At 44.6% G+C, this 548,046-nt stretch overlaps 7 protein-coding genes, 4 non-coding genes and 1 pseudogene across 27 annotated transcripts; 8 read left to right on the top strand and 4 right to left on the bottom strand.

Moving 5' to 3' along the window:
* Positions 1-14,096: 14,096 nt before the first annotated feature.
* Positions 14,097-90,053, top strand: ABCC8 (ATP binding cassette subfamily C member 8). 5 transcript variants are annotated; one of them, XM_069469659.1, is made up of 39 exons: positions 14,097-14,300; positions 15,496-15,637; positions 20,263-20,384; positions 24,992-25,158; positions 26,841-27,080; positions 27,782-27,970; positions 35,067-35,231; positions 38,259-38,414; positions 43,017-43,151; positions 43,432-43,594; positions 52,401-52,441; positions 53,558-53,703; positions 55,800-55,905; positions 56,039-56,149; positions 56,524-56,599; positions 57,286-57,391; positions 66,154-66,186; positions 67,714-67,749; positions 68,452-68,550; positions 69,550-69,634; positions 70,256-70,336; positions 71,937-72,074; positions 73,508-73,633; positions 74,532-74,634; positions 74,862-75,103; positions 75,202-75,368; positions 76,530-76,599; positions 77,096-77,253; positions 78,997-79,089; positions 83,448-83,550; positions 84,099-84,212; positions 84,888-85,008; positions 85,161-85,291; positions 86,680-86,758; positions 86,949-87,057; positions 87,377-87,480; positions 88,251-88,384; positions 88,839-88,901; positions 89,416-90,053. In XM_069469659.1, the coding sequence occupies exons 1-39, from the start codon at positions 14,153-14,155 to the stop codon at positions 89,551-89,553; spliced, it is 4,740 nt and encodes a 1,579-aa protein (XP_069325760.1). In that variant the 5' UTR covers positions 14,097-14,152; the 3' UTR covers positions 89,554-90,053. The 5 variants fall into 5 exon arrangements, with proteins under 5 accessions (XP_069325760.1, XP_069325759.1, XP_069325758.1 ...); XM_069469658.1 differs by having other exon boundaries at positions 66,151-66,186; XM_069469657.1 differs by having other exon boundaries at positions 26,841-27,083; positions 89,416-89,658.
* A 3,926-nt stretch (positions 90,054-93,979) lies between these two features.
* Positions 93,980-96,039, top strand: KCNJ11 (potassium inwardly rectifying channel subfamily J member 11). 3 transcript variants are annotated; one of them, XM_069469654.1, is made up of 2 exons: positions 93,980-94,117; positions 95,112-96,039. In XM_069469654.1, exon 2 carries the CDS (start codon positions 95,128-95,130, stop codon positions 96,037-96,039), a length of 912 nt encoding a protein of 303 aa, XP_069325755.1. In that variant the 5' UTR covers positions 93,980-94,117; positions 95,112-95,127. The 3 variants fall into 3 exon arrangements, with proteins under 3 accessions (XP_069325755.1, XP_069325754.1, XP_069325753.1); XM_069469653.1 differs by lacking the exon at positions 93,980-94,117 and adding an exon at positions 94,867-94,940; XM_069469652.1 differs by lacking the exon at positions 93,980-94,117 and having other exon boundaries at positions 94,867-96,039.
* Positions 96,040-101,858: 5,819 nt separating this feature from the next.
* NCR3LG1 (natural killer cell cytotoxicity receptor 3 ligand 1) lies at positions 101,859-114,866 on the bottom strand. Its single transcript, XM_069469651.1, has 4 exons — positions 114,604-114,866; positions 110,184-110,531; positions 105,098-105,424; positions 101,859-103,883 (listed from the first exon to the last, which is right to left on the bottom strand). Exons 1-4 carry the CDS (start codon positions 114,683-114,685, stop codon positions 103,789-103,791), a joined length of 852 nt encoding a protein of 283 aa, XP_069325752.1. The 5' UTR covers positions 114,686-114,866; the 3' UTR covers positions 101,859-103,788.
* An 11,589-nt stretch (positions 114,867-126,455) lies between these two features.
* On the bottom strand, positions 126,456-191,166 carry NUCB2 (nucleobindin 2). 8 transcript variants are annotated; one of them, XM_069469647.1, is made up of 14 exons: positions 191,132-191,166; positions 149,834-149,988; positions 142,694-142,837; positions 142,012-142,119; positions 138,390-138,516; positions 136,819-136,922; positions 135,489-135,674; positions 135,210-135,300; positions 134,583-134,641; positions 134,389-134,481; positions 130,866-130,955; positions 127,326-127,496; positions 126,976-127,054; positions 126,456-126,574 (listed from the first exon to the last, which is right to left on the bottom strand). In XM_069469647.1, exons 3-14 carry the CDS (start codon positions 142,835-142,837, stop codon positions 126,567-126,569), a joined length of 1,260 nt encoding a protein of 419 aa, XP_069325748.1. In that variant the 5' UTR covers positions 149,834-149,988; positions 191,132-191,166; the 3' UTR covers positions 126,456-126,566. The 8 variants fall into 8 exon arrangements, with proteins under 8 accessions (XP_069325748.1, XP_069325749.1, XP_069325743.1 ...); XM_069469648.1 differs by lacking the exon at positions 191,132-191,166 and adding an exon at positions 172,459-172,478; XM_069469642.1 differs by lacking the exon at positions 191,132-191,166 and adding an exon at positions 155,218-155,312.
* LOC138385548 (U6 spliceosomal RNA) lies at positions 161,580-161,686 on the bottom strand. Its single transcript, XR_011233779.1, has one exon. It is a non-coding gene; the product is annotated as a U6 spliceosomal RNA (small nuclear RNA).
* An 8,381-nt stretch (positions 191,167-199,547) lies between the features above and the next one.
* PIK3C2A (phosphatidylinositol-4-phosphate 3-kinase catalytic subunit type 2 alpha) lies at positions 199,548-293,947 on the top strand. Of its 2 annotated transcripts, XM_069471186.1 has the most exons (33): positions 199,548-199,595; positions 221,926-223,060; positions 234,289-234,392; positions 242,878-243,035; positions 245,704-245,824; positions 246,896-247,007; positions 248,279-248,358; positions 248,491-248,554; positions 255,895-256,038; positions 257,386-257,434; positions 257,515-257,725; positions 259,491-259,613; positions 260,730-260,897; positions 263,924-264,035; positions 264,399-264,544; positions 266,563-266,751; positions 267,195-267,288; positions 267,781-267,875; positions 268,231-268,411; positions 272,502-272,606; positions 273,616-273,708; positions 275,336-275,465; positions 279,956-280,092; positions 282,311-282,480; positions 283,050-283,206; positions 283,936-284,045; positions 285,897-286,104; positions 287,331-287,455; positions 288,857-288,974; positions 289,066-289,138; positions 289,476-289,585; positions 289,670-289,795; positions 291,964-293,947. In XM_069471186.1, exons 2-33 carry the CDS (start codon positions 221,990-221,992, stop codon positions 292,144-292,146), a joined length of 5,067 nt encoding a protein of 1,688 aa, XP_069327287.1. In that variant the 5' UTR covers positions 199,548-199,595; positions 221,926-221,989; the 3' UTR covers positions 292,147-293,947. The 2 variants fall into 2 exon arrangements, with proteins under 2 accessions (XP_069327287.1, XP_069327286.1); XM_069471185.1 differs by lacking the exons at positions 199,548-199,595; positions 260,730-260,897 and having other exon boundaries at positions 221,954-223,060.
* Positions 221,163-221,262, top strand: LOC138385642 (small nucleolar RNA U13). Its single transcript, XR_011233859.1, has one exon. It is a non-coding gene; the product is annotated as a small nucleolar RNA U13 (small nucleolar RNA).
* Positions 288,188-288,389, bottom strand: LOC138385480 (small nucleolar RNA U3; annotated as a pseudogene).
* Positions 293,948-298,947: 5,000 nt separating the features above from the next.
* Positions 298,948-301,858, top strand: RPS13 (ribosomal protein S13). Its single transcript, XM_069469641.1, has 6 exons — positions 298,948-299,011; positions 299,155-299,203; positions 299,389-299,467; positions 300,458-300,627; positions 301,098-301,198; positions 301,780-301,858. Exons 1-6 carry the CDS (start codon positions 298,989-298,991, stop codon positions 301,811-301,813), a joined length of 456 nt encoding a protein of 151 aa, XP_069325742.1. The 5' UTR covers positions 298,948-298,988; the 3' UTR covers positions 301,814-301,858.
* Positions 300,217-300,307, top strand: LOC138385501 (small nucleolar RNA SNORD14). Its single transcript, XR_011233736.1, has one exon. It is a non-coding gene; the product is annotated as a small nucleolar RNA SNORD14 (small nucleolar RNA).
* On the top strand, positions 301,549-301,639 carry LOC138385500 (small nucleolar RNA SNORD14). Its single transcript, XR_011233735.1, has one exon. It is a non-coding gene; the product is annotated as a small nucleolar RNA SNORD14 (small nucleolar RNA).
* Positions 301,859-326,987: 25,129 nt separating the features above from the next.
* On the top strand, positions 326,988-536,672 carry PLEKHA7 (pleckstrin homology domain containing A7). 3 transcript variants are annotated; one of them, XM_069471183.1, is made up of 28 exons: positions 326,988-327,073; positions 327,207-327,283; positions 327,363-327,420; positions 448,676-448,759; positions 461,726-461,837; positions 462,635-462,739; positions 465,108-465,180; positions 466,948-467,048; positions 474,859-475,034; positions 490,417-490,887; positions 497,836-498,364; positions 498,934-499,020; positions 501,839-501,892; positions 512,050-512,118; positions 512,293-512,373; positions 513,181-513,330; positions 513,951-514,052; positions 518,724-518,832; positions 519,023-519,249; positions 522,374-522,562; positions 522,641-522,758; positions 523,696-523,799; positions 524,659-524,859; positions 527,911-528,069; positions 530,460-530,593; positions 531,408-531,553; positions 533,122-533,232; positions 535,404-536,672. In XM_069471183.1, exons 1-27 carry the CDS (start codon positions 326,988-326,990, stop codon positions 533,220-533,222), a joined length of 3,903 nt encoding a protein of 1,300 aa, XP_069327284.1. In that variant the 3' UTR covers positions 533,223-533,232; positions 535,404-536,672. The 3 variants fall into 3 exon arrangements, with proteins under 3 accessions (XP_069327284.1, XP_069327283.1, XP_069327285.1); XM_069471182.1 differs by having other exon boundaries at positions 522,371-522,562; XM_069471184.1 differs by lacking the exon at positions 533,122-533,232 and having other exon boundaries at positions 522,371-522,562; positions 535,404-536,671.
* Positions 536,673-548,046: the final 11,374 nt, after the last annotated feature.

Below are 548,046 nucleotides of genomic sequence, written 5' to 3'. Positions count from 1 at the left end.
TGCCAGGTACTGTTCTCGGCACCAAGCTCATCAACTGGGGTCCCCCAGCAACTCCACGAGGCAGGTCCTATTATTATCACCAATCCATTTTACTGAGAGACGCTTGATATACAAGTAGGTTAAGTCACATGCCCTAGGTCACGTGATGAGGCAGAAGCGCTGAGTTCCAGCCTGGGCCCTCCGGCCCCAGAGACTGCATGTGCCCTTCTCTGCGGGCTACATATAGGGCAGGGCCACCCGCGCTGGAATGTCTCCAGTTCTGGACTGTCGGCAGAACAATTCTCCCCACGACTGAAGAACAGTGAATGTTCTGCTGTTTGGCGATGGTCGCCTCCTCTTGTGACCTACAGGTGCCGCTGCTGAGGCCTTCAGCTTTGCAATGCCGGGAACCTCACCATTCGAAATTCACCTGCAGCTGCAGCCAGTGAGTTTGTTGGGGCTTATGAGGACTTGACGAGTGAGACGATAAAGAGGCTTTGGCTCCTGGTTAGAGGAGAAGGGCAGGGAAGGTGTGCACTGGGTAGGGCAGGAAAGGGGACAGATGGGAGGCTGGGGACGTGGGTGACATAGTCCTGAGCCTTAAGGTCACCAAGGGCTGGCAGGGTGCGTGGGCTTCAGTGGGCTTCAGCCCCCTTTTTTATGACTCACTCTTCATTGTCATCAAGGAAATCAACTCTCATTAGAAAGTTTTCCCATGTTGAACCCAAAGTACACGGCTCTCTCTAGCAGACATTGGCATTAACCAGGTAAGAAAATCCAAAGAATTTTTATGGGGGGCAGGACCTAAAGCAGTTCCTGACTCGTGTTGGGGGCCATGAGGGGCTCTGCTGAGGCCAGAGTCCACAGGGAGATGGGGCCGGATGTCAGGAGCCACTTCAGTGACCAAGGCTGAGCATGCAGGGCTAAACCCTACCCAGGGCAAGGGCTGCCCCTTTGCGCCACCCACTCCCTTCTACACACGTGGCCAACTCGCTACTCCCTGCCAGCCTCTCTAACCGACCAGCCAGGCGGCCACCAGCAACCCATCCAGTCTGGCCCGCAGATGAACTTTGTTTGCCACCCCAGACTCCAACCCCTGTCACTAGGTATTCAGGAAAATTGAGGCCAAGGAGGGGGTGACTTTTCAGCATCCCCTAAAGTTGGTGGCAGAGTTGCCCTTTCTCTGCACCGCACAGTAGAAACACAAACCTAAAAAGCCTGAGGATTTGAGGATGCCCTTGACTCTGAACTTCTGGCATCCTATCTATCTCATCGCAGTTGCTTTCCACAGGCGCTCCACAGGGTTGGCCGCGCTGGCTTTGAGCTTCTCACCTCTGCATCTGGAAGTGGGAGGTGAAAAGGCTGAGGCTGCGGCCTTGGTGCTTCTAAGACACTCCCTTTGGGCCTGTGTGGGCTGGGAAGCTTGTTCTCGCCCAGTTCCAGCCTAATTCTCAGGACATTTGGATAAGAATCTGTTTCCAGAGCTGAGAGCCCTGTCCTCTCCTGTCCCTGCAGTGACAATTCTCAGCTCCCTTGGGCCCAGGCTGGCTGTGCCTCTGTGAGAAGTGGAGGGCAGGCGCAGCCCCCTGGGAAGGAAGGTGGGGCTGCCTGATGCAGGGAGAGGGCAGAGGGCTGCGGTTGTCCTCCTGGGACTTGGGGTCTGCCGTCCAGAAGCCACTGCTGGTCTTAGTTGGAGAAAGATGACTGCTAACTCTGGGTGTGTCAAGCGCTGTGCTGAGCTCTAAATGCACAGTGACTCATTTAGTCATTACAACAAACCCTATGCGGTAGACAAGCCCTTACCTTCACTGAGGAAACTGAGGCACCAGGCATTAAGCAACATGCCTGAGGCTAAATAGAGAGTAAGTAGCAGACCAGGCAGGGCGGCTCCAGGAATCCACATCATCAACCGCTGCGCGATCCTGCTTCAGTAGATGACAAAGGACATACAGAATCTGATTTCAGGAGCACCAGGAAAATCTCCAGCTAGAAAATAATTCCTCTCGATTTCTATTTTCTTCCTACCTGGTCATGTCTTTCCCACTGCAGAGTGAACCAGCCAAAGCCTGAATCACATCGTCTCTGCCCTGCTTAAAAGTCTTCAATGGCTCCCTTGCTGTTCTCAGGAAAAATCCAAACTTCTCAGCCTGGCATTCAGAGCCTGAAATCCCCTCCCCCACCCCCAGCAATTTTTCCAGCCCTGTTTCTTGCCAATCACTTCCTCTGCTTCGGCCACTTTGAACTCTTCAGTTTCCTTGGCCTGCCATGCTCCAACATGTCTCTGTGTCTCTGCACATGTTCACTCCACCCTGCCCTCTTCATGCCTACACGAACTCCTACGCATCCTTCAAGGCCTAGGCCAACTGTAAAAAGGGAGCACTGGGCCTGGCACAGAATGAGAGCTCAGTCGGTGTGAGCTCACTGCTCCCTCCTCCGATGGACCCTTTGGGTTCCAAGGGAAAGAAACTCAACTCAAGAGGACCATCGAAGTGAAAAATCCAGGAGTATTTGATGTCAAGTTTGTCTGGATTAAGGTACTAAAACAATGACATCAGGAATCTGTTCTGGCCTAGCCGTCTGTATTAGTTAGGGGTCTCCAGAAAATAGAAGCAATGGGGTGGGGGTGGGGAGAGAGAGAGAGGGAAAGTTTTTTTTTTTTATTTTAAGGAAGTGGCTCCACAGTTGTGGGGGCCAGCAAGTCCAAAATCTGCAAGGCAGGCCAGTAGGCTGGGGACCCAGGGAAGAGTTGATATTACAGCTCAAGTTCAAATTCAGTCTGTTGGCAGAATGCCCTTTTCCTTGGAGGACATCAATCTTTTTTCTATTAGGGCCTTCAACTGATTAGATGAGGCCCACCCACATAATGGAGGGTAATCACTCAAAGTCTACTGATTTAAATCTTAATCTCATCTAAAAAATACCTTCACAGCAACACCTAGACATGTTTGACCAAATATCTGAATACTGTGGCCTAGCTATGTTGACACATGAAATTAACCATCACACCATCTCTTGACTCCTCTGGTTTCATTCCCAGACAGGCTCTTCCCATACGGTGGTGCCAAGAGGGCCTCCAATGCTCTAAATGTAGTCTACCGGGTAGTGCAACCCCAGTGGAAAAAGCACACCTGTGTCCTAATAGCTCTAGCCAAATCCTGAGGATTTACTCTGATTAGCTCAACTTGGGGGTGTGGCCACCCCTTATTGGTCACACCTGGGTCACACATGCACCCATGTAGCCAGGAGTTGAAGTCAGCCCCACCAAGTGGACTTACCACGTGGACTAAGAAAAGGGGAAGCGTGGTTTCCAAAAGGAAAATTGGGGTGTCATTACAGAAGAGGGGAAATGGATCCGGGAAGGCAAAAAAGGGTGGCCACTAAGGATCTCTAACCCCAAAAGTGCTTTCCCTCCCTCCTTTCCTTCTGTTCTTCCCTTTTCCTGTCCCTGTGACCTACCTTGGAAGGACCCTGTGGCTCAGGACACCAAGGGCTCACTGCCTTGCTGTGTGGCACCCTCACCAATTCCCAGCTGCCGGGGCTGGCTGCTTGGCCACCTCTTGGGGACAAGAAATGGGGAAGTGAGAGGGTCTGCTATGACCACAGGACCCCCAGGGGTAAGATACATGGGTTCCAACACTTGCTCCCCACATGTCCTGAGAACTGAGAACTGAAATCTGACTCTGGCCTCATAACTTAAATCTCTATTCTAGTCTCTTCAACTATAAAAGGGATATAAATAGAACCTACTTCATAGAATTGTGAGGATCAAAAGAAATACAGATAAAGCGCTTAGACACAATTCTTGGCTCTCAAATTAATGTTAACGTTTTTAAAATCTGAGATGGATGCTACAGAAAGAGCAGCATGGGGCCCATCTCACTTCTGAGGATGGAGCTTCCTAAAGGCTCTGAGGCTCCCTCCTCTGCCTCTGTGCACCCCACACTTATACCTATAGCAACTGGGGGGGGGGGTTCTCTCCCCTCTCTGCATGTTAAGTGCATGCCCACATGTACATGTTGGGTTTTTAATGTTCATATTTATTAATTTTATCCTGAATGCGCACATGAGGTAGAACAGAGACAGATTTCTTGTCAATTACTCTACATTAAATAATAAATGTGGCTGTGAGCTAGGCTGATGCCATGGCACTCCACCAGGGTGACAGAGCGAGACCCTGTCTCAAAATGTTAATAATAATTTAAAGTGTGTCAGCTCCCCTTGCCCCAGACCTTCACCCTGGGTGACATGATGAAAGCTGAATGGAAAATTCTCCTACACAAGTGGGAGGGGACTCCATACAAGAGGGATTTTCTCTATTTATATACAGGAGATACATAGCCTGTATATCTGCAGAGAATCTTGGATTCTTACCCTAACCTTTGGGAACATAAATGCCCAGGGAGATAGCGGTTCTGATCTTTCTGGCACCTTAGGGGCTTAGTCTAGGGACGTAGTCCTGGCTGTGACCCTTTGTTCCCCTTGGGGAAATAAGATGATTTATTTTCCTTTTTTAAAAATTATGGTAAAATACATATAACACAAACTTTACCATCTTAATCATTTTAAGTGTGCAGTTCAGTGATATTAAATACATTCACATTGCCGGGCAACCGTCACTACCATGCATCTCCAGAATTCTTTGCATCTTGCAAAACTGAAACTCTGTATGTAGAGATCGTCCAGCATCTCTACCAGTGTTACGGCGCAATGAAGTGTGCTCCAGACCTCAGTCTCAGGCTGGAGGAGGAGGAGAGACTCTTTTCCTTTCAAAGAGCTCTCGAATCTCTCCAAATCTCCGTATTTATTGTAGGGAAAGGCATATGTGTTTACAGTAAAGAACATATAGATAAAATCTTTGGTGTCACACTGTAAGCACATTGTTCTAAACAAGTCTATTTAGCGATATACATTAAATATATAATGATCTTGTTATTTCCTTGTTGTTCCTTAAGGCTATAAAGAAAAGGGCAGGGACCCAACATCAGTAATGATTCCATACATTGCAAAGCCTGCTGTGTGCAGCCGGCTGATAACAATCATATCCCAAGTCCTGTTTGCAGGACTGCCAGGTTTCCACCTTTCTCACAGTCCCTTCACCCAGGCCTTTATGCCTTTTCTAACATCCTCTGCACGGTACTCACTGAACAGTAACTCCCAATCTCCCTTTCTCCCAGTCCTTGGCAACCACCACTCCACTTTCTGTCTCTGTGAATCTGACTACTCTAGGCACCTCCTTAAGTGGAATCATAGAGTATTTGTCTTTTTGTGACTGGCTTATTTCACTTAGCATAATGTCCTCAAAGCTCACCCATGTTGTAGCATGTGTCGGGATTTCCTTCCTTTTTAAGGCTGAATAATATTCCATTTGTATGTCTGCCACATTTTGTTTAAGCACTCCATCTTTCGAGGGACAACTGCTTCAGTTACAGATCCGAGCACCCACTGGCTGAGCCAAGTCATTTCCCCAATTAGGGGAGCAAGCACCACCTCAGCACCCTCTTCCCCCAAGCCTTCCCACTAGGGGGCTGGCCTCTGGGACAGCAGAGGAATTTTATGTGTCTCCGGCTCCAGTGGAAAAGGTGTTGTTTCTCTCCAAACCACTGGGCTCACTCTTAACAACAAAACGTCGCCAGGCTCTGTCCTCTGCCCGGGCCCCAGAGCACTCGCATCATTAAATAATTATCTTCTCAAAGACACACTGGCTATTAAAAAAAAAAAAAAAAAAAAAAAACTTAAAATTTAATATATTTACCAGCTTGAATTTTTATTGTATCTATTTTAGCTAAAAATAGATTTTGGCTTTACATGGGGCATGAAGGGGCACTTCAGCAATGTTTCCTTAGAGCAGGTAAATGATAGGTACTTGCTGTGAGTCTGCCTGTCGCTGTCTCTCCCACCCCCAACTCTCTCCCATGCTCCCTCCCTCCCTTTCAGGTTTCTGCTTACCTGAGTGGACAGGCCCTTCTCTGACCAAGCACCGGAGAAGGGTCTTCCTTCTTCCTCCCCAGCAGAATCACAGGTGCAGGCGTGTCCACACTTACTTCCACTTACACACCGAGTTTTCACCAGTTCACACGTGTCTTAGTCCATTCCAGCAGCTATAATAAAATTTCCATAATCTGCATGAATTATAAACAACAGAAATTTATTTCTCACGGTTCTGGAGGCTGGGAAGTCCAAGATCAAGGTGTCCGTAGATTCAGTGTCTGGTGAAGGCTTCCTTCCTCATAGACAACTGTCTTCTCACCATAATCTCACACGGTGGAAGGGGCAAAAGAGCTCTCTGGAGTCTCTTTTATAAAGGTACTAATCCCATTCATAAGGGCTCTGCCATCATGAACTAATTATCTCCCAAAGGCCCTACCTCCTAATACTATCACCTTGGGGGTTAATATTTGGGGGGACATAACATTCAGCCCGTTGCCACAGGGAAGTCAGCTACATACATTATGTACAGGCACACACTCCACTGGCCAGGGCCAAATGAGAACAGTTCTGCAGATACTACCTCCGGACAGGTCCTTCCACCCGCCCTCTTCCAAATGGCCCCCACTTCCCTTACAGCCTTCCTGATTTACCCCACCCTTACCTAAACCCACCCTTATATCTCAGAAGGAGGCCCCTAGTAGGAACCTGGACTCTGCCACCTACTTTGCTGGGTGGCCCTGGACATCTGAATTTTCCTCTCTGCCTTATCCTCACCTGTGTAATGACAATCACACCACCTGCCTTAAAGAGAGATGAGGATCAAACCAGACAATGCGTTGAATGACCTGGCACTAGGTAGGAACTCAATCAGCTACAAAAAAATCAGTGTCTTGGGATTTCAGGCAAGAGGCCCTCAGCTGATCGGACAGTGGAAAAGCCTGACTTGAGTGTCTCCTGCGTGCCGGGCTTTGTCACACACAAGGTCCATGAGGGAGAGGTTTTCTTCCTCTTTTACAGCCGAGGCTCAGGAAGGTTGACTCGCCCAAGGTCACACAGCTGGTTGGGGTGGAGCTGGGGCCTGAACTTCCCCTAGCACAGAGCTTGGATCCAGGCAGGTTCTGCCCAGGTGACAGGAACTGAGATGCCCCTCGGAAGAAGGGAGGAAGGTGACAAGGAAGGGAGGTTATTAAGCAGTGCTCCACTTCACCTGGCCTCAGCCCCAGCTCTGGCCAGGCCTCACAGCTGAGGCCACGCTGTGTCTGCCAGGGGCATCTGTCAGGGTCCAGGCTGTGCCAGAGAGAGGCGTCCTCCTTGTCTTGGCCCTGATGGAGATTCTGCTGCAGTGTGGCCTTGGGCAGGGAGGGGGTTCAGCCAGAGCACCTCGTGGGATTCCACAGCACTGGGCCAGGCTGTGAGCTGTCCTCGTGCAGCTCACATGCGTCAGTCCCTTCTGCCACTAATGGCAGCTGTCTCTGAAGCAAACACTGCAGGGTCATCTGTGTGTCTGCTTCACCCATGGGTAAGGGCCCGGTCAGCAGGGCTCCCTCATACTCGAATCCTCCCATCTGGCCCCCTGACTAATGCCAGCAACAGGACTAGGCCTTTCCTTTGGTTTCTAACACAGAGAAAAGGCAAAATGTGCAGATATAAAGGTTTCTCTAAAGGTCTGTTCTTTGGGACTTTTGCTCCCTCCTCAGAAGCCAACGTCTCAGAGGCAGAAAAGTCCTGACCCCACCAGGGTCCTGCTGGGAAGTGGTGAATAGCACAGGGCTTTTTAGCCGGACCAGCTGGGTTTGGATTCTTTCTCTCCCCTTCCCAGCTGTGCAACCTGGGGAAAGTGGCTTAAACCTTCCTGAGCCTCAGTTCTCTCTGACAGTTGTAACGACCAGGCAGGTCATTACATCATGTGTGAAATTTAAAACACATAAAGTAGTTGGCATATACTAAGCACTCAACACGAGTTGGTGAAACAAAAAGGAGAACATCTCATCCCCCACACCCTCAGGAAGCTGTCTAGGAAGACAGGCTTGGGGACGGTCAGCAGCTGGCGAAGGGAGGCTTGGGAAAGCCCCCGTGGGAAGGCAAGCTGAAAGCAAGGCTGGCCTGCTCTGGGGAGCATGGGCATGTCTTTAAAAAGAGGCCGTGTGGAAGGAAGGAAGGAAGAGGAGGTGTGAGGCAACACACAAGGGAGAGACCACTGGAGGCACAGGAGAAGTGGAAAATTTAACTAGGTTTCTGCTTCGAGATGGTGAATTATGCCCTTCCACCTCTCTGTAAATAATTCAGTAAAGACTTCATTTTTTTCATCGCTGGACTGGGAGTCGGATCTTTTAGAAAATGCAATGAGAGGTTAAGTTTGACCTTAAGTTGCCTCAAGGGTGTACAGCAACCAGGCCATGCATGGGAGTTGCCCTTCTGGGTTATATACTGCAGTGAGGGTGATCTTGGACCAAAACTTAAGCAGGCAAGAACAAGAACCTAATTTAATTTCTATATCAACCCCCTATCCCCCAGGCTGTCAGAAACATTAACCTTGGCCTTCTTGGAGTTCTTTCCCCACCTCCCCAGTTATGTGGTGCCAAGAGACTGGGGAGGCCCCATCTTGTTCCTGCCTCATACCCCTATATTCCAGTATAGCCGAGAGTCCCTGCCTCTGTCAGTCTGGTGGCCCTGCCCTGAGGCAAGGGAACCTTTCTTCCAAACAGCCCTTGCATGGGTGCACAGCCTGTCCCCTCTGGGTGGCTGTGCCCCCTGCCACCACTACAATAGGCAGGCAGGAGGCTGGGCACAGGCTCCCTCTCTCCAGAACTCTCTCTTCTCCCCTCCTGACATGGGGCAGGATGGAGATGAGAGGGAGATCACTTCTTCCTCCCAGGTTCCAGCCAAGACATTTGGTCAATACCTCCATGCTCCCTTTTCCTGGTTCTATAGTCTTCTAAGTTCCCCTGTGGACACAGGCTTTGAAATATCTGTGTCCAGCTGCATAGTCACCTGCTGGAACGGGAGGGAAAGGAGACATCTTTCCAGGTCAGTAGAGGTAGCCCTGCTTCATTCTCTGCACTTGTTGCACAGTGTTCCACAGTATGGGTAATACATGATTTTTGTTTTTGTTTGTTTTTAACCACTATCGACTGGGGTTACTGAAAGGGTTCATTTCTTAAGATATCACCCCATTCCATTATGTCACCATTATCGTCGTGATGACCCCCTCTGCCATGGTCATGGGCACACCCAGTCTGCCAGATGGAGGTGGGGCAGTAAGGCCTGGACACTATCAGAGCTGGAAGGGCCTTTTTGGAAGCTCTGCACCAGCCCTTTACCTGCGCTGCTCAAGGCCACGCCCACCCAGCAGGCCAATGAGAGTGAGAATCGAGTCCCTAACTTCCATCCCAGGTTTTCCATTTTGCTGGGAGGATGGCTGGGAATTCTCAGAAGGGGGTACCCTTGCTCAGAGCAAGCTCCCAGGGTGTGACCTTCTTCCAGCTCCCAGCAAGAGAAGCAGGAGGGCGTTGCCAGAGGTGGGGAAGCACCAGAGACCCAGCGCCTCCCCGCAAGGCACATAGAGCTCTGTTGCAGACATAAATGATTTCATGTGCCACACGCGGCTCTGCGTCTGTGTCTTGGACATCTTTCCATGTCAGCATGCATAACCCTACTTTATTCTCTGTGCTTGCTCCACAATGTCCCACAGCATGGACAATACCATGTTTTTTGTTTGTTTGGGTTTTGCTTCTTTCGTTCTTTCTTTTAACCAGCCTCCTATTGAAGGGCATTTGACAAGATTACAGCCCACACTACAGAGGAAGTCCTCCCATGCCGCCTTGTGCACCTGGCTCTGCACTTTTCAAAGTAACTCTCGCACCCACATGGACAAGCAGTGTCCTCTCTACAGAGTGAGGTGCAGGGAAAGGTGGAATTTGTTCACGGTCACACAGTGAGTTTGTGCTAGAGATGGCAAACACAGGTCTCCAGGACTCCGGACCTAACACTCTCTTAGTCCTAGGTGATGTTCCCTTAATAGTCCTTTAATCTTGGGTCCAGCTTGGGCTGGACTGGACTTTTTGTTTATTTTAAATGGCTCAGAAGAGTCAAGTGTATGGGTTGTACCAGGCACTGTGAGGTGAGGGAGAGACCACTAAATGACCCTCATTGATTGAGAGGCTGCCATGTGTGGTCACACAGGGCATGAAGTAGCTTGGACGTCTCCCCAGCTTACAAAGCACATTCACACCCATGATCTCATTTTAATCCTGGGGTTGGGGGTTCCTATTATCTTTTCCTTTTAGAAATGAGGAAACTGAAGTGCAAAATGGTGACTTCCCCCAAATCAGACAACCAGTAGTGGTAGAGCCCAGACTGGTAACCTCGTGCTTTAAAAATAAACACATTGTTACTACTAAAAAGAAAGATAGCATCGCTGAAAGTGTGAAGAATTGAATTGTAAGTACAAAAACAAAATAATAACATTGCAGAAAGTATAAAAATATGTGAACCAAACAAAAAACTGAAAGAAAAAAATCTTGTTGGGTGACCATAGACATGTCATCTCATCTCTCTGAACCTCAGTTGTCTTATTTTAAAGAAAGGAAACGATGATATCAACTGCAGCAATAGTAGCTAACATATACTGAGCACCACCCTAACCCATTTCTGAGTCTGAGCTTCCCCTGCAGGCTTGCATTCAAACACACATATGAGGGGACTTTAAAAAGTTCATGGAGGTCCGGGACACGGCGGTTCACACCTATAATCCTAGCACTCTGGGAGGCCGAGGCGGGAGGATAACCTGAGCTCAGGAGCTCGAGACCAGCCTGAGTGAGACCTGTCTCTACTAAAAACTAACTGGGCCGATGTGGTGGCTCACGCCTGTAATCCTAGCACTCTGGGAGGCCGAGGCGGGCAGATTGTTTGAGCTCAGGATTTCGAGACCAGCCTGAGCAAGAGCGAGACCCCATCTCTACTAAAAATAGAAAGAAATTATATAGACAGCTAAAAATATATATCTAGAAAAAATTAGCCGGGCGCGGTGGCACATGCCTGTTGTCCCAGCTACTTGGGAGGCTGAGGCAGAAGGATTGCTTGAGCCCCGGAGTTTGAGGTTGCTGTGAGCTAGGGTGACACCACGGCACTCTAGCCCGGGTAACAGAGTGAGACTCTGTCTCAAAAAATAAATAAATAAAATAAAAACTAACTGGATGTGGTGGTGCTCATCTATAGTCCCAGCTACTCAGGAGGCTGAGACAGGATCACTTGAGCCCAGGAATTAGATGTTGCAGTAAGCTATGATGATGCCACTGCACTCCAGCTGGGGCAACAGAGTAAGACTCTGTCTCAAAAAAAAAAAAAAAAAAAAAAGTCATGGAAAAATGTAATTAAATAATTAAAATATAAAAATAAAAATGTAAACTTTATTTCTCAACATAAGCTCCATCAAGTTCAAGACATTTTTGTAAGAGATGATACCAGCCATTTAGTCCATCCCTAAAGATCTGAGGGTCCTGGAATTTAACCATGTCAATGCAGTCTTTTTTACATAATTAACTGAAGAAAAATGGGTACCCTTTACAAATTTTTTTAAGATTAGGAAAAAGATAAGTCAGAAGGAGTCAAATAAGGACTGTGAGGTGGATGCCTAATGATTTACCATTGAAACTCCCCCAAAATTGCCCTTGTTGAAAGGAATGGGCAGCAGCATTGTTGTGGTAGAGAAGAGCTCTCTGGTAAAGCTTTTCCAGGTGTTTTCTTGCTAAAGCTTTGGCTGACTTTCTCAAAACAGTCTTCCATTATATAATAAGCCGATGTCATCATTCTTTGCCCCTCCAGAAAGTCTACAGCAAAATGCCTTGAACATCCCAAAAAACTGTAGCCATGACCATGCTTTTGCTTTGACTGGACCGCTTCCACCTCTCCGTAGCTACTGCTTTGATTGTGCTGGGTCTTCAGGATCACTCTGGCAAAGCCATGATTCACGTCCTGCTACAATTCTTTGAAAAAATGCTTAAGGATCTTGGTCCCACCTGTTTAAAATTTCCATTGGAAACTCCGCTCTTGTTTAAAGCTGATCTGGACACAACAGTTTTGACACTCATTGAGTAGAAAGTTTGCTCAACTTTAATGGATTGTTTGTGCCATTGATTGTCAATCCTCTTCAATTAGAGCACAAACAAGATTAATTTTTTTCCTCGAAATTCATGTGGATGGGGGTGGCAAAAGAAAATTTTTAAAAAAAGACACTGATGTGGATAGTCTGCCACAGTGAGTCCATCTTCATTATCTCATCCCTTCTTGAAATGAGTTATCTGTCTGTAAACTGCTGATTTCTTTGGGGCAGTGTCCCCATAAACTTTTCATAAGGCATCAATGATGTCACCATTCTTCCACTGAAGCGTCATTATAAATTTGACGTTTGTTCTTACTTCAATTTTAGCAGAATTCATATTGTTCTGATAGGGTCTTTTTCAAACTGATGTCTTATCCTTCTTAGTGCCTCAAACTAGATCCTATTCAGACATGTTATAACAAGTTAGTACGAGTTTATTTTGTTGCAAAAAAAAAAATTGAAATCTATGCACAGTTTTTTCATAATATTAATTTTCCATGAAGACCTACTTAATATGGCTATAATCGTAAAAAACACAATTTTGTTTCCTGTTTTTCACCTGCCACTATCTCCTAAACTTTTTCTATTTGGCTGCATGGACTCAGCTATCACCATTCCAGTAACTACATTTTCCCGGGTTAGTTAACTCCTGTCCCTGGTCCTGGACATTCATTGCCACCAAGCCTTCATTCACTATTTTGGCCGGTGCTGCAAGAAATATCTTTCAGCTTCAGAGAGATTCCCAAAAGTCCGAGACTGTCTGAGGCCTTTGGACCCTAAACTCCTGCTCTCTTCTGGCCATGCGCCCACCCGGACCTGCGTGCTGCCCCACAGCCTGGGCAGAGCAAGGCCTTGCCAGACAGCGTGCCAGCGTGCCAGCATGCCAGCAAGGGCCTCAGAGCAGCCTCCACACAGGCTCAGGGAAGCTTGAGGTGTGGGGGGGAAGCTCAAGGGGTCTCCCCTTTGTATTCCCCTGACCTTTCCTGAGAACATATGCATTTATGCTTCATAGTCTAACTCAGAAAGTTCTTAAATCTAACCTCAAAATCCCATTTTTCTCTTCTTTCTACATACGATATAAACTTTCTTGGGCCACAGTCCGGTGAAAAATCTCTCCAGAAAGTATAGGAAGGCATAACATCGTCTTTACAATTTCACAGTGTCCTTGAACCTGTTAAGCCTGCCCCAGGTCGGGTTAAGAATTTCAGTCCCTCTCCACCACCTCGAATCCGTCTGGCCAGATATTAAGACATTTCCAAAGCACCTCTTTGCCTGGCGCTGGCACCTGCTCTACCCACTGGCCTGCCAGTCGCGGGAAGGTTGTGCTGTATTAGAGGCATGAGTAAAGGAGGTGGGGTGAGAACGAGGGCATCTGAGGAGCTGGGTTCAAGCCATGCTTCCCTACTTGCTGCCAGTGAGACCCTGGGTCAGTCGCGTAACTAACTTCCCTTCGGCTCTCTCCGAGGAACTTCGGTTTCCTCGTCAGAGAAATGGAAGAAATTATAACCTGCACTTCGCAGCAGTGTTGGGGGATCCCTCCTGTGAAAGCGCTGGATAAGCTGCAGAGTAGTACCTAGGAGTTCCCTGCGTCTGGGACCGCTTTTGAAAATTTCCAAGTATCTCCCAAGGTAGCGTTCTTCACCCCTTTTCTCATCCATATGGGGTGGAGACTCGCGCCCCTCCACCGCCACAGGTACCCTCCGATCTCACCACATCCAGGCACACCATGCCCAGGTGAGCTCTCACTCGGGACCCCGAACCCGCTCACTGCGGGCCCACGCGGACCTTCTTCTGAGCCCCCCGCCCTCCCACCCAGACTCCAGCGTGCCCACCCACCCCACCAGCCCTCCCTTCCTCTCCCAGCGCACGCGCGCAGCGACCCCAACACACATCTGAGGCACGCGCTGCCGCGTGTGGAAGGCGGGCCCGGGTGCGGCCGGGCTGGTCGGGCTCCCCGCCGCCCCCCGGGCCCCGCAGGTGGCGGAGCAGGGCCGGGTGGGGGAGAGGGAGCGCCGGCGGGGCGGGGCGGGGCCCGCGGGGGGGCCGCGGGGACCTGACGGCCGGGCAGGGCGGCGGAGCTGCGAGGGACAGAGGCGCAGCAGGCGCGCGGAGCCAGCCCGAGCCCGCGCCCGCGCCCGCGCCGCCATGCCCCTGGCCTTCTGCGGCAGCGACAACCACTCGGCCGCCTACCGGGTGGATCAGGGCGTCCTCAACAACGTCTGCTTCGTGGACGCGCTCAACGTGGTGCCGCATGTCTTCCTGCTCTTCATCACCTTCCCCATCCTCTTCATCGGTGAGCGCGCGCCGCGAACGGCGGAGGAGGGGAGGGCAGCGGGCAGGGAGGAGGGGGAGGCGCTGCGCCCCGCACCGCTCCGCGGCCCCTCCCAGCCCCGCGACCGCCGCTCGCCCCCCGCCCGGGGTGCCTGGCCCTGTGTTCCGCCCGCCGGTCTCCGCACTCCCACACTCGCTCATCCCTTCACTCCCCGGCGTGCCCCCCAGCCCGCACCAAACACAGCGGATGTTCCCGACCCAGGGGGATCCCCAAGTTTTGCCTCCACGGGGCCAGAGCTGGGATGGAGAAAGGGGAAAGCGGAGATCTCCGCACGCGCTGGAAGGTCAGGAGAGGGTCGGGCTGCACCCTCCGTGGCGCAGCGGAGGGAGCCGGGCCACCCCTCCCCCAAGGCACCCTTCCTTGTCAGCCGCCGCTGGCTCCGGGAGGAGGGCAGCCTGCGCTTCGGAGGCCGGGATTTATGCAGACAGCGGTCAGTAGTCTTTGGTAGTCCTGGGTCGCCGCCCCTGGAGGAGGAGAGGTGGGGGCTTGGATCCCCCTCCCCGCCACCCCACTCAGGCTGGCGTCTCCGGAGCACAACTTCTCAGGCTCTGTGCAAAGTTGCAAAGCTGCGACCCCAGCGCCCTTGCTGGCAAAGTTGGGTGCCGCTGTCGGGACAGTCGCGCGTGCCTGTCCACTTGGTTCCCCTTCGTCCCTTTCCAAGACCTTGAATCTCCCAGGCCAGTCAGCTCTGTCAACTCATCTGATGTCCCCTGGCTCCCAAAATGTGTTCATTCACTTTAAGAAAAAAGCAAATTTTAAAACTCATATACAGCTTTGGGGAAGAAAGGAAAGATTGTTGCAAAATTAAATTAAAAGGAGGTTGCTACAGAGGCAGAGTTGCCAGTTGTTGACAAACAATTAGAAATAGGAAGGAAACATATGTACATGCTCGTATGTACATCAGAAAATCAACAAAGAGCAGCATTTACAGTTCTCTTCTCAACCAAATGGTTTATTTACCTGGTGACTTGGCACATGAGAGCTCAGCATATAAACGGAGACCCTCAGAGATCCAGCCCTGGGAATACTCATGCACAAATGTGCAAATGTGTACTCTCTTCACCCATGCTGTGGGCCCAGCCCAAGCACCCCCTGGGGTCCATGCACCTCCTCCAGATGGGCCAGGCTTCCCACCTCTGACAGTCTCTCCCTGCAGGGTGGGGCAGTCAGAGCTCCAAGGTGCACATCCACCACAGCACATGGCTCCATTTCCCTGGGCACAACCTGCGCTGGATCCTGACCTTCATGCTGCTCTTCATCCTGGTGTGTGAGATCGCGGAGGGCATTCTGTCTGACGGGTGAGTGACTGTCTGAGGACTCAGGAGCTGGATCTGCTCCAGGGGGCTCCCTGAAAGGCCCAGGGAGACCCCAGCTCACCTGCACTCCATGAGCCCAGCAGGTGAATTGCTAAGAATTCCAGCAACTCTTTACTCAATGCTTCCTGTGTGCCAGGCTCTCTAAGCCAGACACCAGACTCAAGTGAGACCTGGGTCCTGCCTCAGTCCGGGAGGGTAGTGAAATAATGTTAGTGCCTATCAGAATGCCCCAACTCCTGGGGATGAGGCTGGGCCTTCTCTATAAGCTGCCAGAGTTACCTTCTTGGGGAAAGAAAAAATCTAAGCATGTCACTCGCTCTTGCTTAAGACCTTTCCTTGGTTCTCACCTGTTTACAAGATGTGGTCCCAGATCCTCAACCTGGCATCCAAGGTCCTCCCCGTCAACCCCACCTTCCTCTGGCCTCATTCCCAAAGGCCTTCTCCCCATGCCCACCTTTCCTCTGGGCCTCACACCTCTGCTCCAGCACAGATCATACTGTGTGTTAAAGTTTATATCTATTTGCAAAACTGTCTTCTGAGTCAGAAAGGCCTCGGAGTTAGAATCTGGGTCTTATTCATCTTTGTACTCACAGTGCAAGGCACATGACAAAGCTCCATGAACACTGAGTCCTTAAGAGAATAAGTGAAATCATGTTACGAGTAAGTACTCTGTGAGGAGAGAGGAAGGCACAGTTGGGCAAGCTCCATGGTGGAGGGGGCTTTGGAGCTGAGTCTGGAAGGATCACTAGGGTTCTGATAGGCAGAGGAGTAAGAAGAGGGAGGCCCGCACCTGAGGGAAGAACAAAGGCACCAAGAAGAAAAGTGGGTAGGATGGGGGCAGTGCAGCCCGGCTGGAGCATTAAACACGGGCAGGGGAGTGATGGAGGCTGAGGCTTGGAAATTGGGCTAGGGGTGTCTTGGGAGGGCTTTGAACCCCACACTGCATGTTTGGGTTGGATTTGGCCAGCAGTTTGGAACAGAAGAGGGATGTCATCAACACAGCACTTTTAGGTGAGAACCTGAGGGGAGTGTCCGGGGCTGGTTGGAGGCAGGGAGATGCTGGGGGCAGGAACAGCAGTTAGGAGGTGATTGCATTAGTCTAGGTGAGAGATAACTGCAGCTGCAAATGGTGTCAGCAGCGGGGGACAGAAGACAAGAGGGAGCAGCCTTCTCACTAAGGAAGAACTGAAGAATCAGCAAAGCTAGAAACTGCCAGGTCGGGGCTGGGGGGATGTTTGGCTTGAGTATTTGAGGTCCAGCCCCTTTGAGCGGGGATCAAATTATGCTCAGACCCCACTCCTGCCAGCCCTGCGTGGCTCCTGCAGCTGGACAGCAGGGCGATGGCATCCTCATCCTTCCCCAGCACTCCCACCACTAGTGTCCATGCAATTTGGCTTCTGCAGTGATCTCTGTGATAACTGCCTGCCTTGAGGCCAGCACCTCCTCCTGATTAGCGAGTCCCCAGAGCAGCAAGAAGACCAGAGGGCATACTGCTACATAACTGGCAGGTGACAAGTCTGCTTCCGACTGCCATCCCCAGCACCCCTTCCAAAGCAGCACAAATGCCACAGAGAGGAGAGATGCCCTCAGAGCAGAAATGCTCACTGGGTTTTAATTAGCCAGGGTGACAGAGGAAACACCCTGCCCACAAAGGAAGAAGACCTGGGTCTTCAGCTAGTGCTTCCGCTGTGTACCAGCTATGGGACTTTGGACAAGTCATTCAGCCTTTCTGGGCCTCACTTTCCCTACCTGTGAAACCAGCATCATAGTCCCTGGTTTGCCTGCTTCATGGGGCTGTGGAAGATGAAATTTGAGCACGGACAGGTGCAGTGCCCAGAGTGGCGGAGCCCTGGGAAGATGCTGTATTCCCAGAATGTGGGAAACTGGAATGAATTGGTCGGGGGACTCCCTCCTGCTGGCTGTCAGCAGCCCCTCCTCTGTGTGGCTGCACCTGTGCCACAAACCATTCCAGTACAGTGCTCAGGGCCACCTCCTCCCAGGGCACTTGTCTCCTGGTATTTGTGGCCTCACACCCCTGGGCAGGCAAGCATGAGGGAGCAGCATGGGAGGGGGCAGACAGCAGGAAGAGTCACAGACCCTGCCCTGTGACACCCCCAGTCCACCCCAGCCTGGATTGTCAAACCTTTCTGGAAGTTTAGGGGGCAGGCAGGATTAGGGGCTGGTTAAGGCAGCAGTCTTCAAGCTCGGGTTTGATTTAGGGTAAGTCTCATTTAGTGACTAATCGAGCCATCTTAAAGCTGCAGCGCTTCCTGTGTTCCTTTGGGTGTTATTTCTGTGTGTGATGCTCTGAATTCAGAATAACCAAAGCAGGATAGGTTAGTGAGGAAGAGTTAAAAATATATATGTACCAAACCAGAATGTCTTCTCAGACCATCATACACTGGATAAAGCCTCTATATAAAACTTTATGTAATTTCTTAACTAACTCAGTATATTCAGCAAAACAGCTAAAACCTATTTTATTAAGTCATGCCACGGAATACTTATTCCAATTATGGTTAATCCTTATCTTCTTTTGTCTTATAAAATTCTAACATTTTTACCTCCTATTGCAAAAAAAAAAAAAGAATTTATTTAAACATATAACCTCTTAGATGTCAACTTAAAAATGTGGGAGAGTATCAAGTGTTTCAAAATTATTTTAAGGAGTACAGAGGCAAGAGTTTTGAAGATCCCGGGGCAGGGTGTTGGCTGTTCCTAGTGTTCCCACTTTTGATTGGCTGCTCTCTGGCCTTGTCTCTCTGTTACCTCCTGTGTTAGTTTGAAGACCTTTTGCGGAGAATATCCACTAATCAAGGCTTAAAGAATGTCAACATTCGTAGTCTCATTGAATAAGAAATGTGGAGGTTGCCTTTTCTGGTTGGTTTGGTGGCTCACTGATGTCTTCAGAGACCTAGTCTCTTCCCATTTTTCCATGACATCCTCTGTGTGTCAACCAAATCTTCCCCATGGTCACAAAGTGGCTGCCCAGCTCCGGGCATCACTTACAAGGGCAAAGGGGGCATGCTCCTGACATGCCTCTCCCTTATGAGGGAGATCATCCTCCGCAGACTTGCCTTTACATCTCACTGGCCAGAATTGGGTTATGTGGCCACCCTTAGACCAATCACCAGCAAAAGGGTATGGAATGGCTGCTTAAACCAATCACCATCCATTCCCCAGTGCGGAGTATATTGCTACTGGAGCAAACTTGTGGTTCCTTTAACAAGGAATAGCAAGAGGATGCTACTTGGTGAACAGTCCATGCTGCCTCTACATCTGCACACGCCAGACCCCTTGGAGTCCCAACATGGCTCTCCTCATGTCCCTCCTCCTTCTCCATTGGACTCTTTATTCATCCTTAAAGTCTAGCCTGGTGCCACCTCCTCTGTGGAACCGTTCCTGGTTGTCCATCCCCTCCTCTTTGCTCCCTCAGCCTCGTCCATCTGCAAACCACTTCTGTAGACTGTAGCATCAGACAGGTAGCTTTGAGCATGGTGGCCCCCACTTCACCATCAGCTTCTCAAGGGCAGGGACCTCGGTGTGCTGGACAGAAGGAGCGAGTGAGCTCAGGCAGCACTGAAGCAGGAGGCTGGAGCAGACCGTCTGGGAGCGGAGAGGGTCCCAACAGGGCTAGAGCACAAAGAGCAGGCGGGTGTGCTGGTGAAGTGGCTTGAGGCCACATTTCCTGGGCCTTTGCTACCAGGCTAGGCAGGGTAGATTTTGCTGTCTGCAGGAGGGAGTCGGGGAAGGGCATGATTGGGACAAACCAAGGTGGTCCCTCAGCAGTCATGGGCAAGACTGGGGTCTGCGAGGGTTCTGCTCTGACTCTCTGTGGGGCTTTGTTGCCAGCCCAGCGCCCTCCTGCCACAGAGGCCCTGTCAGTTAAGTGGCGCGGCTATGAGCTGGTATTGACTGCCCCGTCCCCATCCTGGGGGAGCAGACAAAAGCAGTGACCCTGGGCATGACTCTCTATGCCTCAGTCTCCTCAACCCTAAAATGGGGAGACTAAGGTACCCACTTCATGGGGTGTTATGAAGATTAAATGAGTTAATATATATCAAGTGCTGAGAATGGTGCCTCGCCAGGGTAAATGCACAATAAAGTTTGACTCTCATCAGTGTTGCTATTACAACACCCGGGGTGGGTGCCAATGTTCACTTACATTGTTAATGTTAAATGGGGCTGTCACTAAGTGAGTTGTGGTGTACGGGCCCCGTACTGCTCAAGGGACCCCAGAAGCAGGGACCCAGCTGTGTTCACTCGCAGAGAAGTGGTTCTGGGCTTTGCAGCTGCCACTGCTAAAGTCTACTACCAATGCCAGGTTCTACAAGCGTAGACCCAGGCAGAGAAGGCCGTGAGTTCCAAAGGCTGAACACCAAGCCTTCTAGCATCACTGTATGGACTCCTGGACCCCTCAGTTAACAGGCATGTTTGGGTATGGGCTGGGCAGAGCTGCTGGCACATGGAACGGAGCTGTGGATATGATATGGAGGCCGTAGTATGTGCTGAGCCCTTACCACAGGCCTGGGCTGCTCTACTGTGGTACTCAGCACATCCTCATCCTGTGTGTGTGTGTCTCTCTCTCTCTCCCCCTCCCATCCCAGGGTAACCGAATCCCGCCATCTCCACCTGTACATGCCAGCCGGGATGGCGTTCATGGCTGCTGTCACCTCTGTGGTCTACTATCACAACATCGAGACCTCCAACTTCCCCAAGCTGCTGATCGGTAGGGAAGGAAGAGGGGGAAGGGGGGAAGGGGGAGAGGAGGAGGGGGGTGGGTGGGAGAGGGGGAGGTCCCTGCATTCATTCCTCCCAGTAATGCAGTAATGTTTACTGAGGACTTTATGTGCCAGGCACTGTTCTAGGTGCTAGAGAGTAACAAGGGAAGGAAAAAATCCCTGTCTTTGTGGAGTTTACAGTCTAGCAAAGGAGGCAGTCAGGCAAGGACAGTGGATGAACAAGCAAAGAGGTGACTAGGTGGTGGTGACGGTGACGCTGTGAAGAAAATCAAGCGGGTGAGGGGCAGAGTGATGGCGATGCTGCTGTCTACGTAGGGGGGTTGGGGAAGGTCTCTGCTGAGCGTGCAGGTATCTGGGGGAAAGCGTTCCATGCAGGAGGAACAGCAAGTGCAGGGGCCTTCTGATAGGAACACATGTGGCAGAGAGGCCGGTATGGGCAAAGGCCAACGAGCAAGGGGAAGAGTGGCAGGAGGTGAGGGCAGGGGCGAGGGAGGAGCAAGGGAGAGGCCCAGGCTTTGGGCCTGAGCGCCTGGGCGAACGGTGGTGTTACTAATGTGGCAGAGCAGCAGGAGTCGGGGCTGGGCTGGGCATCAAGTTTCCTGGTTAGGGGCACATGGCATTTGAGACGTCGCTGAGACAGCAACTCAAGTGTCAAGTGGGCAGTCAGATAAATGAGCTGGGCATTCGTGGGCAGGATACACATTAAGCAGTTGGGTTGATCGGTGGCATCTAACGCTTGGGCCTGGATGAGGTCACCTGGAGAGAGAAGAAAAAGGCCCAGGACCAGAGCCCGAGGTTTGCCAACATTTAGCCTCAGGAAGGAGCGTCGGCTTAGAGCTCTGATGCTGTGTGGCTGGGGTCCCTGGCAGAAACACGCGATGACTGCTGATGTCTATCCAGCCAGCACTGTGTGCCAGGCTCTGTGCTAGGCTCCATATATGCACTGTCTCACCTCATTCCTACGGCCTCCCTATTGGTACCGTTAGTGTCCCCATTTCCCACACGTGGACACTGAGACTCAGAAAGGTTAAAAATAATAACAGCAAACACTCATTTTGCACTTACTATGTGCCAGGCTCTATCCTAAGCATTTTATGTATATTAACTCCTTTAGTCCTTGCAACAACCCCATGAGGGAGGTGCCATTGTTATTTCCCTGCTACAGATCAGAAAACTGAGGTTCAGAGGTTAAGTGACTTGTACTAGTCTACCCAGCTAGTCAGGGGCAAAGCCAGGAGTCTGTCTCCTCTGGTTAGGAGCAGACTCCTAACCGTTTCTGAGGAAACTGCGTGTCCAAGGTTCCTAAGACTGTGTCCTTGGGGCAAAGGTATAAATCCACAAGTCTGCTTCTGTGCTTGGGCCCGGTCTGCATGTCTAAGGCCGGGGCTATATATCTGGCAGTGGGCTGTATTCAGACTGTCATTAAGTCAGACTGTGATTTTTTCAGGAATCACAGCTTCTCATTGACATCTGAGTCTGGAACACTCGGTGCTAAGCCAGTGGCATTGTGGGGTTGTCAGGGGATGAGGGTGTTTCTGAGCTAATCACAGGTCTGCCTTCCTACGTAAGGTGGGATCTGAGCTCCATCAGGATCATCCAGGTGACCCCTCCCACCCCAGGGGCCCCCGTGTGAGTGTGGGTGGGGCATGGGGGCAGCAGGTTGAGGGGCCATGTTAGGCACAGGCTTCAGAGAGCCGCCTGCTTTGCTTTCTGAAGCAGCTCCTCATCTGCAGAGAACCCCTCATTAACCACCAGGGCCTGGGTGACCGTGTGCCCCTGGAAACACCCTGTCTGGGCATCTGGTGAGTTCATTTTCTCATTCCCTGGCAAGCCCATGATGTTCTCTTTTTAACACACAAATTACCCTCCATGGATGGATTAGTCCTTTCCCAAGGAACAGGGACTAACCCCCTCCATTCCCCCCATTGGAGTTTTGCTCCCCCTGAGAGGAGACTCCACAGAGCCAGAAATTCTACGCAGCAGAAAGTGGAGGGGGTGCACCCTATGAGCTGCAGGGATAGAGGGCAGTGGGTATTGGGGGAAAGCCAGCCCCCCAAGGAGGCTGATGTCTGGCCATAGGTCTGGAGCCCGCAGAAAGGTGCACCACAGTGCAGCTTATGTTGTCCCATGAAGAAACCATGATCTTGTGGCCCCAAATGAGGTCAAGGGGGTATTCTCTGAAAACATCATGTTTGAGCTGAGAACTAAAGAAACTAACTGGAAAAAGAGAGAGGGGAGTGCTTCAGGCAGAGGGAATAGCATGTGCAAAGGCCCTGAGGCAGGATGAGCAAAACACATTAGGAAATCCAGAAGGAAAGGAGTGGCTGGAGTGCAGAGAGTGGAAGAAGCTAGACTTAGGTGAAGGCTGGAGCGGCAGGTGTGGCTTATACCAGGCATTGATCTTTATCCCAAGAGCAGTGGGAAGTTGTTTGTTTGGAGGGTTTTTTGTGTGTGGCAGTGTATACATAACATAACATTTACCATCTTAACCATTTTTAAGTGCACAATTCCATGGCATTAAGTATGTTCACATCGTTGTGCAACCATTACCACTATCCATCTCCAGAACTTTTTCATCTTCCCAAACTGAAACTCTGTCCCTATTAAACAATAACTGCCCATTCCTCCCTCACCCCAGCCTCTGGGAACCACCATCCTACTTTCTATCTGTGTGAATTTGACTACTCTAGGTACCACATCTAAGTGGAATCATGCACCTTTTGCCCTTTGTGACTGGCTTATTTCACTTAGTGTAATGTCCTCAAGGCTCATCCATGTGGTAGCATGTGCTGGAATTTCCTTCCTTTTAAGGCTGGATAATATTCCGTTGTATGGATGTAAGGCGTTTGTTTATCCATCCATCTGTCAATGAACGTTTGGGCTGCCTCCACCTTCTGACTATTGTGAATGGTGCTGCTGTGAACATGGGTGCATTGAGGGGCTTTCAACATACTCGTGTTTGTTGCTTTATGGAAGTCAGGCTGGAGGAGGGCAAGAAGGGGAGGAAGGAGGAAACCAGGGAGAAGGCTCTTGAAGGCCCTTGAGGGGGTCCAGAGGAGACATGATGGTGGCCCGGACACGGATGGTACCATGGGGACAAAGAGAAGCAGATGGATTCAAGATATGTGGGAGATAAAATAGAACTTGCTGGCTGGGCGTGGTGGCTCACGCCTATAATCCTAACACTCTGGGAGGCTGAGGTGGGAGGATCACTTGATGTCAGGAGGTAGAGACCAGCCTGAATAAGAGCGAGATCCCATCTCTACAAAAAACAGAAAAATTAGCCAGGAGTGGTGGCATGCACCTGTAGTCCTAGCTACTTGGGAGGCTGAGGCAGGAGGATCACTTGAGCCCAGGAGTTTGAGGTTGCCGTGAGAGCTATGATGATGCCACTGCTCTCTAGCAGGGGTGACAGAGCAGGACTCTGTCTCAAAAAAAAAAAAAAAAAAAGAAACAAAGAAAGAAAAGAAAACAAAAGAAAAGGAAAGAAAAGAAAAGAAAAAAAGAACTTGGTGATGGGGGGCGAGGCTGAGGGAGAACAGGCCGTCCAAAGGGCACCCACTGCACGGCAGGCTTGTGTGCTATATGCTTTCCATACGTTGCTCACAACGGCTTCAAAGCAGTGTTATTATTATCTGCATTTAATGGATGAGGAAACTGAAGTCTAGATGGGTTAAATGATATATCCCAGGTCACACAGCTATTATGTCACAGGATCTGAGCCCAGGTGTACCTAGCTGCAGGGCCACACCTCTAACCACTATACTGCACTGCCTCACACAACTGTGACTCACTTTTTCTGTGTCCCCCACTCCCTGGGGCTCCCCGAGGAGCATCATTGCACTGTGGAGGGCTCTGGACTGTGGGGAGAGGGATCTGGGTCCCCACCTTCTCCCTGCCTCTAGCTGGCGGCAGGCTTGGGCAAAGTCACCTCCTCTGTCTGGGCCTCAGTTTTCTCATCTGTGAAATGAAAGTGCTGGATTGAATGACCATTAAGATCTCCCCTCACTTGGAAATTCCACAAGGAAGTCATTAGGGCCTGAGGCCTACATGCGTGGGCTCCGGCATTAGGCCAGCCCAGCTCTGCCACTTAATGGCGGTGTCACTTTGGATCAGTTACCTAATCTTTCTGAGCCTCAATTCCTTTGTCTGATAAATTGGGTGTGACTGCAATACTTTCCTTGAAAGGTTATTGTAAGTCATAAATGAGATAATGTGTTTAAAGTGCTCACCTGGCACAGTGCCTGTAACTTAGTTAAATTCAAGGAATAATTTTCCTGTTCTTCTCATTATCCTTTATTGTTAAGGGAAATTTGGCCAGTTTGACTCATGAGATTATTGATGTTTTTGAACACGCCTGTCATGAAGGTTATGACGTACGTACATCATCTCAAAGTGGCTCACGGGGATATTGCCGTGTGCACATCCCCTTACTCAGCAATGCGCACGCGCACACACCCATCTCATCCCCTTACTCAGCAATGCGCACGCGCACACACCCATCTCCCTGACACGTTCTCTCCTTCCCTCCCACACACTTGCACACACGTGAGTGCACACACGTGCCCCGTGCTCTCCCGTCTGTCCCCGGCAGCCCTGCTGGTCTACTGGACGCTGGCCTTCATCACCAAGACCATCAAGTTCGTCAAGTTCTACGATCACGCCATCGGCCTCTCGCAGCTGCGCTTCTGCCTCACGGGGCTGCTGGTGGTGCTCTACGGGATGCTGCTGCTCGTGGAGGTCAACGTCATCAGGGTGAGGGTGAGCAGGCCGCTTGCAGACGCACCTGGGTGGGACGAGGCGGGGGCGGGGTTCTGAGCACTGCCCTGCCCGGTGTAGGCCCCCAGCCCGCCTCTCGGCCACCCCCACCCCGCCTCTCGGCCACACCCGAAGGAGCCGGCTTGTTTACCTGCCCCGCAAAGCGGGCGTTGAGGCCAGTGGATGATGCTTCAGCAGAGCCATTCCACCTGGCCCAGCTGTGCTCTGCGCCAGGAGGAAAGGAGGTGATGGGGTGTGACAGCTGAGACTGAAGGTTGGGTTTACTCCCACAGAGAGGGAAGAATCTTCAGGGACTTGCTTCTCCCAGTTTCTTTTCTTGTGGGGGGGAGGGACTTTGTCTGTGCTTTAATGTATTCACGGTCACAGGTACACATGAAGGTCACAGGTACACATGAAGGAGAGCACACGCGTCTTTCGTTTTGTTACCGTTTTTATTTGCCACCTTCCTTCTCTCTTCCCCACCTCAGGCTCTAATTTTTCCCTTCCCCTGCCCCCACCTTCCCAGGTAACCCAGACTAACAGCCTCATTTGTCTTTCCATACTTTGTTTTTATTTTTCCATACTTTATTTTTATTAATGTAATACCATGCACATCTATCTAAACTAATATCATTCAGGTTTCCCCCCAATATTTGTTTTGTAAAAACAAAATCATATTATGCCCCATTTTCTGCATCATGCTTTTCTCAGCCAATAAATATTAATGTTTCTTAGGACTCCCTTCAAGCCATCTGGTCCAACTAATTCAGTTGTCTTAATGGCTGTATAATATTCTATCATGTGGATAACCATAATTTATTCATCTATTTCCCTATTAGTGGGCATTCACTTTGTTGCCAAGCTCTTGCCTTCACAAGTAATGGTGTATTGAACCTCCCTATATCTTTATATATTGTTGCTTTTATTTCCATGGGAGAGAGTCCAAGGAGTGGCGTTGCTGGGCCAAAGAGTCTGTATATTTTAAATTTTGATTGATGTTGCAGATCGCCTTCTAGAAAGACTGTAATCTACTAGCAGTGAATGAGAAAACTCTTTTTCTACCCTCCAGCCAGAATGGGGGTTGTAGCCTTTTCTAATCTGGGCTGGTCTGATGAGCATGAACTGCTACACTAACCTGCATTTCTCTGACTCTTCTGCTTTAGTTGGGGATCCACAGGGTACAAAGCCCCTTGCATTCCCTTCCTCAGCTGACCCTCATAGTAACCCTGTGATGCAAGTGCCGCCCCCTTTATAAATGAGGAAGTATTTTAGATGAGCTTTGTCCAAAAACACCTTGCCAGTTAGTGGGGGAGGCAGGATTTGAACCCAGGTCTGCATTACTTCAAGTTCTGTGAACTCTGTATGAACATAATAGTGTCCTTAGATCTGTAAAGAAGACTGTATAGGGGAAATTCCTGCTCTTTCCCAACTCAACTTAAACCGAACCCAGCCCAGCCAGGGGGATTCAGACTAGACCTCAAGGAATAGTTACAAAGTCAGGAGGCCCTGGCATTGGTGGCCAAGAGATGTTGGGAGACCCTTTTCCTGTAAATAATTATAGGCAAGAGATGGCTCATCTGTTAGAGGTCAGGTGTGGATGTCACAACCCCAGATCCTTGCTGGGACAAAGTGGGGAGCAGTGAAAAGTTGTACTTACCTATCCTCCATGGCCCATGTGCTCACAGAGATACATCTTCTTCAAGACACCAAGGGAGGTGAAGCCCCCCGAGGACCTGCAGGACCTGGGGGTACGCTTCCTGCAGCCCTTTGTCAACCTGCTCTCCAAGGGCACCTACTGGTGGATGAATGCCTTCATCAAGACTGCCCACAAGAAGCCCATCGACCTGCGAGCCATTGGGAAGCTGCCCATCGCCATGCGGGCCCTCACCAACTACCGGCGGCTCTGCGAGGCCTTTGACGCCCAGGTGGTCAGTGGGGGCATGGCCACACTGCCCATTCCCTGCCCTCTGGTTTAGAGCCACAGACAGGGACCTCAGAGGATATCAGGAAGGGAAACAGAGGCCCAGTGAGGGGAAGAAGCTGCCCAAAGTCACACAGTGAACCAGGGACAAGTCTTAAGACTAAAGATTCATAGGCTAGTCACAGCTGGAATGGCTTTTACAATTAGGGTCATCTGGTCCAACATCCTTGTCCAGATGGGGAAACTGAGCCCCTGAGAAAGGCTGTGACCTGCCCAGAGCTGGCCCACAGATGGTAGGTGGCAGAGCCAGTCTCCTGACTCCCGGTCCAACGCTTCTTCACTGCTTCCGCCCTAGCACAGGGTAGACCCCAAGACAGACACAGTGGCAGGTGGTAATGAGTGAGTATGGCACATGGCCACTCCCTCATCCCCATGCTGTGCTCATCATATAGGCCCTGACCAGCTCTGTCACCTTGAATGATCATCTGGCCTCAGTTTCCCCATCTAGACCATATTGGTGCTGGTAGGCCCACCCAACTGTGCCCTTGGTGATTCCATGATTTCTTCCTGGAGTTCACCTGTTTGCAGAGGACACGACCACGGGGCTTCCCCAGGCAGCAGGAGCCAGGGGCATCCTGGGAGGCTGGGCCCTGCCATGAATGAGCCCTTGGCCACTCTGACCTGGCCATGGGTCTCTCTGGGCAGAGGAAGGATGTGCAGAGCGCACAGGGTGCCCGGGCCATCTGGTGCGCACTCTGCCACGCCTTCGGGAGACGCCTGGTCCTCAGCAGCACTTTCCGCATCTTGGCCGACCTGCTGGGCTTTGCTGGGCCGCTGTGCATCTTTGGGATCGTGGACCACCTTGGGAAGGAGAACCACGTCTTCCAGCCCAAGGTAGGCCACCCCAGGGGTCGAGCAGGACACCCTCCAGAAGGCGTGAGCGTGCACACTCCTCACACGCGCACGGCACCCCTCCAGAGGATGCTCTGCATCTCTTCACCAGACACTCACTCTAGGAGGTGAGTGTGGGCCCCGAGTTTCCTGGTGCCTTGCTCTCCCCACCACGCCATCGCCACCGTGGTACCTCCCCCGGCAGTGAAGCCACTCAGAACGTCACAGGAAGTGCATTTGTTTGCCCAGTGTCTAGAGTGTCTATGATTTGCTAGGTTCGTTGGTTTTCAGTTCATATCACCTTAATAGACTGAGAAAGTTTTTAGGGACCTGTCTTCGGTTCTGGGCACCCTAGCACCTGAGGTTCTGCAGGGGCCTTGGGGCTGCTGTGGGAGTGAGGAAAGTGGGAAGCCCCCGTGAGTGGGGCTCTCTCTCCCCCCACTCCAAACTTCATTCAAAGCTGCCCTCAGTTTTATCAATATGTTGGATTTTACCATTGATTTTTTAAAGAAAGGGTTAAAAATACTTGAAACTTATTGGACTGGATGATACACTGGCCTTCCAGATGCGAAAATGCTACAAACTAAAATTTGTTGAGCAGAAGAACTAGAAATCCCTTTCTAGGGCGTGATGTTGCCCACGTGGGGCCGCAGCATCCACTTCCGGGGCTGAGAGGTACCGAATTCTCTCGTCTGTTTCTTTGCAGCCACTTAGGTTTAGATACCATGAAATGGAAAACTTTTCACCCCCTAATGAGACTCAAAGTTTTATTTTCCCAGTGAGGACTTCATTATAGCATTTTAACCACAGAAAGTCCAAAAATAATGCAGAGAATTAGTAGTCAGGGATCTTAATAATTTATGGTACCCCTTGTTTATTCATTTCATGAGCTCCAAAATCACAGATCGCAGTTCATCTTCAGAGGTTTATATCCATTTTTCTGGAGATATAATTAGTCAGCTTAGCACTTTTGGTCAGAAATATGAGATAAGCCAAGTCTATTATCTGATTTATTCAGCGAATGTTTTATTGAACCCTATTGTGTGCCAGGCGTGGGTTGGGCTGTGGGAAGATGAAGGCAACGGTTATGAACACGGACTATGAACTGTAGTAACAGCCACTTACTGACCACATAATATATACCTGGCTGTGTGCAGAAGTTATCCATGTGTTATCTCATTCAGTCCCTAAAACTACAGTTTGGAGTGAGTATATTTCTGTAATAGCTTTACTGTAATATAATTCACATACCATACAATTCCTGAGATAGGTATTCTTACCCCCATTTTACAGATGAGAAACTTGAAGCTCAGAAAGGTTAAGTAACTTTCCCCAGGGTCTCTCAGCTTGTTAGTAACATAGGATTTGAATCCAAGACCCTTTTACTCCGTAGTCTGGGCACTTACAACCATGATGCTAAATTGACTATTATTACCAAGCCATCACCTCTGGCTCCGACGACTGTGAAATCCAATGGAGGAGAGAAAAATCTAAATAAAATATTTGTATACCGTTTGTTACATAGGACTGTTAGGAGGTATTTACAGGGACTTGTGGGAAAAGGGAGTGATTAACTTAGCCCATGGCTATGGACAGCTTCATAGAGGAGCGGATATTTGACTGGGGCCTTGACAGAAGAGTAGGAGTTTTCCAGGCTGATATGGGCAGATTTCCTTTTTGATTGAGAATGTAAGGACTCTTTTTGCTTCTTTAGACTTTGATGGCTTTTGAGGCCTTCTCTCACATTTTGAGCCTCTGTACTTTACCTGGCCCAAGAAAGAAAGAACAAGTAGCTGCTTCTCTTGTCCACAGGAGTGTCTGTGGACGAGACGCTTTAGTCTGACTGTAGGTAACCCCAGAACACTCTACATTGACAATCCTGCAGCAGCATGGAGCCAGTTGTTAATATTAGGGGGAAGTGACACTGGCCAGAGCTCTTATCAGCTTGTCCACCCCATCCCCTTCTTCCCGTGTTTCCCAAAACCCCTGTGGGATTCTCCTAGGGAGAGAGCTCTGAGGCAGGATTTGCCACAGAGATGGTGAGAACACTTAGAATTTTAATTCATCTGAATGTTACCTTTGCCATTTTTTTCTCTTTATTTATACACAAACCCTGGAGTTTATTGCCCTCTCATTGGAATGCTCTTGTCCCACTTACTTATCAGCACGCAAATCCCTGAGACAGATGGCCCTGCCTCAGTGGCCAGCGGCAGCAGGCCTTATCAGATTTAATGTTTGTTCTCTGCAGCCCAAATACAATCAGCAAATTTCCGACATAGAAACGAGAGTTGAAAGTAAATATAATCTCCAGTATTCACAACAAAACACTCTCAATCGTGTGGTTGCCTGGGATATGGCTTATTTCTCTTTGGGACTTCTGAGCCCAGAAAATGGGAGAAAGGGGTCATTTACTGAGGCCCTCTGGTTCCTCTCCCTGCCCCCTAGCAGTTTTTTTTTTTTTTTTTTTTGAGACAGAATCTCACTCTGTTGCCCGGGCTAGAGTGCCGTGGCATCAGCCTAGCTCACAGCAACCTCAAACTCCTGGGCTTAAGCGATCCTACTGCCCCAGCCTCCCGAGTAGCTGGGACTACAGGCATGTGCCACCATGCCCAGCTAATTTTTTCTACATATATTTTTAGTTGTCCATATAATTTCTTTCTATTTTTTAGTAGAGACAGGGCTCTTGCTCAGGCTGGCCCCCAGCAGTTCTAACCGAAAGAGCTGGGTGCTGTTCTGGACTCGAGGAATGACAGAGAAGGCAGCTCCCTGGCTACTTGTCATAGTGTTTAAAAGTCTGGGTGAGGAGGCCCGTCTTTCTACCCAGCCCGAATCCGTCCTGCTGCAGTCAGCATGGCCGGGCACCCATGGTTTAGTCATCATCCGTGGCTGCCTGTCCTCTCTTCCTTCCAGCACACTCACAGTTGGCAAGAAACACAGCGCCCTTGGTATCCTCGAGGACGAACGTTTCCGGTGTCTTCTTTAGGTACCGAAAGTGTCTATGACCTGCTAGGTCTTTTGATGTGCCTGTCCCCTCTGCCACTCCCCAGCGAAAGCTGGGACCCAGGCTCTGCCCACGATCTAACTCTTCCCAGCCCCCTCTCTGGCCCAACCCCCACTCCCAATCTGTCACCTGCTGTGCATGCCACTGATCTGGCTGCAGGGCGAGGGAACTGGATTCAGAAAGAGCTGCTGGTGTATGAAACCTGCCAGCACTACTCTGGGATACCAGCTGAGCCAAAGGAAGAAAGAACCGTCTGGGTTTGATCTGAGGGCCAAAGCTTTAAACAGGCTCTAAGCCTCAGTGAGGAAGTGTGTGGGTTTGTGAATGTGTATGTATTTATTTCTGAATGAGTTCTCCTAGGAACTTCTTATGGTTCTATATGTGTGTTCTTCTGTTTGTCCCTATGTCTCTCAGTGTCTAGTGTGTTTGTATGTGTGTGTGTTCCCATTTGGAAGGCCAAATTTGTGGCTGTCACTATGGGTGACTTAATGAACTTACGTGCATTGGGTGTTTCTGTGACTTTGTGATGTTGATGTGTGGATCAGCATCTTCACGATGATGTCCATGAAGTTGCTTTGGCCTGGAGTACCTGCCTTCACTTCAGTAACTCCTCCTAATCCACCAAGACTCTGCTCAAATGTCGCCTCTTCCAGGAAGCCTTCCCTGGTTGAATTAGTGCCTCTCCTCTGTGCTCCCATAACATCCTGTGACTCTCTCATCAAAGCACCCCTTGTCTCTTCCCTGACTTGACCCTGAGTCCCCCAAGACAGGAAGCTGCATTATCTGACTTCTGTGTGCTCAGCACCCAGCCCCCTGTTTGACACCCAGGAGACACATGGGAAATGGTTCTGCAATGAATAATGTACAAGTTACCCTATATTAAGTGCTTACACTTGCATGTGTTTTTTTTTTTTTTACATGCATTGAAACTTCACTGCAGATCTCTAAAGTAGAAACCCTTCACAGCCTCATTTTACAGGTGAGGAAACTGAGGCTCAGAAAGGTTGAGGAACTTACCTAAGGACACAATAGCTGATATATGATGAGTCAGGATTTGAACTCAGATATGGCTGACCTGCAAGTCCCAGCCCTTAACCACCATGTCAAATGGCTGTGCAGGATGGGTCAGTGTATTGGTCCGTGGGCGGTCAAAGATGTTCTTGTTTTTATCCAGGGCCTCCCAGGGCTGGGACCTATAGACAACTCACCTTTTGGCCCCAGCCAACACAGGAAGCAAGAGCCCAAGTGACCACCTCTCCTTTAAGCTCCAGAGAACAAGGGAAGGAGACCTTTCTAGCCATACTTCCGTCCACACAGGGCCAATGGCCGTCCAAACTGCAGAGTGAGGAGTCCTGGGTTCCAGTCCTCCTTCTGCAAGTAACCCTCTCTGTGCTGCTCGTCATCCGTTACATTCCGCAGGCCTCAGCTGCAAAGTGGGGAGATGTGTAACAACTCCTGTAGCAAGTACTTGGGGCCTGAGGATCATACGCATCGATGACTTAACACACATGTATTGAGCGCTACTGGGGAAACCCCTGGAAGCAAACACAGTGTCTTCCTGAGAGCTTGCGAAAATGCAGAGCCAGGGCACGTGACCTTCTAAGCATTTCTTTTCCTCCACACGTCGGGTCGTAGGTCCCCGGCCTTTCCTCTCCTGCCTCGGTGCCTCCGGGGGGCTGGCCAGTGCCCTCGCACCCACTCCCTGCTGCCCAGGGCCTCTTCTCGCTGGACTTCACCAGGGCCTGCCTTCCTCGGGCAGCTCCCGGGCCGCTTGGCTACTCCGGTACCCATTTCTTAATCAAAACTCAGCTATGCTGGGTTCTACCTCTTTTAAACTGTCTCTTTTTTGAAGAGAGATCTAATAATGACCTCATGACTTATATCTTCAGCGAGATTTTCATTTTAACAGGTCACAAAATTCTTGATCTACAGAAATAGTTTTCTGACCCTAGGGTGTGTGCGTTGAGGGGAGGGAGGGCGTCAAGGTTTTGCCTTTAGAACGGCAAAAACAGGATTTGGTGCTTTGTTAAAAATGTACAAATACTGATGAGTACATTTAACAAGTACCAACCGTAGTCTAACCAATGCACATGATCAGTTGACTTTCCCAGCCCTCATCATCCAGCCTGTGTGTTTTCTGAGCACTTGTGGCACCGCACCGTCTGGCGTTCCGTGCTGCTCAAGAGCTTTCACGGCGATCAGCGGTCTTGGGTGCACGGTGTTCCCATGAGTATCTTCAAGTACGCAGCCATTCCCTCCAGTTGGACATTTACATGGGTTTTTGCACTCTCTGCCTGCCCTAACTCCAAGTTAAATGTCTTTGTGCTTCCAGTCATTGCCTTGTGTTAACTCATTAATATGTCCTGTGGGATAAATTCTCATGACGTGTTTTGTTGCTTTAAAATAATAGACTCCATTCTCCAGAGGTGAGTCTCCGCAGAGGACACTGGGACAGAAGAATCTCAGGGCGTGTTAAACAGGACTGGGTCTTCTAAGCTCATGTGCCCATATTTTTGGCTCAGTACCAGCCAAGTGGGCATGTTTCTGTCTCCCACAGGTCACAAGCCTGCCACTGACAATAGGACACACGAGATCAAAGGGCTGGATGAAGCCTAGATAGTGGGTCTGGGGTAGTGTTTTTGGCAGGTTCACATTCACATATTGTCCCCTTACCAGCATGTGACCTTGGGCCAGCCACTAACCATACTGAAAGCCCATTTCCTCGTGTATGAAATGGGGCTAATAGTGGTACCCTTCTCACTAGGGTATTGTGAGGATGGAGTCTACACCTGCCCCTGTAAGGTCAGGTCTCACTGCAGCTGAATTTTAAGGTGATTTTTCTGCTTCCAGCCCATCCTTTCCCTTCCCTCTCCTTCTCTTCCCTCTGGTACATTGGCAAACAGGGCAGAGAGTCAGGGGCTCTGGGCCTCTGTAGGTCCTTCCTCTCAGCCTTGCACGTGTCCTTCACTGGTCTCCCTGTGGCTGCTTCCTGCTGTCCCCAGTAGGGACAGACAGTGGTGAACAGGACCAGACAGCTCCAGGGAGCAGTGAGGACTGGTTTGGGGAACCTCTGTTAAACAGAGAGGTGAGGTCTTTCCTACCATCAGAAAGCCCTGCATCCGAGACCCAGAAGTTTCTGGCCCTAGGGAACAGCCTCCACTGAGAGCCCTGGCACTGTCAGCCTGATCCCGGTTGGTTGTGGACATGCCCACAGGCTCCTTCTCACCACTTTGTTCCCATCCCTGCAGCAGCTCCCACACCCTTGCAAATAGCATACACGGCTCAGGGCAGTGTCTGAGAAAGGGGCAGTTCTGTCTTCCTGGAAATATTGATGTGGCTCCACTGGGGTATGATGGACTTACCAAGATCAAAGTTTTCCTGGGAGCCATTGATGCTGAATTTGGAAACAGACACGCTGTTGTTCCCTGGTATCTTTAGCAACAAAATCAAAATGTTTGTTTTTCTTCACTGGTTATCATCTGAGATCTTGCGGGAAGTACAGCAAGGGAACCTTACATCTAAAAGGAGGTCCTGGGAGCCCATGAGGCTGGCAGGCTCGGGTCTGTAATCTTTTCAGTCTATCGTAAGTGACGAACTCCCATCTCTGCCCCGGGAGCCACGTTTTCCACTATCGTTCCTGCCTAGAGAGCCCTGCAGGGCAGGCTGCTGCTGAGTCTGGGACAGGCCCCTGCTGATTCTGTTCCTGCAGCAGAGAACATCGAGAGACTTGTAGTAGCAGTTCTGGTTTTGGCTGCTCCGTGATTTGCTCTGTTTATCCTTGTCCCATTCAGGGTGCGTTCCTCTGGGCCCGGTGATCCCTTTGACGCCGAGAGTCATATGTATGGGCCTTAAGTTAGAACTGGGCCCCATTCTGTTCCCGTAAATGGGAAGATGAAGGGTGTAGGCAACCTTCCCTGTAGTTAGAAGAATGTTTAGTTGGATTTATCGGTGCGATTTTTCACTGATAAACAATTGCATAAGGCTTTGCAACCATGGAGGGTCCTGTCGTAGTCACGGCCATTATGGCACAGTGACGTGTACTGATGGTGATCGTTTTGCTGGTAATGACGGGCACCTCTGAACTTCTCTTTCCAACAGACACAATTTCTCGGGGTCTACTTCGTCTCATCCCAAGAGTTCCTCGCTAATGCCTACGTCTTATCCGTGCTTCTGTTCCTTGCCCTCCTACTGCAAAGGACATTTCTGCAAGCATCCTACTATGTCGCCATTGAAACCGGAATTAACTTGAGAGGAGCCATACAGGTACTGAGATGATTATTTTTTCACTTCACAATAAGAACCAGTATTGAGAATAATGTCCATGAGCATTATTCATCCTCATAGGCACTCAAGAATAATTCTTCTGTGAATTTATTGTTTGTTTCCTTAGGCAATGTGGGATAGTGGGAAGTGCCTTGGGCCGGACGTGGGGAGTGTAGTTCTAGCTCTGGGTCTGCCTTGTACTAGATCTGAGATGCCAACTGCCCAGCCCCTCGGCCTCCTCAGCCTTGAAAGTGGCAGACATCACCGGTCGATCACAGCACTCTTTCCCACTGAGTGCAAATGCAGCCTTAGAATCCTTCTCTAGATACCGTTCCAGGTTCTGCTGCCAGGAAGTCTTCTTTGGGTGCAAAAACAGGAACATGTTTGACATACCAGGTCTAGATAGCTTCTAAGATCTGTTCGAGCTCTTAAATCTTGGTTACTGATGAGAGAGATTTATCTAATCTGACAGGTCACCGGGGTCTAGGCTCTTCGTCCTGCTTTCTGTAGATTCCTTCTTAGAGTTTGTTGGAAGGATGAGCAAAGTTAGGGAGTATTCAGGGCCCCTTTGAAGAAGTGATGAGAGAGTTGCCCAAGTCCCAGAGTCATAATTAGAATCTTGGTTCAGCTATTGGAATAGAGAGACCCTGTATGAGAGCAGTTTAAATGAAGTTCCTTTATTTTTCACATAGAGTCAGGGCTGACACAGCAGCTATACAATCATCAGAGACCTGGCTTCTTCTATAATGTTGCTTTGCCAGCCCTCTTACATGGTCTCATGGCCACTGAAACTGCCACTGTCATGTCTACATTTAAGTCAGCAAGAGGAAAGAATGGTGCTTTCTTTTAAAATCATAATGCGGAAGTTGCACATACCTTCTCCTATCCTGTTGGTGAGAAATTGGCCAGATGGCCATACCTAGGGAGGCTAGAAAGTGTGGTCTTTATTCTTGACAGACATATATGCCATGGTAGAAATTCTCTACACAAAGGGCAGAATGGACGTTGGGGAATAACTAGCAGATTCTGCTAGTGATTTTCATGAAGCTGTGGCAAAATCCCAAAGCTACCTCATTCTTCAAAACTGTTCCTTAGAATCATTAACATTGCCTGGTCCTGTGGGAGCCAGGATCAGAAGCTTTATAAAAAAGGGACTGAGAGGAGAAGAGTATATGTTGGGCTGAGGAGAGTGTCAGGGTCCAAACTCTAGCAATCTTGGGAAAGTCTATGTCAATGGTGTCCCCTGAAATTGTGTAGTGCACAACCTGTGCAGCTGTATATGACAACACTGCCCATCCCCAGTGGTTTTTCACTGGAAAAGCAAAGCACCTCCTCAGGGATGTCATCATGTGACAATGGTGGAAAGAGGCCAGGAAAACCCAAGACCATCTAAGATTCATGGGGCCGGGAGCTAGGAGGAACCAAATTGTTGCTCCATTCAGAAAACCTCTCCAAAAATCCCAGCCTCTGCTCAGACCCCTCCAGTGACAGGCAGACATGCACCACCATAAACAACAGCCAATTCTGTGGTTGGACAGTTTTGCAATTAAATCTACTTACTATTTGTATGTTGTAAATCACATACCAGCCCAGTATTTTCCAATTACACTAAAAGAGCCAAAAAATGGTTTTTTAATGTGTTAACATGTAATTGTTTTTATCAAACTGTTTTAATCTTTTGCATTAATGAGAGATTAATTACTATGCCACAGAAAGGAAATACTAGCGTTACTTATGGAAACAAATAAAGAAAAAAAAATTTTCTTCCTTTCAGAGATTTCCAGAAAATTATTTACAGCAAATTTACCCTTGTAGATGAGAGTCTGTCTCCTTGTGAGTTTGAGAATAACCACACTTTTTTGCATGAAAAGGTATTAAGGAAAATTCCTGAATTATATGTATAGTTTATAAAACAATATACTAGCTATCAGTCCGTTGTGCACTTCTGTGTATACCGCTCTTTACTTAATATTGCATTATCTGTAGATTACTCTGTGTCCCTACTTCACTGATACCAGGTGATTATCTTTTGAAGCCTGATTTCACATAACCTAGAAGATGCACAGATTTGTCAATAAACCTTTGCCATTAATTTAAACCATGGTTTATATATACTCACAGAAAGACATAGAATAGGTTCGTGCTTTAAGAAACACTGACCTGCAAAAAAAGCCTGGGTTTACACAAAAGGTGAATTAAGGGCCAGTCATCCACCTCACAGCAGAATGCACAATAGAATTTCATTCAAGTGCAGGCATCCCCAGGACATTTAAGACAGGAATGTATTTTTCCTAGTTCAAGCGTGCATGGCCTGGAAATTGCAATCTTTGTGGGCAACACGATTGCTCTGTACATAAAGCTTTTGGGTTTAGAGCTCAGGGGCAGTCATTGCCATGGCTGCTGCCTGTCTGCCACCGGAACAACTCTCGGGATGGCACTGGGGCTGACCGGCACTGCAGGTTGTGTAACACATCAGACGTTCTGAGGCTAAACCCTTGTTCTGTTTCAAGGCTCAGTTATGACAGGACCTGGTCCCACAGCGTCCCTAGCCCTAACCCTAACCCTCCCCAGGTTGAGATGGCCACTTTAAAACAGACAGCGGGCCCTACTTCATCATTTTTATGGCTCTGAAATGTGCTCTCCACTGGCCTCTGGTAAATCAAGAATGCAACTGGCTGGACATGAAGATCTGCTTTTAAGATTTAAGAACTAATTAAGTCCTGTCCCCAAGGGAAAGGCCTCGCTTACTGGGGAAGTAGCTTGCCGTGCTGGCATGGACTCCTCGTTTGAATGCTCCCTCTCTGACTTGCTGGTCTATAACAAAAAGCCCTTTACCTCCTGAGCTGTTGTTACCTCATTTGTAAAATTGGGTCGGTGATACAGCTCCCCCTTGCAGAGTTACTCTAGGGCTCCATGGCGGATGTCTGAGAAGCCCCTGGCACATCGTAGACACGTGGCATCTGGGGTGGCAATTAGGCTGATGATGATGATGATGATGAATGTGAAACACTCTGCTCTCATTTCTAGACCAAGATTTACAATAAAATTATGCACCTGTCCACCTCCAACCTGTCCATGGGGGAAATGACTGCCGGGCAGATCTGTAACCTGGTTGCCATCGACACCAACCAACTCATGTGGTTTTTCTTCTTGTGCCCAAACCTTTGGGCTATGCCAGTACAGGTACCAGATGTGTGCTGGGGAGTGGGGGGACAGGGAGGGGTGGCAGCAGGACACAAAACCAGAATCTGCTGGTCCATGTCCAGAGACTGGGAACTCACCATCTTCCATTCTATGTTTCCCTGTACCTTCCACCCTCTTGGGGTCTCCATGGGATGTACCCCATGGAGGTTTCTATACTGTCCTATATTCTGCAAGAAATCTAGTCATCTCTTGATTACCAGAGAAGGTACTATCATTAAGCCTTTAAAAATGCAGCCAACTTTATAAACTATAGGATAATCATACATGGAACACTTTTGCAGATGTTAAAAGTTATGTTGAGGCAAATTACCAAATTACTTAATTAACATTGAAAAGTGTTCATGGTTGGGCACGGTGGCTGACACCAGTAATCCTAGTACTTTGGGAGGCCGAGGCAGGAGGATCCTTTGAGCCCAGAAGCTCAAGACCAGCCTAAGCAACATAGGAAGACCCTGTCTCTACAAAAAATTTAAAAATTAGCAGGCATGATGGCGCACGTGTGTAGTCCCAGCTACTCAAGTTGCCAAGGCAGGAGGATTGCTGAGCCCGGGAGTTTGAGGTTGCAGTGAGCTATGATGATGCCACTGCACTCTAGCCCAGGCAACAGAGTGAGACCCTGTCTCAAAAAAAAAAAAAAAAAACACAACCAAACAAACAAAAACTTAAAAAAAAAAGTATTCATGATATATTTTTAAACAAAAAGAGTAAGTTACAAATTAGTATATGCTGTATGATTACTACTAAGTTGAAATAAATGTACGTATAGATTTGCAGAGATTCACACAGAAAAAAGAACTAGAAGTCTGCATGGCAGGATTACAAGCGATTTTTATTTTCTTTATGCATTTCTAAATTCTCCAATAATCATGACGTCAAAAACATGGTAATTTTAGAAGCCAGGCAATCTTTGGGGCTGGCTCAGGAGGAGGCACATTCTCCCCCAGCAATAGTGGGAGAATCCTCAGCTGGTCAACCTGAGCCCTGGCCTTGTCTACTCTGTCTCCCATCCAGAGACCTTCCACCATGGAGTCTGACCCCTGACCCCTGTCCTGTGCCTGGGAATGAATCTTAGCACACTGGTGCCAGACCAGAAGCCAGAATCCCAGCCCCATTCCCAGAGGGCCTACAGATTCCACAGGGACTTTCTGGTGTTGCAGAAAGGGTCTATACCTGGGTGAGACAGGCTGATACAAACACTTAACCTCTCTGAGCCTCAGTTTCCTCATCTATGAAATGGGGATGATGCCTCATCTCTGGAGTTGCTGTGACACTTCAGTTAGGTAGTGTAAGTAAAGCACCAAGCAGAGTGCCCAGCAGCGTGGCCACTTAGTGAGTATCAGATCCCTTTAACTTGCAGACGTTTGGTGTGAGCAAGACTTTTCCAATATTTGGGATGCAAATTTCATAAACCTTAAGCTTGAGTGATTTTTATTGGTCCTCCCTGTCTTAGAATTAAAAGATAATATTAAAAGAACATAGGAGGAGGGGCTCACATAGGGAGACAGCTAGGTAAGGTGGGGATGTAGAGAATCTGATGTCCTTTTTTACAGAAACAGCCATACATGCCACCCCCCATTACCACCTGCTCACGCCCAGACTGCTCCCCGGCCCCACCGCCAAGACGGATCAATGACTGCAAAAGCTACAGAAAGGCCTGGAATGCTCATCTATTAATAATAAAGTCACCTACCAGCCTTTTTTCCATAAGACCCTTTCTAAGCTGTTTGCTGTGGCACACCCCTGTAGTCTCAGCTACTTAGGAGGCTAAGATGGGAGAATTGCTTGAGCCTGGGAGTTCAAGTCCAGCCTGGGCAACATAGTGAAACCCCATCTCCAAAAAATTTTTAAAAACCGGGAGAGACGAATATTTCTGACCATGCTGCTCTCGTTAGTTAAAACTTCAGGCTGTGAGGGCCTGGGGCAGAGAGAGACAGCCTGGGATGATGCTAACAAGTACACAGCACTCGAAAGTTTATAAGACTCTTCCTGTTGTGTCCCCTTGAAAAGTCTATTTCGTACGATTTTATCTACCAAACCTGCTGCATTACTATTGTTAGTAGTACTTATAGTGTTTCTTGCACATGCGTCATTGCTAATAGTGCTAACTAGTATGAAGCATCAACCCCTGCGTGTGCCTGGCCCTGTCCCAGCCCCTCTCACTTGTGTAATTTAACCTTCACAACACTTGGGGTAGGAAAGAGAGAGATTTTTATCTCCAATGATTACTTTCCCTTGCTTATTTATCATGAAGTGTCATTTGGTTTTCTGTTTTTAATTCACCAAAGACCATACCTTTGCCACTTATAGATTTGACCGGCACTCAAGAGCTCGACTACCAGGAATTGATACAATCCCAGCCCCGTGGCAAAGAAACTTGACATGCTCAGGATTCCATGTGCGGCCTGGTTAGCCACAGGGCACGTGAGGCTTTTTGTAAGATTGAAATCACCACAGGAGACCCCTGAGGGCTCTCCCTGGTTCGTAATCTTTTTTCAGTCACATGCACTTTTTAAAATCCACCCATTTAAAGTGTGTAGCTCAGTGGGTTTTAGTATATTCAGAGTTGTGTAGCCATCATCAAAAATTTAGCAATTTTCATCACCCCCGCAAAGAAGCCCATACCCATTGGCAGTCACTCCTCATCCCCGCTGCCAGCCCTATGTGACCACTAATGTACACTTACTTTTGAAAAATCTAATGAAACTTTCTTAGAAAAAACCAACACTTGTTCACACATTTTGCCTATAATTTTAGCAGCTTCATGGCCCCCCCTGAAGTTTGTCAAGGGGACCAAGTTAAGGAACTTGGCCACAGTGGACACCTCTGTGTTTCCTAATCTCATGGGTGTCAGAGGCCCAGAGAGGGCAGGGACCTGACCCTGGGCCATACAGCGAATGACAGTGTAAGCAAGGATGCTCCAGTAGGACCATCTTACCCACGCATCTCCTTTCTGCAGTTGCCTCCTGACAGGGTTCCCATGAGGCTTTTTTGTTTGTTTGTTTTTGAGGAAGGTTAGCCACCCTGTATTGATCTCCGGCTATATGCCAGGCACTATTCTAGGTGCTTATCACAGAGGTTCATTTAATTTTCACAACAGGCCTGCAAAGTGGGCATTATAATCACCATTTTAGAGATGAGGAAGCTGAGACTCAGAGAGGTTAAGTAACTTGTCTAAGATTGCACAGCTAAGAACTGGGGCTGCCTTCACACTCAGGGCCATAGACTCCAGGGACTGTGTTCTTACTGCACTAGACTGCTTTCCTAACCTGTAACTAAGAGACAAAATGGACCTTTCTTTCTCACATTTGCTTTGCACACCCGGCATCTCTAATTTCTGGTATTCTCCCCCATGAGGACCATTCAGACCCCTGCAGAAGAGAGGGATGGACCAAGGAGGCTGGGGAGCACAAGGAGGGGGAGCACGACGAGGAGCCTTGCAGCAGCAGCTGCATCCCCAGCTCCAACCCCAGCCACTGCCAGCCCCTTGGCAGTGGTGTGGGTACGGTGCTGCCCCCCAAGGTGCCCTATTAGTGATGCTGGGGCATCCTGGAATCTTTCTTTGTGTCTGGCACAACCTAAACTGGCTGCAGAACACCCTGATTGCCTCCACATGCAGCACAGCTAATGCCAGGGATAGCTGTCCAGGAGCATGGTGGCAGCAGGCAGGAAGGGGTAGAAGGGGTCTTCATCTCCTAGAGTGGTCCTCTGCCCATCCATTAAACACTGAGAGGCAGATGGTGAGGGACCACTTCCCAGCCTCTAAGATACCTGCTAATGCAGGAGGCTTTCTGTGATTAGCAGAACTTTCAGAGCCTCCCACCTACTCCTCTGCCCTTGAGGTGGTGCAGGGAGCTTGATGCCAATCTGGTGCAGGGCCAGACCAGGTGGCCTTTCCCCACCCCCATTCTTTTTTCAACTAAGGAAGCCAGCACATCTGTTCTTTGAGAATAAACCCTGTATTAAGAGTGCCTGCCTTTGAAGGCAACCTGAGAAACTGTCACCTTGCTGCTTTGGGAACTGGCAAGAGCAATTTACCTTCTCATAAATATTCAGAAGTAGACAGTCATTTACATAAAGCTAGAAACAGAATTAATTATCAGAGAATACTTGCTAGATTCATTAAAACGTTAAAGGTACTAGGAGCATAAGAATGCAAAGCAAACCCTCAGACTCCGGCTGGTTTTGTCTGGCTGGACGCAGCGGTTGTGCCCCCTCGTTCATGCCTGGTTTTTTTCCAGTGAGAATGGAATGTCAGCCGTGATAGACGGAAGACAGAACAAAAGGTGCTGTCACACTCATTGTGCAGTCTCAGCTCTGAGACTTCTCTCTGGAAAGTAGCCTTGGAGAGAGTTAACGCTTCAGCCAGCCTTGCAGATAAATGCAATTAGTTACCAGCCCAGAAACTCTCTGATCGTGTTATTGCTTTGTCATACCGCCTTCCGTGCACTGCCTCCACAAGACAGTTTGGAAACCTGGGCACCAAGGCACGTCCCACTCTAGGGGAAGGAGGGATTTTGCCAATAGCCCCTGCAGGGCGGCCGCCAGGTCAAAGGGAACTCATCCCCACACCCCCTTCCCCAGATCATCGTGGGTGTGATTCTCCTCTACTACATCCTTGGAGTCAGTGCCTTAATCGGAGCAGCTGTCATCATTCTGCTGGCTCCTGTCCAGTACTTCGTGGCCACCAAGCTCTCCCAGGCCCAGCGGAGCACACTGGTGAGTGTCCAGAGGTGTGCACGTCTCCCTGTTCCCATCCTTCCCCGGCATCTATCTGCCCACCCCCCTCACGGCAGCAGGTCTCTTCCCTCACACCCACACTGTCACTGACCTTGAGTGGGACACTTTACCTGTCCAGGCCTCAGCTTCTGTGTCTGTGAAAGGGGGTTAATGGAGAGGGCGGGGAGCCTCCCTGTGGGGACAGGAGCCGGGTGAGGGTGTTGACTTGGCGTCGGCTGGGGGCAGAGGAATCTCCTCTCTGACCCAGTGACCCCTGCAGGAGTATTCCAACGAGCGGCTGAAGCAGACCAACGAGATGCTGCGAGGCATCAAGCTGCTCAAGCTGTACGCCTGGGAGAACATCTTCCGCACGCGGGTGGAGGAGACCCGCAGGAAGGAGATGACCAGCCTCAGGGCCTTTGCCATCTACACCTCCATCTCCAGTGAGTTTGCCCCAAGCAGCCAGCCCCGGGGCTGCTGCCCACATGCAAGGAGCAGGCGGCGTCAGGGCGTGGGTGAGGGGGTGAGGGCGACAGACACAGGGACGCTTTGGGATTATCCCAGTATTCTTCATTCATTTATCCAGCAAACACGTATTGAGAGCCTGCTATGTGCTGGACGCTGTGCCGGCCCTCAGAGTACAGTGGTGAGAAAGAGAGATGAGGTCTCGTTCCTCCTGGAGCTGTTACGTTACTGACAGGTGGCAGTAAGCAAATAAATGACCATGGTTTAGGAGTTTGCAGTAAGTCAGACTGAGCTGCCACTGCCCTGGGGAAGCTACTAGGAAACTTCTGTCCCCCTGGGGCCATGCAAAACAAAACGGTTAGTTCTCCTTAAAGATCAGAAGCCCAAACTTAAGGTACTCACAGGTGTCGGGACTAATTTATATTAAGCAAGTGGTTTGGGAAACCCAAGCCAAAAGGAAAAAAAAGGCCAAAACTGGTAAAATTCCTAAGGTTCCAGCAGACACACATATTAAAACCACTTTACAAAGAATATGGGACTCGTATGGCAAAATTGTTGAACTGCTGAAGAATGAGCCAATAAGAAATAAAAGTCCACAAGAGGAAAATGAACCACCAAAGTGAAAGTCAGCAGATGCCAAAAAATAGAATTAGTCCCTCAATACCTGGAGATGATAGAATAATCGAAAAGAGATAATAAAATAAGTAAATTTAAATAATTAAAGAGATTTTTAAAAAGGTGTAAAACCCACAAGGCAATACAGGAAAGCATTAAGGGAAAAGATCCAAAAGAATTTCCAGAAGGTAACATTTTAGTTATTGAAATTAATTCAGAGAACAATAGTCACCGGGAGAGAGTAAGGGCTCGTGGCCGTCAGGTGATCCCTGGAATCCCGGCCCAAGTTTATGTCACAGGTGGTCTCGTGGATCCACCCCACGGTGGATACTTCCCAAGTGCATAGTTGGGGCGTAAAGATATTTAGCAGCTGGCAGAGCCCACCCTAGTTCCCCGACCTGTCCAGTTTAAGAGGCATCGTGGTAAGTAGGGCCAAGTGGAAGCTCTCAGACAGAAAAAACAAAAAAGAAACCAAAACGTCCTCGGTGTACAGGTTAAAAGAATTAGCATAGCTGAAGAGAGAATTTGTGAACTAGAACACAGATCTGTGGCAAGGAGAATAAGTGAAAAAGGTCTTCTGCAAGTGGAGAGAACAGCTGGGAAATCGAGGCCCAGAGGGGAGTGTGTTCCTGAGGTCACTCCTGAGATTAACAGCATGGCTCAGTCTAGATCCTCCAAAGTCTCGGAGGTCCCCCACAAAGAGCTGGGGACCTATGTAGGGTGAAGAAGACTTAGGACACCACAGGGCACCATTGTGAGGCTACTTTCTCTTAGAAGAGAAACAATCTAGAGCGGGCTCTGCCAGGAGTGGAAAATAGGGGAGGAAATTAGGAGAGGCTACTGACCACCCTCCCCACCCCCGGCTAAAATTTGTTCTTTCAGTGTGCCCAGAAGAGACACACCTGTGGGGGACAATAATGGAGGGTATGCTGGGAATATCTCCCAATGAGGATTGTACAGCAAGCCTCGTGGAGAATGAGATGGTTGCTCAGGTCGTCTGTGTGTCCTGGCATTCGTGCTGCCTGGAGAGAGGGTCTGATGGAGCCAGGTGGCCGCCACCCTGGACGAGGGTTCTCATGGGGCTGACACTGATCACCCCAGGTGTCCAGCCTCCTGTGTCCAGCCAGACCATGTTGTCCTATGCCTCAGGCTGGGCCCTGCTCCAGTCTAGTGGCTAAGCCACCCACCATACATGGCACAAGCCATATCTTTATGCAGGAAGTCTGCTAAGATCAGATTTTCTAGAATGGAGCTGTGAGCGTGTCAGGCAGCCATTGTTTGCTGGATTCCTCACCAAGACACTCCCAGTTCCCAGTCTCTCTCCTTTATCCCCATCCCTGACTCAGGCTGAGCACTCTATAGACAGGGGAGATTGGGAAGGAACATCTAGGAGCTCAGAAAAGCCAGTGTCCGCAGTGCCAGGCCCACTTTAGCCTTCTCTCTGTCAGCCCTGCCTGCCCCTGGGGGGTGGTTAGTGAGCAGTAGCCCCACACTTGTGCGCAATCCCCAGAGTCACAGACAGTTCCCAGCAGTCAGAGCAGCTGCTGGGGTAGGGGAGGGCTTCTCCCAATGACGAGGGGACTTGCTCTCCCAGCAATGACATGGCAGGGTGGATAGGGCAGGCTCACCATTCTAAGATGAAGAGAGGGAAGAGAAGCAGCAAGGACAGTGGGTCCCCAAGATTCCTGGCACACCAGGCAGCAGAGTGGGGGCAACCTCGGGTCACGTAGCTGGGGGCAGGTGGCAGCTACTCTGACTGCTCCAAGGAGAGGTACACTCATTTCCAGCATTCCAAATGGCAACCTGGGCTGTTTCCCTCTGTAAACAACATCAGAAGATGCCTAAGTGTCCGGCTAGCCTATCTAGTAGGCACTCCTTGTCCCATGGGGCCCTCAGAAGACAAGCCATTGCTTTGTGATGGGCCTGGGGCCAGGAGGACCTAGGGACATGTTGTCAAGAGCTGAGATGACTCTGGAAGAAGTAAGGGGCTTTGGAGCCAAGCAGGAGCCTACCCAGGGCCCCTCAGTTGTCCAAGCGACCTAGTCAGACACACAGAGGAGCCCAGGTTGGAAGAGGGGAGTGGGGAAGGGAAAGGGAAGAGCCTCAGGGAGAGCTTTGAAAGCCCAGTGCTGTTTGCTTAGTGTGTTTGCCCTTCCTGGGGTGTGCTAGTCAGCAGTGGAGGGGGAGAGAGACGGTGGCAGGAAGAGGGCTCCTCCTGGCTGCAGGCATATGCTTCGAGTGTGTTTTCATTTACCTCCTCCCGTACTTCCTGCCTTCTGTTACCAGGGATCAAGACACAGGTCATTAGGCATGAGGTAATGGGGCATCTCTTGTTCTCACCCCTGGCGCCAGTCATGGGGTCTGGGCGCTGCAGAGGAGCTGCAGAGTCACATTTCCTGATGGGCCCGTCCTGGGGATGCCTGCTGGGCTTTCAGTCTGGCGGTTGCATGCCAGGCCATCAGGCTGCCGGGCAGATGACATTACCTCTGACACGCTATCTGATGGCCTCAGCATGAGTGTCGCTGAGGGCTTCTGTATATGCAGCCCTGAGCTGGTGCAGGGCAGTGTGGGGGACCGAAACGGAAACGGGTTCATTGTCCCCAACATCAAAATCCAGAATTGATATTTCCCCTTGAAGACAAGTAGAGATGTAAGTTATTCAGTGGGTGCTGAGTGAGCCCCCACCCGTGTGCCCCACCTTGTGCTAAGCACCAGGAAGGAGGCAAGGGACAAGATGTGCTCCCCCTTCTCGAGGAGTCTGTGCTCTGCTGAGAAGTCAGGGCCGGCGTGCACAGAGCAGGGTGGCAGCGAGCCCAAAGCCGTGGCCAGCCTTGCGCTGGCTGCCTGGCCAGCCCGACTGCGCTTAGTCCTCACAACAGCTTGGGGGGCATGTTGCTCTACTGTTCCATTTTGCAGCAGAGAGGACTGAGGCTCAGTGAGGCAAAATGACTCGATAAGGTCCTCGGCCAGTAAATGGCAGAGCACAGAGAAGGAGGCCCATGTGGGCCGGGAGTTCAGAGATCCGTGTGGGCCTACACCTTGCAAGATGGTAGGATTTCCGTGCATAGAGGACAAAGTGGGAGGAGGCTGGAGGCAAATGCCGTGGCCACTCCCTTTACAAGTCAGTTCGATCCTTCTTTCCTTGCAGAGCAGCGTGACTCTAGGTGCTTCCTCGGTATCTGAGGACAAACCTGGCAGAGGTGACAAAGGAGTCCCAGCTCCTACTGATCAAATGCCCGATATGCTGCCAGTTCGTTCTGTCCTTTGTGCAGCACCCATTCTAGAGCCTTCTCTCAGCGCCAGGCTCTACGGAAGGCCTGGACATTAAAGAGGAGACAGGCATGGCCCCGGCCCTCCCGGTCTTGTGGGAGACTGACCAAGCCCATGAATGGTGGCTGTGCATGTGGCAGAGCCACACGGTCAGTTCCAAATACCCCGCTTTCTCTTTTGTGTTACTCGCCCGGCCCTGGGTCATTTGTTTCTTGCATTCGCTTCTTTAACAAATACCTGCTGAGCACCTTCTTTGCGCCAGGTGCTGTGCTGGGCACGGGGTATGCGGTGGGAGGGCACAGATCAGTCCCAGCCCACAGGGTGCCAGACACGCAACAGCGTCATGAGTGACAGCAACAGAAAGGGACATTCTGGGCATCCATGGAGTTATGAGTTGCACCCGACCTAGTCTTAGGAGCAGTGGGTGTCAGGGAAGTCTGGTCACAGGCCAGTCCTCTTGCTAACTCCCGAAGGACGACCACCAGTTAGCCAGACGAGGGGAGCAGTGGCCCAGGCACAAAGGCCCAAGACTCGAGGTGACTTGATGAGGGGAGGGTAGCAAGACCAGCCCACTCGGGACCCTGCGTGCTGTGCTCAGGCCCCTGGGTTTCCTCTTGGGCCAGGGGGAGCCACGGAAGAAGTTGAAGTAAAAGAAGATGAGTTTGCATCTCTCTCACTATTCTGTGCTCAGAGCTCTTCCCTGTTCCCCGTCGGGTTGGAACCACAGTCTGGCGGGGCCTCCTTGGATGAGTGGGACTGGCCTCATGCTGTGTCCTGAAAAACAGAAAACAAACCAAAACACCCACCTCAGCCATCAGCGGGCAGTTGGGGGACAGGATGGTGCTGGTGAGCCCCATGCACAGGGCACACAACCCGGGGCCTGGCTTTTCTTCGCAAGTCTTGCTCTCCCTTCCGTCCTCCTCGGCGGAGGCCCTGACTCAGAAGCGTCTCTGAAATTCTTCTTCGATATCTGTCCTTCCTTCCGCTCGTTGGTGCAGCCGCAGTGGGCTGCTTATGCATACCCTGGCTCGGTGAGGAGGGTGGCTGAGGGAGAGCCTATGCTCATCAGTTAAGGAGGCCAAAATTAGACTGGCTGTGGCCTCCTGCGCACTTCCTCAGCTGCCAGCAACAGACACACCGGTAACCTGATTTCCTTCCCCCTCTGCTGACTGTGCTGACTACCGGGCTAACTGGGAAATAGCCCCTGGAAGTAATACATTCCTTCTCCTACAGGTGCACCTTGCAGTTAGGCCCAGGCTGTGAGCCTGCACGCCCCTCCCCTGGCCCTTTGCGGGCACCAAAGCTGAAGTTAACCAGAGGCACAAAAGGCTGGCTGTGCCTCCCTGGCTTCCGAAATATTTGTCGATGCTTTGGAAATGAAAAGGTCCTGGGATTGTAATGCCAGGCTGGCGCCCACACAGCCAGACAGCATTCCCTGGGCAAAGCCAGGGGGTGGGGGTGATCTGAGCCCTGCTCTGGTTTGTTAATTTGTTGTTTTGTTTTGTTTGGGGCAGAAGGAGAAGATGAAAAACTGACACAATCACTCATTACTACACCCCCTAGAACCCAGCACGATGCCTGGAACAGGGAAACCCTCAAAAAATAATCTTTGAATAAATAACTCTGAAAGGAAATTTTTGGAGGGGATTAAAAAAAAATACCCGTGTCTCTACACCATACAGAAGGGCTTTCACTTTTGATGGCAGCCTTTCAGGCCTGCCTACACACAACTAAACTTTTCCATAGCGGCGTCACACTTACACAAGGAGGTTTGGAATCTTCTGTTCCACTTAACATTAATGTATTTCTTGCTCCCTAACATTCAAGATTTGAGCATTGTCGTGTTCTTCATTTTTTTGTTTTTGTTTTTTCCAAATCAAATCAAGGTGAGTCACGTGCCCATGTTGGAGAGAAATCTATTCTTGGCCATATTTCTCACCCCCCCACCACCCACCACCACCTTAGAATCTTACAGAGTGGAGGAAAGTGGGGGCAGGGCTTCCCATCGCTGCCCACAATGCTGAGTGCTCAGCTCCTGCCCTGCTGCCCCAGCCCCAGCTAGGGCACAGGGGCACAGGGGCACAGAGACACAGGGCCACCTGCCGTGCTCCGAGAGGCGCCAGCACCTGCAGCATCCCCAGACCTCCCAGTCTCCAGCACTGACATCCCAGGCCCAGCCACACCCCATCCCCCAGGACCCGATGGGATGATCTTCAGAGAGGCCTTTAAAACACAAGCCACGGGTGATCCCACTCCCACACCCCCTCCCCACCCCGAAGGGGACCCAGAATTCCCTGCACCCAGGCAGGGGAGGGTGAGGGAAATAGAAAATCACATTTTCATTCTTTGGCGTCTCCGTACAACAGCCAGGCAGGACAAAAATTAATTATATCAGAAGCATGCCCCATGTTGCTGCATCAGCTTTGGATTGTTCATTTGGTAATTTATTTATAGCTTGTCTCATTCCTTAAAGGAGTTCAGGCAGCTACTAAAATAAAGACAACAAAATAGAAAATATATATATATATATATATTTAAAAAAATCATGACCAAGGAAAACATGCTAAAATGTCAATTATCACATGTTTTCTGACTACAAAATCTCCCGGAGAATTGATGTGCCATCATGTACTAAAACAACCCCTCCTGTTGGATGTTTCTAATCTGTTTCATTTTGGGTGGTTTGTTGCTGTGGTTGTGGTTTTATTTTGCTGTGATGGATAGTGCTGTAGCCAACACCATCTTGCCGATGGCTTTGTGCCTCTCTTGAATGATTATTCAGGATAAATTCCCAGGAGGCGGATTATAGGATCAGAAGATCTGAACTTTGTGTGGCTCTAGCTGTAAAGCACTAGATTGCTTTCCAAGAGAGTCGTTCCAATTTGCAATCCAACTCGCAGCCTGTTCTTCAGCTGGGATGTGAGAGAGGGGTCTTGACCTGGAGCAGGAGGCTCAGGGCACAGTTGCCCCCTGTGGCTGGAGCCCCTCTCCATTGGTTATCTGTGCAGATGGCAGGAAAGGAGGAGGAGAGGCCCCTGGCCTGAGGGAGCTCCCTGGAATAACTGGCCCTAGCAGGGGTGGGCAAGGATGCCTCACGTTTAGAACTATGTGGGTGGTGATGGCTGCTCAGACCTGATGGGCGTCCTGCTCCCTCTCCGTCTACCTGGCCAGTGATGGCCGCACTATGTCCTGTGTCCCAGATCTGGGTCCTATGCAGGAAAACCAATAATGCTTATACCGCTGCCTGCCAGGAACTGGGCAGGAAGGAGGGCTGTGGCATTGTGGTGGGTACCTGGAGACCATCCAGCCTTCATCGGGAAGTGCAGTTAAAGCTCAGTCATGTGTGATATTGGTATTGATGAAAAGCCTTATGGTCAGGGAGATTAGCAGTACAGAAGTGGCTCCAGCCTGTATCCTCCACGAGTCTGGTAGCTCTCCAATGGCAGGGGACCTTGTCTCCCCTATCAGATTAGGAGTTCCCCAAGGATGGGGACAATGTCTTTCCTATCTGCTTGGGAACTTTCCAGTGACATGTTCTCTGTCTCTCCATCATATCTGGGGCTTCCTAGGAGCATAGTTCCTGTCTCCTTCCTCAGACTGGAAGTCCCCTAAGGGCAGAGGCCATGTCCTTCCACCCAACCGGGGTTCCGTGTAGTTGGGGGCCATGTCTCCAGCATAGACTTTGTATGTACCAGCTGGTGCAGGATTCTTGGAGTAAGTGGGCAGTCAGCTTCTTGGATCCACATTGACCAACCTGAGTCAAATGTCGGAGTGTCAAAAGACTTCGCTATTCATTAGACAGGGGCCATGTGCACAAGCTGAGCCGTTGGCTTCTGGCTCCTGGCTCCTGGCTCCTGGCTCCTGGTCCTTCTGCTGTAATTAGGCTAATTACAGAACCAGACCCCTTTCTGGGCTGGCCTGGAGAGCATCCTTGAAAGGAGGAGGATGAGATGGGAAGGTGGCAGCTGAGATGATCACCTCTTACTCCAGGGGGGCTGCTCTCTCTGGATGTTCAGGCCTTGAGTCAGGGCTCACACACCCGGGGACAGAGCAGAGGTGACCTGTGGAGCAGGGCTAAGCTAGTAGCCCATGAGGCGTGACATTCAGGCAGCACTTAGGACTCACAGAGCCTGTTACTTCCATCATCCCCTCTGACCTTGGAAAGAGCTGGGGTATATGGACAAGTAAGTGCAAGTTTACAAACATTAGGTGAGAAAACTGAGGCACGGGGAAGGTAAATGACATGCCAAGCTTAACTAACCGGGACTCCGTCCTTCTCTGACTTCAAGTCCCGCTGTCTTTGCTCTCTGGAGTCTGCATGAAGGATCTGAGGGCCACACTTTCAACAGAATATGGAGGGAGCCTCTGGTGCAGCAAACCAGTTGCCCCACCTGGCATGGACTCTAAGGGACATCCTGCTTTAAGCCGTCCTTCGTCACTAACACCTCAGTGTGAATGGGTTTGAAGTCCTTCCCAAGAGCCATGGGAGACAGGAAGCCTCTAAGCTTCATAGAGAGGCTGGCTGGAGGGGATGCAGGAGCCAAAGGCAGAGGAAGGAGTAGCAGCTTGGTGCCCCAGAAACACACGCTGCTGACCTCACAGTTGGCCACAGGCAGGCAGCTCCCCAATCCTTTCCCCATCACTTTCCCACAGGGCTAACTTCACCCTGTCCACAGGGAGTGACTACAGGCTTAAATTCCAGAGACGGAGGCCAGGGACAAGAGTCATGAGGGAAACAGGGTATGGAGTTGAAAGTGCCACAGGGCTGGAGTTCTGCCCCTACCCGCCTCCCAGCTGTCCACCCACCCCAGGCTGCGCTGCTTCTGGACCATCCTGGGCATCCTCATGTGCAGCCGTCTCATTCCTCCCACTAAACTCACCCTTGTGCTTTCTCCGCAGTTTTCATGAACACAGCCATCCCCATTGCAGCTGTCCTCATAGTAAGTGGATCCTTTGTCCAGCTCCTGGGGGTGGGTGGAGGGGGAGGGCGTCTGTAGTGAGAGGCCACCCAGGGTTGGCCGTTCAGCACAGGGACCTGGGAAGACAGGCTGAGCAGCAGGACACACGTCCCACCTCTACCCCACAGACAAGGGCGGCTGCCTCCCTGCCTGGAGGACCTGAGGCTTAGTGTTTAGAGAAATTAAACTTTAAAAGATAGCTATGAAATTTGTTAAATGATTAAAGTGAAACATGTTTATTGTAGAAATGATGGGAAACTCAGAAAGGAAAGCACGAAGAGGATTAAAGTCACCCACAGTCCCACTGGTAGCATTTTTAATGTTTTTCTTTCCAAGCATATGATATGTCGTTTTCTACAAAAATAGGATTGTGCTGCACATGCAGTTTTGTAACCTGCTTTTTTAAATGTAAGAATCTGCCACACACAATTCTCCACATCATTAAATATCACGATGTGGATCCGAAAGGCGATGTTGACAAGAGCAATGTGTGAGCGCAGCGGTGCGGGGCAGGCAGCGTGCAGGCCGGGGCCCCACGCCTGCAGCCCCCTGGCCCAGCCTCCCACCCGGGCTTCCGTGATGCCCTCAGTTCTTTTAAAAGATCTATTTATTTCCCTGGGGGCCAGTGTCCCTGAGCTGTGTCGAGTTCACAGCCTGTCAGGCACACGTGGGAATTCATTTTCGATGTGATTTGTTGGGCTGCTTCCTGCCCTGGAGCTCTTTGGGGAACCGTGAGTAACAGAGGCCAATGTGCGGCCAGGTGGCCGGGCAGGCGATGGTTCTGGAACGACTGTGTTTACGTCATTCGAGGAGGACCAGGGAAAGGTGCACCCAAGCTGCTGTCTGAGGAGGGGGCAGTGCTGACCTAACCGGGCAAGGAGGGGGCAGGACCGGAGGGAGCTGCCCCTGCCCTCTAGCACTTGCTGGGACATTTCCTTGAGACGAGTGTGAGGATGACAGAGATGTCGCTAACCGAAAGGTCCCCTTAGGTGCCCTTCCCTGCCAGCCCTCTCGTCTCCTTCCCGGGGCTGAGCATTTCGGTGTGGGAGGGGCCCACGCCCTGGGCCAGCCCAGCCTCATTCGTGCCTCTGTCCACAGACCTTCGTGGGCCACGCCAGCTTCTTCAAAGAGACCGACTTCTCGCCCTCGGTGGCCTTTGCCTCCCTCTCCCTCTTCCACATCCTGGTCACGCCGCTGTTCATGCTGTCCAGCGTGCTCCGGTCTACAGTCAAAGCTCTAGTGAGGTGAGGGGAGGGTCTGGGCGAGGGCACTGGACAGGCAGCTCTTGTGTCGGCCCCAGGGCGTGCTCTAGTGACTGCTGGAACCACAGCTGTTCGGTCCCAGGACACACACCCCCGCTGATCTGCGCCTCCCTGACCTTGGTCGTGGTTGGTCAGAGGGACATTGGCCACGTGTGGTTTCCCAGCACGCCATCCCTGAGAAGGGACTTGCGTGCAACCTCCAAGGAGAGGGGACTCGCTGTCACCTCCAAGACAACTCTGTTTAAAAAAAAAGTCAATGTTGAGCCAAGCTTGGCATTCTCCTAAATTCTACCCACTGCTCCTATTTCCACCCTCCAGAGCCACCCAGAATGAGTGTCGTCCCCGCCCACATGACAGCCCCTTGGATATCAGAAGGTGTCAGCTGAGCATCCCTGTTCTCTCCACAGTCCCCAAGCCTTCACAGCCTTGTCAGTGAAGCAGCTTCCCCCAGGCGCCTGCAGGTCCTGGCCCAGTGGGCCCACGGCTCTGCAAGGCCCCCAGTTCCAGGCTCTAGAGCCCCAGAAGTGACACTGCCACTCTCCCAGAAGCATGGCCCTCTTGGGAATGAAAGTCCGGAGGCAGAAGGCTGAGGCTGTGGCTGGGAAATGCCATACCTGGGGTGTGAAGATCTCCCCAGGCCCTTGAAATAGCTCCTGGAGAGCAAGAGCCTGTCACACCTCTGGGGAGGGCTGGCTGTGTCCTTACCCATCGCCAGAGGGACCAGTGAGTAACACATGTTCTCTGTGTCTTTAGCCTTGAGGAAGGTGACACCCCTATCTCGAGGGCCCCTGGCAGTCCTGGGCAGCTGACAGGAAGGCGTGGCTGCGGGAATGAAGTAGCTGCAGAGGGGTAGCTTGCATGAGGAAGCTCTAGCATGGGTTCAAAGGTGGAAGGGGCACATAACTCAGTGAAATTACGGTCAAAGGAGTATCTGAGCAGGGAGTAGCTGGCTGGAAAGGGATTAGCCCATTTCCAGGGTCAGCTGTGTTGACTCAGTTTATTGGCCATGGCACTGTGACATCTAAGGATCACCCCTCCTCCTGCCACCCCCACTCCAGCCCTGTGATTCTGTGTGGAAGCCACAGATGCAAGGATACTGCACCGTCCAGAAATCCGTTGCGCTGATCCTAAGGCATTCACATTTCAAACACTGTGAATCCCACTGTCTCCAGCAACGGAACGCCTCCGCCTTTCTGATGAGGGAGCTCAGGCCCTGGGCTGCAGGTGGGAGCAGGACACTACCTGAAGCTTTGCCCCAAGAGATGAGGGCCAGCCCCACCTGTCAGGGGACGCAGGCGGAGGCCGGGCACTCTGCCACTCCCTCTGAGGGGGCGGCACACAGAGCAGAAGAGCCCGCAGTGTGACAGTCCCACACTGCCGTTGCCTTAAGGGTCAGAATGGCTGATCTGGCCCCAGGCCTGCTGGACATTTAGCCAAAGCTAAGAAAGGGGACACAAGTAATGCTCGAGCTTCCCCGACAGCATCCACACCTCCAGGGGTGGGAGAAAATGAACTGAAATAGCAAAGCTTCCAGGGCCTCCTCCCGTCCACAGGGAAATTCGGGGGAGGAGCAGCCTTCTCCTCCCCGAGTAATGACGCCTGCAGCAGGTGGTTATGGGGATTCGATTATGTAATGCTTACGAAGCAGCTAACACGGCGTCTGGCGTATAGTAGGTGCTCACAAAATATTAGCTATTATTAATAACCAATCCTCATCCTAACTAACCTTGACACTGACCAACCTCAACTCTAACAGTAATTAATAAAGCCCAGCACCAACCATCCTTCAGTCTAACCCAGACTAACCAACTTTAACATTAATCTAACCCTAAAACTAACCAATCCCACCTCCAATCCATACCCCAACCCACTCCTGCTGACTGGTCAACCCTAACAAACCCTGGTTACACCGATCACCTGCCCCCACGGGGACACCCGCTGGTCTGTCCCCCTCCAGTGTGGGCTTCGTGGGGCCACACTTCAGGACTGGAACCTTCTCAGAGCTTCTCTCTCAGTCCACACTCTCCTTCCCCCCACCCCTGGCAGGGGTGAGGGGTGTCTCTGTGCTTCCTCTGCAGCGTGCAAAAGCTGAGCGAGTTCCTGTCCAGCGCAGAGATCCGGGAGGAGCAGTGTGCTCCCCGTGAGCCCACACCCCAGGGCCAAGCCAGCAAGTACCAGGCGGTGGTGAGTGCCCGGCCTCCCCTTGCCGCTCCCAGCCTTCCCCTCTAAGGCCTGAAGCTCGTGCCCTGCTGCATCGCGCCTCCACCTTTTCTCCCAAGAGGAGGGGCTCCTTCCCTCACCTCCTCACCATCCCCAGCCCCTCAAGGTTGTGAACCGCAAGCGCCCAGCCCGGGAAGATTGCCTCACAGGCCCGCTGCAGAGGCTGGCCCCCAGTGCCGACGAGGACGCTGACAACTCCTGCGTCCAGGTGAGCCCTGGACCCTGCACCCCACGCCAGGCCTCCCTCCACCGTCTCCCCGGGGGAGCTCAGCACCTGGAATGCTAGAGACCTGGGTGCCGGGTCCTCTGCACAGAGGTGACCTGCCTGCTGCAGGCAGGTCGGTAGGAGTCCTGAAATCAGGGACAACCGAGAGGGGGGACCCCAGCCTTCCTCTCGGGAGGGTGCCTCAGGCAGGGGCCAGCGTGAGAAGGCCAGTCCCCCTCTCCTCTGTCCTGGAAGTGAGCCAGGGGCTGGAATCAGCGTCTTTTGGCTTTCATGGGGGAGGGGAGGCCAGAGACCATTCACACTGAGAACCAGCTGCCTTTCTGTTCTCTTCTGGCGGTGGGGCACGGGCGATGAAGATCATCGGAGGCTACTTCACGTGGACCCCCGATGGGATCCCCACACTGTCCAACATCACCATCCGTATCCCCCGAGGTATGGCCACCCACCCTCCAGCACACCCCTCCCCTGTCCCACTGAATGACACGGAGAGGAAAGACAAATGCGCATGACTGAGCACCTCTCTCTGCTTATCTTGGTGGGGGCCTGGGGTATGAACCCTAGACGGGGTGGGCTACGTCCTCGCAACATCCGTGTGCTGGGTGAGAGTGCAGTAGCCAGGACAGGGTGAGACCGCGGGCCTTGATGTCAAACCATCCCTTGCAGACAGTCTGGGCGACTGATGTGAGTAGATCAGATGTGAGTAGCCAAGGAAGGTGTGGAAGGGGTGGGGTTTCTGAGAATGAGCAAGGTCCCTGGGGTCGTGAAGCAGGAGGACCTTCTGGCAGGAGTGGCACCATGAGTACAGTATAGAGGTGGGTTGGGGGTGGGACACAGGGTGGCGTTTTTTGGGACAGCTGGGCACTGAGAGGAAGAAGCTAATGCTTAGGAAGGGTGGAAGGCAGGAAATCGGAGTGGAGGCAGGACCTGAGCAGCCAGAGGAGGATGTTGACTCTGAGAAGGAAAGGCTCAAAGCGGGAGAGGACTTCTTAGGGAGTCTAGGTAGGAGGAAAGGAAACGGGGGCCCCAGAATTGGGAGTATCTGTCTGTCTGTGTTTCTGGGTGACAGCTGTTCAGACTCCCCTGGCCCCACTCCCACCTGCCCCCGTCTCTCCCTGTAGGGCAGCTGACCATGATCGTGGGGCAGGTGGGCTGCGGCAAGTCCTCGCTCCTCCTAGCCGCGCTGGGGGAGATGCAGAAGGTCTCGGGAGCTATCTTCTGGAACAGGTAATAGATGCATCCTCAGGGCTCAGTTAGTGGGGAACCCTCCCCTCAACCATCCTTCTCAGTGGAGGATGCATCACACATTGACTGGAGGGCCCACTGTGTGTTCAGTGAGTGCTTACTACATGCCGTTAATTGTTGGTCTCATCATCATCGGTATTTAGTCAGCCCTTACTCCTCGCCAGGTTCTTTGCTAAAAGCTTTGCATGCATTTTTTCATTTAATCTTTATATAGCTAGCAAAGTAAGTACTGTTATCCATTCTCATTTTACAGATGAGGGTTACACTATTTGCCTGAATTCATACAGCTAATAAGTGGCAGGGCTGGAATTCAAACTCAGCTCTGTTTGACTCCACATCCCGTGCTCGCCAAGTGGCACTGCCTCCCAGTGTGGCCGTTGCAGCACCGGCATTGGTTCCGGCTTGGTCCTCAGCAGTCTGACACAGTCAGTGGGTATTTTGAAGATCCAGAGATATCCCAGACAAATGTTGGTTTCTGGGCAGAGATCACTATCTTAATTAAAGAGTCAGAACCCCAGGCTGAGTCAATCATTAATCTATTATTTATACCTCCATACTTCCAAAAAGCATTTGAAACTCGTTGATAAAAGATGCATATAAAATAGAACCTTTTAAAAAAAGAAATGAAGAGCTGAGCAATGAAGAGGATGTTTAATAGTGTTCAGAAGTTGGGCGGAGGACAATCACGGCAGTCAACACCTGGCTCTGAGCCCGCCAGAGGCCAAGGGAAAGGGGCATCTGGTCGGGGTTTGTGGCACTCATTTGGGAATAGAGGCTGCAGCCAGTTCAGCAGAAGGGCAGGCTTTTCCTATTCATCACTTCTAGGGAGAAATTATCATCCAAGATGTCAGACGTTTCATAAGCCTGACGGCAGAACTAGCAGGGAGAACACCAGCGTGCACCCCCCTTCCTGCTTTGCCAAAACATCCCTGAGTGGTACCTCCAATAGATGGCAAATTTTCCTCCTCGGTGGGGCTGTGGGCCGGCAGGTGAGCCCCTCAGGTTTCCAGCGACCTCAGTCAGTCTCTTGAGCCTTAATTCCGTCGGGGACTGTGCTATGTTTGGGGGCAGAGGGATTTCTGTGTCTCCATCTTTTGGGAGAGAATCTCTCAATACAGCCTGACTGGGAAGGTCCAGTTTGCGGTTTGGGTTTGCGGTCACTTTGCCAGACCCTTATACGACTGCCCCTCAGGGCTTTGGACTGAGGAGCCCTTGCCTGTTGTCCAACTGCATGTCTGCAACAAGAAGACAGGAGCCCCCAGAGAACCGTGAGCTGAGGAAAGCAACCAATATTTCTCAGGGATCTCCTGTGGGCCAGACCCTTTGCTAAGCACACTGTAAGCGTGGTCTCACTGAAGGCTCCCCCTAAACCGAAGAGGTGGGTGTTATTACCCCATTCCACAGAAGCAGGAACTGAGGCTCAGAGAGGTTGGGTGACTTATACCGGTCAGTGTGTGGAGCAAGGACTCTGTGCCTGGGTTCTTTCCCTCAAGCCTGGCCATCGCCTCAGGCTGGGGCCCCCAGGTCCTAGTTGCAGGGGTTATTCTGGAAGTTCCATGTAGAGGGCAGGCTAGATCCAGGCCCTCCCCCAGGGCAGGCCTTTTCTACGTGGGATTGCAGAGCTCGGAGACTGGAGCTGCCCTGGATTCCCCTGTCTGCGTCCTGCTCAGCATGGAAGTCAGAGCCCCTCTGAACCTGGCCCCATTGCCCCACTTTCTTTGCCCCCCTCCGCCCACCTTGCCCTTACACACTCTCTTGCCAGCACCACACCTCTTCTTGTCCTCTGCAGAGGCAGCAGACATGCTTGGCAAGGGCCCAGCCCTGCCCTGCCTCGGCCCACACCTCCTCTCCAAGCTGTGCCAGCCCTCAGGGTCCGACTGCTGCCCCTTCTCTCCAGAAGCCTCTGCTCCAGCCCAGAGGATACAGGGGCTCTCCAGGGCAGCTAAAACTGAGCACCTCTTATGTGCCAGGCACTGTCTCAGTCGGTCTTATCAGACTTCATGCAGAGGTATTGTTATTATCCCCATTTAACAGATGACAAGTCACCCAAGGCCACCCAGCTCTTAAATGGCACAAGTGGGATTTGCACCTGGGTGCTCAAGGGTATGGGCTTTCCATTGTGTGCTGAAAGGGAAGGGACACAAGAGCATCCTGAAGAAGTCATAGCTAGCCTGACAGTCCAGAGGCCAGCAGCCACTGTGGCTATGATACACATGCCCGCCTCCTCAGCAGAGCCACCTCGTGAGTCCTCTGGGCTCTGTTCTCACCAACACTTCCCTCCTCAACAGGCAGCCCAGGCCCCAGCTCCAAGCTCTGTTCAAGGCTGAGGGAGGGGCAGTAGTGGAAAGGTTCTCATTTCCCAGGATCCTCCTTGCTCTCCTGCATGGTCCAGCTCCCCCCACCCCCAGGCACAGTGGGACGCATCACTTAGCTTGCAGCCAGCCCTAGGAAATTGTGAGAATTTGTTCCTGACTCAACTCATGCTGTAGTTTCTCTACATTGATGTATTCACTCACCCAATATGGAGCACCTACTGTGTACCAGGCCCTGGGTACAGCAACAGGAATGCAGAGATGACTAAGACGTGGCCCCTGTTTTTTTTTTATTTCAGCATATTACAGGGGTACAAATGTTTAGGTTACATATATTGCCTTTGCCACACCCGAGTCAGAGCTTCAAGCATGTCCATCCCCCAGACGATACGCACCACACCCATTAGGTGTGAATATACCCATCCCCTCCTCCCCGCTCCCATCTGCCTGACACCCGATGAATGTTACTACTATATGTGCACTGAAGTGTTGGTCAGTTAATACCAATTTGATGGTGAGTACATATGGTGCTTGTTTTTCCATTCTTGTGATACTTCACTTAGTAGAATGGGCTCCAGCTCTATCAAGGATAATACAGGAGGTGCTAGATCACCATTGTTTTTTGTGGCTGTGTAGTATTCCATGGTATACATACACCACATTTTATTAATCCACTCATGTACTGATGGGTACTTGAGTTGTTTCCACATCTTTGATATTGTGAATTGTGCTGCTATAAACATTCTAGTGCAGATGTCTCTTTTATAGAATGTCTTTTGTTCCTTTGGGTAGATGCCCAGTAATGGGACTGCTGAATCGGCCCTTGTTTTTAAGGGAGGGGAAGTGAGCTTAGGGCCATGATAGAGCAGAGAGGAACAGTTAACTCTGTGGTCAAGGAGAGAAGGCTCACTGTGGATGTGGAGTTTGGGCCTTGAGGGATGAATGTGGTTTCATCAGATGGAAAAGCGGGGGTGGGAGAGGAGGGTGTTCCAGGGAGGGGGGAATGGCATGGGCAAGGCTGTGCTAATATTAAAGAACATGGTTCTGTGTGCCTGCAGGACTGGGTGTGTGGACTGCATGGTGGGAGACAAGACTGGGGAAATGAACTTGGCTTAGATTCAAATTCCAGGACCAGGAAGTAAGATTTAGCCTGAAGGCTGTGGAAGAATCATGCTTGTGATAAAGGATGATGGATGAAAGAGAGAGAGAGAGAGAGAGACCATAGGGAGGAAGGCTAGTTAGGAGCACATTACGGTGGCTGGGAGAGGGAGGAGTCTAGGCAGAAACAACTCAGTTGGCTTCATCTGCTGTTTGTCTCTCAAAATCCTGGACATGTACACGACTCTCTCTGGCCCACCTATCCTGGCCAAGGAGTTAATCCTGGGGGCTGTACACTGGGGCCCCCTACATTGCTGGCAGGAGCTCCATGCCTCAGATGTTGGGCCCAGGGAGGTGATATGCTTGCAGTGTGAGCCAAGAGCGAAATAGCTTTTGACCTGGTGGCCTCTCCTGAGTCTGCACATCTGCAGCCAGAGGGAGGGTGATGCCAGGCTGCTCCGGTGCTTTTAGCCACACCCGGGCTGAGACCTGGTTACCAGGCAGCCAGAAAGAGTCCAGGAGGCACAAGTTGGGGGATTAGGAGGCACAGAATGGAGAATATTCTGGAGAGATGGGTGCTTTTTTTGTACAACTGTTCAATGATTCCTCCGATGGCCAAATGCGCAGGATGGCTGAGCAGAGAGGCGCAGAGGCTCTGGAGCCAGGCTGCCTGGGCTCATATTTGGTTTCTGTGCTTTGGAAAATTCCATAATCTTTCTGTACCAGTTTCCCTTATTACCCGTGAGACTGATGTGACGATTAACCTAGCATGGAGTAAGTGCCCTATAAATATTATTATAAATATTATTATTCAGCAGCGTACTTCCTTGCCAAGAACAAAATTCCCCTACTGGTCTTTCATTGTGCTCCAGCCTGTCTCCCAGGAGAGACTCTAGTGAGCTCCCTGGGGACAGGGACTGTATCTTATTTGTCTCATTGTATCCATAGTGCTTTTGCTTAATGAATTCATTTGCTAAATGAATGAACCAGAAATAACTTAAGACCTCAAGAGACCGCAGTTATAAATATGTCTTGACATCTCTGTCCTTCCCACCCACATGCCTTTGCCCAAGCTAGCCCCTAACCCAGAATTTCACTACCCAATTTCTCTACCAGTATTGGGAATGAATGAATCTTATTGGTGCTTGCCTTGCACCGTATTATGATTATTTGCTAATGCATGTCTTCCCCACTACACTGAGATTCTTAAGGGATTGTTCCATGTCATACCCCAGCTGCCCAGTACAGGACGTGTATTTTATGAACTGCTCTGTGTAGGCTACAGAGGAAAGGGCCTGGCCTCTGCCCTTGGGGAGCTCACCAGTCCTCGGTGGTCAGAGGTTTGCAGAGCCCCAGGGTGGGCGTGGAGGGTCCACCAGCAGGGGTCCTGCAGACAGGAGCCCTGAGTGGAGCCTGCGTGTCAGCAGCCTGGCTCTTGGTCTCAGAGAGAACCACGTGGACCCCAAGCATTCACTTTAATAAGCGTCACCTGCCCCTCCCCGGCTCTCTGCTTCAAGGAACTGTCAACCTGAGAATTTACCATTCCCTCTTTAATCTTTAAGAAGAGAACATTTCGATAAAAAGTCAGTATCAGCAGATACTGCTGGCAAAATTCTTTCCCCAGGAAATAAAGAGTAGGGCCATTAATATCTGCAGTAGAATGACTGTAAATGCCCCCAGGGAGCCAGCAGGAAGCAGGGCCCTGAGGAAGGCACAGGGTGGGGAGGAGCTGCAAGTCCAGTGTCACCGGGCGCTCCCCCTGCCCCTGCCCCACCTGCCCAGGCTCCCCCACGGGGACTCTGTGATGTCTGTGCCCACTCAGGACGCCTCGCCCGGCTTGCACTGGGCCTGCCTCAGGGTGCTGTTGCCTTGTGGTAGTTGGTGTGAAGGCTGCCTGCCGAGGTCCCTGATTCCCCAGGAGGTGAGAAAAAGCCTTCTCAGCACTGCCCTGTGGTCCCATCTGCCCATACAGTTCCTGGAGCCTTCAGGGAGAGGGGGTCAGGGGCTCAGGTGCACCTGGGTTCCTGGAGGAGGCAGGTGTGGCGAGACAGTGGCAGACAGGAGAAGGGACACTGTGAGGAAGTGACAGGCCAGGCTTGGGAACCAGATGGCCTCCAGATGTAGTCCAGATGCGGCCGCTCGCTAGCTCTGTGGCCGTGGGCAGGTCACTTTACCTCTCTGAGACAGTTTCCTCATCTGGACAGTAGCAAGACCCTTTCTTTGCTCTCTTGGAGATTTGGCGTTGGGACCCAATGACATCAGCTGGAGAGGATGCTATGGATGAAAGGTAGCATTTCAGGAGAGCGACAGGCCTGTCTGGGCAGGATGAATGGGCTGTGGACCCTGTGAGTCCTAACTCACAATTCCAACCTCAGTTTCCACTTCTGCCCTTTTACTTATTGCTGGGGTCTTAAAGGCGTGTTGGGGGTATTTGATTCCCTCTCTGCCTGCACTTTAGGGACCAAGCACTGAGCTGAAAGGACGCTTTCTCTAGTTCTGCGGTCCCACGACCTTCCCTCCAGCCAGCTATGAGCTGTGTCTATAATATATTCTCCCAGTGGCATCGTGAGGTTTTTATAAATAAGGAAAGAGAGGCTCCTCTAAGTCAAGGGGCTTGCCTCAGCCTTCACGACCAATGGGTAGAAAAGTCTCGGATTGCAACTCTAGAGCCCATATTTTTCCCACTGCTCCACACTACCTGTCTTCATACACTGCGTCTTCTTCCAGCCTCCGATTCCCTTGCTCCAATCCTTCCCACCCTTCAGGGTTGGGCTCACCTGCGGCTTCTCCTATGAGCCTTTTCTCCTATTTCTTCCTTCTCCAAACTTTTAAAAATTAGGCCAGGCATGGTGACATGCACCTGTAGTCCCAGCTACTCAAGAGGTTGAGGCAGGAGGATCACTTGAGCCCGGGAGTTCCAAGCTGGAGTGAGCTATGATCATGCCACTGCACTCCAGCCTGGGCGACAGAGTGAGATCCGTCTCTAAAAATAAATAAACAAATTACATTTTTCTCTGAGTCTAAAAGAATGTACATTAAATTAGAAAACATACAATTATAAAGATAAAAATCACCTAATAGCCTATCACCCAGAAGTCTTCTGTTTTTTCTCTAGCATTTGTGTAGGTGTTTGTGTGTACTTCATCCCAAAATTTCTCTAATATTTATTGTTCCTACTTTTCTTTTGGCCCATGTAACTTCCTGACTTTGGTACCCATCTGATTCGCCCTACCAGGCTATGAGCCCCTAGAGGGCAGGCTCTGTGCCCTGACTCAGGTTTGCACACATGTGCCAGCTCCTAGGTGGCTGGAGGGAAGGGTGTGGCATTGGAAAACTAAGGGGAATGGTCCTTTCGGCCCAGTGCTTGGTCCCAAAAGTGCAGGCAGAAGGGGAATCCATACCCTCAACACTCATTTAAGACCCCAGCAATCAATAAGATCAAGTGCCTGCCAGATATACCATTCTTTACTTTTCAGATCAAAACAGATACAAAGCCTCAGGGAGGCCCATTCTAGGAGGCTGGGGCTACACTGGAAAGAGAAGATGAACTTGGATTCATACCCCAGCTTCCCTTCCTCCCAGGTCTGTCACAGTTAGCATGTTATGCAAACTCCAAGTCTCAGTTTTCCCATCTATGAAATGGAGATAGGATTTATAGGGTTATTATAGGGATGAAATGACGAGTGCAAACAACTTCTCACGGTGCATGCGGAAGGCCCGAAATGAGCACTAGTCCCTCCCTTTGTTCTTCCCACATGATTAATATGTCCGTTCACAACCTCCATTTATTAGAGATCTGTCGTGTGCTAAGCACCATGGGGGCTGAAAAAGATGTTCTTCCTGCCTTAAAACCCCACTGGGGACGAGAGACTCCCAGAGGAGCTGATTAGAGAGTAGAGTAGTCCCTTACCAGGGCTAACTGAGCAGCCCAGACAATGAAGCAAACCGAGTTAGGGCCGGAGCTCGTCCGTATGCCGGAGTCCCCAGGGATGCCGCATGCGTAAATAACAACCTTTGCTACTCTGGAAGCAGGAAGACTCCAGAGATAAGCTTATCTGAGCTGTGGCCACGGAGCTGGAATTTGTAAGCTTCAGGGTTTTCATCTGTCTGCTTTACCAGCTTGTCTGTAAATTGTAAATTACAGCAATCTGGTGGTTGGGGAATGTAGGTTAGGTTGGGTTAAGAGAATGAAGCGAGACCACAAAGATCAGAGAACCGGAACAGAGGGGCCTGAGGATTACCTATCCATCAGAGTCTTGCCCTCGCAGCAGGGATCAGGCTTCTTTCCATCCCTGTTTTTGTCCATCCTGGTCTTCCTGACGGGAGGCATTTGTCAGAGCTGTGATGTGGGAAATCACAGGGAAGTAATGCAGTGGGAACATTTACAGCACGGAGTCAGACCTATTTGCTCTGCTCCTTGTTGGCTGTGTGACATTGGGCAAGTTGCTTAGCCTCTCTGAGCCTCACTTTCTTTATCTGTGAAGACAATAAAATAAACCTCCTTCACGTGGTTCTTTCGAGCTTTAAAAGAGACAATGCTATGAACGTGCTTCTCACAATGAATTTCAGCTCTTTTTAGTATTATTAAAGCAAGGTCTGTGTGGAAATAAAGCAGATTGTTTTTCCTCGAATGTACATGCCAGAAGTACACATTCCAGTGGCAAGGGGCTGCTTCTGGAAGGTTGAGAGGTGGCATGAGGCAGGGGAAAGAGAACTGGCAAGGTTGGCACCACAGTCAATTCAGGTTACCTCACCTGGGTTTTTTAAATTTTTACTGTAATCCACAGTACGAAATGCATTTTACATCATAGTCCACTACATTTATGCATTGTTAGATAACAGAAAAAGATGCACAAAAAAATACAGATGTTGACTGCATGCAGTGCACACTGATATCATTTATTCCTTTTTTTTTCCCCCTTTAATGCACTTGTTGCCTATTTATTTCAGACTCAATTCTTGGGTCCCTATCCACAGTTTGGAAACACCATATGAAATGATCGTGATCTTGGAAAAGTCACTTGCCCTCTCTGAGTGCTAGTTTTTCCAACCATAAAACACTCCTGACGCCCAGCCAGCCTCACTGCTGCTCTGAGTCAATGCCAGGAACACTGATTTAGCACATGCTATTTGCGGGGTGCCCATCCCGGTGCTGTGGGAGGGACAGAGACTAAGAAGAGCAGTTTCTGTCCCAAGGAAGCCATCTGGAAAGCCTGGGGATGGGTGGGAGGGTGGGAGGGGTGGGGAGAGCTTCTCCCCTAAGAGCCGGCGTGATGGAAAGGCGGTGGGGTGGGAAGTCACTGGTGTTGGCCTTTCCCGTTTGTGTCTCAGCAGCCTTCCCGACAGCGAGACCGGAGAAGACCACAGGTAGAGCCTTAGGACTGGGTTGGAAATGGGTCCCAACAAAGGGAAGGAGCGGGTGGGGTGGGGGTGGGGGGTGTGGGTGGGGAATGGGGAGCATGGATTCCAGGAGGTGCAGCCTACACACTTTCAGGGGCATGAGTCCAAGGCATGCGTTTCCAGGGAGGGCAAAATTTGGTTCTTGGGGGGGAGAAAACACTTAGACATTACAAGGCTTTGTGGCCGTGCGAAGCACCAAACAGATGTCAGTATATCTGTGGTATTAAAATTTCATTGTGGATAGAGTTACAGGGTGGATTAGTGGTTGCCAGGGGCTGGTGGGAGACAGAGGGAAGAGAGAGTGACTGCTGATGCCTACAGGGTTTCCTTTGGAGGGATGAATATGTCCTACAATTAGATAGTGGTGATGGTTGCACAACCCCGTGAATATACTAAAACACACTGAATTGTTAAAAAAAAAAAAAGTGGCAGGGAAAAGTCAATTACAAAAAGTACGTTTATAAAAGTTCTAGGGGTAATAATGGAACCAAAGTTGGGACACCTGACTGTAAGAAGAGACAGCGAGTGTCCTTCAGGCCCAGTGGAAAATTCAGTCTTGTTGCTTTATGTTCCATGTGCAAGTCTAAAACGAACAGCCACCCTCCCTATCCTCACCTCTTCCAAGCACATTTGCGACACACTAGAGGGGAGATGAAGTCAGGGCTGGAAGGTTGGCTCGGCTGTGCAAGTAAACGTAAGCCTGGGGCCCTCACCCTCCAACACCAGAGAGGCTTCACTCCCTGCGTTTCCTCCGCCCTTTCTTCCACCTTGTCCCCAAGTGCCGGGGTGTGATGACAGGCCCAGCCTCTCCAACCGCAGTGGCCGTATTTCTTGAGCCAAGAATCAGCCCTCATGGCATGTGACAAGTTTGAGGTGTGGATGAGAACAAAGTGGCAGAATGTTTGCCACTAGGGCGGCTTGGGCAGTCCAGGACACATGGCCCCGCAGCTGACATATCTTCCCTGGCAGATCCCCTGAATTCCACAGTTGTCCTCTGACAGGGCCACTCAGAGCCACAAATCATGCCTGGAGCCCTTCTCGCCTCCACTGGCTGTAGGTTCCCACCCCCAGAGTGCAGGTGCTGGTGTGGCCCTCCTGGCCTCCCTGCCCAGCTGTCTGTGCTGCTGTCAGCCTGAAACCTCGGCCTGCTCCTCTCGGCCCAAATGCAGAGGCCGAGTCCGGAGGAGCCACTGCTGGGCCTCATACTCCTCTGGCCTGGGAAATTTCCCCCAGGAGCCTGCGCCAGTCGTGCCCCTGCCCCATTCTCCCTCTTAACTTCATCGGGTCCCCCAGGGCCCTCCCTGCACACCCACGTATGCGGTCAGGCAGTGCAGTCGCCCCCAGGATGGCCACGCCCACTTTCCACACCTCTGTGTGCGGCACTTGTGGCTGCAGACTTGGTCCCAGGGATTGATTGTGAAGGCACACTCAGGTCGGGTTTGGAGGAGCTCAAGTCTTCGGTGAAACCTGAAGTGTCGTTCCTCCCTGTTGCAGCCCAGAGCGGGAGACAGCCGCCGACTCGGACATCAGGTACCAGGTCCTGGGAACACTTGTCCTCCAGGGCAGGCGCCCTCAGAGGGCTCTCAGGCCTGAGGGAGCCACGTCACCCCGAGGGCAGCCCCCGTGTCCGCCCAGCTGCTGGGGGAGGCCCAGGAGGGGCTCTGTGCTCCTCCAGGTGGTTTGGGGGCAGCAGTTGCTTCTGTGCATCAAGCTACTCCCTTCGCACCAGGGCATTTTGTCTGGTAGTTTTCTTTTCCTTTTGGGGGGTGGGGGGCCTTCAAAATCACACAAAATGTGGTTTCCTTGGCTCTGCTTTAAAAAAATTTTTTTTTCCGTTTGGAGACATCTCTTTGGACTTCACAGTCCAGTGGTTCAAGGACTCTTCAAGGAGGGAGGAAGCCAGAGGTTGAGTGTTTGCTTGCTTTGGTGGCACCGTGGCTGCTGCCTGGCCCTGGGCATGCACTCAGGAAGGAACAGACGGCAGGCCGGGCAGGCTGGGTGCAGGGCAGGGAGGGGCCGAGTCCCATCTCCCAGCCAGCCGAGACTCGACCTCCCAAACTGCCTCAGGCCCTGGGGGAAGGAGAGCCCACCAGAGGCCACACCAGGCAGATTTCTGCCCACCGCACCTCCCCCACCCCTGCCCAATCTAAGCTGCCAGCTTGGCGACTGCTCTGGCAGGGAGCCCCTGGGAATGCCCCCTCCCCTGCCGCACTCTGCTTTTTTACCCCTCAGGAAGAGAGGCCCCGTGGCCTATGCTTCTCAGAAACCATGGCTGCTGAATGCCACCGTGGAGGAGAACATCACCTTTGACAGTCCCTTCAACAAACAACGGTAAAAGCCTCTCCTAAGGAGGAGGGCTGTGTGGGGGGGTTGGGGGAGGAATTGGTCTCTGGCACTGGCCAGCCCAGCCCAGTCCCCAGCCCTCCATCCGTCACCCACGCCACCCACGCCAGCCCAGCTGTGCTGCTCCCTGTGTGGCCCATCTGGGGAGCCTCGGGCAGTCCAGCTCCGGTGGGCAGAGGGCGGGAGGGGAGGGAAGGGAGCGAGCGCGGCTGCTTCTCTGACCAGCTCTGCAGGATTCTCATCCTCATGGCTCCCGCACTGTCTTCCCTCCAAGGACAGTAACAAGGACTAGCACCCACTGAGCGCTTACCAGGTGCCCGGTGCAGCACCAGGCCCTTAGTGCTCGTGGTTTCCTCTAGTGTTCACGACAACCTCAGCGGGCAGGTACTATTAGTTTCCCCATTTTATAGACGAGGAGACCAAGGCCCAGAAAGGTTAGGTAACTTACCCAGCCAGTAAGTCACTGAAATGAGTCTCAAATCCAAAGCTATCCGACACCTAAGTACATGCTTGTTGCCAAGACACTCTGATACCTCCGTGAACCCTGCCTGGCACCTGCCCAGGCTAAGGGCTGGCCAAGGAAGTAGGAGAGGAACAGGCTGGGCAAATATTTGACCAGCCATCATCATTACTGCCTAAATCAACCAGCAGTGATTGTCCCCGGCAGGCAGTGCCCCGAGCCTGGGCTCTGGCTGCAGCTTTTCCCACCGTACGGGGAACATGGGCCCCCTCTCATCACTTACTCGGTGTATTTGCTCCCATCCAATTTCATCCTTCAAATATTTAACCTGTCCCAAGGCTGCGCGAGGTGCTGACCTCAGCTCTTTTCAAGCTCACGTGGTGTTTGCTTGCAAACAAGCGGGAGGCCCATCAAAGCCATTGCTCCCCTGGGCACAGTCTCACCCAGAGACTAATGACCCTCTCCAAGTGCTGGGACACAATCTGGCCAGGCTGATCAGCTGCTTCCCCCACTCCCACCCACCCTAGGTACAAGACCGTCATTGAAGCCTGCTCCCTGCAGCCGGACATCGACATCCTGCCCCATGGAGACCAGACTCAGATTGGGGAACGGGTTAGTAGCAGCCTCAAAGGAGTTTTCTCAAAGCTGAAACCCCCAACCTCCCCTGATCCCCACCCATCACCCCCACCATGCCCCGAGACCCTTCTCAGGGAGAATGAGTAACCGGGAAATCGGAGAGGGTGAAGGCTGAAGAATTGCTGCAGTGGGTCAAACGTGGTTTCGTTGATGATGGTTCTTTGACAGTCCTGGTTGGTGGGTGAGGTTGGCTTAGCACCTTCCCAGGCTGGGGATGACTGAACATCTCCTTCCATGCCCCAAGTGTACACTGAGAGTCCACACAGCACTGCGCTAGGCCCAGGGTTGTATTGCTTTTGTTCGTGATGCAGGTGGGGGCCCCTCCACAAGCTTAGACAAATAGGATTCTCCCTCGATGGTCATCCTTGTGTGTGAGTTAAATCCCTCCTTCCCCTGTCTTGGTTTGCACTGGTTTGTACCCCTCTTCTGAATGAATTCAGTAAACATGTACAGGTTCCTTCTCTCTGCAAGGTGAGGAGGGGCAAAGAGGTGGATAGAACCAGGCCTCCATCCCAAAGAGCTTACAGTCCAGTAGAGGCCAGGACAGTGTCCCCTGAATGGTTGAGGGCATGATCTGTTCCTCCCTTTTGGTGACAGGGCATCAACCTGTCTGGTGGTCAGCGCCAGCGGATCAGCGTGGCCCGAGCCCTCTACCAACACGCTAACGTCGTCTTCTTGGTGAGTGCACCAGCTGGCACTTCCCTTGGGGCCCACACACGTGTGTACGCACACACACATACCATCACCCAACAACCTCCCTCTCCAGGAGCAAACCTCTCCCGCCAGAGATATTATAGCCTACTCATCTTATTGTCAGGGAAACCAAGGCAGGCAAGGGTAGCAGAAATGACCCATTGCAGACTTCAGACTAAGCTTTAAAGTAGCCAGGAGGGCAGGCAAGCTATAGCTCCACCCTTCCTCTCTGTAGGACGGCCCCAACCTACCGCCACTCATGCAGCTCGACTGTAAGAGTGGCAAATACATGGAATATGTGTGCAGCCACTCCCTGTCTATGGCCAGGGCAGACATTGCTAATTGATTACAACATTATTTCCCATGGAACTTGACTTGGCTTCAGAATCCTCCTCAACACAGCACTCCAGGTACACACTAGCAATCAAACACGAGATAAAACTTACTAGCCATCCCCGCCCTACCTCATGCCAAGCTCTGTGTGTCAGGTGCCTTGATGGATACAGAAGAATTCTAAGACTCAGCTCTTGGCCTCGAAGATTTAAAATCTGTTTAGGGAGACAGAGCTTACCTACACTCCAGAGGCACAGCCCAGTTCAAAGCCAAACTGAGTGGCACAGGCTATGCAGGGCCTTGTCCAAGGAGACAACTGTGAAGGCTGGAGTGATCAGGGAGGGCTTCCTGGAGGAGGGCCTTGGAAAGAGAGTTAAACAGAAGGAAAGAGGGAGACCATGTGGACAGGGAGTTGGAAGAAGGAACGTCAGGTCTCTGATCCCAGAACTGTTCCCTCCCTTCTCCCTACAACACACATCCAAGGACTCCCCACTATAGATGCTTCACACTGTGAAGATTCATGGTCTCTGTCACCATCTGATACATGCACAGCACTTTACAAAGTACGAGCTCATTAATGATCCCACATGAGATTTAAACATGTTAGGGAAAATAAGATGGGATTTTATTCTAACAAACCTTTATTAAGCTTCTAGTCTATACCAGGCATAGGCACAAGGAGTCTCAGTTCTTAGGGCCTCACGGTTAGGTGTGGACAAACATAATCACTATCAGAACTGGCTTTGTGCAAGGTGTCGCTGGAACAGAGAGGAAGGAAGAGTAGGTGTGAGCGTCAGGACAGGACACAGGAAAAACTAGTGCTTGGGCAAGTGAAGGATGAATAGGAGTTCGCTGGATAGACAAAAGGCAGAACATCCGGGCAGAGGGAACAGCTTGGGCCTGGAATGGCAAGCTCCTCGGGAACCTGGGAAGTAGGGAGTTTGGGAAGCACAGACCAGAAGGGAGTCTAGAAAGGAAGACTGAGCAGGTTGTAAGGGGCCTGGAATACCATGCTAAGGAGTTTGGGCTCTGGAGACAATGGGAAGCCATTGAAGGTCCAGGAGTCAGGAAGTGAAGTCATTCCATCTATTTGAGAGCGATAACAGATAAGAATCCCATTTTCTCTGTGACTGAGGCCCAGAGAAGTTGGGTGAGTTGTCCAAGGCCACACAGCTAACTAGTTTCACTCCCTAGACCAGAGTTGGTATGACCTCTCCCCCACACCTGCCCCTACCTTCTCCCTTCTACCCAGGATGACCCCTTCTCAGCTCTGGACATCCATCTCAGTGACCACTTGATGCAAGCCGGGATCCTTGAGCTGCTCCGGGATGACAAGAGGACAGTGGTCCTAGTGACCCACAAGCTACAGTACCTGCCCCATGCAGACTGGGTGAGGGGCCACAAGGGGTCAGGCCACAAGGGGGGAGGGCTGAGGTGGGGAAGCAGTCAGGCATCTTTGAAGGACTCAATTGGGTATCTCAGTAGCAATTGCTGAGGGCCACAAAGTGTAAGAGACCAGCATGGGATGGCCTCATGCAGGGTGAGCTGAGGGAGACCCTGTACAGGCCAGGAATTTGGTATCACCTAGACCCACAGACATTCCCCATCCTGGCTGGGACCCCTTTGGTGCACTCAAGTCTGGCACCAGGAAACCTCAGGAAGAAACTTCTGATTCCTGCCCAGTTTGATGACCGACCCCTTGGCCTTGGGGAGTGCCCATTTGGATGGAAGAACCATCTTCCCACCTTCTGACCTTCCTGGGCTGGGTGGATTCAAGTTGGGATCATATAAGAACTATGGAAACGAACAATAGCAGTAGTACTAGAAACTTCAATATTGTCACTAGAACGCAATGCTGTGAAACCCCATTAAATAAATTCACATACTCTTCAGTAAATTAAAAAACCAGTTACTTTTCAATTAATTGGCAAGCACTTAATTTTAAGACCGTGTGACTTTTGAAATCCAGGCCCTGCTTATTCCTGTATAATTTTTCCCCTGAACAGCAGCCAAAATTTGAAGCCCTCTCTGAGCTTCAAGCCTGTGCCAAATGACTCTTCTAATTTCTCCTCAAATAAGTCTTCTTTCCATGTGTAATGAGATCCTCTTCTGCTATGACAAAGACAAAAAAAATCCAGATTAAAAAAAAAAAAAGCTATGAAACCAAGTGCAGAAGGTTTGTTTCTGAGTTTCTGTGGTGACCCTGGCCGGCAAGGCAGTTCAGAACAATCCTGAGTCCAAAGATGGCAGATACAGAGGTGCCAGGTCCCTCGAGGGGTCAGTGAGCAGGACTCCTGGGCATCTTCCCCAAACCCCAGCATGGGGTGGGTGGGGATGACGGCAGCAGGGGTGGGTGTCTGAATTAACGGCAGGTCTATGTGATGGTGTCGTCGAGTATTTCAAATGAAAAGTTTTATTGATTTCAAAGAATTGTGGCCATACAGACCAACAAGGCTTTGCTAAGCACTGATGGGGCCGCCCAGACCTGCCGTCAGGAGGAGCTATGGGTGTGTGTAATTAGCCCGTTAAGTGTATAAAAACAGCTGCCGCTGATGGAGTCCTTGCGGGTGACCAGCCAGTTTGACCAGGATTTGCTGTGCAAACCCAACCACTGAGAGTTGCTCCCCCTAGATGTACCGAACTCTAAGTCCTGGATGTATGTTGTGGCGGGGGGTGGGGGGGTGGCAGGTTGTCACTACTGGCCCACCGCAGTGGGGGAAGGGATGTGTGCACCGCCATCTCGGACTCCACGGTCAGGAGGGTGTGACCACCACTTGGCCTCCCCAGCCAGCCCGCACACTGGGTTTGTTTCTACCCTTCCAGATCATTGCTATGAAGGATGGCACCATCCAGAGGGAGGGGACACTCAAGGACTTCCAGAGGTCTGAGTGCCAGCTCTTTGAGCACTGGAAGACCCTCATGAACCGGCAGGACCAAGAGCTGGAGAAGGTGGGTATATCCTGGGGGCCAGGCAGACCCCCGGATGGGACGGTGCGCTAGAGCCTGAACTCATAGAGGCCTTCCTGTGCTCACTGCCCCAGGAGGCCCCCCAGAGGGCAGGTGTGGGAGCGAGGCATGAACTTGCTACTACTGGAGGAGAGCTGGTACCTGTGCCAGGTACCCGGGGCAGAATCAGGTGGGCGACTTCCCCTTAAGCTGAAGTAGTCAGATACCACTTAGTTGCAAACTTTCAGAAAATCTACTCAAACTGGCTTAGCAAAGAAAAGAGGGCGAGTTAAAGATGTTGGTTCATGAAACCAAAACGTCAAGGTGTGTCACAGCGTTAAGTGTAGCTGGATCCAGGTGGTCAAACAATGTCTTAGGAATGTGTTTCTCCTCATCCCCTGGCTCTGCTCCCTCAAATTGGCTTCATTCTCATGGCAGCAGTGAGGGCCACCAGCAGTGTCAGTTTACGTCTCCCGGCTCAACAATTCTGCCAGAAAGCGAATGCCTCTTCCACAGTGGTTTGGCCAGAGTCCCAGGGCTGACTCTCATTGGTCGCATTCGGTCATGTGCCCACCCTGAACAGACCACTGTGGCCAGGGATGCAGAATGTGAGGATTGGCCAGTCCTGGGCCAGGTGCCCTCCCCCGCAGCCAGCCCCACCTGAATCCCTGAGACTAAGAATAGGGGAGGGGTAGCTGCCCACAGGGATATTGGGGTGCTAGTAGCTTATGAAGGGGAAAGAGTAAATCCTGGCAGGACGAACGTGTGTGTCTCTGACTCTCCTTTAGGCAGGGACAACCTGGAAACCTGACACTGGTCGTCACCAGGGTCATTGCCCCCTAACCTCCCGTTTCCCCCCACACACCCTGGGAACAATGGTCAGGCCCCATCTGTCTTTCAGGAGACTGTCATGGAGAGAAAGGCCGCCCCAGAGCCACCCCAGGGCCTGCCCCGTGCCATGTCCTCAAGAGATGGCCTTCTGCAAGATGAGGAAGAGGAGGAAGGTACAGACAATGTGATTGGGAGTGAAATTATGGCCCGAGGTCTGATCAGCCATGGGGAGACTAAGGTTTGGGGTCCCGGGTGTAGTGAGAAAGTCCACCTGCGATTAAATCCCTTCCCCTCTGTGTGCCTCAGTTTCCCCATCTGTAAGTGGGGATGAAGTGCCCCTGGTTCACCCGTAGAGGAATGTGAAATGTGAAGCCACAGGGTGGGTTCTTGCGGCCCACAGAGGAGGCAGCTGAGAGCGAGGACGATGACAACCTGTCGTCGGTGCTGCACCAGCGTGCCAAGATCCCGTGGCGAGCCTGTGCCAAGTACTTGTCCTCTGCTGGCATCCTGCTCCTGTCCCTGCTCGTCCTCTCCCAGCTGCTCAAGCACATGGTCTTGGTGGCCATCGACTACTGGCTGGCCAAGTGGACCGACAGTGCCCTGATGCTGAGCCCCGCAGCCAGGAACTGCTCCCTCAGCCAGGTGTGGCGGCAGCCCCGCTGCAGCGGCTGGGGGTGGGTGAGGTGGGGGGCTGAGCCCTTGGACACCCCAGGACCCCACCCCATTCTCCACCCACCCAGGAGTGCACGCTCGACCAGACTGTCTATGCCATGGTGTTCACGGTGCTCTGCAGCCTGGGCATTGTGCTGTGCCTTGTCACGTCTGTCACCGTGGAGTGGACGGGGCTGAAGGTGGCTAAGGCGTTGCACCACAGCCTGCTGAACCAGATCATCCTGGCTCCCATGAGGTACCCCTCCCCTCTGGCCATACTGGGGCTGCGGGCAAGTCACTGTTCTCTGAGCCTCAGTTCTCCCATCTACAAAATGGGGATATACGACCTCTGTCACAGACTCGTGGGCGTGACCCAAGGAGACAGTGTGTGTAAAAGCGTCTTCCTCGAGCGAGAAGCAGGAAGAAACTGGCATTTACTCCGCCAGTCACTGAGCTAGGCATTTACATGGGCAGCTTATCTAATTGTCACAACAGCCCTTCAACACGAGCATCTGCAGGTCTGGGTAAAGGTTAGTTTCCCCTCCCTAGGTGGGTGCCATCTGCCCTCCCCACCCACAAGGGCAGCTCCCCGCCCTCCTCTCTCGCCCTGGCTTCTCTCTCTGCGCCAGCCTGCAGGTGCTGACACTGCAGTTCCAATTTCCTGTAATGGGATGGATAAAAATCTCAAAGTCCTCTTGGTGTGAAAGAGGTTTAAAATCATCACTGCCCAATGGTTGGTCAACTTGGTTTAAAAACACAATAGGCTTCTGTGACTTGGGCTATGAAAAAAAATTAAAAATTTTAAAAATAAAAAAAAAAATACACTCACACACAGTAGGCAAACAGGCTATCTGGCCCCTTACCGAAGCCAGACCCGACCATCTGACTACACTGTTTACTCTCCAGCCTCGTGAGCTCTCTGTGGCCCACAGATATGGCCTTCAAGGTTACTTATCCTCTATTTGCCCCAAATTTGTGGTTTTGAGAGTCTCTGGTTGGGGTTAGACTGACTCTGGGTCACAGCCAGAGTGCTGATGGCCAGAGTGGCCTCTCAGGGCCAGCCAGCCAACAGGCTGTCCCCAGGGCCCCGTTCCCCTTGGCATATTGTCCCTCCACAGAGGACTCTGTGTCCCAGGAGGACAGCTGTTGAGTCAGGCCCAGCAAGCAGCTGAGATAGGTGGCAGTGGTCACAAATGGGCTTGAGAGTCAGAGAGGCTAACGAGGGGCCAGCACCCCTTTGGGCGGCTTTGGAGATTCTCAGGACACAGGCCAGATGTCTACAGATACACTAAGGCAACCGTTCCCGGGGAGCCAGACCCACGAAGGACTCCAGAGACAAATAAATAACTACCCCATTCAATAAGTAGGATGTAAATCAATAGACAAATGAGTAACTGTTCTTCTGGTCGCCCCTTAGGTTTTTCGAGACCACGCCCCTTGGGAGCATCCTAAACAGATTTTCATCCGACTGTAACACCATCGACCAGGTATAGAGGACTGTGTCACATTTCCCCTAGTCCCGAGAGAGGCCAGGCCCCTGGGAGCTTTTCCTGTCCCACGCTGAGTTCCCCAGATCAGGTGATCCAAGCCCTGTGGGAGGAACCAGCGCCCCATCTGATGTTAATGCCACTGCAGGGCCTGAGGCCTCCTGGGTGCGACCTTCGTAATAAGGCCAAGGGAAACCAGACCCCTTTGGCTTCTGCCCCAGACCCACTGGCTCACTCTAGCAAGGTTCCAGTGTGTTCTGAACCAAGGTGGCTGATTGTGCGGAGGATATTCATTTTGACCCAACTTGTGTGGTTTCTTTACCATTGTACTGGAGAGTGAGGAAGCACAGTCCTGCTTGCAGCCCTCAGGGAGCTTGCTGTGCAGCGGGAGAGATAAGATGTGCGCCTGCAATAAAGGGAGAGAGCCCAGGGCGCAGGTAACACTGAACGTAGTCAAACACCTGAACGCACCTTGCTCTCTCGCCCTCCCCCACAGCACATCCCATCCACGCTGGAGTGCCTGAGCCGCTCCACCATGCTCTGTGTCTCGGCCGTGGCCGTCATCTCCTATGTCACACCTGTCTTCCTCGTGGCCCTCTTGCCCCTGGCTGTCGTGTGCTACTTCACCCAGAAGTACTTCCGGGTGGCATCCAGGTGATGGTCGGGGGGTGAGTGAGGGGTGGGAGGTGCTTTGCAGTGGGCAGCTTGGTACACTTACTGGAATTATTATCGTAAAAGTGGTAGGGTCATGTCCCCCCAAAAAAGAAAAATAAAAACTATAATAGAAATATCCACATCCTACTCCTCTACCCTAATACAACCATCTGTCCGCACACACACACACTGCAGTTGATTTCTGAATTATTTCCTTGGGAGATGTGGTCAGCAATGGGACTGCCGGGCCAGCGTGCGCGCACTCATTTCTGCCCTTCACTCATTTTGCCAAAATGCTTCCCAGGAGTGTTGCATGATTCCGGCAGCCAGGCCGACTGCCGATGTGTGAAATCAGAGGGCGCCTGACCTGAGCGTTGTAACGTCAGTCTCACCTCCCAGCGCACTCGGGCGCAGGGCGTGGCAGAAGCCGTGCTGGAGGGGCCTCCCTCAGCCGTTCTCACTGATCACATTTGCCCTCGTGAGCCTTGCAGTCACGCACAGCTCTTTCCTTCTAGGAATTTCCTAAGAGTGCTCTCTAGGAAGTCTTTCTGGGAGTGATTCTGTTAAACTCATAGATTCAAAGAATTACAGGGAAACATTTAAAGAACCTCTAGGCCAGAGTTTCTCAAACTGCCACTTACAGCCCATTAGCGGGTCTTGAATTCAGTATCATGGATCCAAACCAGCACTTTAAAAAAATGAAATAGAACGGAAAATATCTGACTGCATTCATATGGTAACAGCAGCTTTGCTTCATGAAACCTTTGTTTCGATCACGTAGTTGTGTATGTAATGATTTGCAACATAAAATGTATTTCTGACTGCAGGTTGTGGTCACAAAAGTACCTTTCCTGAGTGCACATAGCTGGTTGGTTAGAAACGAGAGTCAAAATACTGATTAGCAATAACAATAATTACATTTAGATGCATTTTGGCCACAATTACCTGCCCAAAAGGATCAACGTTTGTATAAACGGCTTTTTGCTTGAATGATCCAGAATCACCCAGCACCCACAGGAGGAACATAGCGTGTTGATATTCACAATATTACAGTGGCTTTTTAAACACAGTACAAGCTGTTCTACAAAGTTCATTTCTTCTGCCAGAGAAACCACCCTGCTCCTCTGGCACCCTCTGGCCCTGGAGACGGTCTGTCCAGGAAAGCTACTTCCTGCATCCCAAACTGGCCTCCTGGCACTGACGTGCTTGTCAAGGTGCAGCTGTGGGGCTCGAGAGGCAATTCTGTTGCCATGGAAACCTCTGGCCTTACCCCCTCAAGGAGCGAATTAGATCCTGGCCTGTGATGTGATGAAACCTATTGTGGTTATCAGGAAAGGGGGGATTGGAAGCTTCGAGTTTGGTCTGTCCGTTCCTTTGGCCAGCTGCCCCAAGGTTCAGGCTGTTCACCTGTAAAAATGGAAGTAAGGCTGCCTGCCCAGCCTTACCCCAGCACGAGGCTGTGTGGCAGAAGCCCAGGGAGGGTCACAGACGTGAGGTGGACGATGCCCAGGACAACAGTAACTGTGCGTTGCAGGCAGTGTCTAAGCATGTTACACAAACGATCTCATTCAGTGCTCACCGCAGCTTGAGGGGTGGTACTGTTGCGTCTCTCTTCACAGGTGAGAAACTGAGGCCTGGAGAGGTGAAGCCATGCTCACACAGTGGTAGGACGGACTGGGATTCAGGCCAGGCTGAGCCCCAAGCCTGACCTTTTAACCGTTTCTGCTCTGTTCCCCGGCACAGGGACCTGCAGCAGCTGGACGACACCACCCAGCTCCCGCTGCTCTCGCACTTTGCTGAAACCGTGGAAGGCCTCACCACCATCCGGGCCTTCAGGTACGAGTCCAGATTCCCCCCCAGGGACAAGTGGAGTAGAGCAGGGCCAGGGTCATAGGTCATGAGGTTCGAGTCTCAGGGATCCACTTAGGACACATGGCTCTCAACGCCCCGCTCAAGCCCCAAGACCCAGGGGATGTCCACCAGCGGGGACAGGCCAGATGGGCTCCAGCTGTGTGTTCCAGAGAGGAAAATTGCTGCCCCGCAGACAAGCCCAGGGCCTCTGCGAACTAAGGCAGAGTATGGAAAGCACCAAGGCTGGGACAAGTCTTCCCGTATCAATGCTAGAAAGGGCCTTAGATCATGTGGACTGGCCCTGAGGCCTTCTTTTTTAGAGGATGTCCTGTGTGCCCAACACGGTGCTGAGTACTGTTCGTGCCAACCCCATTCATTCTGCTCTGCAGCCCTGGGTGCTGAGCATGATCATTCCCATTGCACAGATAAGGAAACTGAGGCACACAGAGATTATATAATCTTTGTAAGGTCCCACAAAGCCCAGACTTGACCCTACTTGTTTATTCAACAAACATTTACTGAGCATCTGCCATGTGCTAAGCCCCCTGCCAGACACAACAGATAGGAGTCAGACGAGCCACTGCCCTAGAGGCATTTACAGCCCAGACTTTGAGCAGACCCGGGAAATCCTATGTGCCGGGTGCTCTGAACGAAGAGGGCACGAGGGCTGTGGGAGCATAGAAGGGAGACAGTCATGGAAGGTTTCATGGAGAAGGTGTCATCGGAGCTAAGACTCAAAGAATGGGTGAGAGTTCACCAGGCTGGAGGAATTCCCTGAAAATTCCTGCCGGTCGCACACCCACGGAGAAGCCCCCATCTCACACATGCCCCTGCCATCCTCTCGCAACCCTGACTTGTGATGTTGGGCTGAATGGGAGCATGAGGCTGGGCGCGGTGGCTCACGCCTGTAATCCTAGCACTCTGGGAGGCCGAAGCAGGAGGATCCTTGAGGCCAGGAGTTCAAGACCATCCTGAGCAAGAGCGACACCCCCCATCTCTACTAAAAATAGAAAAATTAGCTGGGCATGGTGGCTTGCGCCTGTAATCCTAGCTACTCGGGAGGCTTGAGCCCAGGAGTTTGAGGTTGCTGTGAGCTAGACTGATGCCACGGCACTCTAGCCCAGGTGACAGAGTGAAATTCCATCTCAAAATAAATAAATAAATAAATAAAATAAAATAAAACAAAAGCAAATGAGAGCATCGGAGGCTGCTGTTGCTCCCCCGTCCCCAAGTCTCCAGCATCTCTCCGCCAGACAGATAGGCCAGAGACCCCTGCCCCAGATAGTTGGGCTCTTGTCTCTAAGCCTCACCCAGAGCATGATGATGATAGGCTATTTTTAGGATGGCACAGCTGCTCGGGGTGTGACAGTAACCATGAGACACCAAGCCCCGTGTCCAGGAGGAAGCCTAGGGCTCAAAGGCCAGTGGAGGGTCCAGAGGGAGTTGCATCTCCTGCCTCTCATGTCCAGCTTCAGCCCTGGGAGAGGGGCCAGGCCCTGGCGCAGCACTGCAGCCTCTCTTTACTCCCTGGGGCCCCAGGGGCCATGGGAGGCCGCCTCTCAGGGGTCTTGTCTGAGCAGATCAAAGCAGAGCAGAGCTCTTCCCAGCCCCTGCCCAAGCCTGCGCTGGCGTCCACACAGAAGCTGCTTGGAGCCTGGCGGATGACTCCAGAGTCTCCTCCCAGACTCCTCCTCTCAAGCCTGACCTTCCCCTGTCCCTTCATCTTCCAGGTCCCTCAACACCCCTGGGCCTGGCCTTTGCTATCAGTTTTGGTGATGTCCCTCTTTTAATTGGTGTCCCTGAGGACCTGGGGCTGGGCCTGGGGTGGAGAGTTTGTGACTTTCCTAGAATGGGTCAGACCCTCGGGTGGCTTCCTATAACCGGCCTCAGAGCAGGCCTGTGGCTCAGGCCCGGCCTGTGGTCAGCCAGAGGAACTGCTGCCAGCGAGGCCTTCCACACCCCGCACTGACACAGTGAGTGATTTTTAAATGTGAATGAAAGATTTTTTAATCATCTCTATATGTGTTTGAGTCATTGGCTTTAGCCCAGCGGCCTGCCCTGTTGAGAGCTGATTAGCGGTCACTGATTGCGCACTTACCGCACGCCAGGCGCCGTGCTAAGTGCTGTGTGTGCCTTATTGTAGTTAATCCTCACAAGCGTCTCATGACATAGGCACGCATAGCCACGTTTTACAGGTGCAGAAATGAGACCCAGAGAGGCTGGGTCACCCATTGCGGTAACACAGACTGCGAGAACTGCTGCTGCCCTTGGAACCCAGACTTGTCTGGCCTTTTAGACTTTCCCAAAAGGCCCTCTTTTTTCCCAAAAGAGTCTGAAGAGTGCCCGGCACGGGGCTCAGTATTGGGCACAGAGGTTGTTGCAGTCCACGTAGGAACTGTTACTATTACTGTCCCCATTTTACTGATGAGAAAACTGAGTCTCCATTCTGATACAAATGCAGGAAGTCATGATGTTCGGACTCCAACCTGGGTTTGCGCGGCCCCACAGCTGAAGCTCTTCCCCAGTCCCCAGGCCGCTGTCACACACCCATGGAGAAGCCCCATCTGACACATGCCCACCCCTCAGACTCTCCTGTCACTCACACACGGCCCTGAGACCCACATACGACGAGTGCCTCACACTCCTATCACCACGCACACGCCTGTGCACATACACTCCTGTCAACACGCACTTACTCAGACCCTTCAGACGGACAGTTTCACGCTGGCCTCAGACACGTCACCCACCCTACACCTCCACCCCTTGGCTATGCAATCGCACACTCTCTCCCACCTCAGAGACTCACCTTGCTCTCCTCAGACACATGCCCTCTATCCAGAAATAATCAAAGCTGAATAAACACCTTCCCGGAGTGAACAGCAAGTGCCCAATAAAGCCCAACTTGGGTCCCTCTGAGTCCCCTGAGTTTGGACTTTATCAAATCAGCAGTGATGAGACAGCTTTTCTTTCATTTCTTCATTCATCATCAGACAAGTGTTCCTGTACTCCTCTGGGCTGGGCCCGTGCCATCAAGGTCTGAGGGAGGTGGCCAAGGAGAAGGGTGCCGGGAGCCCAGGCTGGTCAGAGAGAGGAGGCAGGTCCATGCTTCATAACACAGGGAGAACATGATGAGGACCTGAGGGTGGGAAAGAAACATCCAGAGTTCTTTGTACGAAGAGATCCCATCTACTTTAGACAGTCAGGGAAGGCTCACTTACTCATTCAACAAACATTCATTGATAGTGACAGATTCCAGGCTGCATTGGTGAACATGGCCCCATCCTCATGGAATTTAGGGAGGGAGAGGGACCATAAACAGCAAAAGAAATGAATGTCGGAGCAGACACCATGGAGCACACAGGCTGCAGAGACAGAGGATAAAAGGGGAAACCTACTTCAGGTGAGATAGTGGCAGGAAAAGCCTCTCTAAGGAGGTACCATTTAAGGGAAGTCCCAAAGGTTGAGAAGGAGCCAGTCTTGTAACGAGCAAGGGAGAAAGCATTCCAGGCAGAGGGAACAGCATGTGCAAAGGCCCTGGGGTGAGGAAGACTGTGGCATTGTCACAAAACTTTCAAAAGGCTGGGGTGGCTGCAGCATAGTGTGCAAGGGAGTTTGTGGCAGGGGGTGGTTGGAAGAGGAGGTGGTTCTTTATGCTAAAAGCAAGGGGAGGTCATTGGTATACTAAGCAGGGGAGAGATGGGACTCAATGTGTGGTTTAGAAAGATTCTGTGATGTCTCGGATTGGGCACGCTTGTAGCTCTGACTTGGGTGGTGCAAAGGCAATATGTGTAACAAAAGCCTTTGTGCACCCATAATATTCTAAAATAAAAAAATAAATAAAAATTAAATTAAATTTAAAAAAAAAGAAAGAAAGATTCTGCTGGCTGCTGTGCGGACAGTGGGCTGCAGGGAGACGGCAGGGACAACTATCAGGGAACTGATGCAGAAGCGCGGGTGAGCGGGAGGGGGAGGGCAGGAAGCAGGGAGCTCCGGATGGAAGGACGATTTGAGAAGTAGACGGAGGAGATTGCTGAGGGACTGGATGGGAATCCATATGATTCCTGGGTTTCAGGCCTGAGAAGCTGGGTAGAGGGAGGTGTCCTTTATTGTAATGGGAAAGACCTAGAGAGAGCGGGTTTTGGGGTGAAAACAAGAGTTTGAAGGAGGTGGGGCTCTGGACAGGAATAAGCAGAAAGGAGCAGGGAGGGCTAGCATGAGTAAGGTGGCAGAGGTGGCATGTCTGGGGGCTGGGAGCCCCAGGCGGCCCCTCTGTAGGTAGTGAGAGCCACAGGAGCTCCACGGACCGACTCTATTCCCCCAGAACCTCCTCATCCTCCCTCCAGGTACGAGGCCCGGTTCCAGCAGAAGCTGCTCGAATACACGGACTCCAACAACATTGCCTCCCTCTTCCTCACGGCTGCCAACAGATGGCTGGAAGTCCGAATGGCACGTGCCATCACCCCTAGCTTGGGACCCTGCAAGGGGGGTGCTGATAGGAGTGTGGGGCCAGAGCGAGGGCACACACGGACGGGGGCAGAGAGGCTGGGATACCAGATTGCGTGGACACTGAGCTCCTGCTTCCCCGGCCCTGGTGGTCCCCCACATCCAGCCTACACCCCTGTTCCCCACATCTGCCTGGGGGCTTGTGTGTCTGAAGTGTGCACCCGTAGCTAACACAGTTGTATCTGTAACTGTGGTAAGTGTGTGTCTGCAGTGGGTCATGTGACACACACGTGCTGTATGGGGGGGCAGCTGGTGTGGCACGCGTGTGCAGGTGTGTGCAGGTGGCTGGGGCATGGGGGAGCACATGGTGGGCACATGGTGGCTCCTGGAACCCCCACAGGCTTCATGTGTGTCTGGTGATGTGTGCGTGAGTTGCGGGGCTGGGGTGGAGGCTTGGCTGAGCTGCTCCCTTCACCAAAAGGGAGCGAGGTGGGCCGGGGGCGCCTGAGGCTCAACCCCAAGCGCCCAGGCTAGCTCCTCTCCCTCCGCAGGAGTACATCGGAGCGTGTGTGGTGCTCATCGCAGCCGTGACCTCCATCTCCAACTCCCTGCACAGGGAGCTCTCTGCCGGCCTGGTGGGCCTGGGCCTCACCTACGCCCTCATGGTGAGTGGCAGTGGGCTAGGCCCGGGGAAGGGTCGGACACCAGCACGTGGGGAATCCCGGGGCACCTTCCCCAGCTGAGACGTGGGATACCCCCAGGCCTTACCCCAAGCTCATTTGAGTTTTATGTCAGAAGGACCTTGTGGGCAGGAAGGCTGACAGGCCGGGCCCAGGGCCCAGGCTCCAGACAGGCAGTGGATGATGAGCCACATTCCTTGTGACACTCCCCAAGGCTCTTGGGAGGGCCACTCTGAGCAGGCCACTGATGGGCAGCAAAAGGCATCTGAGGGCCAGGCACGGTGTCTCACACCTGTAATCCCAGCATTTTGGGAGGCCAAGTTGGGAGGATAGCTTGAGCCCAGGAGTTCAAGTCCAGCCTGGGCAACATAGCAAGACCCCATCTCTAAAAAAAATTAGCCAGGCATGGTGGCACATGCCTGTAGTCCCAGCTACTCAGGAGGCTGAGGCAGGAGGATTGCTTGAGCCCAAGAGTTTGAGGTTACAGTGAGCTGTGATGACACCACTGCACTCTAGCCAGGTGACAGAGCAAGACCCTGTCTTTAAAAAAAAAAACAGGCATCTGGGGCCCACCCCCCTCTCCAGCTTTAGGAAGAGCCACGAGGCCAAGGACAGGACCAGGTGGTCACTGAGTGTCTGTGTCTGGCTTGCTCCCCGCAGGTCTCCAACTACCTCAACTGGCTGGTGCGGAACCTGGCGGACATGGAGCTGCAGCTGGGGGCCGTGAAGCGTATCCACGGGCTCCTGAAAACCGAGGCGGAGAGCTACGAGGGGCTCCTGGGTGAGGGGCGCAGGGAGAGGGCTCCAGGGGGAAGGGCCCAGAGGAGGAGTGTGTTTGGGTCGGGGACCACGAGGGAGCCTGGGGATGGGGTGGCATCCCTGGATGCTAGCTGTGGCCCACACCTGGTGGCTGAGCCCCAGCCCGGCCCCCAGCACCATCACTGATCCCGAAGAACTGGCCCGACCGAGGGAAGATCCAGATCCAGAACCTGAGCGTGCGCTACGACAGCTCCCTGAAACCGGTGCTCAAGCACGTCAACGCCCTCATCTCCCCGGGACAGAAGGTCAGGCCAGCCCGTGCCCTGCCCCCACTCTGCAGGATGGGGCTGAGCAGGGCCGGGAGGGCGGGGACCAGACAGCTGCACAGAGTCACCCTGGGGCCCACCAGGGCCCTTCCAGGCCTCACCCATTCAGACCCTCATCTCCAGCCCTGGGCCCATCAGGGTTCAGCCCACCTTTCCTCTCCCCGCTCCCCTTCTCCTCCTGCTGCCTCAGGCCCTGTCTCCTCACTCATCCCCCAAGGAGACGGACACCCCAGACTTCCCCAGCTTAGTGGACCTTTGTCAGAGCCCTCTCCCCACAGATGGCCAGGGCCCTTCCCCAGGACACTGCCCCAAGCTCCAGGGCAGGGGCCTGGGATGCAGGGTGAGGCCATCCTTGTTCTCGGGGAGAGAGCCCCTGCCTGGTGCTCTGGGCCACCTCTCCTCATGTCCCCCTCACTCCCCTTCTGTCTCTTGGTCTGTCTCTCTCACTCTGTCATTGTCCATCTCACTACCTCTGACCTTGGGATGTACCTCTGTCCCTGCCTCTGTCTCCTACCATCTGTCCCTGCCTCTCTTGTCTTTTGATGTCACTGTCTCTGTCTCCGTAGTGGTCCTTTATTGTAATTTCTATTGGTACCCAAGGGCAATGGGGTCAGAGATAGCTCCAGTTTAAGGCAGGGCACACAGACAGACCCCTGCACACCACACTTGGCTGCCCCCTTGTCCTCCTGCCACACTCGTGCACATAGAGACACACCAGTGTCCCCAACTCCCCTGCAGCCAAGTACCCAACACACCCAGAGCCACACCAAGGCCCCAGCAAATGGACATCTACGCCCTGCGCTTGCCTTCCAGTCCCCTTGTGAGCCCCCTGCGGACCCACCACAGGAAATAAGCCCAAACCTGTGTGGCCAAAGAGAAGCTGATTGGGCCGGGGGCGGTGGCTCACGCCTGTAATCCTAGCAGCACTCGGGGAGGCCGAGGCAGGAGGATTGCTTGAGGTCAGGAGTTTAAGACCAGCCTGAGCAAGACCGAGACCCTGTCTCTACGAAAAAAATAGAAAAAAAAAAAAAAAAAATTAGCCAGGCAACTAAAAATAGAAAAAATTATCTGGGTGTGGTGGTAGGCACTTGTAGTCCCAGCTACTCGGGAGGCTGAGGCAGGAGGATCGCTTGAGCCCGGGAGTTTGAGGTTGCTGTGAGCTAGGCTGACGCCATGGCACTCTACCCCGGGCAACAGAGCAAGACTCTGTCTCAAAAAAAAAAAAAAAAAGAGAGGGAGAAGCTGGTCAGGAAACCAGACCAGGAAGAGACACTGTGACCTCCCACACCCGTGCACGCCCCAGAGCTAGCGCTAGGGGCCACTCCCAGCAGCCGGAGCCCCAGCGGCGTGCCTGCTGCTCTTTCCAGATCGGGATCTGCGGCCGCACAGGCAGTGGGAAGTCCTCCTTCTCGCTCGCATTCTTCCGCATGGTGGACATGTTCGAAGGTGAGCTGTATGGGGGCACCCCACGTGTCCCCACAGCCCACAGTCCCCCTGTGTGATTACACGTCATGGGAGGCCCCCAGTCACTGCCCTGCCCTGTATCCTGACTGGGACCTATGACCCTGGCTGGGTCTGTCCCCAGCACCACCCTGACTCCTAGGGCCGCCCCACCTGTGACATCATCTCCATGCAGGGCGCATCATCATCGATGGCATTGACATCGCCAAACTGCCCCTGCACACCCTGCGCTCGCGCCTCTCCATCATCCTGCAGGACCCCGTCCTCTTCAGCGGCACCATCCGGTGAGCCCCACCACCCCGCCAGGGCTGCCCCAGCTCCAGGGGCGGTGGGGAGGAACCAGGACACATGGGAGTGCCCCCTCATCCCCTTCTCCTTCCCACCAGGCAGGCACTGGTAGGGGATCCCCACCTACGGGTCTGAGATGCTGTCCTCCACCCACTGCCACCACCTCAGTGCTCTCCCCGCAGCCAGGTCCCTGAGGCCCCCGAGGCAGTCGGTGGTCACTCACTGTCCCTTCGCCTGCCTCAGCCTCCCAGCGACCCCGGGGGGTGGAAGTAGCACCCCGCTCCCTCCCTACTGGGGCTTTCTGTGCACCCCCAGATTTAACCTGGACCCAGAGAAGAAGTGCTCGGACAGCACGCTGTGGGAGGCCCTGGAGATAGCCCAGCTGAAGCTGGTGGTGAAGGCGCTGCCGGGAGGCCTCGGTAACTGCTCCTGGCCGAGCAGGCGTTGGGCGCTTAACGGCAGGGAGGGAAGCCTCACACCCACACTTTAGGTTTGCTCTGCGTTTGGAGTCTGGGGTCTGGCAGGACCCCAGAGAGCACTTAGTCTACCTCTCACCATACAGTGGCCCAGAGGGGTGCAGTGACTTGCCCCAGGTCACACAACTGGTCAGTTCAGGGTCTGGTCCCTCCTGATGGGACAGTAGGAGTCACTGTGAGACAGAGATTGCAAATGCCGGGTACCACAGGGGTATCTGCAGCCCTGCCCTGCCCCTTCAGCCCACCTACCCACTTCTGCCCAGGGGGAGGAGAGGACAGACGGAAATCACAAACACAGCTCACTCATTGAGGCTACTGGGAAGACCCTGCCCCCAGGCCAGCGGGCGGCAGAGCCTTGGTGTGTTTGCTGCAGCTCCTGGAGCAGTGGGGGCTGGCCAAGCCTTGGCTTCCCTGAATCACACCCCAAGGCCCACACGCATGCAGCACACCCACGCCGAGTGCACGCACCCCTCCCGGAACTGGCCAGGGCCGCAGCGGCACACACCCCCAGGGGGCGCCCTTCTAACTGCAGTCCACGCAGATGGCCTCTGTTTCGTTGTGTCGGGTGCATGAGCCCTGCACACGCTGTGCTCCCGGACACACACCCACACATTTGCCCCCATACGCACATTTCCCAGCAGCCCCCCGAGCCATCCCATCTGTTCCACTCGCAGCACAGGATTAACTCAGCCCGTCTCCTGGGCCGTTTTCAGATGCCATCATCACGGAAGGCGGGGAGAATTTCAGCCAGGGCCAGAGGCAGCTGTTCTGCCTGGCCCGGGCCTTCGTGAGGAAGACCAGCATCTTCATCATGGACGAGGCCACAGCTTCCATCGACATGGCCACGGTCGGTCCTGGGCACATCCGTGGGATGGCAGTCTGGGAGAGGGTTGCAGTGGGGTCTTAGGGAGCAGTTTGCACAAAGTAGCCCTGAGGCTCACGTTGCCTCGGGGCTGTGTGTGGCAGAAAAGGTAAAGGGGGGGGGCGGACCCTGACTCCATTTGGTCCTAGGGAATGTTCACACACACACACACACACACACACCCCACACATGCACACACACAAGCCACACACACGCCCACATAGTCTTCACTCCGTCGCCCACCACACAGCACACACACAGCACACTCACAACACACAGAGACAGGGAGCTGAGCTTCCAGGAACCTGGTCAGTCCCATGGGACTAGGGCCAGCTAGAGGGTGGGGGTGGGGCTAGGACTGGGCCCCACATCCAGAGGAAACCAGGCGAGACTCACCCACTGGGCAGGTGAGTCAACAGCTGCTGCCCCAACCCGGCAGGAGAACATCCTCCAGAAGGTGGTGATGACGGCCTTCGCAGACCGCACCGTGGTCACCATCGCGGTAAGGGGCCCATTGCTGGGGTGCAGGGGACACCCAGAGAGAGGGCTCACCTGGTTCTAGTAATCAAGAAAGACCCGTGGTGCTGCAGGAGGGATGCCCTATGGGGCAAGAAGTCTGAAGGGCTTGCAGGGAGCCTGGGTTGCAGGAATTGGGGTGCGGGGGGATTAGCACCTGCACTTCCCTCAGACCTCCCCTCTCTTTCTCCAGGTTCCAAGGTCTGCCCCGTCCCAAGGCCCTGTGAGCTAGGCTGGGGTTACTTCTCCGTAGGAGGTGGGGAGGGGGTCTCTGAGTCTTGAAGCCTGGAGGTGGGGCAAAGGTGGGACTTGGAGAGGGAAGAAGGGTAGTATTAGTGGATGCAGGGCTTGAAGTCACAGCCACCCCAGGAAGGGCAGTCACCGCAGAGACAGGACACTGTGACCCCATGCCTCCCCCTCCTTCAAGCTGCGGGAGGGATGCCCTCAGCTGCTGGCCCCTTCCCCTCCCACCACCCTGACCTGCCCCTCCCGCCGCCCAGCATCGAGTGCACACCATCCTGAGTGCAGACCTGGTGATCGTCCTCAAGCGCGGCGCCATCCTCGAGTTCGACAAGCCAGACACGCTGCTCAGCCAGAAGGACAGCGTCTTCGCCTCCTTCGTCCGTGCAGACAAGTAACCCACCAGAGCCCAAGTGCCATCCCACAAGCCCACCCTGCCCCACCCCCTGCCTGGGTTTTCTAACTGTAAATCACTTGTAAATAAAGAGATTGATTATTTCCTATGGGAGGCCCTGAGTCTGGGGGCAGCGGCTGGCAGAGGACAGTGGGTGCTGTAGAGCCAGCCTGTCTTTGGCATCAGGCAGACCTGTGAGCGTGGGCAAGAGTATGTTTCCTCATCTTTGAACTGGGGGCTGTATTAGTCAGCTCAGGCGGCCACAACAGAATAGCACGACTGGGTGGCTTTAACAACAGAAGTTTATTGCTCACGGTTCTGGAGGCTGAAGTCCAAGATCAAGGTGCTGCAGATTTGGTTTCTCCTGAAGCCTCTCTCCTCGGCTTGCAGACAGCCACTTTCTCGCTGTGTCCTCACATGGCCCTTCCTTTGTGCACATGCATCCCTGGGACCTGTCTATCTCTCTTCTTATAAGGACACCAGTGATACTGGATTAGGGCCCCATCCCTATGACCTCACTGAACCTTATCTCCTCACAGACTTTATCTCCAAATACAGTTACATTGGGGGTTAGGGCTTCAACCTGTGAATCTGGGGGACACACTTCAGTCCACAGCAAGAGTTTCTCTGATGACCTCATCAGATAAGGTAATAGGTTTCTGTATAGCTTGGCCCCCTTTCTTCTCACTTGCACTCTTGGAGTACAATTGTGGGGCCTGGGTACCCTGCATTAGCACTATTTTCATTGCAAATGACAGGAACCCAACTCATAGTGGCTTAAACAAAAACTTGAATTTATTGCGGTATGTGACTGAAAAGCCCAGGAGGTGTACTGCTTCAGGCCTGGCCAGATCCAGGTGTTTCACAGCAGGGATGTGTCTCCATTTCTGGAATCCATTTTCTTCTCCCTCCTGGATGACAGATGGCCACTAGCAGCTCCAGCTTACATCCTACTCCAGGGCAACCCAAGAGGAAAAAAAGATGCTCTTTCCCAATAGTTCCAGCAAAAATCTTGGGAACAAAGCTCAAGGGACCAACTTGGGTCACATCTTCATCCCCACCAATCACTGTGGTCAGAAAACTAGAATACACTGACTGGGTAGGCCTGGATCACATGTCCCCGTCTCCATCCCCCAAACAGGGGCATTCAGAAGTGGGGCAAGGGTGGTCCTTCAGAGGGAAAGCACAGTGCATGTCCCACAGGTTAGTCAGATGTGGCTGGGAGATGCTGGGGCCCAGACAGCAGGGAGACCAAAACAACTGTCCTGATGCTGTCTGCATCACAAAACAAGAGTGCACACCCACCCTCAGCCAAGAAATGGCAGGTGCTCGTGAACATCTCTCCCTTTTTTTTTTTTTGTAGAGTCAGGGTGTCGCTATGTTGCCCAGGCTGGTCTCAAACACCTGGGCTCAAGTTATCTTTCTGGCTCAGCCTCCCAAAGTGCTGGGAGTGTAAGAGTGAGCCACTATGCCTGGCCTACATCTCATTTTGTTATCATTTGTATAGCACCTGCAACACTGGCTGTACCAGGCCCTGTGGGGTAGACCTAGGAGTTGGGCCTGCCTCCCTCTTGGCTGCAAGGGGGTGAGAGATACATAACATAAGGAAAACCCACCAGTCATTAGAAGAAGGACCCAGCAGAGACCCCTCTAATGGGGTCCTAGATGTTCCAGGAGCCAAGTAAGAGCACTGTGAGGTCAGGCAGGCTGTCTGGGAAAGGCAGGATTTGCATTGGGCATGTGAGTGGTAGGGGTTGGATAGGCAGAGCGTTACAGAAAAGGGCTGGGTGGGGGTGAGGGCAGCAGGAGCCAGGGAGTGATGGCTGGTCAGGGAGGTGAGAGGGAAATGAGGGCAGCAGGGAGGGCAGCAAGTCAAAGAACCTTGAATGCCAAGACAGGAGTGTGAGATAAGCCTATGGACAAAAGGGGAGTGGAAAAGGGTTTGGAGCAAGCAGGGACCTGCCACGTGCAGTGTTTGGAGAGATGAGTGTGAGCAAGTGCAGGATGGAGCAGAGCAGAAGACTGAGTCCTTTGGGTGTGGGACTCACCCCCCTAGAAGGGTGGAGCAGGGGACCGCTGAGGCCTCAGGGCCACACCTGGAATCAGCGCCTGGCCTTTCCAGCTCTGACATGCCCTGGGGAGCCCATCAGCTCCCTCCACTGGTGATCTCCCAGGAGCAGAGACAGGGAACAGAAAGAGGACTCCATATGGCTAACACTACCCCAAAGCCACCCCACTGAAAGGAAGTAGCAGGGGGCAGGGCAGGGCTCACAGTGAAGTGTCACAGGGATGCCCAAGGCCATCTGTAACATCACTGATGGGCCACCAGCCTTGGTGGGCCGTCTCTTGTCGTTGTTGTTATGAGAACTGACTTTTGCATATGTGAAATCAAAGCCTGCCTCTGTTCCACTCTGTTCTGTCCTTTGGGCCACAGAAACTACTAGTCCATCCTCCTTCAGCGTTGGGTATTTCTGCAATAAACTCTCCAAGGCTCCTTTTCTGATGTCTGAATAGATGTAGTTGCCTCAGAGGTTTCCCATGTAACCCTATCTCCTTCTGCCCCCCACTGTACTCATCCTGTTTTACCCTTCCCACCCTCGGCACTGCACCTCTATTTTTTTTTTTTTTTGAGACAGAGTCTCACTCTGTTGCCCGGGCTAGAGTGCCGTGGTGTCAGCCTAGCACAGCAACCTCAAACTCCTGGGCTCAAGTGATCCTCCTGCCTCAGCCTCCCAGGTAGCTGGGACTACAGGCATGTGCCACCATGCCTGGCTAATTTTTTTCTATATATATTTTTAGTTGTCCAGCTAATTTCTTTCTATTTTAGTAGAGATGGGGTCTCACTCTTGCTCAGGCTGGTCTCGAACTCCTGAGCTCAAGGGATCCTCCTGCCTCGGCCTCCCAGAGTGCTAGGATTATAGGCATGAGCCACCATGCCCAGCCTGCACCTCTATTAATACAGCCCAAGATCATACTCACCCTTTGTAGTGGTATACACTCAGCCTGCAGGTGGGTATGGGAGAGAAAAGAAAATCCAATATGAAAGTCATGCCCCACCCCTCTATGGCCCACAGCCCCACACTCCCTACCTTTCTAGCCTCTGCCTCAAAGCCCCACTCCAAAAAATGGTCACACACAGGTCAGGGGTTCCTCCATAAGGATCTGAGCCTCAGAGAAGGGGTGGAGTCATTGCTGTTCCAAAAAAGACCTAGCAGTCTTTTCTTCCCACCTGAGAACTGGGGGGACAAGCCACAGGGCAACGTTAGGCTGATGCCTGCACCACGTCTGGGCCAAGAGCCTGCGTGCCCCAGTACCCAAGCCAGCCCTGATACACCTGCTCAGACCTAGATACCTCCCATCACCTAAGGTGGAAGAAATCAGGCTATGGGAGTAAGGAAGTGTAAAGCAGGTGCCAGCAGCTCAAACCCTCTTTAAAGTAGTGATGAGCCAGGCACGGTGGCTCATGCCTATAATCCCAGCACTTTGGGAGGCTGAAGCAGGAGGATCACATGAGCCCAGGAGTTCAAGACCAGCCTCGGCAATTTAGCAAGATCCCATCTCTTAGAAATTTTTTTAAATAAATTAGCCAGGCATGGTGGTGCGACTGTAGTCCCAGCTACTGAGGAAGCAGAGGCGGGAGGACAGTTGGAGCCCAGGAATTCGAGGCTGCAGTGAGCCTTGATGGTGCCACTACACTCCAGCCTGTGCGACAGAATCAGACTTTGTCTCTTAAATAAAAAGATAAATAGATAAAGTAGGGATGCTCATGATTGAGAAGATGGAACCGCCCAGGGTCCTGGGCTGCAGCATCCGGCATCCCCTTTAGTAGGTGTTAAACTGTGCCCCTACACCTACTGAGACACTTTTTTTTTTTTAAGTGGGAGGGAGTCCGAGCTTTTATCAGATTCTCAAAGGATTCAGGACTGAGAAAAGATGAAGAGCATCCTCCAAAGGGAAGAAGCTGTCAGTTGATAAGTCCTGGAGCCACCTAATTTACCCCAGCCCCGGGACTGGTGGCGCTGCCCCTCGGTGCCTCCTTTCCCCGAAAACCGGCAAAACCCAGCGCTGCGCTAGAGGCGGATATTGACCCAAATACGGATGGGAATATTGGAGGAGGGGAGCCAGGGCGACAGTGGCTGCGGTCCCCAGACAAGGGGGCGCGGGTCACAGCTCCCTCCTCCCACCCCAATTTCATAGGGCGTGGGCAGAAGGAACCTCTTTTGATCCATCAGATTTGACAAACCCCCAAGGCCAGACTTGCAAGTCCAGAGAAGGAAGGCCGTGTAGGGGGTTGGGGTGGGGGAGCAGGGCGAGGCGAGGGGCGGGGCTTGCGCCTGTCCCCGCCCCCTCTCCCGCTCAGGAATAGGTCGGGCTCCCCCTGGCGGCCCCCGGCCCCCGCTCCTCTCCTTGGGCGCCCCCCGCCCGCGGTCCTCTACCCTCACCCAACACAGGTCGGTCTCCACGGACCCGCGGACGGACCGACGAAACCTGAGCACAGCCCGCCGCGAGCACCCGGGCGGCGGGAGGGGGCGGGGAGGCGACGGCTGCGGCTTGAGGAGCAGGAGCAGGTGCAGCGGTGACAAGCGGGCGGGGCGGGGACGGAGCGCCGGGCGGGGGCGCGGGCGGGCGGGCGGCTGCCGGGAGCCGGGAGGCCGCGACCCGGAGCGAGCCCGGCCGGGTCGCGCGGGGGCCGAGGGGGTCCGGAGTTGAGCCGGGTGGGGTGGTGACTCCGGAGAGCGCAGGAGCCCAAGGAGACGGAGAGGACGAGCGCCGGAGAGGGATCCGAAGAGCGGCGGGGGCGCTACGGGACGGGTGGGGTAGGAAATAGGGGCATACCTGCAGAAGAGACTGGGGGTGGTGAGGACATGAAGCTGGAGCTTGGAGGGGAGCCGGGGACCGAAATGGGTGAGGCGGGAGACGCGGTGGGGGTTGTGTGAGGTCTGGCTAGTTGGAAAGATCCGGAGGTGTTAAGTTCGGAGGTGTTTGGGCTGGGTGGGGAGAGGGAGTCTTAGCGAGGCCCCCGGGGTTCTCAGCTGGTGGAGGAGAGCTGGGAGGGGACCAGGTGAGAGTAGGCGGGGTTGGGGGCTCGGTAGGCAATGGGCAGGTGGGGTGAAGTGTGAAGCTGACAGAAAGAAGTGAAGCAGGGTCCAGGTATAGGAGAGAAAGGCTCGGCATCTCAGAAGGGAGGCCAGCACAGGCCGAGGGTGGCCCCAGGGTGACAGTGTGCCCAAGGAGGGGACGCCACAGTGAGGCCCTAGGCCAGGTCAGGGGGTGTCCCCCCCATGGGGGAAGCCCCTCTCTGGGGGTCACTGGAGCCATGCTGTCCCGCAAGGGCATCATCCCTGAGGAGTATGTGCTGACACGTCTGGCAGAGGACCCCACCGAGCCCAGGTACCGTGCCCGAGAGCGGAGGGCCCGCTTTGTGTCCAAGAAAGGCAACTGCAACGTGGCCCACAAGAACATTCGGGAGCAGGGCCGCTTCCTGCAGGACGTGTTCACCACGCTGGTGGACCTCAAGTGGCCGCACACGCTGCTTATCTTCACCATGTCCTTCCTGTGCAGCTGGCTACTCTTCGCCATGGCCTGGTGGCTCATCGCCTTCGCCCACGGTGACCTGGCCCCCATGGAGGGCGCCGGGGAGCCCTGTGTCACCAGCATCCACTCCTTTTCATCTGCCTTCCTTTTCTCCATCGAGGTCCAGGTGACCATTGGTTTTGGTGGACGCATGGTGACCGAGGAGTGCCCCCTGGCCATCCTGGTGCTCATTGTGCAGAACATCGTGGGGCTCATGATCAACGCCATCATGCTGGGCTGCATCTTCATGAAGACCGCCCAGGCCCACCGGAGGGCCGAGACCCTCATCTTCAGCAAGCACGCCGTTATCGCCCTGCGCCACGGCCGCCTCTGCTTCATGCTGCGGGTGGGCGACCTCCGCAAGAGCATGATCATCAGCGCCACCATCCACATGCAGGTGGTGCGCAAGACCACCAGCCCTGAGGGCGAGGTGGTGCCCCTCCACCAGGTGGACATCCCCATGGAGAACGGCGTGGGAGGCAACAGCATCTTCCTGGTGGCGCCCCTCATCATCTACCACGTCATCGATGCCAACAGCCCACTCTACGACCTGGCGCCCGGCGACCTGCACCACCATCAGGACCTCGAGATCATCGTCATCCTGGAAGGTGTGGTGGAAACCACGGGCATCACCACCCAGGCCCGCACCTCATACCTGGCCGATGAGATCCTGTGGGGCCAGCGCTTTGTCCCCATTGTGGCTGAGGAGGATGGACGCTATTCCGTGGACTATTCCAAGTTTGGCAACACCATTAAAGTGCCCACGCCACTCTGCACGGCCCGCCAGCTTGATGAGGACCGCAGCCTGCTGGACGCCCTGACCCTTGCCTCAGCCCGAGGGCCCCTGCGCAAGCGCAGCGTGGCCGTAGCCAAGGTCAAGCCCAAGTTTAGCATCTCTCCGGATTCCCTGTCTTGAGCTGCGGTCCCTTGGGCCTGCCACATGCGTGTGTGCACACGGGCAGTGTGGTATGGTATGTAGTGTGGACGGCACCTCAGCCAGGCCTGGGCCTGTTGTGAGGCTGGCCCTCCTCAGCTCAGCTTCCCCCTGCTGCTCACCCGGGGTGTTACAAGGCACTTGTCACTACGCTATTTCTGGCCTCAGCAGGAGCCTGTACTGGGTTATTTTTGTCCCTGCTCCTCCCAGCCCCAGCTCAGGACTGGCTTGTCCCTCTCCCCTCACCCAAGGCTGGGGAGGCTATGGGAGGTGCTGGGCTCTAAAGCGGGGTCCCCAGCCAGTCCTGGCTCCCCATGATCAACTGGCCACAAGCTGTGCAGGTGGCTGGGAAAGTACAGTCCCCTGGTTGGAGGCCTGATGCCCTGTTTCTGTGACCATAAGAAATGCCTGTGGTCATGTCCCAGCCCCACTTGGTCCCTGAAAAAGCTCTGGGCTAAGGACTGGGCCTGGCCAGCCAGGGAGGGCAGTGGATGAGAGAGCACGTTCCGGCTGGAGGGCAGGAGCTGCGAAGCCTACACAGATGGGCACGGGCCGAGGCTGACAGGGCCTTGTCCATGGGGCAGGCTCAGGCCAGGGAGGGGAGACAGCAGGGGAGAGTGACATGAAGAGGTTCAGCTTTGCAGAACCCTGCCCAGGCACAGGGAGAAGATGCCCTTGGCCTTTGTCCCCAACACCAGCCTCCTGCAGTGAGGGCGGCCCCATCGACTGGGGCTGCTGTGCCTGCCCCCTCCCGTTCTGTCCCCAGAGGCTGGGGAGAGGGGCCCCATGCCCACCACAATGATGGTCCTAGCTCCCCACTGGTGGCTGCTAATTACTTTGTCCAGAGGATGGTCTTGAGGATGAGTGTTTTGGGGCTGCTGGAAAAGGAGGTGTTGGAAAGTTCAGGATGGTGAGGGTGAGCGAGGTCCTTGAGACAAAGAAGCCCTTGGTCCTGGCGGGCTTGACTCCAGCCTGGACTCTTGGAGCAGGGCTGCATGTACTTGCCCAGAATTCTGCCTTCTCTGTCGTCAATAAAGCCTCCCCCTTCACGACCTAAACTTTGGGCTGTTCTTGCTGGGGAGGCAGTGAGCGTGCTCGGGGCAAGGGAGGGCAGCGGCTGGCATCTGCCACCCCACATTCAAGAGGTGCTATGGACCCTAGCAGGGAGGCCAGGGAAGGGACCTGCTGCTGGCTCCTCTTCCCCCAGCTCAGGGGGACATTCCCCTCGTGCCTCAGGTGACCCAGCATCTCAACCTTTGGGCACCTACCAGCCTTTGTAGCCCGGGTGCCTGCACTCCCAGGGATCTGCTGGAAGGCTGGGGTGCTGGGGAGGGGGCGGGGATGCTGTAGGCATTAGTGTAGTGATTGGAGCATGAGCTCTCAAGCCAACTGCCTGGGTTCGAATCCTGGCTCTAGCTATATGACTTTGGTCAAGTAACTTAACCCTCTGTGTCTCATCTATAAAATGAAGATACTAGTAGTACCTACCTCATAGAATTGTTTTGGGAGTAAGTGAAAACATATGTACAATGCTTAAGTGCCTGGTCTACAAGTGCTCAATAAATGTTAACTATTGTGATTGCTGCTCAATCAGCCACATGATGAGAAAACTGACCAAACCTCTAGAGAGAAGATGCTTCTTTATTTCCCTTCAGGGATGTGTTTCTCTGCCTGGTCCTACCTTCTACACAGCGCCCCCTCCCGGCTCAGACCATGACTACACGGGCTGTGACAGCACCTGATACCGGGTCTCCTTGTCTCCAGGTCACCCCCCTATCCCACTCCCCAGGCTCACCTGCCACGCAGCCTCCGGGCTGGCCTTAGAAGGGCTGGTCCTTCCCTGCCACGTGGAACACCTTCCGTAGTTCCCCACCCCCTCCCGGTGGACGCTAGACGTTGTAGCTCACCATTTCAGGCTGAGGCCGCCTTTCCAGCCTTACAGCCCACTGTTCTCTTGCCAGGACTCTGCACTCACCCGCCTGCTTCCCCAGCTACCTCCTATCCTGTCCCCTCCTTGCATGTAACATGGAGCTTCCTACCTCTGAGACTTTGCCTTGCCTGGACTGCCCAGGCCTCATCTCTGTCTGTTGAAATCTATAAAACTCTAGGCCAACTGATGCCTCCTTGAAGCCCTCCCTGATTTCTCTGGAACAAGATGGTCCCTTCCCTCGCCTGCACTATGGGCATTCTCCTTTTGTCTGTGTTTATGGGTCTGTCTCTCCATCCCCACATCCATGGCTTCTTGAGGTCAGGTTCTGTATCTGACTCAGCATTGTGCCTGACACTGAGTAGGTACTGAATGAATGAACAAATGAATGAATGAAGGATGGATGGGCGCATGCTAGAGTGTGAGGCCCGCAGACAAGGCTTTAGCTGGATCAGTGAGGGTCTGTCCCAGGCTGTTCCAGAGGCACTGCCTAGGGGGCCAGGAAGTGACTACTGCTGGTCTGAAAGCTGCCCTCTCCTTGAACCTACCCAGTCCCCCAGTGTTGGTTCCCTTCCTTGCAGAGCTGACTCATTTCTGGTTGAGGGCGAAGGGGTTAGCCCAGTGTTCTAGGAACCTGGCTCTTGTGACTCAGCTTGGCTGTCCTAGAGGCCAAGATGAGGGCTCAGATTCACTGAAGAGGAGCTCCTGCCCGCACCATCCAGAGTAACCTTCCTCCACCCTTTCATGGACCTTAAACTGCTGGTGACAGTGAAGCTGAAGCTGGCAGAACTGAGGGCTCAGCGCCACCTCCTGGCCACAAGAATGCCTACTTGATCCCAGAAAATCAGGGCCACTGGTCCTAGGCTCTCCACCAACTCTAAGGGAGCCCCCCAGCTTTAAGGCTTAGCTCAGGGAGGAGCTGGAAAGCTCCAGGTATTGAGGGGCAGCATAGAGTCAGCAAGCCCTCCTTGCCCCCGCCCCAGGTGTTCTTGCCCACTGACGGTGCTACCTCCATCTGGGGGCACCCTTTCTTTAAGGCACTCGCCTCAGCTAGACAAGGAAGCTCCCCTGAGCTCCGTCCACTCCAGCAGGAACTTCTATGGGAATTTTGTTTCTGCCTTTCTGCCTCCAGGACTGCATTCATTAGTCATCACATGAGAGCAAAGGAAGCAGTCTGAGCTAGTACACATCCCGTCTGCAGAGGCTGGCTCCACTCCAAGTCCCTGAAAAGGGGAAGCAAAGAACCATGTGTTACTGTGGCCTGACAGTACTGTAAGAGTCCTACTACTCCGCATTAGTAGATGAGGAAACAGGATCAGAAGTGGAGATGTCTTCGTCCATTCGGGCTTCCATGACAAAACACCATAGACTGGGTGGCTTATAAACAACAGAAATTTTTTCATAGTTCTGGGGAGGCCAGCAAGTCCAAGGTCAAGGTGCCGGAAGATTCAGTGTCTGGTGAGGGTCTGCTTCTTAGATAACAGTCTTCTCACTGTAGCCTCATGTGGTGGAAGGTGAGAAGGTTCTTTCTGGTGCCTCTTTTATAAGTGCACTTACCCCGTTTATGAAGGCTCTACCCTCATGAACTGATCGCCTCCCAAAGGCCCCACCTTCAAATACCATCACCTGGGGCATTAGAATTTAACATGGATTTTAGGGGAACACAAACATTTAGTCTATAGCAGAAGGTAATTTGTTAAGACCTCACAGCTAGTAGGTGGCAGGTCCAAACCTTGGACCTGAGTCTGATGCCAAAGCCCTGCCCTTTCCTCCCCACCACACGGTCCCAGTGGCCTGAGCTCCAGCTTTCAGTGGGGCTTCACCTGGCCGAGTGTCAAATCCACCACAGGGAGAGAGTTGACTCCAGACTGAGAACAAGAAGGAAAGTGTAACTTGGGATGCCCCTGGGCCTCCCTGAGGTCCCAGATTGGAGACTGACAGCAGGCTCAGCTGTGTTAAGTGACAACCTAACCCTAGATTGTGTCCAGAACACCCACGGAGTCAGGGACTTCACTGGCACTTCCTCTGGCCCATATGCATGGTGAGCCCTCCACTTTCCCTCTTGTTGTAGGATGGGGATCCTTGCCTTCCAGGCTATTCTTCCAGCCAGTCAGGTGGCAATGAAGCCTGATGGGGCACATCTGCCACCCACCTGTCCCCAACTCACATCAGTGGTATGACATGTGTCCTGGGCCTCGGTCCTTAACTGAACATAAGAGGGAGGCCAGGCCACCCTTTCTGTAGTGAAGCAGTGCTAGTCTGGAAAAGCTAGCCCACTAGCCATACCGGAACCTGCCCAGGCCTAATGCCTATGGATTTGGCATCTCCAGCCAGTCGTCAATCTCACCATGAGGCCCAGCTGAGACCCACTAATGTGCACCTCTGGACTTTCTGCTGGAGGACTCATCCACCTTCTGCAGGACCCACTTCCTCTCCACAGGTGGCATCCTCCCAGCTGTCTTGCACTTGAGCTCCTCCTCCACACCCTGCTTTGGGGAGAACTTTCCCAGGGGGCTTGCTGTCACAGGAGGAGAGCAGCAGCCTCCCCACGGGTCTCTGGGCTCCCTGGGACCTCTGAGCTCTCCCCAGGCCCAGGTGTCAGACACTCTGTGTTGTACCAAGATGTGCAGAAGACTTTGGGAAAGAAGACATGAATTCTGCACATCAAAGTCATGTTGGGCCAAGACTGGGGCAGGCCTGAACAGCACATTGATTCCAGCTTGAAATGAGCTGGGGAAAGGAAGAACAGTGGGCGTGGTCAGAGCTGGGCCAGAAGTGGGTTCTGTTGCACTGGAATCTAGGTTATTGGCAGTATCTTTGCCAGGTTTACCCGCTTAGGGTGTTGTCTATCTGCACGGAAAGGGAAGCCGGTGCTACCTATATTCTACTTCTACTCTGGCTAGGCCCAACTCTGGAGTGACATGAAGAGCAGCCTGCCTGGACTGGCCACCCTGGGTCCAGAAGGGTGAACTTCTGCCTTTCCTCGACCTCACTTCCTTGCGGGCCTTGATGCCAATGAGTGGAACGGGGCATACAAAGCGCACATGCAACTCCACAATTTATTACCTTCACAGGTATGTAGCACAGGTAAGGACTACCTAGCAGCTTTCTTCAGCTTACAGACTCAAGTTAAGCCTTTTCTGTTAGTTACGTACCTCCCCTTCATGAAAAGATGCCATTCCTTATAGCACAAACACGTCCCTAACTCCTCATCCCCAAACCATCAGCATTCAAGCCGAAGCAAACCAAATTTTCGGTTTTTATTTGATCAATTGCAGTGTCTCCCATAATGCCATTATTATCAGGGAAAGGGGGGTAACTTCAAGGTAATCCAGAGAGAAGTAAACATAATGCGGTTCTGACCGCGACTCAGATTCCTTTTTGTTAAATCCCTACTATGTCCTTGGTTTCCCATCTTCCTTGGAAGTAGAAGAATCAAAATCATTCCATAGTTCCACCTCAAGGAGGGCAACCTGGACAGTCTCAGCCACCCCCACTGGGAGCTCCACCCGAGCTTGGTCGGTGGCAGTCCAGGGAGAGCGTGGCTTCAGCTCGAATACTGAAGCAGCCCCCCGAGGGGCTGCAGCGGACAGTGCCGGCTCAGTACACTCCTCACGCAGGATCTCTTGAAGCGGGTCTCAGGAGCGCGCCTCTGTGGCTACCTCACTCCTTCCGGTCAAGCCTCAGCTTCCTGAGGTGCTAAATTAGTTAGCTTTTGCTATGTAACAAGGTAGTCTAAAACAGTGGCTTTTAAAAAATATTTTAAATATTAAACATGTTAAGTATTACATAGAAATATTTTAAATATCAAAAATATTCTCAAAAGTACATCAAAAGCATTTAAATAGCAAATGTATTCTCACACATTGTTGGCACTGCTGATCTCAGTTACACTGGCTCACATAGAGTTGGGTGAGTGTCATCTAACCCAGCCTGGCCTCTGCTAAGCAACCAGGATGACATGGCCTGTGTCTCTCATCCTCCAGCAGCCTGGACATGTCCTTCTCTCAGTAACATCAGAAGCACACGAGAAAGCAAACGGAAACACACAAGTCTTCTTTTTTTTTGTTTGAGACAGAGTCTCACTCTGTTGCCCAGGCTAGAGTGCCATGGCGTCAGCCTAGCTCACAGCAACCTCAAACTCCTGGGCTCAAGCGATCCTCCTGCCTCAGCCTCCCGAGTAGCTGGGACTACAGGCATGCACCACCATGCCCCGCTAATTTTTTCTATATATATTTTTTAGCTGTCCCCATCATTTCTTTCTATTTTTAGTAGAGACGGGGTCTCGCTCTTTCTCAGGCTGGTCTCGAACTCCTGACCTCGAGCGATCCTCCCGCCTCGGCCTCCCAGGGTGCTAGGATTACAGGCGTGAGCCACCGCGCCCGGCCCACACAAGTCTTCTTGAGGCCTAGGTTTGGAACTGGCACGCCTTCACTTCCATCTCATTACGTTGGCTGAAACAAGTCACGTGAATGGAAGGCACTGCAAAGTTACACGTCAATGGACATGGACATATAGAGGGTGAAGGATTGGAGCCCTCTTTGCAAACTACCACGTGATCCAGGCTGACCCTAACAACTTGTTTTCTTTTCCAATAAGCATCAATGGGCCAGGTGGCTCACGTCTGTAATCCCTGGCGCTTTGGGAGGATGAGGCAGGAGGACTGCTTGAGGCCAGGAGTCCAAGACCAGTCTGAGCAACATAGTGAGGCCCTGTCTCTACAAAAAAACTTTAAAAAAATAAATTAGCTGGGCATGATGGTGTGCACCTGTAGTCAGGATGCTGAGGTAGAAGGATCACTTGAGCCCAGGAATTCAAGGTTATTTGATTGTGCCACTGCACTCCCATTCCAGCATGAGCAATAGAGCAAGATCTGGTGTCTAAAAAAGAATACAAGAAAGCATTAATGCTGGCTCTTGGGGTTATCACAATGGTACCTGGATATCAGAGAAAGGCAAGAAATATGACAACTATCACAAAAATCACAGTAAACATTTGAAAACCCACTTTATATCCAGTTTTCTCATTGGCCTAGATCCAACCAGGAGAATAGTCCCATGAATCCAGTTGGCCAACTTTAGATAAACAGACTTTTTTCTTGATTAAATGATTATTCCACTTTTCCTATAGCATTTACAAAGAGATGTATCAGTATTGCACAGATTTTGCCTTGGCAGGCCCATAGTAATTAAGGGCCATTTTATTACCTAGAACCATTTTAACCAATGCTTTTACATTGGTCTCTTGGGCCCCTAAAGCTTGAGCTATTTTATTTGCTATCTGGGTCACAGTCAGGGATAAACATGTTTGGAAACACGTTAGTTTGGATATTTAGAAATTATCTAGTGAGGGAGGGTTAGAAATTCTTGGTCAAACCAGTGAAATCTGGTGGTAAGTTATTCCATTGAGGTATAAACAAAATAGGAGCAATTGATAGAAGCAACTCCACTCTCTGAGCCAGAGTTTCTATATGTGTGAGAACAGCAATGCAGCCCGCACAGAGTTCAAAGTCCTGTCTGAACTAGTAAGGTCGGGTTCAATTCACAGTGAAACTTGTTCAGTAGGGAGAAACAGAGGGAGGCTTTCCAATGCATCTCCCCAAAGTCATAAACCACCACATGGAGATCAGATGGCAAAGTTTTTCCCCCACGCAACATCAGAAAAAGCCACACACCACAAACACGTACCACACTAACGATACCTCAGCATCATTCCTGAGAACTCCAACACCATCCAATGGCTATGATCCCTGAATTCCTAGAGCTAACTCCAAGACACAGGGGCTGAACTTTGCTTTGGAGCCCTTACCTTTTCCAAAAACACAAACCAATCATTAATAATAAAATCAGTCCAAGACAAGGAGGAAGAATACTCCACGAGGCATCTCTCTTCTTAGATCCTGCAGAAACAAAGAGAAAGAGAACATTAAGAGGAAACATACTGGCAAGGGCCAGAGAGACCACACAACTGCTGCTAGCATCTGTGTGGTTGTGTCATTTTCCTTGTCAGAGACCTAACCACCAACCCTCTGCCACGTGTCTCAGCATCTCCATTCCTATCACACACACCTCCATATGTCAAACACTGTATGGAGCACTTGCCAAAAATAAGGAGGATTGAACACCACATATATACATGTGCCACCCACACCTTCAAAGTTTCCATACTACACACCATCTTGTATCACTCATGTACATCCCACCCAAACCCCTCATGCCATACACACAAAGCACATTTCAATTTCATACTCCCCATACCTCACATGTACCCCACCTGCACCCCAGAACACACCACCCACACATACCCCTCATCCTCACTTCCAAGAACAATTCTTCTCTCCCTCCAGGACTACCCCAGGCCCTACCTGGCACACCCTGACCATATTCCCCAAGGGCCCTAGTCAGTCCCTGCCTTCCTTACTCATTTCAGCCCCAGGAATTCTGAACAGTAGGGTCATCCCCATGCAAGACCAGAGCCGTGACCAGGCAACCAGGATATGAGTTCAAAAAGCCCCACCCCACCAGTAGGAGGGGTTCTGCAGTGAGTTGTGTTGTCCTAAGGACCTCGTGTGCCTAGGGAAAGCCCTGGGCATCTGCAGGACCACTTTACTATAGCCTCCCCATCTTGGGACACGGCCCATAAGACAGGACTACTGATTCGCCCTCTACAAGCCAACAGTTTACAGGGGACCTGCAGCCTGACTAGGAGGGCTGCTGGCAGGGCTGGTCCCTGGCCCCAACAGCCCCTTATCTTCAGGGGACATGGGCACGATCCTGTCCCCATTCCCCTACCAGCTGGCAAGCTTCCTACTCCAAGCCATATGGACCACCCAGAACCCTGAAGCTGCCATGAGCTGACAAGTAGGCCTGTTCTCACCTGAAAGCTACTATCATCACTCTCCACCTACCAGACCATCTGCCCTGGTGCAGGGACCTCATCTGGACTGTTGATTCAGGCTGAGCTAGGCCAGACCCCAGCTTAGTCCCTCCAGTCCAAGCTTTCTCTCCTTCCCCATCAGCCTCCAGCAAAGACTCTAGACTACGTGGGAATCAGAGTCTTGTATTACACCCCCACAAGGTGAAAAGTAGGGAAAATGTCCAGAAAGACTCTTACCTATCACAGTCTGGGTGAAGTTGACCTTCAAGGGGGTGAGCAAGGATGTATGCCATACCACACACTGGTAGATGGTCACACTGTCTTCCAGGGAGGACTGCAGGTTCAAGTAGCTAGTGACATTAAACGTACCATCTTCATTCTTGATGGCGGGACTAGTGATAACGCCCTCAGAAATCTCTAGGTGATGAGGAACCTTCTGGGTCCACTTTTCCCACGTTATGTTAATAGCTTCCGGGTAGAATCCACTTGACTTACACACAATACGTGTATCTTCATTTCCCTTCACCATGGCTCGCTCCAGAAATAGTCTGCTGGCTGGGTAAGCTGCCAGAGGAGAGAGGTCATACAGAGCTGAGCCCAGCAGCCAACTACCCTTTTATCCTCACATCTTACACTAACTGCCTTCTCCCTCACTTACACGCCTGGGCATCACTGCTCCTGCAGCCAGACAAGACAAAAAACACAGGATGCCTACTCTGCTTAACGATGGGTACTCTGAGGCATAGGTACGGCTGCAACCATGCCCAGCAATGAGAATTGCTACAGTACCAGATTGGGAACTCCTCATTATCAGCCCGATGTCTGACCCACAGCAAGCCTTCAGGACATGAGAGTGAACTGAATGGAAGTCTGTTTAGGCTAAATATTCTGGGTATGTCAGTGCCAGTGCCAGCAGGGTGTTGACACGCTGTGATTTTGTAAAGCAGAGTTTCTTAAGCTACTTTGTGTTATAGCCACCTTTCAGAATCTGAGGAACGCTTTGGGACACTGTTGTGGTAGAGATTGCTGCCCAGTTTCCATTCTACACATTTTTAGTTGGACAAGACATATCCAAGTTAAAGCTAAAACACCGAACCTCCACTGCAGGTTGGGGTAGCCATGTGAACTTAGGGTCTAGTGGGTCTGGATATAATCAAAATGGCATGAGCAACTTGCAGGACATGTCCTTAAATAAAAAGAGTGTCTTAAAGAAAATAACTGTCCCCTTATCTCCCTGACCCCTGCATACTTCCTGTGGAATGGCTGGAATGCCACGTGATGGCTGAAGATGGAGAAACCATTTCTAAACACAAGGTGGACGCCACATGTTGAAGATGGCAGAATGACCATAAAAGGATCCTGGTTCCCAGATGATCACAGAATTGACATATCTACCCTGGGCTAGCTACATCAGTGTGAAAAAAAAATAAACTGCCTTTTAGAAAGCCACTATTGGCCGGGTACGGTGGCTCATACCCATAATCCAAGCACTCTGGGAGGCCAAGATGGGAGGATCCCTTGAGGTCAAGAATTTGAGACCAGGCTGAGCAAGAGTGAGACCTTGTCTCTACTAAAATTAGAAAAATTAGCTGGGTGTGGTGGTGCGTGCCTGTCATCCTGGCTACTCGGGAGGCTGAGGCAGGAGGATCGCTTGAGGCCAGGAGTTTGAGATTACTGTGAGCTAGGCTGATGCCATTGCACTCTAGCCTGGGTGACAGAGTGAGACTTTGTCTCTAACTAAATAAATAAATAATAAAATTAAATTCAAAAATAAAATATTAAGAGCATTAACATTGGAAAAAGCAAATACCATGCAGAAATGGATGGGTAATATAATCAGAAAGATGAAAACTCTTAAGAAAGAATCAAAAGGAAATGCTAGAAATCAAAATACTACAAAAGAAATGAAGAATGCCTTTGATGGGTTCATCAGTAGACTTGACACTGACAAGGAAAGAATCAGTGAGCTTGAAGATGTCAGTAGAAGCTTCCCAAACTGAATGCAAAGAGAAAAAAGAATAATTATAATAATAAAAAACACCAGAATATCCAAGAACTGTGCGATAATTAAAAAATGTGTAACATACATGTAATGGGAATACCAGAAGAAAAAAGAGCAGAAGAAATATTTTGAAGAAATAATGGCTGAGAATTTTCCAAAATTCATGATAGACACCAAACTACAGATCCAGGAAGCTTAGAGAATACCAAGCAGGATAAATACCAAAAAATCTGCATACCTAGGCATATCATATTCAAACTTTAGAAAGACAAAGAGAAAATTCTGAGAGAAGCTGCAGGAAGAAAACTGACAGAACTGCCAAAGAAACTGACAAGTCCACCATTATAGTTGGAGGCTTCAGCCCCTCTTTCATTAATTGATAGATCCAATAGGCAGAGAAGCAGTAAGGATATAGTTAAACTGAACAGCACTACCAGTGAACTGGACCTAACTGACATTTATAGAATTCTTTATCCAGCAAGTGCAGAATACACATTCTTTTTGAGCTCACACGGAACATTTACCAAGACAGATCACATTCTGGGTCATAAAATACATCTTAGCGTATTTAAAAGAATAGAAATCATGCAAAGTATGTTCTCAGACCACAAGGAAATTAAACTAGATTTCAATAAGCAGAAAGATAGCTGGAAAAATCCCAAATTACCTGGACAATAAACCACATACTTCTAAATAATACATGAGTAAAGAAGTCTCAAGAGAAATTTTTTAAATATTTTGAATGAAATGAAATTAAAATGAAAATACAACTTATCAAAATTTGTGGGATGCAACAAAAGCAATGCTGACAGGGGAGTTTATAGCATTGAATAAATTAGAAAAGAGAAAACATGTAAAAAGAGGAGAGATGTGCTAAAATGAACAATCTTAATAAGCTTCTACCTTAGGAAGCTAGAGGAAGAAGAGAAATTTAAGCCTAAAGCAAGTAGAAGAAAAGAAATAACAAAAATTAGACCAGAAATTGGTGAAATTGAATAGGAAATCAATAGAGAAAATCAAGGAAACCAAAAGCTGGTTCTTTGAAAAGATCAATAAAATTGACAAGCTTCTAGGTAGGCTAACCAAGGAAAAAAGAGAGAACTAATTACTAATATCAGAAATGAAAAAGGGATTATTAGTGATCCTGTGGACATTAAAAGGATAATAAAAGAATACTATCAACAACTCAATGGCCACAAATTTGATAACTTAAATCTTGAAAGACACAAACTACCAAAACTCACAGAAGAAGAAATAGATAAATTGGATAGGGCTATATCCATCCATTAAAGAAACTGAATCAATAACCAATTTAAAAAAAAAAAAGAAATCACCTTCAAAAACAGAAAGCACCAGCTCAGATGCTTTCACTGGTGAATTCTACCAAACATGTAAGGAAAAAATAATATGAATTTTTTATAATTTCTTCCAGAAAGTAGAAGCAGAGGCAACACATTCTACCTCATTCCATAAGCCCAGTATTACCCTACCAAAACCACATAAAGACATTACAAGAAAAGATAACTAAAGACCAATATCTCTCATTAAAATACATGTAAAAATTCTCAATAAAATATTAGCAAATCTAATCCAATAATGTATAAAAAGGATTATACACCACAACCAAGAGGGCCTTATTATAGGTATGTAAGCCTGGCTTATCCTTTAAAAATCAGGGGTCGGAATGATATAGGAACTCTGTACTATCTTTGCAATTTTTCTATAAATCTAAAACTGCCCTAAAAAATAAACTCTATTAATTTTTTTAAAGCCACTGTTTCCAGGCTTTCTATCAGTTGCAGAGGAAACGAATCCTAACTAATATACTTCCCCACCCCCAAAATTAATGTATACAAAACGTTCAAAGTCTTATGTATAATTATGGAGGGCTCATATACACTGCTCTTCTGCTATGGTCTGAATTTTGTCCCCCTAAAATTCATGTGTTCCCCCCAAATTCCCAGTATCTGTGAATGTGACTGTATCTGGAGATAGGTCTTTAAAGATGTAATTAAGTTAAAATGAGGTCATTGGGATGGCCCCTAATCCAATATGACGGGTGTCCTTATAAGAAGAGAAAATTAAGACACAGACATGTGGACAGAGGAAAGACCTCATGAACACAGGGAGAAGTTGGCCAAAGGAGAGAGACCTCAGAAGCAACCAACCCTGCTGACACCTTGTTCTCAGACTTCTTGCCTCCAGAATTATAAGAAAATAAATGGCTGTTGAATGAGGAAGCCCCGGGCATTGAGGAAACAGGGTCTGATCCAGTAAGAGGTTGGGCGGAGCTCTGTGGCTCAGGGCTTCCTCAGAAGTTGGGGAAAAGAGAAGGGAATACTTAGGAAAGAGCTAAACTGCATTCTTATCATCCCTCTGCCTGTCTGCTCATATGACCTCTCCCTGCTCCCTGAGAAATCTCAAATCTGAAATTTGATTTCTTCCTTGCATATGAACACATTGCTCTGAAAGTTCAGCTACTTTCCCAATCTAAACTCAGAGCAGCCAGAAAAGATAATAAAAACAACCATGTGTAATAAATAAATTAATAAATAGCTGTTGTTTAAGCCACCCAGTCAGTGGCCTTTTGCGATGGCAGCCTCAGCAAATTAATATGCCCACCAAGCTCAGCCACATATTATCAGACCATTTTAAAATAGAGAAAAGTGGAGCTCAAACAGGTATTAGGAGGATGGTGGTGTTGTTATAAGCCTTGATTAAGAACCAACCCACCTCACAACAGGTACTCAGCTGGGCATTTTCACATGTTACCTTATTTTGAGGCAGATAAGTTAACACCTCATTTTGTATATGGGAAAATTCAAGCCCAGAAATAGTAAATGCTTGGCCCAACCACTCACTCCATTTGGAAGCAGCAAGGTTGGAATAAGATTTAGATCTGTGGAGCCAGAGCCCCGCATCTCTTTCCTTTCCCAACTACTTTTCAGAGGTGCCTCTTCAGTAAAGACTGTCCACAGGATAGGTGGATTATGTAATATTACTATGGCTGCCTTTCACTGAGCACTTACAATGGACCAAGCACTGTGCTAAGCATTTCACCTGCACTTTTCATAGAGTCTTCTGTAAAATCCTCCTAAGTAGGTACCGTTACCTTTGTTTAGAGGGAAGAGCACTGAGATTCAGAGTGATTGATAACTTGCCCAAAGTTGTCCAACGTCTATGGAAGCCCAGGACTCAAACCCATGTCTGTCTAACTCCCTGGCCCATGCTCTAAACCTCTGCTCCCCTCGGCCCACCTAACGTCTCCACCCCAAACCCCAGCACCACAGGAACCACAGGGTATTTCCCTCAGACCCTCACCCACAACTTCGATCCAGACCCTTCCTTGTGCCTTCTGGGGAGTGACCACCACCTCACAACGGTACTCTCCTGCTTCCCCCAGCTGGACCTCAGGCAGCTGCAGCGAGGCATCCCCCTTCTCCAGCCTCCATGGGAACACGATGGCTCCAGGTCGGAATGCCGCTTGATGATCTCCAAAAAATTCAAACAGCTTGACCTCTTTTTCAGACATCTGACTCTTTCGAAACCAGGTAATACCCATAATCTTGATGTTCAGGTGTGGGGAACCGGGGATCTTGCAGAAGATGGTCACATTGTCATTCAGGGACACGATCTGGGTTCTCCCTGCCATCTCCACTTCCAGGAAATCTGTGGCAATAATGGAACACAGTTATGGAAGACCCTTGGAAAAAACATAGGCCTGACACTGTCAAACACTATCATGTAGTTGGAAACAAATATCTTTTAGGGGTGGAAGGACTCAGTACAGAGACCCTTAGTTCACAGCCCCTTATCAATCCACATAAGATCCCTCCAACTTTGTTCTTCTTTTATAAGATTGTTTTGGCCACTGTGGGTCTCTTGCAATTCCATATGAATTTTAGAATCGACTTATCAATTTCTGTGAAGAAGTCAGCTGCTGATATGAATTATATTGAATCTCTAGATCAATTTGGGGAGTACTGCCACCTTAACACTGTTAAGTTTTCCAATCTATGAACATTGGATGTGCTATGGACTAAATGTTTGTGTCCTCCCAAAATTCATATGTTGAGGTCTGAACCCTGATGCGATGGTATTTGATGGTAGGGGCTTTGGGAGGTGATTAGGTCATAAAGGGGGAGTCCTTACGAATGGGATAAGTACACTTATAAGAAAAGGCAGGAGATCTCTCTCTCTCTGCCGCCATGTGAAGATACAGCAAGAAGGTGTCCTTCTGCAAAGCAGAAATAGAGCCCTCACCAGAAACCAAATCAGCCACACCATCATCTTGGACTTCCCAGCCTCCAGAACTGTAAGAAATAAATTTCTGTTTAAGACACTCAGTCTACAGTATTGTTATGGTAGTCCAAATAGACTAAGACAGGAATTTTTTTCCATTTCATTTATTTAGATCTTCCTAAATTTCTTTCAGCAATATTTTCATTTCCAGAGTGTATATTTTGTGTTCTTTTTGTTAAATTTATTCCTAAATATTTTATTGTTTTTGATCCTATTGTAAATGGAATTGTTTTTCTTAATTTTATTTTCAGATTGCTCATTACAAATATATAGAAACACTATTATTTTTTATTTTCATTTCTCTTGCCTGTCAGGCAACCATTCTAAGTTGTTTAATGTCTATATTTTCATTCTTTTAAAGACTGTGTCTTGTTTTGTTTCTCAAACTTATACAGAAATGGTATTGAGTTAAATGTCTCATTGTTTTTCTTCTTGGCACTATATTCTCAAGATCCTTTCACGTTGCTATGTGTATGGAGTCCACTGCTTGAAGTGGCTGCTCCATTCTTCACAGTGAGCATACATCTTTGGGTGGCTTAGGTCTCCTTGATCCCCACGCCCCTCCACCATCCTTTGGCGTCACAGAGCTATTTTGGCCAGTCTAGTAAGTGTCAAGTGATATTTCATTGTTGTTTAATTTCTATTCTTCTAGTTAGAAATAGTTTAAATATCTCTCCATATGTGTTTCAGCCTTTTAGTTTTCTGTTCAATATATTAGGCAGAATGTGTCCATCACAGTTCCCAGAAATGTAAAAGAGAACGTTTGGATGTCACCATGGGGTTAAAACACTCCCCAACTCACTGAAACCCATGTGGAATGCAGAGTTTTGGGTTTCAGGTTTTGTTTTTTTTTTTTTTTTTAAGCCTAGTCAAGTACAGTAGTTAGAAGGGGGAAAGTAGTAAACAAGGAATTCAATCTGTAACTGTCTGAACAATCAAGTGAGATAACTCACTACATCTTCTGACAACAGAAAAGAGGCCAAATTCTGTAAAATAATTTTATTTCCTTTTTTTTAACCTTTCTTTTTTATGTTATTTATTACTTTTTATTATTTGTCTTTTTTTGTTGTTGTTGTTCGACCTTGTCATTAGGAAAGCACAAATTCTGTAAAATAATTTTAAAAAGATTTATTCTGAGCCAAATTTGAGGACCGTGACCCGGAGCCATGCCCAAGAAGCCTTGAGCAAGTGGACAAGCACCCATATTTGTTGTTTTTATTTATTTATTTTTAAGAGATGGGGTCTCCCTCTTGCTCAGGCTGGTCTCAACTCCTGAGCTCAAACAATCCTTCCGCCTAGCCCTCCCAGAGTGCTAGGATTACAGGTGTGAGCCACTGTGCCCGGCCCCTATTTGTTGTTTTTAGTTCACACTTCAGACCAGGGACCAGCCTTTTTTTTTTTTTTTTTTTTTTTCTTTTTTTTGAGACAGGATCTCCTCTATCACTCTGGCTCTCTAGAGCACAGTGACGTCATCAAGTTCACTGCAAGCTGCAACTCCTGGGCTCCAGAGATCCTCCTGCCTCAGCCTCCCGAGTAGCTGGGCCTACAAAAGCACGTGTCACCAGTGTGAACTAAAATAAAATCTTAAGGCTCCCCCCACCGGCTGACTGAAAGGACCCCCTCTTGGCCATGGAGATATCCTAAAACTAAATAGCCTGCCACGAGGAAGGAGGTCAGACATGCCTCATCATGACCCCCCTCCCTTCTTGGGAACATCCTTCCTAACTCATTTTTTTTTTTTTTTTTTTTTGAGACAGAGTCTTGCTCTGTTGCCTGGGCCTAGAGTGAGTGCCGTGGAGTCAGCCTAGCTCACAGCAACCTCAAACTCCTGGGCTTAAGCGATCCTACTGCCTCAGCCTCCCGAGTAGCTGGGACTACAGGCATGTGCCACCATACTCAGCTAATTTTTTTCTATATATATTTTTAGCTGTCCAGATCATTTCTTTCTATTTTTAGTAGAGATGGGGGGGGCGGTCTCACTCTTGCTCAGGCTGGTCTCAAACTCCTGACCTCGAGCGATCCACCCGCCTCGGCCTCCCACCGAGTACTAGGCTTACAGGTGTGAGGCACCTGGCCCGGCCCTTCCTAACTCATTAATAGGCCTAAGGCTGTGCAAGACAAACCTGCATTTCCTCAATTTACACAACAAATATATGGGGGGTGGGGGGGAGGTTGTCTCTGATTAACAGAGCTCCTTATCCTAAAACATTCCAAGCCTTTAGACAAAGCTTCCTGTCTTTAACCAATTACAAGTCAAAGAATCTTTAAAACCACCTAAAACCTGTAAACCCCCGCTTCTGAGATGGCCCACCTTTTCGGGCCAAACCAATGTACGCCTTCCATATATTGATTTATGACCTCACCTGTAATTCCTGTCTCCCTGAAATGTATAAAACACAAACCATAACTCCACCACAGTGAGTCCACTTGCTCAAGGTTTCTTGGGCATGGCTCCAGGTCATGGTCCTCAAATTTGTCTCAGAATAAATCTCTTTAAAATTATTTTACAGAATTTGGCTTCTTTTCCGTTGACGCCACAACCCGCTATAATTTTTCTGTTCTTAGTAGAGACAGTAGGGACAGGGTCTTGCTCTTGTTCAGGCTGGTCTTGAACTGCTGACCTCAAGCAATCCTCCCATCTCAGCCTCCCAGAGTGCTAGGATTACAGACGTTGAGTCACCCTGCCTGGCATGGAGTATTTTTCTTATTTTTCACCCCCTCCCTGTTTTTCTTCCCAGCTCCAGCTGCGACGCTGATGTCAGAGAGGCCCCATAGGGAGGCACTAAGAGCGCGAGACCGAAGGAGGCACTGCCTCCGGCTTGTACAAGTGCCCGGCCTTCAGTACCTTCAGTATAAATCTGTTGAGTTAGTAGATGAATCTGTTAGATTTGTTCCACGTGGGAACTCCAAAAGTGTGTATGGGATGGAATGCGGTTAACAGAAAACTGAGGTTTGTGAAACAATAGCCGCAGGAGTCTGGAGAGTCCCCGGAGGTTACAAAATCTGACAGCTGCGGCATTCCTCCCCACCCCCACCCCCACCCCCACCCCCACCCCCGCCATAAGGACGGAACTACTCTCCTCTCTTATCTCTACGGGATGAGACTGATGCAGGGGTCCCAGAAATTGGTTGTTTAAAAAAAAATTTTATTGCAGCGGCTGTTCTGGCCCAGGTACTCACTACCCCCCAAGAAACCCTCTATAAAACCAAGGCTTTCTCCTCCCTGGACGCTTTTTCGCCTCCACCCATCTGCATCCAGATGCCCAAAATAAACAGCATTTTGCTACACAGAGGCTTCGTATGTCTCTCCCTTGGCTCCGTATCTAACAGAATCCACAAAGGAGGGCTCAGAGAGGGGAGCTTGAAAAATACAACTCCAGGACGCTGACGAGCAGCCCTACCTTCCCCGCCCCCCACCCCCATCCCGCCGCGGTCCTACCTGCCGTGGTCAGCCAGCGCCCCAGGACCAGGAGCAGCAGCCAGAAGTCCCAGGACACGGAGGCCGCGGACCTCCCAGCCATCTCCACAGCACTTCCGAGGCCCTCTCTCTGGAGAAGTTTCTTCCTCCGGGACTAGCTGGGACCGCAGACCTGAAGAGTGTGAAAGCTCCTCAGCAATGACCAGGCGTAGGAGCACATTAAGATTACTAACACCGTATCAGCAAGTCCTAGATCTTTGGGCCCCCTCGGCAACTCTGCTTAGTCGTTTTGGTTCCTCAGATTCACACCGGAAGAAACTTATGGGACGTGACGGCCCAGCCACACCTCAGTCAGGGTCCAGGAAGCCACGTGGCCCCGGCCGGCAGTGGGCGGGCAGCGCGCTCCCACCCCCACCGCGCTACCCACCGCGCTCCCCACCGCGCTCCCCCCCCACTGTGCTCCCCCCCCACCGCGCTCCCCCCTCCACCGCGCTCCGCACCGCGCTCCCCACCGCCCCCCAGGGGCGCGACATCTTGGCCCGGGATTCGGGTCATCCTCTTGGCACGCTTAGTAAATTTTTTTTTCAGGAGTTTAGATATCATTGGTTTATTATAAAAGAGAGACATGGAAATTATTTACGTGATGAAAGATTTCAGAATTTCAGTGGAATGGGGAGCTTCATGTGCCTGCCATTTCAGTAGTGGTTTATGGAATCAAAAGTCTACATACTTTCCAAGAATGTCACCATCTCTAAGAAATAATCCTGGTCATCTAGAACTACTTTGGTGCCTCCATATTCTGGGAGAGCTTTATCTCCAACTTTCACACTAACTGGTTGAATCTCTCCACCCTTTGCTTTGTTTTATTTTATTTATTTTTTGAGACAGAGTCTGACTCTGTCGCCCCTTGTAAGAGTGCCGTGGTGTCAGCCTAGCTCACAGCAACCTCAAACTCCTGGGCTCAAGCTGTCTTCCTGCCTCAGCCTGCCCGGTAGCTGGGACTACAGACGCGCGCCACCACTCCCGGCTAGTTTTTTCTGTTTTTAGATGCCACGCTAATTTTTTTTCTATTTTTAGTCGAGACGGGTTGGGGGGGGGGGGGCGGTGGTCTCACTCTTGCTCGGGCTGCTCTCGAACTCCTGAGCTCAAGTGATGTCTCTGCCTCTCCTAGTGCTAGGATTTACAGGCGTGAGCCACCGCGCCTGGCCTAGGCCAGTTTTAAAATCAATTTAACTGCAAAGTTCAGAACCCAAATGGCATCGTAAGTGTGTGTGCGTTTTAAATGCAAACCCCTCTATACACAGCATCCTGCATTCGTTGTCTCATGGGTCCTACTTCATTTTTTCCCCCTGATATCATTAAAACGGATATAATGCACAGAAAAGCACAGGCAGAACCTGGACTCCAATGCCAGCTATGCCATCTGCTAATTATGGGACAATGGGCAAGTACCTCACATCCGCAGCCAGTTTCCACTCCTCTAAAACTGAGAGAGTAAAATCTTCCTTGCAGGGCTGTTGTAAGGATTACAGAATCAGGCAGCGTGTGGAGCAAATCTCCGATAAATGTAAATCTTTCTCTTTACATTCACCAGCTCACTGCCTTTAGAATTTGTTTTATAGCCTCAACAAGGTAGTATTTGGGGAAGTTACGTGAAGGGCATATAGGAATTCTTTGTATTATTTTTACAATTTTTTTGTAAGTCTGAAATTATTTAAAATTGAGAAGTTAAAAAAAACTTGAACCCTCACAGTAGAACTTCTAAACTTTTCCCTTTTAGACTCTAGAGGGGAAAAAAAACAATCAGAGATTGACAGAGCCAGAGTCCTAACTCCCAGTCCAGTACTTTCCCCTATACCACCATCATGGACTGTCTATATGTGATCTCTTCTTATTAAATGGTTCTTGAACTTAAATGGGAATATTTCCTATATATTACACAAACACCGTAACTCCTCTCTAGTGACATCTAAATGCTTTATAGAACCTTCCTAACATCAGTCGTGTTTCCTCCCCAGAGTGGAATCTCTAATGTTGAAAAGGTTGATGTGCTTTCCCACACGATTTACCAGCTGTTCCCAAACTCGTCTGCACATTAGTATCACCTGGAAAACTTCCAAAGCCCAGACCACACACCAAAAGAATTAAATCACAGTCTCTATAGAGATGGGACTCAGGCATCTATTGTTTTAATCCCTTACGTGATTCCAACATGCAGAGAAGCTTGGAAACCACCATAATTTGCACTTCAATGCTGTCACTGGAAGACCTGAAGCAGAGCTGGATAACCACTTGTTAGGAATCCTGGAGTTCTTTCACTGGAAGATGATCTCTAAGGCCCTTAGGCTCTATGACCGCAAATGTTAGCGTTTTGCAAATAATCCATTCTACCAACATTGTCAAATTTGTCTTTTTCTCCAGAAAACTACAGCAAATATTACATATTTTTATGATTTTATATTTAATATAATTAAAAATTAACCCATACAAACGATGACTAGCATATATTCCAACAAATATTGCACTGGAAGAATTTTTATAACATATTCATAAGATGAATTCAAATATAACAAAAATTGTATAAAGTTTCTGTGTTCTTCTGATTCTCCATCAAATTAAAATCCAGTTATTTATTTGTAGTTTTAAAAATAGTCCAAATATCTAAATAAGCAAAGAATTACATCTTAGTAATCTTCAGGCTGGAATTTCTTCCAAAATTTAAAATTAACAGAACATTTTCAGCCACATATTTATAAAAGGTTACATTTTTAATTCAACATTTAAACTGAAAATTTTTCAAAATTTCCCTCCAAAATCAGTACAACAAATAAAAGGTCTTCAAATCCTGACTTTGAAATAGGATATATAAACCATCATTATTAAATGGAGTTTTTTTGCCGTTGTTTTTGTTTTTTGATACAGATTTTCACCCTGTTGCCCCGGCTAGAGTACTGTGGCATCATCATAGCTCACTGGAGCCTCAAACTCCTGGGCTCAAGCGATCCTCCTGCCTCATCCTCCCAGAATGCTAGGATTACAGGCATGAGCCACTGTGCCCAGCCTAAATGGTTTTTAAGACACAATAAATATTGAAAAAATATGGATTATGCAGCACTGGTTTTCTTCATTAAAAGGAAAAGCAATAATGGGAAATAATTTTTTCATGTTTTAATTCCAGAAGACAATCTTTTCAGAAGATACTGAATGGTCTTCCATCCAGACCTACTTTAGGCACAAGCTTACACATAAGCACACATATTTCATGCAAAAATACGATCTTTCAGTTAAAGCCTATACAAATTGGTACGTATGTAGCATTTCCCACACAGAAACTACTTTTAAAGTTGCAAAGGCTTACAACTTTCTTATGTGCTAACAGATCCTGCAACAGCTTCAGGAACAGGAAACGCTTCCACTGAAAAGGGGCTCCTTCCACCTTCAGCCTCCAGAGCTCTCACATTCTTAGGGCCTGAAACTGGACAGAGTGGCTCAGATGGAACTGTCAGGAAGTCACCAGAACCATCACATAAGAATGAAACAATCTTTCTGGGCATTGACTGACTTCAAATTGTTGTCCTTAAAATAAAGTATTTAGCCTGTTTTATCTTTTCTGTAAATCTTTTAGAAAAGATTCTGTTTTAATAAAGTCACCTAGTCTTAATCAGTAATACAACAGATTCCCTTAGAGAAAAGATGACTAGCTCTGGGTTGTGAAGGCAACAATTTATTTGAAAGGCCTGATAATAAAGTCCCATGAAGCTGGTGGCTATGAAACTTAAGACTGAACATGGTGCTGCTACGACAATCCAACATCAAAGTTTTCTCTGATGATTAAGCAGGTGCATTAGAAATTTAATAGTGGAAAAGTCAATAAAAAAGTGGAAAAATGGAGAGTACATAGGAAAGAACTCGAGTAAAACTCAGATTATCCATGCAAAGGTAATGAAGAAACAAAAAACTATGTTACTTTTCTTCTAATCGGAGATTTCCAAATTCACGTCCTAACCTTTCTGTATCAAAAATATGTTTTCCTGTAGTAATGGTAAGAGGGATAATGTTTGCTGGGATGTGTGAAGTACTATAGATGGGCTTCTGCTTACTTTTTAAGTATTATTATTTAAGGAGAGTACAAAAAGTCAAAGAACTGAACAAGGGACATTAATCAGTATCTGATTGCTATGCATTTGCCCCATAAGCTTTACTCTGTCAAAAGGAAGGAGTGGGCCGGGCAAGGCAGCTCACGCCTGTAATCCTAGTACTCTGGGATGCCAAGGCAGGCAGATTGTTTGAGCTCAGGAGTTCGAGACCAGCCTGAGCAAGAACGAGACGCCGTCTCTACTAAAAATAGAAAGAAATTATATGGACAGCTAAAATATATATAGAAAAATTAGCTGGGCATGGTGGCACATGCCTGTAGTCCCAGCTACTTGGGAGGCTGAGGCAGAAGGATCGCTTGAGCCCAGGAGTTTGAGGTTGCTGTGAGCTAGGCTGACGCCATGGCACTCTAGCCGGGGCACCAGTGAGACTCTGTCTCAAAAAAAAAAAAAAAAAAAAAAAAGGAAGGAGTGAGGAGTAAGGGACCCACCCCATGAGTCAGAAATTCTCTTACAGGGCTAGAAGCACTCTCCCTAGTGCTCAGAAACCATTCCAGGAATGCGTGCTTGCCTAACTAGCTCTTTTAAAAACTGACTTTTCTGCAAAGGTGCTTTTCTTTTCCCCAAAATCAACCTTGAATCTCAATGAAATATACTATGAACATCAAAGAGAATAAACAAATAAACACACACATATCAAGAGAAATAAGAAATGCATATGGGAGTAGAACTGAGATTTCGTCAGAAAAAAATTAATATGCAAATTCTAAGATATATATTACTTAATGCTTTTCAGAACGAGGAATCACTACACAAAGATGATAGAGGTTTTAAATGGTCATGTTTGACAAAAATGCTTCATTACATACTATCATAAAAATGTTTAAACCATTAAAGGACATGGTAAATATGTTGGGGTTTTTTTTTTGTTTATTTTGTTTTTTGTTTTTTGGGGTTTTTTTTTGAGACAGAGTCTGGCTCTGTTGCCTGGGCTAGAGTGCCATGGTGTCAGCCTAGCTCACAGCAATCTCAAACTCCCGGGCTCAAGTGATCCTCCCAAGTCAGCCTCCGGAGTAGCTGGGACTACAGGTGCATAGCACCACGCTCAGCTAATTTTTTCCATTATTAGTAGAAACAGGGTGTCACTCTTGCTCCGGCTGGTCTCGAACTTCTGACCTCAAGCAATCCTCCCACCTCAGCCTCTCAGAGAGCTAGGATTACAGGCATGAGCCACCATGCCTGGTCTGTTTTGTTTTTTTGAGATGGGGTCTTAGTCTGTTGTCCAGGCTAGAGTGTGTGGCATCACCATAGCTCGCTGCAACCTCAAACTTCCAGACTCAAGTGATCCTCCTGCCTCAGCCTCCTGAGTAGCTGGAACTACAGACAACCCCACCACACCTGGCTAATTTTTGTATTTTTTGCAGAAATGGGGTCTTACCATGTTGTCCAGGCTGGTCTCAAACTCCTGGCCTAAAATGATCCTCCTCTCTCAGGCTCCCAAAGTGCTGGGATAATAGGCATGAGCCACCATGCCCAGCTGGTAAATGTGTTTTAAAAAGGAAATCATCTATACATCACTAAACACCAAGAACAGAAAGGGTAAATTTAAAAGTAAAGCAAATCCAAATCACTTTGACAACTGAAGGGTCAGAGTGGACAGCAAAGGGGGCAAAGCAACATGGTACAAAACAAATACAGGATGGCACAGGCTATATATGTGCTTCACACCCCACATACAGGGAATCTAAAGCGAGGAGAGGGATTGAATTAAATGATACATATTGTGACATTACTAAAAATACACATGTAAAATGGACAAAAATTGAACAGAAATAATGCCAAATACGATTCACGGGAGATAGAAAAGAGAAGATGCGATTTTATTTTTCCTCTCAATTTTTAAATCACTTGGACAAGTCATAATTTTAAAATCACATGGAAAACAAATCATTACTCATTTAAAAATTCCATGGAGGAAAAAATTATAAGAAATTTGTAAAATAAATTATAAGAAATGTAAAATAAATATTTTAACACTCTGAGATGTATATTCATAAATCTGAAAAGACTTGGGAAAGATATTATTACTAAAGATAAAATAAGGTAAGTAAATTTGCATAGCAAAAGTCAAATTTATTGCTTACAATAGATTATAAACAACAAAAAAAAAAAACTTGTTTACACGGGCAGGCAGAGCTTTGAGGGCAACCAGAAGGGTGAACACATAGGCAGAAGTACACTGTCCAGGGCTGGCTGACAGCCAAGCTGGTACTTGGCATCCATCATCATCAAGAGCATGACTGACATTAAAGAAAATATATACTAAAAGCTCTGCGGTGAAAAATGTAAATATTTATAAACATGAAATGTAGTCATTTTTCTACGTAATTCTATAGGAAATATTTGAAAAAATCTAAATTCCTAAAATTAAATCAAAAGTTTCATTGGTTTTGTTTTGCTTTGCTTTTATCTCAATAAACAGGTCGACAGTGCTAGAAACCATAAATCCAAATTTTTCAAATTGGTGTCTTCATCACTTGCTGCTGCTGCTTGTTCTGGCTCAGCTCTTGGATTTTCGAAGAAATGGCTACTAATTCATAGCTAACTGCTCATTTAAATAAATAAATAAATAAGTGGGGTAGGGAAAGACTGGAATCCTGCTAATGATAGTGTGTTAAAAAAAAAAAAATCAAGGAAAAGGTCTGATTTCTTTCAAATTTCACATCTCAAAAGCAGGTGGTCATTACAGTCTTCCCACTATATCACCCACAAGGAACGAAAAAGTAAACTCTGTATTTTACTTAATACACTTTATCTCCCAATTCCAACACAGACAGATGAATTTAAAAAGCATTAAGTTGAGGCACCAGTGGTTAAACATGAAGTTGGACTTCTCCAGTAGGTTCTTCAGGTAATAAAAATCTTGCATGAAAATGATGAAGCTCATCATCTAACTCTGGTTTTTTTTCCATTTCTTCTTGATTGTACTGCACAGCTATATAACAAAGACTCAGACGTATTTGGTAATCAGAACTGGGCTTGTCGAAATTTCACTCTAAGGAAAACAAAATAGATTTCTTACCCCCCCTCTTTTAATTAGCTAGGCTATCTTTAAAATTACATTGTCACAAAACATTAAAGTTTTCTTTATATTTTTCCTCATGTGAAAGACAGATTTTCATTTAGGCTTATTAGTAATATAAACCTGTTCAATTAGCATAAAAATAATGCTATTTTAAACAAATCTTGGCTTAAAAAATGTAGAGCCATGTCTCAGAGGATTTTTCACCATTACTTCTAAATTGCAGTTGCCTTTAGTGAGAGTTAAATATTCTAGAGAACTACCATCTTTTAAGATCTAATTTTAATTCTATATACAGTTTGAGCATCTCAAACCTGAAAATCTGAAACCTGAAATGCTCCAAAATCCAAAAAGTTTTGAGTGCCGACATGATGCTCAAAGGAAATATTAATTGAAGCATTTCAGATTTTGGGTTTTGAAATTTGGGATGCTCAACTGCTAAAAGTATAATGCAAATATTCCAGAATCTGAGAAATTCCAAAATCCAAAACACTTCTGGTCCCAAGAATCTCGAGTAAGGGATACTTAACTTGTACTTCAGTATACTATAAAATCTATATGCTTCATGAAAATTCACGTCAAACAAAACTTCAACTTATTAATATGAATATATACTACTAAGTCAGCTACAACTAAGTCTTGGTTTACAAAGACTATGTAATAACTAAAGAAATATTGAATGACAGAAATTAAACACAAGATCAATACTTTCTAACAGAGCTGAAAAGAGTACTATTTGCAACATTCTCAGAAATAATATTCACTCATAAATGCCCAGTACTCACAAAAACTGGAATTCCTTAAATCCATAAATAATTTTAGGCTTAATAATTCTTTTCTGAGTAATATAAATTACATAAATTTGCTGGAAACTGTGAGCTATTTCTACATCCATCCCATATTTGCTCATGCCAAAAAAGCATTTCTTGAAATTGTTCTTAAGTTCTCCTTCAATTACTTTCTGATTTAACCCCGGTTCACCATCTAAAAAAGTTTACTCAAGGCCGGGCGCGGTGGCTCACGCCTGTAATCCTAGCACTCTGGGAGGCCGAGGCGGGCGAATTGTTTGAGCTCAGGAGTTCGAGACCAGCCTGAGCAAGAGCGAGACCCTGTCTCTACTAAAAATAGAAAGAAATTATCTGGCCAACTAAAATATATATATAGAAAAAATTAGCCAGGCATGGTGGTGCATGCCTGTAGTCCCAGCTACTTGGGAGGCTGAGCCAAGAGGATTGCTTGAGCCCAGGGGTTTGAGGTTGCTGTGAGCTAGGCTGATGCCACAGCACTCACTCTAGCCCGGGCAACAAAGCAAGACTCTGTCTCAAAAAAAAAAAAAAAAAGTTTACTCAAAAGAATGCCTGTCTTAGCAGTTTCTGGTCACAGACAGAAGTCATCAACAAAAGGATATTCCAAACCACTTTTCCACGTTGCCTACAATTTACACAATAGAGACAGAAATTCTACTCCATCTCTAAAAACACAGCACTATTACTATGTTGAGTGTTTTTTTATGGGTTTTTTAAAGCTGTATATAAGGAGAACTTTTCTCAATTGCTGTATTTAATTTTGGGATCCATGACTTAAGAAAAAAAAACCCAAGTATGTTTAGAGGAATATGCAATGATTATTTAAAAATTTATAAAATAAAGAGTAAGAGTTTAAAAATTATTAATGTTAAGAGAAATGTAATGTAAAATTATGAGGTGCTAGAGTAGATCGATTCATTCAACAGCTTTTAACATGCATTCCTATAACACAGAGATAGGCAACTTAAACACTGTATTTCCCAACCTCCCTTGTAGGTAGGGTTTCAGATATGATTGGTCCAATCAAGCAGATGTACTCACTTGAGACTTACTCAGAACCAAGTTATATGTGCAGAGGGGCAGGACAGGAGGTATCCATTTTTGCTGGCGCAAAGCATGGCAGAGGTGGCGTGGCTCTAGAGCTGGCCACTGGTCACGGCTTCCAGATTCGGCAGGCAGCTTCCTGATCTGACAGGCAACTTCTTCAGTCCCACTCTTGTGACGTGGTTCCTAGAAGCTCAACCTACGTCTGTTTCTTCAGCTCTCCCAAAAATTCTGTAAGCTATCTGTCCTCCTTAATTAATCCCTTTCTATTTAATAGCTAAAGAAGATCCAATACCTACAACCAAGAATCTTGACCTGTACAGAATTTGCTAGCTCGAAGTAAGGTGCAACAAGTAAAAAGTATGGGGTTGGCTTAGTTGAGGAGCTAGGGCTTTGGGCAGTGAGACTTTCTGCCAACTGAATTTAAGGTATCAGAAAAAGTGATGGCAGAACTGCAGAATGCTAGCATGTATTGGCTGCTTTTGGCCTCTTTCAGCAAAGTCCTGTAAGAGAAATGTGCTTCAGGCTAAGGCTAACAACCCTGCAGAAATGCAAGGGAATACAGCTTTGCTGAGGGAATTGCTCTCAGTCCACAATATGGAACCTTCCCTTAAGAATTTTCTGCCAATAGGAGCCATCCTAGGAGAAAAGATCAGAATAAGACTTGCCATCCCATCCAAGCCTACAGTCTGAAAGGATTTCAAGTAGGTATCACTCATTTAAGACCTAAGGGGATGGAGAGAGTAGAGGCCAGCAAGTAAATGATGAGGTTCTTCGTTAAAAACTGTCTTTTAACTATTTTAAAACTATGTCTGTGGTTCAACTCATGGAAATGACTGAAGAAAACACACCAGAAACTTACTAAGTTTGGGGCGAACCATTTGGCCAAGAAACAAAACAAAACAATAGCAAAAACCCAAACCTGGCCTGCAACAGCCTGTAGCCGTTAACTATCTAAATCCCCGAGCCCTCAAGCCCACAATAATAGGAAGTCAACTGCTAAAGCTATCCATCCTCCCAGGAGGGTGTACTTTCTAACACCCATTCAGATTTGTCCTTAAAAACTAATCTAGATTAAAAACCTTCCAGAAAGCAAAACCAAGGGCCCCTGAGGATATTAAATAAGGGAGTCCCTCTTAGAAAGGTGAATTGGGGGTCGCCTGATGGGCAAACCAAGGAATATATTCATGGACTATAGCAGAAGGACTTTACTATTTTTGTCAAGCAGAACTTTTTAATTGCTGTGGATCAGTGACAGCTATGTTTTCGATTCTCCCCTCTTCTAAAAGGTCAATTTTATTGCAGTTTTCTTGCACCTGTGCATGATGCATTTGGTGTTCTTGGGGCTGAAAACTTGTCTTTAGTGTGTAGATGACCGGAACATAAGCCACATCCTAACCTGATGGAGGAGAGTGTCACCAGATATCATGGTCTTTGAGCTAATATGCAATAATGGATTGGATTGTTGGTGATTTCTTTTTCGGAAGGGAAAAGTAAATGTTTTCTGTCTCAGAAGAATGTACACAGGGATTTAGGTAGCCAACAAGGCTGACTGTGGTTAAAACTAAAAGTTGCCCACCACACATTCCCTTTTCCTTTCTTCCTTAGTAAAAGATTCCTAACTTTTAGCTAGACACATTGCCATGTGGATTTCTCAGCCTCCCTGACAACTGTGTGGCCACCCATGTGACTAAGTTCTGCCCATGAGATGTACGTGCAAGTACTGCTGGTTATTCTGGAAAATTGCCTGCCGGAAGGAAGCAGACTCAAGTAGGGACAGCCCTTTCTCTTGGCCTTCCCCCCTGGCCCCAGCAGCAATCTTGGACAGTGAGAATGAGAGTGAGGTAATGTGGGGATAAAAATCATGTACTGAGGATAGCAGAGCAGGAAAAATCCAGACACTACCTATTTCTAGATTTCTTTTGTGTAAGAGGGAAAAATTCCTACTTAAACTACTGTTATCTTTGGTTTTTCTATTGTATGTAGCAAAACCTAATCTCAAATGATAAAGTATGGAGTTAAAAAAAAAAAATGAAAAATGACCTAAAATGGTAGCAAAAGCTATTGAGTTGAAGAATTTCTAGCAGTTAAGGTTGCTAAAAGCAGGAAAAAATTACCAGAAAACACTAGAAAATACTATGGCCTTTTCAGAAGAATTGTTAATATCAAAGAGACATTTATTGTGAAAGGGGATGATAAGCACCCAAAAAAGAATATCTGTCTTCATGAGTAAGTGAGAGCAATTTATTTTAAAAGCAATAGACAGGCCGGGCGCAGTGGCTCACTCCTGTAATCCTAGCACTCTGGGAGGCCGAGGCAGGAGGATCGCTCGAGGTCAGGAGTTCGAGACCAGCCTGAGCAAGAGCGAGACGCCGTCTCTACTAAAAAAAATAGAAAGAAATGATCTGGACAGCTAAAAATATATATAGAAAAAAATTAGCCGGGCATGGTGGGACATGCCTGTAGTCCCAGCTACTCGGGAGACTGAGGCAGAAGGATCGCTTGAGCCCAGGAGTTTGAGGTTGCTGTGAGCTAGGCTGATGCCACGGCACTTTAGCCCGGGCAACAAAGCGAGACTCTGTCTCAAAATAAAAAATAAATAAATAAAGTAAATAAATAAATAAAAGCAATAGACAGAGCTTTCTCACTTAAATAGTTACAGTTTCATTAAATTATTGCATAAGGCCAATTAATTAAATCACTAAAGGAGAACAAAGAAAAAAGAAGGGAGATATGAATGTTAGAGCAGATAGTGAGTTTGTTTTCTTTCTGGTTCTGGTAGACTTCAATTCTTAAATATCTTTGTCCAAAAAAATGTGTTACCATTTTAAAAGTATCTTTCTTTATTCCAAATATGCTTTAAAATATTTATTGAAACGAGAAAAAGGAAGGGAGCTAAAAAGACAAAATAGATGTTGAATTAACAGCTTTCTTCCAAGTTCTTACGGAGTTTGGACTTCAAATATCTGTTGAAAAAAAATATGCTCTCATTTTAAAGGTACTTTTCTGAAGGCTCTTTCATGTACAGATATATTTTTAAAAATATGCTTAGCTAATCATAGATTATAATTTAAAAAACACATTCTCTGGTAAGATCTATATAATTGATTAGAATTATGAATAATGTTGAAATAAATCATTTCACTATAAATATGGTTAGCAAATTATACACTATTTAAGATCTGCTGATACATAAAACTTCTGGAGGCATTTTCATTTTTCTGTAGTGCAAATTGCTCTATTTCTACAAATATATAAAAAAGAACCATAAAGCTTAATGATTTGAAATTATATTTGTAATAAATGTGGATTTTAATTTATGCAATGGTTTATTTCCCTAAACAAATAAATAAACAAAATTACATACGTGGCTCGAACTTCAATTCCCCAGTTGGCCCTGATGGAGGAATTCCTTGTAATTTTCTTTGTTCCATCTGCTGTATGACCTGGTGAATGAATAAAGAAAGTCTTAAAAGTATTATTTGGCTTTCTATCATATGTGTGACCTTTGACAAAGTACAACAAACTAACAAAATTGTTTTCTAAAAAAAGATATTCAAACTCTAAAATTTAGATTAACATTTCACAAAGCAGATGACAAAATACTAAAATTAAAAATACTATAGTTAATAGTACATTGAAATATTACAAAAACCTAGGCTCTCAGCAAAGCACCTAAAATCCTTTTTAATGTCATAATCCTTTTAAAAATACCACCTGATGATATTCCAGCTTCTGAGCCTCAAGTTGGTCATGCTGACGTTGTAGCTCTTCTTTTTGTTTCTGAAGCTCATCTGCCCTCTTCTTAAGTTCACTTTCTTGTAAAGCAATAACATTTTCATACTCTTTTAGCTCTTCCTCTGTGAAGAACTGTTGCTGATCCAATGTCTAAACAAAAACAATGAGGAAAGAATAATCTCAAAAAAACAACAATAAAGTCTGATTCAGCTTTAAAATTCTATGATTAGCAAAGTACAAAAGAGTATAGTATTATATCTTTGGGTAAGAAAGGAGGAGAAATAAAAAAATATGTTTATGTATTCATTAGAGCAAAAGGAAAAACAGAAAGGAAAACCCAGAGAATGAGACTGGTTACTAAAGGCCAAGAGTGAGAATTGGATAGAAAAGAGAAAGAAAATGTAGAAGAGAAATTAAACACTTTTTTGGAACAGATTGTTTTGAAAATACGTTAATGTTTCACATACTCAAAAAAGGAACATTTTTAAAAATCCATGAGGACAGGAAAATTCCAAAACTTGAATACAAAAAACAGAAGCAAATAAACAGTACTTTTATTTTAAATGAATAAGATAACCCACAGAAGAGGGAGGGAGGCCGGGCATGGTGGCTCACACCTGTCATCCTAGCACTCTGGGAGGCCAAGATGGGAGGATTGCTTGAGCTCAGGAGTTTGAGACCAGCCTGAGCAAGAACTAGAGCCCCTCTCTACTAAAAATAGAAAAATTAGCCAGATGTTCTGGCGAGCACCTGTAGTCCCAGCTACTAGGGAGGTGAAGCAGGAGGATCGCTTGAGCCCAAGAGTTTGAGGCTGCAGTGAGCTAAAATGACACCACTGTACTCTACCCAGGGCGATGGAGTGAGATTCTGTCTTAAACAAACAAAAAAGGAAATTGTAACACAATTAAAAAAAAAAGAAGAAGGGGGAGGGAAAAAAAAACTAAACCAGGTAACTTTCAATCACAATATTTGGACTATATGCCCTCAGGTTAAAAACAACAAAAAATCTAAACAAACATTAAACTTTTATTTTGCAGAGGTATGGATTAGCAATTCTAAAACTCGTACATTCTAGGATTGAGCAAGCAAGTACAATATTTTTGTGGAAAAGGGACTTAGGTTTCAAATGAAATATGAAAAGAACAAAAGATTGAATTCTGTGTTGAAATCGAAGGTGTTGGATTAAAATTGGAGACATCAATGTAAACTCATGAGTTTTGCTTTCTTTTTTTTTTTTTTTTTCTGAGACAGAGTCTCACTCTGTTGCCCAGGCTAGAGTGCCGTGGCATCAGCCTAGTTCACAGCAACCTCAAACTCCTGGGCTCAAGCAACTCTTCTGCCTCAGCCTCCTGAGTAGCTGGAACTACAGGTATGTGCCACCATGCCCGGCTAATTTCTTTCTATTTTTAGTAGAGACAGGGTATTGCTCTTGCTCAGGCTGGTCTCAAACTCCTGAACTTGAGCGATCCTCCTGCCTCGGCCTCCCAGAATGCTAGGATTACAGGTGTGAGCCACCACACCCGGGCTCATGAGTTTTAATATATACATATATATATATGTACACACACACAAACAAATATTCGCCCAGTACAGTGGTTCATGCCTGTAATCCTAGCACTTTAAGAGGCTGAGGCAGGAGGACAGATTAAGGCCGGGAGTTCAAGACCAGCCTGGGTAACATAGCGAGACCCTGTCTCTATAAAATAAAAATTTAAAAATTAGCCAGGCATGGTGTTGTGTCCCTCTAGTCCCAGCTACTCAAGAGGCTAAGATGGGAGGATTGCTTGGAGCTCAGGAGTTTGAGGTTGCAGCGAGCTATGATGATGCCACTGCATGCTAGCCCAGGCAACAGAGTGACACTCTGTCTCAAAAGAAATAAATAAAAGTATATAATTATCTCTTGATCTTCTAGTTTATCAGATGCACTAAAGGGAATGTATATTCAAATAATCTTAGCATTCTTCTTCTTCTCCAAAGTCCAGAAATATTTCACGTTAGACAAAATTCAAAACAAAAAGAGGCTGACTTCTCTGATCTCAATCTAAAGTAACCAACTTTCCCAATTTGCCCAGAAATGTCTGGTTTTAGCAATGAAAAGTTCCACATCCTGGCAAACCCCTCAGTCCCAGGTAAACTAGAATACTTGGTCACCCTATCTCAAACTACTTTCTGGACAATTAAAAATTTAAATGGTAATCTTTTTATTTTTAATATAGAAAAAGATGTTCTTTCTTTAATCTATTTGGCTGGTACCTCATTTAAGTACAGTTGGCTGTGATATAAATTGGTATGCTTTTCTGAAGCAATTTGGCATGATATACTGAGAAACCAAAAAAATGTTCATAAATCTTGAGAATAGTTCTATTCCTGGGAATTAATCCCAGGGAAATCATCATAGGTTGCCCCAAAATGTATGAATAAATGGACAGTCATCACAGTGTTATTTATTACATTAAAATACTTGAATTTACCCAAAATATCTAAATCTAGAGGAATGATTATATAAATTGTACTATAACCACGTAACTGCATGTTTAGTAGTCATTTTTTTTTTTTTTTTTTTTTGAGACAGAGTCTCACTCTGTTGCCCGGGCTAGAGTGAGTGCCGTGGCGTCAGTCTAGCTCACAGCAACCTCAAACTCCTGGGCTTAAGCGATCCTACTGCCTCAGCCTCCTGAGTAGCTGGGACTACAGGCATGCACCACCATGCCTGGCTAATTTTTTGTATATATATATTTTAGTTGTCCATATAATTTCTTTCTATTTTTAGTAGAGACGGGGTCTCACTCTTTCTCAGGCTGGTCTCGAACTCCTGACCTCTAGCGGTCCACCTGCCTCGGCCTCCCAGAGTGCTAGGATTATAGGCGTGAGCCACCGCGCCCGGCCTAGTAGTCATTTTTTAAATAATGTTTTTTGAAGAATGACATTGGAAAATGTTTGTGAAATATTATTACATAAAAAGACAGGCTCATGCCTGTAATCCTAAGCACTTTGGAAGGTCAAGATGGGAGGACTGCTTGGGCCCAGGAGTTTGAGACCAGCATGGGCAACATAGAAAGACATGCATTGCTACAAAAAAATTAAAAATTAGCAGGGCATGGTGGCACACACCTATAGTCCTAGCTACTCAGGAAGCTGTGGTGGGAAGATCACTTGAGCCCAAGAGTTCAAAGCTGCAGTGAGCTATGATCATGCCACTGTGCTCTAGCCTGGGCAACAGAGGGAGAACCTGTCTCTAAAAATGAATGAATGAATAAATAAATGTATCTGTATTTCTAATTTTTGATAATGAATATTATTTTATACTTAGACAAAAGTATAATTTTTAAAAGACTTCTAATTATATGCAGTATGATTACAGATAAGAAATCAAATGCTAGAAGCTTTCTGAGAAATCAAGTTCATTATTTTATATAAAAAACCAAGACAGTGAGACTATACATGCAAACATAATGGGGTGGAATATACTGACATAAAATTTCTTGAACCAGATATCCCATTTGGGATTGGTTTTATTACCTCCCAGCTATCTGGCTCCAAGAATTCTTTTTTTTCTGTAGCTTTCAAAAACTCTTCCAGAGTCACCAATCGGTCTTTGTTAATATCAACCTGATGAAAAGAAAATGTATGTGTAGTATCAGATAATCTTTCTCATATTATTTAGACACTAGCAACTGTCTTGTAATAGATGCTACTATATAAACATACAGCAATTAGGACTAACCTAACATCCACAGGAACTGGAGGAAAAAACCTAAAAACAGAAAATTCAACATTATACTAGAATCAGAAAATAGGTTATCTTCCTCTTCTATATAATTCAAATTTGAAAATGTGTGCTATACCTAATATCCTAAAGATCAACGAGTCTGAGTCAGCTGATCAGACTGGTTAGGCTGGTATTGTCTTCTTCCCTCATCCCTCATACCCCAATGGGTATATCCCTCTCGAAGCCAAGTGCTTGGGTAAGAAAAATAACCATTCCAGAAAGAGGACTATCTTAGCCAAGAGTAAAGGAGTTTAAATTAAAATGCTCTCAACATTTTTTCTTAAAAACAATTAACTAAATCAAAACTAAAGCTGACAACCTCTCCAAATACTCTTTAATGGCCCCTACAGACTGTAGCAAATTCAGTTACACAGGTGTACTCTATAATGACCAAAGAAATTTATTTGAGACTTGGGATGCCAGCAGTCAATAGACCAGTAACAGCTCAAATATTCAGGTGAAATCACTGAAGCAAAACAGTGGATTTCAGTTACCTTGCATACAATGTCTGTATTAGAGTGAGTGTTTTGCTTAGAGGGAGAAGGGGCAGAGCAAGGACTACAGAAAAAGGCAAATAGTTTAAATAGGGTGGTCTTGGAGGTCTCTCTAAAGAATGGACACTTGAGCAGAGATCTGGTGGATGTCAGACCATGTGATGATCTAGAGAAGGAGAATTCCATAAAGAAGAAACATTAAGTTCAAATGCCCTAAAGTGGGAACAAGCTTGATGAGAGGCAAACACCAAGAAGGCCAGTGTGGCCATAGTAGAGTGAGAGTCATAGGACTCTGATGTCATAACTTTTGCATAAAAGAGGGATTTGAGATCATATTCTAGGTAAAATGGCAAGCCACTGAAATGTTCTGAGCAAGGAGTACTATGGCCTGATTTGTGCTTTTAAGTGCTTACTCTGCCTGTTGTGTGGAGAAGTAACTGCACAGCGGTAAGGAACAGAAGCAGAGATGTCAGTTAGTAGATGTGCTTGGACCTGGTTGGCAGAAGTGGAAGTGCGGAGCAGTGATCAAATTCAGTACCTATTTGAAAGACAGATCAAATATTAGATCTCACAGATTAGATGTAGGATGTGAGGCAAGGAGAAGTTAAGGATGACTTAGCCTGAGCAACTAGACGAATTGTGATTCACTTGCTGAAAAAAAGAAGGCTGAGCAGGAGGAACAAGTATGTATCTGGAGAAGACATACATTAAATATGCAAGGGAACTGTCAAACAGATACAAGCCTGGAGCTCAGGGAAAGGTGGAGAGAGCTGGAGATAAAAATTTTCAACTCACCAGCATATTGAGCATGTATAAAGACATGGGACTCCATAGTATCACCTATGATAGTGGACTCCATAGTATCACCTCAAAAGAATGAAGATAGAAAGGAGAATATGGTCAAGGGATAGGCCAAGGGCACTACAACATGTAGAATGTGGGAAGAGGAGGAACAGCCAGCAAAGATGAGTGAGAAGAAAGAGTGCTGAGGTCTGAGGAAACTACGGAGGTGTAGTTTCCCAAAAGCCAAATAAAGAAAGCATTTCAAGAAAGAGGGAGGCATCAACTGCATCAAATGCTGCTAAGAAGCCAAGTAAGCATGACGACACTGGATTTGACAAGATAGAGGTCACCGTACAGGAAGAGTTTCAATGGAATGGTGGAGGCTATAGCGTGTTCAGCACAGATTAAGAAAATGAAAGCTAAACAATAACAGGAAGAGGAAAAATAGCCAACTCTAAAGAACGGTTTTGCTGTGAAGAGGAGCAGAGGAACGAGGCAGTAACTAGAGATTTGGTTTTGTTTTTAAGGTAGAAGATATTAGATCATGTTTGCCTCCAAATGGAAATGATCCAGGAGAGTGGAAAACAGTGATGCAAGAGAGAGGGGGGATGAGAGCAGGAATGGAATCCTTGAAGAGGATATACTAAATGGGACCTAATGCACAGTGGAGAAGGCCTTCGATGGGAACAGCAACATAAATGTTAATAGAAGGCAAGGCAAAAAAAATGCATACAGATGCAGATTGGTTGGTGGATATGATTAGTGTGAAGATGAAGTAATCCTCTTGATTACTTTTATTTTCTCAGTAAAATGAGAGGCAAGGCCATGGCAGAGGGAAGAAAGAGAAGTGTCTTAAAGGTTTAAGGAGAGGGGACAATATGTGAAACTCTTAGACTCTGGGAGTGGGGAAGTGAATATAGTAGACCAGGAAATACAGTTAAATCCCCAAGCAGAGGGCCTGCTAGTGATTTGTGCCCCTAAGACTAAAGTGAGACCAGTTCGCATGTTTCCATGTTAATCTCCAGCCATATTCCCTTGCTCCAATATAGCAGGATACAACAGGGCTATGTGCTTGGTAGTAGTTAGCACAAATCATGTACTTAGGTAATCATCATTCTATTTGCAAAGGACCTTATCTATTACCCCCCATTTAACAGGTAACATGCATCATTGTTTGTCTGGACACCTAAATCAGAGGAAAAATAAAACTAGTTTTGAACAAGCCAAATAGAAAAAATGGTCAGTTGCTTTGAAAAGGACAGAAATTAAAATTTTAGGACTCTGCAGTAGTTTGGATTATTATTTCCAACTATTGTGCCCTCCTGCAATAGGATTATACATCCCCACTCAGTGTCACATGACTTTGCTGAACCATCCTGTGGGAGGTATATACCTCTGTCCTCCCTGACTTGGGGCTTGATATGGACAAGCTTAAGCTAATGGGATATAAGTGGACATAAGGCTTGTCACAGCTGAGCATAAGTCTCAAATACTATTAAATGGTTTGGCTTGGGGTCTCTTGTATCCCTGATAGGACCCAGATAGACACTGTTCCTGCAGCCTAGGAATGAGAAGACATGCAGAGCCAAGTCCAGCCCTGGTCAAGCCCTGCCATATCTAGCTGCAGTCAACCTTCAAAGCTTATGTAATATGAATAAGAAATAAATATTTGTTGTTATAAGCCATTAAAGTATTTGGGTTTTTCTTAGTAAAAGCAACAGAGACTTTAAAAATATCAAATATTGGACTTCATTGTTTTTTAGCAACAAAAAAAGGTTTTATAGTGCTATGCGGCAGCATCTTAAATCTTTTAGAATATTTTAAAGTAGCTGTAAATTATTTTATTTATACTAAGGGAATCTAGTATAATTTTCTGGATCAAAAATGCAAAATCCAATTAAATAGCTATTCTGTGTATTTATTTTCCATCTTATGGTAAGATTTATTGCAGGAATTAAACAATCCATAGAAAATAACATAAATTTTTAAAACATACCTCACTCATTACATGTTCCCTCATTCTAAGCCTTTCTTCTTCCATTTCTACCATATCATCCTCTTCATTTTTGGGGTCATATACTTTCTCCAACTAAAAAGAAAAATTTAAAACCAACATGAAAGAAAAGAAGTTAAAAGAAGGAAAAAAAACACAGAGAACAAGAACACTGAGTATTAAATAAACTAATTTACCTCTTTAGTAAATAGGGCTTCTAATTCTTGTTCATCCAGGAATCCATCACTATTGACATCTGAAGTTTAAAAGTTACAAATGCAAAAACTGACTTTAATACCTTAGAAAATAATTAAAATATAATTATTTACAAATGGTTTGCAAAAGTAGTACTGACAAGCAGCATCAATATGCTGCAGAAAATGGTGTTTTCTTTCTTATGAACTTTCAGATCAGCCCAACTTGATAATAATTCTGTATTTATTTATAATTCATAATAAGTTTTTAGGCAAACATAACCCATTTTTAATAAAAATATAAAGTAAAGCAATATGCTATATTATAGTATAAAGCCTATCAGACGTAACCCAACTAGTCACAGAATTACCTTCGGTTCACAGAGAACCTTGCAGTAAGTTATATAATGACTCAACAGTAAAACTTATATAAAGACACAGCTACTGACCTAAACAATTTCATACTGCAGATCAGCGATAAAGACTATCACATTACCCTAGAAAAACTCTAAACATTTACTATCAATAGAATTTAAAAACAGACCTTGGTAGAAACCAATTAAAAAGAAAACAAATATAATTTTTGCAGAAAGCAGATATAAATATTAATATTTGTGTCAGATCTGTTACCATGTAATTTGAAAAATGTCTTGGGGTCAAAGTCATCAGGATCCAATCCATCAGTCTCTTCCCATACCTCTTTTAGTTGATCTTTGCTTCCCTGTGAACCAATTTTTAAAAATTGCTCAAAACAAAATATAATCTATATGTATAGACTCAAAATATAAATTTGAAAAACTATGCAAAATTAAGAATCAAGATTTAAGTACTAATAACATGATAAAATCCTGCTATCTGATACAAAGAAGTATCTTCATCTAAATATGGTTTTATAGTTAAAATTCTTACTGGATGATTAACTTTGGGGTGATTTTCATGTTTTTTCTTCATTTCTTCAAATTTAGATTCTTCTTCTTTTCTCTTTTCTTCATTCAGTGTTTTTAAATATTCTCTCCTTTCATGTTCCTTCATCATTTCATATTTTTTAAATTCTTCATGGCGAGTCTTATCATAGTCTTCCAGATCACTCGTTGCCTAGAATGCAATATTACATTTAAATTAAATAAAAAGATGTGTTTGAAATTATAAATAAAGCCATTCTAGAATATAGCATACTCTCTAAAAAAAGGTAGTATAGGAGGGCAAAAAAAATACTGGACTTTTCTTTTTTAATTCTATCATTACCAGAGATTTAGGTATTCAAAGAAACCAGAAGTTCAAAGCCAGCTTCAATTTTACAGACTTCCCCATAAGCAAATAACATATTGATATGGTTTGGATGTTTGGCCCCTCCAAATCTCATGTTGAAATATGATCCCCAGTGTTGAATATGGAGCCTGGTTGGAGGTCTATGGGTCATGAGGGCAGATCCCTTATGAATGGCTTGGTGCCCTCTCCACAATGCTGAGTTCTCGCTGTATTATTAATAGTTCACAAGAAAGCTAGTTGTTTAAAAGAGCCTGGCACCACCTCCACCCTCTCTTGTTCCTACTCTCGCCATGTGACATGATTACTCTCCCTTTGCCTTTCATCTTGATTGGAAGCTCCCTGAAGCCCTGAATAGAAGCAGATGTTGGCACAATGCTTCTTGTACAGTCTGCAGAACTGTGAGCAGAATAAACCTTTTTCCTTTATAAATTACCCAACCTCAGGTATTTCCTTGATAGCAACACAAAACAGACTAATGCACATATAAATTGATTTTTTAAAAAAGGGAAGAGTCTGTATCAAATCTGTATAGTATAAAAATCTAGAATGATTTTTTTTTTTTCTTGAGACAGGGTCTCGATATGTCACCTACACTAGAGTGTAGTGGCATGAGCTTAGCTCACTGCAACCTCCAACTCTCAGCCTCAAGCAACCCTCCTGTCTCAGCCTCCCAAGTAGCTAGGAGGTCTGTAGGTGTGAACCAACACCATTCCCAGCTAACTTTTTTGTTTTTTGTAGAGATGGGGTCCTGCTCTATTGCCTAGGCTGGTCCTGAACTGGCCTCAAGTGATTCTCCCACCTTGGCCTCCCAGAGTGCTAGGATTACACTCGTGAGCCACCATGACTGGCCTCTTTAAAGATATTCTAGAGAGTATATAAAAGTTATTATTTCCATTTCATTGAGTTTACTTGTCAAATTACAAAACCTCAAAGGCACAAAAAAGACAGCACTTTTTAGAATGATTCTTACCGCTTTGATTAGCATATCTAAATCTGTGGATTCAAACTTGTCAGGGTTCAGGTGGTTTAGGTGATCAAATTGTTTAAGAAGAGCTTGGTGGTCCATGCCTATATCTGAAAGAAAATGAGAAAACTGTAAATGATCAATTATTAGAAGCAAGAAACATTAATATAAATGATACATAAGAAAAAGCATTCATATTTATTCCTAAAGGATTTTATAAGAAAATTCAAAGGCCAGGCATGGTGGCTTACACCTGTAATCCTAGCACTCTGGGAGGCTGAGGCAGGAGGATCGCTTGAGGTTAGGAGTTCAAGACCAGCCTGAGCAAGAACTAGACCCTATCTCTACTAAAATAGAAAAACTTAGGCAGGCTCAGTGGTGCATGCCTGTAGTCCCAGCTACTTGGGAGGCTGAGGCAGGAGGATTGCTTGAGCCCAGAAGTTTGAGGTTGCTGTGAGCTAGGCTGACGCCACAGCACTCTAGTCCAGGCAACAGAGTGAGACTGTCTCAAAATAAATAAATAAATAAAAATAAAAATAAAAAAAATAAATAAATAGAAAATTCAAAGTTTTAGATTAAGGGCTCATTTTTCCTTTTAGCATATTACACATATTAGGCAAACGTAATGTCCTTTAATCTAGAATGGAATGATTTATAGTATTAGATTTTCTAATATTAAGTCAACCTTTTATTCCTGAAACAAATCCACTTGATATTTGATCACATTCTTTTGAGATGCAATAATTTTGGTTTTGACATCAATACATAATAAGAATGTGGAAGCCTTCCTTGTTTTTCTATGCTCCATAAGAGTTTACACAGAATTGACAATCTGCTCTTTAATGGTCTGATAGAATTCCCTGAAGAAACTGTCTGAATCTGGTGTTTTTTGTGGGGCTAGTTCTCTGAAAATTTTTCTGTTCCATGTATGGAAATTATTCTAGACTTCTTTCTCTACTTTTTTTTGGCTTCATTTGATGTTATTGCTCCTCTTTTAAATCAGTTGCTTCACTCATTACTTTTCATACTTCTTTCTCATTGCTATACTTATTTAAGGGTAATCATTTTGATTTTTGAATGATATGTATTACCACCTCAAAAAATTAAATTTTAAAAATTAAGAGAAGATAAATCAATACTAACATAACATTTTCGGCTGGGCGTGGTGGCTCACGCCTGTAATCCTAGCATGCTGGGAGGCCAAGGTGGGTGGATTGTTTTAGCTCAGGAGTTCGAGACCAGCCTGAGCAAGAATGAGACCCCGTCTCTACTAAAAATAGAAAGAAATTATATGGACAGCTAAAATATATATAGAAAAATTAGCTGGGCATGGTGGCACATGCCTGTAGTCCCAGCTACTTGGGAGGCTGAGGCAGAAGGATCGCTTGAGCCTAGGAGTTTGAGGTTGCTGTGAGCTACGCTGACGCCACGGCACTCTAGCCTGGGCAACAGAGTGAGACTCTGTCTCAAAAAAACTAATAAATAACATTTTGACTAAAAGAACATGGTATGTACTAATGTAAACTGACCTCCACAACCAAATATTAAAATTTTCCTACCTTTTCTTTAGCACTTACCTTGAAAGGAATCCAATTTAGCTTTAATTAACATTCGCAACCTTCCTACTTCTTGTCTTTTCAGTTCATCAAGTTTTGTCCTCACATGATGACTTACTAAGTCCAGCTCTTTGCTTAGCCTCCCACTCTGTTAACAAAATAAGTTAGTTTTATCTATTACATTCCATTTTTAGACCAGATGCAACATATAAAAAATATGGTTATAATAAATTAGTGATAAATACTTTTGACTAATTTAGATAAATTTAATATTAAAAAATTTTTCTTTCAAAAGAGATTCAATTTGTAATTTTAAAATCAAGATGTCTAAAAAGAATATAATTTAGAAAAGCAGGCTGGACACAGTGGCTCATGCCAGTAATCCCAGCACTTTGGGAGGCCAGGAGTTCAAGACCAGCCTCCTGGGCAACATGGGGAGATGCTGTTGCGTAAAAAAAAATTAAAAATTAAAATTAAAAAAGGAAAAGAAAGAAAATCATAATTAAAACACCAAAGAGGGCTGGGCGAGGTAGCTCACACCTGTAATCCTAGCACTCTGGGAGGCCGAGCTGGGTGGATTGCTTCAGGTCAGGAGTTCGAGACCAGCCTGAGCAAGAGCGAGACCCCGTCTCTACTAAAAATAGAAAGAAATTATCTGGCCAACTAAAACATATATAGAAAAAATTAGCCGGGCATGGTGGCGCATGCCTGTAGTCCCAGCTACTCGGGAGGCTGAGGCAGTAGGCTTGCTTAAGCCCAGGAGTTTGAGGTTGCTGTGAGCTAGGCTGATGCCACGGCACTCACTCTAGCCAGGGCAACAAAGCGACACTCTGTCTCAAAAGAAAAAAAAAAAAAAAAAACCACCAAGGAGAAGCTCAAAAAGTTCAATTATAAAATGGTACAGCCACTTTGAAAAACAGTATATACATACAATGGAATATTATTAATATTTAGCCATAAAAAAGAGTGAAATCCTGACACATGTTACAACACAAATAAACCTTGAAACCATCATGCTAAGTTAAAGAAGTCAGTCACAAATGACCACATATTGTATGATTCCATTTATATACAATGTCCAGAACAGGGAAACCTATAAAGATAGAAAGTAGATTCCTTGTGGCTGAGGAGAGAAAGGTAATTGGGAGTGACTGCTTAATGGGCACAGAGTTTCTTTTGGGTGTAATGAAAGTGTTCTAAAACTAGATAGTGGTGATTGCATGACTCTGGATATATTAAAAACCATTGAATTATATGATTTAAGAGGGTGAATTTTATGGTATATGAATTGTATCTCAACAAAGTTGCTATTAAAAAAAAGTAATTTGGCCTCTTTAAGCATTAGTCATTCCATATACAAATAGCTTTTCAAAATTCATCTTTTTTAGGTTGTCTCCTTTGATTACTTTTTACATAGATGAGTGATTAGTAGAAGAACTAGGTGAATACACTGTTATAGAAGCAAAAAGCGCAGTATATTTCAAGGAGAGAATAGTCAGATAAAATAATAGTCGTCAAAGTGTGGTCCCCAACTGGAAGCATCAGTTCCAGTTCTCCTGAGAACTTTAGAAATGCAGGCCCCAGACTTACTAAATCAGAAAATCTGGAGGTGGAGCCCAGAAATATGTTTTAACAAACCCTAAAATCTCAGAATTTTTGGGATAAAACAAAGGAGCCCAGTAAGGTGAGGAAAAAAAGATGTTACAGTGTTCACTAGGCTTGGCAATTCAGAAGTCACTGACACTCTCCGTGAGAGTATATTCAGTGAAGCAGTGAGGGCAAAGCCATACTCTCTCCAGTTTGGGAATGTTTGAGAAGTGAAGAAATGAAGTATAATTCTCCTATCAAATTGCTTGGCTAAATAAGAAAGGGTAAATTCTAACTTTTTTTTTCCCTCTCAGACAAGAATCTTCGCTTGGCTATTTGTGATGAATTGGTTGGGTTTGGGTTTTATTGTGTATTTTTATTCCTTTTTCTTTTTCATTGGATAACTGTTTAACTTCATTTTGGTTTTATTTTGGTGTATGTATGGTTTGTTTTTTTGTTTTTGTTTTTGTTTTTTTTTTCTCCTTTATAGGGAATAGGAATTGAGTGTGAAAGGAAGACAGTTACAAAATAAATCCCTGCACCAAGCCAGGAAGCTAATGTCTTCTTTTCCCTGAATATCTCTGTATAGTACCTCCCATGGCCCACATTTTCTACATTACCCCCAAATAGTGCTCTTAATCCTAATTTCTGCTAGATAGGAGACACTGAAAGTTCTACATTTATTTTTATTTATTTTTGAGACAGAGTCTCACTCTGTTGTCCGGGCTAGAGTGAGTGCCGTGGCGTCACCTAGCTCACAGCAACCTCAAACTCCTGGGCTCAAGCAATCCTCCTGCCTCAGCCTCCCGAGTAGCTGGGACTATAGGCATGCGCCACCATGCTCGGCTATACATTTATTAAATATCATTCACCCTAGGAAATTAGTTCCTCAGGTCAAATTAATCTTTCGGAGGAAGAACAAGATTATCCTCAAAGACAATTCAGGGGAATTATTGGCATAACACTGTTACCTTTTCCCTAAAGCAGTTCACAGTTTCCAAGAGGAGAGCTGCGAACTAAAAGCCATACAAAAGCTCCAATAGATAACACAACCTGATGGGAGTCAGTCTTTCAAAGAAGCACACACTAGGGACACAGACTAAAATAAAAAGGATGTGTGATGTAGAATGATTCCTTCAAACACAGTTCTCTAATTCTGAGTCTAGAAAAAGTCAAGATAATTTTTTAGGAAAGTTAAAAGCAAACAAATAAACAAAAGGTAACATAAGCAAACAAAACTGTTCTAGGAGGCATAACCGAAGGTTTAAAATTAACTGGAATTTTTTTTGCCCAGAGTCTATAATAAACCCATTAAACTGATTCATTTCCCTTCAAGGAAAGGCTTTAAAAGACTCTCTGTCAGATCTTTATAACTCCTTTACTTATTATGAATACTAAAGAGCTATCAACAGCTAGGGTTATGTCTAATAGGGTTCTTAGGACAGAGGCAAATGGTTACATCTCCCTACTGAACATAAGATACAGCCCATTATCTATTCTGTTAATCTAGACCTGATTAAAACACCAGAACCTAACCTATTCTTAACCTTTGAATAGCTTCCTGCTGTCCTCAGATCATGATCCAAGCCCCATAACATGATACATAAGACCCTTTGTTATCTAGCCCAGGATTCTTCCAACCTCATCTTTTGGCCATTCATGCCTTCCACTTCCCACTCTGGGTTCCAGCAACAGTTACTACTTCCAGTTTCCCATATACCTCTTATCTCTGTACCCTTGCACCTTTGTCTGGGATGCCTCCTAGTCCCTCTCCTTTTCTCAGTTACATCTTTAAGCTCTGGCATAATCTCTATCAGGAAGGATGGTTTCCCACTTGGTCCCACTGCTTCATAGTAGATTATGTGTCTGTCCTCTAGATGTCTATAATATAGTATATAGTCATCATATATCCATCCCAATAATCTACTTCTGGATATGATTTCCCCCTGAGGGTTCCGTAAGTGCTGGCGATAAGTTTCATCTTTGCATCCCCAGTACTTAGCTCAGTGCCTGGCATGTTCAAATATTTGCTAAATAATTATTTAATGACATTTACCTTTATTTCCTCTACGTCTGCTTTTTGGAGCTTTTCTCTGAAATGTTGGTCTGTTTCCAGCACATCAATCACTTGCCTGAGATATTCATCATAATAAAGTCCAGTATCCTTCAAATTAAGAAACAAACAGTAATGCTTCTGAAAGTTTTTCTATGTCTGAATCTAAAAATCTCAATCCTGAACAATTTCTAGCAAAACAGCACTGAGACATATCCACTCTGATAGTTTCGACAAAGTAAAAACATTATATTTCTCAAATAGTTTTGTATCAGAACCAACACTATGTTTTATTGTTACATAAAGGTAGATTTTCCATTTGCTTCAGACAATGAAGATTTAACCAATGATATTAATTGGTTTCTTCCCATTGTCATATGTCTCTCCTTTGAATATAATACAGTGTTTTCTTGGCTGTTCAGCCCTATGTTGGTAATGTATTATGATTAATTCTTCTGTGTACTATCTAATATACTAGCTATATTAAATAAACATTATCTAATGTTAAACAGCATACACTTGTTCAATACTCTTTGCTATTTCAGAAATAGTTCCTAAATGTGCAGTTTTATAAGTAATAAATATTAGTAATATTTTAGTTATAATTCCTTCCATTTCACTTCATGTAGTTATAATTTCACTTCATTTAGTTATAATTCCTCCCATTTCACTTCTTTTCACTTACTGGTCGTTCTATCTTTGCGCTTTCCACAGGGTGAATATTTTGTACTTTCGTCTTGTCTATATCTATAGGCACAGCTTGAAGAGCAGTAAGTAGGCATGTAACCAAGAGAATACAATATTGTAGTAGGATGGTCCTCCACCTCATCTGAAATGAAGGAACAATTATAGTAAAGTCCTGAAAAAATGTTTTAAAACTGTATACATGCATTCCCAATGTCACATTAATAATACATTCAATCTCAAGAAGATTAATACAACAAAAAATTTCTAGGAAAGGGGGAAAAATAAATTATAACTTATCCAAAAAAATGTTTAAAATAGATCACTAAAAAAATCAGAGGAGAAATACATTTCAGGCAAAATTAAAAAGATAGGAAACAAAATTTTAAACTGCTTATATATAAGAAAACATTTGGTTAATTATAAAAGCTTTAAATAAAGATGGTAATGAGGGACCCAAAATTTTAAAACATAAATAGTCCAATATTAGGAAATGAGGAAGTAAGAAAAAACTATATATTTTTTCTCAATTAAAATATTAGGAGTCAAAATTATTTCTGCATATATTTAATTTAGTTTCAATCTAATTTTGAAAATAAATTACTCTGTAAACTATTATTGATTGAAAAAGACAACTAACTATAAATATTCTCTTAACCTTGTTAAATTATTTTATCATAGCCAATAGTCATTTGCTAAAGATCTTTTTTCAAATAAACAGGTTAACAAAATATCAAGTGGGATGTAGTGGTATTGAAACAAGAGGAAGAGCAAGGCTGCTGGTCATGCAATACTGTTTCAGGCAGTTTTGAATAATGATGCACTAAACATTTGTGTTCATGTTATTGTGTTAACATGTTTTCAATTCTTTTGCTTATATGCCCTGGGAGTAGAACTACTGGGTCAGTTTGATAACTCTATTTTAACTTTTTGAGGAACTGCCAAACTTTTCCAAAGCAGCTGTACCATTTTACATTCCCACCAGCAATATATGAAGGTTCTAATCTCTCCATATTCTCCCATGTGTTCTGGTCACTTCTGCTGCTCTCTCACTCTTCTGCCAAATCTACCATAAATAAGAGCGCAAGTCAAGAGAGGAATCTGTTTGTATACACGAATGTGTATGTGTGTCCTAACAACACTGCAAAGTGAAAAAGTCACAAAAAGTCTCTGGGAACCTACTCTAAAACATTGAATTCATGGTTCATAAAGATTTCATTTATTCCCAGGCTTATTATAAATAACAATAGAAACCATCTATTGAGTGTTTACTATATACTAAGCAGTGTGCTAAACATTTTTTTTTAAATAATTAAATCATTTAAGTCTTACAGTGACCTTGTGAAATTAATATTATTCTCCTCATTTTAAAATACAGGAAACTGAGACATATCACCTAAAAAGCCTGATTTAGGTCACACAGCAGTAAGTCATAGAGCCAGGGTTTAGACCTGGGAGTGACTGACTCCAAAGATGTCTGCTTTTAAGCAAAGATTCTCAAAGTGTGATCCCTGGGCCAGCAGCATTGGTATCACCTGGGAATTTGTTAGAAATGCATATTCTCAAGGCCTACTCTCTATCTTCTAAATCAGAGACTCTGGGGACACGGGCCCCCACAATCTATGTGATAACAAGCCCTATAGGTGATTCTGATGCATGCTCAACTTTGAAAATCACTGCCCCAGAACATATTGCCTCCCCTTGCTCTATTCTTTACCAGCCTCACCTACAGTGAGAGAAAAAGAAAATGCTTATCTCAAAAGTAAATTTGGATTCTTAAGGAATAGAAAATGGATTTTGTACCTAAGCGTAAGACAGAATTAAATTTAGGTCTATATTCTAATTCCAGCTATACCACTCACTTGCTACATGATCACAGGTTAATTAATTTTTCTCACTTCAGTTTTCTCATTTACAAAAATAAAGGAATTTTTTAACAACAGAATTTAACTTGACCTCAAAAGTTACAAAGTACTTATTGTTTAAGCACTTAAGTTCTATTATCTATTTATTCTTTTGAGTATACATATTTTGTTACCTAATCAGGAATACTAATAAAATTGCTTTTACTCACACCACCAACTGTTTAAAATAATTAAGTTATATGATTTATAAATGCCTTAAAACTAAATACTGGTTATTCGGCCAGCTTAAAATTATGTTGGTAAACAAGTAGCACGTCTAGGCACTGAGATACAAAGATTAACAATAAAATCAACTACCAAGGCGGGGCACAGTGGCTCACACCTGTAATCCTAGCACTCTGGGAAGCCAGGCAGCAGGATTGCTTGAGGTCAAGAGTTCAAGACCAGCCTGAGCAAGAGCCAAACCCCCGTCTCTACTAAAACCAGAAAGAAATTAGCTGGACAACTAAGAATATATAGAAAAAATGAGCTGGGCATGGTGGCACACGCCTGTAGTCCTAGCTACTTGGAAGGCTGAGGCAGAAGGATCGCTTGAGCCCAGGAGTTTGAGGTTGCTGTGAGCTAGGCTGACACCATGGCACTCTAGCCCTGGCAACAGAGTGAGAAGACTCTATCGCGAAAAAAAAAAAAAAAAAAGAAAAGAAAAGAAAAGAAAAGAAACTGAAAGTGCCTCCAATAAATAAAAAATTTCAAGGAACATGAGGCTGAACTGATGGACTTGTGCATCATTAAGGCAAAAATCGATTTGTCAGAAACTTCCTACTATGCACAATGACAAATAACAAATAAAAAAAGAGAGAAAGAAACTTCCTACTAATACAGAACAGAAGCTACATAAATTCCAGCCACATGTAATTTAAGGAAAAAATAAAGCTGAGTTTAGTCAACAGGCAATGCTAACAAAATTCTGATGTTCTTTTACATGGCGCAAAATGGTACGTTGATATCAAAGGTGCTAAAGTGATTGATGTAAGAGAATGGACCAGAAAATAGCATATCACAGTAACAACACCATAAATGACTATGGCCAAAAACTGCTGCCATATTAAATTTTAAACTACAAAATGATCTCCCAAAGATGTTAGTGTATGCATTTAAAAAAGCAGCCAAAGTGGCAGGGAGATGGATGATGGCTGAGCTAAAGAAAGAGTAGCCAAACCTGATTTGAATGTTGAGGAGCCCTACATAACCTGCCAGATGTGTTAGTCTAGTTCTTGATGCATTCTGAGAACGTGTATCTAAATAAAGAACAAGTTGCCTAAAAAGTAATACAATTTGTTGTTATTCCTGATGCCATGTCTGGACAACTGTCCAGAGCTTTTCAGTCAACAAGGAAAGTTTTGGGAAAAAATATAAATCTGAAAACTGTCTATTGTCATCTTTGATAAGATCAAGAAAGCATCAGCATCAAAGCTCTTCAAATGAGTGCAGAGGCTTGGAAGAAAATCTCAGGCAAAGGAGCTTGTTCTCTCTCTCTCTCCTTGGTAGAGAGAACAATGTTATATGGGAAAACAGACGTTGACAGCTCAAGAAAGTTTTAAAAAGACTCAGACTACGAATATGAAGAGGACTTAAGGATGCCTTAATCAATTTTTTTCACTCTTAATTTATGTGTGCACAAAAGTCATGTGAGAAAAATCAGCATTTTTTCTATATGGTATGTAATGGTGTGTCCTATTATCAATGGACTTTTATTTTTTGAGACAGAGTCTCGCTCTGTTGCCCGGGCTAGAGTGCAGTGGTGTCATCATAGCTCACAGCAACCTCAAACTCCTGGGCTCAAGCAATCCTTCTGCCTCAGCCTCCCGAGTAGCTGGGACTACAGGCATGTGCCACCATGCTCGGCTAATTTTTTTCTGTATATATTTTTAGCTGTCCAGATCATTTCTTTCTATTTTTAGTAGAGATGGGGTCTCGCTCTTGCTCAGGCTGGTCTCGAACTCCTGACCTCGAGTGATCCTCCCGCCTTGGCCTCCCAGAGTGCTAGGATGACAGGCATAAGCCACCGCGCCCAGTCTCAATGGACTCTTAAAATCAATGAAGTACCACATCTTGAGTTTTAAATCTACTACCTTTAGGGCTTTCTATTTATCCTGCCTCTTTTATATTTATTTCCTCTTTCTTGCTTTCCTCATTTGTTTTTGATTAATGAAGAATGTTTTTAATATACTTTCTCCCCTCCACTAGTTTCTAATTTGTTAGTGTTTATTCTAGACATAACTAGGACAATCAACTTAAACATTTACTCCTTAATAAGGCCTCAATAAATGTCAAATATTATCATAACAAAAGACATGCAAAGTGTTCTAGAACATTAGGTAGAAAAATAATAACACAAAAATCTCTTTAAATACCAAGATAATGTCAAATGTGTCAGAGGTTTACAGATTTTCATGAACTGGAAACTATACAAATATCCATGTAAGAGAGGGAGAAGTGAGTGATAAGGAGAGGCAATGGGAAGAAGGGAGGGGACCAATCTACTTTCCTTCCACTATCAGCTCAGTAAGAATGGCCATCTCCTTTTCTTCATTACCCTCTTCTTTCATAAGAAAGGTACAGAACTAAAGAGGAAACACTGTGCTGAACCAGGCTGAAATAGTAGAGTGATCCAAACAATCAGGATAGGCTGATCATTTACTCTGTAAAGTAGGATTATGTGAAATTCTAAATCACAGTCATCTCAAGACAGTATGGAACACACTGACCCCAAAGACATTGGAGGCTCAGGCAAAATTATAAAGCAAGCAGAGTTCTTAAGTTTCTCCTAGCATTCAGTGGATAGAAAATAATTTCCCTAAATTACCGAGTCCTAAAAGGAAACTTATCTTTCTCTTGGCTCCACCAAATCAAAATTCCCATTCATACACAGAGGCAGATTTCTTAGCTATCGGTTCATGCCAGTAGTTATACAGATTAGGTTTGTGCATGTGCACACATACGTATGATGGTTTCCTATTTTGATTGCGGGGCAAGATATCCTGAAAATGGTTAAAAATAATGATCACAGGTAAGAGGTGTGAAAAGAGTATAGAAAACTGAAACTAGTCTGTCTCTCTCTTGCCTTGTAAATAGTCTCTGTTCTCACGTATTTTTTTTCTCCCTCCCTCAACCCTCTTGTTTTGTTCCTCTTCCTTTTCAATTTAAGGCTGAAGTATGCTTTCTTTAATCTGCTGTATTTATTTATTTATTGAAAAAATATTTAAGTATTAAGTACCCACTAGGTACCAGATATTATGCTGGAAGACAAAGGTAAGTGAGATGGAAATGGACACTATACTCATAGGGCTTTAATCTAGTGAGGAATGTAGGCTATTAAATAAGCAATTGCAACCTGAAAAAAGCTGCTTACAAAACAATGCATAACATGATCCTTTTCTATTAATTAAAAAAATTTAAAGGGCATTAAAGTGGTATTCAGCAAATAAACATTTCCAGTCAGGTGACTTACAATGTTAAATGTCTCTTAAAAACAATACTAGGGGCTGGGCATGGTGGCTCACACCTGTAATCCTAGCATTCTGGGAGGCTGAGGCAGGAGGATCCCTTGAGCTCAGGAATTCGAGACCAGTCTGAGCAAGAGCGAGACCCCCATCTCTACTAAATATAAAAAAAATTAGCCAGGTGTGATGGCGCATGAACCTGTAGTCCCAGCTACTCAGGAGGCTGAGGCAGGAGGATCACTTGAGCCCAGGAGTTTGAGGTTGTTCTAAGCTAGGCTGACAGCATGGCACTCTACTCAGGGCAATGGAGTGAGACTCTGTCTCAAAAAAAAAACCAAAAAAAAAAAAAACTAGGCTCTTTTTATAGTAATAAGGCTCCTGATTATTTTATTTGGGGCCAATGGTTCTAGATTAGCAAAAAAAGAAATCGAAGCACTAGTAGCAAAAGGATTACTGTACTTTGTGTCTGTATGACATAAGGAAAAATGCAAAAACTTACGAAAATACAAATATGCTTTGTAGAAATAGAATTGTAACTTGCTCCTTAAAAGAGAGAGAAAAGATTGACTGAATCTTTAGATTCTTTCTCACTCTAACTTCCATTCCCTGAATTTTAGTTTCCTTTTCCTGAAGCTGTTTATTTCAATTTGCTTTTTTAACATAAACAGTGACAACTGAATCATTTCACCAGTATAGGGTATATTTACATAATATTTACAAAGAAAAGTCTGGAAGGAAATAAGTTAAGCAAGAGCTAACGGTACGAGGAATTTCAAGACAAGTAACAGTTAAGTGGTTAAAAAAAGAAAAAAAGAAAAACACCTACTTTTAACTAGCAAGGAAGGCAAAAGTGTGCCTCATGTGACCATACTAAACTTAAATGTATCTTGAGATGGATTATATGTACTTTCAACATAAATTTACTTCCTGATGATTAGTTATGTGATACCCTTGGGATAACTTATCTGTGTCATTTTAATGCCTTGCTTACAGCAAGTAGCTCAATAAATGTTAGCTCTTTTTAACACAACCATAAATTGTACAACAAACATCTATAAAGCATTTATGGGTAATTTAAAAAAATAATCAGAACAAATCCCCAAATAAGAAAGGCTCCTATAATGAATTAAGGGATATAAGTAAAAACAGAAACACAATTTATTAAATGCGGGTTATTTCCTTCTGTAGTCAGACTTAAAGCTCTGCCATGGCAAATTACTGAAGCTTATATGAGTGGTTATCATAGCTTACAGATTTCAGACATCAAAGAGAAAAAGATTCATACTGTGGCAGAGACTTCTATTCACCCGCCAATATCCAAATCTTCCCTTCCTCCTCAGTAACAAAAGCCCAATTTTATTGAGGGCAGCCATACATCCAGCTACATTTCCCTGCTTCCTTGTAGCCTGAGCTTTGGTTCAGGAAGTCTCCTTAAAGAAAGATGATGCATCCTTCTTTGCCTATGCCTTGCTACCTGGAACTTGGCTGTGATGGCTAGAGCTCTGACAGCTATTTTGGACTATGAGAACCAGTGCTACTGCTTAGGAATAGCAGATCAAAGAAATGAAAGAAGCTTAGGTCTCTGACTTTATGAAGCCACTATGCACATCCTAGATTGTCTACTTCAAGAACTATTTTATATAAAAAAATAAATATTGTGTGTTTAAGCCACCAGTAAGTCTGTTTTTGCTTTTTCCTTTTTTGTGTTTTGTTAGTGGCAGTATTAGTGATGGGTTTTTTGCAAGCAAATGCAATTCTTAACTGAGCACTTACCTTCAGACCAGTAAAGAATTTTTATCTCCTTTTTAAAGATGAAAGCAACTGAGATCCAGAGAGGTAAGATGAGTTGCACAGTATCAAATTAGCGAAGAAGTGGGTTTTGGCTTCCAGCTCAATATTTTTCACTAAAAACTGACTTTTAGCAGGTTCTAAATGTAAAAAAAAAAAAAAAAGGAATAAAAAGACACATTAAATATTAGCATAAATTTAGCCTTAGCCTTATTATAGTGTTAATGGCACATAATAGTGTATGCATTTGCCACATAATATGAAAAGGAAAGGTACCAAATTTTTATAATGTGGAAGGAGACTAAATTATATCCTATTCCAGTAGGAAGAGAAATACATGAAATAAACAGAATCAAAGACCAGCATAAACAAAGATATTGACTTATTTTGCTTAAGTTTTACCACATTGCTCTCCTCTGAAATAACTTAAGAGGAACTCAGATCGAAAGCTTATTTTTCTCAGCAATAAGCCTTCAAGATATAGGGTAACATTCCTTGCTAAATACTTAACTGGAATCTTTCTTTACCACCACTTTTTAAAAATTAACCTTGGTCCTACTCTGTCACTGAGGTCAGTAACAAGATGAAACATCTCAAATTCTTTTTTGAAATTGCACTACATAACTGTAAACTACAAGGCAGTTAGCTCAAATGCAAACTCATTGGCGAACATAATCAATTATTTCTTAGTCGTCTATAAAGAAAATAAGCAAATGAAATATTTTTGAGTTTTAAGAACACATATTTCTTTTTTATACAGTATATTTAACATAAAATCATCTATGCAGGAGGGTGATCATGTATATATTATATTTGGGAAAGGTATATGACTTTTCTTAACACAGCACTATAAAAAATAAACAAACAGCAGATTGAATCCTAATTTTTCCCATTTAGTGGCAAGCTACTTGCCCCTCTGAGTCCTGATCTTCTACCTGTAAAATTGAACTAATACATCTTCATAGGTTTCTTAATGGTATGAAAATAAGAATGAATACAAAGTAACTAGCACAGTGCATGACAATAGTAAGTGCTCAATAAATATTAATGCCCTTTCTCGTCTTGAAATATATGGAGAAATATGAAATTCATATGATTTGAAATATGAAAAAATTACTGTATAGTAAACACTCAAAGTTATAGAACTTAAAAAGCAAGATTAATTTAACATACACCCTTTAAAAGTCATGTTTGAGGCTGGACAGGGTGGCTCACACCTATAATCCTGGCACCCTGGGAGGTTGAAGAGGGAGGATTGCTTGAGCTCAGGAGTTCCAGACCAGCCCGAGCAAGGGTGAGACCCCATCTCTACTAAAAATAGAAAAAATTAGCCAGGCATGGTGGTGTGTGCCTGTAGTCCCAGCTACTTGGAAGGCTGAGGCAGGAGGATCACATGAGCCTAGGAGTTTGAGGTTGCAGTGAGCTACAATAACTTCACTGCACTCTACTCAGGGTGACAGAGCAGAAGACTCTGCTTCAAAAAAAAAAAAAAAAGGAAATTGAACCCTGCTCCCCACTGTTCCCCCTTCAAAAATAAAAATAAAAAATAAATAGATAAAGAAATAAAAGTCCTTTTGGAGAGGCCACATTTGAGCTCTCCTCTGAACACTGCCATAGCTGAAGCCCTGGCACAGCTATAGACCAATAAAAGGAATATTCCAACACTAAGGGAATACAATCTCCTCCTCTCAGCCATTAAAACAGAGCTGTAGCAAGAGACTCAGGTTTCTTCCTCCAAGGCACTGCCCCGAGCAAGGAAACTTGGGTTGCTTCTTCTTACTGTCAATGTCATAATTTTGACAGGGGGCCGGGTGAGGTGGCTCACGCCTATAATCCCAGCACTATGGGAGGTTGAGGCAGGAGGATCCCTTGAGGCCAGGAGTTTGAGATCAGCCTGGGCAACATAACAAGACCCTGTCTCTACAAAAAACAATAACAAAAAATTAGCCAGGCGGGCGTGGTGGCCCATACCTGTAGTTCCAGCTATTCAGGAAGCTAAGCAAAAGGATCACTTAAGCCCAGCAGTTCAAGGCTGCAGTGAGTTATGATCATGCACTGCACCCTACCCTGGGCAACAGAGCGAGAGAGACCCTGTCCCTGTAAAAAATAAAAACAAAAAAAGATTTTTTTTTTTTTTTGAGACAGAGTCTCACTCTGCTGCCCAGGCTAGAGTGAGTGCCGTGGCGTCAGCCTAGCTCACAGCAACCTCAAACTCCTGAGCTCAAGGGATCCTCCTGCCTCAGCCTCCCGAGTAGCTGGGACTACAGGCATGCACCACCATGCCCGGCTAATTTTTTTTTTTCTATATATATTTTTAGCTGTCCATATAATTTCTTTCTATTTTTAGTAGAGATGGGGTCTCGCTCTTGCTCAGGCTGGTCTCGAACTCCTGAGCTCAAACGATCCGCCCATCTCGGCCTCCCAGAGTGCTAGGATTACCAAAAAAAAGATTTTTTAAATAATTCTTACAGGGGAAAGGGGTGGGTGAAGAAAAATAAATGGCTTCTGAGTTTCTCATTGACAGCAGTGACAAGGGCAACAGGTAACCTAGTGCTCACCTCCATTTTTTCCCTTTGAAAATGAAGGTCAACAGGAAAGTGAGGTTCAAATAAAATATCAGATATATGACCAGCTGAGCTGGATTCCCAACCTTCCCTGATGAAGACATCCTATGATCTTAGTGTCTCTGATGTCCACATTTGTAGAAAAGGACACCAATCAAGGAAATTATAAATTTTTTTATCTCCTTTTTTTCAATCTTAACAATGGGTTACAGTATTCTTGATAATAAGCTTATGAAAAACTGATACTGTTACTCATCTGTATCATTCAATAAAATTACAATGTCTTTATTATTTACATATATTGAACTTTGGATAACCATAACACAATGTCAAAAAGCTCTGCCAAAAATAAAACCATGCAACTGCTATCTCAATTTCCATTAGGTTGATTTAGAATTTGAGAATCAGAGAATTCTGAGATCAGCAGTACCCCCCTTATCTGTGATTTTGTTTTCTGTGGTTTTAGTTACCCATGGTATAGTACAATAAGATATTTTGAAAGAGAGAAAGAGAGAGAGATCATATAATTTTAATTACAGTATACTGTTACAGTTCTATTTTATTATTAGTTATTGTTGCTAATCTCTTCCTGTGCCTAATTTATAAATTAAACTTTATCACAAGTATGTATGTATGTAAGAATAGCAAAAAACATAATATATATAGGGTTCCGTACTCTCCCCAGCTTCAGGTATCCACTGGGTATCTTGGAACGTATCCCTTGAGGATAAGAAAGGACTACTGTAATCTCATTCAGCCCCTACTTTTATAAAAGGTTATAAATACAGAAGGAATTTGGCAGACCTAGGATTGGAATCTGGCCATGAAACTCTAATTGAATATACTTTTCACCACATCGTAGTTTTTTTTAATTTTTAAATTGAAAGTTGTTAAAGTGACTGAGGTTTTTCCTTGAATAAGTTATTTGTAATTGTTAGGAGCCTGTTTTTTTAAAGTCTATAAACTAATTTCATGTATTAAACATAAAAATAGCATATTTTCCCTATCTAGACGTTTAATTATAGAAAAAGTTAATCATCTATAATGCCAAATATACTTAACTCAATTATTCACAATACTTAAAAGATCATCTAGTTTAAGGATTGTTTTCATTACATTTTAAAGTCCGGCACTTGATTCTTGCAGCTACTCAATACTCAAAAGGGTATTTTATATACCTCAGCCATCAAAAGGGTCCTTAGAAAGTGGAAAACACCTCAATATTGTTCTAAATAATGCAAAATTAGTTTGGTATGTCTACCGAGATTCACAACATATGCTAAAACAAAAACACATGGCAATTATCATGTTACTGATACTCCATATTAGTCCCCATAATTAAAAACTAGTATTTTGAACAGTACCCTAATTGCCCTAATTGTGCTTTTCATTTCAACTGGTATTTACAGAGCATAAACCAACTTAGCAAAAAGTATGCTGAAAGGTTATATACAAAATGTGTGATACAAACAATAAGTACCTTGGGAGAGCAAAGAAAGGTAAACACAACACAGACTCAACCCTTAGAAGGTGGGTAAAATAAGGATAGACAGAGAACAGCATGAGTAAATGCAAGAAGACAGAGATGATTTTTTGACTCAGATTAGAAAGTTAGACCAGATCATGGAGACTTTGAAGACCAAGATGAGAAATAGAAAGTTTCTATGTTTACCCTAATAATGAAAGTAATATTGAAGTTTCATTTCTAGATCTAAATTTCTATGATTTTATTTTAATTTTTGGCCCTATTAACTGAGGAACATTTGTTGAAATATTTGTTTGTTAAACATTTGTTGCACTTTATAAAACAAGAACATTCCTTAAAGCAATCAATTCTTTAAACTTTCCCGTGGGGAAAGTCCACAATCTCCTTCAAACAAAACTGACTATCAGAAATATCTGCATTTAACCTCCCCCCCTCTTTTTTTAAACCAAGGTAAGATCTTTTAATGCTTATATTCATCCATGGATTTAAGAGAGCCTTAATAAAAGGCTTGGATCACAGCACTTACTTATTCAACTGTGTAAAACGTACATCAAGTTTAGTGCACACAGAATTTCAAGAGGTTCTCTTTCCCAACGATCAGAATAACGGCTCATATTTTCATGTTCATTCTCATTCCCTCATATCTCTCTCTTTCTCTCTCTCTCTCTGATTTTGTAAAATAATTGCCATCAAAGACCGTTGCCAGCACCAACCACAATAACCACATTTGCTCACTGAGTTACCACTTAGCAGGTGCAATGAGGAAGTACTCTTTCTCAGCCCCTAAAACCAAAAGGGCTCATCTCGCATCTCATCTGTGCCTTAAGGAAAAAGGATACCACGACTGGCACGAACTTTCTCCTCAGTGTCAGAGGTTGCTGGCTTAACAGAACTGGCAGAAGAGCAGGATTCACGGGCCTAGCTTCGCTCCGCGGCGCGGGGGAGCGTCTGCCGGGAATTGGTGGGTATACCCTCCTCACCAGCGGGCACCTCCCTCGCCCATCGACCTGCCAAGACCGGGCTGGACCTCGCCCTGGTCTCGGTCCTGCACCTACTCGCGCCTGCTCCCTGCCAAGTGCCAGCCACCCTCATCGGCCCGGAAGAAAGCTTGGGTGCCCTGCAGCGAGTGAAGCCCAACAGGGAACCCCGTGCCTCAGGCTGGAGCTAGGAGCCCCCTCCCCACCGGTGCCCGCCCACTGCGCGGCCCCCGCCATCCTCACTGCCCTGGCAGGGTAGTCGAAGACCTGAGCCTTATCTCAGGACCTGCCCCAGCCTCTCGCCGCGCTGAGACGCACCCACTTCGAGGGCGCCGGCCTTACCTTGCCGGGTCTCGGCGCGCGCGGCTCCGCCTACTGAATGCCCACAGCGCACAGACCGGCCTCCCCCACCCCAGGCCCGCTGCTTTGCTCTGCCCCTCAGCCGACCGCGCGCGCCCGCCTCCTTGCTGCCATGGCGACAGCCTCCACCCCCTGACCCCACTGATTGGTCCGGCTCAGGATCGCGGAGGGCTCCGATTGGCGGGGGTGGGGACGAGGCCGCGCCCGCAAGCTGGGAGCTGGGCAGCGTGGAACGCCGACGCGAGCGAGCCTGGAGGCGGTTGAGCCAGGAGGGACGTGGCGCTCTGCGACGCTGGCGGGGGAAGCCGCGCCTCTTCCTTCCCTAGCTCTCCTGGAGAAGCCTGTGGAACGGGATTTGGGCGGGTGAGGCGCTGTCCCGAGACCCGGGCAGAACCCCAGGGATCGCCTCCTTCCTGGCCGCTGGCCCGCGCCTTGCAGTGCCCACCGGGTCAGATAAGGGCTGGCAGGCACATTGTCGCCCACAGGCCTAGCTCGGGGCCTCGGACTTCCACTTTGGCGGGAATCTTACTCGTATTCGTAACCGCACCCCACCCCCGTTATGCTGGGCCCTCGGTCACTGTGTCTTGATTGTATTTACCCCACATTCTCTCACGCCCATCTACAGACATCCTCCCCCATGGAACTGAGACATCTACTTCAAACCCCTCATTTTAAAGATGAGGAAACAGGCTCAAAGAGGCACATGGGTGGCTTGAGTGTTACAGAAGCTTTTGGAACCTCAAAGCTGTTTTCAAAGCTTGAATCTGCCAATTAGTTTTTTCAGCCGAGAAACTGATTTTATAGCTACCTAAGAGTTGTTAGTAAAGATTGGATGACATAACATTCCCCCCCAAAACGGTACAGACTGCTGCATAGTATGTTAGTAATGAAAGCTTCTATTGCCAGGAAGTAATACAGGGTAGTGACTAGTGCATCACTGTAGATCCAGACTGCCTCTGTTGCAAAACTGGCTTTACTTACCCCTAACTCCATGACTGGGGCAAGTTATTTAAGTGTTCTGCGCCTCCGTTTCCTTGTCTGTAAAATGAAGGTAATAATAGTAGCCTCCCACTTACAGCATAACAAATTAATAGAAAAATGACTGGCACATTGTAAGTTCCAATGTTAGCCATTCTCAGATTTGTGGCTGTGCTGGGACTATAATTCAGGTCTTTGAATTTCAAGCCCAGTTATCTTTACTAACACCATTCATCCACATACTTAGACCAGTACCTCAAGCTTAAGCTCCTTTTTGAGGTTCAGAAGAGGACATTTGTCCATTTTCTTTAAATCAAAATCTCAACCTATCTACCTTATCATCATGGAAGTCCAAGAACATTGTGGCTCTGCCTCCATTGAAAGGTTAATAGCAAAGCCAAATGTAAGGAAAATAGTCATATTTAGGGATAGATTGAAGAGTAAAGGCACTAGAGAAAGAAAGGATATTCCAGAAGTTATGGTGTAGGAAAACTAAATATCAATTTGAAAAACATGGGAAATATTATTATTACCTAGGTATTGGTTATGTATCATTAGTAACCATTGGTAGTGTCAGAGCAGGAGATGATACCACCTTCCAATACTGTAGAAAACACTAGACTATAAGCACATTGAAGGCAGGAATTGTCTTGTGCATTTTCATTACCTATTATCTAGTACAAACAATTACACAGTGCTTGAATTAGGCACTAAAATTTGGGATAGACCCTTTAAGGGTAGACCCTGAAAGACCTGGTAATAAAATATCTGGATTACTCATAGCAATCCAAGGAGATGAATAAAACCTGAAAAATGGGAAGATTGAATTACTCCAACAATATAATTGAAAGGAAAAGGATAATGAACACTAGTCTGGCAATGAGGGCATTCTCAGCAATATTCAGGAGTGCAGGAAAAAGAAAAGACAAGGAGGATAGGGCAAACAATGATTAAACAACAAGATGCAAGATGAGGAGTGAGAAAAATAGCTCAGAGCAGTCTGAGCTAAGAGAGGTATGCAAATTTTATCAGGCCAGAAAGACAGGAGTGTGGGACTTCAGTCATGCCTCCCTCCAACTCCACCCCTAGCCATGATGCCCAGGGGCAGTTGTCTAAAGGCATTTTTTTTTTCCCTGACTAGCTTCCTCACCCATTATCTTCATGTTTATTTTATTTTATTTTTTTTTTTGAGACAGAGTCTCACTGTGTTGCCCGGGCTAGAGTGAGTGCCGTGGCATCAGCCTAGCTCACAGCAACCTCAAACTCCTGGGCTTAAGCGATCCTACTGCCTCAGCCTCCCGAGTAGCTGGGACTACAGGCATGCACCACCATGCCCGGCTAATTTTTTTGTATATATATATTTTAGTTGTCCATATAATTTCTTTCTATTTTTTTTAGTAGAGACGAGGGGTCTCACTCTTGCTCAGGCTGGTCTCAAACTCCTGACCTCGAGCGATCCACCAGCCTCGGCCTCCCAGAGTGCTAGGATTACAGGTGTGAGCCACCGTGCCCGGCCTGTTTCTGGAATTTATGATAGAAAGAATGATGTATAGCCAATCAGTAGTTTATGTTATTTTAACGTAAATTCTTGGTAAACAACTTAGGAACTCCTTTTTCTTTTCCTTAAAAACCCACTCATGGTAGGTGTGGTGGCATGCACCTATCGTCCTAGCTACTTAGGAAGTTGAGGCAGGAGGATCGCTTGTATTCTGGGCTTTGGTGTGCTATGCTGACCAAGTGTCTACACTAAGTTCAGCATCAATATGGTGAGCTCCTGGGAGTGGGGGAGACACCAGTTTGCCTAAGGAGGCGTGAACCAGCCCAGGTTAGAAACAGAGCAGGTCAAAACTTCCATGCTGATCAGTAGTGGGACCATGCCTGTGAATAACCACTGCACTCTAGCCTGGGCAACATAGAGAGACCCTGTCTCTAAAAACAAAAATGAAAAACCCACTTGTAAATGCTGCTAATCAGAGCATATATTCTCTGAGGCAACTTGAATTTATGCTCCCGGGTTGCAGTTCTCAAACTTGGCCCTGTAAGGCTGGTGGTGGGCACCCCTCCCCTCCCTAATGAAGAAAAAGAAGAAGCCCACGAGACTTGCCGAAAACAATGCCTGCAAGGCCCAGCTAAGTTAAAGAATAGCCACACCTGGATGGTTACCCTGATAAGGGTCTCAGTTCCTGGAATCTGTACATACCACCAGCCCCTCCTAGTTCTCAGTACCCACCCTAAAACCATAAGGGAAAATTCCTAACTCTTCGAGCTGAAAAACCCCCATCCCCCAGCTCTAAAACATATATAAGCCCACACAAAACTTTTGGGTGGTGCGACTTCTCGGGCCCCTCTCTTGGGACCCCATGAACCTCGACCAGGACCGCTCAAATAAAGCCTTGTTGCTTACCCCTTTCAACTCTGCTTGTCTTTCTTTCTCTGGCGCCGACCATCCAAAAACCTTACAGGCCCAAATAAACTTTCTATTTATTTTAAGTTTGCCTCAGTTTTCTTTTTTTTCCCCCCCTTTAGGTAGAAGCATCTGGCCTAAGTCAGCAGGATTCAGAGAGACTCCCCCTGCTGTTTCTCTCTAAAAGCGGTGCTTGGTACCATCATGAACCCATAGTGTTTGTCTTTGGAAGTCCCATCAGGTGTTGTAGATGATTCCTACTGAAATCTAGACCTTATCCTACTCTTTGGTTGAAGACTTTATTTGGGCTGTTCCTTCAACCTTCCCTTTTTAGAATGGAGTTTTTTTGTCTTTACTCTGTAGGTAAGAGATTTGGGTTACAGGGGAAAAAAACTGCCTTTTTCTATTTCTGTCTATGCCTCACAGCTGAAGGCTTGGATTAAGGTTTTTCTGCCTCTGCCTCAGGACTGGAGGTTCAGGGCAAGGTCAGGCACAGAGCATTGCATAGAACTTTTGCTTTTTTGCCTCTGTCTCACAGCAGAAGTTTTGGGTCAAGGGACTGACAGTTTGGCATCAATGGTTTCATTTTACATAGCATGCTTTTAAGATTGCAATTGTTTTCTACTGTGTGGTATTCACACTTTGCTTTTCATTTGTGATCAATTCCTATTAGTTCCAAACTGAGAAGTATATGAGGGTGAGTTCTCTTGCTCCAAAGAAAAGAGGCAGTTTGCTCCCTCTGACCCATTCGAGTATTCCAGGGGACTGGAGACTTTGCAGAGGTGTCAGGGCTATGGCCCAGGACGTGAAGCAGCCTCATAAGGCATTCCTCACCAGAATAACATTCTCCTGGATGGGTACAATATGTGAGAGTCTGGTCCCCCATACCATGAGCACTCTGCTGCCACTTGGCAGTTGGAGACAGTCTGAGACACTTAAAAAAAAAAAAGAGCGATTCATGACTCTTGGGTGACACCTAGAGGAGTGATGTTCATAAGCAGCACACTTTGACCCTAAACACATTCCCCACCTTGGTCGCTTTTGAAAAGTTCCTAAATTTTGGGAAATCAAGCTTCAAAGTCTGAGCACTCTTTTAGAAACACCAGCTGGATTTATGTACACTATGGGGCATCCTCTTATAAATATCAAGGGAAGTGGACCTGCCTAACCCAGGATGGTCCTAAGCAGCAATGGCCAAAATGGGGGTCCTCTGAAATGCCTAAAATAATTCATCTACACACACAATTGGAAAAGGCTTGTGTTAGAACCAGACAAACTGAATGGGGGGCCTACTTTATTTTGTCCTGGTTTCAGTCGATTAAAACCCCTTTTTAAATATGTTTGATCCCTCCGTTTGCCTCCTATTTTATTTGCATGATTTTTGCTGGGAAAAATGTAAAACTTCATTGGCCTTTTAGAAAGCTTAAAATTTCCTCAAATTGGCTCCTCTAAGATTTGTTCTTCCATTTTATGCTCCTAAATTTGCCTCAGTTCTTTTTCCCTTTAGATAGGAGAAAGAACTGAGGAAAACATTTAAGAATGCCATGTGCATATAAAGCAGAGAACAGCAGCTCTTGTACTAATAAAGATTGTTTTGTGGTAGAGAAAAACAGTAATGTTGATAGTGAGCCCTGGAAACATGCTATCATCTGAGGGATGTGTAAAGAAATGTCACTTTACTTAATAAGTAAAACCCAAAACTTGGGGGTTTAGCACTGATGGGGAATCTCCTGATGGGGAGAAGAGCTAAGAAACATAGTCCTGGCTGGGTACAGTGGCTCATGCCTTTAATCCCAGTACTTTGGGAGGCAAAGGTGGGAGGATCCCCTGAGCCTAGGAGGTCCAGAGTAGCCTGGGCAACATAGTAAGACCGCATCACTAAAAAAAAAAAAAAAAAAAAAAATAGCCCAGCGTGGTGGTGTGCGTCTGTAGTCCTACTAACTCAGGAGGCTGAGCCAGGAGGATCACTTGAGCCTGGGAGTTGGAGGTTGCAGTGAGCTGACCACATTACTGCACTCCAGTCTAGGTGACACAGCAAGACCCTCTCTCTCTCTCTCTCTCTCTCTCTCTCACACACACACACACACACAAAGTACATAGTCCCTTGTATGATGCACACAGACTTTGGAGTCAGAATTGGGCTCCAACTCTCGCTCTACTGCACGTAATACACATGCCTGGTCTTAAGTAAGTTACCTAACTGTAGGCCTGGTACATTTTCTGGTGGAGTAGTTGTTCAATGAGTGTGGAATGAGTGAATCTTTCTGAGAGGTAATGTATAGTGGTTCAAAGCATGAACAATCCAGTTTACCTGGATTTAAAACCCAGCTCTACCCATATTAGCTAATATCCTCCAGCAAATTACTTAATCTCTCTCCACAGCATAGCTTTCCCATCTGTAAAATGGAGGCAATGATAGTTCATACATCATCTAGTTGTTGTCAGGATTAAATGAGTTTATACTTGTAAAGCAGTTAAAAGTTGCCTGGCACAAAGTGGTATATTAATGTTTAATAAAATATTGGTTTCAATTTTTCTATCTGTAACCTGGGGATCATAATACTAAACTTACTGCAAGGGTTCAACTGCTGTATGTAGAGTGCTGAAAAGGAGATGCTTCAATAGAATTTATTTCCCTTCCCCTCCACTCTCACCCCCCACCTCAGCCCTATTAGCTTGGAAACCGTGTCTGATTACTGCTGCCACTGCCCTCAAGGCACTGTTGCTCAATTTGGTGTAATTGATTCCTTGATTTCCTTGATTCCTAGGAAATTCCTTGATTTCCTCTGGCTCAAAGGAAACTCAAAATGAGTTTGCTAGACTCCAGGAGAAAATAAAAGGGAAACCATCCCAGAGGAGCAGCTGATGTGAACCCTGCCCCAAATCTCTTGGTATTCCAGGGGGGGAAATGGTGTCAAGGAGATTCTGGCCTGTTTTTGTTTGTTTTTTTGGGGGGGGGGAGTGGTTTATGGACTGCTTCACAAATTTGTGTGTCATCCTTGAGCAGGGACTATGGTAATCTTCTCTGTATCATTCCAATTTTAGTATAGTTGCTGCCAAATCGAGCACAGATTCTGGCTTTTTTAATACTTCAGTTTGTCTCCTTACTTCCTCTTCTAGGATCCCACAAAACATCAACTGGACAATTAGCTACAAAGGCAAGTTCTTCATTGTGTTCAGAAAAAGGAAGAGGGAGGCGGAATACTTACTCCCAAGAGATACTAAGTAGAATGGAGAAAACTCAAGGGTAAACTCTATGTAGGAGCCAAGACTTGCTGGTTTATTAAGGTCTAGATCAGGGGTCGGCAAACAATGGCCCTCAGCCGAATCAACACACTGCCTGTTTTTGTAGATAGTTTTATTGGAACACAACCACACCCAACAGCCACACACATTGTGTATTTGTGTATTGTCTCTGGCTGCTTTCATATTACAGTGGCAGAGTTGAATAGCTGTGGCAGAGACTGTATGACCCCTGGTCCTTTACAGGAAAAAAACGACTAACCTCCAGTCTAGATAATTCACTCAAGATCATATTTTCAGTATCTTCAGTGAAGAAAATTCTTCACCTTCATCAAATCCCCTAGTCCATTGCTTCTCGATCTTTATTTTTTCTTTTTTTAATTTTTCTGAGACAGGGTCTCTCTCTGTCACCCAGGCTAAAGTGCAGTGGCATCATCATAGCTCACTGCAATCTCAAACTCCTGGGCTCAAGTGATCCTCTTGTCTCAGCCTCCCTAGTATAGTGGTAGCATGAACCACTACTCCCAGCTATTTTTCTTTTTTGTAGAGATGGGATCTCACTCTTGTTCAGGTTTCCCGCCTTGCCAAAATTCTGACCTCAAGCAATCTCCCCCCTTGCCTGGGCCTCCCAAAATTGTAAGATTACAAATGTGAGCCACCATGCTGGCCTGCTTCTCAATCTTTAATGTGCATGCAAATCACTTGAGGATCTTATTAAAATGCAAATTCTGATTCAGTAGGTCTGGGAGGAAACCCGAAATTCTGTATTTCTGACAAGCTCTGGTGTATACCAATACTTCTGGTTCCTGGATCAACTTGATCTCCTCAATTATCTCTTAGCATTTCTTCCCTCATTATACGGCTTAATTCCTCTGGTTCATCAATAAAATCACTCCCATACAAACATCAACTCCCTTTTCTTCCTTTGTCTCTGTTGCTCTCATCTGACAAAAACCCAGCCTTGGATGAACCCAATATATACCTTCTCCTTGTCTACCAATGCAGCTCTACATTACAGGAGAAAAATCATTAGACCATGTCTCTAAATTAATGGTCACCAACCTCAGACAGGCCCTAACTAACCACTGCCCAGCAATCTCCCAATGTTTTTCTGTCACATTCTCTCTCCCACACCCTCAATGACTGTTCTACACCTGTCCTTGCTCCTCAAACCTCCCATCCTTCCTTCCCATTCATTTTCAGCAGGTGACCCTGAGTCAGCTTTGTTGAGAACCTCCCTATATCAGTTAAGTAACTCTTGTTTTAAAACAGTTTCTCAACAGCAGCACTATTGGCATTTTAAATAAGTCTGTGTTGTGGGGGATTTTTCTGTGCCTTATAGGACATCAGTAGCATCCCTGCTCTCTACCCACTAGATGCCACTAACACCCACTGCCAGTTGTGTCAACCAAAAATTTCTCCAGACATTGCCAGATATCCATTGAAGAGTAAAATCTCTCCTAGTTGAGAACCACTGGTGTAAATCAAAAGAACTCAATTCTAGCTAACTTAAAAAGGGGATTTATTGAAAGGGTAATGGAGTAACTCACAGACAGACTTTGAGTACGATAAGAATCCCAGGGGCAAGAGAGCTTGGGATTTCCTTCTAGAAGTTGTCTTTAGGTTATTTCCCTCTGTCTTTTGGCGTTCCTAATTAAGTTTCAAATTCTCAGCAATAAGAATCTAAGTCCTGTTTAGGTCAGGTACTCACTCCTGTGGCCAGGAGAAGAGAATCCGTAACCAGAATCAAGCTGGGGGGAGGTGCTTCCCTCATATTCTGATCTATATTCAGCTAAAGTGACATAAAACCCGACTACAGAGGTTTCAATAAACTGGAGTTTATTTTTCTACGATAAAAATAAGCCAGGAGATAGGCATTGTTGGCATTGGCTCAGCTGCTAAGTAGGATCATCACAGCCTCTTTACATTGTTTAGCTCTGGCTTTTCATCTTCAGGCTTACTGCCTCAGGCTGGAAGACAGCTGTCAGGCTTCCTGACATCATGAATCACTCAAAAATAGGGAACACATGGGGTAAGGCATGAGGCAGGGAGGAGGCAGAAAAAGACCTTTTGTGTGACAAATTTTCTCCCCTTTTTTCAGCAAAGGAAAAACTTTCACAGGACCTCCCTACCCCCACCCCCATCGGCCCCTAAGTTCCATTGACTAGAAATAGGTTTCAGTGCTCCCCAACTTTTTTGGCACCAGGCACCAGTTTCACAGAAGGCAATTTTTCCACAGACTGGGGGGGGGGGGGCTGGTTTTGGGATGATTCAAATGCATTACATTTATTGTGCACTTTATTTCTGTTATTATTACACTGTCTGTTGCCACTCACCAATAGGGTTTTGATATGAGTCTGCAAGCAATTGATTTATTATGGTCTCTGTGTAGTCAAACCTCTCTGCTAACGATAATCTGTATTTGCAGCCGCTCCCTACCACCTCAGCTCCACCTCAGATCACCAAGCATTAGATTCTCATAAGGCGCACGCAACCTAGATCCCTCACATGTACAGTTTACAGTAGGGTTCTCGCTCTTATGACAATGTAATGCTGCTGCTTATCTGACAGGAGGCGGAGCTCAGGCAGTGATGCGAAGGATGGGGAGCTGCTATAAATACAGATGAAGCTTCGCTCACCTCCTGCTGTGCAGCCCTGTTGCTAACAGGCCACAGCTGGTACTGGTCTGCAGCCCAAGGGTTGGGAACCATGGGGTTGTATGGCCATTCTCTTAGCTACAAGGTATGATAGGAAAGTTAGTGTCTGGCAAAGGGTAATGCAGGAGTCATGCTTGAGTTAGACCAACTATGATTGATCCCCTGGGACTGGGCACATTGCTACCCCCACACCAAATTTTGGGTTCTATTAAGAAGGAAGAAGTGAGTCTCCCTGTTAGTGAGGCAACAGCACAGTGTTTGCCACATCTTCCCAATATCAAATCCACAGACACACATGATTCTGTACCCATTTCTTCTTTCTTTCCTTCTGGAACAACAAAAGGCAGTCGTCCTTTACCTGCACACCTCTCAAGGACTACATTCCCTCATTTGGCTATTCCCTTTCTTTCCTACATGATTATTCTTCCCCTGGCTATAGAATCACACACGAGGCATACAAATATTCTAAAGGACAGTCTTCTATCTCTTAAAAATCCCCTTCCTTATGGATAAAAGAGATGTGATGAAGCAAGTAGAGTAAAATATTAATCAGAAAATTTAGTCATTTTACTGCAAACTTTTTTCAACTTTTCTGTATCTTTAAAACTCTCATAATGTAATGTTGGAAATAAAATCTCTTCCTTTACCCCAAATCACCCTCCAACTTGGTTTCCCTGCTTATTGTTCAAATTCATTGAAAAAGTTCCTTTTCCTACTTTCTTTTACTCTCAATTTTTGCCAGTCTGTCTTCCACCTTCACCACTTCTCTGAGATTGCTCTTATTGAGGTCACCTTTGAATGGACAATTTTCTGACCTCACCTTACTCAGCTGTTCAGCAGCATTGTTTGCTACTGACTTCTCTCTCCTTGAAACACTTTCCTCTCTTGGCATCTCACACCACTTTTTTTCTGGTTTTCTTTCTACCATTCTAGATACTTCCTTTTAGGCTCCTTTGCCAGCTTCTTCTCCATTACCCAACATCTAAAAGATAGAATGTCCCAAGGGTTGGCTCTGGGACCTCTTATCTGTCCACAGTCAATTTTTTCACAGGGACATTGTTGGTATTTTTGTGTGAGATACTTCTTCATTGGACAGGATTTCCCATGCATTGCAAGATGTTTTACATTTCTAGACCCTACCCACTAAATGCCAGTAGTGGGCCCTTTGTCCCCTCAGTCAATGTGACAACCCAAATTGCTTTCAAATACTCTCTAGAGAAGTGATACTTTTCTAAGATGGTTCTTAACCATCTTGTCTGTCATTTGGTGATGCCAACCAGTCCATGGCCATATACATACATACATACATGTACAGTATATGCTAATTCTCAAATGTCTCTGGCCCAAACATCTCTTGGGAAACTTAGACTGCCTCAAACTATTTACATTTCCATTTGGATGGCCTATTGTGGAAACTCAATAAATATTTGATGAATGAATAATTAACTATCTTAGCACCCCCCCTTTTGTCTAAAATTAAATTCTTGATCTTCTCCTGCCTGTTTGTGCACAAGAGAGTGTGCTGCTCAGATGCCCCTCTTCAAGAAAGGACTGGCTGCCTACCTGTGAGGAGTGTGCTTAGCTGACAGTCTCCAGCTGTTACCTGCTTTAGGGTCCACTTCGGCTTTAGACCCAAGGTCATACTCTTCTTGGCATGCAGCTTAAATCATACTGTTCTCGGGGAAGTTTCCAGCCAATGAGTGAGCAAGATGGTAGTACACAGGACTAGTCGGACACAGAGCCCCTCTAAATGGGTTTTTTTGCTCTGGAGCTCCCCTATTGGGGGTTTACATAATTACCTTCGAACTCCCTCTGCACAATCTGCTTCTTTTTCCCTGATAAACCTAACTCTGTCTCAGCATCTGCTTCCCAGACAACCTACTCAGCACTCTCTCTCTCTCTCTTTTTTTTTTCTGAGACAGAGTCTTGCTCTCTTTCCAGGGTATATAGTTCAGTAGTATCACTGTAGCTCACTGCAACCTCAAACTCCTGGGCTCAAGCACTCTTCCTGCCTCAGCCCCCCAAGTAGCTGGGACTACAGGCATGCCTGAAATGACTCCCAGCTAATTTTTCTATTTTAGTGGAGACGGGGTCTCACTCTTGCTCAGGCTGGTCTCAAAATCCTGAGCTCAAGCAATCCTTCCACCTCGGCCTCCCAGAGTGCTAGGATTACAAACATGAGCCACTGCACCTGGCCTCAGCATTCTCTCTATTCTTTTTATTTCAATAAGGAGTATGTACCAGTTGCTCAAACTAAAACTCTACGAGTCATCTCTGATTCTGTTTTCCTTCATACCACATATCTAATCCAATAGCAGGTTCTGTTGATTCTATCTCTAATACACATAATCTCTCCCACCCCACCCCCTCTCTTTCTTGCTCCCTCCTCCCTCCTTCCCTCCCTTTCTCTCTCTTCTCTCCTTTTTTTCCTCTCTCTTTCTCTCTCTCCCACCCCAACCCAGTCTAAGTCACCATCATTTCTCAATAGAATACTGCAAGTAGCCTCTAATTTAGTGTCCTCCCACTTTGGCCCCCTTAGGATCTGTTCTTCACACACCAGTTGGGGCAATCCTTTAAAACATAGCACTACTCCACTTGAAAACAATAGTTTCTAAGCTAAACTCCTTCCTGTGTCTGCCAAGGCACTACATGATGTCTCCTATCTTTCTGTCCATCCTCATTTCTCACTACGTTCATTCTCAATCACTGTACTTTAGCCATGTTGGTTTTTCTGTTCTTTGAGACCATTCCCACTTACAGCCTTTGCCCAAGCTGTGTTCACTTCAGTAAACCACTATTTCCCCTACACTTTGCATGGCTGGATTCTTCTCATTCACTGGAAGTCAAGTGCCACTGCCTCAGAATACCCACTCTGACCACTCCATCTAAAGTAATTTCCCTTTGCAAGGAAGATGAGGCTGGAAAAAAAGAAAGAAAGAAAGAAAGAAAGAAAGAAAGAAAGAAAGAAAGAAAGAGTAATTTCCCTCCCCTCTCTCCCATTACTCTCTATCTAATAGTGTATGGGGGTGGGTGGGTGTGTACTTTTTTCCTTAATTGCTTTTTGTCTGTCTCTCTCACTAGTCCATAAAATCCATGAGGGTATAGACCATACTTGGTTTGTTCATTTCCCAGAATCCAGCACAGTGTCTGATGCATAATAGTAGGCAATCAACGCATATGTGTTGAATGAATGAATGAATGAAAAAAAAATCACCTAATTATCTCAGGTACTCATAGTGTTTTGGCAAAAGGATTTGATTTTTGTTTTTTTTTCCTTTAGAAAAAGAATAGATATTTTATCTTCTGCTTGCTGATATTACAGTGACCAACACATAAGAGATAAATGTTAATAACAGTAAATCATAATATCTAGTGTGATGAGGCACAGTACTCACTATAGTTTTATGAGCTTAAGGGAAGCCATCTTGTATACAGGCTAGTGCAGCCATCTTGTGTACGGACTCACTGTTGTGTGAAGTTGAGAGAAGAATACATGAATAACAGAAAAAAATTTTATACAGTGATTAATTTATAAGTGATTGTTTAAAATCATTAGGTGTGTATAGTTACATTGTACTACGCTTGGCTGTTCCTTGGAAAAATGTTCCTTGGATGTTCCTCGAAGAAATGTTCCTTGATTTAACTGATGCTATCTGCTTCTGTAAGGTTGCTTGCTTATGAATTATTGTAATCAACATGTTCTGGGCTGTAGGTGTATTGTTAGTATTGCTAGTGGAGAAGGTATACAACCCCTGCCCACTTTAAGATCGGGGCCATTCTCTGTGTCTGGACATTCCTAGAACAGGGGTGGTCGCTGGCCAGCTAATAAAGACTCCTAATTTGGCTCAATTCAGTCTTTAGGTGCTCATTTCTCGCATCTTAGACTGTAACGTCTAGATCCATGTTATCATAGCCATAATTTCAAGAGTCTCTTTAAAAATTAAACTATTCCTACCAAAAAGGTTTATAATAGCCTAAGAACAATAATCCCACTCCCTCTTAGCAATTTTACAAACAAACAAACAAACAAAAAACACCAAATCCCCCAAACCTAAAAAGAACAATAAACTAGAAACAAAACAAGAGGAATCCTGAAGCATATATTTCAATGGACTATAAGAATTTAGTGAGAACAAGGCCGGGCATGGTGGCTCACTCCTGTAATCCTAGGACTCTGGGAGGCTGAGTTAGGAGAATTGCTTGAGCTCAGGAATTCGAGACCAGCCTGAGCAAGAGTTCGAGACCACCCTGTCTCTACTAAAAATAGAAAAATTAGCCAGGCATGGTGGCACATGCCTGTAGCCCTAGTTACCCAGGAGGCAGCTGAGGCAGGAGAATAAATAAAAATAACACCCTTCTCTAACTTTTATGATTTCTTTTTTTGTGGGGGTGGGGAATGTGGTCTCATTATGTTGCCCAGGTTGGAGTGTAGTGGCTATTCACAGGTGGAATCATAGCACACTACAGCTTCAAACTCCTGGGCTCAAGCAATCCTCCCACCGCAGTAGCTGGGATTATGGGCATGTCCCACTGTGCCCAGCTACGATTCTTTTTAAAAGCTCTATTAATGAAGACATTTTTTTTTATGACATCATGAACTCACCCAAACAACCTTATCATTTTGTGATGCCATAAAGATTGTATCTTCCCATTCTCTATCCCAGATTGCAGTTCTGGAATGAGGTTAACACATGATGTCACAAGGGGATGATACAAAAAGATGTGCAAGGGCTTACAATGGAATGGAGGAACAAGTTGTTATTCTAAGGTGTTAGAGAAATTCATGATGTCATAAAGAGTGTAGCCAAGCAGCCTTCAAGAGTGGAAGGGAAGACTGTTAGTAGAGTTCATGACATCACAAAGAGAGGGGTAAAATTTGATGTCTTAAATGGATGGTCAAACTCTGAAATCATCGGTGGGTTGTGCACAACAGGAGGAGGGTTGGGTCCATATTTGGGAAGTCTGTGATCAGTGATATCATAAGGGGATAGAACAGTCATTCATTCCTTCAAGTATAACAGAAAAGTGTGAATGTTTTAGAACAAAGAACACAGACTGTTGTCCAGAGGTAGAATCTGGACCACAGACATGTTTTTTTGGTCTGCATGTAAGGTTTTATAGTTTTTTCCTCCCAATTAGTTGCCATATTTAGAATTTCTAGGCAGGGAGTGGTGGCTCATGCCTGTAATCCTAGCACTCTGGGAGGCCGAGGTGGGTAGATCGTTTGAGCTCAGGAGTTCAAGACCAGCCTGAGCAAGAAAAGAAATAGAAAGAAATTAGCTGAACAACTAAAAATATATATAGAAAAAATTAGCCAGGCATGGTGGCACATGCCTGTAGTCCCAGCTACTAGGCTGAGGCAGGAGGATCGCTTGAGCCCAGGAGTTTGAGGTTGCTGTGAGCTAGGCTGACACCACAGCACTCCAGCCTGGGCAACAGAGTGATATTCTGTCTCCAAAAAAAAAAAAAAAAAAAAAAAAAAAAATTTCTGTAACAAAAGCCAGGATTTCTGGCTTCTCTTGAATACATTGGAGTTCTGACAACCTTTGGCCTGCATTCCTACCTGGCAACAGCTGCCTTGAGCAAAATAACAGCTTCCTTCTTTGGACAAGGCAGGTACTCTTAGTTTATCACTTAGTCAGCTTTACTCATACTATCCACCTAGCACTGTGAGCATTTCAGTTTGTGACTCTGGTTTGAGGAATTCCATATAACAAAGAGGTGAGGCAATGTTGAGAAATATGTCATGGGAGGGAAAGGTAACCCTATGACATAAGAAGGGAACCCTATGACCTACATAGCCCTTGGGCAACTCATTGTGACAAGGACCGAAGCAGCAGGATATTTATAGCCTGATATTTTAACCCCAAGAGTATTCTGATCCTGGCACACTGACCTCTGAGAGTATTTTGCCCCTGTTATGTTGAAGGAGTTAAGACTGTGCCACCCCAAAATATTCTGCCCGGTCATATTGACTATTTTGAATTAAAGGCACTTAAAAGAAACAGCAGGTGAAAGAAGACCACTCTGACCTTCATTTCGTTTCTTAAAAGCAAGAAGTGAAATTCCCACATGAAAGATGTCCTCCCTATAAAGTGACATTCTTATTGTTAAGGATAGGAAAAGAATTCTGTATAAAAAGACATTGTTAAACTAACCCTTCCCTTTCTAGTCACTTCTCTACCCAATTAAATACTCTACTCCAAGCACACTTGCCTTATTACATTTTCACAGTTTACTATACTTTGTCCAATTCAGTATGTAAGTGATTGACTGTAACTTTTTCTTTGGGTCCTCATTTCTTTATGAGAGCTTCCATGCTATACAAAATTTGTATTAAATAAATTTGAACACTTTTGTCCTGTTAATCTGTCTTATGTCAATGTACTAATAATTCCCAGACCCAGCGAGGACCCTAAGAGGATGGAGGTGTTTTGCTACCCCTGAAATATGTTCAAGAGCTTTGCAGTACATGAATAAATCAAGGAATTAAATTTATGAATCAGTGAAACTTGATTTATAAAATACTTTCCAAGAAAATTTACCAATATTGGCATAATTTTTATTATATATTTGTAGTCAAACATCCTTGGGCCAGGAATCTTATTAACCTCAAGTGGTATAAATCATGATGTCTCCAAAGGATGTAACATCACCAAATATTTGTTCTTGAAGCATCTTTTTGTCCTTACTGCCCACATGCCTCGGCTCAAACTGCTTCTTTTCTTAGAATGGCCTTCTCTTTCACTAAATTCCTACTTATTCTTCAAAGAACAGTGGAGAAATTACTTTCCCTAAACACACCCTCAGAGCATTAAGAAATAACTCTTCCATTAGGCTCTCAAAGAACTTTGAAAACACCTTTATTACAGAATGTATCATACTGCAGTAGGTTTTTTTTTTTTTAATTTATCCATCTCTTTTGGTAGAATTAAAGATTGTGAGTTATTTAAAGACCGTATTTCAGTGTGTGCAAGTACAGGTATAGAAACGTACTAGGTATGGGATGGGGCCATGATGGGCCATGATATTATGTAACTAAGAGTTACCATAAGGTTCCCTTAGAAAATAATAAAAATAAAACAACTAAAGAAACTAACAAAATACAAAAATTATTTTAAAAATAAATTAAAAAGTTGCCATAAGGGGCTGGGCATGGTGGCTCCCACCTATAATCCTAGCACTTTGGGAGGCTGAGGCTGGAAAACTGCTAAAGGATAGGAGTTCGAGACCAGTCTGGGAAACATAGAAAGACCCTGTCTCTACAAAAAATTTAAAAAGTAGTCAGGTGTGGTGGTGTGTGCCTTTAAACTACACCTTTGGTCCCAGCTACTCCAGAGGCTGAGCCAGGAGGATCATTTGAGCCTGGGAGTTGGAGGTTGCGGTGAGCTGTGATCACACCACTGTACTCCAGCCTAGGCAAAACAGAGAAACCCTTTCTCAAAAAAAAAAAAAAAAAAAAAAAAAATTAAATGTAAAAGTTTATAAAGTAAAAACATTATAATAAGCTAAGGTTAATTTTTTATTAAAGAAAATTTTTTTTATAAATTTAGTGTAGCCTAAGTGTACAGTGTTTAAAAGTCTACAGTAGTATACAGTACTGTCCTAGGCCTTTACATTTACACACCACTCACTCACAGACTCACCCAGAGCAACTTCCTGTCCTGCAAGCTCCATTCATGCTAAGTGCCTTTACGGACGTACTACTTTTTATCTTGTATGCTGTATTTTTACTGTATCTTTTCTATATTTAGATACATAAATACTTACCATTGTCTTACAATGGCCTACAGTATTCCATACAGTAATATGCTTCACAGGTTTGCATACCATACAGCCTAGGTGTGTAGTAGGATAGATCATCTAGGTTTGTGCAGGTACATTCTATGATGTTCACACAATGATGAAATCGGCTAAAGACATGTTCCTCAGAACACATACCCATTCTTAAGTGACGCATGACTGTACAAATATAGGGCTCAGTACTATCCGCGGTTTCAGGCATCCACTGGAGGTTGTAGAATATATCCCCCTCAGGTAAGGGGGGACTACTGTAGTTATTTCATCCCTGGAATTAGAAACACAATAGGGTTCTATAGTGAGTTCAAAATACCTACATACCAGAACAAAGTCTTTATGAGAGCCTCGAAGATTTTCTAATAGTCACTGCCTCCCTTCTCAACCTCCGTTGTTTTTGTTGTCCCACGCACCTTCCTCTGCCGTAAAATCTTACACTTATATGCCAAGTTTTCTCAGTCTTCAAGAGGCTCTCACTCTTCTGTCAATTCATATTCTTTATATTTGTCAAGGCTGAATTCAAAATTAGTCCTTTGCAGGAAGTCTTCCTTGATTGAGCTATCTCAAAGCCTTCCTCAGCACTTTGAGCCGCAACCTCTTAGTAACCCCTCGCTTTATCAAATCCAGCCTTTGAACAATCCTTATCCTTCTTGGCCTCTTGGCAGCATTTGTTGCTGTTTGGCAGTTCCCCCTTGGCACTCTCTCCTTCCTGGGCTTCCCTAATAGGGTACTTTCAACCTCTTCCTTCCTCCCTGAACTTTTCTCCTGTCTTCTCTCCCACCTCCTGTCACTGAAACATAGGGATTCTCCAGTGATCTTGGGTTGAGCAGACTTACTTATCAGCAATGCCTGGTACCTTCCTCACCTCCCTTTTGGTATTTGCACTATTTCTAGTGTTCACCACAGTAATGTGCCAAGGAAAGAGGCAAGGTAAGAGCACAAATGAACTTCCACAGGGTCCCTGAGGCCTACGCTGGAGGATGCCCTAGTGAGCCTTGCTCAGAAGAGCCACATCCTGGGACACATTGGCCAGTGGGGAGAATACAGCCTTCAAGGCACCACTTGGATGCTTCCTAGAAATCCAGTAACTCGGATATCCAAAGACTCAGCAGTTAGTTGGTCAGAGAGTATGAGCCTGAGCAACTACTGGCACCCAGACTTGGAAGCTGTCCCTGGAGTCAGGCATGCTGGAGAATAGCATAACTATGTCAGCCCAGTAAACTTAGTTCCCTAAAATTTTGAAAGTTCTATAGTGTCTGATTTTGTCTTTTCCTTGTGTTAGTAAGAGACTCCATCGGCTTTTGGTTGATATAAGATGCTATGATCAAGAAAGGCAGCAGCTAAAGGATAGGCCTAGGTCCCCAGAACATTATTTTATCTTTGTAGGGAAGGACAAGGCTACATTTGTGAGCCTGGGAAAGCTTCCATCTGCAAGAGTCAATGGCCCTTGCAGTTCCTGGCAAGGTCTTCGAAAAGTCTTAGTCTGAGGGACACCAAGCTGCAGCTTTCTATGAGAGCAGATTGTATCTTGGACTTCAAAGGCATGATCCCGAGAAGAATTAGGCACATATGCATGTCAAGAATTTTTAGAAGGCCGGGCGCGGTGGCTCACGCCTGTAATCCTAGCACTCTGGGAGGCCGAGGCAGGTGGATCGTTCGAGGTCAGGAGTTCGAGACCAGCCTGAGCAAGAGTGAGACCCCGTCTCTACTAAAAATAGAAAGAAATTATATGGACAACTAAAATACATATATACAAAAAATTAGCCGGGCATGGTGGCGCATGCCTGTAGTCCCAGCTACTTGGGAGGCTGAGGCAGTAGGATCGCTTAAGCCCAGGAGTTTGAGGTTGCTGTGAGCTAGACTGACGCCACGGCACTCACTCTAGCCCGGGCAACAGAGTGAGACTCTGTCTCAAAAAAAAAAAAAAAAAAAAGAATTTTTAGAAGATAAGAGCACTTCCTATGTGTAGGCCCTGTGGAGTAACCATAGTCACTCTATATACATGTCAGAGCAAAGTAAGTTACCTCTAGGCCTCCATTTCCTCTCAAGGATGAACACATCTGTACACTCTGCAACCAATAAAAATTAGAAAGCAGCTCTAATATGTAATAATCTCTAATATATTATTAAATGAGGAAAGAGGCAGAAAACTATATATAATTTGTTCCTATTTGTGAATATACATACATACACACACTGATGATTCATCCAGCACCTTAGTTTCTTGGTTCCTTAATCTCTTGAATTATTATCTGGTATAAACATGGCTAGAGAAAAATATACAACCAGGCTAACTGATCCCATTTGAAATGTATGACCATAATCCTCAAGTGGGCCCTCAGTGGTATCCTGCCACTCTGCTAACTTCCCTAGTCAAATTCACTCTCCCACTACCCCAGCATATCATTTCACTCCTTCTCCTCCTCAATCTCTAACACCTTTTCCCCATCCCACTCTCAGCTAATAACATTGCACAGAGAAAATTTTAGGAACCAAAGGGAAATTCCCTACCCTTTCATATATAAAATCTACTAACTGACCTACATCTCTCTCTACCTATACACTCTGTCTTCCCATTAACAGTGATACTTCATTCAAGCACCCATCTAAGGCCAATGTCCAGTTGTGTGGTGGCTTCTAACACCCCCACCTAACTGGTGGGATTTCAGACCCATTAAATGGAATTTGAGATCCCATAAATTCAAGAAACTGAGAATTAAAGGTAAGTACAGGCCACAAGTTAAGGAAACTATGAGTTGACTTCCAAATGTAAGGCAGGGGTGGAGGTCCCCACGGTTTTTCACAAGAAGAAAAACTGGGCTAAGAATCAGGAGGTCGATTGGAGGGGTGTTGAGGTCTTAGTAAGGGCTATGCCACCAGCTATGTGAACTTCGGCAAATTACTTAGATACATGGATTGGGAAGGGTATGGGGAGGACACAGACAAGAGCAGCAAACTACCTTTTGACCCATGAATTCCCTCTACAATATATTCCCCGAATCAGTCAGTGTTCTCACAAGCAACAGAAATCAACCAAGCTAAGCAGAAAAGAACTTGATTAAAAGGATGGATACTGGTGGTTCACAGAATCCCCAGGAGGGCTGGGAAACCAGGATTGAAGGTTCTTCAGCCAGGAATCAAGCCCAAATCACATCCTAGAGCTGATCTGATGAAGATAGCACAGCTGCCACTAGGCCCAGACAGTGCAACTTGCATCATGGATTCCCCATCACTGGACCCTGGATGTCTGCCTCTGGATCTGCTACCACTGCTACCTCTGGGAACTGGATGAAGCTGTGGTCCCCAGAAGAGATTACACACAGCCCCTGTTGCTTTATGTCCCTAGCTTCATACCCACTGTCCTTTTCTGAGGAAGCTGCCTCACCCACAGTCCTCTGCTAAGGGAAGGTGTGGGAGCCAAGGCTATTGCATAAACAGAGGTGGCTACAGTTGGAGAAGCCATAGAATTTGATGCAAGAACCACAAACCCATAAACTGGCCTATTCGATGGCTCAATAGTCAGAGCTCTGACCAACGGGCATAATGGAAGTTAACTAACACAACCTGGCTCTCTACGTTTGAAATTTGAGAAAATGTTGAGAAAGATTCACCATTTGGCAGAAGGGGCAGATATGAAAAGACACAGAGAAACAAAGAGAGAAGTGAAATACCATTAATGGGGTAATAAGTAACAAGGAGTAATAAAATAGCCTTGCCTTCTGAAGGATGGTTAGTCTTAGTCATCTGTGAAACTCTCTCCCTTATTGGTACATACATCCTGCCTGTGTAATGACTACAAAAATTATTGATGTATTAGTTTGAAACCTTCCCTTTAACCTGCCCTCTACTGAGAATTCAGTTTTTCCAGGTTGGTTCCTAGACTTTTATGTTGCAGAAGGGTCAAAGAGTAGAGAGTCAGATAGAGGATGAGGAATCTGTGTCTCAAGACTGAAATTTTCCTGGTGGAGAGAATGTTGAAGAGAGAGCAATGGAAAGGCTAGGGGCAGAAGAATCTTCAGCCACACAAACTAGGCTTGGGTTGTTTTACGTTCAAAGTTGAGAGTGAGGGAGCAGCTGTCTAACGGTGAAAAGTACGGAGTGTGAGTGTGGCTGAGATAGGAGGAGAGAAATTTAAAGATTTTTTTTCTGTATCCTTTCCACTTTTAATTGATAGATTGATAGATTTTGATTGATAGATTTGTTTCTGATAATGTGACACATAGAGACTGGGCTAACTTGAGCAACTGGACCATGAAAATCTTTGCTGCCTGGCTTACTGAAGTCAAGACATGCTAAATGCCTGATACAGTGAACATTCTTTAGATGGTTTTTAGAATTAACTGAATTGTGTCTACTTAATCTCCTTGCTTTATAGTGGCACGTTCTTATACAGGTTACCCTCTCTGGGCATCAATTTCCTCATCTGTAACATGAGAATAATGAAAGTACTTGTACTAGCTTCAGATTGTTGTGGAAATTATCCAGTAGGACGGACGTAAAACATGGCACCTGGAACAGGGTAGTCTCCCAATAAAGGTCTGCAATTGTCATCTTCTTAAGCACCTTATTTTACATGTGAGAAACATGAAGCACAGAGAGGTTAGGCATCCTGCTCAAGGGTCAGAGCCAGGGTTCAAACCTTGGAGGGTGTCAACCTCCAAGCCCACCCTCTCAACCACTGCACCCTACTCTCTCTGGGGTGTCTACACCAGTTCCAGCACCATGGCCACTGCACCTGCCACTGCCTCCAGAGAGGATTTTCTGGGCCCTCATTTTATCATTGACTTCGGATATAAACTGTTTAGTGCGTCTGAATGGCTGACCCTGGCGTGTGCTGGGAAAGTGAACATCTGCTGTTTTCAGCTTATAGAGTGGGAAGTGACTCCATCTACCTCAGATCTCACCAAGATTCTCCTAACGCAGGACGCAAGTTTAGAAGCTGAGCTCTCAGGACAAATGTCCACCCTCACCACTTACTTTGTGGTCCTTTCTTAAGGAGAAAGAAAAGCTTAATGGTTAGGAGCATAGACTTGGGAGCAAACTGCCTGGCCTCTGCCACTTACTAGCTGTATGACCTTGGGCAAGATACTTACTTATCTCTCTGTGCCTCAGTTTCCTCATTTGTAAAATAAGGATAATAGTATTTATCTCATAGCGTTGTTATGAGGATTAAATGACTTAATATTTATTTGGAAGTACTTATAACAGTGCCTGGCACCATTAAGTGTTAAACTACATGGTAAAATTATTTATATTAAAAATCCCCATGTATATATAATACAATTTTACCATGTAGTTTTTTCATTTTCAAGTAATATATTCAGATACACTAATGTTAAAGATATAAATAACTTGACGACTTTCTCAAAGGAAGAAGGGCAGGAGGGACAAGATATATTTACAAAGCACAGATAGGGTTTGTATTTTTTCACCACCACTCCCTTTCACATCTCCTGGTGGTATGAAACTTTTGATGAGGATATCTGACATCTCTACTCATGTACCTATGCAGAGGACTGGTTTATGTTTTGGTACTACTGTAATAAAACCTTCCCCGGCCTGCCTCATCCTCCAGAGACGCACTGGCTTTCAGTTCCCCTCCCTAATGCTGCTTCTTTGCCTCAGTCCTGCCCCCAGGCCCTGCACTAATTGGAAGATCTCCTAGGTACCAAATGCCTGCCTTGCTAACCACAGAGATGGGCCAGGGATGATCTCTGCCCTTGGGCTACTCCCACACCAAGGGGATTAGTACTGTGTGATCTTGACACTAGCCATTTTTGCTGTGTAGGAGACCTTGACCTGCTTTCGTGTGGTTCTCTAGCATAATTACAACCATACCTTGACCACAATTAGTTCGTTATGCCTTATATTAAGCCACACAGAAAAATAACCATTTCCTTAGAGGAAGTTGTGTTAGCCCAATGTCTTATGTGGTTTATTCGGGTACATATTTTCTTTTCTTTTCTTTTTTTTTTTTTTTGAGATAGAGTCTTACTCTGTTGCCCCAGCTAGAGTGCCGTGGTGTCAGCCTAGTTCACAGCAACCTCAAACTCCTGGGCTCAAGCAATCCAACTGCCTCAGCCTCCCGAGTAGCTGGGACTACAGGCATGCGCCACCATGCCCAGCTAATTTTTCTATATATATTTTTAGCTGTCCATATAATTTCTTTCTATTTTTAGTAGAGATGGGATCTCGCTCTTGCTCAGGCTGATCTCCAACTCCTGAGCTCAAATGATCCACCTGCCTCGGCCTCCCAGAGTGCTGGGATTATGAGAGTGAGTCCCCTCATGAATCTACATTTTAATAAGACCCCACCCTAGGCGATTTTTGTGGACACCATCTATATTAGTCTTCTAGAGCTGCCATCACAAAATACTACAGAGTGGCTTAAACAATAGAAATTTATTTGCTCATAATTCTGGAGGCTGGAAGCCCAAGATCAAGGTGTCAGCAGGTTTGGTTTCTTCTGAGGCCTCTCTCCTTGCATTGTAGATGGCTGCCTTCTTGCTGTGTCTTCACATGGTCCTTTCTCTGTGTGTATATCCTGGTGTCTCTGTGTGTGCCCTAATCTCTTCTTTGTATAAGGATACCAGTCAGATTGGATTAGGGCCCCCAAACAGCCTCATTTTAACTTAATCACCTCTTTAAAGGCCCTATCTCCAAATACAGTCACATTTTCAGGTACTGTGGGTTGGGACTTCAACATAGGAATTTGGGGTGTCAGCAGGGGCAGGGGTGCTGGGGACACAATTTTGCCCATAACACTGCCTACGGTAAGTCTGGCTTGATCTACCCTTTCCTTTGAAAGTGTGAGTGACCAGGGCCTGAGAGAGAGATTTGGGCTACCCACAATGCACAGAAGCTAAATGCCAAATGCTAATCTAGCTATCAACAGAGAGACATCACTGTCATTAAGATTTACATACTTGAAGGCTGGATGCCCTCATTTCTCTCTGTTGACTTACCCAGGAGGCTAGATCCTCCTCAGGTTACCAAGTAAAATGGAATGTTTACTCCACTCCTAAATGACCCACTATTTCTCTAGATACCTTAATGCAACCTCTGGTGTTACAGCATTACCAGCCTGACAACTCTTCAATCTCCTTTATCTACTTCTGCAAAGCAATCTTATTCCTCTTATTTTCTCAAGGTTGGGGGCATCTCCCAGTAACACCTAAATAATATGTTATAACAATAGACCAAGCCTGAGCACAATCGAGACCCCATCTCTACAAAAAACAGAAAAATTAGTCAGGTGTGGTGGTGCACACCTGTAGTCCCAGCTGCTCGGGAGGCTGAGGCAGGAGGATCATTTGAGCCCAGGAGTTTGGGGTTGCAGCGAGCTATGATGATGCCACTGGATTCTAGCCTGGGCAACAGGGCAAGATCCTGTCTTAAAAAACAAAACAAAATAAAACAAAACAAAACAAACAAAAAATCCACAATAGACCAGTCACATGATCTTATTTAATCCTCACAACAACACTATGCAATAGGTACTATTATCCCCATTTTGCAAATGAGGCAACTGAGGCTCAGAGATGTTAAGTAATTTATTTATTTATTTATTTATTTATTTATTTTTGAGACAGAGTCTCACTCTGTTGCCCAGGCTAGAGTGCCGTGGTGTCAGCCTAGCTCACAGCAACCTCAACCTCAAACACCTGGGCTCAAGCGATCCTCCTGCCTCAGCCTCCCAAGTATCTGGGACTACAGGCATGCGCCACCATGCCCAGCTAATTTTTTCTATATATATTTTTAGCTGTCCATATAATTTCTTTCTATTTTTAGTAGAGATGAGGTCTCGCCCTTGCTCAGGCTGGTCTTAAACTCCTGAGCTCAAACGATCCACCCGCCTTGGCCTCCCAGAATGCTAGGATTACAGGCGTGAGCTACCGTGCCCGGCCTAGTAATTTATTTAATGTTACACATTTGGTAGTAGAAAGTTAGAATTGAACCAGCTCCACAGCCTGTGGTTTTAGGTCCTGCAATCATACACACCACCTCTTTGGCCTTTCCCTCAGGCAAGCTCCAAACCTGCTTTGCAAGGTATTATTTAATATTTATAGACATGTGATTGACTTGTTTTCCTGCCCTTGCATATGGTTCATGTGTCATGTGTCAACCTTATCATTATAATTACTATCATTTCATCATCATCGATTAATATTAGTTGAAAGCTCTCATGGGGCCCGGCAATTTAATTTTAATTCCCTATGTGTAGTTTCTGCCTGCATATTCTTCCTTTAAATAATCATTGCTAGGAATATAGCATTTCCTTTTGAAAGTGTGACAAACCACAAACAAGTGCTAAGCCATTTGTTTTTGTGCTGGAAGCTTGGCAGGGAAAAGCATTTTTCTCAGTTATTCACCATGCACAAAATCTGAACAATTGGTGCCTGGTGCCCTGCTTTCATACTTCATGCTTCATGTCTTCAAAGATCAAGATAAATCCTTTCAGCCAGAAAAAAAAAAAAAATTCAAAGGAACTTAATCTATGGGTCTATTACTGCTCAGTGTTGAATGACTATGCTTTTATTCTATTCTGACTTCTTTTTAAAATTTAAAATGCTAATATTTTTTCTTAGAATTTAGAGTTTTGCTGCCTAACCTTCAGATCATGGATATTTATATCAGTCAGTAAATGGCAATGTAAAGGAAGACAAATTTTCTTGTATTTGAATTTTGGTTAATAAATTTACCAACTAGGTCACTTTGGGAATGTTACTTTGCTGAGCCTCAGTTAATCTTTCTATTACAATGGGTTAATAAACTCTTAAAGAGTTTTAAATTTTAGATATAAGTGCTAAATAAAGCTGATATGATGGCCAAGATTTGCTTGAAATAATCCAAGTTTAGGGGGAATGTGGGTAGGTACATAGTTGAAACAAGACTATGTACTGATAATTGTTGAAGCTGTGTGATGAGTACACAGGGATTCATTATACTATCCTCTCTACTTGTCTCTACGTTTGAAATTTTTCAATTAAAACAATGGGAAAAAATGCCTTGTGGGTCTTTGTATTAGCAAATATAGGTGAAAGTGCCTTAATCTGGAATAGCTACCATTTTTTAAGCATTTACTATGTATGAGCCAGATGCCATTCAGAACACTCTACTTACACTATCTCATTTAGTTATCACAGAAGTTCCATGAATTAGGCATTTTTATGATCCCTGTTTTATAGATGAGGCAAATGAGACACAGAGAATCTAAGCCACTCACCCAAGGTCACACAGCTAGTAAATACCAAAGTCAGGTTTCAAACCTTAGTTGGCCTCCAGAGCCCATGCCTCTCCCCAGATAAGCATTTGAGTAATGACCAATAATATTTACCATTTTTTGTGTTACAAATCTATCAGGCAGCATACTAAATGCCTCCTCTAAGTTACCTCTAATTTGTTCACTTCTTCCTTCTCTTCCTTCTGCCCACCATTTATTTTTTATTTATTTTTTTTTTTTTGAGACAGAGTCTCACTTTGTTGCCTGGGCTAGAGTGAGTGCCATGGCGTCAGCCTAGCTCACAGCAACCTCAAACTCCTGGGCTTAAGCGATCCTACTGCCTCAGCCTCCCGAGTAGCTGGGACTACAGGCACGCGCCACCATGCCCGGCTAATTTTTTCTATATATATTTTAGTTGTCCATATAATTTCTTTCTATTTTTAGTAGAGACGGGGTCTCGCTCTTGCTCAGGCTGGTCTCGAACTCCTGACCTTGAGCGATCCACCCGCCTCGGCCTCCCAGAGTGCTAGGATTACAGGCGTGAGCCACCGCGCCCGGCCTCTGCCCACCATTTAAAGATATTTGTCCTAAAAGTTGGAGAAACAAAATAACACCTCTGAAGCCATTAAGAGGTATTGGTACAAAGCTAGATTGGGAAAATATATTTATTTCCCAGAACACAGCAGCATTATTAAGATGTAGCATATATGTACAATGGCATATTATTCAGCCTTAAAAAAGAAATTCTAACACATGCTACATGATGAACCTTGAAGACATGCTAAGTGAAATAAGTTAGTCACAAAAAGACAGCTACTGTATGATTCCACTGTATGAGGTACCTAGAGTAGTTAAGCTATAATAATAGAGTAGAATGGTGGTTTGTCATGGCCTAGAAGGAGCTGGGAATGGAGGTTGTTGTTTAATGGGTATAGAGTTTCACTTTTGCAAGATGAAAGATTTCTGGAGGTTGGGTGCACAATAATCTGAATGTACAGATAATGTCACTAAACTGTACACTTAAAATGGTTGAGATGATAATTTTTATGTCACATGCATTTTGTCACAATTAAAAAGATTTTTAATTAACCAAAGTAGCTAGAATTCAAACTGTGTATAATACATGTTCTTCTATTATACGCTCTTGCAGAGCCTAAATAATTCTTGGCTGAGCTCAGCAATGCAATTGCACATTTTAAGATATCGGCAAGTGATAACATAGCCCAAGGTGATATAACATGCTTTTCCACGTAAGACTAAGTCAACACTGCTTACAACATCTTTGTTCATCTTTAAGGGTGAATTGGAACTGATCCCTAGAAATTGGCCTGGAATAAAGCTAAAATCAATGTCAAATTAATTGATGTGTGCATTCAATAGTCATTCAACAAATGTTAATTGAGCACTAACCACATGCCAGGCATTGTGCTGCACATTGAAACTACCTTTTGATTCAAGAGGAAAAAAGGGATTGACTCAGGAAGAGCAAGGTCTTAGTGCCTATGGGGCACCAAGCTCTATGCCAGTTTTACATGCATTGTTTCCTCTAAGGTACACACCAGCCTGGAGAACGATGACGTGTTTTTCATTAGGTGTCAAACTGTAAACCAATTACTTTATGAAGTAAGCATCCTATATGCCCATATTTTTTTTCCAATCAGCACAGAACGGGTTTGTCTGCTATTGAAGAATGTTATCTAGGTATACACCATCTGTCAAACCACATCTATTTCAATACCTTCTGCTTTAATCACTTTTCCTTGTGACTCCCATCCTTGGTTCCTCTTGAATTCCCATAGTCCCTTGTTCATGCATTTTTTTTTTTTTTTTTTTGAGACAGAGTCTCGCTTTGTTGCCCAGGCTAGAGTGAGTGCCATGGCATCAGTCTAGCTCACAGCAACCTCAAACTCCTGGGCTCACGCGATCCTACTGCCTCAACCTTCCGAGTAGCTGGGACTACAGGCATGCACCACCATGCCCGGCTAATTTTTTCTATATATATTTTAGTTGGCCAGATAATTTCTTTCTATTTTTAGTAGAGATGGGGTCTCGCTCTTGCTCAGGCTGGTCTCGAACTCCTGACCTTGAGCGGTCCACCCTCCTCAGCCTCCCAGAGTGCTAGTATTACAGGCGTGAGCCACCGCGCCCAGCCTGTTCATGCATTTTTAATCACACTTTTCTGCCTTATAGTTTTCTGAGTCTCCTTTTTCATAATATCTCATGATTGCAGAGGTCACGGGTTGATGTACTCACTCCAGGTATATAATCTCATGTAGGGTGACTAACTGTCCTGGTTTGCCCCAGGCCTGAGGAAGTTGTCAGGATGTGAAACTTGCAGTTTTAAAACTGAGAAAAACCTCAGCAAACCTGGTTTAACAGTGTAAGTGCTGTGTCCTGGGAGACTCACACACACATACACACACACACACACACACACACACACACACAGGCTCAGCTGAGCTGGACAGAGCTGAGCTACCAGGTATCTGAGTAGCCAATTAAAAAGCAACAAGCCAAAAATGAAAGTACCAGTCAAGACTTTAATCATTTACCATGTCAGTATAAGCAGGAGGCTAAAGCTGGAGGAAGCACGGCCTTCCTCCTTTTCCATTTTCCCCCATGGAAGCTCGCATGGAAAATGGAGGGTCAGGAAGATCAGCACAGACATGTGGGGGTCTGGTTCCCTCCCTGCCAAAGGAACCCTGAACAAATGGCTCCTGCAGTTTTATAGACCCTGGGAGGGAGGACTAGGAGTAGAAAAGTACTGAGTAAGTCAGTGGACAAAGTGTCTTCAAGGTTTCCCCCTCTCCCATCTCCACCAATAAGGAGGCCTCCACAGAGGTCCCTGAAGAAAGCTCCAGATAAAGACACCTCTGATGAAAGCTCCTGATCTAGCAATGCAGATAAGCTAAGACCATGGCCAGCTAGGGGAGTCCTTGACTGAAGCTCCCTTCAGAGACTGCAGTGCATTGCACTGGCTGTGCATCATGCCTGGTGGGGGCAGTGTGCTCCAGGGCGGCCTGCCAGGTAGAGCCTTTGTAATTGCCTACAGTTGTGCCTGAAAGTCACAAATAGGTTTTTGACCAGGAGCTGGACTCCTTATTCATATATTTATTACTTTTATTTAGAGACAGGGTCTCACTATGTTGCCCACACAGGAGGGCAGTGGCTATTCACCACCATGATCATATCACACTATAGTCTTGAACTCCTGGCCTCAAGGATCTTCCTGAGTAGCTGGGACTATAGATGCGTGCCACTGTGACCAGCTCTTTTTTTTGGTGCCAAAACCCGGAATCAAACCAGGGAACCAGCTCTTTCCTTATTCACACACACACACACACACACACACACACACATCTCAACAACCCAGTAGGAAAATGATCAAAGATTGTGATCAAATGGTCCACAAAGAAATGTGAATGATTTTTAAACACATGGAATGATGTTCAATCTCACTCATTATAAGAGAAAGGAAAATTGCACCTGCACTGGGATAAGAATTTTTCACTTAACACACTGTGATGGAGAAGGAATGGGGAAACAGATACTGTCTTATATCACAGGAGGATATATGTGTACTGCCTCTACGAGAGCCATTTGAAAACTTTTATTATAATTATAGATTTAGATATCTCTGGCCAGCAAATATGTTCTAGAAATTTATCCTGCAGATAGGCTCACACGTGCTAAATAACATATACACTAGACTAGAGTCTTTATTCATTGTTTATAATAGCAAAGGATTGGAAACTACCTTAATAATAAGGACTGGTTAAAACAAAATATGGTATATTCATACACAAAAATTGTATGCAGCCATCAGAAGATATATCATTAGGTTTTAAAAGTAAATACAGAACAGTATTTGTAGTATATGACAGTTTGTGTGATAGTAGGGGAAAATAACGTATACATGCTTTTGTGTATAAAAGGGTAGATAAGAAATCAATAACATTGGTTTTCAGGGAGAGAACTAGGTGTCTGGTAACAGAAAGAGACTATTCACTGTAGTCTCTTAGACCTTCTGAATTTTGAACCATTTTGAATGTATTATCAAAAATTAAAAATAAGCCTGGTATAGTGGCTCATGCCTGTAATCCTAGCACTTCAGGAGACTGAGATGGGAGATGTGCTCAAGGCCAGGAGTTTCGAGACCAGCCTGACCAAGAGTGAGATCCCATCCATAAAAAACGCAGAAAAATTAGCCAGGCGTGGTGTGTGAGCCTGTAGTTCCAGCTACTTAGGAGGCTGAAGCAGGAGGATTGCTAGAGCCCAGGAGTTTGAGGCTGCAGTGAGCTATGATGATACCACTGCACTCTAGCTGGGGTGACAGAGCGAGACTCTATCTCAAAAAAATAAATAAATAAAATAAAATAAAAATGGAAAACAAGCAAACAAACCAACAACAGAAACATGGGCTCTGATGTCAGACTGCTTGGATTTTAACCTTTTTCCATAACTTGTTATTTGTGTGACCTTAGGCAAATTACTTTATCTGTGTTTTTTTCCTCATCTACAAAATGGGAGTAATGATAGTACCGACTTCAGAGTTGTGAGAATTAAAGAGAACACAGGTCAAATATTTAGATCGTAGCAGAGACCCTAGAGCTGGACTGACAGAAACTCCAGTCCTGGCTCTACTTCTGTCAAGTTGTGTGAGAGCCAAGTTATTCACCCTCACTTTTCCTCAGTTTCCGTATTTGGCAAATGGGAATAGTAATCAGATTATATAAGGATTCAGTTAGTTAGCACTTGTAACATGCTTATAACAGCATCTGGGATATAGCAAGTGCTATAAGTATTTGTTAAATACTGGATATTTATTGATTTTAACAAATACTAGTTATTCCTGTTATAATGTTAGCATTCTTGAAATAAACCCCACTTCATCAGATTACCTTTCCAGAGTTATCTTACCTGCTTTCAATTGCGCTCCTATGCTACTGATAATTCCACAAATACATTGCATCTGTTATTTGCACACAGTTCCCACAGTCTGTAATGCTGCTTCCAGCCGTGATGGAGGGAATGTTAGCTGTCCTTCAAGACACAATTCAAAGGTTTTTCCCTCCCTGGAGAAGGCTGCTCTCTCCTCCTAGCTGTCCTGCCCCAGTCTGGCCCTTTCCTACTCTGGCTGTGTCCCCTCCCACCCCAGCCCAGTAGGCAGAGTAGGTAGAAATAAACACTTGTCAAATGGATAAATGAGTAACAGAAGCACTGACATTCTGTGCCATCAAAAGGATTCAAAAAAGTGAAAGTTTTCTGTTGTGCCCTGTTTCAACTTCATATTTATGCCAAAGTCTCAGAGAGGAAAGAGCTGCTCAGGGACACTAAAGGAAGGTGGAAACAACACTTTGGAAGTTAGAAGGCATTTTCTTTGATAAAGTAATCTATTGCCCACCCCCTCCAGGTTTTGTTTGTTCTTTTTTTAATGTTTTGGATGCGGAGGAGGGTTGTTTGCCTTTAATGGACACGGACCTGGCTCCCCCTGCTGGATCTAAAGTCAAATGCTGCTTTAAAAACCCATTAATGTAATGGCAGGAAAACAAAACTTGTGGCATATTTAAAATAGTTTATAGAGTATTCATCAAGGTTATTACTACAGATGACATAGTCGTAGCTATGCTATCCTAGCATTCCTACAATGACTGACTGCATAACAATTACAGTTATGTCATGTATTTGGAGGGAGAGGTGTGGCTTTGGAATCTAAGTCCAGGACTACGGACCTCGAAGTTCTCCGTGTAAATCCAGCTGTGACAATAACTACAATAAGTAACTTCTGGAAAATAATTTAGCTTATTTTTATGTTTTATTATTAATTTTTATTTTACCACCTGTGTTATAAGCATAGGAATGCTACTAGCTTCTCATTACCATTGAATCACTTGAATTAAATCAGTAATCAATTGGAGTACTGAACATCTTCTGCGTACAGCAATACTCAGGGCCCTGGGGAACCCAAGAGCACTACAATGTTCCTCCCCTCAAGGATCTGAGGGTCATAAAGGAACATGGATGCTGTGTATGGTGCTCAGTATGGTGCCTGACAAACAGTAAGCCCTCGACAAATGTTCACTCACTTCATTTTTCCACCCCTGAGTCTGGCTTCTGTCCAGGGCTAGAATCTCTGATTCTAAGTCTGATAGAATAGGTTTTGAGATGGATTCCTCTCAGCCTCCACTAAATTGTCAATACCATGAGAACAGGGACCACATCTTATTCATGCTCCATCCCTAGTTCTTAGGATATCTGGCATGAAACATGCTCAATACATTTTGTTGCATGGATGACCCTCTCAAAGAAACGCATTCCGGTTTTGGCTCTTTCTCATGGTTCAAAAAAAGGTGGGGGTGAGCTGAAATACACCATCCCATGACATGCATTCACTGGTTCTTGTGTGCCTAATCTAAGAGGCTCTCAATAAATGTAAGCTCCCTTTCTACCTCCCCTTCTTGCCCTTCTGTCATCATTGAACTTGTAGGGGAGGAAAAACTTTTTTTAATCCTCTACTCTTCAGTTAATGGAGGTTGTTGAATGAAACTGATGAAAGACAATAAGAGAAAAAGGGTTTATTTACACATGCAATGTACATACATGTGGGAAAGCTCAGTTATGAGTAACACAAAGGGGTGGTTAGAATTTGGGGCTTATACACCTAACTCAGTGGGGGAAAGGGAAGAGAGGGCAATGACTCCTATGGGAAGGACATATAAGTTTCTTAAGGAAAGACAAGTAGGTTTTTAGGAGAACAAATTGGAGATAAGAAAGTTTGTGATAAGGCCAGGTGCATTAATCCCAGAACTTTGGGAGGCCAAGGCAGTAGGATCACTTGAGCCCAGAAGTTCAGAGACCAGCCTGAGCAACGCCACCTTTAGAAACAATAAAAAAATTAGCCAGGCGTGGTGGTACATGCCTGTAGTCCCAGCTACTTGGGAGGCTGAGGAAGGAGGATCGCTTGAGCCCAGGAGCTTGAGGTTGCAGTGAGCTATGATAATGCCATACATTCCAGCCTGGGCAATAGAGTGAGACTCTGTTTCCCAAAAAAATAAAAAATAAAAGAAGAAAAAAGAAAGAAAAGAAAAGAGAAAAGAAGAGCAAAGAAAAGAAGAAAAAAGGAAGTTTTTGATAATATTTGTCCATACAGGATAAGTGGTCTTTCTGTCTTTCAGGGCCATAAAACTTCCCTGGAGAGGTGATTCATGGTAGCCTTGTTTTCCAGAAGTTGCTGATTTTAGTCAGAGAAGGGAAGCTCTGAGATTGCAAACTCAAATGTCCTCAGCTTAAAATAATCTTTATACCAATTCTGGGATTATCAGTGAGTCCCCACACCCTTATTGTCTCACTTAATTGTCTCACAAGAGACAAATTAAATCCCTTGCTAAAATCTGTTTAGAATCTAATATATTCTGCTGCCTATACTTACAGTGTTCCTCTGATCTATTAGCCAAATAATTAATACCTTACAATGTAATTGAAGAAATCTATCCCAAAACATGAAACAAAGAAGAATGATAGCCTTCAAATGTGCTAAGTGATTTCGGTCAGACAGAAGTAAATGCAGGAGTTCAGAAAAGGAAACTTTTCTTAGGGTATAGAACAGCCAGAAGAGATTTTTTGCAGTTCTTAGGCTGGACCGTTTATTCATGCATCTTAAGACCTGGACGAAGCAAACAACATGGTACTTGCCCTCATAGAATTCACCCTCTAGTAGGGAAAACAGACACCTAGCAAGTGAATTAATAAAATAATGACAGAAGGTGGTGCCATGAAGAAAGGAAACAGGGTGTTGAGAGAGAAAACAATGAAGTGGGCTAGGCAGGGGACACAAGTCAGCTTTAGAGAGGATGGGGTTAGGAAGCCTCCCTGAGAGGCTGTCAAAAAGGAACTGATGAGAAAGAGCTTGTCAGGAAGGAACATTCCAGGTTGACAGAGCAGCAAGTGCTGAGGCCCCTGGAGGAAGACTTGGTGATGAGGAGTGGAAGGAGTGGGGAATAGCTTAAGAAAAAGCAACGGGAGTGCGATGCGCACTGCCTGGGGAATGGACACGATTGAAGTTCTGACTGGGGGGATGGGGTGGGAGGAGGGGAGGAGTGCACACCTACATGATGAGAGTGATGTGCACTGTCAAGGGAATGGACACAACTAAAGCTCAGACTCGGGGGGATGGGGAGGCATGGGCAATGTATATAGCCTGATCTTTTGTACCCCCTTAATGAGCTGAAAAACAAACAAACAAACAAAAAAAAAAAAAAAAGAAAGAAAGAAAAGAAAAAGCAACGGGAGGCCGGGCGCGGTGGCTCACGCCTGTAATCCTAGCACTCTGGGAGGCCGAGGCGGGTGGATCGCTCGAGGTCAGGAGTTCAAGACCAGCCTGAGCAAGAGCGAGACCCCTGTCTCTACTAAAAATAGAAAGAAATTATACGGACAACTAAAAATATATATAGAAAAATTAGCCGGGCATGGTGGCGCATGCCTGTAGTCCCAGCTACTCGGGAGGCTGAGGCAGTAGGATTGCTTGAGCCGAGGAGTCTGAGGTTGCTGTGAGCTAAGCTGACGCCATGGCACTCACTCTAGCCTGGGTAACAAAGTGAGACTCTGTCAGAAAAAAAAAAAAAAAAAAAGGAGAGAAAAAGCAACGGCAGGAGGGGTTTGCAGCATGAATTGGAGGACAAATATTAGAAGCAGTAGAGTATAAAGGAAGAAGCATGAATTACAAAGCAAAGCAAAGCTTTTTTAATGAAAAATATTCAACAACTATTTAAGGAAACATGCAGTTCAACATCTTTTGTTATTCCAAATACTTGAGTATTACTTTATACATAAACACATACATGCAAATACATGCTTAAACATATGGCTTATATGTTTTCAAAGGCTTAAAAGCAATTTATAGAAATATAACATGAAGTAAATTAATGGGTTAAGTAATTGTGTGGAGGGGAGAAGTAAAGGCAAACAGGAGAAGGAAAATAAGCTAAAACCAACTGTTATGATGACATATAAAAGTATATATTATACAGTCCTAGACAATAGTTAGATTTGGGCTGTAAATTTGATTCTAACCTTGCAGGGACAAAGCAATAGGGAAATCTGAACAATGATGAAATTCAGTGTCCCTATAATAAAAATAAAGTAGTTCTTAAGGGAAATACAGCTTACTGGTAATAACCTCTGAGAGAAATTTTCCGTAACTATGAGTCACTCTATGATGTGGGGGTCAAAGTCCTCAACAATATCCCTACAATAACCATAACAGTAAGATTCACAGGGCCATCTCTTATATTTAACTTCAGTGCATAAAGCCAAAATGCAACTCAGCAAAAATAATTCTACAAGGGACCAGAGGCAATCCAGCTACACAGCTTATTCAAGCAGCTACAAATCAGGGGTAACATTTAAAATGTCTAGAGAGGCCAAATGTGGTGGCTCACTCCTGTAATCCCAGCACTTTGGGAGGCCAAGGTGGGAGGATCACTAGAGGTGAGGAGTTAAAGACCAGCCTGAACAACATAGCAAGACTCTGTCTATATGAAAAATAAAAATAAATAAATAAATTTTAAAAACTTAGCCAGGGATGATGGCATGTACCTGTAGTCCAGGTTACTCAGGAGGCTGAGGCAGTAGGATCCCTTGAGCTCAGGAGTTTGAAGTTGCAGTGACCTATGATGACGTCACTGCACTCTAGCCTGGGTGACAAAGTCCTGTTGTAAAAAACCAAACAAGCAAAATAAATAAATAAAATACAATGTCTAGAGAAATAGATGGATTATTTATCCTTCAAGTAATCCTCAATGAATACTATATCTTTTACCTGAGCTTTTGATTAATAAAGTACAGAAAGAGTTTGAAGTTATTTCTCTGGTAAGAAACTAGAATGGAAATGATCTTTGCTACTGATTAGGAGTTGTTTTGATAATCAATGGAGCTGAAGGCAGGACTGACATTCTTTCAGAGCAGTGAGGAGTCTAACATTGTGATAGTTCAAAAAGAAAGTCATCCTATTGTGATTTGGAAATGGGTCTAAAGTCAACAATTTCTTCAGAAAGTAGATCTGCACCTGCTTAAATATATGGACAGGTGATGTCTCAGACCTTAAAGTTCTTCCACACAAGCAGAGTCAAGATCATTCTAGGCCCCAGTAGTTAAGAGACTATCTTAATAAATGAGTTAAGAAATTTACTTTCCAGATAACAGCATAGTTTATGTGCTATATAAATTTTTTGGCAATATATCAATTAAATGTTGGAGAACAGTTACCAAAAACAATATTTGAATGTAACAAGAGTTGATCTCAAGCCATGCTTTCTGACAATAATTATATAGAAGGAACAAGTGCCTGCTGAGTAGTAATAATAGCAGATCCACAGCATAAAGATTAATAATTATCTTTTCCTTTCTAACAAAAGACCATGAACTAAGCTCATCTAAAAGTGGTTTCAGTTCATTAAAGAGCACATTTTGAAAAGAAGGGAAACTCTGCTTGAATTAATGAAGTTATCCGATCTGTTGGCATGACAGAGACTGGCTAGCTGGTTACCAAACCATTTTCCTTTCCCTGTGGGACCACAGTTCAACTACATTTCCCAGCTTCCCTTGTAGTTAGGCATAGGCAAGTGAGTTCTAGCCAGTGGAACTGGATATATTTCACCTTTGGCCCTGGTGCAAGAAACCTCAGAGTGACCTTGCATGTACTGAAGACAGTGGACTGTTTCATCAGACTGGGTTTCTCAACATCCAACCTCTTATTGGGCTTATGTGAGAGAGAAGAAAATGTCTGTTGTGTTAAGCCACTGAGATTTCAAAGTTTATTGTTACTGCATCTAGCATATAGTCAATACAGCATTTAACACAGTCAAGAAGATACTTCTACCGCTCTGTACTTCCATTTCCTTGCCTGTAAAATGGACATATTAATAGCACTTACAAGTTTGCTCTAAGAATTAAATATGTTAATGCACATAAAGTACTGTACTTCAAACAGTGCCTGATAAATAGTAAACATTCAATTCATGTTAGCTATCATTGTTATTATTACAAACCTTCCTAGTGGTATTACGTTGCAGGTTCCATTTAAGAATAGCTCAAATTTCTTCTGTCAGAGTCTAGTTACAAATGACGTCACATGTATGTGACTATCTGCACTGTGCTGATCCACCATGCCCTCAGCACTGTGGGGCTTCAGTACATTTCTGGGCACCTGGGGTTATCTCACATGTGCTGTGATATTGTTCTTCTCTGATCTCCATGTTGTTGTCTGGCAAACATTTCTGATGGTACTGGGGGTGGGGGTGGGGTAGCAGAATGAGGACGGCTTGCCACCACGAGTGTGTTGATCCCGCCCAGGGTCCTTGCCTCTCATTGGTCTCAAGGCTACAGATCCTGAACATGTCAAAGTAGACTGCTATCCACTTGTAACTGAGTTTTTCCAAATTTGCTTTAACTTCTAAAATTTATGTAATAATATACAGCATTTGGGGAAATGTTAGAAATATATTTAAAGAATTATCTCAGATATCACAGAAATAATTTTATTATTTCTTCATTCATTTCTCTATTGTCCTTTATCAATCATCAGGCCATAGGAAGGGGTGATCAGTTCACACCACCGAATCCCTCTTCTCAGGAATTCCTGGTCAGTTGCCTTGGTCTCCTCTTTACCTACTTTTTGTCCTTGCATCACTGCAGTATACCCAGAAATTGCTCCTAGGTTTGGCCAGCAGGGATTCACAACCTGGGGTCTACAGATCTCTCTTCTCCCACCCCGCCCAAAGAAATCACATCTTTATTTTTATGAACCTCTAACAGAAATTTAGCAATTCCTTTCATTACAAATGTAGGAAATAAGTCATAGTGGTATTAACAGTATCTGCAACTTTGTCACCAATAGATATCCCAGATATTTCTCTTTTTTTATTTAGTTACTTTTTTTAGAGACGGGGTCTTACTCTATTGCCCAGGCTGGAGTACAGCGGCATCGTCATAGCTCACTGCCACCTGGTAGAGCAACGCAAGCTGCCTGTAACCTGGAACTCTTGAGCTCAAGTGATCCTCCTGCCTCAGCCTCTCAAAGCGCTGGGATTAGAGGTGTAAGCCACTGCACCTGGCCTATCCCAGATATTTCTGTGTCACATTAATAGCAGTTCAAAATATCTTGCAATACATGCCTATAATCCCAGCACTTTGGGAGGCCAAGGTGGAAGGATCACTTGAGGCCGGGAGTTCAAGACCAGCCTGTGCAACATAGTGAGACCCCCATCTCTACAAAAAATTTTAAAAATTAACTGGGCATGGTGGCGCTACCAAGGAGGCTGAGGCAGGAAGATCACTTGTGCCCATAAGCACCACTGCACTCCAGCATGGGTGACAGAGTGAGACCCTGTCTTTAAAAAAAAGAATCTTGAAATAACAGTTATAGTTATACTACCATGAAATTATGGTAGTCATTAGACCTGTGATTAGATCTTTTTATTTTTAATACATTAATAAAGAAGCACGTATATTACATCCCAGATGCTGATTTAATATTTTGAGAACTATATTTCAATATAATTGGTTTCCAGTTGTATTTTACCTTTGTATGTAAATGCATTATGACCACCTGACTGCCAAAAGAGTCCGTGGCACAAAAAAGGAAAACCCCTGGATTATTGGATTTGATACTTGCCTCCACACCACTGTGTATTTTTCCTTATTCACCCTCCTCTGTACTCCCAAAGGACTAAAGTGGTGACAAACCTTCAGACCCACTGAGATGGATTCCCTAGGACAGCATGGTAAGATGATTAAGAGCTCAGGGGTCAGCTTGCACTGTTTTACCAGCAAGTTACTTAACCTCTCTGTGCCTCATATCTGTAAAATGGGAATTATAATTCTTCCTCATAAGGTTGTCATGAGGATGAAATGAGTCAATCCTTTAAATCTCTTAGTGTCTAGCACATAGCAAGCTCTCAGCAAATGTTAGCTGCTCTTCCAAGTACCTGTCACAGCTGTTTCTTTATGATTATTCCTTTGGTTATATCTTTATGATTATTCCATGGTTATTCCTCATGTGAATCACAGCCTATACGTATTACTTTTATGATGCATAAAATAGATATTCTTTTTTAAAGCACAAGAAAGAAACAGTTAATTCTTCTTGAAATTTTTCTAACTTCATGCTCTTGCTCAGGCATGTCTTGAACCCCTGAGCTCAAATGATCCTCCTGCCTCAGCCTCCCAGAGTGTTAGGATTACAGGTGTGAGCCACCACACCCAGCCATTCAATGAATATTGTTGTATGTATATTATGCATATATATTTTCCACAAAGGTACAAGTATATTGGTAGAATTCAAAGAATTAAATTTATCATCTTTCAAACAATGACAAAACTTTCAAAGTTTCCTCAGTTGAATCAATGATATTCTGTAAGCCCCTCTCACCTGGTCATGGAATGGCCACCAGCAGACCCCCAATCACATTAAGTTCTTTTATGCCTCTAAGTCTTTCCACATGCCCTTTGCTTTACCTGGAATGCCTTTCCTCCTGAGAAGCCTCTGAGACACTCCAATACAACTACTTCAAGTGCCACCTCCTCTGTGGAACCTTCTGTGGTAGGCAGCTAGTGGCATGAACTGCAGTGATCCCTGCCTCCTGGTGTTCATACCGTTATGTATTCCTCACCTTTTTACTCCCCCTCCCTTGAATGTGGACTGGATTTACTGACTCACTTCTAAAGAACAGAGTATGGCATAAGTGATAGGATATCATTTCTGAGATTAGGTCACAAAAAGACTGTGGCTTCTGATCAGGGGTGCTTTCTCTCACACCCTCTTGTTTCTTGCTCTCTTTCTTGGTCACTCATGTTGGGGGAAGCCAGCTGCCATATTGTGAAGCAGCCCTGTGAAGAGGGCTTGGGAATGATCAAGGCCTTCTAATAACCACATAAGTGAATGTGGAAGTGGATTTCCCCCATTCAAGCTTTCAGAGGAGACTGGCAGCTGACAGCTTGACTGTAATCTCATGAGAGACCTTGAAGCAGGAACACCCACCTAAGCTATGCCTGCATTCCTGACCCACAGAAACTGTGAGGTGGTAAATGTTTGTTACTTTAAGCTGCTAAATGTTGGAATAATTTGACATACAGCAATAGATAACTAATACACCTGCCAACTTCACTCTGTCTTTCCCCGAGTCTCCAAAGTTATTTGGACATATCTCTAGTAACGCTTGTAGCACACTATAGTATTCTTGTTTCTGAGTCACTCTCCCCTACTTGACTACCTCCAAGGACAGGACCCCTGGCTCAGTCAGCTTTATATTTATTGTGTCTTACCCAAAGTTCAACTCACCATCATTGCTTCCCTACACAGTTGCGATAACCTCCAAACTGGGATGCCCAAATCCTCTCCAGTCCCTCTCTAATCCATTCTCCTCCCAGACCTGTGAAATCTTTTTAAAATTCAACTCCGATCATTTGAGAGCTGAAAATCCTTCTCCTCATTCTTAGAATAAAGACCTAAATTCTTAATGCATCCTCCCCAGCCTGGCATGATCTGCTTTCCTCACCACGGCCTCTGAAGTTACTTCCCCCTTGTTCCTGGTATGATGACAACACTGGTCTTTTCAGTTCCTCAGCTGAATCATGTTCCTTCCTCCCCCAGTGTCTTTGCACACCCTGTTCCCTCTGCCTGGTATGCTTTTCCCCCATTCTCACTCAATTTATATTCATCCTTTAGATCTCACTTTTTCAGGGAAGTCCTTCTTGCCTTCCATTCTAAATCAAAGAACACTGTAGCTTTCCCTCATACTGCTTATCACAGTTGAGATTACATGATTGTTCGATGAGGTATTTCATGTTTGTCTCCCCGACTGGACTCTAAGCCCTATGAGGGCAGAGATGCCTTGTCTTGTTCATCACTGTATCCTTAGCACAGAGCACAGTGCCTGACATACAGAAAGTAGGGGCTCAATATATTTTTTCCCCAAATAAATTAGAAGGCAAACATTTCTTCTTTCTCCTACAAACTTTACATCCTTTCATCATTTACACATTTAATACTCTGAGTGTCATTTCATTATGATAGCGTTATCTGCCTTAGGGTTAGAGACCACAACTTTTAAACTGTGTGGTATAGTACTGAGCAGAGTCCTACTGGGGTGGGAAAACAGCATTGGGAAAGGAAAGAGGAATGTAACCACTTATTAATAGTGTTTTGTAGCTGTTAAAATCTCCTTGGTCTATTTGAGGCAGTGTGAGGTTAAAAGAACTGGACTGTGCAGTCGGATCCAGGTTTGGATCCCAGGTCTACTACTTAGCAGCTGGGTGACTTTGGGCATGTTACTCTGTTCCTCAAATTCCTCAGCTATAAAATGAGGATATAATAATACTATCTTTTTATAAGGTTGTTGGAGGAATTAATAAGATAATGCTCATAAAACATTAAGAGCAGGGCCTTGCTTTGGCAGATGCTCAATAAATGTCAGCCACTATTACCTGCAGTAAAAAAAAAGGTTTCCCATTTCTCATGTGGTACTGTGAAGTTCTCTGTGGCAAATTAGGATTAGAACACTTAAAGATGTAATGCCTCTTCCTCAATCCTTTTCTCTACCTTTTAAGTCTTAAAATTGAAGCCAGTGGAAGAAAGAAAAGAGGAGAAATGGCTGCTAGCTATGTTCTAGTTGGTTCTCAATGACAGCAGCATCAGTTTGAACTGTCTCCCAGAAGTCTGTGGTCCCATGGCTTTTATACATGCATCTTCACAAGCCATTGCCAGACAGATAAGATATGCTAAGGCAGGCCTACCTGTTCAGGTTCTTGATACCTGGCAATTTGAGAATGCTGCTTTTTTTTGGAATCTGGAAAATCATCAAACTGTTTTTCTTCCTCTTTACCTTATTGGGACCCTTCTGGTTGATTAGAGCCTACCAAGAATCAGACATTCAAAAACCATAATAAAATAATGAAGTCAGAACTGCAACAAGGAACTGACTCAAAGACCAGGGCCCTCTGCTGCTGGAACCCAGGGAAAATATTTCTCATTTTAAAAAACTAAGAAAGATACAAAAAAGTCAAACAGTTCATCTTTCCTAAAGACTCAGTGTTCTCTTGCAAGGCCTCTTCCTCCTTTCCTGAAGGCACACTCAGTTCTGGAGCAGAAGCTAGGAAACCGCCCTGAGATAAATCGCTTTCCCAACCCCTTTTAATCTTGGGAAAGGACTGCCAATTCTAGAAATTCCTCCTTTGATCAGAAGATAAAGCAGAACAATGCTGTGGAACTAAGTGGATTTCTCAGGGACATTCTTCTAGGGTGTGTAAAGCTTGCCTGGAAGTGCATGTGCCTGGAGGGGGTGGGGAGTGGTGGAAAGCTGGTTGCCACAGCCATAAGGAATAATCATATACTTGCTTCTAGACTTCCCATAGAAAAGAAACTCCATCTAATCTTCCCATCTCTGGGGAGCCATAGGCATGTTTATTACAGTGATTAGAGGGCTTCATCCACTCCACATTCTTCCTCTGCCCCTAGGCCCCCCATCTCAGAAAAGGAAAAAAAAAATCAGACTGATATCTTTCCCGTTATTTACTGGAGGTTAAGTTTCTACTTCTTAGAGCCTTTTCATTATATGTATGTATATATACATATATTATATATATACATTTCTTTTTTTTTTTTTTTTTTTGAGACAGAGTCTCTCTCTATTGCCCAGGCTAGAGTGAGTGCCGTGGCGTCAGCCTAGCTCACAGCAACCTCAAACTCCTGAGCTCAAGGGATCCTCCTGTCTCAGCCTCCCGAGTAGCTGGGACTACAGGCATGCACCACCATGCCCGGCTAATTTTTTCTATATATATTTTTAGCTGTCCATATATAATTTCTTTCTATTTTTAGTAGAGATGGGGTCTCGTTCTTGCTCAGGCTGGTCTCGAACTCCTGAGCTCAAACGATCCGCCCACCTGGGCCTCCCAGAGTGCTAGGATTACAGGCGTGAGCCACCGCGCCCGGCCTATATATACATTTCTTAAATTGAGAATTGCAGCTTAAATCAGTCTACAAACGTCAGACTATGAGCCTGTGGAAGGTATGGACCTCCTTCTCTTATCGCTTAAGGGACAATTTGTTGTAAAACACCAGGAATCATGTCTCTGCCCATGACATCTTTGTGCCCAGCGTCACCATCTGTATATGGGGATAATTTTCCTATCTGCTTCACGTGGTTACGTAATTTTTAAATCTAACCTTTGAGGGCTAAATGCTTTACAAGCATAATCTCATTCAATTCTCCTGAAGACGGTGTTATAATTATGGAGATTCTATGTTAAGCTATTTTGTAACGTAGCAAGAGCCGTCTGGCTGTGAGTTATTATGGGGCTAACTTCCTTACCTGGCTGTTGTGAGGATTAAATGAAACACTGACCTGAGAGCGCTTCCACGAGCACTTTACACAACCCATGTGACAGGCTACTAATTACACACTCTACAGCATCTGATCCACCGTGACGACTCGGCAAATGGAGTGAACGATTTTGTCTTGCCTGTTTCTTTCAGTGTTCCAGTCACAAATTAATCTCGCCGCCGCTTGGGGCCAAGACCACAAATCTGGGAACCACAGCTCAGATGGAGGCGGGAGCGGAGTCCCGGGAGAGGGTACGGGAACAATAGAGTATTTGGTGCTCATGCCAGTTGGCGGGGCTTCAGACGCCCGGCCGGAGAGGTGGCCGGCTGGGGTGTCCGGAGGGCTTCCTCCCCGGGTTTGAGGTCTGAGGCTGCACAGACGGGCGTCCGGCATCTCCGGGGAGGGAGCCAGACCGTGGCCCACAGCGCTCCCCCTCAAGCCTCACTGAACGCGCCCCTGCCCCGCCCACCAGGTCAGGTAGGCCGACGCACTAGCCAATCCACAAGAAGCCTGGGCGCGGAAGGCGGTGCTTCCCCGGCCGGAAGTGACGTGCGTGCTTGGCTGGCTGTGGAGTCGGCCGAAGCTATCCGCGGCGGCTGAGCCAGCTGAGGGGAAAATGGCTTGGACTGTGGCGGCCGCAGCGTCTCAGGTTGTGGTGGAGGCGGAGGCTCAGGCAGTGTGAGGTGAGGAGTGGTCGGTGTGGCTGGGGCCGGTACTCGGGACCCTGCTTTGGGAGGGCGGAGCGGGGCCTCAGGGATCCCAAGATGGAAGGGTCCTTTGCCGCGGCCCCCAGCCCCCCGGGTGCCCGCCTCTGACCCTCCATCCCGTACTCTTGGCGCTGCCCAGCCGGACTCACCTCCCTGCGGGCCTTGCTTCGACCTAGGCCATTGCCAACTGCCCTGCGGAAGGTGCGGGGGGGCCCGCGCCCCCACCAGGCCCTTTTTGTCGGGGGCAGGGGTGCGCCTGGGAGTAAGTTTTGTCCCAAAGGGGAAGGTAGGCCACCCCGTTGCCCCTCGGGACAGGGCTGGAGCCTCAGTGGCCGGTCCTGTTCTCTTGTCAGATTGTCCTGGGTAGTGTGTGTGTTGCACTTTTCAGTTATGGCCCCTTTCGCCTCCTGTCCCATCTCTGGCTTTAGGGGCTAAAGATCCGTTTTCTTCTCCCTGGCACCCCACCCCCACCCTGTTGCCTTTTTGCCGCGAATCCACTTGCTTTGGGAGGACAGTATTATTTCAGTGTATATTTAGCGTATCGTCTTTCTGGGTGGGCGGTCAGGTTAAAAATATTTACTTAACTCTTCCTCAGTGACGGAGGAACGATAAATAATTGAAGGAAAAAGCCCATACTTATTTTCCTCACTAAACTGGCTTTAAAACGAGACTCTCCAGCTGTGGAATTGTTCTGGGGGGGGGGGGGCGGGAGAAGAGCAGGGATTGAGGAGGGAAATGAGGAAGGAGAAACTTAAGTGAAGAGGAAAGTCTGGAAATAACGTGGAAGAGAGCTCCTGTCGTAGTTCTTTCCCTATATTGGCCTGATAGAAATTGAGGTTATAATTATATTTTTATTTTAAACAGTGGGTGTATGAATTGAGTGAAACGAAAGAGGCCTTCCTTTTTGAACAAGATTGCTTATTAAAGAGTATCCTAATATCTTTCCAGGTGAGTGTCAGGCAGAAAAGCTCTGCTGGGAAAACTGTTTAATATATCGTAGCATCAAAGGCCACAGAATAGAAGAGATGCAAGAAAAGGAAAGCTATGTGTAGAGATGTGTTGAAGACATAGTATAAAGGGGGAAGGCTGCACAGAGATCCAGAAAATACTGATTTCAGAAGAGAGACTGTACCTTTGCCTGCTTGGCTTGTGGTTCAGATCCTCACAAGAGACTCCTTTAGCAGCAGCTCTGCTATAGTGGGTGTTGGTGCTTTCACCAACAAATAGACTGAAGGACCTTAGTTGAGATATACAAACTTTTGAAATACCTGCTTGTTTAATATTCACACAGTGTTTGAGTATTGAAAAGCATTATAACTGAATGAGGAGAGTTTTTTTATTTGTTAAATTTAGTTCAAAAGTGATTTTGTGTAGGTACAAAGTATAGATAGAGCTAATTCCACAAATTATGGCTACATTAATAGATTGTAGAGCAGAGTTTTTGTGTTTCGTGTGTGTTGCTTGTAGTTTTCCTTGCAAACAATATCTTTTAATGTTTTCATACACTGGTTTCACAGTTTTTTCTGTTTTATATGAATGGAATATATGAGATCTAGAGTATGAAAATTCCACTATTTTGTCTTCGGTTCTGCTTAAAAAGGAAAAACAACTGTTACGTGAAATGTGTTGATAATTTACAGTCTCTAATCATTTTGATTGTACTCATATGATGTTCTTTTGATGGGAATTGGCATGCTTACCTTGGAATTTTAGAAACTACTATAACTTTCTGTAATTGGCTGTATATTAATTATATGATTTTTTTGTCTCTCCTTCTGCCATTAATAGTTCTAAAATTTTCAATTAATTGAAGATTGCTGCATCAATTCCCATGTCCAGGAGTCTTTCTTTAATCCAGCATAAAGTTTTGCACTTAGTAAGCACATTCAGTAAATGAATTTATGCATAAAGAGTGTTGAATTTCCCAAGAGCTCGGAACTCTTACCGGAGCATCATACCAGACTTTCAGAGCACTAGTAGTGTAGAGCACTTTTAAAAAATGCTTTGAAACTTGTCTTGCTTTGACGATGTAAATTATCCATTTTATTAATTTACCATATTCCAAAAAGAGTTTAAGGCAGGTAAATGTTAAAGGTGAATGTTTTAGTGCAGTGCATTCACATTGTAGGTGATTTGATATGAATACCTGAGTAGGGCTAAAAATTAACCATCTGAAAGATATTAAGAGTTCCAGAGGGCCTGCAAGGGTGCCTAGCACTACAAGGGTTCCAGGGATAGAAAAATGAATTAGACAGTGCTTGAGCTCAAAGAGTTCTATAGTCCTGTGGTCCCCAACCCCTGGGTCAGTACTGGTCTGTGGCCTTGTGGCCCGTTGGAACCTGCCGCACAGCAGGAGGTGAGCAGCAGACTGAAGCTTCATCTGTATTTACACCTGCTCCCCATCACTGGCATCATCGCTTAAGCTCTGCCTCCTGTCAGATGAGCAGCTGCATTAGATTCTCATAGGAGCCCAAACCCTACTATGAACTGTGCATGTGAGGAATCTAGGTTGTGCACTCCTTATGAGAATCTAATGCCTGATGATTTGAGGTGGAGCTGAGGCGATGATGCTAGCACTGGGTGCCAAAAAGATTGGGGATCCCTGCTGTATAGTTCATCTGGAAGACAAACATACAGATTATAACAGTAGTAGATCCAAAGTGCTAAAAATGATGTGGGCTGGGAGATGGAAAGGGAATGAGTGGGTCTGATGAGGAAGATAATGCTCAAATTGAGTTTTGAAGGGTGAATTCCTTCTATTAGTGAGGGTGACATGGCCCTGCTCTGCTTCTACCAAGCATTGAAATAGCAAGCTGCTTAATACCTCTTGTATTCATTTTCTCATTCAGGATTTGACTACATCTAAAGCAGTGCTGTCTTGTAGAAATATGAGTCACAAATGGGAGTCACATATGTAAGAGATTTTACGTTATTTTTTTTTTCCCTAAGTCTTTGAAATCTGGTATGTATTTTACACACGACACATCTCAATTCAGAACAGCCATATTTCAAGTGCTCCGTAGCTCCATGTAGCTAGTAACTACCGTATTTGACAGTGTATATCTAGAGTATGAAAATTCTGCTATTTTATCTTGAGTTCCTGCTTAAAAAGGAAAAGCAACTCCAATGAGAAGTATATTAATGGTAGTTTATAATATCTAATCATTTTGATGATATTCATATGATGCTTTTTCCTGGGAATTATGTTCATGCTTGCAAATATTACTGTAGGTATCCTACAGGTTGTTCATAGGATTATGGCTGGGAATAGAAGAAACTTCTTTATTTTCCCTGCCTCTGTGGTTGAGTCACATTTTTGATATCTTTATTTTGTGCATTGATGGTATACTTGGTATTCTTCCTTTTTCTCTGCAATCTATTATTCCTAACATGATAATTCAAAACACAATGAGAGTACACATAGACAGTTTAGGAGGTTAAAAGGAGATTTATACAATTTTAAACTACTTTTTGGATTTCTTAAAATTTTAGATTTAGCTATTTGAGTACAAAAACAAATAGGGTTTTTAAACACTTTTAATAGATTTGAAGGCAGTTATTATTGGCTTAGCAGCAAGTATTTATTTATCTTTTAACCTTGAGAATACATTAAGACACACTACAGGCCGGGCGCGGTGGCTCACGCCTGTAATCCTAGCACTCTGGGAGGCCGAGGTGGGCGGATCGTTTGAGCTCAGGAGTTCGAGACCAGCCTGAGCAAGAGCGAGACCCCATCTCTACTAAAAATAGAAAGAAATGATATGATATAGATCTATGATATAGAAAGAAAAATATATATATAAAAAAAAATTAGCCGGGCATGGTGGTGCATGCCTGTAGTCCCAGCTACTCGGGAGGCTGAGACAGGAGGATCGCTTGAGCCCAGGAGTTTGAGGTTGCTGTGAGCTAGGCTGACGCCACGGCACTCACTCTAGCCTGGGCAACAGAGTGAGACTCTGTCTCAAAAAAAAAAAAAAAAAAAAAGACACTACATAATTAACATCCTTACTGTTAAACATAAAGCTTTCTGTTAGTCTTACAGTGCAACAGTTAAATTATTACAGTGTTGATTAATGTAATTTGCTGTGCATTTGATTTTAGTTAAAACTAGGGGCTTATTTTAGACAAGATTCTGTTTTAATGACTATGACTAACAATAATAAAGTAAATATCCTTATATTTGTATTGATTATTACAGCTTAGCTAATGGTTTTTTTTCTTCCAAGACCTTATTATCTATGAAGCAAATATAGCAAGTATTGTCATTTTGATGGGGCCTAAAGATGTTGTCCAGGCTGGAAGGCAGTGGCAGGATCTTAGCTCACTGTAACCTTGAACTCCTGGGCTTAAGTGATGGTCCCGCCTCAGCCTCCTGAGTAGCTAGGACTATATGTGTGTACCAACATGTCCAGCTAATGAAAAAGACTTTTTTTAGAAATGGGTGGGGGGAGGGATCTTACTATGTTGCCTGGGCTGGTCTCGAACTTCTGGCCTCAAGTGATCCTCCTGCTTTGGCCCCGCAAAGTGCTGGGATTATAGGTGTGAGCCACTATACCCAGCTGTGACTTGTTTACCATACTGTAGAAGCATTGCTGGAACCCAAGTCTTATAATGGTAGGCCCAGTGTTCTTTTCATTGCATCTTTTCATATGGTATTTGAGTATTTAGATATATACTAAATACCAGATTTTTGGAGTATGTATTAAAGAATGGGTACTTCCTGCCTTTAGGAAGATTATATTCCAACTAGGAGAGACCAGCTACAATCCATATAACAAAAAGTACTTTAGTTATTTTAAAAAATTATTAAGGGGAGAGAAAAGATGTAAGGGATAATATAGTTACACTGAAAATAGATAATTAAGCAAGATTTTTATTTTTTGATTAAAGAGTTTAGACCTTAAACTGTTACTAAAAGAAGAAGAAGGTGATGAGGTGTCAAGGACAATGATACTTCAATACACAGGGAAAGGCCGGGCGCTGTGGCTCATGCCTGTAATCCTAGCACTCTGGGAGACTGAGGCTGGAGGATTGTTTGAGCTCAGGAGTTCGAGACCAGCCTGAGCAAGAGCGAGACCCCGTCTCTACTAAAAATAGAAAGAAAATTTGCTGGACAGCTAAAAAATAGATAGAAAAAATTAGCTGGGCATGGTGGCACATGCCTGTAGTCCCTTGGGAGGGACTACTTGGGAGGCTGAGGCAGAAGGATCACTTGAGCCCAGGAGTTTGAGGTTGCTGTCAGCTAGGCTGATGCCACTGCACTCTAGCCTGGGCAACAGAGTGAGACTCTGTCTCAAAAACAAAACAAAACAAAACCAAACACGGGGGAAAACTTAGCTAAGGGAACATAAAGTATAGGCTTAAGGAAGAATTTACAAGGCTTACTTAAAATAATGGGGACAGGATAGAGGTGACATAAAAAATCAGAATAAATAGACATCTATCAGTAAAGAATTTATTGGCTAGTGGTAAGAACTTTTATATTTGGATGATTCAGGAAGTCTTATGTTAGTGCTGTGAATTCATTATAGCTTGAGTAATGTGGTAGACATGGAAGGTTAAGAGAGCTGAAGGAGAGGTTGGTGACCATAAATGAGCAGCAGTGTAATTCTTGTTCCTGTTGTGAAATGAACAGGGACTTGATAAGGAATTTGTGAGAAGAGAAAGGAATAGGGAGTGTTAAAAAAAAAGAAAATAAATTAAAAAAATTTACAGTATGGGAAATCCTAATTGTAACAAGCCATTTAAAAAATTATTTTTTAAAATAAAAACAGAAATTGACAGTTTACCTTCAGAACATACCAGTAGAAGCAGGAAGAAATTAAATATTATTAAAGTTCTGTGGAATGAGAGGAAAAAGCAAAGACAAAATCCTCTTTCAAGATAAAAGGGGTGGGAAATGGGTGGGAGGAGAGGGAAATCAATGAAGGTACTTACTTTCTGGTGAGGTGGGAAAAGAACATGGATGTCGATGGGAGAGACAGTTTTGAAAATGCCTAAGGGACAGAAAAAACCCTCTTTTTTCAAATGTTTTATTTACATTTTAACATTACTCCATACATATTTTGTATACAATGCCCCTAAACATATTTACAGTTTTGGGAATTATATGAACATGTATTTTTCCCCCCAAGATAAGCTCTGAAGGAGACCTAATTATTTCCATAACTAAAATCATTGTGCTATGAGTAGCCATAACTACACAGATTTTACTAGTCACTTTGTATGTGTTCATAATATAATTTATAGCTGGTTTGATGAGGAAAGGTACTTTTTGGCTCCAGGGAATATGGAATAGCCTAGTTTCATCTGACTATATCTCATAATGACATTTATCAGAGTAGAATTCTGTGTGTATTGAAATGCATGACATGATACTGTAATTGTTAAGGATTCTTTTTTTTTTTTAAAGTTGTACTTGTTGAGGTATAATTTACATATAAAATTCATATGTTTTAGGTGTACAGTTCTGTGAATTATTAAACACAATGACAATTGTGTAACTGCCACCACCACAATTAAGATATAGACTATTTCCATTACTCCAAAAAAATTTTCTTTAAGTCCCTTTTGTAGTAAATCCTTTCTGCCCACCCTCTAGTCCCTGTCAATAACTGTTTTTTGTCCCTATAGTTTTGCCTTTCCCAGAATGTCGTATAAATTGGCATCAAACAGTATATAACCTTTTGAGTCTGGCTTTCATTTAGCGTAATGCTTTTGAGATTCAGTAAGATGTCTTTTTTTTTTTTTTGGAGACAGAGTCTTGCTCTGTTGCCTACGCTAGAGTGCAGTGGCGTCATCATAGCTCACTGCAGCCTCAAACTCGTGGGCTCAGCCTTGCAAGTAGCTGAGACTACAGGTGTGCGCCACTACGCCTGGCTAATTTTTCTATATTTTGTAGAGATGGGGGTCTCGCTCTGGCTCAGGATGGTCTTGAACTCCTGGCCTCAAGAATACTCCTGCCTCAGCCTCCCAGAGTGCTAGGATTACAGGCAAGAGCCACTGTGCCCAGCCTACTACATGATTCTTTTCTCCTGTTATCACTGTTCTACAGAACTAAAAATTGCAAATGTTGATGTCATGTGAAAACAAAATTTTTTTATCTATAGAAATTGATGGAGTTTGGGGAAAAATTACAAAAGTATTCATGTCATTTTTTCATTGTTTATTATTATTCTCTATTTGGAGTTTATCAGTTGCAGCTCAGTTTTGTTTTTTCTCTACCTTAAGCCATGTTGGAAATGCAAGCATAGTCCCTAACATTTAGCACAAAAGCTTTACTATTATTTGTCATGTTGGAATTGGGGTAATGTCAAAGTTTATTTAATGATTCATGTCAAATGAATGAGTAATAAATGTAGTCCAAAGTTCAGTAATTATCTCCATAAAGCTGTGGTACTGTTCAGATTCTGAGTTAGATTGAAAACTGCTTGGTCAGCAAAATGTCTTTCTATAGGAACCTTTTGCTGTGACTGTATCTGCCCCCAATCCTTGTCCTCCTCTCGACACATACAGTGGCTCCTAAGGGCTGAAGGTGGGGTAATGACTGCTGGTGCTTATTAGACTAAAATTTAGTCATTGCTTTTTTACAAAATAGGAGAATTAAGCCCTCTATGAATGTGCTTGTGGTATTTGTGCAATGCATAATCATAAGAAGAGAGTGATATGGAGGTTAAAGAATGGAGTGGGAGCCAGGCTAGGCTCACCCATCTTTAAACTTGTGAAGAAGCTTGGGAAGACTCCCCTCTTAAGCTTTTCTCGTGGCTTATTCTTATGTCCAGGTTGTGGCTCCAATTTCTTCTTTTCCCTCACTGCCCTATTAAAAATAGTATCCTCTCAACTAAATCATTCTCACATTACTGGGGGTCCCCTGCATTTCATTTACTGTTTTAACTTAACCATTTTGTTAACTTGCTTGTGTGAGGCGAACCAATAACCACTACCCTACAGAAATCAGGCTGTTTATTTGTTTGAATCAAACCACTTCTTAACATTTCCACTGCTATCACCCTAGTCCAATTCATCATTGATTCTCTTCTAGACTATTTCAGTTATGTATTAACTGGTTTCTCAGTTTCCATTTTTGTGTTCCTGTATCTATTTTCCACAGAGCAGTAGGGATCTTTGAGCAATGTAAATCAGATCACATGAGTGAGTCTGCTTGAATTCCATGTTTGGCTTCCTATTACACCTGATAATTGAGTATAGCACCTCTCAGCAGGTCTATTAAGTTTAATAGATGGAGATTTTAAGATTTTTTTTTTTGAGAGATTTTAAATTTTTGATAGTTGAGCTTCGTGATTTAACTTGTTCTTAATTTTTATCAAAAAACATTTCACTAAAGATCCACAGAGTAAAACTATGTTAGGTTCAAATGAGGAAGTTTCATTGTATCACACCCTTAACCTAGAAATATAACTGTATATTTAACATATGTGAATTTGGAAAAAAGGATTAAGTTTTATAAGTCAAATTTAATATTATAAAAATCTAGGAGTTGGAATGAATCTTATTATCCGCTGTCTAACCACCTTATTTACTTGAGAAATTGATGTCCAGAAAGGTAAAGTGCCTAATCCAAGTTGAATAGCTAATTAATACTAGAGCTAGGGCAAGAACTCAGTTCTTTTCTTCTAACTTGAAGTCCTTGTCATTTGTTAGTCCATGATACCTATATTCAGCAATTTTAAAATTGAATTTCTATTAACACCTTAGATTTAAGAATGTTTTTCAAATGTAGAACTTGATTGAATAACAAAGCTGATTTCTAAGGAAATAATCTTTAGGGAATGTCAGTTTCTAACTCCAGGGGAAAAAACTTATTTCAGGATTAGTTTTTATTGGAAGAATGTCTTAATTCATTTTCTGCTGCTATAATGAATACCACAGACTGAGTAATTTATAGAGAAAATATATTTATTTCCCTTATAGTTCTGGAGACTGGGAAGTCCAAGGGTGTCATATTGGCATCTACTCAGCATCTGGTGAGGGCCTTCTTTCTGTGTCATAATGTGGCACAAGCAAGCACAGGAGAAGACCAAACTCATCCTTTTATCAGAAGCCCATTCTGGCGATAACTAACCCACTCTCAAGATACTGGCATTAATCTGTTCATGAGGGCAAAGTCTTCATGACCTAATCACCTCTTAAAGATTCCACCTCTTTTTTGGGGCAGTGGCATCATCATAGCTCACTGCAACCTCAAACTTCTGGGCTTACGCAATCCTCCTGCCTCAGCCTCCCGAGTAGCTGGGGCTACAGGTACACACCACCATGCCTGGGTAATTTTTCTGTTTTTTGTGGAGACGGGTCTTGCTGTGTTGCTCAGGCTAATTTCAAACTCCTGGCCTTAAGCCATCCTCCCACTTCAGCCTCCCGAAGTGCTAGGATTACAGGTGAGAGCCATTGCGCCTGGCCAGGTTCCACCTCTTAATACCATCACAATGGTAATTAAATTTCAACATGATTTTGGAGGGGACATTCAAACCATAGCAAAGAACTATTAAAACAGTTATTAGATAACAGTTGGCTGAATATTTAGTCAAACAGTATATTTGATGTAAATAGCTTAATAAATAACATTGTCTTTCAATGAGAGTTGTTTTTTTGGAGTTCTTTGTAGTGGATGGACTGGAAGCAATTATTTTTTTATATGCTAAGAGGGTTGTATAAAATATGAGATGGAGATGAGTATAGTGGTGTAGCATACCAGCTTGTTAAATAACGTTTATGATTGTTCTGATTTAGAGTGATCCATGAGATTGGTTCTAGCTTAGAGAATATAGCTTTACTATATCAGCAATATTCCCTGAAGAGTAAGAGTATCATCTGTAAATATATGGTTAATCAAATAGATGGACCTATACATTTCTGTTAAGCCTGAATTTTTGGTTAGCTTTCACCATTAACTGAACCTAAAATTTTGTGGAGATCTGCTCGGTTTGAGGGCACAGTCTTCCATAAGACCACCGTCAACTCTGACACCAGCTGCAAGTTTGGGGGCAAGGGACTCCCAAAGGTTTGATAACTTGCTAAAAGTATGCATAGAACTCACTGAGAGCTATTATATTCAGGGTTACGGTTTATTACAGGGAAAAGATACAGATTAAAATCAAGGAAAGGAGTGCATAGAATGAAGCAAGTCTAGGAGAGTTTCAAACGTGGAGCTTCTGGTGTTCTCTCCCCATGGAATCAGAATGCATTACTCTTCTAGCATCAGTGTATGACAACATGCATTGAGTATTGCCAGCTAGGGAAGTTCACCTGAGTTTCAGTGTCTTGATTTTTTAATTGGAGCTTCATGACATAGGCATGATTGATGGATTGCCCACATAGTTGAACTTAGCCTCTAGGTTGGATTCAGACTGATACTGACTGGGTGACCCAAAGTCTCCCCTAAATCAGATGGTTGCTCTTTTTGGCTGGCCAGCCCCAACTTAAAGACATTTCTATCAGGCGTGACGTAGGTTATCCCAAGAAGTGGAAAACAAAGGCAAGACCTCTCTTTGGGCAAGGCAAAATTCTTTACTACACAGACTGTAAAATTCAAACTTAATGTCCCTGATTTCTTTAGGAACAGACTCTGTAGATCAGTGATCCTCAACCTTTTTGGCAGCAAGGACCAGTTTTGTGGAAGACAGTTTTTCGAGGGACCTGGGGATGGGAGGTGAGTTGGGGGGATGTGAGCGAGGTGGAGCAACTGTAAATACAGATGAAGCTTCGCTGGCTTGCCTCCTGCTGTGTGGCCTGGTTCCTAACAGACCATGGAGCAGTACTGGTCCTCAGCCCGGGGGTTGGGGACTACTGCTCTAGATTATTGATTGATTGGACCCTAACTCCACAAATATTAATAAGAACCAAAGCCATTTATTTCAGGTAGTCATTTGATTCACATTACTCTTAACCTCATTAGGTTCTTTTTCTGTTATATTTTTGTCCTGCTTGGGCTTCACTGAGCTTCTTAGATTTGTTTGGTTGGTATCTTTCTTCAGTTGTGGAAAGTTCTTGGCCATTTCCTCTTCAAATATGTCTTCTGTCCCATTCTGTCTCCTCTCCTTCTTGGACTCCAATTACACATTCTGTTAGACCATTTTAAATGGTCCCATAGAACTCAGTCATGCTGTTGTATGCCCTCCCCTCTTTTTTTCCCCCTCTATTTCAGTCTGAATATTTTCTATTGATCTGCCTTCAGGCTTGCCTGTCCTCTCTTTCTCCTGTTAAGTCCATCTAATTAATTCTTCATTTGTGATATATTTTTCGTTTCTAGCATTTCTTTTTGATTTTTTTTTATAGTTTTTATCACTCTGCTGAAATTCTCTACCTCTTCATACATGTTGTCCACCGTTTCTACTAGATCATTTAGTATTTTTATCATAATTATTTTAAAGTTACTGTTTAATAACATCAACATTTGGGCCATCTCTGAGTCTGCTTATTTTGACTGTTTCCTTGACCATTGATGACATTTTCTTCTTTGTCTCATAATCTTTGATTTTATACCAGACAACTTGTGTAAAACAACAGTAAAACCCTAAGTTTACTTATTTACTTCATATTTACCTCCAAAATTTCCTTTGTTCTGTCAGACTACTAAATTGAGTAAATCTGATTTCTAAGTGAGATGAGTCTGTACTTTGTTGTAGCTTTAGTTTATTTTTACCACTGGGTTCAAATACTTCAGTGTAGAATTATGATTTCCTCTTCAGCGAGATTTGGGATCTGAGCACTAACATGATTCCAGAGATCTGTTTTGCCAGCCTAGCTGCCAGTTTTTTAAGTTCCTGGAAGGTTATCTTTGTTCTTTAGGCCTGCTTCCTGCCTTTCTGTATCTTAGGAGATCTCTGCCTTGCTGCCCTTACGCTTGCTGCTGGAGGCCAGCTGTTTTAAATTCTGTGAAGGTCTGGAATGCCTTGGAGAGCTTTTTCTCAACTCTCCTGCCTCATCCACAGTCTTTGGTAGCTGAAAGCTTAGAGTGCCTCAGATGAATTTCTTCTTTGCTCACCTGTCAGCCTTCCTTTGGGGGATGATAGCCTTCTACTTTGGAGAGGCCCATATAGTTCAAGGGGGATCTCTTTCAGCTCTTCTGAGCTGTTTCTATCTTTCAATGTGCTACCTATGCACTTAACAAAGACTTCTCGGAGAGTTTGTGGGTAGGTACAGACTTGTTCCAAGCCTGGGTCTCTTTATAATTCTTTTTTTTTTTTTTTTTGAGACAGTCTCACTCTGTTGCCTGGGCTAGAGTGACGTGGTGTCAGCCTAGCTCACAGCAACCTCAAACTCCTGGGCTCAGGCGATCCTCCTGCCTCAGCCTTCCTAGTAGCTGGGGCATGCACCACCATGCCCAGCTAATTTTTTCTATATATTTTTAGTTGTCCAGCTAATTTCTTTCTATTTTTAGTAGAGATGAGGTCTCGCTCTTGCTCAGGCTGGTCTTGAACCTCCTGAGCTCAAATGATCCTCCTGCCTCAGCCTCCCAGAGTGCTAGGATTACAGACATGAGCCACCACGCCCAGCCCTCCTTATAATTCTTATTTCAGCACTTTAGAATACTCAGCTCCACCACTCTTGAGAATTTTAATCGTCATGCTAGCATACATGTTGCATTAAAATTTTTGTTAAATGTCTGGCTTGTTTCTTCTCTCTGCAGTACGTTTCCTCCTACTGCTGCTGCTGTACCAAGGGTGAGAGTAGTGGTGGGCTTCTGTCTCCTATGAAGGGCTTATTGGTTTCTGGAATTTAATTCATTAGTGTTTTTAGTGTCCTTTGCTCTCTGATATGTCTTAAAACTGTTATTTTTTTAGCTTATTTAGCTTGTTTTTTGTTTTTGGGGTGAGAGTGACAGTCTCTTGCCACATTGTATATTTAATAAGCAAAAATCCCTCTATTACATATTTATCATCTTTATTTTGAAATAGTAAATCATGCAAATGATGAAAAATTTAAAACTGTACCAAAGTTTAGATAGTGCAAAGTAAGTCTGCTTCCTTCCATTGACTTTCCCCAGTCCTCCAGTTTTATTAATAGTTATTGACTTTGTAATTCCTTACTTTCCTCAATCTCCTAAGGTGTCTCTTCCTTTCCAAGTGCTCCTGATTGTATCTGTGCTTCTGATTGTATCTTTTTCAACTATATCTAGTATCTGAGCTAGTATGTATCTTCTATCTCTGTGCCTCTCAGTCTTTTTCCCTGAATCCTTCCCTTCAGTCTGCCACTCATTGAAGGCCTTTCCCATTTTAAACAGCCATTTCTGATATCACTTCCTCCTATTTACCTATCTCTCCTAGTTCCCTTTACTGTTAAAGAATTGAAAGAATATATGCCCCTGTTACTTTTTGCTCCTTTTCTTTTAGTTTTCCACACTTTCTAAAACTCTTCTTTAAAAATCACTAATGAGGGGGAAGAGAAATAAGGAGTGACTGCTAATGGGTATAGGTTTCTTTTGGAGGTGATGCAAGTATTCTGAAATTTGGAATTTTGAATATACTAAAATCAACTGAATTGTGTATTTTAAAAAGGTGAATTTTGTGAGTTATGTCACAATAAAATTATTTAAAAATCACTAATGAGCTCTTAGATCTAGTGTGTTTTTTCCAGTTCTCATCCTATGTCATCTCTCTGTAGTTTCTGACGGATGTTTGACGATTTCCTTCTTAAGATACTCTGTTCCCTGTATTTCTCTGATAACAGCTCTCACACCTGTTATATTTCCCTCTGACATTCTGTTTCCTGCTTAAATATTAGTGGCTCTCATGATTTCCTTGTTTCTTTTTTATCTTCACTCTATGCATTCTCCGAGGGCAATCTCAACTACTTCCATGACTTTAGGTCTTCAGCTGTACATAGATAAGCCCTAAAAATTTATCTGTAGCCAAATTGCTCTTTGAGCCCAAGGCCAGTATTTCTAATCCCCCAACTAGACACATACTGTATTTCTTACAAGTACTTCAAAAGAGTAATGCGTTGTGTTCTGACTGAAAAGAACTATGGGACTCTGAAGAACACTTCTGAGAATGCATGCACATGATTTTCTTCCCTCAGAGAAATAAATGGTTGGCTTATTATGTGGCACGTTTAAGATGGCTTCCAAATACTTTAAATGAAAATAAATACAACAAAAGTGGATTAAAAATCTATTTATTGTATCTCCTAGGTTAAAATATTCATTTTGAATGTGATATTTTCGTGTACTCTTAAATATCTGATAGAATATTGAAGGAACCCTACAGTGAAGAATTGCTTCCTAATCTGGTCCATATTAAATTTAATTTCATTTATTTGTTTAACAAATATTTGAATGAAAGCTTTCTTGTTCTAGGACTAGAGTGCTGGGATACAGCAATGAATCAAACAGATAAATTTCCACTTCATGAAATTTAGTCTAGAGGAGAAATACAGACAATAAAATAAATAGATAAATATATAGTATACTGGCTGGTATACCAAAATGCTAAGGAGGAAGCTAAGTAAAGTAATTGGTAGTGGAGTTTGAGAAAGTTGCATTTTTAATTAGGTCATCAGGGAGGACTTTACTCAGATGTCACCTTTTCAATGAAGATTTGAAGGAGGCAAGGGAGTAAGCTATTCAGGGGAAGAGCAGTCCTGTCAGAGGGACTAGAAGAGCAAAGGCCTTGAGTTGGGAGCATAATGTCCTTGAGGAACAACAAGGAGGCCATTGTGATAGGAATAGAGGGAAGTTATAGGAGAGAAGTAATGAGGGCAAATTTTAGAGTGCCTGGTGGACCATTGTAAAGATTTTACCTTTTCTCTGAATGAGATAAGAGCTATTCAAAGTTGTGATTTGAGAAGTAACAAGATATAGCGGTTTCAAGATCACTCTGGCTACTGTGTTGAGGATAGTCTGAAGATGGGAAATGGATATATTAAATAAAATATGTTGTTAATTTTTATCTGTTTCTTTTCATTAATGTAGCTGTAGAAAATTTTAAATTACATGGGATGTGCATTCTGTTTCTATTAGATGTGTTGCTCCAACCTAATGCTACCCAATACCTGGACATTCTACCATTTCATCTTCGTGACAAATTTGTATAGTTCCTAGTACCACAGTACTAGGTTTCTTTTGTTTCATGAGTATTTTCTCCCTACATGAATCAGTAGAGACAGGAGAATATTATCTTCTCATCTATTGGGGTTTTTCCTTTTAACACAGATGAAGCACCTCCTATTTTTAATTTTCCATTGTCATCTCCCTCCTAGTTTTCAAGATAATCTTCACCTCCTCCCCCCTCACTTGTTTATTTTAAACTCAACCATGTGATTTTTCAGTAAAGGTTGAATTATTAGTAAGTGAGCTCTTTTAGCTGGTTTTTTTGTTTCAGAATTTGAGCTTCTCTTTGATAAAAGGAAATGATGTCTTATGTTCTCTAGTCATTGATGCATTCATACAACAACTACATTAGAAGTTTGAGAGTAGAGGATGAATAAAATAAAGAATTCTTGCCCTCAGTGAAATCACAAATTTGCTAGTCATCTGGTGGTGATAAATTAACTGATTTGGTACATGTTATAACTAAATAGCAGTATTAACTACCTCATGATAGAATTAAAAGAGACAGTAACATTTATTAATGCAGAAAGAAATAACTTTACTATTGAGGAAGAAAGTTGTTATTTATAATGGATAAATTAATTTAGACACTGATTCTATATAACATAAAAGTATATTGTGGTGAATTAGCACTCCCTAGATTTGAACCCTGATTCTACCACCTGCTAGCTGCTGTGTGGATGGGCAGATTACATAACTTGTGTGCTTAAATTTCTTCATTTGTAAACTGGGGATAATAATGGCAGCTACTTTATAAAATTTGTGCAGATTAAATTAGTTAATGCATTATTTGAAGCAATGTTTAGCATATAGTATCTATATTTGCTACAGTTTTGGCAAACATGTTCGATGGCTAATGTAGTCTTCAGAATTTTATTTTTAATGGTGATATAGTACTCAGTTCCAAGGAGATACCATAACTTATTTTTCTTTGAGGTTCATTTTCATTTTAGAGGAGGAATATCTGTATTGTTGAACTCAAATAATTGTTTCTCCATTTTCTTAGGTGTCTTGAATTTTCAGGATCAGAAAGCATTTAGATGGGTAGCAGGACTGGCTTATTTTTTTTCTGAAATTTAAATTTAAATTGTAAATGAATGTCTACCACAGAAGAAGCCAAGAGCTGTTAAATAATTCTTCTGTTTTTGAGTATGCAAATGGTATCCAAAAGTTTAACTGAATAGTTTAATTGCCCTCTTTTGAAGAATTTTAAAGTAGCTGCAGCCATGTGATCTTCACTGAGTTACTTTATGATGGGAAAATTTTGGCAGATAGTATACAGTCCTCATTCAAATACTAGTTATATTGTTTTTTCCTGCTTGCATTAGGGGAACATTAACACTGAAGTTTTCATTTAGAATTAGCATGTAGGAAATGATTTCCTTTTAAATGTTTGTCATGAAATGAAGTTTTATTTAAAAAAAATTAATGGAGCACGTCAGTGCAGCAGCCTCAGAAAAATAGCTGAAGCACAGCGTTACTTTTGGACAATCTGTTAAGTCCTTTTATTACCATTTGAGTATACATGCATGATAACTTCTTAGAAAATGAAAATATGATAACGTAGTTGCTAGCAGACAACTCATTTAATGACTACTTAGAGTTGAATTTACTTTTGCATTATACTACTTTGGATGTTGGTACTAGAAACAGAGCAAGCAAATAAATCAGTGATGTGAAGAACACCCCACACTATTAAAATATATTCCAAACTATTAATTTTATACCTCTGTCAGTAAATGAGAGTTAACATTCATTTGAAATACTTAGACCAAGTGTGTTCTCCAATGAATAAACTGTCAAAAACTTGTTTTAAAAATCGTGATCACCATTTCAGAATAAATGTTGTATTCATTACCAAATATGGTAACCAAGAGAATTCTTACATAACAAATTGGCATTGGAAGATGAATTATAATTAAGTACCTTTATCTCTTTGTAAAATGCTATTTTGTTTTAATCCATCTGATTTTGTGAAAAATAGTGTATTATGGTATCGAATGAAGGGTGATTACATTTATTTCTCTTACTGTATATCCGTACTATTTTGCCACTGAAATGCCTTTTTTAAGACTGTCCAATTGCCCTTATTCTTTCCTGTTGAAACCCATGTTCAGTAAATTAATTTCCATGTTTGTTAAGCAGGGCGTGTAACCAGCTCCATGAACCCCTATGTATTTTTTTTTTTTTTTTTTTTTTTGAGACAGAGTCTCACTTTGTTGCCCAGGCTAGAGTGAGTGCCGTGGCGTCAGCCTAGCTCACAGCAACCTCAAACTCCTGAGCTCAAGGGATCCTGCTGTCTCAGCCTCCCGAGTAGCTGGGACTACAGGCATGCACCACCATGCCCGGCTAATTTTTTTCTATATATATTTTTAGCTGTCCATATAATTTCTTTCTATTTTTTTAGTAGAGATGGGGTCTTGCTCTTGCTCAGGCTGGTCTCGAACTCCTGAGCTCAAACGATCCGCCCACCTCGGCCTCCCAGAGTGCTAGGATTACAGGCATGAGCCACCGCGCCCGGCCCCCTATGTATTTTTTATAATCCTCTCCCTTAACTAATATTTGACCCTTTGTGTTGGTTCCTAGAAATGATGGACTCCTGGCCTCAAGTGATTTTCTCACCTCCCAAAATCCTGGGATTATAGATATGAATCACCATACCTGGCCTGAAATGTTGGAATTTTCTACAAGACAAAGGAGTTGAGACTCTGAAGGCACCAGGGCAGACTTCCTAATGCCAAGATTCACTATACCCCACAACCTGCCCCCGGTTCGTGTAGCCTTTTGTGAGATACACCAATGGTCTGCCCCAAGGCACGTGATGGCCCTTAGAGAGAGGGAGTTGAGGCAGCTTCTCCCATTCTCCTGATATCTGCATTAAAAATTCCTTTCTTCCTTGGCAATCCTCATGGATTGGATTTAGACCCCGAAACCCCCTTGCAGTTTGGACAATAGGTGCTTTTAAATGTTGTGGGGAACTAAAGAAATGAACAAGTAGGCCTTTGCACTTAAGAAGCTTATTTTATTCTTTTGGGTAGAAACACAGGTTCACAGATTCTGTGTTAATCAGGATGTGTTTAGTTGTGGCAGAAAGTCATTTTAAACTGGCTTAAGCAAAGAGGGGGATCTGTTGGCTGATATAAATGAAAAGATTTGCCTTGGGCATGCTTCGATCCAGATGCTTAATGTAATATTATCCAGAATCTATCTACATTTTATTTTAGCTCTGCTTTCTTCTGGCTTGGATTCATTTTTAGGCAGCATCTCCCACATTGCATCAGCTTAGTAACTTCAACAAAAAGCTTCCTTTTCAAACAGTTTCAGCCGAAGTCCTGGGGTTAACTCTGAAGGGCCAGATTTGGACCCTTTGGAGTGGTTGGAGGTGAGGTGGAGGGTAGAGAGATGGTTCGGTTCTGTTCTAACTATAGGAGATAAAAGAGAGATAAGCAGTATCCAAAAAGGAAGCTATAGGTTCTACTATCAGAAGCAAAGATGTTGAGTGGGCCAACAGCAAAAAGTCGACAAAAAGAAAAAACTGTGATAAAAATCTTTGATTGATTTAAAAAGATGAATTGTCATAAGAGCTGCTTAGGAAAAGCTTCTGAGAGGAGATAGTATTTGAATTGGGCCCTGAAGGACAAGTAGAACTTTTCCAAGGCAAAACATGTAAAAGAAAGGACTTTACTGGTCACTCATTTGAGGAGTTTGGCAATGAAAGAAGAAAGTTAAAATGAAAGCTGGAGTCTAAAGGGGAATGTTAAGAATTCTTCCCCCCTCAATATGGAGAAAACATAAGCATTTTTATGGCAGAGGACCCTAAACTAGTAAAGGAGAAATTAAGAATTCAAAGGAGGTAATCCTTAATAAGGAAGTAGAGGGAAATTCAGTAGGGTTTACAGATATATATGAAGGATGTAGTCTTAGAAGGGAAAGAACTGCCCATTCTCTGAGGACATGAAAGGAAGGTGGTGGTGGTAGAAGTTAAACAGAGAAGTTTGTCTTTAAATAGTTAAGTGGCTTTCCTTTTGTCTTTTAAAAATAAAAAGAAAAGGTTTGTCAGTTATCTATTGCTATGTTACAAGCCATTCCAAAATGATTCTCTGTAGGTTAGCTATTTGTCTTGAGCTCATCTGTGGTGTTGGGTCACTCATGTAGCTGTGGTCACCTGGAGTGTGGATAGATAGTCAAACATGGTAGCTTCACTCAAATGTCTGGTGGCTGGTGCTGGCTGTTGGCAGGGCTTCTCTCTGGTTCTCTCTTACAGTCATGTGGCAGCAGCCACATTTCAAGAGAAGAGCTGAAGCAGTGAAGGCCTCACTGTGGGAACTCCGCTCCCACATTGTCACTTCTTTTCATTCTGTTGGTCAAAGCAAGTCGCAAGACCTGCTCAGATCAAGAGAGTAGAGAAATAGACCCCACCTCTTTATGGGAGAAGCCACAAAATTACCTTGCAAAGTGGGGAGTGTATATTGGAATGGGAGGAATTTGTGTCCATTCTCCACAGTCCAACATTTTATTGTGAAAATTTTCAGTCATGGCAGCCAAGTTGAAAGAATTTCAGAGTGACTACCCATATACCTACCACCTAGATTGTATTACAAACTTTTTTTTTTTTTTTTTTTTTTCTCCTAGAGAGAGGGTCTCACTCTGTCACCCAGGCTGGAGTACAGTGGCCCAATCATAGTTCACTGCAGCCTCAAACTCCTAGGCTCAAGGAAACCTCGAGCCTCAGCCTTCTAAGTAGCTGGGACTACAGGCAAGCACTACTATACCTGGCTAATTTTTCAATTTTTTGTGGAGATGGGGTCTCCCTGTGTTGCCCAGCTGGTCTCAAACTCCTGGTCTCTAGCGATTCTCCCACCTTGGCCTCTCAAAGTGTTGGGATTATAGGTGTGAGCCACTGAACCTGGCCTTAACATTTTTCTATACTTGCCTAATCACATATTTATCCATCCATCATCCCGCCATTTATCAATTCATCTTGTTTTTTGGATACATTTCAAAGTAAATTATAGATATTAGTACTCTCCTCTAAGTACTTTGTGCATAGTTAGCAGGAGTTCAATATTTACTTTTTTCTTTTGATATAAAGTTTACATACAATGAAGTATACATATTTTTTTGCTTCTTTAAAATTTATTTTATTTTCTATTTCAAAGTATTATGGGAGTATAGGTGTTTTTGGTTAGAAGGATCGTTTTTGTAATGCTTGAGTCAGGGTTGAAAGTGTGCCTATCACCCAGATAGTGTTCATTGTACCCGTTAGGTAGGTTTTTGCCCATCTTCTCCTACCCCCTCCCAAGTGTACATATTTTAAGTGTACATTGTGCCTATGTTTTGCAGTCTACCATAGAAAAGAAAAATTTGGAATAGCTTTTCAGTGAAATGCCTCAGAAATTAAACTATAGTTGTATGAAAAAATTACAACATAATACTCTAAGAATATTCCAAGGACATTCCTTGAATACCTCTTTCTTCATGTTCTCCTCACTAATCTTTTTTTCCTTTAGTATTACCTCAACACTTAGTATCTTCATTTGTGTTAAATTAATTTTAATTCACTTTGGATTTTTCCCTACCTCCTTTCATGAAGCATTTATTAAGCATATGCTGTAGACACACACTATATTTGCCAGGAAACAAGACCATGGGATGTAAACAGGGGCTTTCTTGCTTTGTAGGTATTTAGGTGTATCACATGCCAGATTAGATAAGTAATCGATACCCTTTATTTAATGCTTATGCTGAAGGCCACTGATAAGTACTTTTTTTTAAGTTTTTTTTTTTTTTTTGAGTGAGACAGGGTCTCACTCTGTCACCCTGGGTAGAGTGCATGGCATCATCATAGCTCATTGCAACCTTAAACTCCTGGGCTCAAGAGAGGGACTACAGGCATGTGCCACCACTCCTGGCTAATTTTTTCTATTTTTGGTAGAGACTGGGGTCTCACTCTTGCTCGGGCTGGTCTTGAACTCCTGACCTCAAGTGACCCTTCCGCCTTGGCCTCCTAGAGTGCTAGGATTACAGGTGTGAGTCACCCCGCCCAGCTGATAAGCACTATTTTGTTTAATCTGTACAGGAATTTAGAAAATTAGGAGATTGATACTTTCTCATTTTAAAAGTTAGGAAAGTAAGGCTCTTGGAAAAGTTTTCACTTGTCCAAGATCATACAGCTTGTTAAACCAAGGTGGTGTGACTCCAGAACCTACTCTTAAGCTTTCTATCATATTGATTAGAAGCAGGAAATGTGCCTGCTAGAAATGTGGCCAGCTGGTCATATGGCATCACAGGTTAATCTTCGTCTGAATTAAACATTTGTCTTAGAGGAGTATAAATTTTTATAAACTGATCTACAAGAAGGTTTAAAAATAAACTACCTTCTAGTTTTTTCATAAATAGAAATTTAAAGATTTTGAAAACAAGTTTTCATATTATAATTATTGATTTAACTGCAGATAAACAGAGTAGATAACGAAATCCTTTGATAGTTCATAAACGTGATGATGGGGTTTTCCTGCTCGTATGTGAGATGTGCCTCCAAACTTTTTAGAATGTTGGCACATTACCATTCTGATATGAAAAGCATAGTATAATCAAAACGATGTGACAAATTCAGCCAAATTTAACCTTTGAGTGAAATGTTACAGCTTCTTATAGCCTTAACACTTTTGTCTTATTTGAATCTATGTTGTATTATACATTTTCAACATTTCTAGAAGATTATAAACCTTTAATCAGTTTATCACATTATATTTTGATAAAATAGTTCCTTATTTTGAGTAGGTATTGAGTGTTTTTGAGCAATTTAACCAACATCAAAAGATCCAAAGCCATTTTAACTAGCTTTTTGTGTAACGGTAAACTCTATCTGAACTCTTACATATAAGTGACTAGCACTTAAGTCAATTACCTGCCAAGAATTCTGCCAGAAGTGCCACTGGTTAATGACAGCCTTTTGTGACAGCTGAAATGAAAGCTTCTTAAGTTTATTTACTGTGCCAGCTTTTCTGTTAGGTCAGGAAGTGGGGTAAAGTCGTATATGTTTAAACATCTTCCTGAACCCAGCAGTGTATAAGGTGTTAAGTGTTCCTTTGCCCAGATGTCACCCAACTATTTTATGTATTTGATAGTGTATTTTTGTAAGTTGTTTCAAATCCTAAATCATATGGGATAGTTTGCAAACAAATTTATTTGTGTTTAGAAAATCTAATTGAGTGTTATGTTTATTTTTATGTATAGGTCTTGCTATTTTGGAAGCTACAAGAAAAATAGATTAGGGAAAGATTTGGTCTTTTTAGTGGACATGGCTCAGATATCCAGCAACAATGGATTTAAACAATGTTCATCTTCACATCTGGAACCAACAAGAACAATAGATGTGGACAAAGAAGAAGCATTACAGATGGAAGCAGAGGCTTTAGCAAAACTGCAAAAGGATAGACAAGTGACTGACAATCAGAGAGGCTTTGAGTTGTCAAGCAGCACCAGACAAAAAGCACAAGTTTATAACAAACAGGATTATGATCTCATGGTGTTTCCTGAATCAGATTCCCAAAAAAGAGCAGTAGATATTGATGTAGAAAAGCTTACCCAAGCTGAACTTGAGAAACTATTGCTGGATGACAATTTTGACACTAAAAGAACACCTGTATTGCCAGTTACTCCCGTTCTGAGCCCTTCGTTTTCAGCACAGCTCTATCTGAGACCTACTATTCAGAGAGGACAGTGGCCACCTGGATTCTCTGGGCCTTCCACTTATACTTTGCCTTCTATTTATCCTTCAACTTACACTAAACAGGCTGCATTCCAGAATGGCTTCAATCCAAGAATGCCTACTTTTCCATCTACAGAACCTATATATTTAAGTCTTCCAGGACAGTCTTCATATTTTTCATATCCCCTGACACCCACCACACCCTTTCATCCACATGGAAGCTTACCTATCTATCGTCCAGTAGTCAGTCCTGACATGGCAAAACTATTTGACAAAATAGCTAGTACATCAGAATTTTTAAAGAATGGGAGAGCAAGGACTGATTTGGAGATAACAAATTCAAAAGCTACAGTCAGCAATCTACAGGTATCTCCAAACTCTGAGGATATCAGTAAATTTGACTGGTTAGACTTGGATCCACTAAGTAAGCCTAAGGTGGACAATATGGAAGTATTAGACCATGAAGAAGAAAAAAGTGTTCCAAGTTTGCTAGTAGAGGATCCTTGGGATGCTGTTCTTCTTGAAGAGAGATCACCAGCAAGTTTTCACCTTGAAAGAAAGGTGAATGGAAAATCCCTTTCTGGGGCAACTGTAACAAGAAGCCAGTCTTTAAATATTCCAACAACTCAGCTTACAAAAGTCCAGGGCCAAATATCTCAGGTATAGTCTTTTCTTTCTAACTTCTCAAACTTAGTAGTATAACACAGAGTTCATATTCGTGTGTATAATTTATTAGGAAAAGAAATATTTTTCATTTTGAATCTTGTTTTTCTTCGCTCCCATGTGTGCTTTGATTCTTAGATTGTGTGGCAAAGGATTAAATGTGGTTAGGCCAATTGAAAAATTGCTTGCTATTAATGTTTTTTTAGGATTATAAATAAAAAGCCTCTAATCAAGGATCTGGCTTCTGTCACTGAGAAGCATTTAAGATATTTTTTATTTGTCTCTTCATTATATATGATCTCTTCTTTCTCTTCCTTACCTCTTTTATTTTTTTCAAGGATAACAGGGAATTTTGGTTTTTAATCCCATTATAGAAATTCTCATGCATTTTGTTTTGTTGTTTTTAACCATAATGAATGAATGAACAAATGAAAAAATAACATAACTCAGAGAGAGAGAAAAGCCATTTAAAGAATTCTTCTTAAACACCCATATTGATAAAGGTGAAGCATGAAACAATAGCTGATACGGTGTAATTACTGAGTTCACATAGGGTTACTATCTATCTGGAAAAATTAGTTAAGACGTAGGGTAGGTGGAGCAGGATTTCTTCCCTCAGAAGAGAAGCAGCAGGGTTTAGACTTTTCCTTTTGAAACATAGTTTATCATTGCAGATATGTGTTTTGCTGTTATAATATCTGTGGATTTTGGGAATGTTTAAGCCTCATTCTCATCTTATTGTGAATTACATTGTTCAGTTAATTAGATCAGTACCCAACTGCTATTGTGGCATTGGGATCTAATTAGCATTTAAGGAAGGGGAGGAGTAAATTTTGTGTGATTTGGCTGGGTTTATGTTGAATTGTTGACTTTAAAAAGCCATTTTGGATGTCTAGGGAAGAAAGAAGCAGGTGTTAAGGTTTGTAAAAAAAAAAAAAAAAAGATGAGGATGTTTTGGATGACATAATTAGAATCCACAAAAATCTTAACTTAGTGCGGTGTTTCCTAAATGTATTTTGACTACAACTCACATTAAGAAATATATTTTATTAAATTCTCTTAAACTTTCTGGCATTATTTACAAACTTACTGAAATGATCTCTTAATACCTTTCAATTTAAAATCACAAGAATACATTTTAAATTGGAATCAAATATAATTTGAGATTTTCTATTAATATTCCATGTCGTGCTAAATGGTGGGTTTTCTTTAAAAGCAAAATAACAATAATCATTCTGTAAAGTGTTTGAAAGGAAAAGGGGGATCTTTAAGCCAAGAATCACCCCTCCTCCCCCAAAAGAGAGTATACTTAGGAGTAGAATTGTTGGGTCATATGGTAATTCTATGTTGAGCGTTTTGAGGAACCAACAAACTGTTGTCATAATGGTTGCACCATTTTACATTCCTACCAGTGATGTATGAAAGTTCTAGTTTCTCTAAACCCTCTTCAACTCTTGTTATTTTTCACTTTTTAAAAAATTATAGACATTCCTAATGGATGTGAAGTAGTATCTTATGGTTCTGATTTGGATTTCCTTGTAACTAAATGATATTGAGTATTTTTTCATGTGCTTATTGGCCATTTGTTTATCTTTTTTTGAGAAATCTCTATTTAAGTCCTTTGTGCATTTTTAATACATTAACTGCCATGGGAGTTGTATTTAACTCATGCTAGTTTTGAGTCCAGGGCCTCGTGAAGCATGTGTAACTCACACGTCTCTTCACCTTAGGAGCTGGGAGAACTGTTTTTCAAGTTGCATATAACTCATGCACAGAAAACAATAAAAACTAACAAATTTTTCATTAAGTTAGAAAGGATCATCTTGTCTTTGAAGTTTTTATTCTATTTTCATAATAAAACACTGTGGCCCCAGTGAAAAATTTTTTTTTCTAGTGTGTTAGTCAATGTGTTAAAATTGGGTTGTTGGCTTTGTTCATAATAGTCAAAAGGGGGAAACAGCTCAAATGTCCATCAACTGAGGAATGGATAAACAAAATATGGTACATCCATATAATGGAACACTATTTACCCACAAAATGCAGTGAAGTCATGATACATGCTACAACATGGATGATTAAAAACATTATGCTAAGTGAAAGAAACCAGACACAAAAGACCATGTATTATATGATTACATTTATATGAAATGGCCAGAGGAGGGAAATACATAGAAAAAGAAAGCAGATTAGTGTTTGCATGGGGCTGCAGTGGAGTAGTGCTTAATGGATACAGGGTTTCTTTTTGGGATGATGAAATGTTTTAGAATTAGATAGTGGTCATGGTTGTACAACGTTGTGCGTGTACTAAAAACCACTGAATTGCACATTTTAAAATAGTTGAAGCAGTGAATTTTATGTTCTGTTAATTTTACCTCAATTTATAACTTAATAAAAACAAAACCCAAGAGAGCACTAGTCCCCCGATCTTCCTATCCTGCAGGGTCCAGGTCAACTGCTAGATTCACATTTGAGTCAATATTCTACTAGAGAAATCGCTCCCCAACTGTAGCTTGAGGTTTCTGGGTAGACGAATTATTTACTATCCAAAGAACCACGACTGGGACTTGGAGCCTAAGAGTTTACATGTTTTTTTTATCTGTTGTACATATTGAAACTGAACTCTTTTTGAGACAATAGGGAGTTCACAAAAATCCTATGAGGCCAGAGTGACCCATCTCTCTGAGGAAACTAAGATGTAAAGAAGTGAAGGACTTACCGTTACTATTTTGGTGTTGTAATAGTATTGCAGTTAGTTAAATGAGCTTTTATATTTAGAGATGTATACTGAAGAATTTACAAATCAAATGTAATAAATTACTAATAACTTTAATAAAATTGAGTGTGATGTTGAGGTTTTGAGGGGTTTATAGATGAAATAAGATTGGCCATGTATTGATAATTGTTGAAGCTGGTGATGGATACACGGGTGTTCGTTATATTATTTTACTTTTGTGTATGTTTGAAAATTTCCATAACAACAAGTTAGAGGTCAAGGAGAGAGTTACAGAACTATTTATGAGAACCAAAGCTCTGATACTCAAACGCATTTGACTCTGATAGTTCCCCCACTGCCCTTTTTATAAACTCTAGTGATAGAACATGCTGTTTTGGATGTAATAAGTTCCCTGTGATAGGAGATAGTCAAACCTGGGTCAAAATAGTTAGCTTCACAAACTTAAAAAGTTTCTTTATTCCTCTGGAGCGTATGAAATTGGGAAAATGACAGGACAAAATAGCAAAGTGTAAAAATAGAGTACCCTGGGAACAGTTTCTTTTCAGCTCAAAACCCATAGCATAGGTTGCTAATGTTTTTATTGCAAAACTCACCTTCCTTTTTCTGCTGGCCCTCTTTAGTTTATACTGGTCACTTTTAGTTCAACACATGTGTTCTTCATGCCTTCCTTTGGGGGCAGGGGTGTGTGACACCCATGTATGTCTCCCTGTATATGTCTTTTCCTGCTCCTTTTTAATATTTGTCACAGTGCCATCTTGATAGTTTCCTTATTTGGGGTGCTTTCAGAAAGTGCCTTGCAGGATTAATGAGGATAATTTCCTAAAGATAGGCCTAGGAAGAAGTTCACCTTGCAAGATCTAGGTAATTAGGTCACATGATTGTTGCAGAGAGCTGCTGGTTGCTCAGACTCTAGGAATTAATTAACTAGGCTGCTGAGCAGGATTAGTTTTAGTAGAAACATGTTCCTAGAATTTAGTTAAAGTATGAAGGGAAGGATTAAAGGAGGAAGCAAATGGGTTATGAGGGATATGAGTCAAAACCAGGTAAGCAAAAATCACATGACTTGGTCAGCTGATCAGTTAGAGATCATAGCTATTAATACATCAACTTTACTAACATTCACACTATCTGAATTGATGTATTTTAGACTACCTGCCAGTCTTAAAGGAGTCTAACTGCAGCATGACTGAGGAGGTATAGATTATCATTCCATGATACTCTGCTCTATTAAAACCCCAACTAATAATTATGTTTGAGCCTCACATTTTAAGAGGGGCCATGTGTAAACTAGAGTGTGTCTTGAAAAGAGATTATGGTATTCTGGATCTAGAACTTATGCCGTTTAAGGAAATGTTGAAAAAATTGGAGGTATTTTGCCTGAACTGGAGATAAAGTCACTCTCTGGACCTGAGTTTCTTCATTCATGAAATAAATTTGGTTAGACTAGATGACATCTGAGATCTCTTTCAGGAATATTTTCAGTTTGGCAAGTTGCCATGTAAAAGAGGAAGTGGACTTTGGTGGGTCTTTTTTAGGTTTTGTATTTTGGACCTAGGTTTTCAAATCAATTTAGGGAGTAGAATACCTGAAAGATAGTGATCTAAATTTTTTTTCAGAAGAATGGGATACATTTTTTTAAATATATTAAGTGTATCTCTTTGTGCTACATTAGGTAGCAGTTTGTGCTAGATTTTAATAGAAACAAGTGGTAGCAAGTGTTAAAAGTTAAAATAGATTATATAGAAAAGCTTAAAATCAAGCAAATCCTATTTGTTTATATTTTTTTCTATGAATTGACAAATTCAATTTAGTAGCTTAATTTTAAAATCCGGTGTCCCAAAAAGTAGAACAAGGACTGATGGGGAAGAAAATTCAGGGAAGCAGGTGTTATGGTTAAATATCTACAAAGTAATGTATAAAGAGCCATTTCATAATGGTTACTTTCAGGTTGTAAACACAATTATTTGAAGCATTTGATCAGAGGTCTGCTGTGCACCTGTTAAAAGTACTACAGAAAGGATTTTTATATTCTAAAATTCTAAGCCCTTTGATAATGTTAAGATTTCATCATCTTGTTTGCGAGCACAAAGATAAAATTTGTTTTGGTGTAGAAAAAACAGGAGAGGTAAACAGAACATTAGTAATAGGCTGACTTTGGAAATCTGTGGTACAATTTATTGGCATGGAGCTTTTAATTTTTAATTTTTGACACAACATTCATCCCTGTGTATTTATGAACTTTTCCCTGAAGCTCATATTTTCTGTTGGGAAGGTAATAATTGCCATACCCATTATAATTACTTCACGTACTTAAGTGTTCATTTCCTGTAAGAATTTTGTGCTTTGTGGTAAAAACTCAACTATGGTATTTTTCTTCTCACTCAGCAAATTTACTTCCTGTTTCCGTCTAGTGTCTTTTGTTTTGTTAATAATAACCTAAATACTTTAGTTCAAATTTTTTGTGACCAAAACCAGGAAAAGGCACAGTACTTAAAACTGTGTCTTCTGGCAATTTAAGTTTAAATCAAACTTTTAGTGAATAGCTGTGATTTTAGCTACTTTTAGCAGATTTCAAATATTTTAGTAATGATCAAATTATTTTCATATAAGTGGTTTTGCAAAGTTCTGGGGATATTAACTCTTCCTAAAAGTTAACTGTATTAACAATAAACATTTATATTCCCACTGGCAGAATGTCTTTCATTAATTTTAAAGAAGAGGGAAAATTAAAGCATTTTCATTGGCTGAGTATCTGAATAGCTTATTTAAGTCTCTTTGTAATAAAAAAATTCAAATAAGGATGTAACCAACTTTGTTCTGAATAATAACTGGTATATTTAATGCTTAAAGTATATGTACTGGAAACTTAGTGCTGTGTTCCATCAAATTTTTGGGTATTATGGCATGCACCTTGAAGTTGTGTAAGCATAAAGCTTTCCCATGTTCTTATAAGTGCTTTACAGAATATTGACAACCCAAAATAAGTGACTGAGGCAAAGATTTCAATCAGTGGCGGCTTATTAAGCAAAAATTTGAGCACTCATCTGGGAAAAGCACAAACCGCAGAGCACCTGTGTGTGACCTGTGCTCTGCAAAGAGGGATTTGGGAATTCAGTACTTAAGGGGAGAGGGCATGCAGAAAGAAAAAGGGGGACAGAGTGGGCATTGAGGCAAATGGTTACATTCTTCTGAGACTTTGGTTAATGCCCAGGAAATCTACATTTTATATAAGATAAGGTGAATGTCTGAAGAGAAAAAGGGAGTAAAAGAAGAATCAATTATGTAGTTGTCCCTGGGTAGGTGGAAGAATGATTGAGCTTGTTCCTCACCTGGGAAGATAAACTTGTAATCAGCCTTATTAGTGTGGAATTCAACAGACTTTAGTTTTAGGAGCTAGACTTAGCTTGCATACCTAAAGTTACAATTGCCATGTCCTTGTTTATGGAAGGCCAGCAAAGAATTTCCTTATGAATGATATGTTGGGACAGTCCTTGAGGATGCCTCAGCCTTTTTACCTTCCCTTGGGCACCTGGCTAAAGCATAATGGCAGTAACTATTCGTTTGGAAGAAGGTATTGCATGACTTGACTCTAGGCTTAACCTTACCTTTTGTATGAGAAGTTGGGGGGTGGTCCTGAGATTTTTATTTTCCTTCGCAGTATCTACTGATAAATTTTTGTTAATTATTTTAAAACCTTCACTACTTTCCTTAAACCCCCAAACCCACCTCTGCCAGCTCGCCTCTAGTAGATGACCTCTCTTCCTTTTTTTTTTTTTTTTTTTTTAACTGAGGTTGAGGCCATCCATTGTGTGTACTTGGCCCCCTCACATTTCCCTCTTCTTTTCTGGTTTGGAGGGAAGAGATATTTTTTTCCCTTTTCCAAAACTTTGATTCTTTTACCTCTTTTCTTGTTCCTGTTTGTTCCTGTCTTCCCCAAAGTAATTACTCTTTAAAAAAGAATTTGTACTCACTGCCTTTCCAGTCTCTTGCCATCCTCCTCTTGTTCCCATCATGTTGCAAAAACTTCTTTTTCTAGTAATATTACTACTAATTGCCAATCCAGTGACCATATTCACTGTCCAATCCTTTTGCTTAGTTTTCAAAAATTGACTATATTCTTTTCTTGAAACTTCTGTTGCCTGCCTTAGGTAAATCTACTACCTACTTTTCCTCCTGTGGTCTTTGACTCCATTTCCTTTGTGTAGCCTTTAGACATAGGTATTCTACCAAAGGTTTTCTTCTTGGTTGTCTTTAATAATTCTTACTGTTCTCCCTTGGTCAGGGCTTTATTTTCGAGGCTCCGAGGTACTTAGATTGAAAGCTACTGATCTAGACTCTTGCAGTGATGGGACTCCTTGGCTCTCTATGGTTGAGATGCTGTAATAGTTAATTTTATGTGTCAACTTGACTGGGCGATGGGATGCCTAAACATTTGGTCAACCATTATTCTGGATACATCTATGAGGATGTTTCTGGGCGAAATAAACATTTGAATTGGTAGACTGGGTAAAGCAGGTTGTCTGCCTAATGTGGGTGGGCCTCAACTAGTTAGTTGAAGGTCTGAAGACTGACCGACCCTCTTAAGAGTAAGGGGGAACTCCTCCTGCCTGACTGCCTTGAAGCTGGAATATTGATTTTTTTTCCCCTCTGCCTTTGGACTTAAACTGAAGCATCAGCTCTTCTGGTTTTTGAGCCTGCCAACTTGGACTGGAACTACACCATTGGCTCTCCTGTGTCTCTTGCTTGTCAATTGCAAATCTTAGGACTTATCAGCTTCATAATTGCATAGAGCAATTTTAGATAGATACAGAGAGATGCTCTGTGCCCCACAGGGGCAGCCCCTTATGTATCTCTCAGCCTCCCAAAGAGACTATCTTGTATTGATGGAGCTTGGCCTAAGATCCCCTTGGCTGAGATGTTGCTCTTTCAGTGATCATAATGGGTGCTGACAGCAATTAGCCGAGAGAGAAAGATTTCCCTGTAAAAAATTACAGAAATTGGATGGTCCCCAAATCCATGTCCCTAGCTCTGGAATAGAATGTTTCTGGAATGGAACATTTCTAGATGATGACCTAAACATCTACATGGATTTCCAAACACAACATATTTATTAGAGAACTTTGTATCTTCCCCTGCAAACAACTTCTTTCTTTCTTCCATATGTTAGCTAATGCCATTGGCAATTTTTTCTTACTGATTATCATATGTGTCTTTCATTCATTAAAAAATGTGTGAGGATATACAATGTGAGGATTGCAAACATTAATCACTTGCAGACCTCACCGTTAAAGAACTTGGGCTAGAAGGGGGAGACAAGATGTGAATATATATAAATGTAGTACAAATTAGAAAGCCTTGAGGGCTACATAAGAAAAATATGCAAGATCAATGGAGGAAAGAGATGATTTGATGCTTAGATTGTTGGTGTGGAGTTTGCGGGTGGGATGGGAGTATGAGTTAAGGGAATAGGTGTAAGAAATATATGTGTATATATTGTTTGTTCCAGAAAGAGTGGAGGGAAAAACCCCTCAAAATGTTAATGTATGAGGTGAAATACTATATCAGCCCAGCTGTTACTTACCCTTTGAGTTAACTTTTCAATTTCTATTTTTACCTTAACGTATGACTAGAGAATTAGTTATTATAATCTGTTTCTGTCACTGTTAATTCAAACTCATAACCTGTTTGAAAGGAAAGACCAAGTTCATGAGGGGTACTGCAAAAATACAACTTTTTTTGTTTGTTGTAAAAAAATCTAAAAATGCTACAGAGAAGATTTGGAATCTGTTTTTAAAATAAGTAAAACATGAAGAACAGTTCATCATGGAAAAATGATTTTTGGGTCAAACAAAACTTCAGGTTTTCTATAACATTGCTCCCACAAAGATCACAATGTTGTTTTTCACATTGTGTTTTTAAGGTTTTTTAAGGAGACTTTTTTGAAAGATAGATTGACATAGTGATTAAGCATGAGACAGGAAAGCTGGGCTGCCTGGGTTGCAATTCTAACTCTGCCTTTATTAGCTGTATGACCTTGTGTGTGCTAATTAACTTCTTTGTGCCTCATATTTTTTCATCTGTAAGATGGGGACAATAGTACCTACATAATAGAACTTTTTGATAAATAAATATATAAATGAATGAATGCCTGTAAATATCTTATAGTAGACCCTGATAAGATAGTAAATCTGAGTAATTGCTAGATGTTATTTTTTAAATAATACTAATAATTAGAAAAGTTTATTTTGTAGAATTAAATACTAATGAAAATTACTGCTACTCTTTTTAGGAAGTTGTTGAAGGAACTACCTAGTGTCTTATATTCTTTAAATTTTATGAGATTTCTATGGCACATTCATTGGTTGTATGTAAGTGAATTTTAACTTGTTTTTAGAAGGAGCAAAAGATTGAGTACCTTCTAAACTGGAAACAAAGTTCTACAAAAGTACAGAATTCAGCAAAATTCTATTCTTGTCCTCAAAGAGCTTTCACATTAGGACAAATATAAAGCAGGATCTAATGATACAATTTTTGGTTCAGACTAAACACTTAGAAGTGCTAGGGGGACAGAATTGTTTCATACTGAGTAATCATAAAGGGCAGGTGAAGTGGCATTCAATTGCACCTTAAAATAGATTTTGACACCTTTGTGGGGGCAGGTTAAGAGGAAGACATTTCAGGCAAAGAGAAAGGTTGAGAGGCAGAATAGCTTGATTTGTGTTTTACAGGAACAGGATATGATTCAAAAGAACGGGGACATAGAAATCTTTTGAAAAATTCTGGGAAATAAGATTGGATTAGATTGTTGGCAGACTTGGAGTGTAAAACCACAGGATTTGCTAGGAAATATCAAATCCCATTCTTTAGAGTACTGTAGTCTATTTGCTGCAGTGCTTTTTCTGTAACACAAATTAATTGATGTCAGTATAATGGGGAAGTAGCATTTGTTCAAACATCTTTGCCAGCATGTTAACATTTTGAAGGAAACGGGCAAACTTTCTTATAATTTAAGAGAAGGCTTTTAGCAATATAAGACGACATTAAGAAAATCACTGAAAATCCTGTAGAAGTGTCCTCTTTTAGTGAAAGTGAGTGGTTTCAAGAACAGTTCCACATTCCACAGTATTAAGCTGTGTGGTGAAACAGCAAATGCAGACAGAAACTGTGAAGAGATTTCCCTTTGAATTAAGAACTTTTTCTGTTTGTTTGGTGAAGAAGTCTATATTCTGTATTATACTTTTAATGTCCTAGCAATTGGTCTTGACTGGAAGCAAGTTCCCTGAAGAACTCATGTATCAAATGAGGAAGCAAGAGCCCCAGAGTTTTAGGTTTCAAAGGATTGAAGACATAATGCTAAATGCAAATGCAAGTGGACATTTAACTGTGCACATACTTTTTACAAGGACTTGTTATTTGTTTTAGTTAGGGATTTGGTTACAGAGTTGATTGAGCTTTTAAAAAATTTTTAAAAATCTCTTTTTTTAAAAAAAAGAAACGGGGTCTCGCTATGTTGCCAGGCTAGCCTCTAACTCCTGGGCTCAAGTGATCCTCCTGCCTTAGCCTCCTAAAGTGCTGGGATCACAGGCGTGTGCCACTTTGCCTGGCCCTGAATTTTATTTTATTTTATTTTTTATTTTATAGACAGGGTCTTGTTCTTTTGCCCAGGGCTGGAGTACAGTGGCATAATCATAGCTCATTGTAACCTTGAATTCCTGGGCTCAAGCAATCCTCCTGTGTCATCCTCCCAAGTAGCTGGGACTACAGGCCCACGCCACCACACCTGGCTAATTTTTTAAATTTTTGCAGAGACAGGGTCTTGCTATGTTGACCAGGCTGGAGTGCGATGGCACAATCATGGCTCACTGCAACCTTGAATTCCTGGCCTCAACCAATCCTCCTGCCTTGGCCTCCCAAGTGCTGGATTACAGGTGTGAACCACTGAGCCCAGCCCCAGTTTTAATTTTAAAGGAAATTTACATTTGAAATTTGTGGCAAATCAGGTGTTTTTACACAGTATGTGAAAACACCTCTAAATGGACTCTGCTGTTTGGCTATGCTTGGAGAGAATGGACCTCCCTAAATGTTGCAAACAAATTTTGACCAGACATAAACTTATCTTTTGAGGGACTGTCAGGATGTTTGTGTAAAAAAGAGGGTAGTCCTTTAATTTCATTTAGCTGTTAACTTTCTGAAGCATTCATTTCAGGAATATTTTGAATGGAAAGCTCTTTAACATTACATTCTTACTGACCAGTATAGCTTGTTTCTACTTTTGAGCGAGTAAAACCAGTGAACTTAAAATAAGGTTTAGTTGGCATTACTTTTACAAAGATAGAAATCCATAATTTAGAACTTTGTTACTGATATGATTTATTTACCTTCATACATTTGTACGTATTTTCATTCAAATGTGTCTGTGCTGTGCTTTTAATATTTAAAAATATTGAATAAAATATTCACTTTAAAAATAAAAACACATTTTTAATTACAGAAAGACCCAAATGGGACCAGTAGTTTGCCAACTGTAAGTTCTCTTCTACAAGAAATCGATGTACAGAACGAGGAGGTGGCAGCTTTTTGTCAATCCATTACAAAGTAAGAAATTTTTCTTTATAAATTACAGATTCTTTAAATTAAATGCTTATTTAAAAAATTTACTTGGGAAATGAGTTTAGTGCTAATAATTCTAAAATTTTAAAAATTTTGATTATTTTCTTGTAGCTAAAATTATAAGTCAAATAGTTAATGGGCACATTAACACAAACTACAGTTGAATAATCCTTACCTGTTAGGGTTCTGAATATTTAAAAGAAATATTTGAGGTCAGACTGCAGACTTCTGACACCCTATTAACCATTGAAAATATGGCTTACGGCCGGGCGCGGTGGCTCACGCCTGTAATCCTAGCACTCTGGGAGGCCGAGGTGGGCGGATCGTTTGAGCTCAGGAGTTCGAGACCAGCCTGAGCAAGAGCAAGACCCCATCTCTACTAAAAATAGAAAGAAATTATATGGACAGCTAAAAATATATATAGAAAAAATTAGCCGGGCATGGTGGTGCATGCCTGTAGTCCCAACTACTCGGGAGGCTGAGACAAGAGGATCCCTTGAGCCCAGGAGTTTGAGGTTGCTGTGAGCTAGGCTGATGCCACGGCACTCACTCTAGCCTGGGCAACAAAGTGAGACTCTATCTCAAAAAAAAAAAAAAAAAAAAGAAAAGAAAATATGGCTTACATGTAAGTTTTGGTATACTTAGAAAGTGCCTACTTTTGTTTTAGAGAGCCTTAATTTTAACATAAACTTTCAAGCATTCAAAATACTGTCCTACTTATTTAAAAGGTGATAGACAAGATTAGAAGAGTAAATATATTTTCTGAAGATTATAAAAATGCATTTCTTAAATATTCTTTCAATCTTAAATGTGTCTAATATTCATTATAGATGAGGAAACTGAGACTCAGAGAAGTAACAAAGTTTGCTTGGCTAGTCAATAACAGAACCAGGTTTCCTTTGCCTCTGGTTAAATGTGTTTTCTTTCCATTATGTCATTGTATTCATCAGGACTTCTGTTATAAATGCTAGAAACCCATATTGAAATTAAATCAGGAAGAGTCATATACTGGTTCACAAACCTATATAGCAGAAAGAGGAAGGATGAGTCAGAGTTCCATAACAGCAAGATCCAGGAATTCACACTGTAAATCCCCTCCTCCCTTAGACTCTCCTCTCCTTTCTCATTCCTTTTCCTTTCCCTCTCCTTCCTCACTTTTCTTCCCCTGCCTTCCCTTCTTGCATGTTAGTTTCATTGTCTTCGGCTGTAGATGGGGCTTTAGAAGACAGGAAATTTAGCCACTGATAACTTTGACTTCATATTCTAATGGTCTCATTAGCAGAAAGGAAAAGGAATCCTCTTAGCCAGCCAGATAGAAAACTCACAGAAGCAAAGAGTGGAACAACAAACATTGTGGCCAAGAGGATGAGATCTGTTATCTAAAGAAGGGAAAGTAGATCACTCACCACTGGGAGATTTATTCTGAATCTAGCATTTTCTTCAGTGTGGTATGCTTTGCTAATAGCAGGATTTGGGGTTCCCAGATCATTTTTGAGTATATACACCATTTTAATGTTAAGGTACATACTAATATTTAACTAGATTTTCTGGACCATTGGTAATGTTATATTAAAACTCTGTCTTCCTTTATGTTACTTTTTAACCAGCATTTCTTTTCTTCAGAATACCTTAGCGGGGGAAAATAACAGTAGAGCCACGTTTTCTTTTTGGCCAAAGTGTTTCCTTAACTGAATTTTTTTTTTTTTTTTTTTTTTTTTTTTTGAGACAGAGTCTCACTCTGTTGCCCGGGCTAGAGTGAGTGCCGTGGCATCAGCCTAGCTCACAGCAACCTCAAACTCCTGGGCTCAAGCGATCCTCCTGCCTCAGCCTCCCAAGTAGCTGGGACTACAGGCATGCACCACCATGCCCGGCTAATTTTTTCTATATATATTTTTAGCTGTCCATATAATTTCTTTCTATTTTTAGTAGAGATGGGGTCTCGCTCTTGCTCAGGCTGGTCTCGAACTCCTGAGCTCAAACGATCCGCCCACCTCGGCCTCCCAGAGTGCTAGGATTACAGGCGTGAGCCACCGCGCCCGGCCCCTTAACTGAATTTTTTTAGCATATATTTTTCAGGAGACATTTAAAATAAAAGGGACATTTAGGTGATTTAATATGCAAATTGAATGTATTGCAGATTACCTATGCCTTTAGGCAGGCCATTATACCATGACGTGTGTGGTTAATGGTTTGAAAATAATGTTACCTTAATGGTTTGGAAATAATCTGTTATACATTTGTTTAGTTCTTTTACTTTTTTCCCCCCAAACAAGCCTTGTATATTTTCTGTTAGGCTGTGTTAAGTAACTGCTGCATTTAAGCTTTGCAGGTTGAAAAATGAAGCTTGCTATGGTCTGCCTTTTTTCCCCCATTTGAATTTTACATTATTTACACAAACCCTGCCACTAAATGAAAATGGTTATTCACACACACACACACACACACACACACTTATGTAATATGAAATCCCAAATGGACTAAAGAGAGAATGAGTTTTTTTTGTAATTTTATTTTCATTAGTAGACTTTCATTGCAACAAATATTTATCAGAGCAGTAAGAAGTGGAGGTATTTTTGAAGCCATGTTCTGGGACCTTCTCTTATTCCCTTGTGGACATGGAGATTGGGGTCAGGAGATATCCTTTGGAGAAATTAGTGGCTCTGTTTTTTCCAGGATGCTCATTTTTGCAGTGGATTTTTAAAACAAGTATTTATACTGTTAATTAGCCAGTTCTTTCACAAGAATGGAAAACAAACACCACATGTATTCACCATTAAATTGGAATTAATTGAACAACACTTACGTGCATATATGGAAATAACACTCATCGGAAATCAAGCAGGTGGGAGGGTGGAGGTGGGGATGAGTAAATTCACACCTAATGGGTACAGTGCACACTGTCTAGGTGATGGGCACACTTGTAACTTTGATTCAAACTGTACAAAAGCAATTTATGTAACCAAAACGTTTGTACCCCTATAATACTCTGAAATAAAATAAAAAATTTAAACAAAAAGACATGCAGAAAAAATATTAGTTATTTCTTTACTTTTTGAAATCTCCTAAAATTATTCATTTAATCATTTAAATTCAGCTGTGAAATTAATATCATGCTGTCAGAATGATATTTGTTTATAGTTAAGATTACTGTATGACAGAATTTAGTGCCGATTCTAGGCCTTGGTTTTTGTTATTGTTTATCTGTGAAATTAAAGAGTTAGACCAGTGATCTCAAGAATCTCTTTCACTTTAAGGTTCTGTAATACATTGATTCAGGATATTTTTCATTATTACTTCATTTTTTGGTTTTTATTTCTTGTTTTTCTTTCCTTTCGCACTTATAATTGACAAAGTTTGCTATCTCTACTAGTTATAGGTCCAGAGAAAGTTCTTATATAATACCAGTTAAATACCAGTAGAAGTTATTGCCACTTCATTTGTGGTCCTTTAGGATAAGACGAGAAACCACACTCCATACCTGTCTTTCTGAATAGCTTTCTAGTCTTCGTTTCTTTATAAATAGCTTAAATCTAGGAAAATAAACCATAAAGGATTTTAGTTTATGTGTAGAGATACTAAATTTCCTGAACTGTAGAGCACCATTAAACAAACAAAACCTTTTCTTTGGGTGATAGGGAAATGGAAATTTTAGAGAAAATAAAAACTGGAGTTAAAAAAAATACTCTTTATAGGTACTTACTTAAGAACATCAAGCTACAATGTATAGCTTAGAGTGTCCATAATAATACCTTATCTGGTCTATTATATTTAAAATGAATAATTTACTCAGCAGTTATTTTAATAATTTAATTTGTTTTTGTATGTTTAAAAGTTTAGTTACCCACAGCCAACATCATACTGAATGGGGAAAAACTGAAAGCACTCCCACTTAGAACTGGAACCAGACAGGGCTGCCCATTGTCTCCATTACTTTTCAACATAGTATTGGAAGTCCTTGCGAGAGCTATCAGGCAAGAGAGCAGAATCAAGGGAGTCCAAATAGGGAAGGAAGAGATCAAACTCTCACTTTTTGCTGATGATATGATGTTATATCTGGAAAACCCCCAGGATTCAACCATGAGACTCCTGGAATTGATTAACGAATATAGCAAAGTCTCAGGCTACAAAATTAATATACACAAATCAGAGGCATTTATATATGCCAATAACAGTCAGTCGGAAAACCAAATTAAAGACTCAATACCCTTCAAAATAGCAACAAAGAAAATAAAATATCTAGGTATATATCTAACTAAAGAGGTAAAGGACCTCTATAAGGAAAACTATGAAACACTGAGAAAAGAAATAGCAGAACTTGCAAATAGATGGAAAAATATACCATGCTCGTGGATCGGAAGAATCAACATTGTTAAAATGTCTATACTACCCAAAGTGATCTACAGATTCAATGCAATCCCTATTAAATTACCAACATCATTCTTTACAGACATAGAGAAAATAATTATACACTTTGTATGGAATCAAAGAAGACCCCGTATAGCAAAAGCAATTTTAAGCAACAAAAACAAAATGGGAGGTATTAATTTGCCAGACCTCAAACTATACTACAAGGCCGTGGTTCTTAAAACAGCCTGGTATTGGCACAAGTGCAGGGACACAGACCAGTGGAACACAACAGAAAATCCAAATATAGAACCATCCTCATATAGTCACCTAATTTTTGACAAAGCGGGAAAGAATATACTCTGGGGACAAGAATCCCTATTCAATAAATGGTGCTGGGAGAATTGGTTAGCCACTTGTAGAAGACTGAAACAGGACCCACAGCTTTCACCTCTCACAAAAATCAAATCACGGTGGATAACAGACTTAAACCTTAGGCGTGATACAATCAGAATTCTAGAAGAAAATGTAGGAAAGACTCTTACAGACATTGGCCTAGGCAAAGAATTTATGAAGAAGACCCCCAAGGCAATCACAGCAGCAACAAAAATAAATGAATGGGACATGATTAAATTAAAAAGCTTCTGCACAGCCAAAGAAACAGTCCAGAGAATAAACAGACCACCTACAGAATGGGAAAAAATTTTTGCATACTACACATCAGATAAAGGACTGATAACAAGAATCTATTTAGAACTCAGGAAAATCAGCAAGAAAAAATCAAGCAACCCTATCAAAAAGTGGGCAAATGACATGAATAGAAACTTCTCGAAAGAAGATATAAGAATGGCTAACAAACATATGAAAAAATGGTCGACATCCCTAATCATCAGAGAAATGCAAATCAAAACCACAGTGAGATATCACTTAACTCCAATGAGAATGGCCTTTATCAAAAAAACCCAAAACAACACATGTTGGCGTGGGTGTGGAGAGACAGGAACACTCATACACTGCTGGTGGGACTGCAAACTAGTGCAACCCCTGTGGAAAGCATTATGGAGGTATCTTAAACAGATTCAAGTAGACCTGCCATTTGACCCAGCAATCCCATTACTGGGCATATACCCAAAGGAAAAAAGGTCATTCTTTAACAAAGACACATGTACCCGAATGTTTATAGCAGCACAATTCACAATAGCAAAGATGTGGAAACAACCCAAATGCCCATCAATACATGATTGGATTAGTAAGCTGTGGTATATGTATACCATGGAATATTACTCAGCTATAAGGAATGATGAAGATACGACATCTCTATGGTTCTCCTGGAGAGAGTTGGAACCCATTATATTAAGTGAAGTATCCCAAGAATGGAAAAACAAGCATCACATGTACTCACCAGAAAATTGGTTTCCCTGATCATCACCTAAATACAAATCTGGGAACGACACCAATTGGATATCAGACTGAGGTGGGGGGTGGGGGAGGGGATGGGGGTATGCCTACACAATGAGTGCATTGCGCACCGTTTGGGGAGTGGTAACACTTGAAGGTGCTGACTCGGGAAGTGGGGGTGGGGAAGGGAGGGATATATACCTCATGATGGGTGCAACGTGCACTACCTGGGGAACAGACATGCCTGGAGCTCTGACTTGGGGGGAAAGGCGGTACAGGAGCAACATATGTAACCTGCAATTCTGTATCCCCCATAACAAGATAAAATAAAAAAAAAAAAAAAAAAAAAGTTTAGTTACAATGTAAAACAAAACAAAAAAAAAACCCCACCCAGCTGTAAGGAATCTATTACATTTCAGGTGTTTTGGTATATGTTTTTGTGATTTTTAGAAAGTAAATAAACCATGAGAACAGGAGAAATCATCAGCTTTACAGAAAAACAAAGACATGCTGTAGTTTCTGGACCTGGTATCTTCCATGGTATCAAGCAGATACAGAAAGGACTCATTTTAAAAGCATTGTATGTGGTTAACTGTTTTTAAGGGTGTAAGTTCAGTGACGTTAACTGCATTCACACTGTTGTGTAAAAGAAAGGACTGATTTTAAGAAAGGGAAATAAAGAAGACCTCCTTTCCCCCCAAACAAAGCCAAGTTCATTAAATGTAACTTTTATCACTGGAATTTTTGTCTAATAAATTCGTGTTTTCTGAGCTATCATCAGGAACTTCTGTGTTTACTTTTATTATCCTTAAGGGTTTCTGACAATTGACGACTTGCTTAGATATAGACAAAATTCTCTGCCATGTTATATATTAGTTAATTTCATTATTTGACGTGAACATCTGTCTTATTCTGCTTGTGTTGTTATAAAGGAATACCTGAGACTGGGTAATTTATAAAGAAGAAAGGTTTGTTTGGTTCATGATTCTGCTGGCTAATATAGATCAGGCATCTAGTGAAAGCCTCAGGCTGCTTGCACTCATGGTGGAAGGCAAAGGGCATGTGCAGAGATCATATGGTGAGAGAGGAAACAAGAGAGAGAAAGGTGGGGAAGGTGTCATGCTTCTTTGTAACCACCAACTTTTATGGGAACTAATAGAGAATTCCCTTATTACCAGTAGAATGGCACTAAGCCATTCATGAGGGATCTGCTTCCATGATCCAAACACCTCCCATTAGGCCCCACCTCTAACATTGGGGATCAAATTTCAGTATTCAATTTCGGGGGGAGCACACATCCAAACCATAGCAACACCTATTTCATAAGCTGTAGAAAACAAGAGAATACCAAGCAATGAGAAATAATGAGAATCTTAGGCTAAGTTCCCTGAAGGTCTTGCCATTGTGTTGCGGAGTGGTAAGCTTGGCAGCAATTAAATGTCTAAAGATAAGGTGTATACATTTAAAGGTGCAGTTCCAGTATCCATTTAAGATTATTAAAGTACTTTCTTTTATTACATTTCTTTTTAATATTGGATTCATTGTGTCACTTAAGATGAAAGTGCTGAAACCAGATTTATTCATTCAGTAATTGATTTATTTGACAAGAAGCTTGTGGTGCTTATCATGTACTAGGCAGTGTTCTTAAGTGCTTTATAAAGTTACATACTTCTCACAACAACTCTATGAGGTAAGTAATAGTATTATCCCTAGTTTATAGAAGAAGAAAGTGAAACAAGGAGACTCAATAACTTACCCAAGGTCACACAACTAATAAGTAGTAAAGTTAGGATTCAAACTAAGGTAACCTGGCACTAGTGGCAGTGCAATAGCCATTACATTTGCTGCCTCTCCAAAACCTTTCTTCCTGTCAACTCAAACTATTTTATTCTCCTTCTATGACTTAATTATTTTAATCTCCACCGAAGGAAATAGATAATACTTCCAGCATTCATTCCATTCATAGCCCTGTGAAAAGCAGATGGAAGGACTGGCACCAGTCTTCCAACCTCCAGAAAAAAGTCAGTTAAAGGAAGCCCACAAGTATAAAGAAATCATTAAATTCCCTTTTGTCCTCTAATAACAGCAATGCTGTCTGGAGATAAGCCATACACCATATTCATGTATTTAAATTTAAACTGTGTTGCTCCAGTGAATACCTTTGCCTGCAAGTCTTCCAATTCCCTAAGTTTTAGAATTTAGAAATCATTAAGCATGTAAAACTCCCTTGGCTATATTCTTTTTTCATTGTCTACCAACTAAAAACAATGTTTGTAGGAAAAAGTTCCTTAGGGAAAAAAGATTTTTTAAAGACAAAAAACCTTTTATCTCTCTGGCCATTACAGTTTTAGGGCTACATTGCCTGTATTGTCAGTAATTCATTTAAAATGTACCGTTTTGTTTAACTATACCGTGTGGCAAAAGAATCTGAAGCAGAGAACCTCATTTAATGCCATTTATCCAATGTGTGCTTGAATAATGTTGATAGTGTTACCAAAGATATCCTGGCAGTAGTAATCTCTTCCTTTTCCTTGAGTTCCTTTTATGTGAAAGGCTAATACTGGTATTTGGAATTTTGACAGAGGTTCATTCATTGCAGTTCTCACAAGCTGCTTTAGAGTTGGACAAAGACACAGAATTGAGTGGCTGTAAACATGTAAAGTCTTGTTCAGAGCTCTTAAATGCAGCTTTTTAAAAAAGAATTTAATTTCTTCTTTCTTGTGAACAGATTGAAGACCAAATTTCCATATACCAATCATTGCACAAATCGAGGCTATTTGTTAAGTCCAGTCACAGTGCAAAGAAACATATGTGGAGAAAATGCTAGTGTGAAAGTCTCCATTGAAATTGAAGGATTTCAACTACCAGTTACTTTTACATGTGATGGTAAGTTTGTAGGTCTGTTGGGGGGAAAGTGTTTAAAATATCAGTATTATCATTCTTTTAATAAACTAACTTTGTTATCTTTAGGTGTCTTTTTGGCATTCATTTTCTGGTTAGCACTAGTGGGGAAACAGGTTATCTTTATAACTACATATTTCTCTGAGAAGTGCTGAGTAACTTTTGTTAATCAGTGGCTCTTGGGTACAACCCATAAGGATTAGATAGAAAAGCTAATTATAATCTTTTAATTTTTTTTTTCTTTTTATGGCAAGAAGAATGTTTGTTTATAAATGGTTTTGGTAAAATCGAAATTCCAGGTATCATGTTAAGTTCCTCTAAGGAGAAGATAATTCTCTGACTGGACATGGTGGCTTATGCCTGTAATCCTAGCACTTTGGGATGCCAAGGTGGGAGGATCATTTGAGGTCAGGAATTCCAGACCAGCCTGAGTGAGACCTCCTCTGTACAAAAAAATAAAAAATTAGCTGAGTGTGGTGGCACGCACCTATATTCCCAGCTACTCGGGAGGCTGAGGCAGGAGGATTGCTTGAGCCCAGGAGTTTGAAGTTGTAGTGAGCCACGATGACACCACTGCACTCTAGCTGGGGCACAAAGTATAAGACTCTCTCTCAAAAATAAAATAAAATAAAATAAAATTATCCTTTGGTTTTTATTCTCCCTTCCAAACTTGGTGTGGGTATCCTCTCTAGAGATACATCCCCAAAGCATGTAGGACATTTTTTGTTAATAGCTTTATTGATTGATTGATAGACAGAGTTTCACACTGTCACCCAGGCTGGAGTGCAGTAGTGTGTTCATAGCTCACTGCAGCCTCAAACTCCTGGGCTCAAGTGGTCCACCTGGCTCAGTTTCCCGAATAGCTAGAACTACAGACATTTGCTCCCATGCCTGGCTAATTTTTAAAAATTTTAGTAGAGACGGTCTCACGATGTTGCCTGGACTGGTTTTAAACTCCTTGCTTCAAGTGATCCTCCTGCCTGGATCTTCCAGAGTGCTGGGATTACGGGCGTAATTCACTATGCCCAGCCTGTTATAGTTTTTTAAAACTGCTTTTATTTCTTTCAGAGTTTATTACATTTCATAATGTGTATTATTTTAATGGGATGCCAACAGTGGAATAAAATCCTATATTTCTACAGTACTTTGGCCTAAGAATTATTGCCATTTTTTTTCTTAATAAGGTTATGACTAGGGATATGTCCAATATTTGGATACATTCTTTCTAGCTTTGTACTTTTGAAGGACATATGAAAAAATATAAATCTGAAACAGAAAAATGTTAGCCAACTGTAACAATCATTCTTTTAGTTTCTAAAGGAAACTACCATAAATTTTGGTTTTGGGAATCATTTAGGTATACAGTAAGAATTAATACTAAAGTTCAAAAGTTCAGTGGGCATTTTGATTAAAATAAACATGAGTAAGCATTGATAGCAAATGTCTTAATTTGTATCAAATTTTGACTTACTACATTAAATCTCACTAATCTTGAAGTATTTCAAATGTCTGTTGTTTGGTTATTCATAAATGTGCACATTTATAACGTATACCTCTGTTAGAAAGTATAACCAAATTATGGTAGAAGTGGTTTGGGTGTTCAAAGTATAAATGTCACCTTACATTTGACTATTCAGAAATGTAGCTGTTATATTAGAGGTTATTATATTAGATAGATAGAGGCCTTGTCTGCCAAGCCACTGATTTTCATGTAGTTTTAATGTAATCACTCTCTTTTAAAAATTAAACATAGAAGCTTTAAGTATAGAAATAGGTTACTTTAAAGGTAACTTTAAAAGTTTTTAATGTGTTGTAATCTTAGTATCCATCTTTTGCCAAGAATGATAATTGAACAATACTGCTACTTGCTATATTTTTATTCTTCATTGGAAAATTTACTGGGCACATGTCAAACATTTAAAATAGTGATTCTTTTCTTACAATTTATTTTAAATAATTGTTTGCTAGATACTGCTAAATGTCATCTGTGGGGGACTGGTTCCAGGACCTCCCTTGGATACCAAAAATCTAGGATGCTCAAATCTCTGATATAAAAAGCATAGTATTTGCAAATAATCTATGCACATCCTCCCATGTACTTTAAATCATCTCTAGATTACTTATAATATATAATACAATGTAAATGTTGTGTAAATAGTTGCTGTACTATATTGTTTAGGGGATGATGACAAGGCAAAAAGTCTGCACATGTTCAGTACAGATATAGTTTTTTTCTTTTCAAATATTTTCCATCTGAGATCAATTGAATCCACGGATGCAAAGCTCACGGATGGGGGTACCAACTATATTAGGTTAAATAAAACATATTATTAAAATTAGTTGACCTTTTTCCTTTTCCTTTTTTCAATGTGGCTACTGGAATATTTTTAATTATATATGTGGCCTATGTGGCCTACATATTTGGCTTACATTATATTTCTATTGTACAGTGCTATCTTATTTTTTTTTCTTTTTTTCTGGGTTTTTTTTTTTTTGTCTTTTTTGTTTCTTTTTTTTTTTCTTTTTTTTCTTACTTGGCTTCTGAATTGCAAATATAGTGCTATCTTAGATTATACAGTCTTGTACATTCTTGTATAAGTATATACTTAGAGGTACATGAATAAAATGAAAATGATGACTAACTCTTTTACAGTGAGTTCTACTGTAGAAATCATTATAATGCAAGCCCTTTGCTGGGTACATGATGACTTGAATCAAGTAGATGTTGGCAGCTATGTTCTGAAAGTTTGTGGTCAAGAGGAAGTGCTACAGAAGTAAGTTCATTTAACTACTGAATATCTTTGGAAATTTCATTTTAATTAGGAATTTTTTAAGTTAAATTTATAATAAAAACATACATTGCGTCCTATTTGAGTTGATTCATCGGATCAGTAAACTTGTATTGAGATATACTATGTCTAAGATGTCATATCTAAAGACAGCGGTGAGATTTCAGAGATAAGTAAGACCTGGTATTCCCTTAGGAAATTTATAGTCATATACAGGAGGAATTGCAGGCAATTGGTTAATAAGTTAATATAATGTTTTTTTCTTTTTGTAAAGAGTCAATAGCCACATTATTATTATTATTATTTTTTTTTAGAGACAGAGTCTCACTCTGTTGCCCAGGCTAGAGTGCCGTGGCATCAGCTTAGCTCACAACAACCTCAAACTCCTGGGCTCAAGTGATCCTTCTGCCTCAGCCTCCCGGGTAGCTGGGACTACAGGCATGCACCACCATGCCCAGCTAATTTTTTCTATATATATTTTTAGTTGTCCAGCTAATTTCTTTCTGTTTTAGTAGAGATGGGGGTCTCGCTCTTGCTCAGGCTGGTCTCGAACTCCTGAGCTCAAACCATCCACCCGCCTCGGCCTCCCAGAATGCTAGGATTACAGGCGTGAGCCACCATTCCCGGCCTAATAGTCACATTATTATAGCCTCCATTTTCCTTTTGTGTCATGCACTGTTACTTTATGGACAGTAGTCAGCTGTAATTTGTTTTTAGTTGCCTAAAATAATAATTATGTGAATCTTTTTCTTAACCAGTTAATTTGTTATATCTAGCATTTAGTCTAATTGTTTTATAGATTTCCTTCTCCTAGACTATTAGAAATGCCCTGTCCCTATTTTTCTTATTTCCTTCTTCACCTTTGTCTTCCTCTTCTTCACTTTGACTCTTCTCATAAAGAATAATTCCTGTTTAAATGCTCACAGTTGGTTAAAAAGTGATCTCTGTATTTTACCATTCTCTTCAGTTTCTGATTCAGATGTAACTTATATTTTACTCTCACCTCTATAATTTCTAATTTGAGTAGTATAGTGAATAATTAATATATTTTAACAGTAACCATTGCCTTGGAAGTCATGAACATATTCAAAACTGTCGAAAATGGGACACAGAGATTAGACTACAACTCTTGACCTTCAGTGCCATGTGCCAAAATCTGGCCCGAATAGTAAGTGTGTACTTTATAACTGATTTGCATTTGGTTGAATCTCTGTAATTCTGCTAATTAACCAATTTTCAATTTGTACATGTTTCAAGAATTCTGGGTTGGAATGGGGTGATGAAATGATCATCAACAGGAGTTCTTTTCAAGCAGATTCCGGAGATTTTCATTCATGGAGGTTTAGATAGCATACTCCTCAGAGGCAGAGGCATATTTGAAAATCAAAGTGGAGGAATTAGAAGTTTGATTTGTAATAGTTTTACATACAAGTGAAAACATCAGGGTCAGTCAAGGAAAATGAGGATTAAGGAAAGATTTTGAAAACTAAATATGGGTTGGGGGGAAAAAAGGTCCATATTGACCTTTGTACCAAACTGAGAAAAATAAATTATTTCTCAAAAAATGAAAACTAATTCCTTGTTTTAAAAGTCCAGTACTTCAGCAGGTGGATGTTCTCAAAAAACAAAAAGTTCAGTACTTTTTTTTGAGGTTAAAGCAAAATACAATGCAGGAAATTTAGCCATTGTATTACTGTATAAACCCTTGGTGAATTTATAAGTGAAGTTATAATCTCTAAAGAGAATTACTCATTTGGTAGAATTTTAGATGGAAAAATACCAGTCATTTCTACTTTCTTTTTTTTTTGGTTTTCTTTTCTTAGGTTTTGTTTCTATGTTAGGTAGAATTTATTTCATTTGGATGGAAACTATTTCACAAAATTCAGTACATTTTGGCAGTCATTAGTAACTTTTCAGTTTCTTAACAAATGATGTTTTTGACTACATTTACATAATGTGGACTTATGATAGAAGAGACCAGTACCTTGTTTACTAGGGGTTGGAAGGGAGTGGGAGGAAACTTGATTACCATTAGAAAAAATAATGCAGAAATTGAAGTGATGTCTTCCCCATCTGATCTCCATCCCACCTTCATTTGGCTGTCAGCCATCTTTAAAAGTATTTTTAGCTCTCTAATTCTCTCTGTATAGGCAGAAGTAATTTTTGCTTTAAGAGCTATTTATATATCAGAAACTAGACTTAAAAGCATTTATATTTTCCATTAAAAAAACAAAAGTTTTTTCAGAGTATTGAGTCACTTTTATAATTGAGTCAATTATAAATATTTAATTCTGATAGTATTTTTTCTTCAGTTCTGAAAAAATCACTTTAATTTCAATATTTCATCATATACTTAACTATATTTAATTTGACAATAGAAAGACCAAGGAGTGGATTTGATTTTTTTTGGTAAACATTTGTGTATATGTGTTTGTTTAGGCAGAAGATGATTCAACACCTGTGGATTTGAACAAACACTTGCATCAAATAGAAAAACCTTATAAAGAAGTCATAACAAGGTATAGCATCCAAAGCATTAATTACAGGTTTTCAAACTTTGTTTTTGGATGTGAATACATTTCTTTTGGTGATTAAAACACTCATTTTTGTATATAGGGCCCTTCAGCCACAATAACTGTTCTTTCTTTCAGACACCCTGTTGAAGAACTCTTAGATTCTTATCACAACCAAGTGGAGTTGGCTCTTCAAATTGAAGTAAGTCTTTTTTTTTTTTTTTAAGACTTTAGACATTTTATGAAATGAATGAAAATTAATAAAAGGGTCTAAAGGGTGAAGTGCAAATCTGTAAAATTCTGAAGTAAGTCTTAATTTACATTTTGACATGATTTAAAGATTCTTGTTTCCAGTGCTAGTGTTGGCATTGATTAAATATTTTAGAACTTTTAAAACTATAATTTTTAGGCCAGGCAAGATGTTGTGTGCCTATAATCCCAGCACTTTGGGAGGCAGAAGTGGGAGGATCACTTGAGGTCAGGAATTTAGAGGCTAGCCTGGCAACATAGCAAGACCCTGTCTCTACAAAAAAATTAAAAACTTAGCTGGGTGTCGTGGCACACACCTGTAGTCCTAGCCACTTGGGAGGATCACTTGAGCCCAGGAGTTTGAAGTTGCAGTGAGCTATGATCACACCACTGCATTCTACCCTCGGTGACATAGCGTGACCCTGCCTCTTAAAAAAAAACAAAAAAGCAAAAAGGAAAAACTATATTCTTGATTTTGATGTTTGATGTCTTATTTTCTGACCCAACTTTTTAACAAAAATTCTCAATAATGCTTGTGTCAACATGTTTACTTTCACTTCAGCTTTATTACTAAGAGGAACCTTCAGTTTAATTCAAAGAGCATTTATTGGATGCTTACTAAAGGCTAAATGCTGGAGTTACGAAAATGGATGATCTAGTCCCCACCCATAAGGAACTTATAAACTAGTGGTAGGATATTTAAACAAAATTTCAGTATAGTATAGTAAATGTGTAGTATAATTGTATGTGTTGAATTCTTTGGCAGATCAAGCAAGGGCACCTTATCTAATTTGAGGGTTTGGGGAAGGCCTCTTAAAAGGAATGTTACCTGAGCGAAGTCTTAAACAGTATGAATTAGCTAGAAGAAAGTTGGGAAGGGCATAAATAGGTGCGATACTTATGTGGAAGTATAAGCAGTTCTGTAGTAGAGTATAAAATGTGAAATTAGGATTGGGAGATAACATTGAAGATAGCCAGACATAAGTTGCCACTTTGTAATCCAAGTTAAGGAATTTTACTTTATCTTCTAGGTCAAGGGACCACTTTCTGTTTTTGTAAATAAAAAAATTTTTTAATACAACCACAGTGATTTGTTTATATATTGTCTATTGCCATTTTCATTTGTAGTGTAACACTAGAGTTGAGTAGTTGGAACAGAAATAGTACAAAGCCTAAACTATTTACCGTTTGGCCCTGTACAGAAAAAGTTGGCTGACCCCCGCTTCAGGCACTTACAGTGTTTTTATTGAATGGTGGGGAGTAGGGTGGGGTGAGTGACTTGTTTAGTCCTGCGCTCTGAAATTATTCTGGCCATACTTTGGAAGTTAGATTTAAGGTTGGGATTGGTTTTGTGGAGACTACTTAGAAAGGTTTTCCATAGTAGTACAGCTGAAAGATGATGAGCATGGTGAAGGTACAAAGGAGGGAACTGACAATATGTAGGAGACAAGATTGATAAGATTTTGGTAGGTGATTGGATACGAGTAATAAAGAGGAAAGAGTGTGAGTGTAGGATGACTTTCAGATTTCTAGCTAGTACATTCTTACCAGCATTCATTCAAAAAATATTTACCAAGTATCTCCTCGTTATGAGGCAATGTTGTAGGTACTGAGAAATGGCAGTGAACAAAAGAAACTGTACTTCCTGCCCTTAGAATTTACTTTATAGTTGGAGGACACAGACAATAAAATAAACCAGCAAAATGTATGTTATATCAGATGGTAAGGGCTGTAGAGAAAAATATAGGAGGAGAATAATATTGTAACTTCAAATAGGGTAATCAGAGAAGGCCTCACTGAGAAGAAATGAACTTGAACAAAGACCTCGAGTAGGAAGGAAAGGGAGAAGCTGTCTGGTCATATGGGGCATGAGTGTTCCAGGGAGACAGAACAATAAATACAATGGCCTAAGGAGGGAGTGTGCCTGGAACATACAAGGTGTGCTAGGCCCTTGGAGCTGTAATAGAGGGGGTGGTGGGCAAGAGTGGAAACAAGTCCATTAGGAAGATATTTTGCTAGCCATGGAGAGGGGATGATGGCCTGGACCAGGGTGATTGTAGTAGACAGTGATGAGAAGGGTTTGAATGCTGTGGTATATTTTGAAATTAATGCCAGGAAGATTTACCCATAGATTAGATTTGGAACATGAGAAGAGAGAAGAATTTAGGGTAACTCCTAAGATTTTCTACCTGAGCAACTGAAAGTTTGGAGTTACCTTCTAGTGAGATGTGGAAAACCGAGAAGAACAGGTTTGGAGGAAAGATTAGGAACTCACCTTGGATGTTTTGTTTAAGATGACTATTATTCATCCAAATAAAGATACTGAGTAGGTAGTTGACATAAATCTCAAATTTTGTATTGGATATCCAGGATAGAGATAATAAACTTGAGAATCATCAGAAAATAAACAGTATTTTGCAGCTCTAAGACTGGATGAGATCACCAGGAAAATTATTGTGGTGCAGAAGAAAAGAGTTACCCATCTTAAAATAAAATAAAAAATCCACATCCATCTGTAGCACCACCCCACTTCTCTATTCTCCTTGCAGCAAAACTCCTGAAAGTTATGCTTTTGCTGCTTCCATTTCCTCTCTTCACATTCTTTTATGAACCAACTCCAGTCAGTCTTGTTCTTAGTGTGTTCCTGAAGCTGCACTTACTAAGGTCATCAAGGACTTCCATGATCCTGAATCTAGTCGTCAGTTCTTAGTCTTTACTTTTCTTTGATATAGTTGATTATTTCTTCCTTCTTGAAATACTTGTCTGGCCTCAGGGATATCACCTTTTTGGTTTCCCTGCTTCCATTGGCTACTCTATCTCACTCTCACCTGTGGCTTCTTCCTTATGATCTCTTTATCTTCCTCACTGCTAAATATTAAAACAAGAAGTCCTCAATTCTGGGACCTCTTCTCTCTATATTTACATCATAGATGATCTTGCTACACCCCTATGCTGATGACTGTAAAATTTATATGCCTACCCTTGACCTTTTCCCTCAACTCCAGACTCAGATATCTACTACTTGACATCTTTATGTGAATGCCTAATTAATTAACATCTAAAATTTAGTATGTACAAAACCAAATTTTTTATGTTACCCTTCATATCTATTCATTGATCAGTCTTCCCCCTTTTTTTAGACTTTGTTTTTCAAGAACAGTTTTAGGTTCAGAGCAAAACTGAGAGGAAGGTACACAGATATTTCCCATATGCCCTCTGCTTTCACACATGCACAGCCGCCTCTGTTATTCCCCCTTCTTAATAAATGGCAACTCCTTTCTTCATTTGCTCAGGCTAAAGCCTTAGAGTCATCCTTAACTTCTCAAGAAAAATATCCTTCACATCCCACATTCAATCTAATTCCTGTGAGCTCTACCTTGAGATACATTCAGAATGTGACCACTTTTCATCACTACCAAAGCTACAGCCCTAGTTGGTTGCAGTAGTTCCTTACTAGTCTCCCAGCTTCTACCCTTGTCCTTCTACAGTCTGTCTTCCAAAGTCAACCAAAATGATCTTTTAAAGATAAATTACTAAGTGCAGTGTGGTATCCTGGATTATATCCTGGAAGAGAAAAAGGTTGTTAGTGGAAAAACTGGTGAAATCTGAATAAATTCTGAAGTTGACTTAATAACAATGTACAAGTATGAATGTCTTAGTTTTGACAAATGGTTATGTAAGATGTTACTTAACTTAGTTTCCTTTAATGTGATATGGGTACTCTATGTATGAATTTTGCAGCTTTCTGTAAATCTAAAATAATTTCTAAAGAAAAAGTTTTATTTAAAAAAATGAAAATAAAAGCAGAAAGTAAATGTAACATAAGAGAAAGTCTAAGCCAAAGGATGGTTCTTTGAAAAGTTAAATAAACGTTATAAACTCTTTAAAAAGTTAGATAATTCCACTCTTGCTAAAAATCCAGTTTACTGCCTTACTCAGTAAAATTCAAAGCCCTGATTGTAGTTTCACCGTCTGACCCACTACCTTTCTGATCTGGCTTCTTATCACTTCCCTTTCTTTTTTTCTGGTTAGTTTTCTGCCAGGTATGCTCCCCATTGGGGACCCTTGTGTTTGTTGTTCCCTCTAATGCTCTTCCCCCAGATATTTGCCTAGCTCACCCTTTCACTTTATTAAGGTCTTATACTCAAATGTCATCAGAGGACTCTTCACTAACCATTGTATGTAAAATACTAACTGTGTATCATATGTACCCCTCCTTTATTTTTTATAGCTTTATTGAGGTATAATTTACACATCATAAAATTTACCCGCTGTATATATACAATTCAGTGATTTTTAGTAAGTGTATAAAGTTGTACAATTATCACTACTATCCAGTTTTAGAACATTTTCATCACTCCCAAAAGTTTCCTTATACTAATTTGCAGTCAATTCCCACTCTAATCCCTAGCCCCAAATAACTTCTGATCTGGGTCCTGTCTTATAGATTTGCCTTTTCCAGTCATTTCATGTAAGCAGAGTCATACACTATGTAGTTTTTTACACCTGGTTTCTTTCTCACACCATACCGTTTTAGAGGTCCATCCATGTTGTAGTATGAATGTTATATAGTATGTATCTGTAGTTTGTTCCCTTTTTTATTGCTGAGTATTATTCCATTGTATGGCTATACCACATTTTGTTTATCCATTTACCAAATGATAAACATTTGGGCTTAAATTTATAGTTTTTGGTTGTCATGAATAATGCTGCTATAAACACATTTATGTATAAGTCTGTGTGTGGATATATGTTTTAGTTTCTCTTGGATAGGTTTTATGGGGAGATCAGGAAATTGCAAAAGTATTGTTGTTTGTTTTTATCTTTAAGAGATGGGATCTGGCTATGTTGCCCAGGCTGGCCTCAAATTCCTGGGCTCAATTCATTCTCCCACCTTAGCCTCCTGAGTAGTTGGGACTATGGGCATGAGCCACTACACCCAGTTAGGAAGTTGGAGAAGTTTTGATTGCTCTTGGCCTTTAGTTTCTGGAGATGAGATGTTAATTTATTTTGCTAAAATGAAGTTAGGGTGGCAATAGGGTTTTTGAAGCAAAGAATGATGGTTTGGTTTAATATTCTATGGGGAAAGGGGAAGGAGAACTGACCAAGGACAGATGAAAGAAATGCTGCGTGGCATGGAGGTTCCTGCTAAAATCAGGGACTCTTCCTGCTGAAATTGGGGACTGTTCTGTGTGGTTGTGAGATTTTCTTAGAAGTACTCGGCTGTGTGGTAGAAGAAGCAGAGGAGAGAGTTTGGTCAGAATGAGGGTGTGAGGGCTAGAAGCAAAGGAGCTTGTGATCAGAGTATGATGCTGTAGGTAAGGCACTGACAGGGTACAGTTTGGTGGTTTAAGATATTGTGAATTTTCCACATGAACATTTATGGAACTGAAGCTTTTATTACAGGATATAGAGTAGAAACTCAGATAAATATCCAGAGCAAAAATATGGCATGCATTGGGGGATGACCACATGTGAGTAGGGAGGCATATCAGTGTGGGCCAGTCAGGAGACGGAAACTATACTAGTTATTTGAACAGGCAAATTTAAAGAATTGTTAATTAGTAAAAGATGGTTAACTATTCAAAGGGGTGAAAGAGGACATGTAAAACAGGAGTTGGTATACTCTGGCTCAAACAGCGAATCTGATCTGCTCCCCATGTTTGCAAATAAAGTTTTATCGGATCACAGCCATGGTCATTTGCTTATGTATTGTCTGTGTTTCCACATCTTAATGGCAGAGTTGAATTGTGACAAAGGCTATATGGCCCACAAAGCCTAAAATATTTACTGACTGGCCTTTTAAAGAAAAAATTTGCCACCCCCACTTTAAGGGTTCTCGAAATAACAAATGTAAAAAAGCTGCTGTCACCTCTAGGCTAAGGAAAGATGGACAGTGAAGAAACTCTAAGAACTTATGCTAAGACCTCTATCTACCCCAACCCCGGACCAAAATTTAGCCTCTCCCACAGGAACACACACGTTGCCTATGGCAAAGAAACATGCTAGAGGACTTTATTTAGAGCTGTCAGATACGAAGAGCATGGACTGAGGGTGCAAGTAGAACTGGTCTTTGAGGAACACTGAGCTCTAACGCTGAATTTTAAAAAATAGAGGACTGGAATCCGGATGGGAAGTATCTTCCTAATGTTCTTGCATGCGAGTGTCTCTTCTGTGTGTTCTATTGACAAAACCTAACATTGTGCCAGCTGGCAAAGAGAACTGTTTATAGGGTCTAGCTCTAGTATCACAAAGTAGAGCAAAAGAAGAGTAGATTTTGAAACTGATGGATAATGAATTGATAATTGGCACATAAAGAATGATACGGAATGGTATAGGAAAATGGCCTGAGTGTCAAAACTGGAAAGGTTTTTGCATGAAGATAGAGTGAAAGGAAGCAGAATATAGGTCGAGTAAGCAAAAATGGGGTGCCAGAAAACAGACCTTCAGGCCCTGAGGACTTCAGGGTAATTGGGTGTTTTAGAAAATTAGGTGGTTTCATTTAAGCTTGAAGGTGAAGGGAATGTTCAGTATATGCTAAGCCAAGCCTTAAGGGTGGAAAAATTTAAATTTTTAAGGGATGGTATAGTACTGAGTTTCAGCCCATTCTAACAGTACTTGGCATAAAAGTTTGGCATAAATGTTTTATGAATTAATGAATAGGTTTCTTAATGAGGTATGTACTTCTCATTAAGAGTAGAGACAGGTAAGTGATTTTACAATATTTTAGTACATGTATACTTTTGGATCATGGTGAAATCAACTATGATGGCATGATACAGAAGAATTGTCCTCAAAGAAGTTTTTTTTATCAGATAAAACTTATAAAGTAATGGTTATATAGATGTAAATGATGCTTAAAAGTTAATGTTGCCCAGTGTTATTAATATGTGACCAACCTCTGAAGAAGTTGGTTTTTGATACCAAATTTTTGCAGGAGGAAGAGAAGGATTATTTTCAATGTGGAAATTATTCACAAATGAGAATTAAAATATAGTTCTAGTTTTAGTAATTTGCTACTAATTTTTTGCTTATACTTTTGGTTCTAATAAGAAATTAATGGCATTTGCATAATTGTGTCAGACAAAGTGAAAATTAATCAAGCCTTGCTTTTTCCTACTTCAAAATAAACTATGTAATTGAGAAGTTATCTTTTTTCCTTTTCTTTTTCATCACAAAAGAGTAGAGGATATCTGTTAGACATATCTAAAATATCTAGTTTTTTACTTCATCTCTGAAATTGGTCCTTTAAATTTCACTTACTTATGTTTATGTTACTTTTTATTTTTAAAGAACCAGCACCGAGCAGTAGATCAAGTAATTAAAGCTGTAAGAAAAATCTGTAGTGCTTTAGATGGTGTAGAGACTCTTGCCATTACAGAATCAGTAAAGAAGCTAAAGAGAGCCGTTAATCTTCCAAGGAGTAAAACTGCTGATGTGAGTATTTTTAGTAAGTAGCATTTGTCACAATATGTACTTGAGTGAGCATCTGTCACTTAAACTGGGAGGTTTTGGCCTTCTGCTGGGCAAAATATTACCATTTTAACTTTGGCTTTTACTTTTGAATTGATTCAGTCACTTACTTGGTTAGGTGGGGATTCCTTGGTAAGGAGATAGGCTGCTTTATGAGAAATGACATTGAATTAGGTGAACCTTTTGTGTGTAGAGGAGGACCTCTGTCATAAATGAGTTGGTTGGGGGTTTAAAGGTAGAAACTAAGCTTGGAGCACCTGGAAGGTAGTAGCTATCACTTCGCCCTCTGCATAGAAATGTCTGATTGCCAGTGGGCAGAAATTCTGCTTTGGATCATACCCGCTCCCTATTGAAAAAAGACCAAGAGGCCTCAGAAGTAGTGACTTACTGCCTCAGAAGCAGCAAGGTTAGGAGCCTTCTCTTTATGTCATACTATTGCTTTTAATAAAAGCTCTCCCTTTTGGTTTTTCCATGGGGATTTAATTAACTCTGTTCATAGGAGGGTTTATATCTTTGATCGGAAGGATGAAAGAAGAGGTGGACCTCAACAGCCACCATAAATTTAAAAAATGGAAAAGCCATGTTGATGGTGTGTCCCTTGATATCCAAGAGATAACTCAGTCCATTCATTCTGAAAGAGATCCTATTCAGACGGTATATGGAGATTTGGGTTTCTTTATTTCTACTTTATTATTTTGTGCATCTTTTTAGATGTTAAAACATGAACTCACTTGGAGGTGTTTAACTACCATGGCTCTAATGTCTAAGGCTTCTATTTATTTTACCCATTTGCTGGATAAAGGAGCAGAGAGTAGGTGGGAGGGGAGCTCAATTTAAATAATTATAAAAGCTTTTTTGAGTCATCAAATGGTAATAAATGGAATTCTAGGTTTTTTTTCTTTAAGGATATTATGCTATTATAGAGCAACCAATGGAAAATAAAATACTATAATAGTATACTTACCACTTCTGGGCTTAATTAATATTAAGTAATTAAGTAAATATTAGTTACTTAATGGGTTTAACAAGGCAGACTGTTGTGTTTCTGATATTTTGTTGTAATTTTCACTTACTATGATTTTCTTGATACTAAAAATCATGTATTTATTTTGGGTTTTTCTCTTTCTTTTTGCATTCTTTATTGTATTGTTAGTTATAACTAACTGTATACAGACCCTTGGGAGGTTTCCCTTGGGAAGGGTTTCTTTGACATAGCATTTAATTGAATGTATTGAAGATAAAGGTAAACATTTTATATTATGTCATGGGCAATTTTCTGTCTAATATGTGTGTGTGTGTGTGTATGTGCAGATGACTTCATTGTCTGGAGGAGGAGACACTAGCAAGAGTTCAATTCGGGGTATGTGTTTAAATTATTTGAATTAGAGCAATTGTCATTACTTTTTCAGAGAATTATATTAATATTTTGCTTAAATCTAGGCTCACTGAATCCTGAAAATCCTGTTCAAGTAAGCATGGACCAATTAACTGCAGCAATTTATGATCTTCTCAGACTCCATGCAAATTCTGGTAGGAGTCCTGCAGACTGTGCCCAAAGTAACAGGAACATCAAAGAAGCATGGACTACAGCAGAACAGCTCCAGTTTACTATTTTTGCTGCACATGGAATTTCAAGTAACTGGGTATCAAAGTAAGTGTTTAAAAGAAAATATACACAGCTTTATCTAGAAGCTATTCTGATCTTATAAAATGTCAGCAACTATTGTTATTTTAGCATTTTAAATGATGATACAAGACTCAGCAGATTCTTTTGTGGTTTTCATAAAAATTATAGAGATGTTTGAAGCTATTACAGTAAAAAATACAACTCTTACATGCAAAAAGGACAGGAAAATATATGTTGAAACTTACCAGAGCAAATGTTAATTAGTAAGACAATTTAAGACTGCTGTTCTTTCTGCCTTTCCATTAGAACCAGGGTAATTTAAAACAGAGTGTAATGGGACTGGATTTCAAGACTTTTTTTTTTCCCTCTTTAGTAGTTTAAATTTACTGACTGGTAAGCTTTGAAGTCTACATATTTCTTCTATTGAAATTTTAAAACAGGCTTTCACTTTTTGATTTTGTCAATGCCATAAAGGCATTATAGCAAATTTTGCCAATTTTAATTTATTTGAAAATGACTAATATGAACTGAAAAGTCTGAAATGATATTTTTAGTGAAAGTAGTTTCATAATAGCTTAATGCTATGAAGTAAAGCCTATAGAAGAGGTACCAAAAATAAATTCTGCCTAAAGTGAGCTTTAGATTAAAAAATAACATAATGACTTAAAAGTGGTATTTTAACTCATTCAATAAATATTTACTGAGCACCATATATGGGCAGTGTTTTAGTACTGGGAATTATAAGGGAACAAAAAACCTCTGCCTTCCTAGAACTTGCATTTAAATGGGCAGTTCTGTTGTCTGAAGGTATTTCATTTTTAAAAATATTTGCAGGATTAATACCCTCCTCATCCTCCATATGCATCCACACACATACACACATGAAAATAAATTTAGGGACACTAGTGTGAAGAACAAATACCCAGTGGAAGACAACACAGAAAACAGTGCTAATTAAGATGGAAAGAAAGTTAATAAAGTGCTGAAGTAAATGAGGGCAAGTGGGATGAAGTTGAGAAAAGTAATCAGTTAGCTTAGGGGTATTTTGTGAACCAATGAAATTTGATTTGAAATATATTTAGAATAATAAATAGATTGTACATATGAACAAAATGGTTAATACATAAGCCTAGCAGTAAGTTAGAATATGAGTAGAATACAATTTTACTGAACCTAAGACTCCTGCCTTACAAGATTACCTGACTGTATCTAACTGCCTCTGTACTTGATAATAATTGTAGGCTAAGTCACTGCTGTCTAATGAGAGAATACAATAGCATCTGTCCCCATGGATGGAAGCCTCCCAATAGACTAGGAAGATTGGCTCAATGTAAGTTAGGTCCATACACTATTAATGTGCTCTATTTCAGTAGCTTAGCAAAGGAAAATGACACTGAGAGAAGGTATTGTTTGTCTTCTTTCTTCCTAGAATTTACCTAGAAATGGTTACATACATTATTCAGTGTCATTCAACTAAAATCTAAAGCTAGTAACTAACTGATCACAAAATTTAAATAAATTCTCTAGCTGGTGTCATTATGGCATCTCTTTAAGCTGGTACATAGGGACATATGTTCTTCTGTGTACCCCCTTTGCTATACCTCTTCTCTATTTTCATAGAATTTCCAATGGTTAAATTTGAGATGGATTTCTAAAAATTCAAATGAATAGTGACCATATTATTTCATAGATTAGTCATTTTGGGGGAAGAACTCCCTAACGTATTTATATTAGTTAACTAATTTGTATTATCAAGATAGAAATCAAATTAAACTATTTTTTCCCTCAGTTATGAAAAATACTACTTGATATGCTCCCTGTCTCACAATGGAAAGGATCTTTTTAAACCTATTCAATCAAAGAAGGTTGGCACTTATAAGAATTTCTTCTATCTTATTAAATGGGATGAACTGTAAGTGCAATTTCTGGCTTTTTATTCTTTCATTGTGCCGTGTCCTTTTTTCAATATATACATCCAAGCTTTAATTTTTATTACTGTTTTCATTGAAATTCATTAACTTCTTACTGATGTCTTAAGGTCTCTTCTAGATATGAAGAGTCTATAGAGTCTACCTATAGAGTCTGTTCTACAGAACAGACTGAAATTCTCTTTTAAAAATCTGAAATACTCTTTTAAACCTATGTATCATTAAATCGCAAAAACATGCTATTCTTTTTAGACATTATCAGGTTAAAATATAAATTTACATAAAATTCTAAAAAGATGGTGTTTTATAACATTGCTTACTTTAGTATTTATTCTGTAATACTATATAACAATCCTGGCCCTTGATTACTAGATAACAAAAAAAAACTGTCTTAAATCTATGTAGAAGATATGTTATATTAATAATTTTAAAATACTGTTTTTAAACTCAGGGAATTCTCATTATTTAGGCAGATAGGCAGTTGAACTTCTGGTATTTGTTCCACATGTATTAAATGGTTTCCTATTTTTCTCTCTTTCTTAAATTGCAAAATAATATGTGTGAAAGCAGTCAAATAACACAAAAATGCATATGGGGTAAAAAGGTCACTCTGTTTTCAACACTTAGTATCTCAAGAGTGACCACCATCAACCTCATGTTTTAATTCTTTCAGACTTTGAAAAACAATGCACTGGTAAACATAAATGCCCACTTACATCCCCAAACAGAAATGCTCATAAACATTCATCTAGTTTTTTCAAGAAGAAATAAAAATGACTACCATTATTTTGCCTGGAAATTAATGGTACAAATCTTATGTAAAGGTGCTTTTAAGTTTTTAAAGAAGGAAATGTTATATTTTGAAAGTTTAGATTGTTTAGATTTAGATTATTTAGTTTAGATTTAGATTTAGATAAAATTTGTTTAAGATTTTTAACAGTACAAATTAGCCCAGCTTACTATTTAGCTAAAGTTTACTTGAGATTAAAGATTACTTGATAAATCAAATAAAATACCTAAAATTTTCAGTCTCATTAAAGGGTTAAACTTCACATTCAATCTAACTTGCTCTTTCTATTAATACATTTTTTCCTCCATAGAATTATTTTTCCCATCCAGATATCACAATTACCATTAGAATCACTTCTTCACCTTACTCTTGTTGGAATTTTAAATCAGAGCAGTGGAAGTTCCCCTGATTGTAATAAGCAGCGAAAGGGGCCAGAAGCTTTGGGCAAAGTTTCTTTACCTCTTTTTGACTTTAAACGGTAAGTATTACTGAATTGTGACAGTGAGTTACTGTGGACACATCTGCACATCAGAATTGGCTGGAAGAGAAGGGACTGCGGGGAGCAACAATGACATACATGAGCAAATGAGCTGTCTCAGTTTTTCCAATGTGATAAAAGGCCAGTTCAGAGACACAGATAAGAGGAAATCAGACAAAGCTATTGTGCTTTAAGTCTGAACATACCTGAATGGGTATGCAGAGGATGTTTGCCAATGACTCTTTTTTTTTTTTTTTTTTTTTTTTTTTGAGACAGAATCTCGCTCTGTTGCCCGGGCTAGAGTGCCATGGCGTCAGCCTAGCTCACAGCAACCTCAAACTCCTGGTCTCAAGCGATCCTCCTGCCTCAGCCTCCCAAGTAACTGGGACTACAGGCGCGCACCACCACGCCCAGCTAATTTTTTCTATTTTTAGTTGTCTGGCTAATTTCTTTCTATTATTAGTAGAGACAGGGTCTCGCTCTTATAGAGGCCAGACTCGAACTCCTGACCTCAAGTGATCCTCCTGCCTCAGCCTCCCAGAGTGCTAGGATTACAGGCATGAGCCACCATACCTGGCCTGCCAATGACTTTTTAACTGCCATTTTTATAAAGTACAGTATTATTCTCATAATTCATTGTCTTGTAAATTCCCTTGATATTAATAAAAGAACTTCATTTTTACTCTTTTCATCTCTTTCTTACTCTTCTCCAGTTCAGAGAATCTACAGCTGCACATTATTCCCTTTCTTAATTCTCTTTTCCTTACTAATCTGTCCCTTACTACCACGAGCCCCTGGTCTTTAATCCCCAAAGGTCCCATATATGTTCAGAAACCTATTGAGGGACTCTTTCCCTTATCCTTGGGAGTAAAGGAATTCCTTTTGAGCTTTGTGTCAATTAATAGCTAATGGGATGGTGAGATCTATCTGGCCTTTCAGCTGAGTATTTTAATTATGTTCTAAGTAATAATAGGTTTCATGAGATGATCAAAGTTCTTCCTAAAGGGAAAAGAAAATTGAAGAAGTTTGGGATATGTTATATTCAGCACATGGGAACATTCTGGTGATAGATAATGCACATTAGCATATTAAAGCATCTGTAAAGTTTTATAGTCAAGAAGTCTATTTATGTTTTATGACATATTTACTGTAATAACAAACACATGTAGCACTTACTATATACGAGGTATTAGTATGAGTGCTGTACACATATCCTGTTTTCCTCACAACTGCCTTGTGAAGTAGGTGTTGTTATTATCCCTTTTTATAGAGGGAGAAATCAAAGAACAGAGGTTAAGTGACTTTCTCCAGGGTACTTACCTAATAAGTGGTGGAATTTGGATTTGAACCAGGTCTGGCTACAGGTTCTGTGTTCTTAACTATTATCCTATATTGACATTCTCAAACTTATCTGATAATATGACACTCTTTTGTTGTTCTAGAATATATCTTTTGAAACACTGTGTTCTAGGGGACAGTTTGGGAAATGATTTAATAATGGATCTATTTAACCTAAGATAAAACAATTAAGGCTGGGCACCTTGGCTCACGCCTGTAATCTTAGCACTCTGGGAAGTCAAGGTGGAAGGATCAGTTGAGGTCAGGAGTTTGAGACCAGCCTGAACAAGAGTGAGACTGCATCTCTACAAATAATAGAAAAATCAACTGGGTGTGGTGGCACCCAGCTATAGTCCCAGCTACTCAGGAGGCTGAGGCAGGAGAATCACTTAAACCCAGGAGTTTGAGGTTGCCATGAGCTATGATGATGCCACTGCACTCTAGCCAGGGTGACAGAGCGAGAGTCTGTCTCACAAAAAGAAAAAAAAGATAAAGCAAATATTAAGAATGAAAAAATTCAGACCAGGCTTGATGACTCATGCCTGTAATCCTAGCACTCTGGAGATTGAGGTTGAGAGGATTGCTTGAGCTCAGGAGTTCAAGAACAGCCTGAGCAAGAGCAAGATCCCGTCTGTACAAAAAATAGAAAAACTAGTGAGGTGTGGTGGTACACGTATGCCTGTAGTCCCAGCTACTTGGGAGGCTGAGGCATGAAGATCGTTTGAGCTTAGGGGTTTGAGGTTGCAGTGAGCTACAGTGATGCCACTGCACTCTACCGGGGTGACAGAGTGAGACTCTTGTCTCAAAAAAAAAAAAAAAAAACAAAACCTAATAAATAATAAAAATAAAGCTGAAGTATAGTTTTGGAAAGGATATTTGGTGTTTGAATAAAATGAACAAAGATTTGACAAAGTTTATAGGTTCCTGCTTTTTTATATCTTATTTCTTAGAAATTTCTTCTATGTAAAGATATATCAATATCTTTGAATAAATATTTTCATTTAAGTATAATAGAATAAATGTTTTCATTCATAGTTTAGGGCAAGGTTTAGCAAACTTGAGCCCACTACCTATTTTTATAAATATAGTTTGTTAGAATGTAGCACATATATTTGTTTATGTATTGTTCATGGCTGCTTTGCACTGTAATAGCAGTTGAATCTCTGCAACACAGACTGTATGGCCCACAAAGCCAAAAATACTTACTGTGCCGCTTTACAGAAAAGGCTCGCTAACCCCTGATTGAGGGCACAGATGTAACTTCTCATCTCAAATGATTAGTGCTTTGCCACAAAATAGGTAGCATTTTTCTTGGCATGTATTTTGGTTCTGATGGTAAAAGTCAGAAAGCAGTTCTGTTTCCCCCTTGAGATGTGTTTTTTTGTAGAAACTCTTCAAAGACTGTCCTTCACCTTCCTATTTATAGAAGTTGTTTTCTGAGTCTTTATCATTCTTATGTTCTGTCCTCACCACCACTCCTCTCAAGATAACATTCTTTCATTCTCCCTCTTTGTTCCCACCCCACACTTCAGATACATTTACCTAAAATCTCATTACAATTTGGGAAGTGACTCCTTCTGATGTGTTCTTAAATGTGTGGAATACTAACATTTCAAATTCATTACTATGGGTTGTAAATTTTGAATTTTTAAAATGAAAATCAAAGTATTCTTTTTACATTCATGAAGGTTTTTAACATGTGGAACTAAACTTCTATACCTTTGGACTTCATCACCTACAAATTCTATTCCTGGAACAGTCCCCAAAAAAGGATACGTCATGGAAAGAATAGTGCTGCAGGTAATGATATTTCTTGACACATGGAGAGGTTTAAATTTAAATTTCTTTATAAAGAGTGTGTGTGTATACCATGATTTGTGGTTTTCTTAAAGAAACCTAATTGACCTTGTTTTAATCTCAGGATCTATCTTATATTTAAATATTAATATTTCTGAGAAGCAATAAAACATGCACTGTACCCATCCCAAAAATATATATATGTGCTATTTAGAATTACCAGCAACGGTAATCACCTTCAACAAAAAGACAAGAAGCATTACTTTAATATTCAATCTAAATTCCACCCTGATTGCTTAGAAAAATCAGTTTTCTTAAAGAAGTTAATGTGTCATTCATTTGATCAACTTCTGTTAAATTTTTAAGGTTGATTTTCCTTCTCCTACATTTGATATTATTTATACAACTCCTCAATTTGACAGAAGCATTATACAGCAGCACAACTTAGAAACACTGGAGAATGATACAAAGGGGAAACTTCTTGATATTCTTCACAGGGATTCATCACTTGGGTATGCTGTTTATTCTGTTTTGCCTGGGTATCTCCTACAATGGACAGCTCAAGTTAAAGATTTATATTAAATGCCCTGATTTAGTTCAGGATTTATCAGCACTCTTGGTGTGGAAAGTTTTCTAATTTAACTTATTTAATTGTATAAAAGACTAAATGATTTCATAAAAGTTTAGAAAATTGTACAAGTCAAACTTTTTACTTGATCAAAAGGCATACAACAGACTGAGAATGATATTTGGAATAAATATCAATAAATTTTTTTAATCTATAAAGAATGTTTTCATAGTAATAAGATTAAGATCAACTATTCAGAGGTAAAGGAGACAAAGTATGAACAGGCAAGCCTATAAAGGTTGCAATGTGTATATTCTGTGATCCACCCATGGCCCTTCCAGTAACATATAGTAGTGAAAACCCTTTTATATTTTCTTATGTAGACAGGAATGTTTATTGAAGTATTTATTTGGATTACTGAAAAACTAATTGGAAATGTCCATCACTAGGACATTTATGGCACATTCATCCAATGGAGAACTAAGCAGCCATTAAGAATGAGGTTAGCTAGGCTCGGTGCCTGACCTTGTAATCCCAGCAATTCAGGAGGCTTAGACAAGAGGATTGCTTGAGGCCAGAAGTTCAAGCCATCCTGGGCAATGTTGTGAGACCCCCGTCTCTAAAAAAAATTTTTTTTAAAGTTATCCTGGCATGATAGTATGCACCTGTGGTCCCAGCTACTTGGGAGGCTGAGGCAAGAGGATCACTTGAGCCCAGGAGTTGAAGGCTGCAGTGAGCTATGATCGTTCCACTGCCCTCCAGCCTGGGCAACAAAGTGAGACCTTGGTCTAAAAAATAAATAAAAAGAATGAAGTTATAGCTATATGCACTAATATGTAAGATATGTTAAATGAAGAAAACAAGGAGCAGAATAGCGTATATAGTTTATTACCGTGAGGGAACATAAAAGAAAAAAAGGAATCTGCATACACCCACACGTATCCTTCTGTATGAATAGACTATCTCTGGAAGAGTACACAAGCTTAGGCGGTTGCTTCTGGGGAGGAGAATTGGAAAGAGAAAGACTTCACTATGCACGTTTTGCAGTATTTGAATTTTTTTAGTATACCACATGAAATGAATATATTTCAGTGGCTGGTTTTTTTTTTTTTGAGACAAGGTCTTGTACTGTTGCCCAGGTTGGAGTGTAGTATCACTGTCATAGCTTACTGCAACCTCGAATTCCTGAGCACAGGTGATCCTCCTGCCTGAGCCTCCTGAGTAGTTGGGACTACAGGTGTATACTACCATACCCGGCTAATTTTTACATTTTTTGTAGAGACAGGGTCTTGCTATGTTGCCCAGGCTGGTCTTGAACTTCTGGTCTCAAACGATCTGCTTTGGCCTGCCAAAGTTGCTGGGGTTACAGGTGTGAGCCATTGAGTCTGGCTTTGGTGCATTTATTATATATATATAAATGGATAGTAAAATAGTGAAATGTTTCATTCAAATAAACATTTGTCATTAAGCTTAAAACAAATAGAATTGGAATCTTCAAAATGAGTCCTTTTCATTTTGAATATTCCTGAATCAAACTGTATAATCATCTTCTAAAATTTTATAGTTGCATTTGTTTTTTGTATGGCATTTGATTTTACTTGTGTGAAGTGGATAAAAATCCTTGCTGTCTGTTAGGATGGGATCTGGTTTTTCAGCTCTAATTTCTAGTGCCTGGCATCTGGTTAGAGTTCAGTAAATTTCTGTTGTGCTGAATTATCCTTCATTTTCCTAACTAAGGCTCTTTTATCAAAGCAGAATGATTTTTTTTTCATCCCTAAATTAAGGTAAATTAGTGGTGTTTGCTATATATTGCATTTTTCTGTTCCAAATTAGTATTAATGATTCTACCAAGAAGTGGCTTACCTAAATGAATACATTTCTTCTTTGTGTTTTTAATCATTGAGATAAAATGATGTCATTTTGATGTCACTGAGAAGTAATTTAATTCTATTACATATGCAGACTTTCTAAAGAAGATAAAGCTTTTTTGTGGGAGAAACGTTATTATTGCTTCAAATACCCAAATTGTCTTCCTAAAATACTAGCAAGTGCCCCAAACTGGAAATGGGTTAATCTTGCCAAAACTTACTCATTGCTTCACCAGTGGCCTCCATTGGACCCACTGACTGCATTGGAACTTCTTGATTCAAAGTAAGTCAAATACATCTATTTGCTCTGTTTTATTGTCAGTTTTTCCAGTAAGGTATTATGTTGCAGGAGTATTTCCCTTTCTTTAACCTGAAAGCAATTCAGTACAATATAAATGTATGTTTATACCAACATATTCTTTGTGTTGGGGTTATCCAAAAAGCATTTCATGTCATTTAAAACTAATCCAAAGAAAAGGTTATGTTGTATATTTTGAAATATTTATTATATTTTTATGATAGGGATGAAAATTAATTTTTATAAACTTAAGATTTCTAAATAGTCCCAAAATTGAGTCTATATAGCACAGTAAGATTTTCTTCCTAAAAATGAAGTAACACATTGTTTTGAATAAAGAACTATTTAAGTATTCTTTGTCAGGAACAGATTGAGATTGTGTTTTCAAGAAATACAGCTTCATTAGAAAGAAATCCACTTCTTTCTAGATTTGCTGATCAGGAGGTGAGATCTCTAGCTGTGACCTGGATCGAGGCCATTACTGATGATGAGCTAACAGATCTTCTTCCACAGTTTGTACAGGTGAGTTTTTTGCTAAGTCATCTTCCTTTTCACTTTCCCCACAGTTTTGAGGGGAACTTGCTGAAGAGAACCCTCTTCTGTTTTGATTAAAAGTAGTTTGGTAGTGTGGGAACATTGAGGGGTATTGCATGTGGATTTTGTGTGAATTTTTTCCCACTATTATCATCTACCCCACTTGTGTATTGTATATAGGTACCTGGATTTTCAGTTCTCAGGCTTTTTAGAGTCTCAGAACAAACCAGACTTGAGCTTTTCCTTGATTTTTTTCTTTACTGGTCAGTTAAACATAGCTAGTGAATGTTATCCCTAAGTCTATACTTTTGTACTTGGTTTCATTAATTTGGCCTAAGTTAATTCATCTGTTTCATTTTTATAAGTATCATCTTTCATCAATAAGAGTAATACTTTGTATAGTTTCTCTTTTCATATTTTTATCTGAACAATTCACTATAGGTGTTACCACTAGTAATTCTTATTTTCTTTTACACATAGGCTTTGAAATATGAAATTTACTTGAATAGTTCATTAGTGCGCTTCCTTCTGTCCAGAGCATTGGGAAATATCCAGATAGCACACAATTTATATTGGTAAGATTTAAATTTTATTTACAATTCTTATTTCCATTCCTAGAATTTCCAGAGATGGCATACTCTGTAAGTGTAAATGATATGCCAGGACTACTTACTGTGGATACCAAATGTTTTATTGAAGGCATTATTTTAAGGAAGCTGAAGTTTTATGTCCTTAGAAATAAAACCACAAATAACAAAACCTTCTATTTAAAATACATGGCATGTTATATAGCTCTACAATAATGAATACGTTTTTTAGATAGCTTAAAATAAATTCTTGCATATCAAAAATTGAACTTGTTAAATTGATTTTTGGGGGAGTTTCATCAAGTTCTCAGAAGTGGCTGACGTAAATATTTTGCTGTATTAGGCTTCTTAAGGATGCCCTGCATGACGCACAATTTGGTACCCGGTATGAACATGTTTTGGGTGCTCTCCTCTCAGTAGGAGGAAAAGGACTCAGAGAAGAACTTTTAAAGCAGACGAAACTCGTACAGCTTTTAGGAGGAGTAGCAGAAAAAGTAAGGCAGGCTAGTGGATCAGCCAGACAGGTATGTATCCATAAAAGGGAACATTAATGTTTTGATATTAAAGGTGCTGACACAGTAAGTTGTTATTCTTATCAGTAGACTCCCAATAGAACTCTAACTACACTGTACTATGCTATTTAGGGTGGATAAATACAAAAGTTATTTAAAATATATAGGAAAATATTTCACAAACTAACTGAGAAGATTGATGCTTTTTCATTTGCATGTTTATTAACACCTTTCTGATCAAAATTTTCTTGAATTTCTTTTTCACTAATTTTTCTTAAAATTTTTGTAATTAAAAAAGTAATGAGGCCGGGCGTGGTGGCTCACGCCTGTAATCCTAGCACTCTGGGAGGCCGAGGTGGGCGGATCGTTTGAGCTCAGGAGTTCGAGACCAGCCTGAGCAAGAGCGAGACCCCATCTCTACTAAAAATAGAAAGAAATTATATGGACAGCTAAAAATACATATAGAAAAAATTAGCCGGGCATGGTGGCTCCTGCCTGTAGTCCCAGCTACTCGGGAGGCTGAGACAGGAGGATCGCTTGAGCTCAGGAGTTTGAGGTTGCTGTGAGCTAGGCTGACGCCACGGCACTCACTCTAGCCTGGGCAACAGAGTGAGACTCTGTCTCAAAAAAAAAAAAAAAAAAGTAATGAAAGTATGAGTAAATGCTAATTTAAAAAAAATCCAGGTAAGTAGTTTATAGAATAAAAATGAAGTCTTTATCATTTTCAATTCACTTTTCCAGTTATTCCCTATAGGTAGTTATTATTCATAGTTTGCCATATGTCCTTCCTGGTCATTTTCTATGACCTTACACATATATACACTTACATGCACAGATTTTTAGAGGTTTTGAAAAAATTTTTAGCAGAAACTGAATTGCATTATGTACACATACACACATTTGTTCTCGTTGAGGTAAAATTCACATTACATAAAATTCACCATTTTAACCATTTAAAAGTGTACAATTCAGTGGCTTTTAGTACATTCACAGTGTTATACAATCACTGCCCCTATCTAATTCTAGAATTTTTTTATCTTATCAAAAAGAAAGCATGTACCCATTTAAAGACTCACTCTCCATTTCCCCTTCCCAGCCCCTGGTAATCAATATTCTGCTTTCTGTCAATATAGATTTGCCTATTCTGGGCACTACATAGAAATGGAATCATATACTATATGGCCTTTTGTGTCTAGTTTGTTTCCCTTAGCATAATGATTTCATAGTTCATCCATGTTTTTGTGTGTTTAAGTACTTCATGTATTTTTATCGCTAAATAACATTCCATTGTGTAAATAGACCACATTTTGTTCATTCATTAGTTGATGGACATTTGGGTTGTTTCCATTTATGATTAATGCTGGCTACTATGAATAATGCTGCTGTGACTATTCACATACAAATTTTTGTTTGAATACTTGTTTTTACTTTACCTAGGAATGGAATTGCTGGGTCATATGGTAATTCTGGGCTTAACTTCTTGAGGAACCATCAAACTCTAGTCTGCAGCAACTATACCATTTTATATTACCACCAGCAATATATAAGGGTTCCTGTTTCTCCACATCCTCACCAGCCTTTATTTTCTGGTTTTTTGATTATAGCTATTTTAATGGATGTGAAGTGGTATCTTATTGTGGTTTTTTTTTTTTTTTTTTTGAAACAGAGTCTCACTCTGTTGCCCAGGCTAGAGTGAGTGCCGTGGCGTCAGCCTAGTTCACAGCAACCTCAAACTCCTGAGCTCAAGCGATCCTCCTGTCTCAGCCTCCCGAGTAGCTGGGACTACAGGCATGCGCCACCATGCCCGGCTAATTTTTTCTATATATATTTTTAGCTGTCCATATAATTTCTTTCTATTTTTAGTAGAGGTGGGGTCTCGCTCTTGCTCAGGCTGGTCTTGAACTCCTGAGCTCAAACGATCCGCCCACCTCGGCCTCCCAGAGTGCTAGGATTACAGGCGTGAGCCACCGCGCCCGGCCTTATTGTGGTTTTGATTTTCATTTCCCTAATGTCTAATGACGGTGAACACATTTTCGTGTGTTTCTTGGCCATTGGTGTATCTTCTTTGGAGAAATGTCTATTCAAAGTCCTTTGCCTGTTTTTTAATTGAACTATCTTTTTATTGTTGAGTTGCAAGAGTTCTTTATTCTGTATATTCTGGATATGAGACTTTTATCAGATATACTATTTGCAAATATTTTACCGTTTCTGCAGGTTTTCTTTTTACTTTCTTGCTTGTGTCCTTTGATGCACAAAATTTTTAAATTTTGATGAAGTCCAGTTTATTTTTTCTTTTGTTTGTGCTTTTGGTGTCCTATCTAAGAATCCATCAAATCCAATGATATGAAGATGAACACCTGTGTTTTCTTCTAAAATTTTTATAGTTTTAGCTCTTATATTTAGGTCTTTGATCCATTTTAAGTTAACTTTTGTATGTGATAGAATGTAAGGGCCCAACATTATTCTTCTTTGTGTGGTTATCCAGTTGTCTTAGCACCATTTTGTTAAAGAGACTCTTCTTTCCTAATGAATGGTTTTGATACCCTTGTCAAAAATCAGTTGACTATGTAAGTGAGTTTATTTCTAGACTCTTGATTCTATTCTATTCTATTCTATTCATCTTTGTCTGTCCTTATGCCATACTGTTTTGATTACCATAGTTTTGTAGTAAGTTTGAAATCAGGAAACATTAAGTCCTTCAACTTCGTTCTTTTTTAAGATTTTTTTGGCTATTCAGGGGTCCCTTGCAAGTCCATGTGAATTTTAGGATCAGTGTGTTCGTTTCTGCAAAAAAGCAGTTGGAATTTTGATAAGAATGGTGTTGAATATGTTGATTAATTTGGGAAATATTACAATTTTAATAATATTAAGTCTTCCAGTTCATGAACACTGAGTGTCTTTTCAATTACTTAGATCTTCTTTAATTTCTTTAAACAATTATACTTTTTTTTACACAAAGTTTTTTTAAAAAGTCATTGCTTTTTTATTTCATCTTAAAGAATTCATCTTGGTACATATAATTATACTTCATTTCTTAATAGACACATAATATTACAAAATATTATAGCATAAATTATGTGGTGCTTTTTTGTGTTTTTGTTTTGTTTTGTTTTTTTTTGAGACAGGGTCTTGTTCTGTTGCCTGGGCTAGAGTGCAGTGGTACAATCATAGCTCACTGCAACCTCAAACTCCTGGGCTCAGGTGATCCTTCTGCCTCAGCCTCTCGAGTAGCTGGGACTATAGGTGTCTGCCACCATGCCTGGCTAATTTTCTTTTTTTATTTTTCGTGGAGACGGGTTCTTTCTGTTGCTTAGGCTGATGTCTTGAACTCCTGGCCTCAAGCGATCCTCCTACCTCAGCCTCCCAAAGTGCTAAGATTATAGGCGTCAGCCACCATGCCTAACCTGTAGCATGAGTTATGAACCATTACCTCTGTTTAAGTTGTTTACACATTTTTCCTTTCCCACACAGTGCTTCAGTGAACTTTAGTGTATAAGTTTTTGTTTCTTTGTTAGTATTTCTTTATAGGGTATTCCAACAGTGAAATAGCTCAGTTGAGAGCTACATACGTTTTTAGTTATATATAATACCTAATATTAGATTCCAGCTGTGCTGGAACCGTAATGAGTCCACTTGCTCAAGGCTTCTTGAGCATGGCTCCGGGACATGGTCCTCAAATTTGGCTCAGAATGAACCTCTTTACATTACGGGAAAAAAAAAAAGCTACACCTGTATATACCTCTCTCCCTACCAACAGATTATAAAATTATTTCCCACTGCTGGTGTTGTCTTTATTTTTCATCTGGTAGATATAAAATTGCATCTCATTTTGTTTACTTTCTATTTCTTTGACTATTAGTGAGCCCTTAACATTTTCATGTACATTAGTTGGCCATATGTACTTTTCTCCCCTATCTTTATAGCCTTTGCCCATTCTAATTTTATTTTACAGTAAAAATTATCTCTCTTTAGCAACAACTTTTTTTGAGCATGTGACAGTTGGGCATTTTATAAATTGTGTCCACAACATCTTAAAATTGTGTCATCTTAAAATAGATCTTCATTTTTGTTATGTACTTACAGTATCGATCTCTTTCTATAGGTTGTCCTCCAAAGGAGTATGGAACGAGTCCAGTCCTTTTTTCTGAGAAATAAATGCCATCTCCCTCTCAAGCCAAGTCTAGTGGCAAAAGAATTAAATATTAAGGTGACACATACAATACTTATAAGTTATATTACATTTCAAAATAATACATAGGACGGAGAATGGGCAGGTATGCTTAAGACAAATGAGGAAAAAACCTGGATAGGTTGGTTATAAGTATGTATGGATGGATGTCTGTTTGTGATTAAGATCCATATTTATCTCAGCATATTTTTACCTAATCACAATTCCTGAAAGAAAAAATGTAAAATTTTTACTACCTTGGTTTTTAATTTTTCTCTTAAATTGTTCTCACTGTCTTAAATTATCTTTTAGTTAGTTTCATTTTAAAATAAGATTTGATCTTTGCTAATGAAATTGTTAAAGTTTTTGTCAATATTTGATTTTATGGCTAATTGATTATGATAGTACCTTAAATAGAAAAAGTAGAGATCTCATCTCAAGATCATAGTGATTTGCAGCAGCAGTCCCCAACCTTTTTGGCACCAGGGAAAGACAATTTTTCCAGGGGTTAGGTGGGTGGAGGCAGATCTTGCTCTCAGCCCTCTGCTGCTCACCTCCTGCTGTGCACCTCCCCCCCCCCTTCCCCCTTCCTAAGTTTCACAGAAGATAATTTTTCACAGACTGTGGTGGAGGATGGCAGGGGACAGAGCTCTGCAGCTGGTCCCTAACAGGCCACAGTACTGGTCCATGGCCTGGGGGTTGGAGACTGCAAATTTAGAGGAAGGATAAGAGTATCACAAGTGTATATATTCTATTGAGGGATTAAGACACTTACAAAGCTCAAACTTCAAAAGTTTTTGTGTCAAGTTAAGTTTTTGCTTCTCTGCCTAGAGAGATGATACTTTTATTCATACATGCCACATTAAAGTTTCAAAGTATTTTTGTATACCTATTATCTGCCAAAATCTAAAAAGCAGTTCTCTTGTGTTATTTCATTTATCATAATTTAAAGGAACAAACAAAACGGAAAATGCCTAAGACAAAATAATTCTCAACCAATTTTTATTTCAGTGTTATCTTTCTAATGCTTAACATGTTGTATTTGCAGTCATGTTCCTTCTTTAGTTCTAATGCTGTGCCCCTGAAAGTCACAATGGTGAATGCTGACCCTATGGGAGAAGAAATTAATGTTATGTTTAAGGTGAGCAAAATAAGGTTTGTTTATTTAATGGCAATTTAGAAATTCTTCTATCAAATTCCTTTTCTAAAATGACAAAGGTAATTTTGTTTATTTAATATGTAATTAAGTTGAATAATTATATATGAAAAACTATCAGTGATATAAATTGTTCCCCACAGATTTGGGAACAAATGCATCTCTGGGGTAGAGCTGCTGCATATGGTTATGCTTGTTGAGCATAGCGGTAACTCCAGGTGGTAGTGCCTTTCATGCAGGCTGTGATGTCAGTGGTGTCCCCTAGAGTTGTGCTGTGCAAAACTGCAAAGCCATAAGCAGTGGCACTGGTCAGCTTGCCTGTGGGGAGCAGCAGGACTGGAGTGCTACAGAGTAATCTATTACTTATCAAAAATCTGTGTGTTGTGATCATAATTTGTATATTTTGAAAAAAGAATGGAGAATTTTAGTTAATTCAATGAATTGGTTAAGTGAAGGTTCATATGTGTGTGTGTGTGTGTGTGTGTGTGTGTGTGTAGGTTTGATATATATAGCAACTTTCCATATACTCAGATCTAGTTTGGGGCCCTATTTCATTTTATTAATTTAGGTGCCTTTTCCTAAAAGAGTTCCATCTGTTTTTTTCTTTCTTTCTATTTTTTGAAATCCATGGGTGAAACAATCTGTTTTGATTACAGAGAGTTTTACTATTTGTTAAAGCAAGTTCTGTTATTCTTTTTTTTTTTTTTTTTGAGACAGAGTCTCCCTTTGTTGCCCGGGCTAGAGTGACGTGGCATCAGCCTAGCTCACAGCAACCTCAAACTCCTGGGCTTAAGCAATCCTACTGCCTCAGCCTCCCGAGTAGCTGGGACTACAGGCATGAGCCGCCATGCCCGGCTAATTTTTTCTATATATATTTTAGTTGGCCAGATAATTTCTTTCTATTTTTAGTAGAGACGGGGTCTCGCTCTTGCTCAGGCTGGTCTCAAACTCCTGACCGCAAGCTATCCACCTGCCTCGGCCTCCCAGAGTGCTAGGATTATAGGCGTGAGCCACCTCGCCCAGCTTCCTGTTATTCTTTTTCATAATTTTCTTGGCTAGTCTTAAAAGTATATTCATCATTATGTATATTAAAATCATTTTATCTGGTTTAAAAAGGTAAATGAAAACTTGCTAGGGTTCCAGTTAGAGTTAATTTATTTTGGGAAGGTGAATATTTAAGTAAACTTTTTATTTTGAGATATTTGTAGACTCATAGGCAGTTGTAAGAAACTATACAGAGAGATCCTGTATACCCTTTTACCCAATTGTGCAGTATCACAATCAGGATATTGGCATTGATACAGTCAAGTTATATAACATTTGATTATCACAAAGATCCCCCATGTTACCCCTGTAAAAAATTGAATATAATTAAGATACCATAAAACTCAACCTTTTAAAGTATGTAGTTCAGGAAACTGAGACATAAAGAGGTTAAGTAACTCTCTAGAAAGCTGCAAGAGAATAAAAAGGCACTTTGCAGCAGTTCTGTGTTCATCTCATTTGTCACTCTTTACATTCTCCCCCATGACCCATCCCCAGCTTTTATAATGTGTGATCTATTAAGTCTTTTGGAGACGTACAAGTTTCATTTTGTTTTCTCAATTTCAAGGTTGGCGAAGATCTTAGGCAAGATATGTTAGCTTTACAGATGATAAAGATTATGGATAAGATCTGGCTTAAAGAAGGACTAGATCTGAGGATGGTAATTTTCAAATGTCTCTCAACTGGCAGAGATCGAGGTAAGTCTGTTAGCTGTGTCTTGGTGTCTTACTGTTTTTAGTGAACCTAGTTCAGAATGTACCTGCCCTAACTAAGGGTCCTGATGCAGATGTACTGGGATCTCAGTTGTTTCTTATTTTAATCTACTGTTACTTTATTGATTGAATTGCTCATGATTAAATCTCTTTACAAAAACAACTCAGTGGGTAGCCCAAATAAATCCTTTGTTTCCGTTAATTGACCCAATGAGGACCTTATGGTCTTTTAGCTTTTGAACTTAAAAATAAGGCCATAACTTTGATTTCATTTCTGTAAAATAAAACAGTGGTTACAAAGTTTGTTTTCTTTCTTTCTTTCTTTCTTTTTTTTTTTTTTAACTAAGAGAAGATTCCTTATTATTTATGGCATAAGTTTTTTTTTTTTTTTTTTTTGAGACAGAGTCTCACTCTGTTGCCCAGGCTAGAGTGAGTGCCATGGCGTCAGCCTAGCTCACAGCAACCTCAAACTCCTGAGCTCAAGTGATCCTCCTGTCTCAGCCTCCCGAGTAGCTGGGACTACAGACATGCGCCACCATGCCCGGCTAATTTTTTCTATATATATTTTTAGCTGTCCATATAATTTCTTTCTATTTTTAGTAGAGATGGGGTCTCGCTCTTGCTCAGGCTGGTCTCGAACTCCTGAGCTCAAACGATCCGCCCACCTCGGCCTCCCAGAGTGCTAGGATTACAGGCGTGAGCCACCACGCCTGGCCATAAGTTTTTGAAATAATGAATGTAATGAATGAAGTAATGAATGTGTCTGATACATATTATGTGCTCTATAAACGGCAACCATCACCATTATTCTTATTCAACAAATGGTTGTATTTTATCTACCATCTGTAAAATGCTAAGAATATGTAGCGTTTATATTTTAGAAAGGAGCAATTAAAGATATATAAAAGTAATTAGTGTGTTAATAAGTTAAAAGCTCTAAGAGAATTACAAAGGTGGTGCTGTGGAGTTTTTAAAGAAGGGAAAGATCATCGATGGTTGGTGAAAATGCGAAATGCTTTCCAGATTCTAATCATAGACGCTAGGAAGTCACCTAAAAGATTATCTTGTTTAATCGTCCTTCCAATATTTGCCATTCAGTGTATGTTTAACCGCCCGTAGTGAAGGGAATTTCCTACATTTCAAGGTAGTCCATTCTATGCTGGATAGCCCCGATACCTCTGAAAGGTAGAATTCTTTCTAGTATTCAAGTGAATAAGGGGGACTGATTGCTGGTGTCTTTTACCCATTGGTTCCAGTTCTGTTTATAGACTATCATATAATTAAGTTAAATCCCTGTTCAAGATGACCAGTATTGTGGCCTCAGATTCTCGATTACAAATTCCCCAGCCATTTATCAAAGGTGACTTTAAATTACTTTATCACCTGATTGTTCTCCTTGTAAATGGTTCAAGTAATTCATTGCCTTAAGAGTGGCACCTGGATTTTGTATAATACAAAAGGATGGGCAGAGCGTCACACATGTGAAGCTTATTCACAAATAAAACCAGTAAGTCACCATCATCATACTAGCTCCTGCTGTGCCTTGGCCATTCTGTACTTCTGCATCTTGTATCTTAGAAGACTTGGTGTAGGACTTTATTAACTTTTTTATATTTGATCTACTACTTTTCAGCATGAGCTCTTTTTAAAGTCTGACTTTTGTTATCTGTCATTGAACCTCTTAGTTTACGTCATAAACAGATTTGAAAAATGTATATTCTGTAGCTTCTGCTAAAGTCATTGGGAAACATGTTTACCAAGAAAGGGCCAAAGATCAACCCTGTGGCATGCCACTAGAGACCTCCCTTCAGGTGATTGCTAAATCAAGTGCAGTATTTTACTCCTCTTCATTGTATTATCAATCACTCCACATTTTATCCATCAGGACAGCTTGAGAGCCTTATAACTTTTTATTGCTCAAGTTTGGATGTACAAACTTTATCTTGTCAAAAAAGGAAATCGGATCAATTTATGAATTCTTGCTGGTTGTTTTTTCATATAGATCTTGTAAAATGGAAGTTGTTTTATCAAGTAAGACTCCTCAATGGGAGCCTGTCATCTTAATTAGATTAGTTTTTTGGTTACCATGCTTCGTTCATAGAATTCAACTTCCTCTTTCTCCTTTTGGAACTTTGTAACTTTGCAGGCTCAATCAAATTCCCCATGTTTTTATGTTGTTTCTAACTAATGGTTGAGTGCTTACTATTTTCTTTGTCCTGTGCTAAGCTATTCGCTTGTATTAATCTCACTGTATCCTTATTTTTCACATTAAGAAATCACTGCCACATCCTCTGTGAAGTTTTTCACAAACATCTCAGCCTATAGTAATCTCTCCCTTCTTAAGTTTCCTCAGGGCTGTGACTGTCTCTTATCTAGATCGTAGTACTTTGTATAGCCTATGAACTTTTGGTCCACTGTTTGGTGATATATGGTGATTAGCCATAGTCGTAAAATCAAGATGGAGATACTCATGGAGGACGGATATCACTGTGAATATAAATTAGGTGGTAGAACCAAAAATAAAAGAGCCAAATGCGTTCACTCTCCCATATATAACCAGACTACTAAATTAGAACCTGTCACTGCATACTTTTTATTGGGTGCCCTGGAGGCTTTGGTCAACTTTATTTCCTCCCAGTCCTTTGAGAGGCAGATCTCTGTTTTCATATCTTTTATTTTGACACTAATGCATCTCTTTCATTTTTAAAATATATAAATAATTTTGAAATAATAATAATATGTGCACATAGTAAAACATCCAGATAGCGTACTATAGAATAAATAGAGAAGTAAATCTTAGTTTTCTCTCACACCTCCATCCTCAATCCTAGGCATCCTACTCCTACAATATAATCAATTACGTAGCCTTCTGGGAATGTTTTGCATATATGTCAATGTGCACACTAGTCTTTCTTTTTAAACACAAGATACAGTTCTTCATTTGGATTTTGTCTTTAAATAACATTATTTTTGAGATTTTTTCATCTAAGCACATAGAAACCTACCTCATTGCTTTCTTTTGTGTAAATATCACATAATTTATATGTTTGTTACTTGTTTTAAAGGAGTTATAGAGAAAACAAAAAACAATTTGCCCAGCCAGGCATTTACATCCCAGCTAGGAAGACAAAACACATACTTGAGACTTAAGTATATCGTAAGGTCAATCTTTATCTGTTCTCCCCTTTGAAAAGCCTTAATATACTCCGAAACATCCTTGTCTTGCCCAAATACATGATTAGAGAAAGATTTTTGTGCTGAAATGGGACAGTATGTATCTTTTAAAAAACTTTACCAGCTAAGTCAGTATCATCTAGTTTGTAATTAAAATTGTTATCGTTTGGGAATGAGCACGTAGGTGTACAGACTATAGAGTCTCAAATAGTTGAAATCAACATTTACATGTTGGGTACTTGTTAGGGTGGAAACTTACTAGGTGTTCTCGGCAGGTTGGAGAAAGATTTCTTACACAGTGGTTAAAATACATAGATAGAAGTAAACGTCTCTTTTCCAGAGAGAATGAGAGTGAGGCCACGGCACTGAAGAAAAGGATGGAGGGTAGTGCTGGGCCCTGAGGGAAAGTTGTTTGGAGTTTTAGAGGGTAAAAATGGCTCCTTTTTTCTCTGCTTCAGCAGACTGATAACAGAAGCTGCAGCAAAGCTGTTGTAGGTGCTCTTTCTGGCTTATCTGAATCCCTGGAATCTGGTTTTTGGCAGGAACTGAGGCAGAGAGTTGGAGTGGGGAGCTCACATCCCTACTGTCCCCTTAGGGCTCTTCAAGGCTGAGAAAATGAAGTCTTAGAGATAATGAGTTAGGCCACAGGTGTTTAATTAAGACAAAGGGGTAGGCCGGGCCCAGTGGCTCACGCCTGTAATCCTAGCAGTCTGGGAGGCTGAGGCGGGTGGATCGTTTGAGCTCAGGAGTTCAAGACCAGCCTGAGCAAGAGCAAGACCCCTTCTCTACTAAAAATAGAAAGAAATTATATGGACAACTAAAAATATATATAGAAAAAATTAGCTTGGCATGGTCACGCATGCCTGTAGTCCCAGCTACTCGGGAGGCTGAGGCAGAAGGATCACTTGAGCCCAGGAGTTTGAAGTTGCTGTGAGCTAGGCTGACGCCACGGCACTCTAGCCTGGGCAACAGAGTGAGACTCTGTCTCAAAAAAAACAAAGGGATAGTTGTGTGCTTTCTTTTCAAAGGGGCAATTATATTTTGTGAGTTTATTTCTCTTTCTGTTTGATAGTTTATTTTCCTCTGTTAGATTGGTTGTTAGTAAGGCCATCTTTCAGTACTTTTAAAAATAAAAAATAATTTTGATTGCTCACATTTTCTAGCATAGCCTGCCAGATTTGATTTCCTTGAAAGTGACAGTTGCCAGCTGGTGTCTTATGTCAAAGATTGAAAACTATAAATTTTTAAAAGGCTTGCTTTTGGTAGACATTTTCATATAGCTTAATATTTTGTTATTAAAGGCATGGTGGAGCTAGTACCTGCTTCAGATACCCTCAGGAAAATCCAAGTGGAATATGGTGTGACAGGATCCTTTAAAGATAAACCACTTGCAGAGTGGCTGAGGAAGTACAATCCCTCTGAAGAAGAATATGAAAAGGTGATTAGCGTGTCTCCTTATTCTAAGTAACTTTGTCAAAAATGTGTTACAAAGGTTTCAAATGCTTTCATTTTCTAGCTCTGGTGACTAAAATAGCCATTTAGTCTAAGTCAAGAAAATAGCATTTTTTTCTAAGTGTAGAAAAAAATATAAAATAGAATGCGTTTAATGGCAGGCATCTGAGTGAAACCAATGTTAAATTATCGAAAAAACATTCCAAACATATACCTAGAAGGCCAGAAGAACAGAAGTAATTTTATAACCCAGAATGTTATATTTCCTAAAGATCTTGGAAGAAGTTATGGAAATGAGTAAGAGTGGGTGCATCGTGTGGTAGTTAAGAGGATAAATTGTGGGCCAGACTCTCTGGGTTTGCATTCAGGCCCCAAGTCACTGACCAGCAGCAGGGCCTTAGGCAAATTATTTAACCTCTTTGTGCCTCGGTGACTTCTGCTATAAAATATAGTACATATTATAGTATTATAGTATAGATTATGGTTGTAAAAATAAGTTATGTGGTTTTTGTGAGAATTAAATGAGTTAATATATAAAGCACTGCATAGAGAAAATTGTATAGTCGATAGCTCTTTATTATTTTTGGAAGCATCAGTTTTTTGTTTTGGTGTTATTTTGAATTACATATGAGGAAAGGGCAATTTTTTAGGACATAAGGCTTCCAACAATCTTTACTTGGCTTAAGGAAGACTCAAGAATACTTTGAATGGTATATACTTAGGCTCCTGTTGTAATGTCATTTAGCTTTCTAGTTTATATATTATTAATGTATTACCTTTATAGATATACAAGTACTATCTGTTGACCTACAAAGGTAAAGTAGGGGAATTTTGTCCTTTGTGGGTCTTTTAAACTGTAAGATCACTCCCTTTTCTTTCTTCTTTGTGGTCTGGGGAAAGCAGTGCAACAGAAGCCAATACTTGTTTTAATAATGTTAGCCTTTTTGTGATTCCTAATGAGTCCTTTGACAAAATAATTGTCAAGTAGCATACATTAAGTATCTTTTATGTATTTGGTTTGTAATGTGATTTAATAAATAAGAGGGAATATAACATAGTGGCGTCACATTGCCTGGGTTTCAATCCTGGCTCTGCTACTTAACAATTATGTGATCTGAGACAAGTAACCTCTCTATGGGTCATTTTCTCTCATCTATCAAATGATGATAATAATAGTACCTAAGTCATTGATTTGTTATGAGATTCTAAATGAGTTAATATATGTACAGAGAGAGAAAGAAAGTACCTGTTTGTGTAAACATTTGCAGTTATCATTGGCAATGATTTCTAGGGAATTACGGGATAAAATTTTACCACATGGACAAGTAGAGCCATATGACTATACCACTCTGAAATACAGTATTTTGAGAATAAACCAAATATACATGCTTTAGATAAAAATACTCATTGTAGTCATCTTGCTGTATCCTTCTGTATAATATTATATTAGTAATTTTATTAATCCCCAGGATAGGCAGGACGGAGTTGTAGAATCAAGGTGGAGATACTCATTGAGGAAGGATGTTGCTGTGAACTATAAACTAGGTGGTGCAACCAAAAATAAAAGACCCAGATGACTTCACTCTGCCATGTGGAACCAGACTGCTAGAATTAGAACCTGGCACTGCATACTTTCTATGGTGTGCCCTGGAGGCCTGGTGAAGGTGAAAGAAGGTCTCTAGCCTTGAAAAACTTGTAGGTGACACATAGGGAGTCACCAAATCGGAAATGAAATACATTAATTATATTATTGGATGTTTTAGTATATGATCTGAGTTTCTTTACACATGTCCTTCCTACAATCAGAGAAAAAAAAATCCCAAAATATTCTTCTTTCTAGATGAATTTTTTTCCCCAATGATGTCACCTGTGGTAAGCAGCAGAGTCTGTGAGGAGCAGGGTTCCACAAACATGATGCTTAAACACTGTTCAGAGCCAGCATGTAGCTTAAGTAGGGACTGGTAGGGATTCCTGCCTTTTATAAGACAAAAACTAGCAAAGGGACAGTAACTACCTTTAGAAGAGTGTTTTTGTTTTTGAAATATGAAAAGGCTGGCTTTTATTACTATATCCTAATTTGTTTGCTATTGAGAGAGTAGATTACAATAGTGTTTTTAAAGAGTGATGAATTACATTAATTTTTGTAAACCCTGCCTCCTTTAAAAGTAATTTTTTCCTAAAATTATTTTATATCTTTCTAATAGGCTTCAGAGAATTTTATCTATTCTTGTGCTGGATGCTGTGTGGCCACCTATGTGTTAGGCATCTGTGATCGACACAATGACAACATAATGCTTCGAAGCACAGGGCACATGTTTCACATTGACTTTGGAAAGTTTTTGGGCCATGCACAGATGTTTGGTAGCTTTAAAAGGTACTAATATTATTATTATTGCTATTGCTAGGTAAAAAGGGTACTTCTTGTTTGAGAAGTTAATGTCCCAAACCTTGCCTTTTTCTTGCTATGCGTTGCCTTGTGGCTCTCTTTGAGCATAACTGGGGATGAACAAGACCCGAAGAGATGACTTTACCACATAGTAGACGAGAGAGTGTGTGTGTGTAAACTTTGTTGAAACAAATTAAGGTATATTTTATTCTATCTAGTTAACAGTAACTATTAGTAATGGTTCAGTTTGTATGATGGCAATGAGTACAAAGTTTTTCTCTTTGTATGTTTGTTAACTACTGTTTGGGTGTGTGAATTTATAAATATCACCTTGGAGAAAATTTTATATATAAATTCTATCTAAATAATGAGATTATGATGTAATAGCTTTCTTGAAACTGAATTTTAAAGAATTATGGAAATTCGAAACTGCCTGATAAGTTTCCTCAGAAATTGCTACAGCTCAGATAGCTTAGTTTAATAACCATGTAATAGCAATAGCACTATTTGCATATCTTCTGTAAATAATACTTTGTGTGTACTTTCATTGTAAATAGGGATCGGGCTCCTTTTGTGCTGACTTCTGATATGGCATATGTCATTAATGGGGGTGAAAAGCCCACCATCCGTTTCCAGTTGTTTGTGGACCTTTGCTGTCAGGCCTACAACTTGATAAGAAAGCAAACAAACCTCTTTCTTAACCTCCTTTCACTGGTAACTGTTCTTTATAAGCATTTAATTAATTTTATATTAATGCATCTGTATTTTAATACCTAAAAAAGGATTTTTTTTGTGATTTTGGAATAACATTTTTACTGTAGTCACAAATATCAGGTAATAAATTATTACTGTAATATTTTAAATTACTGCTCTGTGAAATAAACTAGATGCAGGAGTACTTATTGTCTGACTCCATTTATATAAAATACAAAAAATAAGCCAGTAGAGTGGCTACCCTGGGGGATGGGGAGTAGCAGTAACTGAAGCTCAAGAAGGGCCTTTGGGATGCAGATGTCTTAATCTGGGTGTGTTCAGATTGTGAACATTCTTTAAGCTGTGCACTTAAGGTTTCTGTCATTTTCTGCATGTATATTATATATTTAAGTAAAAAGTAAAAAAACAAAAACAGAAAAACTCAGTATGATTATTGTGACTGAAATTGATGTGGTAATAAAAATAGAGGCCTAGACAAAAGGAGGTCTGGATTTTACCACTTTTATTCCATAACTGGCTTTGTGACTTCCAACAAGTCACTTGGCTTCTTTGGCCTTGATTTTTTCATTTGTAAGGTAATCAATCACTTGGGTAAACTCCTCAAAACTATGATCGGTTTTTTGTTTGCTTTAGTTCTAATTACTTGACCAGCCTGCAGGGAGGGGTGGGGAAAAGATTTTTTAAAAATATAACAAATATAACCCACAAAACTGGTTTTTTCTTCTACAGATGATTCCTTCAGGGTTACCAGAACTTACAAGTATTCAAGATTTGAAGTATGTTAGAGATGCACTTCAACCCCAAACTACAGATGCAGAAGCTACCATTTTCTTTACTAGGTAAGGCATAATTAAGTGTATTGGAGAAGCCACATACTATTTGGCTTTGATTTGTTTTACGTTCGTTTAAACAAATTCTATATATCAAAATTCTGATTTACAGGAAAAAATTATCATTCACAATATTAGCAAATAGTAGGTTGTCAAAAGTTTATTTACTGAAAAAAATTTAGACGATTTGCAATAACACTTTAAAAAATATATTTATTTCCCAGAAGATATATGCTCTCAAAGTTTATTTCATATATGATTTCAGTGATAAAAACTATTCGTGAACTGTTTCTGAGAAACATGTTTTCTACAGTGTCATGTATCTCTTTAAGGTTTGTTTCTAAAATGCTATATGTACTGATCTATTTTTCAGGATTTTGCCATGACAGTTTTCATGGATTCCTTAAGTGCTTAAAACAGCAAACTCTGGGTCACTGCAGCAGTAAACTGTTATGACATAGTACTTGAAACACATGTACCAATGACTGGCATTTGACTTTGTTGTTATTGTTTTAAAAACATCTTCCTAGCAAATATGCTCTAAAGGTCTGGTGATCAGGTTGGTCACTGACTACTGCTGCCACATCATCATAATACCACAGCAGGGAGGGACACCTGAGCTCATTTTCTTTTCTCTCCTTTTTCTCTTGCCTTCTTCCTCTCAGTGGAGAAGAGGTATAAAACATTGGACTGGACTTCCCTAGTCTCAAGAGTCTGGGCTGAAATGAATTGAAGGAAGCTGACTTTTGTATAGCCTTCCAAACTAATCCTGACAATTTAGGTATTGATGGGTTTTCTTTCATTTTGTTTTTTAAAAGATTCATTGGCTCCCCTGGGCAAAACTACAAAGCAGGCATGTATTCATCTGCCTGCTTGGATTTCCACAACAAAATACTATAGACTGCATGGCTTAACCAACAGAAATTTATTTTCTCACAGTTCTGCAGGCTCGGAAGTCTAACATCAGGGTGCCAACCAATTAGGTTCCTGGCAAGGGCTCCCTTACTGGATCACAGATGGCTGCCTTCTCGCCGTGTCCTCACAGAGAGAGAAAGAGTGGGCTGCCTCATCTCTTCTTGTAGGACACCCCTGTTGGATCAGGGCTCTACTATTTATGACTTCATTTAACCTTTTTAATTACCTCCATAAAGGCGCTGTCTCCAAACACAGTCACATTGGGGATGGGGGCTTCAACATATGAATTTGAGGGAACACAAACATTCAGTCCATAGTGAGGCAAAAACCTGTGTTTGAGGTTCTCTCACTTCTCTTTATGAATGTCCTTCATCTTTCTGGCTTCCTTAACTCTGTTCCTGAGACTTCTTGTTTCCTCTGCTTGCCTAAAATTCTATCTAGGCCTACCTTTCAAACCACCCATCGTATGAAAATTTTTTTCCCAACTGAGTGAAATTATGATTACCTGAAGGAGTCTGACACCAAATTCTACTCTTTGAGAGAAGAGAATTTTCTAAAATTTGGATTACCTTGAATGCTTTCTTTCATACCTATTTAGTTGTCACTTTCCCCCTTTATTATAGGGGAATATAATAGAATAATGAAGTCATCTTTTTAACATTATGCCAATTATCTCCTGTCCCTAATAGCTCTTTAATTAGTCTTGCACCTCACAGGGCTCAATAAAGCCAAGCATCATTTCTTTTTTAGGCTGAATTTTTTTGTTGGGGTGAGTTGTATTTAAAGTGTTTGGCTTATAGAACAAAGGGAATTCTTGGCAAAGTGAGAATCTGCTTACTATTTTAAAAGGAATGAAAGTGTTTTTCATCTTTTATTATGTTGAAAGAATTTGCCATGTGTTCTCATGAACATTTACTATTAACAAGTTTTCTGATTATTTTGTAGGCTGATTGAGTCAAGTTTGGGAAGCATTGCCACAAAGTTTAACTTCTTCATTCACAACCTTGCTCAGCTTCGTTTTTCTGGTCTTCCTTCTAATGATGAGCCCATCCTTTCATTTTCACCCAAAACATACTCCTTTAGACAAGATGGTCGAATCAAGGAAGTCTCTGTTTTCACATATCATAAGAAATACAACCCAGATAAACATTATGTAAGTTTGATTTCAATATTTGTAGACAATCATGCATGTATTACTATTGTCCTTTCTACTTCTTTTGCTGACTCCGCTAAAGTTCTGAGCATTTGTTCTATTCATGCTTGTTTCTTCCTTGGGTGGTCCAACAAAAAGCAAATGTACCTGAAGCATCTCTAATTTGGGGGGGTATTTATTTCTTGCTAAATTTGCCTAAAAACTGTGAGTACCAAACGATATTTTTCCTTTCAGAGACAAGGCTAAAAGGATGGTGCTATTCTGCTTTTCTCATTCCTTATCTTCAATTTTTCCTTAATTTCAAAGGAAATCTTGCTCATTGTAACAAATTCAACCAATACAGAAGTATACAAAGTAAAAAGTCGAAGTTCCTATTTTACTCTCTAATACATTATAACATGCAGTTTGTTTTTAAACAAAAACAGGATCTTCAGTGTGCTTTTTCCCCCTCGAGACTATAATAATATCATCTTTCTTGCTGTGATTTTTTTACTCTTATGCTAATACTTTTGTTGGATAATACTTTCCAGCACTGTCAGTTTTTAATTTTTTTGACAAATTCATAGATTTTAGAAAGCTATTTCACTATTATTTTAATTTTCACCTATTTTATTAATAAATTTTAGTATCTTTTTATATGTTTATTATTTTATCCTAACATTATTTTATTAAGTAGTCCATTCTTTCCCCAATGATTAATAATGCCACCTTTAAATATACAAAGTTTATATAAATATCCCTGAATTTATTTCTGGTCTTCTATAGAGATATCTGGCTCTTTCTACACCAGTATTATATTCCTTAAAGTGCTACAACTTTATAATAGTTTAAATATCCAGCAAAACAAGTTTTCCTTTTCTCCCCCCCATACGCTTTTTGCCTTTTTTCCTATTGACTTTCTTAAATAAAGTTATATTTTCATTGGAATTGAACTAAATTTTTAGATTTGGAAAGTACATTTATTCAATCCTGGAAATAAAATGGCTTTTGCTTTCAAGTTCTAGTTTGTTTATCTTACAATGGTTATGATCCCTTTTAGAATGTAGTTAAATGTGCTATAAATACAATGACTTTTATATTTGCTGTTTCCTATTGGTGACATAGATGTTCTTACCCAGTTAAAAGCACTTGGATTACATATAATGATCAAGCTTTAAATTTCTTTTCTGTCAGGAAAGAAGATTCTGTTGGAAATTTGATGTGTTTGGGGTGTGATTTCTTTTCAGATTTATGTAGTCCGAATTTTGAGGGAAGGACAGCTCGAACCATCATTTGTCTTCCGGACATTTGACGAGTTTCAGGAACTTCACAATAAGCTCAGTATTATTTTTCCACTTTGGAAGTTACCAGGGTACGTCCCAATCCTTGTATGTTAATCCTTTTTTGTAGGAAACAATTTGCTAGCAAATGTAGGTGAAAAGCTTTATGTTTTCACTTAGTAAGATACTATGGACCATGTCTGGCTTATTTTCCTTTGTATCCCAAGGGTCTAATACCAAACTAGATAGAGACAAGGAGCTGTAAGTTTTTGTTGAATGAATAAACAATAAGTAAATGATTACTATCTTAAAATATAGGATTTTCTAGAATTCTAATTTTAGTTGAAGCTTACTTTGCTGTCTCTACCATAGTAAGCAACACCAGATAATAATTTGGAATCTTGGTTTAAAAAGTCAGATTCTTCTAGACTGAGCAATGTAGTGAGACCCCATTTCTACAAAAAACATTAATAGAAAAATTAGCCAGGCGTGGTGGTGTGCGCCTGTAGTTCCAGCTATTTGGGAGACTGAGGCAGGAGGATCACTTGAGCCCAGGAATTTGAGATTGCAGTGAGCTATGGTGACACCACTGCCCTCTAGCCCAGGCAACAGAGTGAGACTCTGTCTTTAAAAAAAAAAAAAAAAAAAAAAAAAAAGGTCAGATTCTAAATCAGTGCAAAAGTAATCTACTATGGGCCACGCTGAGCTCCTCTGATAATAAACTGAGGCAAACATCAAGACTGTTAATTAAAATCTTAGTGCTTAGTTTTATATCTGATACTCTTTGGAAACCTTCAGGGTTTTTATTTTTTACGTAAATGGAAACCACTCAGACTGTGTTCTTTCCCTCTTACTCTCCAAAAGGAAGAGAATGATCAACATGGCAAATGGCAGTTGCAGCAAAGCAGCACCAAGAGCCAGCTTCACACCCAGAACCCCTCAGTTTTAATGTAGCTTAATGACCAGTAGATTTCCTGTGTCAAGTTGTTCATATTCTTTTCAGACTGGATTTCAAAGTAAGAAGGAAGTGAAGTGGGTATTAGAGTTTGTTTCCATGTGTGGTGTCATCTTTCCACTGCCACCAAAATAAGTGGAATTTAGATTATGCTTTCAGTACCTTACTTAGGCCTTAGGCCTTTTATTATTAATTGTAGATTTTACTGGTGTCTATGATAGCTGTGAGTACTCTAAAAGAATCGAGTAATGATTCTTTTAGAGATCAGATTTGGATAAAATATTTGGGAATGGTTAAATTTGAGAAGAAATAGTAGAAAATAAGTAATAAATACAGCAAGTTAGCAAAACATGCATGGTTTCTACCAAGGCTCATAAAAGGATGATGGGTAGGTAATTGAATTATTTCATCTCCAGTACTTTGAAGAGAAATCACAAAAAATTATAATGAATTAAAACTCTATATAAAAAAGTATATTTCTAAGTAAATATTGTACTTGATTATTTAAATCCCACTTGCTTTTGTTTTTCTTTTGTAGCTTTCCCAATAGGATGGTTCTAGGAAGAACACATATAAAAGATGTAGCAGCCAAAAGGAAAATTGAGTTAAACAGTTACTTACAGAGTTTGATGAGTGCTTCAACGGATGTAGCAGAGGTGACCTTCCTAAATGAGAAGTATTAACTTACTATATCTTTTGTGCTACTTCGTATTTAAGCTAATGAATCTTTTTTCTTTTCAATCTTAGTGTGATCTTGTTTGTACTTTTTTCCACCCTTTACTTCGTGATGAGAAAGCTGAAGGAATAGCTAGGTCTGCAGGTGAGTTTTTTTTCTTTGTGGGTAACTTATGACCTGCAAGTCTATAACTTTTTAATGAATGGTAGAACGACAGTAGAAAAATTGGCTGTGGTCAGTGAGAATGGGAGGAGGGTATTCTTTCTAAGCTAATCTATTTCTGAATAAAAATAACTTTCTTAATAGAGTGTGATTACCGAAGACGTATAAATCAGTGGCCTAACTGGTTCTTTACTCCTCTTTCCCCTCCTCTCTGCTCCCACCACATGTGATGGTCTTGGAACTAAAGCAAAATTCTTTTGTTGCAGCTTGAGCACTTGTAAGCAGGATAAAATAAAGATGAAAATTTCTGTATTTTCAGATGCAGGTCCCTTCAGTCCTACTCCAGGTCAAATAGGAGGAGCGGTGAAATTATCTGTTTCTTACCGAAATGGTACTCTTTTCATCATGGTGATGCACATCAAAGATCTTGTGAGTGATTAAAAATAATGATTGTAGAGGAAACCCCTACCTTGGTAGGAAGCATTACTGTTAAGGGACTGCTTTTCTTTATAGGTTACTGAAGATGGGGCTGACCCAAATCCATATGTCAAAACATACCTACTTCCAGATACCCACAAAACATCCAAACGTAAAACCAAAATTTCACGAAAAACTAGGAATCCAACATTCAATGAAATGGTAAGTTAAAATAATTTCTAGACATTTCCTTGGTTTGTTGTTTTGAGACTTTAAATTTTAAAACATTTTAAATTTTAAGTTTTTGGGTATCAATTGCTGAACTATTCGTTATAAAAGTAAGTCAATAACAGTCTAATGGTATTTAACAAAATGGTGTAGAATAGAGTTCTCAGTCATAGACCTGGGAAGCCATAATTCAACTACTCCTCCAGTGCATGAACCCCCCTCTATAATACTCTCAAAAAGTGGTTGTCCAGTCTGCACTTAAAATTCTTTGAGGCCATCTAGTTTGTCTGGGCAGCTCCAACTCTTAGATTTTTTTTTTTTTTTTTTTTGAGACAGAGTCTCGCTGTGTTGCCTGGGCTAGAGTGAGTGCCGTGGCGTCGGCCTCTAGCTCACAGCAACCTCAAACTCCTGGGCTTAAGGGATCCTACTGCCTCAGCCTCCCGAGTAGCTGGGACTACAGGCATGCGCCACCATGCCCAGCTAATTTTTTCTATATATATTTTTAGTTGGCCAGATAATTTCTTTCTATTTTTAGTAGAGACGGGGTCTTGCTCTTGCTCAGGCTGATCTTGAGCTCCTGAGCTCAAACCATCTACCGGCCTTGGCCTCCCAGAGTGCTGGGATTACAGGCGTGAGCCACTGCGCCTGGTCTAGATTTTTTGTTATACTGAAGCTGAAATCTTGACTATGTGCAGTCACCTGTGGAGTCTTAATTGTACCTCTTGGAGCCACATGGAACTACGCTTTTCTTCCTTCTATGTGGCAGCCCCTCAGATAACTGAAGTTCAAATATCCTTCCTGTTTATCCTTTTAAGACATCTTCAGTACCTTTACCTTCATTTGATAGGACATAGTTTCAAAATCATTCTCCTTCAGATATGTTTCACTCTGTCAGTAAGTGTCTTAAAATAGAGGCCCAAAATTGAAAGCAATAAGCAGAGCATCAGCTGAATGAACGCTGTGGAGCATAACTATGACTTTGCTGAGATACCCATGATTAACTTATAAACTTACTAACCTATTAAAACCTGATAAAGTCCCCTCCTCCCCCTTATTCAACTGTTTCTTTAGGGTAAACACATTATTTGTGTATGTTAATATTATATCCGCACAAAAATGTCTGATTAGAGATTGGAAACAAATAATTCTGAATTTCCATCAATGTTAAGAATTTATTAAAACCTATAGAAGATCCTTTCACCTTTTTAAAAGCATATACAATTCTTGGTAAAGACCAATTTGTTATTAGTCTCAAAAAGTAGTACACTGGCTTTTTTTTCCTAGTTGTGTTGTGCTGTCAAGGAAATGAAATATCAGTTTTTGTTTGTTTTTGGTTTTGTTTTGTTTTTAGTTATTTTAATCAAACAGTGAGGAGGACTAGATTTAGGAGATGGTTCTCAGAACTTATGGTGAGGCTTTCTGGAAAAATAATTCTAAGTGTTAAATGTGTTGAATTTGACACAGAATAGCCTTGTAACATTATGGATTTGCTGCAAACTGCATTTTTAGTTGGCAAATTCATATTGAAGTACGAATAATCAAATTATCATTCCATGATATATAAAATCCAACAAAAAAAGACAATGAACGGAAATTTTAATCCCTTTTTTGTAAAATAATTATGCTATCTCCCAGTTTGCTTCCTTCCGTTCTCTTTCCTAGCTATTAAATCATCTTAAGGTATATTGCCATGAAATTTCTTTTCCCTTCCCCATCACCTCCATCTCAGAAAAACCATGTTTCTAGTTTTTATTTTTTAGCCAGTGATTGGTACTGCTTTGTACAACTCTGTGTCAGTCATTCACAGGAATGATAGTACAACCTAAGAATCCTGAAATATAAAATGTGCTTCTTAAAGCATTCAGACAAATTCCACCAGATGTGTCATAATCAATGTCATTCATTACAGTCACTCTTTGGCTAATATTCTCATGTTTTCACTTAAAATATTCCAAGAAACCAAACAAATTTTTTTAATTTCAAAATATTAAGGGGGTGCAGATGTTTTTGTTACATGGACACTGCTGAAGTCAGGGTTTTTAATGTGCCCATCACCAGAACAGTGTTCATTGTACCCATAGGTAAGTTTTTATCTCTCACCCCTCCCACCCCTGAACAAAATTTAACTTGTAATTTATTGCTTCTTTTTTCTTTTGCTGTAGCTTGTGTACAGTGGATATAGCAAAGAAACCCTAAGACAGAGAGAACTTCAACTAAGTGTACTCAGTGCAGAATCACTGCGGGAGAATTTTTTCTTGGGTGGAATAACCCTGCCTTTGAAGGATTTCAACTTGAGCAAAGAGACTGTTAAGTGGTATCAGCTGACTGCTGCAACTTACTTGTAAACTAGTGAATTTCTGAGCTTTGGAAGCAAGAACAGTTATAAACACGTGTGCGCACATGCACACATACACACTTATGAACTTTGCATAGTATTTTTATACTTGGACAGAAATTATAAAGTTAATATACTTGCTGCATTTCAACACATCTGTTGGACCAAGAGTCACATAACTAACCTTTATGAATTTTTGAAAGCCATTGCTGTTTTAAAGTCATTATACTGAATACTACAAACCCTAAACTTTAATATGTAAGTCCTGAAAAAGACTTTGAGACAGTACTATATCAGTTCAGCCAACTATTTTGCATTGTTTCCTATATAGACACAGCATAATTGTTTTCCTCTTATGCACCTTTTACAGTCTTTACCACTGTGTATGTTCACAAACACCAAAGTAAAGGAAAGATGCAGGATGTTACCATAAAATGCAGCTGCTATTCACAGGGCTGAAAAGCAAAGCACAAGTAGTAGATAGCTATGTTAAGAACTACTAACTAGTTTATAGAAGTAGGGAAGAAATAATATTGCTTTTTATTCATGTCTTTAAAAAAGAGCTTTTGTCAGAATAAGTGCCAATCACTGAAGTTGTAAATAATGGTGCCTTAACTTTTTATGCTTCCCTGGCACTTCATTTCTGACTTTTTTCCTGATTTGATAAATGATTAATAAGTAGTTTTCACTCACTTTCAACTTATTAAACAAGAAATTATGTACATATACTAGTATTTTTCCCCACAAAAAGATCATTTTCTCTACTTCTGATGTGTGACTTAGTTATTTAAACAATCAGGCCATTTGATTTAAGTTCTTGTTGCCCAGTACCTAAACAAGATTCATCAACGTAGTTATACCCTAAATTCCATCATTCCATTATAACCCTTTATTTTTTCCCAGGGCTGTTGAAGTGAAATTTGGTCATTTCACTTCTATATGTCTATACTCCACTCCCTCATTAACAAGTGAAAATTATTCACCTGTGTGCCCATTCCTGAGTAGGGCAGACTATTCACAAGAGGCCCAGGACAAGAATTTTAGGGTCCAGACTAAATTTTAATATAGACCGTTACAGAAATTTGTCTTGTAAACTGTCTTACTTACATTTGTAAACATTGTACATTCACATGAAAGAATTATTTTCCTTAATATAATGGGATTCAGAATCATAAGAGATAGGATTGGAATTATTCTACAGTAACCATTGAGAACATTAATTTTTATTAATTAACTTTGGACATGTTTGTTTAATTTGGGTTAAAAACATATATGAATGAGATAGGAACTCTCATGGTTAGAACAGAAATTCAGATACTTTTTAAATGGTAATAGAGATTGTAGCAAACTGGTTGCTGTGAGAAAACTGACAAAATATGCAGTGAAGAGTACTAAGAGAGAAAGGACAATCTCGATTCAGTTGCCTAGCATAGAATTTTTATGAACTGTGCAAATGTTTAACGTAAATGGTGATACCTGCAGAGCAGAAATAGAAGAGTTGATGAGAATGTATCAGTTGGACAGATTAGAGAAAAAAAAACTTGAAATTTTTGGTGCCTAACACTAATGGTCCATTTGGAGTTAAACCTATGAGTATCATATGTGTCTTTTTTTAATGTTAAAATGTGTTGTCTATTTAATAAGTTAATTAAAATGCAGATCAAAGCACCACCATTTGCTTTTTCCTCATACAGTTAACATTTCCTTAAGATGTGTAAGTAGCTTTGCAAAAGCACTAGAAATTTTCACTTAAGCTTTTGAGACCTAATTCCATTCCATGAGTTGTCACTTAGCCACTGTTTAAAAAAAAAAAAAAAAAAAAAAAAAGTACTGTCTTGGTAAAAGGTCATTGTCAATTGGACTCAACATGTACTGCCTTTTTACAGTCTGTTACAGCAGTGTCTTAGCACAAATAATAGAGCTAGCATATGTGATGTCACTTTTTAATAAGAAATCTGGATTCATATCTAAAAGTGTATATTATGATTAACACTGTACAGTTAAGAGTTCAGAATAAGTGGTAATGTTTTCTCTTAATTTAACTCATTTTGTGCCTTCTTTGGTCATTAAAACACACATATATTTTACATATAGTTTAATATAAGTTGTTTCTTTGTGAAACGCTAATCTTCAGCCCATACCAAAAAAAAAAAAAAAAGAGAGACTCTTTGCACTACTACACTATCAATCAATTTTAAATTAGTTGGATTTTTAAGCTTTTTTTTTTTAAAGCTTACATTACAGTAAATCTGAAAAACAAAAGTTTAAACAAACTGGCCAAGACACTAATTTTTACGTATAATCACAATATTTTATACTTGTCTTTATTGACTAAAAATAATTATGCTACATGTAAGTCCTGCACCAGAATTCTTTCTTCTTGCCAGTGTTTTGGGATTTGAAGATAATGGTTCACTCCAAGAACCTATTATTTTCTCTACTGAGGAACCCAATGTAGAACTTGCACTGATGTTTTTATAATTGCCTTTATATAAATCCATAGGTATCTAAATGTTAAGGCATGTATGATCTTTGATAAAGTATTCCTTTTTTCAAATTATAGTTGTATAAAAGTTTCAATATCTTGCCTTAAATTGGTTGATTGTTCTTTCTAGGATTCAAGTATTGTGGCATTTAAGAAAAAAAAAGTTCACTTTTGATACTTAGACTTCAGTTGAAAAAGGACTGAAGCCCCACTGTCATAATAGATTTACTTACATGTTGTTTGACTAGCAGTGCAAATATGAATGAATATGGGAATTAGTCTCAGCTATAAGAACCAAAATACTTTAATTGTATTAAGGTAGTGAATAAAGATGTATAATATTTTTATTAATACCTTGAATATATTCAGTGAATTGAATGTGACTTTATAACTGTACTATGATTGTATTAAAATATTTCTGGAATAGAGGAACTCTGCTATCATTTTTTTTCCTTTTTCACATACTAACAGTTTTGGTTCTAAACTTTGATGAGGGTTCACTGTTGCTATTTTTTGCATTTCACCTAGGAGTTTATTAAGGTCCAATAACCATGAATTTCAGAACTAGCCTGTTAATTGCCTCTAAAAATGTCCAGAGAGTCAGGGTTCTGAGTGTAGTTCTTCGAAGGTTTGATTTGCTACTACTTTGCTATAGCCCCATCACCATTTCTTAGAAGTGAAATGTTTCTGTGAGTATGGTCCCTGGCCTTTGGTAGTTTACTTAAAGTAGTACAGCAACAGCCATGTTACAGATTTATCTACAGAACTGAGAAATGTAGATTCTTCTGATATAATACCTTCAACCTGGAATGACACTGGAGAGAGGCTGTGATTTTTCTGACCTTAGGATAACATGTAAAAGGGCCCAGAGACCATGAAAGAACAATAACTCAAACAGTTAAGCCAGTTTTGCAGGTAACATAGTTTGTCAGGAAAAAAAGTCTTTATTTCATCCTTAATCTTCTGAAAAACTTTATTCTGCAAATTTGAAGCATATACAAAAGTAGACAACAGTATAATGAACTCCATGAATGAATCCGTCACACAGCTTCAGTTATTAGCATAGGGCTAACCTCATATTAACTAAGATGTTTCTAGGTGTAGATATCTTTTTATTTATCCTATTTAAGATTCTTAAATCTGTGGATCAGTAACTTTTGTCATTTCTGAATATTTGGTAACCATTATCTTTTTAAACATTGTATCTGCCACATTTCCTTTTGGAACTCTGGTTAAATGTATGATAGACCTTTCCAGTCTCTTGTATGTCTTTTGACTTCTCGCCAATATATTTCCCTTTTTAATTTTGGTTGTTGTATTTGTCATTTCAAGAACCACTATTTGCCCATTTTTGTTCGAAGAATGATCCAGGAAAGACACACAAGACTCCAAAACCATTCAATGAGGAAAGGTGTTTTTTTTTTTTCAATAAATGGTGCTGGGACAACTGGATTAACCACATGCCAAAGAATGAGGTGTAGAACTCTTACCTCATACCATATATAAAAATTAACTCAAAATGGATCAAAGACCTAAACATAAGATCTAAAACTCTTAAAACATGGGCATGTATCTTCTTGACCTTGGATTTGGTGATGGATTGTTAGACACCAAAAACACAAGCAACAGAAAAAAATTGGTAAATTGGACATCAAAACTAAAACCTTTTGTACATCAAAGGACACTATCAAGAAAGTAAAAAGACAGCCTGCAGAATGGGATAAAATATTTGTAAATAGTGTACCTGATAAAGGCCTAATATCCATAATATATAAAGAACTCTTACAACTCAAGAACAGAAAGTCCATTTTTAAAATGGGCAAAGGACTTTATATTGAATAGACATTTCTCCAGAGAAGATATACAAATGGCCAATAAACAAATGAAAACGTGTTCAACATCATTAGTCATTAAGGAAATGCAACTCAAAACCACAATGAGATATCACTTCACAGCCCCTAGGATGGCTAGAATGAAAAAAAAAGTGTTTATGAGGATGTGGAGAAATTAGAACCGTCAGACACTGCTGGTAGGAATGTAAAATGGTGTAGCTGCTATGGAAAACAGTTCGATGGATCCTCAAAAAGTTAAACAGAATAATTAACCTACTAATTCCCCTCCTACATACTTAAATACTCAAATACTTGTACTCAATGTTCATAGTAGCATTATTCATAATAGCCAAAAAGTAGGAAAAAACCTAAATGTCCACCAACTGAAGAGTGGACAGATTCTACAACATGGATGAACCTTGAAAGCAAGCTAAGTGAAAGTAGCCAGACATGAAAGGGCACATGTTATAGGATTCCATATATATGAAATGTCCAGAATGGGCAAATCCATAGATATTTTGTTGGGAAGCAGAAGGGCTATTTTAGATGGTCCTCTTTAGGGAAGACCACCCTGAGATGATATGGAGGCCAGGATCTGAAAGCCAGACCTCGGGGAAGAGCACTTCAGGCAGTGGCAAGAGGAAAGGCTCTAAGCAGGAAAGGAACACTTTGTAGGGTCAGAAAAGAGTGAGTGTGGCTTGAATGTTTAGAAACGGGGGTTGAGAGGAAGTGGCAAGACAAGAGCCCAGGCCAGGGGTTTGAGTTTTATTTATTTTTTTAGAGACAGGGTCTAGCTGTGTCATCCAGGCGGGTGCCACCACGCTGGCTAATTTTTTTTTTTTTTTTTTTGAGACAGTCTCATTTTGTCACCTGGCCTAGACTGCAGTGGTGTCATAGCTCACTGCAGCCTCAAACTCCGGGCTCAAGCGATTCTCCTGCCTCAGCCTCCCAGGTAGCTGGGACTACAGGCACGAGCCACCATACCTGGCTAATTTTTAAATTTTTTGTAGAGAGGGGGTCCTGCTCTTGCCAGGCTGCTCTCAAACTCCTGGTGGCCTCAAGCGATCCTCCAGCCTCAGGATCCTAAAGTGCTAGGATTACAGGCATGAGCCATGGCCCCTTGCCTGGGTTTTATTTTAAATGCATTGAGAAAGCAGGGGAGTAAGAGATTAATCTACGTTTTTAAAAGCTCACTCTCTGACTGCTAGGTGGGGAATGGGTTATGTTTAGAGTGGGAACATGAGTAAGAGCACAAACAGTGGGGACCGCACTGAGCTGCCCAGATGAGAGAGGATGGTGGCTAGGATAGATGATAGCAGTGGAAATGGGGGAGGGTAATGTATTCATGATACACTTCTGTAGTACAGCTAAGATGACTCTAAAGGAAGGGAGACAGAGGAAAAAGGGAGACTCCTAGGTCTAGCAAATGGGGTCCCGTTTAACTGAAATAGAAGGGTCTGGAGTGGCAACTAAGGGCAGGGATCGGGATTTGGAGTCATGTTAAGTTGAAGATACCTATTCCATAACTGGGCTAAAAAAATGTAAATTTGGCTAATGATAAGAATGCATCTTTTCTAGGAAAAAACCAGATCACCCAAATAGAGCACCCAATTTGATTGAAATTCCTAATGTTTTGGAGAGTTATTCATCAAAACAGTGGGAGTGGACGTTTTACTACCTAGAGTTCTTTCAACTTTTCACCAGTTACTTTAAACTTGTGGACAGTTATTCCCTCATCCTCCTGGGCTTTGCAATCTTGTTCCCTACACTCTTCTCTGCCGGCCACCTCTCACTTGGGTATGTGGCTCGGTAAGGCTTTGCCCAACACCCCTCCTCTGCGAGCCGCGCGCGCCACAACGCTGCGCAGGGCAAACAGCGTAGCAAGGGCTGGAGTCCGCCACGGTCAGGTTCAAATCCTTAAGCCGGTTTGTTACCGTCAGTGAACTCCTCCCCGGCAGATTAGGTTACGATTAGAGATAAAAAATGGAAGCGCGGGCTGGGCGGTGGCTGCTACCATTACTTCCGTGTAGTATTTATCACAGGGTACTGTACCTGTGAATTTACTCCGGGCAGGGGCAGACTTTGAGGGATCTAGTGCAAAGACAAAGCCTGGCGCTGGCGAACGAACGAGGCACTTGTGTATGGCTGATCCCTCCAGCTCTACTGACTCCATGCCTGAGGGCCCAGGACTCGAACCTTTACAATCTCGGCGCCGGCAGCACTTCTCTTTCTACAGATGGCCAGAGCAGTGAACTTCGATCGGAAGCTAGCGTCTGCCTCAATTTCCCGCTCCGGCCAGGAGACTAACCGAAGACCGATGCATGCCGGGATGAGCGTCTGGCCCACTGAGGCGTCTAGTGCGATGGTGAAATGCATTTCGGGATGTGTAGTCACGTGGACGACGGCGGCTTCGCAGCGTGGCTCCGCCTCCCGGCTGTGAGGCAACGGGACGTGTGAGGTCACTTCCTGCGTGCGGGGTGGCTTCCTGCGGCGCTTCTAACCTCGCTCTCTTTTTGCTGCCCGACCGCCGCCATCATGGGTCGCATGCATGCTCCCGGGTGAGCTTGGGCACCGAGCCGGATTGCGGGGCTGGGCCGCGGGATAGGGGAAGGGAGGGAGTGTGGGCAGCGGGCCGGGGGCGATGTTCTGGGTTGCTATAGCACGAGCCGCCGGCTGACACCGAGATTGCTTTTGTCCTCAGGAAGGGCCTGTCCCAGTCGGCTTTGCCCTATCGCCGCAGCGTCCCCACTGTAAGTAGCGCGCGGGGACCGGGGAGAAGCCGGGGAGGGGGGTGGCCTTTGTCGCTCGGGGGAAGCGGCGCCGGGGTGGGGGACCTGTGTGTATGCGGAGCGCGGCTTTGCGGGTAGATGGGGCCGCTGTGCTTGGCGCCATCACTGGTTTTTCATCTTAAGGCCACTTTGTGTTTCATAAACAGTGGCTGAAGTTGACGTCTGACGACGTGAAGGAGCAGATTTATAAACTGGCCAAGAAGGGCCTTACTCCCTCACAGATCGGTGAGTGTTTGTCTAATGTAGCTCCTTCCGCCGGCCCTCGTGTAGGAAAAGGCCCTGGGGTTAAATGTGTCTTATACGTGCCTTGAAAATTGTTTGCCCATTTTTTTCTGGCTGTACTGTTGATGACTGAGGCCTAAGTTTTATTTGTTCAACTTCGAAGTTATTATTTAGCAAACGCTAAAACTTAGTGAGCATTTACTATGGGCTAGGCATCCTTAGGTGCATGCTTCTAAGCATTTTATACTGACCTCGTTGAATTCTGACAGCAATACTTTGAAATAAATATTAGTAATTCCCCCCATTTTACAATTGAGGAACTGAGGCACAGTGCAGTTAAATACTGGCCCCAAATTACACAGCTATTAAGTGGAAGAGTTGGAATTGGCTACACAGAGTGTTTGCTCACAGTTAGATGAGTTTGAATTTCAGCTGTGTGTGATTTTGTGCAAGTGGCTTCATTCAGCAAATGTTTACCATGTTCTGAACGCAGTCTAGGCCCTGAGAATACACTAGTCCAAAAAAAAAGGAACAAAATATGTCCCCTTCTGGGTCTTATTGTCTAGTGGTGGTGTGACATACACACAAAAAGAAAATACATAATGCACTGTCAAGTAGCCAGAATTAATTTGAGGTTTAAAAGAAATGATACTAAGTTTTTTTTAAGAATTAATATCAGTTGGTTTTAATTATAGAACAAAAACATAACAGAAATCTCATTGCTTCCTTTGGTCATCTGTATTCCAGCAAGCTCACTGTGATGATGGTTTTCCAACATTCGCAGTTTCCACCAGAAGGGTTTTCCTAAGTGTTGGGTAAAACCTTCCTTGGATGTCTGAGTGAGCTTTCATGCGTTCTACTGTTTCTGTGATGTATAAAAGGAGACTCCATGTTACAGATAGGAAACTTGGAAAGTGGCTTGTTCGGAGCATTGACATCGCAAGCTCTGGTTTGTTTGGTGTTGGAAGTTACAATATATGATTCCCTTTTCAGGTGTGATCCTGAGGGACTCACATGGCGTTGCACAAGTACGTTTTGTGACAGGAAATAAAATCTTGAGAATCCTTAAGTCTAAAGGACTTGCTCCTGATCTTCCTGAGGATCTCTACCATTTAATTAAGAAAGCGGTTGCTGTTCGAAAGCATCTTGAGAGGAATAGGAAGGTAGGAGAATAAATAAATAAAACCTAGTGCTAAATAGAAATAACTGCTCATGCTAACTTATTTCAGTAAAATGTAATAATGCATCTGATTTGAATTATCTAAGGTGGTTTTGGGCACAAACTAGCAACTGTAGTTGCTTTGAAATAAAAATTCTACTAGAAGAGATTTCTTTTTAATCTTTGGTGCCCCTAAATATAGTATATCCACTTAAGCCAAAATTTTGGGGTATGGGGTTTTTTTTGCAGAGTTCTGCAAGTAATTCCTGTGAAGTGTTATCCTGGAAGCCTGAATTCCCTTAAGGACTTAATCTGGCCACATGAACCCTAGTCTATGATTCTATTACAGGGTGTTAGATAACTTTTCATCAGAGAAAGTGCATGGTAGCTCTACATTCTTTTGTTAACATTAATGTCTGATAAAATGTTAAGTCATTTGGGTGACGGTCTTGAATTGTATTGGTTTATTTTTAGGATAAGGATGCTAAATTCCGCCTGATTCTGATAGAGAGCCGAATTCATCGATTGGCTCGATATTACAAGACCAAGCGAGTTCTTCCTCCCAACTGGAAGTAGTAAGTATAACCTTTTTTGTTAACAAGAATAGGAGTCAGCCAGATAGTAAATATCAGGTGGCAGATATAATAAAAGGCCTGATCGTAAATATTTCATGCTTGTGGGGCATATGGTTAACTACTCTTTCTTTCTGCCATGGTGGTGGGCAAGCAGCCACAGACAGTGCATAAACAAATGGGTGTGGCTGTGCTCTACTGAAACATTTTTTAGACCAGCAGAGGGCCATAGTTTGCAGACCCTTGGTTTAGACCATGCAAGCCCTTTTGACTCCCCCTTAGATAGTGGGTGGTTTGATTTCACACCTCTGCTTCCAGGTGTTTGTGTTGTTTTCATTTTTTCCATGAATTGCTCACTGTGATGATTGATTTCCAAACATTCGCAGTTTCCACCAGAAAGGTCTTCCCTTGTGTTGGCCAGTTCTTCCTTGGATGTCTGAGTGAGCGTCTTCATTATGCTTGAGCACAATGAGCTGGTTGATTTTAGCTGTTTGCAAATAACTCCATTAGCAGGGAAATTCTGTGAATGGATATGGAAGACCAGTATTAATCTTGATTTTTCTCTCCCCCTTTTTCCTTTTCAGTGAGTCATCCACAGCCTCTGCGCTGGTTGCATAAATTTGTCTATGAACTCAAGCAATAAAATCATTGTTTAACTAAAAGCAAGTCTTGTATTTCTTTTCCTGTTAAAAACTAGTACGTATCAGTGATAATATGTGTTGGTCTTTTATGATGGGGAAGTGTTTTAGCTCAGTTATTGTAATTGTGTGATTCCACAGGGAGCCGTAAGATCGTTTCCATCTATGGCATCCCTTCACTAGTTCCTTAAACTAGCTGAGCCGTTTTTAATCTCAGAGGTGATTGCTATATACATACAGGGAGAATGGGAAGAGACTAGGAAGTAATGACTTTGTTTTGATATCATGGCAGAAATGTTTCTAAGTATTTTTAATACGTTTGATATTAATACTGAGACGTGTGATGTGTTAACCACAGTGTAGCATTAGAAATAATACATAAAAGTGTCACTGGAGGCCGGGCGCGGTGGCTCAGGCCTGTAATCCTAGCACTCTGGGAGGTTGAGGCGGGAGGATTGCTTGAGGTTAGGAGTTTGAGACCAGCCTGAGCAAGAGTGAGACCCTGTCTCTACAAAAAATAGAAAATTTAGTCGGGCATGGTGGCGCATACTTGTAGTCCCAGCTACTTGGAGGCCGAGGCAGGAGGATAGCTTGAGCCCAGGAGTTTGAGACTGCAATAACGTATGATGACACCACTGCACTCTAGCCAGGGTGACAGAGTGAGACTCTGTCTCCAAAAACCCAAAAACAACGGTTTCTTCCCTTTTGCAGCCCTACCTTCCTAAAGATGAGGGTAACCACTTTAAACTCATAGCTGTTTTTTTTTTAGGATATAATATGCCTTATTTCTAAATAACATTCTTTTTTAAAATTAAGGTGAAATTCACATAACATAAAATTCCCGATTTTAAAGTGAATGATTCAGTGGCATTTAGTTCATTCATAATACTTTGTAACCACCACCTCTGTCTAGTTCCAAATCATTTCATCACCCCAAAGCAAAAACCCCATACTCAATAAGCAGTTACTCCATTTTTCCCTCCCCTCAGACCCCTGCAACCACTAATCTGCTTTCTGTTTCTATGGATTTTCCTATTCTGGATATTTCATACAAATAGGATCACACAACATGTGACCTTTTGTGTCTGGCTTCTTTCACTTAGCATAGTGCTTTTGCAGTTCATTAACACTGTAGCACGAATCAGTACTTCACTCCTTTTTATGGTTGAATAATATTCCATGTGTGTGCATGCCACAATTTGTGCATTCATTAGTTGATGGATATTTGGGTTGTTTCCACCCTTTAGCTATTTTGAATAGTGCTGCTATGAACCTTTGTGTACGTGTACGTGTACGTGTACTTATTTGAGAACCTGTTTTCAGTTCTTTCGGGTATATGTATACCTAGAAGTGGAATTGCCCTAAAACATTCTTATACCATGATGTCTTGGTTTTTAATTTTCTTATACCACTTCCTCTGGCATCCTCATAATTATGTGATTGTTTATGGTTAAATCAATAGTCTATATTTCTATGACTGCTATATATAATATGTTGATGTAATTCTATATTTACATTTTTGTTAACATTTACATAAAATGTTAGTAGTTTTTCCATCTGCTTGGTGTTCTGTATTCCTATTTCAAATTCATCCCCAAACTTTGAGCCATAGTTTAAATCTCAGTATGTTCAAACGATTTTACGCTTTTTGTTTTTTTCTTGGTGATATCCCTCCCAAGATGCTTCATCCTCCAGCTCCAGTTTAGACAGGTTACTTTTGAGACCTGTAGTTCTGGGCTCTGTTCATCTGTGCAGGGATTCTTTCTGCCTCCAGTTTCAGATTTTTCTTCTTTTCCTCATTACATGTCTTTCTCCTTCTTTGTTTTCTCCCTTTTAGTGAAACATATCCTGTAGTAGTTCCCTAAGAAGGTCTGAATCCTTGGACCTCACTTCTGTTCATACCCACTGGTAGGTAACTTCATCTAGTCTGTGGCTTTAAATGCTATATTTAAGGTTACTACACGCAAATACATACCTTCCAGTGCAGACTTGCCCTGAACTCCAGCCTTAGATGTGCAACCGCCTATTCCACATCCCTGCTTGGATCTCTAATAAAGACCTGAGCTTTATTTATCCCAGCACTTTGTGGCCCAAACCTGCTGTTTCCCAGATATCTCTATCTTAGTAAATGGCAACTTAAAATTTGTCCTCAGACTGAAAACCCGAGTCTTCCTTCCCTTTTTCCTCTTAACACAACATACCCAGTTGATCGCCAACCCCTCCTGGCTCTACCTACAATGCACCTACAATTTCACCACTTACCACCTCTACTACAGCCGCCCCAGTCAACTCACCACCTCTTACCCTTACTGTTGGAAAATGTAACTGTTCTCTTTTCTCACCCTTCCCCCCCCAGGGTCTTTTCTATACCTAGTGTCCTGGGTGATATTTTAAAAATGTAAGTCACGTTGTGTCCAATAGGCTCAAAAACCAGTGGCTTCCCACCTCTTTCAGAACAAAATCTAAAAACTTTATCTTGGAAAGAGTGTCAGTGAGGACCCTGGCAGGAAACAAATGGGTGGCACACTCAAGCTGAGGAATCTGAAGAGTGTTTATTAAAGGAACTCCATAAAGGTGTAAGTAGGGTTTAGGGAAACCCCAAGGCACACTGCACTGTGGTTCCCTGAAGCTAGCACCACGGGGAGGCATCAGGCATTAGGCATTCCCAGCCCTGGTTGGGGTGGGGGGCTGGACCCAAAAGCTGGTGGGGGCCACTTGACAGAGCTGTGACTCTCAGTAGAGATTCTCCTCTTGCACTGATGTCTTGCCAGTGCCTCCCATTGGCCAAATCTCACCAGAAGGCTGAGGTCAGGGGAGCTTGTTGATGTGGTCCACAAACATCAGCTTCCCAGGCAGCAGAGCCGGATAGAGAGTGAACCTAAAGGGACAAATGCAAAGTGTCCAGTACAAAGGGCTTTTGCGCGCTGGTCTCTTCCAGCTCCCTCTCTGCTTTCATCCCTGATCACCTTCCTAGTCGCATTAGCCTTTTACACACGCCTTGGTCGGGTCCTGCCTGGAAGGCCTTGCCCCTGAACTCCACAGGGCATGCTCCTTCAGTTAGGTCTCTGTTCAAATGTAGCCTCACAGAGATGGCCTCCCAAGCCACACTGCCTAAAAAAGCACCCTCTCACCAGCACCCCATCCCCCAATCCTGCTGTTTTTCTTCAGAGTAGCCACATGTTATATTTTTGATTGTTACTGCCTTCCTCTTCTTTTCAGATTATAAATAAACCCCATTAGAGCAGAGACCTTGTTTGCTCACTGCTGTATCCTTAGTACTTAGAATAATAACTGGCACATAGTAGGGAGGTACTCAATAAAGAATTGTTAAAGGAAGGTGCATAAGGGATGAAAAACATTTTTTTGTTTTTGTTTTCCAAATGTCATCCATCCCTTGAGTCATAAAAAAACATTTTTGAGATCTTGGAAAATGTCTTTTTTCAACTCTTACTGTTGACTGATAGGGTATTTGACTGGGAATAGATTTTAGATTGCAAATAATTTGCCCTAAAAATTTTTAGCAGTGCTTATTGTTTCTAGCTTTAAAAACAAGCAGACTGCTGTTGCCGAGAAGTCATTTTGATTCCCACTCCTTTGTACCCTGTTTTTTTGTTTGTTTGAATTTTCTTTTTTTGGCTTGATGCTTTTAGGATCACTCATTGTTGCTTAATGCTCTGAAATTTGCAATAATATCTTACTTTTTTTTTTCATTTGTTCTGCAAGGTACTCAGTAAATTATTTCAGTCTCAAAATTATCTTGCAGTTCTGGGAAATTTTCTTGAATTGTTCTATTAAAAATTTCTTCCCTACTATTTTGTATGCTCTCTTTCTGGAACTCCTTGATATCTGCACATTAGACTTTCTGGACTGACCTTCTAATTTTCTCATCTTTTACCACTGACTGTCCATCTCTTTTCCTACTTTCTAGGAGGTTTCAACTTTATCTTCCAATCTTGTTAAATTTTTCATTTTACCTTCATATTTTTAATTTCCCAGAGCCAGTCTGTTGGTAAATGTTTAACAGCTGGCTCTCTGGGGAAAAATAACAACAATAACTCTGATTTGTAGTATTTATCTATTTCTGCAGAAAACTCCGACCATGGCTGATTTTGAGTTACGAATGGGATATTTCAACATGGCATTGGGAAGAGATGCTAATTAGCAGACCATTACATAGTATTCCCTCTATACAGATATAATGGACATAAACGACTTCAAGACCACATAGAATAGTTAAATGGTATGAAATAATTAGGAAGTGATGAATTTTGAGTATTTATTACACTTGTTTCGAATATAGTTTATTTACCTGTGAGTTTATGTAATTGAGTTTTCAATAGTGCCTGTGTTTAACTGGCTTGCAGAATTCCTGAAAATTTAACAGTTGGCTCTTAGTAGCCCATACAAGCCAGCAACAGCACACCACTGCTCAGAGATTATCTTTGTTCCCTGGATATTCTTTTTTTTTTTTTTTGAGACAGAGTCTCACTCTGTTGCCCAGGCCTCAGCCTAGCTCACAGCAACCTCAAACTCCTGGGCTCAAGTGATCCTCTTGCCTCAGCCTCCCGAGTAGCTGGGACTACAGGCATGCACCACCATGCCCGGCTAATTTTTTCTATATATATATTTTAGTCGTCCATATAATTTCTTTCTATTTTTAGTAGAGACAGGGGTCTCGCTCTTGCTCAGGCTGGTCTCGAACTCCTGAGTTCAAACGATCCACCCGCCTTGGCCTCCCAGAGTGCTAGGATTACAGGCATGAGCCACCACACCCGGCCCCTGGATGTTCTTTTGTATAGAAACCTGTTTTTTCATCGATGTAATATCTAATCATCTTTGGATATGTTAATGATAATATTTTTCTGCCCCTCCATGGTCTGTTTTCTCTGAGTTCCTTTTTGTTTATGTTACAGGTTTTCCTCAAATGCAGTAATCCTTGTAAGGATCTGAATTGTGATCCCTGCTATATATATACACATTACAGGATTTGAATTGCATTGAGATGCAGTTACTCTTTCTTAGCTACTAGGTGGCGTGTATTGCTGGTGATGCTAATGTTACCTAGCTTTTTTTTTTTTATTCCCCTTAGACAGGTTCTTGCTCTGTTGCCTACGCTGGAGTGCAATGGCCCAATCAGAGCTCACTGCAGTCTGGAACTCCGGGGCTCAAGCAGTCCTCCTGCCTTGGCCTCCTGAGTGGCTCAGACTACAGGTGTGCACCACCATGCCCAGCTAATTTTTCTTTTTAAGTTTTTGTAGAGACAGAGTCTTGCTATGTTGCCCAGGTTGGTCTCGAACTCCTGGCCTCAAGTGATCCTCACACTTCAACTTCCCAAAGTGCTGGGATTACAGATGTGAGCCACGATGCCTAGCCCTGCAGCTTTTTATATGTAAAAAGCACTTTATTATTTCTGTTATTTTCACAACTTCCCAAAAAGCTGACTCCAGATTTTTTTTTTGAAATCTGGGCATGAATTCATTAATTTTTTAAAAATTACCTTTATTTTAAAGATGAGGAAATTGAGGCTCCGAAAAGGTAATTAACTTGGAGACTCAAACTAAGGCCACTAGGACGTCTAGTGTTCCTGTTCCTATCACTAGACCTTAACTTGGCTTACGGTCCTTTTCCTCGGGCTTGGGTTTTTTGGTTTTTTTTTTTTGAGAAAAGTGCAAATAAAGATTCATGTTATTCTAGACAAATCAACTTAAAAATTAACATTTTAGCTAATTCCTAATGTGTGAAAATATATCCATTAGAAAAATTAATATTTAAAATCCCCAGTAGTAGGCACTGTTCTCTTTTATATTGCTGCTCTAATTTTGTTACCTATAAGTAAAAATTAAAGTTCTCTTAAGTTAGGGATGAAAGTTGTCTTTCAGCTCCAAGCTAGAGCTTTTTCCAGTGCCTCAGCCTCACCTGTAGGCACACTGCTTCTTACATTATTACCTGCCACTCTGAAGGTACATATAATGTAACAGCTAAGCCTCCAAAACAGGACTGTGGTCCCTTTCCTGGGAGGAGGTGAGCAGGGTTGGGCAGGGCCACATACACGGGGAGTTTCAACTGTGTCTGTAATGTTTTATTTCATAAGCTAGGTGGGAGGTTTTTGTTATATTCTCTGTATCTTTTTGTATGTCCAACATAATTCATTTAAAAAGTCTCTGTGAGCTCTAGAATTATAAAAGCAGTTCATTCACTCAGCAAGTATTTATTGAGCACTTTAGTGACAAGCACTCTTCAGTGAACAGCAGTTTAGGGTCTGGATTCATTGCTAATTCATTCAGCACACTCACTGAGTGCCTGCTATGGGCAAGGTGCTATGCCAGATGCTAATACGATGGCTCACACCTGATTCTGTACCTTAAGAGGCGTATAGACTAGTGTGTTTGTGTGTGTGTTGGTAGAGTGGGGTGGTGGCATATTATTCGTTAAGTATCCAAACCTCACAAGAAATTAGCTTCAGAAGAAAGTGAAGATAAGGTATTAGGGGAAAATCAGAGAATTTGGGAAGGCTTCACAGAGGAGATGGTTATTTAGCTGGATCTTGAAGGACAAGTTGGGCAAGTGGGGAGGGGACGGGCTTCAGGAAAAGGGCACTCTACGAGGAGGGAACAGAGGGAGATAGGTTTGGAGGCAGGAGAGTGTGTAGTGTGAGAGACCAGTGATCATGAGAGTTGGCTGGTGAACTCCAGCAGTGAGAGGAAAGTCTGGGAAAGGAGTTAGTTCATCTCCCAGAGGGCCCAGGTACCAGGCGCAGCTGCTAGACTGTCCTGTCAGTGGTAGGAGACAGGAAGGCTCTGTGCACCGTGGTGCCACAGACCAGAGCTTTCTGCTGCTGGGAAGGACCAGCAGGGCCGGGGAATGGCAGGCTGCTCTCTTGAGCCTGGGTGGGCACAAGCAGGACCTGGGCCAAGGAACGAAGAAGAAAGGGAGCAGATGAGGGCTGGGGCACAGGAGCGGCTGCACAGGCCCAGGCCGCTGTCTGTGTTTGAGCTGGGCTCGCCACTCTCAGGTGGCTGCTCAGGTTCCGCTTGAGCTCCTCTGGGGACAGGAAGTCACCACGCAAGAGGAGTTTGGTTTTACTGCTGGGCAGTAGTTCCTCATCTGTCTAGTGGGTCTAACAGGAAGCCTACTTCACAGGACTTGTGAGAGGAAAGAGCTAGAATAGAAAAAACAACTTGGAAAAGTAGAAAGCATGATATCTCTGCCAGGGGACGGTCGTCTTCCGTTCTGGCAGTCAGTGTGCCTGAGGGTGAGCAGGGCTGGGGGCATCAGAGTGGGGAGAGGCTGCTTGGGGGCTGTGCCCTTCTCCACTCAGGCCTGACCGACAGGCTGGACATTGGGACTCCTGGGTTGCCTTTGTGGTGCCCACATGGGGGTGCCATGAACCTAGAATGCCATACCTAATGGGGAGAACTTGGGACAGAGACACGGTCTGGGCTGGAGGTGTGTGGGGGGGCCCCCCTCTGCCAGCATCTACCCTTACAGTCCAGGGAAAGGGCACCTTCTACGGCTCTGGGATCCTCTCCACATGGGTCACCAGCACTGGCCCTCACACTCCACCCACATGGCTTTGGTTCAAAGACTGGGGCAAGACTGGTCTTCAAGGACGACTGATCAGATGCCCTTGAGGGTTATCAGAGCCTCCCCCTTGCCCCATCTCTCTCCAGCTAACTTGGCACAGTGCCTGAAATCCTGTCATTGGAGAGGCACATACATTTCCTGGAGGGTCTGGCACTTTGAGTGCCTACACTAATAAACGTGTTAATAATACAGTCACAAAGATTTAAAGGGCATGATTATTATTGTAAACTGTTAAGCCCTATACTAACCGAAGTGTTATTAATGTTATTTATGGAAAGCACCCTGAGATGCACTAACCACCTCTGACTCATGATCGAGGAGTTACAGATGACAAACTCTTCCACCTGCAAAAACTCATCTGCACCTCATAACCAACCAGTACTGTAGAAATTATTAAACTTCTCTTTGCCTCAGTTTCCCCTTGTAAAATGGATGTAAAGTCCCTTGCCCAAGGTCACATGGCCAATTTGAGGCCACACAGGCTGGACACTAGACTTTAGAAACAGAAGGACTTCATTTTGGGAGGCCGAGGAAGGAGGATTGCTTCAGGTCAGGAGTTTTAGACCAGCCTGAACAAGAGTGAAACTCCACCTCGACCCAAAGTAGAACAATGTAGTTGGGCGTGGTGGCGTCCACCTGTAGTCCCAGCTGCTCGGGAGGCTGAGGCAGGCGGATTGCGTGAGCCCAGGAGTTGGAGGTTGCAGTGAGCTGTGATGATGCCACTGCACTCTAGCCCGGGTGATAGAGTGAGACCCTGTCAGAAAGAAAGAAAGAAAAAGAAAGAAGGAAAGAAAGAGAGAGGGAAGGAAGGAAGAAAAGAAAAGGACTTATTTCTTCCAATTTTCCCCAGACACCTTCAAAGTGTCTGTGGAAGGACTTCAACCCTGTGGAAGGACTGCATCCAGGACAGTTCTCTGACTTCCAAAGCAAGATGAAGAATGGGTGGGGGCTGGAAAGGGAAGACACAGTCAGCCTGGGGGACACTGACAGGGCCAGAGTGCATGGCAGGAGAATCACTGAGGAAGCTGAAGGGGGTTATGGGGTGTGGTCGGCTAGACATAGTGTAAGATGAGACTTACACTTCCCAGACCCCTAGGGGAAGGCCCTGGGGACCAGGAGCCTGCAAACAGCAGAGCCAGGCTGGAACCCAGGTGTGTCTGTGCCTAAGCCCTGTGGCCTCCCTCCCACTGCACTCCCCGCCCCACCCGTCCGTGCTCTGTATACTTTGACAAGTCTCACTGCCTGACTGATCCTTATCTGGAAAAGAAGGAGGTTGGACCAGGCAAACTCCAAGCCCCTACAACTATGCCACACTACGTTCTGGAAGCAGGTGACACTATACAAGTCTCAAACACCCCAAAAGAGAGGCCCTGGGGCAGTGAGGATGAGTGTTTCCAATCCCGGCTGAGTCACTTTTTTCTACATCCTGACAGATTCCTCTCTGGCCTTGTTCTGCCTGAAGGATGGAAAATCAGGTGTGTCTGAATCATCTTCTGGGCTCTACCCAACCTGCCTGTTTCTTCATTCAGCAATATTCTCTAAACACTTAACAGTGGCCCTGGCCTTTGTCCTGTCCTCTCTCCCCCAGCTACCCATCCATCCAAACAACTAATCAACAAATACTTGTTGAATTATGTGTCAGGAACTATTACTTTAGGCTTTGGGATACAAAATTAGTAAGCAAAACCAGACATAGTCCCTGCCCTCATGGAGGCTACAGGGTTTTGGAGGAGAAAGATATTCATCAAATAATCACCAAAGAAAGATAACGAGTGCTATGAAGATGTGCCTGGTGCTACGAGAGCCTGCCATGGTTGGCTGCTGGAGTCCCATGGAAGGGAGCAGGGAAGGCCTCCCTGAGGAAGTGGCTCCGGAGCATGTTGAGGGAAGCAGGGGTGGCAGGGCCGCGGCAGAGGGAGCTGGGGAGCGTGGGGGGCAAGGCAGGCTGAGGAGGAGCAGGGAGGGAGCAAGTTCATTAGTGCAGGCCTTGTAAAGAAACTGTCTTTTCTTTAGAGCAACAGGGAACCAGTAAAGGGTTTAATCAGGGGGAGTAACCACATCAGCTTTATGGTGGCTGTCAGCTGTTGAAGACTGGTGAGGGTGTGTGGAAGGGGAACTGGGCCTAGTGGACGTCGGAGACCAGTAAGGAGGCCATGGCCAGAGTCCAAAGGAGAGGTTACTGAAGCTTGGATGAGGGTATTGGGGTAGAGAAATATCTAGAAAGTAAATTTGCCAAGAGTTGGGGTTAGGTTATAGGGAAGTGAGAGAGAGAGGTATGAAAGATGGCTGCCAGGCCTCAGGCATGGGCAGAAGGAAGGACGGCAGCCACTCACTGAGACGGGGACTCTGAGGGAGGGGCAAGCCCAGGCAGGATACTCTGAGTTCAGTTTTGGGTATGTTGAGTTTCAAATGTCTTTAAGATGTCCAAGTAGAGGTGACAAATAGTAACACTTCCTGAGCACTCACATATGCCAGGCATTGAGTACTCTGTAAGTATTATAGTCCCCCCCACCTCATTTGTGGCTTCCCTTTCTGTGGTTTCAGTTACTCGAGGTCAACTGAGGTCTGAAAATATTAAATGGAAAGGTCTAGAAATAAACAATTCATAAATTTTAAGTTTTTGTTTTTTTGAGATAGGGTCTTGCTCTGTTGCCCAGGCTGGAGTGCAGTGGTCTGATCATAGCTCCCTGCAACCTTGAACTCCTGGCCTCAAGTGATCCTCCTGCCGTGGCCTTCTAAAGTGCTGAGATTACAGGCCTGGGCTACCGCACCCAGCCTAAGTAACTGTTTTATAGTATATTGTTATAATTGTCCTATTTTATTATTATTATTGTTAATCTCTTACTGTGCCTATCTTATAAATTAAACTTTATTGTAGATATGTATATGAAGGAAAAAACATAGTCTATACAGGGTTCGGTACTGTCCATACTTTCAAGTGTGCACTGGGGATCTTTATCCCCGAGGATAAAAGGGCCTACTGTATTATCTCATTTAATCCTCACAGTCACTCTGTGAGGGAGACAATATTAGCATCTCTATTTTTCAGAAGAAACCGGGGCACAGAACGGTAAACTAGGCAGGCAGTTGGATGGTCAAAAGCTTAGAAGATGTGGGCTGGAGATAGAAAGTCATCATGGAGGAGCAGAAATGGAGGCCACAGTCACATGAAATCACCTAAGGATAGAAGAGTCCAGTTTCCTTCTCATCCTACCTCCATCCCACCTAGCCGGGCCCCTCTCCGACCTGCTCCCCTAGACTTGCAGTGAATGGTATGCCTGGGTCCACCCTGGGTGTGACAGACTGTATTTTTCAAAGATGGCCACAACCAAATCTGTCCCACTTGTCCTTCTTAGAACCTTATACCCTCCAATCAAGAGGTAGAGTCTAACTCCCCTCCCAATCAATCTGGCAGGCTTGTGGCTTGCTTGTAACTAGTAGAATTCAGCTGAAGTGACACTTGAGGAATTCCCAGGCCAGGGCAGAAAAGGCCGTGTTGCCTGGGACGCTCATGCACGGGGTCCTGAGCTGCCATGCAAGAAGGCCAACTCCAAGGCCTCCATGCTGTGAGGAAGCCCAGGACATGGGTAGGAGCTCTGAAAACAGCCACAGCGGAGGTCCCAGACAACAGCCAGTACTAACCACCAGACTCATGAGTGAAGACACCTCCACGTGACTCCTGCTCCAGCCCTGAGTCACCAGCCACTGAATCTTCCTCGCTGAGATCCCAGACATTTTGGAGTAGAGAAAAGCCATTCCTGTAGTGCCCTAGCTGAATTCTTTTTTTTTTTTTTTTTTTTTTTGAAAACTCCTTTTATTTATTTATTTTTTTTTCAGGGTACACTACTAATTATTATTATTTTTTTTTCTAACAGTATATCTTGTTAGATACAGTATGTCCTCATAATGTATACATTATTTCTTGTACAGTGATATGAAATAATATGGGAAATATTCATGATAAATTATTAAGTGAACAGTGCAAGTTAAAAACAATAGTTTCATATTTTTTCCCCACCCCCCCTTCCCGAGTCAGCACCTTCAAGTGTTACCACTCCCCAAACGGTGCGCAATGCACTCATTGTGTAGGCATACCCCATCCCTTCCCCCACCCCCCACCTCAGTCTGATGTCCAATTGGTGTCGTTCCCAGATTTGTATTTAGGTGATGATCAGGGAAACCAATTTTCTGGTGAGTACATGTGATCTAGCTGAATTCTTGACCTACAGAATCCTTGAGCATCATCAAATGATTGTTTTAAGCCACTAGGTTTTGGGCAATCTGTTTCATGGCAAAAGCACCTAGAACATTTTGCTAAGGAGGAGAAGGCTGTGTTTTCATAGCCGCATGGCTGCCGGAAGGACAGGGCAGAAGCTTTTGCCTGCTTCTCCCCATTTGCCAAGACTCCTGGTTCCCAACTCGTCTCAACCTGTAATGGAATTACATGTGGATGTATCTGTCTGCCCCACTAGACTGGACTGGGAGCCCCTGGGAAGATGGCAGACGTTGTCTTGGTTGCCTCACACTCCCAGTGCCCAGCACAGAGCCTGGCACATGAGAGAACCAGCAAGTACTTGCTGGGTACATGCCCAGCAGTTGGTCTGATGTTTATTTCACAGGTAGAACTGCTGTGAGTAGGGGTCTCAAACCTCTTCTGAGGACACTGGGGAGCTGGAAGGAATCTCTTGCAGGCTGCCACAGAGACATATGATTGGGATGAAAGTAATTTTTCTGAAAGCATTCTTATGAGTATAACATTTTGATTGGAACAGTGATTTGATTGAAAATGAATATTCTCTAGTTGATAATTTTTTTTTTCTGTAGCCTTGGACATTTTCATGCTTCATCAAGCAATATTCAATCCTTTAAGAGTTTTTAAGCATTTTGGTCCATTTTCAGAACTTTTCAGGAGTTTTCCCAAATTATTTACAATTTGGTTTTAGCCTACTTTTACTGCTTTTCAATATTTGTAATGTAGAAAGTTGGAACTGCCCAAGAGTTTGATTAGTGGGCTGCTTAAATAAAGGTATGAAATGCAAACAACGATTCCATTTTTGTAAAGAAAGTTTACGCACAAACATACATCTAGAAAGATACCCACCAATGCTTCTCAACCAGGAGGGATTCATTGGGATTCTCCCAGGCGGCTTTTAAAAATATCGATTCCTGAGATCCGCTCTGGAAAGCAGAGACCTGTTAGGAACGGGAGCTGGAGAAACCAGGCATCTCTATTTTTAAAAGCCTCTCCTGTTAATCCCGATGTGCAGCGGGGATGTGGGGCCACTGACTTACAATCGCAGAGGAGCCCCGTCAGCACGTTAATGAAGCGTTCAAACTGTGTACGAGTAAACTGAGACTCCGAGAAGGGACTTGCTCAGGGTCACACAGTGAGAGGGTGGTGAAGACTAGAGTCCAGCCTTCCTCTCCATTCCTGCTCCAGGTATGAGCAGAAATTGTCTCTAGGTAGGATTATGGGAGTTGTTTGAATCTTTCTTTTGCATGTCTCTATTTTCTGATGTTTCTGTAAGAGTACAAATTGCTTTTGGCATAAGATAAAAACACAGAATAAAAGAAACACTAAGAGAATTGTATTACAGGTATTTCACTTGGTGTCTCACCCCCTGCCCAGGGCAGTAGTACTACTTACCCTCCCATATAGCACTGCCTCCACAAAGACAGTGGCCTTTAGGGACATTCTGGCTCAGACTGAGGTCACAACAATGGTGGCTCTGAGCCCCAGGGTGCAGGGAAGCCAGTATGCCCTGGGTGCCCAGATCCCCTGGGCCTGGCCCACCCAAGGGGCAGCAGATGCCAAGCAGCAGAGCCAGGCCCTAGAGAAAAGGTCTCCAGAGCACCGGCCCTTGAGCCACCAGGGAGTCCCACCAGAGGGCAGCAGGAACCTGGTCCAAGGCTCTACCAAGCCTCTCTCCTGTGAACATCAAGTAGGGAGGGAGGGTTTCAGGGAGAATTTCGGTCCAATTCCGAAGGAGTAGAGTAGGAGAAGGTACTTTAAGTTTCTGTGCAGGGATGGCCTGTATAAAGCTATGGAGGCAGGAGGTAATAAATCAAAATGTGCCAGGCGGGGATGGGAGAGTGCTAGGAGGTAAGCTCCTTGCAGGCAGGGACTGTGTTTTGTGTGCGCAGCTATAGCGTTAGAACAGAGCCTAGTGCACGATATTCACTATATCACTATTTATTGATTGAATGTATCAGTGGGAATACTGCTGGTGGAGAGGAAATGAGGGAGGTAAAGGGATGGTAAATGTTTGGGTGGAGGACAAAAAAGAAAGGAATTTTTACCTATTGACCACCTACAGTTTGTTAATCAATGTGCTAATAAGCTCTTTAAATTCATTATCTCTTTTTTCTTATTTTAATATTATTTTTCCTAATTGAAATAGTAGTACATGCTTAAGGTGAAAAAATATTGAACAATTTTTTAAAAAATATAGACATAAGTCTCACTCTTACACCAGACCTTCCAGCCCTCTTCTCAGAGGCTAACAATGTCATTTGCATATTTTTCCAGGAATTTATATGCACGTACCTTGGGAGTCACCTGCTCCTTTCTGCTTCTCTCCGAACCTCCAGACTCCAAGCAGATTCTCTTAGAGCAGCATTTCTTGGAGTGTGGTCTGGGAATAATTTCAAAAAATCACCTGGTGGGAATATAACTTATTAAAAATGTAGTATCTCAGGCCTCACACAGACCTGCAAAATCAAGGGAAGGGAATCTGCATTTTACCAAACTGCCACAGGGAATTGTGATGCCAGTGAAAGTTTGAGAAGCACTGGCTTAACTCACACAATCACTCATGGGGAAAGGGTCTACCATAGCCTCATGTGTGACCTTGACCCTGGGTGAGGCACTTTATTTTTTAGCCCCATCCCACTTCCATTTAGAGCCTTCCCACCAATAAATAAAGTACAGCTCTCTGTTTATTCAAGTCATGTGTTATAGACCTCAGTAATCTTCAGGAGTTTCTTTACATTAAACTTGCATATTTCTCATTAGTTTATTACTAAAAATTTTAATATTTAATTTTTTCTTTACTTTTTCTACCTCCAACTTTTTATTTTGAAAATGTTCAAGCCTACAGAAAAGTTGCAAACACCATAGTGAATCTCCATATACCTAGATTCACTGGTTGTTGACATTTTGCCACATTTGCTTTATATTTATATTTTTTCCTGAACCATTTGAGAGTCAATTGCAACACTTCAGCTCTAAATACTTCCACATGTATCTCTTTAGAACAGGGACATTCTCCTACAGACTCACAATACAATTCTCACACTCAGAAAATTTAACATTGATACATTAATATATAACCCATAGTTGGATTTTCCCAATTGTTGCAATAATGCCTATTTTAGCCTTTCCTCCCTCCTGTTGGGGATCTAATCGATGATTGTATATTACACTTAGCAGTTTGTCTCTTTAGTCTTCTTTAATCCAGAACAGTTTACCAACTTTCAAAATCTGGGTAGTCTTTTTTTAAATTGAGGTATAATTTGCATACAATAAAATGTATGGATATTAAGTGTTCAATGTGATGAGCTTTGACAATTGCAGACATCTGTGTTACCACCATCCAAAACAATATAGAACATTTCCATATGTCCGGAAATTCAATTAATTCCTACCCGACCCTATCCTTCACCCCATAGCCCACTTTCCAGCTTCTATCCCCAGAGACAAGTGTTGCCAGTTCTTGTACTTCATATAAATAGAACGTACTATTTGTATGTCTGTCCTCTTTTGTTCAATATAATAGAATAAAATTGCATCTTAGGGTTTTTTTTAAGCATAATGTTTTTGAGATTCATCTGTTAGGTCTAGCAATAATTTGTTCCCTTTTATTATAAGCAGTATTCCACTGTAGAAAAATATATGTACTGAAATTTGTTTATCTATTATCTTGGATAGACATTTGAGTTATTTCTAATTTTTAGTTATTATAAATATTTTTATATGTGTGTTCATAGTCATGTTTCTATTCTTGGATAAATACCTAGTGGTGAATAAGGCATAGGCTAAATGTGTATTTAACTTTATAAGAAACTATAAAACAGTTCTTCAAAGTAGTCGTACCATTTTACACTCCTATTAACAATGTATGAATGTTCCAGTAACAATGTATGAATGTTTCAGTTGCTCCCCATCCTTGCCAACATTTGGTGGTGTTGATTTTCTGTATTTTGACTATTCTAGTGGGTAGGAAATTGCACCTTATTGTGGTCTTAATTTATATTTCTCTGATGACTGATGTTGGACACCATTTCATATGCTTATTGGCCATTTTTTGTGAAGTGTTTAAGTGTTTTGGGTATTTTTTATTGGGTTGTTCTTTTTTAAATTGTAGTTTTGTAGGAGTTCTTTATGTTGTAGATACAAGCTTTTTGTCAGGTATATGTACTGTAAATAATTTTCCCAGTCTGTGGCTTGCCTATTCATGTTCTTAACAATGTGTTTTGATAAACAGAAACTGTTAATTTTGATAAAGTCCAATTTAACCATTTTTTTCTCATATGGTTAATACTTTTTGTGTTCTGTCCACAAAATCTTTGCCTACCCCAAGGCTGCACAAAGATATTTTCCTGTTTTCTAGTTGAAGCTTTACAGTTTTATGTTTAGGTCTATAATCTGGAATAGTCTTCCAATTTTTTTGCCTTTCATAACTTTGCCATTTCTGAAAAATCCAGGATAGATTTTTTTTGTAGAATGTCCTTTAGTGCAGACTTGTCTGATTGTTGCGTCATGATCAGATACAGGTTAGACACTTTGTCTATGTGGTGTGTCCTTAGTGCATCATCTCATCAGGAGGCTCCTGATACCAGTTTGTCTTATTACTGGGGTTGATATTTGATTTTTATTTGATTAAGGGGTATCCCTTAGATTTCTTCATTGTAAAGGCACCTTTTTCCCTTTGTAATTTTCATGGGATGGTACCTGGAGGCTGTGTGGAAAATCCTGTTCCACAACAGCCTTTTGCCCAGTGTTCCAACATCCATTGATGATTCTTGCCAGAAGTAGTTAGTGCAGCGTTCTTGTTAGGTAGTGATTTTCTGATGCTCTCATTCTGTCTACATTCATTAGTTGGCATTTTTCTGCAAAGAAGAGCTTTCCCTCTCCTCCCCTTTGAAAAAATATTACTATTATTGCTGTTGTTATTTTACTTCACTTTTAAAGCCTCAGTTTCCCTATCGCTAAAACAAAACCTACCTAGAGGTAGTTATGGCGAGATGATCAAGCTTGACAGACAGGAAGCGGTCAATAATTGTGACCTTCTTTCCTTCCTTCTTGGCTATCTTCCCTAAACCCAACCCATGCCACCTGCCACAAGCTACCTCCCAAAGCCTTCCCAAGATGCTATGAGCTCCCACTCCATGACATGTGTGCCTGGAGGGGGAGGGCTCCATCATGGTGACTGCCACAGTGAGGCCTGGGTTCCTCCTGTGTGGCTTACAGTAGACACGGAAAAGCAAGCACAAGGACCTTGTTGCCAAGAGGAGGGAGAGTGTGGATCTCTTGCTAACCTTTTCACTTGAGTTAATGTAAGTCCTGCCCTCTCTCTGGGTCTCTAATTCTCTCCACTTATAAATGTGGGCAATTTCTAAAAGAGCACCGACAGGGAATCTTTGACCTGGCGGGAGTGCTTGGGGTTGAAGGTCAGGAGTCATGGATTCTAGTCCTGGCTAGGTCACAAAGGTCCCTTCAGGTCCTCAGACAAGTACTCTAGCCCTTCATTTTATAGAATAAAAAAACAGAAGGCCAAAGGTCATCTCTAAGGACCTTTCCAGCTTTAAAACTCTATGCATCTCTGATCCCTCCCTTCTTACCCAGGTCAGAACCTGAGCTGCAGGACCACCTTCTGATCTCCCTGCCAGATGTGCTGTCTGCTGAGGCCGTGGGCACTGAGGGAGCTGGCTGGGCAGAGAGGGACCCAGGCTGCCCTTTCCCTCTGTTTCGTATACCAGTTCCACGGTGGTTCTCTCTCCATTTCCTCCTCTTCATCCTCAAAGCTGAACAATAGAGTCCACGGTCAAAACTTCTCCCTCTCAGGCTCATAAATGGATAGAAAATGCCCAACACGTAGTAGATCCTCAGTCAGGCTAAGTGTCCGTCTTTCCTGCGCTGCAGTATTACATAACGATCGATAGTGGTAAAACTAACGTTCTCTCCAGAGTGCTCGGACACGTGCACTCTCATTTAATCCTTACGGTCACTCTTTGTGGCAAACATCATTACTCCCGTCCTATGGGTGTTCAGGGTAAGCACATATCTAGTAATTGATGGAATCAGGACTGAGAATTTCCGTCTATGTGGCTTCTCTAACTACACTAGACTGTGGTCAAACAGAAAATATCAAGCAAAATACTCTATAGCAAAGTTTGGTTTTAAGTAATTTGATAGGATGTCCGAATTGCTTCATGTTGGAGACCTGTTGCTAAAGCAGGGCCATGTTTTTGAGAAAAGGTGTTTGGGATTTTTTTTGCCTTATATGCTGTGAAGTATTTCCATATGCTCTGCAGTATATTGAAAAACAATGATCAGGACTTGTATATTGTGTTCTGAGGGTGGTTTGTGGATGCTCTGGGATGTGGACCTAGGTGTGTGTCTGAGTGCTCTGGAAAGAGAAGCAATGAAACTGGTATCTGCAGTAGCTGAAGTTCTATGACAAACCACTTATTGCATCAACCCTGAGCTGAGGAGCAGTATTTTTGGGCTGTTCCAGTCTAAAACTTCTATGTGATGTGTCAGACGTGTGGGTTTGTATTTCTCTATGAGTCTGGGAAGCTAAGTGTGACCGGTGATCTGGTAATGGGAGAAGTGACAATAGGGTGGCCTGTTAAGAAAAGTTGGGGGCTCTTTTCTCTTCCTTTCTGAAGAAATCAGTTCAAGAGCCATTAGGAGGGTCTGAGTAAGGCACACATGTGTTGGACGTGTGTGTTGGGGGGTGGAGGAGGAAGGGTACCAAAGAGGCAATGTAGGGTAAGGAGCGTGCCCCCAACAGGGGTGGCCCAGCTTGCACTGTTGGAGCCCAACTAGGATAAAGATAGCGCCCAATAAAGAGAATGGGCCCTTGCAGGTAAGGAGGGCATCCATGGGGTGGGTGTGATGACACAGACCAGTTGAGGCAAGGACAGAATGAGAAGGGGGTCAAGTTTTGGGGGAGGGAGGGGGAACAGCAGTGGTGGTCAACATTGGATGTCAGAACCTGAGTGAGGTGAGGAGGGCATCCACGTGGGGGGTGCACCCAATGGAAGACAGGCTACATATGGGGGGATTGATTGAATGAGTAAATATATTAAAGATCACGACAGCTAGGTCTCTCACTGTTGGAGAAGGGAGTTACTGTGTTACTATTGTATTAGAATTGCAGGTATTGGTGTGAACTTGTGGTTTTCAATATTTACCTTTATATATGTAGATATAGAAATAATTATAGATATAAATATGTGTAGAGCTCTGTTCACTGAGGCCTGGGCACGAACACCCTAATAGCAATGAGCATACTTGGCACCCAGATCTTGGTTTCTAAAAACCATTTTCCAATCGAAGGAACTGAGGCTCCTTGAAGAAATGGCTAGATTTACAGAAAAGTGTAAGATGAGCCTGGAACATCTCATTATGCCTGCAAGTAAGGAAGTATTAATATCTAAACAATGATAGGGACACTATCAAAGGAACACAGGAGCCAGCTCAAAGGGCTCACACTGGCCAAATCTGGGATAATTTGTGTATCAAAATAAATAATAATAACAGATTATATAACTCAATGAATAAGATAGGAAACCATGAGTATGTACAGATATAAATAGAATATTTAATGAGACATAGGATAGTTACATAGCTTTAAAGTACTTCCTTGTAGAAACTTGTTTTGTAAAATATAAAGGGGAAATGAGTACCTTTATGATAAAGAGGCTTGACAGGAACCATTTTAATCAAATGATCAAAGTGAATGTCATCAGTAATGGGCTAAACTGAAACCATGTGGTGCCTGATAGGATGCAGTGAGAAGAATACAGCATCACTTATGTGGTATTTCAGCCACAGATGCATAAACTAAATCTAACCATATGGAAACATCATACAAACCCAAAATGTGGGACATTTTACAAAATAACTGGCCTATAATCTTTAAAAGTGTCAGTGTTTTAAAAGTCAAGGGAAGACATCAGGAATTCTTACAGATTGAAGGCTCTAGATATGACAACTAAATGTATCCCACGATCCTGAACTGAATCCTTTTGCTGGTGGGGACATTATTGGGATAAGTGGGGAAACTTGAACAGGGTTTGAGAATTCTATTGTAGTAATATGGCAGTATTAGGTTCTGGTTTTGACTTTTGATGGTTGTATTGTGATTATGTAGGAGAATGTCCCTGTTTGTAAAAACTATATCTTAAAGTGTTTGGGCGAAGGCATCATATGGGCAATTTATGTGTCAAATGGTTTACAAAAAAGTTCTTTGTACTATACTTGTAACTGTTCCACAGATTGTAAAATAAAAGTTAAAGACAGATTTTAAAAAAGAAAAAAGTATCAGAGAGAGAGAGAGTGCTTCTTGGCTGAACCAAAAGGGAAAGGGAGTGCAGAGCCTGAGCTGGCAGGGCTGTGAACAGGCTGGAAGGCTGGGAAGTGGGGGCTGAAGGGAGGAGGATGAGGAATTCTCAGCTGAATTTAAAAGACAGAAGGGAAGCCTGAATTTGAGAGCTGCGGGTGCTACATGGCTCTATACCAGAGATCCCCAAGGAAGGGGCTGTGTTTAATTTTACGTGGCAACTTGAATGGGCCACAGGGCGCCCAGGTATTTTGCTAAACATTATCCTGGGTATTCTGTGAGGGTGTTTGGGATGAGTTTAACATTTCAATCAATAGACTAAGTAGATTGCCCTCCGTCCTGTGCGCGTGCATGCGTGTGTGTATGTGTATGGGTAGGGGGCTCATCCAATCAGTTGAAGGCCTGAAAAGAACAAAAAGCTGACACTCCCACCAATAAAAGGGAATTCCTCCTGCCTGACTGCCTTCAAGCTGGAATGGCAGTTTTTTTTTCCAGCCTTCAGACTGGAACCGCACCATTGGCTCTCCTGGGTCTCCTGCTTGCCAACTTCAGATCTTATCAGCTTTCATAATCAGGTGAGCCAATTCCTTATAATAAATCACAATCTCTCCCTTTCTCTCCATCTATCCTATTGGTTCTGTTTCTCTGGAGAACCCTGACCAATGTACTTACTTTCATGATATCTTATCTTTCTTCCCTTATATTGTCTCCTACTATGGGACTGACACAAAGTAGACACTTAAGAGAAGGCTTTTAAATGAAAAAAATAAAGGAAGTGGATAATTACATCAGAGGAGCAAAGAATAGCATGGCAACAAGGGTAAGGGATGAGGAGACCTTAGCTGACCTTGTGAGGCCCTTTCACTGCTCTGGGAACCACTAGTGATATCTTCTATGGAGGCTGCCTGCTTCCTACCAGCATTGCAGGTGGGAAAGGAGCAGGCCTAGCATTTATTGAGCACCTGGGTGAGGACTGTGCTGGGTGTTCCACCTGCAGGCTCCTGCATCCCCTCCCACACACACCCCGCTTTTGCTCCAGAGCAGCTCTTGTCTTTTGACATTTAGAGCACACATTTCTCCCAAATACTGAGAACTTCTAAGGGTGGGGTCCATGGTGTCTGGACCATTGAAGCTCTAGAATTTTATAGTGTCTACTGCCAACAGATGTTCAATAGATAAGAGAGTGGTGTGTCTAAGGTCACACAGCCTAGTGAGGGGGTGTCACCGGTGGTCAAACCCAGGTCTGTCTGACTCCAAATTCCATGCTCTTTCATCATACCATGCTGTCTCCTTAATAGTGAAAGAGACCATTTACAGGATGGTACCAAATTATTGGTTACCTGGAAGCTGAAAATTCTTGGGCACGTGTTTGGTTGACCGAATCACGTTTTGATTTATCTTTGACCATGAACTACTTTGCATTTAATTTGATGGCTTAGTGCCATGTACATCAGCAGGAGCATCTAGTGTAAAATAAAGTCCTTCACCAGGGCCAATCAAGGGAAGGAGCCTCTGTACAAAAAGCCCCTATTATCACAGTGGGTGGTGATTTGTCCTGAGATGATTAGGTTGGAAAGGGCCCTGGACAGGTGTTTGAGTCTAGGCTATATTACATAACTAGCCACATGGTCTCAGATCTTTGAGATATCATTGTTAAAAAATGTTTGTGTACGTCTAAGGTAGATACTCCCAAAAGAAACATCTGGTTATTTATAACTTTCTAACACATTTTTTAACTTTTTACTTTGAGATAATTATAGAGTCATAGGAATTTGCAAAGACAGTAGAGAAGTCCCTATTTACCCTTCATCCAGTTTCCCCCAGTGGTTACATCTTATATAACTATAGTACAATATCAAAACCAGGAAACCGATATTGGTACAATGTGTGTGTATACTTCTATTTCATTTTATCACAAGTCGCAATTTGTGTAAACACAATTGTGATGATGATACAGAACTATTCCATCACTACAAAGATCTCCCTCATGCTATTTCTTTGTAGCTACATTCTCTCCCTCCCCACCAGCCTAACGCCTGGCAACCACTAATCAGTTCTCCCTCTCTACAGTTTTTTTATTTTGAGAATGCTATAGGATCATGTAATTTGTGACCTTTATCAGATTGGTTGTTTTTTGAAAAACAACTCAGTATAACGCCTTGGGATCCATCCAAGCTGCTGTATGTATCAGTAGTTAGTTCCTTTTTATTACTGAGTTGTATTTCATGGTATAGATGTGCCACAGATGTTTCAGCTATTGTAGGACATTCTGATTCCAGTTTTTGCATATTACAAATAAAGCTGCTATGAATAGTCATGTACAAGTTTTTACGTGGACAAATGTTTCATTTCTCTGGGGTAAATGTCTAGGAGTGGGATTGCTGGGTCACATGGTTAAGTAAATATTTAGTTTTTAAAGAAACTGCTGAATTGTTTTCTAGACTGGCTGTATCATTTTACATTCCCACTAGCTATATATGAGATACAAAGTGTCTCTGCATACTCATCAGCATTTTATATTGTCACTGGTTTTTTTATTTTACTTCTAACACAATTTTTAAAATCAGTGATAGGTATTGGGTTTTACTGATTACATTCTTTGGCATTTATTGAGATAACTTCATGATATCTCTTATTGGATCTACTGATGAATTATATTATTCTATATTTAAATATACATATATGTTTTAAATGGTAAAAATATCAAACGGTATAAAAAGGAACACAGGAAAAATAAACTCCTACCATTCCTATCACAGAGTTTACCTCCCCAGAAGCAATCACTTTACCTATTTCTTGGCTTTTAATCTACAGGCTATAACTACATACTAATAGTAGCATATCACATGTACGGTTCTGCATCTTGCCTTTTCACTTAATATCTTAGAGACCATTCCATACCAATGCATGGAAATCTTTCTCATTCTTTTTAACTGCATAATATTCCATTGAGGAGTATGCCAGTTTAATCAACCAGTTCTTTTTTGACAGACATTTAGGTTGTTTCCAGGTTTTTCTAATTATTGGTAATGCTGTACTGAGCACTCTAGTACACTGGTATTTGTGTCCCCATAAGCACTAATGTAGTAGTGGAATTACTTGGTTAAATGTATAGTGCATGCATCTAAGTTGTAATAGCTGTTGCCAAATTGCCTTCAAAGAGACTAAACCATTTTATAGTTCTACCCACAATGAACATCTTTCTCCATGACACGTATCTTTTCCAATATACCTAAGAAACAGTATTTCTCCTTAATTTTAATTTGCATTTCTCCTATGAGGTGGCTGAGTATATTTTCATTTGCTTACAAGGCACTCGTATTACTTTTCTATTAACTGTGAGTTCATATCCTTTGCCCATTTAATGTATTGTTTTAAATCAATGTTTAACAATAAAAACACTACTTTCCTATTTCCATTTGCTCAAGAACCTCCTCAGAGGCAGGCATCTCCCTCAGAGAGGTGTCCAGGGTCCTCCACAATCACACCATCCCTCTTATAACTCATAACTGTCTCCTGTCCCAGCACCACTGTCTGTTCCCAAGGAAAGGCCCCTTTCTGGTCTCCTCGACATCTCACACCCTTCCACAATTCTGTGCTTGCTCTCGCATCCTTCCCCTCTGGAGTGCTCTCTTCCCAGTCACACCTGACCCCTTCAGGGTCCAGCCTAACTCCACCTGTCTGGGAACCCCTCTAAATAACTAATGCCCACCCTGCACTTTCAGTCTCATTTTGGGGGGAGCCCATGTCCCTGGGAGGCTGGGCCTGACACTCACCCAGAGCCCAGCTTCCTGCTCAGTGTGTGCGTGTGTGTGTGTGGTGTCTGAGTGTGGAGTTCGTTCTGTTCACTCATTCTGCATTTATTGAATGCATACATGAGTCAGGCTCTGTTCCAGGCATTGGAGATAAGGCAGTGTATGAGACAGACCAAGGCCCCTCCTCTCATCCGGCTGACGTTTTAGTGTGGGAGGCTGGAACTATTAATAATATATCACAAACAATAAACACACACACATACAACGTCAATTAAATGCAAACAAGTAATGGAATAGAGAGCAAAGGGAGGAGAAGAAAGGTCTTCCTTGCACGGAGGAGTCGGGGAGGCCTCCCCCAGGAGCTGAGATGGGAGCAAAGACCCGAATATGAGACGGCGCCAGCCTCGTAAAGAGCCTTCCAGAGCTCCCACAAGAGGCCCTGCCTGGCCATCCGCTCTTTGTTGCTCTTCCAAAGACGGACGAGATGCTGTCCAGCCTTCCACACCCCTTCTTTCTGTTACTTGATGGGAACTGAAGGCAGAAGCCTGCGATCCCTGCAAGTTCAGGGATGCCTGTGGCCTGTATGAGGAGGACCTGCACTCTCCTGCTTCATATACCCGGTGCAAACTTGGGAAAATGAAATAAATCATGCTCGGCCTGGCATTAATAGAGCACCTACTACGTGCCAGGGTGCAGTTAAGCACTTTACACCGTTGTTACTCCGTGCAACAATCCCGTGTAGACTCTATTATTAACTTTACGGAGGAGAAACGGAGGAGGGAATATGGCAGTCACCTGTTCAGTGTTGCCTGGTTCCTGAAGAAGTAGTTCCTGTGTAGGAAGTTCTGCGGTGGGGATGGGACGGGGTTCACCGCGGCAATCGGGGTGCGCGCCCTCTCCCGAGTACGTCCGGTCTAACCGCGGGCCCGACGGCTGCCCAGGCCCCCCCGCCCGCGGTCCCCGGCCCCACCCGGGTCTCAGGGGCAAAGGGGCGAGCCCAGGCAAGCGGGCTGGGGGCGGGGAAGGCGCAGGGACAAAGGCCGCAGGCACCGCGCTCCGACCCGCGGGCGCTGCGAACTCCGGGCGCCGGGACCTGGCCGGGCGGTCGCACCCCGCGGAGCGCGCGCGGCGATGGAGCGCCCCACCCGGGGCTGAGCGGGCCGATCCCTCCCGCCCGCCGCCCGCGCCCCCCCCTCCCTCGCCCCCTCCCCCTCGCCCCGCGGCGGCTCCGCGCTCCGGGAACATGGCGGCGGCGGCGGTCGGGCGGGACACTTTACCTGAGCACTGGTCCTACGGAGTGTGCCGTGACGGCCGCGTCTTCTTCATCAAGTGCGGCGCGGGGATGCGGGGATGCGGGGATGCGGGGGCTCGGGCGGGGGTGCGGGGTCCTGCGGGGGCGCGGGGCCGGGCGGACGCCTCCCGGGCGGCGGCGGCGCTAACAGGTGCACCTCTCCCCCGGCAGTGACCAGCTCCGCTGCACGACCTGGCTGCACCCGCGCACCGGGGAGCCCGTCAACTCGGGCCACATGATCCGCTCAGGTGGGCACCGGGCCGGCGGGGTGGGGGGCGCGCGCCGCGGCGGCCCAAGTTTGACTGGACTTTTCTCGCGTTTCCGCAGACCTGCCCCGCGGCTGGGAGGAGGGCTTCACGGAGGAGGGCGCCAGCTACTTCATCGAGTGAGTGAGTCGGGGGCCGCGCCGCGCTCGCACCTGTGCCGCGGGGGCCGGCCGCGTTCCCGCCGGGCGCCCCCCCTCCCCGGTCCTGGGCGAGTTGGCGCGCACAGCGCCGCGGCCGCACTCTGGGGTTTTGTGTGCCCGAGTCGTGTGGCGGGCTCCGAGAGGGAGGCGGGACGGGGTCCGCTTCTCCATGGGGGACCTGGGCCGGGATCTGGGGTCCGGCCCTCTGCGGAGGCAGGGGCTGCAAACTCTGCGCCCCGGAGCAGCAACCGGGCGGGATTCCGGCGCCGGTGTGAGGGCCGGACACGCCTCCCTGCTGGGGTCTCCGGCTGCGCGGAGCCGAGCGGGCTGGGTGCGGGGACCTGGTGGACTGGGGTGGGGAGAGTAGAACGAGGAGTTCTGTCCCGGGTCGGGGCCCTGCGGGGTTCGGGGTCGGGGGAGGAAGAGACGAAGGGATCTAGCTTGGGGAGGCCTCCCTCTCGGGCTGCGTTCTCCGGGACGGTCGCGGGGAGTCGCAACCACACCCCCGCCCTCGGTGCACTGCGCGGGCCTGCGGGGACGGTGGGGGTGGGGGAACCGGCCGACCAATGATCTTCCTCGAACACTCGGTGTTTCTTTGGCCGGTGCTGAACAGCGACAGGCACTCGTGCTTTCCTTAGTCAAGCTGTTGCTTCTCCGCAAAAGCCCTGGAGCGTTGCCTCACTAGCAAGGTTAGCCTGGGTCTGTAGGATCTGCAGAAGTCAGAGCAGTAAGTTAAATAAAGCGCCGTTCAGACTCTAGCACTAGTGTAGTTACTTTCCCACTCAAGGCAGGAGCCTGTGTGGCAACGTTTTTGACTCTGCCTGGTGAGCTGCATGAGGTCAGAAACTGCCTTTCATCCTTTGCCCCAGTGCCTGGCATAGAGTAGGCACTCAGTAAATGTTTGTTCACTGAATGAATGAACTAGCCAAAGGTCTGGGCAGCGGTCTGACTGGTACTGGGTGTACTTTGGGGGACTGTGACTCAGAATTCGTTTCCTCACCTTTCAGTCAGTAGTGGAGCAGCATATTTCAAGAAAACCTGGGAACCTCTTTTCTTGGTTTGGGCCCTTGCACAATAGTTCAAAATACTGATGGGTGAGAATTACAGAAGTGACGCAGAGGGCCTTAGCTGTGGTTCTGTTGTCCTGCCTCTCACATGTGTGTGAAGTTGGGGAGCAGGCCGGGACGGTCAGAACCTGTGTCAGTGGGGCTTTCTGGCTCATAACTGCATCAATTGCTATTGTTATTAATAAAGTTTTCCTGTGTGCCACACATTATTCTAGGCATTAGGACTACAGAGTGAACAAAGTTCTGTCTGGATGGTCATGGAGCTTGCAATGTAGTGGAGGAGGGAAGGGAGCAGAAAATAAGTAAATAAACAAGAATAGTACCAGATCTTGGTTACTACCAAGCAGAAAATTAAAATAAGGTGAGTGACTGTGTGGCTTGGTTGAATTGGGAGATCAGGGATGGTGTTTCTGAATAGGGAACATTTAAGGTAACATTTGAATGACAAGAAGCAGCGATCCTGAGGTGATAGGTGGCAAAGCATTTTAGGAAGAGGGAACAGCCAGTGCCAGGGCTTAAGGCACAGAAGAGCTTCAAGTTCAAGGAGCAAGAAGGCTAGTGTGGCTGGAGTGTGGTGAGCAAGGGAGAAAGTGGCATGAGAAGAATTCACAAGTAGGAGAGAGGTAAATGATATAAAGCTTTATGACCCAGGGTAAAGAGTTTTTAAACTTCATTCTAAGCCTGGTGAGAAGTCATTGGAGGTTTTTGAGCAGGGGAGTGGCATGATTTGATTAGCATTTTCAGAAAGCTCACTCTACCTGCTATGAGGACAGTGGGTTGTAGGACAGCAGTCATAGTCCAGGCTGGAGGTAGGTGGCTTGCCTGAGGGTGGTGCAATGGAGACGGGGAGTAGTAGTCACATTCAGGCTGTGTTTGGAAAGTAGAGTCTACAGGTCTTCTTGATGCTTCGGATGCAGTCTATGAGAGAAAAAGAAGAGTCAAAGCTGATTCCCGGGGGCTGGAGCACCGGAGTGGATGGTGCTCCCATCATTGAGATGGGAAGGCTAGGGTCGGAGCAGGTTTGGGGATGGAGCGAATCATGAGGTCTTGTTTTGCCATTTTACATTAGGGATGTGAATATGTCAGATAGATGTATGAATCTGAAGCTTGTGTGGAGAGAGGATTAAAGAGATCCATTTGGGTATAACAGATGTTGTTCAGGGCCATGGGATTAGGTGAAATCCCCTAGGAAGAGAGTATGGACAGAAAAGAGATATTCTAAGCCTTGGGACAGCACGGTGTTTAAAAGGAAAAGAGGTGAATTTGACGGGAGACTGAGAAGGCTTGAGAAGGCCCAGAGAATATGTGGTCACAGAAGCCTAAAGGTGGAGTCAGGATAGGCCAGTCTTCAAGGTAGTTTTGTTGTGAAGTGGGGTTGAGACATTTGCTGGTAACTGGAGGAGATGTGGGTTTCTTTTCTTTTCTCTTTTCTTTTCTTCCCTTCTTTTCTCTCCTCTTTCCTTCTCTTCTCTTCTCAAGTGGGAGATTGGACAGCGTGTTTTGTTTTGATGGGAATGATCCAGCAGAGAGGGAGAAATAGATGATGCAGGAAAGAGATGGGACAGTTGCTTGAGCAGCATTTCTGAGAAGGTGAGAGGATGGGATCCAGGGCGTGCCTCTCACTGATCTCCCAGAGGAGCAGGGCCCATCATCCATCTGACAGGAGAAAGAGCTGCGAGTGCCCTGATGTACTAGGCACAGCTGTGAGCTGGGTTCTTGAGGGGGCAGGTAGAACTCTAAAGGCCAGAGTCCAGCCTTCTGCCATTTTGCTGACTCTTCCATGGTAACTGTCTGTGAGGTCCCTAGGCATGGTCCTACGTTGAGCCCTGGCTCCCCATCATCCTCCAGTGGCCCTTGGTCTCCTGTGCTGATTAGTGGTGGTGCATGTCTCTGATTAGTAAGAAGTGGAAGACATTAATTATTTCTTAATAAATACAGTTTGGCAGACAAAACCTTTTCAAACATGGACCTATGAAGGAGAAATTTCTTTTTTTTTTTTTTTTTTTTTTTTTTTTGAGACAGAGTCTCACTCTGTTGCCCAGGCTAGAGTGAGTGCCGTGGCGTCAGCCGAGCTCACAGCAACCTCAAACTCCTGAGCTCAAGCGATCCTCCTGTCTCAGCCTCCCGAGTAGCTGGGACTACAGGCATGCACCACCATGCCCAGCTAATTTTTTCTATATATATTTTTAGCTGTCCATATAATTTCTTTCTATTTTTAGTAGAGATGGGGTCTCGCTCTTGCTCAGGCTGGTCTCAAACTCCTGAGCTCAAACGATCCACCCACCTCGGCCTCCCAGAGTGCTAGGATTACAGGCGTGAGCCACCACGCCCGGCCAGAAATTTCTAAAAGAAGTCATTGGAGTTGGAGTATTGTACTGGGCTGCTCTTCAGGGGTTTCCTGGGACCTGGTGGGTTGGGTTCTCCCTACAGCAGGCTTTGAATGCTTGAGTCAATAAGGAGGGTGAATGGCAGAGAGGAGAGACTCAGCTACCCTGCCTGTGCCAAGGTTGCTCCTGAAGGCAGACTTCTGGTACACTGCTTCTGAAACTGTGGCACCCAGCCCAGGCCTGGGCACTGGGTAGGCACTTGGTATTTATTAGAGATGCAGTGATTTAAAGAGGCCCAGTGAGTTTACTAAGTATTCCAGGTCTTGGAATGTCTTGCTGGGGAGGAGATCAGGGGTATGGAGAAGAATGGGCAAGGTGAAAGAAGCTAAGCAGCCAGGAACAGGCCCATCAGATCAGGCTGGGGCCTGGACCCCAGCCTTCTTGGATGTCGTCATTTGTTGTTGAGAACAATGCTCAAAGCAAGAACCTGGCCAGTGGAGCCTCCAGCAGCCTCCTCTGGCTTCTTCACCTCATAACCTTAGTGGTCAGCATCTGGGGTTTGGGATATCTGTTGGCCATTGGACTAGGCCCCCTTCTCTCCCTGGATACTGGGCCTTGGCATTCTCTGTGACATGGCTCCAGGGTCCTGGCAGGAACTAGCTGATTTCACAAGGTCCCTTTTAGCTTCCAGTTCCTCAGCTTTAGCTTTGGGGCCTTGCAGGGCTGTCCTGTGTAGGTACCATTCTCCTAGTGGGTGCCTGTCCCTAAGTGAAAGCAGTGAGATTCTTGGGAAGGACATTTCTGAGGCTTGGAGTAAGGCTGACTTTCCCCTCCCCAGCTCTTAGGCCTGAAGCAGGTCCTAGATGCAGGATTGGCTACATAATTTGTGAGATCCCAGTACAAAATGAAAACCCAAGGCTTCTTGCTCAAAAAGAAAGAAAAAAGTGTCTTTCAAGGTACTAAAATAAAAAACTTCTGCAGTCTTTCCCTTGACTTGTCATGGTTTTTAAAAATTTGCTATTTAATATCATTCTAGATAAAGAGCAATTATTTGACTTTTGTTAAATTGTTAATTTTATGTTAAATTATTAACAAATTTTATAGTTCATGTCTATATTGTGAAATATAAAGTTTTAAATGCAAATATCAGGGCATTTACCTTATATGCTAGGAACCACCGCCACCATACTCCACTCCAAGACACCGTAGAGCGCAAGTACCTGTGCCTAGATCCCCCTGGGCAGGCATGAGGAGCAGGGAGCCAGGGCCGGGCCTGGGGCTCCAGGAGGCTGGGAGTGGGCAGTTAAGAACCCGGCCTCTGGAGGCAGGGAGTGGGGACCAGGTATGAGGGAAGGCTTCAAGCCTCATTCAGAGGGTTACCCTTTTGGAGATAATGCCAAGTATCTAGGGTGTGTGTTTTGTATTTGGCAACCCATTTTTCAGTCTGAAATTAAAGGGAGGGAGGAGGAGTTGGGGAGTGAAGGATGAACCACGTGTGACAGATGTCCAGGTGAGGATCCCAGTCAGCTGTAGGCACCAAGCCTAGAAGCCCTTCAGGAAAGCCAGCGAACACTGGACAGCCCAGGAAGCTGCCCTTTTGAAGTTTAATTCTGCCATCACCCCGTGGGCAATCTTCCAAGCTACCCCTAGGAAGGAGTTTGTCCTGTCTTCCACGTTTTCCTCCCCGGACAAATGTTGAACTTCATGTTAGTGAAATTTGTAGAGTGCCAAACCTGTTGGTTCATTTATTTGTCATCTTTCTTACCGAAGTGTTGCTGGGAACGGCAGTCCCAGAAACTTTATTTCAAATGCTGAGGTAATAGTCCCACAAAGAATTTCTGGCAAACTAGCAGCTTACATATATTTAAAGTGGGAATTCTGAAACCTCTCATTGTTGAAGGTTAAGTTCTTCCAGCTTGGCAAGTTTTGGCAAAATCCCACACTTTACGTTTCATTTCCTGGTTGTTTTATCGAGGGTGAGAACTGGTTCATGGATTTAAATGTTAGGTTCTGTGGGAAAGGAATAACAGTGAGTGTTGTGTTGAAAGCTGAAGGAAGGATTAGGAACCATGATTTGTAGCACAGTTGCAAAACAGCCCCCAAAAGAAACCTCTTTAACAAAATCTCTTTAGGAAAAACGGTTGCAAGTTGCTTCTTAAGGCTCTTTCCCCGCTGGAGAAGTGTCTTTCAGAGAGAGGACAGATGCTGGGTGGTAGGGAGAGGTGTTCCTGTGTGACGAAGGTGGTTTGTGAATGTTTCTTGTGCCTTGATGGCATTCTTTCGATGTCAATAGGAGCAAATTTGGGGCTTCCTAAATGGAAGACTTTGGGAAAAAATTCCTTAAGAGAGCACTTCAGGGCTGGGCGCGGTGCCTCACGCCTGTAATCCTAGCACTCTGGGAGGCTGAGGCAGGATTGCTTGAAGTCACGAGTATGAGTTCGAGACCAGCCTGAGCAAAAGAGACCCTGTCACTACTAAAAATAGAAAAATTAGCCCGGTGTGGTGGTGCCTGCCTGTAGTCCCAGCTACTTGGGAGGCTGAGGCAGGAGGATTGCTTGAGCCCAGGTGTTTGAGGTTGCTGTGAGCTAAGCTGACGCCACAGCACTCTAGCCCAGCTAACAGAGCAAGATTCTGTCTCCAAAAAAAGAGAGCACTTCAGGATGTGGAGTGTTTGGTGACTTAATGAGGTGCCTGCTCTGGTTTTTTGTCTCTTTAGAGGACAGCATGGGTTTGAATCTTTTTACTGAGTGTAAGACAGCAGCATTTCAGTAAACTGGCATGGTGTCTTAAGTAAGTATTGGCAGAGGGAAAAACACAGAGGAATATGGTTTTATTTGCCTGTTGCTTTTAAATGGCTGTCAAAACATTTGCTTCTCAATTTTCTGAAATGAGAAGTATTTTGAGTTAACGTTTTATTGTTTACAGAGTGCTTCACAAACATCCTCTGGTTGGAATCGCACGATTACTGCATTTTTTAGTGCAGAAATTTGGGCTGAGAAGGGTAAAGTGACTTCCCTGAAGTTGCATACTGTATTAGTTCAGCTTTTTCAGGGTTCAGGGGAGAGGCCTGGACATGTTCCCTCAGACCAGGACTTCTCAGACTTTTTGACTATAGGTCTAATGACAGAAGGGGGTGAAGGCCAATTCACCTGGGACACTGGATGCAGGAAATGCCATCACAATGTTGGCTCTGTCCAAAAATTCATTGGCAGACTAAAATTAATTGAGACTTTACCCTCAATTTAATTTATTATGGAATCTTCTACCGTATCTTCCTTTCAGGTCAGCATTTTGGCAAGACATTTCATGTTTACTATATGGCTTTGTGTTTTCCTAAACAGAAATATGTATGGGCCCTGTTAAGTCTCAGGTGACAGGGAAGTGTGGGGAGGCTGCTTGTTGGCTTTCCGGCCTCTCTGGGCCCTACATCTCCAAAGCAGGATGTACAGCAGGCCTCGAGGACAACAACATCAGCAGCTGTTGTGACCTCAGAGCATCTTTACCTGGACCGAGTTTTAAGTTGTGCCAGACCACCTCTCTCCCCTCCAACCTGCTCTCACACCTCCCTGGATACTGGCCTGTGCAGCAGGGTTGGTTTTTCTTGAAGCCCAACGCACAGCTAGGCAACTTCATCATGCAGAAAAATGCATAGGGTTTTGGATGTGGGTGATAGCATCTGTAAAGAGGCAGTAGCTAAATGTATGGGCTCCAGAGTCAGAAGTTAGAAGATTCTAACTTCAGCTCTACCACATACAGCTTCCTGACCCTGGCAGGTTACCTACTCTCTTTAAGCCTCATTCTTCACCAGCAGCATGGGGTTAACTGTGAAGATTACATGAATTAATTGATGGAAAGAGTTTAGCAAGTGACTGACACATAGTAAATGCCAAATAAATGCGAGCTCCTCTTCTGTATACCCACACAGCTATGTGTGGGCTGGAGACATGAATTCTGAGTCCTAAGCACATTCAGCTGCTGCAGAAGCAGTCTGGTGGCCTTCAGCTGGGATTGCCTGGGCCAGGAGCATGCACGCTGTATAGCTCAACTCAAATTGGTTTGGACCAATAAAAACTGCATAACCATTCTGGTATTAAAAGGATGTCCTTATTTTTGGGACATATACACTGAAATATTTGCTCTTAAGTGGTTATGGGGAGAAAAGGTATGTGTTGGGGTAGGGAGCGGCAGAGAAAATGGGGCAAAATATTAACAGTGGGTGTGGCTGGGTGAGGGCCACATGGGGGTCCTTTGCTCTGTTCTTGCAACTTTTCTTGAAGTGTGCAATTATCTCCAAATTAAAAGGTAATTAAACAATAGGCCAGGTGTGGTGGCTCACCCTTGTAATTGTAGCACTGTGGCAGCCCAGGCAGGAGGATCACTTGAGGCCAGGAGTTTGAGACCAGCCTTAGCAGCATAACAAGACCCTGTTTCTACAAAAAATAAAAACAATTAGCCAGGTGTGGTGGTGCGCACCTGTAGCCCCAGCTACTCAGGAGGCTGAGGCAGGAAGATCGCTTGAGCCTAGGAGTTGGAGGTTGCAGTGAGCTATGATGATGCCACTGCATTCCGGTCCAGGCAACAGAGGGAAGCCTTGTCTCAGAGAAAGAAAAAAGAAAGAAAAAGTTAATTAAAAAACAACACTCTATAACCTATCCTTCAAGGGCTAGTCTGTCCCAAAGCCACAGATGTCTTGTCCAGGCTGCAGGTGTCTAGGGTCTGAGAGCCCAGGGTAATGAGGTATGGAAACAGCTCCTGGTTTGCCTCTTTTCTGGGCATTTAGAGGGCTGCACAGATGTCTGCTTCTTAATCTGGGCAGCCACCTGGTTAGCAGCGCTCACCACTGAAGGACAGATGTATCGTCTGGTGCTTCTCAGGTCACAAGTGTCAACAGTAATAATCGTGGTGCTTTATGGTTGAAAAACACATTCATTTTAAAGGCAGATATTTGAATTATCCTCATTTTACAGATCAAGCATTTGAGGCTGAGCGGTTAGGGAGGCTAAATGATCTTCCCAAAGCCAGAGCATTATTGGGGGAGCTGGGACTTGAAACTGCATCCTCTTGGCTCCAAATTCGTGCGGTTTCTACCATGGTACACGGTGCCTTTGGCTCTTGTCACCACTCCCTCTATTCTGAATCCTCCCTATAGAGTCTGTCCCTGAAAACTGGTTATTTGTACCTTCGCTGTGACTCTTGGGTCTCCCTAAGGAAGTCCCCACAGGGTAGAAGAGTGATGGGTGGGGTGGATCGACTCTGGGCAGGTCCCTTGTGCTCTGGGGGAGTGGACCTCCCCCAGCTGGAGTGTCACCCCTCCCCTCAGATGTCAGCTGACCACAGCTTAGGGGCTGATGAGCCTCTTAAGCCTGCTTAGAGCCAGGCTGTCTCTTTCAGGTCCTGCCAGAAGAGCATTGCCAACGTCACAGCCAGTGTTCTCAGGGCTTCTCAGAGGCTTTTCCTGCCAAGACAGAGCCGTCACCCTCTCGAGATCTGACAGTTTGCAGTTAGTATGCAGTCTCTTCCTGGGGTTGCTGGCTACCTCCTGTGCCTTCCTGCAACACAGTCTGTGGTGTGGACAGTGTGCTTGGGGGATGGAGGGGACAGAGATCCTATTCCAGCCCTGTACTTAGGCCCCTGGCTGCACAGCCTCCTGTGTTCTCTACCCTTGTGTGAAGCCAGAGAGGAGAATGTCCTCTTCCCACGAGGAGGGAGCCAGAGCTGTGGTTTAGATTAATTTAATAACCTCTGCAAGAAGCATATCCTCTCCACTTGCAAATTGAGGTGTCTTCACCTGTCCACAGATGGAGCCAGTTGGCCCCCTTGAGAAGTGGTGAGCTCCTCATTGGAGGAACAGTTTACTTGGAGGCTGCATGGCTTTTGATCAGGGATGTATCCGTTCAGTCACCAGACTCTGATTAAGCAGCCAGTCTTGACACTGGGTGCTGTGGAGAGAAATAGAAGTAACTGTCTTTGCCCTCTAGCAGAGCCCAGTCCAAGAGAGGAGAGGGACACTGGATAGTTTCAATATGGGTGCCTGGGAGAGGCTCTGAGGGTGAGTGAGGAAGGCCAGGCAGCTGTGGAGCAGAGCAGTGGGCAGCCCGAGGCAGGAGAGGCCAGCGGAGACGATGCAAAGGAGCTGGGGGCCGGGGCTGAGGGTCATAGTACCTGTGTGCCCGTTGGGGTCTCCAAGAGGCTGCTGCTGAGTTGAGGAGTAGGGACAGGTGCTGGATAAAATCCTTCACTAGTAGCTTGCTGCAGGAGAGTGGTGTATGGGGGATATTGCCCTAGGGGTTCCCCAACTCCTGTGTCTGAGCGGCGGTGCTGCATGGTGGCGATAAAACATGGATTCTGGTGTCTGAGTGCCTAGGTTGAAATCCTGACTCTGCTGCTAGCTTAGATGGGTCATTTAAACCTTTCTGTGTCTTCAGATGTTTCTTCATCTGTCAAATGGGCACAATGACTATGCCTCCCAACTTAGAACAGTGCCTGGCAAATTGTACATGCTGCATAGGAATTAACTGTTATCATCGCTACTGCTATAAAGGCAGCCCCTTCCTAAGGTGAGATGCGGCCCAAGTTGCCAGAGGAGCTGTGGTTACTTCTCTTGGGGAAGTCTTCTAAGGCCACGCTAGCCAGAGAAGAACTGTGCTTTCTTATTGAGAATTGTCTTTTAAAAGGAAGCTGGCCACTAAATGGTTGGTGCTAAATATCAAAGAAATGATTCCTCATCTTGGAGGCCCTGTGTGGATGTGTCCCCACCCAGAGAGAAATGAACAAGTGTCTTGTACTTATGATCGACACATTTGATTTACACGCCCTGTCCAAACCACCCCCCGCAGTGGAGAGGGCTCCCAGGATTTGCACTGCCTAGTTATTTGGAGGGAGGCAGTAACCCTGGCATCTATGTTAGGACCCCTGATGAGGAGCAGTGAGGGTAGATGTGAATTAGAGCAGTGTTCCAGAATGCTGAGGCAGGACCTCTGCTGGGTGGGGCTGGGAATCATTTATTACAAGCTCCACAGGTGATTCCTTTGGACACTGAAAGTGGAAGCATCTCTGGGCTTCAGCTTCCCCACCTGTACAATAATGATGCTATTTTCTTCCCCAGTGTTATCTGAGGATTCAATGTGACAGCTTGTCTGAAGCTCCTAGCATGCTTTTCAGCACATAGTTGGTGCTCAGGCACTGTGAGTCTCTTTCATTACAGGAGGACATCTGTCCAGATTGGTAGGATTAAGCTGTGTGAAAGACCTTGAGAGGGTGTCAGTGGGGTACAACTGTCTGTTAATGCCCACCCCATCACCCAGGGTGGATGCTGGAGAGCCGGGCTCCCGGTGAGCCTCTGGTTTTCTCAATAAAGGTGGGAATGTGTTGCCTTCACCTCTGCCCAGATGATGCTGTCAGTCCCAAGGGGAGGCCGTGGGGCTGATCTTGTGGGTGACCACTGAATGGGCACTGTGTCTCCCTGGGGGGCACTAGCAGATCTAAATCTCAGAACCCCTTGACCACTTAGAGTCCTCCTGAGGGGCTGGGGTGACGGGTTGTTCTGAGTGATTGACATTGATAGCCAGAGAAGGCAAGCAGAAGGCGATTGAGAAATGGGAATGTTTCCTCTGTGTGGGAGAATACATGTGTCCCGACAGGCAGTGGTGGTGACGAGTAAGTCATAGAGGTGTCTGGCGTTGCAGTCTTCCCTGAGCTGGTCCTGGGGGACGTGGGGCAGGACTGGGATTGTGACTCGGTACCATGAATAGCTCTCCAGCTCCCTGGGGACAGTGTCAGGCCCAATGTTTGTACTCAGCTAGACAGGTGTGGGTTGGTTGATTGGACATTTGACATGACCCTCCTGAAACTGCGGACATACAAGGAGAGAGGGGCGACTGGAGTTGGGAATAAGGGGGGTTTGTAAGGTGAGGCAGGAGGAAGGATGCAAAGTTGGGGTCCCAGGGAGGAGAAATGATAGACCACCCTGCCCAAAAAAATGTTTGAAAAGATTTTTTTCCTCAACACATTTTGACCTGGGGATTTAAAAAAAAAAAAAAAAAATAGACAGATGAATGCTGTAAAGCTAAATATCTATAATCACTGTACCCATTAATGCATTTCTAAGTGGAATTGGTGGTAACTGAAATTGCATCCATTTACCGAGGCTTTGAATAATTACATTTTTTTTAGCTTCTGTGTGTGGGTGGGAGCTGGAGAAGGCTCAGTTGGCCTCTGCTTCAACTTTTTTCAACCCTCCTCACCTGAAAATGTGTGGATGTGTTTGTGTGTTTGGCACCAGATGGCTTCTAAAACTCAGAGGGGATATTAATTCTTTTGGGGAGCGGAAAGTAATTGGCTTCCTGTTCTGTGAAGAGATATTTAAATTAGAACCCAAAGTACACGCTTTATTCCAAAAGCTGCGTGTGTCAGAGGAGCCCAGTGATGCAAGGGGTAATAATTGTGCTGTGGGATGATCCTGCTGGGCCTTTCAAGGCTGTGCCTGGGGAAGGGAGGTCTTGGCTGGTGCTGATTGCCTCCTCGAGTCGGTGGAAAGGTTCGAGAGTTTGTTGTTCCTCCCTTAAGGTCTGTGTTGGATTTTGTGTGCTTCTAGGATGCTATGAGATGAACACTCATAGGGCCATGGGGCTGCCACACTCAGAAGCCAGTTGCTTTTGTTCAGCCCCTATTTGTTTTTTTCTTTTGTTTGTTTTTTTACAAATATTTATCCAGTGCTGACCGTGCACACTGTTCTAAGGGCTCAGCAGACATCTCTCTAGTCCTCATGCGAACCTTGTAAGGTAAGTACTACCATCATCCTCATTTTACAGATGGGGAAACTGAGGCATGGGGAGGTTAAATACAGTACCTGGATGCACAGGTGTAAGGGTGCAGAACCAGGGCCACCCAGTGCTCCCTAATTGAGGTCCTCACAGTCTCCCTGTGCCGCACTCGGCCGGTCTCCACCGTGCTCCGTGACCGGCTGTGCCGTGGAGGCTGCTCTGATTTGTTTCAGGGCAATGCTGACGCTTCACACAGGTCGGAGTCCATGGCCACGGCAAGGGAGGAGAGGGCGCAGCCTGGGCTGTGGGTCTGGGGCTCTCTTTAAGCTACCTTCGGGGAGGCCTTCCGCTGTGATAGCTCCTGGACAGAACGAGGCACCCCTCCCCCAGCACACGCCTCCAGCTGTAGGGAAGCCCCCTGGCCTTTGTGCTGAGCTACGCCGCCTGGCAGCACCAGGAGCTCAGAGACTGGCCGAGGTGGGCCTAGTGGTCTCGGTGTCACCATCTTGCCCCCTGCCTGTGTGAATGATTGAAGGAAGCCCAGTGGCCAGTTACGTTCTCAGAGGTTCCTAAGCCACTCTCTCTCCTGGATCTGGAATTCAGGAGAGGAGACAGACCCTCTGTCTTTGTTTTGGACTTGACTCCCTTTAAGGATGGAACTCCCCCTCCCCCAACCCCACTCTGATAAAGTGGAAAAACTATTTTGAAAATAAACTCTTCTTCATAGTGGATAGGGTTTGGCATTTTGAGAAGAATTAGCATAAAAACTCACTCTAGTGCTTTCCTGCAGCCTCTGGGGCCATTGCTCTGTAGTTTGTCCTGGGACGTTTCTCGTGGGAAGAGGTAGATGTAGGCTGTGGGGTGGAGCAGGGAGAAGATAGGTGGCTTTTCTGTCCCCATAAGCCCCTCAGGAGTATTGTGAGGAGGGTGGTGATGTAAGAGCAGTGTGGATCTGGGGAGGGAGCAGAAATGTCCTTGGCCCAGAAGCAGAGCCTCGGGGCAGGACAATTCACTAGGTCCTGACAGATCCACAAACCAGTCCTTGCTTGTGTCATATGGGAAAAGGGGTTACCTGGGCCTGGTAGCTCCAGGTTGGGACCTGGCTGAACTTGAAGCAGAGAGCCACTCCAAGATTCAGCTTTTAAGTTGCGTTAAGCATTCTGTGGCCCAGGAGACTCCGTCCTGGCTGTTCTTGACTTCCTTCCTGCAGGTTGGTAAGGGATCCCTGGCTCTCCCATTCCTGTGAATTTGAGACCTTTCTGGAGCTGGCTGTGGCCTCAGGCCTATATTCTCAGGATGTCAGGGGCTGTATGATCTCTCTTTATGACTGGAAAGTCCTGCCTGCCTGGTGTGCTATTAGGTAGGATAGGTGAAGGGACCGCCTCCCTGAGAGGCTACTGTCTCCGTGTTGAGGGCCTCCGACTGGACTCGGTTTAGCTGTTCCCACTCCAGACTTTAGACAGGAGCAACTATGGGGTTGTGGGTGAGTGCACAGGCTTGAGAGCCGTATTTGTGGCTATAGAACTTGGGCAATTTACTTAACCTCTGTAAAATAGCACAAATGCTGATATCTGCCCCATGGGTCTTTTGTAGAGATTGAGCAAGAATAACAACATGTAAAGTACTTAATTCACCATAGTACAGTTCAATCAATTTTAGCATTTTTTTCCATGAACAACAGATATTTTGTCTCTTTTTTGTAATGGCTCTCCTGGTCCAAATATATTTGGGTAATTCCTTGACCTCCTGCAGAGATTCTTGTCTTCTGACATATGCAGAGGGTACCTGTGTGTACTGTCCAGCTAGCTCAGATTCCCAGTTATGGGCATTTTCCAGTGGAGGGCATTGAACATCCTGATGGGTTTTAACTGATGGTATAAAAATGTCCAACTTTACTTGCTGTTTTTAACTACAGCTGCACCCTAATTATAACCTTGGCTGTTATAGCTTTTAGGTCTAAGTAATCTGGATATAGTTGTAGCAAAGGTTATGTCTGACTTGAGCCCTGCCTTGCTTCCTCTGGGCAGAGGGAGAAAAAGCTCCACTGATGATGGAGAAATGGAGAGGGTAGGTCAGATTCAGTTTGGCATTTCTTTATCCATCTTTGCTGTGTGCCTGGCACTGTATTTGTTATACTCTGGGGGATTTCGGGGAGACCAGGGAGCTGGCAAAGCAGGATGTCCACACAGGTGATAGGATGTTCAGGTGGTGTGTGATTAAATATCAGGATAAATTGTGCAGGTGCCACGTGGAGAGAAGCGCCGAGGAGGGAGTAATGCATCTGCTGGATGAGTCTGGGAAGACTTGGGGGGTCTTGTGAGCTGGGATTCGGTGGGGAAGAGAGGAGGGGTGGGTATCTCAGGCAGGGGACCAGCATTCATCATTCAGGGGTCCCTTCATTTAGCAGACCTTCACTGAGCACTTGATGTGTGCCAAGCACTGGCTGGGGCACTGTGGGCACCAAAATGAGGAAAGCATGGTACGGAAAACAGCACTGAAAGGCAGAATGGCCCGGTGGTTAGGAGAATGGGCTTTGGGACAGAGCCAGCCCTGAATCCCATCCCTGCAACTTACTAGCTTGTGGTGTGATCCTTAGCAAGTTGTGTACTCTAGAGCCTCAGTTTCCTCGACTGTAAAATGGGGATGATAATAATTGTGGCAGGGATTAAATGAGTTAAGGCAATATACTCAGAACAGGTTTTTTTTTTTTTTTCTTTAGACAGGGTCTCACTTTGTCACCCCAGCTTGGAGTACAGTGGTGTCACCATAGCTCACTGCAACCTCAACCTACTGGGCTCAAGTGATCTTCCTGCCTCACCCTCCCTAGTAGCTGGGACTACAGGTGCTTGCCACCACGCCTGGCTAACAGAATAGTCTTGACTATAGAAAGTGCTACTGTGTGTTGGCTATTTATTATCACCAGAACATGAGCTGCGTGACAGGCACTTTGTCTGTTGTGTTCACTGCTATATTACTTGCCCCCAGAAGGTATCTGGTACATAGTAGCCATTCAGTTAATGAACCAGGGCACCATTGGTGTCCTCAGGGGGCCTGGGAGCCTATGATTGGTGGGGACACAGACATGTCAACAACTAGCAGATATTATGCAAATGATTTGATAAGGGAAGCATGGGGTCTGGGGGGTGCAGAGGAGGGCTGGCCAGGGAAGGCTTGTGGTAGGAGAAGCTCGAGCTGGATGTTGAAAAAAGTAGGAATTTGTTGGGTGACAGAAGGGAGTTTGGATGTTTGCGAGAGAGGAAGCAGCACGGGCAGAGCCACGTGAGAGCGTGGTGTGTTCCAGGACACCGGAGCGAGGAGGCTGCAGAATGGGCCACTTACAGGAGTTGGAGCTTTGTCCCGATGGTGATGAGGATCCAGGGAAGGGGGTAAGCAGGGGTGTGACTGAGGCTCTCCGTGGCTGTGGGGGAGGAAGGCGAAGTATGCTAGGGTGATGGTCACCCTCAGACTCCAGCTCACACTGACGTGCACAGAGCTGGGGCTGTGAGTAGCTTGGAGCCCGTGCGGGATCCCCCCAGCCGGTGAGGGTTGGCCTCCAAACGAGGAGAAGGCTGGTAACCCACACCGCTGCCTGGCAGCACGCCTGCCTTAAAATAGAAGGGACGGAGAGAGATGGGTGGCGTGAGTGTCCCAGGGGTGGCCTAGTTAAAACCTGACCCCTGGAAGTGCAACAGCTGCCCTCACTTTTACTCAGACGCCGGGGCCTTCTAAGGGGAGCTGCTGAGGGCTGCCTTGCTCTCCTTGCCTCGCCCCTTCGCAGGGCTCTGAGCATGGTACCTGTCACCTGCTGGCCTTGGCCCGACCCCACTGGCAGAGGGAGTCTGGCTTCCAGGCCTGTGTGCTCAGAGCTTCTGGGGGAAAGGTGTGGGGGCCGTGGGTAAGGGAAAGAGCATGGATTCAAGTTGAGGGAAAATCTTTATACTTAGGCTTTTGTTCCCCAAGGTTCACCATAATTCCTCATGGACTTAATTGTTTGCTGTAGACAATTATCTGATACGAACACCCTTGCACACTCACCCCTCCTTAAATCCACCCAGAGATAGTAGAAAAGAGGAACAATGGAGAAGGCTTTCACTTTTCTCTTAGGCCCACTGCTTTATTTTCCTTTAGTCTGTCCTGATTTCTCTGAACCTTTGGGATTTATGTCTATGGCTGATAATTTATATGCAGGGTCTGGGGAAGGTCCTTGTGCAGGGCTTTTAAACTTTAACTGAGGCTGTGGGTGTGACAGAAACTGTGTGGAAGTGACGTTTGCAAGCATGTGAAGTGGAACCATTTAATCCGGTTGCACCTGGGGCTGTTTTTCTGGTCTGCAGTCCGGTGTCAGGAGGGTGCCCAAGACAAGAAAGGAAGCAGTGTCCCGGGCTTGTTTCTGTACCCGTGTAACCACCACTTATCCGGGCCCCACTGTGTGCTCGAAGGCTCTTCACGATGGCCCTGTGAGGTGAGGGTCAGTGCCTCCAGCAGGGAGAGCCACAGGAACTGAGAGAGCAGAAGTCTCCCTGGATGACCCACCAACGCTGGTTGTTTCTGGTGGGCTAGAGTCAGAGGGCATGTTTAGAACTGCCAGGACTTTTGCTGAACCTGCAGGAATGGGCTCCCGGTACCAAGCCTGATAGGAATGAGGCGGGAGGATGGGGGGTGCGCTGGGGTCTTCCTGATGCCTCAGCGCCATCCCAGGCTGGGCAGGTGGGACAGGTGGACAGAGTTGGCACGGGTACGGTGCTGTCATGGAGAGGATTCAGTCGGATCACAACTCATACACTTTTCTGTGACCAGTGCTTTTCACACATTATTTGCTTTAATCTTCATGGTAGCCCAAAAAGGTACTGTCCCTCCCATTTTACAGAGGCCCAAGGAGGCTGTAAGTCCAAGGTCAGACAAGTAGGACCAAAGTCAGAAGGCCCTTTGGTCTACCCAGTACAAACATGTGGTAATGCATCAGGCACGTTTCCGGGGAACTTTTAAAGTCCTGTCAGCTCTGCTTTGGAATGTACCCAGAATCAGACTGTTCTCACGACCTCCACGCCTGTGGCCTGGACTATTACTCTCCTAACTGGTCCTGTGCTTCTCTCCCCCTCTCCGAACGCAGCAGCTGGAGGGACTGTTTCCTAGTGGAAGGTGGGTTGGGTCACCCCTCAGCTCACACACACAGTGGAATCCAGAGGCCTTCCAGTGACCCAGGACTCCCCTGTGGTCTGGTCCCATCCCCACCCCACCCCGTCTACCTTCCCAACCTCACTTCCTGTTCCTGCTAAGCACAACTAGCCTGAGGCTTTGCACTTACTGTTTCCCCTGTCCGGAATGTTCTCCTTCAGGTCTCTGCTCAGGTGTCACCTTCTCAGGGCAACCTTTCTTGACTCCTCTCTCCTAGTGTACTCTAGTCTTTTGATGCTACTCTCTTTTTCTTTAGAGTTCTCACCCTGACCCAGACATACTCTATTTTAATTTGTTTGTCTTTCCCCACTTAGAATTCAATCTCCATGAAGGTAAGGAATAGTGCCTGTTTTGTTTGAGGCCTAGAATAGTGGTTGGAACAAGTAGATACTCAGAAAATTATTATTAAATGAATTTATTAAATGGGTATTTGAATTCTGTGGTATTCTCTCCTTGAGACTCTGTCTGAGAAGCCAGTCAGCCACCAAGAGGTGCCTCCCTGCATCCGAGGGAGCCATAGCCTGGGAGTCTCGGAGGCTGAGGGATGGTCCTTGGGTATCCTGGCTCAGGTGTCCCCAAAGACTCCTCTCTAGTCTGGGAACCACATGACATCCTTGTTTACGTTAGTTTCCAATCACCCCTTCTGGGAATTATCTGGAAAAGACATTTTCTATCTTGCCTGTCTACAATGACCAAGTAAATTAAAATGGGTTGGCTCACCAGCTAAACATTGGGAGTATTCAAATGCCCATTGAGTTCTCAGAGCCATACAGATACTTGCAGTGGCCAGAGGAGATGCCATCCTTGCTGTCAAGGTTCTCCCTGTGAGGTTGGAGCTGAGCTGTGCCTGGGACAGTGTGACTCAAGGCTCTGGGATGTAATAGACCAAAAGGAAAGAACTAATGTTGGGTGAATACTTATGTACACAGCCACAGTGTTTATGTAGTTATCTCATTTAACCATGTTACAACCTTGAGGTTGATAATTGTGTGCCGATTTGATGGGATGGAAAAAATTAAGGCTCAGAAATGATGGAAGCAAGGTTTTCACTGACTCCTGCCTTAAAAGAACTGGGAAAGGCTCTAAGGAAGAACTCACAAGCACTCCATGAAGGACTGGTAGTATTGGGGTTACTGGGACAGTATGGCATCAAGCAGTGGCACAGATGGTGAGATAAGAGTGCTCCATGAGGTGTAGCATGGATGGTTTTGAGATGGTCTGTTGAATATGAGCAGGCGTGTCTTTCTTTTTCCTATAATTAATTACCTGGGAACAGGGATACGGTGTTTTTAATGAAGTTCCAGAGAGCTGGGGAACCCTGGAGAAACCCTGGCATCAACTCTCTCCCACTTAGGATCTGTGCCCTCTTGGTGTCACCAGGGACTATCTCAGCCAATGCTCCTCTGAGTACATACAGCTCAGCCTCCGGGAGCAGCGGAGAGCCAACCTCACCAGTCTTGGAGATTTTGTTGTTGGGGAAGACAAACATTGCTATGTCCTGGATAGGGGCAGATAGTGCTGGCATGATTCAGTCCCGTAAGCCCTTATGAAATAAATACTTCTTACCACCCAGCCCGCGTAGTATGATTGGAGCTGCTGAGAGAGGGCAAAAGAGGCATCTGTCTTCTTGAAGGCAGCGTAATTAACTTGTTCGTATAATCATTTGTTCGTCAGCATTTGTTAGCTCCTACTCTGTGCCAAGGGGCACGCTTGATGTTTAAGGAATTCACAGTTCAGTGTGGAGCGATACGCAAACCAAAGATGATGGTAGGACAGTGGGAAACAGGGTGTGGGGCTGTAGCTTGGTACCTAAGGCCACTAAGCTTTGGGATGGCTGACTTAGGTTTGAGACTCATCCTAACTCAGCCACTTACCAGCTTTGACCTGGGGCAAGTTCTTGGTCTATGCTAGGTAATTACATACTTGATCTCATTTCTTTCTCAAATCAGAGGTAAAAATATTCCCCATTTTATAGCTGAGGAAATTGAAATTTGGAGAGGGTGAGTAATATGTCCATGGTCACATAGTAAATAAGTGGCAGGACTAGGATTCCAGTCCAGGTCTGACTCCAGAGTTCTTGTACTTCCTGTTCTAACAAGCTGAAAAGGATAAGTTTTGTCCATGCTTCTACATGGCCAGGGCCCTCTGTGAGATATCGCTCTGGGACAGAGGGGTTTATTAACATGGGCTCCATAGGAGCCAACAGGATGATGTTACCACCCAAAATGCTAAATTTTATTTTAGGCTACATTAATGGAAGTATAGTCCTCAGAACACAGGAGGTGATGGTGCTGGTCTGCTCCATCTAGGGAAATCACAGATGGAGTAGCTGGGATCACCCTATTGAGAGGGATGTGGCTATTTGGAGCCCTCCGGAGGCATTGACTGTGATGGTCATTGGATACCCTGTCTCCTTGGCAACCACTGAAGGAACTGAGGGTATTTCACATGGGGAAGAAGAGACCCACAGGAACATGAAGGTTGGCTGAAAAGGGCTATCACGTGGAAGAGTCTCATTCACTGTGAAAGCTACAGAGAGAAAGGTTTTGACTCGTTTACAACAGAATCTTCTGAAATATTTGGGATGTACTGAGTTCACTGTCACCAGAGATAAGCATGGATACAGGCAGAGGAGACTATGGATAAATGCCCTCTGCCATTCCGCTGTCCAGAGTCTCTGACTGTCCCTTTGCTGTTCTGGGATGTAGCTCCCAGGGGTGTCCTAAGGAAAGGTTTAGATTGTGTCTCTCTCCAAGCCCAGATCTCCCCAACAGGCTCCAGGGTCACACGTGCCCCTAGGTGTGGTGGGGAGAACACAAGGTTAGAATTATAATTAAAAGACGTAGGTTTGAGGCCTGGCTTGGCCCTGAACAGCTTGTGACCCTGGGCAAGACATTTGTCCTCTCTGTAAAAGGGGATCATATCAGTCCCTCCCTGCAGGGCTTTTGTGAGGTAGTGAGAAAGCGCTTTGTCAAGGAGAGAGGGTACAAACACTGGTTATTAGCAGGTGCAGTCAACTCAAGGAGACTGGCCTTCCAAACATTATCTAGGAAAACTTCACCCAGTGGTGATCCAGGACCTGTTATGTGCCAGGTGTTTTGGAGAATGAAATGGATTTTGTCTTCAAGTTTGTGTAGAGCCCTCTGAGATATTTTGTGATACAGCGAGTTCCCTGACAGTAGCAATAAGTAACAGCAGCAGTTCCCAACCTTTTTGGCACCAGGGACTGGTTTCGTGGAAGGTAGTTTTTCCAGGGGGTGGAGTGGTGGGGTGTCGTGGTGGAGGGTGTGTCATTCCTAACAGGCCATGGCCCAGTAATGGGCCGCAGCCCACTGGTTGGGGACATGCAAAGTAAGAGAATCCCCTGCCCTCAAGGCCAGTTGTCTGTAGGAGGCAGAAGGAGAGACTGGGACAGGTTTTGAGAAGGGAGGGATCCAGGAAACCTTCATGGGGGAGTGACATTTGAGTTGGGCCTAGACAGAGACTTCATTATGCAAGGAAGGGGGCAAAAGTTAAGCAGCAGCAAAGGCTGGAGGAGGCAAGGCCCTGTGTGGGGTAAAAATGACTTGGAGGGAGAGAAAAGGTACTGGGGTGCAGTTATTTTGTGGAGGGGTGGAGGTGTCGCCTTCCAGCTGGGAGACTTCCTGACAGTAGAGCTGGCAGTTGGGTAGAGATCCAGGTTTGCTGCAGTTTTCGAGTGAAAGTGAGTCATAAAGAGGCAGAATGGGAAGTTCCTGGGAGACAGTTTTACATTCCCTTCATTTCTCAGATGAAGGTGAAGGCCAGAGATGGGAAAGGGGTTTCCCAGCAGGGATAGGGAGAGCTGAGGTTTGAACCAACACCCGACATCTCATCTGGGGCTGTTTTCACTGTGCCCCATGGGTGAGTCTCTGCCCAAAAGCCACTTTTCTTGGCTGTGCCTCCTGCCAGGCTGTTCTATCTTAAGGAGGAAAAGGAGGAGGGAGCAAAAGTTGTATTTACCAAAGGGGCTGGTTGAGCAGGTCTCCTTTCCAAGGTTAAAGTCGAGGCCAAGGTCAGCCTGGCTGGCTCCTGAGGGATGGAGCCAGGCCTTGCCCATCCACCAGCTGAGAGATTTGGAGTTGGGAGTGACCACTGGTGAGGACTGAGGTTTTTCCAAGGCATTGCCCCTGAGAACAGTGGGCTGAAAAGATTACAGCCCACACATTCTTTCTCAGGAGATTAGGGCCATGGGAGATTATGGGATACACAGGAGGCTGTAGGAGGCCTGTAAATTTCCCATTTGGGGCAATTAATTTGATGGATTGTAAAACAGTTCACTACTTCCACTCCCCATCCCTGGGCTGGGCTGAGCAGTCAGACTGGCTGGAGAATGTGCCTGAGAATGCCCTCCCAGTGTCCTGCAGTACCTGCTTGGACCACCTTGTTAAAACCTTCCATGCAGAGGGGCTGGGCCTGTCCCTTTCCTATACCCTTCCTGGCATACAGTAGGTGCTTTATAAAGCTGTGCAGAGCTGGTACTAATCTGACTGGGGCCTTTCTAGGATGCTGTTAGGGTTGGGATGGGATAGGAGTTCATGGTGGCAGCTCTGATTTATAGATGGGGAAGCTGAGCCCCGGAGGTGAGGTCACCTGCCCAAGGTTACTCAGGTCATTCTGTGACAGCTGGGACTCCAGTCAGGTTTCTCCACTCCTTGGCCAGGGTGTCTTCTCTCCATTTCTGATGTGCTCAAAGTGAAAGTGAAATAAATGGGGATTTTTCTGGTCTCTCCCCCGACTTACTCTTTGCCCCCAGCCAGTCAGCAAGGTCCCTGCTTTGGTGATTGTGCACAGGGTGTGACATGGTTCTGCTAGCGTGTCCCCTGGCAGTTTTGCAGCATTCCCATGAGGGCTCTGGTGGGGCTGTATGTCTCCTGTGTGTTCACAAGCGTGTCTGGGCCCATTGGACGCCTCCTTTCTCAGTGGGGTCTGGCACCTGGGATTGATTACAGGTTCCCGTGATTGGTAAAGGTTGCCTTTCTCTGGTGCAGCTGATTCTGACTGGTAGTCCTGCCTCGGTCCTGTCCTCCCTCTAGGGGCAAAAAGGCCTCGTCCTAATGTGCCTCCTGATCAGGGTCTTCCCAGGTGTTCTTAACTTGGGCTTCTCTTCACGTGGTCTCTGTCCTGTGGAATCACACCATTCCCCTTGGCCTGAACACACTCCAGCAACATGATATTGCTTGTAGTGCTGTCCTGCTTCTGTGTCTTTGCTTTTGCAGTTTCCATCACCAGGAATACCCCCTTTCCATCCGAATAATTCCTGTGCATCGTTTAAGACTCAGACATTGCCTCTGGAAGCCTTCTGTGACCACCCACCACCAAGGCTTTGTGACAACTCTTTATTGGTGCTTTGGTTCATGTATACAGCAACTATGTAGTGAGAAGCTTTTCTGAGCCTGACAGCGTTGTAAGTGCTGGGTGTACAGCAGTGAACAGAATGAAGGTGCCTACGGGTCTGGAGCTTGCATGCTGGCATCCTCTCTAGCCACACATCACCTCAATTTATACTAACGTCTCTCTGTCTCTCCCATGTTAGCCTGTGAATTCTCCTCATGTTTGATTCATTCACTTCTCTATCCCCAGCGCTCAGCACAGTGTCCGGCAAAGAAAACCTAAAAAGTTAATGTCGAACAAATGGATGGATGAGCAGGTTCCTCCTTCCTCTGCCCTCTTTAGCTGCCTCTGGGTGTGACTGTTCAGCTGTCCCCAACCCCATCCGAGAGCTCTCTTCCCACCTGCACTCCTGGCTCTGTATGTGCTGCTCATATGAACATCCTGCTTCATGTTATACCTTTTTGTGTCTATATCTTCTCTCTCTCTCACCTGGTTGTAAATTTCCTTAAGGCTGGCTCCACTTTTAGTTCAATTTTGTGTACTTGGAATTTCTACACTTGATCTTAGCTGAAAGGCTGAGAATTGATGTGTACTTGGAATTTCTGCCCATCACATTCAGTAAAATGAAGAGCAATACATAAAGCATTGTGTAAAGAAATCAAAATGGGCCGGGCGCGGTGGCTCACGCCTGTAATCCTAGCACTCTGGGAGGCCGAGGTGGGCGGATCGTTTGAGCTCAGGAGTTCGAGACCAGCCTGAGCAAGAGCGAGACCCCATCTCTACTAAAAATAGAAAGAAATTATATGGACAGCTAAAAATATATATAGAAAAAATTAGCCGGGCATGGTGGCATATGCCTGTAATCCCAGCTACTCGGGAGGCTGAGACAGGAGGATCGCTTGAGCTCAGGAGTTTGAGGTTGCTGTGAGCTAGGCTGACGCCACGGCACTCACTCTAGCCTGGGCAACAAAGTGAGACTCTGTCTCAAAAAAAAAAAAAAAAAAAAGAAATCAAAATGTAAGAAGAGACCAGGTGCCTAGAGTGGGTTGGTTAATTCACAGACGTCTCGTGGGCACGTGCTGCATGCCAGCCCTGGGCTAGGTGCTGGGCATTCTTAGATGAATGAGGCAGAGGCATCTGCCTTGAGGAGCCCAGAGGAAGAGCATGCAGACCAGGTGAGGAGGTGCCTAGCCCACTGGCACCCAAGACACTTATGGTGTCGGATGCCCACATCCTTCCTTTTGGTCAAAGAAGATGCCACCACAGAGTTAAGGTGGGGGGAGGGATATCAAACAGGCCTGGATTTTAATCCCATTTCTGTTGCTTGCCAGCTGTGTGACTTTGGACAAGTGAGTCAACTTTTTTTGAGCTTCCATTTCCACATCTTTAATCAGGAGCTAGTTAGAACACCTACTTTGTAGGGTCATGCATTCATTTATTAAATGAGCATTTACTGAGTTCCTACTTGATGGCAGACATTGTTGTAGATGCTGGGATGGGATAATGAACAAAATCAATTAAGGCCACTGCCTTCATGGAGCTTACATGCTAGTGGGAGAGAAAGATAGCAAACAAAGTAGCTAAAATATATAGTATCAGACAGTAAGTGCTATGGAGAAAAATCAGCAGGGAAAGCGTACAGGAGGGCTGGGAGTAGAATGGTCAGAGGAGGCCTCTCTGAAGAGATGACATTTGGGTAGGGATCTGATCAAGCCATGGAAGCATCTCGGGGCAGGCATTCCATGAGGAGGGAACAGCAAATGCAGAAGCCCTGAGGCTGGTGTGTGCTTGGCGTGTTGAAGGAACAGCAAGGAGGCTGGAGTGGCTGGAGCTAAGGGAGTAGGAGCTGGGATCCGAGAAGTGCAGGCCTTTGTCTTTGTCTTTAACCCTAAATCAGGAGAGAATCCACTGGGGGACCTTGAACAGAGGAGCAGTATAATCTGTCTTTTGCTTTAGAGGAAGGATCATTCTGGTTGTTATACATGGAATAGACTGATCAAAGGCAATGTAGGTAGCGTGGTCAGCATATTGTGGGGGTAGAAAAGTTTAGGTTACGTATATTGCCCTTGCCTCCCCACCCCACCCCGAGTCAGAGTTTCAAACGTGTCCATCCCCTAGACAGTGTGCATTGCACTCAGTATGTATGTATACACCCATCCCATCCCCTACCCACATCTGCTCAACACCCGATCAATGTTATTCCTGAATGTGCTCTTAGGTAGCACATTACCTGGTATGTAATAAGCCTTCATGAAATGGAGGTTTTGTTCTTCATGATAATAATATTGTTAATGATTGACCCAGATGCCTGCTTGTCTTGGCCTGGGCCTTCATCCTACCCGCCTTCTGCCTCTCAGGAGCTGCAGCACCCAGGATACTTTTTCCTTGAGGAGACTGATGAGGATTGGCTTGGGAATGATGAGGCAGAGAGAAGGCAATGGATTCTTTGGCTGTTCCTGTCTTGATCTGTGTTCAGTAGTCATGGTGAGGTATGGTGGTGGTGCAGGAGTGGAACAGGAGAAAAGTCTTAGCCTCCACAAACCTATACTAGAGATCAGAAGCTGCCAGTAAACCACATGGCCACTCCAGGTAATGCCAAATCAGCTGCCCCATGGAGTTTCTCTCTTCTCCATCTCTGCTCTTCCCTTCTCCTGGTTGTGTAGAATTCCGAGGGAGGGCTGGAGCTGTGCTCCCATAGCTGCCCCCCTCGTCCCAGGACGTTGTTGTGAGCAACCATCCTTCCTGCTTCCATCACTAGAATCTCAGGCCTTTTTTTTTTTTTTTTTTTTTTTTTTTTTTGAGACAGAGTCTCGTTTTGTTGCCCGGGCTAGAGTGAGTGCCGTGGCGTCAGCCTAGCTCACAGCAACCTCAAACTCCTGGGCTTAAGCGATCCTACTGCCTCAGCCTCCCGAGTAGCTGGGACTACAGGCATGCGCCACCATGCCCGGCTAATTTTTTCTATATATATTTTAGTTGGCCAGATAATTTCTTTCTATTTTTAGTAGAGACGGGGTCTCACTCTTGCTCAGGCTGGTCTCGAACTCCTGACCTTGAGCGATCCACCCGCCTCGGCCTCCCAGAGTGCTAGGATTACAGGCGTGAGCCACCGCGCCCGGCCGAATCTCAGGCCTTTATGCAAAGGTCCCAAGTCCCTCATGTGGTCTCTAGTGTGGTTTACTTGCTCACCCGATATGGAGATACCTTCCGCAGCAGTGCTGACCAAACTGCCTCTGCTGGATTGCTGTGGATAGCAGGAAGAGCTCACTGCCTGACGAGGCAGCCCCTCCTGTAAGTCACGTTCTCATTGGAGGGAAGTTCCATTTTGGGTCGAGTTGAAATCTCTGCTCTGACTTGACTACCCCCCTGCTTTTAGTTCTGACATAAGTGGGAGTCAGTTACAGTCCTCTCCGCACCCCATCCCCTACCCTACCTCCATGAGGAAAAAGTTTACTAGTTTTCCAAGAGGCTCTGTTGATGTTCTTGCTCTGTTACTCAGAGTGCTCACCTGGTTGGGAGGTCCGGGAAGGCTTTGTAGTGCACGTGATGCTTCAGTGGGACCCCGAAGGGTGAGGAGTAAGTCAGGTCAGGAATGAGGCGGAAGGTAAGGCAGTGTCTTCAAGTAGTGTGTAGAGTTTGGAATTCTAGGTAGTTCAGTATCTCCGGAGCAATTGGGAGTGAGTGTGTGTGTGTGTGTGTGTGTGCGTGCGCACACACGTGTAGGGGGACAGTGATGGAGGGGAAGCCTGAGAGGTAAGAGAGAGAGACCAGAGCCAGAGCAGGAAGGGCCATCTGTGCCCTGCCAAGGGTCGTGAACCCAAGGTCAGAGGGCAGTGCAGAAGAATAGATTTTAAAAACTGGTTTGTTTGAGGCCCTGGTATCATGGGCTTCACACTCATCTAGAACTGATGAATGGGTTTTTGAGCATTGCTAACTCTCCGTCCTGCTCTGGTCTGAGGTTACTGATTAAACCTGTCCTTGAGACCTCTGCAGAGCGGAACAGGGACAAGTCAGCACCTAAAATGTCCAGGGTGATCGGCACCTTCTAGGTGTTGACCTGTCCCTGCCAGAATGTGCCAGTCACCCTGGACATTCTGTTTCTGGTCTCAGCACTGTGTGAGCTGGGCTCTAGGCCCCTGTCTCTGGAGCACCCCTTCTCTGGGTTGGGGTGGGAGCTAGGGTATCATAGCCAGTGCCAGCGGCTGGCCTTAGCTTGCCTCTGCCCTGGAGTTGGCTGGACACATGGGCCTGTCTCTGCCCTGCAGGGTTTCTGATTTATGCAGAGAGTCTGCATTAACTGTGCCCTTGGCCAAACATTCCAAATTCTTTAGGCATAAAGATTTTCTAAAGGGGCCTGGGGCCCTTCCAGGGCTTAACAGTTTCTGTTTACGTCCCATGCAGATATCTATTTGTATGTGATTTTTATATATTCCCCAAAGAACTTTTCTAGCATCCTAGGGGAGGCCTGTCCCTCCCAGCCTGGCTGGATTATTGGGAATCTTCTGGTAGACCCGCCTCGCACTGCTGGCATATGGAGTGTCCTCCCACCACCGTCTGTCCTTCCCTGGTGTCTTGCATGCTGAAGGGCCCAGGGTGGAGTGGGGCTTTTTGTTTTGTTTTTAAATAAGGGCAACATGGGTAAACAGAGCGGTGTTTCTGGTGCCATTGGGGAGGGCCAGGACCCCACATTCCGGCTCCATGACGACAGCCTATTTCGTTGCCGCTTGCTGGGCTGTGGGCAGCAGCAGTTTAGACAGAGACAATAGTGGCTCTGTTGAAATGCTACTGCTGGGCTCCAGCAGAATGCATTTTAATTGCACATTTTCTACCCTGAAATCTGTGGGATCTGGTGGCCCACTCCTCATTTGTTCATTTTCTCTTTGCGGCTGGCTTAAGAGCCAAGTTATTGCATCTCTTTTTCCTCCTCTGTCTACTGTTAGCAGCCTCTTGGGGGAAAATGGTATTTCCAGCCTGGAGGTGATTTGCATTTGAGTGACTGGGAATGGTGAGAGCAGGGCTGGGTTGGGGAGCTGAAGGGGGCTGGGAGACATCCCTATAGCCTGGGCTGGAGTGTCATTGTAAGGTGAGGAGCAGCAGGTGCTCCAGGAGGTGCTCCTCCCCTGGGACCAGGGCTGCCTCTGAAGTCAGACCAACTGGATTGGAATCCCAGTGGCAACACTTCCCAGCTGAGCCTTTCCGTGCCTCAGTTTCCTCATCTGTAAATTGGGGATGATAATAATAGTGCCTAACTCATAGGATTATTGTGAGGATTAAATTGATTTCACATATATAACATGCTAAGGATAATACCAGGCATATAATGAACACATGACAAGTGTATTTATCACGGTATTATGTCATTTTAATATTATGTCTTGATCATCATCATTACATTGTGCTGCAAGGACTTCATCTGAGATTGCAAGAGGAACAGAGCAACATTCTTTCTGAAACGCAGATTTGATTTTGTCACTCCTTGACTTAGCCTCAGCGAGTCCACTGACCTCTCTGCCTAAGGAGAAAGGAGCTTGTGTATTGAAGGCCTACTGTGTGCTAAGTGCCAGGCACTTGGTGTACCTCTGGTCATTTAGATTAGGTCCAAAGTTGAGACTGATATGTGAGACCCTTCATCAGTTGGCCCTATTTTGCTATTTTTTCCCTCCCCTCCCCCTAAAAAACCAAACCAAACAAAAACATAACTGCCGCAAAGAACAGCTTGTTCTTCTCTGATGTTTTTCAGCTTTTATCCTCCATGCCTTTATGCGTGTTCTGCCTTTGCCAGGGTTGCCCTGTGGGAGGTGGCTGTGGATCCAGGGAAACAGCCTGGACCAGGGGAGTGTTTGGGGATTCCCTAACCACCATTCCCTGGAGGCCCAGCCTGCGTGAGAGCCCACTTGGCAGGCTCTCTCTATGGGGCAGGCTCTGGTTCGAATCTTGGCTCCACCAAAGTGTGGCCCTAGACGTGCCCTCATAACAGCACTGGTCTCATAGGCTTGTTGAGGAGCTAATCCACAGGAAGCATTGGGAACAGTGTCTCACATGCTGTGACTGCTCAACACATACTAGCTGTTCTTGTGATTGAAGTTCTTCCCAAAGGCCTGATGTAGCATTTTCTGTTTTGAGCATCTTTTTTTCTAAGCTCAACACTGGACTGAGTTTCTTTGGGTGAGATGGGAATTAAAGAGGTTCCGTGGATCAGGGAGGTCTAATCAGGGGTCCCTTAGTCCTGCCTTGCACTTCCTGTGGCTGTTGGCCATGGCTGTGGGTCCTTGCCATTTCTGCCTCCCTCCAGGCTGCCCGTGGCAGGACACCTTGCTTCTTAGCTACTGACTGCGCTCCCCGATATGGCCACTCCTTGTGGTGCCAGCTGAGTGATGTGGAGACCCAGTCTGTGTGCACACACCTGCTTGCTTAAGATGGATTTGCCTATCCGTTAATGGGCCACTAGGTGGCCAAATGATGAGAAATATTTATAGACTAAAGAGAATTGCTCTGACGCGAGATTAGCCAGATAAACCAATCTGCTCAAGCAGGGAGAAATATGTTTTTTTTTTTTCATCTTGTTGTCTTTATAGGACCAAGTTCTTAAAGTTTGAGTATCTTGCAAGTTTATCTCAGTGAAAACAATGAAAATGTGAAAGGCCTTAGAAAGAGTAAGAGAAAAAAAGAGTGGAAAGTTTTACTTTCAGGCAGCTATGCTGATGTTATGGTTCATGCCACCTCAGTTCTCTGTTTATTGGCTTAATCGTCAGGAGAGCTGGGTCATCACCCTAGTTCTATCACTCACTGTGTGACCGTAAGCAAGTTGGGTCTCAGATTCCGTATCTGTAAAGTGGGAATAACCATTTTTTCCCTGAAGGTGGGGCTGGGGCTTCACTCTGAAGTTGGTGGGGTTGGGGCAGAGTAACCTGGGGCACTGGAGTAATCAGGTTGGTAAACTACAAATCGCGTTCTGAGGGCGGCCGGGAGGGAGACGTACCAGAGGACTCCTGTGCTGGTCTAAATGAGAGATGGTGCGAGCCTGAACTGCTGGTGGGGGGTGGGGGAGAAAGAGAGGAGGCACATTTGTATGTATACACGTGTATGTGCGTGTTTGTATGGATATGCTTTGGGAAAGGGTAAAACTCTATATATGCGCATTGGATGGTTTCATCATTTATTGAGATAATCAAAAGTACAGACACTCAGCAGTTCTAGCACTATGACTCCATTGTTCCAAGGCAGTAAGTAGACTAATTGCAGAAGTACATGTATAGGAATGTTCATTGCAGCCTTGTTTATAATACTAAGAAATTGCGAACCACCTAACTGGCCATCAATTAGGAACTGATTAACTAAATTATGGAGTCATGCAACCGTTAAATGATGCTGCAGATCTGTTTTTCTGAATACAGCAAGATATACACACGCATCAAATGAAAGAATGGAAAACCACACGTGCAGCATCTACCCTGCTGCCCCTTTACCATTATTCTCCATGATTCTAAAGCCCATCAAGGTTGCCTTTGCTGAGGCCTGCTACACCTCTCTTTCCCCGTGGGTGACTTTCTGTCTTGTGTTACTCCTAACTGTTTTGTGTCTGGTCTCTGTGAACAAGGACCATGCCTTGTTCTTGTCTCCTTTGTTTCCCTGGAGCAACAGGAGTAGGTGGCCACTAATTACTGTAGAATTTAATTGAGGGATGTGAACAAAAGGCCTCGTTATCAGCATTAAGTGATATTAAGCTGCAGGCTGATTCTCCCTCCCTCTTTACAAAACAGAAACTGTGTCTGGCCCATAAAGAGGCTTTTAAACTAAAGTTGTGTTGACAAAGACCTCTTACTGAGACCTCCCTGCTTGAGGGGAGTCAGAGTAAAATTCAGGCTTTGTTTCCTCTACCTTAGGGAGCCAGCTGGAGGTGAGGGGAAGAGGAGGTGTGCCTGCTGTCCAACCGGTTTTCACGCACAAGATCTGAGCCAGTGGGTTTCTGATGGGGTGGCAAAGGCGGAGGGGGAAGCTTTGCCTCCGGTCTACTGCGTGCTGTGTAGCTTATATTATCTTGTTTCATCCTTACAGCAGACTGAAGGTGAAGGAAATAGTCCACCTCATTTCATAGACAAGGATACCAAGGCTCAGAGAGGTTGAATAACTTGCTTGGGTTGCCTAGCTAGGCATTGATAAAAGCAAGATTTGACCAGAGGTCTATCTGCCCTCCAGCCAGTGAGCTTTGCTTTAGCTACCAATGATCCTAGAGCAGCTTCTGGGCTGTAGTGTGGGCAGGTAGGCACTGTTACCATGTGGGTTTGGCATGGGGTGGTTGGTGACGGATGGGGGCCTCTGAATTGGAGCAGGATGGGAGAAACAGGTATTTATTTCATATCTGCTGGGAGTGATGCTAGGCACTGAGGGGACACCGAGGAGAGGGTGACACTGTCCTGGAGAGATATAGCAGGGGTTGGGGAAGGATAAATAGGGACATAGAAAACAAGAGGTGGAGGGAGTCTGAAAAGGAGCAGCCAGCGGGACTGAGGTGGTCTGGGAAGACTTCATCGAGGAGGAAGGGGTGCAAGCAGTGGTGTAAAGCTGGAGGGTCTGGGCTGAAGTGGGGGGGGGTGGTTTCTTGGAGGTGAGAAGTGAGGGCTTGTTTAGAAAGGGAAGGAGGCTGGTTGGTCTTGGGGACTGCCTGATTCTCTGGGTGATGGGGGCTGTTGCGTGCTTTGGAATGGAGAGTTGACCTGGTTGGAAACAGTTTTAGGGTGAGTCATATATGTGGAGGGGTGGGGGGAGAGAGGAGGAGGTTGTCTCACCTTTCTAGAATGTTTACCCACCTGCAAGATTAGTGGTGAGAGAAGTAGGGATGCCCTGGCTGAGGAGGTCTGGGGGTCTCAGTTCATGACTTGGATGATGTGATGGTCCTGACAGTAGAAGGAAACAGACAGCTGTGGTGAAGGGAGTAGCTCCGTGTCCTGGGGCGTGTAACTGCATACTGCCAGGTGCTCTGCTTAAAGAGTAGTTGGCGTGCAAGCGTGCATGCCTGCGTCCATTCAACAGTTATTTATTGAGTGCCTGCCGTGGCATGTGAGCTGGGCACATGGTAGTGAGCAAAACAGACATGATCCCTCCCCTTGGGTCTGGCTTTGAAGATAAATGTCATATGAGAAAAAAAAAAGGTGACAGGAAAGACATCTGAACTGCTCTAAGAAAATAGTTTGCTCCGTAGGCTGGTTGTTCTACTGGAGTGAAAGCATTGCTTCTCACTGCACACATACAGTCTTATGCAGGGGTCCCCAACCTTTTTGGCGCCAAGGACTGGTTTCATGGAAGACAATTTTTCCATGGACCGGGGTGGGGGTAGGGGGATGGTTTGGGGATGATTTTGCAGCCACTCCCTAGCACTAGTATCACCGCCTCAGCTCTACCTCAGATCATCAGGCGTTAGATTCCTATAAGAGGCATGGAACCTACATCCCTTGCACGCGCAGTTTACAGTAGGGTTCACGCTCCTATGAGAGTCTAATGCTGCTGCTGATCTGATAGGAGGTGAAGCTCAGGGGCTGTAAATACAGATGAAGCTTCCAGCTTTGCTGGCTTGCGGGCCACTTACCTCCTGCTGTGTGGCCCTGTTCCTAACAGGCCACTGCCGGTACTGGTCCGCAGCCTGTGGTTTGGGGACCACAGTTTATAGAGGAGTCCACAGTTTATAGGGGAGTCTGTGCAGAGCTTGCCCAGAGGGTGGAAGTTTTAGATATCAGCTAGCCCAGGCCCTAATTAGAGGGGAGCTAAATGGGGCCTCACAGAAGTTGGGGGATTCCTTCCAGTTGCACGGCACTCTCCTGAAAGTCTGTGCTTGTCAGCACTCCAGCCCACACCATGCTGCCTCTGCTCTGTGGCTGAGCCAGCCGTTCCAGCTTGATTTCTGCCCTTGGGTGGGAGGAGGGGCTGGAGGAGAAAAGAGGGGTAGGGTGGACTATTAGAAATAGAATAAGGAAAACATTTCAAACACAGCAAGCCACAGAGGAGCACTATTATTTCCTCTGTGGGCTAGGGAAGCTCCAAATCAGTTCAGAGAGGCTTTGGCTAACCTCGGATCTTTGCCAGTTTACCAAGTTTCATAGCTCACTCCCAGGGCTTATTTCTGAAGGTCCAGGTGGTAGGGAGATGTCACTCACATTAGAAGGCTGAATACCCTGAGAAATTTCAGAGGCTTTTGTTCGAGCCTTGGAACTCTGGCCAAATAGCCCCTGATATGATTGCAGCCTCACTCCATTGAGGGGTACCTATGCCTGGCAAGGCCTGGGGCCCCAGGGGACGGAGTATGGTCCTGTCCTGAGGTGGGGGCCAGCTGGCCCACAAGCAGCAGTGCTGAGTCTCAGCATGAAATGAGTCCTAGAATGGAGACCCACACACAATGCTTTGCTAGCTGGAAGGAGGATATAATTTTGGCTGGAAGCTTTTAAGGTGACAAAATTGAAGCTTTACTCCAAGCATTTTTTAAAATTACTTTTTATATTATAAAGTTATTTACATTCTCTCTTTTTTTTTTTTTTTTTCTTTTTTGAGACAAGGTCTAACTATGTTGCTCAGGCTAGAGTGTAGTGGTGTCATCATAGCTCACTGCAACCTCAAACTCCTGGGCTTAAGCGATCCTCCTGCCTCAGCCTCCCGAGTAGCTGGGACTACCGGTGCACACCACCATGCTTGGCTGATTTTTCTATTTTTTTTGTAGAGATGGGGTTTCACTATGTTTCTCAGGCTGGTCTTAAACTTCTGGCCTCAAGTGATCCTCTCGCCTCAGCCTCCCAAAGTGCTAGGATTACAGGTGTGAAGCACCAAATGCGGCCTACATTCAGTGTTATAAATATAGACAATGCAGCCAAGCAATAAGAGGAAAATAAAAATCCCTTGTAATCCTATCACCCAGAGATAATCACTATTAACATTTTGTTGTCTATCTTTATTTATCTATGTATATGTATGTGTGTTTTAACAAAATGGGATAATACAGTACACACTATTTTGTATTTTTTCACTTAACTATACATTCACCTCTCAGTATCTGGGGGATTGGTTCCAGGACCCCCATAAATACCAAAATGCTCACATTTCTTACACTTTGCCCTCCGTATCTACAGGTTCCAATACTGAACCCACGGATATGGAGGGCTGACTGTATATTGGGAAAAATTTCTTTGTTGTAATTAACATTTACCTCATTAGTTTTAATAGCTGCATATCACAGTTGTATCATGATTTACCTAATCATTAATGGATAAGATTTTGGGAAGTTGATTTCCAAAAGGTAGTATTTTTTTTTTTTTTTTTTTTTTTGAGACAGAGTCTTACTCTGTTGCCTGGGCTGGAGTGCTGGGGCATCAGCCTAGCTCACAACAACCTCAAACTCTTGGGCTCAAGCGATCCTCCTGCCTCAGCCTCCCGAGTAGCTGGGACTACAGGCATGCACCACCATGCCTGGCTAATTTTTTCTATATGTTTTTAGTTGTCTGGTTAATTTCTTTCTATTTTTTAGTAGAGACGGGGTCTCGCTCTTGCTCAGGCTGGTCTCGAACTCCTGACCTTGAGCGATCCTCCCGCCTCGGCCTCCCAGAGTGCTAGGATTACAGGTGTGAGCCACCGCGCCCAGCCTAAACCGCAGTATCTTTATTGTGGTAGTAAATGCATGCATATGCTGAGTTAAAAAAAAAAAAAACTCAGAAGATTACATACTATATGATTTCATTTGTATAAAGTTCTTGAGATGACAAAATTATAGTGATGGAGAACTGATCAGTAGAGGATTCAGGAGAGGGTGTGTTTCTTTGAAGTGAGAAAACTATTCTGTCCTGATTGTGGTGGGTGCATACACAAATACATACATGTGATAAAATTTCATAGAACTACACACACACACACACACACACACACACGAGAATGTATAAAAACCAGTGAAATTCTTATGAGGTCTGTAGTTTAGCTAATGGTATCACCATGTCATCTTCCTGGTTTTGATATTATAATTGCACTAAGAACTCTCTGAACTATTTTTAATTGAGTCTAAGATTTTATTTCAAAATAAAATATTTAAAATAAATAATTAAACACCTGCTTGTTGAGTAACAGTCACACTGTAAAAAGTGTGCAGTGGTCCTTTGATGGGGGAAGGCGGAGGAGGGGCCCCTGCAGGCTGAAGCCCTAAGGGGCCTGGCCACAGCAGGAGAGTCCTGGGGTGTCTGAGAGTGAGGAGGACTGGGCTGGCTACAGGGGAAAGTGGGAGATGAGGCAGGAGTGGGTGTTGCTCTGACTGAGCCTTGCCTGTGTGATACAGTGGATGGGGAGGAAGACTCAAGCCGAGTAACTAGAGAGCAGGGGGTGGCATGGGAGGACGTGGACATGAGGCACACAGGGTGGGCTCAAGGCCCATGGCCTGGCACGGGAAGCAGGTGCTCGGTCTAAGTTCCTGATCCTCATGTCCCACCTGCTTGGGATGGATGCTTCCTGTTTGTCCAGCATTCTGTCGCACGTTGGAACCGTCTGCTATGCTGCCAATGCTGTTGACGCCCAGACCTCACCCCACAGCTGAATGAGAATCTCTGAGCTTAGGGCCCCTGGCTGTATTTTCTTTTAAGTCCCCCACTGATTTTAATGCACGTTGATGATGGGACCATAAGCGTCTAAGTTTGTTCTTTTACCCCATGACTCAGCACAGTACATGCCTTTTAGGGGGGTGACAAAAAGAGAAACTTCTCTTCTCACTGGCATGTTTTGCCCTGCTGCTGCCATGGGGGAGAGTTTGAGGCAGTTACATGCAGGCTTGAAGGGGCTTGATCTGGGGGCTCCTCTTAGTGGTCCCTGCCTACGTCGAGTCTGATGTCCGTGTGCTGGTGATCCTTTAGCTAGAGTTCTGACCCCACATCTCCTCTTTATGTTGAGTGGGACACGATTCCTAATTTTGAACACTCCAGTTGATGGCTTTCTAGTGGCCCAAGTCCTTGCCCATCTGAGGGAGGGGCTGGAGGGCAGTGTAAGAGAGCTGACTTGGGGCTTGGCCAGGGCCTGCGATGAGAGGGAGACCATAATATTCTCTATATTCCCGTGGTGTTTGTTAGGTCATCAGGTGCTTCAGACATAGGCCTGCCCAGTCCTCACAACAGGCTTGCAAGGCAGATGGGCCAGAAATGGAGAAAAAGGGAAGCAGAGACTCTGAGAGGGCCTTGACACAAGGAAGGAGCAAGTCAGAGTCAAGCCTCTCCCTTCTGATGACTAGTCTACTTTCCATAAAACCATTTAGGTCCATGGATTCGCTGCAGGCCTTGGGGTTTATGCCTCTTTAGGAAATCCTTTGTTTTATTATAACAGGGTGTGAGGTTACTGGACAGAAGGATTCTATAATATTTTTCAGGCATGTATGAAAATCCAGCAGCTGAGTCACAGCACATGTATAATTGTATTGGTATTTTAATGCCCAGTCATTAGAATGTTTGAAGGTGTTAGAAGGAGGCAAGATTTTAAAATGTGCCTTTATCTGCAGTTTTGTCCTGATGATGCTTCAAATATTTAATATGTCCATTCCTTCTGCCCTCTCAATGTCCAGTGTCTTCTCCATCTCCACATTTCTTATGCTCTCTTGTCTGAATAAACCCTGAAAATCAGTCACTTCCATTTAAATCTCCAGCCCTTAACATCCTTCCTGGGTTCCAGAGAAACATTTTCCAAAGCCTAAAATACTTGACTGACTTGGTTATCTCACTGGAACCTGAGTGGTAATAGAAATAGTGGTTGTGGTTGTTGTGTAGTAACAACAAACTTACATTTATTAAGTGTATCCTACAGCTCAGCACTTGGAATTCATGTAAGCCCAAAGGGTTGCTGAGGAGATTAAATATTTCTCTTCCAGAAATCGAGCCAAATTAAAAACTCCTAGCACTCACTGGTTAAATTAGTCATGATACCTTTGTACAGTGAATTACTATGCATCTGTTAAAAGTAGTACTGTAAAATATTGACTAAGGATATGGAAAATGTTTCCTGTATATTAGTAGATAAAAGAAAATTATGAAACAGGCTGGCATTTCGAGGTTCTCAATGAATGTTTAAATTTACCTGCAAACAAAACAATACTGTCACTCACCTCATTTTATTGGTGAGGAAATTGACTTGCCTAAAGGTCGCAGAATTATGGATCTGGCTCTTTTGAATTAAGAATCTAATGCTTTCTTCACCATACTCATCTGCTTCTATTAAAATATAGCAAGTAAGATATTCTGTAATCAAGGGCCAATTGCTATATTCAGATCAGAAAAGACAGGTGAGTCGGGGAGACCTGTTTGACACCCACGTTACTTTGTTTGCATAGCTCTTTATAGTTGACAAAGCACTTTAAAGCATATGTAACTTTTCCCTGATTTTAAAAAGACTACGTATTTATTATATAATTAGGAAAACAAAGAAAGGCCCCAAGAAAGAAAAAATATTTATAATCCTGCAGAGATAATCACTATTAACATTTTTTTCCTTTTTTCATTGCAAGTATAAATTTTATAAACTGAGGATCATGTTGTACATATGGTTTTGATTTTGCTTCTTTAATCTGTTATAGACATTTCTCCTCATCCTTTTGTTCTTCTGCAACATGGTTTCCAGTGGCTGCACAGTATCTAGTTTTTGTAATTGATTCTCAGTTGCAAGACATTAGGTTGTTTCTAATTTTTTTCATTATTATGAATGGTGCTGTTGTGTTTATGAACATCTCTGGTTGTTTCTTCAAGATAATTCTTAGAAGAGTCATTGATGGGTTCTGGGATATCAGCATCTGCTAATACACTCTCCATTTACATTTTCTCTTTTGATCCTTAAAAATAGTATCGTGAAGCTGGTAGGTGAGGGATTATTATCCCCCTTGTACAGATTGGAAGCTGAGGCTTATAGAAGTTGCCATTTGCACAAGATAAACCACTTCAGAGTGAGAAAGGGAATTGCTTTATCCAGTGAGTCTGAGGGAATGGAGTAGGAGGTGGGTTCAGATTCATCTGTTTTGTTATATTATTCAAAGCTCCCAGAAATTCCCCTTTCTGCAACCTCCACTGGTGTCTTGAGTCTGCCCTCCAGCCCCACACAGAACAAGTTTTCTCCTTTTATGTATTTGAAGAGGCTCCCTTGTGGCTCTAAGTTTTCTTTTCCAAGTTAAGTCATTCTTGTTCCCTCATGAAACATGGCTTTTAGTTTACTCACTGTCTTTGACACCACTCTGGGCATATTCTGCTGTATCAGTAATCTTCTTAAAGTGTGTGTATTAGTTAGCTCTTCAGGTTGGAAGTGACAGACGCCCAACTCAAACTAGCTTCAACAGAAAAGGAAATATATTGGTTCCAGTAACTGGGAATTGCGAGGGTAGACCTGGCCTGGCCTTGGCACTATTGGGCCCTAGTGCTCAAAGGGCATTTTGACGGTTCTGTTCTCTCTCCTTCTTTCAAGTCTGCCAACCCCCTTGTCAAGGAAGAGAGGTGTTTACTCTCCCAGGTCGCTGCTTGGATCATGGGCCCACCCTGGGGATGGGGCATGATGGCGGACAGTTGCAACAGGACAGTATGGGAGATGTAACTTCCGCCAGTGAAGGGATGTGTGTCAACAGTGCATGTCCTCCTTCATGTTGTGATATGTAGAATTGAACACAGTATGCTGGCTGGTGATTGGCCAGCTCAGAATAGTGTGGGCACATCATCTCTCTTTTTCTCAATATTATACTTCTATTAATGCAACTTAAAATGAACATAGGTTCTTTATTAAGATGTAATCATATTACATCAAGTGCTGCTGCTGAGCTTGTTTCTCTACTCTTGTATGGCTTTTGCTGGGAGATTTTGGACTCAAATTTAGGTCTTTAAGCTCATCCTTTTTAGATTTCATATGGCTGTATTAGGTCCAGAGAATCAGTGTGTTGAGATCTTTTAGCCCTAATTCTGTCATCTGGCTTCCTGCTTCTCCCTCCCAGCTCAGAGCGCTCTGCAGTCAGGTGATAGGATGCAGTTGACATCTGGGGGTGGGGATGGGAGATAGGAAAGTGAGACAGCTCCAGGCAGTCAGCTGCCTCAGAAGAGCTAGAATATTTTCCCATCTCCTCCCCTCACCCTGAAACCCTTCTGGTTTCCTTTGCGTGGTCCGTGAGGTCAGCTTTCTGGGTTCATGGTATATTAAAGGTCACCGGGAAGGGCATCAGGCAGCCTGCTTTTCTACAGAGGCCCAAATGACTTGACTTAAGTAGGAAGGATCCAGGTTAGATATTAAGATCTTCTGGGCATAGGTGGGGAAGGGAGGCATCATAGAGAAAGCAATAGTAGATCGTTTCTGGAGGCTGCCAGGCACTAGTATGTTCCTGAGACGTCTGCAGTGCTGTAGGATGTCAGGCAGGGGATTGGAAATCCCTCTGAGCCTTATTGAGTTTGCAGGTCGATCGTGCCAGCCTTTGCATGCGGGTGCTGTTGGTGGTGGTGGCAGGGGTCATGGGTGTGCTGGGTGGCTTTTGGCCTCCATTGCTCTATTGAAGACTCCAAACTGTGTTGTTCAGCTGCAAAAACAGTTTTATTCTTTTGTAAGCAAGAAGCACAGAGCAGCCCTTCAGAGAGGGTGGGTAGGCATGCAGCAGTTCTGGCAGTATGTTGCGTTAATCGGATACAGCACAGGGTGAGCCACCCCAGATGGCCTGGAGGAAACAGCTGGACAGCAACATCCAGAGGACCCTGGAGAACAGAGGGCAGTGGGAGTAGCCTTGCTGTGGAAGGCCCTGAGTCCACAGACAGTGGCCAGGAGGAGGCCTGATCTAGCACTGGCTTGCCCATGAGTTGAGGTTGAGCAGGAGTGGGGTTGGAGAGCAGCCTTTTCCATGTGGCCCAGTGTGGTGCCTCGTGTGTCTGTGTCTAGAGCTGAGTCAGGAGCAGTTTCCCTTGTGGTGTTTTGGAGGCAAGCGTGGCAGACCTCTGCTGATGAGAGTTAGGGATGTGTGAGGCTGCCTTACTTCAGTGTGGATTTGCCAAACCCCTCGATATCTTGGCAACCCGTCCCTTGACACCTAGGTGACTCCCTGTGGATAGAGCCCATCAGCTATCTGTTCCCTCTGCCTGCACCGGATCCCAGTTGGGGTTTTGGTTTTGGCTTGGGGTAAGTGGGGTTCTGTTTGTTCTTCCTGCTCCTCCCCTTATTCCTCTCCCTTCTTTCCTCCCTCCTTTCCTCCCTCCTTCTCTGCAGGCCTCCTTTCCTCTTTCCTATATGTCCTGATCCCCCCTTCCACACCAAGGGAGGCTGGGGGTAGATAGATGGGGAATGACTTCCTCATCTTTGGATGGGCCCCTCCCCTCTTTCTGGCCTATAGATCTAAAGAAAGGTCTAGGATCCAGTGCTGAGGTTGGCTGGTGAGAGGTGTAGGGTGAGGCAGCAAGCTGGCAAGTCTGCATGTCACGTGAGGGTGCCTGAATTGCACTGGTCCGGGGGAGGGCACAGGACAAAGAACTGTCTGGGGCTTCTTCAGAGCTCCTGGCCTGTCCACTAGAGGGACCTAGTTTGGAGAGCTCTTGAGTGTCGGGGATGGGGAGCTGGTAGAGGGAGGCAAGGTGGGGGTGGTAGGTGGTGGGCTCTTCTCTCCTGGATTTGGGGTGCCATGGGGCCCAGAACTCCCTGGCAGGAGGTGGCTTGTGCCCACATTATGGCTTGTGAGGGGTGGGCCACAGGGATAGAGAGGCTTGTGGCATTAAGCAGAGCTATTTTTTTCCTTCCCCTTCCCCAGCCTGGCAGAGAGACACACGTTGACCAGCACCGCCTAGACCTTAGCTACCCAGCCGAGGGGCGATTTTAATCACCCAGATTTTTGCTTATCTTTGCTATAGGAGGACAGAAGCCAGCTTGGGAAAATCCTATGCTGTCTGGGGAGGAGGGAGGCACGGGAGAGAGGATTAGTTGAGGTTTGCCCTAATGGAATGTTTTCTGTGCTGTTCTGGGGGTTGCTGGCAAAATTATATTTTAATGGGAATGTTCTGGCCGGGCGCGGTGGCTCACGCCTGTAATCCTAGCACTCTGGGAGGCCGAGGTGGGCGGATCGTTTGAGCTCAGGAGTTCGAGACCAGCCTGAGCAAGAGCGAGACCCCATCTCTACTAAAAATAGAAAGAAATTATATGGACAACTAAAAATATATATAGAAAAAATTAGCCGGGCATGGTGGCGCATGCCTGTAGTCCCAGCTACTCGGGAGGCTGAGACAGAGGATCGCTTGAGCTCAGGAGTTTGAGGTTGCTGTGAGCTAGGCTAACGCCACGGCACTCACTCTAGCCTGGGCAACAGAGTGAGACTCTGTCTCAAAAAAAAAAAAAAAAAAAAAAAATGGGAATGTTCTTTTCTAAACTTTAACTAGCAAAGCCACAAAAGCATTTGCCAGTTAATAATGTACCTGGTGAGTTGCTGACCTGAAATTTAACAGCCAATTTGAAAAACAAGGTAGGGAATTTAAAAAATAAGACATCCAGAGCATATGTGTCCCAGAATGATTTTTGCATTTCTGTTGGAATCAGTGATTTTTGTGCTGACTGGGAGGGTTTCAGTGGCCCTGTATCATTGGTGGCCTTTCCTGGAGGCCCTGATGCTGGCTCCTTGTCATTGAGAAGTAATTTAATGTGCATCTCATTTGTAGATGAACCGAAGCCATTTTGCCACTTTGTGAAGCCACAAGGCTGGGGCAGCTGTTCGTGAGAGGGACAGCCCAGTGAAGGTGGCTGCGCTGAAAAGGGGGCCGTGGCATGCGACAGGCATGCGACAGAAATAAACCCTCATGGCCACAGCAGGGTGGGGCTCACTGAAGGAGCAAAGCAGGGAGTAGAGTTTCTGCTCCATTATCTGAGATGACAAAGTCCTTCTGCAGAGTTTGCTCTGGGAAAGAGAAAAGGTTACAAAATAATCCCTGAATGGAAAATTTAAGGAAACTGAAACAAAGGCTCCACTTGGATTCTGAGTGGTGTTTGTTACTGTAAGAGATTGGTACCTTTTGTTAGAGGCCCTGGATCTCGATCAGGCCCTCTCTATTGTAAGTTCCCAGTGTCACTTTAGTACCCTGGCTAGTGACTCACGATGTCCCTGAGCCTTGCTGGTTCTTCCTGGTGCCCAGGTGGGCTTATAGTTCACAGTGTGGCCCCTGGAAACGAGCTCCACAAGGGTGGACTCTGCCTGACTTTGTCCTTCAAGGTGCCTGATGCTGGTGGTTGCCCAGTGCATGTTTGTGGAATGCATGGGGTGGTGACTTATAACCGTGTGCAGCATGAACACACACACACCCCCGTGCCTCTCATCCTGCCCCCGAGTCTGTCCTCACTCTCCAGCTCCATCCAGGGTTTTCCTTCTCCTGTCTTTGTGTATCTTCAGTCCTACCAGTTTTGTTATTGATAAAAGAGCTAGTATGTGCCAGGCAGGTATTACACTGAGTGCTCTCTCATTTACTCCTCATAGCCACCCTTTGACATAGGTGCTAGTGTTATTATGTTGCCATTTTGCAGATGAAAAAATTGAAGCCAAAAATGATTAATTTGGCACAGAAGTTGATGGTGATACCACTGCTCACCCACAGGGATCTTTGATTTCAAAGCTGAGGTCCTAACTTCTAGGCTACAAACTTCCCTTTTCTGGGCCCTATAAGACACACACACACACATTTAAAAAGATGATATGAAAATAAACATGAATAGATATTCTACTGTTTTCTTCCTGAACTACAGTGGGTCATCTTGAGCACTTCAGGATTGAGTGCTGTGCACGCTGGTCTCCCCCCAGTTATCTGATGAATGCGCTACTATTGCAGCCCAGCACCCTATGAGAGAGGGCACCCCTGGCTGGGCCCTCCAATTTTAAATGCTCTGATGTTCAGAAGAAGGCAGGCCCCACCCTTCCAGCCCTCATGCTTTTTGCCTGGAGTTTTACCAAATTGAATGGAACCTGGGGTGAAACTCTGCTGCTGTGGTTACAGTCCTTTGCTGTTAGTATTATTATCTGGGAGTCCTTCAGTCAGTCCCAACAGCTTGCAGACATCCTGGGGTACAAGGGAAAGACCATTTCCTGGGGCTTGGGTACAGCTCAAGGACCGGTGGGGACATGGAGAAATTGGAACTCTTGTGCATTGCTGGTGGGAATGTAAAATAGTGCAGCTGCTATGGAAAACAGTTTAGTGGTTCCTCAAAAATCTACACAGAATTACCATTTGATTCAGCAATTCCACTTCTAGGCATATACACAAAGGGATTGAAAGCAGGGGTTCAGATACTTGTATACCCAGGTTCATTACAGCATTATTCACGATAGCCAAAAGGTGAAAAGAACCCAAATCTCCATCATCAGATGAATGGATAAACAAAGTGGGGTATATACAAATAATTGAATATTGTTCAGCCCTGAAAAGGAAGGACATTCTGACACATGCCACAACATGGATGAACTTCAAAGACATTACACTAAGTGAAATAAGTCAGTTACAAAAAGACAAATATTCTATAATTCCACTTATAAGAGATACCTAGAATAGTCAAATACATAGAAACAGAAAGTAAATTAGAGGTTTTCGGAGACAGGGAGCAGGGAGAAATGGAGAGTTATCACTGACTAATGGTTACAGCATTTCTGTTTGGGGTAATGAAAAAGTTTTAGAAACAGCGTCTCGCAATATTACAAATATAATAAAGTAAGAAAAAAACCTAAAAAAAGAGGCCGGATGCAGTGGCTCACGCCTATAATCCCGGCACTTTGGGAGGCTGAGACAGGAGGATTGTTTGAGGCCAAGAGTTTGAGACCAGGCTGGGCAACATAGTGAGACACCATCTCTAAAACAAATTAAAAATTAGCCGGGTGTAGTGGTGCACACCTGTAATCTCAGCTACTTGAGAGGCCGAGGTGGGAGGATGGCTTGAGCCCAGGAATTCAAGGTTGCAATGAGCTGTGATTGTGCCTCTGTACTTCAGCAACAGAGCAAGACCCTGTCTCTTAAAAAAAAAAAAAGAAAGAAAAGAAAAAAAAAAAAAGAGAGAAAGAAAAAAAAAAGAAGGAAGCAACAAGATGAGGCTGGGGCCTGGGGTGGAGGGACAGATAGTTAATTCTTTTGTCTGGATGTCAGATGCCAGGCTGTCCCTATCCTTGTGGACACCTCCGGAGGACATTAGAGCTGCTAGAACGGGACACCTGTGGCCACACCCTGGCTGTTCTAACTGGCTGTACAAATAGCTCTCCTGGCCCCCTAGGGGACATGGTCATCAAGATTTAGGCCACGAAATAGGGCCGTTTGTTCCCCCCTTGCCCCTCTCCCTAGTCAGCTGACGACAGCTCTGGTGCCACAGTCCAGCACCCTGTGATGGAGGACATGCCTCCCTGGTGCTCCATTGTCAGGGCTCTCTGATTTTCAGAAGCAGGTAATGGTTTTTCTCTGAGGGTTGGAATCGTGAAGTAGGGCAAGATAGGTTTCTTTGGAGTTAAATTTAGGGCTTAAAATCTAGAGGTGGCTGAGTAAAGCTGTATTGAACTCCTACCCCACCATCAAAAAGGGGGAAAAAAAGTCCTAAATTAAGCAAGGTGTAAGGAGCCCACAGATACTGCATCCAAACTGGAACGCTTACCTCTAAAAATAAAAGATGCTGAAATCTGCTGAAATCTGGAAGATATCAGATACGGTTAACTGGTCAGGTGCTTGCTTCTCTGCTTTTCTGTTGTCACCACCCTTGTTCCAGTCCTGGAGCAGCACAGGGATGGCATAGTGTCTGTTCCAGGGATGCTGTACTATGTACAACACTTTGTCTTTTCATAATACATCCTGGGCCAGGGAGGGGAAAGCCACCTAGTCTACAGATGGGGAGGTTGAATCCAGGAGAGGCCTTGGCAACTGTCCCCAGTGTCACGGTCTGTCCCCTACTCCTCATTACCCCGTTCGCAGGGTGTGAGTTCACTTTGATTGTCCTGGGATAGGAGGAGCAAGTATGCAGTTGCCTCTCTTGAATCTTTAACTCAGAACCCCCGTCGGTGCCACCTAATTCCCAAGGCACCAGTGACCAGGCCCCACATCTTGGGCACTGTGATTTTTCTTGTTGCTCCTGGTTGTTGGGCAGATCAGGGTGTGTGAGAGATTCTCAGAAATACAAGTTCAAGTCAGGCTCCCCAAGGGCCACGTCAAGGTTCCTGTAGCCACAGGCAGAATTTGAGTTTGCAGAGAGAGAGGACTTACAGTTGTTTTGGGGAGTGAGTGTTGCATAGTGAAGAAAATAACTATAGCTAGAAGAAATTGGGCACTTTCTGCACATTGAGCCTGTCTCCAAGGGTCTTTATACAGATGATTTCACAATAACCCCCTCAGGGGAACACTGATAATGCCCATTTAGAGTGAGAAAACATAGGCTAGTCTCTCCCCGTACCCAACAGGGTCTTACAGCCAGCAAGAGGCAAAGGTGGGATTTGAACCCAGGCAGTGTGTCTTCGGGGCCTGTGCACTGCCCTACCCTTTACATCAGTCTCTTCTCCCAAAGCCACAGGGCTGCTTCCTCCTCTGGGGCACAGGGCAGGCAGTGTCAAGGACTCAGGGCCCTGCTGCTCCTCCCACTGTCTCCTTTTTTGGAAAGAGGACAGATTAAAGGTTGCCCTACTTTCCCCCCATTTACTCCCCTTCTGCAGTGGGGGTGATGTCAGCCCGATTTTGTCATGCAGGCTCCCGCTTTATACCTGCTGCGTTGTAGTCGGGCCCAACAGGACATTTTACAAAGCACCTGCTACGTGCCAGGTCCTTCCATTGGTGTTTCATTCATGTTATCTCAGCAGCAGCCAGTGAGGTAGGTAGTTCTGTTCCCAATTTTCAGGTGAGAAAACTGAGGCTCAGAGGGGTGAATGACTTGTTTAATAGCTAATTAATGGCAGAACCTTAATTTGATCTCTGGAAAATCTGACTCAAAAATCCATGACCTTCCCATCCTCTCCCAGGAGACCACAGCGGGGCTGCGATTACCTTCCACACTCACACATGCTGGCTCTGCCAGAATCCTGTCTCCTACTTTGATGATGCCAGGGTGGGTGTGAGGACCAGGAGTGAAACAACATACGTCCCCTTCTGGGGAAGATGCTACCTGGGAGAATGACGGCTCAGGATGCCCCCCTCTGGGCATGGCTGGGGCGGGTGCAGGGCTGGAGGGCCTCTTTTCTGGGCCACTTCTCCGATTGCCTGAAGCCTGTAATTGTAAACTCTCCGGAGCTCTCAGCCGTCTGGTTGGAAGCCCAGGGAGGCTGAGAGCCTTTTAGGGACCAGGGCAGGTGTGAGAAGCAGGTCCTCTGCCCCTCTCTGAGACTTCTCCTCTGATGAGCCAAGCACAGCCTGGCATCCGGACCACCTCAAGCTGCTGGGGGACCTTTCTGCAGCGCTTCCTGGCTGAGTAGCCAAGATTCTGTCCTTTCTTCCGGAGCCTCGGTCATCCTAGTGAGTGGCAGAGAAACCAGCCGGGCATGGGTGCGGTTCGGGGACTTCACTGAGGAAAACTCATTGAATGAATGACCTGATTTTTCTAGAACTTGAGGGCTTTGTGTTTTGGATTTGGAAAAAGCTGATAATGAGGAATGTTTCGGAGAATACAGCTCCTCAGCCAGTGGCCTCCCTAGGGCACAAGGGGCTGTGGCCTTCCTGGAGGGGCGGAGCGGGGAGTTGCCGGCTGGGTCTGTTCTTGGGGTGGACACACAGGCAGGGTGGGAGCGGAGGTGGAGAAAGGAAGTTGGAAGTCTGACGACAGGTTTGGGTTCAAGGAGTTGGCAGGTAACTGGAGAGAGAGCTGCTTTCTCTTCCTGGGCCAGCCCCCTGTGTGCCTCAGTGTCCCCATCTGCATGTTGGGGGTGACGGTCCCTCATGGCAGTGTTCCTGCCCTGAGGCATTGGGAGGCCTCAGTGTGGGGTGTAGCTGTTACAGTCTTTGTTGTTTGTTATTTATTATTTAAGTACCTCTCCTGTGGCTGAGCAGGGCCTTGGGGGTGGAGTATCACCTTGGGCTATGGGTCCTCTTTCTCACTTCACCCTGCAGTCACCTGTTTGTAGTTAGCACCTACTGCTTGTGTGGAGCACTGCACTAGATGCTTCACGTGGGTCAGTGGCGGAGGCTGAGGAGCCTTCCTGGAACTCCTAGGGAAACACTTCCCTATCTCATGACTCTGGCGGTGCTTGTTTCTGCCAGCTGGGGTAGAGGGTGGGAGGTATGTCCCCTTCTCCCTCACACTCTCCTCCTGTCCTTCTCCCCTTGTCCCCCACTCAGATCTCAGGAGACATTTGAGTAAATACAGGCGCAATTTGGAATCTAGATCTTTGGTGGCATCTCCTCTCACTCCTGTTCCCTGGCCCAGCTCAGGCTCCTTGGTGCCCGTGCCTCCTGCTTTGGGTGTCAGACACTTGGGGACAGTAGCATGCTTCTCCAGGGCTGGTGGGACTTGAGGCTGTGACCTGGCTTCAGAAGCAGGGGCCCCAGTGGCTCTGCATCCCGGACTAAAGGGAACATGAGTCAGCATCCGAGAGTGAAGGGCCACGGGGACTGAAAGGAAGGTGGCCCAAAGTGCAGAGGGAAGCCGATGCACAGCAAGGAGCATAGGAGAGTGTGAGAGCGAGTGTGGATATGAGGGAGTGTGTGTCCGTACGCAGGCTGCCTGGGTAGGGGACAGGACCTGCCATCACTCATCTCCTGGTCTGTCAATGCGTCCCTTGAGGGCAGTAGGTTTTAACTCTGAAAAATCCACCAGCATCACGTGGGCTCCTTCCCCTGGACTTGGCCTGGGGAGGCAGGCCCCGCCTTCTGGCACCTGTGCAGGGGTGGGTGGGCAGGTGCAGTCCTCTGTGGCTGCCCAGGGGACCCCTCAGTTCCCTCCAGGAGCCAGGTTTTATGGGAGAGCTTTAGCCAGGAACCACACACTGATAAAGAATGTTTTCATTCTCAGGGGCGTTAATTAACACAGATTAGATTTCAACTGAGTGGGCCTTTTGTTGCCGTGCCTTTCTAATCAAGGTGGTTTCAATACTACCGTGGTTTCACTGAAGCAATTCAGGTTCATTACTTTCCCCTGTTACTACCCTGGGTATTCAGACCTGATGTTACTTCTTATAGCCCCACTTGGTTCCGTTTTTCAAACTTGGTTTATAACTTGCCTGGCATCTCCTTTAGACATCACCCTTGTAGGGTCCTGAGCCTGGAAAAAGATAACCCAAGCATGTAGGCACGTTTCTTGGCTCTGTGAATTTTATTAAACATTTACAAGCATGTTTTCTGCAGTTTCCTGAGGTAATCTGGCACCAAGAAGATGGGCTTTGAATTTTGTTTCCAGATGTCATGTTTATTAATAATTCTGTCTGTTCCCACTGTATGGAGAGAAATTGGAAGTGATTCAGACAGTGGTGTCAGGGAAGCCAGGCTAAAAGTATGAAAGGGTGCGGTGGCTGGTGGCCAGTCACTGAGTGTAAAGACAAGGAGCTTCCTGGCTTGGGCAGAGCTTTGGACCCCCTCCTCGACCCGCTCCAGCCTTGATACTTCCATTTTTGCAATGGGTGCGGCTTGTGCTTCTGGGTTAGAGCATTTGCATTTCATTTCTTTCTTTTTCTTTTCAATATTTTTTCTCTGGTTACATCTGTTATGCAATTAAGCAATTAGCAAAGAAGAAAATAAGTCACTCATAATCCTACTACCCCAAGATAATGATAGCCTAGATCTTAGCATATTTCCTTCTAGGTTTGGGGAGGCATTTAAAATATTACTGACAGTCTCCATATGTAAGTCTGTGTATCTTGTACTTGCAGAGAGTTCTTTTTATTATTATAGAAATAGTGCATATTAGACTAGAAAATTTGGAAAATATGGAGAAGCAGCACAGAGATGAAGAGTAAAAATTGTACTAATTATTCTTCCATCCAGAGTTAATCACTCTTTGTGACTGTTTGCATGTTTCCACTGCCAGTCTTTCTTTTCTCATGCCTGTATGTACATTATTCCTCACCACAAATTGAAATCATATACAGACATCCTTTTTTTCTTTTTACTTAAAAATATTTCATAAATGTTATGTCATGACATGAAATCTGAGATATGATCTTTAAAAAATTATTTATTTTTTAAATTTTGATTATTATTATTTTGTTTTTAGAGATGGAGTCTTGCTCTGTTGCCCAGGCTTGAGTGCAGCGGCTTCATTACAGCTCACCGCAGCCTCCAACTCCTGGGCTCAAGTGATCGTCCTGCCCAAGCCTCCTGAGTGGCTGGGACTACCGGCATATGCCACCATGCCTGGCTAATTAAAAAAGAAATTTTTTTTAGAGACAGAGCCTTGCTATTTTGCCCAGGCTGGTCTCGAACTCCTGGCCTCAAGGACTCCTCCTGCCTCAGTAGGAGTAGCTGGGGTAAAAAATAATTTATTAAAGTGAAATTCATGTAATGGAAAATGAACCATTTCAAAGTGAACAACAATTCAGTGGCATTTAGTACATTCACAATGTTGTATAACCAACACCTCTATGTAGTTTCAAAACATTTCTGTCATTACAATGTAAACACCCTTATCTGTTTAAGCAGTTTCCCCCCATTTCTTCCAGCCTCTGGCAACCAACCAATCTGCATTCTGTCTCTATAGATTAATCTTTTCTGGATATTTCATGTAGATGGAATCATACACAAGCACAAGACGTGGCTGCATGATAGGCTTTTATTTTTATTATTAATATTTGAACAGGCCCTGGATCTTCAGCACAAGGTCCTGCCATAATGGAGCTGGGATTCTGTCATACGGAGGTATCATCATGTATCTAACCAATTTCTTGTTTTTGGATACTGAGATTGTCTCCAGTTTTTTAATGCCATAAGTAATAATGTGTTAAACATCTTTGTGCCTAAACCTCTTTTTGTATCTCAGATTTGCAAGAACATGTGTTCTTGAAGATCCCCTTGTAATTGAGTTTGAAAATTGTTGTGAAGTAAACTCTGTTTTTGTTGTTGTTCCCTTGAATCAAAGACTCTTGCCTCTTTGGGCTTCCTGTTGCTTTTTTGAGTCTTATCTCATCCATCAAAGCAATTCCTTAGCGAGGGTGACTAATGCCACCTAAAACAACAGAAGGTGATAATGTGTCAAAGGCAGCACTTAACCCTACCATTTCTGATGGACTGTCTGGGCTGTCTTTACTGGATGTGCCTGTTCTTCAGAAACTTTTGAAGAGACTGGTTAAACTGCTTTAGATTGAGTTGACAAGCCTGCCCAGTGCTTGCAGAATGTTGCAACTGCCAGAGACCTCAGGTAAACGTGATTTGCCACTTCCTGTCTCTCACCCAGGTTCAGGAAGCACAGAAGAAAGCTGGCTGAGATGCCCTGTGCAGACAGACTGTGGATTCGGGCCCAGACAGGAGTAGACACCAGACCTCTCCTGCAAAATCCAAGATGGTCTGGATTTTCCTTTATCCCTGTCACAGACCTGGATTAGGTGTAATTAAAATACCATTTACCTTTGAATCTTATTAGTTGTGAGCATAGGATTACTGAAGGGTTGTCAGCTGGTTTTGTGAATTGATAGAGGGAGCCCCAGAACCAGCTGATGGGAGGAACACTGAACGGAGGCTCTAATCTTTACTGTGCTGTGAGACTTTGGGCAAGGCACTTCTCCCCTCTGGGAATCAGGTGGGTGTTAACTCGCCCTGGGGGATTACTGCGCCCTTCCTAATTATACTTGCTAGGCTGTCACTGATGACTCTTCCCTCCAAGCCTAGCACAGTGCCTAGTACCGAGTGAGCATTGAACGTGTGCATGTGTGTGCACACTGAACACGGTCCTCTGAGCTGCTCTGTTAGGACAATAGCATATGCCTGTTTGGTCCGTGTGGAAAGTGTCCAGAAAGAATATTATTTCTACATGCTAGATCACTGAGTATAGTCCTTTAACACTCCCATCCTCCAGCTTTTTAGGTGGCTGTGTGTGGTCTCTAGAATCCCCCCTTTTCTAGAAGACTGGGTCCTTAACCATCCTCCAGTCATTTAGATCCCTTTTGTGGTTTCACTAAGCCTGCCTTAATTTTAGATAACTGGGTCCTTAAAATCCTAGTCTTTCCCCCTTCACCTTTCTAGAGCTTTCTGGAGGTAGTTTTTACTGTCCTTCCATTACGGACTGCTGGCTCATGTTTGGTGTGGCCTGGAGGAAAATAAAACTTAGAACTTCATCTAGGTTAATAATTTTCTTTAAGCTTCATTGATTTCTGAGCTTAAGTACATAGATTATCTCCTCTATTACTCTGAAAGTAACTGACTTATTCAATTAATTCAAACATTCATTGAATCTCTACTGGGTGCCAGGAGTAATAGATGCTGAGGAATCACAAATGAGTAAGTCATGATCCCTCAAGATGTCTCAGTTCAGTGGGGACAAGCAGATATGTAAACAACTGTAAGGTAGCAGATGTCCTCATGAGGATTTGTGTAGATGGGGGAGGAATTCCATTCCATGGGATAGGAAAAGGGAAATCTCAGTAGGAAGCAGTATTTGAACGGGGCCTTGAAGGATGGGTAGGAAGTTACCGTATGGTTGGGTATTGAGAAGTACTTCAGGAAAAACCATCCACTCATTCATTCATTCATTCATTCAGCAAGTCTCACCTGTTAGCTGCTGCAGCCTAGAACCCATGGCTCATTAGGAGTTTAGATTTTCTTCTTTGCATTCTCTAGGGTGCCTCGCATTGTGCTTTGTATTCAGCAGTTTAGGAAATATTTGAGTAAATAAAAAATCCATCTCGTAAGTAAGGGAATTAAAAAATCACTGACATTTGCAGAAACTGTTTCAAATGAAATAATGTATATGAAAATAAAGCATGAGACAACTGTAAGGTGTGTAGTTAATAGTTAACTTTCTTGTTGTTTTATTTTACCCTCTTCCAAAGAAATTTATTTTAAGGATTGCTGTGACCTTTCAAATAACTATGGCATCCCATATTATTAACTCTCGATTTTTTTTGCTCCAGTTGTGCTAGATAGGAGAACATTTATGATGATATTTTTATTTAATAATTTTTTATTATTGTTTAACAAAATATATAAGGCCAGAAACTCTTACAAATCCCTCTTAACTTGTGGAGTTTCCTGTGTCTTTGTGTTAAGTTGTTTTTTTTTTTTTTTGAGACAGAGTTTCGCTTTGTTGCCTGGGCAAGAGTGAGTGCCGTGGCATCAGCCTAACTCACAGCAACCTCAAACTCCTGGGCTTAAGTGATCCTACTGCCTCAGCCTCCCGAGTAGCTGGGACTATACAAGCATGTGCCACCATGCCCGGGTAATTTTTTCTATATATATTTTAGTTAGCCAGATAATTTCTTTCTATTTTTAGTAGAGACAGGGTCTCGCTCTTGCTCAGGTTGGTTTCGAACTCCTGACCTTGAGCCATCCACCCGCCTCGGCCTCCCAGAGTGCTAGGATTACAGGCGTGAGCCACCGCACCCAGCCCATTAAGTTTGTTTCTTACTCAGTGAAATCTTGAAATTCCTTTCTGACTCCCCAACTCATTTTAGCTTCCTATGGGTTCAAGGGGTCAGTTTCTGAACTTTATCTAAGTTTCTGTTCAGTGAGTCAACTTTCTAATCGTGATAAAGGCAAAATTATTATTTTATAAACCTGGTGCAATTTGTCACATTCCCATCTTACCAGTTTCTTGAGGGAGAGTGGAAAGAAACACATAAGCACTCTCTAAATCTGCTTTGTCTTGCCTGCAGAGTAAAGAATAGACTTTCCACTTATTTGAACAGAAAAATAAAATAAATCCAAATTAGAAAAACATCATCCTTTCTAGTAAATCAGATAAATTTACCTATAGCAGGTAGTTTAAGTTACATACTTAAATGCAGGACTATTTATTTAAACATTAAAAATTAATCAGCAAAGGGCCCTGATACAAGCTTTGTCAGTGTACATTTTTCTATTCCAGTGCAAAAATATGTAGAGCATAAAATGCAATGTACATATCAAACATGGGATCCAGAGTCTTAGTTTTATTACCGTTCTGAAAAGCCCTGGTCCTCACCATTTGATCTAGCTTATTTAATCTTTAAATTGGGATAGTGTACATTATTGTTCTTATTTGCTTATTGGTTTTTTTATTTTTGCACAACATCTTAGAACCTTAAGTCTTCTTATAGATTATAGTCACTCTAGTATTCACAAAAGAACTTTCTTATAACTTTCTTTGGTTTCTTCATACTCATTCATTCTTATGTTCATTAATCAACCATTTTGCTGATTACTGTGAAAAAGTCCAAGGTTTAAGACTGGTCTGTGAGAATGTACAATCCCGTGGGAACTAATAGTATCATCGCCATGCCTTTGCATATGCTGTTCCCTCTGCCTAGAGCATCCTTTCTGTGTTCCCTCCTATGCATCTGGCAACTTAGTCTTTAGCTTTCAAGGCATAGCTCAAACCTCACTTCCTCCAGGAAGCTTTCCCTGATGCCCCTGTGTCAGGGCAGTGGTTCCCCAACCTCGGGTGGTAGACCCCTTGTGGGGGAACCTCAGAATTATTGCAGTGGATTAGAAAATTCTCATGGACACTCTCTGCTGACTGAATAAACAATGTATCATTTGTCAAAAAAATACTATTTTCAAATGTATGTAGATGCCATTGTGAAAGAACAAATAAAAATTCATTTAAATTTAATTAATCCATGAAAAAACCTTATTGAATACATAGTGGCTCTTTGTGTTTTTAAAGTCAACAAATACTAAAAGGAAAACCATAGGTGGAACATCCCTAATCCAAAAATCTGAAATTCAGAATGCTATAGAACTTTTTGAATGCTGACATGATGCTCAAAGGAAATGTTTATTGGAGCGTTTTGGAGTTCAGATTTTTGAATTAGGGATGCTTAACTGGTATATGTTCTGAAAATATTCCAAAAATCTTTAAAAATCCAAAATCTGAAGCATTTCTGGTCTCAAGCATTTCAGATAAAAGATAATCCACCTGTGTTATGCTGAAGGTCTGGAAATTTTTTAAAAGTTAAAAATTTCCTATTCCTATTTGTATTAGTTAGGGTTATATTTAGCTACAAATGATAGAAAACCTGGCTTAACAGTGACTTAAACAGATTTATTTCTTTTCCACATAGTAGTCTGGAGGGCAGTCATCACAGAGCTATTAGGCTGACCTCACAAAGTCTTCTGGGCCCCAAGCACTCTGTGTTTTGCTGCTCTGCCATCCTTAGCACATGGTTTTGTCTTAAAGCTCGGAATGGCTGCTTGCGTTCCAGCCATCTTGTCTATGTTCTAGGTAACAGCAAAGTGAAACTTCCTGGGTCCCTGTGCCGATATCCCACTTTCTAGCTGAGCGGCCTTGGGCAAGATACTTAATGCTTATAAGCTTTGATTATTTTTGCCTTTGCAGTATGGATGATGATAAACTTCATAAAATTATGAAGGATTAAATGATATAATACAGGTAAATTCTAAGCATTGTGCCTAGCACATAGCAAGCACTCAGTAAAATTTATTATTTTTTAAAATTCAAAAAAGAATTTTTTAGAAACAGGGTCTCACTGTGTTGCCCAGGCTGTAGTGCAGTGACATGATCATAGCTCACGGCAACTTTGAACTCCTGGGCTCAAGAGATCTTCCTGCCTCAGCCTCCTGAGTAGCTGGGATTAGAGGCACACACCACCATGCTCAGCTAATTTGTAAATTTTTTTGTAGAGATGGGGTCTTGTTATGTTGCCCGGGATGGTCTCGAACTCCTGGTATCTAGTGATCCTCCCACCTCAGTCTCCTAAAGTGCTGAGATTACAGGAGTGAGCCACCGCGTCCAGCCAGTGTTATTTGAAATAATGAAAAGATGCTGGGGGTGTAAATCAGACTGGTTCCTGGCTCTCAGGGAGCTAATGGGGAGGGGGAGGCAGGCATGTAATGGGTAATTTCTACATGGTGTGATGAATGCTGAGATAGGAGGCCTCTTGGAGTGTTGTGAGAACACAGAGGCAGAGAACGAAGTAGTTGGGGAGATGTGAACAGGAAGGTGGGGTGGGGAAGAAACATTCCATCATGGGTGTAAAGGCCTGGGAGCTAGGGCAGGTTATCTGAGTCAAGGAAAGATGTTTGGAAAAAGGTGTTCCATGCAGAGTAGCCATGTGTGTGTTGGCCTGGAGGTGTGAAAGGCTCAGGCTGAGAGACTGTGGCTAAGGATGGGTGTGTGAGGCTAAGGGACCTGTGGGACCATGATGGCCCATCAGGCTGGATAGTACTTGAGCACTGGATTGCAAAGGGCCTTGTGGACCATGCTTAGGAGTTGGGACTCTATAATGTATCCAGCAGAGATTTTCTTTTATGAAAAAAAAAAAAAAAAAAAAAAACCTATCAGATCTTCCCAAAGGAGAGGAAACTAGGAAAATCTCCCCTTTGTGGATAAGCACTGCCTTCTTACCCCTTTCTTTCTGGCTCCCTGGAACATTCAGGAAGAACTGGATCCCTGAAACCTCTAGATTGGGCATCTCTTTCCACCATTACTGTGGGTACTTTCCTTCCATTTCTTTGAGGGCTATTGTGCTTTAGTCTGAGATTTCACTTGTAACCATAGTCATGTCCATTTCTGTTGGTTCTGTCTTCTTGCGTCACGGATTCTAGGGCACAGTCTATAGGAAGGGTAAAACCCTTCTAAGCTCCTGGAAGATCATTCTCAGCCCTCTGCTCTCCTGCCTCTGCCTTCACTCATTCACTCACCCTTTAACCGTTTACCGTCTGGTTTCCACCCTCCACCCTGAGATCTGCGTGGCCCTCTACTCACCAAGGCCAAAGGCTGTTGACGGGCCTAATTCCCCTCACCCTTTGTAGGGTTTGACTTTATCAACTAGTCTCTCTTTCTCAGAACCCCATCTTGGCTTGTCCGGGCCCTCCCCTTTCCTCCACCCTTTTGTCTCTAGTTTGGTTTTTGTCTCTCCTCTGAATTTCTCTGACTCACAATTTCTGTGCTCTGGGAGCATCTGCTACTTTCTGTCTTGTACTTTGGTGACTTATATCCATGTCTTACCTCCTGTGCTAGATAGACGCCCAGGGCAAGATCCAATTCTTAATTCTCATCTTTATTCCCCCAAGTACCTAGTGCAGGCATACAGTGGGCAGATGGACATTGGGATGAATGAATGAGCAAACAATTTGGGTGGATGTGTTGTAAGCTAATTAATAACACTTTGCAGTGTTTCTCTAAGTGTGATCCACAGACCATCTGCATCAGATTCATGTGTGTTTAGTGGGGTGCTTTTTAAAAATGCAGATTTCAGGGTCCTGTACAGATTTATGGAATAAGAATCTCTGGGAGTCTACATTTTTAACAGTCACCCCCACCATCTTATTTTCTTTGAAATCTGAGAACTGCTGGTTTAATGGACAGTGAATCAACCTTAAATGCTTTTCAGCTGCTGAGCATCAAGTGTCCTCTAAATGAGGCCTGGGAAGTGAGTGGGATCCCTCAACCCCCCTTCCCTCCTGCAGGGGAGATGGGGTAGGTGAAAGGCATATGGGAGGGGAGCACAAAGGAGGCAGGCTGGGGGGCTTACACTGGAACAGATGGACAGATAGAGCTTGGTAAATAGAGATGGGGAGAGGGTAAAGAGAGGGGGGGCTGGGTGGCTTTCTGGGAAGAGCAATCAACATGGGCAAGGCTTGGAGGTAAGGAATCCATAGTTAAGGGAATGACAAGGGTCTGGGTGGGCTGGGTGGATAGACAGGAGGGGAAGCAGCAGAAGAAAGACTCAGACTTTGAATGCCACACCCGGGAACATGACATCCTGACCTAAGGGTGATGCTGTGGAGGCTGGGGTCTGGCCTCTCTGCAGACCTGCCACCTGCAGGGCCTGCTGGTCTCGCTCTGAGTTGAGGATGCCCTGGGAGCGGGAGCAGGGAAGTGGGTAAGGGCTTCACAGAGGGGCTGTGGGAGTCCTGGAGCTCATGATCAAGTCCTTTTAAAGTACTTCCAGCCGTGTTTGATGTGAGAAAATATCTTCCTTCTTTAAGCTTTGGCACGTTTTATCTTCTCCAGCTCCTGTGAACTTGTTGGAGAGGCCGGGGTTGCGGGGGGAGGTGGTGTGTGTCCCTCCTTCACCCTGCCTCCCAGATCGCCCAGCCAGACATCTGCGTGTGTGTGTGTGGTATGCATGTGGGTTGTGAGTATAGGTGTGAGCACGTGTGTGTGAACACGTGCATTTGTGCAAGATACTCTCTTACCTGTCCTTCTTTCCTCCTCATTGTTACAACTGCTGTCACCCTCTTGGTGTGAGAGAAAGGGAGGGTGAGGCAATGCAGGACATTCTGATACATTCGGTGGGGGTGAGGGTGTTTAATTGACAAGTAAAAATTGTGTATATTTATTATGCATAGCATAAGGTTTTGATATATGTATACACTGTGGAATGGCTAAATCAAGCTATTTAACATGTAATAGCTCACATAGTTTTTTTTGTGGTAGAACACATACAATCAATCTACTCTTAGCAATTTCCAAATATACAATATATTGTTATTCACGGTAGTCAGCACGATGAACAATAGATCTCTTGAACTTATTCTTCCTGTTTAAGTGGAATTTTATATTCTGTGACCAATATTTCCCAACCCTTCCAACCCCCACGCTCAGCCTCTGGTAACTACCATTTTACTCTCTGTTTCTGTGAGTTCAACTCTCTTATACTCCACATGTGAGAGATTATGCAATATTTGTCTTTCTGTCCCTACCTTATTTCACTTAACATAGTGTTTTCCAGGTTCATCCATGTTGTTGAAATGACAGGATTTCTTTCTTTCTTAAAGGCTGACTAGTATTCCATGGTGTACATATACCATGTTTTCTTTATCCATTCATCCAACTTAGGTTGATTCCATATCACGGTTATTGTGAGTAATGCTGCAAAGAACATGGGAGTGCAGATTATCTCTTCAACATCCTGATTTCCTATCCTTTAGGCATTAATATATACCCAGTGGAGGGATTACTGGATCATACGGTAGTTCTATTTTTAATTTTTTGAGGAACCTCCATACCATTTTCCATAATGGCTGTGCTAATTTACATTTCCATCAGCAGTGTGCCAGGGTTCCCTTTTCTCCACATCCTCCCCAACGCTTTTTGATAATAGCTTCCTAACGGGTATGAGGTGATGCCTTCAGGTGTGATTTTACAACCTACTATTGAGAAAATAGTAGCTTAGTCAGTGGCCACCAAAGGTGCTTAAAAACGCTCCAGCTGGGCAGGTGCTGCGGGCGCGGCCTCTGTGTTCTCCACAAGCTCCCAGGGAATGCTGATGGGGCTGCATTTTGGAACCAGTAGCCCAGATGACCCAATCACTTTATTTACCCTTTCACCGAGGGATTAAGGGTTTGCAAATTCCACAGTTGGGATGAGAGTTTTTAAACTTGAAAATGTCTCCTTCTTCTTCCACTTTGATCAGCAGAGAGGAAAATACCTTACAGTGCAGAGTGGTGGCTGAGGGAGTGTTTCCCCAGGTCTCCTCTGTGTGGTGCGTATGTGTTGACAGAGCCTGAGTCTAATAGGATGCTCATTAAGACCCACAGCAAGTCGAGGCCTGTCAGTAATGAATACTCTTATGCTGTTTTCTACAGACATTTTGTTTCAAAACCTGAAGCCTTCAAATATCCTGATTTGCCATTCTAATTAGGCACTGAAGTAGGGCTTTGTGGGCAGGTTTGTGGCATCCTCTGTGCATACTGATTCTGTAAACCTCTTGGGAGACATTTAAAGTGAAATTCTTTGAACACATCAAAAAAAAAAAAAAGAAAAAAGAAAGCATAAACAAACCCAAATCCCTGTGATTCTCAAATCTTAAAAATATTCTGTGTCCAATTTCCAAGTTCTTTTCCCCCCTCCCTTGAAGGTTGATATAATCCTGCCTGGTGAGCTGAGGTGAGGAAGGAGGCTTTCTTTCACACTTTCGGGGGAGGTCTCAGGCTTGGGGGCTCTGGCAGGTGGGGGTGTCCAGTCCTCTTTAGGGCTGGTTATCCAGTGACTAGATTGTTTGGGAGAAAACCCAGGAGCCTCAGCCCGGACTGACTGAACATGGGCTGGCCTGGGCGCTGCATCTTTGGCCCATCTTGCCTACCTTTAGGTCTCTAGCAGGACGAGCCAGGGAGCCAAAGCAGCAGCACCCAGGTGGGCAAAGCGCATGGGTGGTGCCACAGGTCGTTCCTGCTGCCCCCATGAGGAGAAGCTGGGAAAGTGAGGGATTTCTCTGATGACAGAGGCTCTGGCTTCTCCCTAAGTGAGGAGGAAACCACAGTGGAGATCCCCACAGCTTCATGTCTGTGGCTCCGTCATGAGCCCGCTGGGATGGTGAGGCAGGGAATATATTCTTCCTTAAAAACAAAACAGAGCACTGGTTACCTAAATGAGAGGGCAAAGCGGCAATGTCCTTAGAGGCCAGAGAGTGAAAGTAGGAGACTTTGTAGCACTTCTGTTCCTGATCAGGTCCCTCCTTTCTTGGGCCCAGATTCCTGATTCCTTTGAAATAGCCTTTTAAAATGGCCATTGCTGCATTCCAGCTTTGTGCCTTCTGCCTTTCAGATCTATCTGTAGGACTTCCCAACTACTCACCCTGCCCACCTCCCCATGTCCCTTTGCAGCCCCTCACCTCCAGAGAGTGCCAAATACTCCTGGATCAGGAGTCCCCTGTTTAGAAACTCTGTGGAGCTTCCATTTACCTAGCTGATAAAGTCCAGTGATCGGGACATCCCTTTCCACCTGTCATGGTGTATCCATCCAGCCATCCCTCACCAAGTACTACAGGGCTTCGTGAAGTTCCTGGGTATAGAGACGTATGATAGAAAGAGGTACTATCTTTAAGGCACGCTCAATCTATTAGGGAAGGCAGACAACAATGGATTACAGGGGCTGTGCGGTGACAGAGGAGGGGCACCTGTGTAAAAGGTGGGCAGGCTCTGTGAGTGGAGATGCACAGTGTTGGAAAGAAACCTAGTGATTTTTAGTATTAGGAGGATTAATGATAATGAAGTTTTTGCATTATACAGATTGACTTCAAATTAAGCTTGATTAAAAGTATTAACTCTTCTGTGTGTCAAAGTCCTTTTCTGTGAGTTGGGTAAAGCATAATAATAGCACCAACCTCGTAGGACTGCTGCTAAGGATTAAATGAGATAATATATATTTGTAAAATATAGTAAACACACAATAAATATTGACTATTGTAATTATTTTCAAAGTCAGAGAAGAAATTTTCTCTAAGATCCTTGGAGCGAAGTCACTGAAATTGCAGAGAAAAACTTCTCTAACAATTTACTCAGCATGAATTGAACAAGTCTTATAAACCTGTCTGTTGTAACGTACCTTACTCAGCATAAGTGAAAGGAGTGATGCTAACAGTTAAATTCAATGAACGAAGTCTGCTGGATGGAGAGTAGTACACTGTTTTGTCAAGTGTGGGGTTTTCCACACTGGATTTTTCTTTTTAAAGGAGAGGCACTTTAATACTTTCAAGGTGGGTTGGTAAAGTCATCCTTGGAGACAATATAAAATCACCTGGGAAATGTCTTAAAAATGCAAATCCTGGGATTCTGCCTTACTTTCCCCCACCCCCAAACTGCTTCAGTATATCTGGGTAGGGCCTGAAAGTCTATATAAATATATACATATATATTTGTTTTCTCTTTTGAGACAGAGTCTCACTCTGTCTTCCAGGCTAGAGTGCAGTGGTGTCATCCTAGCTCACTGCCACCTCAAACTCCTGGGCTCAAGAAATCCTCCTGCCTCAGCCTCCCAAGTAGCTGGGACTACAGGCATGCATCACCACGCCCAGCTTTTTTTTTTTTTTTTTGGTAGAAACAGGGTCTTGCTATTTTGTTCAGGCTGGTTTCAAACTCCTGGCCTCAAGCGATCCTCCCACCTAGGTCTCCCAAAGTGCTAGGATTACAGGTGTGAACCACTGTACCTGGCCTGGAAGTCTACATTTTAAATAAGTACCTATAGGCAATTTTGCTTTTGTGACTCATGTGGGAACCCAGGACTCTGAAGCCAAGTCCTGAGCTTAGTTTTTCCTGATGCTGCCTCTTTCTACCTGGGTGATCTCCTGGTCACTAAGGTTCTGGATGTCTCAGGGTTATCAGGTGTGAGTATCTGATGAGATGATGAACGTGAGCACCTACCTCTATGTGGTCTCCATAAACGTAAGGGATTATCAATATTCCTATTTGTTATAATAATCCCTTCTTCCCAGCCCCACTCCCTCCCCCAGTGACTTAGTTTGAGTCACTACAATATAAAACTTATCTTTTAAGCCTGTGGTTGATTTGACAGGATTTAATGTTGTAAAGTAACGAGCAAGATCCTGTGCTTTGGCTCAACAGCAAATTCTTGCTGTTAAAAAGCCCCTGATTCCAAGCTGTCTGTGCACTTTCCCATATCAGATGGAGGGGGAGACTATGCAGGCATTTGTCATTGGGACTTGAAAGCTTTAGGTCTCTGTTGTACAAAAAGGTGGCCACTAGCCACGTGTAGTTATTGAGCACTTGGAATTCAGTTAGTCTGTACTGAGATGTGCTGTGAATCTGAAATACACCCCCAGTTTTTAAAGACTTAATTCTAAAAAAAGAATATAAAGTATCCAATAATTTTATTCTGATTACATGTTGAAAGTGATAACATTTTGGATATGTTGGATTAAATAAAGTATATTGTTAAAATTAATTTCACCGATTTCTTTTTATTTTTTAAAATGTAGCTACTAGAAAGTTTAAAATTACATATGTAGCTTGCATTCTGCTTCATCGGACACTGCTGCTTTAGGTTTTAAATCAGCTTTGGGGATCAGTTTTAAAAACTTTACAGAGTTTGATCTGTTTGCAAATTCAAAAGGTGGGTTTTACGTTGAAATGGACATCTAGAGCAGTAATTCTGCATCATTTAACTCGACTTTGAGCATTAGCAGTGTTGTTTATTATCACTGGTGGTTTTTTTGAAGTGGGAATTTTATGAAATCTGATCTAAACGGCATTTAGTGGTTTATCTACCATTCTAAAAGACAGTCTTCTAACATCTCTGGGAGGGACAAGAAGAAAATTGCCTAAGTGGAGAAATTGCTTTGCTTAGATTGAATTTTTATTGCAGAGCTACAAAGCCCAGAAGACAGCAGTTTACGGTGGACACTGCAATTCATTTTTAAACTGTAGGTTTGGGATCAAACTGCTGCTGTGGGATATCAATGAAAGCACTATTCGCCCTCTTCCTTATCATTTTTGGCCTTTTCTCTGGCACTCTGTTTCCTCACTGTCTTCCCCTAATGTTGTTTTGGGATCATAGTGTGTAAGCCCCAGCTGGGCACTCACACAGCGACACCGAGAAGAGCAGACTGAGCTCCTCGGCAATGGCCAAGTTGAAGGAGGTGCTGGTCATCGCGTTTCTGTATAAATGGCAGCATTCCTGAGAACTCAGAGCCATTCCCTATCTCTAAAGTGGTGGCGCTAAAAGCCCTCATGTCTGCCTCATCGTGGGAGTATAAGGAGCAAAGGAGAAATCAACAGGCAGGATGTTGGGGTTGCAGAAGTGGCTGTTAGTGGAAGCCCAGCTGAGGACCAGGTCTCCTGCCATTAACTGTTGGTGTGGCCTCAGTGAGTCTTCTGCAGGCCTGGGGTCTTTGTCCTCAGCTCTGTTCTAAGGGAATGAATCAGTTTGGTATTGTCAATGAGGCACAAAATCTGACCTCCCAACTTTGAATTCCAATTCTGCTACCACTAGCTGTGTGACCTTGGGAGAGCCACTTGAGCACTCTGTGCCTCAGTTTCCTCATCTGTAAAATGGGCCTAATACAACCTGTTATAAGGGCTAATTGAGCTAATACATGTGAAGGTCCTTAGAACTGTGCCTGGACATAGTAAACTCTCTGTAAACATTGGATTCATTCAGTCAGCACTATTTACTGAGTGTCTTCTACGTGCCAGGAGCTGCACTGGGCACAGCAGTGAACACAGCAGCAGAACACCCTTCAACAGAGGTGCTTTCAGTAGAGGAGTTCAAGATGTGTTGTTATAATTACCAGTGTTTGCGCACTGCCTTCAGGGCCTTCACACACAGTGCTGCTTTATTTTTATATATTTGGTTTTGACATAGTCTATTTTTTAAAGGGTTCTATTGCTAAATAAAACAAAGCAAATATAAAACCTTGGGTTTCCTTCCTAGCTCACCTCTCTCTTCACTGTATAACCTTAGGCAAGTTACATAAACTCTCTGAGGCTTTATTTCCTCATGTATAAAAAAACTAATAAATAATATCTTGGGCAAAGGAGAATGTGAAAATTAAATATTGTGAGTATTAAATGAGATAATGCCTGTAACCTCTTAGCATATGCTTGGCTCATAGTAAGTGTTCTGTAAATGTTAGCTATTATTGCTGTTGCTTCTAGTTCTAGAGATTCTATGAGTCAGTGGTTCTAAATTAAAAGTTCACCAGGCTGGCAGAAGGGGAAATTGAATCGAATTCTCTGTGGGGCCACTCTGTATGGACTAGATTGTTCATGAGTGCCTAGGAAACCATTTTCTTTTTCGGAGAAAAACAGTAGACATCCAGACTTTCAATAGAGCTGCCCAAGATGAAGTAGGTTGCCTTGATAGGTAATGAGTCCTTCATCATTGGGAGTGTCTAAGCTGGATGACCAGTTGGCAGTAATGCTATAAAGGGATGGGCTTGTGGTAGCTTCTAGCTCTAAGATTATGGAGGCTTTGTTTGGTCATTAACATTTGACCTAACTGGGAAAAGAAACCCTAGGGAGTGGTACCCCATCATCCAAGCACCCTGGAGCACTCATTTCTGAAGGGCAACTGGTGACCACAGGAGTTTGCTGACCCATCCATGCAGCCAGGCAGGTTGGCTCACTTTGACATTGCCTGTAATATTTATCCTCTCCTGACAGTAGTTATTTCTTGGAGGCAAGCACTAGGGTTGAGTTGGAGAGAATTGTGCCATTCCTTCATCGAATTGTTTATACAGAGAGTGGAAGGTACATGGGTCTTGGTGTGACATTCGGCCCTAAACTTCCTTCCCTGGTTGGGGGTGGAGTAGATAGAAATGACGTCAGGGCCAGTTGGCTAGTGGAGGAGCATGCCTGTGTCTGCAGCCCTGGGGCAGCCACAGGGCTTTTAGTTCCGGGCTCAGTCAGTCCTGCCCTTTTGTTTGCCACCCTGAACTTGCCTATGGGAAGTGAGAAAGTAAAGGCACCATATTTGCTGGATTTATTTGCTCCTTTCTTTTTTTAATGATAATTATCTTTATTTATTTTTAAACACTACTGGTTGTGTCAGGCAGTTTGCTTTTAAAAGAATCATTTCTTGAGCATCTACTTATATAAAGCATCTGGTAGGCACCAGAGGGAAGAAGAAAAGAGATGAGATACTTCTCTTCCTTTACCCCAAAGTAGTTGTGTTCTTCCATTCCCTCAAAATGCCTACTATGTGCCAGGCACTGAGCTAGGGCCTGGAGATGCACAGTAGTCCTTCTCCTGGAAGTTAGAGCCCAGCAGGGGAGACTGCTCAATTTCCGGGCTAGGTAGGAATTTTAAAGCTTTGGTTGTTTTAACGGTGGCCCTTCCCTAACCCTTCTTGTCCCAGGCCCCAGTGGCCCTGGCTTTGGCTTGGCAGACACAACATTCTCTGAACTCCTAGGTTTCTGACTCACTTCCTGTGGTGATGTCCGGATCTTGTCAGATCTGGGTGTCAGTAAAATGTAGCTGGTCTTTGTCACCTCACCATGGGCAGTTACTTCTGTCCCGGCAGCTCAGGGTGAGTCCCTAGCCCCTTTACCTCACACATATCTTCTCTGCCAAGGCAGCCTTTCACCTTTCATAATAATTTTTGCAGCAAACCTGGAATCCTCTGGCTGGTTAATAGAAGGAAGGCCTGGTGGGGTGAAGGGGCCGCGGGGGGACGTGTTGCCAAGGTAGTTAGTCTGGGGGAACATGAGGAGAGAAAAAAGAAAAAATAGTGGCCTTCAATGACCTGTGTCCTGAGTGACTTTTAGACTGTGACGACAGGGTTTTAAACCTGGAGTTTGTGAATCCTCCGTGCAGTATTTCCTAAACTGCAAGTATTCTGAACTCTGGCCTTCCTGTCCCACCTCTGCATTTTTGCAATAACCGTGTAGTATTTTTCTTTACATTGACTCTCTTAAAAAAAACAAAAAAAAAAAACTAAACTACATAAGCAAATTTAAAAATTGTCATGTTATTTTAATTAACTTTCATAGATCTTATCTATATTATATATAACTACTATTTATAGTATTTGTTTTTTCAAATTTTTTTGCCACACGGTGGTCGTGGGTACCCTCAGGTATTTGCTCTGTTCTTGGGAAGATTCTGCCTAAGAAGGTCATGGATGTTCCTCTAGGAGGTCCTTGAATCTTCTAAAATTCAAAATTGTGTTTATGTGTCAAAAACTGTGTTATGTATTTTTTTCCCTGGGGGAGACAGTCCAAAGCTTTTATCAAGTAAAGAGGGCCAGGACCAAAAAGGAGAAGAGTCACAGTCTGTGGTTCCTGGAATTTTGTCTGATTATCATTTATAAAAATTTCATCTTTCCAAGAAGGGGAACAGAGAAACAGATATTTTATTACTAAAACACCCCATTTTTTTAAATGAGGTGCAGATAAATTGAAAAATGGTGACAGACTTCCCACGTCTCTTCCTCATCTCTACCCTGTTTTCACCCTCCAGCACGTGAGCATTAACTAACCATGGGAGGAGAGTGACTGTTTTTTGATCCCCAAATCATGACATATGGTCAGATGAAGGATTTTATGGATACATCATGATTTTCAAAGGCATAAAAGGAAAGCCTCAGTTATATATTTAATGAATTATCTTTATTAAAAGAGTAAAACTGCAAAAAACAAAAGGGGGACAACTATCTTGGAATATTCAGAATGTAGTTTCACTGTAAATATAGATCAGTAAATATTTCAGAGGGAAAAAATGAAAAAAAGGAAAACTGCTTGTTAGGGTAGAAATATAATGTGATAAAGTGGCTCTGGAAAAAAAGCACCATTGCGCTATATCACACAAACCACAAGAAACACACTGCTTATATAAAAGTGGACCAAGCCACATGTCTTTCCTGCCTCTGGGGCAACATGCCAGGCAGGGACACAAAGTACACTCTGTTCATTTTTTCCAGCTCAGCCCCTTAACCTTAGAAAGAGTCTTATTATAACAAATCTCTATTTGTATCCTGCTTCCTTTCACCAAAGGTCCATGGACACTAGACATAGTGGTAAAATAGAAATAGGAATTTGAAATCAGGAGTAGGGAAAATATAAGTAAGAGAAAGAAGACAAACCAAAGGGGCTGGGAAGAATATAAAGGCACACCACTTAAGGGTCTGTGTTACTGCTGAGTTTCACATTGAGTTGGAGTTTCCTGGCAGCCAAAACAAAAAGGGAACAGAGTAGGTTTTCTGGATTTTACTGTTAGGAAAGAAAAACATCCTAGTTGTTAACGTGTTAAGGGATAGTCAAGTGCTTCCTAGTTTGTTCCTTTAAGTTAAATTTCTTATAGACAAGGTCCTCTTCAACTTTCCTCTTTGTCTTACTAATATTAACCACTCAACATGTGGTTCATCAGACCAGACCAATTTCCTCATTTTAGGTGGCCAAGTTACAGATGGCCATATACCTGTCCTTTGTAGTACTTATCACAGATTCACAGATATACATTCACATCTACTTATGTGATTATTTGAAAGTTTGTCTTTCCCACTAGACTATAAACCTCATGAGTCTAGGACCATGTTGTCCTCAGTGCCTGGCACACAGTAAATATTTGTTTGAACAAATGAATAAGACCAAAGCATCCAGGGATTTTGTGTGACTGATTTTTGTAGTGCCTTCATGGAAAATCAACGCCCTCTCAAGGGTGCAACTGTCTCTTGTCCAGAGAGCTTGATGGCCATCTCCAGGATTTTTTTTTTTAAGACAGAGTCTTACTCTGTTGCCCAGACTAGAGTATAGTGGTGTCATTATAGCTCACTGCAACTTCAAACTCCTGGGCTCAAGAAATCCTCCTGCCTCAGCCTCCTGAGTAGCCGAGACTACAGGTGTGTGCCACCATGCCTGGCTAATTTTTCTATTTTTTGTAGAGACAAGGTCTCACTCAGGCTGCTCTCAAACTCCTGACCTGAAGTGATCCTCCCGAGTTGGCCTTCCAAAGTGCTAGGATTGCAGGTGTGAGCCACTGTGCCCAGCCTTCCAATCTCCTTTTACTCCACAGTGCCCTTCTGAGATTGTTTTTTATTTGTTTGTTTTTTGAGACAGAGTCTCACTCTGTTGCCCTGAGTAGAGTGCCGTGGCCTCAGCCTAGCTCACAGCAATCTCAAACTCCTGGGTTCAAGCAATCCTCCTGCCTTGGCCTCCCGAGTAGCTGGGACTACAGGTGCACACCTCGATGCCTGGCTAATTTCTATATGTTTAGTAGAGACAGGGTCTCGCTCTTGCTCAGGCTGGTCTTGAACTCCTGAGCTCAAGCAATCCTCTCACCTTGGCCTTTCACAGTGCTAGGATTACAGGCGTGAGCCACTGCACCCAGCCTTAGAGATTGTTAATAGCAATAACAACTCCAGTGTATTACAGTGCACCAGCTCTAAGTCCAATCCTGTAGTAGGCACTTGGTACACATTACTGGTGGTCCTCACTGATGAGGAAGACTGAGACTCAGAGGGGAGGGAGACAGATTGCCCAAGGTCACTTCACTGGTAAGAGTCACAGCATAGTCTGTCTGACTCCAGAACGCATGTTCTTTCCTTTCTGCCTGCTGTTTCTGAGCATGAGCCACAAGTGTCTGTGTGAGTTATGGGTTCTTATCTCTTGGCAATTAGAGCAGCTCAGCAACGGTATTTCTGGCACAGGCCATTGCTGCTTTCTGACAGCTGCTACATTCCAATCTCTCTTGAGTTTGGGGAAAAGAAAGCCCACACCTGGGGTTGGAAAAGGCAGTCTCAGAATTCATTTTCCCTGGTCTCTGCACACAGTGAATGTGTTTATTGCTCTTGTCACACTGTCTCCTGAGGTGCAGACGTATTGAAGTTGAATATTATTTTCATAAAAGCCACTAGGGAGAAAGGGAGAGAAAAGGGACAATTCAGGTGTCTCAAGGAATAATTGGATTTGCCCAATGTTTGGGGAGAGTGGAGGGGGGAAAATGACAACATGTCAGCAAGCACATTTGATAGTGTTTTTGATTCCAAATTTGTTAGGCATGTGTTTTTAATTACTTTGTCCTTGTTGTCATTATTCTAATAGAGACCTAATTTTTAGAATGGGGTTCATTATCATATTAACTTTCTCTATTCAGCAAGGTTGGCAAACGGTATGTTCTGGTAGCTCAGTGTTGCCACCTACCGTGTAGTGCATAGATTGTCAATCTTCAAAATATTAGAAGACAGTAAAACACATTTCAAACTGCAACAAAGCATAATTTGATCCGTCTGTTCTTCCTCAAGGTTGCAAGTCCTCGGGGTGAGCATTATAAGCATCTGTCATTGCTGTGTGCTCTAGGAGTGCCAAGATACGGGTTCTAGTGACTTCTGGTGATAAAAGATGCCAGACAAAAATACCACTTTTCCTATGCTCCTTTGAGAATGAGCCTCCTCAGAAACATGTGCTGCCTGCACATAGGGATCTGAATAGTTGCTATATTCGGTGTGTGTTAGAGAGTATCCCTGAAGAAGGCACTTAGGGTGATGTTTGTAAATGTGACAAGACTTTTGGTTTCTATCTTTGGCCCCCTAGTCTCAGTAAGGATTTTAGCTCATGGCTGTGATTCAGAAAACCTAATAATTTTTATGTTTCCAAAGTTGTGCACCCAGGCTGCTGAGTATTTCATCTTCTAAAACTTGTTTCTGCATTTAGAAGGGCACCAGAGAATAGCAGTGGGCATTGTGCTATGCCTTTACCTCCCCACACCAGGAAGGGACTGACAGATTCCAGCTTTGTTTGTGGATAGATTTAGATTGAGTCTTATTCTGATTTCCCTGCGGTGGCTTTGACAAGTCTTATTTGAAAGATGAAATAGCACAGTTATTGAACCGGCATCCTGTTGTTCCTAGTTTGAATGGTAAGAGCCACAAAATCACCCTTACACATGTAGTACATAAGATTTCACCCAGTTTCCGCATAAATTATTCTTTAGGCAATTAGGGACAGAAAAACATGAAAAATACAGGTGCTAATTATAACCAGACTCTTTTTTTTTTTTTTTACATAAAGAGATCAAATTTTTAAAGTATTTTACATATTAATTAGGGTATTTCTTCCCCTTCACCCCCCATTAATATTCACAATATACAACCTTTATTGATTACATGGATCTGAAAGTTTACTATCCAGGAATGTCAAGACTGTGCACTATTTGTCCATTCATTTATTGTTTTATTCTGTTCCATGGTGGATTCGAGGCAGCTTATTATGGGAAAGGGATAAAATATGGATAAAAAATAAAACAATCAGGACTAGCAACAGTATATATTAGGAGATTAAGCCTAAGGAGACAAGGAGAATGAGAATACTCTGGTACTATTTCTGTTAAGCTAAAAAGCTGTTTCATTGGACAAGTTGATGTAGCCATTTTTTTTAAAGCTACTTGGAAGCTACTCTCGGTTTTGGAAAGCTCTGTGTAAACATGGGCTGCTTCATGTGCCTGACATTTCAGCTGAACTTTAAGAATTGCTTTTTTTTTTTTTTTCCTTCCAACCTCTACCTGACCTCTACAAAACACCCATTTCCTCTGAGCCAAGGAGGTGTCAATACTGAAAGTATTTTATCAAGCGAGGTTGGTATTTTTCTGGAAATCCTGTAACCTGGGCATTTGGGAAGCCTGAATGTGGGAGGCTTATTTTGGAAACCCTTTCATTATCACGACACTCAGGCCCCTGCGAGTGGTTCCGGAGCCTCACACCCGGACGGGCTGCAGTGATAGGAGAACCAAAAAAAGGAGTGTTGAAGTGGAAAAGGGGTGCAGGAGTCCTCTTCCCACAACCGGCAGGGTGCCTGATAACCTTTCTTCTGTGGCTCCTGTTTCCAGCCTTTCCTCCAGGGCCGGAGTGCTTCACGTTGCCTTCTGGAGACCTGGTGTTTGAAGGTCATCCTGAAAGAATGCTGCTTATATGGGCTCCTAGGAAGCTGGTTCAGGGGATGGGCCTGGGATGCAGACTCTGCTGGATCACAGAGAGTGGGCTGGGCAGGGTGCTTTTAGCCTCAGAGCAAGTTATAATCTTATGCTGAGATGTGGCTCTGCTCTTGCTTGTTACAATCAACTGGGGGTCTGTAGCTGAGAGAGCCCCCCTCCCCATACACCCAGTAAGGAGTCACAGGATAATGAGGTACCACTGATTCCACTCCTGACCCCTCCCCTGAGTGGAGACTACCACAGCTCACTACATTCGTGACGTCTCCACTTAGACATTTAATGGACATGGCAAACTAACATGTCCAAAACAGAGTTCTCGGTTAATTTTAACGCTTCCCCTCCCCTTGATTTGTTCTTCCTCAGGCTTAACCATCTCAGGAAACAGCACTAGCATCCACTCAGTTGCTCAAACCAAAAACCTGGAAGTCATCTTTGTTTTTCTCTTTCCTTCACCCATCATAAATCACATCAGTAAGTCCTGTTGGCTCTACCCCCAAGACATTTTGCAAAGCTGCATCCCTGTCAGCATTTTCCCTGTTGCCATTTGGGTCAGCCGCCACCCTCTCCTGCCTATACTGCTGGAGTAGTCTTTTGTCCCTGCTTGTCCCCACTTCTTTTCAAAGGCATTGTCATGGCACTGCAGTTAGACTGGCTTTGCCTGCTGGATCCTCCACTCACTGCGATGGGCAAGTTACCTGATCTCTTTATGCCTGGGTTTTGTCATCTATAAAATTGGAATAATAATAGTACTCATATAAAAAAGTTTTTATGAGGATTAAAGGAGACCATACATATAAAGTTCTGAGGACAGTTCAGAGCACACAGTTAAGCACTGAATAAATATTAGGTTTTTATTTTTTGTGCCTAATCCCCAGGCCATTCTCCATGTAGAAACTACAGAAATCTTTTTGAAAAGCAAATCAGATCATGCCTCTTTTCTTTTAAACCCTTTCTTCCATGGTGTCCTATTGTCTTTGGAAGAGCATCCAAATTCCTATCAGGTATTACACAGTCCTATATAACTTGTGCTAACGTGACTCCTCACTTCGTTTCCTACTCTCCCCTCTAGTCACTGAGTTCCAGCCTCACTGTCCTTCCTTCTTCCCAGGAACAGTTTATTCCCATCTGTTCTCTGGCTGGAATGCTCATCCTCTAGTCTCAGCTTAGATGCCACATCTGAGAGAGGCCTTTCCTGATACATACCCTGACCTGCACATATCACTGTTTTCTTTTCTTCACAGTGCACATCAATATCCGAAATAATTTGTTTACTTATTTTTTATATGTATTTCTCTCTCTGTCTCTTTTGTCACCACTGTATCTCCTGTGCCTATAATAACTGATTTGTAGAAGGCCCTAAAAATGTATATCAATTGAATGAATGATAGCCACCATTTACTTAGTACCTACTGTGTCCCTTGCACTTATCCAATTCTGTTATTTAATCTTCATAAAAATACTACAGGGGTAGGTATTTTTAATGCCATTTTAGAGCTGAGGAAATAATGGCTCAGGGAAGAAAAAAGTTATCCAAGACCACCCAGCTGGTAAGTGGATAAGCCCAGATTTTAATGCGGGTCTGAGTGAGTTTATGGAGTTTTCTGGTGATAACACCAGTGAGTTGAGAGAGTTCCTACCTAGCTTATGAGTACAAGATGAGGCAGGACAGGTGTCCAAAGTACACCATCCTCATCCTTTTAAAAATTAACAGTTTTATAGAATTTCCTACATGGCTTCCTTTACGTGTATTTTCCTCTCTCTGGCATTCTTCATCATGCCCTAGTTCTGTAATTCTGGTGAGGTTTCACAAGAGGTACCAATTGGATTCCATTCAGCTTCAGTTATGAATTAATTCAAGCCTACTTAGGTGACTCCTGCTAGAAGGTAAGGTTAGACAGGTGTGTTAGGCCTTCTTGGCCTCTTAGCTTAGAATTTCTCTAAGTATGGGCTCTAGGCCACAAACAGCCAAATCACCTGAAGTGCTTGCTCAAATGCAGATTCCTGGGCTCACTCTAAACTTTTGGCATTAGATTCTCTGGGGGTGGGCCCCTGGAATCTGCATTTCTAACCTGGGGTTAATCTGGTTAAAATGGAAGTATGATGATCATTGGTCATATATGTGTTTTAGCTAATTAGGTGTTTTGTGATTTGATTTTGTTCTTTGATTTTAAAAAATCAATAAAGCTATGTATTTAATTATTAATTATTCATTTTAACAAAACTCTTATTTGGGTGGCTTTTGGCCTCTGATGCTGGAGCAAGTAGGCTTTTTTCCTGCCTTAATGACCTGTAGGTCCCAAGTCTCAGGCCCAGATTGGCTTTCTCAGTCAGTGTGTTTACTATTTCCAGCTTAGGTGAGGCAGGATGCCTCATTTCTGTCCCTGAGCTGTTGTCTGGTTGCGGAGGGCTGGTCAGCTCTTGAGGGGGTGGACCTTCTGACACATTTGGTCCCGTTACAGTTATTTTTGTTTTTTTTGTTTTTTTTTTTGAGACAGAGTCTCACTCTGTTGCCCGGGCTAGAGTGCTGTGGTGTCAGCCTAGCTCACAGCAACCTCAAACTCCTGGGCTCAAGCAATCCTTCTGCCTCAGTCTCCCGAGGAGCTGGGACTACAGGCATGTGCCACCATGCCTGGCTAATTTTTTCTCTATATATTTTTTTAGTTGTCCATATAATTTCTTTCTATTTTTAGTAGAGACGGGGTCTCGCTCTTGCTCAGGCTGGTCTTGAACTCCTGACCTTGAGTGATCCTCCCGCCTCGGCCTCCCAGAGTGCTAGGATTACAGGCGTAAGCCACCACGCCTGGCCACTGTTAAAGTTATTTTTGAAATTCAGGTTTGTTTTTATTACTTCTTTCTCAGAAACAATTCTGGAATAATCAAAATTACCAGCCCTTAACGTTTGTGCTTTCCTCCCCTCTGTTCACTCTCTAAACAGAGTCCCCATGTTTTTGTTTTTGAGACAAAGTCTCACTCTATTGCCCAGAGTAAAGTGGCATCATGATAGCTCACTGTAACCTCAAACACCTGGGTTCAAGCGATCCTCCTGCCTCAGTTTCCCAAGTAGCTGGGACTACAGGTGTATATCACTGTGCCCAGCTAATTTTTCTATTTTTTGTAGAGACAAGGTCTCACTATGTTGCTTAGGTGGATCTCAAACTCCTGGTCTCAAGCAGTCCTCTCACCTTGGCCTCCCAAAGTGCTAGGATTGCAGTTGTGAGCCACCTCACCCAGGCCCCGTGTTTTAATAGACACAATAACAGCAAAGTTAGCTTGATTAAACTCTAGGTAGATTTAAAATGTAACATAATGGCAATTCTCTCAGGCTCGGAAGTCATGCATTTTATTTTGAGCAGAGAGTATAACTATTTTCAATGACTGGTAGGGGATTAAATGATTATTGAATTAAAGTGGTCAAATAATACAAACATCCCTCATCTTTAGATCCTGCCCTGGTGTTTTTTGCTGTGTGTGTGTGTTTTCAAAGATGGGGTCTGTGTTGCCCAGGCTGGACTGAAACTCCTGGGCTCAACTGATCCTTCCACCTTAGCCTCTTTAGTAGCTGGGACTACAGGTGCACATCACCACGCCTGGCTGCCTATTGTGTTTTGAGAAACCTGGGCCCCTAGCTTGGAGATTTAATCCTACCTGCCTTCTGTCCGTGACGTGAGAGTTCCTGAGTTATGCCACAAGAGAAAATCAGCACAGTTATCTTTCCTATCTCTGCTCCTGCCTCGGATCAGTGAGCACTCTAGGTTTTTGGAAAGCCCAAAATATGAGGCAAATTGTAGTTTAATAGCCTTGTGCTAAAGGACTCACAACTAGCCAGCTCCCTTCTCCCCGGAAAAGTCCCAGCATGTATTTTCATTAAATAATAATTCCCTACACTGGGGTGGTGCAGTACACTTTGTTCAAGTGCTTTTACATCCATGACCCTAAAAGGAAAGTAGAACCTTTGTTAGGCTATTTACCAAGGGGAAGTGGAGGCACAGATTATCCAACCAGTTATCACTTGAGTCCAGTCCAATTTATGGCTTGCTCTTATTCAACTTGTTCTTGCCTGTGTGCTTGGTGGCACACCAGGTGTGGGAAAAGCAGGCTGAACAGTTTTGAGTCCTTAGGACCAAGGGTATATGCCTTATGTGCCCTCAGCTTATTAAGAACCCTGAATATTTGGTAGGGAGTTTTGGAAGTAGGGGATAGATCCATTAGCTGATGGTGGAGGCTGCTTCATTTTGGAACCTGTAGTTTAAGCTTCTGGGCATCGTTATAAGCACAGCCCAGGAGGTAAATGTAAAAATAATTTTCTTGCCAGTTTTTCCTGCATGGTATCCTAGCGACGATGTACTATCTGTCCTTGGGTGTTGGGGCACCAACTGGGGCTCTGTCAGAGCTTGCAGAGGGGAAGAATATGAAGGGCATGGTCAGAGTCACCCCTTTTAAAATCCAGGCATAGTTTCTTTTTACTTTACCTTTTGGAGGGTTTTTAACCCTGTTGTTTTTAAGCAGCATTTTATGTTCTGATGAAGAAAGTAATGTATGTTTATTGTCAGACAACTTGGAAAACATAGAAAATCCTAAGGAAGGAAATAAAAATCGACCGAAATTCTGACATTGTTAACATTTTAGTAAATATCCTTCTGACAATCATTTTTTTACTGAACTTTCATATAGTGATTAGGTTCTAAAGTCAGAGTGTATGGTAAAAAAAAATCTCATAAAGTCAAACATACCCTAAGTCACCATGGACAGTTATTTTTATGCATACTAAAGTTAGACTCAAGGAAGGAACAACAGAAATCTATATGAAATGAAAAGTCTGGGGGCAAAAGCATTCTACCTTTAAAATTACTATCAAATCCCTAATGGTGAGTGGCTGGTGGTGGAAAATTGAACCGTGTTCCTGCTTGCCTGCAAGGTTTGTTCCATACTGTTTTAATATTAAGGTTCTATAACTTTAATATGGGTTAATAGATTTACTTGTTATGAGGATGATATGCCATAGTGGCATTATGTTTTGCTTCAGGTGGTAGGTTCTGAGTCAACCAGTAAGAAAAATGAACACATGTGCTTACCAACCCCATCCCCCCAACACATTCGTGCATTCATACTCACAGTTAGGATCATTTGTTTTGTAGCCTTTTGTTTTATTCAATAGTAAATATTTTAAATGTCATTTTTTAAGTTGCATATATCCATTGTAAGGATGTACCATAGTTTATTACCCAATTTCCTGTTGTACATTTAGGTCATTTCCATTTATTTGCTGTTATAAAAATGGTGAAATGAATATCCTTGTGGATAAATCTTTGTGCCCATCCACAATTAAGTCATGTGGATAAATTCTTAGATGTGGAATTGATGGTTTGCAGAATATGAATATTTTTAAGGCTTTTAATTCATATTGCCAAATTGTCCCCAGGAACATTGTATGCTTCTTTCAAAGTGCCTACTTCCCAGCATTACTGGAAATTATCATTCAAAGGAGTCTTCCACAGCATGTCTGGTTTTGTTTTTTTTTTTTTTTTTTTTTGATGACCCAGAGCTTCTTTTCAATGCCTGGCCAATTTATCCTGGAAAGCATAAAAGAAACAAGGCTAGAGATGATAAGTAATGGGGACTGAATTTATGTGGGAAGGTTGGGACCAATAACAGAAGGGTGAGCTTGGAGGCCACTTCTTTACTCCTGCCTCCAAGCTATCCTCAGCCATATTCATCTAAAGACAGAATATTGCTTAATACTTAAAGGGCATGTGCAGTCTTAAAAAGCACATTCGATATTATAATTTTTGATTTGGAAGATAATTTGGTCTTGTCATCATAGAAGGTACCAAAGAGAATGACATTTGTATATTTATCCAAAAAGGAATGGGGTTTTTTAAAAAACTTATGGAAAAACACTGTCCTAAAGCACAGACCCTCACTTTAGATAGAGACACTGAAACCAGAGAGTGGAAGGGATTTCTGTATGGCCACACAGCAAATTGATGATGGAGTTGACGCCAGAAGTGCCCATTCCTGACTTCCTATGCAGTGCTCTTTCATCCAGGTAGAACAGCCATGGGTTAGGTGGTGATCAGAAAACAGACATAAAGGCCTCTTTGGACCGATAGCCAGGCTTTCTTCTAGGGCCTGTGAGCCACCCTATGCCCCACCTGCACAAAAGCCCAGTTGTCCTGGCATGGCAGTTCTCTTCTGCATAAATGGGAGCAAGTTTACACTTTACCAAACAGTGTCTGTGCCTGAACTTTCCCGCCCCTTGGATGTCTCATCTTCATACCTCAGCAGTCAAGTGTCACTTCCTCAGGGAAGCCTTTCTTGACTGCCAAGACAATTTAGGGCTCCCTTGTGCATTCTTATAGCTCCTCTTCAGTACCCGTGCAACAACTGTAATTACTTTGTTCTGTATTTAACGTGTCTCTCCCTGACTAGACTATAAGCTCTATGAGTGTAGGAACTCTACCTTCTTTCTGTTGCTCCTGGCACATACTAAGCCTTAATAAATGTTTGAATGTTTATTTGGATGGATGCTAATAAATGAATTAGATGTGTGTGTGGGCTGCTGGGCGGTGCTGTTTCTGCTTGCCTGCAGAACCAGGAGAGCCGTCCCTTATTGCCAAGGGCATAGAGAGAAGAGAGAAAGAGACCAGCTGATCCAGAGGGTATCGTCCGCTTGGCTGGGTGCCTGACAGCGGTCTCCTGGGCGATGGGGTCAGCAACCACATCCAACCAAGCATTCATTCCTGACTTGTTAGAATCAGCCCGGGCAATTTAGTAGGGGTTGCTAGAGAGAAGCCTCCTTGAATTATTCTGGAGAAGAGAATTCAAGGTCAGGGCTCTTGGAGGGCTCCTTGGAGGGGAGGGGACAGCAACCTGGGTCATGGGCAAGCTGGTCTTCACAGTCAATGGGCACTTGCGGCAACGGATGTCAGGTCTGCTGGTGGCTGGCTGGGCGCCAGAGCAGCGCAGTTCTGAGGCTGCAGGTCCTGCCCCTCAGCCGGTTTCCCTCCCCCTCCTCCGTCTCCCTACCGCCTCCCGCTTGCAGCATCGTCTGCGAGGAAAGGAATGTGCGGCGCTCGGACGCGCGGTGCTGGCCGAGCGGCAGCACCTGGCGCGCGCTCTGGACCGCCGGGGTCCGCCGTCTGGCGCTACGCCACGTGCTTTGGTCCGCGCTGATGTCAAGTGGGTGTGGGCTCTTCGGAAAGGCCCGGGCTAGGACGAGGAGGGCGCGCAATGTGCCGCGGGCGCGCTAAGGCCCCGGCGCGCTCTGCCGCCCAGCACCGCTGACCGGTGGCCAGCCCGGGCTCGCGGAGCCGGCGCATGGAGCCGCGGCGCTGCCCGCCCCGGGACGCGTGCCCCGCCGCCCTGGGGCGGTGGCTGGGGCCGCCAAGGGGGGCCTGCAGGTGTGTGCGCGGGTTGTAACTTTTGGGGGTCTGTGGGCTGTCGGGCGGGCAGGGTACAGGGTGCACAGGCAGCTTTTGGGGGTGCTTTGTGTCTGGGCGCTGGCGTGGAGGGAGCCGTAACCGGCCGCTGGAGTTTCTATGAGAGGATTCATTGAGCCAGCGGCCGGCTTTGGGTTACTCATCGGGAAGGGCGCCGAGGGAGCTGCCTTGTTGTTTTAAGAATCGGGTCTCCAAGTACAGCCTGCGTTCATGGTAACAGGATTATCTCTTAGCAGACAGAGCTGGTTCCCGAAATTGGCTGTGGTTGGGGGCCCTACGGCCCCGGAGGCGTACGGGCTGCGGGGACACCAGCTGGCCAGCGGTGGGAGGGGGTGGGGACCGAGGGGTGGGCAAAGGCGACCTCGGCAAGGGTTCCACCCGGCGCGTTGGGGCGCCTGGCCCCCTCCCTCGGGAGCCTCTCCACCCACACTTGCCGGGAGCCGGCTGAGGAAGAGGTAAGGGGTCAGCTTCTCGCCAGTGACAGCTCTGGTTTCAGACACACCTTCCCGGAGGAATGCGGAGGCTTTGTTCCAGGCGCGGGTCCCAGCCCGGAGCCCTGAAGCCCGCAGAAATGTGGCTGGGGCTCCGGTGCTATTACTCATCTTTTATGGCAATGCCGGCAAGCTCCTGGGTAGGCAAGTTAATTATTGATGTGTCTGGGCTGGAGAGAGGGAATGTGGAAATGAGATTGGTGGTTGCAGGCCCCCCCCCCCTTTCTTTTTTGGCTTTGGCAATCAAGGTTTATGCTTAACATTTGCAGTCTATTTCCTGAGAAGGATGTGGGCATTCCCCCAGGGACCAGCACTTCGTGGAAGGGATCCCCTTCCCTGTCTGTGTGACAGCCCTGTCTTGTGGGGGGATGTAGAAAGGAAGCACCCCTCAGTTTTTATCTATCTGGAACCAGCTTGTACCTTTCCTCCTTAGTTTTTCAGAAGGAACCTCACTCCATACCCTGCCTCAGTGCGGCTTCCTGGTGAAGCTTCCAGACCAGGTGTGTGAGACCTGAGTCCTCTCAGCGGAGTCAGAAGTGGCCTGAAAATCCCTGCCCTGCCCCAGCCCCAAGGCCTAAAACCTCCTCACGTGCTCCACAAGTGCCCTTGGGTGTATTTTCAGACCCCTGTCTGTAGGACTGTGGGCAGAGGCAAAGGTGTCAGGTGGTTGGTTACCTGACCTATCTCTCCAAGGAGAGGAATGTGGGGGTCCAGGTGGGGAATTGTGAGGGTGGAGTGAAGCTCCTCCCTCAGGCGGTTTCAGTTTCCCTCCCCTCCTTGTCAGAGAACCGGGTTATCTAAGACAGGGTGTGCTGTGTGTGTGTGCTAGGGTATTTCTGGGTGGGGCCCTAACAAATGGGAATAGAAAGGCTCAGGCCTTACGTGGAAGGCTGTGGATGAGGCTGGGCTTTGGGGAGGTGGATGGAGAGTTGCCAGACTCAGCCTTCGTGGTAGCATTGTGCCTCAGAGACCCGGGCAGCTATTATCTCTGCTGGCTTAGATAGAGTATTCAGTTCTGTAAACCAAAGGTTGAAGGACCTGTAGAGTGTGGGGAGGAGGAGGAAGATGAGCATGTCTTGGAAGTTGACATTCTTGGAAGTACAGGAGGGGGCTGGGCTTAGGTAAGGGGGGGCCAGTAGTGTGGGGAGGGGGGTGGGCTTATGGGAGTCCAGGAGTGCAGGGAGGAAGGTTTTACCTCTGGGTGTGGGGCTGTGCATGGGATCAGAGAGGTTCTCTGAGACAAGCTGCTGTGCTCCCTGACATCCCTCTCTCCAGCTTTCTGCAGAGACTTGGCTTGCTGGGTTCACCTGCCTCCCTGCTTTGGTCTCCATGGGCTGGGCTGCCCCGATGGCTGCCCAGAGACACATAGTCCCCACTTCACCCCAGCCTCTCAGGGAGGAAATGAGTGAAGGAGGGTTTGACTTCAGAGAGGCTGCTGATTCTGTTACCCTGGGTTACTGGGGAATCCATACCACCTGTCCTGCCACCTGGGTTTGTTGTGTGTATACTCAGTGGCATCCCTCCCCCAATGCACTCAGCTCTTGCTTTTAGACTGCCATCTTCTCCACCCCTGCCCTGAGCTGCTGGCATTTTGCATATTGAGGGTTTGGAGAGGGCCCTGATTAGGAACAAGTTTTTTCTATTATGGAAAGTCTGCCCAAGCCTGCCATCTAATGTCTGCCCGCCCTTTGGCCTGCTGGCCATGGCTGAATATTCATTGATGACCCAGTCACTGCCTGGGGTACAGCTACCCAAGGTGATTCTGGAAAGAGTAGGTGGGCACTGTGAGTTGAGTGGGAGGGGCATCAGGGATTGTGGGGAAAGTGAGGTGCTTGTCAGAGAGGCTGTGGGATTGTGGGGTGAGAGGGTCAGGGTCACTATGGGTGGTGGGAACAGAGAACTGAGTAGGGCTAGTTTGGAGGTTCTCTGTGTCTTGCTCCTAATGTCTGCACTGGCTAGAGCAGGCTGTGGTGAGTCCAGCCACCAGCTGAGACCTGTGTCCTGGGGCCTGACTCACCCTGCTACCTGGGCACAGGGGCCGTCTGTCTCTGCACCAGCTCCTGGCTTGTCTTCTCCCCTCCCTCTTAAAAGAGGCACAGGGTTGATAGTGGTTACTGTATTCCTCAGCAGCAGCTGTGGCAGGGAGCCTTTTCCTGGGATAGGTGGCAGGAAAGCTAACCCTGGCTAAGAGAGGGATTCTTTGACGGTTTGTTCTGAATCAGGAAAGATCAGGAGGAAAAAGACCCTGGCAGCCTTTGCAGTCTTGGTTTGCAAAAGCACAAAGTTCTTCCCTAGGGTTTGTACTGTCTCTGGTGAACGTAAAAGAGGTCTGTATTCTAGACCTATGCCCTGTGGGTACCCAAGCATGAGAGGAGAGGGGTTAATTGATGCAGATAGGGTATGACAATTTATCTGGAGACTTGGGTTCAAACTCAGTCCCTGCTACTTACTAGCTTTATGTCCTTCAGCCTCTCTGAGCCTCAGTTTCTTTGCCTGTTTGTTAAATAGGGATAAGGATACTTCCCCCACTTCCCCTGCCCCCCCCACCCCCGGATAATTGTGAGGATTATATGAGATGTTTGTAAAGGATTTAACATAATGCTTACTAATTGGTAGCCATTATATTTTATTAAGGTAACTAGAGGACCCTTAGATCATTAGCTGAGAAGTTTTTTTAAATTATTGTTACGTAGAAAATAAGAATGTCTGAAATGTCATTTCATGCTGCTACTTGAGGCCATACTTAGGCTTCTGGGGTCAGATGTGATAACTGTCCTGGAAGGGTTTCATCTGACTTTCACATCAAACCTGTTTTCCAGCCTCATTTAAAGAGGCCTTGGAGACCCTGTGCATCGCTGACTGCAGGCACACAGCACAGCTGAACTGGAAAAGTAGCTTGCTCAAACTCCTGCTGAAGCACACTTCTCCGGTCCAGCCAGGATTCTGGAGTGTTAGTCCTAGCAATCAGATACCTGTCACTAGCTGTGTGAGTCTGGATGAGTCCTCTTATCTCTTTGAGCCTGTGTCCCGTGAGAATAATAAAACCTGCCTCACATAGTTAGTTGTTCTTAGGACCAAATGGGATAACATATGCTGAACTGTCATGTGGCATTTCATATTACTGATAGCTTACTATGTACCAGACACTGTTGCAAGTGCTTTCATGTATTATCTCATTGAATTCTCAGAACAATTTATGATGCAGTTAATTATCCACATCTTATTGATGAGGAAGTTGAGCTGTTATATAATTGTTATTGTTGGATAGCTGACCCCCTGTCAGAAATCATGCATCTGAAGAACTGTCTCCCAGAGTAGGAATAAACCAAAGTTTCTACAAATATGTTTGCACACTGCCTTTCTTCTATTGACCTATTCTAACATCCCAGGCTAAATTTGGATATACGTTTGTAAAATGAGTAAAAGAAGTCCTTATTAATAGGTCAGTTTGTTCTTTTGGTGCTTCTCTCTGCCCTTTCATCCATAGGCTCTGTGGGGTTTATGGACATGGCTGTGACTTTTAAGTGTCACTTGCATGAGACTGTAACCCTCTTGCACTCACGCTGCCTGGTGGTGCCTTTTAATAAAGGTTGCTAGTTTGGTTTGACTTTACACAGGGGCTATGTCTGGTCTAAAGCCGACCATCAGACTCAGAGTTTTCAAGATCTCATTTTTCTTTCTGATGTGTCTGGTTAGCTGTTCTGCCTCCTTCCCTCTGCTCCAGATGATCTGCCAGTGAGCAGAGGTCTGAAGTCTTCAATGTGTTAGAAAAAAATTTTTAAAGGAAGAAACAAAACACCCTGTGAAAATAAGGGCTCCCAGCTTGTGGTGTTTCAAACACGGGTCAAGCTCCTTAACGGTTATGATCACAGCCCCAAATTTATTCTCATTACTTTTGTAGCATGTTTATAAGATAAGAAAAAGGCTATAACTTTGTGGGTTATTTTCTCTTTTTATGACAAGAACAACAATTATGAAGGTGTGACACCAATAAAGTAATACAGGTCTGGTTTGGAATAAAAAGTGAAAAGCCCCTGGTGGGGCTCCAGGCATGCTCAGGAGATTCCAGAGCTCTGGTTAGGAGAGAAAGGGTTTCCACAGCGTGGACCTGGGCACCTTGCCCCCACGGCAGCCTGGTGGTGTCGCCAGAGTGAGCAGAGTTCCTGTCATTTTACTGGAACATGAAGTGACTTGCCTGAGGTCAGGTAGCCAGATATTGTAATGGCAGAGACTGGACTACAGGTCTCTGACTTTCTGATTCAGAAAGGATAATAAAATTATCCTATAATAATTCTAATAATTTTTCCTATTATGTATACATTGCAGAAAATTTAGGATATTACAGTACAAAGGGAGAATTGTGGACTAGGTGCCAAAGATAACCACTGCTTACATTTTGGTGTTTTTTTTTTTTTAAGCAAGTAGGGACATTTTTTATCATCAGGGGAGATTTGCTTGTTATCTGTACATCTTTGGGCATATCTAGTTTCCTGCCTTGGAGCAGCACTGTGAGGTTTGTCTGTTTGTTTTTTTTTTTTTTTTTAGATGGTCTTGTTTTCTTAGCCTGGAGTACATACATACATACATACAGTGGTATGATCGGAGCTCACTGCAACCTCCAACTCCTGGGCCCAAGCCATCCTCCTGCCTTAGCCTCCTAAGTGTCTGGGACTATAGGCATGCACTACCATACCTGGTTAATTTTTAAAATTTTCTTGTAAAGATGAAGGTCTCACTATGTTGCCCAGACTGGTCTTGAACTCCTGGGCTCAAGCAGTCCTCTCACTTTGGTCTCCCAAAATGCTGGGATTATAGGTGTGAGCCACCACACCTGGCCTCTCTCTGTGAGCTTTGATTACCTATAAATTCAGGTCAAGCTCTTTATTTTATGTGAAGTGCTGTGCTAGGGCACTGTGGGGGTGGGGGTGGGGTGAGGGCGGAGAAAGATGAGCAAGACATCCCTGCCTTCAGAGTTTACAATTAAGCGGGAGAAAGCCAGGCCTGGTGGCATGTGCTTGTCATCCCAGTTACTTGGAAGGCTGAGGCGGGAGGCTCTCATGAGCTCAGGCATTGGAGTTTGCAGTGAGCTATGATTGTGCCACTGCATTACAGCCTAGGCAACAGAACGAGGTCCTGTTTGTTGGAAGAAAAAGGAAAAAAGCAATTCAGTGGGAGAGGCAGAGGTGTACACAACCAATTAGAACAGGCATAATAGTAATAGCAAAGGTCTGTTATAGCCAGTTAGCTCCAGGTGCTTTATACAAGTTACTCACACTTAATCCCCAGTCAACCTCATGAAGGAGGTAGTGCCCATTTTATACCCGTGGAAACTCAGAGGTTAAATAGCTTGCCTAAGGTGATAAACTAACCACCACCCAAGCTGAGATTCAAATCCAGGTTGTTCCATTACAAAACCAAGTGCCCTCTCTCATGAAAAACTGCTGGTATAACAAACCCCATAAAAGGGAAGCACAAAGTCAGAGTCTTTTGTGATGAAGGAAGGTGGAGTACACATCTCTTTGTTATTCTCTCTCTCATCCCTTTCTCTCTCTGGTGTTAATATAAATGATTCTAATCATATTGAGTGGTATTTGTCTTTTTAAAAAGTTCCCTGCTTGGGTTCTTTTGCTTATTTGGGTCAATTAAGTCTCAGACTGTCAGAACTGGAAGAGAATGGAAAGGTTGTCTGGACCATCCTTTTTATTTTCTTATGGGGGAAAACAGTCTCAGAGAAGAGAAGTGACCTGGGCATACAAAATATGTATGTTTTTAGTTGAGCCAGGAGCAGAACTCAGGTTTTTTCCTCCAGAGTAATACAGGGGTGAGTATTTTTAATAGTTTCTTTCATGATTATATAATATTTTTCACGTGTGTTTGAAGAAAAATATAGCTAGAACTTCAAACTCATCATTTGGCAGCTGTTACTGCTTAGAATATGGCTAGAGTCCTTGTGGTCTATTTAAAGAAAAAAAGTGGAAGTACAGGTTGGACAAGACATGGCCGAAATTAGGAATCGATGTGTGGGAGATACGTGGTTAAGTTTAGGGAAACAGTGCATTTACACCAATTTACATTCTCCTCTAATGGATTTACTTGGTGGGCCAGCTTTATTATTTCTGGAGCAGGAGGAAGGGAGCCAGCCCTTAGTGAAATTGTATTACTCACTAGGCATTTTACCTGTGGGTCAATATCAAAGGGCTCATTGTGTGTGTATTGAGAAAGCTCTGAGAGGTTGATTAACAAACTCATGGTTGCAGAGGACAGGGTGAAGTGTAGTGAGGATTCATACCCCAGCTTGGGCTCATTCAATTGCCGCTTATGGCCACCTCCTGCATTCCAGAAGGTGAGTGAGCTCAGGACCCCTTTCCTACGTGGTCTAACTCCTGTTGGGATCTGACACCTTCTTATTCAGGTACCAGGCTCAAGTGGAAATGAATGTGGTTGGGTCGCTAGGTTGCTGCCAAAGCCTGCTAATTTAAGGCTTGATTTTGATAGAATTTCAAAGAATGTGCCATATTTATCAAATCTGACTCATCTGCTCAATGATAGAGCCCTTTTCCTGCTACCATTTGGCTTTAGTTCACATTTTGAGGACACTGTGTCGACTGTGAGCTCTAGGAAGGCTAAGATTGTGCCTGTCGGTCTCTCTAAAGGGCAATTACTGGATGATTTTTGAGATTGAGTCATCTATCTATACTTTCAGAGTTCAGGAAATCAACTAGTAGGTATTTACCTACAGTGGAGGTATGGAGGTAACTACTTCCAGGTTAGCTGAAGAGACCTGGAGCTGCAGGTTATGGAGAGAGGAATGACTTTCAGGGCCCTCCATAGAGATTTTGGCTAGAATATGGAGTCTAAGCTTTGGGTTCCTATTAAACTAGCTAAGAAGGTTCTACTGCTCAGTGCTTTAGGACCACATGGAGCATGATCTCTTGCACAAGGCAAGCAGTCACTGTGCATCTGCTAGGTGCTATGGTAGTGGGGTGGGCCAAATGATGGCGCCCCAGAGATGTCCATGTTCTAATCCCCAGAACCTGTAAATGTTACCTTATATGGGACAAGGAACTTTTAGATATGATTAAGGGAGGGATTTGGGGATGGGGCAATTATCCTGGACCATCTGGGTGGGCCTGATGTAATCAGAAGGGTCCTTATAAGAGGGTCAGAGTGAAGAGAAGGAGACATATAAGGAGGATAGCAGAGGTCAGAGTGATGTGTAAGCCAAGGAATGTGCACGGCCTCTAGAAGCTGGAAGAGGCAAGGAATGGATTCTGCCCCAAGGCCTCCAGAGGGATGCAGCCCAGCTGACACTTTGATTTTAGCCCAGTGAAACTGATTTTGTACTTCTGACCTCCAGAACCTTAAGATGATCAACTTGTGCTGTTTTAAGTCACTAAATTTGTGGTTATTTGTATAGGAGCAATAGGAAACTAATGCAGGCAGGTACTGAGGATAAAACAGTGTATAGCACAGTCTCTGCCTTCAAGTGGCTCTCAGTGTAGAGGGGAAGACAGGCAAGCAAACAACCAATGTTGATAGTAGTGGTAGTGTCCTGACGGGGCTGTAAGTCCAGAATCCTGTGGGACCTAATCTACCCTGCCTCAGAGGTGCCTGCCACTGAGGATGAGTTGGAGGAAGGAGGGCAGGGAAATGCGTTTATGGCAGAGAAAGGAATATGTTCGAAGTCTTCTCAGTAAGATCTGAAAACTGGGTGGCCAGACCTTGCAAGGGAGAAAGCTGGTTCCACCTAAACTGGTGCAGCCTCTGACCAGGGGCCTGTTTTCAGACTAAAACCTTGCCTTTTTCTTAAAATGAGACAATGTGTCACTCTGTTGCCCAAGCTAGCTTGCAGTGTCATGATCATAGCTCATGGTGTAGCCTCGAACTCCTGGGCTCAAGTGATCCTCCCACCTCAGCCTCCCCAGTACCTGGGACCACAGGTGCATGCCACCACATTCAGCTACTTTTTAAAATTTCCTTGAACAGATGGGAATCTTGATTTTTCCCAGGCTGATCTCAAACTCCTGGCCTCAAGTGATCCTTCCACCTTGACCTCCCAAAGCACTGGGATTATAGGTATGAGCCACCACGCCTGGCCCAGACAAAAGCCTTTTGGGCCTTGAATAAGTGGCGAGACAAGATGGAAAAGTCCTACTGCTACCCCATCAGAGTTGTGTCATAATAGAGCTAACAGTGTTCTAGACACTGCACTGTCTATTTATTATCCCATTTAATCTTCAAAACAAGCACCGGAGACAGGGACAGTTTTCTTCATGTTGTGATTATGGGAAATGAGATTTAGGTTAAGTATCAGGCCCAGCACCACACAGCTTGTAAGTAGTGGGGCTGAGATTTGAATCCAGGCCTTTAGGCCTTAGAGACCGAGTTCTTAGTATGCTTTTCTGTGATAGAAAGATCACTGGGCCAGAAATCTGAGGACCTGAGTTCTAGTCCTACATCTGCTTCATATTAGAATTAGAGCAGGTCAACTCACTTTCTAACCTCAGTTTTCCCATCTGTGAAGGGGGATAAGAGGCCTGTCTTTGTCAGGGGAGCATAAAGGAGACCCTGAAGGCAACGTGCTTTTTCTGTGAACTCTAGGACCCCCGCTTCTCAGCAGAGTTTCAGACTCCTCCAGAGAGGGCCTTTATACTGAACCCTGTCTCACGGTGCTAGATCATCCTTGAAGATCATTGAGGCAGGGTAGGGAATTTGGCCATGGTCAACCATTGTGCACATGGGGCTGGTGTATTTGCATCCGTGGGCCGTGGTGGGGGTAGCAAGTGGGCAAGAAACAGAAAAGGAGCCTGTCTTGGGATACTGAGAGTGGGCTTGTAAGTGTAGAAGGGAGAGGTGTGGTCTGCATTCATATTTTCTCCAAAGATGCTAATGCTGGGGATGGCTGAGGAGAAAAACATTTCCTGACTTGGGGTCAGGTGACCTGCCGTTTACTGGCTGTGTGATTTGAGACAAGTTGGCTTGAGTTCTGGAGCCTCCGTTTTTCATGTATAAAACAGAGTGAAGGATTCCTACTTTGCAAAGCACGTGAAAGCATCCTGTCCAGTTCCTGGCACATAGTGGATATTCAGTAAATAGTGGTTGACTCTACATCAGTCTAATACTTCCCAGGGTTAATCCAGTAAATCCCAATTCTTTGCAGGAATCTGCATTTCTCTCCTGCCTTTCAGACTCACCTAGGCGCATTGTGTATTATAATAACTGATGTGAAGGGGGGGTCTGGCCGCAGAGTGACAGCCCCATGAATTCTTGAGGGGGAAGATCCCATGCTTCCCAGCTGGAAATGGTCATGAGAGGTTTTCAGGTGGCGGCAGTGGGTGTGCTGGGCCATTTTGGAAGCGAGAATATGTTTGTTGTGCCAAGTACAAGATTGAGTGTCACCGTTTTGCTTTCTGGGAATAATGGCTGTACAGATGAAGTAGATTTATGGCGCTGAAGTATGTCAGAAGCGACTGCTCTTTTTTTTCCCTTTTTAAATGTCTACGTTTTCTGATTATTCAGGTAATGTGCTTATTTTAGAATATTTGGAAAATACCAAAAAAGGAAAAAATAAAAATGTTTACTTCCGCACCCAGAGAAGATTACTGTTAATGTTTTGGTGTATTTCCCCTCATTCTTTTTTCAAATGCACATATATGATTTTTTTGGTAAAATACACAGTTTAATATGCTTTATTCATTTATTCATGTGCATTTCCCATATCATTACACATTCCTTAAAGACGTTTTTATTGGCTGCCTAATAGTCTATGGTGTCCATGTGCCATAATTTTCTTACTCATTCCCTGCTCAATAGTTAGGCATTTTGATTGCTTATGTTTTTCCTGAAATAAAAATATGTGACTATTTTTTTCTATTAGATTCCTAAAACTGGAATTCCTCGGTCAAAGAATAAGCACATTTAAAAGTGTATATTGGTAGACTATTCTATTTACCTTACATGATAAAGCAGAAACTCATGGTGGTGGTAGGCGGCTGTGGGCCAGCTTGGGCGAGGTCCCTGCTCTGACCATTGTGCACAGAAGGCTGCCTCCTGGCCGCTCACTCTCTTCCTGGCAGACAGTACAATCAGTCTCTTGTGGTTCACCAGTGAAATTTAAGTAATGGGTCAGCCTTTCCAGTGCTTCCCTCTCTGTCAGGAAGTTCGTCTGTGAATCTAACCTAAATCTCATCTGCTGCATTTTAAATCCTCACCTGCTGCCAGTTCCCTTCAGTGGAGTAGAGTGGAGCAGAGTAGAGCAAAGCTGCGCACCATCTGCTGGCAGCCCCGCTCACCTCTCTTCCCTGACCGCTGTGACTCCAGCCACCAGCCTTATGTTACCCTGGAGGAAACTTGAGGGTCTCTGGCTACTGCTGTCGCGACTGGGAGGGCGGTCCCTGCATCGAGTTGCCGCTGATAACGCCAGGTAGGGTTTCTGAATCCTAGAGTGCCTGTGCTGTGGAGGCCAGCATCCCAGCCTCTCCCGTCCCTCCGTGCCCTCTGCAGAACTCGTGGGGCAATTAGCATTCAGAGCGGTGCTTTCTTATTGACGCTGCAGGTCTATCAGATTCATTCTCTGGGAAAAAAAAACCGTGGCTGGAGCAGGGATTAATTGTGTTTCAGTCCCAAGCGCATTGGCCAAGTGGTGGATGTGCAGTGAAGGAGGATGGCCAGGCAGGGAAGGGCGTCTGAGTAATGGGAAAGCTGGCTGTCAGTGTGGGAGGGTAGGGTCCCACCCTGGGCCTCCCACCCTTGGCATCAAGCAGCTGTGCCCTCCACCGGAACAGCCTTGACCGCCTTTCTTAGCTTGCGTCCTTTGTTGGGGGCCACCAGCTTTATTATGGGGCAGTAGGATATTAATTTGGAAAGGAAATGAATATAGCTACAACTTCATGGACAACAAGAGGCCCCTTGTGTCCCCTCACTTAGGCGTTTTAGAGCTGGCTGGCAACAGGCCAGCAGGGTGGAGCGAGTCACACAGGAAAGAGACTGGGAATTGAGTCCTTGCAGCACCTGTGGGAGTATCTGAACGAGGCTGGAAGGCCAGAGGAGGTGGAGCCTGAAGCCTCCTGGGGACCCAGCCCAGGCTGGCTGACCTCCTCCAGCTCCCTGCCCTCCCCGACATCTCAGCAACAGGAGATCATGCCTTAATGTTAACTGTTCAATACTCCTAGTTTGACCTCTTCTGAAGGTCTATATTCTTGAGATATCTTGTTTTATACTTTGCTGTTTTCTCCTTCAGTGCCTGATGCAGTATAGTGCTTGACTGAAATGAAACCAGCATTTAACAGGCAAAACCCGGTGGTTTCGTGCCCTCAATAAAGATGCCAGTTCTCTGCTCTTCACCTCCTATTTAAAATATCCATATCAGATTGTTATTCCTCATTTTGAAGAGGGGAAGTTTTTTTTCTGTCTCCCTTCATTTTTATCCCAATTTCTTTTTGGTGCTGAATGTCACTGGTACTTTCAGCTCCCTGGGTTCCAGGGTTCCCACTGCAAGGCCTTAGCCTAGTGAAGGCTATCCTTGGCTACATGTTAGACTCTCCTGGGAAGCTTTTAAAAAATATTGATGCCTGGGACCCAGTGCCAGAGATTCTGATTTATTTGGTCTGGATTCTGGCTCTGGTATCATTTTAAAAACGTTCCACAGGTGATTCTAATATTCAGGGATTCTCCCAGAATAAGGAGTGAGGTGTGTCTCACATACCCTATCAGCAATGTCCCTTTTGGGAAGGCATGTATTAGAAGCCTGTGATATCTGCAGTAGTAGGTTGCTCCACATCCTTTTTGGGAGCAGAAAGGGTAAAATGACAAATGAGAGCACTGTATGAGGCCTTTCATGAAATGGATTGGCTTGACGGGAAGTCTCTGTGGATGTATTTTGCACCCCTGTCTGTTCCTAGGGTATGCTCTGGCTATGTCGCTCTGCCTGGTAACTAACCAGGTGACATGGACAGGATGAGGATGCTTCAGTTAAGGTTAAAGATAAAAAGGAAAAAGCAGGATATGAGTGTGTTTATATTTGATTCATCAGCCAGGGCCTGGATTCCCAAAATTTTTTTCCCAAAAATTTGGAGCACAGTGGGAGGGGCAGGGACAGGGCCATGAGTGAATGGCAGAGGATGGCTTTTCAGTTTGGGCCTAGAGGACAGACAGGTCAAAGTAGCGGGTACCTGCAATGAGTGTTCAACCCTGCATGGCTCTCTATTACCTGTTACTGGCTGGGATCCCAGAGACCTCACTTTTGCCAGTTTCCTCTTGAATGTTATAGATACCTCTTCCCAGAAACGTTAATAAGGGACCAAATTATTGCGGTGAGTGAATGAGCCCCTTTGCCTTGTGTGTTTGGGTTTGACTGTGGGTTCCTTTTTGTGATTCAAGAGTGGTTGTGCTCCTTGTTGGCTAATGCATGTGACTGATGTCCTAAGTTTTACCTCCTTCCCCTACTGTCTTTGGTGTGTTTGTGGTTGGAGCTTTGTTCCATGAGTGGCTTCTCAGGTTGAGGGGCTGCTTGCAGCTGCTCCTTAGCTTTTGCCTCTCTGGTTGGGCTGCCTCCCTGACCCTCTCTTTAGAGCGATTGGAGCTCCCTTGAGAGAGCCTCTGTGGTTTTCCAACAGGTGAGGAGGCTTCTAGGTTAATACCTGGTGTGCCGATGATGCCATTTCCCAAACTTGCAAATCCTGCTTAGAAAAATCTGCACACATTTTTTTTTGGAGTTTTCTCATGCTGTTTGAAACTCCAATTTGCTAATCATCTATAACAGATTCCCCTGGGGGTGCTTGTTAAAAATGCAGAATCTCTTAGCCAGAATCCCAGGTCATTATCAGGTATAAGAATGTTTGAGAATAACTTTGTTAAAAAATGTTGCCCCCCCCATGCCACTCCCGTGTCCCCCTTTACAGTAGGGAATGTGACACAGAGTGGCTAAGTGACTTGCTCAGGATCACACAGAGAATTAGAGCTGCAGCCAAGCCTGGAAGAACCTGAAACCGAGTCCAGAATGTTACCGCTACCTCATATTTGTATGGTGCTTTGTTCTTTGCAAAGCATAGTTCGTCTGCTCTTCTAGTTTGCTTGGATGGAGAGTGCCATCATCAATCTTGAACCAGATTATTCTTTGTTGTGGAGGCTGTCCTGTATATTGTAGGGTGTTTAGCAGCATCCCTGGCTTCGACCCCTGGATGCCAGTAGCACCTTCCAGTTGTGACAATCAGAAATGTTTCCCAGGCATTGCCAAATGCCTCAGTTGAGACCAGCTGCTTTAGTGAGAGAAGCCAGGGATGTTCCCTAATAGTATCCTACGACATTTATTTTCATGTTTGGGGATTTCACTTTTAAAATTTGCAAGGCTGGCTTCTTCCCAACTTGGCTAATGTGCTGGATTACAAACGTAAATGAAGTCACGCCGAATATAAGCTCCCTCTTCATCTCCGTTTTTTGGCCTGCAGAGGGAAGGCGTAAATAAGCTTGGAAAGACCACTGACTAGACTGCAGTCTGCAGTTTGCCTGCCAGCCCTGTGCTTCCTCACTGTGTGATCTCGGGCAAGTTGGTTAACCTCCTTGAGCTCCTTTCCTCATCTGATTATGATAGAAAGAAATGTTTGTTTGTGAATGAGAATTAAATGACACCTTGGTTGTGGAAGTGTTTATAAAACATTACTCATATTAATTGGTGATGATAAGATTCAGGTCTAATTACCAGCACTTGAGATTTTCTCAAATTTAAAAGTGCAGAACTCAGCACAGCAATTCTAGACTTGTATTTGGCCAAGTATATTACCCTTATCATCTTTCTGCCCATAAAGTTAATCTTCCCCTCTTTCACTTTAAATTTAATCTCCCTTTTCCTGCTGACCATTGCCATACCTCTTTTGGGTCATTGTCTCTGCAAGATTGGTCCTTAGGTTATTACCTCTGGCCAGAGCCAGTTTCTTTTTATGGTGAGGTTTCCAAAGGGCTGTCAGATTACTATGAAAAGCAAAACCATGACACCTTTTCCCTCATTGCCAGAACCCAGAGAGGAGCATGGTAATCCTGCACGAGGCTTTAATTTGGGCATTGAAGCAGGCATCAGTCTTCAAAGAAATGCACACATACAAACTTGGAGAATAAAGGTCTTTGGGCTCTTTGGCACAGCAAGTCTCAGCTAGTGCTGTGCTTCAATTTGCAGGTGAGGAAACTGAGCCCAGCGAGGGAGCATGACTGAGGTGCCTCAGGGGCAGAGTGAGAATATGGTTTTCCAGGTGCTCTTGGTACAGTATTTGCACCTGTCCAGGCTGTTGCCTCAGATGGTGGAGTGGGGAGCAAGCCCCACTCTGCATCCAGGGTGCTGTTGCTGCCTTCTCTTTCACTTCAGATGTTGCCTTGTGGGTCGTGTGAGATTGTTTCTTTCTGCTTAGTAATTTATGGATGGAATTTCACCAGAATACACATAGTACATGGCATGATTGTCACTGATTGTTAGAACAGAACATCTTGAGGGGAAAGGCAATGAACATAAAGGGGCTCCAGTTTCATGGGAACATATTGAAAAAGAAAACAGACTGAGAAACTGAAGTTCGTTTGTTACTTCAGTAACCTCAGACACTGTTCCCTGATAGTACTACTAATATTAATTATTAATGTTATCAATACTTGTGGCTGTTGAGTACTTACTATATGCCAGTGCATGTGAAGTGCTTGGCACAATGCATATCTCATTTAATTCACCCAAAAACTATACACAGAAGGTACTACTATCTCCATTTTGTAAATGAGGAAACAGGTTGAGTAACTTACTCAGGGAGTAGCGGGGAGAACTGAGAGATTCAAATGTCTCCAGGTTATGAAGCCTGGATTGGCTTGTTCCTGCCCTGTTGTCCCTGATTTCTGTGGGGTTGATTACCCACCTGCCTGTTCCTCCTCTCCAGCATTTGAGGTCCCTGTGTTAGTCTGCTTGGGCTGCCATGACAAAATACTGCAGACTGGGGCACTTAACCAACAGAAATTTATTTTCTCAGTCTGGAGGCTAGAAGCCTGAGTGAGATCAAGCAGGTTTGGTTTCTTCTGAGACCTCTCTCCTTGGTGTGCAGATTGCCACCTTCCAGCTTTGTCTTCACATCCATCTCTGCATGTCCAAATTTCCTCCTCTTATAAGGACACCAGTCATGTTGGATTAGGGCCCACTCCTAAAACCTTATTTTAACTTAATCACCACTTTAGAGATCATATTTCCAAATGTGGTTACATTCTGAAGCTCTGGAGGTTAGGAGTTCAAATAGAAATTTTGGGAGGGTGACACAATTCAACCCATAACAGTCCTACTATTTGTCAGATGGCCAATTTGAACCTCTTAGGGCTGTCCCGACGGGGTGACATCCAGCTCGATAGGCTGCCACCCGCCCCCTCGGCAATGCTGAGAGCCTGCATGAAAAGAGCTGTTCCTGACTTCAGGAACCTGGAGGCCTACTGTCCAGGGAAGCACCGCCTTTAGAGACTAAGACCTGGATTTTGGTTGGATGATCCCCTCGCCTTCTAGAGCGTCATCTTCCTCAGCTATAAAGTGGAGGTGATTCCTGGCTCAAATAAATGAAATACTTCATATTGAAAGTGTTTGTAACTTTGAGTTCTGGCGGGGTTGTGAGACTAATGACTACTCAATGTAGTCATCCCAGGGGAGGGTGGAGTGGGAGCCTTGGGGAAGAATGTTTAAGGGAATGAAATATCGAGGCAGTTGAAAAACAAACTGATATCCCTTGCCAGTTCAAAGGCTTTCTCACTCAGCTTTTTACCTTCTTGCAGTACCATAGCACTGTGTCCTTGAGCTCCCTGCCTGGAGAGACTCACCAGAGGGCCCCATCCTGCTATTCCCTGGGGCTCTTCTGTAGAGAAGGCAGCTTAGGGAGGGGATTGGGCCTCAGGTTGCTTAAAGGCAAATTGTCTAGATACTTTGGGTTATAGTAACCTTGAGGAAAGCATAGAATTTGAAAAGTTTTTTTTTCTCACTATGAAGGTAGTATAACTGCGTTACACCAAAAATTGGATAATAGAGAAAAGGGGAAAAGTACCCATATTCATTTCACCTTAAATATATTTTCTTCTGGATTTTTTTGTAAGAAGTGGGGAAATAATTTTTATTTATTTTATGTAGGTATACATAAAATGAATTTGACAAGGTCCAAAGCACAACATGCTTTTAGTCACACATGTGATTTTGACTTTTAACATTACATTATCTTTATATATCTAAACAACATTTTTTATTCCCCATTTTAAAGTTTTGCAAGCAATACATGCAAAATATATTTGTGAAGTTTTATTATATAAATAATGGATGGTAAAATACCAAATTAGTAACAGTGGTGGCATATTATAGGTAATTTTTATTTTTATGCTTTATTTTCTAAATTTTCTACAAATAAGCAGAAATATTCAGAGAAGTATGCAGAAGAGATATTATCTATAATCTTAGAATTAACATTTTGGCCTATTTTTATCCAGTATTCATTCCTTGCATTTTATAAGCATAGAGATTATATTTGATATACAGTGTGGGTCCTGGCTGGTTTTCATTTAACCCAAAGATCTATTAAGCTTAGAGTCTTCATAACCTTTGTTTTTAATGGCTGTACAATAGTCTACACCTGCAGCCTTCTGATTTCAAGATTGTTCTTTTTTAAGCACCAAAGGAGGCAAGAAAAACTTCATCTTTCTCTGCTGCACCCCTTTTAATAAAAGGGTCTGCCCTGTAGAATTTGGATTCAGTCAAAAGGCCACACTTAAGGACCTAGAAGGCCACATGTGGTCTTAAGGCTGCAGGCTCCCCACTACTGAATTTTGCTTAATTATTCCTTGATGGTTAGACAATTAATTTCCAGTTTTTGACTGTGAAAATAATGTTATGAAGAATAATTTCAGAAATACAGCCTTTAGAAGTGTTGACCGTGAAAAAAATCTGTCTGGAGCTTAGAGGAACTGTAGTCCCAATGGATGGGTACAGAGCAGGCACTCAGAAGTTGCTTGTGCTGAGTGAATAAGGGGATGTGAGTGGAGGAATGTTCTGCAAATTATTTCAATAAATGATAACATGAAAGAATAACAAATGTTTTAAGCCGATGAAGCCCTGTCAAGAGGACCCCAAAATGGATTGCAAAAGCGAAACCTGTCATGCTCTGATAGCTTCAAGGTTTTTGAGAGAGTTCTACAATTTCAGCTGTAAATGTATCAGGGAAAGAGAGAGATTTGCGAAATTGTACAGCAGGAACATAGAGCTTGCTCTATCTTTGCACCACATTGAAGAGTCAACAACGTGGCAGCAGTCCTTTTGCAGTCTCTGAAGGAAGAGAACATAGCAAGAACAATAGCCAAAGGCCTGTTTGCAGTCTGACTGTGCGCTGCCCCCATGGCTGTTGAAACTAAATCAGTGTGTGGAAGGCTTGGAAGGGTTTTCTTGGTTTGATTCTTTCTTTTGGAATTGAATGGGAAAATACAATTTCTCTGAAAAGTGTCTCTTTTTATGTCTGCCATGAGCACTCAGTAATTTGGACCTTGTCAGAACAACCTGTCTTTATGTTGGATCTGGAACCATTGACTCCCTTTTCTTTCTGCTGTGAGCTATCTATATGCCAAGAAACATAAGTGGAGGCCTTTTCATCTTCTCGCTCACAATTTCAAGAAATAAAGAAAAACAGCATTCTCTAGAATCCGTAATCCCTGAGATTTGGCAACAAAGAAATGAAAAATATTCTAAAATAGATGTCTGTGATGGTGATGGATTATGGATGGTCAGTGAGAACCTTGGCTGTCAGGGCTGGGCACTGTGTCTCAGCCTTTTCCACCACCCACTGGGTAAGGGGTCCTCATTCACCTAGTTGAGCACACATCCCAAACATGTTCTGTTTGTCCATTTATTCATTCCATTCCTTTATTTACTCATTCCATTTGGTTCATTTCAGTTACTGATCACCTTAATGTTATATGTGATGCAGTGTGCAAGGTTGTAGTAATAGGACTGTGACTAAGACCTGCTTCCTTCTTGTTTCGGTGGCAGTAATGACAAACTGTCCTTGCTATTCTAAACAGAAATGGATTTAATAACAGAATTCAGTGCTTACATCCTTATTGGAAAGGTGGAGGAGCAGGCTCTAGGTTGGCCTTTGGCAATGACAACTAAAACATGACTGAAAATGGTCCATTAGTAACTATTTTCCTTTTTCTCCCTCTTTTGAACTCCCCGTACCCCCTGCTCCTAACTTCTCTGTCCCAGACCTTAAACTCTCCTTTTATGGGATGAACTGTTTCAAAGAATGCATGGATTGTAAAGTGTTAATGATAAGTCTGTTAATAATAACTGTTCGTTGCTGGCTGTTAACTGTGTGCCCAGATAGCTAAGTCTTTTACATGTCTTATTTCAATCCTCACATCCTCTACTGGGTAGTTAGCATGATCTCCACATTACAGATAAGAAACCTGAAGCTAATAAAAGTTAAGTGACTTGCCCAGGATAATTCAGCTAATAACTAAGATATGAATTCAGGGAATATCTCTGTTCAGAGGTACTTGCAGTTTAAAAGAAAAGCTTGGCCAAAGAAGATACACAAATGACCAATAAGCACATGAAAAGATGCTCAGTATCATTAGCCATCAAGGAAATGCAAATCAAAACCATAATGAGATACTACTTTCTACACACTAGGCTGTCTATACTAAAAAAGACAGATAATTAACAAGTGCTGGCAAGGATGTAGAGAAATTAGAACACTGATACACTGCTAGCAGGAATGTAAAATGGTGGAGTCACTTTGGAAGCCAGTTTGGAGGTTCTCAGAAGGTTAAACATAGAGTTACTGCATGCCTCGTGAATTCCACTCCTGGGTAGATACCCAAGAGAAATGAAAACATGTCCATCCAAATAAAAACTTGTACACAAATGTTCCTAGATGCATTATTCATAATATCCTCCAAATGGAAATAACCCAGAGTCTATCAACTGATAAATAAAATGTGGTATATCCACATAATGGAATATTATCTGACAATAAAAAGCAGTGAAGTACTGATACATGCTGCAATAAGGATGAACCTTGAAAACATTACGCTAAATGAAAGAAGCCAGTCACAAAAGATGACACAGTATATGATCCCATTTATACGAAATGTCTAGAATAGGGAAATCTATGGAGATAGCAAATAGATTAGTAGTTGCCTAGGGCTGGAGGTGGGGTGATGGCTAGAGGGTATAGGGTCTTCTTTTTAGGGCAATGATAATGTTCTGAAATTAGGGGTGACAGTTGTACAACTTTGAATATACTAAAAGCCAGTGCATTGTGCTTTAGATGGATGAGTTGACATGTGAATTATGTTTCAATAAAGCTGTTATAACCCCCTCCCCCCAAATAAGAGAAAAGACATGCTGGGAAGGACAAGGCTTACCCAAATAAATGAGTTGCTAATGGTGGAATTTTAAAGGAGAGCGATTAAACCCCTGTAACAGTTCTCTTAAACTTTTCGTTTATATTAGTTTGTCCTCATTAGAATCAACTGAAAAAATGGATTTAATTTAGCACAAAATTAAATATTGATTTTCAGTCAATTATCTGGTTGGTGGACCTAGGGGTGATTTTTTTTCCCTTCAGCTGTCTACTTTCCTAGGTTTTTCATTTTTTCTCTAAGAGGTATGTATTGTTTTTTATAAGTAGGAAACCAAAAATAAACTATTTCATAAAATATGTATTCCACTGGGTTATACAAAAAGAATATGACTTCCACATTTTGTCCACCTGAACTAGTTAGAGAATTTCTGTCCTAGAAAAAAGGTTTTTGGGGGAAAAAAATGTGCAAGGTGTCACAAGTGTTCGTCCATAAACTGACCTGGTGTTGGAGTCAAGGCATTCCTCAAAGCCTCCTGCCTTTTGTCTTCTCGTTTCTTACTTGCCCTCTGAGTGTATTCAAAGATCATCAAGTTGTTAATGATCACAATGTTAAGTACAATTTTGTGCACAACTTTACTTATAAGGAAAAGATGATCTTAGTTGGGGGTGGTAAGTAGTTATGTCAAGTTGAATAGGAGCAAAAGGAAAAATGTGGGGTGTCTATGCTCTTAGGTAACTTGTTCCATTTTACTGTCCAAGTATAATTGCTTATGCCAGCATTTCATAGGCTACTTGTAACCTAGTAAAACACCTCATGAAAGTTACAAGGTTTTAACAGAATAAGAATTCACTGTAGTCTCCTCCTTTCCACCTGGGCTAAAGACAGACTGGACCATGCATATGCTTTTTAAACAAGATTTATAGATCAGCAAAGTGAAATGTATTGAGTTCCAACTGTATGTTTGAGGGCAGAATTTGCTGTCATGCAGTCACAGTAAAGCTGAGGATTTATAACCTGTGAGAGGTTTAAACGTGTAGCATTCTTTTCCCACTACATATTAAGTTGGCAACTTGGAGTGTGACCTGGATTTCTTGTGCTGGAATGTGGCACAAGACTGGGACTTCAAGGCCTTCCCACTTGCTGTGTGCATGTGTCTTTGTCTGCAAGTAAGGTCCAGGTACCCTCCCAGGGAGAGTGAGCGGGGGAGCAGTTCCACTGAGTGCCTGCCACCCCCCCATACCTCACACAGGTGATCTCACCAACACTTCCCTGCACAACCCTGGCACCTGGGCTCCCTGTCGGCACCTGGGACTTCTAAGAGTGGGCCTGGAACAGCTCACAAGTATGGTGGAAAGAGAAATCCGGACAGCAAGGTTCAGTTTGTGCTCTCATCATTTACAAGTGCTCTTAGCCTTTGGGCAAATCACTTATCATTCTTAAAGGTTTTCCTATTCTTTAACAGAAGTAGTGCTACCTATTTTACATGCTTGTGATGAACATTAAATAAAAATCATATGGAAAGCACATAGCACAGTGCCTGAGACATATTAGGCCTTTGATTAAGATCATTACCTCTTTCCCAGGCCTCATTTCTCCTTTGCCTTCCCTTTCTTAGGCCTCATTCAACACTGAGTTGGCAGAAAAAATTACCCAGTTTTCCCCACTCCTAATCAGGAGTCACCTGTTAGTATTTTATTAAAATATTTTCTCCCCTCTTACCTATATTTATGCTAAGTTTTGGTCTATATTGAATACGTTTCCTTAAAGTAAAACCCATGGATCAAAAAATTGGTTACTCTAGAATATCACCATCCAGTAGAAATTTCTGCAATGGTAGACGTGTTTGTGGCTATATACTTATCCTTTTGTTCTTCCATTTAGATTTTAATATCAGTTGACAAAGATTCACAAAAATCCCTATGAGATCTTGATTGGTTTCACGTCTAATTTATAGATTAACTTAGGGAAGAATCAGCATCTTTACAACATTGTTGTTTTATAGCTCTCCTTTCATTTAGACCTGTTAAAGTGTTTTTCAGTAAAGCCGTGTTTTTCCCCATGATAGTCCCATCAGAGGTTCATACAGAGCAGAGTGACCAGCAGAGATCTGGGTTTTATCGTATCGGTAGGTGGTCTGAGGCCAGTGAACTAGAGAGAGAGCAAAGTCTGGAAGCAAACTGGCCAGTTAGCAGGCTGTTGGAATAGTCCAGGTGGGGGATGATGAAAGCCTGGATTTGGGACTGTGAGAAGGGAGGGGATCCGACACATGCCAGAGACATTTCCTAGGCAGAGTGGACAGGGCCTTCTTCATTCTTTTAGGACAAAGTAAGGCAGAATAATAATATTTGCTGCTATTATTGACAGCTCACTCTGGACAGGGCAAAGTGCTGGCATGTTACGGTCATCATTGCTTCTCCTCAAAATGCTCCGAAGTAGGCATAATTCCTTCTGTCCTTTAGATGAGGAAACTGAATCTCAGGCGAAGTAACTAACCCAAAGTCACACAGGAGTACAAACTCTAGGTGTTCAAATCTAGATCTGCTTCTGTCCAAAGACCACTGAACACTGAAGTCTAATCTTGGGCTGTCTCAGAGTTTATTGAAAGTACTTTGTGAAAATGTACCAGCACTTTTGAATTTTATGACTGAAATAAAAATGACTAAAATCCTGTTCTCATAGTCAGAAAATTAAGTTGGAATGTTTACTTCGTTTTATAATGTTTGATAAAAGATCCAGACAAGTCTGAATTTATGAGATCTATAAAGATTTGAGTTGCTGAGAGGGTGGGGGAGTGGGCTTTGGGAATGTAGGGACATACCATGTGACCCCATATTTTTGAATTCTAAAAGTGTTCCTGGTCATGTATTTCTCGGTAACATTCTGTGGATGTTTTTCTTCTATCGGTCAGAAAAAAAATGAATGGCCTTAATTAAAATTTCCATTGTCTTTGCCACAGAGGAAGGAAGCCTTTCCGCGGTTGTCATGGTGATGTCTGAATGACACCGTGAAAGTGGGTAGTGATTGCCACCCAGAGCCCTGAAATGAGCGTTTGTCATTTTCCTTGCCCCCTGGGAGGCTCATAGCACCAAACTGTACATTTCCTTAATCACCCCTTAAATTCACGTTTGAGCCAAATGTGTATGTGTGTGAGGGAATGCTCTCCACTGCAGCCACGGTTAGAGCTGTAAAGTCTGAAACCCCGTTTCTAATTGCTTTGTGTTCCTGAAGCAAAATGGCATATGTGAGGTGCTCATGAAAACTCTCAGAAAGTAATTAGGAACTAGCAGCCTTTCACGTGGCACAGCGGGACAGCTTGAGGGTCTCCTCCCCCTCCCCAGTCCTCTCCCCCTCACAGGCACTCCAAAGTCTCGCCTAATACACCTTCTCTGCAGGCAGCCCATTTAAAGCTTGTGTACTTACTGCATGGCAACTCCAAATGCTGCCACTTACCACTAGTCTGTGCCATCCCTCCCTGCTCCCAGCCAGCACACTGGAGCCGTCATGCGGCTCTTTCTGACAGTAAAACCAGGCTCTTCTGCTGGCTTAGGGGTTTTTGCACAGTGTAACTGGGGTGTAGGAAGGGGAATGGGGCAAGAATGGTGCTGTGCAGCTGGGTAACATGACGGGTTTTTCAGAGCTCTGTGTGTAGGTGAAGTATGAAAAAGACAGGATGATGACATCTCGCACCCCCAACTGGATGTCTGTTCTGTAGCCTTTCACTCAGAGTGGTATTGTGACAAAGAACAAAGAATTTGCCATAAGAGAACCTGGTTCAAGTCTTGGGCCCACCCCTTAGCTAACCATTTTTAACCTGGGCGAGAGACTTTAACATCTTCTGTTAAATGGTGATAATGACAGTAACTACCTCTCCAGGTCATTTTGTGACATGAGATGATGCTTTGTCAGCTGTTAATGCTCTATAAAGCTGTAAATTCTAATTCATTGGCTGTTCATTAAACTGATATCAAATACTAGGCTCTGTGCTGGAGAATCAGAACTGACAGAGAGGCAGGGCAAGCACAGCAGCAGTCAGAAAGTGGTGGCCAATGTTGTGATGCTTGTGTGCACAAGGAAGCCCTTGACTCACCCTGGTATCAGGGAAGGCTTCTAGGAGGAGGGCATCCTTGCACTTGTGTTAAAGGACAAATAGAAGACAGGGAGATAAGGACACAGCCTTCGAGAAAAGGGAACAGTGTGTGCAAAGATACCAAGGCACCCCTGGAGCCTGAGTATTCATGTGAGAGTGGTGAACCATGAGGCAGGGAACAGATAAGGGGCCTCGTTTGCCATGCTGAGAAGTTTAGCCTTTATCCAAAAGGTTATGGGAGCTACTGGATGATTTTCAGGCAAGGAATGGCACAATTTGTAAGTTTAGAGCTATTTATGGGTAGCTGTCTGGAGGATTATAGAAAGTGAATTGGAAATAGGTGGGTGGGTGGGTGCAGTAAGATGATGGTCTTAGGTCTTAGGGTCTTAGGGACAGGTGCAGTCATGCCACTGAGAGTGGCTGGGGATGGAGAGGCTGGGCTGGATTGGGGATATAGGAAGTAGAGTTGACTAGTCTTAGCACTCTGGGAGGCCGAGGCAGGTGGATCGTTTGAGCTCAGGAGTTCGAGACCAGCGTGAGCAAGAGCGAGACCCCGTCTCTACTAAAAAAAAAAAAAAAATAGAAAGAAATTAGCTGGACAACTAAAAATATATATATTAAAAAATTTTTTCTAAAAAGTATCAAAAGAAGAGTTGACTAGTCTTGATGACCGATGGGGAATGAAGGAAAAAGTTAGGATGACTTCCAGCATTTTTAAATAGTATAACTGTTGGTGTTTTGGAAGGGACAGATTTTCATTGTGCAGGACAGTGTTGTTTAGCACCCTGGGCTCCCTGCACACTAAATGCGCTCCCCTCCCCCCCACACCCATTGTTGTGATAATAAACATGTCACTGCTGTTTTTTTTAAATGCTTCTGGTTGAAAACCACTAAATGGTGGTGACCTTCACCAAGATGGGGGGATAAAAGAAGAGAAATAGCTTAGAAAGGATAGACAGGATTCCATTTTGGAATATGTTGATTTAATGGTGCCTAGAGGACATCTTGGAAGAAGTGTCCTGTAGGCAGTGGAATATAGGGATCTGGGGCTCAAGAGAGCATACAGCACTTAAGAGACAGCTTTAGGGGTCATAACTGTGGCAGGGCATGAGCTTTCCCAGGGAAGATATTTAGCCTGAAAAGGCAGGTGGGCAGCAGAACCTTGGGGACCATCGTGTATCTTGTTTGATCTTGTGAGCTGGGGAGGGCTGATAGTATTCTAGGGCTACTTTATAGGGAAGGGGAAAATGAAGCTTGTCAATAGCAAATGATTTTTACAAGTTTCTGTTTTTATCAGTGTTGGCAAATTCTCTCGCTGGCCCAGCCAGTGTCCAGATGAAACTAGGGAGAAGATTTTGCTCCTTTTAGTTGAGGGTGCTCTTACTGTCTTGCTTTGTGGCCAGTGGGACCAAGCGTCTCAGTGACCAGGCTGTTACTATTACCACCTCCCCTTGGATTTAGAAGTCTTTGTGCATTAGTAAGGAGTCCTCTTGTGATTTTCTTTTTTTCCTGCAATGGCAGATTTTTCCTTGGCGCCCTCTGTATTCTTGGTTCACTGATTAATAGACACTTGAGGAGTTGCAGAGAGGTATTTAACATGCATCAGATACCGTCACTAGCAGAGAAAGAGATTCACTGAGCTCTCTCTCTGCTTCCTGCATCCCTCCCTGCTGACACAATTTGACGCTGGGGAATTGAGTCTGGATCTGGAAAGACACAGTATAAATGTGTGATTCAGAGTCAGTGATGTGCAGCTCTCTCCAAAGTAGGAGGAGCTCGGGAGAGGTAGATGGTGCAGTTAGGGATGCTTTGCACTCTCATTTCTGTACATTACCTTCTTCAAAGGTAGATGTCATTCCAGGTTAAAGATAGCAGCAAGTAACCTGCAGGTTTCCAGCCAGTGCCCACATCAGAGTGCTGGGACTTCCAGACAGGGATGGGAGGGGCTGGGATTTGTTTCCAGAAGATGGAGACCATGATAACCATAGCTTCTTCTGTTAAGCCTTTACCCTGTACCAGAGTTTTCTTCTTGCCTTGGCAATGTAAGGAATTGATTTGGCTGTGTTGTCTTCATGGGGAACAGTGCAACCTTTAACTCCAACTCTGAAGTCAAAAAGCCTGAGTTTGAATCCTGGCTCTGCCTCTACTAGCTATGTAATCTTACACAAAGCCATTAATTTTTCTCATCCCCAGTTTCTTCATCTATAAAATGGAGATAATATTAACTATCTCCTAGGATTGTAATAAGGTATGAGATAATACCTGCAGAGTGCCTGGAATGTAATTATATGATGTGATATGGATATAATGTATGCTCAGTGATGTTATTGTTATGGATATCCCTCTATTATCTTACGTGGGGTTTGTGGGTTTTTTTTTTGTTTTGTTTTGTTTTTTGTTGTTGGTTTTAAAGAGACAGGGTCTTCTACTGTCATCCAGGCTGGAATGCGGTGATGCAATCATAGCTCACTGCAGCCTCCAACTTCTGGGCCCAAGTGATCCTCCTGCTGGGACTACAGATGCACATCACCTGGCTATGTTAAAAAAATTTTTGTACAGGCGGGCTTTCATTATGTTGACCAGGCTGGTCTTGAACTCCTGGCCTCACGGGTCCTCCTGCCTCGGCCTCCTGAATTGCTGGGATGACAGATGTGAGCCACCATGCCTGTCCACTTATGTAGTTCTTTATCTCTTCCCCTCCCTCATCCCCAGTTGTGGGTTTCTGGCATACTGGCATAGTGGACTCTCTTTTAGGGATGTGGGCAGATGGTAGATTTTTGTTAGGGAGAAGGGACCCCCAATAAGACCAGTGACCCTTATTGTTCACCTCCTTGATGCCAGATACTATTAATATAAGGTATTTTGCAAAGCTAACACTGCCATTTTGGAGCTGTGATTGGAACCCAGAATCCAAGCCCACACTCTTTCCACTGACTTTGATGCTTCTCTCCTTCCCCCTCCCCTCTCCTGTCTGTCTTTGCCTCCTGCAAAATCAAAAAGAAAAAGAAAGAAATGTTAGAATAAAACTAGAAACATCTATCAGGATGTTCCATCTGGGCTCAGTGGTATGCTCACTGGAAACTCCAGGTATTTGGGGTCCTGTGGGTCAGGTGCCTTCTTCCTGCCATGTTCCTCTAGCTGGGGCTGCCTTCCTGAATGGGCATCACTAGGGAATTGAAGAGGAAACTGGTTTGGGTGGGGAGTTTCCGAAATCATCCCATTTTTGGCCTTTTCTGAAATAAGACAGGCAGAGAGAGACCCTCCCTGACTGGATGTCCGGCTCTTTCCCCAGCACTGAGGGTGGGATGGCCCCTTTGCCTGGGCCAGGGAGGAGCGAAGTTCCTCAGGCCCGTGGCAGCTCCCCCTACCCTGACCCCTTACTGTTGGGCCTCTGGAGTCCCTAAGCTCCTTTAACACCACTGCTAGAAGACCCTTAGAGAGGGCAGCTGGGAAAGAGGAGGCTTCGCCAAGCCAGAGGTCCCCCACAGGGTGGCTTGAGGGTGCTCTGCAACCTGATTCAGGACAGCATTAACACTGTGGGAAGCGGTTGCGGGAGGCTCCGTCCACTGAAACATGGCTGCACTACTTTCCCTCTCACACCCCACAGATACTTTATCTTTTCCAAATAAAGACCTTGTGCTTTAATTCCTCATGGCCATCCCCTGGGCTCTGGGCACCGCTACCCCTCAGATCTGTGTGCTGATACTTTATAACGTAGCCCTGGTTTATGGAGAAAAGTGCTAAATGTCGAGATTTATGTGGGTCATTCCGTGCTGCACACCTGCAAATGAGCTCATACAGCAGACTTGGTGCCTGTTCTTGGTTTTTTCCTTCCATTACTGCTCTGACCTCTAGGCAGCATGGGGAAAGTTACCAGGTATGACCTCCTTGTGGGGGATGCTAGAGAATTACTGCCTCCCCTGTCACCACTTTTCCAGCCCCAACAGTGTGGAGGTGACACTGAGCGGAAAGCAATCTAGTAACATTCAGTTGTAGGGCAGCACCATGGTGTCAGAGTGGGAGGGGCTCCCTGTGTTCATCATCTCCAACCTTTCCCCATTTCACAGATGAGGTGACTGAGGCCCAGAGAGAGAAAGCCACCTATTTCCTTCCCACTTGCCGGATATTGGTATTTACCTTGAACAAATTAAATGCCCACAGTAGGTTGCAGAGGAGACATCATGATTCAGGAGATGAGTTTGGCTTTCTGGACTTGGATTCTAATGGGAATCCTAATTCCTGTAGAAATGTATGGCCTTGGGCAAATGATTTAACCTCTCTTATGCTTCAGTTCCCTAAGATGATACTACTTTGTACTATTGAAGTAACCATTAGAGATAATACATGCATACGTCTCAAGCAGTTACAACAGTAGGTACTCAGGAAATGAGGCACTATTGTTTTTCATATAGTCTTAGTAGTTTATTAGTGGGTACTGGCCACATTGGGCTATTAGAGTTACGTATCTAGAGGAGAAAGCTTGAAAGGCAGAGCTCTCCTAAGTGGGATTAGTGTCCCTCTAAAAGAGGCTTGAGGGAGCTTGTTTGCCCCTTCCACAATGTGAGGACACAGCAAGAAGGTACCATCTATGAGGAATGTGCCCTCCTCAGACACCAAATCTGCCAGCATGTTGATCTTGGACTTCCCAGCCTCTAGAACTGTGAGAAATAAATGTTTGTTGTTTATTTTTTAAATTAATGAATAAAAGAGAAAGCTCAACATAGATATTGTCAGTTTCAGTGTAAGCTTCCTATGAGAAAGGGCTTAAAGCACCTGAACCAGCCTCACCTGTAGGGCTGTGACCTCTTGCTGCCAGGTTCCTGGGAGCCTGCCATAAGTTCTCAGCCAGTGCTCTGGGCAGGGCCTGGGTTCTGTTTTCCCACCATAGATATCCTCATGCTCAGGGTCTCTGCATCCCACCCATGTATTTCAGACATCTCTTGACACAGATAATTGCCAAATGGTGTGTTTTATGGATTCATAGATTCACAGAGCTGGAGAGGAGCATAAGGTCATCTTGGCTGATTGTACACCTGGGGTTTGCATTCTTTCATTACCAGCATCCTTGCCAGATGGTTTTTTGTTCTGGGCTTGAAAACTTCCACCAACAGGAGGCAGTCAGCCAGTGGTGTTCAGAGACCACTCAGTGACATTGTTAACACTCTATTCCTTGAAAACTGTGTCTCCCAGTGACCATCCTTGAACTCAGGGAACAAATCGAATTACCCTACTTCTCGATGGTCCTTCAGAGATGAAGACAACACTTGTGTGCCCTGAGTCTTCCCAGGCCACAAAACTCCAGTTCCTTCAGTGATGTGGCTTTGACCCACTAGAGCCCTTCACAGTCCTGGCGTGTCTCTCCTGGGCTTCCTCCCACAAGGTGCGGTTCCCAGAATGGACACATATTTGGGTAGGGTCTGATTAGTTCAAAATTGAAGAACATTTTACCTTCCTTGTTTTGGGGGTCTGTGCTACTATTAAGTGAGTCCCAAGGTCCTCGTGGCCCTTGTGACAGCTTTTCCACACTGTTGACTACTCGGGTTTATAGTAAATCAAAGCCACTGAGCTAATACAGATTCTATATTAGTGTCCCAGGGCTACCATAACTACTTACACAAACTTGGTAGCTTAAAACAACAGAAATTTATTCTCTTACAGTTCTGGAGGCCAGAAGTCCAAAATCAAAGTGTCAACAGGGTTGGTTCCATTCCATGCCTCTCTCTTTGCTTCTGATGGCTGCCAGCAGTTCTTGGCAGTCTGTGGCCTATGAATGCATCACTCCAGTCTCTGCTTCTGTCTTTGTTGGGCCTTCTCCCCTGCGTGTGTTTTGTATGCCACTCAAATCCAGACCAACGATGCTGGATTTGTGTGTGAGATCTTTTGACTGAGCACAGGGATTCCCAGCTCTACAATGTATTTTTCATGTTTGCTAGTAGAAATTAGTCACTGGGAGATGGATTTTGTTGAAGGAAGGAAATTAGTTTTAAAACAATGTATGATGTTTTTTCTTAATCCTTGTTTTCCGGAATCTAGTGTTAATTTATGATTCAATAACTGTGACCTCGAGCAATTCCCTTAACCTTCCCAGCCCTCAGTTTCCTCATCTACAAAAGAAAGAGATTGGATGAGGTGACCTGAGTCATTTTCAGCCCCAAAACTTTTAATACTGTGACTTCTGGAAAGCCAGGGTTACCCTCTGTGATAAAATGGGTCTCAGCTTGGCTTAATAAACTTAGAATTTACAGCTCTTGACTAAGAAGACAGATGATCATTCACCAGTCTGAACGTCTGAAAAACTCTGTCCTTTTGTTCATCATTGGCAGGCTATAGAAACTGAACTGTTACACACCCCCTCCCTCTTCTTGATTACTCACCTTGCAGGTGTAAACACTATGGGATTGGCATCTAGTTGGCTCTCAAATATTTGTTAAATGAGTGAAGGAATATATTGATGTCACATGTCAATGTTGGCGGCAAGTAATGCAGTATCATTCAGGTCTGATCATGTAGCAATTGTGGGCCTTTTAAGATTCCTTCTGAATACCTACTGAAGCAATTATTTTTAAAAGATGGTGGCAACTCTTTGCAGTTGCTTTCTGAAGCAATTTCCTTATCTGATGTGGGCAGCTGTAGAGGGCTGGACTCCAGGGCCTGTACTCTAGACACCACAGTGCACTGTGCATTTTTCACACTGGGGGAGGTCTCTGATCTTGTCCCAGGCAGCACCTGGTCAAATGCTTTTCCTTTTTGGGAGCCCCTGTGCTGTCAGTGGCCCCTTTAGATGTCCATTGGGGCTGCATCCACTGGTACCTCTCTTCCTTTGGATTCTTTAGAGACAGCACTGTTGGTAGTGTCTTCTAAATTTTTCACTGTGGAAGAAGGAATATGGTGGCTGGCTTGGGGTTACCTCTTTAGGAGTCTAGTCAGGCAAGGTTAAGGGTGAGTCCACTCCAATGTTAGTTGGCAGAAAGACTCTTTTTTTTTTTTTTTTTTTTTGAGATACAGTCTTGCTCTGTTGCCTGGGCTAGAGTGCCGTGGCATCAGCTTAGCTCACAGAAACCTCAGACTCCTGGGCTCAAGCGATCCTCTTGCCTCAGCCTCCCGAGTAGCTGGGACTACAGACGTGTGCCACCATGACCAGCTAATTTTTTCTATTTTTAGTAGAGACAGGGTTCTTACTCTTGCTCAGGCTGGTCTTGAACTCCTGACCTCAAGTGATTCTCCTGCCTCAGCCTCTCCCAGAGTGCTAGGATTATAAGCATGAGCCACCACACCCAGCCTAGAAAAACTCTTGTAAGATTTTTTTCACGAGAGGGAAAATTTGGGACCAATTTTTGCCATTTTTCTTTAGTTCTTATTCTTATGCAAGAAATCTTTATTTTTTAAAACAGATCTTCTTCCTAAAATGAAGGTCTTCTCTAGAATCAGTGCTGTTGGTACAAGATAGGCATTGTAAACTCAAATGTCCATGGAGACTTAAGAAATAACAAAAAGGCAGCCTGTGTTTATGCTCTTAAATTTGTTTTTGAAATTGTCTTCCTACTCTGGTTTTGTTTATTTGTTTTCTGGAGACAGAGTCTCACTCTGTCACCCAGGCTGGAGTGCAGTGGCATGATCATAGCTCACTGTAGCCTTGAATTCCTGGGTTGAAGTGAACCTCCCGCCTTGGCCTCCTAAAGTGTTGGGATTACAGGTATGAGCCACCATGCCTGGCCATACCGTTCTGTTTATCTTTTGTTTTCCCAATTCTGGCTGAGATAATGTGTACAAAGAAATTTCTCTACTGGAGGAAAATTAGAAATGTAGTTGTGATGATAGATGATGGCACTTGGTGTTTGACCCAATATTGAGAATCAGTAGGGAATAGTGGGGAGTGCAGTGACATAGAAGGGTCATTCTACCTCTCATGGGGGCCCACTGTTGCCACAGTTTTTGTTTTTTACAAGATGAGCTGGATTCTTATATGAAATATTTCTATTTTTAAACTTTGGCTAAATTTTTACAATCTCAGTAGCTCAAATAAAACTGATTTTGGGGACAGATTGGTTTGCAGGTCATCAGTTCGGAATCTCTGATACATATCAGGACAGGTTGGCATATAGGGCCATCTCTCTCTCTCTCAAGGCTGGTCTGGCATGGTGTGGGGGTCCTAGGGGAGCTGTGTGCCGAGGGGGCTGCTTGTGCTCATCCTCGCATATGGACGTGGAGAAGGAGCCCAAGATATGTAAGTTACAGAACAATGTGTGCAATTTTATTCTACTTTGGTAAATTTTTTTCTAAAAAAATTTTATCTAAAAAAGTCATCTAAAAAGATAAGTGTACAAAATTTTAAATGCATAAAAATTTCATAAATTCAAAACCCAAAAAGGATACACAAGAAACTGGTAAAGGCAGTTGCTCCTGGGATGGACACTGAATTGGAGGTGGGAAAGGAAACTACTTTTTAGTTTATACCTTTCTGTAACATATACTGAAATAATTTTTGAAAAGTAAAGTGAACAGAGCTGTTGGGAAGTATCATTGCTATAACAGGAGTATAAACCTTTAGTGCTGAGAATATTGAGGAAGAGAGAAATCAGATGGCCTGGAGTTATCAGGAAGGGCTCCTTGGAAGAGACGGGGCCTTGAAGGTTAGGCAGAATTCATTAGGGAAGAGGACAGCAGGAGCCAAAGCCTGGGGGTACGAAAGACAGGGTGACTTGGGGACTGGTGGGCAGTTAAATTTGTCAGGAGCCAAGGGTATAGGGCAGTGGTGAGAGATACAGAGGCTTTGGCAGTGAGGAGCCATGCAGGGTGTGTGGGTAGGAGATGGTGGGAGGAGAACTGTGCTCCAACATGATTGATCTGGCAACAAGGATGATGGAATTTGGAGGCAAAGGCACAGGGTGATGGCCTTGCATGTGGCCCCTTCTGGCTCCCACGTAGCTGTCACTAATCCCTGCAAGGGGTGTTTCCTGGTGGACGAGGATTATACCTGTAGATGAATAAGCTCATAGCATTTCCTGTTCCTCCATTCCTGGGAGTGTGGGCCTTGGAAGCTTGCCAACCTTTGCTGGGGCCGATGTGGTTCCTCTAACTCTGAAGCCGGCATGTCTTCCCAGACATTTTGGAAGTTCCATGGAGCAGTGGCCACTGGCTGAAGTGTAGCCACTGGGAACAAGCCTACACTTTGGAGTTGGGCAGATCCAGGCTTGGATTTTGACCTTGTTGCTTACTGATTAGATGGTCTTGGAATGGCCTTTGACTCAATTTCATTTCCAAAATGGAGGTAATATAATTTACCTTCTAGGTTTTTGTACCCAGCAAGTAAGAGCGCTTTGCTTTTCACTTCTGTTATGGCACCCACTCTAACAGGGTTGTGTGTGCGTGTGTGTATGAAATATATATTTATATTGTATCTGTTTATGACCATATCATTCTCTTCTATTGGATTGTATGCTCTTGTTTGCTTGGGGTGATTATGATGTAATCATTGTTTTTCCCCAAGGCACTCAGAGTGCTAAAGCACATAGTAGGGCTAAATAAGTGTTGAATGAATGGGATTTGTGCTCTTAAACCTAATCCAGTCTTGTAGCAGTTGACTTGTGATTGATTAGAAGGTGTCTATAGGCTAGAGTATATCTCCTCTGTGGTTAAAACAAGTTTTGTCAAAGCAAATGCACTTGTTAGGGTAATATGTCAGAATGGCTCATGAGTAGTTAATTTTTTCATTCTGCTATGGCAGATCGATATTTTGTGGGACTTGATGTTTATGCAATTTGGGAGGCCTTCTTTAAAAATTGCATAAAGCATGTAAACACTGGTAGGGCCCTGGAGGGGGCTTTTAAAATGAGGGGCCTTAAAGCTTGAGCTTCATTAGTTTCACAGTAAATCATTTCTACTTTAAAGATTTATAGAACACTCACTACAGCCAGTATTAAGAGTAACAAAGGATATGGAGATTTCTAAAAGAGAAAAAATGGTAGTAGACACAAGTTTTAGTAAAATTGTCATCCTAAGGAGATGCAGAATGAAACCGCCTGTATTTTTTTTTTTCATTCAACAAATATTTATTGAGCACCTATTATGTGCCAGGCACTATGCTAAGCACTGAACATCGCTGTGAAAAGAGTAGTCTTTGCCCAGTGGAGCTTATATTCAAGTGGTCACCTGCATCCTGACTTGTAGGCCCACACAGGTTGCAATGAAAAGGGCCACAGTGTTGATCTGTGAGTTTGGTGCCTTGGTTTCCCTTTCTAACCCCTCAGCCCTTCTCCTTTCCAGGCCTATTCTGGGAGTGAGAGCCTCACAGTTCAATTGGTACTGAGAGAGTCTTAGCCATCCCAGGCAGTGATGAAAGAATCATGGATTACCAGGGGGACTGGGTATGGTGACTCATAACTGTTCAACCTCTTCCCTGCCCTGACTGGTGTGAAATATTGATAAGGAGCCATTGTTTCTCCACCAAAGATAGGCTCTGCTTTGGGGCTGATTTCAGCCCAGTGTGGCAGGACAAAACTGAGTGAGCAATTCATTCTGAGTCCAGAGCTAGCAGGTAGAGGTATTTCTTATGTTCTGGTTCTAGAGGGGCAGCTGACCCCATGGTCTTAAAGAACAGAAGTAGGTCCTAGAGGCACAAAGTACCCGCCTGGCTGTTTACCCCAGCCACTGCTTCCCTTGGCCACAGCGGGGCGGTGACTCAGAGCTGGAACTATGTTCCTGCCTGGTTGCCAGATTTTGCGTGGGGGTGGAGAGGAAGGAGAATGAATGAGCAGGAGCAAGTGGCTGCTGGATTTGTAACACCTTGGGAGGCAGCTGTTCACGAACCGAAACTGAGAGAGAGCAGGCAGGCTGCGAGCCTCCCTCTCTGTCTGACCTGAACAGATTTCTTAAGGCTGTGGCAGGGGAAGACACAATTCTGAACATGGAGCTCAAAGACAGAGTGAGTGTGTCAGCTGCCTTTTCCAGCAAGAACGAGCGAGCAGGTTAGTCCGGTACTGGTTTCATAGGGATTCAGTTTGCTGCGATGTATTCTGTTTCATGAAAGCCAAGTAATGACTGAGAGAAAGGAAGTTTTTGATGGTTGGGAGCGCCTAAAGTTAAATAAAAAACGACGACAATCCAATTTAATTGGGCGTAAGTAGGACAAAAGTATCATTAACTACCGGTACTCCCTGATGTTATTACAAAGAATATTTCGTTGGCAAGTGAGATCAGGGAGGACAACTGTTCTGCCTCTGTTCAATTATGTGTACTGTTGTTAAATTTTAGTCTGCCGCTCTGTGGATGGAAGTAGTTTGAGATGAACCTCAGTGTCTTAAAATGTTACAGCTGGAAGGAAGATCCTTAAAACGTCTCCTGGTCCAGCCTTCTCATTTTATAGTTGAGGAACCTGACTTATTTAAGTGCATTAACCAGAAACATAAAATTGGGTGTTCTGAGGTTGAAAATGTTTCCCGTGACATTTGAAAACTTCTGTAGAATGTGGTGACCCTGGCTCAGACCAGCCTGCTGTGGGGGGAGGTGGTTGTTCTTGGGCTGCCCTTTCCGAACCATGGGGCTTGACCCTGTGGAAAGGATAAAAGTGTTGCTGAAGGAAGGCGCCTGGTGATCTTAAACTACTTTGCTTGGCAGGCAAGTTCTTTAAATAGAAATTTAAACAGGAGGCTGGGTGTTGTGCCTTAACTCAAAGGGAAGAAAGTGTGTTCTTGAGTTTCTGTCCTGTAGCAGGCTAATCGTGCTAGAGTTTGCAACATGGAAAAAGGCAAAACAACTCCATCGGAGTGCAGTTTTAGAGCTAGCAAAAGAAAAATAAAGCGGGCACTGAAGGTTGAAGTGTCTACTGTGGGCTGGGCACTTTATCAGTACTCTTCATAACAACCTTGCAGGGTTGGAATTAATCTTCCTTTTTTTGACAGATAAACTCAGAAAATTCACTCATTCAAGGTCACGCACTACCAGCTTGTGGCTGAGTTGGGATTTGAAATCCAGTCTGTGCAACCCTGATGTGCCTGGAGTTCATGCAGTCCTCATGTGGGCTTTCTAGATGGAGAGTTTAACGCCCTTGTTTTACAGATGAGGAAACTGAGGCCCAGGGCAGTTGAATAGTTGCTGGGGCAGTGGAGCTGGTGTAGTAACAAAGCTGGTACTTGGCTCCTATTACATTGTTTCCCTGCCAACTTCCTTTAAAAAAAAATTAGGGGAGGGCTCTCCAGGTTTGATTTCCTCATTCTGTCAGGAGCGTGGCTTTAATCTTTTCTTGGTTATTGGGATCCTGAGAAGCCAAAATTCAAACTTTCTATTCACCAAGTAGCAACCGTAAGTCCTTGGCTCCGTGTGGAGACTGAGGAAGCAGACAGATTTGCAGTGTGGGTTACTGGGTCAGAAGAGGTGCTTTACAAAATGAGTTGGGCACTGAGTGTATGTGAAAACCTCAGGAGAATCTAATGAAATGCAGAGCTTGTCAATGTTAGAAATTTTCAGTCTGTTAAAGCCAGGGTTTGCAGAGGACAGACTTCCCTCTTTGCAAGGTGCGTGAGTGTTAAGTTTGCTCAGTTAATTTCGTGACTCCCTTATGCTCAGCTTTCTGTGCCAGGCCCTGCACCTCTTGGCACCTTTGGGCAAGGAGTGCAGTTACCAACTGCCCTGCAAGTGGTGGGTCTGTGGTTTGACTGGCTTTCTGTGTCACTGCCCACTTTGGTACGGAGTGTGTTCCAGATGTGGGCAGTGTGGGGTGGGCTCTGCCACTCCGTCCTCCCAGCCCTGGCGCAGGATCCTTCCTCAGGGCCCGCAGGCCCCTGCCTCTGCCATGCTCTGGGGGCTCTGTCATGCATTGAGCTGCTGAAATCAGAAAATAAGATGGGTTCTGCACGGCCTCTCCCTGAAGGCAACGTGTGTTTGTGCTCAGGCTGTTGGGGTAAAGGAATTCAAGTGTCTACTCCATGGGTATTCCTGTTTCTTTACTATAGGAGATGCGGAGAAATACGTGAATGACTACTCCCAGCCCTCCAGGAACTTAGGATCTCACTTTAAGGGAGGGGAGAAGAGGAGGAGGATAAACACACACGAAATAAGTAGAGAGCAGTACTAGAGAGTGTTTAATCAGTCACCAAATTGTAGGTTTCACACCAAACACACTCCCAGTTCACACAAGGGAGACGCAGGTGATGTTTGTATTATCCTCCTGTGTGTTTTTAATCACACAGTAATTTCCTCTAGGCTGTTTGCATTCTATTCTTTGATTCACTCTATTGAGTGTATTAACCCTCCTTTGCAGGAGTGTGGGGGACGTTGCAGGGGAGGGCTAATTTCTCCAAATTATATTGTAACACAGTTGGGGAGAGCCAAGGATGAAGTGTTCTTGGCATGTTGGTGTCTCACTCTTCCTTCCTCTGGCAGCAGGAATAGAAGCCAACGGCCTTCTGAGAGCCGATGACTGTTAGGTTCTTGTCTCTGTTACCTGAGTCAAGATTTTGATTAACTAGCTCATTTAGAGGCATAGCCTCACTTTAAGGTAGGAGTCTCTTTAGTCATGTCTCCTTCCTTCATTCAGAAAATATTTTTTGAGCACCTCCTATGTGCCAGGCATTGTTATAGGCTGATACTATAGTAAAAGGACAGGCAAGGGCCTTGCTATCATGGAATATCCTTGCTAGGCAGGGAGACTGACAATAATCAAACACACAAGTAAGGAAAATAACAGCTAGTAATTAAAACAGGGTGATGTGATGCGAAGTGACTGGGAGCTATTGTAGTGGGTGGTTGGGAAGGGCTCTGAGATGGTGATAATTCTGCTGAGGTGTGAATGACAAGGAACCAGCTGTGAGAATACGGGGTAAAGAGCATCCAGGCTGAGAAGACAGCTAGTACAAAGGACGTCTAGTAGGAGAGAGCTTGGTGTTCCAGGAACATAAAGGAGGCCAGTGTGGCTGGGCCAGGTTGGGCAAGGGGAAGAATGGTGCAGATGAGGATGGAACCAGTCGGGAATCAAGGCATCTAGGGTTTTGTAGGCCAAGGTAAGGAGCTTATTTTTATTCTGTGTGTGATGTAGAGATGTTGTAGGTTGAATGGAGGAGTGTGACATGACTTATTTTAAAAGATCCATCAGGCTTCCAGTGAGTACAATGGCTGGCACAGAGGCCAAGGTGGAAGCAGAAAGAGCAGTTAGAAGGCTGTTGTAGTAGCTAGTCAAGAGATGAGTAGGGTGCCTGCTGTAGAGATGGAGGGAAGTGGATGAATTCAGAGTGCGTTTTGTAGATAGAGGCAGTAGGACTTGCCTCTGTGTGCCTCACATGTTATATGTGGAGGTTAAGATAAAGGAATAGAGGGTGACTCCAAGGTTTTTGCATAGTGATGCTGTTAATGGAAATAGGAAAGCCTGGAGGAGTATTGGGTTTGGGGAGAAGGAGGCTCATTCCGTTTTTGCCCTGTTAAAATTTAGATGTCTCTTAGTCATTGCTATGGTCAAGGCACAGTCAGGTTCAACAAACATTAACTGAGTACCTTCTATATGCCAGGCGTTTTACAAGGCTTTCATATGTGTTCCCTCAGTTTATCTTCACAACAGCCTTTTGGAGAGACATTTTTATCTCCTATTCGCAATTGGAAGAACTGAGGCTCAGAGAGGTGAGGTGCTTGCTCTGGTTTGAACCCAATCTTTTGACTCCAGGGCTCTGTGCTGACGTGTTGCCCGGGGCAGATGTTGAAGGAGGCTGATTAGTGCCGTGTTACTGATAGCTTCCACTTGCAGAGAGGTTGGGGACCATTGATTGGCTCATCAAGGCCTGATTCCCATGCTTCTAGAAGGAAAGACGGTCAGAGGAATGCCCATGTGCTGTGAGCTGTTATAAATCTTGACATTGTCAAAATAGTGCAAGCTCAAAAGACCATTTCAATAGGAATCTCATCCCCTTAGAAACGTCACATTAACAGTAGTGACACTTTGTACTAAAAGAGCAGTTTTATAAAAGTGTTAAGTAAAAGAAACCAAAAGGAGCTTAAGAAATGTTGAGGAAATGTGGAGATGCGGTTTCAACGCCTGATTGCTATTGTTGGACCCAAATGAGAGCTGAAGAAGGGGAGAGACGATTTCTTGTGTTCTTGGAGTTTTCATTTCTAGTTTGGGGACCTAACTAGGAGTATTAATAGATTATCCAGAATCCTTGCTTTTCTTGAGACGCAAAGGTAGTCCGTGACTTAACAGGCCTGGAGGCAGTGCTGAATGTGGCTTCAGGCCCGCAGGGTGACTCTTTTACAGTGTTCTGGGAGCCACATTGGGGAGCCAGAAGGTTAAGGGGGCAAATACTGCTGAGCACAATAATGAGTAGATCCTTGATAGAGTCCCTCCTCAGGCTTTTAGGCCGCATACTTTTCTTACATTTTAAGCTCTTTCTTCTCCTCTTCATAGCATGGGCCAGATAAGAGGTAGTGCTGACGGAGCAGATTTGTCACACTCTCAGCATACCAATACCACCACTGTCTGAAAACCAGATTCATCAGGGTGCTCTGACCTCCACTGTTGAGTGTCATTCACATAACTCCAGAACTTCTTGCCATTCCAAAAAAATTGCTGTGCTAAGTAATTGTAACCTTTGTGTTTAACCAACCAGAATCACTGTTCACATTATAGTGAAAACCCATATGAACAGAAAATCTTGCAAAAACATTGCAAGAAACTGCAGGCCCTATTTACATTTTGACTAGCCTCATCTGTGATTGTAGCTAGGCTCTTTCTTAGATCGAGCTCAAATTGGTCTCCATTTCTTCCTGGTCCTCACTTTATTGTATCAAGTCTTTTGTGTTTGCTGTCAGACTTATGTAGGGCCTAACCTAAGTCCTTCCGGGCCGGGGCTTGTGAAGACGTGCTTATTTATGTGGATGGTTCCTGGTGGCCCGCCTTCATGGGGCCAATCCTGGCCTGCCATCTTCCATCTGTGCTCCCTGGTCCTCTCCCAGGTGACATTGGCTGCCGTTCAGCTTTGAGGAGCTACTTCTGGGAGGAAGAATAGGATTTGAAAATGAAGGCTAGAGTATGTTTACTTCATTTGCCAAATTACTTTGTCAGTAGCCTGAAGAGAAACAGAAGCCCTTGTAAGGAAGAGAGTTTTTGTGTTCCCTTGAAACCAGCCACTTGGCTCCCAGCCGGGCCATCTCTGTACTACCAAGGAGCAAGGTGGCAATTCAGGTTTAAGAACAGGTATTTCAGGAGATGTGTCTGTGCCTGCTAAATGCTTCTTGAGACAGGGTGATAGGACATGAGCCTCTTCATGGGTTTTAGAATCAGGAAATGGAGCAGACTGGGGGCTTTTGGACTGAGGGGTCAGGGACAGCAAATAAAGCTAGAGGACTTTGAGATCTCCAGATGGGTTTGGGGAATCTGTGTTTAATTGGCAGCCCTTGCTTGGTAAGCGTGAACCTGGCAAGTGGAAAGAGACCAAAAGCGTGGTGGTGTTCAGAACACAGGAGTGGACTGCAGTTGTGGGTAAATAGTCTACTCCTTTTGGGCCTCACTTTCCCCACTTGTAGCCTGGTATGATGACACATAATCTGCCCTATTGGGTATTTGAGAAGATTGTATGGAATAGCCCAGGGACCTAAATCATGTCCCTTTGCTCAAAGAGTGCTGAACGAGAAGCTCTGCTATTAGCAAGCTGCATGTATTTGATCAAAAATGATCAGATTTTAAGACCTCAGTATTTAAGAAGCATTACTCTGGTTCATCTCTTTTCTTAATGTACTTTTCTTCTTACAATTTAGTGTTCAATAACATCTCATAACCTGGAACCTCAGTTTCCTTATATGTAACATGGGGATCTGCCCTGCCTTCCTCAGTGGGTAGCTGGGAGGGTCAAGTAAGATGTGAGTGTGAGCACATCTAAAGCTTCGTGTAGATGCAGGAGATGGCAGTGATGATGCTGTGGCCGAAAACTTTTTGACAAAGAAGGCAGCATACGTATTAGGGAAGAAAGTTTGGGGAGCTGCCTCTAGATCTGAGCAAATGACACCTATTTTTTGTTGAACTTTAAAAATTACTTTTCCTTCTAATGTTGGAATGTAAAATTCATCTTAGTGCCTACGCTTTCCAGCTCAAGATTCATTTACTCAAGACTCTAGGTTTATTTAAGCTGGTACGGGTTGTGGGTGGGGAGCCCTGGCGTTGCTGTTAAGGTTATGCTGGCTGCTGGATCTGCTCCAGGCACATAGGAGAGTCTCTTTGCTCCCATCTGCCAGAGATCTACCAACTGATCTTGCGGTAGGACCAAAGGGTATTTGGGGGCTACTGGGTGCCACACAAGTGTTGTCATTCAGAACTTTGGCCCTGGAGAGAGAAGGGCACAAGGAGAAGGAGGGAGGTAGGGAGAGGGTGTTGTAGCAGATGGTGCTGTTTTTCCTGATGCCTTGTCTTTAGGGCTTTTTGATCATGGCCAGGAGGCTGCCACCCCACAGATGTCTAAGGGCAGCGGACAGCAGGTTATCATATGAAGAACATAGAAATAGGGCCGGGCGAGGTGGCTCACGCCTGTAATCCTAGCACTCTGGGAGGCCGAGGTGGGCGGATCGTTTGAGCTCAGGAGTTCGAGACCAGCCTGAGCAAGAGCGAGACCCCATCTCTACTAAAAATAGAAAGAAATTATATGGACAGCTAAAAAATATATATAGAAAAAATTAGCCGGGCATGGTGGTGCCTGCCTGTAGTCCCAGCTACTCGGGAGGCTGAGACAGGAGGATCGCTTGAGCTCAGGAGTTTGAGGTTGCTGTGAGCTAGGCTGACGCCACGGCACTCACTCTAGCCTGGGCAACAGAGTGAGACTCTGTCTCAAAAAAAAAAAAAAAAAACATAGAAATAGAAGACCTGGATTCATGTCCCAGCCTTTTCACTTATTGACGAAATTATCTTGTGCAAGTCACTTAACCTCTCCAAGCCCAGTTTCCTCATTCATAAAATGGGGGTTGATGGTATAAATAGCCCAGATGTATAAAAAAATGCTTTGTACACTGTCAAGCCCTTTAGAGGCAATAGTAGATAGTGGTGGTATTGCTTTATTGTTATTCCGTTATGAGCAGGGCATTTTTTTATTTTTTTTATTTTTTTTGGTCCAGGTGGAAATGAGGCAGGCTTACATTAGAGTTTGCATTTTCAAATTCCCTGGTAAGTGGAGATGACTGTCGAGAAGGAGCTGGGTTGTAAATAAAGCCTATCCCTTGAATGTGATGCAAGGATTTCTAAAACAGGTGTTAAGAAGAGCTGCTTTTGCTTTTCGTCCTTGTCTTAGGTGCTCATGGCTTAACTTTGCTTTTTTGGGAAGACCAGGCTGCTGCCTGCCTGCCAGATGAGGTCATAGGATTCCACACGCTTGCCTGGGACCAGGAGCTGGGCATTCAGAGGCTGGCTGTGGGTGGGAAGGCTGAGGGTGTGGTGGGGTGGTGCACAGTTGTGTGGCCAGGGAGCACCTGGCCTGATAGCTCTGCCTGCTTTACCTTTGGCTTGTTAGGATTCAGGCTGCTCTAATCCTCAGTACCCAGCCTACCCAGGACACCAGGGACAGGAGGCCCTGACCAGAGTAAGAAAAACTTTGTAGGCTTAGAAAGTTTTTGCTTTTTAACCTTTGTGCTATGCTGATTTAGACATCTCCAGGGAGGCTCAGGGCTCAGTGCTCAGTTTGAAGGTGGGTCTATCTTAACATTACCAAACTGAGATGATCTATTGACTCTGATAGTGAAAGCATTTTAACTGTTTGTGTTAGCAACCTTAAAAAATGACCATGCCCTTTGAGTCAGTAATTTTGCCTATAGGACTTTAACCCAAGGAAATAATTTGAATTGCAGAAAAAGCCCATACTCAAAAGATATAGTGATTATAATAGTGGGAGGGGGGCACCTGCATTAGAGAAATGTAAATCTTTATAGAATATAAGCACCATGAAGTAAGAACATTTTTATTCACTTTGTATCTTTACCACCTAAAGCACTACCTAGCACGTGGGTGCCAGTAGACTTTTTTTAAAAAATTGTATGAAAAAAAAACCTTCCATCCATATGATAAAAATATTATTCAGCTATTTTAAATGAAGAAATCTTAATGACATAGGGCATTTTCTATGTTAATAGAATGTGGAGAAGCAGGATATAGATTTTTATCTACAGTAAAGTCACAATTGTCTTTTTAAATAGAAGAAAAAAAACTTGGAAGGAGAAAATACCCAGGTATAGCTCTGCATAGTGAGATCATGAGTGACTTTCTTTCAGTATTTTCTAAAATGTCTAAAATGACTATGATTTTGAAGAAATTTTAAATAAATCATATTCTTTTATAATAAAAAGGTTAGTTTATTTGTGGAGGAAACCAGCAGCCCCTAGAGCCAGCTCCTCCTTCTTTTCAAAGAACCAGGCAACTTTTGTCAGTGCACAAAACACCTACACGCTTTGGTCGTGTCTGTCAGCTTGGCGTGGAATGGATCCCTCCTCACTTCAAAAGGGCCATAGAAACTTTACAGTGTTGAAATCGTGCAGGTCGTGTTGCAGCGACATGCCCTTGTGTTTCTATCCCATCATGGAAGTGAAGACATTTTGTAGTAGGGAGAAGAATTTTAAGAAGAAAATTTTCTGGGTAGGTGGCTAATTCTTAGAATTCTTTCAGTGGCTCATGGTTTTGAGAAGCTGTCGAAAGCGTTGCCTGATTTCCTTCATTCTTGTTTTAGCTCCTGCTGCCTTAAAGTAACTTTTTGTTTAACGTTTCAGTTTGTTGGAGTAAGTACTTCATGGAATGTCTCTCCAAGACGCATTGTTCTCTTGGAGCCAAGACTTCCTTAGGATTAAAATCCCTGCCTCCTAGGTGGGCTTTGGCACCTGAGCTGGAAATTCTTGGCTTTTCAGTGCGGTAGGGTTCTGACAGATTAAGTGTGTCTCAGGGGAAAGGCCCACTTTCTTACTCTGTGAGGAATGTTCGACGACCAGGGTCCCCAGACATTGCTGGCCTGTTGTGTCTGTACTCTTTTCCATTTACGTGACTTCTCATTCATTATCTCTCTTTCTCTTTAGCCATAACCAGCAGACCACAGCATTCAGACATCCTGTGACGGGGCAGTTTTCTCCGGAAAATAGTGAATTCATTCTTCAAGAAGAGTAAGTATTTTTATATATTCTCCTTATCTAGGCAGAGTTTGGGAGCTTAAAGGCATTTGCTCAAAACAAAACTTGCTGGACTATTTTTTCTCTCAGAGGGGCTTGGAGTGGGTTGGTTGCTTCAAAGTGAAATATAAGAAGAATTTTATTTTCCAATCACCAGACTCCTCTCAGTGGGAACATGTGGAAGAGGAGAGATGATGTAGGGATGTACTGTGGTGGGTATTGTGAGAGTCTCTTAAAAGTTCCCTTTTCCCTGAATGAATCCTTTCCCTTGATGCATCCTCTAACACACTAGCTGTGCTCTGAGAGGACACACTCATCTGGGTGAAAATGCAGCTTCAGAGAAGCTGGGAAAGGTGGTGCGTGCCTGTAGTCCCAGATACTTGGGAGGCTGGGGTGGAAGGATGGATTGAGCCCAGGAGTTCAAGGCTAAAAAGACCCCATCACTTAAAAATATATATATACACACACACACATATACATAAACACACACACACATATAGCTTCAAACTGAGCTAAACCAGCCTTCCAGGGAAGCCTCAGATAAGAGTCCAAAGCCAGGGCTTAGAAGATAGGAGACCTGGTAATACCCATCGTCCCTGAACATTCTCAGTTATTTCTGTTCTCTTTTCCTAACTCAGGGACATTCCTCCTTCTCAGCTCAGTTTCAACAGGGTCTCTTGGGTACCCAGAGGCAGGTTCTACCACCCAGGGCTTGTCTACTTAAAAATACATGTACAGCCCAAGTAGGATATATGCTTTTCCAAGAAATGTGCACAAGTGTCTTTGTCCCCTCCTCATCTGTGACAGTTTTGTTTGAAGAAAATATTTTGCAGGGAAGCTAATAAAGGGATGTTTGCTTTAAGTATTTTTTTCCTTCTTCAAATCATTCTTCATTTGTTTAGTTACTTAGACCAAATATGATCTTAAAATACTGGTATGTATATTTTTACAGCATTTCCCTCCCTCAGTACTTACACATTTAAACTTTTCATTATGGAAAGTTTAAACATACACAATTTTAGAGAGAGATGTGTATAAATTCAATGTTCTCATTGCCTATGCTCAGCAATTTCCAAAACATGGCTAATTTTATTCCATTTATACCCTCCCCCTCATTCCCTGGATTATTTTGAGGCAAATTCCAAACATATCATTACACCTCTATAGCATTTTCAGCTTATAATCATTATCCTATAGAACTTTTAAAACTGGAAATCTATAATTAGTAAAAACTGACATTCCTTGTGTGTTTGCTCTGTGACAGAGGCTTTACATGCACACCTCATTTGATACAATAATCCTGAGAGGTAGACCATCATCACCATTTTAGAGATGAAGAAACTGAGACTCAAAGAAGTACAGTCACTTGCCCAAAGCCACATGGTTAGAAGCACAGAGCCAGGGTGCCATCCCAGGTGAGCAGGGCTTCAAGGTCTATGCTGCCTTTGTGTAGTGTTCCTTTAGTCAAGTCCAGCCCCTGCCATAGTCAGAGACAGGTTGCTAAGTTATTTTGATGCTGGTGGTCCACGGGACATGACTGCCAGAGCCTGGGGTTGGGGGTCTGACTTTGGAACCATTAATACTATTAATAGTAGAGGAGGAGTAAGTGGAAGGTAAGGATTGTCTTGTCTCCCAGATTGAAAAAGAACTGTGTCAAGACAGAGCAGGAGGCTGGGCGTGGTGGCTCATACCTGTAATCCTAGCACTCTGGGAGGCTGAGGTGGGAGGATCGCTTGAGGTCAGGAGTTCAAGACCAGCTTGAGCAAGAGTGAGATCCCATCTCTACTAAAAATAGGAAAATTAGCCGGATGTGGTGGCACATGCCTGTAGTCCCAGCTACTTGGGAGGCTGAGGCAGGAGGATTACTTGAGCCAGGAGTTTGAGGTTGCTGTTAGTTAGGCTGACGCCACAGCACTCTAGCCTGGGCAACAGAGCGAGACCATGTCTCAAAAAAAACAAAACAAAACAACAACAACAACAAACAAACAAACCCCCCCCCAGAAACCCCCCTTCCCCCAAAATAGAGTAGGAATGTGGATTCACCAAATTCCAGCTCAGACTGAATATGTTTATAGAATCCTAAAGGTCAGAAGCTCTTGGGAGGAGCTGGCCTCACTGAGTTCAGTCCTCTTCCTTAGGCTCTTACGCATCCTCAAGACATGGGAACCCATCATTATTAAGGTCTGGATGGAGATCCATCAGAACCCTTAGCTTTGGGAAGTTACCAACTTCAGTAGGAGCCACTAGAAAATGCAGACTTCCCATCACTAAACAGTCTGTCACATAGACTTCCTTTTCTTTTTCTTCTTAACAGAAGACTTTTTGTCCCCTGACCAATTCTGAGAAGGTAGCCTCTTTTCTCCTACCAAAATGTCTCTGTAATTAATCTCAATTGCATCCAGTTTCCAAGGAAAAAATGTTCCTTCTTTTCAAGCGTCACTTTTTCTCTCTGGATCCCATTTCCTGGATGTCATGGGGGTACCTACTTGTCTCAGGTGGCGGATGGTATTGGGTGGCCAGATGTTCCTTGCAACAGGCAGAAATGTGCTTTAGGCATTGAGAGGAAGGGAGGATTCCTGTGAACTATATATTCCCATGATGGGGTGATTCCTGCATTTATTTGTTAAATATCTAGTAAGTGCCTGCATTGTGTCTGGGGCTGTGCTGGACTTCACAGGTCCTGCAGCAAGCCAGACAGACGTGGTCCTGGTGGTGAGGAGCTTACAATTGATTAGGGAAGATAGATGATGAAACAAGAGATCACGGATAAGAAATGTCCACGATAGAGGAAACATAGGGTTTAGTGGGAGTTGAACCCTATGTTTGGGTTAGGGACCCTTATGGCTTAGGGACCATGAAAGGCCTCCCCATCCTGGGAAGGGATGTGGTTTAAAAAGACATCTGTCCAATCGAGGTGAACACCCTGGGCAAAGACCTAGAGGGTAAGCCTGGGGCATCTATACCAGTTGTGTTAAAGTGGGAAATGAAGAGCACTGGATGGATTCTGGGGATACCTGGGAGGTAAAACTGACAGGACTTGGTGATTGATTGACTGCAGTGGGGGTGAGAGAATGGGAAGGGTTTCTTGAAGAGCGGCCCTGAACTGGAGGAAGAGGGAGGATTTAGATAAAGGAAGATATTAATAAATGTGTGCACGTGCACATTTTGGGGTGTTGTTCACAGCTGAGGGGAGCATGACCAGCCTTGTTGGGGGTCAGAGGGCAAGAAGACTGAGTTGTAGTGGAGGTTTATCAAGGGGGGTGTGTGGAGGTAAGTTTGGAGAGGGAGGCTGCAGCCAATTACCTAATTTGCTTCCTCCTGAAATACACCCAGATTTACCTCCTGGGGAAGCTCTGGAGGGTGAGGCATGATTTCCCCTCACAGAAACCATTTTTTTACGTATGCACAAATGAATGAGATTCCTGTTTTGTTCCCCTAGAGGAGCTTAATTTTAAAAGTTGTGTAGTGTGTTATGTGGTGAGGAGAAAGGCTGGGATGACCATAGGCGTCCCTGCACATCACCTCTCAGACTAATGTCTTTGGTGGAAAAAGGAAAACTGGCTCTCTTCTTCTCCCTCTCCAAAGAGGGTCTGTGAAGGCCAAACACTGGAGAGTTGTAACTACATTGACAATTCCTAACCAGAGCCTTCACCCAAGTTTCTTAGAGCTAATCCTTCTGGAGCGGTAGTTCTCAAAGCATGTGTTTCTGGATCAGCGTCAACTGGGAACTTGTCAGAAATGCAAATTCTCAGGCCCCACCCCAGACCTACTGAATCAGAGACTCTGGGTCCAGTAATCTGTGTTTTAAACAAGATTTCCAGGTAATTTTGATCAGGTGGCTTGCGAAGCACTGATTTTAGACAGCTTGCTATTCCCAGCCCTCCCAAATTACTCTCAAGTTCTTCTCTTCCCGTTTACGTGTCCTCTAGACACCTGTTATTCTCTAAGCTACAGTGACAATCTTAGGTAGATTTTAGTCAAATAATATTGAGTTATTTCTTCTGTGAGAAGAAAAAAAAAAAATTTTTTTTTAAAAGCCCATCTCCATGGTGACTTCTCTTGGGGCGTTGTTGGTGTGAACAGGTACGTCTCCCCCACTGTTGGCAGGTAGAACTCACCTGAGCTGCTTGGAATAACCAGTGCATGCCCACCAAAAGATGCTTTCCCAGTTTACAGATTAGAGGCATGGAGAAGAGAAATAACGTGAAAGCTATGATCTGATGGGGCCAGAGGATGGCACTGACTGTTCCTCCTCCCCTGTCAGCAATACAGAGTCAGTCGGGATAGGCTAGGACCGGTCTGCTGTGGCAACAACAAGCAAATCTCAGTGATTCAAAACAACAAAGGTTGATTTCTCACTTTCGCCTCATGTCCATCACAGGTCAATTGAGGGCATCTGTACTGAGGGAGTCTTCGTTTCTCTGCTTTCACAAAAGGCAAGAAAAAGGGAGCTCAGTGAATTGCGCGCTGGCTCTTCCACTCACATTTCATTGGCTAAAGGAAGTCGAGGGGCTACTTGACTTCAAGGGGAGCAGGGAAGTGCATATCTACCGTGTACCTGGAGAGAAATGTTTGTTGGACAGCACTAATGATTACACTTAATAATCCACAGTCCAGATTTATGAAGGGAAGCAGGACATGTTGAGTCTGTCACTAACAAGCTTCTTTTTCTGCATGACTAGAGTACTTGTTTTCTCGTTTCACCTTCTCTGTTATGCTACCTAATTCCTTGTTAGAACCACGAGGGGAGGGGCTCAATGAGTCAATGGGTTCTGTAGCCTTATCTCCCCAGGGGGCACCCCTCACCCCCAAGCCAACAGGAAATGCCTCATGGGAGAGCTAATGTAAGCTCAGGCTGTATTAATAAAAGTACAGTGCATAGAGAAAGGGGGAGAACAGTTCTGATATATCATGTGTGAATTACGACAATCATTCATTCATTCAATACAAATTTATGAAGCACCAAGGACATGCCAAGCTCCAAACACTGTTCTGGATATTAAATTTTAAGAGGACTATTGAGTAATTGAGATTCCCCTGAGGAGGGGGACTATTATGCTGAAGGGTCTGGAACCCCCTGTCCTTTGACCTATCATGATTAATCTGCAGGAGAGAAGGTGAAGGAATATGCAGTAAAAGTCTTCATGAAGGGCTGGCAGGTGAAAGTGGGGTACATTTATCATGTGGCTGCTTATGGCAGGTGTCAGATCAGTGACTAAAAGTTATAGTCAAGCAAATTTCAACCCAGTCTATAATTTTCTAGGAAAGACACTTTCTAAGCATCCCTTGTTTCAGGATCCGGAATTTCATCTTTAACATTAAACGAAGCAATCTAACCTCCTAAAATTAGAGTTGGCTTTTAAAATTATAACAGTATTACTATTATTATTTTTATAGCTAACACTTAGAGGAATTAATTACCAGGTACTTTTCTAAGTGCATTACCTACATTAATTTAATTTTCACAGCAATCCTATGAGGAAGATGCCATTTTTATCATGGATACTAAGGCACAGGGAGGTTAAGAGTCTTGTCAAAGGCCACACAGCTAGTAAGTGACAGAGTCAGGATTTGAATCCAAGCAATCTGGCCCTGGACGCTGTGCTTCTAAACACTATGCCATACTGCCTCTCATTTCAGAGGTCTTCAGGGGACAATCCTCTCCTTGGCCCTACTCAGTGTGCTGACAGAGTAGGCTACTTCTGCTGCATAGAGATTTTAATTGTAATTGTATTTGCCGTAATAAAATTTGATTTGTAAGAACTTCACACTTGCTTGAAAGATGCCAAGCCATCTCTGTGGTCTTTTCTCCAGAAAATGTTTTCTGGAGAGGCCCCTTTTATTATAGGGCCTAATTTCCAGTGATTGGATCATTTAGCTCCTCTTCTTAAGCCTCTTTCCTGATTCTCAGTGACTTTCTTGAATTGTGAGCTTGAAGCCAGACCCTTTGTGGCCAAAAGGGCCACACACAGGGGCCCTCCTAAAAGGGTAGTCCTCGGCACAGGGTACGTCCCAGACTGTGGTTTGGTGTTTAGTGCTCACGCACGGGAGTGTTTTCTCTACAGTGCTGGGCTGCCCAGGAAGCCGCTGACAAACGCCTCTGCAGCTCTGGGGAAGAGGAGGGAAGCATTCCCCAGCGGTGACGCTGGCAGCTGACTGACAGCAGGCTGTGTACACCGATCCCCAGGCTCTGCCAAGCGTTTGATGTTGAGGTGGGGCCTAGGGTTGAGAGAGTGTGCGCTTTGGAAGTTCAGAAGCCTGCTGTTGTGCTGAGAAGCCAGCTGCAAGGCATGCAAGATCACCTTGGAGGTTCCTCGCTGGGAGGGTACCCTTGTTTGGTCTGCCTTTCTCAGCATCCCAGTGAGTTTAGCTTTTTCCTTCCACTGGGGTCTGAGCATCCCTCAGTTTTCTCATTGGATTATCTGGAAAAGAAATACAAGTTGGAATTGCCTGAAATGTTGTGAGTGGTATTTAGAGGATACCACTTAACAAGTTACTATCTTGCTGAAGGTAAGAATTATCTTCCTGATCGTTGACCTTGTTGCTAAAGGGGGTTCATTTTGCAGACTCTGCTGAGGCATGTGCTGATTATGGGCCCAGGGGTGGGGCATCTCCTGCTGCTAGGAGATAGCTGTCTTCTGTTCCTCCTGCAGCTACAAGTTGGTAAAGCTGGCATTGAGAGATTTAGAGAGCACTGGAGAGGGGTGCTCTTAAACTCCCAGAGGAGTCTGTCCTGATGCTCATCTGCTGAGCTCTGGTCTGTGGGACTGATGCTGCTGTCTGCAGTTGATATAGCCAGTACCTTGTCTCTAGACACTGGCAGTCTTGGACTAGCTTTGCCTGTTGCATTTGGTTACCATGGCAGCAGAAAAAAATGAGGAAAAATGGAAACACCTGGCAAGCAGATGCAGAAACTTGACTGTTCAGTTTTCCTCCCTGGACTAGGAGACAGTGGTTGTGATAGTCACAGGTAGGAGAGGAGATGGTGATGGGGACCTCAGTTCATTCAAACACCTAGGTGTTGGCTTGGCTTTTGGTGTTGCTGTTTCAAGGGGCTTTGGCATTGGGGACGCAGTCTTTGCCACACAGCAACCGTGTCTTTGGCTGTCTGTGCGGGGGGGGGAAACGCTGCAGTGGTGGCTTTGCTGTGTGAAGGAGGGAAGCTGCTTTCAAACAGTAATTTTGTTTCTTCCTGTGACTTCCCTTCTTGCCCTTCTTGTCCTTTTATTCTACCCCCTCCCCCCGCCACACCTGCTCCAATCTCCATTAGAAAATGCCATTGTCTAATGAGAGAAGTGGGAAGTGGCTGCTGGTTAGCTAGGAGGAGCAGATAGGCTAGAAGAGGGTTTGCCAAAGTTGCGGATTAAAATTGTAGCATCTCTGCAACAGTAAAGCAGAGGTGGAAGGAACAGTCGGGGTCAAGGTCTGGTTCTCCCCCTGCACAGAGGAAGACCCAGAACCTGGACAGTGAAAGAGACGAGCCCAGGGTCATACAGCAGGGTGGGGGCTTGTGCTTGTGCCAAGTTCAGGGCAATTTTCTGATATTGGCAGGGGTATGGGTTCAGCACAAGGCTTATTCAATTATTTTCATGCCTGGTAAGGGGTGCTTTTGGGCTGGTTTACAGCTCCTGGGGTGGGGTGGGGTAAGGAATTGGAGCCTGTGTTGAAGAGAGGAGCTGAGGGGTAAGGGGAAGGAACACAGTAAGCCACAGTTGAATAATGAGGCCATAGTTACTGAATGAAAACCTGTGTCAGACAGCCTCCCCCGGGGTGTTGGGAGTTTACAGTGAGCGTTGGCGGTCTGTCTGTGTGTGTCTCTCTTTCTCTGGGAAGAGGGGGTGTGGAGGTATTTGCCTGTTTGGGATAAGAGCTCTCTTTTTTCCCTAATTTTCATTGTGCATTGCTTTTCCCAAACTCTTAGTTGATGGCTGTAAGCTCTTTAAAAATTTTGCTGGTTTTGTGAGTGTGCCCTCTTCTCATTCACCTCTCCTCTCATATCAGTAATTTTAGCTGAGCTCTCTGTGTGTAGAATCCTTGAATACAGAGCGTGAATTTGGGGTCCTATTTTTCCAGGAATTAATGGGTGACAGGAGTCATTTAATGAGGTCTTCTCAGTAAAAGATTTCTGTTTCCCCATAGCTTTCTAACCTCCTGTCATATCCTTGATGTCTCTGGCCTTAACGTTCTCCTGGGGGAAAAATGGGAGCTGAATCCCTCAGCCACAGGGTTGCTACACTTAAAAAAAAAAGTTTCAGATAAGATGTTTATAGGGATGTTTATAAGAAATGATGGTTGTTTAAAGTTAATTGTTTGGCACCTTGGGCTGTCTGGAGAGAAGTGCCTTAGAAATAAAGTATAGCTGGGATTTAAGTTCTGGTGTCTCCACTGGTAACAATTACAAATAATGCTTTTCATTTCATGCAATGCTTCATGGTTTTCAAAGCGTCATTTCATTCTATACAACTACCTTGTGAGATGAGAGGTGGTTTTCACCCATTTTGGAAAACTGGAAACTGAGGCCTAAGGACTCGTGTGGCTTGTACAGGAGTCAGTGAGCTGCAGGGCTTGGCTGAGATCCAGGTGTTTTGTGCTCTTCTTCACCACCCCTAGATCCTCTTGGTTTGGGGGTTGGTCTTGGGGCCGAGAAGAGCAAACGCCTGCTTCTCTCAGACCTTGAGACTTGCCATGGATCATCTCTCTGGGGCAAAACCTGTTTAGAAGTCCAGCTTCTGTCTTGGGAAAGTCATGAATCTCTCCGAGCCTGTTTCCTCATCTACAAATGGAGATGCTAAAACTGACTCTGCAGGGTTAAGTAACATAATGCAGGGGAAGTGCCTGGCACACAGTAGGTGCTTGACAAGTACAGCCCAGTCCCTCTGCTTGCTTGACCTTGTCCTGTCCTTTAAGGGTTGACGATGTTTGGGTTAGTGACCTCCCTGTCATGACAGAGAGGTTGGGGAATGGTCTGGTTGTGGCCTCACTTCAGTCTGCTTCAGTTCACAGTGTTGACTGACAGGCAGCTGAGGAGCCCACTAACCAAACACACCTAAATTCAGACCCAACAGAAAAAAAGTGCTTCTGTATTTATAACCTTCTTTTCTTACATCTGTCAGTATCTTACATCTGCATTTAGTCCCAAATATTCAGGAAGCAGAAGCACTCCTTTTATACACGGGGAATGGAGGGACAGAGAAAGTGACTTCCTGCCCAACTCAACTGACATCCATGACAAAGTTCAGAGGAGAATCAAGCCACCTTCCAGCTGGGCTTCTCCAGACTGATTTTGTCTAGTCCTAACTTCTTTTGTTCATTTCAGATGGGAGGCAGTTGTGTTAAAATTCTAGCTCACTGTTTCCAACTTCAGCCTACACTCCTCCAGCAAAATAATTAGCATTCATGTAGCCCAAGCCAAGGAAAGGGAGGTCTTTGTTCAGATCATCCCACTGTACTTGGGGAATCCAGATAGCACAGAAACCTGGCAAACAGCCTTTTCAGTTAATAGGTTTTATTTGATGACACCAAGAGTCTGTATGTGCAAGTTTTTTTGGTCTCCTCTCCCTGGGATCTGAGGTGACTCAATATGCCTGAGGACATGTTGGTGGGAACTAAATGCTTTTCCCAGTTGCTCAGTTCAGGGGCACAAGCTCTTCTCTGGGGAGACTTGTCAGTAGGGTACACTCTGAGGAGCATACTGTCTGAGGAGTGTTTTGGTTGACAAATCAGTGTCTGCTCCACCAGGCTCTTAAGTGGGAAACACCTGTAAGATGTAACTAGCTGAAAGCAAATGTACCAGAATCCAAGTGAGTGATGTTCCTTTCAGTGTTGTCTCTGCAGGAGGCTATACACATGCACCATTGATGTTTCCATTGCTCAAACCACTGGTGTAAACCACCTCTAGAAGTTTCCATCAAGCCAGTTTTTTAGCCAAGTGAGAAAATTGTTTTTGAAACTTTTTCCATAACCCTATTTTTGGATACCAAATGGTGTTCCCAAGCATGACCACCACTTTTTTTTTTTTTTCAAAGCTAGTTGTAATTCCAGATAACTTGTAGTTCTACATTTCTGAAAGGCATGCTTATCCTTAGAAGACTGGAGCCATCATGACCTATGTTGAGGAGCTTCATAGGAACGTCCTCTGAAGGCAGATCTTGTAACTTGGACAAGTGGGTAGCTCTGTGTTCTTTCAAAGAGCCAGTTCAGGGGCTGCCAGATAACAGTTGAGTCTGTGGCTTGAGTTGGGAACTGTCTCTGCCCATGGGGACCCCTAGTGAAGACATGCCCCCTGTTTGCAGAGACAACACAGTCCCCTCCTTGGGGCAGATTTAGTTTGAACTTTAGTCACATCTCCTAATAAGCTTTCTCTGGGTGTAGGTGAGTGGTGGTGTCCAAGAGAAATAGAGTTGTCTGTGTGTATTTTTTCCTATTCTTCTTTCCCTCCTACCCACCGCTGTCCCTCATGGATGTTGGGGACATAACCAGTCCCTCTCTAGCCAAAATCTGTTCCCTGCTGGCTCCCTAGATGGGAGTTGTGCCCTCTTTCCTGACTTACCCAAAGCTGCGGGGACAGTCATCTCTCTTCCAATACTATTGGGTGGGAGAACCTCCCCAGCCAGTATCCCAGAAACCAGGGTGGGGAGGGGGACGTGGGGTTAGGATGCAGGGGAGGGCAATTAAAGTTAGAGCTCGAAATTGTAAGGTGCAGAAATGGCAAAAGTGGCCATTTTTCCTGGATTTCCTGGGCCAGTCACAAATCCAGATACTCTTTTCTTTGTCCTACAGAAGAGTAATAGCATATCTAGTTGATGGAATGTGATGCAGTCATTTAAGATGATGTGAATTAGTTTAAAATAATGGAGAAGATATTTATATTACAATAAGGTTTTTTAAATGAAGATGCAGCATCATGAACACAGTATGATCACGATTATATGTAAACAAAGAAGCACCTTTGTTTCCCCTCCCCCATCCACCCCAAAACAGACATATACAAAAGAATGGAAGTGATTATACCAAGTGTTACAAAATGTTTTTCCTTTCAGTAGCAGGACCGCGGGTGATGTTTTTCTCTCCTTTCAGCTTTTCCTTATATTTTTCAAATATTCTATAATAAGCCTCTATTAGTGTCTTAAATGGGAGCAAATTACACTTGATGAAATGCCAAACAACTCTTTTATTGTTGAACCTTGTGTCCTGAATTTTTGCTTAGAAATATAGCTGCCGTAACTGAGGCAACCTGACAACTCTTTTTCTTTGTCTCAACCTCTGAAATCTGAAGAGTCAGGCAGGACCAGGTTCCGGGAGGATATTTTGGACGTAGTTCTGCCTAGAGGCAGGGGGTGGACAAGGCAGGCTCTTGAAGCCCCTTCCCACCCCTCATCGGTGATTATCTCTTGCTGCACACAGCCTCTGCCAGCAGTGAGCTGAGCGTGGTGACATTCTCCCTCCAAGTGGGGAGCAGTAACAAAAGTCTGGCTGGGATGGAGGCCGGGGGCGGGGAATCTGGAGTGAGTGCCTAAGTGGATAAGGAGCCAGTGATCTTTCAGCTTGGTAGGACTTGCACCTCCAGCTCCCAAGCATCCTGCAGGGCCTAACCCCAGGGTGCCCACAACGGTGGTCCTGCTGCGGTGGTCCTGCTGCTAGCGCTGCTTGGAGAGCACACAGAGGTTGCGGCTACTTCTGCAGAGAACTTCCATCATAATGCAGAATGTCAGGGCTCTATCTCGGGACACAGGACGGATCACTTATCCTTTGAGCAGCAGTGGTCTTTGAAGGAAGCAGCATACCTCCAGGGTGGAAACTAAGATTTTTCCTGCTTTTCATCTCTCTAAAAGTGAGCTGGGTGAAGGACATCCAGATCGCTTTATCGTCGTCGACATCCTGCGTGGACTGCCCCAGCTCTAGCTCTGCAGGGTCCTGGCCCAGGCCTCCAGGGCAGATTTTCTCCACTGTTTAGGCAAAGAGCCTCAGTTTACTACAGTCTGCCTGGTCTCCAACTGCCTGAATCCTATTACCCATTGGCAGAACTCTGAGACTTCTGTTTTGAGAAATTCTTGCTGATCCCAGAGTTGGCAGGGTCTTGGGATCAGGCATCAAGCTGTTCAAGGATAGATATTGAATTTGTGTGGGGGCATTTGTTGCTGCTGCTTTGAAAAACTCTGGCAAATGCTGAGGCTCTGTGGAGGCAGGTGAGATGGACTCTCTCTGGTGTCTCTTGGGTGTCATGCCGAGATGTTCCCAGAGTACTGGCTCTCCCAGGGCAGCTTCTTGGCGGGAAGCTCCATGTTGCTGGATGCTGATGGGGGAAGCCCCGGGGATGCTAACTGGGGCACGAGTCTTGTTTAATTTCTTCCTGCTCTCCAGGCATGGCACAAGGGGTTAATATCTCTGATGGCTCTATTTTGGAGCCAGTAGTGTGCTTCCAGAATAAGTCTCTTTGTTGAGTAGTCTATTTTGGGAGGCAAGCCCCACTGGCATTTATGTAAGCGATTCTCTGTGTGTATCTGGGGGTGTGGTTGTATGCGCAAGTGATTTCTTGTTACTAATTATAAACAGCTTCTTTTGGGAGCCAGGGAAATGAAGGTGTGTGTGTGTAAGGGTATGGATTGCTCTTGCTTGCCGAGAAGAGTAGTGTGACTGTACCTGCCCATCAGATGAGACAGTCATCACAGACACCCGATTAAGAGTGTGGGGGCCTTAGGACTATAGGCAGGGATGACAGTCTGGGCCCTTTTGTGGGGTGTCAGGCTGTAGAGATGTGCCATCTGTCATCCTTATTTCCCTGAAGCACATGGTTAGGCCGGCTTCGTGGCTTTCTGGCTACAGTCTGGAATCCGGTGGTCTCCAAAAGATCAGGCCTGGGTTGTTTAAGGCCCAGCAACCAGTTCCAATCTGGAACAAATCTGACTCCACTTCCCACTCTGGAGCTTGGCACTTACTGGATTCCCCTATGTCTCTACACAGGCCAAATCCACATATGTCGAAGCAAGAGAGAAACCAAAGACCGTCCAGCATGGTCAGTGAAACGTCCACAGCTGGGACCACTTCCACCCTGGAGGCGAAGCCTGGACCCAAGGTGAGCTCCTGGCTACTTGTTCCTTCTTTCACCTCTTTTATATTTTGCTAAGCCCCTTTGTAACAGGAAGCCCATTTGATCTTTTTTATAGTTTTGTGAGGGAGACCCATAAGAAGTGTTCTCCCCAGATGACAGATCAGAATATTGAGGCCAAGAGGAGTTATAACCCTTGTTCAAGAGAATAGGTGATTTCTGACAGAACCAGGACTGATGCCTCGGACCTGGAGCATGTTCTTCACTTTGCTGGCATGGTTGAGAGGGCCACACCTCTCATTCACATGTGGATGTGTGTTAGAGAGCCTGGAGGGATTTGGTGACAGATGGGCTAGAGGAAGAGTACCTTTGAGAAGGGCCCAGAAGTTTTTGTGCTCGAGGTGTGGGAACACTGACGATTAGGGAAAAGAACCAGCATTGTGGAGAAAGGGAAAGTGCCGAGAGGTGAACCCAGATAGGAGGGGAGAATATCTGGAAATTGGCAAAATCTGTGACCAAAAAGTAGCTTTGCTCCAGTAAGCCATAGGACATATTAGAGCTAACAGCTGCTGAAAGTTGATTGAAAAATCCCTTTAAATTTTTTCTCTGTGACCCAGCTGGGAAGCTTGCCAGGTCTTGGGCTCCCCTTTTAATTAGAATGCTGTAGCCATGTGCATGCCCGTTCCCTGTCTCGTTGCTGTTCTTTTGATCAAAGGGTGCTGCTGCTTAGAGTAAGGAGAGCTGACAGCCCTCCAAACATGCAAGTGCTTTTTTCTGCCTCCCTAAATCCTCTACTGCTAGAGTTCAAGTCTGCTTTTTCATAGATCATAAAGTCCAGCAATAAAGTCCACAGCTTTGGTAAGAGGGACCAGGCGATCCGGAGGAACCCCAATGTTCCAGTGGTGGTGAGGGGCTGGCTGCACAAGCAGGTGAGGACGCTGAGGAGTGAGAGTGGGGGAGGGAACGGCTCTTGCCCCAGGAAGCTGGGAACAGGCACGTAACCTTTCTGTTCCTGAGTTTGTCTGGGACAGGTTGATTCTGCCCACCGTGCTGAGTGATTTGCTGTTTGTTCTTATGAATGGACAGTGCAGTCAGTGGTTATAGCTTCTCTCCCAAAACCGACTTGACCACTTTGGCCCCTGGAGCTATTGGCTGCCCTGGGACCCAGCCACAGTGCGGGTGGCTCAGCATGAATCCAGCCTTACTGCCAATCTTCTGCCAGCACTTGCCTTCCTGATGTCACAGAGTCTTTGTCATCGTTTGGCTGAAAAGTTCTATCTTTTCCTCTCCCCCTTGTCTAGCACACATACCTAGCTACCTAGCATCTCACATTCTGCATCAGCCAGACTCAGCTCATTGTCTCCTCAGCCCTCTCTCTCTCTTCCTCCGACACTGCTTTTTCTGGATCTGAGTGACGGTCCCACTGTTCTCCCAGGCACTCGGTGGAAACTTCAGCGTCATCACCAGATCCTCCTCCCCACACACGTGTTCAGTCAGGAAGCCCTGTCAGCTCTGTCTCTGCTGAGGCTGTCCTTCATCGCTATCCCCATGGCCAGTTGATTCGCCTCTGGTCCTCTGGCCATGGCTGGGCTGTGAGTTCCTGGGGCCAGAGACCATGTCTCTTTCGGCCTCCTTCTCTCTTTGCCGTTCATTCATTCATTCCCCCAGTGCCTGCCGTGCAAGTGCTGTCAGAGCAGGTGTCAAGAGATGAGTAACATGTGGCTCCTGCCCTTGCGAAACTCTCACCTACCAGGGGAAGCAGATAGCACATCTGTCGTGTGTTAAGTTGTCACCCAGCCCAGTCTCTCATATAGTATCATATCCAAAAAAACCACAAAGCAGTGACGCCAGTTTAAGTGAAGGCTTTGTGGAAAGACAGAGGGAGGCATCACGTTGCACGCCACACAGAAGAAATCCTGAATGTCCCCTCGGAATCTTTTCCCCTGGTTCTCCCATGGCTGCTCCAACAGTTCTCCAGCCTCTTCTCAGACTCTCCTGGCACCACCCTCTCTTGCTCCCTTTCTCCCCTTGCAGCTCTTTTTACCTCTCTTTTCTTAGATCTGCCCATCTTTTTCTTACTAGCGTCACTTAACCCTCTGATTTCTTCCATTTGCATCCTTGTCCCCATTAAGCCAAGGATGCTCCTTTGAAATGTGGAGGGAGAGGGAAGGGTTTGTAAATAATTCTTTTCCCCACCTCCTACCCCTAGCCCAGGCCCATTGGCTGTGCTGTAGCTGTAACAGAGATCTGTGTAGAGAGCTGTGAACACTTCCCCGAGGAAGTGACGTTTGAACCAGGCATGGAAGGATAGATGAGAGTTCTCCAAACAAAGCAAATATGATGTGCCAAGACCTTAGAAATCATGCGGTTGATACGCAGGAGATATAATAAAACTGATATATAGTTGAAATCTTCAAGTTAAATTTGTTTTTCACATTTTAGTAAGTAGAGGATGAACAATCCTCATTGTGTTTAGGTTTAGAAATTGTCAGATTTTTTTTTTTTTTTTTTAAATTCAAGCCTGTCAAAAACTGCTGCAGAAGGAAGACATATTTTAACAGGCTTCTCTAAAGCTAAAAGAAGCTGTGGAATTTTCCTAGGTTTGGGAGAAAACTGACCCCAAAACATTGCTATTTGCCTACCTTGGCCATGTGTTTTTGAATATTCACAATTATTTAAAATGTTCTTAATAAATACAAACCTTTACGTTTTAGTTGAATAAATACAGAATTTTGTTATGAGACAATTTGATAGGAAAGAGAATCCAAATCTTTTTATATTGAATGGAAGGAAGACACAACAGCAAAATCAGTACCATATGGTATAGAACTGAGCTTAGTCAAATAGAACTTTGCCTCAGTTAATTCATTAGCTAACTTAAATGCTTTTCAATCCTGTGTAAATTCAGTTTTCCAATTAGCATAAATGAAGATATTTTACAGCTTAGCACCTAAATAAGAAGAAAACCCAACAAAAACTTCCTTTTTGTTAAGAACTGATTCCTTTCTTAATGGGAGACTTGTATTTTTGAATTCACATTTTGCTTTTTAGAAGAAGATGGCTTGTGTTAATTTGTTTCCAAGAAACAAAAATAAAATAAAACTCCCTGGGAATAAACTATCATTGAATCTGAATTTTAATGTCCTAGTCAAAGAATAGCTATTCAATAAAACATTAATTTATTAAAAGAAAGAATGAACATGGGCAAGTCTTGGTTCCAGAATCAGGATGTACGCGACTGGGGAGGGGGAACAGTATGCTCAGATACTGCCCTGACTTGTTTGCTTTGCTTTGCAGGACAGTTCTGGAATGAGGCTGTGGAAAAGGAGGTGGTTTGTGCTTGCTGATTATTGTTTGTTTTATTATAAAGGTGAGCTGAGGCTCTGGCCACCAAGGGCTCTTTGTGGTGGCCCAAGTGGGGAGGGGATACAAATGGCAGTCTTCTTGAAGTCAGTGATTAGACCAGCGTCCTGAGCTAATTAGTAGCCTGTTACCCTGGCAGAGTGTTCACTTTAACCTATGTGGATGGTTGGTGACTATAGTTTTACCAGTCCTGACACAAGAAGTTTAATCTGTTGAGTTAAAATAAACAGAATCCAGCAGTCTGCCTACTGCTTAGGGTCTTAAGATCCAGAGTCATCTCAGCTTCTGCCCCACCTGGGACATAGGCACACCTCTGAGGCAGTCTGGACTGGTGAGAAGTATGGATAAATCATTGTATTTTGTAACCTGGATTTGTCCTCTGTGATATTGGATGGGCAACTGGTGAATTGAATTGGCCATCTGAGCTTTTATGGCTCTCCAGTATGTGAAATTAGGGACAGTGCAGTGTTGAGAAGGAAGCCTCAGAATGTGGAGGAACAGATAGACAGCTTACTTTGAAGACAAGACCAGACTGTGATTGGTGCTTTAAAAGATATCCAAAATTGTTAGGCAGTTCAAAGGGGGTGAGAATTGAATTCCATGTTGGAAAATCTGGGGAGGCTTCTTAGAAGAGATAGGATTTGACAAAAGATTTTTTTTCCAAAGTAAAACACAGAGGTTTCACAGGATACTGGCTAGCCTTTACTTTACATAGAATTGAAGTAAACTTTGATACTCAGTTTTCCAGATTTTACTAAATCAGAGATAGCTTGCTGCAGTGGCAGAGGAATTGATTATATGAAATGATTTGTTCAAGCAAAAGAAGAGACTGAAATTCTACATAACTTTGACACAAGAATTCTTATATGATTTGAGATTGTTTAGCATAGCATTAATCAGTGTTGCTCACATTACTCTCAAGGTATTACTTTATTACTGTTAGAATGCTACAAGTTATGTATGTATATGACAATGGGCCATAAAAATAACAATATAGCAAGGCGTCTCCATTAAAAAAAAGAAGAGAGAGGATTTGAATTGGGCTTTTAAGAATGCGTAGAGCTTTGGGGAGATGGACGTTATTACAAGGAGAGGAAATAACTTGAGTAAAGTTCTAGAAGCAGAAGAAGGTGGCCAGTTGAGTCTTGCATGGAGAATGTACTAGGAGATAAAGCTTAGGAGGTGGGTGAGAGCCAAAATGAAAGGGCTATCACAGATGGGCAGGGGAATTTGGGCTTTGTTTTGTATCTAGTGGGGAATCGGCAAGTGCCTTTGAGTAGGAGAGCAACAGGACCAACTCTGTCACTAGGAAGTAAGTTACCTCTGGTAATGGAGATGCTTTGAGGGAGGAAAGAATAGAAGTATAAGGTAGGATTTTTCATACATGCTATACCTTTGCCTGTGAGATTTGCTCCTTCCAGTCTGCCCTTCCTCATCCTTGAAGGGCATTACCCTCTGAAGCCTTCTTGACTTCCCCAGACTGTGCCACTCTTGCCTCTGTGTCCCCACAGCACCGGCTCAATTTCAGGAGTTAGCAGGTTGAGTTGAGTGTGTTTACATGCCTGTCTCCCCCATCAAGGAGGGCCCCTGTCGGAATCACCTTTGTGGTTCTGGCATTAGCACAGAGGCACCCTGGGAGCACCTACGTGATCAGTTAAGAAGAAATTGCTATAGTCCTTGGCAGTTGGGAGGGGCCCTGAAGCAGGGCAGTGGGATGGACCAGCCCCGGGAAGGTGCCCAGAAGGTGGTTCTGATGTGTTTTTTCCACTCAAAGACAGCCGAGAAGAAGCAGTTCTCGGGAGCATCCCTCTGCCCAGCTACGTGATCTCACCAGTGGCCCCTGAGGATCGCATAAGCCGCAAGTACTCCTTTAAGGTACCGCCCCTTCCCCTTGAGTACAGCAGTTCTACCTTAAGAAATTTGGTATTCTCAAAAAGACACCTTCATAAAAGCAGCTGCTTTTTTCTGCAGAGGAGGAAGAAGTTAAGATGATAGAGAGTTTCAGACATAGGTTAACAAAGTTATAAATTTTAAATAATATTAATTATATCATGTCAGCAGTACTTTCATTTAAATCTGAGCTTTGGAGATGGCCAGCAGTGTTCAATATTTAGACCTTTCTTTTTGCAATTATTAAAAACTTTTTTTAAAAAACAAAGACAGGCTATCTCTCTGTTGCCCAGGCTGGAGTGCAGAGGTGCGATCATAGCCTTAAACTCCTGGCCTCAAGCGAACCTCCCGCCTTGGCCTCCCTAAGTGCTGGGATTACAGGTGTGAGCCACCGCACCTGGCCTCACTCCCAGTCTTGTGATTACATACTGAACACAGCCCTTCTTGTGCTTTCTTATCACCATAATCAGCCAGTCTAACTAGTATCCAGCCGTTTTGTGCAATTGATAACCCCTCATAATGGATTTATGTCAATTATTTTATGAAAATTCACATTGAGCATTAGGGGCCAGCATGTCGAAGAGATTGTCAGGTTTGTCCCTTTTGTTTGTCTTGTTGAAAAGCAGTTAGAATGAAATTTGATTTATTTTCTAGATCATTAACGATTCCCAGGCAGATCCTTTTACCAGCAAAACCCCCTTCCTGCTTCCTCTGTTGCTAGGCCAGTTGGAGTGAGTGGGGCCAGGATGATTGCTGGCAGTCCTCTGATGCCCGGTAGCACCTGTGAGGCCAGGTATGGAGGCTCTAGGAAGGTGGTGGTTAGGCTCAAACTTTCGAAGTCACTAGGCCTTCTCCATTGGTGGCCTCCACAGATTCCGATTCCTTCACTGCAGGTGTTTCTTGGGTGCCCCAGGGATGGTGAGGATGGGGTGGCTTGAAGACCTACTTTACTGGCCATTGGAGTGGGAGTCCCAGAGAGCACTGAAGCAAGCAGCCTTTGGTGCCAGTACCCACAGAGCACAGCCCTCTCGTGGCTGCTCAGGACATGAGACAATGCTGGGGTAGGGAGCTCCTGCCCTTTACATTTGTTGCTTGGCAATCCTCATGTTGGGGGTACAAGATGAGTACTGGATAATAGATACCAAAGCAGAGATTGATAGAAATCACGTTTTCCAGCATAGATAGTAAAAGGGCCGTGGGAAAACACAAGATAAGACTCCCAGTGTTCTCTGGAAGGGTTAAAGGAAAGCATGATATGTAGTGTCTGTGGTGTTAGTGATTGGTCCTCAGTCTGTGACAGGCTCTTGCAAAGTGATAGTCTGCATCAGCATCTTGACCTGAAGTCCACGGTGGTGCTGGAGGTCAGAAAGTCAGTCTCATCTTCCTTTTATTTTCCTTCCTAAGGGAACACAGTGATGAGCTGGTGCTTCAGCTTTGTTCGTTGGCAGGTTTGAGCTGTCCTCTTTCCCTTGAGTGATGCTATCAAATGTCACTCCATAATTGCTATGGATTGGTGATTCTGGAATCCTGCCCCACTTCATATTGCATGGAATAGTATTGCCTTATATCTGTAAACCCTTTTATGATGTGGGAAGTACTTTTATACATATAACCTCATTTAATGTTCATGGTGAGGGCAGTATCATTAGCTTCATTTTATAGATGAGGGATGTGAGAATCTGAGAGCTTAAGAAACTTGCCCAAAGTTGCAAAGCTGGAAGATGAAGGGGGCAGAACTTGGCCATGAATTGCATCCTCTTTCAGTTGTATTACAGGAAGGGGAGACAATTATTTTCTCTTCTTCCCTGCTGTTTCTTCCATGTCTTGGTCACCTGCTACACACACAGCATAAGAGACAGGAGGTGGTTTGATGTGACTGATGTTTATGGTGTCATTTTAGGAACACTTCTGTTTCAAAGCTCAGAGCCTCCTGCTTATTGCTGGCTCTGAAAACATTTTGTCCAGTGGCTTTCTGACTGGTCTTTTGCAGCCTGAAAGTCTTCCTCAGAAAACCCTCCTTTCTAGGGTTGAGCATTGCTAGTGGGCAAACAATTGGGATAACGATGTTGCATGTGATTTAGGGGGGACAGCATTTGGAATGTCCTCAAAGTAACTTATCATAACTGTATCTATATTTCATCCTAACACTTCACTGGGAAGTGTGAAAATAGATTCTGGGCAAACAACTTTTATGTGTCTTAGATTTCTTTTCTTTTTTTTTTTTTTTTTTTTTTTGAGACAGAGTCTCACTCTGTTGCCCAGTCTAGAGTGAGTGCCGTGGCGTCAGCCTAGCTCACAGCAACCTCAAACTCCTGAGCTCAAGCAATCCTCCTGTCTCAGCCTCCCGAGTAGCTGGGACTACAGGCATGCACCACCATGCCCGGCTAATTTTTTCTATATATATTTTTAGCTGTCCATATAATTTCTTTCTATTTTTAGTAGAGATGGGGTTTCGCTCTTGCTCAGGCTGGTCTCGAACTCCTGAGCTCAAACGATCCGCCCACCTCGGCCTCCCAGAGTGCTAGGATTACAGGCGTGAGCCACCGCGCCCGGCCGATTTCTTTTCTTTTTTAAAAATTTTTCCTTAGAAAGACTTCACCGAGAGTGTTCCCTAAATGTTTTGTCTGGAAGACAGAAAGCATCATGTATTGGGTGGGGGTGGGGGTGTCTTTAGGGTCCTCAGGGTCTGAGGGCAGAATAAAGCTACTGCAGACAGATCTGGTGGTGTTCAGCCGGTTCTCCAGAAGGAGCGATAGTTTCCTGAGTCTGAAAGAGTTACCTTTTCCTTTGAGTTGCATCACTGTTCTTTTAGGGGCCACAGCTGGACCCTGGGGGCAGTTTAGGATCCATGTTCTTGGAAATACTAAAAAATACACAATGTTTTGTGTCCTGGGCCTTATATCTGCCTCTGGTGTTGGTTCTTCTCTGTATCCAGAATTGAAGTTCTCCAGCTGTTGCTAGGGCACCTCACCTGAGATTGTTTGGAGTATCTGCAGTAGCAGGTAGGAACAGCCTAAAAGGTCATACGGTCCTCTTCTTGTCATCTTTTTGCCAACTGTGCCCGCAGCCTGGTAGCCCCTAGGCTTCACCAGGAAGTCTGGCTGCAAGATAGACCCTGAGGCTCAGCCAGGACTGCAGGATCAGCCAAGCAGCGCTCTTGGTGGCCTCTAGGAGCTATGCTGCCCTGACCAGCGGCTCACCTGGGGCCTCCCAACAGACCTCCTGTTGGATGCACAGCCTTCCTTGGCCTATTGGTCATCTCTGAGCAAGCTTGGCTCCTTAGATCAAGGATCAGGAGCAGAAAACATCCCCATGCAGCCAAGTGTCTAAGGGTCTTGAATGGGGAAAATGCCTTTACTGCCCCCCTTTGAGCTGTTCTCCCTCTCTCAAAACCGAGGGTTCCTACCCTGAGGTCTGCAGACCCCCAAATGTTGTGGATAAATCACATCTTTATTTTTTAACCTTTAACTGAAATATAACATTTCCTTCAACTAAGAAAGCAGTCACACGTGTATCAGTGGTACTTGTGACTTGGTCACCAGTAGAAACCATAAATAGCTTCCTATGATATTGCTGTTGGTGCAAATATCATGGAATATTTGTGCTCATCACCACTTTAAAATTACAATGGTTATTATATCTGCCACTAGATCTGTTATGTAATATATCATTAGAGAAACCCCTGTAATACTATACCACACATTTTAAAAATATTTTGATAACCATATTTCATTATAATCTATTTCCTTTATTTTGTGTGCTTAACATTCTGATAAAGGTTCATAGGATTCACCAAACTGTTAAAAACGTCCATGCCACAGAAGTTAAGACTGCCGCTCTAGATTCTGGCTGAAGACATGTTAAGAGACATGACTTTTCATGTATTCAGTTCTATTCAACAGACTCCTACTGCACGGATAGTCTATTGGGCAGTTCATAGTTACTGGGGCTACAACAGTGAAAAGGACAAAATCTTTGACTTCGTAAGGCTTACGTTCTGAAGTCTGCATTTGCATGTGGGTTATTAGGGAAGACCTTTTTCCTCTCCCCTTTCAATTTTATTCTTTGTGTATCTCTCAGATCCATCTCTTCTTCTCCACTGCTGCTGCCACCATCCCCTCCCAGGTGACTCACTGCTAGAACATTGCATAGTATACAGTAAGTGCTCTATAAGTGTTGGCTGTCACTGCTTCAGCCTTCGAACTCCTCTGCAGCCTCCCATCCATCCTCTGCACTCTTCCTAAGCTGCACGTTTGTTCCGGTTGTACTCCCACCACAAACCCTTGAGAGGCTTCCCGTTGCCTGCAGTGTAAAACCCAATCTTGATTTACAAGGCCCCAGCGTATTTCTCCAGTCACATTTTTAGCCGGTCGTATCTTATACCTTCCCGCCAGCTATACACAGGTGCCTGAAGGCCCAGGATGTTTCTTGCCCATAGGCCTCTGTTTGAGCTTCGGCCACAACCTGGAATGCCCTTCCCCCAACTCTTACTTGTCCTTCATTTCTCTGCTCAGGGTCACCTCCTCTGGGAAGCCTTCCCTGAGCCCTCCCGACAGGTTGGGTACCCTTCTTCTGTACTTCCACAGCTCTTTGTCACTGAGCTGTAAGTCGCTGATTTATCCATCAGCTAGTTCTGCCTGGCTAACAGAGCTAGTTCCATTCCACAGAGACCACACAAAACAGTCATTTGCAGCAGGAATCGTGGTCAGTGACAGTGCTCACACTCCCCAAGTTATGGTGGGTTCAGGCTTACTTATATTTCATGTTTAGTCCTCTGTAAATTAGTGACAGGGAGGGGAGGAAGAAGAGTCTTTAAGTTTCTAGAAAGCTCAGCCAGTCAACTTCCTTAGGTTGCTCAAGTGACTGCTCCTGTAATAACATCTACAACATCTTTTGAGATTTACAAATGCCAGGCTGTGTTCTGTGCACTTTATATGCATTATCTCGTTTCCTCCTCCCATGGCCTTAGAGGATCAATCTACTGTTACCCACAGTCCCATTTTAAAGATGAGGAAACTGAGGCACGGGAGGCTGAGCAATTTACCCAGGGTTACCGAGTGGGCAGAGCCCAGCTTGGGCCTTAGGCTGACTCCAGGAGCCCAAGTTCTTACCCTGTTCACTGTGCTGCTTGTAGTCAGACCAACGGTTGGACATGAAGAGTTCCTTTTCTTAGGAAATGGGCACGTCACAAACCTGAGAATCTCATCCTAGACACTCGCCACTCCCTCCCCTCCCATATCCAGTCCATTACTGAGGCCTGCTGATAGTAGCTGCGAGTTTTCTCCAGACTCCATCCATGTCGCCCCTTCTCTGCCTCCACCACCGTCTCTCACGTGTGCTCCCGTGGCGGCCCCTGATCCGTCTCCCCTCACAGGCTCCTGCCGGCTCTAACCTCTTCTCCATACTGCAGCCAGAGTGGTCTTTCCAATCAGAATCTGATCACATCACCCCCTGCTTAAACCCGTTACTAGCTGCTCATTGCTCTTTCAGTGAAGACGAAATCTTGACATGACACTTAGCCCTGCCAACTTCAGTAGCCTCCCTTTGTGCGGCTCTCCCTTCCATTTCTCTGTACCAGCCACTCTGGCCTCATCCTTGAGGATGGACATGCTGTGTGCTCTTGTCCTTCTTGGGGTCCTACACATCTCCTTCCCGCTACTCCTACTTAAACAGCTGCTGTTTGTGTAGAAGGCAGGCTCCTCAGGTGAGTCTTCTCCAGGTGGGGCCGGGTTCCCCTGTTCCCCTCTTTTATGGCATCCTGACCTTACTGATACAGTTGTAGTTACTTGTTCATGGTCTTTCTCTTTTGCTTGGCTGTAAATTGTCACGGCCTTATTTAAGGCTGTCCCTCCAGCTTCTGGTCCAGTGCTTTTCACACAGTAACCACTCAGTAAATAATAAATTATTGTTGAATAAGTTCAAGAATGAATCAGTCAGTTGATGGACTCTGGCCTTCTGGGTGCTCCTATATTTTCCACCGAGGTTTCTCTTCTAAAAGCTGACCTTGGGGGCTCGAGGTGTGAAGATCCTGGCTCCATTCACCGGTGCTGTACCTAGACCTGAGGTGCAAGAGCCGGGAGCATTCATCTCCTAGTGGCATTATGTCTTTGAGGGAAACTTCCTTGCTCACATCCTTATTGCCTTGAGGCATAGCCTGGTTTCTGTTCGGTTATGCAGAGTTGCCTAGCAGGACTGTGTTAACTGGAAAGCATACGGCCAAGGTTTTGCCTAGACTCCCTTGGCACTGGGCTGGATGGACTCAGACACGTGAGTGTCAGCAGCAGGCCTGTATTTAATATGCATTTTGGACCTGGATATTAAGAATGTGGGGAGGAGAAGTGAATGGCAAAGGTTCATCTGAGAGGTTTTCATCCATGACCATTAGTGATTCTAGAAGCATGTCATTTTCTAGCTTTTGTTTCTTCTGTTTTCTCTGACTGGTCCTTGTGTGGAATCTGCCTTTCATTCTGCATCCAGATTATCAGATGAGTAACCTGTATAATCACCCTCATTTTTGGATAAAACCTGGAAGCATTATACAGAGAAGTATGGACCTAGAGGCAGATGTGGATGCTAATTCTTCATTCATTTAACAAATATTTATTGAGCACCTACTATGTACTAGGCATTACTCCTGGGGATATAGTAGTGAATGAAATAGACAAAGTTCCTGCGTTCATGGAGCTTAAAGAGGGAGGATGCAGATGATAAACAGGTGATAAACAAATGTGTAAAATAAATAGCGTCAGGTAATGGTAAGTGCTACGAAGAATCTTTTACCAGGTATGGAAATCTGGGAAAGTTACTTAGCATCTCAGAGCTTTGTCTGCCATATCTGTAAAACAAAAATTCTGTTTCTACCTCTCAAGTCTATTGGGATTGTGTTTTGATCTTAGCTGAAAGGCCAAGAAGTGATGGCTATTGGGATTAAAACGAGATTAAAGTTGTGGAAGTACCCAGGAGACACACAGTAGATACTCAGTAAATCTTCCTCTTGCCACACCATCTTCCCAGGTAGATTTGGTGAGATTTTTCTTTGCAAAATTAAAGGACCAGGCCCCTGTTTTATCAGAGCACAAGGGGGGAAACTGGGGTTGCCTTTAGTTTGCAAAGCATCCCAGTTACTTTTCAGTGGTCATTCCCAGTACCTTTTTCGAGGTTCTTTGCAAGGGTAGATATGAAAGTATCTTGAGGCAGAAGCACATAGTAGGCGTGCAAGAATATTTAGTCAACTGTTAGCTCTGTAATGACTTTTTTGGAGAAACAGGACAGCTGCTTCCTTGATGAACACATACCACGTTTCATGCCCGAGCAGAGAAGCACAGTGAACATGCACACCAAGCCACCTGCTGTTGCAGCTGATTTTGATTCAGTTCTTGTTTGATTGTAGCCAAAGCAGGAATCACAGTCTTTAGAAAAACCAAAACAGGAATTCCCAAGAGTGTACTTCTATGAAATATGAGGGTTTATTAAAAAAGCCTGTTTCCTCACATAAGCCTTGACTCTGTGCTCCCTGCACCCAATACCCCAAGCAGGAGTAAGATGAGTAGGGAACAGGTCCAGCTGTGGGGCTTTTATTTTGGGGAACAGACGCAGCTGTCACTGGGCCTGACTGCACTAAGAAAGAGGAATCTAGCCTGTGACATTTTCCAGGGGTGGAAACAAGCTGGGTGGTGCTTGGGCTTTTAATCTGGAAAGGGGTGAACGTGGCCAGAGTGCCTCCTTGGTTTTGCTCCTAGTAGGGAAATGTGTGCTAACCTCTCTCTGATCTGTGTTTCCATCGCCATGCCTACAGGCTGTGCACACGGGGATGCGAGCTCTCATCTACAACAGCTCCACGGTGGGCTCTCAGGCTGAGCATTCGGGCATGAGGACCTACTACTTCAGTGCCGACACCCAGGAAGACATGAATGCTTGGGTCAGGGCCATGAACCAGGCTGCACAGGTGCTGTCTCGATCATCACTGAAGAGGTTAGTCCTGATGGAGGGTCCCTGCCAGACCACTTCCTACACTAGGATGGGGACCCAGCTAAATCATCTTGGGTGGCTGAAATTCCATTTTCACTCACTTGTATCAATTGTTGCCCTCTCTTTTAAATCCTTTTTAACAATAAATACTTCCTGGAGGAGGCTGCATAAACAGCTAACACATGTTGCCTGTCAGAGCTGGAAAGTCCCCTAGAAGTTATCTAGTCCATTTTATTCATTAAAGAGAAACACTGCTAGACACAGTGGCTTGTGTCTGTACTCCCAGCTACTCAAGAGGCTGAGGTGGGAGGATTGCTTGAGGCCAGGAGTTCGAGACCAGCCTGGGCAACATAGTGAGACCCTGTCTCTAAAAAACCGTTTTCAAAAAGTTAGCCAGGTATGGTGGCATGTGCCTGTAGTTCCAGCTACTTGGGGGGATCGCTTGAGCCCAGGAATTCGAGGATGCTGTGAGCTATAATGATGCCACTGCACTTCAGCCTGGGCAACAGGGTAAGACCCTGTCTCTTAAAAATAAATAAATAAATAAACAGAAACTCTAAGGCCTGGAAGGGTGAAATGACTACATGGGATCTACAGCCATGGAAACTGGCATTTGTGTGCTTCTCATTTCTTCTTATGTGTGGCAGAAGGGACGAGCTTGGAGTACCAGATTTTGAGGGGGAGGGCAGTCAAGAAAGGTCTTGCACACTGAAAATCTGCTACAGACTGCCTGTCATGTTGCTGATGGCTGACCTGGGAGCCGTGTTCCTGCTGCTCCCTCCTTTGGTTCAACCAAGGATATAATCAGAGATCTTGAAATTCCTGGAGTCTGTTGGCAGTAGGTGATTTCCTGAGAGAAAACAGAGGAGGAATATATATAGAGTTGGGGACCCAGAGAGAGGAATCAGAATAGCCCTGAAAAAGTCCAGGGTATGGCTTTAACTGGTCGTCTTCTGACATGGGCCTTGTTCTCCCTATCCTGACACCTTATTCTGGATAGAGGCCTCTTTGACAATGTTCCTACAGTGAGGCCTCAAAACAAAAGTGTGTTCTCCCACAACCTAGGGGTAGGACTTTTCAGTGACTGGAAATGGATTTCCATGGTGTGTTTAGCTTGTTAACTTTTTCCAACTCATGTATATGTGACTTTTGGAATTTGTGGTACTTCCTACCTTCATACTCTCTTTGTTGAGGCGAACAGATCATTGGTGTGTGGACAATGACCTAGAGGCCAGGACGGGGTCAGGCCCTACCCTGCAGAGCTTCCATAACCCTTCATTCCAAGCACTTTTCATGCTGTTTCCCTCACCAGCCCCCACTCTTCAGTATCCTAGGCTTTAGGCAGATCATCTTTACATCTTCTGCATAACATCTGACACATGGTAAGCTCTCAAATGTCTTGAGTGGGTGAGTGAATGAGAAATTGAAAGAATGAATGAATGAACCTGTTAAACAGGACAGGACCAACGACTGCCGTAGCACTTTCCTCATGGGCCCCAAATCAGCAACTCCTACCTACAGATATTCAATTTTAGCCATCCTAGCATTGTCATCCAGCCTGAATTTTTCTCTGGTTTCTGTGATGAGGATATGGAAGGCTCTGCCAGGAGTCTGCGGGTGTCAGTGCACAGTGTCATTGACATTTCCTGCCTCATCCCAGGAGAAGAAAACTAGGTAGGTTTGACATGTGGTGTGCACGCTAGTCCCTAACACTCACTGTTTCCTGGTATACATATGTATACAGTTGTCCCTCAGTGTCCACAGGGGATTGGTTCCAGAACCTGTCCCCCACCCCTGCAGATACCAAAGTCCACGATGCACAAGTCCCTGATATAAAATGGTGCAGTATTTGCCTATACCTCATACATATGTTACCATATACTTTAAATCATTTCTAGATTACTTAAATCTAATACAATGTAAATGCTATGTAAATAACTGTTATATTGTGTAGGGAAAAATGACAAGGAAAAAAAGTCTGTTCATATGTAATATAGACAAAAGTATCCTTTTTTTCCCCCAAATATTTTCAATTTGTGGTTGGTTGAATCCACAGAAGGAGGGCTGCTGTGTGTGTGTGTGTGTGTGTGTGTGTGTGTATGTGTGTGTATATATATATTTATGCAATAAATGAAGACATTCTTAATGTAAAAAATGTAAAAGTAAACACAAAGATATCCTAAATCACCTTCCCAGGGTAATCTCTGCTATCAAGTTAATTGGTATTCTTTTTAAACTATTTTCTATGCATTTACATACATATTGCCGTTACAGAAATACATAGGTTTCTATCGTTCTTTCAAGCACAAATGGTAACATCTTGAAGATCATTCAATGTCAATATATATGAATTACCTTTAATTTTGACTATTGTATGGTATTCCATAGTATAGATACACCATAATATGTTTAAGCGTGTGCCAAACCTTGGACAGTTTTTAACAATTTTTTCTAATCGTTTACTGTTATAAACAGTCCTGTATTGAAAAACCTTCTACAAGCCTATGCATGTATGAGTCTTTTGGATTGCTTGGTCAAAATGCAATGCATTTTTTATTTTAATCAATACCATCGAATTGCCCCTTAAAGAAAGCTTATTTATTCCACCAGTGAGAGTATCATTTCCTCACATATTTGCCAATAGTTTATATCATCAGTCTTTTAATTTTACTGACCTGCATAAATAGTATCTGATTATCTTAATTTAATGTCTATTTCTATGATGGTAGGGATCTTTTATATTTATTGGCCACTTACATTTCCTCTTTGGCGAATTGCTTATACCTATCCTCTGCTCATTTTTCTACTGAGTCTTTTGCCTTTTCTGGGTGCTTCCTTTCCTATGTGCTCTAAAATCTGCCAGGTTGACAGTGCAGCTTAGCCTCTTACAGAGGTTGATGGTAGGCTTTCCACTCAGGGTTAGTACAATCTGTTTTTCCCCCTTCTTTGAAAATCAGGTTGCTGTTTGCCAGTCCCTAATATTCTGGCCCTTTTTCCTGTTGCCTTTGATCTCTCAGAGATCACCAAGAGGTTCCTTGAGCCTATCTCCAAGTTCCCTTCGGGTCCCTGAGGCATGGCTACGGGAGGCTGGGGCTTTCCAGTCTTCCTCCCCATCTTGGACTTTCAGTCTCTCCTAACCGAGGTGGCTCTCCTTTTCCTGGTGAAGATCATTCTTCTTGATGAAGATATGGAAAGAAGTCCAGAAGTTGAAGAATTCAGCTTTCTCTATTTATGCTGGGCCATCTTCCCCAAACAGAGATACCTATATCTCATCTTTTTTAAAGCCTTTCCCTCCTATATTTTAATTCTTAAGAAAACAGAAATTTTGTTTTTGTTTTGTTTTGCTTTAAATAAATAAACCTTAGCCCCGTCTAGACTTTACCCTTTTTGCCATCAGCCATGTGGGCCCACTCCACTGTGATTTGTGCTTGATTTTGTGCAGCACTTTGCATTTCTTGCACATGTCCTTTTATAATTTGAGCTCTGAGAGTTCCCTGTTGTTACAGCAGAGATGTCAAATGGTTTCTTCTGTCCCAACTTTGCTCAATTCATTGTGGCTGACTAAGGTACTGGGTAGAAGAGAATTTGACAATGAGATTGGACTTCACAGGAAAAAAATGCTGTGATTGATAAATGATGTCTGTCTAGAACCATGAGGATTAATTAACTAGCAGAGATTTGGTTATTGTTTAATTATCATGTCTTGGTTTTGGAAGGGCTCCTTCCCTTTAGCTGGTCTCAGGCCATTGCATCATCTCTAGCTTTTCTCTGAATTTTTTGACATTTATTCTTATTATGATCTTAATAAACTCTTAAAACCCCATGATCAGGTTTGACCAAGATTTCTTCCCTTTTTGAAAAAAGAAACCAACCTGTTCTACCGTCTGAGTCACAGTAAAGGCATAATAGCATTTCCTCTTAACTTTCTGAGAGCTGAAATTGCCAGCCAAGCAAATATACACTTATTAAATGTTCTGTTTTTCCAGAATAAGATGTTCAGACATTTGGTTCGTTAAAATTATTCATCAAGCAGGGCTGAATCTTGCCCCTCCTCCAGGTTGGGATCTGCATTGGACGACCTCCATCTCTGTAAGTGGGTGGCCCCAAGAGTAGCATTTTGTTCTCGCCCTCTATAATTTTCACTGAAATGCTTCTATCCTTATTCATACAGGCAGATGCTTTCTTTATGAATGGTGGTATATACTAGGACTCTTTTTTTTTTTTTTTTTTTTTTGAGATAGGGTCTCACTCTGTTGCCCAGGCTAGAGTACAGTGGCATCATCATAGCTCACTGCAACTTCAAACTCCTAGGCTCATGAGATCCTCCTGCCTCAGCCTCCTGAGTAGCTGGGACTACAGACACACACCACTGTGCCTGGCTAAGTTTTCTATTTTTTGTAGAGACAGGGTCTCACTGTGTTGCCCAGGCTGGACTTGAACTCCTCTGCTCAAGTGATCCTCTCACCTTGGCCTCCCAAAGTGTTGGGATTATAGGCATGAGCCACTGCAGCCTATATTAGGACTCTTGATTGCAGGTGACAGAAAATGCAGACAAATTTACCTTCAAAGCAGGGAAGTTTATTGGTTCATGTCACTGAAAAGTTCAAGACAGATCTTAGAAACAACTTGGTCCAAGGCTCAGACATTGTCATTATAAATCATTGTCTCAGGCTCTAGGCTCTGCCCACCTGTGGGCTGAATTCAGTCTTGAGCTGCAGTGGAGATCCCTGGGACATCTAGGATCTGGTGGCAATGGAGCTGCAGTGGTTCTAGACTCAAGTCATCAAGGTTAAAGTCCAGTAGGAAAGAGCCAGAGTCTTGTCCAGATTCATTCTGCTGAGACAGGCTTAGATCACATTTATACCCTAAACTATCTACTATGGCCAGGGAATGCACCATGCTGATTGGCACAGGCCTGAGACACATGCTTCACTTCTGAGAACCAGAGGTGGAACCCTACTCAGGCCATGGGGACTCAAAGTGAGTTCCCAAGGAAATGTTAGGGCTATGGGCAGAGAATTAAGAAATGACTTGTTGGGATGGGGTAAAGCCAATACCAACAACCAGTGTCCAGGCCAGCTGATTTACCCCTCGCTTACTACCATATCTATTTCTTTTCCCTTAAGTACCTCCTCCCAGAGCTTCGTCTACCTCAGATAGACGTAGGTTCAAATCCCAGCTCTACTGCTTTCTAGCTGGGTTATCTTGTGTAAATTATATATGTTTTTCAAAACTCATTTTTTCCTTAGTTCATAGGGTTGTTACAAAGATTGAATATAGTAAATGAATTATAAAGTGTTTACTTAGCACAATGCCTGAGACATGGTAGGTGCTCCATATCAAATACGTTGGCTTCTGTACGGTTTGCTTTGATAATATTATTGGCCCTTTTTTCTTACCCTCTTCCAGTTTCATCGTGAATCCTCTGAATCATGTTAATGATGAGTCTCCTGTGAGCAAATTGCCCTCTCTTCCTTGCCAGAATGTGCTCATCTCCTAGCTGTGTGACCTGTGGTTCCACAGCCCAGGCTGCCTGCAGCCCCAGCCCGCAGCCTGCCCTGCAGCTCCCACCTCCCCCAGCTCCTTCCCACCTTGTTCTGACCCAGGAGCAGAGCTGAGAGCCCTCATTGCGCCTTTGACCTTTGTCCTCTTGTTTGCTACACAGGCTTCAGAGTCCCTCGATACACATTCATGCCACTATTCTTGACACCCCATGCCACGTGTTGTGAGGGCAACAAGCACTGCTGGCAGGGCCTGCTCTCCACCTCCCTTGGTCATCACTTTCCGCCCCACCCCCCCATTTCCATGTGCTTCCACTGGCCAGACTCTGATTTTTGATTCCCTACATCCTCTGTGAAATCTGTCTTCCCACCTTCCCCCATTGGACTGCTTTTCCTTCCTTGTCAAAGGATGATGCTTTGTCCTCTCTAACAAACTAAAGCACTAAGCAAGGAGGGCAGTTTGCATTTACAGCTCACAAAACTAACAAGTAACTCAGACAAAAGCGTATATCAGAACACAACTCATCTCTTTTCTCAGTTTTGAAACCTCTCTGCTTTCTTGTCTAACTATAGTCCTGTCTTGGGACTGAAGGAACTTACAGTCTGGTCACCTTTGGAATAAAATCCAATTTACTTAGCAGAGCTTTTGAAGCCCTGCATGGGCCTGCTGCCTACAGACACCTTTGATTCATCCCTTGCCATTGCCCATTCTTTTTTTTTTTTTTTTTTGAGACAGAGTCTTGCTTTGTTGCCCAGGCTAGAGTGCCGTGGCATCTGCTTAGCTCACAGCAACCTCAAACTCCTGGGCTCAAGCAGTCCTTCTGCCTCAGCCTCCTGAGTAGCTGGGACTACAGGCATATGCCACCATGCCTGTCTGATTTTTTCCAAATATATTTGTAGTTGTCCAGCTAATTTCTTTCTATTTTTAGTAGAGATGGGCTCTCGCTCTTGCTCAGGCTGGTCTTGAACTCCTGAGCTCAAACGATCCTCCCGCCTTGGCCTCTCAGAGCGCTTAGGATTACAGGCATGAACCACTGTGCCTGGCTTGCCATTGCCTATTCTTTATGCCCCAACTATACTGAACTTCATTTTTTTTTTTTTCTTTTGAGACAGAGTCCTGCCCTGTCACCTGGGCTAGAGTGCAGTGGTGTCATCATAGCTCACTGCAACCTCAAACGCTTGGGTTCAAACAATCCTCCTGCCTCAGCCTCCCAAGTAGCTGGGACTATAAGTGCATTCCACCACAGCTGGCTAATATTTTCTATTTTTAGTAGAGACAGGGTCTTGCTCTTGCTCTTGCTCTTGCTCAGGCTAGTCTCGAACTCCTGAGCTCAAGCAATCCTCCTGCTTCAGCCTCCCAGAGTGCTAGGATTGAGGGCGTGAGCCACTGCACCCAGCCTATGTTGTAACTTTTTTTTAGCAACTTGAATTGGTACATGTGTTCATGCATTCATCCATTTACCCTTTTATTCTAGAAATATTTATTGAGTGCATATTGTGGATCAAACACTGTTAAAGACATTGAGAATACAGCAGCATTCAAAGAGAGAGGCAGCATCCTGTACTGCTTACATTCTGGAGGGGTGGAAGGAGAAGATAGACTATAAACAGGCAAACAGTAGGTCACTATGACAGTTTGTATCGTGATCTATGCATGAAGGCAGTAAGACAGGGTAATGGGATAAGGTGGGACTAGGGCATGGGGAATAACTACTTTTGTTGGTGGTCAGGGAAGGCCTCTATAAAGGATGATGTGCAGATGAGGCCTCATTTATACAAGAAAGTCAGATCTGCAAAATTTTGAGGAATAGTGTTCTAGGCAAAGGCAATGGTATGTGCAAATGCCCTGAGGCAAGAATGAGCTTACAGTGTGGCTGAATCAAAGTGAGCAAGGGGAGAGAATAGACTTGTGATGAGATCTGAAAGGTAGATAGAGGCCCCTCGCTTAGGCACCGGGATCCTTCCCAGCTTTGCTCATCTGCTTCCCCTGGCCTCTCACCCTTACCAACTCCAACACATCCTTCAGGTCTTAGGCTAGGTGTAGGTCATAGGTCATTTCCTCTTTCCCTGACTATTCAGTATGTTAGATGCCCCTGCTTGTAGTACTCTGTCGTTCCTTAATCATAGATCATTCATGCCGATTTATATTGGCCTACTTTCTCACTGTCACCCCTAGCAGACTTGAAGCTCCTTGAAAGATGAGACCTATATAGTTCTCATTATCAGTGTTTGGCACATAGTAAGTGTTCAGTTAATGGATGGGTGCATGGGGGTTTGGGCTGTAACCCTAAAAGACACAATCCACATATGCAGTCACCCAAAGAGCTGAGATCTCGAGAAATTATACCTTTCATGAATGCAGATGTACAAAAAAGCCATCTCTTCATTTATTGAGAAAGTTTTGGCATTTTTATGTGCATACACAATGCTTACACACAAAGTCAGCTTTGTGATAATGTACTTTCATGGAGTCAAATTTGCACAAAATGCATAAAAGGAATTAGAACTCTCTGAGTCTTTACACAATTTATATTTCCAGTATTGGAAATGATATGAAGAAGAAATACATAGCATAGCAAATTGGCGCTATGTGTGAAGGAGCAAAAGTCGTATACGGTTGAATAATTTGGCAGCGGAGATTTCTTGTGTTTTTCGCTTGTGTTTTCACTTCTGTGATTTTTGCAACACTCAACTGCACTCACTGTTTGCAAAGTGGCTGTGGTCTACAAATTTTGTAAGTATATGCTGTCCATTTGAAAGTCTGGTTATTGCTTGGCCATTGTAATTAAGGGATTTTCTTCTTTTGTGGCACCAGCAATAATTAGCTTTTAAACTTTTATCTTTCACCATTAAGTAGCATCATACATTTAACTTACCACAGCCTTTTTGTGAGGGAACAATTTCACAGATTGCTTCCATTGTGTTGTAAAGAACACAATAAGAAGGAATGATACTTGGCTTCTCCAGTACCAAATATGGCTTTTAGGATTTCAACATTTTGGATTTTAATCTTTCAGGATTGTGATTATTTTATTTTATTATTTTTTTTGAGACAAAGTCTCACTCTGTTGCCTGGGCTAGAGTGAGTGCTGTGGCGTCAGCCTAGCTCACAGCAACCCCAAACTCCTGAGCTTAAGTGATCCTACTGCCTCAGCCTCCCGAGTAGTTGAGACCACAGGCATGCGCCACCATGCCCGGCTAATTTTTTCTCTATATATTTTTAGTTGGCCAGATAATTTCTTTCTATTTTTAGTAGAGATGGGGTCTCGCTCTTGCTCAGGCTGGTCTCAAACTCCTGACCTCGAGCGATCCTCCCGCCTTGGCCTCCCAGAATGCTAGGATTATAGGCGTGAGCCACCGCGCCTGGCCAGCATTATGATTTTAGAGATTTACTTAAGTGATTTTTATCTTTCAGGATTTCGACATTCAGGATTATGGTGCTCAAGGTTCTGTCTTTTGAGATTACAGTTAGCACTGAGTGCATGGATGTTTGGCTGGGCTGGGGGGTGAATGAATGAATGAACAAAACAGCTGTGAAACTTCTACCTGTAAGGTGTTCAGATAAAGACGTGTAGCAGCTAGGAGTGATCTGAACACTGTGCTGGGACTCGTGTAGGGAATCAGCCTGCTCAAAAATGGCCCGTACGTTTTGGGCTATCCGCACTCTCTTTGGAGAACTAAATCTTGGGACTTCCATACTCTGATCACCTTGAGTAAAGTGGAACTGGACAACCCCTGAGACAAGACAAGGTTCTTGGACCCTCGGCAGAAGAAGTAATTTGTAGACCCATTTTCAGCCGGCACAGGGCTTTGGTGTCGTATCAGATGGGATTTGAGTCCTGTTTAACGTCACTAGTTGCATGATCCTGGGCAAGTTGGTTAATCTTTCTGAGCTTCACTTTTGGTACCTGTAATGGAAAAATAATAACATCTGTAGTCCTGTGGGTTTGTGTGATGAGAAGAAGAGGCAATAAAGTGCTTAGCTCAGGGTTTTGCATTTAATAAGTGCTCAGCCAGTGATGGCTGCTGCCGCCAGCATCCCTAGCCTTCAGAGACAATTTATTGTAAGTAACCTGGTACTCACATGTGAGTGCCCTCAGCCTCTGTGGGCTTGAAGTCCTGACCTTGCAGGATTGTTGTAGGGGTTAGAGATGGTCTATGTCAAATTCCTGGCACACAGTAGGGCCCAACATATGGTAATACTAACTAAGCACTGGCCATAAGAACATGGATGACGCTGACTGTGACTGCCATAGGGAGATGGAAGGTGAGTGAGCGTGGCATGTGCTGGAGCTTCAGACTGGGTCAGGTTGGAGCTGTAACAGGTAGCACGACTTAACCCAGGTAGAAGGAAGAGAAAAAGGATTCTCCAGGCAGGAATGAACAAAGCAGGGAGGCCCAGCAGACCTGGAATAGCTTTCCTCTCTTCTTGGTTTAGTTTGTCAAGCCTTACAACTTTACAAGGGACTTTGCCAGTAGCCACTCTTCTGAGGCAAGAGGCAGCCTCAGCTTGGCAGTCTGGCTGTTTCATTTATAGCAGCCTCACTCTTCTCTATGGGGAGGGAAGCCTGGAGAGTTGTGGAGTATGTCCTCAGAGCTGTGAGGCCCTCTATTGTTAATTAAGGTAGAGCAGAGCAGAGCATGAAAGGGGTAGCAGGCTATCCTCCCACATCCCAGGGGGACCGTCCTAGTTAACTCTGAGGAAAAGAAGAAACCTGTCTCCATTTCTTTCCGGCTATCTCCTTCCTCAAATGCTAGGAACTAATTCAAGTGAGCAAGCCTGCCTTAGGGCTCTCTAGATACTTTGGGCCCCTTTCTCTATCATCTTTTGTACAAGTCTATATTGATTGTGCCCAGGATGGGTTCTTGCTTTTGAGCCCACCGTACTCCCAAGATTGGGGATCAGTGCTCAGGACTTAGGGCCTGTTAACACAGGTGAGCTTGTTTCTTGTGGTAGGACTTGTGCCACCTGGCTTGGCTCAGATCAAACTCCCCAAGAATATCAGTGGCCTGGCCCTTGTCCTCGGGCTGCTGGTTTGGCCATTTACCTAAGGTGAGTGGGGAGGGGTCCTTCCAATGGGATTATGACAGAAGGGCTGTGTAGGCCAACAGGACAAAGGCTCAACTAAGTCCCTACGAGCTGTCATTCCTCTTCCCACTTCAGTCTTTGAATGAGATTTAATATTTAATGTGTGTGAGGGTGTATGTGTGTTTAGCATTAAGACAGAGGGAACTATAGTTCCTTATTGCCTAGTGAGATAAAGGGTTTGGAAGCAGCATAAAATAATCAGCGTTCAGTTGCTTGGTAAGATCTGTTAACATCTAAGTTCTTGTGAAGAAAAGAAATAAGAGAGAATTATTGCCTATCTTAGATATGTACACTTCCCACTTGCGGGGGAAAGTAAGAATTTGCTCTAAGCAGGCACTTAGCATTCTGTGATGTGCCAGAAACAGAGGGGCCCAACCCCAGCCAGTGATAAGCTTAGCCCTTTATATCAGTAAGGGATTGTTTGGTCGCCAGTAATAGAACCACCCAACCCAGGGTGACATAATCAAATTGGGTTTTAGTTTTCTCACATAACAGGAGTCCAGAGAGGTAGGTAATCCAGGTTGGTATAGTAGCTCCATGATGCAATCGGGGAGCTGGGCTCTTTGTCACTTTGTACCCAGCATTTAGCTTATGACTTTCATCCTTATTTTTGTCACCTTGTAATCCAGCAGATAGTCTAAATTCTAGACCGGAAGAAAAGAAGGATTAGCTAAGCCTGATTCTTTTAAAGACTTCCTGGAAGACCCCACCTAGCAATTTCTGCTTATATCTTATTGGCCAGAGCTACGTGACTTGATCACCCTCAGCTATAAGGCAGGTTGGGAAATGTAAGGTTTTTTGCTGGGTACATTGCTGCTTTGAAAAAATTGGGGCAAAGAAGGAGAGAATAGATATTGGGTAGTCAAGACATTTGTATTTGGGGGCATCTGTGTGCCAGATACTGTGCTATGCTCTTTCTCTGCGTTGTCTTCTTTAACCCTCACAACTCAAGAAGGCAGGGGCTGTTGTCCCATTTTATAGATGAGGATCCTGAAACCAGAGAGGTCACTTGCTCAAGGTCACCCAGCTTATATGTGGTGGAGCCAGTTCTTGAATCCAGGTCCAACTGGCTCTAAACCCTATGCCCTCTGGGTTTGTCGTTTTCAAAAAGTAACACATATGGCCAAAATGGTCACTGAGTGTCGGGAATTCTCCGTGTTTTTGAGCAGTCGCTGATTTCAGGTGTTCACAATGGTAGCAGATAGCAATGACCTGCGTAGCAGCCCACCTGGGAAAGACTTGCATGGACGTAGCTAAACATCTATGTTCTGCATGGCCAGGTCCTCTGAGTGACACAGTCATGACAGCCAAGGGGTGCTTATTCTTTGCCATCATTGTACCAAATCGGGCATTCCAGATTTCTTTGTGACAAGTGTCCTGATTTGAAAAGTCATGTGTTAAATTGTTGGAAATGCAAGGAGACAGGGAGGAAACCAGAAAACCTTTTTGACCTTAAATCCCATAATTTAGTAAGTTAAATGTTTAAATCAGGTAAGACTGGGAGTAGGGTGCATTTCTTTCACCTTTCTTAACTGCACACAAATGTGTGTCTTAAGTAAGTCCCAGGAGCCATGGGTCTTAGGAGCTATTCATAACCCTAAAGTCTTAGGGGTTAGAAAACTGCCTGGTGGCAAGGAGACTATTATTTTTTTTTTTTTTAGCTGCCCTCTAAAAGTTTGCTTTGCAGTCAATGCTGGTATTAATCTGAAGAAAAGGATTTACCATCCCCCTAACAAATTTATCTCCAGGAAGTACTGGCATATATGGGAGTGTGTATACTCATGTACACACACAGTAAGGACTAACATGTATAGTTATAAAATTAGCTCCAAGGTTGGAGTAGACTAGCAGACTCCATGGATTTCGGGGTCAGTTGTTTATGAGAACAGTAGTAAATGTGGTTACCATAATTAAGTGGGGCTTTAGGGTCGTCTGGCTTTGAAGGCAAAGGCTATTTTCTGTACTGCTTTCTTTACCCCCAAGTGCCTGTCCCAGTGGGGGCTATATAGGTATTCAGTAAATATGTGGTGACTGATGAGTAAAGAAAGAAATATGCACATTACAGTTGGTTAGGCTGAGACATAGCACCCACAATGCTTGGGTCTGGAGAATCCGTCATTTTCCTTCAATTCTAATGTCATACGCATAGGCGGCATATTTGTTTCGCTGTCTGGCTTTTATGACCAGGTGCTGTTTATCTTTGGGGTATGGATAACAAGAAGATACACTTACTTGGGTTTCACAGTTGGAGTAACCACTGGAAATAGCAGAGCAAATGAAACCAAAGCAGGTATGCTAGGCTATAAAGCTTCAATGACTTGGCTAAGGTGTGACCCAGAGGGCAACCAGAGCTTTAATCATCTCTGCAGCAGCCTTAGTACATCCTCTGTGGGTGGTTTCCTGAATTTGAGAAATAGTAAAGAAGATAAAGGCTAACTTAGGCAACTTGAAGACTGTCGGTTTGGGTTACACTGATCTGATTATGGAGGATTAAAGGACGAAAGGAAAGACAAAGTTAAAACCTATATCACGTGTACATTGTGGAACAGAGCTGTCCCTTTATAAGCTTACAGTAAAAATTACTTTTTCTTCAAGTTAGGCCCCTGAGTATTTCCCTACTACTGAAGCTTACAGATTACATTGAATGTTAGCGATGGAAGGGCCCTCAGAGATCACTATTTCAATACGTCATTATAAAATGATGTACTAGGTAGGACCCCTTCCAGTATGGGTAACAGAAACCAAACTCACACTAACTTAAATAAAAAAGGGAATTTATTGGTTCATAACCAAAATGTCCAAAGCTGTATCTAGTTTAGGTAAGGCTAGATCTAGGAGCTCTTCAGGATTGTGTTTCTCTCTATCTGCTTTCCTTGGTGTGGACTTTATTCTCAAACAGCATCTTCCCATGTAGTTGCAGCAGCTCAAGACCAGCTCCAACCCAAGTCCCAGGGCTAACTCTGATTGACCTGCATTGGTCAGCCCCTGAACCAAGTACTGAGACTTTGCAGCCACAGCTGGACATGAGTAATAGAGTCAGAGCACCCAAACCACATGCACTGAGAGTGGGGGAGGGTGATCCCCAAATGAAAATTGAAATGCTGTCATCAGAAGGGCAATGGATACAGGGTGAGCGGTGGGGAGGAAAGATATCCTCAGTGATAGTAAAAGAAGGTCCAAAGAACCATTAATTTTTTTCCCACAAAGCTTGGGGTTTCCATGGAAAGGGCATCGGTACATTAGTACACAGGCAGTGAGAAGTGTGATTGCTTTTCTCAGTTCTCCATGCCAAAGTTAAGGCTGACAGGCCTACACACAGTGAGAAACAAACCCTGGTCTGGGGCTTGTATTTTCACTTTATGTCAACATTCTAACTAGCTCCCAGACTGGGTTGGTTCTGCCCTGAATCTGTGCTGATTATTGGTAGTTGAGGTTCTGAAGTTGTTGCAAAGACACTTGGAGTCTGGCCACTGAGCTGTAAATGCAGCAGCTTTTCTGTTACTATTCTCATGTTGACATGGAGACCCCTCTGGCTTGGCCACTTGAAGAGTGATGGCTTTTAAGGGTGTGACCTTTTCACTAAGAAGTATAGAGACTGGCTGCCCCATCTCAGGGTCCCTGGTAATTTTTCTGGTCCATCTGGGCTGGGCTGGAGTATGTTCCCTGCCTTTCCAATATAAATTCTGCAAAGCTTGTGGAGCCACTGTTGTGTGCCTGGTGCTACGTAATGGGGATGCAGACAACCAGGACCCTGCCCCAGGGAGGCAGGGAGAAAGGCAGCTGCAATAGGAGGTGGCCCTGAGAGAGGAGCCTTCTACTGTATCCCGGAGCTCTTCTTGTAGCCTCAGTGTACACCCTGACCTACCCCCTGCCCCCCATTCTCCTTTTCAGTTTCCAGGTTCACATGTGTGGGGGCCAGGCACACACATGGAAAGACAGCAGAGAGCAGAAGCTATAAAGCACATGGGCTCCACACTGTTCCTGCTGTACGAGCTTGGGCAAATTATCAGTCCTCACTGTGCCTCAGCTTCCTTACCTCTAAAATCTGACTAATGCTACTTTACAGAATTGTTGTTAGGTCAGTGTTACTGTGGCTTCCTGTGTGAGCTGTTCCCTGGTAAGTTGTCATATGAAAGGGTTGCCGTGCCTATTCTCTATTCACTGTTGCTCAAGAGTGTTAATTATGCTGTCAGGTGTACTCTGGGCTGTGACAGACACCAATGGGAGAGATGCTGGGCTCGGAAGCTTCCTGTCCAAGCCCCAGTTACACAGATGGACAAATAGCAGAAAGGGAAGGCAGGATCAGTAGCATAGGGTAGGATGGGAGCACAGAAATGGTCTTCATGAGAATGTCTCATGTGTAATTCGTTCATTCTTTCATTCAGAAGTATTTATAAAGCACCTGTTCCATACCAGTCATTGCGTGTAAGTTCTAGGTATAGGATGACTGGCCAGATGGCCCTCTAGCCAGAAGGAACTCATAGTCTAGTTGGGAGCTAGACTGAGTGATGGTCACCCAGTTATGATCCAATGTGATTAGTGTGCCAGTGGGGTCAGCATAAAGTCCCATTCTAGACTGGAAGTGTGTGTGAGGGGTGGCTTCCTGGAAGAGGTGATATTTAAGCCAGACCTCAAAGGAGGAGAAGTTAGGCAGGCAGAGTGAGGGCATGAGCACGAAAGGTGTTCTGGGCAGAGGGAATAGCCCATACACAGGCATGGAGGTGATTGCGTGAAAACCGTGTTCAGTGTGATGTCTTGTCTGTGGAGCAAACTGAATGTGCTGCTGTCGTTGCAGGGACATGGAGAAGGTGGAGCGGCAGGCGGTTCCCCAGGCCAACCACACAGAGTCCTGTCATGAGTGTGGCCATGTGGGACCTGGACACTCAAGGGATTGTCCTCATCATGGCCATGACGACTTCTTCGGTTTCGAGAGGCAGGAGCAGGAGGGGGAACGGTACCGTTCCCAAAGGGACCCGCTGGAGGGCAAGCGGGACAGGAGCAAGGCCAGATCTCCATACTCGCCGGCCGAGGAGGATGTCTTGTTTGTGGATTTACCTGGTGGCCCAAGAGGCCAGCAGGCGCAGCCCCAGCGGGCAGAGAAGAACGGTGTGCTGCCTGCCTCCTACGGCCCAGGGGAGCAGAACGGGACTGTTGGATACCAGCGGACCTTTCCTCCCAGGATCAACGCTGAAAAGCACAGCCAGAGGAAGAGCAACCTGGCCCAGGTGGAGCACTGGGCAAAGGCCCAGAAGGGGGACAGCAGGAGGTCAGTAACAGACTCAGGATTGTTGCTAATAACGAGCATGATAATGTAGTGACAATAGCTGTCATTTACCCAACACTTGCTGCATAAATGCCAGCCTTAAACGCTATACCTCCATTATCTACGTACATCCCCATAACTAAGCCAGCAAGGAGGGGGTGATATTCTTAATTTATAGACAGAGAAACGGGCTGGGAGAAGTGAAGGAAGCTGCCCAGGGCACATAGATAAGTGGCAAAGCCGGTCTGTGAGCCTCCAAAGCCCTCACGCGATTACACACTTTTCTGTTTCTCAGGAAGAATGCCTTGAGATGTTCTTGTGCTGCTGCTTCTCTGCATCTAAAAAATATTTGTAGAAACTAATCCAGATTCATTTTTAATTCCAGGCACATAGAGAAGTGCTTAGACACTATTGACATTAGGCTTTATCACACCCATTCCTTCAAGAAGTGGTTTTTAATTATTCAGAAGGCATGCCTCTCTTGCTGTTTGCAAAGCACTATCTTTTTTATTATAATTTTAGATTAATTGGGCCATGTTTATGAATGTGAAGAATTCAGGGTCACCAGCTTCTCTGTTGTCCCCAGAAGCCACTGTGTTTTGTCTTCGTTATGAAGACATGGCAGATTCCCCTCACTATCCTCAGGCTTCTAAAATAAACCACTGACAAGAGAGGAGATAGCAAAGCTAATGTGCGTTCAGAGAGCTCCCAGGGGCTGGAGTGGTCACAGTCGATGTGCCAGCGCTCAGACCAAGTCTGCCACGGGCATGATGACATGTTCTAAAATGCCACACTTCATTCTCCCTGTTGTGAGGCCCAGACTTTCTAGCTGTGGGCTCTGGAGGTGTTCGTGCTCCTAGAAGAATAGCCTAGGCCTACTTTCAGGTATGTGGGTGTGTTGTGCATTTATGGGTTGCTGTAAACCCCTTTAATCTGGTCCAGCTGGGCAGTTGTGAGGGTGGACAGTGGATAAATCATAATGGAAACCCCCTAAGTGACTGATAGACACTGTTTTGGAATAGAGCAGGAGAATGAAAGGCCTATTGTGTTGTAGCTAAGATACCTTCCAATTCCCAACTGGGAATTGACTAAGTGTCATTCCTGTTTGTTCACATTTTATGTCTCATTGAAAACGGAAAGCTACTGCTCAGGGACCCAGGGAAGGGAAGCTGCTCTCCTTGGTGCTGGGCTAGGTCGGCCCCCTGGTAGGTGTTTGTAAGATGATCTCACTGCTGATTGAGATTAGAAAGTTGGCAGGGGTAGTCTCATGCCGGTCCTCATACTCCAAGGTGAGGAATTTGAATTTGAACTTGAGAAAACAATAGGGGGAACCGCTGAAAGGTTTTAAGCAGGTAAGTGGTGTGATCTAACTAATATTTCATGAAGAAGATGGGAGACTAGGGAGGAGGCTGTTGCAATAGTCCAGGAGGATGACAATGGAAATAGAAAGAAATAAACAGATTTGAGGTACATTTTGGAGGTTGAAATAGCAAAGCTTGCCAACGAATTAGATATGCAGGATGCAGAAAAGAAAGGAACAAGGATGATCTCTAGAATGTTGACTTGAGCACCTGGGTGGTTGCTGAATGGGGAAGGCTAAGGAAGAGTTTGGAGGGAAAAAGGATTTCCGTTTTAGACACATAAGTGGGGAGGGCCACAGTGGAGCGGGAGTTAGCATTCAGGTTTGGCTTGCTTAGTAGGTAGGTGCCATGCACTAACACCAGCATAGGAGAGAGAAGTGAGCATGATAAGGAATGTGTTCCTGTGGAGTGCCCAGGTGGAGATGGCCAGGAGATTATAGGGAATGCGGGTGTAGGCTGTAGAGAGATTTGAGATTCATTGCCCTCGAGGTGGTAACTGATGCCCTAGCAGTAGTTGAGATTATCCAGGGTGGAAGCCTAGAGCCTAGAGCCATGGTTCTTCATCCCAGCTGCACAACTTGATCATTTGAAGCCCAGTCCCAGAGATTTGGATTTAATTGGTCTGGGGTAAGGTCAAAGCATCAGTATGTTTTCAAATCTGCCTAGGTGATTCTGGTGTAACGACCACAGTCAAGAAACTTGTTTGGCTACACATTGGAATCACCTGGAGAGGTTTAACATCCACTCAGCCCTTAGTGCCCTGCCCAGAAATCAGATTCTGTTGGTCTGGTTGGAAGGCTGAACATCAAAGTTTTTAAAAAATACATCCTCCCTTCCCCTGCTCCCCTGCTGATTCTAATATGCAGCCAGGGTTGAGAATCCCTGGCTCAGAGTGAACAGCAGCAGAGGGCCAAAGTCTTAACACTGCGGATCCCCAGCCCAAGGATTAGGCCAAAATAAAGTCTCCATAAAGGAAATGAGAGGGGAGATGGAGGAGGAAAACGAGTGTTGTGTGGGAGAGAGTTAGAGTTGGAAGGAGTCCAGTCAGCAGGGCAAGGTGCTGCAAATAAAGGACTTCTGTCTGGGTGTGGCACCTGCAAGAAGGCTGGTACCCTTGATGGAAAGTCTAGAACCTCAGGGTTTCTGTTGGTCTTTTGCTCATTCGCAGAGGCCTTTGTTCCACTGACCTGCTTGACGGGCTTAGATGAGCAAACCTGAATTGCTGTCCTGAGTAGAGCTAGAATTTTGAAGTTAGGAGGGGAAGAAATCCGTAAGATGGTGTGGCCACTAAGAGACCTTTGTGGCTGGGGTGCAGAGAGGACTTTCAAAATCTCGGTGACTGATATGCAGTTATAAGTTGTTGGCTACGAAATGTCTCTATGTAACTATTTCTGGCAGCCCATATCCTATGTGATTTCGCTCCACATAATGACCTGAATTTTGCAGGGGGCAGGGGGTGTGCATCAGGGAACTGAAGGATGAGTAGTCAACAAGGAAAGCAGAGGTGGCTGGGAGGGCTCTGGACTTCCCTAGGATGTGAGCCATTCCTCTCTAAGGGGCGGGAAGACATCAGGTCTGTGGAGGAGAACATTGGCTTTTGGAGGTCACTGCACACATCGGGAAAAGAATTCAGTCTAGTGATGGAAGCAGATCTCAATGGGCTAAAAAGTGAATAAAAGTGAAGAACTGAAGGCAAAATGTAGAGAAGAAAGAAAGTGCTGTCAGTCCTTAAGTGAACAAAGTATCTACTCAGTCTCTGATCATTCCTTGTATCTTGAAAGTTCTGCGTCTTATGTTCCCAGATTTTTTTTTCTTAAAGATACATTTGCAGTGTCTTACAGTAAGTAATAAATAGATCTGGCTGCTTAATAAATGAACCTCCTCCATTTTCCATTTGAAAATACAGAAGATGGATATCTCTGCTTTGCCTATAATTAAGACTGTGCTAGTCTCTTTAGACAGAGTGCATTAAGGCTTTGGAGGGAGGGTTATTTGGACGGCGATATGATCCTGTGTTCTCGGCTTTAGACTGCACAGGGAATTATTTTTAACTGTTCTTTCAGTACTTGGAGATACATGTTATACTATATTTCACATCATTAAATTCCTTTAGAATATGGTTTGTGGGAGACAGACTGACGTACTCTTTGAATCTTAGCTATTTTAAAAGCTTGTTTTGAAATTCTAGCCTTCCATCCCCCCCAACTTGGTGTTTAAAGTAATGCATACTTGTAAAATAAAAAGGTCGGGGTGGGAGTTGAGAGTAGGGTCAGGGGATTCAAACACTACAATAAAGAACAGAGTAGAAAGTGGAAGTCCTGGGTGGTGATTGATATGGAAGTTAGGGTGAGGAATATCTGCTGCATAGGTAATTGGTTATAAAAATGATACTGCATTTTGACATGACTTTTTGTAGTGGCTGTATCAGAATATCCTGTTTAGTGTTCATTTAATGCTGGGGAGACCCTGTGGCCACAGAGCAGAGTGTGAGAAGACCTTGAACCCCAGTTTTGAGTAAGGCTAGGGTGGGGCCTAGCAAGTGGATCTGCTATCAGAGGCAAAGCTTGCTCTGGAAGCTCGCTCCTATTCCCATGGGGTCTCTGTGCTCCTCCCTCCACCTACTAGTTACTATGGTTTGGCCTCTGGAGCCAGGGCTGACCATTGTACTGGTATCTTGGGGTCGGACCCAAATGGCAGACAGTGTGTAAGTAGAGGGCACAGGTTAGAGGGTGAGTTCAGGGCTTTGGGACACTGCTCTGTGGGAGGACTCTGGCCTTCCAGACCCCGTGGGCAGGCACCAGGAGTGGGTGGCAGGCCAGACAGAGGGGCATGAGGGTGGGAGACAGCTTGGACATACTCTGCATGGTTTGCATTTTGCTTCAGGCAGAATGAACAATGGTTGGTAAAGTCCCACCCGCCCGAACTCCCAGGGGAAGCCCCGAGTCTGGTTTCTGCCACTGCCACCACCTCTGTTTGAGGATTCAGGCACTGCCCCTGTCTCGAAGACACATTCATGCCTAACTTTGGGAAATTGATAGCAAATCCTGCCACCTAGTGGCAAGCAGACACTCCCGACAGACTCCACAAGTCTGGGTTGAAGAGATCTTAAGAATACTTCTGCCATTGCAACGATAACCATTAAAAGGGAAGAGCTACCATATTTGAATGATAACTATTTCTAATCCTCACAACAATTTATTAAGTGGTTCTCATCCTCATTTTATAGGAAGGAAAGTGCGACTGTGAGGACAGAGGAGACACTTGCCTGAGGTCCTATAGCTAAGGATGATTAAATGAGTTGAGTTTTCAAACAATTAGAACAGCACTTCTCAAACTTCAGGGAGCATGAGGGTCACCTGGAGGACTTGTTAAAACAGTGGGGGCTGGCAGCCCACTGGCAGCTCATAAACCCACTCCTTCCCTCCAGAGTTTCTGATTTGGTAGATCTGCACTGGGACTGATAAGCCAGCATTTTAAAAATGTATTTTATTTGTAATTGACAGATAATGATTATCTGTATTTATGGGGTAAATGTGATGTTTTGATATATGCATATATTGTGGAATGATTATATCAAGGGAATTACATATTCCTCACCTCAACTCCTTATCATTTTTTTTGTGGTGAGAACATTTAAAATCTCTTTTAGCAATTTTGAAATATACAGTGCATTGTCATTAACTGTAGTCACCATGCTATGCAGTAGATAGCCAGAACTTATTCCTCCTAACTGAAACTTTGAACCCTTTAACCCCTTCCCTGTCCGCCACGGTCCCAGCCTCTGGTAACCACCCTTCTACTCTCTACTTCTGTGAGTTCGACCTTCTTAGATCCCACATATAAGTGAGATCATGCAGTATTTGTCTTTCTGTGCCCGGCTTATTTCACTAACCTGCATTTTTAACAAGCTCCCAGGTGGTGCTAATGCCTGAAGTAGCTTTGGTGTAGAACAATGTCTGGCATAATGTAGGCACTAAATATACGTTTGTTAGATAAATTGATAAATAAAGGTAGAATCGAGATTTGAACTCAGGACTGTCTCTAAAACTTCTCTTTTTATAATATCATGCTACTGCTCAGGTAACATGAGTTTTAAGGCATAGTAAAACTCCATGCTTTGTCCTTGCTGAATTTTTCTTCCTTCTCATACAATCAGATGGCTACCTAGTGGTAGTTTTTGAAATCATATCCAGCTTTTGTGTGCTGGTGTGTTTATTGAAGGGCTGGTTATGCATCAGGACTTTCTTAGACTGTGGACAATAGCACAGAGTGTGAGATACAATGTCTGTCCTCTAGGAATTTTCAGCTTGATCAGGTAAAAGATGTCTTGCAAGTATGAAAGGTCATGTCAATACAGGACCTTGGAAAAGTTACAGTCCGATAACCAGGTCAAACAGAGCAGGAATACTGAGAGCTGTGCATTGCCGAAGGCCCACATAGGAGAGGCGTGGGCCAGTGTCTTGGAGAATGGGTATGATTTGGGTAAGCAGGGCAACGGGAGCCCATATAGGTAGAGGGAGGGAAGAACAAGGTCATGAGAATAAGGAGGGAGGGAAGGGAGCACACGGTGAAGGACCTGCTGTGTATCAGACATGGAGGTTGCATTTCCTAACCTGTCTCATTTACTCTCAGAACAGCCTTATGAGGCAGGTAATACTGTCCTCACATTACAGGAAAGGAAACGGAAGGCAGAGCAGTCAGGTAGGCTGCCTGGGGTCACAAAGCCAATGAATGGTAAAGCTTGGATTCAAACCCATGTCAGACTACCTACCTTTGCTTTTCCCACTGTGAGAAGTTGCTCAGGCGTGGAGCAAACTGGGCCAGGGATAGGTTGAGGCCCCCCTCTCAGGCACTGGCAAGTGTAGGGGCGCACCTTAGATAGAGCACCTCCTTCAATTCTGGGCCCCAGGCATCTGGCCTGGCCCTGGTAGGAGGAGCAGTGAGAAAACAGTAGGACTCCAGGGTGGGTTGAGGTCAGGTGCTAGAAAGCTGTGAGTACCAGGCTGAGGAGCTTAGATTTTATTTCACAATTGGCAGGGAGCCATGGAAGTTTTGGGGGCCAAGGAGTGATTAGATCAGAGGAGTTGACTGTGGACAGGGTGGAAACTAGTTAGAGGGTCTCAAAGTCATCTGGGGAGAAGAGTATCTGGATAGAGGAGTCCAAAAAAGGGAAGGAACTGATGCTAGCCACTTCCTTTAAGAACCTCCAGAACTTGGTGCTAGGATATCAGGCAGAGGAAGAATCTTGGTAACCCAGAGAATCGTGAGGCCTTTCCTAGAAGTATGCACATCCATTGAAAGCACTGACTGCTGGCAAGCGGGAGAGAAAGAGCTGGCAGGTTTAATCACATTGCACTTGAAGTGATGGGCTTCGGGCAGCCAAGTCGTCCTGGCAGAGGAGTTGCACTTTTGGAGTCTTCTGGAAAGAGGGGGAGTGACTGAAGTCATGGATGCTGGCTTTGACAGTTCTTTGGGGATTCTCACAGGACTCCCCCATATGCCTGACTTTCTGGAGTTACTTAGCTGTGTCCCCAAAGCGTGGCAGGCCCCTTACTTGGTTGCCTGACCTGTTCTTCCCCTTTCTCCTCAGCCTCCCCGCAGACCAGACACTTCCTCTTCCTCGCCAGGGTCCTGGCCAGCCCCTGTCCTTCTCAGAAAACTACCAGACTCTTCCCAAGAGCACCCGACACCCCTCAGGGGGCTCCTCGCCCCCTCCCCGCAACCTGCCGAGTGACTATAAGTATGCACAGGACCGAGCCAGCCACCTGAAGATGTCCAGTGAGGAGCGCCGGGCACACAGGGATGGCACCGTGTGGCAGCTATACGAGTGGCAGCAGCGCCAGCAGTTCCGGCATGGCAGCCCCACGGCACCCATCTGCATTGGCTCCCCGGAGTTCACCGACCAAGGCCGGAGCAGGAGCATGCTAGAGGTGCCCCGCTCCATCTCTGTGCCTCCATCTCCCTCGGACATCCCTCCCCCGGGGCCCCCGAGGGTTTTCCCACCCCGGCAGCCACACATGCCAGCAGAGCGGGTCACTGTGAAGCCACCAGACCAGAGGAGGAGCGTGGACATCTCACTGGGGGGTTCTCCCAGGAAGGCTCGGGGCCACGCCATCAAGGTGAGGCTCAGGGGGCTCTGCCAGGCTGCTGGGGTCCAGCATTAGGGCACTAAGAGCCTCACCTGGTTTGAACACAAATTTGAGCAATTTGGGATAATAGTGAAAGCTAACAATTTTGCAGTACTTTTAGATGCCAGGCATTGTTCTAAAGGCCTTACTTTAATTCTTACCACAACCCTATTCGGCAGGTGCTATGCTTAGGCCCATTTCACAGATGAGAACTCTGAGCCATTGAGAGACAAAATAACTTGCACAGGGTCCCACAACTAGAAGTCTGCTTCCTTGCAGCTTAGAAGGCAGGAAAAGATGTCTGTGTTCAATCAGTTCAGTTATTTATTACAATCCAACTTAAGTTTTAACTCTCCAAGAAGCTTTCACAGTTTAGCATTGTTATACCCCAATGAGGATGGTGTGAATGGTGTCTCAGCATTCACAGATGAGACATCTGAGGCTCAGGGAGGGGAAATAGTGGGTGGTAGGCTGCCCTGGGCGTGAGTGGCAGGGCTTGTGGCCCCAGCCTGGCCGCCTAGTCCTGCCATCATTGTGACTGCTTGTCTCCCCGCCTGCAGAACGCCTCTCACGTAGACCGCCGCTCCATGCCCTCCATGGGTTACATGACCCACACAGTCAGCGCTCCCAGTTTACATGGAAAATCGGTAAGCAGCGCCTCATCCCCCTCCAGGTGAATGATATGGTACAGCCTACAAAGCCCTATCTCCTCTGGTGTTTTCCTTCCTCTGAGCCAGGCAGATGCAATCTGCAGGGCAGCTGTCAACCCCCATTTTGTTTCTGTATGTATGTTTTTATGTATTTTAATTTAAAGAGGTTTATTCTGAGCTGAATGTGGGTGACTGGCCCAGAGCACACGGCCTCAAGAGGTCCTGAGAAAATATGCCCCAACCCCTATTTTAGAGATGAAGAAACTGAAGCTCAGAGAAGTCGAATGACTTGCTCAGGGTCACCCCGCTGGCACTGGGTCCTCCCACATCGGGTGAAGAGCTTGGGGGGAAGCGTAGGGCAATGTTGGACTTCTTTTGAGTAGAATTTTGCTGGACACATTTTCCAGCCACCCACCCTTTCTCCCGGTAGCTCCGCGCGTTTCTTCCCTGGTCTTTGCTTTGAGTAGTTAACTCTATCTTCAGAGCTCGAGTCTGGATGAGGTTGCACTGTTGGTTGTTGCTTTCCTGAAAAAAACAACTTCCTGTAGTCCCTTTGCTGCCAGTGCCTTTATTTGTCCTAGTGACAGAATTAATGCAATAATTGCTTAACAGTGTCACGTCAGTGCTGTCCCGGCACTGGGGTGAAGAATGTAATTATAGCGGTGTGCCCCTGCGGTGGCTAACGTCCTCGTGCTGTGTCTACACACCTGCAGCTGGAGGAGCTCTCGTTGCTTCTCTCCCGGTTACGGCAGCACCAGGCCAAGTTGGCCAGTGTGCGAAATTTCGCCGTGGGCCAGTTACTGCAGCACCAGCTGGCCTTTCCCACCTGCCAGGTCAGCACTGGTGGGCCCTCTCAGGGCTGGGGACAGGGGAGTGACATGCTGGCTCGTGTTCTCTCGTGCCCGTGCTCTAGTCTGTCTTTGCTGTCTGGCTCTCTCGCTCACTCCCTGCCTGTTGCTTCTGGATGCTACTGCCCGACACTGTGCGGCGGTGGTGGAGCCCGCCCCTCTGGCGCTGGGGAGGAGGGCTGCATGTGGTGGGAGGGCTGTCGCTTCTCTGGCTGTAAGTAGTTACTGACAGGCCGGTGTGTGGTCATGTCCAAAGGGCTGTTAGCCTTGTTGCCGCCATGGGCACTCCTTGGGATGCTGTAAGGCAACGTGTGGGTCAGCCCAGAGGGAGACTGCGGGGTGCCACCTCTTATCTGGACAGCACTCTGCTGGCTCACAAAGCATCCTCACATCTCGCAACCTGCCAAACCTCACAGTAAGCTGAGAGAGGTTAGTTAGGATAGGAGTTATGACCACACGCAAGGCAAGTGGATCCAGAAGGGGAAGTGACTTGCTCGGGATCCGTCAGCTAGAAGCATGCAGACTGGAGCCAACTCCAGGTCCTGTCTGGCACCGTGTTCTAAGCTGTTTCCAGGACATTGGGCTTTGCAGGCAAGCTCCTCAAGGACTGGCCAGGGAGTTGCTCTCCCGGGCATATTGAGGAGCTTAAAGAAACTGATTCTTCCCGAGGCTGTCCTCTGGCAGGAATAGGCTCAGCCCTATGAGGCTGGTCCCTCCAGGCTGCACAGAGATAGGCAGGGGACAGATGAGGAGGGTGACAGGACTATCACTTTCCTTCCCTATTCTGTTGTAGTGCGTTATGAGGGACTCAGGAAATGTATTCAGAAAAATGAATGGAAGTGGAAAAACTGTTAAGTTGTGAGTTTGGGTGATTTTTAATAACATCGCTCTATCCTTACTCCTATGGAATGTGTGTAGGGACTGGGCTGATTGGGAAAGTATGGATGGCGAAGAGGACAGTTTAGGGCCAGAAATAAGACCTTGTAAACCACTAATGTTCCTGACAATGGTCCTTCAGGCCCTCCCATGCATAAAAGCACTGCCTGAATGTCTCGTGTGGTTTATTTGTGTGGTCATCCTACCTCAGAGCTGTCAACAAGGACCACTTTCCCCAGCCCTGGCTTGCTAGTCTGGGAGACCCTCTTAGTCTGCTGAGAAATTGGCACCTGGGCCATTTTCCTTAAGCTTTCACAACCCCACTGCCTCACAGTTGGCTTCTGTGATCTGCTACATGGAAAAGCATGAGTTCTCGAAGCCAAAGAGTCTCTTCCTTATCTTCACTGCTTCTGGTATTTGTACTCAAGAACTTGACAAACTGTCAGAGATGCCATAAGCCAAAAGGTCTGACCCTGGAAGCTCTTCAACTAGCTCCCAACATGGCTATGTTGGCTCCACGCTGAGCAAGAAGAGCCAAAACTTCCAGGAAACTTCCAGAGGCTGCTGGTGCTTATTGTTCTGGAACCCAGGGTCACATTGCAACCAGGACGTTGCACTGGGTCACCAAGGTCCTTTCCCTTCCTCTTCTAGGCATCCATGCACACCAATCAGGGTCATCTTACTTCATGCATGTGAAGTGACCTGATCCAAAGGTTCGATAAGAGGTAGAGCATTGGTCCTAATGGGCCCTAGCTCAGGTGACCTCCCAGTTGTGTCCCAGGAGTGCAGCACCGCCTCAGCTGCACTGCTGCCCCAGCCCTCGGTGGGATCCCCCCTGCCAAACTCTCCCCTCAGCCTGTGGGGGCCAAGCTGGCTTTCCCCGTAGTGACCTGCAAGACCTGCCATGCTGAGAGAGGTCTCTGAGCTGCACCAAGACATTTGTGCTTCCTCTGTGGCCCTGGATGTGCTGGTCTGCTGTGGTCTTTTGTCCCCAGAGCTGCACAATGTAAATGATTCACACATGAAACACTGAGTTTTAGAAACTTTTGGTATTCATAACTGGTTTTCTTCTTTTCTATGTTCCCGTGAAGGCCGATGATACCTACCTCCAGCTAAAGAAAGACCTGGAGTACTTGGATCTAAAGGTGAGTGACATCAGGAGTCCCGCCTTCCTTGGACACTCACTTTACTGAGAGTGTCACCTCAGTGGAGCCAAGCCTGAGGCCACACAGGTCTTGTCAAATCTGGATCCCAAGTGAAGACATCTGTTTCTGTCAGAAGAATTTTATTTCTTATAGCTTCAAACTGTGACTCTCCTCGGTTTCTTGTGAATTCTGTGAGATCTCTGGCTTATAGAATGAGGGCATGAGACCTGAATCTCTTCTTTCCCTTGGTCAGAACCAAAAGCTCCCTCCAAAAATAAATGATCATTTCTTCAAAGCCTCCAGTGGGACGGTGGGGGGCGGGGAGCTGTGTGTTGGATTCACAGGTGCCATGGATGTCAGTTTTAAGCCACAAGTGGTGTGGAGTGGTATGGTGGGCCCTCTGGTTTTGTTGCTGGGGGAGCACATTCCACATGGAATCACGTGGCTTTGAGGCTCACCAGTGGTCTCCCATTTCCATCTAGGAGGTGAACGCTGGGCCCCTCTCCATAGGTGATAAAGCTTCATGCTCTAAATCAGCCTTCATAGCAAAGAGAGAACCCGCAAAAGCTCCTGCAGAAGCGAGAGGCATTGTGCCTGAAAGAGAGTGCTATTGTTCCCTTCCCACAGCTCTCTGAAAGCTCCCACTGTGAAAAGCACTTCTTATGCCTGAGCCATGCAGTAGACTGGAGGAATGTGACCTTTACTCAGCTGTGGGTCTGAAAGAGTGGGTGAGGGGCCCTGTGGGCCAGCCAGGTGACTGCCACAGGGGCATGCCTCCCCACGGTCCCCAGTGTACATGGCCTGAGATCTTTTAAACACAGGGATCTCCATGCAGCCTCGTAGAAACAGGGCTATGACTATCAGGCCCTGAGGCAGCACGTGGAGAGGGGTCTCCCCGTGCTGAGTTGAGATTGGGACCATTGATTATAAACCAACCAGTGCACTTCTGTATCTATTGAGCACTTGCTCTGTACCCAGCTCCGCAAAAGACATGGGGAAATGCAAGAGAAAAATTGGCTCTCTGGTCTTGAGAAATTTCCAAATAGTCTGGGTTAGGAAAAGAAATATCCCGAAATAACAGACTTATGTATAATGACGGTACAAAGATCTGTTTGGCCCAGTTCTCAGAGCTGAGATGGTGAGAATTACTGTGGGCTGCAGTGCTGGGAAGGCTTCTGGGAGGAGGTGGCGTGCATGTGGTGCCTTGAAGAGCCAGAGAGTTGGGTTGGTCAAGATTAAAGGGGAGGGCACATCTGGATCCAAGGGGAGCCAGGACATGGTGGTGTGGTGAGGGCAGTGCGGGGTGGGAAGGTAGCAGCAGAGGGTGCAGGCTCCTGACTCTGTCCTAGGCTTTAGGAGGGAATGTACAGTGAGCAAAAAGTCAGACCTGGCTTTAGGACAGGAGAAGAACAAGGAGCATTCTCTCAAGACCAGGATGTTTTCTGGCTTACATGACAGATCATGCAGAGCTTAGGGAAATATTCTAAGTATGGATACTCAGAATTCCTTAGGATTCAAAGTGCTCAACCATGGCGTGTGGGCTAAATGTGGCATCCCAGCCAGTCCTCCTGCAGCCTGTTGGGACAAGCAGAGTCCTTCCCACCATGCCCATGGAGAGAGGTCCACCAGCCCCCAGCTTCCACCTGCTCCGGGCAGTACCACGTGCCCCATTCCTTGGCCTCCCTGACAGCCAGTCACCAGCTGCTTGGGCAGTTCTTCTCACCTCTACCCCGAGACCTCACAGTCAGCCCAGACGTACCTGTAGAGTACCCACATTGTGCCTGGGGCTATGAGAGGGGCTTGTCTCACCAACAGCACAGGTGTACCTTGAAACACAGGTGTATCAGAGTGTTTGGTGCACAGTGTCAGAGAGAACTTAATAATGTACCTGAGCAAGAGTAGTGGAAAACATCTGTCTTCCCATTCCTGTTTGTACGTGACAGTGGAAACTCAGTGTTGGGCCAACAGTGAAGCTCCACCTCAGATTTGTTTTAATTTAGGATCATAGAATTTGAGCTACAAGGGATTAGAGAGAGAGAAACTGAGTCACAGGATAGCAGAGCAATACTAGGAGTCCCTATGTGTCCCGACTCCAACAGAAGCTTAATAACAATAGGGTATATAATGTGTACCAGTCATTGCGTTTTAATTCTATTGAATTACTTAACTCCTGCAGTAGCCCTGTAAGGGAGTTGGCGGTATCATCTTTTAACTGCGTCTCAGAGAGGTAAATGACTTTCCCAAGGCCACACAAGCAGTTATGGGGGTTGCTGTCAGGCTCTTCATCACTTTGCCACACGGCCTCTCTTAAAACGCTGCTTCTACTGCTGTGGACCCAAAGGCATGGAGCCAGGCTTGGGTCATTATGCCAAGATATGTGTTTGATGGGATACAGAGAGACAAGTTGCATCCTTGGGGTGTTTTACTAGCTAGGAGCTGTACACGGTCAGAACATTATCTAGTGATTTGGACTTTCTGGAGGTTGACATTATTTGTCATGGAAAATAGCTGTGTTGTTACCAAAATTTCCCTGTTCTTGTAGCTGCTACTCCAGTTACTAAGCTCCTCTTAGAGAATAGATCCCCCAAATGAACCCCCTGCACCAGCAGCCTAGGAGACGGCTGGCTCACCTGCTGCAAGTGTGAGAAACATGCTGGGGTTTGTGCTCGGCGTGTGTTATCAGTCTGACATGACTGCCAGAAAGGCTGGCTCCACCCCCCCCCCACCATCAGTCCCCCTCAGAGGGGCAGGGGACCCAGATCAGGAAGGAGGGGGTCTGTGCTGCTCTGCTTAGACCCTGCTGGGGTATAGGGTTCCAAGATGGATGTCACACTTTAGGAAGCACATGAGGGAAGGGCTGGAATCAGGGAGAGGTGTTGAGGGCCTGCAGAACCATGGCTGGGTGTGACAGGTGGGGTACCTTTGTTTTCAGGTTCTGATACCCAAATCAACCTATAAAGCGAGAGGGAATATACTAATTCACATAGCCAGGGGCTACATTCAAGGACTCAGGCCACACGTCCCTGTTCTACTTTCCTTGGTGTGCCAGCCTCCCCCTTCCTTGGGGAACAAGGGCCACCTTGACACAGGCAGGGAAGGTGGCTGCCTGCAAACCCAGGTTCACCTCCTCACCGCCCAGCATCCCATGGAGCAAGGGACGAGTTTCCTAATGGGAAGGCATGCTGGGCAGAGAAAAGAAACAGCAGCAGCTGGCACAGCTACAGTGCAGACCGATGGAGTTAGGGACAATTCAGGAAAAGCGTAGAGGCAGTATGTGAAGTTCTGGTGTGTCACCGTGTGTTTTCTGTGGCCCTAAAGGGGAATTAAGTAGATGGCAGCTACAAGTAGATAAGTTTGAGTTTAACAGAGGAAAGACTTTTCTAAAAGGACCCCCTTGGGTGGGGTGAATTTCCTGTCACTGGGGTACAATAGAGGCTAGATGAGACTGAGTGGGATGGTGGTGGGATTAGGGAAACACAAAATGTCCCTGAGATGAGGGCCTCTGTGAACACAATCACAATTGAATGGGCCCCGTAGACCACCCTGGGCATAAAATAGAGGCAAGCACAGCCCCCCGGACCAGCTACTTGTGAGAGGTTCCCTCCCGGGTCCTGGGGGAGGGCGGTGAGTTGAGATAAGGCTCTCTGGAGGAGGAGTCTCCCTGCCTGGCATCTGACCTGCTGACTGCTCCCTGCCCCCACCGTGCTGACTCAGGGTCCTCCGTGTCCCTGTCCCAGAGGCCACCAACTTAAGGATCCAGAGCCCATCTCCTCCTCTGATCAGCTGATGCTCAACTTCCAGAATCAGTTGGTGGTGTTTGTTTCCTTACATATTGTGGAGCTTTTTCTTCCTGAAATAAGCATTCCTGCGTTGGTGCCAAGTGATCAAACAAGGGCACACTCCCCTCTCTTAGGAGATACTTACGTTAATGTGTTTTTTTAGAAATCTTTACTTCCCTGGTGTTTTACTCAGTGGTGCCAGGGTGAAAAGGACTCCACATCAATTAAGCATCTGTTCCTGCCTGGTAGTATTTGAGCACTTGATGTTCATGTATCTTATTTAATCCTATTAACAGCCGTGGCCAGTAGGAATTATTATCCCTATCTCTTATCCAGGAATCCAAGTATTAGAGAAGTTAAGTAACTTCTGCAAAGTTACACAGCTGGAATTTGAACCCAGCAACTGACTTCACACCTGTCTTCCTTCTTCCATATACTACGTGCTTTTTCCACCCTAAAGTTATATTTGTTGAATTGTATTTCTGGCATTGAAATTCTGCTCTTTAGAGCCCTATACCTTAGCTGGGTGAGAAGTGTGGGATGTAGGGGTTCGCTGTTGTTGACAGCTTGAACAGCCGGGAAGGTGAGGTGCAGGAGGGTGCCTGCTGCCACTCAGGTGGGTACCCTTTGTAGGTAGAGAAGGTTGCAGTCAACCCCAAAGAGGTCTTTATCTCTGGTGAGGGATGTGCCATCAGTGGCTCCAGGTCTATTAGACTCTGGCCTCATCCTGACTGTTTGAGCCCAAGATCAGGGCTTCTCTGCTCAGGGTCTGTTTCCAAAGTCAGCTTCTGGGGCAGTTTCTTAAGTTGTGATTGGGGATGCCACCTACTGGATCACCTGGGAACTTGATAAAAAAAAATGCAGATATGCCAGCCTGAGCAAAAGTGAAACCCTGTCTCTACAAAAAAAAAATAGAAAAATAAACCGGGCATGGTGGCGCATGCCTATAGTCCCAGCTACTAGGGAGGCTGAGGCAGGAGGATCACTTGAGCCCAGGAGTTTTAGGTTGTGAGCTATGACGATGGCACTGAAGTCTAACCAGGGCATCAGAGTGAGACCCTGTCTCATAAATGAATTAATGAATGAATGAATAAAAAAAAAAAAAAAGAAAGAAAGAAAACCACCAGATCTGGAGAGTTCTATTAGATTAGAACCTCTGGTGCCCAGAATTCTGCATTTTTAAATCAAGCTCTGGTGTGATTCTTGTGCACACTAAAGTTTGAGGTCTGTTGTTTTGGAGCAGAGATTATTAACTCTGTCCATGAACTAGAACTGCTAAGAGCTTTAAAAATGAATATAGATGCTTGGGTCCTGCCCCTTAGAGACTGTATTTGTTAATACTCAGGTATATAACTCTTTAACAACAAAAAAATTTTTTATCTTGTTGGGTATTTCTAATGTGCAGCAGCCAGGGTTGAGAAACATTGTTTCAAAGTAGTGGTTCTCAAAGTGTGATCCCCAGACCAGAAGCATCAGCAATATCTGGGAATTGGTTAGAAATGCAAAATCTTGAGTCCCACCCTAGACCTGCTTCTTGAGACCCCCTAGGGGTGGGGCCCAGCAAATCTGTGTATTTGTCCTCCAGGTGATTCTCACACACACTAGAGTTTGAGAACCCGTTTTGCAGCAGCGGCTCTCAAGCCTGGCTGCATGTTTGAATCACCCAGAAGGATGTTTAAGAATCCCACGGCCCAGGCCTCATCCCAGACCAATTACATCAGAATCTCTTGGGGTGGACTCAGCCATCAGCATTTTTAAAAGCCTCCCAGGCGATGCCAGTGTTCAGCCAGGGTTGAGATCCACTTTCCTAGAGCGTGGGGACAATGTTCCCTAAAAGGAGCTGTAAACATTTGGGACCATTGGTAAGATACAATCATTTAGATGCATCACAGGCATGGCAGCCCCTGTGATGGGGTCTTAAAGTGGGCAATGTTGGGTGGGGGTGAGACTAATGCCTGGCTCTGCTTCAAACTGGTCTCTTACAGAATGTGATGAGGGGGGACGAAGGAAGAAGCAAAGCTCCCTTTTGTCATGTTCCCCCTTGTCTTCTGCAGCAGAGCCAGGAAGGAGATGAGCACTGAAATCCGCACTGTCACTTAAACCAGCCTGCACAAAGATCCCTTCACACAGTGTATTATTGCCCATTTTGTAGAGGAGAGAACTGATGTCTGAGAAGGAGCATCACCAAGATTCGTACCCGGTCGTTTTAATTGCACAACCCACATCTTCCTTAAAGTTTTCACTTTGCCAGTTCCCCAAATTCTGGCTGCTTCAAGTGTCATTTGATGTCTCACCTGTTGTGTTTTGTTATATTTGCCTTTTTGTTTGGAACAGATTAAAAATAATGAACCTTTGATCAACGTGCTTTACAAAGTGCTGAAGAAGTCAGCACGGGGCTGTCGGCCCAGGAGAAGCGTAAGATGATCTGATCCGTGTCTCCAAGCGGGGCCATTCCATTGCTTCTGGCTCAGTGCCGGCTCCATCACTTGCTTAACCAGTTGCTCTCCTGACCGCCCCAGGCTTCCCGCAAGTCATTTTGGTTTATTTTCTTTCAATTGAAGCGCTCTTCAGCATTTTGGCTGATGCACCAGGCTGAGCCTCTCATCTGTGGTGTTCTGTGACGTCATCTTTTGTGCTGCCAAGGGGTGGGGGAGCTTGCCTGGCTTGCCACCAGCTTGTGTCGTGTCTCCATTCTTGCTTGTCTGCCTCCACAGCGAGGGCTCACCTAGACAGAGTTGAGCATGAGTTTCTGGGGAGGGAGCAGCTGTTGCTGGTCACCATGTAGGAGCCAAGGCATTCTCAGATCCCACTGTGGTCCTGGGATTAAGGTGGCTCTTTCTGGGGAGCAAGGCATTGATATTTGGATAACAGTCTGGAGCTAGACTAGAACACAGTGCCACCCCTGCACCCCCTTTGACTGATACAGAAGTAGTGACTGCAGCATGGTCCACTCTCATAGCATTTTAAGGAAGGCTGCAGGTTGGGAAGCAGGTGTTGTGTCCAACCATCCTGAGCCCTGAGGAGGTGTGTTGGGATGTGGTGAAGGGAAGGTAAGATGCCTGGGGGGGGGGTTTGATACCCTTCTGATGCAGAGACTTCTTTAAATGGATGAGTGCCCAGAGATTTTCACTTTTTCCAGTGACAGAGATGCTGGGAGGACCCATAGTTGAAATTTTATTTTACTTTATTTTTTCATTTTTATTTATTTTTTTTCTGAGACAGAGTCTCACTCTGTTGCCTGGGCTAGAGTGCCGTGGCGTCAGCCTAGCTCACAGCAACCTCAAACTCTTGGGCTCAAGTGATCCTCCTGCCTCAGCCTCCCGAGTAGCTGGGACTGCAGGCATGCACCACCATGCCCAGTTAACTTTTTCTATATATTTTTAGTTGTCCAGCTAATTGCTTTCTATTTTTTTTTTTTTTTTTTTTTTTTAGTAGAGACGGGGTCTCGTTCTTGCTCAGGCTGGTCTCGAACTCCTGAGCTCAAACGATCCTCCTGCCTCAGCCTCCCAGAGTGCTGGGATTACAGGCGTGAGCCACCGCTCCCGGCCTTTACTTTATTTTTTGAGAGAGGTCTCACTATATTGCCCAAGTTGGTGCAAGCAATTCTTCCACCTCAGCCTCCCAAGTAGCTGGGATTACAGGAACACGGCACCACGCCCAGCCATAGTTAATGCTTTATGTGAATTTAAATATTGCAACATAAAGCACACTTTTAAAAGGAAAGTTAGAGTAATACACTACTGTGAATATAGTATTTCTTAGTAGTCTTGGCTTTCTGAAGCAGAGCTAAATTCAGAAGCTTACAGGGCCTCCGAGCTGTGTGTAAACAGCTATCACTAAGCCTGTGCTCTAAAGGCATAGGAAGCAGAGCCAACTCACTTTATTTTCATATATTTATGAGCTCACTAAGCAAACATTGCCCAAATAGCCTCGATATGCTAGGCTTTGAGTATACAGAGAAAATACATCAGCCTCCACAGTCACCCCTAATTAGGTTACTGTCTAGTGAGGAGAGACAGATGAGCAAACAGAGCACCCTAATCTGATGTGCTGAGTAGTATAGCAGCAGCAGACAGGACGCGTGGGAGGAACACCCTGAGGGGCACCAACCCAGTTAAAGGGAGAGAAGAGACATAACTAGCTCCTTTCTGTTGAGCTTTTAGTCCTTTGAATTCCTTACAACACCCTATAAGCAGCACTTATTTATAAAAGGGGACAAAAGAAATCTACTTCTTAGAAAAGAGGGAATGCTAATAACCTGGGGGCGGGGGTTGAATGTATATGCAGTTTTCTAGGAAGGCAGCAAAGGGCATACTTTTAGAAAGCTTTCCATCAAAGAGTATCATTTAGAAGATTCAGCTTGCTCAAAATGCCCTTTTTGTGTAGAATGTCTCATTCCTTTCCTGATGGTGCTGGATAAATGAGGCATTGCTCAGTTAGATTTTCTGCCTTGTTATTTAGGTATCAAAAAGATATCCTTTGTAAAAAGCTTCTGTGAAATAAGGTGAAGAGTTTTGCTGGAGGGAAAAATCTTCAAATCTCAATTTGAAAATGATTTCTACCCAGGAGATGAGCCAAGGGTCAGACCCTTTGGAGATAGACACGCTCATTGTCCTCCACTTTGATGTGACAGAGTGAAGACTTCACGGCTTTCACCTGCTTTTCTCCTGGTTTCCCTTGAGTTTAAGCCCAAGTCCTGCCTGAGAAGTTCAGCTGCTTGTGGTTCACCAGGATTAATTCCACACCCTCCCTCCCTTCCTCTCCCCATCTCCTCTCCTCCCACCCCCCGCCCTCCCACTGCAGGAGACAGCACAGTCTATTTGTTTGTGGATCGTTGCTTAGTCCATGTGTTCTGCAACTGTGTGTATACATGTATGTACACATGATCTGCCAGTTTGAAGAGCAGAATTTGGCTAGAGTTCTATTTTTTCCAGGAACTCTACAATACCAACCTACATGTGTTCCCCTTTGACCTATGTGTAATTCAATAAGCATTTGCTGAGTTTGTACCAGGCCTTATGTTCAGAGCTGACTTTACCAAGACAAATAAAACAATGGTCCCCACCCTCTTCTGTAATGACCGACCAAAGGGACCATGGGAGTGGGTGGAGGTGGGTCTGCAGCCCAGAATCAGTCCAAGGCAGGGAGAGGTCACTTTCCCTTGACCTTTGGGTTTGCTGATGATGATTCGCTGGGAGAGGGACACACGAAGGGCTTGAGCACTGAGGGGAAGGTTTGCCAGCATATTTCTGCTCCTGATTCACACTGACAGACTTACTGGTCCTCCCAGATGGTCCTCCCAGACTGACTAGTCTCTCCCAGAGGAGAGATCGAAGGCCATCTCTCCAGCAGCTTATCTGTCTGTCCATATGAGACCCTCTTCCTGGCACACACACCACCTGTCTCTGATGCGGCTAGCTCCACCCTCCATTTTCCTGATCAGATCTGCAAAACGGAGCTCAGTGAAAACAGCCTCCCCCACATGCGACACGATAGAGCTATCTGTCCCTGACCTTGTCTTGGCTTTGGGGGTGCAACTGTGAAAAAGTCTTCCCCTCCACCCCTGCACAGCTTTTGGCGAGAAGGAGATTAGGGGAAATGAAAACATGGAATGAGTTGGATTTAGCTGTTCAGGAGTCACTGAGAGATGGGCAACACGGTGCCCACTTTGAGTCAAGCAAGGGATAGGAAACGTTGTGAGATCCCGTTGGCAGTTTGGGTGACTTTTGTCTATTGCTTTGTGGTTTCCTTTCTTGACAGGACAAGGGAACATGTAACAAGTACACCCTAGACTCAGAGATCAATTAAAAACCCCGGCTGGGAACTATCTAGGTTCTTCTCTTGGCCAGGTTGTCTTCCCAAATAGTGGAGGGTGAGGAAGGCTGGCTTTACTCAGGGAGAAGTGGGCTGCCCAGAGACTTCCTTGAACTCAGGGTTGATAGTGCTCAGGGATTTGCTTGTTCCTTCTGGCCCGCCCACCCCACTATCCTGGGCAGGGGTGATGGACTTCTGTACCATGTGTTTATCCCCAAGTTTAGTAGCAAACCTTTGTCATATCAGTGGCAAATCTTCCAAGATTTGTATAGATTTTATCACACTCATTTTGGGCAAATATATGCTTCTAAAATTAATGATCCTGTAACTCAAATGTCTGCATTTTCTTTAATTTGAGGAATTTATAAGTGTTACCTGGATCATGAAAAGATTTTGGTTTTTTTCCTAAAATGAAAACTGCATAGAGATAAAGCAGGTATTGCCCGAGTTTCTCTCCATACCATGACCCCAGCTGTCACTGCCAAGGGCTTCCACACCCTTTCCTTCCTGAGCTCTGATCCCAAACACCATGGTCAAATCTCTTTTAAATTGTTCACCTCCCAGATGACAGGCCGAGACCTTCTGAAGGACCGCAGTCTGAAGCCTGTGAAGATAGCCGAGAGTGACATTGATGTGAGTGAGCAAGAGCCATGTGCTGACCCCTCGGCCACCTCCTGACACAGACCCAGGGTGGGCGGCTTCAGGCAGGGTTTGGATGGTTCTGTAGTGAAGGCTTTCTGATCACCATCCCAAGGCCTTGCCCTCTTCTCACCTTCCCAGGCCCTCTCTAACCTGTTCTGCTTATAGGTCAAACTGAGCATCTTCTGCGAACAAGACAGGATCCTCCAGGATTTGGAAGACAAGATACGAGCCCTCAAGGAGAACAAAGTACACATCAGTTTTGCATAATCTTGGGATGGGTGAAGGGCATTTTGTCCTGTCTTTCCTGAGATGTAGACTGGACTCTCATGTTAGTATTGAACAACAGGTGTTAGTTTATCCAGAACAATGTTTGTGTTTAAATGGTGCTTCTTGAGGGTTTCTCTCTTAGAGGGAGACCTCAGCCTACTTGTTCCAAGTACTGCAACACCCCCCACCCCAATTCTGCTCTGGGCTACCCCTCCCTGGAGGAGCTCCACCAGCTTGTATGTGATGACCCCAGGGAAGGGAGGCTGGCTTGGAGAAGGAGCTGCAGTGGTTACTCGGCAGAGGCCCTCGCTTCTTAAAGCTCCTTTCTTCCTAGAATCTGGGCCATGGAGACAGCAAGTCTAGATTGGAAGGCTACCATTGTTTGGTCTCTTATACTCTTAAAGTGAATTTTTTTCTTTTTGCATTTTAATAAGGTATTATATATGTGATGCTGAAAGTTTTTAGCATACCCTTTTCCCTAAGAGCTTAGAGAGTTTTCCGTCTACTTTTTGATTTATCCTCATAGTTTATCCCGTAAGGAGTTAGATGGCTTTGTGCCCACTTTATAGATGAGAGAACTGAGGCACAGAGCTGTTAGGTGCTTTCCCCAGCCCACCTGATGCATGGAGTGAGAGCTGGCATCAGAGGTCCTATCAGCCCCTGCTTGGCTCTGTCCCCTGAAGATTTGGTTAGATCCAACAGCTTCGTTTCATTCCTGGCATGGTGTGGAGTGGCCTCTGGGGACTGTCCCCATATCCTGTTGATCTTTGGCCCTTCCTGGTGCAGGATCAGCTAGAATCCGTGCTGGAAGTGTTGCACAGACAGATGGAGCAGTACCAAGACCAGCCTCAGCACCTGGAGAAGATTGCCTACCAGCAGAGGTTGCTGCAGGAGGACCTCGTCCACATCCGAGCTGAGCTCTCCAGAGAGTCCACTGTACGTAGAAGAGGGTGGCAGACACCTCCCCCTCTGGATGGGCTGGGCAAGGGGCTGCTGTTCTCATCTCCCAAGCTGTCATTGAGTTGTTGGCTATGAGTGAGAGTCTTGGAGTGGCAGAACTTCTCCGGGCTGCCTCCTGATAGTAGGTTACCCTTGTCCGGGGGTGACATGTCTGTCTCCACCTGTGCGTTAGGTTGCTTACCATCAGCAGCTCCTGATGGTTGATGACACCTGAGGGACCAGATTTCTCAGAGCAGCCTCGGGGCTATTTCCTTGATCTGTGTGCAGTTAACTCTAAGACAGCAGAATTTGTACTTTTTCATTTGCCAGTCTGATGTGGTGCAGGCCCTTTCTGCCAGAGCTGGGAATCAAAGCACCTCCAGGGTAGAAGAGGGTCCAGTGCAGGTGACCAGGGTCAGAGCACGAATGAGAAGATGTCACACTACCTCCCGATCCTGCCTCTCCCCGACTAGGCCAGTGCGAGGCCCACTGGGTCCCCTCCCCTCTTTCTGTGGCTGGCTCTGCATGATCAGGAGCACAGGGCCTCATGAGGCCTCCGGAGGGGGGCAGGGGAAGCAGGGAAAACTAAGAACTGGAAGCATTTCCTTGGCCAACAGGAGATGGAAAATGCTTGGAACGAGTACCTGAAGTTGGAGAGTGACGTGGAGCAGCTGAAGCAGACCCTACAGGAGCAACACAGAAGAGCCTTTTTTTTCCAGGTGATCCAAGGCCTGTTCATCCCTTGTGGACTCTGGTTTTTTTCAGAGAGCCCTCAGCTGTGGGGGCTGTGAGCACTTCCCAGGGGCCTTCTCCTCCTGGGCCCTGGACTCAGCACCCCTTTAAAGGGGTCACCCCAAGCTCAGCCCTTTCCCTAGCCAGGCTGTGATGAGAAGCCTCATCACAGCCCCTCCCCCTGCCTCTCCACTCTCAAAGGCAAGCTCTTGAGTGTTTTTGGAAAGATTTTACTTCTGATCATTTGGGGAAACAGACCCAACAGGAGACAAGTACCAACCTCGAGCACCTTACTGCAACTTGATAGTGTTTCCGTGGTTCTTGGCCCCATCTTGGTTCCTAGCTCCTCACTTAGACAGCAGCAGGAAGCCCCCACCTCCTTCTGTCCTCTGATTCCTGAAGATAGAAGTCTCTCACCTGTGCCTGAGGAGGTGGTATGAATTCAGCCCATTGAGGTGCCTCTGGTCTCCAGGTGGTCATTTGCATTTCTGGAAGCCAGGCTGGGTGATACCGATCTCTGTGGCCACTGCTCCACTTGGGAAGGTGGCCTTGGAGCCCTACCTCCTTACCGTTAAAAATGAGGCCACCCCATTGATAGCTGCCTCTGTCCCCCAAAAGTGAGACAATGAAGGGCATTGTGTGGTTTCTCTTCTTCCAGGTCGGGTCCTCAGCTGCCCAGTGTTCCCCCATTGTGGTGCCCAACCAGTTTCCACCACACCCTCTAAATTGTGTAATGTATTTGAATTCAGCAAGCATTAACTGAGGCTGCTTTTGTATGAGGCACCATGCTGGGCCGCCTTGGGTGCTGGGTTTGCTAACTGACAACTCTTTTCTAGCCAAGGCTCTCTGTTCAAGTGATTTAAGGCATATGTTGACTCTCCAGACATTAGCCTCACCCCAGCAAAGTGAGTGAGATTCTTGAGGGAGTTTAGGTTTGTAGGCCCTGTGGCTTTTCCCAGGGCTCTGCTGTCCCTGCACTCAGACATGGTTCCCAGAGAGCCCAATCTAGGACCATCTGAAGGAAACTCTTGCCTGTGGCTCAGGGCTGGCCTACGGGGCTCCCCCAAACTTGTCTGTCTCTTGCTGTTGTTGAGGTTTGTTTCTCCCTCCCCAAATCGCTTCATCCAAGCTGGCTAACATTTTACTGTTCTTTTTTGTATCCTCAGCACTTAACATAATGGCTTGAAAATACTAGGTGAACATTGTTGACCAAGTTCTTCAACCAATTATTTCTAGTTACAAGTTCCTAAAATTATCCTATCCAGTTACACCTATCATCTTGGACATCAATGGGTCCACATTAATTTTAGCAGTAATTTTTTTTTTTTTTTTTTAGCTTTTCATTCTTTGGTTCTTTTCTTCTTCTTCTTCTTTTTTTTTTTTAATAGAGACAGAGTCTCGCTCTGTTACCCTGGCTAGAGTGCTGTGGCGTCAGCCTAGCTCACAGCAACCTCAAACTCCTGGGCTTAAGCTATCCTCCTGCCTCTGCCTCCTGAGTAGCTGGGACTTTAGGTGCCCACCACCACACCTGGCTAATTTTTTCCATTTTTAGTAGAGACAGGGTCTCACTCTTACACAGGCTGGTCTCGATCTCCTGACCTCAAGTGATCCTCCCGTCTCGACCTCCCAGAGTGCTAGGATTACAGAATTGAGCCACCCCACCAGCTGTATGTTTCTGTAATTATACAAGTAATACCTGAGTACATCTCTCTGAAAAGGCTAAAACAATGAGAAGAAGAAACAAAAAATGATATGAAAGCTCTTCCTCCTGCCTTTCTGCCCTAGACCCCTCATCCTCCTTATATGTAATTGGTGCTGTTAGTTAGTGGTGTTGCCTTCCAGACTGTTTTCTATGCATTTCCAAAAATAGGCACATGCATAGAATTACATCATTTATTTGGGGGTGGGACCAGGTCAAAGGCTTACTTAAAGAAGATCACACACATTGCTTGGCAACTCACTTTTTTGTTGTAGCTTTATGTTGTGGAAACTTTCCAGGAAAGATATCCCCAAGTTTATGCTGCCCAACATAATATAATATTTAATATAAATGAATTAAAAGTAAAATTAAAATGTATTCCTCATTCACACCACCCTTGTTCAAGTGCTTATTAGCCACGTGTGGCTAGTGGCCACTGTGTTATACAGCGCAGAGTATAGAAGATTTCCATCATCTCAGAAACACATATTAGACAGTGTCAGTCTAAGTAAATTAAATTAGTTCTTATTGACGGTTACATACTATTTCATAGTCTGAGTGTTTCCTACTTTATTTACCCATTCTTCTTCTGATAGGCATTTAAAATATTTCAGTGTTTGTATAAACGGTGCCATTGTGAGAGCATCCACGTAACTGCCTTTTCAAGCGTGTTTACAAGCATTTATCTAAGATAGTTTCCTAGGAGTGGACTTGCTGGGTTGGAATGAGTACATGTCTTAAAAGCCAGTGGATATTGCCAAATCTCCTGCTAAAGGACTGCACTTATTTCCCCTCCCACCCACAGCAAATGAAAGTACTGAACCTATTTGCCCACATCCTCGTCAACACTTGATGTTATCAGTCTTTTTAGTTTTTGCCAGCCTACTAAATGACGTCATGTTTTAACTTGTATTTAATTACTAGTAGCTTAAACATCTATTCCTATGACTATTAGCTATTTGTGTTTCTCCTGTGCCTTATGTCATGGTGATTTAACTTATAGCAGGCCCAGAATCCTTTTTTCCCCCTCCAAAAAGCAAATTGGTACAATGTACAGGTTTTGTCACAGACTCCCAGGAGAACTTAGCCTCCTAAGTTACTAGCAGAAAGGCCAACCTGGAGCCTGCAGCTTAATTTCCACCCCGCCCTGCCCTGTGGCATTGCTCACACTTTCCTTAAGTGCCACAGTGACCGGGGAAGCTCACAAAGCCCTGCTTTGAGCAGGCTCTGTGCTAGCTTCCTTGGTGTAATCCTAGGCCAGCAAGCTGTTAGAGCCCTAGATGAATCTTTAACACTGCAGACATGCTTCCAGCCCCGTATGCAAATTCTCAGTAACAGGGCTTGGAAACTCGCCTTTCTTTAGCCAGGTTCTGCTGTGAGAAAATCCATAGCTTTTTCAGAAAAGTAGGGTGGCTTTATTTGGGAAGATCCATACAGCCAACTGGTGGCAGAGAACTGTGAGAGAGGCAATGACAGGTGAGGCTACCTGTAGGTGTTCCCCTCCCAACTTTTGGATGGTGAGTTCAGGCCTTCGCTGAAAACAGTACTGAGAAGCCTTCCTGCCCAGCGTGGTAAGAGGAGGCAGGAATGAAGCTCCACCTCCTTGCTCCCCCAAAGTGCCCCTCACCTCATCATTAGGGTCTGAAATTCCATCACCCTAGAGAAAGATAGGAGCTCTCCAGCCTTTGTTCCTCTCTGCTCTCTGCTCTTCTCTTACCTGTGTGGTAATGGGAAGGCAAAATGGGGCAGCTGCCAGGGGAGCTTTGCCAGGCAGCTGTGGCGGAGGGAGAGGACTGATGCTAATCCCTTCCTTACCCTGTTCCCAACACTCATTGGGGGATGTCAGCTCTGGAGATTATCCCCTCTTACACACACACACACACTCTCTCTAGGTTCAGTAACACGTCTATTTGTTTTAGGACGCACATGCTTTAGTGTAGAGCTGAGTATCAAGCCCATTATTTGCTTGTCAGCCCTAAGGATGTGCTTTGGTGTTAGAAGGGTGGAGAGCCTGTGAGAGTGTGAGCCTCCTTGGGACGAGAGGCTTCGGATGCCTGTTGTCGTGGCTGTTGGAAAGTATTTGATCAGGGAATTTTACATGATTGGTCCCTTATTCATTCTGAGAACTTGCTAAGTACCAGGCCCTGTGGGGGATGTATCAAGGAACATGCAGTCTAGTTGCAGAATCAGCTATTTTAATTTGTCTTTATTAATTTTATTTTTTCTTTATTTTTATTTTTTATTCTTATTTTTATTTTATTTTTTGAGATAGGATCTCACTCTGTTGCCCAGGCTAGAGTACAGTGGCACAATTATAGCACATTGCAACCTCCAACTCCTGGGCTCAAGTGATCCTCCTGCCTCAGCCTCCCAAAGTGCTGGGATTACAGGCGTGAGCCACCATGCCTGGCCTATTTTTTATTTTTGTAAATTGACACATGATAATCGTGCTCCCATTGTACTTTTAAAAAATAATAGCTTTATCATATAATTCACGTACCATAAAATTCACCCTTTTAAAGCATACAATTCAGTGGTTTGTAGTATGTTTATACTATTATACAGCCATCACCACAATCAATTTTATAACATTTCGTCAGCCCCCAAAAGAAATCCTATACCTATTAACAGTCACTCCTGGCCAGGTGTGGTGGCTCACGCTTGTAATCGTAGCACTCTGGGAGGCCGAGGCAGGAGGATCATTTGAGGTCAGGAGTTCAAGACCAGTCTGAGTAAGAGCAAGACCCCGTCTCTACTAAAAATAAAAAAATTGGCCATCGTCGTGGCATGTGCCTGTGGTACCAGCTACTTGGGAGGCTGAGGCAGGTGGGGTTTCCAAAGGGGGTTCTGCCCCCCAGGATGAGGGACTGTGTCTGAAATGGCAGGATAAGTTCCAAGAAGAAACTTCCTGTAAGGAGCTAAGAAGGCAGTGAACAAACCACCATCGTATCTTCCTCAGGAGAAATCGCAGATACAGAAGGATCTGTGGAGGATTGAAGATGTCATTGCAGGCCTGAGTGCAAATAAGGAGAACTTCAGAATCCTAGTGGAATCAGTCAAAAATCCGGGTGAGCGGCCATGCTCCTGGGTGTGGGAGACAGCGTGGGGTGGGGGGTGGGAGTGTCGGGGGCCAGAACCCAGGTGGGTGGGACGGCCCTGGGGGGGCCAGGTCTTTCTGGTCCTAAATCACGCTGCTTGTCCTCCGAGGAAGAGGGTCTTTGTTCTATCCCGTGCTTTGCTTCCCTCCGTGCCCCTCAGAAAGAAAAACGGTGCCTTTGTTTCCTCATCCGCCTGTGCCTTCACTCTCGACTGCTGAGAGCAAGCCGCCCCCGCAGCCCAGCCCTCCCACCAGCCCTGTGCGGACCCCTCTGGAGGTCCGACTCTTCCCTCAGCTGCAAACCTACGTGCCCTACCGACCTCACCCGCCCCAGCTGAGGAAAGTGACGTCCCCCCTTCAGTCACCAACAAAGACGAAGCCCAAAGTTGTAAGTAGTGAGACTGGGAGCTGAGTGCCACTGTTTCTTCTCTGGCAGCTGATTGCCCTCTCTGCCCTCAGATCAGCTTCTCGGGGCAGAGAAACTCTTGGGAAAACTTGGAGAGATGGAACCAGCCAGAGTCCTAAGGGAGTCCTGAGTCATGAGCCAGTTAAAAAATAGTACTTACCTTGCTATTGTGCCTTAGACGTTCACAACTGGAAGGGCCCTGAGAGAGGATCTAACCCCCGCATCATTTTACAGTTGGGAAAACAGGCCCAGCAAGAAGTGGTGTCTGTGCTGAGTAGGGTGGAATTTGTGGTCTCTTCTGTGCAGAGAGATGTGTGGCTGTTGTGAGGCTTCCCCGTGCAGAGCTCCGTGCCAATCTGTGAAGGGCTGCCCTGCGGTTGCGTGAGCTCGTGGGCCATGAGCTCATTCCAGTGGAAAAGTGTCCTTCCCTTCACCTGCTGTTGAGCACTGTGCTGGGTTGTCAGGATACTTGTGATCTTTAGAGTAACCTCACAGAGTATAGGTAAGAAGGGCAGTGTCCTTATCCCAGAGATAGGAAAACTAAGACCTCAAGTCGTTGAAATTTGCTCAAGGTCTCCATGTTAGTTAATGGATCCAGTCGTATCTCCTGGCCATGCTCTTTTATTCTGTGCCATCTTTCATGTAATTGGACCTTCAGTCCCAGGGCAGATCTGTGGCCCATGTAGTTGCCTGGACCAACACCTTGGTTTTCCTGGCACAGAGAGTGGCCAGCTCTTGGCAGAGTCTGGGGACACAGGAGACTTTAAAGAAATAGAAGATGTGGCCAGGTACCATGACAGCTCATGCCTCCAGAACCAGGCCAGCCTTGGCTGGAGAACATGAAGAGTCTGGTCCTAATGTAGGGAAGCCATACAGAGGGGACCTTGGAATGGGGGCCTCCAGATTTTTGCCAGCAAAGGGTCGGGAGGAGCCTTGCCTGCGTGCCATGTCGGCCTAGGACCTCTGATGAGGTTGGTGCACAGTGCTGGGTAAAACATGTGTTCCCGTACCCTGATCCTCAGCATCCACCTGCTTCCAGCCATGGCTCAGGGCCCAGAGCTGGACCCAGGGTGTGGCCCATGCCCTAGCCAGAGAGTCACTGTGAATTTTTCCAGCTTGAGATCTCCGTTCCAATCCCAGATCTAAGAGGCAGTCTGGAGCTCCAGCCATAAAAGAGGAGGTAAAAAAAAAAAAAAAAAAAAAAAGGAGGTAAAAAAAATAGTCTGGGGCAGATGGCTGCTGACATAGGGCAGGATGCCACTAGCTGGGGACAAAGAGCAGAGGGAGAAGGCACTAGCCTAGGAGCTAGGATACCCAGATTCTAGTCCCTGTCTCTCGCTGTGTTCTCAGGCAAGTCCCATCCCCTCTCTGAGCCCCCTCAGTTTCCCTTGTGCAGATGGTCACAGAGGCTCCTGCTCACAGCATGGTCTTCTGTGGCTCTCAGGCTTTTTCAGCCTGGATGAGCATCCAGGCACCAGGGGTCTCTCTCTCTCTCTCCTTCTCGTGATATATGTGTTTTTACCAGTTTTACCACTTGCTGTTGTTGCTGGCTTATTTTTAACATTTATATTTGTGAAACAATAATATCCACCCTGAAGATGACATTAAACAGGAATATATAATTTCACAAATAATAATAAAGAGACCACCCATGTTATACTAACACACAGACCAAGAAATAGAACTTTGCTGGCAACCAGAAGAAGCCTGTGGTTTCCTTCCTTGTCTTGGCTGCTTCTTTTCTGCCAGAAATGACCATTATCTTGACTTTTTGGATGATCATTCCCCTGCTGTTTTTTTTTTTTTTTTTTTTAAGTTTTACTACCTATATTGGCGTTCCTGAATACTGTAATTATGCTGGTATACAATACTATACTCTTTTGTATCTTGCATTGTTTCTTCAACATTATGTTTTGGTATCTATCCACATTGTTGCATGTAGCTATAGTTCTTTCCTTTTTATCTGGCTTATTTTCTTGAATTTAATGTCTTTTTTTTTTTTCTTCCTACTAGCTAGTACTCTCAAAAGGTACAAAACAAAAGATATTAAAAAGTACATAATAAAATGTCTCCCACCCTTTGTCTCCAGACATTTTATTCTCTTCAAAGGCAATCAATTTTGTGTTCGTCTATCTGGGGAGCTTTTTAGAAATTGGTGGTTCTGATCTCTTGTGAGGATTGGAAACTGCTGATTCTTGGAGAACAGTGGGTATCTTAGGCAGACGGCATCAATGAAGCATGTTGCTTTAAAAGAATGCTGGTAAACCTTTGCCAAGCAAACTTGGAGTGCCCTTTCCTGAACTCTGCAAAATTCTGAAGAACAAAGCCAAATTAGACTAAGAGGGAGTTTAGGAGGAGGAAGACGTGATCGTCATTAGTCCCAGGAGTGGGTGTTCCTGGCGATCGGGGGCCAGTCTGTTGATGTATAGAGGAACCACAGCCCTCAGGGAGCATTGTGGGCAGGGAGTTTCAAGGAAAATAGTTACATTCATCCCATTCTAGGCAGTGGGCCGTGTGGTAGGCAATGAGTCACTCATCCTGACCGCCTATTCTGTCTGAGTCAGGAAGGAGGAAATATTTTGTAACCATGCACATTTCTGATAGAAAAGGGCAGGAGAGCGTGGACTCTGCCCTTGCTCCCCAACCTGATGAAGGATCCGGACTTTTTGCAAGGCCAGTGAGCCAGCTTGGGCTGAGCACTGTGAAGTGGGCCAGACGTTTGTTCTCCAGGTGGCGGGTGCTGCCACAAACCTAGGAGGAAGAGCAGAGTGAGCAGCCCGCCTCCCCTGTGGTGCTGTCCCAAGTGAGCAGTTGGCACAGTGCCAAGAGCATGGACCCAGGAGACCTGAGTTTTTGATTTCGGAACATAGTATATAGAGGTGACACTTTGAAAAATAAAAAATGTATGAATCGAAGGGAAGACTAGAGATGGAGCAGAGGCGTCTCCCTCTTCACAGCATCTCTGGAGGAGATGTTAGTGCTCCTTGGTGGAGGTGGTCATGTTCCAGGGCTCTGAAGTGGCCTGTTCCTGCCCTTTGGGCCACCACTGTGGCGGTCCTCCAGCTCCGTCTCACTGGGCACTGGTTCTGGTTCTCTTTCTGAGCAGGAAGATGAGGCACCTCCCAGGCCCCCACTCCCCGAACTCTACAGCCCGGAGGACCAGCCCCCAGCTGTGCCACCTCTGCCGAGGGAGGCCACCATCATCCGGCACACGTCCGTGCGGGGCCTCAAGCGGCAGTCGGACGAGAGGAAGCGAGACCGGGAGCTGGGGCAGTGTGTGAACGGGGACTCGAGGGTGAGCAGGGAGGGCCCTGGGGAGAGGGAGGGTGGTGTGATGCCAGACAGGTGTGACCACCTGCGACTGTGCCCACAGGTGGAGCTCCGGTCGTACGTTAGTGAGCCTGAGCTGGCAACCCTCAGCGGGGACATGGCCCAGCCCTCCCTCGGACTTGTGGGCCCTGAGAGCAGGTACCAGACGCTGCCAGGCAGAGGTAAGGCAAGGCCCTCCACAGGGAACCCACCGATACCCACACCGCCTCCAACCCTCTGCTGGTTCCCCACACCTTGTGCCTGCAGCTTGGGCCTAGGCCTGGGAGCAGCTGTCAGGGGCTCTGGGCTGCTGGGAGGGAGGACCTGGTCTTCCTCCCTCTGGCCCACATCCTGACTCGCTTCCTCCTTTGTTATCTGTCCCCAGAAACAAGGATAAAAGCAATTACTATAAAGCCCTGCAGTGTTTAAGCACTTTCTATACACCTAATGTTCACAACGGTCACATGAAGGAAGTACTATTATCCCCGTTTTAGAGATAAGGAGAGTAAGACTCAGAGAAATTAAATAACTTGCCAATTAGCTGATCAGTGATGGAGCCAGAAGATGATCCCCGTGCCCTGGCTTCAGAGCTACTGTACCCTGCAGGCTGGGGTGCTGGGTGACTGCCACCGGCTTGGCTATCTCAGCCCTTCCAGAGGGCTTTTCCCTCTTGCGTCACTCTAAGACTCAGTGAATCCTGTCTTTAAACACTTTCTCCTCAGTTGGGCTTCCTTCTCACTGTCCTCCGCCATCCCGAGTAGGGTTGTGCGGGATGCGTAAGAGTGCGCCAGGAGGAAGCGGGATGAAGGGCACTCCTGCCCCGCAGCCTTTCCACCTGCCAAGCAGCCCGGGTCTTCCGCATGGAAGGGAAGCCTAGGGTAGTCGACAGATCTGCAGGCATGCTGTCCCCCGTCAGGGACAGAGGGCATGCCTGGACTGTCCCCTTGTCCTCTACCTAGGGCCTTGCTCTTCCAGCCCTGGGGAGGACTAAGAGAAAGAAGGTTGAGTTGTTGGCTGGGTCCTCTTGGTCCTCTCACCAGAATCGGAGGTGCTTAGGGAAAAGCGGGGTGCCTGTCCACCCCACCACAAATACGCTTGCACTTCTCTTTCCTCCCTAAGGTCTCTCGGGGTCCACGTCAAGGCTCCAGCAGTCATCCACCATTGCTCCCTACGTCACGCTCCGGAGGGGTCTAAATGCTGAAAGCAGCAAGATGACCTTCCCTGTGAGTGGCCTTGAGTTGTCGGGAAGCTCACGGCTCCTTCACATGCTGAGGGAGGGGCTCTGCGATGGGCAGTGACTGGTGATCCCATGAGCCCTGGGGATGGCCTCTGAGGTGACCCCAGCCCCTCCTGGGCTCAGGGTCCCTGTCACCCACTGCCCACCAAGAAGGGCATCCCACTGCTCCCTCCATTTCCTGAAGATCCCCCACCTTTCTCTCCCCGCCTGTCAGGGTCCCGGGAGGGAATTTAAGTCTGCTCCCTGGGTTCTAGCCTCATCACACGCTGCATGTGAGCCCGGCTGGACAGGCCTGGGCCTCAGTGCCTACATCTGCAGAATGGGCTGCCGCCCAGAAAGCTCATGAGGGCCAGGGGCGTCATGGTGCTTAGCACGTTAACTGCCACATGAATTGTATTTGACTCACGCCAGTTTTGAGCCCAGGGCCTCGTGAAGCATTTGTAACTCACACATCTCTTCACCTTGGGAGCTGTGAGAACTATTTTTCAAGTTGCATATAACTCATGCACAGAAAACAATAAAAAATAACAAATTTTTCCTTAAATTAGAAAGGATCGTTTTGTTTTCGGAGTTTTTATTCTATTTTCATAATAAAACACTGTGGCCCCGAGGAAAAGTTTTTGTTTTTTCTAGTGTGGCAGTCAGTGTGTTAGAGGAAGTGGTTCTTTGTGAAGGAGCCCCCTAGAGTGTGTGTGTGTGTGTGTGAGTGCGTGTGAGTGCGTGTGAGTGCGTGTGAGTGCGTGTGAGTGAGAGGGACAAAGAACAGGGAGGAAGCCAGCAGGGGGGCTGCCCTCGTGTTCCCAGCCCAGCTGCTCTGTGTTGTCTCTCGCCTTCCTGCTCCTCAGAGACCCAAGAGTGCCTTGGAGCGCCTGTACTCAGGGGATCACCAGCGTGGCAAGATGAGCGCGGAAGAGCAGCTCGAGCGCATGAAGCGGCACCAGAAGGCCCTGGTCCGGGAGCGCAAGAGGACGCTGAGCCAAGGAGAGAGGACGGGCCTGCCCTCGTCCCGCTACCTCAGCCAGCCGCTCCCTGGAGATCTTGGCTCAGTATGTTAGGAGGGGCCAGGCAGGCGGGGCTGGGACAAGAGCTTCCCCTCGAGCTAAACAGAGCTGCCCCCGGGGCCCCAAACACAGACGTGTCATATCCCCCAGCGAGCTGGTTGTGGACCTGGGTGGTTCCGAGAACACCCCACGGGCTGTTTGTCCACCGTCCAGGCTGCATGTGTGACCTGGTCGGAGGGTGACTCGGAACCAGAGCAGGAGTGAGGATGTCACAGCAGAGGCCTAGGAGCCTGAGAAAATACCCAGTCAGTTCTCTGAGGCCAGCTTGAGAGGGGCCTCTGCAGTATTCTGAATCTCTCAGTTGACTTCAAGACTTGGTACTACAGGGTTCGGGGAGTAGAGGAGGAAGAGGTGATATGGTCCAATGAGGAGAAGCACAAGCGAACAGACCAGCCCCCCAAACCTGCGAGCGGATGCTCAGTGGGGGCAGCTGAGCACAGGTTTGTGCCCACACCCTGAGGGCTGGTGGTCTCCTGCAGCTCGCAGCTCATGGTGCTGAGGCCGAAGGGTGCCCGGGAGAGCTGGGGAAGCTGCCCCCTGGTGGTGCTTCCTGGTGCTGCACCCTGTCCACAGTCGCCTTAGGTCCCTCTTGGAAACATTCCATTTGACTTTTTCCTGTTGGAAATCTCGTATTTCCCTAAACCTCTAGCCTGACTGTTCTTTCCCTAATTCATTGCACAAGCTCTTTTGCTTTTAGTGTTACCGCTCATTGCCTCTCTAATCCTGCCTGATTGTGTTTACAGAAGCTTCTGGTTTGCATTGAACGTTCTCTAACTGGCCTGTGCTATTTGTTACCAGGCTTGTAATAGCAGCTCTGTGTCCATAGCATAGTGAGCGTCCCCAGATGTGACTCACCCTTCTGCTGCCCTTCTTTGTGCAGGCCTACTGACTCATAATCCGCTCATCCCAAAAGCCTCCCCGCAAGCCTGAGCCAACCCGCTGCCTGAGACCACAGTCATTAGCAGAGGTCTGGGCACTATGAATTTATCAAAATTAATGCCTTATACCTGGACGGTGAACATGGACTTCAGAGATTGCACGTTTGAATACGTTCTACCAAGGCTGAGGTTGTTCGGTTTTAATTTCTCTAGTCCAGGCTGGGTATGATGGCTCACAGTGGTAATCCTAACACTTTGGGAGGCCAAGGCAGGAGGATCGTTTGAGGCCAGGAGTTTGAGACCAGCCTGAACAATGTAGGGAGACCCTGTCTCTACAAAAACTACAAAAAATTAGCTGGGCGTGTGGCGCATACCTGTAGTCCCAGCTACTCCGGAGGCTGAGGCAGGAGGATCGCTTGAGCCCAGGAGTTCAAGGTTGCAGTGAGCTATGATGAAGCCACTGCACTCTAGTGTGGACAACAGAGTGAGACCCTGTCTCCAAAAAAATTAAAAAATCATTAGTCCAACCATACAATTTCTAATGGAAAATTTTTATGTTTCTGGTATTTAATAACTTGAACAGGTAACGAAATACACTATGTATTCAGAGGGTCCTTCTGTAGCTGTTAAGTCAGACACCAAAGGGGTAAAACCCAGAACACTCATATCTTTAAAAGCTGCAAACTTGATAACTTTTAAACTTTATAAGCAAATGTCATATGGGGTAACACTGACCTTTTACAATTTGATGTCTCAAATGTAGAGATTATCTAAAAATCGTAATTTGAATACCTTGTAATTTTTCTCTTAAAAAAAAACGACTTGTGTAAGTCTCTGCATCAACGCCAATAAACGTGTTGCTTAATAATAATGGATTGGCGTGGTTCTTCCCCAGGATATATTGTAGAGTCCAGTGAACTTTTCCTGTTTGTGGAAACAATCAGGCTGGGTTTAAATGAGGACTTGTCTCTGTTTGGAGCACTTGTGAGCGTGTAAGAAAATGTGTGTTTTCTTTGTGAGTCATTAAATTAATTTTTCATTCTTGGAACTTCAGTTACCTAATCCTGTCAAACTATATTTGGAAAACCATCACCTAGGAGTGGTCAGATTGGTTTGGAGTCAGTATTGAGAGCTTGTGCATGAATGGGTGAAATGTGCTGATACAGCCCCGAGTTTGGGGTTTTGGAGGGACTAAAGGGGGTGTCAAAGACAATCGTGGCCATCTGGGGCTCTGTGAGGTGGATGGGGGGAGGGAGCAGGGGGCCTGGGATGGGTAAGCATCTGCCTTGCTTCTGCTCGGGTCTGTTCCAGTCTCACCCACCAGTTCAGCGGTCAAAAGCCTGGGAGGATGCAGGCCATGGGTGAACAGAAAGCCACCACGGAGCTGGACAGTGGTGGATGAATCTTAAAACGGTTGGGTTAGATTTTCCTTCTTGTAAAGCTTATTACAAAATCGATACTGTGGAAAAGCCTTGGAAACATTGTTTGATTTAACATTTCAGTTTTATATAATTTAGGGTTTTCCTCCCTAATTTAAAGGAAATGTCCCAAATCAATACCATCTTCCACAGCAGTTTGCCTCACTGGCCCCACACTGCTCCTGCTTGACCTCAGGGTGCAATATCCCCTACTGTATCCTGTTGGAAATTCCCGATAAAGAGGCTCTTGGTTATTCCACTTGCTTATCAGGGCCTTGAAGGGCTTGTTTTTTCCCACTATTTCTGAGCCTAGGACATACGGCTCCTGAACCTGAAAGCCTTCCGTGAGCTGTGGGGCAGCTGAAGGGGCAAATGCCTTCTCCGGAACTCTGTCCCATGTTGTTTTGGGGTCACCCTCTCAGCTGGGAAACTTCTACATTCCTGGGGACCATTGTGAACCTGAAGTCTTGGGTCTTAGATCTGTGCCCTGAGGATGCATGTTTGAACCCCCTGGGGACCCAGATCAGAGAGCCATCAGCAGTCTAGAACAGGCCATATGAAGGGGACAGAGGCCTCGTTCTCTATTGCACATGGAGTTACAGCACACAGCTCTTCCATAATGTGTCACAGGTCTGTCTTCCCAAGGCCCCCGTGCCCGCAAGGCCCATCCACAAGGGGACCAGTGTGGCTCTTTCAGCAGTCAGAAGTGACTGCATTTAACCCTCTCATTCTGTTGCCAGTGGAAGCGTGAGCAGGACTTTGACCTGCAGTTGCTGGAACGGGCCATGCAAGGGGACAGGAAGGACAAGGAGGAGAATGGCTGGTTGAAAGTGCAGGCCATGCCTGTCACTGAGTTGGACCTGGAACCTCAAGACTATGACCTGGATATCAGCAGAGAGGTGAGGGCAGGGGCTTCCTTCATGTCCCCCCGGGAGACATGGCCTTCGTGCTCCCAGCCTTATCAGCCTTCCCGCTGGGAGATACTTTCTGACTGGGGACAAGGCTCAGCCTCAGTGTGGCCCAGGAAAATGGATGGGTAGCAGCGTGAGGCAATAAAAGGAACCCAGGTGTTTTGATGAAGGTTCAAATCTATCTCTGTAATTTGGAGAAAATTGTAATTTTAACTTCTGTGTCTCAGTTTCCTCAGCAGTGAAGTGGGTTGTGAGGATTAAGTGGATCAGTATGTTCCTGGGAGGTTTGGCAATGATCAAAGCCTGGCACATAGTAGGCATGTGGTGCAGTAGTTGTTATTACAGCACCAGGGGTTGGCCTTGCAACTGGCTAGGTCAGGCCAGCCTGGGCGATCTGACTTGGGGGAAATTGGGGGCGGGGGGGGGCAGGTTTGAAAATCACAGGTGCAATTTCCAGCCTTGATAGAAGCTAGGAGACAGTGCACAATTCTCATCTCAATGCTTCTGGTGCCCTCTGGTGGCTCACCTGGATCATGACAGGGCAGGCATAGAAAAGCGTGTAACCCCTGGATCTCTACCAATCAGGGACGTCTCCACCCAAGGGAAGAGAAAGGGAACTCTGGGGATGACAGACTCGGGGTCCTCAAGACAGAGGTGGTTTCCTGTGGCTCACGTTGTACCATCTGTAAGCTCTGCCAGGCAGTGTTTATGGCTGCTGAGGTCACCTTCGTATCCCTAGCACAGGGCCTGGCACACAGTGTGTTCTCTAAATATTTGCTGAACAGACTGTGTTGAACGCATCGCACAGTGGCCCGTAAATGTCCTGCAAACATTTGTGTGCGGGCTTGGCCTGCCCTGAAACTGCATGACAGGAAATGTTTTCACCACATGAAGGACGGATTTAGGAGGGCCCTCAGCAAGACTTCCCCACAGGTCTGTCTGATGGCACAGTGAGCGAGGAAGAGGACCTGTGCCTCTCGGCGCCTTCCTCCTGTTGGTAAGAGGCAGGTGCAGGCCCGTGCACAGCTGATTTAGCCAGCGGTGTCCGCCTGACTCAGTATGTCAGGGGCTCATTCGGTCTTTGGAGACAAAGGAGCAGTGTGTTGGTAAATAGATCCTATGGACTTGCTGAGTTCTGGGGTCAGCTGGGGCTCCAAGGGTTCAATGAGGCCAGTCCCCTGCCCCCAGACCTTTTCCCGCTGGCACCTGAAACAGCCAAAGGAGTCTGTGCTTTCTCAGATTCACAAAAGAAGCTTCCACGTGCTGCCTTGGCAGTGGCTGTATGTTCTATAGTGTCCTAATTGGCCTGCCAGCGCGGGGGGGAAAAAGTTCTTCCTTATCTCTAACCTAAATCCCTCCTGCTGCAATGTAATCTACTTCCTTCCTCTAGATCTGCCCTCACTGGTAATAACAGAGAAGAGCTTATTTCTTGCCACCTTCAGCAGAGTGAAAGGGCTGCATGTGGGTTTAAATCCATGTCCAGATTAGCTCTGGGATTGGGTTTAGCTTGTTTTCAAGAGCTTCAACCAACCCCATTTTAATGCGCTTTTGTAAGTTCAAAGAGGGAAAAAGTTCCCGGGGCATGCAAAAGTAGCCTTTAGCGTTCTTAGTCCAAGATTTCATCAAGCTGAATTTGCCACTGGGTCAGCATGAGACGCTGGTGGGGAGTTTGGGGCCATTTTCCTATGGAAAGCAGCAGATACGGCACAGCTGCCTCCTGGCCAGAACGGGAGAGCTTTTGTAGGGACAGAAAGCACTATTGCTTTCTTCTATCCGTCTGTCCGTCAATCATCCATTTACCCATCATCCATTCAAGGAATATTTGCCAAAGGGCTGCTAAGCGCCAGGTCGCTGCACTAGGCACCCGGGGACAATGGTGACAGAAAGCAAGAGATTGGGGGACCAGAGAAGGCTTCTCAAAGTGAGGTCAAGAAGATGAGAGTCAGTGGAGCAAAAGGAAGAACCTCTCAGAGGAAACAGCAGGACAGAGGCCCCACTGTGGGGGGGGGGGGACTGGAGGAACTGGTGGGTCAGTGTGGCTGAAGAGGTAGTCAGGGGTCAGATCACTTCATCCCTGAGGGTGGCATCAAGGATGGTCATGTTTATCCGGACCCGTCTTGTTGTTTTGCCTTACCCTTCCCTTCCCTCGGCCTGAAGGAGGTGGTTGTCTGGTGTAGTGGAAAGATCATGGGCTTTGGAGTCAGACTCAGGTTCAAATACAAATCCCATAGTTGACTAATTTTGTGATCTTAGCAAGTTACTTAATCCCTACAGACTCTATTTGGTTCCTCATGGTGTAGGGGTTGGGCCTGGGGAAATCAGGTTCCAAACCTAGACATCTGAGCCTGTCCCCCGCCACCCCCTGGCCCTCTCCTCAGCTGTCCAAACCAGAGAAGGTCTCCATCCCTGAGCGTTACGTGGAGCTGGATCCCGAAGAGCCACCCAGCCTTGAGGAGCTGCAGGCACGGTACCGCAAAGCTGAGAAGATCCGCAACATCCTCGCCCGGTCAAGGTCAGCCTCGCTCGCTCAAGTCTTGACAGTGCACTAGGCCCAGCTCCAGGTGGTGTCTCAACCACGTGGGCCGTGGGCCAGGCTAGCTAGGTGCGTGTTTGGCCAGGCCTCCTTCTCAGGTAAGCCCTTCTCGTTGGAGAGGGCAGGCTGGTATTGAGCACATCACCAACACATCGGTGAAGAAGCTTGCCTAGGTCATCCAGAAAGGCCTGAAACACTCAGAGGTTTCTTGTCATGGGCTGTCGCCCCCAAAACTGGAGTCTGAGTGACCCTAGCAAGTGTGGGGAATGGAACCAAGCATGGCAGTGAAGCGAGCTAATCAGAGATCAGCTCTGGCTATCGTCCTCCCAGCATTTGGGTCTGTGCTCCCTCATGCAGACTGGTAGAGCAGAGCCAGGGCCCCCAGCCTTGTCCAGAGGATGCCAGAGGCTTTGCCCACTTCCCTGGACACTGAGCAGGGGCCCTAGGAAGTAGCTTTCCCACCCCCTCAGCATCCATAGCTTCAGAAACTTCTTGTTTGTAAGCCTCCCTTTCAGAGCTAGATTAGCCATTTCTTATCTGAATTTAACAGGAACCTCCAACTGGAGCTATTAATTTGAGGTCCGGTCTGTGGCCCTCCTAAATGAGGAACAAAGCTGCTGTGATCGTCTGGGTGTTTGGGGAGAAGCATGCACACCTTTGTCTAGGGAGAAAGTCCACAGTATTTGATGCCCCACAAAATGTTGAGAACCTCCTAGCCAGGGAGCTGCTCCCTTCCTGAGGCTGGTGCCCCGCGGTGCAAGGACCCAGAGCTTTCTTTCTGCCCATCCTGCAGCATGTGCAACCTACAGCCAACACCGACAGGCCAGGACAGGAGCAGCGTGGCGGACCTGGACTCGCAGCTGCAGGAGCAAGAGCGCATCATCAACATCTCCTATGCCCTGGCCTCTGAGGCCTCCCAGCGCAGCAAGCAGGTGGCAGGTAAGGCCATGGGTGCCAACCTCCAAGGCCCAGGTCCACATACTGTTCTTTGGGGCTTGGCACAGCACAGCCTGTCCCAGAGCCAGGGCGTCAGTGGAAAATAAGGTGTCAGTGCTGGTCGTTGAGGGTCAGTGGTGTGTTCTGACCAGAGGGTGTCCTGTCCCATGAGCACAGCAGGGCTTGGAAGGGGAGGTGGGGCAGGCCAGGCAGTGGGGGAGACCATGGGGTGCCCAGAGCTCAGGAGGGCTTGGGGGAAAGAGCGCCGGAAGTGGTGCTGCTGTTCAGCTTCCTCAGAGACTGTGGACTAAGGCCAGGTTTCTCAGGCCCTGGGGCCAAGGAGCCAAGGCCAAAGTTTCTGATCTCATGACGGAGGGGACAGGAAAGCCATTGGTGCTTGGATTTCTTGCTAGGGCAAGGCAAGGGGGACCTCCTCTAGCCCTCCCTGGGACCCCTGCCTTGGTCCCCAAACCAAAGACACTTGACCTTGTCAGACTATCTTGTGTCAGAAAGCAGAACTTAGGAAGTGGGACGTTGGCCCTTGGAAAAAAACAACACCGTGGGATGGGGGGGCGGGGGGAGTGTGTGTGTGTGTGTGTGCGCGCGCGTGTGTGTGTGTGTAAAAAGGCTGCTCTCTCTCTGAGCCAGGAAAGAGACTCCAGACTCTTCCTTTCACCCACGTCTCACCTCCCTGTGTGTGCCGCATGCCTTCACAGTTCCCCTAGTACCGTTCCTCCCAGATGCTGATGCCACTGTGTGTCTGGCTGGTGCCCCTGGCCAGGTGTGCTCCTTCTACGCAGGGCGATCACAGAGCCTGCAGTGCTGTCACAGCCCATACCAGTCCTCCAACCCTGGCCATGGGGGCTGGAAGTGGCCTAGGGTAGAGCCTCCCTGGGGAGCCTGGTCTGAGGAACAGAACTTTGGCCCTGGCCAGAAGGCCATGAGAGTGACTCACGACAAGGGGAGGGTCCATGGCCATGGTCTCGGTGGAAGCCTGTGTTCTGTCCTGCATAGCCTAGTCCCTTTGGAGGACATGCTGAGTAGGCTGAGAGGTGGTCGTGTGGCGTTCTGTGGCTAGGGACTGGGAAGATAGCTCATCCAGACTCTCCTCCCAACAACCCGGGGGTCGTCTCAGCAACTCTTGAGCTCCTCCTCATGTGGAGGGTTCTAGTGGGGGCTCCTCCCCACCACAGAGTACCCTCCTCTCGCCTGTGCTTGGCCTAACTTCGGATCTGCCATCCTCGGCTTCCTTACCTCCAGCCGACGAGCACGCCCTCACACACCCTCACACGCCCGTTCTCGGGACCTTTCTCGCCTCCCCGCTCAGTGACGTTCTTTGCTGCAGCCTTTCCTCACTCTTGCTCCCTCTCTCATCTCAGAGACACACCCAGAAACCACAGGCCAGGCCCCGCCGGTTCCCCACCAGGCCCCATGGCTCTGCCCCCTGAGCCGAGGCCACCGGTGGTGGGCAGCGGGGCCCACCCCACCCCAGCCCTGCCACACGGGGCACCTGGTTCTGCGGGGGCTTCTGAGGAGTCTAACGCACCACTTAATTCCTGTTGCCCGTCTAGCGCAGCAGCTGGCCCTCCTCCCGCCTAACGCCCCCCTGTCCTCCAGGATGGTGCCACCTTACCCCCCCTTAACCAACGGACTCCACTACACCTTTGTCTAGCACCTTCCAAGTAAGAGCCCCTGCCTGGCGTGCCCCTCGCTGCTCCCTGACCTCGCCTCGCCCTCCCTGCTGTTGCGGAGATGATTGCAGTGCCACCTGCTGCTGCTTCCTTCCGTTGCAAGGCAGCTGCTGGGGGGCCGCCCTGGACTGGTAGCCAGATGGGGAACTGATGCTTTTTAGGAGCTCAATCCTCAGGGGCCCTGATACAATACGGACTGTGTGATCCAGGCCCCCTTCCTCCCTGAAATCTCTAGACCCAGAACTGTGCCCCTCCCAGCCTGCTCTCCTTCCCCAGGGCAGCCTGATGCCCTAGGGGCCAGTGCAGGCCAGATCACCCGCCTCAGAGGTTGGAAAAGAAGCATTAGATCTTGGCTTCTCGGGGCTTTGGCTGAAGCCATTGAAGAACTGTAAGACTGGAAAAGGCCCAGTGAGGGGCTGGGACTCACTTCAGGTGGCACAGAAGTGGTGTCAGAGCAAAGACTGGGACTGCCCTTTTAGGCACTGGGCACCTCAGTGAAGAGAGAAAGGAAAGCCCAGGGCAATGTGAAATTGGCCCTCAGCCAGTCGGAATGTTCTGGCCCCACCCCTGCTAAGTCCTCCCCACGTGAGCATCTAGTGATGAGAAGCAGGTGGGATCAGGGAAGGAGCCCTGGCCCAGGAGTCAGGAGGCCAGGCACCTGGTCCAGTGAGTTCTTGGCCTGGGCCTGTTGTTTCTGAGCCCATCGCCTCACCTGGACAGGGGAGAGTCAGACTGGAGGCCTTGGCAGTCCTTTCCCTGACGTTCTACCTCACCGTCATTTTGTAGGACTTTCCCCTGTCCTTCCTTTACATATACTGTGGTTGACATTGTTGAGTACCTACTATGTGCCGGGCATCTCTCTTGATCCACATAACAACCATGTGAAGATATTCACCCCCAGGCTGGGCGTGGTGGCTCACTCCTATTATCCCAGCACTTTGGGAGGCCAAGGCAGAAGGATCGCTTGAGGTCAGAAGTTCAAGACCAGCCTAGGCAACATAACAAGGAAAGTTTTTAAACATTAACTGGGTGTGGTGGCACGCACCTGTAGTCCCAGCTACTTGGGAGGCTGAGGCGGGAGGATCACCTGAGCCCAGGAGTTCCAGGCTACAGTGAGCTATGATGACTTCACTGCACTCCAGCCTGGGCAACAGAGTGAGACTTTGTCTCAAAAAATAAATAAAATTTTAAAAAAGATATTCACCTCCATTTTGCAGATGAGAAAATGAAGCTCAGAGACCGTGAGGGACTTGCCCACGGAGTTGCAGCTTGCCCTTAAGCATCAGGGTTTGAACCCCTTCGATGTGAGTCCAGAGCCTTTGTTCTCCATCAGCACTCGTGGGTTCGTCTGGGCCACCCCCAGGAGCTCTAGGTGTTTGGAGAAGAGACTGAAATGAGGGACAGAGTGTGTTACAGGGAGCAGGGCATGATTTTCAGTAGGTGTCCCTGGCTTGGGTGTTCCCCCAGCCTTGGAGCAGAGTCAGCAGGCCCCAGCCAGCCTGAGGGTGGAAGGAAGAGGTCAGCCTCCCTGGGCCGGCGCTCAGGAGGTGTGGAGTGCAGGCCCCATAACTGAGGAACCGTAGGGAAGGACTCTAGCCAAGTCCTTCATGAAGGCCACAGAGACCTGCCAGGACCACGGTAGGGTGTGTGGTTTTCTCTTAGAGATTCAAGCATGGTAATGCTGCTCAGACACAGACTGGTAGGAGAAAGGCTCTTTCCTCCTGGGCTTTGGTCCCCCTTGGCTGTGAGGTAGCACAGCCACGCGTCCTCTTACCCTCACGCATTCTCATTAGGAGGTGGGTGTGCTCACCTTGTTGTTAGGTTAGAAAAACAAAGCCCTCCGAAGCTGAGGGAGTTATCCACAGGGCAGGGCCAGACTGGACGCCAGCGTCTCTGCTTTGGCTCTTTGTCCTGTCAGGGCAGGGGCCCAGTTTAGGGGCCAGCAGGTGTCTAGGAGTAGAGGGGGGTGGGGCCAGGAGCCCACGAGTTCTAGAAGCTGAGGGTCCCCCAGCAGCAGCCGTGTTGCCCGAGCCCCCCGCTGTGCTGCTGTTAGCCTGTCTGCTGTTTCCCCTCGCGTGTGTGCGCAGACGTGCCTGCTGCCCACTCCCAGACGTGAGCAGGGCCCCTGCCAGCCTCTCATTGTCTCCTGTGCTTTTTGCCAGCCCAGGCAGCGCCCGACCCGTGACCCAGTGTGCAGAGGAGAAGCCTGGAGTCCCGGGGCCCAGTGGAACCCGCTTCCTCTGAGGAGATCGACCTTTCGGCCCCCACGGAAGCCCCTTCCAGCTAAGCAGGGTTCTGGCTGGGGCACGGAGCAGCTCACCAGCCGAGGGGTGTTCACCACAGGGCCAGGCCCTAACACACCCACTAGTTGTAGTTCAGACTCCTTTTTACATGTGACAAAGGCACTTTTGATACACGCTGTAAGATACTGACACTGTATTTTAGAATCAGAATATATTTTATAATGTTCACCTCAAGGGCTGGAAAGGTGAAGATGCAGGATTCTGTAGCCGCACACACAGATTCAGGTACTGTTTCGGGGGCAGGTGTGGGTGGGGGGAAGGGGCGGGGAGAGCAGAGGCCAATCCAACTGCCGACAGACTCAGGTGAAAGTTGGATTTGAGGATGTGCTTCCAGTGGATTCCAGCGTTAGGCCTTTGGCGCGCTGTCCGGGAGGAGAGGGGCCCTTGGCTGCAGAGAGCAGCTGTCCCAGCTCCGTGTGGAACTCCACCAGGATGGCGTGTGGAGCCCAGGTCTGTGCCTTGGCCCTTGAGTTCGGTTTCGGGGCAACAGTGCGTTCAGGAGCACTGGGCCCCACAACCTGCCCACCAGGTTCCCTCAGCAAACGGTTCTTCTCAGAAAGAAAATTGCAGTTTGCTTTAATTAGAAAAAAAAAGAAAAAGTACACTTTGAAGGACAGAAAAGGTGAGAGGAAGCAACTTCTGTTGTATCATAGCAATAAACTCCACACTGGGTAATGTCTACCTAAAATCCCTGACTGAATGGCTCCCCTCCAGCCAGGCTGTGCTGGGAGCCTCTGCCGCCTGCCGTGGAGCTGCCCCGGGACTTGGGTCTGGTGGAGGGAGGGCAGGCGGGGCGCCCCCAGCAGCCCTGACCGCCTGCCACCAGCAGGGCCACCATGGCAGGACTTTGGCTTGACTCCAGCCCCAAATGGGGAGGGGGCTACCAAGCCAGGTGCAGAGTTTGTGGCCCTTTATTTAAGTCATGTTCTCATGATATTCTGCATACAGAAAATGATGTTTAAAAGGCAACCACAATAACAACAACAAAAACCTCCATCGGGTGGAGCCACACTTTAATGAAAATTTGTCTTTGACTATGCTCAGAAAAAAAAAGAATCTTGAATATATTTAGAAGTTGCTGTCTATTTTTAATTAACTCCATATGCTGCCAGTATCAACTTCATGACATTTGCCAAAATGAAATTTTATTTTTGCCTTTATAAGATTTTGTTGGAAAAATGAAATGAATATTTTGCAAGGAAACGTTAATTTAAATAAAAGTGTAATGGTTTGCAAAAACAAATGTGATGTACAGATTAAAATATTAACCTGATACATTTCCTGTTTCTTGCTGGTTATATCTCTTTGAGTGGCCTTTGTTAGTTTTTTTCCATTTCTTTGGAAAATCCCCACTGTTAGCTCTCAACCATGCTTGTGTTCACCTATGTAAAGTTTCTCCTGATGACAGTTCCTTGACACTTGGTTGACTTTGGAGGCCTGGGGCAAGGAGGCCTGTGCTTCTGGGCCCTTGACTGGGCTCCGGCAGCTGCTCGGGGTGGCCCCCCACCCCACCAAACCCTAGTCGATGAGCCGCCGGGCTCTGGACTCCCGTGTGGGGCTGGTTTGGCAGACAGACTGCAATCCAATCCAAGACAGCACAGGGGATGCTACGGGCCCCCTTCCAACCCACATGCCGCCAGCTCGTTCCAATGAAGCGGGTTAGTGACGGACCATTGCAAACTGGATTTGTATTTAATTCATTTTGACTTGTGATGTGTGCTTAAAACAGAAGGCAAGAGGCCAGTTCGATTTAGAGATGTGTATATTTCCAAGTTTTGTTGTTATGGCAGTTTTTCTTCACTGCCAAGAAGAGCACCCGAGGTTTGGAGTGACTTTCCAACTATTTAAATTGGGGAAAGTAGATTCCAAGGCATTCTGAACAGGGGATATGACTGCTTTTTAAGCTACTGATCTCTTTTTGAATTTTCAACTAAAAAAATACTCTCTGGTTTTAAGCATTACTTGGAGATGTCTCCATAACAGATGAAAGAGGGGGGAATGATTCGACAGCTGAGTGCAAAGCCCCTGCCCCCCCCCACAAAAAAAACCCAGGCGGCAGTGCCACCCCACAGGATGGCATTCTGTAGACATTCTCTCACTGAAAGCATGTCAGTGGTTTCGTTACTGTTGGTCTCAGTTTCTGTCTCTCACATACAGTCCTGTGTGAGAAGAAACATGGCAACCCCCTAACCAATTGCTCTTTTCAGAGTGCTCCATCCAGTAGGAGGAGTAGCCTGTTTAATAACAATTGTGGCCCAAATTTCAGTCTACGGAGAGTGTGACAGGCCCTCAACTCAGACTTGGCGGAGAGCACGCAAGGCCAGAAAAGGCACACTCGAGCTGCATCCTGTGCAGGCCTGCAACGTGTCACTGCCCGTCTCAGACCCTTGAGAGGACTCTCGTCACCTGAGGTAAGATGGGGCCATCAGGGAAAATACTGGCTGACCAAGGACACTAGGGTGGGCCCAGCAATTCCAACTTCTCTTCTTTCCAGGAGACCCAGGGCCTGAGCAGTGTTTTAAGCAACGGGATTGCACTTGGCAGGGGGTCGTGCGTGTGCGTCTCCTGCATCACCTGCTGGCATCATTCACTCCTCCATTCTGACTTAAAGCCAGGCCCGGGGTGTCTGATTTTAGCAAGAACCAACAAGAACATTTTAGGATCTAGTATAAAAACAGGCTGGGAATAAAACCTTTTCCTAATGCCCACTTGAGCCTCCTGAACTGCCATGATTCTCGACGTGTCCAGGACGGTGTGTAAATGATTACAGTGGTACCTACGGTTTGTGAGTGTGTATGAAGTAGAAGTGCCACGGCTGGTGCAGATGCTGCAAACAAGCGTTTTGTTTTCTCCCAGCCATTCACTTTTCAGCCTGCCTTGGTGTCTGGCTGTGGGAGTATAAACGGCTGCCTGGCCCCTTCCACTCCCTCTAATCCCTTGGCTGCCTTCAGGGTCTCCACAATTTTCCCGGCTATTTTCGGTAGCAGCCCAAGGCCAGGGAATCGTCTATCTGCCCAGGTGGCTCCAGGGGCCTGAAGGGGAGGGGGGAGGGTGGACGCAGACCTTGGCTCAGCCAGACAAGAGCCCATCTGGGGCTTTGGGAGTTCCCCACAGCCACGGCACAGGACTGCATGGCGAGTCCTTTTGTGTTCTCACCGAGGGTGGGAGAGAAGCAGCAAATTATTTGTCTAATCCACAAATCACATTTCTGAGACGTGGCAGACAAATGTTGCGAGCCCTCTGCTTCCGATTCAGCATCAGGCGCTGGGGTGCGCGAGGGACTTTGCCCATGTGGGCAGTGCACCATTATGAAAAGAACAAAGAGACCAGGCTGGGGAAGACATGAAAAATGGCAGCCCCTCCCGGCCCAGTAAACATGCCATTGCTTTGCCGCCTCTACTCAAAAGGCTACCACTTTCATTGCTCTCCTAGCAAAGAAACCTTTCTTCAGAGCGAGTGGCAGGGTACAAAGGCAGAGTACAAAATGTGTGCACATCACAGTCCCCGCAATTCTGTTTGAACAAGCGTATTGATTGGGTCTGACCCTGTTACATTTTTTCCCTATTATTTGAAAAGGTGCATCTAAGTGTAGTGAATTGAACCAGCGGAGCTGAACTTTCCATGAAAACTTCTCGAGGTATTTCTTTAGTTCAAAGCTTTTGAATTTTAAAGGGCATTTTTAATATGAGTCTGTTGAGTATTCTCTGCCACAACCCAACAAGGGATGTTAAATGCAGATGAGGTGGGAGCAGGCGAGGATGGGAGCCGACAGCTCAGGGGAGGGTGCAGCTGTGCCTGGAGGGCGTGGACCAGCCTGGGAAGAGCCAGGCTTGGAGGAGAGAGGCTGAGCCCCAGGCTTTGGGACAGCACATGCAGACCCTAAAAGGGACCTCTCCGAGCACACTAGGGACAGCTTAGCGACAGGGAAGAGGCATCACAGCGGCGCTTCTCGAAGGCCGTGTGGAGAGGCAGGAAGCACATGCTGAGGGCTCCTTCTGACGGAAGAGGTTTTGTCCTCGTGAACCAGGGCCTCCTTTCTGCTCAGATGCTCACTGCATCACGCTCTGCCTCAGAGCTGAGATGGAACGAGGGAGGCAAAGTCCCCTGGCTGAGCTCACAGAGTCAGAGAGGAAGCTGCCGCAACTGTCTGTAGTCGCACACAGGCCTGGCCCTGTCCTCCGGTCCCTGGGTAGACCTCACTCATCAGTCGCAGATGCTTTCCCCTTGAGCCCTGAGCTGCATCTCAATCCTTAACTGGTTTGATATCTTTGGACGTTTTGCTAGTTGTTTGGGCCGTAGCAGTGGTCCCTTTTGCCATTCTGGCCCAGGGCCCTGGAACTATCCACCAAGTCTCATTCCCTACACACACAGGGAGGCTCTCACGGCCGGCTGAAGGGCTCCTTTTGGCTGAGCTGGCTCATTGCTGGTCTGAGTCACTGTTGCCTCCAGAGACCTTTTAGACCTAGAAAGCACCCCTTCCTAGACGTAGAATTTGGGTTCAGAGGAGAATCATCCCTGTGAGGAGCTGGAGAATCGGATCCTTCATGGAGAGCTCCCAAGGCTTGGGCATGTCGGCAAAATCCTTTCGATATCTTTGCCAAATCTCCAGCCTGGAAGGCACTGGCCTGGGAAGTCACAATCAGAATGACAGTAAAAAGCAGTAGTTCCCTGAGTCCATCTCCGCCCACAATTGTGGGGACACCAGCCCCTTTCAAAGTCCTTCCTTGTTCTGGGAGCCCCCAGGGGTGTTCCATGTCTGCTCTGAGATATGTCTTCTTGGCCATCGCTTTCAGGCCCTCCTGTTGGTACTTGTTTTTATTGGGGCCACACTAGCTGGTGGGCACAATTGAGGTCCCAATGACAGTACTAACACAGATTTTATGGCCTCCGCCCCCTTCTGCTCACTACAGGGGTCTCCCCTGGGCATTCCTGGAAGTCTGCAGACATAAACAGGTTGGCTGTGGCACCACAGATATGCACACATCAGCTGGTCTGGCTTACTACTGAGGCCAGAGTGGCCTGGGCATCAGTAGGTACCAGTGGCCACTCAAGCTTGGATAATAACTTAAGGCCTCAGGCATTAACTGTTTTAGAGGAAAACTGATTAAGCAAAGGGAGACAGTCTCCTTGCAAACTGGCAATCGCTTAGAGCACAAGCCTCACAACACGGGATGGTTTCCGTGAACCTTACCCACAAGAGAACCGCGATGCTGTGTCTGCCCGCATGTACCTGTCTCACAGCCAGCCTGTGCACTCCTCGAGGGCCTCCTTTTGCTCAGTGCCCGGCTGATCACAGGCACCTGCAGACCGCCCAGGGGATGTGAGATTGGAGCGGGCGGGTGTGCGATGGCGTCTGCCTCCCACTTCCCCATTTCTCACTGTTCTAGGAAGGCCGGCCCTGGGGTGACAGTGCAGAAGGCCGGAGAAGGCTCTGCAGAGTGAGCCGATGGTGAGGATGGTGAGCTGCACGGTGAACAAGCAGCAGCCTGGAGTGGATGCCCTGAGCTTGGCGCTTGGGTCTGGGGATGCGCAGTCATGGTTACACTCCAGCATCTCTTCCCTCTCCCTGAAACTTGCCCACCGCTGATGAATCTAGTTCATACTTGAAGCTCCACTAACATCAGGTCAGGGTAGTTTCCCAGGTTATTATTATAGCTAATAATAAGGCTGATTACAGTTAGTACGTGCTTATTCTGTATCAGACACTTTGTGTCACACTCGGCGGCAGGTACAGCTACTACTTGTGAATCGCAGCGTGCTTCTCCACATCATCGGGCCCCTTATCCCCAGACAAGGCCACATGTCCAGCTCTTGTCCGTGGGCTGCATGTGGAAGTGGTATGTGTCATTTCTGGGCTGAGCATTTAAGAGCCAGCTTTCTCTTTCCCTGCAGTGGCCACCTAGAGGCCACATCTTCCAGATGGTGGAACCACAAGGTGTAAACTGACTAGTTCTGACTCTCCACTTTGGAAGGGAACTGCCTGGGAGAGGCCCCAAGGCCCAAAGCTAACTTTACATGAGTGAGAAATAAACTCTGATATATTCACTCCTGGGATTTTAGGGTTTATTTTCTACTATAGCATAATCTAGATTACCCAGACTGTAGGGATTATTAATATTATACCCATATTATAGATGAGAAAACTGAGGCACGATGGTTCCATGACTAGTAAGTGACTGAGTTGAAATTTGAGCTTGTATCTGTCTGACTCCAGAGAGCTTTTAACCACTCTAATGGCTGCTGTTACCTTCAGAAGAAGAAAAGAGAAGAGCTCTCTGGGGACTTACAGGAAGATTTTGCTGGGGAAAAGGGAAAACAGTCCTATAGACCTGGATTCCGGGTCCCTTGAAATAGAATCACCTCCTATGAAATCGATCAGGACAGCCTGAAGAGAAACCTACGGGAAAGTGCCTAACGCTGTGCCTAGTGTGTAGTAGGTGCTCAGCGAATGGAAGCCGCCTCCATGGCTGTGATCTGATATCGAGCATTGCCTGGGGATCCCATGGAGAAGTGTTGCTTTGGCACACGTGACCCAGCCATAGGTCCCTGGGCTTTAGGGCTCAGAAACTAGATTTGTCAGCACTAACAGTGGGACTGTTGCTCAGGGCTACAGTCACATCAGCTGGGTTGGGAGATGGAGAAAACTGGACGAGAACCCAAGTGCCAGGCAGACTGGCCCTCACTGATACACACCACAACCCCTACCTTGCAGGGCCACATCTTCCTTGGAAGGTTCCTGGCAGTCTCTGGACTAGAGAGTCCTAGTGTCATTAAGCTGCCACCTCCACTGCAGGGTACCTATGCCCCACAGAGAGGGTGCCCACATTTCCAGCCCAGGGCAGAATAAGATGGCCCTGTACCTCAGGTGGCCCCTTTCTGTGGGACTGTGACTGGCCATCCTCTCACTGGTGGGTTGATGCCATGGAAAGGAGGCGTGCAGTGCAGAAGTTACAAGCACAGGCTCTGGAGCCAGGCTGCCTGGAGTCCGGTCCTGGTCTGCCGGCCCTGTGACCTTGGGCAAGTTACTGCCCCTCTACATGCCTCAGTTTCCTCATCTGCAAAGTAAGGATTATATTCATACCTACCTCAGTAGAGTCGTTGTGAGGATCAAATGAGTCAGTACATAGGAAATGCTGAGAATGGTTCCCAGCCCCATATGAGGAATAGAAAAAATGCACGTGTTAGTTACAGTTTATCTGCGTTTAAGCTAAAGTCATTTAACACTCTTATTCTTTCATTTATTATTTGTATACTTATGTATTGCTGGTTTCCCTCATAAGAACATAAGCTCCATTAGAGCAAGGACTTTATCTTGTTCGTGTCCCAAGTGCCCAGAGCAATGTCTGCCACAAAGAAGATGCTAAGAAATGACTTGTTGTTCAATGAATGAATGAGTGAAGCACAGGCCTGTTGGCCAGGGGCCTTCTCTCTTTTGCGGATGGCTCTGCTTATCCCTGCTCTGCTCTGTTGTGTGTTTTATACTGTAGCCCCCAGAGAGCATCCCTAGTTCCCTTGTTTTTAAGTTCCTTGAGTAGTAGGGAGGAGCAGGGCTTGTGGAATTCAAATCCACCCTTATCATCTCTGTGACTCTGGGCAAGTCACTTGACCTTCCTCACTTCCTCATCTGAATATTGGGAATCATAGCACCTCCCTTACGTGGTTCGTTGTGAGGACTAAATGAGATAAACCTTTCACACGGTGCCTGGCTTGAGAGCACTCAATAAATGGTCGCCGCGCTGGTTTTGCCCTTATATATGATCCTTGTTATGAACAGCTGGGCTTGAGGTGCTTCTTCCTCATTTGAAAACCCCCTCTGCTTTCCCTGACTGGGCAGGATAAACAGGACTGGGGTTATCTGCTGTCCTCCCACCCCAGTCTTCTGCCGTCCACCCTCTGCCATTTCAGATGGTCACCAGTAGTGGGTACAGCAACGGCCCAGGGCCTTTGAAGTTGGGGTTTGCGAGGCCGGGCCATGCCACACTGCCTCCCTGAGCTCTCCAGATGCTGAGGACGGGCAAGTCCTCGGAGGCTGTCTCCGGCAGCCCTGGGGCTGTCCACCCAACATCACATCAACCTGTGCACGTCCCTTTGATGTCAGTCCCCAAACTGAAGCCTCATGCCCTGTTCTGAGAACCTGGGCTTTGAAGTTGGCCTATAAACTGAGCTTTCAGGAAAAAAGTTGTCTGTTGTGCCTCAGAGCACGGCTGGGCCCTGTAAAGGCACGTGGAATGCCGTGAACACCTGATAAATAATTCTTTCTGGGCCCAAGAAAAATTCGTTCCATTTAAAGGAGAGGAAAATTCCCTTGACCTTTTCATTGAAGTTGAGGGGGAGGGGCGGGGGTGGTGAGGGAGGGTTTTTGTGTCTTCTCACTAAAGCCACAGGAGGCAGGCAGGTTGTCTCTGAGAGCTGAGCTGGTGACTGCTCCAAAAGGGCTCCCTGTCCCTGACTCCTGGCCCCAGGTCCCCTCAGCCAACCGCACTCCCCCTCACACTCCCTGCCCCCCGCAGGCCAAACCCTGTCAAAACGGCAGGGCCCTGTGGCCTTTTCCTTCTAGTGTCTGGCATGGACAGGGGTGAGTCAAACACAGATACGCCTGGGATTTCCCACCTGAAGGAGCCCAGGAAACAGCTACTGGCTGACATTCGCTGAGCGCTTGCTCTGCCAGGCCCTGGCTGGGCCCCCTGTTTGTGCACACCTGGCTAATAGGATGTGGGTTTGTGCGTAGTTTTCTGAGAGCTTTCTTTACGGCAAAAGATAACATAGATATAGAAGCTACACAAAATAACAGTGTAGAGCTCAGTGAGCGATCAGAAAGCAAATACCTGTTTAACCAGACTTAGGTCAAGAAACAAAAAGTTTGCCAGGACGTGGCAGCCTGTTCCTGCCCCTTCCTACTTAGTGGGCCCTCCACTCCTGCGAAGGGTACCCCCCCCTCCTGACTTTCATGGTGCCTACTTACTGACTTTCATGGTGCCTACTTACTGACTTTCATGGTGCCTACTTACTGACTTTTCTTTGGAGTTTTACTATCTAAGCAGTCATCGCCAAATACAATAGCTTAGTTTGATTTGTTTTCTGAAATGTGTACAAATAATAAAGAACACACTTTGTGTCTAGCTGTTTTTCATTAAATATTACATTAGTGATATCCATCCATGTTGCATGTAACTATGTTTCACTTGTTTCCGCTACTGTATAGTATTCCAACGTACCCATGTTCAACAATTATTTATCTATTCTACTGTTGAAGGACATTTGGGCTTTTCCAGTTCAGAGCTATTACAAATAATGTTACTGTAAACATTTTTACATATATCTCTCGGTACATGTGTACTACTAATTTCTTTTGGTATACACCTATAGAGTTGCTAAGTCATAGGACAAACATAGCTTTAAAATGCCAAACTGTTTACCAAAATTGTAGTTCTCCTTTGTTTCCACCACCCATGTGAGTTGCTATCCGTCCCCATGGTGGGGAGCATCCCCAGTGAGCCTCACGTCTTGGTAATCCCTCTCCTTAAGTGGGGGCCGCAGTTAGTGACTTGCTTCCACTGCACAGGATGTGACAGAAGACAATGGGATGTCACTTCCAAGATGAGGTTACAAAAAGACCATGGCTTCCGTCTTGGGTACCCACCCCTGCATTCTCACTTGCTTAACTGTGAGGGAAGCCACGTGTGAGCTAACCTGTGCAGGGCCTACCCAGCAAGGAGCTGATGTCTGACCCACAACTAGTGAGGACCTGTGGCCTGCACAACCACGTGGGTGAGCTTGCAAGTGGATCCTCCCCCAGTCAAATCTTGACTGGCTGCAGCCCTAGGTTGCCCTTCAATCACAGCCTCGTGAGAGAGCCCCGAGCCGGAGATACCAGCTGAGCCCAAATTCCCGAGCAATGGGGAACTGTGAGTTGATAAATGTTTGTTGTTTTGAGCCATTAAATTTTAGACTAGTTTGTTACACAGGGATGGGCAATTAATAGGCTCACCAAAACCTTTCGTTGGTGTTTTAAAATCCTAGCCATTTTGATGAGTACGAGGTAAGTTCAATTAGCATCTTCCTGGTCACTGGTGATGTTGGGCACCTTTTTAAATGTTCATTGACCATTTGGATTTCCTTTTTTGTAAAGAAGCACCTGTCAGGTCTCTTGCCATTGTTCTGTTAGATTGTGTATGTTTTTCTTAGTGATTTGTAGGGATTCTGGATTTGTAGGGTAGCCTGGGGTACCCCCAGAAAACACAGCCTGAGGCAAGGGCTTGCAGGCAGGTAGTCTATTTGGGAAATATCCTAGGGAATAGAAGGAGAAAGGAAAGGAGGGGAAACAGAAGGATACCTTTTCAAATTGGTCGCTGTTGTGGGAAACTGGGGCTCAGTCATTGAGATCATCTGAGGGGCCATGTAAAATGCACCTCAAAATTATCCACCTGAGATATGAAAGAGGGGAGCATTTATCCTCTTGCTCAGGGGCCTCCATTGACCAAGGGATCCCTGTGGAGTGTTAAGCCCCTCAATTTTCCAGATCACACACTTGAGTGATTCCCACATGAACCCCCACATAGGGGCAGCTGAGAAGCCTTGGGGCAGAGTGAGAGGGGTAGCGAAACTTCCATCCTGCGGTGGTAATAGCAGTAACAGAGTAAAACGTGGGCCGAGAGGATGTGAGGTGGAGCACGAGAAGGCTCTACCGCGCAGCCTTTATGGATTATATACATTGCACGTATCTCCTCCCACTCTGTGGCTTGCTCTTTCACTCTCTTCATGGTCCTGATGAATACACATTACTAATTTTCAGGTGGTCAAGTTTATAAACTTTTCCTTTGTAGTTTTTTGCATCCTGTTTAAAAAGTCTTCCTGTACTTAAGTCATAAAAATGTTGTCCTATGGTATTTTCTAGGAGCTTCATTTGTTTTGTCTTTCACAGGTCTACAATTCACCTGGGATAGATTTTTAGGTAAGGTGTGAAGTGATCACCAGGTTTCATTTTTTCCATATAGCCATAGATAACCAACTTACTGAAGAATCGATCGTTTCCAACTGCTGTACAGTGCCATCTTTGTCATTAATCAAGTATCTGTATGTGTGAATCTATTTTGGGGCTCTTTTTTCTATTCTGTTGTCTATCTTTCTAGTGTGCCAATATCACAGTATTTTAATTCCTGGAGCTTCACTGTAAATTTTGACACCCAGAAAAGCAAGGCTTCTATCTTATTCTTCATAAGTGTCTTGGCTATTTTGGTCTTTTGCATTTCTATATAAGTTTTATTTTGTTTTTATTTTTTTGATACAGAGGCTTGCTCTGTCGCCCAGGCTAGAGTGCTGTGGCATCAGCCTAGCTCACAGTGACCTCAAACTTGGGGGTTCAAGTGATCCTCCTGCCTCAGCCTCCCTAGTAGCTGGAACTACAGGTGCACACTACCATACCAGGCTAATTTTTCATTGTGTGTGTGTGTGTGTGTGTGTGTGTGTGTTTTAAATAGAGACGGGGGTTTTGCTGCTCAGGCTGGTCTTGAACTGCTGAGCTCAAGCGATCCTCCTGCCTCAGCCACCCAGAGTGCTAGGACTACAGGTGTGAGACACCGTGCCTGGTCTTTGGATTTTTTTTTTTTTTTTAATTGAGCTGCATTGCATGTAGATTACTTCAGGCAGAACTGCCTCTTCTAATTCATGAACATGATCTATCCATTCATTTATCTAGGCCTTTAAAATTTTCTCTTCAAAACATTTTATAGGGAAAAAACATCCTGCTTCTCGCAATGGTGGACAAGTTTGGTTTGAACCAACTTTCCCACTGAGAACAAGTAGAAAAGCAGGCTAAAATAGAAAAAACGTTTGAAGCACTGGAGAGCTATCAAGGCGGTGAAATCTCTGGAGCCATGATCCAGAGGAAAGGAGGAAAGGTAGGGTGTGTCAGCTCAGCATTTGGTACCACTTTTCCCCTCAGGTGGATTGTCCACCCCCAAAGCTGTGGCTGGGAGCCTGAGAAGCTATTTAGCATTTATTAGTCTCCAAGCAGCTATTCTTTGATAGACTCCCATAGTCTTATCCTGTTCATATGCAGCTTGGGAGTCAGCCAAGGACCCAAAGTGGTGTCTTTGTAAAGATTTGGGAGGCTTTAAAGTTCCCCCATATCTAGTACTCTTTCTTCCAAATCCTATTCACCGCCACAGCTCTGAATGCTGTTTCTTCCCCAAGCAAGATAGCCACTTCTGTTTGGGCTTGTTTCCTTCATCATGGGTTGGGGTGACCTAAGAGAGACATCTGGGTTGAATGTGGGACTCGCCTTGTGTGCTTCCCTCCTCTTAGATCGTAAGCCCTGTTGGGTTGGCCAACACAAATTTCTTTGCCTTTGTTCCTGAAGGGAATTTTCACTAGGTATAGGATTCTGAGTTGGCGTTATGTTACTTTTTCAGTGCTTTGAATCACTACATAGTCTTCTGGCTTCTTTTCTGTTGAGAAGTCAATTGTCTTATTTTTGTTCCCTTAAAGATAATGTGTTTTGCTT

Source organism: Eulemur rufifrons, chromosome 6 (assembly GCF_041146395.1).
Source record: "Eulemur rufifrons isolate Redbay chromosome 6, OSU_ERuf_1, whole genome shotgun sequence".
Taxonomy (NCBI): Eukaryota; Metazoa; Chordata; class Mammalia; order Primates; family Lemuridae; genus Eulemur; species Eulemur rufifrons.
The sequence above is the reverse complement of the archived record's forward strand: the minus strand, read 5'-3'. Positions and strand labels throughout refer to the sequence as shown.

Excerpts from the sequence above, each read along its gene's own strand:
- ABCC8 (XM_069469655.1), top strand. The coding sequence starts at position 14,153 with ATGCCCCTGGCCTTCTGCGGCAGCGACAACCACTCGGCCGCCTACCGG. Across the intron at positions 15,638-20,262 it reads GAGGGCATTCTGTCTGACGG|GGTAACCGAATCCCGCCATC; the intron begins GTGAGTGACTGT and ends CTCCCATCCCAG. Across the intron at positions 76,600-77,095 it reads ACTGTAACACCATCGACCAG|CACATCCCATCCACGCTGGA; the intron begins GTATAGAGGACT and ends CCTCCCCCACAG.
- KCNJ11 (XM_069469652.1), top strand. The coding sequence starts at position 94,867 with ATGCTGTCCCGCAAGGGCATCATCCCTGAGGAGTATGTGCTGACACGT.
- NCR3LG1 (XM_069469651.1), bottom strand. The coding sequence starts at position 114,685 with ATGGCTGGGAGGTCCGCGGCCTCCGTGTCCTGGGACTTCTGGCTGCTG. Across the intron at positions 110,532-114,603 it reads GCGCTGGCTGACCACGGCAG|ATTTCCTGGAAGTGGAGATG; the intron begins GTAGGACCGCGG and ends TTATTGCCACAG. Across the intron at positions 103,884-105,097 it reads CTTCACCCAGACTGTGATAG|GATCTAAGAAGAGAGATGCC; the intron begins GTAAGAGTCTTT and ends TTGTTTCTGCAG.
- NUCB2 (XM_069469647.1), bottom strand. The coding sequence starts at position 142,837 with ATGAGGTGGAGGACCATCCTACTACAATATTGTATTCTCTTGGTTACA. Across the intron at positions 138,517-142,011 it reads CAGACGTAGAGGAAATAAAG|AGTGGGAGGCTAAGCAAAGA; the intron begins GTAAATGTCATT and ends TTTTGTTAACAG. Across the intron at positions 135,301-135,488 it reads ACCCCAAAGTTAATCATCCA|GGAAGCAAAGATCAACTAAA; the intron begins GTAAGAATTTTA and ends ATTGGTTCACAG.
- PIK3C2A (XM_069471186.1), top strand. The coding sequence starts at position 221,990 with ATGGCTCAGATATCCAGCAACAATGGATTTAAACAATGTTCATCTTCA. Across the intron at positions 257,435-257,514 it reads TAGCAAGAGTTCAATTCGGG|GCTCACTGAATCCTGAAAAT; the intron begins GTATGTGTTTAA and ends GCTTAAATCTAG. Across the intron at positions 273,709-275,335 it reads AAATTAATGTTATGTTTAAG|GTTGGCGAAGATCTTAGGCA; the intron begins GTGAGCAAAATA and ends CTCAATTTCAAG.
- RPS13 (XM_069469641.1), top strand. The coding sequence starts at position 298,989 with ATGGGTCGCATGCATGCTCCCGG. Across the intron at positions 299,204-299,388 it reads ATCGCCGCAGCGTCCCCACT|TGGCTGAAGTTGACGTCTGA; the intron begins GTAAGTAGCGCG and ends TTTCATAAACAG. Across the intron at positions 299,468-300,457 it reads CCTTACTCCCTCACAGATCG|GTGTGATCCTGAGGGACTCA; the intron begins GTGAGTGTTTGT and ends TTCCCTTTTCAG.
- PLEKHA7 (XM_069471182.1), top strand. The coding sequence starts at position 326,988 with ATGGCGGCGGCGGCGGTCGGGCGGGACACTTTACCTGAGCACTGGTCC. Across the intron at positions 467,049-474,858 it reads GCCGCAAGTACTCCTTTAAG|GCTGTGCACACGGGGATGCG; the intron begins GTACCGCCCCTT and ends CCATGCCTACAG. Across the intron at positions 512,374-513,180 it reads GAGCCCTCAAGGAGAACAAA|GATCAGCTAGAATCCGTGCT; the intron begins GTACACATCAGT and ends TTCCTGGTGCAG.